The sequence below is a fragment of the Cryptomeria japonica genome, chromosome 8 (assembly GCF_030272615.1).
Source record: "Cryptomeria japonica chromosome 8, Sugi_1.0, whole genome shotgun sequence".
Taxonomy (NCBI): domain Eukaryota; kingdom Viridiplantae; phylum Streptophyta; class Pinopsida; order Cupressales; family Cupressaceae; genus Cryptomeria; species Cryptomeria japonica.
This window is the reverse complement of record NC_081412.1, coordinates 397,276,847-397,853,562: the sequence shown is the minus strand read 5'-3', so window position 1 is coordinate 397,853,562 and position 576,716 is coordinate 397,276,847. Positions and strand designations below refer to the sequence as shown.

Here is a 576,716-nt window from a genome sequence, read left to right as displayed (position 1 = left end):
GTTTCATGCGGACCCTACCAACCCTTCGTAAATACAAGGTGGTCAGGTTGCCATTCCAATCCTTCCCACTACACCTTGAGCCTATACGAGAACTCAACCATGCGTGGGGTACAATATCTTATATAATGTTATAAAATACTGACCTCCTAATCAAACTATTAGGTTATCACTTATTAACTGACTTTCGAGGGGTTATCCTGCCATCCACTTCGAGCGCGACCCTCACTCAAAATCCACTCTCTCAAAGGGGACTAAACAAGCATGGCCACTCCACAAGGACCCTATGGTGAAGTAGACTGCCATAAGACCACTACCCAAAAACAAGTGGCCAAAACAAAGACATACTAACTCTTGGTTAACCATAAGGAAAAGACACTACATGGTTAAGACAATAAGGTCATCATATATCACTTGGTAAAAAATAATCAAATACGCCACAATAGGGTGTCTGAATCAAAGACGAGAAATAAACAAAAATAATACTCTTTGCAAGAAAGGCTAATTTCACTAATTCCACACTCAGGCAATCTTTGAGAAAATCAGCATCATAAACACTTGCAAATTCATTGATTGAAAGTTAAATAAAAATACCCTTAATTTAAAGCCTCATTCGAAAATGTCATTCATTTCTATATAATTTCCAATTTAATATTCCAACATAGAATAAAATCCATATTAAATATTCAACCAAATAAAAATATGAATTGTATTTAACATATAATCTATTTCCAAAATTAAATCCAATTTATCAATTTGAATTAATAATTCCCAAGCCTTGATTTTCACCAATTAAATCTATTAAATTAATATGAAAACCAACATATAAAAATTAAATACAAACTAGAATTAAAACTTGATATTATAAGTAACTTAAAATTTCATAGCATTTAATAAAATAAATTAACGATGCATAACACGACACCGCGAAGGCGAAAAAGGCATGCAGTGGGACCAAGCCCTACCTACAGTAGTGTTGTTGTTGGAGGCAGCAGACAGTACCCGTCGGTAGTGCTGATACCGCCAATAGCAGCCACTACCGACTGGTAGCAACCCTACCGACCAATATTGTTGCTACTGCGTAGCAGGACACTACCTTCCCACATGGTGAGATTAGCCTACCACGTGGGCTATGTTAGATTAATTTAATAATATATATTTTAAAAACAATTTAATATAAAATCAATTCATCCCTTGTTCATTTCACAGGGCACATACACAGTGTCAACATCCAAATTAAGAAAGGATACTCTTCCATAAGGTAAAAGGTAAATTGATACACACAAGAGCCCCAATAAAATAAGGATTTTGGGCAACATAAGAAGAATTTAAGAGATAGAAGAAGGATTTTGATAAATTTCTTCACTGCCCTCACACAGGAAAAATTCCTTGCATCTTGCAAGAGGCAAATAACCAATTTTTACCAACATAAGCCCCAAATCTTGGGCAAATAGAAACTAGGAAACACACAACAAATTAATTCTATTCCTTTCTATACCAAATAGAAGAGATAATTTAAGAACTTGATTTTGCAAGATCAAATAACAAACAACAAATAGAAAGATGAATCATTTCTTTTCAACAGGCACCCATTTGATATGAATTCAAGAAAATCATCAATAACAGACACTCTTTCTTTCATTCCAATCATTCAACAAGAATTTTCAAAGAGATTTACATTTTTCCAACACACAGGAAGCAACTAAACATTCAAAATTAAATTGCAAAACAAGAAGAGATTATCCAACCTTCAAGTAAACCAGGAAGTAAATGGATGGAAGAATCCCAATCTTGCAAACCAAAACCAACTCCAACTCCTCTTCCAAAATGGTTTTCCAAATTTCTGATTCAAAATTCTACCTCCCTCCTTCCCGTGAACTCTCAAAAATATATGGGAAAAAATATAATTCAACCTAAACTTTCTAGGTCAAAATTTTTCTCCACCCATCAAGTTAAACTATTTAAAAAGTAAAAGTAATCAAATTCACCCTTTCCATAAACAATTCTTTTCCAATAAAATAAAATACAAAAGTCAAATGGAAAGGTAAAAAGGAAAAGAAAACTTTTATTTATTTTATTTTCTATTTTCATAATACTTTCCTTCAACATAATCATTCCATATTTAAAAGGAAAGACAAATACTTATTTCTTTTCACAATATATTAATACAACTTGACCCAATAAAATAAGCCATTTTAACCATTTAATTATAGCAAATCATTTATTTAATTAAATCAATAATATCAAGAGCATAATAATTAACTAATTACGCCAATATAAAAACAACACCATTCACTGAATGAAATAACCATTTAAATAAACAGAAACACGCAAAACAAGGAATGATCAACCGACGACCCACAAGATGAAACACTAAAGCACTCTGACTCGCATACCAGTCAACTGAGAAAAGATGACCAACTGATAACACTTGCATGAGTGTAACTATGGTTCAAGCTAGGGTCCAACAACTATGTCCTACACTCCCATCAGACAAATAAGGCATGCTCAGACCTATGAAACCAGGTGGAGTCGATAACCTGTACCTACCTGATACTTGTACCTGTAATGTCCTATACCAAAGAAGCACACGTGCATATAGACAAATATATATAAGCAGACACGACACACACACACCAATGAAGGAGAATTGTGACATTCCCTATCTCACCGGAGTGAGTGAAGGAAAATCATCCCCTTGCATCCCATACACTTGCAAACACACAACATATAAATAACACATCGCATATATAAAGTAAAAGTGTAAGTTCATGATAATGATCTATAAAAATAACATTAATCATAAGCACTGAGATACTGCACAAAATCATACACCACAAATCCAGATAAAACATGAAATAACATCACATAAAGTCTGAATCAATATACAACAATAATGTTCCACTGAACAGTCAACTAAAGTCAGATCGAGGAGGGGTACTATAAAGAGCATGAAGATGAATTATATTATTACAAAAATATCCCATCTATATTCATATAACATACACACAGAGTGTAGAAACATCAAACAACCTCATTATTCTAACCATCCACATAACTTGAAACATCATAGTCATATAGAAATCTAGGAAGCATAGACAAGCATCTTAACCAAATCCAAAATCAACCAACACCAAAATGAGGTTCGAACCACATGGAACACCAATCACAGAGTCCGACAAGCCAAAAGAGGGAGGGGCACTACATGTGAGATAAGAGATTGTAAATCTAGGAAGCTAATAGCTGAAGGTATTCGAATGGAAAGTAATGTTTATGACTTAAGGGAACTAAAAGGTAGAAGTTGTTTGCTAAGTCAAATTGATGAAATTTCACCTTGGCATAGGAGACTTGGTCATGTTAATTTTGATAATCTTGTAAAAATCAATTCTTTGAATTTAGTAAGATGTATGACCAAAATTCAGAAACCTAAGAATATTATTTCTAAAGAATGTAAACAAGGTAAGAAAACTAGAATCAATTTTAAATCAAAAGAATATTCAAGTCTACAACCACTTGAATTAATCCATATTGATCTTTGTGGCCCAACAAGAACAAAAGGTTTGAAAAATGAAAGGTATTTTATGTTGTGTGTAGATGATTTTTCTCGAATGACATGGGTGACATTCTAAAAATAAAAGTTTGAAGCATTTGACAGGTTTAATATTTATAGGGCAATGGTTGAAAAAGAGAGTGATTTTTTTAGATAAAATGTCTAAGATTTGACGAGGGTGGATAATTTATTTCTAATGAATTTGTGGCTTATTGTGAAGAGTGTGACATAAAGAGACAATATTATGTGTTAGGCCCAATATAGAAAGCTAATGTACTGAGAGGGGAGGGGTGGATCAGTACTCCAAAAAATTTCTTTTGTAATAACCTTACTATTATGCATAAACAGAATAGTGCAGTAACATAAAATAAAACTATAATCAACAGATAACAATCATACATGATTCACTCCATAACACATATATTTTGGTCAAGCAGAAACTCTTGGTTAGAGAGAAAAACTGCGGTAGAGATGGCACCCACAACTTCACTACTGAAATAATAAACAATTCTCGGTTAGAGCTACATTTAGCTATTTCTGATAGCTTACCCTATTAGGAGTATTAAGATCAGTTAGATCTACCTTACTAAAGGATTTTTACAACACTATATAACTGTAGCACCTAGTTAAAGGATTTACAATTTATAGACTTGGTTAGAGACTTTTACCCTATTAAAGGTTTCTCTTACAACTTCAAAATATTACAATATAAATATTACAAATATCTGCAACTTTACATTTGAAATGTTAAAGTAGATTCTATGTGCTCTGAATAAGATTACCTAGCTTGTAGCATACCTCGGTAACCCATAATGAAACTCGGTAAACCCTTCTGTTTACTCTGTTCTTTGACTGTTCACTGATAACCTTCTCGATGACCTCTCTGTGTCTCTGTAACAGTCTTCCTTCATGCATACACACTGCTATCTCATTGCATCTCTTATCACATCATATCATGTCATATTTCTAACCCTAGAATCATGTTGTATATATAGATCTCTTACAGTGGTGATCTAGTTCATTGCTTCGATCTTACAAAAAGATTCTTCGAATGAATAACTAAACAAAATATCTCATAGGTTAGATTGGCCTTGTAATCATACACAATCTCATAGTGCAATTTCCAATGCAAAAATGGTTAGATGTGCCTCGATCTTGTAACACGTTTTCATGTGCATGTCCAAGTTCAATGTATCTAGTAAAACATTTCACTCAGTGAATATCAACTCGGTGAGTTAACTTTACCACTCGGTAGCCATGAACCTTTACTCAATAAACAGCTTGGTGAATACTGTGTTCTGTGACTGCTTTCTTCAGTAACCAACTAGACTGTTCATACCAACTTCTCTATGTGTACCGACTGCATGATTCGGTAATACTAACCAACTAGAATATAGTATGACTTTAGATATGAAACTAATGGCAATTTGATAAGTAGTAACAATCTCCCCTTTTGACATTAGTTGAGATGTTTGACAAAAACTGCTTACAAAGTCATAACTCAAAAAACTATATACTTGACAAAATGACTATACTTGACAATATGTACAATAGTCAATAATATATGCTGATATACTCCCCTTTTCATTATCGTGTACATAACTCTGAATTTTGCATGTTCGGTTCGGTTCTGTACTGTACTTGTGTGCTCTGAATGCTTTGTATATTTTGCTCAGTATACTCTGTTTGGTATTTTGGTATGGTTTTGTCATTGATGTCAACACCTGCTAAATACACCTACTTTGGAGATCCAGCAACATTCACCGGCAATCAGTAAACTGTTCAAAACAGTCACCGGTATATGGTTAACCGATAGGCTATAATGTTCATTGGTACCTGTATTGACATGTAAGACACCTAGTAATGTCGAAGACATCATGTGGACACTTTACTTTGAAGTAATAATCATTGGTATATTCTTATTTGCATATTTTCTTTTATCGGCAAATAGGTCCAGGTTATCTAGGGTTACACCGATAGGTTTATCTTTTCTAGATTAGCATGGAATGCTATGGAGATGATTTATTATTGTTGTAAATGCATTAAGCCGACATGTTCAATCGGTTATTGCATCAGATATTATATTATTTATAAAATGTTTTATTGTAATATCTTGTAGAGCCAACCTAATAAAATTGGTCTTAGGGTATGGTATAAATGTAAGATCTTATTTGTAAGATCATGTGGTGGAATGTGAAAAAGATTTAAGGAAGGATATATGCGAGATCAAGCAGAGATATACATGAAGACATCATTTGATGGTGAAGTTAGGTTTTTGTAGAAGCATATTAGCATTACACGGGTACTGAATCTAGCATCTGAAGATGCTATTTTGTGCAGTACATTCTCATTGGATTTAACCATCCAACTGTAGTCAGTGTGACTCCCATTTGTGTTTGAGCAGTGAGCTCTAGGCTGTTGGCCTTTTTGCATGTGCAGACCCCTCTTTGTACACTTACTATCTGCAGTAGTAACATCTGATTGTGGGTAAGGTTTCCCACCGTGGTTTTTCCCCTTACAGGGTTTCCATGTACAAATATTTGTGTCATGTGTTGTGGATGACTTCATGTTTATGTTTCATGCATTAATTCTTATCGGTATAGCAATTTTTTGTTAACACTGTTTACCGGCATACTTAACTGTCTTACCGGTACTAAGCATTAAGTTGGTTAATAAGATTTTGGTGTTAATTTATTAGACAATTGATTCACCCCCCCCCTCTCAGTTGTCCCTGGGACCTACAATTGGTATCAGAGCCTAGTCCTCTTTTTTCAGAAGTTTAACAACTTGAGGAGATCCAATGTCTACTAATTATTTCAGAAAGGATAGTCCTAAACTTGATGAAACCAACTATGGAATATGGAAAATCAAAATGGAGACACATCTGAATTGCATTGGTAAAGACATCTGGGAAGTTACTAAGAATGGTTATACTGCTACTGTAGCTGGTCAGCCTGCTCCTATTACTTTAGCTAAAGATGAAGAAAATGATTGCAGAGTAAGAGAAGCACTCTTGAGCGCATTATCATATCAACAAATCATGGGGTTATCAGATAGATCTACTGCAAAAGCTATTTGGGATCATTTGGAAACACTAAATGAAGGGGATTCCACAGTCAAAATTGCAAAACTTGAAAGCTTCTGAGTCAGGTATGAACATCTGAAAATGGAAGAAGATGAAAGAATTTCTGCTTTTATGGAAAGAGTAAATGAAATTGTTTTAGGTATCAAATGTTGTGGAGGAACCTTGAGTGAAGATGAGATTGTTTCAAAAATCTTAAGAGGTTTGCCCCCGACATATAAAATGAAGGTTACTGCTATTAATGAGTTGAGAACAATGCCTAATACATCAGTAACTAGGGATACATTGATTGGAAAACTTTCAGCTTTTGAAATTGAGGAATTTGGTCATGTTGCTACTATAAAAACTGATTTGGCCTTCAAAGCATCAACATCATCTACTCCATCTTTTGATAAATCAGACTGGAGATCCTTTTATGCAAGAGAACTTGAAGAAACCAGGAAGGAGAATGAAGAGCTTGAAGAACTTGAAGCACTATTTGCAAGAAAAATGCCAAAAGGTCCAATTGGAAGTAAGTATGAAGGTAAAGCACCCTTTAAATGTTTCAACTGCAATAAGATTGGTCATATGGCTTCAAGATGCCCTGATAGACATGCTAGACTAAGAGAAGAAGCTAGAAGGACATACAAACCTAATCCTGAATATCAGAGATACAGATTTAAGAAAACAAAGATAAATCTTGTTACATTGCTGATGAAGGTGTGACTGATGATTCTGATGAAGATTCAGTAGACAACGGATGGGTCTTTGTTGCTATAACAGAAGATCAACCAGTACCTATTGCTCAACCAGTAGAACAAGCCCTAGAAGCTAAAGTGGAATCAAAGGATGAATGGATTATTGACTCAGGATGCTCACATCACATGACTGGAGACAAAGGTAAATTCTTGAACTTTCAAGAATACAATGGAGGTTTAGTAAGATTCGGAGATGACAAAGCCTATTCAATCAAAGGTAAGGGTTCAATATCTCTTGATGGTAAACATAACACTGACAATGTTTACTATGTTGAAGGATTAAAACATAATCTTTTAAGTGTTGGTCAATTAGTTGAGAAAGGTTTTTAGTTACAATTTAAAAATGGAAAATGCAAAATCATGAATAGAACTGGTTTGGAAATTGCAACCGGTAATCAAACTAGAGGTAATATCTTTCATTTGAATAATAGTGAAAAGGCATGCTTAATTGCTCATATAGATGAAAGTTGGCTATGGCATAAAAGACTATGTCATGTAAATTTTGATTGCATGGTAAAAATCAGTACTTCTAAGGCAGTTAAAGATCTACCTAAAATTGTGAAACCTCAGAATACAATTTGCAAGGAATGTCAATTTGGAAAACAAGTTAGAGCTAGTTTCAAAAGTATTCTAGAAAAATCCAATAATGCTCTTGATTTAATTCACACTGATTTTTGTGGTCCGGTTAGAACTAAAAGCTTACAAGGTGATAGATATTTTATGCTAATTATTGATGATTATTCTAGAATGTGTTGGGTTACTTTTCTCAGAGAAAAATCAGAAGCACTTGGGAAGTTCAAATTATTCAAAGCAATGGTTGAAAATGAAACTAGTAAGAAAATTAAATGTTTAAGATCAGATCAAGGAGGAGAATTCACATCCAGAGATTTTAATACATTCTATGAAGTAAATGGAATCAAAAGACAATTATCAGCACCTCAGACACCACAACAGAATGGACTTGTTGAAAGAAAAAACAGAACTATTTTGGATGCAACAAGAAATATGTTATCAGAAGCAAATCTACCACATGTGTACTGGAGAGAGGCAGTAAGCATTGTTGTCTATACATTCAACAAAGTTCACATCAAAGGTGAAACCAGTAAGACCCCTCATGAACTATGGTTTGGTAATACTCCTACTCTTAAGTATTTCAGAATTTTTGGAAGTAAATGTTATATTAGAAGAGATGAGTATATTGGCAAGTTTGATCCTAGAAGTGATGAAGGAATATTTCTGTGTTATTCATCTAAGAGTAAAGCTTATAGATGTTTTAATAAAAGACTACAAAAAATTGTTGAGAGTACAAATGCAAAGATTGATGAACAATTCAGAGGAACTGCAAGGTATATAGACTTTGAACCGGTAACAGAAATTATGACAAATGAACCAGCAGTAAATCCACCGGTACAGAATGATGATCCAGTTACTCCGGTATCATCAGAGGATACCACAGTAATTGAAGAACAACAACAGACTAAGACACCCCAGTATGTAAGACTGAATCATTCTGAAGATCAGATAATTGGAAGCAAATTTAAAGGAGACATGACAAGAGGAAGATTGGCAAATGAAGAGGTATGTCTTATTTCTCAAATTGAACCATTATCTATCAGTGAGGCATGTGAAGATAAATTTTGGATTAAAGCTATGGAAGAAGAATTAGGACAAATTGAGAAAAATAATACTTGGACATTAGTTCCCTGGCCTGAAAATAAAAATGTAATTGGAACCAAATGTGTATTTAAAAACAAACTCAATGAAGATGGTAAGGTTGTCAGGAATAAAGCAAGACTAGTGTGTAAGGGATATTCTCAGAAAGAGGGAGTTGATTACAATGAAACCTTTGCACCGGTAGCCAGAATTGAGGCAGTTAGATTATTCTTGGCCTTTTCAACTCACAAGGATTACAAAGTTTATCAAATGGATATTAAATGTGCATTTTTGAATGGAGATCTTGAAGAAGAAGTTTATATTGAACAACCTAATGGATTTTCTTTGACAGATAACAATGATATGGTTTGCAGATTAAGAAAAGCTTTGTATGGACTAAAACAAGCTCCAAGAGCCTGGTATGCAAGATTGGATAAGTATCTTTTAAAAATTGGTTTTACTAAAGGAAATGCAGATAGCAATTTATATTACAAAGTAACTAATGATGACATCTTGATTATGGAAGTATTTGTTGATGATATCATCTTTGGAGGAGAAGATGGTTTATGCAAAGAATTTTCTCTTAAAATGTAGCATGAATTTGAAATGTCTATGATTGGAGAAATAAAATTCTTTTTAGGATTGCAGATTTTACAGACTGATAAAGGCATATTTTTGAGTCAATCTAAGTACTTGAAAGAACTACTTAAGAAATTTGGGATGGAAAACTCTAAACCGGTAAGCACACCTATGACTACAAATGACAAATTATCTCAAAGGGATGAATCTACACCTATCAATCCAACTAGATACAAATCTATGATAGGAGGTTTACTATATTTGACACAAACCAGACCTAATATTATGAATGTAGTATGTATAGTTTCTAGATTTTTGAGTAATCCTAAGGAAAATAATGAATCAGCAATAAAAAGGATTTTTGGGTACTTACAAGGCACAACAAATCTTGGATTATGGTATCCTAAAGATGAAAATTTTGATCTATATGCATACACAGATGCAAATTGGGTGGGAGATGTGGATGATAGAAAAAGCACCACTGGAGGAGCATTCTTTCTTGGAAAAATATTAGTTTCTTGGTTAAGTAAAAAACAGAGTTGTACATCTTTATCAACAGCAGAATCAGAATATGTTGCAGTAGCAACAAACTGTACACAGGTACTTTGGCTTAAGCAAATGTTGAAAGACATAAAGATAAAATGCAAGGAACCTATTACTATATATTGTGATAACACTGCAGCAATTGATATATCTAAGAATCCAGTATTACATTCTAAAACAAAACATGTTTCTATCAAACTAAATTTTCTAAGGGAAAAAGTTGAAGAAACAGAAATAAAACTGGTTTATGTGAATACTAAAGAACAGCTTGCAGATATTTTTACAAAACCTTTGCCTAAGGAAACTTTTGAGTATCTCAGAGATCAGCTCGGAGTCCTACCTCCACTGGTAGAGACTTAGACAGTTGATTATTGTCATCAAACAACAGAATTAAATGGACAAATCTTTTATTCCAGTATTTGATGAGGAAGCTACTTCTCAGCGGGAGTAGTTGGTATACTAAATTGGTTGGTATTTTGTATGAACTTGACCTTTTGTGACTTTGGCATTTGATGTCAAAGGGGGAGAGATATATGGAAAAACATTAAGGAAAGATATATAAGGAAAGATATATTGAAAAATGCATTATCTTTTTGAGGAGAGATTGGTATGAGAGTTTGGTATAATTACTCCCAGGGGGAGAATTGGTTTCTGTACTTGGCATTTCTATTTTGGCACTTTGATGGTTTTTCCATCTTGTGTTGCCATCAATGCCAAAGGGGGAGATTGTTGGTATTTTGGTATGGTTTTGTCATTGATGTCAACACCTGCTAAATACACCTACTTTGGAGATCCAACAACATTCACCAACAATCAGTAAACTATTCAAAATAGTCACCGATATATGGTTAACTGGCAGGATATAATGTTCACCGGTACCTGCATTGACATGGAAGACACCTAGTAATGTCGAAGACATCATGTGGACACTTTGCTTTGAAGTAATAATCATTGGTATATTCTTATTTTCATATTTTCTTTTACTGACAAATAGGTCCAGGTTATCTAGGGTTACACCAGCAGGTTTATCTTTTCCAGATCAGCATGGCACGTTATGGAGATGATTTATTATTATTGTAAATGCATTAAACTGACATGTTCAATCGGTTATTGCATCGGATATTATATTGTTTGTAAAATGTTTTATTGTAATATCTTGTAGAGCCAACCTACTAAAATTGGTCTTAGGGTATGGTATAAATGTAAGATCTTATTTGTAAGATCATGTGGTGGAATGCGAAAAAGATTTAAGGAAGGATATATGTGAGATCAAGTAGAGATATACACGAAGACATCATTTGAAGGTGAAGTTAGGTTTTTGTAGAAGCATATCAGCATTACACCAGTACTGAATCCAGCATATGAAGATGCTATTTTGTGCAGTACATTCTCATTGGATTTAACCATCCAACTGTAGTCAGTGTGACTCCCATTTGTGTTCGAGCAGTGAGCTCTAGGCTGTTGGCCTTTCTGCATGTGCAAACCCCTCTTTGTACACTTACTATCTGCAGTAGTAACATCTGATTGTGGGTAAGGTTTCCCACCATGGTTTTTCCCCTTACATGGTTTCCACGTACAAATATTTGTGTCATGTGTTGTGGATGACTTCATGTTTATATTTCATGCATTAATTCTTACCGGTATAGCAATTTTCTGTTAACACTGTTTACCGGCATACTTAACTGTCTTACCGGTACTAAGCATTAAGTTGGTTAATAAGATTTTGGTGTGAATTTATTAGACAACTGATTCACCCCCCCCCCTCTCAGTTGTCCCTGGGACCTACATACTCCCCTTGTATACAATACTCAAAATTGTGTTATCAAAACTGTACTACTCTCCAAGTGTAGAATTACTCCCCCTTTGCTGGGCTTTCCTCCCCTATGTAGTAACATAATATTACTCCCCCCTTTTGACAAACATTAAAAACTTAATTTGCATCTGGAGGCGGTACCTAATAAAAAATAGTCTTATACTTGGTTCAGGCGTCAGTGAGGGCGACTGAGAGTGAGTCCTTGAGACTTTCCATTAATGAGTTCTGTGCTTGAATATCAGATAAGAGTGATATCAAACCATCAAGAGTGCTTCCCTCTTGGGTAGTTGATAAGCTTGTAGCTCGGTTAAGCTGCTCTTGGACTGATGAGAGATGAGGAAGGAATAATGTTTGAAGGGTCATTATATCCATCCTAATGTTATGCTCTTCATTCCTCAGTTCTAACTATTGAGCCATGAGCTATTGTAGCTTTTTGTAAAATGTCTGAACTGAATTAGGCTCAGTGGTCAACTTGGATGAGAGATCGGTGATCTCTTTTTCAATTGCATCAGTTTTATTTTTGATGTCTTTAATAAATAAAGAAAATGTACACAATTTCTGGAATAAATAAAGAATGTGCTTGAGTTGAGGGGTCAACTCAGCAATGAATTTGACAAGTTTTACCTTGCCAACAGCAATTGATTTTTGGACTTCCTCTATCATTTTTGCTGTGAGCTCTTTATCCTTGAGCTTGCTTAGGTATTCGGATGCATCAAATCCAGATGTTTCAATCTGATTAAGGAGTTCATCCAACTGAATATGGATGGCTGCATCGGTTGACACTATTGCTAATGGTAGCATTTCTGTGAGCAGTGTCCTAACCTTTTGAAGTACCTTGTTCTTTTTCTGTATTGCTAGTTGTTTCTCCTATTCGGCCTTTGCTTTGCATAGTTCACCAAATTCAGTGAGCGCTTGCCCTTTTAATTTGGAGATGTTGACATTGGGCAACATGATTGGTTTAGATAAGTCAAATTTAAAACCATGCTTTCTCACCTTTTTCTCTTTTCCTTTTGTCTGGGGCACTAAGACAAGTGCTTGTGAGGCTTGCTGTCCCTCGGTAGGTTGCTCGATAGATGCAACACTTTGCACTGTTCCTATAGCAGTTGCAGTGTCTTTGGATGGCTCGGTGCTAGGGGTCTCTGTTGTAATATTTGTTGTGCTTGTCTGTGCTTGAGATGATTGATCTTTTGTTGTGTCTACTGCAGCTTCAGACTTGTTACCTGTATCTTCTGCAGCTTCAGATTTGTTACCTTCGGTAACTTGTTCGGTGTCCTTGGGGGCTTCAGTTGGTACTATTGGCTTCACCAATGGATAAGGCTGAACTTGTTCTAAGACTGATTCACTAGACACAAGTTTTGCATAAGTGGTGCCTTCAATCATTTCTTGCTCCGGTGTGGCTTCATCCATTACATCTTCATCAATTTGTATTGTGTCAACCAGGTCTGGACCTTGCTCGGTGACATCTGGATCTTGCTCGGTGACATCAACAATTTCAATTTGAGATTGTTCACCAACATCCTTTTGTTTGAAGATCTCCTACCACTTGGCCTTAGTCTCATTCTCCACATCAATATATAGCCCATTCATCAATTTTAAGGTTCTCTGTTTCACAAGAAATTTTGAATTCTATGTGGACAAATGCTCCTTGATTTCAGGTACAGACATGTCAGGAAATAAGTGGGCAAGACTTCATTCTCTTATTTGTCTCTTTGAATCCATTGCATATTTCCATCTGTTATCAATATGTGAGTAGAGTTCACTTGGAAGTGACTTTGCTAGTTCCAATGGTGCTAGTCGAAACTTCAGAAGTGTACATATGATAACTTCTTCAATCTGTCATTTCTCATCATTGTTCCTAGACTCATACTTAACATATCTAAATCCTACAAATCCAATGTGTTCCTTAAGATTGGCACAAAAGTTTTCAACACTGTGAATGTTTGCCTTTTTGCTCTTCACAATCTGGAATTTGTTAGCATCATCAGACTCTGTATCACTCGACTCTTTTGCCAAAATGAGTCTCTGAGTAGATTTCTTGTAAGTCTTTGTTACCTTAGGAGCGGCAACAATCTTTTATTTCTTGCTCAATGATCCAATTGATGCTCTGGTGTTGGGTCTCTTTGTTGGTGGAGTTGGCAGGGTCTTTGTGATTTCTTTCTTTTTAGAACTTTTCCCTTTGGCAACTCTGTGCTCAATGTTATTGCAGCCTCCTATGCTTTTGATTCTTCCTCGGTAATGGGAAGATTGACTTTGATAGGTGTAGATGAGGATTCTTCTCTGAATTTCTCAGATAAAGCTTTTATCATCTTTGTAGCTTTCCTTGTAGCCTTAGGAACTACAATGCTCATTTTTACTTTCTCCTTTACCTCTTCATAGGTTCCATACCTTAGTTTAGTTGCATGCCTTGGCAATGATAGGTAGGCATCAATTTGTTGTTGTGTGATATCATAATCAATTTCATAACCCATTGGTTGCAACACACCTAAATCCTCAATTCAACAACATTTACATAGCAGTAATTAGTGTCGACTTCAAAACAAATATTGTCCTTGTATTTTTCAACCAACTGTGGTGGGATCCTATAGCTGTTGTGCATTTTCTCTTGGAATTTGCTAAAGTAATCATCCATGACATCATTAAAGTTATCTCCTAACTTCTTGTTGTAATCATTGATCTGATGGGTGATAGGTCGGTGTAGCTCCCATACTACTTTACCGACTGAGGGAAAGAACTTTTCAAAATAGAAAAACATACAGACAAGTAGTGAACCGAACTTGAGTGTGTTTCCCGAGTTGTTCTTCTTTGGCTTCCTTATTGTGGTCAGGTTCTCAAATAAGTTCTTTAGTAGTACTTCACACAAGTCTACTTTCATTCCCTTCTTTACTATTTTTTAGGCCAGGTCTACTACAGCACATGGTACACTATTTTCCCTTGCAGATTGGAAGAAACAGTAACCAATGACTCTGATTGCAAATTTCAGTTCAACATCAGTGACATTATTCAATTTCAGTCCTTGGTAATCAGATTCTACTCCGGTTAGACTGATTAGCTCCTTTTGTGATATCATTTTCTGTGCACAAGCATGATTGTAGATGGGATATCCAGTGATCAGGTGAATGACTTCCTTCGTGATCTTGAATGGTTTCTCTTGTAGCCACATGAAATCATCATGTACTCTGCTCAATACAAACTTATCCCATTGGGGTTTGAACACATGAGGATAGAATAGGGCTTTAGTTAATCCCTTGATTATGATATGTTCAAATTTACTATCCAGTTTGCTATCAGTGCACAATTCATCATATGTGTCACTAATCTCTACATGACCGAGTTCCTCAACACAACACTTGGTAAAGAATCTGACATCTTCTACCAATAAGACTCGATCTGGGATGAGTGAAAATGCAGTTTTATCATCCGGTTCTGAGGCGACTTTAGGAGTTAGGGAATACTTCAAAGATGGCTTCTCCACATTTTGGACAACTACAAGGTCTTGGATCTTGGGCACCATGGTAGATCTCGAGTAAAAATTTGACAGGTTATCCTTAGGGTTTACAAGTGACTTACTCTTCACACTCGGTAGACACTAGCAATTTGACTAGACCGGAAACTAGCTAAACAGTGTGAATAGATTGATGTAAATACCTTGAAAATTCTCCCTGAATGAAGTTTGGTCACTTTGATTTGCTCTGCTCTGCTTCTCGAAAACTTGGGTGAATGAAAATGACCACAAAAACACTTTTAAGTACTCAAAAATACCTTATCAGGCTTCGTGCAACTTAGGTCATGATATTAAATGCACTCGGTTCACCTTTTACCGATTTACTTCATTTTTTGTTTTCACCGAGTATCCAACTTTGCTTTGTTAACCGACTTGACAGGTTTCCTGTATAGTATGCAAAATTTTCTAATTGCATCTTAACTATGTAGATTTTGAATTCTGTTCATAATAAAATAGGAACTGTTATGATTTAACTTTTAAAGAATGCAGTCCCTTCATACCTTTTCTTGATTAATTTGAAATAGGTGCACCTAACTCAGTAGGTGAGGTGCTTTCTTCATCAGACATAATTTCTTTCTTTTTCCAAATCATCTTGAATTTTTCTTTTATCTTCTCAGTGTCTCTTCTCAGTTGATCTCTGCAATCTCCAGCTAAATATCTAGCTTTGTGACAATGAAAACATGCCATACCGGGATTTCTCCATGATCTTCAATTGTTCATTCCAAACCTTATAAAATAGTTGGCACTTATATGTTCATATCTTCCACAACATTCACACCATATCCTTGTATTGTAATCCCATGGTACTGCTACATATTGTCGGAAAGAATCTATGTGAGTTCGGTAACCTCCAGTGTTTGCTCGGTGTGGATACTTCATGTAGTTCTTTTTCTTAAACCAACATCTCTTGGTACTATGTCCATATCTATTGCAATTTTTACAAAACCCTTTGAATTTTGCCTTCTGATGGTTGTTAACAGACTTTGTCCTACATTGATTAGGTATGTGACCATATTTTTTGCAATTATAACAATATCCATTGTACTTAGAGATATTCGGTTGCTTACCTTTTCTGATCTAGCATATGTTGGCAGTAGGACCTTTATTTCCACAGTAGTAACAAATAGGCTTCTTCCTTTTCATGTTATTTCCTTTTTCAGCTCGTTTTGATGATTCTCCTCTCTTGGTAGTATTAATTCCTTTCTCGGTAGAGTCTTTTCCTTTGTAACCGAGTCCTCCATCTTTGTAGAGTCTTCTTGTATTCAGTTGCTCATCCAACATCTTTGATGCTTCATAACTTTTCTCCAATGATTCTTTAGATTTATTTTCTATTTCAAGTTCACCAGTCAACCTTGATACTTCAAGTTTGAATGATTGATTTTCATCATTCTTCAGAATTGCTTCATGATGAGCATAACCTAGTTGATCTGTCATATTTTGTTGAATACCAATTAACCTTATGATTTCATCATCCTTATCAGATACTAGAGCTTCAAGTTGTTGTTTCTCTCTTTGTAGATCTCTTGCTTTATCCTCAGCTCTCCTTAATGCATCTAGATTTTCAGTCATTTGTGTACTGAAATGTTCATGTTCTCTTTTCATTGCTTTTAGTTGATCAGCCAATGCTTTGTTCTTTTCTTTCAACATTCCAATCATTTCTTCAGTTTCTTCAGATATACTGTTCTCAGATGATGTCTTGTTTTGTTCCACTAGCTCTTGAGAATCCTGCAAGTCATTAGATAATATTCTCCTTACTTTCAAAGATTTTTTCATTTGCCTCTGCATGTTTGCAATCACTTGATTTGCATTATCCAGCTCTTCTTGAAGATGCACAATCCTCTGAGATTGTTTGTAGCCTTCCATTGCTAAGATCTTTCTCTTTAGGTGGTTAAACCCTTTTCCAAGATTAAAGCTCTGATACCAATTGTTAGGCCCAATATAGAAAGCTAATGTACTGAGAGGGGAGGGGTGAATCAGTACTCCAAAATTTTTCTTTTGTAATAACCTTACTATTATGCATAAACATAATAGTGCAATAACATAAAATAAAACTATAATCAACAGATAACAATCATACATGATTCACTCCATAACACATATATTTTGGTCACGCAGAAACTCTTGGTTAGAGAGAAAAACTGTGGTGGGGATGGCACCCACAACTTCACTACTGCAATAATAAAGAATGCTCGGTTAGAGCTACATTTAGCTATTTCTGATAGCTTACCCTGTTAGGAGTATTAAGATCAGTTAGATCTACCTTACTAAAGGATTTTTACAACACTATATAAGTGTAGCACCTAGTTAAAGGATTTACAATTTATAGACTTGGTTAGAGTCTTTTACCCTGTTTAAGGTTTCTCTTACAACTTCAAAATATTACAATATAATCATTACAAATATCTGCAACTTTACATCTGAAATGTTAAAGCAGATTCTATGTGCTTTGAGTAAGATTACCTAGCTTGTAGCATACCTCGGTAACCCATAATGAAACTCGGTGAACCCTTCTGTTTACTCTGTTCTTCGACTGTTCACTGATAACTTTCTCGGTGACCTCTCTATGTCTCTGTAACAGTCTTCCTTCACACATACACACTGCTATCTCATTGCATCTCTTATCACATCATATCATGTCATATTTCTAACCCTAGAATCATGTTGTATATATAGATCTCTTACAGCGGTGATCTGATTCATTGCTTCGATCTTATAAAAAGATTCTTCGAATGAATAACTAAACAAAATATCTCATAGGTTAGATTGGCCTTGTAATCATACACAATCTCATAGTGCAATTTCCAATGCAAAAACGGTTAGATGTGCCTCGATCTTGTAACACATTTTCATGTGCATGTCCATATTCAATGTATCTAGTAAAACATTTCACTCAGTGAATATCAACTCGGTGAGTTAACTTTACCACTCGGTAGCCATGAACCTTTACTCGGTAAACAACTCGGTGAATACTATGTTCTGTGATTGCTTTCTTCAGTAACTGACTAGACTGTTCATATCAACTTCTCTGTGTGTACCGACTGCATGATTTGGTAATAGTAACCAACTAGAATATAGTATGACTTTGGATATGAAACTAATGGCAATTTGATAAGTAGTAACATTATGTAGCCAGAACACCACAGAAAAATAGTGTGGTGGAAAGATGAAACAAAATAGTCAAGGAAACGACACAAACTTTACTTAATTAAGAAAAAAAATTGATAGGTTTTGGGTGGAAGCAGCCCATACATTGGTTTACATTCTCAACAGAGTGCAGTTGATACCAAATAGTAAAAGAACTCCATATGAATTATGGTATGGTAAGTCTTATTCGGTTAAATATTTTAAAGTCTTTAGAAGTAAATTCTTTATTAAAAGAGAAGATGATGGATTGGGTATTTTTTATTTTCGATGTGATGAAGGTTTGTTTCTAGGTTATTCTAATCAGAGTAAAGCCTATAAATGTTATAACAATAGATTGAAAAGAGTGATTGAAAGTGTTAATGTTAAAATTGAAGAAGATGTTCAAAATAATAACTATGATGAATCTATTGTTGAATCTGATAATATTGTTGAAATCAATCCTAATACATCAAATAATTTTGGTGTGAATAATTCTGCAACAAATGTTTCTAATAATGATGATGAAACTAATTTAGAGACTATCAATGAAATTTCTTTTGAAAATATTGGTGAAAAGAAACTTTCTAAATTTGTTAGAAGGAATCATCCTGAATAACAAATAATTGAACATAAAGATGATGGAATTCAAATAACAAAAAAGGTTGTTAAAACTTATAATGAAGAAGCATGTCTCTCTTTATTGTCTAGAATGGAACCTAAATCTTATAAGAAAGCTAGTTTAGATGTTATTTGGATTGATGTAATGATAGAAGAATTAGTTTATATTGAGAAAAACAATACTTGGGAGTTGGTTCGTAGAATTCTAATAAAAATGTCATTGGTGCAAAATGGGTGTTTAGGAATAAATTGAATAAAAATGGAAAAATGGTTAGAAATAAAGATAGATTGGTTTTTAAGGGTTATGCACAAATAGAAGGGATTTATTTTCATGAGACATTTTCCCCTATAGCTAGATTAGAGGTAATCAGTATGTTTTTGGAATTCTCAATTTTTAAGAACTTTAAAGTCTGGCAGATGGATGCGAAATCAACTTTTCTTACTGGATTTTTGGGAGATAAATTTTATATAGGACAACCAGAGGGATTTGTGTGTGCAGGTAAGGAGAATTATTTTTGCAAGCTAAAAAAGGCCTTGTATGGTCTTAAACAGGCCCCTAGGGGTTGATATTCCAGGTTCGATCAACATTTTTTCAATAGGATTTTCATAGAGGTAATGCTAGAAGTAATTTATATTTTAAATCCATTGATGATCAAGTGTTTGTTGTGGTAGTATACATTGATGATATTATTTTTGGTGGGAATGATTAAGTTTGTAAGAATTTTGCAAACTAAATGCAAACAATATTTGAAATGTCCATGATAGGAGAATTGTCATATTTTCTTAGATTGCAAGTATCACAGTTGGATGCAAGCATATTCTTCTCATAGGTTAAATATACCAAGGAGATGCTTCAAAAGTTCCAAGTGGAGGACTATAAACCTTTTAGTACACCTATGATTTCTAGTTACAAAATGAGTAAGAATGATGATTCACCAGCCACAGATCAAATAGAATACAGGTCAATGATAACCTAATAGCATCAAGACCTGATATTATGCAATATGTTTGTATGGTTACTCATTTTTAGGCTAATTGTAAGGTTTCACATCTTAATGAAGTTAAAAGGATGTTTAGGTATCTCAAGGGTACTATAAATTATGGTTTATGGTATCCTAGGACTAATGATTTTATCTTGATAGCATATACAAACATAGCAACTTTAGCTTCTCTATTTTGAGGAAAATATAGTTAAATAATGAAACTATATTATAGGTGTACTCAATACTTTCCCTTTTGATGAACCGATTTATAAGGTTTATGTGTGCCAGCCTATTCCTATCCTTTATTTGAGCATATTGATGACATTTCTTGAGCATAATGATGGTTTTTATTAGAGGATCTTTTGCCTTGTCTTCATGAAAGGTATGTTGTTTTTCACATGAGCTACCAATTGTCTCGCTTTGGTAGACATGTGGGTGGACCTTAGCCATGTATACCTCTGGCTTACGGTGAGTATCCTAAGAGGTATGTCGCTAGGTGAGGTGTGACCTGCGTGTGCCCTTTTCTGTGAGGTACACTGCCATGCAAGATATGTCCATTGCATGCCTTTTCCGCTTGGAGTATAGCCATGTCATGTTGAGACATGATGCAAGATGTAGTAGACATTGACATGCGGTCTACCGACTGGTTTGGGTAGAGCCATGTCATGTGACGACATGATGCGGGGTGATGTCGAGGTGCACACTACCATGCCATGTGGATGTGTGACTAGGCCACACCACATGATGAGCTACTACGATAGCTAGACAATTGTTCCTTCCTTCCTCATTGGTGGCTAGATGCTAGTCACATAGTGATGTTATGTGCAATTATGATATTCTTATTTATTTCCTTGTGGACCAGAAATTTATTTTATTTTGACCTTGAAGGTTTAGCCACAATCTTGCAATCATTTGCTTACTTGATTTGGTGTTGCAATTCTGAATTATTTTTTTTGGCTTACTGTTGGAATTGATGATTATTATCTTTATTCTTCTATACTTTGGTGGCTAAAGTGGTTTATTCTCATTGTTTTTGTATGCTGGTTTTGTGTTGTAATGTGAATTCCTCTCCAAGAACATAGGAGGTGGTCTTGGATGAGTGTATACGAGGAAGTAGACGTACGGAACCTTGAGGATGGCGGTATGTGAGGCTATGATGCAGCTAGGATCCACTTCCTATCTATGTGTGGTGACTATCTCTTGGAGGCTAATCGCCTTACTCAACAAGGGATGTTCACGAAGGTCTTGTATGGAAGGTAGCACCGCTATGGTGTACCCTAGCACCATCAAGCCCTGGAGTGAGATATTGGATATTTATGATCATATTATAGTCTTGAGATCACATATAGAAATGTTGATCATGCATGTTATCTTTGACCGAGCATTAGACATGCTCACATGTGGCCTTTTGAGTTGTGCATTCCAGTTATGTGGATGGTTATTATGTGTAACCATGGAGTAAAATTGTGTTACCTTGTCACTATGTTATGGGACATAGTCATTGGAAAGATTTTTTTTATATGCCTGGAAAGTGTAAACAATTATGTATTATATGATGCTCTTATTTCATGAAAGTTAACTTGGTTGTAGAATTTGATATTTGAAGCTAGTTCTATGCGATAAATTTTTATGAAAAAGATGGATTGGTAAAGGAAATTGATCATGGTGGCATGTTTTCTTGTCATATTGGTAGATGAGTATGGTAATTGTTGTCTATATCTTTTAATGCTTTAATTTGGTGTAATGAAAGGGAGAAAATTATTAGTTCTCTACTATGATTAAACATAGTTCTTCGAATATTTTAGAAAACGTATGGATTTAGATGTATCTTGCCAATGGATAATGGCATTCATAAAGGATTTAGCAATAATGTTTGATAATATTTATGGGAAGATTCCTATGTGCAATTTGATATTTGTTGAATGAGTTTCAGGGCTAATGCGTGAGACATGTTCTCCGGCTAGCCTTACGATTTCCAGGAGTAAGTCGGAATCTAGGGGGGGAGAATGTAGTACCCCTGCCATAATCAGATTCTAATCTCGGTTTGACCTTGGTTAGTTATCATGTAATCATGTTATAGTCATATGTTTAAATTAATGTGCATACTTGTTTATGTGGTTGTCACATTAATTTGTATGTAAGTTTATTATTCTCCTGAATTGTGCTATTAATCTCAGGCTAACACTCTTATTAAATATATATATATGCATGTGTGATTCATGGTTGCGGGAGATTGTAGGTACAGTACCACATGGGTGCGAGGTTCGACTCCATATGGGTTCATAGGTTTGAGTGCTCCTCATTAACCCTTAGAAATTGGATTTGGTGGTTGGGAGACCCTCATTTGAACCTAGTCATGCTCAAGTGAGCGTCGTCAGTCGTCTGTCAGTACTCCTTTGGTTGGGTATGCAGGTCATCTATTTGGTTGGCTTTCTTGGATTGTGTGTTTTGTGTGTGTGGTAAATTGAGTAATTAATTCTTTTTATTTTATTTGATTAAGTTGTGTTCATGCATTAAAAATTAAGGGACTAAATTAAATAGGTTCCCTTTATGCGATTAATCGTTATTTAGAATTGCTCAATTCAAATTGGTAGCTAGTTTAAATTAAATGATAAATTTTAATGGATTAATTTAATTAGTTATGCTTTTGGAAAGGGAAGATTTATATTTATTTGAAATAGAATTAATTTAATCTCTTTGGCATTTTGGAATAGAAAGGTTAATTTCAATTATTTGGGAAAATCAATTTTAATTAGAAAAAAAAGCAAGTTTAATATATTGATTTGTTGAAAAGAATGATTTTTGAATTTTAAAAGAAAGTATTTTAAATTAAAAAAAAAATTAATTTAATTTATTTGCCTTTTTAAAAATAAAATAAATAAAAATAAATAAAAGAAATGATTTTTACAAATAACTTTCCCATTTACTTTTTGGAAATTAGAAAAATAATTGCTTTTATTATTAAATATTATGATTTATTAGAAAACATTTTTCAACCTAAAAGTTTAGGTTGAATATTTTTCAAGATGATGCCTGTGAGTTCACGGGGAAAGGGGATGGATATTTTTGGAGAAATTTTGGAGGCGAGATTGGAAACCAGAATTGAAGCTGGGAGGTTTGATTTTGATTATTTTCAGAGTATTCATCTAGGATTGCTATCACTGAACTGGAGCTTGGAGGTTTGATTTTGATTATTTTCAGAGTATTCATCCAGGATTGCTATCACAGTTTGGGTGTTTGTCACTCTTCTCTTTGTTTTGAAATTTAGTTCTAAAAAAAATACTTCTTTGTATGTTGATTTTTCTAAAAGATCTATGTTTGGAGAGTTTTTAATGTTTTTTAAATTTGAGAAAGGGTTTCTTGGTTTCGAAAAGGGTTTTGTTTTCTTGTTATATGAAATTGCAAATTTGTGGTTAAAGGAAAAGTCACGCTGGTAAATTTTTTGGGAATTTCTTCAAGAAAGATTTAGGAAACTTTATGTTTTTCTCAAATCTTTGTTCTGTCACAAACATTTTTTTTGGTTCCTAGTATAATTTTTTTTCAGAAAATAATTATATGGATCGCTGGAGTTTATTAAACATTTTTATTTAAACAAAACTAAATTTGTCTATGATTTTATTAAACTCTGTTTTCTCAGAGTGCTGGGAAAAGAGATTTTTAGAATCTCTGATTAAAAATAAAATAAAAAAAGACATGTTTTGCTGGGTCTATGAATACCCAGAGATTGGGTATTGTATTTATTAGTTTTAATATAATTTTAAAAAAATTAAGTGTTAATTGATAAAAGTTTATTAACTCAAAAATTTTGAGTTTGCTGTGAACACTCAGAAAATTTTAGTATTCTCATGTCCTTGGAAATGCATTTTAAAAAAAAAAGTATTTAAAACTCAAAAAAAAAATATAAAAATATTATTAAAAAAAACAAAAAAAAAAACATGTAAATAAAGTTTTATATATATATATATATATATATATATATATATATATATATATATATATATATATATATATATATATATATATATATATATTTAATGTGGTTTTAACTAATATTTAATTTAAGAAATATTAATTCATCAATGTGGTTTTAATTAATATTTAATTTAATGAATATTAATAAATAAATATTGTTATTAATATTGTTTAGTGATTATAATATTATATATATATATATATATATATATATATATTCTTTCATTAGTGGATGTATTTATGTTTATTTAAATTAGTGGATTACATAATATATTATTTGGGAACGGTCAAAAGATGGCTCTGCAACTAGGTGACAACAGGTGGTTTGGCGCTTGGGCAGATGTGGCATGGGATGATCCGCCACATGTGTTGCAGTGGGTGTTCTCCAAGGGGCATTGGGAAGATAGGGCTCTGCATTCGGGAAGGTAGCACAGAGAATTTCGTCTAGTCTCCAAATATTTTCGGTTTTTTTTAAGAGCTTCCCGCGTCATTGTATGGGTAGCTTCAACTGACGAGGTCCGAATGGCAATGACAGAAACAATAACAGGGGAAAGGTGTCAGGCATCTCTGTTACTACTAACCGTTCTTTTGTTGAAGTGGTGGCTGAGGGAGTCCATGTTGCTCCTAGGGCATCCGGGTCTGTAAAACAAGCGGTTGTTGCTGATATTGCTGGCAAAGACGCGGGAAGCTCGAGTAGTAAAGCTCGTCAAGAAAATGGTAACATGGTTGATACAGTCCCAACAAAAGAGGTTTAGTTTCCGCGGCCCTTTTTTGATTTTTTTGGTTCTATTGTGGCAGAAAGGGCCTCTAAGTTACATTCTGTGGCTATCTTAGGGGAATTTTGGGGCCTTCCGACCAATTTATCTAAATTGCACTCTAAATTGTGAAAACGTTGGCCCGCATTAATTTGTTTTCAGTTGTTATCATCAAATTCTTGTGTTTTGGTTTTTGAATCCCCCCTTTTTAAGGATGATGTTCTTGCGAACTCATATCATTGGTTTGGTAATGTTTTATTTAGGGTTTCTGCTTGGAAACCCTTTTTTGTCCTGGATTGGATCAAATCGAAATTTCTACCGATTTGGCTTGGATTGCCACAACTTCCTTTTGAATTCATGGATCCTGAGGTGCTGAAATCCATAGGGGATAACTTTGGGAGTTTTTTGACATCCAATTCTATTTTTGAGGAAGGGAAGGTTCTGGTAAAAATATGTGTGCTAGTTTCCCCTTCTTTAGTATGCTCGATTTCTTGTAATCTTAAATCAAATGAGGGCATTTGGAAAAAACCTATTGTGAAGATGAATGATGATCTATGTCAAAATTTGATTGTTGTGGATGCTCCCCTTTTCTTGGATTTTCGTAATGCAAAAATTGGTATAAACAATAAGGAAGATCTGACTGTTCTATTTAATCCCACCCTTGCTAAAGATTCCATTCAGGTCTTGGTTGAGTCTGATTGCCAAATCAAGGAGGGTCTTAACAATGCAGCCCAATTTAAACATAAAACCACCATTGATAAACTAGATAGTAATGTGAACTCCTTATCTCAGGTCGAGTTGGAAGGCGTTATTAATCCCAAGTCTGTCATTCAGGGTAAAGATGGCATTGCTAATCTAGATAGTCAGACATGTCTTCCTCCTTTACAAGGTTCCAGTCATTTCCCAGTTCAAAAGGAGGGGCATGGTGACAATCTAGGAAATGAGGCCCCTTGTTCTTTAAAAAGGTTGACTGGACATATGGATATTCCTCATCATTTTACAGATACTAGGGTGATTGCTCTGGTTGTATCTACCCCCAGTAGCCCAGATGATGATGCTCTTATTCAACAAGTAAAAGAGTTATTGCATAATGAGCCTATCAGGGAGTGCGGTATGCCTCAGGTGTCTTTACATATTTCTCCAGATGAACACATGGTTTAGCAAGTTGATCTTTTGCTTAAATCTAATAAGGATCTTGTGGAAGATGAGGTCTCAGACAAGATCATGTGCTCGATTGAAAAAGATTTGGATTTAATTCATAAGAGTTTGCCAATTTCCCCTTCGTTAAATCCCTCTAAGGTTCCTATCAATGTCTCCCAGGATGCTTCAAAATGAGTGGTTCTTCAGGAATTGGTACAGTCTTGTCAATCACCTTCTGTTAAATTGCCTATTAGTTCTTCTATTGCCCAAGTTGAGCTGAATTTCCCTAATTTTGTAGTGTCCTCGGGTAGGGGTAGACCTCCAAAGATCTGTAAAACTCAGCTAGAAATTGATGCAGGTATTGAGCAAGTTTTGTCTGCTTCCCCTGGGTTTAAGAAGGCTTCCACATTGTCTTTAGGTAATGGGAAAAGTAGTGGCCATGACTCATGTTCCATTAAAAAGAAAAAAAAGTGTGTTCTTAGTCCTCTGATTACTAGATTTGTGGCAGTCAAGAGAAGCTTACATAAAAGTTTTGGGGAGAACTGTTCTTCTCCCATTAGTGAAAAGAGGGGAGTGTCGACCTCCCCCCGAGGCCAATGAGGATTATCTCATGGAATGTTAGGGGCCTAAATTCCCCGAACAAGCGACACTTGATCAAGTCTTAGTTAGACTTGGTTAAGTGGGATCTAGGTATGCTTCAGGAGACTAAACTCTCATTGGAGAATTCTGAGTTCAAATTTTCTTCTTGGAAGAGGTGGAAGTTTTTATCTTGCCCGGCCCCTGGGGCTTTGGGAGGTCTGGCATTATTATGGAATGATTCTGTAGTTGATGTAAAATTGGTCGCATATGCACCAAATTGGATGTTATCATTAGTATCATTCAGAGAGTCTAGATTTAAAGTATGGGTGTTTAACATTTATGCCCCCTCAGGCATCTTGGCTAAATACAATCTTTGGCAAGAACTCATTATGGTTTCATCCCCCCTTAGGAATCATTCCTTTATTATTTTTGGGGGGAGATTTTAATGCAATTCTGGATTTAGGAGAAAAATTAGGTCTTTTCACATGGACAAACATGAGGAAAAACTTTTCTCAAATTGCAGAAAGATTGGATATATTTTTACTCTCCTCTAACTAGCTCGAATCAGATATTGAGTTTTTCTCTTCCATCCTTCCCCTGTCTGGGTCTGATCATTTTCCGGTTTCCTTGTCTCTTGTGATAGATAGTCCTTCTCACAAACTACCTTTTAAGTTTGAACCCATGTGGTTTAGGGACCCCTCTTTTCTTCCCCTTCTACGACAATGGTGGGGTGAGGCTCCATTCATTAGAGGTTCTAGAATGTTCCAGATTGTCAAGAAGATTACTTTTTGAAAAAAAAATATCAGGGGGTGGAACTCCCTGCATTTCAAGAATATTTTTGAAGAAAAACAAAGGATCTTAGATATGTTAGAGGTTTTGAATAGGCATGTATTGCAACATGGTATTGCCTCTAAGGTGTTGGATGAAATTAGGTCTCTCAGGAGTGAATTAGAAGAAATCTTGGCAAGAGAGGAGGTTTATTGGAGACAAAAATGTTGGCATTATGTGAACTGGTATAAGGACATAATGATATTGTGTGTTGTCATTGATGTCAATATGTGTGAACCGGTATATATGCCAAAGTGAAGCAGTATATTTGCTCAAGGTGAACCAACATGCAAATTATGGGAACTGGCACATGGAAGCATTGTATGACTACCGGTTGGTAGGTAGCTTCCACTTCAGGATTTCCGGTTGGAGTATCTCAAGCCTATGTGACTCAATCGATGCTCTCTGTGTGATGAGTCAGCATTATAACAGAGAACAGATCATGTTGCCACGTAAGCCCTATGCGCATGAAGGATCTTGCATGAAGAAGACTATTCCTATCTACCTCGGGAATGAGCAAAGTTTGTCAAATGGTGATAACACGTGATGTGTTATCAGCCGCCATGAAATTGGTGGATAATGGATGATGGAGAATGTCTGGAGAATAATTCAAGATTGTTGCATTTAATGCAGTATGATTCAATGGTCAGGATCGAACCGCTTGAATTGCTTAACCTAATAGGTTTAGGGTTTAGGGTTTTTGCTACCAACCTATCTATTTCCTATAAGGTCGATGTTGTGTTTCTTTCTAAGGTTGTTGGAAAAAGTTATGAGTGTGTATCCAAGGGAAGTGATACATGACTTTTTCCAGACCAAAGGAGAGAAAGAGATACCTGCAAAGTGAATGTGCAGAAGGTGAAGAGGAGCCGAAATGGATCTGCATTAGCATTGAGTACTGTTACCAGATCATTGTAATTCCTATTGATCTCTAACCACTTCAACAGTTGTGAAATCCCTTAACAAGGTAGCCTTAACCAGCTTGATACAAATCCCCGAATAGGGTAGCTTTAACCGGCTTAATTCAAATCCCTTAACTGGGTAACTCAAAGTTAATGAGTTCTGAGAAGCTATAGAGATCTGGAGATCCTTTAGCTATTGAGTTCTTGAAATCCTCTAACAAGGTAACCCCAATAGTGTTTAACCCTTAACCGGGTATTGTAGCCATCCCTTAACCGGGTGACCCCTAACAGGATCGGTTCCTAGCAGAACCTATTGTAATGTCTTTAACCGGACAAAGCTCCTAACAAAGCGGAATTCTAAAGAGTTCAAAAAGCAGCTTGTGGGTATTCATCCCCACTGTGGTTTTTCCCAGTTGGGTTTCCATGTGAAAAATGTGTGCCTCATGTGTGATGCTTCTGTCTTGTGATGCTTTGTTATTACCTGTTGAGCATATGAAGGTTCTGTGTTTTATGCCTATCTATAAAACATACTGAACCAACTGTTGTGAAGATCAGATAATAGTTTACCTCTTCATGCATGAGGGTGTAATGGTATTGTAGTATTGAGCTAAGAGGAAAGCTTAGTGAGTGACCGGTTTATGATTGTTTTAGTAGTTTTGGGTCTTACCGGTTGCACTCTATTTCAGCTAATATCACTGCTTGCCAGTCATTTGAAGTATTTGCTGTCAAACCAGTTTTGGACTGTGTTTTTTCTGTACTGATTCACCCCACCCTCTCAGTACCAGTTTGGTACTATTGGTTCATCGTTGAGTTATCAATTGGTATCAGAGCTTTCTAGGTCCTCTGTGTTGTAAGCTTAACCACTTGAGGTAAAGATCCTAGTCAAATGATGAAGAGGGAAGGTCCAAATTTTAACAGGGAAAATTTTGGTATATGGAAAGATAGGATGAAGATATTCATCAGAAGCATGGGTGCTCAACACTAGAGTTATGTTGAGAATGTTTATGTTGTCCCTACTGGTACTCTCACCAATGACCAAAAGAGAGAGATACAAGAAAATGGGCAAGTCATAGAAGCCCTCATCAGTAGTCTATCTGAATTTGAGTTTATTGATGTTGAGGACAAGGTAAATCCCAAAGAGGTATGGGATGATCTTGAAAATATCTATGGTGGTGATGAACATGTAAAACGGGATAAGGAAGAAAGCCTAAGAGGGAATTTTGAAGATATGCGGATGGTTGAAGGTGAGACCATTCAGCAGTATGGAATAAGAATCAAAATAGTTGTTGGAGAAATCAAGAGTGCAGGTGGTAAAATAGAAGATTCCACTGTGGTAAGAAAAGTCCTAAGATCCCTGTTGCCAGTCTATGCAATAAGAGTTGTTGCTATCCAGGAGCTGAGATCAATAGAAAAGTCTAAGGTATCCTTGGACTCCATCATAGCCAAGTTAACAACCTATGAGCTAGATAGTTTTGATGGCAGTGTTCAAAAGACTGAATCAGCATTCAAAGCCTCTGTTATACCATCCAGAAAAGGAAAAGATGCCAGCACTAGTGGGGAACCTAGTCAGAGCAGAGAAATGAATGATGAGGAGATTCTGATGGCATTTGAAGCTCTCCTTGCCAGGAAGCTTCCTAAAGGAACCGGTAAATACAAAGGTAAGCTACCTTTGAAATGCTTTTCTTGCAACTGGATAGGACATATTGCTATAAACTGTCCTAATGGCGATAACAAGGACAAACCAGAAAGGTTTAGGAAATTCAAAGGAGGAAACCAGAGAAACTATTTTGTAGCAATTGATGAAGGTGTCATGGATGAGGAATTAGAAGATGAAGAGAATGAAGACATTGTGTTTGTTGCTATAAAGGAAGATGTGGCAGACAAGAAGACTCTTGTCTCCCGGTTTGATAATTCCAATGAGTGGATCATTGACAGTGGTTGTTCTCACCATATGACAAGTGACTAGAGCAAGTTTCTATCTTTGGAGGAGTATGATGGTGGTGTGGTTCGCTTTGGCAATGATGCACCATGCATGGTGAAAGGCAAAGGGTCCATCTCTCTGAATGGAAAGAGCAGTGCTGACAATGTGCACTAGGTTGATGGTCTCAGACACAACCTTCTAAGTGTTTCCCAGCTAAATGACAGTGGCCTCAGCTTGGAATTCAAGAATGGAATTTGCAGGATCAAAGGAAAAGATGGTGAATTGGTGGCCACCAATATGCAGACCAAAGGTAACCTATTTCATCTGAATGCAAGTATAAGTACATGTCTTATGGCTAAGCTTGATGATAGCTGGATATAGCATAGGAGACTCTGCCATGTAAACTTTGATAACATTGTGAAGGTTAGTAAGATCAAGGCAGTTAGAGGGTTGCCGATGCTAAGCAAACCAGATAATACCTTATGCAGAGAGTGTCAATTGGGGAAAATGTCTTCCTCAACCTTTAAAGGTAAATCTTTCATAGCTGACAACTTGCTTGATCTTGTGCGTACTGATTTATGTGGTCCTATGAAAACTAGAAGTGTGCAGGGTGATAGGTACTTCATGATTCTCACTGATGACTGCTCAAGAATGATGTGGGTCACATTCTTGAAAGACAAGTCTGAAGCCTTTGTGAAATTCAAAGCTTTCAGAGCATTAGTGGAGAAGGAAAGTGGCAAAAGGATCAAGTGTCTCAGAACTGATCAAGGAGGGGAATTCACTTCTAGTGAATTCAACAAGTATTGTGAAGAATTTGACATCAAGAGGCAACTATCTGCCCCCTGGACTCCACAGAAAAATGGCCTAGCAGAGAGGAATAACCGGACTGTGGTTGAAGCAGCTAGAACCATGTTGATTCAAGGAAAGGTAGCTCACACCTTTTGGAGAGAAGCGGTGAACACTGCAGTCTACACAATGAACCGGGTACTCATCAAGAAAGGTAAGGATAAAACTCCTTACGAGTACTGGACAGGTAAGACACCTATGGTCAGCTACTTTAGAGTATCTGGTAGCAAATGCTACATCAAGAGGAGTGAACACCAGAGAAAATTTGATGCAAAATGTGATGAGGGAATATTCTTAGGATATTCCACCAAGAGTAAAGCTTTCAAGTGTTACAACAATAGGACTCAGAGAATTATGGAAAGTATCAATGTAAGAGTTGATGAATCCTCTGAGAAAACTAAGGAAACCGGCAGTGAGCAAGTTGTAATTGAACTGGTTGCAACCTTATGGGAACCGGTTGTTAGTCAACCAAGTACCAGTAATAGTGTTCCTGAATCGGTGAATGCTGATACTGATGAAGATGAGGATGAAGGGGAAAAGCAAGAAGAACCAGTCAAGACCATTCCTCGGTATGTCAAGCTGAATCATGATCCTAAGAAGATCATAGGAGATAAGGATGCAAGAATCCTTACAAGAAGAAAGGTCAGAGAAAAATCATGTATGTTCTCTGAATTTGAGCCTAAATCATTCAAAGAGGCTCATAAAGATGAAGACTGGATCAAGGCAATGGAAGAGGAACTTGACCAGATAGAGAAAAATCGTACATGGTCCTTGGTACCTAGACCAGAGCATAAAAATGTCATTGGTACCAAATGGGTGTTCAGAAACAAGCTGAATGAGGATGGCACAGTGATTAGGAATAAAGCCAGATTGGTGTGCAAAGGATATGCTCAAGAAGAAGAAGAAGACTATGGAGAAACCTTTGCTCCTGTAGCCAGATTGGAAGGAGTTCGTATGCTTCTTGCATATGTAGCTTTTAAAAGGTTCAAAGTATATCAAATGGATGTAAAATCTGCATTGCTAAATGGTGTACTTGAAGAGGAGGTGTATATTGAGCAACCAGATAGGTTTTCCCTATCTAAAGACAGTGACATGGTATGTAGGCTACATAAAGCATTATATGGTCTAAGGCAAGCACCTAGGGCACGGTATGAGCACCTACATTCCCATCTTGTGAAGATAGGATTTGAGAGAACATGTGAAGATAGCAATATCTACTTGAAGTCTAAAGGAGATCAGATCCTGATCTGTGAGGTTTTTGTTGATGACATTATCTTTGGTGGAGATGACAAGATGAGTCATGAGTTTGCTGATGAGATGAAGAAAGAGTTTGAGATGTCACTCATAGGGGAGATTAAGTTCTTCATTGGACTGCAAATCCAGCAGATGAAAGATGGAATCTTCATCACTCAGCCCAAATATGTCAAAGAGGTGTTGAAGACCTTTGGCATGGAAGATAGCAAACCGGTTGGTACACTGATGGTGATCGGTTGCAAATTGACAAAAGAAGATGATTCTGCACTGGTTGATGAGAAGGAATACTGATCAATGATTGGTAAGTTGCATTATGTAGTGTATAGCAGATCGAATATTGAACATGCAGTTGGCATTACTGCAAGGTTCCAAAAAAGTCCAAGAGAATCCCACTTGGTTGCAGTCAAGCAGATTCTTAGGTATCTAAAGGGAACAGTTGACTATGGATTGTGGTACCCATACAACAATGATTTCAATCTGAAAATGTTCACAGATGCTGATTGGACAGGTAATGTGGATGACCAGAAAAGCACAACTGGTGGTGCTTTCTTTCTCAGTGGTAGACTGGTCTCATGGATGAGTAAAAAGTAGAGTTGTATCTCTCAGTCTACAGCGGAAGCGGAGTATGTTGCAGCCTTCATGAACTGCACTCAGACAATCTGGATGAAGCATGTTTTAAATGGCTTCAAAATCCCTGTATCTGAACCGGTAAGGATATTCTTTGATAACACAAGTGCTATCAACATTTCAAAGAATCTGGTTTTACATTCTAGAACCAAGCATTTTGAGCTTAAGTATCATTTCTTGAGGGAAAAGGTTCAGAATAAAGAGATTGCACTAGAACATGTTTCCAGTAAGGAGCAGTTAGCAAACATATTCACCAAGCCTCTTCCAAAGACTATATTTGTGCATTTAAGAGGTGAATTGGGGGTACTGCCCCTTCAAGAGGTGAACTAAAAGTATTTGTTCCACATCAATCAGGTATTATAAAGTCAATTTCTTGTTGATTGATGTGTTGAAGGATGCTACTCCTTAGGGGGAGCAGCATAATGGAATAGGGATGCTTGTGCCTCCACTTTGGCATTGTTGTCAAAGGCGGAGAAGGAGTGAAGCGGAAAAGATATTTGCAGAAAATGGGGGAGAAGATGTAAAGCAGAGAGATATCTTTGTATATTGCCATAAATGCCAAAGGGGGAGATTGTTGGCATTAAGTGAACCAGTATAAGGACATAATGATATTGTGTGTTGTCATTGATGTCAATATGTGTGAACCGGTATATATGCCAAAGTGAAGCGGTATATTTTCTCAAGGTGAACCGGCATGCAAGTTATGGGAACTGGCACATGGAAGCATTGTATGACTACCGGTTGGTAGGTAGCTTCCACTTCAAGATTTCCGATTGGAGTATCTCAAGCCTGTGTGACTCAATTGGTGCTCTCTATGTGATGAGTCAGTAGTATAACGGAGAACAGATCATGTTGCCACATAAGCCCTGTGCGCGTGAAGGATCTTGCATGAAGAAGACTATTCCTATCTACCTCGGGAGTGAGCAAAGTCTGTCAAATGGTGATAATGCATGATAGGTTATTAGCCACCATGAAATCGGTGGATAATGGATGATGGAGAATGTCTTGAGAATGATTCAAGATTGTTGCATTTAATGGAGTATGATTCAACGGTCAGGATCAAACCACTTGAATTGCTTAACCTAACAGGTTTAGGGTTTAGGGTTTTTGCTACCGACCTGTCTACTTCCTATAAGGTCGATGTTGTGTTTCTTTCTAAGGTTGTTGGAAAAAGTTATGAGTGTGTATCCAAGGGAAGTGATACATGATTTTTTCTAGACCAAAGGAGAGAAAGAGATACCTACAAAGTGAATGTGCAGAAGGTGAAGAGAAGCCGAAATGGATCTGCATTAGCATTGAGTGCTATTACCATATCATTGTAATTCCTATTGATCTCTAACCACTTCAACAATTATGAAATCCCTTAACAGGGTAGCCTTAATTGGCTTGATACAAATCCCCTAACAGGGTAGCTTTAACCAGCTTGATTCAAATCCCTTAACCGGGTAACTCGAAGTTAATGAGTTTTTAGAAGCTATAGAGCTCTGGAGATCCTTTAGCTATTGAGTTCTTGAAATCCTCTAACAAGGTAACCCCAATAGGGTTTAATCCTTAACCATGTATTGTAGCCATCCCTTAACCAGGTGATCCCTAACAGGATCGGTTCCTAGTAGAACCTATTGTAATGTCTTTAACCGGACAAGGCTCCTAACAGAGCGGACTTCTAAAGAGTTCAAAAAGCAACTTGTGGGTATTCATCCCCACCGTGGTTTTTCCCAGTTGGGTTTCCACGTGAAAAATGTGTGTCTCATGTGTGATGCTTTTGTTTTGTGATGCTTTGTTATTACCTGTTGAGCATATGATGGTTCTATGTTTTATGCCTGTCTATAAAACATACTAAACCAACTATTGTGAAGATCAGATAATAGTTTACCTGTTCATGCATGAGGGTGTAATGGTATTGTAGTAATGCGCTAAGAGGAAATCTTAGTGAGTGACCGGTTTATGATTATTTTAGTAGTTTTGGGTCTTACCGGTTGCACTCTGTTTCAGCTAATATCACTGCTTGCCAGTCATTTGAAGTATTTGTTGTCAAACCGGTTTTGGACTATGTTTTGTCTGTACTAATTCACCCCCCCTCTCAGCACCGATTTGGTACTATTGGTTTATCATTGAGTTATAAAAAAATCCCAGGAGCTTTGGCTAGCTGATGGAGATAAGAATAAAAAATTATTTCATGCTACCACTAAAATGAAAAGGATCAAGAGTAGGATCTCTTGTATTCAGGATTGTCAGGAGAATATTCTTTCTGAGGAAGGGGACATTTCTAGGGAAGCAGTAAAATTTTTTAAGAACCTTCTTTCATCTGAGAACATCAATGACTCTAACAATATCTCTTCTCACATTCCCTCTCTTGTCTCTCCCAATGACAATAGAATGTTAATGTCTCCTTTCTCAATAGATGAGGTTAAGGGGGCTATTTTTGCTATGAACCCAGATAAGGCTCCCAGCCTTGATGGTTTCACTCCATTATTTTTCCAGAAATGTTGGGATTTTGTGGGTCCGGATGTCCTTTTGGCTCTAGAGGAAGCTAGGAGAAATAGGTCTATCCTTAAAGAGATGAACACTACCTTAATTTCTATTTTACCTAAGAAGGAGGACCCTAAAACCTTTGTAGGTTTTCATCCTATAGCTTTATGTAACACCATTTATAAGATATTTGCCAAAGTAATTGCTTTGAGATTGGCCAAACTTTTACCTATAATAATTTCCCTTGAGCAAGGAGGCTTTGTTCCACAAAGGGAAACTTCTGAAGGGGCTATATTTGCTCACGAGGTTTTACATTTGATTTCAACCTAGAAATACCCTACCACGGTCCTTAAGTTAGATATGATGAAAGCCTATGATAGGGTTGAATGGAATGCATTAAAATTTGTCTTGTCAAGGTTGGGTTTCTCCTTGGCTTGGATAAAATGGATCATGTCTTGTATTTCCTCTGCAAGATTTTTTGTTCTTGTCAATGGGTCCCCTTGTGGCTTCTTTCACTCTTCTAGGGGCTTAAGGCAAGGGGATCCGATGTCCCCTTTTTTATTTATATTATTAGCTGAAGCTCTGAGTTGGGCTATCCGCTCAGCTCGTGTGAATGGTTTTTGGAAGGGTATCAAAATTAAGAACTTTGATCAGAGGATATCCCATTGCCTTTTTGCTGATGACACCCTATTATTTGGTTGTGCAACCTTGAAGGAGGCTAGAGTTATAGATCAAGTGGTTAGGTCTTATGTAGCATTTTTTGGGTCAAAAGGTCAACAAGGATAAATCTAAGATCTTCTTCTTAAACATGCACTCCCTGATCTAGGGTAAGCTTCAGAAGTTTTGGGGTTTCCACCTTGGGGATTTCCCATGCAATTACCTAGGTATCCCCTTTTTTGTTAAAAAGGATAAGGTAAGTTTCTAGGATAAAGTATTTGAAGGGGTGTCAAAGAAAATCTTGTCATGGAATCACAAATGGCTCACCATGGCTGGGAAAATTTTGTTGATTAAGTCTGTGTTGAATGCGGTGCCAATTTATTTAATTTCAATTCTAAAAGCTCCAAAGGCTGTTATTGTCAGTTTAAAGGATATTTTGAGATCTTTTCTTTGGAATAATAATAAGGATGGGAAATTTAGGATCCCCTTGTTAGCCTGGGATAAGGTTTGCCTTCCCAAAGAGCTTGGGGGGTCTGGAATTCACAATTTGGAGAATCAAAATATGGCCCTTGGGGCCAAGCTAGTGTGGAAATTGTATGATAAACTAGATTCCCTTTGGGCTAGGATCATGTTCACCAAGTATCTTTATAATGGAGCTAGGGAATCTATTTTTTGGGCCTCGACTCTGCCTCAGGGGTTTGCTATTTGGAATTTCATGGGTAAATGTAGAGGTGTCTTGCTACCACATCTTTCTTGGGTTGTACATAATGCTAGTAAAATTAGATTTTGGAATGATGCCTAGAATGGGCATTGTCCTTTGGATTCTATTAGGGATTGGTCACCTTTGAAATCAATTCTTTTGGATAAATGGGGGGTCTTTTTATCTAATTATTTTAATGTAGTACATAATGGACATATGAAGATGGCTAAATGGAAATCGATTGATGTTCTCTCTGTTAGCCCTAGCCTGAAAGTAAATTTTTGTTCTATTCTCAAAGATAGAATTATCATCTTATCTGAAAAGGAAGATGAACCTATTTGGACAAAGAACACATCTATCAAATACTCAGTGAAAGATGGATATAATTCTCTTATGTTGGCTAAGGATTTTTCTTCTTGGCCCTATAAATTATTCTGGCATTCAACATGCCTCTCGAAGGCTGGAGCATTTGCTTGGCTTGTTGTTCAAGACAGGGTTCTTGCCAGGATGAGATTGGATAGGATGGGTTTGTCTATTGTTTTCCCTTGTGTTTTGTGCAATCAGAAATTGGAATCATCCTCTCATCTATTCCTTCATTGTGATTTTGCTTTTGCTTGTTGGCAATGGCTTTTCAAGAATTTAGGTTTGTCTTTTGTTATAGGCAGTGACCTACTCTTCCTCTTCAGAGCATGGCCTATATTGTTCTCCTCTTCCTTTTATGCCTACCTTTAGCTAATATCTCCATTGATTATTATTTGGAACATATGGTTAGAAAGAAACAATAGGATCTTTAAAAAGATATTTTCTTCGCTTTCTGATATCTTAGTCAATATAGAGGCTTCTATTTCAGAGGTGGCCTTGTCATATATTCATAAGAATTTAGAAAAACTGACATCCTTTTCTCATTGGGATGGCATGATTACAAGGAAATGGAAATCTCTGTCTATCATCCTGTCTCATGGGTCTGTTGCAAGGGGTCTGGTTAGTAGGAATAAGAGAATTGAGGCTAGTTGGTCTCCTCCTCAGTCACTTCAAGCTTCACTTTGATAAAGCTTCTCAGGGAAATCCGGGTCTGGCTGGGGCTGGTATAGCCATTTTTGACCATAATGTAGACCTAATAGCTACTCAATGTCATGCCCTTGGTTCTCAATCAAACAATTTTGCTGAATGTCAAGCTTTATCACTTGGGATTGATTTGGCTATTTCTTTAGGGATCAAAGACCTTTTGATTCAGGGGGATTCAATGGTAGTCATTCAAAGTGTCCTTAACTGCAAGAGTAATTGTTGGCACTTGAAGTTCATAATTGATCATATTTTGGAGAAATTATCCTTCTTTGATACTTTTGTATTATCTCATTGTTTTTGAGAGTTAAATAAATTGGCAGACCTTTTGGCTAATTTGGCTATTGACTCTGGTGCACACCATAAGAGTGTAGCAGTATGTAACATTCCTCAAGACATCCTCCTCGGGTATATTTCACATCCCAAAGACTAAGCTATTTATTTTGAGATATTCTCTCCATTTCCTATTGAGGTATACCTATTATCCTCTCCTTTGATCAGATTGTATTTGTACTTCATGTGTTGATAGGAGGTTTTTATGTTTCTATTTGCATATGGTGTATTCCTACAACTCTGTATCTAGGCTAGATGTTAATGTGTGTATCTCATGAGGTATGGATAGGCTAATTACAGTTGGCATTTCATCCTAAGAAATATTTTTTATCTGATGTGGTTGCCCTCTATCCTGAATGTTTTAACTATGTGGCCATGACTTTATGGTACATCATCTGTCTCTTTTACTACTTGAGGTATGCATGTCATCCTCCTCTTGGTTCAGATTATATTTGCATCACATGTGTAATTAGTTGGCTTTGTCATTATTTACATATGGTGTATTCTAAAATTTGGTTTGAGCAGAAGGATGGGGTGTATATCTCGAGTGCTTTGGGTAAAAGGGATTTTTTGTATACTTTTGAGGTATGCATGTTAATCTAAAGCTTTATATATTTCTATATCATAGGTCCACGAGAGATTTCCTTAAGATCATGTTTTTTGATATTGATACGACTTTAGGTTTTCGCAATAATAACGACATTTATAAGATTTAGAGGTTGTGGCATTTGTGATCTGTACTCGCCTTATCTTTAATCCTTCTTTTAGATTTCACATGCTTATAATGTCTTAAGTTATCAGCACGCTTCCGAGGTATTATTCTTTGATGCAAGTTCCATATTGCAGGCCACCTTGTTTATGTCCGGCCCTGACAGATTTGGATTATGGGATAATCATTTTTTGTAGTTGGCACCCTTACTTGCGAGAGAGCCACTTATGGGTTTTAGTGGAAGGCTATTAATTCATGCGAATTGATTTATTCAAGCATGCTTAAAATGAATTCTTTGCAGTGTCTTTATGAGAAATTTAGGATAGTTTTCGCTTTCAAATACGTTATTTTTTGTTCTTATCGAAGTAGTTTATGTTTCGTTATGGTTTCTTTTTGGAGCCCTTCCTCCTGCAAATGTCTTCTTCTCTGCTAATTGGAGTTTATAGAGTGGTTTTAGAAGCCCGATCATTGGGGGAAGAAAATGCAAATGAGGACAATGCTGTCAAACTTGGCAAGGTTTTCAATTTGTTTACTCCTGCAGTGGATTTTGAATTTCGTAGGCTTTTGGGATGTCGGTGGTTGTAGGTTGGTCCTCAATCTTCTTATGCTGAGCTTCTTTCTCACTTTGTTACTATTTTTTTTGATGTTTTACTTGATATGGACTTGGTCCGCCTCTTGGTGTCCACGTTTGTTTTTCCGACAATGGGCAATTGGTCTGTGGTTTCTCCTGCATTGGCTGGCTATCGGTTTGATATGGGCTCCTTTTATTAAGGTGGCTTTCTTCCTCACCATGAGATTTTGGCTAATGGTTGGTCTGGCCATTTACTTCATGAATTACGAATGGGATTAATATGCGATTCCAAGGAAAACACTCAGGCCTCTATGGATTTTTTGTTATATTTGGCTCCTGATCAGTATGTGGATAAAGCTTGGGTTGTCTTCTAGGCTTTACATTCATTAATCTCTTTGGTATTTTTGTGCTCTACTCCTGCTTGCATAGCATTCCCTCTAAGGGTGATTCTGCCTCCATCCTCATCTCATGAACCTCCGGAAGAGAGTTCTAGCTCCTGGTTTTTGGATATCAAACAAAGTTCTTTTTTGTAGCTGGTGATATGGTTTTTTTGTAGGCTTGAAGGCTACATGGCTTCATTTTTATTTTGGTTGGTTAGCCATGGTCTTGACAAAGAAGTTTTTCTCAATTATCTGCTTTGTCGTTCTCCATGTGCATCTATTTTCCTGATGGGGTATCTCTAGTTTTTGAATCGTCCTATGGGACTCTTGTAAAAATGGTAGATATATGAGGGTGGGGGATTGGTCAGCATATATGTTGTAAGGGTATCATATACTTGTATTAGTTTTAAAAGGCTACAACCGGAGGTTTTCTTGCGGGTTCTTTCCTGCCGGTATGCCTTGTCTGAACTCGATGTAAACTCTTTATCATTAATATATAAGTTTAGTGGATATTCCACTTTTATTTTAAAAATATATATATATTATTTGGGAACTTGGAAATTATATAATATATTATGTTAATTGAGGAATTTCAAAATGGAAAAGTGGAAAACAATTAGATATAGTTGGAAATGAAATTATTTCCTTTTTGCTGTGATATATATATATATATATATATATATATATATATATATATATATATATATATATATATATATATATATATGGATATGTGTTCATATAAAATGTAAATTGGGTTTAATCATAGAAATAAAATGATTAAATTTTATTGGTTACAATCATGATTTTTTTTGGTGAGAATGGAGATTATATTTACGTTTAGTCGATATGACTTTTATTTGAAAAGGATTATTTTGATTTAAGTATCGAATTTAGTTTTCACATGTATTTTAAATATTGTTTTCATTAACTTGAAATTTGAACTTAAATAATGTTTGTGACAACCAAATTGGTATTAATTGAAATGAATTTATCATTGTCTTTAAATGATGGTTTATTTGAATGTATGTTTACTTAGATTGTCTTCATGTGCTATCCCAATTGTGGTATTGAATCTATCTTGTATGCTGATTTTCTATTATTTTTTTTTGAAAACTTAGATCCTTTAGAAAAATGGATCGATTGTTGTGTGAAAACAATAGGAAAGAAGATTGTCTTTTCCAATCTATGCCTATGCATGTTTAATTTTTTGTATTCACATTTTCTTAAGAAATGGAAAGTCCTTGTTTGTAATTTTGGTTATTGTAGTTTGTCAATTTGGGTACCAGTTTATGTCCTTGATCCCGAATTTTGACTATTTTCATGTGACAGTTTCTCTTCGATCATGTCCTTTGTGTGAATGTTTAATATTGGTTTGTGGTAGACCAGAGTTGGTCAGGTCTCTAGTTAGAGTACTGTCAGTCATTGCACCCTGTTGAAGTTCAATTTGACCAAGTGGGTAACCCTACCCTATTGAACTCTGTTTGCTTGACCTTGTGTATTCTTGGGTTTTAGGAGTTCATTTAAGTATGGTCGCTAGTATGTTGTTGTGTTGCCTTTGATAGGAGCATGGTTGTGGAGTTGTCCTGATGTTATTGCCCTCATGAGAACCTAATATTCATGTTAGACCATGGGATGCTTATGATGGGTTGCGAAGATTAATTTTGCAGATGCTCTAGTTGAACTATTATAATTGCTTTTATTATGTTATGTTGGATCCTTTCCTATTCAGAGATCATTTATGTATTTATTGGATCAATGTGGTCATATATTTTATTGGCTATGTTCGCCTTGATGGTAGGATTGTAAATGGTGTAAACCTTATGTATTCTTCACTATTGATTAAGTATTAGAGGGGTTTTGTAGTTGAGCAGACCCGAAGATGTAGCCCACTAGGGGTGAACTTCGAGATCATTTCGGTGCTATGTGGTTTTTTTCCATTCTTATGTTACCTTTTAAATTGGTCAGGTATGGACGCTTTATGTTAAAATGTATAATTTGTAGAATTGGGGTTAGATGAAATTAACGATAAATGCATGTATGTAGTCATTTAGTAAATGCAGTAATAGGGATCATAAAAGAATGTAGATTTGATTAATGGAATATATTCAGTTATCAATAGCAAAATTAAGCATGCATGGAAAGTATTTATTAGTTTTTGATGAAGTTAAAGTGCGTTATGAAACTAGATGCATGGCATGTGTTTAATGTAAAATTGAACGTAATGAATGGTTAAAATTTATTGGATGAACCTAATCATGTTATCCATAGTTTTAACTCTAAGGGATAAACCTCATCATGTCATCTAAAATTTAACATTAATGGATAAACTCATTAAGTTATCTATCTTTTAACTCTAATGAATGAACATCCACATGTTATCTATGTTTTAACTTTAATGGGTAAATTTCTTCATGTTAGCCTTATCTTCAACCATAATGGATGAATGCATCCTATTATCTATAATTTAAATTTATTGAACAAATTATATCATTTCATAAAGTAATAACATGAAATTAAGTTAACCTACTTAATTGGATCAAATGTCAGGAGTTGAGTTAGATGTTAAATTAAGTAATCATGTTGGGAAACTCCTTACATATTGTTTAGTCTTCCACTGTGTTATCTGAGCTTTTGATAACTCATTGTATCATTATGTTATGTTTAATTTTTTAAAAAAAATTATTTGCACTTCATTCGTGGGTTTTAGCTTTATCCCTTCGGGGTTTCCTGGCGGGGCATTATAGTGATCCTAGACAAAATCATGAGAGTGTGGTGAAAAGGATTTTTAGATACTTGCAAGGTACATCTGAATATGGTTTGTAGTACCCTAAGGATGATGAATTTACTTTATGTGCATATATAGATGTTGATTGTGCTGGAGATGTTGATGACTAGAAAAGTACTTCCGGTGGAGATTTCTTTCTTGGAAAGAAGTTGGTTTCATGGATCAACAAGAAATAGTCATGTACTTCTTTATCTACTACTGAAGCTGAGTATGTTTTTGTTGCTACTAACTGTACACAAGTTCTATGGATGAAGAAAATGTTGAAGGATATCAAAGTGCTTGCACTAGACCGGTAGTTGTTCATTGTGATAACTCTGCTGCTATTGAATCATCAAAGAATCTGGTATTTCATTCTAAGACAAATCACATATCTATCAAGTACAACTTTTTGAAGGAGAAGCTGGAAGGAAATGAAGTCAAATTGGTTTATGTGAACACTAAAGAGAAGATTGCAGATATTTTCACTAAACCTTTGCCTAAAGAACCATTTGAGTACCTAAGAGATAGGTTAGGAGTTTCTGCCCCTGCGACGAAGAACTAATTGATTTTTTTTGGCATCAGTTCGGTATGCATTATCAGAGATATCATTCATTTTGGTACTGATGTCGGTATGCTACTGCTTAGGGGGAGTAGTTAGCTTTGTTATTCAGTGGTTTATGTTTTTTCTTTGATATTTTTGTCAGATTTCTAGCATTGATGTCAAAGGGGGAGAGATATATGTGTAATTCAAATCTTTACAGAGATATCATTCACAAGGGGGGTTTGGTCTTTGTTTCAAAATTTAATTGCTATATCTTTATGTGGAAGACTTGTTTGGCATTTCTTGGTACTTAGATATTTTTCACATGTAGTGCTGCCATCAATGCTAAAGGGGGAGATTGTCAGCCATTTGGAGGAATTGATTATGTGTTGCATTGATGTTTTGTCATTGATGTCAACACTAGCTGTTTGAGATGCTTTAATGATAACCTTTTGGTCCCGGCAGAATGTGTAGCTTCTGATTGGATTGGATCCGACATGATCTGATATGCTCCGGTATGGTTTGGTTATGTAATTGGCTTATTCATGATACTCATGTTCATATTCAATCAATTGGTTTTGGTCTGGTGATCGGATGCTATCATGTTTGCTTGGAAGTCCGATGAGGGTTTCATCGATAGAGCTTTGATGAAGATCTTTGATGATATGCATAAGTGGTGTTGGGGCAGCTTCTGGTATGGATCTACGATGCTGATGGTAATCATGTTCGAGACTTGGTGGATGGAGATCATTGTTGTAGCATGTGGACCTATATTGGGTCCCGATGTTATCTAGGTAATGGACTGGCTTAATGTAATGTGTGGATTGGACCTCTCGATGTGTTTCTAGGATGTCTTATGTGTTGGGTATTATTTGTTTGGTCTAAGGTTGACATGTTTTGTAATTATGTAACTGGTTTATTGTTTGGTGGTTGACCTGATTGTTTATGGTCGAGGGTTTATATATATATGATGTAAGATCTCATTGTAGATTATATGGTCAAGGAATGGGATATGGATATGTAATGTGTGACTAATGCAATATCATTTAGGTAGAGGATTTCGTCGATCATTGGAGATCGAGTTGGGTTTACGTAAGAGGATTTAGTCCTCTAGTATTGAGCTTGAACTGGAATTGTACTCAGACATAGGAGATGTTATATTTGCAGTTCATTCCTTCTTTCGGATTATAGTCTGGATTTCTATGTAGTCATTGAGACTCCTTTTGTGATGAGCAATGCACTCTAGGTTGTTGGCCTTCCTGCAAGTGCAAGCCCCTCAATTGTAATTCACATACTTACTGCAGAAGTATTATTTGACTGTGGGTAGGCTTTCCATCATGGTTTTTCCCTTTGTCAGTTTTTCCATGTATACATCTTGGTGTCATGTGGATGGTATTTATTCTCTAATTACTGTTTATGCTTAATTGGTTTAACTGTTATTCCAGTATTTAGTTTAAGCATTCCGGTATTAATGTTTTGGGTTCTGGTATTAAATTTTTAATTGTTAAATATTTTGGTAATCTATGACAACTGATTCACCCCCCTCCTCCTCTCAGTTGTCTTTTGTTTATTTGAATTTTCTAACAGATGGGCCCTTAGTACATACCAGACCCCTTAAGACATCCTACTCTCTCTCTCTCTCTCTCTCTCTCTCTCTCTCTCTCTCTCTCTCTCTCTCTCTCTCTCTCTCTCTCTCTCTCTCTCTCTCTCTCTCTCTCTCTCCCCTTAAGTCATTTTAGGACCTCTCTCCCTTTGTCCTCTTTTATCATTTTTAATATTATCTCTTATGGTGTCCTAAGGGATCATATGGTGTTCTAACACATGTATGGCCCCTTAGGACCCTACATGACACCTAACAACAACATATGACCCCTTAGGACCTGATATGACCCCTAACGACACCATATGACCCCTTAGGACACTATATGACTCCTCAGGACACCATATGAACCCTTTTAACATCCTAATACATGACATGACCCCTTAGGATACCATATGACCCCTTAGGAAAATATGATGTCCTAATAGTTTATATGGTGTTCTAACTCATGTGCCGCACCTTAGGACATCAAATGACCCCTAATGACACCATACAACCCCTTAGAAAACCATATAACCCCTCAAGATACCATATGACCTTTAACATCCTAGTACAAACATGATCCCTTAGGACACTCTATGACCCCTTAGTACAATATGATGGATCCTAATGGGTCATATGATGTCTTAAGGGGTCATATGATGTTCTAACACATGTTTGGCCCCTTAGGAGCCTATATGAACCCTAACGACACCATATGACCCCTTAGAACACCATATGACCCCTTTTGACATCCTAGTACATGACATGACCCCTTAGGACACCATATGACCCCTTTTAACATCCTAGTCTAGAACATGACCCCTTAGGACATCATATGACCCTTTAGGATACCATATGACCCCTTTATGACAATATAATCTCCTAAGGGGTCATATGATGTCCAAAGGGGCCATATGGTGTTATAACACGTGTCACCCCTTAGGACCCCATATGACCCCTAACAACACCAGATAACCCCTTAGGACACCATATGACCCATCAAGATACCATATGACCCCTTTTAACATCCTATTACATGACATGAGCCCTTAGGACAACATATGACCCCATACTAAGGGGTCATATAGTGTCCTAAGGGATCATATGGTGTTCTAACACATGTGTAGCCCCTTAGGATCCCATATGACCCATAAAAACACCATATGACCCCTTAGGACACCATATGACCCCTTAGAACACCATATGACCCCTTTTAACATCCTAGTATACAACATGACCCCTTAGAACACTATATACTCTCTCAGGACAATTTTATGTCCTAATGGGTCATATGGTGTTCTAACACATGTGTAACCCCTTAGGACCCCATATGACCCCTAACGATACTATATGACCACTTAGGAAATTATATGACCCCTTACAACACCATATGACCCCTTAGGACATTATCCCTTAGAACACTATATGACCCCTTAAGGCACCATATGACCCATTTGGACACCATATGACCCCTTTTAACATCCTAGTACACTACATGACCTCTTAGGATATCATATGATCCCTTAGACATTCATATGGTGTTTAGAGTGATCATATGGTGTCCTTAGGAGTCATATGGTGTTGTTAGGGGTCATAAGGGTAACTGAGGAGCCACACATATGTTAGCACACCATATGACCCCTTAGTACAATATGATGGACCCTAATGGGTGATATGGTGTCCTAAGAGGTCATATGGTGTTCTAACACATGTTTGGCCCCTTGGGACCCTATATGACCCCTAACGACACCATATGACCCCTTAGGACACCATATGATATTTTAATAGGTCATATGGTGTCCTAAGGGGTTATATGGTATTCTAACACATGTATGGAACCTTATGACCCCATATGACTACTAACAACAACATATGACCTCTTAGAATACCACATGACCCTTTAGGGAACCATATGACCCCTTAGGACAATATGATGTCCTAAGGGGTCATATGGTGTCTAAAGGGGTATTTTGGTGATCTAACAAATTTGTGGCCCCTTAGCACCCCATATGACCCTTAATGACACCATATGACCTATTAGGTGTTTTAAGGGGTCAAATGGTGTTCTAAGGGGTCATGCCATGTACTAGGATGTTAAAAGGGATCATATGGTGTCCTGAGGAATCATATAGTGTCCTAAGGGGTCATATGGTGTCGTTAGGGGTCATATTGGGTCCTAAGGGGTTATATGGTATTTTTAGGTGTCATATAGGATCCTAAAGGTCTACACATGTGTTAGAGCACCATATGACCCCTTACGACATCATATTGTCCTAAAAGGTCATACGGTGTCCTAATAGTTCATATGGTGTTTTGAGGGGTCATGTCATGTACTAGGATGTTTAAATGGGTAATATAGTGTCCTAAGAGGTCATATAGTTACCTAAGGGGTTATATGGTGTACTGGGGGTTCATATGGTGTACTGAGGGGTCATATAGTGTCCTAAGGGATCATATGGTGTCGTTAGAGGTCATATGGTGTCCTAAGGGATCATATGGTGTCGCTAGAGGTCATATGGTGTCCTAAGGGGTCGTATGGTGTCATTAGGGGTCATAAGGGGTACACAAGTGGTAGAACACCATATGACCCCTAAGCACACCATATTACCCATTAGGGTATCATATGGTCCTAAGGGGTCATATAGGGTCCTAATGGACCACATATGTGTTAGAACACCATATGACCCCTTAGGGTTTCATATAATGTCCTTAGGGATCATATGGTTCCCTAAGGGGTCATGTCATACATACTAGGATATTAAAAAGGGTCATATGGTGTCTTGGGTTCATATGGGGTCCTAAGGGGCTACACATGTGTTAGAACACCATATGACCCCTTAGGGAATCATATTGTCATAAGGGGTCATGTCATATATACGAGGAAGTTAAAAAGGGTCATATGAGGTCCTAAGGGGCCACACATGTGTTATAACACCATATTACCACTTAGGATACCATATGACCCTTTAGGAGATCATATTGTCCTTAGGGGTCATATGGTGTCCTTAGGGGTCATATGGTGTCCTATGGGCTCATGTCATGTACTAGGATGTTAAAAGGGGTCATATGATCTCTTGAGGAGTAAGTAGAGAGGTGGACGGAAGGAGGGAGGGATGTATGAATGTAGATAGAGGAAGAGAGAGAGGAAGAGGCTAGATAGTGATAAGTTTAGAGGGGGGAAATAGATAAAGGGAGGTGTTGAGTGAAAAAGACAGAGACAGGTTAGATAGGCAAAAGTGAAGGGGAGAGTTGGAGTGATGGAGAGAAGGAGAGGTATTCAAAGAGAGAAATGTAAGGAGATTTATTCTTTACTCCACCTCTCTATCAAGTACCCATCTATCTATATTGTCTATCTCCCCTCTCCCTTTATGTATTTATCTCTTCTCTCTAGATATGGGTATCTATCTTCCCTCCTACCCTTTTTATCTCCCCTCTTCCTCTCTCTACCTACCTCTCTTTCCATCTCTATCTACTTTTATCTCCCCTAAATTTCTACCTCCTTCCCTCCATTCTAATATTCATCTTACCTCTCTCTCTGTCCCTTTATCTATCTCCCTCCCTCCTTCCATCTCCATACTCTCTCTCTCTAGCTACTTATCTCTATCTACCTGACCTTTCTTTAAATACCTCTCCTTCTCTTCCTCACTCCAAGTCTCCCATCCACTTTTGTATACATCATCTATATATATCTCTCTCCTTCTATCTCTACCTCTCTCTATCTATTTTACCCCTCTCAACTTATCACTATCTCCCTTCTTCCTCTCTCTCTTTTTCTCTATATATCTCCCTCTATACACGACCTTTATTTCTCTCTTTTCTTCTATCTCCCAAACCTTCCCTTATCACTTATATAAATCTCCCTCTCTCCCCACTCTCTCTATTAACTTTTCTCAACCTACATCTCTCTTTCCCCCCACCTATATCTCTACCTCTCTCTAGAGTGAGATAGAGAGGTAGTGATATGGAACAAGCAAAGAAAGAGAAACAAATAGAGATTTAATTCCATAAATTAGATAACAATCTCTACAGTCAGAGAAAAAATTCAAACAAAATAATTTCTCTGCAAACAAGGCTGCAAAATTTCATTATTCCAATATGTCTCCATGAGGAGAAAGCTACAAATATATAGGCATTAATATGCCTAAAATAAAGGATAATCTCCATGTGAGATGGAAAAGAAAAGAAATATAATATACTCTTCCAAATCTCAATGTGAGAGGGAGAAGACTAACTAATAAAATCATGATATGCTAATTTATGCTAACCTCCTAACAAATAGGAAACTAAAATTTTACTTTTCACTTTTTATTTTTGACACTTAAATAGGATAAGAAACAAATAAAATTAATACTAATCTAATAACTTATATATATCCTATGCATACCCTTTAAATCCTCATCATTCCTCCCAACAATATGGGCATTGGACTCCAATGCTCGCAAAAGAGAAGGAAACTCCTAAAAGAGTTGATGATGAGAGATACAACGAGCTTGATGTGGAAGTTGACCTTGCTTGGCAACAAGGTAGGAAGTTGTGGAACCATGTTGTGTTTGTTGAATCTTTGTATCAAAAACTCTATCAGAATCAAGCAGAAGCTGAAAATTAGGAACAACATCTACAGGATGGTTAATAGGAGGCTTAGTTTCTAGTGTTGACTCATGGTAATGTTTGAGAAGATCAACATTAACAACATCATGGATGTCCAACTAAGCTAGAAGATCAAGTCAGAAATCATTCTTGGACACCTTCTAAAGAATAGTGTAAGGCCCATAACGGAGTGGCTTGACCTTGCTATGCGATTTCTCCTAGAAACAATGTTTATCCAAGTATATCCAAACTTTATCCCTAACTTGAAAGTATAAGGGAAACGATGGTGATCCATAAGTTGTTTTTGCTTTTCTTGAGTCTTTCGAAGAATTTGAACTACTTTAGATTGAAGATTATGCAAATGTTGAATGAAGGCTTGGGCCTTATCTTGCTCTTTTTGAATATGCATAGTGGCTGGAGATGGCAAGGATAAGGGAAACTCATATGGAGCCAAAGGCTAAAAACAAAGACATACCTCAAAAGTTGAGTGACCTGTAGATGAGTGAATTGTCTAGTTGTATGCATACTCTATGTGGGTTAGGCTCAAATCCCACTTGGTAGGAGAGTTATGATGATAAATCCTTAAACTTTGTATAAGAGTTTAGTTCACAAGTTCAGTTTGACCATCTGACTGAGGATGAAAAGAAGTGGAGAAGTTAAGGGAAACTCCCAAGATCTTCCACAAAGATCACCAAAAATGGCACAAAACATGAGTCACGATCAGAAACAATGCTAGTGGGTAAACCAAAAGATCTCCAAATAGAGTCAAAGAAGAGTTGGGATAAGTCATGTGCAAAACTTATCTTGCAGCATGGAATGAAATTAGCCATCTTGCTAAATCGATCAACAATCACAAAAATGTAATCATGATACGAGAAGTCAATGGAAAGCCACTAACCAAATCCATGGAAATGCTCTCCCAAGGACAAGAAGGGATAGACAAAGGAATACTCAAGCCCATTTTTTTGTTGGTTGGTTTGGAGCAGCAACAAACTGCACATCTCTTGAGGAATTTTAGAACATCCTGCTGCATATGAGGCCAATAGAAGAAACACTGCAAATGATGAAGTGTTTTTTGTTTGCCAAAATGACCACCATAAAGAGTAGAATGTGCCTTCTTGAGAAGGGAATCTCGATGATCTCAAGGAACATAAAGTTTATCCAACTTGTAGAGTAACCCTTCCTTGATATAAAAATCTTGAGAAGCTGTTAAATTGGAAGTTGAAGGATTCTAAAGACTGGTGTATGTCATGCCAAAATCAGGATCTAGAGCATACTGAGAAGACCATGTTTGAAATCCCAAATGAGAAGTGGTCACTATAGTTAAAACATGTTTTGTAGGAGGCCGACTCAAACAATCTGCAACATTGTTGGTGCTTCCATTCTTATACTTGATGACCAAGTGAAACTGTTGTAAGTATGAAGCCCACTTCATATGCCTAGCTTCTTCAATTTTATGTTGAAATTGAAGAAATTATAGAGGCAAGTGATTAGTGTGAACAATAGTTTCTTTCCCCAAAAGATAATGCCTCTAATACTTGATGGCTTAGACATAATGATTTTTGCTTCAGAATTTTCATATTGTGGCCTTATAAAAATTAATGCAAGCTCTTTTACCTGATTTATAGCTTTTCTTGCTTGTCTGCAACTAAGTACTAGATTTTTTGTGCTCTTATTACATTTTATTTGGTATGTTTGATTATCTTGTTGTAGTGTATAGGTGTTATTAAAGGCATCATAGTGATCTTTCATATCATACTGATAGGGTTTACCAAGCAGCAAACCACAACAATCCATGGTGGTCACATCACAGGTGACCTTATCAATAAACTTGGGGCCAAATGCAAAATAGATGGTGCAGGTGTGTGTGATGTGTGAGCACGAATCATTATCCTTCCATCCAAGTGAACATGAATGAGGATGTGGATCCATCAGCAAATGAATTTTGTCAACAATGGACTTCACAATCAATTTTTTCTTTGAGCCATTGTCTATAATACATTCCACATAAAAATTATGTGCTAAATGTGCACGAGTGACAAACAAATTGTCACGTCCCCCTAAAGTAGAATGATGGTTCATTAAGGTGACCTTGTTGAGTCTACCTTTCAACTCATTATAATTCTTATCATCACCAAAAGTCTCAATGGGAATATTTTTCCTTTCCTCATCATGAGACTGTACAATTAGATTCTTCTTTTTCAACTAAAACATTCAGACTTTTCATGTCCCTTCTTTTTACAATAAGTACAAAGCTTATATTTCTTAGTATCAGAAGGAGGAGATTGAAAAGAAGAGGAAGGAGAAGAACTTTTATCTTTGGAAAAAAAATTTGTGGTCGAGAACTCGAAGCCTTTGGAGGACTTGCAGAAAATGAAGGTCGAGATGCACAAAACTGGGTAGCTATCTTTTCCTCTGCTAGCTATGCTTGGTTGAATGCAGCATCAAGATATTCCAGGGTAGTATATTTCAACTCCCTAAATAAATGTTCTTGTAAGCCGCTCTTAAACTTTAAGATTAGAGAAACAATTGGCTCTTGCACCCGAAGTAGTATTCTTAGTCAATTGAATTGGTAGATATAATCTTGCACTGACATCTGTCATCCTTGTCGTAGGCGAAGCCATTTTATGTGCAATTCCTACTCATAGTTTGAAGGATAGAATGTATCCTTTAAGGCTGTGACAAGTTGATTCCATATGGTGATAGGGTCCTGAGCATATTGTCTCTCAGTGACCAAAACCTTAACAACACCAGAGAGTTCCAGTTTGGCAAAAGGAACCTTATCAACATTGACAGTCTCATTATAGGTGAACCATGTTTCCATGTCAAGGATCCAAGTTTGGAGCACTTCAGGATCTCGGGATCCATCATAGATTTTGACTTCACATTTGGCTGAAGATCGGTGGCTTTCTAGACCAGGAAGCTGTTGAATTGCAATATCATTGACTTTATTAGTCAATGTGGTTATCACATTGGCAAGTTCAACAACTCGCTCAGATAAATTAGCAGCCCTATTATTGCGAGTTAATACAGTGAAAAGCTTTACACGTCCCAACAATAAAAATAAACAACCACTCTGGATCAAAACTCTACCAAACTTGGGGAAAAATAATTGAATTGAGAGATCAATGAGTGCTAGAATAAAACCAATTTTCAAGAGGTTTCAAATGTCACTAGACACAATGTAGCAAATTTTTAGAGGAAAAACACCCCTTAGATCACAACATATGGAATTACTACTTTCCAAGGTAAGTTTTAACATTTTATTTTTTTTAAAGATTAAGGAGCACTCTAGCAAACTCTTATAAAGCCTATAATTTTTTTAATTTTTTCAACGAAAAACCATGAAGAAGGAGAAAAACCATGTTTTTAACCCAAATACCATGTTTTTGGGTCCAAAACCACTAACAAAACCATTCTTTTTCTTCTGTATTCAGCAGTCGAGGCTGCCAGATTGAAACTACCATAACTTTCTCAATACTAAACGAAATTCAGAACTGTAAAATGTTCTGGAAATATCTCGAAAAGATTATTCTTTCTACAAAAATCATTTAACAAAATATTTTGTATATAAAATTTGGTAATGAAAGTGTATACACCTAAAATTGGCTATGAGTGATTAAATAAATATTTTATATTTATTTAATAGTTATTCTTCTATCAAATAGTTAATTTGAAAAGATTAATTTATTTAATTCATTTCCATGTTTTTCTATTAATTAATTTAACTAATATTTTAGTAATTAATTCATTTATCCTATTCTTCTAATTAATTAAATATATAATATTTAATTAATCCTTTTAACCAGGTTAATTAAATATCTAATATTTAATTATCTTCTCCAATCAATTAAATATCTAATATTTAATATTTATTCTCCTATCCTATAGTCTCAAATATTAAATAATTTCTAAATTATTTAATCCCTTTTCCAACTCATCCTTCCATCTCCACTTCATCTTTCCTTTGCCAACTCAACAAACATGTGGCTAAGGAAATTAATATTTCTTAATATTAATTCATCATTTATCCTCAACTTCCAAAATTAATGAAAATTGTGTACGTACACATATTTCATAACCATTTCCTATATTCTCTCCAACACCCCCTACATCTTAGGAAGGACTTGAGTCCACTTGTCCTCTCATGCCTAAATTTCCTCCAACCATCCCTAGATTCCCTCAGTCAGCAACCCAGTCAAGGTGAGATGAGTGACACTTGTTTTCTCCTTCCCCCTTTCTCTCAACCTTCACCTTTGCTTACAACCATTCAAATCTATAGATCTGATCAGGACTGTTGATCTGAGCCACATCATCTAATCCTCTCAAAGTCTATAAAATCAAGAGCTTTAGTTGAGAGAGAGTTAGTCTTCAAAATAGTCTTAAAATCAATTATATGCATCCGTGAGTTTTTGAAGCAAATAGCAATATAGCAAATATCATTTAGCATAATCATTTTTAGCATAATCATGTAGCATTTCATATCATACTATCGGTTAACTACAAGTTATCAGTCCATTCTTCATATGCCATCTTGGAAGCCAATAGTGCATTGTCTGAGAGCACACCATCTGCAACCAGGAACAGTGGAGTTTGGACACAATGGGACATAAGCCATGAAGGTAATATTAGTATTTTATTTCATATGTACTTCATGCAGTTTCATTGGTTGAATTTGGAATTCTTGTAGTATTTCCATTTGTATTTTGTGAAACTAACTTATTGTAGGTAACATTCTGAGGATGAAATTCAAGTTGACACATTTTGGCGCCCACCGTGGGGCTCATGGACCTCGCATATACCTTTAAAAATCTTGCAAACAGTGAAATTAACGCATTTGTAATGCAAATTCAAGCATGTGTGAATTCTGACAGGGCTTTTGTTCTGCAAGTTACCGCATTTGCCTTCTAGGTTAGCGCATTTGTATCATAGGTTAGTGCATAAGCATTCTAGGTTAGCACATTTGTCTTAAAGTCTATGCATTTTCATTACAAGTTTGTGCATTTGTGTCCTCGGTTAGTGCATATGTCAAATAAATCGTGCTTTTGTGTCCTAGGTTAGCGCATATGTCAAAGAAATCACACTTTTGTGTCCACAGAGCAACACTTTTGTAGTCTAGGTTAGCGCTTTTGATCTGCAGGTTAGTGTTTTTGAGCAAAAAGATAATGCATATGTTAGATTAGCGCTTCTGTTTGCAAAACTGACAAAAATTTCTTGCAGGTCCGAATGTCCAAGAAATCAGATTTTTCAAACTACTAACATGCATGTGCAGGATGGCATTTAAGGTGAATTTTATGCATTTCATCATCTAGTTAATTAAAAGTCTTCATTTGGGAAGTAATATATCATATCTTGTTCATCTAGTTTAACTAAGAGGATAAATTGACAGCAGACAACTTGCATTTTCAGTATTTTCTCTAAAATAGTTGCACATAGATTTTTAAAAAGGGCTAAAAATAAACACCGTGCTTGTTGGAGCAACATATCCAAATAGGACTTAGCCAAAAAATTGCTTTGAAAAGGTTAAAAGGAATGCTTGTATTTCATGTCTCGAAAGTGGTAGTTATATGCTCTCCCCTTAATTGGGTAACCAAAAAGCCAAACCCACTCTTTTGTGCTTTCTTTACTTTCAAGCAATTAAATCCTTTAGAGGGCCTGCCTTCCTAAGCTGCCTTGAGGGGGCCAGTGAGAGGGGAATGACCTAAAGTGGAAATGGGCTAATACCAAGTCCTTCCAATCCACTATAAATAAATCGTGTTTGTGACAAAAGTCCCAAACAACATGTACTGATAAGTTCATACCGACACTATGTTTCCCCATAAACCCTATGGAGCGTAACCTCTATAGGCTGGGAACCTTATGTATTTATAGAGCTAAAAGTGCCACATGTATGGCCACATGACCAGAAGCCTTTACTAAAAACTACTTGTACTAGTTGCCAAAATCCTTCTAGTTGTTGGCGCAGGAGGTCGGACCTCTGAAGCGGCTCACACACATACGGTTCCTAGTAGAGATATAAAGTTTGCCATGGGGAGTTTTCATGGAAACTGGTGCTTGGCTTCCCCAAAGAAGTGAGTGCCGAGGGTGGAGCCAGTGGGGTCAAGCATCTAAATATCCGCTTTGAATAGCGTAGCCTTAGGGGAAACCCCATGTGAGATTCAACAACTATTGTCTCAGCCCGCCATAGGAATTGTACTTGCTTGTGCATTTTGTTTATTAAACATTGTGTCTTCTATGTCTGTAACATGTTCCAAATGGTCAAAAATTTAAGAAAATTATCATCTACAAGTGAGCAAAAATCCAACAAATTAATGAAAAAGTTTGATCAAAAAGGGGAAAAAAAAGCTTTCCAACACTTGAAACACCAGATCAAAATCAAAGTATCAAAACATCAACATCAAAATAATTATTGAAGTAGGTTTGTCTCTAAACCATCACATACTTTTCAAACTAGCTCAAACAACTAGGTTACTAATCCAACAAGTTATAATCAAAAGATTCTATGAACATCAACATTCAACAAGCTATCGATTCAACCATCTTAAGTGCAAAAAAAATCAGCATCTTTGTCAAGTTTCTCATTAGGATAATCAAATCCTCTATCATGAAGCTTGATCAAATCTATACTAGGTTCCTAATCTTGGATATATCTTTCCTATTTTGAACCTAGGTTATATCAAAACCAAAATTGCACCAACATTGGAATAAAAAAAACTTGGGAATTGCCAAATGCTTATATGACTTTTAAGTATCACCTTAAGAAAAGAAAACCCAGTTATAAAGCTACTCAGAAAAGGATAAGATTCTTGTATATCAATTGCAAGATCTTATTGAAACATAGGACATTCCTACACCATTTTCATCACTACTTACATGGATGCGGTACAGAATTTGATGGTGAAACTTTACAAAGATGTTCCTTTCAACAAAGAGACACTTTATCCCAATGAACAAACAATAGTGGTAAGATCAACAAGGCATATCTTCCTAAACCAATAATCACCTATTGACTTTGTCCTTTGGAACTTTTAAACTTTGAGATAATCACATGCCAGTTTGGACTAGAGCCCAACACGAACAACTTAGAAAACAACAACAAATGAAAGAAGGAGATAATCCTGTATTCCACACTTTTGGATTTACCATTGTTGACGAAGAAGCAGTCAATAGCACCATTAGAGACCTTGAGCAAGATTTCAAATTTGATAGGCTAATGGAAAAATTGTTGGCAAAACAAAAAGAAAAATATCTCTTGATGTTGGCAAAATCTGGAGCTAAACTACCACAAGATTTTAACATAGAAAGATTGAAACGAGATGTGGAAGCAAGTAACACCCAAAACACAGATGAGAAAAATAATGAAGATGGGAACAAAGAAAGTAACGAAGAAATAAGGAAAGAAAGGGATGATAAAAGAAAAGAGTGTAGTGACAAAAGAACTCACGAAGAAACAAGGAAAAACCATATGGATAATCCATTATCAAATCTTACTCAGCAAATACAAACTCTACAACAATAGATACAAGACATGCAAAATGGGACAAGCTCCAAGAAATATTCATTAGAAGATATATGCCCATATCCTTTTGATAAAAATCTGAATACGATACCATTTCCGCAACATTGCGAGATTCCTAAATATGACAAATATGATGGAAAATTTGATCCTCAAGATCACATTAGGGAGTTTTGTACTATGAGCATGGAATTTTCTCATGATGAAACTTACGTTATGCATCTTTTTCCTAGGAGTTTAAATGGACAATCAATGGAGTGGTTTTCAAGATTACCATCCGGAATCAAATCTTTTGAAGAACTTGTGAATAGGTTTATTTCACAATATTCCTACAATATAAGGAATGAAATTACAATGTTGGATCTTTGCAATGTTAAACAAAAGAATGGTGAATCTTTTATGATCTTCTTACAATGATGGAAACACATGTTTAATAGGTATCCCCGAGATGTACCTGATCAAGAGAAGATGGACATATTCATTGATAATCTTATCAGTGAAATGAGTTATCAACTAAGGATGCAATGTCCTCCCTCTTTTGTCAAAATGATTGAGAATGGTCTAAAAATAGAGAACACAATGGTAAAGAAAGGAGAACTAAAACTTTACAATAATTCATACAACAACAATAACAACAACAACAACAACAACAACAACAAAAACAACAACAATGATAAACCCAAGTTCTGGTCAAAGAATAGAAATATCAACAATGAAGGGAATGACGATAATAGTACTACAAAATAACAACAACCAATTTTAAATCTATCAAGTCAAAACCCAAGCAATAACATCCAGAAAACAATAAAGCTAAGTCCTTTTTCTCCAATCCTCTAAGGAAATTCACAAACATTGGAGAATCTTTGGAATCAGCTCTAAAAATTTTGCTTGCCAACAAATTAATTGCTCTACCAGAAGCAAGAAATTATGAACCACCAGTCAAATCTAATTGGTGGAATGACAACCATTTTTGTAACTATCATCAGAATAAAGGACACCTAACAAATGATTGTCAGAGATTGAAGCACCTTATCCAAGATCTAATCAATAATGGAACCATTACAGTGGATAGCCATCAAACAAATGAATCACATTTGGCTTTCAAAACTCCACTCCCAAATTATGACAAAGGCGAATCGTCCCAATTAAAAGATGACAAAGGAAAAGCCAAAGTGAATTACACTTATACATATGATGATGTGGTGAATGTAATCATTGTTAACAAAAATTCATCTTCAGAACTAATCAATGTTATCACGAGAAGCAAAGAAAAGGTTACCTTTCTAGGTGTAGCAAAAGATCCAACACTCAATCCACAACAATACAATTTAGTAGAGCACTTACAAAGAATACCTGCTCAAATATCAATTCTGGAACTTCTCAAGATTTCACCTATGCACAAGGACATTTTGGAGAAAGCTTTAGTGGAAACAACAGTTTCAAAATATTTGGATGTAGATCAGTTCCAAAATATGGTAGGACATCTTATAGCTCCTCATTGCATATCATTTTCTGAAAATGATGACGCATCCTCATAATGCTCCCTTACATGTTGAAGTATCCATAAATAAAACTTGTGTAAAACATGTGCTCATAGATGGAGGAGCTAGCTTAAACATTTGTGCATTAAGTTTGATAAAAGCTTTGGGATATTCAGAGAATGCAGCAGACCCGAAAAAGAAAATAACCATCAAAGCTTATGATGAAGAAGAGCATTCTTCTAAAGGAACTGTTGTGCTACCAATAAGAATAGGACCTATGGAAAAAGATACATTGTGTTAAGTTTTAGATTTGAACCTCTCCTACAAAATTATTCTAGGGAGACCATGGATTCACAAGATGCAAGCAGTTCCTTCTACATACCATCAATGTGTGAAATTTCCTCATGAAGGAAAAAAAATCACTCTAATTGCAAATTCCAGTCAATATTGCAATAATTTGAAGCCAACACAAGATACAAGAGTTCCGCATAATAGAGAATCAGTATATCCTACCAAATAAATTCAAGCAAAGCAATGGGAAAATTTTGAAGAAAAGCTCAAGTTAAATGATGAAGGAATGGGAAAGTATTATTTGCAAAATTTTCCACTTTCCCCTATGTCATATGGAAAGCCTACAGATATTCAATCAAAGACATCATGAAAGTCAAAACATATGTTTAAAGGAATTTTTGTTAGTGTTGGAACTCTTGAAGAGGAAAATGAAGACAAAGATATTCTTGGTTGGTTGTACAAGGATGAAGATAAAACTATAGCAATAGCAACAGAAGTCAATATTCCCATAAAACAATATGGCAAAGGATATGAAATCATGCAAAAGATGGGATATGAAGGAAAAGGACCAATTGGTAAGCAACATCAAGGTATTTTAGAACCTATTTGTCTGCACTCACAATCCATAGAAGATAAATCCAAGCTGGGATATCTAAAATCCAATCAAAAGCAACATAATAATCAACAACAAAAATGGAGAAAGAAATCAGTTTCTAAAGAAGAAAACTGGCAAGAAAAGATACATCAAGTGGCCGAAACAGTAACCAATAAACAAAAGAAGTAAGAAGAACTTGAAAAAAAAGGAGAGAAGACTACCATCAAAGATGAAGAAAAATCTTGTCAACAAGTTCTGAATATACAAACAAAGGCAAAATATGAACACGATATTCTAGGAGCAGTAAAAATAGAAATGATAGAAATCAAAGAACTTTTTGCACCATATGACATTCCAGTATGGTATAGTGGAGTAATCTTAGATCAGGATTTAGAAATAGATTCCAATGAATATGAATGGGGTCTAGATGTCTTATCTACTACATCAAGTAAGGAACACAATGAAGAAGACTTGTCTATTGCAGAACAAAAGATGAAGTTAGAAAGAAGACAAGAGAAACTCAAAATTCAGAGAAAAGAGGTGTATGCAAAAAGAAAAGGGAATGCCAAAGACAGAGAAGCAATGCCACAAGAAGCGCAAATAAAGATCAGATATGCAAGAACCATAGAAGAACTAAGAGATAGTCAAGTTGGATTGACTATTAGTCCAGAAGAAGTTGAGTTTGAAAGGAGACAAAATTTATTAAAAGAATCCACTTTATCATGTGCACAAGTATGTCAACTTCTAAATGCAAATGAGGTCAATCAAGAAGGATTTTGTAGTATCAAAGATGTGCATGTGGATATAATCCATTCATTTAAGGGGTAGACGTCAGTTGAAGAACCACTTGAGTGTGAACTACACAATGCTAATATTAATTTTGTTAAGATTAATTCGGAAATGCTTGAGAAAGACAATTCTCAAAAACATTTAATCTATGACAGTACCTATTCTATGCCAAGTTATGATTATTATGTCATGAACATTGAAACACCTAATGATGACAGTGATTATGATTTACCCCTTCTACATCCTAAACTAATTTATTGGGATAACTTAGACAACCTTGAACTGAATGTCTTTTCCAATGAGCATGACTTAGCTATGTACCTTAACATTGTTGAACCCATCCATCCTAAGATATCTTCCATTGCAAAATCAAGTGACATTTCTCATAGTCAGGAGAATGCCAAACTTTCCAGTCGCAAAAGTGAAATAAAACAAGGAAAGAGACCTATTGTTGAAACCCATTTCATGGCAACATTAGATCAATCAAAAGTAAAAACAAAGGATGTACCTAATGGTGAAAACCTCCTTGAGTCGCTAGAAGATGGAAAGTTTGATATTCTTCCTACATATTTTCAAGAGAGATTTGCTATCCTGATAGAACTGATAGAAGCAATAAACATTGGTACATCAAAGGATCCTAAAATACTTCATTTTGCTACCTCATTATCTAGAAAAAGAGAGGAAAGAATACATGAAATTGTTTACGCAGAGACAAACAAATTTTGCTTGGTCTTATGCAGATATACCAGGTCTTAATCCAGATCTTATCATGCATCATCTTAATGTGGATTTAAAAGAAAAACCCATTAAGCAGAAGCTAATAAAGATGCATCTATATATTGCTCTCCTTGTAAAAACTGAGTTGAAGAAGCTATTAGAAGTGGGTTTTATAAGACCAGTTGCTTATCCAGAATGGGTCTTGTTGTCTTCAAAATCTGATTCCCTTTAACATCCTTAAAATAATATGGTTTAAAGCTTGGTACGGAAGAGACATCAAAGATAAGGAAATTCTCAAGACAACATATGACAAGGTTTGATTAGACCTTCTACACTTCGGGCTTACTCAGAGCCCGGGTGGGTATACCTTTGTGAATTAAATTCATGCTTTCAAACATAAACCCATAGCAAACCAGTCCAGAAAACCAGTGGATCTATTCACCTTGAAATCAATTGAAAACAAAGAATGAAAATTGTACTTAAGTTCAACATTTCGATAAACAAAGCATGCAATAAACAACTTCAATTAATACCAGTGCCTTATCCAAGGTCACAGAGTCATCTAAACTCAAATAAGACTCCTCAAACAAAACATCTTTATGTTTCCGATCGGCTTGGTTTCTATCAATCCTTGTATATGCCTGACACCTACAAGAACTTAAGCGTTATAAACCAAGCTATGGTCATCAGAATTCAAAGTTCCTTCTAGAGAGTTTACTGGTATGAGTGATCCCCGCCTCTTTAATTTCCCTCCTAAAGAGAAAAGCTAACGAACACTTATACTAAAATTGCTTTGCAATTCCATTCAAACAGAACAACCTTGGATTATTCAAAATGAAAATAGTAAACAAATTTGTGAACAAACTTGAAGACAACACAGATCTTTACTCAAAACCGATGGTCTGTATATTGATATTTAGTTCAAAATGTATTACAAGAAATTTTGATTCTCCATTAAACTCAGAAAAGCTCAGATAAATTTCTGCAGCGTTTTTTTACAATTTTTTGAGATCTTTTTTCCTCCAATCCTGGTATCCATTTATAACAACATGGATGCACAAAGCTTTGGACTTCTCGAGGAGAGTTTGTTACAATCATTTCTTTCAGAGTAAAGAGGTTACAAACTTTTTGCAAAAGCGGTTACAGACTCTTTTCAGCCTCTGCAGTTTCTTCAACAGTTTGTTCGGTTGCAACCTCTTCTATCTTTTCAGGGGCGCCCTCCAACTGCTCTGGATCATGGGTGGCATATTTAGTTGCCCACTCACTATATACCTCTTATGTCGACCATGAGAAATTAATTACATTATCTTTAGTTTTAGTCAACCTTTTCCAAGAATTTATCATTTTGTTGACTTCTGAATTGAGAAAACCATAATGTGATTTAATTTTCTCTATCTCTTGTATTGTCACAACGAAGAAAGAAGCATCATCAAGATTAATAATTCCTTTAACTCTTGCTAACAATTTAGCTTCTATCTCCTTGAGCCATATTTGTTTGTCTTTTAACTAATCTGGGCTAGCAAAAACTCCTGGGAGCAACTCAAAAACTTGGTCAGTGTATTCCTTCTTGCACAAATTGACCTTTCTATCCACATTATCCACTTCTACTACTAATTGAATTAAGATTTTAGCGACATCAGAAGTGGATTGAATAATAGGATTGGCCCTTGCTTCATCGCAGGATACACACATAAACTCTAAATCCTGCTCCCTAGGTCTCCATCTGTCAAAAATAGGTGTCAAAATGGCCTTGTCTCTCCTGAGCTCATTCCATATTTCCATAATTTTACCTACATTGTTGTAGAGCAATGAGGCATTTACTGTATCAGAAAAATTGGAAATTAAAGCCCTTACTCTCTCCTCATACTTCTTTGCATACAAGGCCTGAGCCTGTTTAAAATTTTCTAACTCTTGGGGAGTGATTTCAATCATTTGAGAGCTGGAGGGTGCTGGAGATGGTGGAAACTCAATTATAGGGCTAGTAGGTGGAGATCTTGCAGGAGAAGAGAAAATCATCAGTGTTGAAGACTCACCTTGATGGTATTGTCCAGTCAACTGACTCTGCAATTTGGCAATGATGCTATCCTTACCTCTTACCTCCTCCTTGGCATTGTTATAGGCCTTTAGAAATGTTTCCAACTTGATTTGGAGGGCCTCTTTCTCTTTGGCTTCTTTCTTTGCTACTACAACACTGAATTTTGCAGTCTCCAACACAGTGCTGGTAGCCTCTACTACCCCTATACTTTGCACTCTCTTCACCATCATTCCACCAAGGTAACTTGACGTTGGGGTGTCCTTTCTTTTCTTGCTCTCATTTCTCTTGAGAGACCACATGATAAGTGCAGCATTGTGCTTATTGAAAGTAACCTCCTCCATGGGTTTTGTCTCTTTTCTTACTGCATCTAATACCAGGGCATCTGCAATATCCCATTCAGGTAATATGAGCACTCCAGCTTGTGCTACCATGTCTCTTCCCTGCTCAGGGGTGATGGTTTTGAATTCTTCCATCATCTCTTGCTTTATTTCCTCTTCCACCAAGGCTGGATCTTTGTTAGGCTACTCAGCCTTTCTTGTTTCACATCTAGCATTATATTTATCTATGTGTTGCTTCCATATAAATTGCATGAATGCTTCTCATGTGACAAAATTGTTGTCAGCTAAAAAGGCACTAATTGCCTGTTTTATTTTAGGATCCCACTCCTAGCCTTTAAGTTCGGTGGAGGTAATATCCATTCCAGTAGCAATGGGTTCTTCCGGCATCCCTTCCTCCACTTCATCATAGGTGTATGCAATTTCCCCTAGACTACCCAATTGTAGGAGTTGCTCAGCCGTTGCTTGCTCATTTCCTATATGGATAGGGGATTGGGATGGGGAATACAAAGGTGTATCTGATTGTATTTCTTTCCCCACCCTTTTCTTCTTTGGGCTCTCTTGGATGTCGATGACATCTTGTATCTTCCTCTTTCCTTTGGAGGTAGAGGGCTCCCTTGTTGTTGGCACCAGCACACTATAACCTGATTTCTTATCTAGTGTGTAATCACCAGGAGGGATTGGTTTACTAGAAGCTAACCTACTAAGGATCATTCTAGCTTTCTTAGGGTTTCTCTTGATTACAACTTCCCTCTTCTCCTTCAATGTCTGCATCACATCCTCACAGCAAACAATTAAAAACTTTATTTTCTCTTCTACTGGGAAAAAGCTAAACAATGGGTCATAGCTAGCATCAAGCTGATGCACAAAATCTAGGGCTTTCTTATAAGCCACCCACTTTTCTTTTCTTAGCTCCTACTCATCTAGATCAAATTCATTTCTGATGAGCTCTTCAAGAAACTGGAATTGATGAGGCCTACCTCTGCATGCTACCTTCTTCCTAAACATACCATTGAAGAAGTCCTCTGGATCGGCACACCTGGACACTGCAGTGGATAAATGATAAGGTTTGAGGAAATCCTCAAAGTAGTTCCAACCTCCCTTTGTTATTACAAATTGGTGGGCTATGGTAGCTGTAAGGAAAATAGTCCCTTTACCCCTACTTGTCAACTCTGCCTCTTGCAAGCCACCAATTTTTCTGAGGATCTCCGTGATTCCCACTTTGAGAGGGACCTGGTAAGGTAATAAAAATGGAGTACCTTTGAAACCAAAAACTCTGAAAACTGGATATAAATAAATGTCACCCCAGTTATGAACAATGTTTATGTTCTCTGTGAATTCTTTTGGTCTTATGAATTCCAAAAGAACCTTGGGGATTCTTGGGTTCTCTAAGCAGAGGAGAGTCCTTATTTTAGGTGCAAAATATTTATCAAACTTCAAAAAACTAGCATCCTCTCTGTCCCATGACAATACAGTACTCCATAACTGTACTGACATTTTTTCTCCTTCCTTCTCCTTAACCAGGTCCAGTCCACTAGCAAAGTAATCACCACCTTTGAAGAGAAAAAGATGCATTAGGAGTGAGTACCATCCGAAAGGCATGTCCACCTTTCCATTCTTGATTCCTATCAACCCTCCATGAATAGCATTAACAATATAAGCGGCATAATCAAATGTGATTGCTAGAGAAGGATTCAAAATCTAAGCGATCATTAACAAGTAATGATTCAGCATATTTGCTTCAGCATCTTCTCCCAAAACTTGGCAAAGTGCCCAATACATTCCTTTAGCCCTCAGGGTGAACATTCTTAATGAGAAGGGCTCTTGTGTGTTGGGTCCTACAATTGTTAACCCTCCTATTTTCACAAAAAATTCCTTAAGAGGCCCATTCCTGAGATGACTCCTCTATGCACTGTAAATTTGGGCTAATGCTATGAAGTTTATTGGTTCTAGAATGTTTGTAAACTTATTAAGCCCAAATGTTGTCGTAAACTCTTTAGCATTAATTTCCACAAGGGTTTTCCCATTTACATCTCGAATGCTTCTTGTGACTGGATCATAGTTGAACACAATTTGGGTCAACAAATCTGTATCCATGAATACCCCTAGGACTACTCATTTCCCAACATCCAGTTCCCAGATATTGTTTTGCAGGGCAGGAGAATTTCTCATTCCAAATCCCACTTTAAACAACCCCAACCCAGACAGTCCAACCTATGGGTCTCTCAACCAATTGCCCTTGTCATATAATCCTTCTCCTATCTCTAGATGGGGAGCCTTGGGCACTAGCTCTTTTGCCTTTGATGCCTGGTTCGTTGACAACGTCAACTATTCTAAAAAATCATCACATATACTCCTCTCTGAATAGTTAACCTTACCAGAAAATTCTCTTTTAGGAGCCATTTTGAAAATGCAAGAAATAAATGCCACTCTTAAACAACACTGCGAAGAATTAATTATCTATTTAGAACACTGCACAAGAATTGCTACACAAAAATATGAGAGAACCTATTCTTTGCCTGAAAGAATTTGCTCTGCAACTGGACCGACTTGCTCTGTATCTGAGGAAAATAACTCTGCATTTTCTCTTCTGCAAAATCCTTTAAAAGATATCTTTACCCGGTTGTTAGGAAATCAAATATTCGTACTCAGGGCCTTAACTATAACATTGATTCCGCATGCTTCGGCCGTCCCTTCAAAATTGAATTCATACAAGAATTCATATTTTTCGCTCCAACGGGTCACAACATCCCTGCAAGTGTTTCATTCTGCTCTTTCGCAACTTTGTGAAGCATAACTATCGGGCAGCTTGGTCTTGCGAAATAACGCCAACCGTTCGATCAAAAGAAACTTGATCGAGCATTAGGTTAACTAACGGCTTTGGCTTTACTCTGGGTCCCTCTTTTTTATTGGCTACATGATACCACGTGGCGTTCAACCATTGGCCTTGAAATTCCCTTCACATTCCACTTGATATTGGCCACGTGTCTTTCTTTCATACCACCAGTTCCACCTTGGCAAGCCCACATTTTCTTCTGAGACCATGTGTCATCATGACACGTGGACAGCTCGCGTTCACTCTCGCTATTTTGCGGGGTATAAAGGACTTGCATCTTACCCTTGCAAAATAGTGCGGGCCGTCGGATCATCTCTTAAACTGATCAGCTTTTAATCCTCTGAAAAGGCTCTCAGGAGGGGTGGGCCCGCTGACTCGTCATGAACACCTGGCACCCAGTCACTTTCAGAGCTGACTTGTCACTCTGTTATTTGCCAAAAGGAAACCACAGGGCCCCACTCTCTTCGCAATAGCTAAATCCTCCAGGTCATCATCATGACACGTGGTCAGCTCGCGTTCACTCTTGCTATTTCATGGGGTATAAAGGACGTGCATCTTACCCTTGCGAAATAGCGCGGGTCGTCGGATCATCTTTGAAGTTGATCGGCATTTAATCCTCTGAAAAGGCTCTCAGGAGGGGTGGGCCCATCGACTCATCGGGAACACCTGGCACCTAGTCACTTTTGGAGCTGACTTGTCACCTTCTTATTTGACAAAAGGAAACCACAGGGCCCTAGTAAGTTATTAACAGCTGTACTTGCCAAGTCATCTTCACCTGCGACCTGACTCACCTCTGGGGCCCGCCTTTTAGCCTTTCATCCTGACCCGCTGACTGTTGTGACCTGTGCCACGTGCCGCCAACTTATTCGCTTTCAACCACCAGTTGGACCATTTATGTGGCATGCCATGTGTTTTTTGCAACTTTGCTAGTTTTAAACTACGTGCAACTTCGCCTAGCGAAATAATGCGAGCCGTGGATTCATCCGCGAGATGTGCACTAGTTACTAGGCCCGACAACTTTAGAAGAAAAACACATAAGGCATAAATTTTTCGATTAATCAACATAACTGCCTAGGCAAACAACAAGGGGTGAACACTTCCTATGACCCCATGACCCATTACTTAAGTGAATAAAGTAATGAAAGATTAGAAACCAGAAGTTTTAGAATGAAACACAAGAGGATTTAAAAACAAAATCCCTTAAACCCTTGTAGTCTAGAACAAAGCTGAAGCATTTGAAACTACACCTTATTCAAAAATCAACAAAACCATAGAAAATCATGGGAAAAGAAAAACCCATTTTAATTAGTGATAACAGTGGCTCTGACTGGGGATGGTTGATCGCAAGGTCAACACAAGAAAACTCATAAAAATCTGGAGAAACAGACCAAAACATAGACCAAAACAGAAAAGCAGGAAAGAAACAAAATATGTACAAACAAAGGACCTACCGTGCATGGACATTTAAGAGAAATAATGTTTTAGGAATTGTCCATGCATTGGAAATTCCTGCCTCTCATCATCCATATTCTTTAAGAAATATGAATCCTTACCATTTAAATTACAAACCACAAAAGGGCCAATCCATAGTGATTCAAATTTCTTATGCTTTCCTTTATCCTGTCCTTTTGCATTCCACTGAAGAACCATGTCATCAATTCGAAACTTCCTTAGTGATGTCCTTTTATCAAAAAGATACTTGGACTGCAACTGGATCCTCTGATTTCTCTTAAGGGCAGAAGCCCTAAGCTCCTCCATTTCTACAATTTGGATCATTCTGTCTTCCATTGGTTCAGATACCTCCATGTCCTCATTTTACAAAAACTGATACACTGGAAGAAGGTTATTTACCAGCAATCTGGCCTGGGCACCATAAACTAATTCAAAAGGTGACATTCCAATTGATTTTTTAACTGTTATTCTATCTGCCCACAGAGCTAACTTCAACTTTTGATCCCAAGATCTTTTATTCACCTCTAGGATTTTCTTGATGATATTTAGCAGGCTTTTATTGTTGGATTCTGCTTGTCCATTCCCCTGAGGGTGATAAGGTGAAGAGTATGACATGAGTATACCATGACTAGTACAAAAGCCTACAAATTCTTCTGATCTGAAATACATGGCATTATCCATCACCAATTTTGCAGGTGTCCCAAATCTAGTTACAATATTATCCATCAGGAAATCAATGACAATTTTACTAGTAGCTCTTCTTGTAGGGATGGCTTCTATCCATTCGGTGAAATAATCAGTGGCCACTATGATCCATCCATGACCTCTCCCTGACTTCTCAACAATTTCTCCAATAAAATCAATACCCCACTGAACAAAAGGAGCTTCTACAGAGACTGGATTTAGGGGTAAGGCTCCTTCATATTTGAGCTTGGATGAGAATCTTTGACATGGATCACATCTTTGTACATATGCATGGGTATCTTTAAATAAGGTGGGTCAATAATAACCAGCCCGTATTATCTTGCCAGCAGTAGTCTTAGCAGAATAGTGACCTCCACATACTCCATCATGCATTTCAGTCAACACCTGTTTAGCTTGAAATTCATCCAAACACATTAGTAATTCTCCATCTCTTTTTCTCCAGAAAAGATCACCCTAAATGAGCACATATTTTTGGGACTTGAGTTTCAGAGTTCTTTTCTGATTGTATGTCATTTCTTCTGGGAGTATATCACCTCTCAAAACTTGGATTATCTCTGTGTACCAGGGTTGCCTCTAAATACTAGTGACTAAAGTATCTTTAACCTCAACATTGTGTACTTCTACATTCATGAGATTTGACTCAGTCATGAGCTTAGCCAAACCTAACCCTCTCACCAATTATGGTGATCTTTATCTCCAAGTTGAACTCCTGAATTCTATTGATCCATCTACATCTCTTCCCAGTAACCTTAGGCTGAGACAAAATATCTTTAACGACAGCATGTGGGACATAGGCAATGATGTTTGCATTCACCAAATATGGCCTAAAAGCCTTGACAGCTTTAACTAGGGCATAAGCTTGTTTCTCCATGGTTTCATATTTTAGTTCTGCTACCTACAAAGATTTACTGTAGAAGGCTATGGGATGTTCATATCCTTCATTGTCCTTTTGTAGTAATACTGCAGCCACTGTATGATATGAAGCAAAAAAAAATAGAGAAAAAGGCTTACTATAATCAGGGGATTTTAACACTGGTGCCTCCTGGATTGCCTTCTTAATCTCAGCAAAAGCTTTTGAAGCTTCCTAGTCCCAATGAAACTTTGTGTCCTTCTTAAGCAATTTGACAATAGGCTTCACTATCTCTGCAAAGTTTGCAATGAATCTCCTGACAAAATTTAATTTACCTAAAAAGGATTGGATACCTTTCACATTTTTAGGTTCAGACACCCTATTGATTGCTTCAATTCTCTCAGGGTCTATTCTTACCCCCTCCTTAGAAACCATGTGTCCCAATAACTTTCCTTCAATGACCCCAAAATGACATTTTTTGGGATTCAGTGATACACCAAATTCCAAGGCTTTATTGAACACCTTCTCTAGATGTCCACAATGATCATCAGCTCTTTTAGAGAAACAAGTTAAATCATCTTGATACACCACCATGATGATATTTATGAATTCTTTGAAAGCTACATCCATAGCTCTTTGAAATGTAGCTCCTGCATTTTTTAATCCAAATGACATTCTCACATATACATAAGTTCCCCATGGAGTAGTAAAAGTTGTTTTAAACTGTTCAGACTCCTTTACCAACACTTGGTTATATCCTGAGAAACCATCCATCAGGGATAAAAGATCACATCCTATTACTCTTTGTAGCATGGCTTCCATATTTGGGGATGAGTAATTATCTTTCAAGGAAGCAACATTTAGATTCCTAAAATCTACACATAATCTGATGTCTCCATTCTTCTTCCTTACTGGGACCAAATTGGAGACCCATGAAGAATGCCTTATTGGTTTGATAATCCCTCCTTCTCTCAATTTGGTCAACTCTTGTTGCATTTTAGTTTCTAACAAGGGATTGATAGGCCTCTGTTTTTGTCTGAAAGGCTTAGCATCTGGAAGTAAAGGAACTTCATGCTGAAAAAGATCTTGTCTATACGCCTTTAGGTCTTCATAAGACCAAGCAAAAACATGCTTATACCTTTTCAATAAATTAATAAGGTTAGTCCTAACATGAGGGGGTAATTTCTTTCCAATATATACCAACTTAGGGGATAATTTTGTCCCCAGGTTTACCTCCTCTAACTCTTCCAACTTGGTGGTAGACTGTTGATGTAAATGACTATCATTATAACTAAACATGCTCTCCAGCTCTACTAGCCCTTTAGGTATTTCATTTGTTTCCAATTGGACAACATCATTTCCAAACATTGTCTCCTTATTGTCTACCACTTCCACCAATGCATTACAATCAATCTTTTGTCCATCATAATCATCAACACATTGGATAAACCTGAGAATGTCTTCATCATCAGCAAAAACTTGCCAATTGTACACATTATCAGGAATAACAAGCCTAGATTTTATTTCCACAGTGGAAATACCTGTTAGCGTTGCATCATCATTTTTTAAAGCAACATTAGCTAGGAAATCTGCCATAATATTTTTTGCTCGCTCTATCCAATTAATAGAAAATGCATCAAAATGCTCAATAACATCCCAAATAGCATGCTTATACTACTTCAATCTATCATTTTTGGATGCATATTTAGATCTCACCTGAGAAACAACCAATTCTGAATCCCCCATTACTTTCAATAGTTGGATTCCATGCCTTTTTGCAACCTCAAGTCCTAGTAATAAGGCTTCATACTCTGCAGTATTATTTGTGCACTGGAATGCCAATAAAAATGAGTATTTTAAGGTTATACCTGATGGGGACACAAAAAGAACCCCTGCTCTAGATCCTTCTTTAGAACAAGCTCCATTAAAATACATCTGCCACAACCCATACTGTTGTGCTTGTATCTCGACTACAATGGGGTAAGTATTCTTCAATTGAGGTGAAATTGGTTGAAGTCTACAATTATATAAATCTACATCAATCATACAATTAAGCATACTAGGGTCTACATTTTCAATTACCCTAGGAGCTCGTGGCTCTCTGTATAATTTGACCTGATTACCACCAATAGGAATGGTAGCATAAGATAAGTCCAGTTGAACATTTCCCCCTACTACTGCTACCCATTGTCTGGAAAGTAACATACCATAGTGGGGTTTAGTGTTAGTAACAATAACATCCATTTTGTAAGTGGCTTCAGGAAATGCTGCTATTTTTACTTCTACATCTTTCATTGTACCTATCATAGGTACTTCTCTGTTATCCATGGCATAGCATTTCCCATACACAGTAGTTACTGATAACCCTAATTCTTTCATAACACCATAGGGCATTACTTTAGCAGCAGCTCCTGAATCTATCATGCAGTTTTTAATCAACTAGTTATTGACTAACAAGGTAACATAGAAGGGATCTACCTGAGAAGGCTCCTGAGTGATAGTGGTTCCAACATAAACTTCTGGAGTTCGGAACTCATGATCCTTTCCGACTTTAGCTAAACTAGTGGGTAATACTATGTCACTATTAGATATACTAGAGAATAAAGACAAAGCTGCATCCTTATGTTCTTTAATCTTTAGCAATTCTATTAATGGAACAGTGACTTTCATTTGAGTTAAAGCTTGGGCCATATCAAATGTAGAACTATTGCATTTTTCAGTATTAACCCTAACTTTTTCTGTTTTGGATTGATTTGTCTTTTTCACGGTCTCTGCTCCTTGCACATCACCAACATTTTTATCATCTATGCCTTTAGGTATATCTTTAACTTGTTCCTCTTTCCCTTGATTGACTTTAGGAAAAGTAGTAGCACTGCTTGATGCCCCCCTTTTTGTGACCTCTTTTACAAACATAGAACCCGACTCACCTTGATCAGTATCTCTCTTGGCTCTTCTTAAATTATAGTTATGTTTTGCTTTGGCAATTGCAGCGTTAGTGAGATTTATAACTTCTTCCTCACTAGGTCTCCTAAGATGAACCTCTTCATCTTCAATTGTTACCACATTTAATGTGGGATGCCAACCTAAGGCTAACTGTCCTTGCACTAACTTTTCATTGTCCAACACATCACTGTATTCACTTTGCATAGATTCCTCATCACTTTCTACGGTGGTTTCAAACATATTAATGTCAGGCTCTGCTTCTGGTCTCATAGATTCTTCCAGAGCTTGAGCCACTGCACACTAATGAGGGAAATGTGGTCCATCACAAGCAATACACCAAGGAGTATTTTCTATATTGTGAACAGTTTTCCCTTTCAAGGGATCCGGTGTGTCTTGACTTTGGGCAATTTTGGGCTTCTCCATTTGGGGTTTACCATCCTTCCAATTGGTATTATAGGGCATATCATGTAATCTAGGGGGTCTATCTTGCTAGTTATAATGAGGTTTATCATTTTTGTTTACCTTAGCAGTCAAGTCTTTCATAGCAGTGACCAATTTCTCTATTTTATCATCCTCTTTAGCAACTTTATTAGGTTGATGTTTGGTTTCTTGCCATAATCTGCCATCTATCCTTCTTCCTAATTTTCCAGATGCTTTTCTGTTACTCTCTATATTTATGGCAATTCTAAAAGCATTTCTCAAATTATGGGGGTTTTTATCTCTTAAGATATAGGCCATCTTGGAATCAAATGCATTATAATATGTATTAAGACACATGTTGTCATCTAGCCTCATCCCTGATACAATCTATGCATAGCTTTCTGGAATCTGGCATTGAAATCAGTGACCATTTCATTTTCAGATTTTCTAATGTTGTTGAACTCATTTAGCATGAAACTCACATTAGTCTTGTCACCATACTACTCTTGAAAGCAATTTTTAAAATCTTCCCATGAACCTATGCTATTTATTGGAAGACCTATGTACCAATCTCTTGCATCATCAACCAGGGATTGAACAAATAGTTTCATAATAACATCTTCATCTGCTATCTCATAATCATTTATTAAATCCTCGAAAGATTTCAAATGTTCCTCAGCACTAATTGCACTGTTCCCAGCAAATTTATGGAGTCTGTCTCTTAGCTCAGTGGGAACATGATTTGGATATCCTAGGATCCCATCAAAAAACAATTGTCTATATTGTTCTAGATTGATGGGCCTTCTTTGAAAAGGGGTAATAGCACTATTATTTCCCATGGTCATTTTAACTTTTGGGATTGGAGATTGGGGTGCTGGGGTGCACTGTTTACTCATAGGTATTTGGCTTACTGAGGCAATATTGGCATGTACTGCAGGTTGAGCATTAACCTGAGGAAATGAAATGTGTTGGGCATTAGGCTTGCTAAGATCTTCTAATGGGAATGTAATAGGGGGAGCCTTTAAGTAGTTAATCTTTCTTTTTACTTCTTGATTCGCTGCTTCTAACTCAGCCTTTTCCAGTTCCATTTGGAGATCTTCCTTTTCCTTCCTCATCCTTTCCATCTCTCTCTCATGTGCTAGAATCCTATGAGAGATCTCTTTTGTAGTTTTAGACTCTATACCATCATCTACCCATTTCTATTTTCCTTTATCTAAATAGGCTTTAGGAGGCTGGGAGTCATTTAATACTTCCCTAATTGGCGAGGCTACTGACTTATAAGCTTGTCTAGTTTTAGGGATTAGGATTTACCTAATCACAGTGCCTTCCTCATCACTTTTTTCTTTTTCCTTAGCAAGCATTTCAAGATTAGCTATCTGTCTAAGAAGTCTATCTCTTTCCATTAATTTGGCTTTAACCTCCTTCTCCTTATTTGCCTCCTTTTGGGCCCTTAGGGAAATTAAATGATGGACTCTTTTGTTTAAATCTTCAATCTCTTGAGACATTTTATCCTCATCAGGGAGGTTTTCTTCAGAGTCTAATGCATTAACTTGATCTATGTCAATCAGACTAATGTTCCCATCAATTGTCCTAGGAACAGAGTGCCTAATTATATTTGAACTGGTTCTATCTTTTGCAGAAACACTAGCATGAGATAGATCTTGATTTAAAATAGGTGCATCATCAATATTTCCAAACAGTCCCAAATGAAAACCTAAGATATCATGTTCTGAATCTCTGGAAGATGAATTAGACTTTGCATAAATAGGTCGGTCAAGCATCTTACCAGTAGTATTGTTTTTCTACACCCAAGTAGCATTTGATGGCTCATGCAACACAGATCTCTTCTAGCCTCTCCGTGACTGTTCTGGCAGACCTTCTTGCAAAGTTTTGCGAGGATGTTTCTTCATGAATGATCTTGTGTTTTTTGCTCCTTGCATCTTGCTTGTCTTCTTTTCAGAAAGATTTGTATCTCACAAGGACTGGTTCAAAGTAACAGAGTCGCCACCCACAAAACTATGGGAATAATGAAAACAAGCAATCTTATCCAAAAACACACAATAATTTTCTTTACAAGCCTCAACACAGATCTATGCTTATATCTTTATTGTAACTCTCCCCAGCAAAGTCGCCACTTTTGTTGTCTTCAAAATCTGATTCCCTTTAACATCCTTAAAATAATATGGTTTAAAGCTTGGTGCAGAAGAGACATCAAAGATAAGGAAATTCTCAAGACAACATATGACAAGGTTTGATTAGACCTTCTACACTTCAGGCTTACTCAGAGCCCAGGTGGGTATACCTTTGTGAATTAAATTCATGCTTTCAAACATAAACCCATAGCAAACTAGTCCAGAAAACCAGTGGATCTATTCACCTTGAAATCAACTAAAAACAAAGAATGAAAATTGTACTTAAGTTCAGCATTTCGATCAACAAAGCATGCAATAAACAACTTCAATTAATACCAGTGCCTTTTCCAAGGTCACAGAGTCATCTAAACTCAAATAAGACTCCTCAAACAAAACATCTTTATGCTTTCCGTCGGCTTGGTTTCTATCAATCCTTGTATATGCCTGACACCTACAAGAACTCAAGCGTTATAAACCAAGCTATGGTCATCAGAATTCAAAGTTCCTTCTAGAGAGTTTACTGGTATGAGTGATCCCCGCCTCTTTAATTTCTCTCCTAAAGAGAAAAGCTAACGAACACTTATACTAAAATTGCTTTGCAATTCCATTCAAACAGAACAACCTTGCATTATTTAGAATGAAAATAGTAAACAAATTTGGGAACAAACTTGAAGACAACACAAAGCTTTACTCAAAACCGATGGTCTATATATTGATATTTAGTTCAAAAAGTATTACAAGAAATTTTGATTCTCCATTAAACTTAGAAAAGCTCTGATAAATTTCTGCAGCGTTTTCTTACAATTTTTTGCGATCTTTTTTCCTCCAGTCCTGGTATCCATTTATAACAACATGGATGCACAAAGCTTCGGACTTCTCGAGGAGAGTTTGTTACAATCATTTCTTTTAGAGTAAAGAGGTTACAAACTTTTCGCAAAAGCGGTTACTGACTCTTTTCAGCCTCTGCAGTTTCTTCAACAGTTTGTTCGGTTGCAACCTCTTCTATCTTTTCAGGGGCGCCCTCCAACTGCTCTGGATCATAGGTGGCATATTTAGTTTCCCACTCACTACATACCTCTTCTATCGGCCATGAGAAATTAATTACATTATCTTTAGTTTTAGTCAACCTTTTCCAAGAATTTCTCATTTTGTTGACTTCTGAATTGAGAAAACCATAATGTCATTTAATTTTCTCTATCTCTTGTATTGTCACAACGAAGAAAGAAGCATCATCAAGATTAATAATTCCTTTAACTCTTGCTGACAATTTAGCTTCTATCTCCTTGAGCCATATTTGTTTGTCTTTTAACTGATCTGGGCTAGCAAAAACTCCTGGGAGCAACTCAAAAACTTGGTCAGTGTATTCCTTCTTGCACAAATTGACCTTTCTATCCACATTATCCACTTCTGCTGCTATTTGAATTAAGATTTTAGTGACATCAGAAGTGGATTTAATAATAGGATTGGCCCTTGCTTCATTGCAGGATACACACATAAACTCTAAATCCTGCTCCCTAGGCCTCCATCTCTCAAAAATAGGCATCAAAATAGCCTTGTCTCTCCTGAGCTCATTCCATATTTCCATAATTTTACCTACATTGTTTTAGAGCAATGAGGCATTTACTGTATCAGAAAAACTGGAAATTGTAGCCCTTACTCTCTCCTCATACTTCTTTGCATACAAGGCCTGAGCTTGTTTAAAATTTTCTAACTCTTGGGGAGTGATTTCAATCATTTGAGAGCTGGAGGGTGCTAGAGATGGTGGAAACTCAATGATAGGGCTAGTAGGTGGAGGTCTTGCAGGAGAAGAGGAAATCATCAGAGTTGAAGACTCACCTTGATGGTATTGTCCAGTCAACTGACTCTGCAATTTGGCAATGATGCTATCCTTACCTTTTACCTCCTCCTTGGCACTATTATAGGCCTTTAGAACTATTTCCAACTTGATTTGGAGGGCCTCTTTCTCTTTGGATTCTTTCTTTGCTACTGCAACACTGAATTTTGTAGTCTCCAACACAATGCTGGCAGCCTCTACTACCCCTATACTCTGCACTCTCTTCACCATCATTCCACCAAGGTAACTTGACCCTGGGGTGTCCTTGCTTTTCTTGCTCTCATTTCTCTTGAGAGACCACATGACAAGTGTAGCATTGTCCTTATTGAAAGTAACCCCCTCCATGGGTTTTGTCTCTTTTCTTACTGCATCTAATACCAGGGCATCTGCAATATCCCATTCAGGTAATATGAGCACTCCAGCTTGTGCTACCATGTCTCTTCCCTGCTCAGGGGTGATGGTTTTGAATTCTTCCATCATCTCTTGCTTTATTTCCTCTTCCACCAAGGCTGGATCTTTGTTAGGCTGCTCAGCCTTTCTTGTTTCACATCTAGCATTATATTTATCTATGTGCTACTTCCATATAAATTGCATGAATGCTTCTGATGTGACAAAATTGTTGTCAGCTAAAAAGGCACTACTTGCCTATTTTATTTCAGGATTCCACTCCTAGCCTTTAAGTTCGGTGGAGGTAATATCCATTCCAGCAGTAATGGGTTCTTCTGGCATCGCTTCCTCCACTTCATCATAGGTGTATGCAATTTCCCCTAGACTACCCAATTGTAGGAGTTGCTTAGCCGCTGCTTGCTCATTTCCTATATGGATAGGGGATTGGGATGGGGAATACAAAGGTGTATCTGATTGTATTTCTTTCCCCACAATTTGCTTCTTTGGGCTCTCTTGGATGTTGATGACATCTTGTATCTTCCTCTTTCCTTTGGACATAGAGGGCTCCCTTGTTGTAGGCACCAGCACACTATAACCTGATTTCTTATGTACTGTGTAATCACCAGGAGGGATTGGCTTACTAGAAGCTGACCTACTAAGGATCATTCTAGCTTTCTTAGGGTTGCTCTTGATTATAGCTTCCCTTTTCTCCTTCATTGTATGCATCACATCCTCAAAGCAAACAATTAAAAACTTTATTTTCTCTTCTAGTGGGAAAAAGCTAGACAATGGGTCATAGCTAGCATCAAACTGATGCACAAAATCCAGGGATTTCTTATAAGCCACCCACTTTTCTTTTCTTAGCTCCTGCTCATCTAGATCAAATTCATTTCTGATGAGGTCTTCAGGAAACTGGAATTGATGAGGCCTACCTCTGCATGCTACCTTCTTCCTAAACATACCATTGAAGAAGTCCTCTGGATCGGCACACCTGGACACTGCAGTGGATAAATGATAAGGTTTGAGGAAATCCTCAAAGCAATTCTAGTCTCCCTTTGTTATTACAAATTGGTGGGCTATGGTAGCTGCAGGGAAAATAGTCCCTTTACCCCTGCTTGTCAACTCTGTCTCTTGCAAGCCACCAATTTGTCTGAGGATCTCCGCAATTCCAACTTTGAGAGGGACCTGGTAAGCTAATAAAAATGGAGTACCTCTGAAACCAAAAACTCTGAGAAATGTGGAAACTGGATATAAATAAATGTCACCCTAGTTATGAACAATGTTTATGTTCTCTGCGAATTCTTTTGGTCTTATGAATTTCAGAAGAACCTTGGGGATTCTTGGGTTCTCTGAGTAGAGGAGAGTCCTTATTTTAGATGCAAAATATTTATCAAACTTCAAAAAACTGGCATCCTCTCTGTCCCATGTCAATACAGTACTCCATAACTGTACTGGCATTTTTTCTCCTTCCTTCTCCTTAACCAGGTCCAGTCCACTGGCAAAGTAATCACCACCTTTGAAGAGAAAAAGATGCATTAGGAGTGAGTACCATCTGAAAGGCATGTCCACCTTTCCATTCTTGATTCCTATCAACCCTCCATGAATAGCATTAACAATATACGTGGCATAATCAAATGTGATTGCAAGAGAAGGATTCAAAATCTGAGCTATCATAAACAAGTAATGATTCGGCATATTTGCTTCAGCATCTTCTCCCAAAACTTGGCAAAGTGCCCAATACATTCCTTTAGCCCTCAAGGTGAACATACTTAATGAGAAGGGCTCTTGTGTGTTGGGTCCTACAACTGTTAACCCTCCTATTTTCACAAAAAATTCCTTAAGAGGCCCATTCCTGAGATGACTCCTCTGTGCACCGTAAATTTGGGCTAATGCTGTGAAGTTTATTGGTTCTAGAAAGTTTGTAAACTCATTAAGCCCAAATGCTATCCTAAACTCTTTAGCATTAATTTCCACAAGGGTTTTCCCATTTACATCCCGAATGCTTCTTGTGACTGGATCATAGTTGAACACAATTTGGGTCAGCAAATCTGTATCCATGAATACCCCTGGGACTACTAGTTTCCCAACATCCAGTTCCCAGATACTGTTTTGCGAAGCAGGAGAATTTCTCATTCCGAATCCCATTTTAAACAACCCCAACCCAAACAGTCCAACCTGTGGGTCTCTCAACCAATTGCCCTTGTCATATAATCCTTCTCCTATCTTTAGACGGGGAGCCTTGGGCACTAGCTCTTTTGCCTTTGATGCCTGGTTAGTTGACAACATCAACTATTCTAAAATATCATCACATACACTCCTCTTTGAATAGTTAACCTTACCAAAAAATTCTCTTTTAGGAGCCATTTTGAAAATGCAAGAAATAAATGCCACTCTTAAACAACTCTGCAAAGAATTAATTATCTATTTAGAACACTGTACAAGAATTGCTACACAAAAATATGAGAGAACCTGTTCTTTGCCTGAAGGAATTTGCTTTGCAACTGGACCGACTTGCTTTGTATCTGAGGAAAATAACTCTGCGTCTACTCTTCTACAAAATCCTTTAAAAGATATCTTTACCCGGTTGTTAGGAAATCAAATATTTGTACTCAGGGCCTTAACTATAACATTGATTCCGCATGCTTCGGCCGTCCCTTCAAAATTGAATTCATACAAGAATTCATATTTTTCGCTCCAACGGGTCACAACATCCCTGCAAGTGTTTCATTCTGCTCTTTCGCAACTTCGCGAAGCATAACTATCGGGCAGCTTGGTCCTACGAAATAACGCCAACCGTTCGATCAAAAGAAACTTGATCGAGCATTAGGTTAACTAACGGCTTTGGCTTTACTCTGGGTCCCACTTTTTTATTGGCTACATGATACCACATGGCATTCAACCATTGGCCTTGAAATTCCCTTCGCATTCCACTTGATACTAGCCACGTGTCTTTCTTTCATACCACCGGTTCCACCTTGGCAGGCCCACATTTTCTTCTTAGACCACATGTCATCATGACACGTGGACGGCTCAAGTTCACTCTCGCTATTTCACAGGGTATAAAGGACGTGCATCTTACCCTTGTGAAATAGCGCGAGCCGTCGGATCATCTCTTAAACTGATCAGCTTTTAATCCTTTGAAAAGGCTCTTAGGAGGGGTGGGCCCGCCGACTCGTCATGAACACTTGGCACCCAGTCACTTTCGGAGCTGACTTGTCACTCTGTTATTTGCCAAAAGGAAACCACAGGGTCCCACTCTCTTCACAACAGCTACATCCTCTAGGTCATCATCATGACACGTGGACGGCTCGCATTCACTCTCGCTATTTCGCAGGGTACAAAGGATGTGCATCTTACCCTTGCGAAATAGCGCAGGCCATCAGATCATCTCTGAAGTTGATCGGCGTTTAATCCTCTAAAAAGGCTCTCAGGAGGGGTGGGCCCGCTGACTCATTGGGAACACCTAGCACCTAGTCACTTTTGGAGCTGACTTGTCACCTTCTTATTTGGCAAAAGGAAACCACGGGGCCCCGGTAAGTTATTAACAGCTGTACTTGCCAAGTCATCTTCACTTGTGACCTGACTCACCTCTGGGGCCCGCCTTTTAGCCTTTCATCCTGACCCGCTGACTGTTGTGACCTATGCCACATGCCGCCAACTTATTCACTTTCAACCACCAACTGGACCATCTATGTGGCATGCCATGTGTTTTTTGCAACTTCGCTGGTTTTGAACTATGCGCAACTTCGCCTAGCGAAATAACGTGAGTCGTGGATTCATCCGCGAGATGCGCACTAGTTACTGGACCCGACAACTTTAGAAGAAAAACACATAAGGCATAAATTTTTTGATTAATCAACATAGTCGCCTAGGCAAACAACAAGGGGGGAACACTTCCTACGACCCCATGACCCATTACTTAAGTGAATAAAGTAACGAAAGATTAGAAACCAGAATTTTTAGAATGAAACACAAGAGGATTTAAAAACAAAAACCCTTAAACCCTTGAGGTCTAGAACAAAGCTGAAGCATTTGAAACTACACCTTATTCAAAAAATCAACAAAACCATAGCCAATCATGGGAAAAGAAAAACCCATTTTAACCAGTGATAACAGGTCTCAAGTATTGTACCAGTATCAAAGCCAGATAAGAGCATAAGAGTCTATACAGATTTCAGAGATTTGAATAAAGCATGTCCAAAAGATGATTTCCCGCTACCAAACATTGATATCATAGTGGACTTATCAGCAAGACATGAGATGTTTTCATTAGTGGATGGCTTCTCGGGATATAATCAAATAAGAATCGCACCTAAAGATCAAGAGAAGACAACTTTCACCACTGCATGGGGAACATATTGCTGGAATGTTATGCCATTTGGGCTTAAGAATGCAGGAGCGACTTATCAAAGGGCTATGACGACAATTTTCCATGATATGATGCATACATTTATGGAATATTATGTCGATGACATACTTGCAAAATCTCACACAAGAAAATAACATTTGAACATTTTAAGCAAGATTTTTGACAGGTTGGAAAGATATCAATTGAGATTAAATCCAAAGAAATGTGCATTTGGGGTAACCTCTGGAAAACTCCTTGGTACATTATATTGGCTCGTGGCATTGAAGTAGATCCTTAAAATGTCAAAGCTATTATGGAGATGGAATCACCTTAGAATATAAGTCAATTGCAATCAATCAAGAGATTTGTTTCTCAGTTGGCCGATAGATGCCTTCCATTTACCCATCTTCTACATAAAAATGTTCCATTCAAATGGGATCTAAAATGTGAGGAAGCTTTCTTGCAAATAAAAGAATATCTTATGAGTCCTCCAACACTAATATCACCAACCAAAGGGAAACCATTGTTACTCTATATCTCCGTAACAACTGTATCATTAGGCACTCTCCTAGCTCAACATGATGATGAAGGAAAAGAAAGAGCAGTTTATTATATCAACAGAACACTTGTTGGCTACGAATTAAATTATTCCTCAATTGAAAAGATATGTCTAGCAGTTGTATTTGCAACTCAGAAGCTGCGCCATTATATGTTGATTCATTCCGTAAAACTAATAGCAAAGATAGATCCTCTCAAATATCTGTTGAGAAAGTCAACATTGATAGGGAGACTAGCTAAATGGGTTATGATACTGAGTGAATTTGACATAGAATATGTTGACCGGAAAGCTATCAAGGGACAAGTCATCGCTGATTAATTGGTCGATGCACCTTTACAAAATGGCATGCCTTTGCACATTGAATTTCCTAATGCGGATATCTTGACAGTAAGTACAAACCTTTGGGAATTGTACTTTGATGGTTCTTATACCCAATATGGTTCAGGCGCAAGAATCTTTTTTATCACACCTCAAGGACATACAATTCTAAAATCATAAGGACTGCGGTTTTCATGCACCAATAATACTACAGAATATGAAGCATTGGCTATAGGGCTCAAAATGGCAATTCAATGGAATGTCAAAGAACTCCATGTCTATGGTGATTCACAACTTGTTATAAATCAAATAAATGATGAATATCAAACAAAGGATGATAAGCTTATGCCATACAAACAACTAGTGGAGGAATTTAAAGGACACTTTAAAGAAATCACATTCACCCAAATTCCCAGAAATGAGAATAAAGCAGTAGATGCAATGGCTACTTTAGCATCTCTTTTGCAAAATAAGGAGAATCAACAGTGCTACGAATTTCTCGTGGAAGATATCTTAACCCCTACCATCCAATCCTAGCATACCTATCGAATTTGCCATATATCAGGAACTAGTCAATCGTTATACGGTCAAATCTACCAATATTTGAAAGATCATATCCTTTCTCTTGATTTATCTCGTAATCAATGAAGAAACTTTATCCATCAATCCTCTCGCTATACCATTATTGCTAATATCCTATATAGGCGTGGTCTAGATGGTACATTGTTGAGATGTCTTGAAAAAGATGAATCTGAAAGAGTTCTTAATGACATTCATGCAGGTATTTGAGGTACACACTCAAGTGGTTTAACATTGACTAAGAAACTTATTTGTATGGGTTACTTCTGGCCTACTATGGAAAGAGATTCATTAACCTATGCTAGGAAATGTAAACAATGTCAGATTCATGGAAATCTAATTCATGTGCTAGCACAAGAGGTATATCCTATGATAGGATCATGGCCATTTTCACAATGGGGCCTTGATTTGGTAGGGAAGATCAATCCCTCATCTTCTAATGGACATAAGTTTATTCTCATTGCTACTGAATATTTTAGTTAGTGGATTGAAGCAGTACCTTTAACAACAGTGACAAGAAAACAAATATCATCATTCATTTTGAATTATATAATCTGTCGCTATGGAGTTCCTATGACCATTATCACTGATAATAGAAAACCATTCAAAAATCAAGATGTGAAAGAGATATGTGAATAGTTTCATATCCAACATAGGTTCTCTAATCCATATTATCCACAAGGTAATGGTCAAGCTGAGGCATCAAACAAAACTATCTTGAAAATCTTGAAGAAAACAATCAATGAAGCTGGAAAAGATTGGCACATTCAGCTAAATCCTGCTCTTTGGGCATACCGAACTAGTGTCTGCACTCCAACAGGGGCAACTCCATATTGTTTGGTATATGGATTAGAAGCCATATTACCTATAGAAGTAGAGATACCTTCTCTACGAGTATCCTTGCACGGTCTTATACCAGAAGAAGAAGAACAAGTCTCTCAACTCCAAGAACTAGAATTGATCCAAGAATGTCACCAAAATGCAATAGAACATTTGAAGGTATACCAACAAAGAATGGCAAGAAGCTATAACCATAGAGTCAAGCCACATATTTTTCAAATTGGAGATAGTTCTAAGGGAGAATCCAAGAAATCAGCAAGACCGAGATAAGAAGGGAAAATTTGAACCAAATTGGCTAGGACCTTTTGTCATAGTAGCAGCATATGGATTAGGAGCATACAAGTTATCTACCCCTGAAGGTGATTGGTTTGATGAACCTATCAATTCTATCAATCTCAAGAAGTTCTATGCTTGAGATATAAAGTCCTGAAAAAAAAAAAAAATCAATTAAAAGCATATAAAATCAAAACAAAAAATGCAATAAATTTAGGTGGTGAAAACTTGGTAAACAAGCGCTATCTACAAAGTAAGTTCCTCCATCTACGAGATCTCTTTGTGCACCTATCCACTCCATTCTACCACATCTATCACTTCCATCTATCTTAGCTTATCCATTCTGTCTTTCACATCTATTGCTCTAAACCATTTAGCTGAGAATATGCAGTTTACCAACAATTATTAATCTTTCATATACTTGTTGTAGTCATTGTCTTCGATTTTATCAGAATCAATCATATCTGCATTTCTATTCCACCATGGTTTGGATCTTGATCAACTCATACATCCATAATAAATTTTTGTTTCTGCTGGGGGCAAAATCCTAATTCCTTTTGCTAAGGTGATCTTTTGAATCTTTGAAAATCCAAAACATTCAAAAACCTTAGAAAAACCAAAAACATCTAGGATTTTGAAACAGATAACAAGCAAACAAAGCAACGAAAATCAAGGCATTTTATCAACAACTGAATCATGCAACTCAGAAACTAAGAATCACCCATCAAGTAATAAAAGATTATCAAAAATCATTCATCAAGATGATTATATCAATTAATGACCATAAGAACATGTGAATGACATACAAGATTCAGTGTTTATATCTTGATTTTATTGCAAATCATGTACTCTATGCAACTCAAGGATGTCCATGACTAGAGAAGCTATGATGAGGCATGATTATTTTCTTTGATTACTATCTGTGGTTATGTACTTGTCTCAGGATATGATCGGCAAAAGATCAAGGAGGACATTCCAAGTCATGCATGAAAGGGGATAATCCTTGTCTGTTCTACAAGCAATACTCAAGTCAACTTGATCCATTATATCAAGTTGCTTGTATTAACTTTCTATATCAAAATCCATGTAAGAAATACTTAGGTCATCTTGAAACATTATGTCAAGTTGCTTGTATTTTCTTACAACATTTTAAAGCTCAATGATGAAATCAAGCACTGTTACAAGATAGCATATGAAGAATGGCATCACAATTTCTAGTTAGCTCATTATCCAGTTGCATTATAAGCATTCATTTGTTAGTTAGATCAACGGTCATAAATAAAGATTGAGTATACTTGGACAAACAAAAACAATTTGCATTTAATCATTATAGGTGCATTCTTTTTAGATTCATTTTAATCATTATCGATTTCATTAAGTTGAATATCAATCATTTATGTTTAGTTTGCATTCAAATAAGTGCATTTCATTCATCATGTATTGTATCATCATTATAATTTGCATTATCATTTCATTAAAGATCATTTAGTTGCATATTTGCACTTAGATCCATAAACATTACATATAAAAATTAAAAAAAACATTTCATATAGATCATTTGCATTTACATCATCATAAGCATTAAAGTAATCATTCATTTGCATTTCCATATAGATCATTACATTTGCATCATTTGCATATTATTTAGGTTAGTAATCATTTTCATTTGCATCCAAGATCATCAAAAATCGAAAACCAACAAAAGCATTTATCATTACATAATCATATAAAGCATCATTATAATGAAAAGAAAAGATCATATCATCATCCATTTTAATTATGCGCCCATATAATCCAAGCATCTAAGCATCATCATATAAAGAATCATCATCAAATAGAGTAACATGCATAATAAATAAAGATCATCATATAGAGTCCATGCCTGCATATAAAACAATAAAAAGTCCAAGTATACAATGATATCAGATAAACAATACAAATGATCCAAATCAAGTCACGACTGTCATGTACCACTACCACCTGACTTTGTCCGTCTCTATGGCTATGGGTGAGAAGATCCTTGAGATGCCTATCTCCCATGATCACCACTCCTCTGAGGAGGTCCCATGACCCCACCACTGCTAGTGTCCATACACACGTTGGTATGATAACTGCCTACTCTCTGGCTCTCTGCAACTACCGCCTCATATCATCATCACCAGTGGGAAGTCTCCTTCCCAGCCCATACTAATGCTCTAACAGTATCAGCTAAGAGAGTACCTGATCCAACCTATTGAATGTGGTCAAGAAGGCCTTGAGTATCTTGTTGTCTCCTAACAACTCTATCCCTCTCAGTAATAAGAGTCTGCACCTGTGCTCGAAGCTGATCAATCTGTGATCTCTGAATATCAATGGTATCCTTCTCTAGCACATCATGCTCTAGTGCAATCTACTCTAGCATGTCATGCTCTGGTGCAACCTGCTCTAGTAAATCCTGTTGTGGTGCATGAACCCCAATCCCCTCACCACCAACATGTCCAACTGCTAGAATCTTAGTCCGAGTAACTCTCAGAATCTGTCATCTAATCAAGGGAGCATGATCCTTAGGATCCTCATCATCTCCACCATGAGCTGCAATAACCCTAGAATCTAGTTGAATCTATCCAAAATCAATACCTCTCCCACAACCCCCATCCAATCCAGTCACCCTACCTCCTGTCAATGGTAATCCTCTTGGTGATCTCATGCCAACCCTGCCATGATCTCTCCCAATTTGTCCAACATCCCTCCCACCCATAGGACATGCTCTCTCAATCCTGCCAGCCAGTCCAAACGGTCCTCCACGGACTCTCTATTGACCTCCCCTCCGTCTAGGTCTCCTACCACCACCATGACCATCCCCACCATCATCTCCACCTCCCCCAGCCTCCTGAGCAACTCTAAGCTCTCGTCTCCATCTCTGTCTCCTAGAAACGGGATCATCTGAATCATCATCCTCATCTCTTGAGCTGGGAGGAGGATCTATTGGATCAATAATGCGAGGAAATGGATGAGCTAATATGTACTAAGCATAATCTGCAGTAACCTCGGGATCAAGAATGTGAAATCTCATATCATAAGCCACTCTCAGAGTAGAAACAAACTCTGCACGAGAAATCTCAAATGACAACGAAGGTCCCCAATCTTGCTTATCTCTGTACCACTGAGCATATATAGTCACACTAGTAGGCATAGGCTGAATGATACCAAACTGTCTCAAAATATGACCAATCAACTATCGCTCAAAAATGTAAGGAGTCTGACCAATGAGATATCTACTCTGCATGATAAATGGTAATGTCTGTGCATCATCCATCCATGGCTCACAATCAAGATATGGTCTCCAAGTAACGCTATCCAATGAATCTAACACCCAACGCCAATACTCTATCTTACCTAGCTTATGCTAAGTAAGGATACCTGCATTAAAATACACATATGGTTGCCTCTCTCCATGAAATCTATGATGGATAGGCCGAGTAATAACAATGTGCTCCCAGCACCAGATCTGCAATAAAGTGCATCTTATAAATAAACTCACACTCTCATCATACACTACCTAATGAAGATCATGATATAAGTGTGCCAACATGCAAACACCCCACGCATATCGAGTATGATGTTGCATCATACTTAGGAGATTATCACCCCATCCAATGGAAAAACCTCGTGATCTTCTATCAAGACATATAAATCCTCCAATTAGACCAATAAGAATAACAAGAAGAGCCTCGTAATACATCACCATATCTACCCATCAGATCTCTCCTCTACCAATGCTCTCATCAGTAAACACAACTTTGCAAACCTCTGTACGAACCCGATCCTAAAAATCATACTACACTAGCTCACTAGTCACTGGGATGTGCAAAATCTTGTAGACATCCTCAAGAGTCACACTAATCTCACCCGTCGGTAGGTGGAAAGTGTTATGCTCGCTATACCATCTCTCGGCCAACGATGTCAACAATCCTCTGTTAAGTGTAATCTCAGGCATATACAATAAATGGCGTAAACCACAGGCATCTATATGTCTATTCTCAGCCTGGGTTAGCTCTGGAACTAAATGACACACTGTCGGTAATTTCTCCCAACACTGGAGAACATCAAGTTTCTCCTATTTATCAAGAGAAATCAATCAATCATCAAATCATCTATCTATCAAATCAAATTCAATCAATCAACTATGAAATCTATCAAATCAAGCTAAGGCAATCTATTCTATCTATCTATCAAAATAAAATTGAAGCAACTTAAGCTATCAAATCATTTTAAAACCTATCAATCATGGTTATCTATCAATCACCGAGTTTACTCAAAACTTTGCTAAGCTCTTACATCAGAAACTAAATCGGTTTCTTAGAGCTACTCAATCAAAGCAATCAAATCTACTCAATCAAGCTAATCAAAGCAACCAAATCTATTGATCCAATCTATCAATCAAATCTATCGATCCAATCAAGCAATCAAATTAATCAATCATCCTATCTATCCATCTATCAGGCATGCAATCACTCAATCTAGTCCCTATTTTCATCATCAATGCATATTAAACATGTTAAATCTAATCATCAAAGTAATTTTTATCCTTTGCACTTATCAAAAATATCAAATTTGAGCAAAAGCACTATCCTATTGAACATTTGTGCTAAATCTAAATGCAAATGCGCTAACCTAGTGCATATGCGCTATCATTTTTAACAAAAGCACTAAATCTCCAAGCATACGCGCTAACCTATGCATATGCGCTAACATCTTGAACATATGTGCTAACATAAAGAGCATATGCACTAAAATAGGCATTTGCGCTAAACCTAATTGCATATGCGTTAAAACAAATTGCAAAAGCGCTAAAATAATGCCGAAAAAATTGAAAAAATTCAAAAAATCAAAAAATGCACCTAAAAACATGAAAATTTGAACGAAAACTTGAAAACAAAGCTCGAGATAAGCTACATACCGAATACCCATTCTCGACTGGATGTTGATATTGCCGAACTTGCTCAAAACGATGGTTCTCCACGGGAATCACCAATTCGACACCTCAGCAAGACTATTTTCTCCACAAGTTGACAAGGATAACAATGAAGTTAAAATTAGCCTTGGTTAATTTTATATTTACTATTTTGAAGAGTAATTAATTTCAAATGGGGCAATTTAATTTGTTTTTTACAAATGAATTTAATTGACCATAAATTTATCAAATTATCATGAGATTAATCATTCCAACTAGAATTTTCAACAATTTCATGATCAATCTCCTGAGGGGGCACACAATCAAGATTTTCAATCTCTATCAGGCATTATCGAGACTTGATTTAATCTTTGAAACAATGTTGTCTCAACATCATTTCAAAGAGGGGCAAAATGTATACACCTAAAATTGGCTATGAGTAATTAAATAAATATTTTATATTTATTTAATAGTTATTCTTCTATTAAATAGTTAATTTGAAAAGATTAATTAATTCAATTCATTTTCGTGTTTTTCTATTAATTAATTTAATTAATATTTTAATAATTAATTCATTTATCCTATTCCTCTAATTAATTAAATAACTAATATTTAATTAATCCTTTAACCAAGTTAATTAAATATCTAATATTTAATTATCTTCTCCAATCAATTAAATATCTAATATTTAATAGTTATTGTCCTATCCTATAGTCTCAAATATTAAATAATTTCTAAATTATTTAATCCCTTTTCCAACTCATCCTTCCATCTCCACTTCATCTTTCCTTTGCCAACTCAACAAACATGTGGCTAAGGAAATTAATATTTCTTAATATTAATTCATCATTTATCCTCAACTTCCAAAATTAATGAAAATTATGTACGTACACATATTTCATAACCATTTCATATATTCTCTCCAACACCCCCTACATCTTAGGAAGGACTTGAGTCCACTTGTCCTCTCATGCCTAAATTTCCTCCAACCATCCCTAGATTTCCTTAGTCAGCAACCCGGTCAAGGTGAGATGAGTGACACTTGTTTTCTCCTTCCCCCTTTCTCTCAACCTTCACCTTTGCTCACAACCATTCAAATCTGTAGATCTGATCAGGACCATTGATCTAAGCCACATCATCTAATCCTCTCAAAGTCTATAAAATCAAGAGCTTCAGTTGAGAGAGAGTTAGTCTTCAAAATAGTCTTAAAATCAATTATATGCATCCGTGAGTTTTTGAAGCAAATAGCAATATAGCAAATATCATTTAGCATAATCATTTTTAGCATAATCATGTAGCATTGCATATCATACTATCGGTTAACTACAAGTTATCAGTCCATTCTTCATATGCCATCTTGGAAGCCAACAGTGCATTGTCTGAGAGCACACCATCTACAACTAGGAATAGTGGAGTTAGGACACAATGGGACATAAGCCATGAAGGTAATATTAGTATTTTATTTCATATGTACTTCATGCAGTTTCATTGGTTTAATTTGGATTTCCTATAGTATTTCCATTTGTATTTTGTGAAACTAACTTATTGCAGGTAACATTCTGAGGATGAAATTCAAGTCGACATAGAAAGAATAGAATGGGTTTCTAAAGAAAATGAACAAAAAATTGAAGAAAATGGTGCTTACTTTTGCAAGCAAGTAGTTCCAAATGCTTTTGGATGAATATTTCTCCTCAAATGAGTGCAAAATCTTCAAAAATATTCTCCTGTTGTTGAAAGCTCAAAAGATTCAAGACTGGTTTTTTTTTCCTTTTTGACATAATTGATTTGAATGATAAATTCAAACCCAAGGATTAGAAAATTCTTTGATACCAACTGATATAGAACAAGCAAAGAAAGAGAAACAAATGGAGATTGAATTCCACAAATTAGATAACAATCTTTGCTGCCAGAGAAAAAATTCAAACAAAATAATTTCTCTACAAACAAGGCTGCAAACTTTCATTATTTCAATATGTCTCTGGGAGGAGAAATCTACAAATATCTATGCATTAATATTCCTAAAATAAAGAATTTGGAAATATTTTCCAAATCTCCATGTGAGATGGAAAAGAAAAGAAATATAATATACTCTTCCAAATCTCAATGTGAGAGGGAGAAGAATAACTAATAAAATCATGATATGATAATTTATGCTAACCTCCTAACAAATAGAAAACTAACATTTTACTTTTCACATTTCACTTTTTATTTTTGACACTTACATAGGATAAGAAACAAATAAAATTAATACTAATGTAATAACTTATATATATCCTATGCATACCCTATAAATCCTCATCAGGTAGATAGGGGATATAAGGGAGATAAAAGTAGAGAGGGATTGAGGGAGGGGTGGAGAGAGAGAGAGAGAGAGAGAGAGAGAGAGAGAGAGAGAGAGAGAGAGAGAGAGAGACAGAGAGAGATGTTGGTAGGGAGGGAGAGAAATGTATGTAGAGATAGATAGATAGGTATATGTAGAGATATCTAGAGGTAGGTAGGGAGTGAGGGAATGTTTATGTTGGTATTTTGGTATAGTTTTTTCATTGATGTCAACACCTACTAAAACACTAGCACTTTGGAGATCCAGCAGCATTCACCGGCAAGCAACTATTGCACAGTTACTGGTATATGGTTCACCGGTAGGATATAATGATCACTGACATTTGAAATGATATGGAAGACACTTGGTAATATTGAAGACATCATGTGGACATCTTATCTTAATAAATTAATCATTGGTATATTCATATTTGCATATTTGCTTTTATCGGCAAATAGGTCCAAGGTTACCTAGGGTTACACTGGCAGGTTTATCTTTTTCAGATCAGCATGGCACGCTATGGAAATGATTAATTATTGTTGTAAATGCATTAAGCTGACATGTTCAATTGGTTATTGCATCAGATATTATATTATTTGTAAACTATTTTATTGTACTATCTTTTAGAGATGACCTACTAAAATTGGTCTTAGGTTATGGTATAAAGGTAAAATCTTATTTGTAAGATCAAGTGTGGAATGCGAAAAAGAATTGTGTGAAGGTATATGTGAGATTAAGAAGTGCAATAAATACAGACATCATTTGAAGGTGAAGTTAGGTTTTTGTGAAAGCATATCAGCATTACACTAGTACTGAATCCAACATATGAAGATGCTATTTTGTGCAGTACAATCTTATTGGATTTAACCATCCAATTGTAGTCAATGTGACTCCCATTTTGTGATTGAGCAGTGAGCTCTAGGATGTTGGCCTTTCTGTATGTCCAAACCCCATTTATGTACACTTACTCTCTGCAGTAGTATCATCTGATTGTGGGTAAGGTTTCCCATCGTGGTTTTTCCCCTTATAGGGTTTCCACGTACAAATATTGGTGTCATGTGTTGTGGATGACTTTGTGTTTATGTTTCATGCATTAATCTTTATCTGTATAGCAATTAACTATTAAAATTGTCTACTGACATACTTAACCGGTTAACCGGTATTAAGCACTAAGTTGGTTAAGTTGTTTTTGGTTTGAATTTAATAGACAACTAATTTAACCCCCCTCTCAGTTGTCTCCGGGACCTAACAATTGGTATCAGAGCCTAGTCCTCTTTTGCAAAAGTTTAACAACTTGAGAAGATCCAATGTCTACTAATTATTTCAGAAAGGATAGTCCTAAACTTGATGGAACCAACTATGGCATATGGAAGATCAAAATGGAGACACATCTAAATTGCATTGGTAAAGACGTCTGGGAAGTTACAAAGAAAGGTTACATTGCTGTTGTACTTGGTCAGCCCAGTCCAACTACCTTGGCTAAAGATGAGGAAAATGATTGCAAAGCAAGAGAAGCACTTTTGAGCGCATTATCAGATCAACAAATCATGGGCTTATCAGATAGGTCTACTTCTAAAGCTATTTGGGATCATTTGGAAACACTGAATGAAGGAGATTCCATAGTCAAAATTGCAAAACTTGAAAGCTTCCGGGTCAGGTATGAACATCTGAAAATGGAAGAAGATGAAAGGATTTCTACTTTTATGGAAAGAGTAAATGAAATTGTTTTGGGTATTAAATGTTGTGGAGGAACCTTAAGTGAGGATGAAATTGTTTCAAAAATCTTAAGAGGATTGCCATTAGCATATAAAATGAAGGTTACTGCTATAAATGAGTTAAGAACAATGCCTAATACATCAGTAACTAGGGATACATTGATTGGAAAACTTTCAACTTTTGAAATTGAATAATTTGGTCCTATTGCTACTATAAAGAAAAATTTAGCCTTTAAAGCATCAACATCATTTGCTCCATCATTTGACAAATCTGATTGGAAAGCCTTTTATGCAAGAGAACTTGAAGAAAGCAAGAAAGAAAATCAAGCACTTGAAGAACTTGAAGCACTATTTGCAAGGAAAATGCCTAAAGGTCCAATTGGAAGTAAGTATGAAGCTAAAGCACCCTTTAAATGTTTTAACTATAATAAGATTTCTTATATGGCTTCGAGATGCCCTGATAGACATGCTAGACTAAGAGACGAAGCTAGAAGGACATACAAGCCTAATCCTGAATATCAGAGATACAGATTTAAGAAGAACAAAGACAAATCTTTTTACATTGTTGATGAAGGTGTAACTGATGATTCTGATGAGGATCCGATAGACAATGGATGGGTTTTTGTTGCTATAACAGAAGATCAACCGACACCTACTATTCAACCGGTAGAACAATCCCTAGCAACTAAAGTTGAAGTAAAAGATGAATGGTTCATTGACTCAGGATGCTCACATCATATGATAGGAGAAAAAGGTAAATTCTTGAACTTTCAAGAATACAATGGAGTTTTAGTAAGATTTGGAGATGACAAAGCCTGCTCAATCAAAGGTAAGGGTACAATATCTCTTTATGGTAAGCATAACACTGACAATGTTTACTATGTTGAAGGATTAAAGCATAATCTTTTAAGTGTTGGTCAATTAGTTGAGAAAGGATTTCAGTTACAATTTAAAAATGGAAAATGCAAAATCATGAATAGAACTACTTTGGATATTGCAACCGGTAATCAAACTAGAGGTAATATCTTTCATTTGAATAATAGTGAAAAGACATGCTTGATTTCATATATAGATGAAAGTTGGTTATGGCATAAGAGACTTTGTCATGTAAAATTTGATTGCATGGTAAAGATCAGTACTACTAAGGTAGTTAGAGATCTACCTAAAATTGTCAAACCTCAGAATACAATATGTAAGGAATGTCAATTTGGAAAACAAGTTAGAGCTAGTTTCAAAAGTATTCTGGAAAGATCCAATAATTCTCTTGATTTGATTCACATTGATTTATGTGGTCCAGCTAGAACTAAAAGCTTACAAGGTGATAGATATTTCTTGCTAATCATTGATGACTATTCTAGAATGTGCTGGGTTACTTTTCTCAAAGAAAAATCAGAAGCACTTGGAAAGTTCAAACTATTCAAAGCAATGGTTGAAAATGAAACCGGTAAAAAAATCAAATGCTTAAGATCAGATCAAGGAGGAGAATTCACATCTAAGGACTTTAATAGATTTTGTGAAATGAATGGAATCAGAAGACAACTATGAGCACCTCGGACACCACAATAGAATGGAGTTGTTGAAAGGAAAAATAGAACTATCTTGAATGCAACAAGAAGTATGTTATTAGAAGCAAATTTACCACATGTGTATTGGAGAGAAGCAGTTAGCACAACGATCTATACATTCAACAAAGTTCACATCAAAGGTGAAACCGGTAAGACCCCTCATGAACTTTGGTTTGGTAATACTCCTACTCTTAAATATTTTAGAATTTTTGGAAGTAAATGTTATATTAGAAGAGATGAGTATATTGACAAATTTGATCCTAGAAGTGATGAAAAAATATTTCTTGGTTATTCATCTAAGAGCGAGGCATATAGATGTTTTAACAAGAGATTGCAGAAAATTGTTGAGAGTACAAATGTAAAAATTGATGAACAATTCAGAGGAACTTCAAGGTATATAGACTTTGAACTGGCAATAGAAATTGTGACAAATGAACCTAAACCAAATCCACCGGTATAGAATGAAGATCCAGTTACCTCGGTACCATCTGAGGATTCAACAATAATTGAAGAACAACAACAAACAAAGACACCCCAGTATGTAAGATTGAATCATTTTGAAGATCAAATAATTGGAAATAAATTTAAAAGAGTTATGACAAGAGGAAGATTGGCAAATAAAGAGGTATGTATTATTTATCAAATAGAACCATCATCTGTTAATGAGGCATGTGAAAATAAATTTTGGATTAAAGCTATGGAAGAAGAATTAGAACAAATTGAGAAAAATAACACTTGGACATTATTTCCCCGGCCTAAAGATAAAAATGTAATTGGAACCAAATGGGTATTCAGAAACAAACTTAATGAAGATGTTAAGGTTTTCAGAAATAAAGCAAGACTAGTATGTAAGGGATATTCTCAGAAAGAAGGAGCTGATTACAATGAAACGTTTGCACCGGTAGTTAGAAATTGAGGCAGCCAGATTATTCTTGGCTTTTGCAGCACACAAGAACTACAAAGTTTATCAAATGGATATTAAATGTGCATTTTTGAATGGAGATCTTGAAGAGGAAGTATACATTGAACAACCTAATGGATTTTATTTGGTAAATGATAATGATATGGTTTGCAGGTTAAGGAAAGCTCTGTATGGATTAAAACAAGCTCCAAGAGCTTGGTATGCAAGATTGGATAAGTATCTTCTAAAGATTGGTTTTGCTAAAGGAAATGAAGACAATAATTATATTACAAAATAACTAATGATGAAATCTTGATTATAGAAGTATTCGTTGATGATATAATCTTTGGAGGAAAAGATGGATTATGTAAAGAATTTTCTATTAAAATGCAGCAAGAATTTGAAATGTCTATGATTGGAGAAATAAAATTATTTTTAGGATTGCAGATTTCACAAACTGATAAAGGTATATTCTTGAATCAATCCAAATACTTGAAAGAGTTACTAAAGAAATTTGGGATGGAGAACTCTAAACCAGTAAGCACACCTATGACTACAAATGACAAATTATCTCAAAGGGATGAATCTACACCTGTTAATCCAACTAGATACAAATCTATGATAGGAGGTCTACTGTATTTAACACAAACCAGACCTAATATTATGAATGCAATATGTATTATTTCTATATTTCAAAGTAATCCTAGAGAAAATCATGAATCAGCAGTAAAAAGGATTTTCCGGTATTTACAAGGCACTATAAATCTTGGATTATGGTATCCTAGAGATGAAAACTTTGAATTATGTGCATACACAGATGCAAATTGGGCAGGAGATGTGGATGATAGAAAAAGCGCCACCGATAGAGCATTCTTTCTTGGAAACAGACTAGTTTCTTGGTTGAGTAAGAAACAGAGTTGTACATCTTTATCAACAGCAGAATCAGAATATGTTGCAATAGCAACTAACTGTACATAGGTACTATGGCTTAAGCAAATGTTGAAAGACATAAAGGTAAAATGCAAGGAACCTATTACCATGTATTGTGATAACACTGCAACAATTGATATATCTAAGAATCCAGTACTACATTCTAAAACAAAACATGTTTCTATCAAACTAAATTTTCTAAGGGAAAAAGTTGAATAAAAGGAGATAAAACTGGTTTATGTGAATACTAAAGAACAACTTGCAGATATTTTCACAAAACCTTTGCCTAAGGAGACTTTTTGAATATCTCAGAGATCAGCTTGGAGTCATACCACCACCGGTAGAGACTTAGACAGTTGATGATTGTCATCAACCGACAGAATTAAAAGACAAATCTTTTACTCCGGTCTTTGATGAGGAAGCTACTTCTCAGGGGGAGTAGTTGGTATACTGAATTGATTGGTATTTTGTATATGAAATTGGTTTTATTATAACTTTGGCATTTGATGTCAAAGGGGGAAGAGATATATGGAAAAACACATTATCTTTTGGAGAGATTGGTATGGAAACTTTGGATAACACATGTTGCTCCCAGGGGGAGAGATTGTTGTTTAGGAGAGACTATTATTCTCTGTATTTTGGTTATGATCTTTTTGGAGATTGTTGGTTTTTGGCATTTTTGTTTTGGCACTTTGATGGTTTTTCCATCTTGTGTTGCCATCAATGCCAAAGGGGGAGATTGTTGGTATTTTGGTATAGTTTTGTCATTGATGTCAACACCTACTAAAACACTAGCACTTTGGAGATCCAACAACATTCACCGGCAAGAAAGTAACTATTGCATAGTTACTGGTATATGGTTCACCGGTAGGATATAATGATCACCGGCATTTGAAATGATATGGAAGACACCTGGTAATATAGAAGACATCATGTGGACATCTTATCTTAATGAATTAATCATTGGTATATTCATATTTGCATATTTTCTTTTACCAACAAATAGGTCCAGGGTTACCTAAGGTTACACCGATAGGTTTATCTTTTCCATATCAGCATGGCACGCTATAGAAATGATTAATTATTGTTGTAAATGCATTAAGCCAACATGTTCAATCGGTTATTGCATTAGATATTATATTATTTGTAAAATGTTTTATTTTAATATCTTGTAGAGCCGGCCTACTAAAGTTGGTCTTAGGTTATGGTATAAAGGTAAGATCTTATTTGTAAGATCAAGTGTGGAATGCGAAAAAGAATTGTGTGAAGGTATATGCGAGATTAAGTAGTGCAATACACGCAAACATCATTTGAAGGTGAAGTTAGGTTTTTGTGAAAGCATATCAGCATTACACCGGTACTGAATCTAGCATATGAAGATGCTATTTTGTGCAGTACATTCTTATTGGATTTAACCATCCAACTGTAGTCAGTGTGACTCCCATTTTGTGATTGAGCAGTGAGCTCTAGGCTGTTGGCCTTTCTGCATGTGCAGACTCCATTTATGTACACTTACTATCTGCAGTAGTATCATCTGATTGTGGGTAAGGTTTCCCACCATGGTTTTTCCCCTTACAAGGTTTCCACGTACAAATATTGGTGTCATGTGTTGTGGATGACTTTGTGTTTATGTTTCATACATTAATCTTTACTGGTATAGCAATTAACTGTTAAAACTATCTACCGGCATACTTAACTGGTTTACCAGTATTAAGCATTAAGTTGGTTAAGTTGTTTTTGGTTTGAATTTCACAGACAACTGATTCACCCCACCCCCCCCTCTCAGTTGTCTCTGGGACCTAACAGTTTAGAGATAGATTAGATAGAGAGTAAAGAGTTAAGGATGTGAGAGAGAGATAGAGATAGGTCTAGATTTTGGGAGAGAAAGGAGATAATGAGATAGAGAAGTAGAGAGGAGATAGAGGGGAGATGAAAGTAGAGAAGGAATGAGTGATGGGTGGAGTGGTAGAGAGAGAGAGAGAGAGAGAGATCTCAAGTGGGAGAGAGATGTATACAGAGAAAGATAAGTCAGTAGGGAGGGTGAGAAAAATACCTAGAGAGAGAGAGAATTATATATGTATAGAAATAGAGGTAGGTAGGGAGTGAGGGGAGGTGTGTATCTAGAGAGTGGAGACAAAGAGTAAAGAGTTAGGGATGTGAGAGAGAGATAGAGAGTTGGGGATGTGAGAGAGAGAAAGAGAGAGGTCTAGATTTTGAGATAGAGAGAGAAAAGGATATATAGAGGAAGAGAGGGGATAGAGGACGAGTGCTATGAAAAGAGATGGTTCTAGAGATCAAGGAAGATAAAAGAGAGCAAGAAAACTCTTATAGGAGCTCGTTGATTATTGAAATTTGACTAAGCCTAAATTTTTTTATAAGATCTTATAAAATCTAAAATTTGCATTATAACTCCTAGAGATTTGAAACCACTTTCAAACATATTTCCAATATAGATATGGAGAGAGATGAGTCTAGAAATCAATGAAGATAAATAAATTGAGATAAAGAGAGATAGAAAATGTTGAACTACTGATTACTAGAATTTGACTGTCTGAAAATTTATAAGATCTTCTAAAATCTAGAGTTTGCATTATAACTCCTAGAGATCTGAAGCCACTCTCAAACATCTTGCCAATATATACATGATATATAACTTAAAGTATGAGAAAGGAAAATGTTATATTTCATGTATATATAGCTTATTGTTAATAAAAAACAAAAATTCCATGTTTACATACATAGCTTATTTTTAATAAATTAAAAAAAAAAGTAGGATCTCGTTTCTTAGATTTAGGCTTGGGATCCTAAATAATAACAAAATCCCATTTCATTTCTCATGCACTCCGTACAATTTTCCATTTTTTTCTATGTATAACTTCCACACTAAGTGGATACAACTTCTTGCACTTACCTGGTTGTAGTAATCCCTTACCAAATCTAGTGCAAGCAATTGGATTGACAAGTTGAAGACAGAGTTGCAGTACTCCCTTACCAGATATACTACAAGCAGTTGTGTTGAAAAGTTGGAGATATCCCTTACCGGATCTATTATAAGTTGTTGGTTTGATATATGATCTTATCTTGGAACTGACCTCATGCATTTGGAGATGCAATTTTCCTTAGTTCACTTCTTTCTATTGCAGTGAGCATTTTGATAATGAGTAATATTGTATTCTGGCAATGAGTTGTGTTGTTATCGGGAAGTGAGCCACCCTTTTGTAAATTCCATATTACTAGTTATATTATCTTGAGAGTTAACCTCTTTGTGGTTTTCCCCATTTGGGTTTTCCACATATAAAAATCTAGTGTCTATCTAGTGATTATGTTTTTCATTTATTTTGCATTTATTATTTCATGGTGATGACATTAGAATATTGATTCAGCGCCCCCCCCCCCGACCATTCAACCATTCAAAAAAATTGTTTTGTAGTCAATACTATTTGTGGTAAAGAAGAGCTTTTGAGTTTTCTAAACACAAATCCTTGCCTATGCTTGTGTGAAATGCAATCTCTCTGAACGTGTATCTAGTTTTGCAGAAAATTTACTTTATAATCATTTATTGATTATATTATATGTTGAACACTGATATCTATCTCAAAGTACAAAAGTTGATAGAAAAATGGATTTCTTGTGTCGGATTTGTAGATAGGACAATTAGTTTTTTGTTTTGTATTGATTAAGTGGTTTTTTTTTTAGTTACATCTTTGAACTATGCCATTTTTTTTGTTATAGCACTTTGATTATTAGAAAAATGTTATTGGTTAGTTACCTCTTCGAACTACACCATGGTTTTTCCCATCCTAGCTTTTCATGTAAAAATAGTGTGTTTTATGTTCTTGTGGTTTCTTTGCTTTCAGTTTTAGTTGCTTTCAATTTCAATTGTTAACATGTTCAATTTAAAAATGGTCAATGCTTGCGGTGTCATACTTTAACATGTCTGTGTGACCTTCTTAGAGGGTTTTCTCATCTTATTGTTATTTCTTCTATGTCGCGCACTTGATCTTCATCATTTGTCAACATCTTGTTATTCCTCTGCATTTCTTACTCTTTTGATTGTGTTTCTCGCATTTTCATTTAGGTCTTGTCGACATCATCATGACTTTCAATCTTTGTTCATTATTAATCTTTATCATATCAATTGGACATTGTCAACCCTTAACCATGTCTAATAAGGGTTTTTTTCCTCAATCTTTATCATTGTCAGTCATTTTATCATGTCAATTGGACATCGTCAACCCTTCTTGATGTCAAATTGAGGTTTTGTCCTGATCTTTGTCGTCTTCAACCAATCTTTGATCTATTATCAGCCATTTTGGATAATTTTGCATCCTTGTCAATCATCAATTTGTCAATTCCTTATCAATTATCATTTCTCATCATTTAACCATGATTGAATCAACCTTATATTAATTGCATCAATCATTCTAATCTATTCATGACCTTATCAACATCCTTTCATCTCTAATTTTCTCCAAGGGTTTTATAATTTATTCATCTAATCCTATTCATCATTTTCAATTTGGGTTAAATAAATTTATTTATTTAATCCTAAGTCTCCTCTTGTAACAATTAAATATTCATTTAATTAGCTAATTATTCCCCCCTTTGTGAATTAATTAGTGAATGACAATTTATTAATTAATTTCATGTTTATTTTTCCTAATTTCTAATTCCCTTTTTTTTCCACCTATTTTCCTAATTTTCCAATTCTAATTTCCAAATATTTGTCCCTCTCTAGTTATCCATATTTTCGTGCTTCACTTGTCATAGAGTGGAGGCATGATTTCGCATGTGTCATAGTGCTTTACATAGCAGCATGTCATAGCACTTAACTTGGCATTTAGTCCTTGCACTTTGCATTGGGAATGTGTCATGATTTATGACATAGAAGGTGTCATAACCTTCTTCTTTCAATCCTTTTTCCCAATTTTTGATTCAAATTGCCTCTTTAACTCTTTTCATGCTCATTTTCTCATCTCTCCAATTTGCCTACAAATTGGATGCATTTCTTCAATATTTTCAATCAACCACTTCTCGAATATCCTCACACTATTGAACTCATTTGCAATCTTTCTTTTTTGCTCACTTTTGCACTTGTAGGTGAGATCCACAACATATTTGGAGGAAAAAGAGGAACAATGGAGGTCAATGGAGGCAACATCTGCACTTTGGTTTGTATTGTCTTTTGATGTTATACTTTTTTTTGGCATTTTTTGTTTGTTGGTATTTTTCATAGAGATTGCATTAATGATATGTTGTCATTGATGTCAATTGAACTAGTAATGATATTCACATTATTGTTGATATTGGCTACTAACTGGTAAGAAGAGCTTTGTGGAAGATGTTGTAAACCGATATGTAAAGTTTGTGAGTTGAACCAATGTAAAGGTGTAAAGGGTTAAACCTTTCTATGTAATGTACCCAGTAAACCCTATCAGCTATTAAACCCTAACCAATCAAGTTTTATGGTTTATTATCTGATAAGCGGTAATGATGGAGACACGTGTGATCATTGAATGAGGATGTGTTCAAATTGTTTTAGCATGTTTGTTCTTGTCTAGGGAAGGAGCAAATTGGATTGCATCTAATGCACAACGCGTCATGAGTTACAAAGTCTGATGAAGTGGTGATCATGGAGCGGTTGGAATTTTCTTGAAGAATGTGAAGAGATTGTCATGATTTCTAACGATCAAGATTGCACTAACTTGTTTGTAATCTTGATGATGAGAATTAGGTTTTTGTTGTGTTACCGACCTAATTGATTTCTATTTAAGGTCAATGAAGTTGTTGTAAAATTTGTTGGTAAGATTGGTAGAAAACATGTTGAGTGTGTAGTTGTCTAACCGATGAATGGATCTGCACTTTGAGTGAAGGAAGATTGAAGCTTTGAAGGATCTGATCAAGCAAATGTGGTGCTACTCAGACAGATCAAGAAAACTTGTTGTTTTCTAACAATTTTAGCAGAAGTGAAATCCCTTAATCGGGTAAGCTCTAACAAGCTTGGTTACTCATTAAATCCTCTAACAAGGTGGTCCATTAGCTTGGATTCTTAAAATCCTCCAGCAAGGTTACTCCTAACAGGGTATTGTGCTTTTCATCAAGGCATATTTGTAAATCCCTTAACCGAGTGATTCCTAACCAGAATTAGTTCTTAAAATGACTTATTGTAAAGATTCAATAGGCTTGGCTCCTAATAGGGTGAACTTCAGAAGAGTTCAAATAGCTATCCTTGTGAGTCCTATCTCACCATGGTTTTTACCTATTTGGGTTTTCCACGTATAAACATTTGTGTCAAGTGGTCAATGTTTTTGTGGATGTTATCTTATTTGTTGATATGGTTAATTTCTAATAAGGCATGTCATGTAGAAGCATTGAGAGATGAATATGTTGAGCTATGGTTAAGCTTGGTTGATGTTTACAATATTGAAGTTGTTTACTGTGAAAGTTATCATAACAGTTAAACCAGTTGATGTCAAGTATTCTTATGAATATTGATCTTGACTGAGATATGTTTACTTTGTTTGACTGAGTTTGAGTTTGGGAACTTTGTATCAGTTTTTCAATGTACTACTTCACCCCCCCCCCCCCTCTCAGTATTCTACCGGATACTTATTCTTTCATTATACCATCAATTGGTATCAGAGTAACTCGGTTCCTCTTAATCTAAAAGCCTAAGAGCTTGAGGAAAAGATCTTGTAGATCATGATGAAGAAAGAAGGTTCAAAGTTCAACAAAGATAACTATAGAATATGGAGTGACAAAATGAAGATTTACATTAAGAGTCTTGGTAGTCAGTATTGGGATCATATAGAAAATAAGTATACTATAGCTGCTAGACCCCTGACTGATGATCAGAAGAAAGAACAACAAGAAAATCACCAGGCATTAGAAGCTATTATCAGTTCCCTGTTTGATGCTGAATATGTAGATGTTCATGGTCTTGAAATTGCATATGAATTATGGAAGAAATTAGAAGATATTTATAGAAGTGATTAACATGTTAAGATTGCCAAAGAGGAGAGTTTAAGAGGAAAGTTTGATGACATGAGAATGTTTGAAGGTGAGAATATCTAGTAGTACGGTCAAAGGATTAAAGAGATAGTTGGTGAGATAAAGAGTGCAGGAGGGAAAGTGGAAGATGCCACAATAATCAGTAAGATACTGAGAACCCTGCTGTCATTCTATGCTATCCGAGTTACAGCTATTCAGGAGCTGAAATCCATTGACAAGACAAAGGTAACTCTTGACTCTATTTGTGTACACCTAAAAATGGTCTAAAGATAATTAATTAAATAAGCAATTATTTAATTAACCCCCCTTCCCAATTTAATTGAATTCATTATAAATTTGATTAAATCCCTTTCATCTACTTATTAATAAATCTAAGGATTTATTTAATAGGTTCATCTCAATAGTTCCCTTTGATTAATTAATCCAAATTAATTAATTCTACCCTCATTTAATTCATTCCTTCTAATCCCCTAATTAATTAAAACAAATCAATTTATGAGTTGTTGAAAGTTAATTAATCTTTTCCTAGTATTTGAATTTTTAAATTCAAATTACCCACATGCCTCCTAACTTCTAACCACCTAACCTAACCATCCCTCTAACCTAACCCATCCCACCTAACCTTAGGTTTAACCAACCCTATCCTATCTTGCACATCCTAACCTCCTATGGTGTGGATATTTTCTTCTTGAGACACATGGCACTTTGGCCACATCTCCTCTCTTGGACACTTGCCCTTTTATGAGCAAGGCTCTTTGACACTTATCACCACAGAGATGACAAGTGTCCCTTCCTCCAACCTCTTCTCAAACCTCCTCCAATTTTCACCCTTGATATTTTTAGACTCAATCTTGACCATTCATTCTTGCCACCTCACCCCTGACCTTGGAAATCTTATAAATATCCCCCATTTTGCAGCATAAAGGATCCCATCTCATTTTCATCTTATGCATTGTTACTATAGGCAATTGTATCTTAGATTTAGTTTAATTTGATCATTTCCTAGCATGATTGTTGAATCATGTAGATTAACCAATCTCTTTTCTATCTTAATTGCATCATCATCATATCTTAATCATGCATATCATTATCTTAATTAGTCTCTTGGATCAATATAGCATAATAAATCTCATCTTTTCATATCATCATCATTTCAAATCCGTCGTCTAGGTGTAGTCAAGTCACTGGGATTGCTTATCCAGATCTGAGAGAAAATCCATACTCGCATCTCTTAGGAGGCGATAGGTCGCTTTGTCATGGTTCATCTTTGTTTTTCTTATTATTTTCTAAGCATGCTTGTAATGATCTATTGAGTGCTTTGTGTTGCAGCTACAGGTATCACACTTCATAGACACGACACTATTATTGGCAAACTTACTACTTTTGAACTAAATGGCTATGATGGTAGTGTACAAAAATCAGAATTTACATTTAGAGCTTCTATCTCTAACCCATATGTGAGAAGAAGTAGAGATACCGGCCACAACTATGAATCTAGATCCAACAAAGATGTTGAAGATGAAGACAACTTAATGGAACTTGGAGCATTATTGGCAAAACGACTACCTAGAGGCACTGGTAAATATAGAGGTAAGCTACCTTTAAAATGTTTTGCATGCAACAAGATTGGTCATATAGCAGCAAATTTCCCTAATGGTGAAAATGAATACAAGAGAGACAAAATTAAGAAGTACAAGGGTAAAGGCAAGAAATATTGTCTTGTAGCTATTGACAGTGGTATTACTGATGAAGAATCTGATGATGATGATGCTAGTGAAGATATTGTGTTTGTAGCAATCAAGGAAGAAATATCATATCAGAAAGCACTAGTATCTAGAATGGATAACTCTGATGATTGGATCATTGATAGTGGTTGTTCACATCGCATGACTGATGATCAGAGCAAATTTCTTTCCCTGAAGGAATTTGATGGTGGTGTTGTCAGATTTGGCAATGACTCACCCTGTATGGTTAAAGATAAGGGATTTATTTCTCTTAATGGGAAGAGTAGTGCTAATGATGTCTATTGGGTTGAAGGCCTAAAGCACAATCTTTTAAGTGTGGCACAACTTAATGATAGAGAATACCCACTAGAGTTTAGAAATGGAATGTGCAAACTCTTTAACAACAATGTTGAATTGATTGCAATCAGGAAATAGACCAGAGGTAATCTATTTCATCTCAATCCTAAAGTTAGAAACTGTTTGATTGGAAAAATAGATGATAGTTGGCTTTGGCATAGGAGATTTTGTCATATAAATTTTGACAATATTGTTAAAATAAGAAAGTCTAAGACATTAAGAGGTATGCCTCAGCTAGACAAACCGGTTAATGCTTTTTGTAAAGAATGTCAACTAGGAAAGATGACTTCTTCAAATTTTAAGAGCAATTCCTTCTCAGCAGAGCACTTGTTAGATTTGGTTCATACAGATCTATGTGGACCAATAAGAACAAGAAGTATTCAAGGTGACAGATACTTCATGATCTTCACTGATGATTGTTCAAGGATGATGTGTGCCACATTCTTGAAGGATAAGAATAAATCTTTTGGTAAATTCAAGGCATTCAAAGCCTTAGATGAGAAAGAGAGTGGAAAAAAGATAAAATGTCTAAGAATAAATCAAGGCGATGAATTCACTTCTACAGAGTTCACTAAATATTGTGATGATAATGGTATCAAGCAGCAACTTTCTACACCAAGGACACCACAACAGAATGGTATAGCAGAGAGAAACAACCGATTAGTGGTTGAAGTTGCTAGGAATATGTTGATACAAGGAGTTGTATCAAAAACATTTTGGAAATATGTAAGTACAGTTGTCTACACAATGAACTGAGTTCTAGTGAAAAGAGGTAAGGACAAGACCCCATATGAGTACTAGTATGGGAGATCACCCGATGTTAGATATTTTAAGATATTTGGATGCAAATGTTTTATTAAAAGAGGTGATTACATAAGCAAGTTTGAAGCTAAGAGTGATGAAATTATATTTCTTGGCTATTCCACCAAGAGTAAGGACTATAAATACTTCAACAACCAGACACAAAAAATTGTTGAAAGTGTTGATGTTCGTGTAGATGAATGTTCTGAAATTTCAGAAGGAACCAGTTCTGAGAAGAAGGATGAAGATCCTTGCATTTTGCTTTTGGAACCTGAACTATTAAATCAAAAATTGGTAAAGCAAATCCTGATGTACTTGTTCAACCGAAACAAATAAATTCAGAGGAAGATGATAATGAAGAAGCTAAACCTGAAGAGAATGATCATGTTATTCCTAGGTATGTGAGACTGAATCACAGTCCTGAATAGATAATTGGGAATAAATATGTCAGTGTACTAACTAGAAGGAGAATAAGAGAGAACTCTTGCATGATCACCTTTGAACGTAGAAGTGCTAAGGAGGCATTTGGTGATGATCATTGGGTGAAAGCTATGGAGGAGGAGTTGGATCAATTTGAGAAGAACAACACTTGGACCCTGGTACCCCGACTGGTAAACAAGAATGTTATGAGTACTAAATGGGTGTCCAGAAATAAATTAAATGAAGATGGAGTTGTAATTCACAATAAGGAAAGATTAGTATGCAAAGGTTATGTGCAAGAAGAAGGAGAAGATTATGGAGAAAATTTTGCACCAGTAGCAAGAGTGGAAGGTGTCAGAACATTGCTTGCATTTGTAGCTCATAAGAAGTTCAAAGTATACCAGATGGATGTTAAGTCTGCATTCTTGAATGGGATACTAGAAGAAGAGGTTTATATAGAGCATCCTGATGGTTATGTATTGACAGATAAGGAAGACATGGTATGAAAATTGCATAAATCCTTGTATGGATTAAAGCAGGCACCCAGAGCATGGTATGTATGCCTTCATGCTCATCTGATGAAGATAGGATTTGCTAGAACCAGTGATGACAAAAACATTTATCTTAAGTCTGAAGGAGATGAAATACTGGTCAGTGAAGTATTTGTAGATAACATTATATTTGGAGGTAATGATGACATGAGTAATTGTTTTGCAGATGAAATGAAGAATGAATTTGAGATGTCATTAGTAGGGGAAATAAAAAAATTTATAGGCTTACAGATACAACAGATGAAGAATGGTATTTTCATTACTCAATCCAAGTATGTGAAAGAGGTTCTGAAGACTTTCAGTATGAGTGACTGCAAACTAGTTGGAACCCCAATGGTTACAGGTTGTAAATTGTCCAAGGAATATGCATCTAAGTCTGTAGATGAAAACGAATACAAGTCAATGATTGAAAAATTACACTATGTTATTCACAGTCGATCGGATATTTCCCATGCAGTTGGTATTGTTGCTAGATTTTAGAAGAATCCAAAGGAGGCACATCTAATGGCAACCAAGAGAATTTTTAGACATCGGAAAGATACTGTTGACTATGGGTTATGGTATCCATATGGTGGAAATTTTGGTTTGAAAGAATACACAGATGTTAATTGGGTAGGAACTATTGATGACTGGAAGACTACTACCAGTGGAGCATTCTTTCTAGGAGGAAGGCTAGTTTCATGGAGTAGCAAAAAGCGGAGCTGCACTTCACAATCTACTGCTAAAGCTAAGTATGTAGCAGCTTATATGAATTGCACACAAGCTATGTGGATGAGGCACATTTTGGAAGGTTTGAAGATGGAAATCTTAGAACCACTAAATATTTTGTGTGATAATACAAGTGCAATAAAAATTTCTAGAAATCTTGTTTTGCACGCAAGGACTAAGCACATTAAATTGAAATATCACTTCTTAAGGGAAAAAGTTCAAAGTAAAGATGTTATCTTGGAGCATGTCTCTACCAAGGATCATCTTGCAGATATCTTTACCAAACCTCTGCCTAAGACCACTTTTGAGTATCTTAGAAGTCAATTGGGGGTTATCCCTCTTCATGAAGTTAGCTGAGCATGATGTTGATTGCATCAGTCCCTAAACCACTTGCAGAATTTTACATGGATTGATGAAGAAGTGGATGTATTCCACAAGGGGAGCATCAACATCACAATGAGAGAAGAATTACATGTTTTACTTTCACTTTGGCATTGTTGTCTAAGGGGGAGAAGAATTATGTGTCTGATTAGGTGAACCAACAGAAGGCTGAAGACAGACAGAGCAAGGGGAATACTTGGTAATGTAAACCAAGATTCCTATTCACCAATCTCAGCAGCAATTAGAGGCATTGATATTTGTATTGCCATCAAAGCCAAAGGGGGAGATTGTTGGCATTTTTAGTTTGTTGGTTTTTTGCATAGAACTTGCATTAATGATATGTTGTCATTGATGTCAATTCAACCAGTAATGGTATTCATGTTATTGTTGATATTGTTGTTTTTGATATTGGCTAGTAACTAGTAAGAAGAGCTTTATGGAAGATGTTGTAAACTGGTATGTAAAGTTTGTGACTTGAACCGGTGAACCAGTGTAAATGTGTAAAGGGTTAAACCTTTCTATGTAATGTAACTAGTAAACCTTATTAGTTGTTAAACACTAACCGATCAAGTTTGATGGTTTATTGTCTGATAAGTGGTAATGATGGAGACACATGTGATCATTGAATGAGGATATGTTCAAAAAAATTTGGCGTGTTTTTTCTTGTCTAGGGAAGGAGAAAAGTGGATTGCATCTAATGCACAACACGTGATGAGTTACAAAGTCTGATGAAGTGGTGATCATGATTTCTAATGGTCAAGATTGTACCGACTTGTTTGTAATCTCGATGATGATAATTAGATTTTTGTTGTGTTACCAACCTAATTGATTTCTATTTAAGGTCGATGAAGTTGTTGTAAATGTTGTTGGCAAGATTGGTAGAAAACCCGTTGAGTGTGTAGTTGCCTAACCGGTGAATGGATCTGTACTTTGAGTGAAGGTAGATTGAAGCTTAGAAGGATCTGATCAAGCAAATGTAGTGCTACTCAGATAGATCAAGAAAACTTGTGGTTTTCTAACAATTACAATATAAGTGAAATCCCTTAACCAGGTAAGCTCTAACAAGTTGTTCCATTAGCTTGGATTCCTAAAATCCTCTAGCGAGGTTACTCCTAATAGGGTATTGTTCTTTTCATCAAGGAATATTTGTAAATCCCTTAACTGGGTGATTCCTAACCAGAATTAGTTCTTAACAGGACTTATTGTAAATCTTTAACAAGCTTGGCTCCTAACAGGGTGAACTTTAGAAGAGTTCAAATAGCTATCCTTGTGAGTCCCATCTCACCATGGTTTTTACCTATTTGGGTTTTTCATGTATAAACATTTGTGTCAAGTGGTGAATGCTTTTGTGGATGTGATCTTATTTGTTGATATGGTCAATTTCTGATAAGGCGTGTTATGTAGAAGCATTGAGAGATGAATATGTTGAGTTATGGTTAAGCTTGGTTGATGTTTACAAGATTGAAGTTGTTTACTGTTAAAGTTGTCATAATAGTTAAACCAGTTGATGTCAAGTATTCTTATGAATATTGATATTGACTAAGATATGATTACTTTGTTTGAAAGTTTGAGTTTGGGAACTTTGTATCAGTTTTTCAATATACTGATTCACCCCCCCTCTCAGTATTCTACTCGATACTTATTCTTTCATCATACCATCACTTTTATTCCTTTATTGAGTGTGATAGGATCTATTTTCATTTCAGTTAGGTTCGTGGTTGCCTAATATCATATTGCTCTGATGTTTTCCATTTTCCTACCTCACATTTTATTGGTGAACTTTATGTGAACATGTAAATCTGACAATTTTGTTTCTTATATTTGCATGTAGGTTTTGTGTTGATATATATTTGCATGCAACTTTTATGTGTTGATATAAGTTTGCATGCAGGTTTTTTAAACTAATTTGTTGTTGCATGTAGGTTTTACATGAGGGTCTATTATTGCATGTGGGTTTTATGGATTTTAAATAATGATTCATGCAAGATTCCTTAACATGCAATGGACAACAATTTTTCACATAGCCTAATTAGGAGGTTTTAATGAACGACAATTTTTCACATAGCCTAATTAGGAGGTTTGAATGAAAAATAATTCTTCATATAGTTTAATTAGGAGGTTTGAATGAATCCTACAATTCTCACAGTCTTAATTAGGATTTGGATCAAAGAACAACAAATTTCACATTTCATGCATGCAAAGGGTTTAAAATAAACAACAAATTGCATTTAATCATGGTTTAAATTGATCAAATCCTTTTCAATTTAAGGTGGAATTAACCTCATATAGTCTTAATTAGGATGCAAATGGATCAATGAACATTTCATTTTCTAAAGGTTAAAAAATCACTATTTGTCATGTCTTATTTTATGTAGATTGTGTTTTTTTACCCTTAGAAGTGGGCCTGTCTCCCAATTTGCTTGGCACTTTGCATAGGCATTGTTGAGAGGGAATGACCCAAAGTGGTGATGGGCTAAGGACAAGCTCTTCCAAACAACTCTAAATAACTATGTTTTCAATGATTGTTGTAAGCAACATGTGATGAAATGGCACAAGGATGATTAAATTCATCAAATATATGCCCACTTGAACAGATGTCCTGACTAAAACCTCTTGTGTTTACATAACAAAATCCCTCTATTTATTGACTCGGACATTGTGATATGCTCATGCCGAAGAAACCTCTCATGTTACCCTCAACTAGAGAGTAAATTTTTGGGAAGTGATGAGTTGATGCCCCTTGAATTAGAAGCTTGGTATGCTCGTAGAAGTGAGTGTTGTGGAAGGGAGATAGTGCTACCAAGCTTCTAACTATTTGGTTGAATGTGTTATTTTATGGTAAGAGGATTCAATAGATATGGTCCTTGCCAGCCTTAGGAAATATTGTGAAGGTGAATGATTGTTTTGAGTCAAATTCCAACAAACATTTTATCTTATATGTTTTCCAAAAGTTGAACAAAAAATACAAGTGTCACAAAAAGTCATTTTCAATCAAGTCCAAACATTATCCAGACCAAATTCAAAACAAGGTTCAAACAAAGGTCCAAAATCATGTCCAAATATTCATCCAACATTCAAACATGGCTTGTCAAAATATTGGAAATCCTTTTCTCAAAATACATGTCACTTAGGGTTAGACTTTGTATAGTCCAAACTTAGGTCTTAGGACAACATATTGTCATTACTCTTCATTTTAGTCCATTTCATTTGTAGTGTCCTCATTTTGCACTTACATTTAAAATCATTTTCCTAAGTCTTCATTGCATTATCATCACCCCAAAATTAGGTCTTATCTTAGGTTGTACTTTGCATTTCCAAATTCATTGGTCCTCACATATCCATATCATATTGGTTTTATCATTGCATACTTCAAACCCTAGGTCTTTTCTTAGGTTGGCATTGTCAAACATTTGCATTCATATCCTTGGTTCATATCATTTTGTCATATCATATTATATCATATCTTGAGACCATATCATATTCATATCATATCCTTAGGTCATTGTCACAATAATTGTCATTTTGTGTAATACTCTCAAATTTTGGTTTTGTCAAACTTTAAAATTCAAATCTTTAGGTTAAACCCTAAGTTGTTGTTAGGGAGTCTTGACCTTGTCTAAAATTTGTCTTCTTGTCAACATGATTTTGTTGAACCTAGCTTATTATCCAAGCTTATATGTGAGACATTATCAATTTGTCCTACAATAATATGGTCCTTTTTCCCTTTGTCAACTAAGTTCTTGACTTCATTTCAATTTCCCAAGGTTGAGTCTTTAGCTTTGCATTTCAAAAGTTTGCCAAAATCTTCAAAAAACAAAAAAAACATAGGTTGCAATGTCAATCATTTAAGTTGCATTTAGTTTCATTTCATTATCATTCTAAAGATCCAAAAAGACCAAAAACATAAGTTGCATTAGCATTGTCCTTAAGTCGGGTTTGTTGCATCCGTCATTCAAAATTTTCAAAATCCCCAAAATAGTGCATTACATAGTGACATGCCTATTGAAACAAGGTCTAAGTACAAGAAATCGCAAGAATCCACATATCAAGTCGTGTCTTTTCCAATGGATGATAACTAGTTGAGAAAGTCACAATCCTATTGAACACAACAACGAGACAACATCATACAACTAAACTTCAATCCAAATGTTGGTCCACATACAAACATGCTACCAGAGTATGGAATCATTCAATTGGGACCACCACCAAATTTTGAACCAATAGTTGTACCAATACAACTAGGACTTGGTAGTGTTCAATCAAGATCACTCTCAAATCAAACAATCATTAAAAACCAAACCTCAAGTTTGCATTTGAAACATCAAAATCTTAGTTCTAATAAGACTGATCCTAGCCCACATGCAATTTGGTTAGAGAAAATGATGAGAGAAAATCAAATACCACCAATCATAAGAGAATCAGATTTAGACTCAGACTCAAAATCAGAATCGAGATTAGAATTTTTCATACCAACCTTCATATTGTTATGAGACTCAACCTTTGCAAGTAATGTATCCTTCCTACTAATCTAACTTACATATGGTCCAACAAATCAAACCAACACAACCAATGGTGCAATTTCAACAATATGTCCAACCAACCATACAACCTCAGCAACTGGTAAAACCAATTATATAATATCAAGAACAAGTTCAATCAACATATCAATGTCAACAACTATAACCAACAATTCAAAAAAAAAATTTGCAACACAAACCAAACCAAATTTTAAACATGTCAGAGAAATTAAAACAAAAACCAATTCAACATCAAAATATGACATCAAAACAAGACCAAATTCTTGCCAAACAAGTTCAAAATCCAAACCCAATCATGTCAAAACCTCACAAGGATTGAAATGTGTCTCCAAAGAAAGGTGGCTTTATTAGAAAAATCTTAAAGAGAGTCCTACGTGATTTTCTTGAGAAAGATCAAAATTGTGTACCTATGTCTAGCAATGGCTCATTCTCCCTTAAACAAATTGAACCTTCAGTGGCATCTATCCCTACACCTTTCAAAATTTCATAAGAACCTTCCATAACACCCTCATCAAACAATGCACCTAAGGATGAAATTTCCTAAGGGATATCCATAATTGATTGCCAAGCTAATCCAATTCATGGTGCACATCCTTGCCATGCTTCAGAAATGTTAGACACAATGCCACCATGTGCTTCATTTCCCATCATGCCTATTTCAGAGGATTCCACTCAGAGTCCCTATCCTTCATGTCAAAGCATTGATTCCTTGCCAAATTCAACCACCAATGTTCAAAGTCCAACCCCATGTCAAGAGGATGATTTAGAGCACAAAGAAATGAGTCCTAAAACAAATCAAGATCAAGATCCTACAAAATTTATCATTCTCTCCAATTGATGACCAAAATCCCATTTTCCCACACACTCATGATTATTCCCTTATTCTTTTCCATCCTATCCAAAATCACATTGACATTCCACTCCCTAAAAAAGTTCAAGATATCCCTTCTCCCATTTCTAATGATCCCATTGAAAGTCAAGAAAAGAGACCATTTAAAGAGGAATCTAATGATCTTCCTTCTTATCAAGATCAAAGTATCCTTTCGGATTCATATTCACCACAAGAAGCTATCATCACTTCAAATCCTTCACAAGATCCCCTTGTTCCTCCATCTCCATGTCATAATCCTCCATATACACTCCAGCATCTCATTTCCTTTGATGACCCCATTATTCCTCCAATTCCATCTCATGAAGAGCCTACCATTGATCCTGATCCCCCTCATGATTCTAACATGTTGGTGCAAGATATTATGAACCCCCGACATGCACAATGGGTTCTTCCACTTTGGTCCAGTCTGATCCACCTCATGATCCCATCATTCCTATCATATCATATCCACCTCATAATGGACTCAAGTCTTCTTCTTGAAGCAAAGAGTATCCTACGAGTCAAAATATTTAGAAAGGCAAAGGGGCAGACCTTTACAAGAAAGATCCCCTCTGTGTTAAAGAAAATTTGAATGGCCATGACCTTAGTGACATTCCTAAAGATGTTGAAACCCTACTACAACCTCGTATCCCTCCATCAAAGTCCAAACATACACCTTTGTTGGCCATTTGGTGGAATTGATTATGTGTTTCATTGATGTTTTGTCATTGATGCCAACACTAGTTGTTTGGATGCTTTATCGGCACCCTTCTGGTCCTGGTAGGTTGAGTGGTTTCTGGTTGAATTGGATCTGGCATGATCCGGTAGGCTTCAGTATAGTTTGGTGATGGAATTTTCTTGTTCATGATACTCATGCTCATATTTGGTCAATTGGTTTTCATCTGGTGATCGGATGTTATCCTGCTTGCTTAGAAGCTTGGTTTCTGGTTTCGGTGTAGGTTTCACCAGTAGAGCTTTTGATGGAGATCTTTGCTGAATTGCATAAGTGGTGTTGGTGTAGCTTTTGGTGGATTTTATAGATGATGTTGGTGATCATGTTCGAGACTTGGCAATTGGAGATCATTATTGTAGCATGTGGACCTATACTGAGTCCCGATTGATCTACGTTATGGACCAACTTGAATGTAATGTGTGGATTAGACCTCTCAATGTATTTATGGGATGTCTTATGTATTGGATATTATTTAGTTGTTCTAAGGCCAACATGGTTTGTAATTATGTAACTGGTTTATTGTTGGGTAGACGACCTAATTGTTTATGGTCGAGGGTTTGTATATATAGATGTAAAATCTCATTGTAGATCATCATGGTTATTGTTAGAGGTCATGGTCAAGGAATGTAACATACGAATAATGTAATATCATTCAGGCAGAGGAGTTGGTTGATCATTGGAGATCAAATTGGGTTTATGTAAGAGGATTTATTCCTCCGGTATTGAGCTTAACCAAAATTGTACTCAGGCATAGGAGATGCTATCTTTTGCAGTTCAACACTTCTATGGATTGTAGTCTGGATTTCTATATATTCAGTGAGGCTCCTTTTGTGATGAGCAGTGTGCTCTAGGCTGTTGGCCTTCCTACAAGTGCAAACCCCTCAATTGTAATTCACACACTTACTACATAAGTATTATCTAACTATGGGTAGGCTTCCCACCATGTTTTTTCCCTTTATCGGGTCTTCCACGTACAAAACTTGGTGTCATGTGGATGGTATTTATTCTATGATTATGTTTTATGCTTAGTTGGTTCAACTGCTATTCTAGTATTTGGTTTAAGCATTTAGGTATTAATGTTTTGGGTTTCGGTATTAAAATTTAAATTACTAATAGTTCTGATAATCTATGACAACTAATTCTCACCCCCCCTCTTAGTTGTGAACTATCTAACCACCTTCCCCTTCATCCCTTCCATCTATTTTAGGTCCTTATACGCCTTTGTCCCCTATACATAATCAACAAAGGTACACATCCTTGAGCATTTTTCATCCATCCAAAATACCTCCATATCATTCCCATCCTTTCATACATGCCTTTCTCCCTCCAATCAATTTGGAAGCCAAGCATAGAAGTCATAAGTCCAACAATCCACATACAATCAAGGATCAACATGTCCCATCTAATTGACATGTCAAAACAAAGAAAAATATGATCCAAAAAGAAAAAGAAATGTCCAAAAGGCCACAAAGGCCCACTGAGCAAAAAAAAACAATGTCAAAATCTATATGGGTTCCTAAATTTTTTGTGCAAGCAATGCATTCTAAGGAACTACAAAAGCATGAAAAAACAAAAACCATGTGGGTTCCTAACCGTCTCCTTGAAGCACAACAATCTAAAGAAAAATCTAGATTGGCATCCAAAAATTCAAAATATATTCCTCCAAAATCTTCTTCATCCATTTTGGGTCCTTTTATCCCAAAATCCATAGCCTTTCCTCAATCCAAATCTCAAAATCATAGATCCACTTTTCCTCTATCAATTCACCACCCCTTAAGGTGTGTGCTAATGTTAATCTTTCCAACATTTCCATCCCCTCAATCCAAATTCTTCTAATACCTTATCCATTATCCAGCACCTCTTTTCCATCCTTTCATCCATCCTATCCAATCCTTGGCCTAAATCCTTAGTTCCATCTCATTTCCATGTCATTATCTTGCCAACGTCTTTGAGTATGCTTTTAATAATCACAATCCATCTTTCAAGGCTCTTATCCAAACAACAAGATGCTTGAGTCCTTCCATCCCCTATCATGTGTCCATTTTCTTCCAAAAAGAAAAAAAAGAAAAAAAGAAAAAAGAAAAAAGAAAAAGAAAGAAAAATGAGAAAATACAAAAAAAAATGCAAAAAAAGAAAAAAAAAAAGAAAAATCATTCGTCCTTTGGTGAAAACCCGGCAAACAGGCTCCTTGCAATTACCATCATGAAAACTTAGCAAACATTCATCATGTGTAATCTTTGAAATTATTGCATACCATACTTGGGGGAAGGTTTCAGTTATAATATCCTATCATATTTTATTGGCCTTCATTATCCTTTCACCCTTTATTGTCCTATTACCCTCCATTATCCTATCATGTCCTATTACCCTCCATTATCCTATCATACCCTATCATACCCTCCATTATCCTATCATACCTTATGTCCATATCCCCTTTTCCTTTGATCTTGACAGGGTTGAGGATCTTCATGAATGTCATATATCCCTTTTGCAGCTTTCAGTCTAAAATAGTTTTTGGTCTTTATCCATTGGCTTATTACAAACTTTCATCCATACTCCTTGTCTCATGCAACCTTCTATCATTATCCCTTAGCATATCACAACCTTCAATCAATGTCCCTTATCTATTTTTTATCTTGCTTATCCTATCCATATCCTATCCTAATCCATACACTCTTTTTTGTCCCTTGATCCTGATTTGACATAAGGGCATAAAATGCAAAACATGGTTTCAAAACCCTCTTGACACATGCCATTCTATTGCTTTACATTGTCATATCTAGTTTCTTATCCCATCATGCAATATCCCTTGAGAATTGAATCCTTTGTCTCCATCATAAATGGCCTTTGTTTTCCTTCTATCCATCCAACATTTTCAGCAAGCTTATTTATCCATTTGTCATATTTCTTGCCTTGCTAGACACTAGGGGCAAAATCCTGAAAAAATCCCTAAAACGCAAATAAAATCCTGAAAAAAATCCCTAAAACGCAAATAAAGTCCTGAAAAAATCCTTGGAAAGCAAATAAAGTCGTGAAAAAAAAAAATTTAAAATTGAATAATGTCTTGAAAAATCCCTGAAAAGAAAATAAAGTCCTGAAAAAAATTCAAAAAAAATGAAAAATGTCCCGAAATAATCCAAAAATATCGTAAAATGTCCTAAAAAAAGCATAAAAATATTAAAAAAACCCTAAAAAATTGGAAAACATAAAAAACCAAAACGAATCGCTTTTGTTTTATTTTTGCTAATAAACTGTCGCCTTTGTACATAGACAAACATTTGAGCAAACGTCAAATAGAAACACATTAAACATTGTGCTTAAACGAAATCATGCATCAATAGATGAACTTTTCAACCAATCAAGCTTTCAACCTGATCAACTTGTCTTATCAAGGATCAACATCAATATTATTAGTCTTTTTGTCAACATTATCATGGGTCTTATACAAGGTGTGGTATACTCGAAACTAGACTGTCTCCTATCTTAGACAAGGTATTGCATTCCTTGAAACCAGACAACATGCACGTCCTTTTATCCTAACACTATCACCTTTTGACAATGAAGATCAGAATGTTTGTTTGACTTGTTTGAATTTGTGAGTCTTCATCTTTTATTGATTTATCTTTGTCTTTGGCCATGTTCCTATGTCACTCGATGATGTCACTGAGTGGTTTAGAGTGATTGGGATGGATCATGGTCCTTTCTTGCTTTTGTCTTCTATTTGTGGAGTGATTCTAGCATTTTGTGGCATGTATGTTTTGGGTCTCTATGATATGTTTAGTTTGTGAATGCCGCACATACCTCGACCCTTGACAAATGTAATGTCTTAGGTTGTTTTTGACTCATTCCTTGTTTGCAATCTATCTGTTTTATGCAAAGGGGCTGCATTATCACCCTGGCCTTCATTGAGATGGTATGCTGAATCCATTTTGCCAAATTAAATAAAGGTTCTCACCTACTTTGTGTGTATTTTTGAAAGAATTTTTTCTTCACCACTAATTGTTATTCATCTAATTTCCTCTTACTAACATTTATTTTGCCAGTCCTTGTGATCATCTTCATCTAATCATGACATAGTTTTCGACAAAGTGGCCTCTTTTTGGGGTTTTTTCGACCAATTCCTCGAGGGGGCATACATATATCCTAATTATTGTTTGGAGCATATTTCTTGATTGTTCTTTGAAACAATTCTCAAAATCGCATTGTCTCAAAGAGGGGCAAATGTAGCTATTTAAAAATGGTCAACGCTTGCAGTGTCATATTTTAACATGTTCGCGTGATCTTCATTTAGGGTTTTTGCATCTTATTGACATTTATTCTATGGTGCACACTTCATGTTCATCATTTGTTGACATCTTATTATTCATTTTCATTTATTCCTCTTTCAATTATGTTTCTTGCATTTTCAATTAGGTCTTGTTGACATCATCATGACTTTCAATCTTTGGTCGTTATCAATCTTTATCGTATATTTTGGACATTGTCAACCCTTTGCCATGTTGAAATAGGGGTTTTTTCCTCAATCTTTATCATTTTCAATCATTTTATCATGTTGATTGGACATCATCAACCCTTCTTGATGTCAAATTGAGGTTTTGTCCTTGATATTTGTTGCCTTCAACAAATCTTTGATTTATTGTCAGTGATTTGGATCATTTTGCATCCTTGTCAATCATCAATTTGTCAATTCCTTATCAATTTGCGACTGATTCATCATTGGTCTTTTGTCATTCAACCTTTATCAAGTCGGCCATTTTATCAATCTTTGATCAATTTGTCATCAATCTTAATCAATCATCATTTCATGGTCCTCGTCAATTCCCGCCTATCAATTTTATCCTTGGTCAATCATTGATCAATTTTTCATTGATCCTTGTCAACCAATGTTTACACTTTATCAATTATCATTTCTCATCATTTAACCATGATTGAATCGACCTTACATCAATTGCACCAATCATTCTAATATTTTCACGACCTAATCAACATCGTTTAATCTCTAATTTTCTCCTAGTGTTTTATGATTTATTCATCTAATCCTATTCATCATTTCCCTTTTGGGTTAAATAAATTTATTTATTTAATCCTAAGTCTCCTCTTGTCACAATTAAATATTCATTTAATTGGATAATTATTCCCCCCTTTGTGAATTAATTAGTGAATGACAATTTATTAATTAATTTCACTTTTTTTCCTATTTTCCTAATTTTCCCTCATTTACTAATTTCCTAATTTCTAATTCCCTTTTTTCTAACTATTTTCCTAATTTTCCAATTCGAATTTCCAACTAATTTGTCCCTCTATAGCTGTCCCTATTTTTGTACTTCTCTTGTCATAGAGTGGAGGCATGAATTTCTCATGTGTCATAGTGCTTGGCATAGCAGCATGTCATAGTACTTAACTCAAGTGGTATTTAGTCCTTGCACTTTGTATTGGAAATGTGTCATGATTTATGACATAGAAGGTGTCATAACCTTCTTCTTTCAATCCTTTTTCCCAATTTTTGAATCAAATTTCCTCTTTAACACTTTTCATGCTAATTTGCTCATCTCTCCAATTTGTCTATAAATTGGATGCATTTCTTCAATCTTTTCAATCAACCACATCTCGAATATCCTCACATTGTCGAACTCATTTTCAATCTTGCTTTTTTGCTCACTTTTGCACTTGTAGGTGAGATCCACAACATATTTGGAGGAAAAAGAGAAACAATGGAGGTCAATGGAGGCAATATCTACACTTTGGTTTGCATTATCTTTTGTTGTTATGCTTTTATTACTTTATTGAGTGTGATAGGATCTATTTTCATTTAAATTAGGTTTGTGGTTGCCTAATATCATATTGCTTTGATGTTTTCCATTTTCCTACCTCACAATAACTTTCAAATTTTAGTTGATAAAAGTTTTTTGATAAAAGATTATTGAATTTTTATGTCTACTACTAATTCACCCCCCACCTCCTTAGTAGTAGAATTGTGTTCTACAACCTTCTATGGATATGGATATAAGATCCATTCATCATAATTATAGTGAAAAACTATAGGTTGTTATTAGATAACTAATTCAACATTCCTGTTAGTTGGGCTTGTATTTCCTTGTTCAACAGAGTAGTGTGTAATGAATAACTTAGCTAAACATATCCTTGTGATGGTTGATTTTGCTAAGAGTCAGTATATAGCAGTAGGATAGTCATTATTGTCATGTTACCATGAAGGTCATTAAAGATGTCATTGTCAGTTGACAAGTGACTGTTATGAAATCAATTGGTTAAAGATTGGGTGGGTTAGTTGAACCTCAATGGTGTATGTATACACCTAAAAATGGCTAGATATAATTAAATAAATATTTCTTAAATATTTAATGGCTTCATTCCTCTTTTAAAAAATAAATTGAAAAGTTTATTTATTTGATTCACGTGTCATATTCCTCTAAATTAATCTATTAATTAAATATTTATTATTTAATTAAATTTAATTATTTCTTCTAAAGTTCATCAATAATTAAATAATTCTAAATTATTTATTTACTCATTCAACATGAGTTCAAAATTTTAATTCCACATCATGTTCTCTTCCAAGTCATCATGTCATCTCAACAACCAAGTGGCTAAATAAAATAAATATTTTTAAAATTTAATTCTCCATTTATCCTCAACATCCATTCCTACTCAAAAGGAAGAAACTTAGGTGTCCTCCTACTTCCTATATTCTCTCCATCACCCCTACATACTAGGTGTTGGTTTTGTCCACATCAACCTTGTTAAGGTCCACTTGTCCTACAATGCCTAAATTCTCTCTAACATCCCTAGATTCATGATTCCACTTGTCTTGGAAAGCCTAAATTATCTCCAACCATCCTATATCCTAGGGGCTCTCATCCTTGGTCAAGGTGAGCATCATGCTATGTGGATTATCCTTCCACCTTGTTCTCCACCTTGTCATCGTAGGAGGAACATCTTCCCCCTTTATCTCTCACATTCAAACCAATTCTTCTTAGCCCTTCCTTCTATCGAGATTCACTCTTAACCATTGATCTTTTCCACAAGACTTTTCTCTTGCAAAATCTATATAAGGAAGTCATTTTCTAGCATTTGGAACTAATCACTATCAAGCAATCAAGTAATTAAGCATTCTAGAGCATTTTAGAGCAATCAAGCAACCAAATGTGTGTCTTTAGCTTAGAATAGTATCATTGTACCAACATTATATCATTCATCCACCATTAATTTGCATACTATCCTCATCTAGTTGTGTTATAGTTCGTTGCATCTCTCATACTAAAAAGTTCATTCATCTTTGGTTATCTTGGAGAAGCAAACAATAGTGCAATCTAAGAAAAAGCATCACAATAACAAGATAAGAAGTTGATAGAACCCAATGGGACTTACAGGGAGTTTTTCTTCATATTTTACTCATTTATTTAGTTTCATTGATGATTTGGTTACATTGTAGGATTTAGTAGTTTGTGGTAGCTTAATCAGTAGTATTATAGTTAGTTCAATTTCCTTATCACATTTTGATGACCATTGTGGGACACTTGCCTCATTTTTAATCATTTTTCTTTTATTTCAATGCCTGTAGGTGCAAGTCCATAGAGTAGAACATTTACCATTAAGTTTAGCACATTTACCATATAGCTTAGTGCATTCAGAGTCCAATTTAGCACATTTACCATATACTTTAGTGCATTAAAATTCTAGTTTAGTGCATTTTCCATATAGTTTAACGGATCCAAAGTCTACTATAGTGCATTTATGAGTCAGTTTAGCACATACGCCAATCCAAGCAGTGAATTTAAGAATTAAAGTAGTATATTCACATGTTAGAGTAGTGCATACAACTCACAATCTAGGGGTTTTGTCATTTTCTATAGTGCAATTAGTCATTATTTCAGCACATATATCTAGAAAAGTTTGTGTCCACATTTCTTTTATCTAATAATTTGCAGGTACTTTCGTATGTCAAAAAATGAAGATTGAAAAATATTAACTGTGGTTTTGTAGGGTATTAGTTGCATTTAATCATCTAGTTTAAATAGGGATTCAATAATTTCAGCATTTTTTCGTATCACATAGTTTAACTAGGCAGTTAATTTACAACATACTAGTGATAACTTTAAGAAACCCACCCTAAAAAAATATATAAAATCTTGGCGAATTTTTATTTATTTTGGATAAAAATAATAATTTCTATTGGCGAATCTTTCATTTTTTAAAAGAAAAATATTAATTTTATTGGCGATATTTTTGACATAATTTTTTTTAGTAGAAAATCTTGGCAAATCTAAGAAAATAATATGAGTATGAGTTGATTAATATTGCAAATAATTTCATTTAAAAAAATAAATTCTTACAGAAAATTAGAGGCCTAAGGTGGAAATCATTAATGATTTTAAAGGGTAGACACTACTTTATTTAGTTACTGCCATTAATTTTAATTAATCTAATATCCCTCTTTGTATTTTGTCAAATAAAATGTATTTAAAATTTGTAATACTCATGGGGCCCAAAACTGTTTCTATACCATTGATTTCCATTGAGGTCAACAATTGAAAAGTAACTCAACCCCCATGAGCATTACAACTTGTAGGTACAATTTTCCTCATGTAATGCAATGATGGTCATTGGATTATATTTTGAATCAATGATGGCAACTAAAATTTGCTAATAAAACTCTAAAGTAACTAATAATTATAATGTATTACTGGTGAATTAATTTAATTTTTAACAATGAATGTATCAAAAATTTTGGCGAACCTTTGAGCTCAAAACTTTATTAAAATAAACTCTTTGGCGATTTAAATAAGACTAAACTAAAATTCTGTAAAATGTGGTGATTTATGTCACCTTAAAACTTGAACTATTAGCCAAATTTTGATTTTCAAAATTAAAAAAATAGCCAATTGGCGAATATTAGCCACTGAAAAAATCACTGCAACATACCAAAAAAAAATCTGCATCTTTGTCTTCCTAGAATAATTGCACATAGTTTAATATAGGGGGTTAATAAACAAAGTGTTTATTGTGTTTGTAAAAGTTGATAGTTATTATTCTCTCCCCTTAACTAGGTGATCAAAAAGCCAAACTTGGTTTTATGTTTATTAGATTTCTTATCACCTATTTAGTGATTCTCCCTCCTGAGTAACTCATAAGGCTAAGTGAGAAGGAACGACTGAAGTGGTAACAGTGATAAGGACAAACCCTTCCAAACCACTATAAATAAATGTTCTTATGAGGAAACTCATAAGTAATAGATGTCGATGTGTCATACTAGTGTTTGTCTCCTCAAGTACCCATAGTGGTGCATCAAACCCACAAGGGTTGGGAGGCCTCTTTTTATAAAAGTGAAACATCGCATGTATGACCACCTGAATGGATGACCTTACTAGAAACTGTTGTTATTAGAATCCTTCCTTTTCTACTTGTTGACTCAAGAGTTGTCATATGCGCATTCCGAAGATACCTCTCATGTACTTGTTAATTTGAGATAGAAATGTTTTAGAGATCTTAGGATTTTTAGAAATTTGAATCTTGGTATGCCCAAGAAGTGTGTGTCGTGGAGAGGAGCCAATGCTACCAAGTTTCTATCTATCCTCTTAAGTGAAGTATTCTATTGCAAGAGAATTCGACAAGTATAGTCCTGGCAAAATCATTTGTTTAGGATTGTACATGCTTCTTTATTTCAGTTTTTAAACATACATTGTGTTTGTTATATTATCAAAATAGAGAAAATCATCCTTGATAGAAAAAAAAAAATTGAAAAATCGTACACAAAAATCCATCTCAGAAAGACAAAATAACAACATAGTCTAGAGCATTTGAAACCCAAAGTAACATATGTACAACAATTCTTAACACATATAACATAGATTTTAATGAATTTGCAATACATATTTGCATATTTGATAATCAGTATAGTGCATTTGATAACCAGTCTAATGCATTTGATAACTAGTATAGCGTATTTGATAACCAGTGTAGTGCTTTGGATAACCAAAGTAGCACTTTTGTTCACCAAAGTAGTGCATTTTCAGATTGTTTTCGCACATGTACTCTGACACAATTGCAACAGAGATCACTTACACAGGTCTAGAAGAAAATCAAAAATCAAATTTAGATACCCTTTTTCGAGAAGATCTTATTCCAGAAAACACATACTCATTCAAGTTTCACACCAGAGAGATTTTATAGAATTTCATACACATTCCATACATGCAATTTCAATTTTAGACAAAATCAAGATTCCTTTAGTGCTTTTAAAATCCTCATTTCAACTTGGTTAGTTCCCTTATCAAAATTTAATCATCCTTTAACTTTGGAGCTAAACTAGTGTAAAATCTTGGAAAAGTTAGTCACCATCATAGATATTTATCATCTCCAATTTGATTTACCTTGTGCCACTATTTCTCAATAGTCCAATATATAATCTTTCAAACATAACATCAAAATTGCATTTTAGATACCTTGGTTAAGTCTCATTCTTCTAAATCAAAACATCAAACATTCATCCAAGTTTTATACAAGTATTCATCCAACACATATACAAACTTCATACATTAGAATCACTTCATTCAAATTCCAAGAATCACGTATGGTGGAAACAAGAAAACAAAGAGAAATAATGGAATTCTTTAGAAATGGAAAGGGAAAAGATCCTAAATATGATTCAACATTTTTTTTTGGAGGAACCAAATCCATTGTATGACAATGATAGTGATTATGAGACCTCTAGCGATATAAAAGAAGAACATGTTCTTTGTTGGCAAATGCACACTCCAATGAGAAATTGTAGGTGATTGAAGGTATTGTCATTGATGGAAACCCTACAATCATATGATATCGGCAAGCACCGGCATCGATAGACTCTACACCGGCATACACTTCACCGACACCAAAAAGGAAGATTACCGACACCCTGGCCGACAGGAATTTTGTGTAATTATATTTTGTAATTAATTGTAAAATCTTTTGTAAGCCGACTTGGAAGATTGTAATATGACTCATATAAGTATGAGATCATTGTAGAACATTTAGGATATATATGATGGATGGATTAATGCAGACCTAATATGCAAATTGTAAGGCATATTTTTGGTTAAAGGTTTTTGTATATTGCAGAGCTTAAACCGATACTGAACCTGACATAGTAGATGCTGATTTGAAGCAGTACATGACATTGGATTTATATAATCCATTTTGTAAGTCAGTGAGACTTCATTTTGTAACTGAGCAATGAGCTCTAGGCACTTGGACTTCCTGCATGTGCAGGCCCCTATTGTAAATAGTAATATTCTCTTATTGGCTAGTAAGTGAATATTGTCGATCACAAATCCCACCGAGGTTTTTCCCACACTGGGTTTCCTCATTAAAAATACTATGTTATGGTGTGTTTTTCATGTTGTGGATATCGTTCTTATTTACTGCATTAATTTTGGTTTGCCGCTACATTGTTGTGAAATGCTTTTCATGTTATAATTCAAGAAAATTCACTTACCAGTCAGATATTGATTCACCCCCCCCTCTCAGTATCTTTGGGAATCCTAACAATTGGTGTCAGATCTTGGTCCTCTATTTTCAAAAGCGTAATAGCTTGAGGAAGATCCTGACACCGGTAGAGATGGAAAACTTGAGAAAGCAATTGGAAACAACTCTTTCATACTTTGATGTAGAAAAGGTGAAAATATCAAACTTGAAGATGATCTGAAGACCACACAGGATATCATTCAAGGACTTCAAGAAAACCTCACTATTGCAAGGTATAAGAGAAGAGAACTTTGTGAAAAGATGCAGAATGATGATGATGAAAAGGAAACTCTAAATGATGTGGTGAACAAACTGAGACAAGAAAATAGTACAATGAAGAATGAGATGCAAGACAAGACTATGAGATTTTGTAAAGAAATTGAAGATAGGAAGAAGAATGAAGATGACTTGATTAGAAGACTAAATGATGCTAGAAATGAAAACAAAAGACTCAGTCATGAAATTGTTATGTTAAAGACAAATTTGATGCATTTACAAAATGACAGAATTGAACTCATGAGATAGAAAGGAATCTTGGAAAATGAATTGGCTACTGCAAATCAACACAAGGAGAAATTCAAGAAAAGTTCAGAAGAACTTGATGACATGCTGAAGAACCATAAACCAAATGGTGATACAAATGGCCTTGGCTTTGAAGTTGGTGAAAGCTTTGGTACTGCAAACAATCATGATCATAGTAAACCAGTAAGACAACTTAATGCTTACAAATTTAATGGGAAATGCTTTAACTGTAACAAGTATGGCCATAAAGAAAATCAATGTAGATCTAGAAATTATCAGAACACTAATATACCCACCGGTCAATGTTCTAAATGCAACAAAGTTGGTCATAATTCAAAGAATTGTAGAATGAATGTAAGATGTTATGTTTGTGGAAGATTTGGACACATCCAATCAATGCAGAACACATACCAGCATAGGATATGGGAAAGCTATTCAGAAAAAACAATGTGACTTGTTATGCTTGTAACAAAATTGGACATATTGCAAAAAAATTTAGAAGCAAGACATCACCGACAAATAACAAAGGACCCAACTTGAAAGATAAAGAAAAAGTTGAAGAGGTAAAGCAAGAATTCTCAAAGCAATGGATCAGAATGATGATGAGAATACTCCTTCACCAGCAGAACAGAGTATTAATCCACCGGTAGGAGACTCTTCATCTAACTGAAGGAAAATCCTTTGAGGGTTTGGTAACAAATTGAAAAACATGCTAATTTACCCTCGGTTGATGGTAAGAAGTTGAATTACTTCTTTACCAGCAGATGACTTAAGTTTTGACTTAACCGATAGGCATTAAATGTGGTAGTTGGAGAAAATAACATTATAAAGCAAGCGTTTTTTCTCCCTTTTCATTCACCGAGCATTCAAATCTTCGAGAGTGCAAAAATTCCCGTGCGAAGGCATCCTTAGCAAAAAAGTGAAGTAGTTCATCCAAGCACTCATCCTTAAGGCAAATTGAGGTATATATAACTATGGATTCCTCATCCACACCTAAATTTATTGCAAACCCTACTGTGATTGAGGTTATCAAGTGCCCTAGACCCGTATTCAAACTTGTTCCCAAAATTGTAAAGAAGGATGATACCATAGGTGCATTTTCAAAAATACCTAAGGGAGTAGTCTATGCAGAGGATCCTAGAATATACATACATTGTCATATAGAGGAATTAGGAGATGATGAAATCAAGAACATGTATAGGACTATGATTTATGATGCAAATGGTAACATCAAACTGGAACACAAGGTAGTAGAAACCCTAGGTTTTGTGGATATTCTTAGCATTCATAACTTTCCTGAAGATATGATAAGAATAGTCCTAAGCAGAGTTCATGGTGAATTCTTTTGGTTGGATTCCATCCATAAGATCACCAAAGAAGCATTTAGGGCAGTAACAGGGTTACCTTCCACCGGTAGCAGGCCTGACAAAAATAAAAAGGTCTCTAATGACACAGTAATGAGCTTAACCGGTGCAACATTTGACAAAAGGTCTCTAAGAGTCAATGATGTAAAGGACATGAATGTTAGATTTGTCAGTATGATACTTGGCTATAAGGCTACACATGCTAATAGGTTAAAATCAGTGTCTAGCCTATGTATTAAAAGTACATATGACATGGTTACTGACAAACATGGTGACTGACAATGCAAGAATAGAGGTATGTGAATGGCTTAAAGATGAATTAATAGACAATCTGAAGAAGATTAAAGGAGATAAGAAAGGAACTTTCAGATTTGGAAATTTGCTTGTATGTTTGATGTTGTACATTACTAAGCAAGTACCCGGTATTGGTAGGAAAGACTATGGCCTTGATATACCGGTAGAAAAGCAACTATTGGACACATTAAACAACATGGGAGAAGATAGAGAGAAAAATATAAATAAACATTTTCAAGCACTAAAGGCTCAAATGAAGACAAGAATAAGGCTATCTCAGTCAATTGTAGATAAATATCAAAAGGAAATATGTTTTGTAATCAAGAAAGATGAAATCTGGATGGAGGCAGTTGTCCCTAGAACTATCTGGGTAACTAAAATGGGATATGAAATAGATGATAACATCATTGAAAATTATGCAAAATCCCTCCTTAAAGCACCAAAGGAACCCTCTAAGAAAATCTTTGGCAATGCAGAAACAATTGAGAGTGGCATTCAGTCTAAGAAAAGAGTTAAGAAAGTTGAACAAACAGTAAGGAAAGGCACAAGACAAGAAAAATCAATTAAAGAAGATGTATTAAAGAAAACTAGTATCAAGGAAAGTGAACTAAAAGGACTTCAACCGGAAGCTCATCTTTCACCGGTTGCAACTTCTTCTGAAAGTGAGATACCAACCAAATTCAAAAGGGTAGAAAGGAAAATAAAACCCTCACCGACACCCTCACCTACACCTAGGAAAACAAGACAAAAGCAACAAGCAGTTTGGCCTCTAGTTAAGAAGTTAACTCTAAAGAAGAAGAAGGTAAAATGGGACTTTGCTCCACTGGACAAACTTATAAGTGAAATAATAGAGGATGGAAAGTTAAAAAAAATTAGCAAGCTGTATAACACACTTTCCACTGATGATAAAGAAAGCATAGAGAATAGTGTAATTTTACACTTAGACATTTACAAGAAATTTTTGATGGAGATTGTTGATGAAATTCCCACTGATTTATATATGAGACTAGAAGCTAGAAGGGTAGCTAATGTTGAGCTAGACAAGAAGATAAAAATACAAAAATTGCTTGTAGTTCACCCAGTGAACTCTACTGAAGAGATAGATCAATTAATTAGTGAGGCCAACCAGATGATATTTTCAACCAGTCATCGACAAGTAGCACTGATGACAGGCAGAATGAATGAAATTTTTGAAGAAACTGCAGATTAATGGGACATATTCTTTGTTGAAAAGGAGAAACGGGAAGAACTTAAAATACCTAAGACCATAAGGGTATACCAAAAGGACAAGGATAAGGGGAAAGGCAAGGTAGGTGGACCTCCAAGCCTAAAGATAACTGATAACTTGCCCCCACCTCCTTCTGATGCTCCACCAGTAGAAATCGTTGACAATCAACCGGCAATAGAAAGTATGGAGACTCCTCAAGAGGATACAAATCCTGAGTCTTAAATTTTCTACACTATGAATATAGACACCCAAGAGGTAAACATTATGGTGGACAAAGAGACTACTAAGGATAAGGAGAAAGATGTGGCTATTGAGTCACCAACAGCAGACATTGTTAAACCCACTGAGTAATAGACTGAAAAACCAACTAAGTCACCAACAATAGACATTGCAGAGGTAAATACAAAGAAACCGGCAATGCATACAGAGACTACATCAGAAAAACTGGCAGTTGAGAGCACAGAGAAACCCATTGAAGCATAGGCTGAAAAACTGGAATAGAAAAAGGTTGAGGTACAAGTTCAAACTAAGACAGTGCCATCAACAACAACTAAAAAGTGTAAACCTTTGCTAGTAGAAATGAAAACACAGACTGACCTACCAGAGGTCAAAACAAGCAAGGTTATTACTACAACCGACAACATGGAAATTGTGAAGACAAATGGAAAGTCATCCAACACATCATTGACTGAATTTCGGCCTACAAATGTGACAGAGGTCTTACTGGACTCAATAAAGAAAATCACAGAGTGTAATACACAAGCTTACAAGGCTATAGATGACACATTACCAATTTTGAAAATGATTGCTCCAAAGTGTAACATAGACAATAAAGATTCTTTGAGCCAATTAGACACATTGTCTAAGTACATAACCGGCAATCTAATTACACTGGACCAAATAAATGAAGATACATTCAAAGAGAAAATGAACAAGGAGAAAAAAAAATTCTTTGAGGAAATAGTAAAGAAGAATAAGGAGAAAATGGAAACCTTATTACCGGCACTAGGAGAAACAATTTTGGATTTCAAGAAACTATACAGAGATGCCTACAAGACTGATATCTTGACAGAGGACATAGATTCAGAGATCAGCAAAGCACAAAAAGAAATCAACAATATTGCTGACAATTTAATAGGAACATCAGATTCATTTTTGGAAATTGAAAAGAACATTACAGATCTTGATGTGAAAATTGAGAAGTTAGAAAAAGATAAAGAAAAGATAAAGGTTAAGGCAAAGGATTTAAAATGCAAACTAGGTCCTAAACTAGATTACCTCACTTCTTTGAGAAAAGAAATTTCTGAGGCTCTGGTTCTCGGACTTAAGACACCGGAAGAGAAAATGCACATACTTACCGGTACAACTCAGAGAATTGAAGAGGCATTAAAGGATAGAAAAAGGTTCAGCGATAGTCTAAATTTTGTACTGGCATATCTTTTCCAGATTGTAACCCACCGGTTACAAGGATCTAGGTAGGATCCACACTCCACTGACAGTGAATGACAACCTTTGTCATTGATGTCAAAGGGGGAGTAGTGGAGATGAGAAAAATTATCTGAAGAAAGAGATCATCTGCTCAGGGGGAGCACACATTTTTGGTAAGACAATTTTGGTAAATCACTTTTGGATATACAGTTTTGATTTTTCTCATGAGTGGTGCCATCAATGCCAAAGGGGGAGATTGCTAGCAAATGCACACTCCAATGAGAAATTGTAGGTGATTGAAGTTATTGTCATTAATGGAAACCCTACAATCATATGATATTGACAGGCACCGGCACCGGTAGACTCTACACCGACATACACTTCACCGGCACCAAAAAGGAAGATTATCGGCACCCTAGTCAATGGGAATTTTGTGTGATTATATTTTGTAATTAATTGTAAAATCTTTTGTAAGACGACTTGGTGGATTGTAATATGACTCATATAAGTATGAGATCATTGTAGAACATTTAGGATATATATGATAGAAGGGTTAATGCAGACCTAATATGTGAAATGTAAGGCAAATTTTTGGTTAAAGGTTTATGTATATTGTAGAGCTTAAACTGGTATTGAACCTGGCATAGTAGATGTTGATCTAAAGTAGTACATGACATTGGATTTATAGAATCCATTTTGTAAGTCAGTGAGACTTCATTTTGTAACTGAGCAGTGAGCTCTAGGCACTTGGCCTTCCTGCACGTGCATGCCCCTATTGTAAACAGTAATATTCTCTTATTGGCCAGTAAGTGAATATTGTGGGTCACAAATCCCACTGAGGTTTTTCCCACACCGGGTTTCCTCGTTAAAAATATTGTGTTATGGTGTGTTTATCATGTTGTGGATATTGTTCTTATTTACTGCATTAATTTTGGTTTACTGGTACATTGTTGTGAAATGCTTTTCATGTTATAATTCAAGAAAATTTACTTACCAGTCAGATATTGATTCACCCCCCCCTCTCAATATCTTTGGGAATCCTAACATTCTTGAGGCTTCACAAGATCCTAAATTTCATAAACTTATGGAGAAGGTCATGAAAAAGGATAGGGGGAAATATTTCCTTCAACTTTCACATCAAGGCTTGAAACTCCCACCTAATTTTGACCTTTCAAGATTGAAAACAACCAGTGGAAATGAAATAAATGCAAATACTATTGAGAACATAAATGATGGAACAAACCAAGCTAATGCAAATACAAGAACTAAGAGAGAGAAGGAGAAGAATCATTTCATTAATCCTTTAAATACACTTGTACAAAACATTAAAGACTTGCAACAACAAATCACTAAGTTACAATTAGGATTATCAGCAAAATAATACTCACTTAAGGATATATCTCCTTACAAATTTGACAAAAGCTTGATAATGTTATCTTTCCTCCTCAATTTGAAGTTCCAAAATTTGAAAAATAAAAGGGGAAAGGTGATCCATGTGATCATATTAGATAGTTTTGTGCCAGATGTATAGAAATCACACATAATGAGACATACCTAATGCGACTTTTTCCTAAAAGTTTGGGTGGCCAATCTATAGAATGGTTCTATCATCTACCACTAGGAATTAAATAATTTGATGAAATAGTGGAAAATTTTATCACTCATTTCTCCTACAATATTGAGCATAAGGTTTCAATGTTAGACCTTTGCAATAGTGAACAAAACATGGAGAATCTTTCACTAGTTTCTTACAAGGGTGGAAACAACTCGGTAACAAGTGTCCATTTGGTGTACCAAAGAAATAAAAGATTGAAATATCCGTCCATAAGTTGAATTTTTAATTGAGCTACCAATTTTAACTTAAATTTCCACCTACCTTTGCAAAGGTTATTGACAAAGGCCTTCTTATTGAGAAAGCATTAGTAGAGAAAGTACAAATCAAACTTTACAAGGACAACACCATTCCAAGTAAAAACAATGATAAATATAGATTTTTTACCAAGAAAAAAAATATTGTGAATGATGGTGTTGTAGATGCACAAAATCTTAAACCAAAACATCATATCTTTAATTTATCAGGACTGCAAAACAACACAAACAATCAAAACAACAACAAAAACAATGCACCTAAATCTAGATCCATATTCTCCTTATAGAAAATTTACACCATTGGATGAACCACTTAAAACCACTTTGAGGAAACTCATTTCAAACAATTTTATAAAATTACCCAAAGTGAGAGATATGAACCAAATGTCAAGCCCACATGGTGGAATGATCAAGACTATTGCAAGTTTCATAAGAGCAAAGGACATAAAACCAATGATTGTCAAAGGTTGAAAAATGCCATAAAAGATTTGATTGACAAGGGTTATATATCAGTTGATGGACATAAATCTAATGAGGAACATGTGGCATTCAAGGATCCTCTTCCAAACTATGAAAAGGGAAATCTCCCAAAGTCAGGTAAAACCAATGTCAATTACACAAATGCAAGTTATGACTATGTAATCAATCACATATCTAAGAGTGATTCCTATGAAAATATGATTACCATTAAGAACAAACCTTATTTTAATGTAACCACACATCAAGGAAAAGTCACCCTTCAAGGAGTGCCACCTAAGCTATCTTCTATGACTAACCAATATAATATCCTAGATCAACTTAAAAAATATTGGGAACTAAGGTGTTATACACCTTGCATAATAATATTTGGAATTATAATATTTATTTACTATGTGAATTTCCCATGGACATGTAATGTAATATTTATTCATTTGATGTTGCACATGGATGTGTAACATATAGATATTCCTTGGAAATATTCTCAGGGCCACTTGATGAGTTGTACTGTAACATTGGGATTATTATATTATAATTATTTAATATTGGGGAATGATATTTCAAAAGAGAAAACTTAGTACCCAATAGTAAATGTGAGGTCAAGGGGTAGTTAGCACATGTTTTGCGGTACATAGTTTTACTTTACCACTAGTTGTTTTTATGTGAACTTGGGTCTATTAAAGAAACTACATGTTTAGTGGTTAAGGTTGGCTAGTGGATTTGGGTTGTCATTGTATTGATTCCTTTAGAGGATTGTATTTGCGAAGCATGGCATGGGATGTGTAGATTCATCCTTGGACACATGGGAATGCATTGAAGGCTTGATGATTCAAAGTTATTCACTGTAACTCTATGTTTCTTTATGGTTGATTAATACAACAAAGTATGGATGCTTTTGGAGGCTAGGTTTTTTCCTCATGAGGGTTTTCCCAAGATATATCTTGTGTTATCTTGTGGCTTATCTATTTGATCTTTGCATTACGGTGATCCCATATGCTTGTATGTATTATTTTCTCTCATGGGTTTGTAAGAAATGGATTAAATGTATGTGGGTTTAAAGAATTATTTCCTAACAAAAAAGATATCAACCCACATATCTATCTTAGAGATTCTATGTTTATAACCAGCTTATAAACAGATTTTGGAGAAGGCTCTACAAGAAACCAATGTATCCCTGAACCTTGACCCGACATAGTTCTAGGCCATGGTGGGACACCTTACCACACTGCATTTCCTATGTTTCACCAAATATGATGTCATTTATATAAATCAACCTCACATTGCACCCCTTCATGTATAGAAGTACTTGTACATAAGCATAGAATCAAACATGTCCTAATAGATGGAGGGGCTAGTTTAAATATATACACTTTCAAACTATTCCTTGCATTGGGGTTTTCTAAAAAAATTGTAGATCACAAAAATAAAACAACTATTAAGGTCTATGATGAGGAAGAAAGTGTTGGAATCCAAGAGCACTGAAAGGGGGGGAGGGGGTGAATTAGTGTTCTACCGATATGATCAATTTTAACCTTATTAATACTTGCATACACCAACTGGTATACCGGTACATAAAGAGTTGAAAGAAGTAAAGAAACCAATAAGCCAATCACAGAAATGAGAAACATAACTCACAAAATTATACGTGGAAAACCTCAAAGAGGAAAAACTACGGTGGGATTTGTGACCCACAATATCAATTCACTAGCCATATGAAGAGATATTAAAAAATATAGGGGCCTACACTTGCAGGAAGGCTCATAGCCTAGAGCACACTACTCAATCACAAAAGGAGCCTCAATAGCTACATATAAGTCCAGACTACAATCTGGAGAAATGAGTGAATTGCACAGACATCATCTTTTATGCCTAAATATGGTTCTTGTTAAGCTTTGCCTGTTTTGGTCTGAAACCCTAAACCCTTTACCGAAATAACCCTTACATAAATATCCTCACATACATGATTTCTCTGATATAGTTTGCATCTTCCTCCTAATACATATTCACATGATATCCTCTATATTCACATCCACACCACTATTAGACAATTCAGATAACCGGAAGACAACTGAGAGGGGAGGTTGAATCAGTTGTCACAGATTACCGAAAGCATTATCAATTCAAAATAACAATACCAAAATAGAAGTTAATACAATTAAGCATAAACAATAATCACAAAATAAAATCCATCCACACAACACCAATATTTGTGCGTGGAAAACCTGGTAAAGGGAAAAACCACGGTGGGAAGCCTACCCACAATTAGATAATACTTCTGTAATAAGTATGTGAATTTACAATGAAGGGGCTTGCACTTGTAGGAAGGCCAACATCCTAGAGCACACTGCTCATCACAAAAGGAGTCTCACCAACTACATATAAATCCAGACTATGATCTGGTGAAGTGTTGAACTGCAAAAGATAGCATCTCCTATGCCTGAGTACAATTCCAATTAAGCTCAATACCGGAGGACTAAATCCTCTTACAAAACCAATTCGATCTCCATTGATTGACCAAATCCTCTGTCTGAATGATATTATAATATTCGCATATTACATTCCTTGACCATGACCTCTTATAATAACTATGATAATCTACAATGAGATCTTGCATCTTATTTATACAAACCCTTGACCATAAACAATCAGGTCGACTACCAGACAATAAACCAGTTACATAATTACAAACCATGTTGGTCTTAGACTAAAACAAAAGACATCCTAGAAATACAACAATAATTCTTGTCCACGCGTTAAATTAATGTTGGTCCATAACCTAGATCAACCGAGACCAATTATAGGTCCACACTCTTCAACAATGATCTCCAAATGCCAAGTCTTGAACAAGATTACCAACAACATCCTGAAACTCTATCAGAAGCTGCACCAACACCACTTATGCAATTCATGAAAGATCTCCATTAAAAGATATACTGGTGAAACCCTTGTCGGAACTAGAAACCACTATTTTGTGTAAGCAAGATAGCATCCAATCACCAAACCAAAACCAACTGACCAAATATGAGTATAAGCATTATGAACAAGACAATTCCATCACCAGATTAGACTGGAGTTAACTAGATCATGCCGGATCCAAGTTAACCAAAAACAACTCAACCTACCGGGACCAGAAGGGTGTCAATAAAGCATCCAAATAGCTAGTGTTAACATCAATGACAAAACATCAATGCAACACATAATCAATTCCACCAAATGGACAACAACCACATCTCATATATTCATATCAAAATGATCTAATCCAACTGACCTATATACCCTATACAATTTATCATGCCTCATGTTGGCTTACAATGATAATTACAATATCAATATACATGTTGGCTAGATAACATAAATACATGAATATCAAAATCAATTGCTGATGCCAGATCCAAAAGATGTCGGCCTCCAATACCAATAACCTGATTCTAAACCATGTCAACCTGCATTGTCGGTAACCAAAGAAATCCTTCTATCATGTCAGTGTTGGTGTTGGTGTAGTGTCTTTGAAGTGCCTATCAGTACACAAGTGAACCAAAACATGAAGCTGGAATAAGATACCATGTTTCCATCAATAAAAACATAGTGAAACCAACCAATTGAGTGTCAATTTCTAATAATATCTCCCTTTGGAATTGATGGAAACACTCATGTGAAAAATGATCATGGTTTCATCTATTGGTTTCATCCTACCTACTCCCCCTGATCTGAATATTCATCATCAATACAAAATACTCCATACTCCCCCTAATGTATACAACTCCCTCTTTTTCTTTTTCACATCTATATCACTCCCCCTTTGACAACAATGCCATCAAAATTTCCAAAAATAATGCCACAGATCCAAAACTAGGATGAAGAATGAAAGATACTATACAATGAATATCCCAAAAATATCTTACCGGAGCTTAATATATTTCAAAATATCAAGGTATGCCTTCTCCAAAAGCTCAAGATAAGTATCTATTTAGCATATGGGAAAAGGACTCTTTCTCATTTAGCTCTGTTGGTGTGGGCTTTCCAACCATATCTATTCACTCCTTCTTATGTACACTGGGTGAATCCAACTGAGGACTCACCAAACCTATAAGACTTTTGGCTCTTCTTATGATTTTGTCTTTTTCTTTCTCAAGAGCAGAAACTTGGGCTTCCAAAACCAAAATTTGGCCATCAATGGATGTAGTCAATGAATTCAATCCATCAAAAGAATTAACTATACTTGCAATTTTCTCCTGGAATTCCTTAAATTTCTTATTCAAATTAAATGTAAGAGCAACTATGTTACAACATACTCTTTAAATATTTGTACATTGCTTCAAATAATTATCTATCAATTTTAGTTTTTCATCAATCTTCTTTCTCTCAAAATCAATCATTTGATCAAATGTAGCTCTTTTAGCCTATGTGAACCTCTCCAGTGCTTGTTAGTTTGAAATGTGCTGCAAAGATTAAAAATATTTTTAATTGTTCTCTGTAATTTCCTTAAGCTTGTCGGATGGGCTGGCTTCTTTGTCAATTTTGCACTCTGGGACTAGTCTGTGCAAAACAGTGATAGATTGATCAATAATCCCTTTATCCATAGATCCCTCCTTCATTAATTTATGTGCAACCATCATCATGAGTTCAGTAGGACTCATCTCGATTATGTTTTTCTTTTCAACCTGTGAGGTGTCAATTAACAACAATGATGGACTCACTGTCGGTTCCCTGTTAGATTCCCCTTTCTTCTCCTCTAATGATTTATCCTTTACTATTTCCTCATGTGCACTGGTGGCTTTGCCACTTAGTGCAATCTCAGTAACTGTTGGTTCCTCCCTAAGAACTATAACCTCATCCTATACATCTATATCTAGAGGATTGTTGTCCTCAACGTTGTGTACAATATTAACCTTTTCACTCTCTATATTTTTCGGTATCTCAATATTTTCCTGTACATTTGTATCTATCAAGGGCTTAATTTCCACTATCTTAATGTTTTTCAAAATTGAGAGTGAAGTACCCATAATTCCTTTCCCTTTCCTTCAACTGGGTGTCTGTAGTACCTTTTTTTGGTTCGGGTGAAGTGAAGAAACCACGATTCTCTTCAAAGAACTTAACCCATGCCTTGTTGGTATCCTTGATTATCTCATTTACCCTTCCTAACATAAGACTGGTTATTCTATGTTTGTTGTTAAATAATTTTCTATCTGCAACCTCAAGTGTCCTTTCCATTTCCTCTAGAGTAATAAAACACAAATATATAACAACTCTTGAATTTTTATGTGCTTGTCTTCTTGCATTGTTGATAGTCTCCTAGTATCTAACATATCATATAATTCTATCAGTATTTGTTCTTCAATTTCTATCAAGGATTTCTTATAAATATCCAAATATAACAATATTGCTTCCTCTACCTCTCTTTGTTCATCATTATCTAAACAATCATAGTAAAATTGTACATTCTTTAACATGCCATCCTTAGTTATTTCATCTACTAACTTTGCACAAGTTTTTGGTGGAATGATAGTTACATTACTAGATTGAATTGTTGTATAAATGTCATTCTTCTTCTTCCTTTTTGCAGTATCAGATGGAGTTGAAGGTGTTACTTTTGGTGCTTTCTTCTGTGCCGGTAACTTGAATGTAACTTTCCTAACTGGTTGATTTTTAGCCTCTACCTTGATTCCTCTATTTTCTTACTTATAACCCTTTCGAAAACCAGGGGTTTGTCATCCTTAGATGTAGACTCTATTGTAATAGACTCAATGAATACTTTTGGTTCTTTTCTCTTCCTACCTTTCTCTGGGATAGCATCAATCAATGCTTTGATGTCTTGTGAAACCTTTTCCACAAACTTGCTTGCATTTTCTTCCTTCTTCTCTCTCTTCTTTCAATGGAACTTAGTTTCAACCTCTTGTGTCTTTTGCTTAGTAGTACCATATGGCTTCTCAGCTTCATCAATAGGTCCATCAACCGATATTTTTGCATAAGCATATAGAATATATCCATCAACTTCATAGCCCATTTCCTCAATCTAGATCTTCCAGGGTTTGACCGCTTCCATAAGTGTTTCATCTGTCTTCACCATGAAGCATATGTTAGTTGAATATCTCTCAACAATGTGCTTAGGAACCCTTTCTCTAGATTTCATAGCTTTTTGGAATGCTTTAAAATATCCCCACACTTTTTCATCTCTCTAACTGCCTAATGTAATAATTGACTATTTTAGTTGCCTCCCTACTGGGATATCAAATGCCCATTGCCTTTTCCCAACCGATAGTCTCATTCATGAAAAATAGCATTAAACAAACAATTAAGTCGCCATACTGAAAAGTCCCTTTATTTTCACCTTTAATCTTTCTTGGGTTTATCAATAATTCATCTAACTTCCAACCACATAGATCCAATCTCTCATTTTCTCTCATCATTTTGTAAGTTGCGAAAATGCAGTAGCTAGAAATAGAATTCAGTTGGTTTGATTGTGTTACCTTATAACTGATGACCATGCTACTGAATCTAATGTTTGTATCGGTAATAGTGTTGATTATCATGGATCACCTGTATGATATTGCACCGATGATTTTATTTACATAATCATTAGAAACCTTCTTATCTAGACGTTGCCTAGCCTATGGTTAGCCAGTGATTGTCTTGATGGCCTCCTTGGTGATCTTGTATGGTCTGTCCAACTAGATAAACTCTCCATGTACTATTCTCAAAACATACCTAATGATTTCATCTTCAAATTCCAGAATGTCTAGAATGTTAGTAAACCCTAAGTCTTCAATGTTCTTGTGTTCAAGTTTGATCTTTCCAGAATCTCCCACTAGCTCGCTCATGTACATGCCCTTTATATAAGATGTCCCCAAATACTCAATGTGATAGTGTATGTATGCCCTAACATATTTGATATGTACAACTCCTTTCGAAACATGAGAAAATTCTCCAACCGAGTCATCCAGGGTAGCCACATGCAAATATCGCTTGAAAGTTGGTCTGGGATGATCCTTGACCTCAACAAAAATTTGGTTTGCAACAAAGATAGGAATTGATGATGACCATGCTTCCATGATTAAAGATAAGTACATGTTAATTATTGTCGGTGAAACCCTAACAAACTCTTTTAGTCGTCGATGAAATCGCTCAAGAAGATATATGATCGCTCTTAATTGCCTTTAATCGCTCTTAATCAAACTAAATGCAAGGTGATAAAAAATGAAATAGATTCAACCTTATATCCTCCAAGAAAACCCTAATTTGTCATTGATATAAATGAATTTTGGTGAAAGATATTGGATCTTTGTTAAACATCTCTATGCTAGATAAGCATCTCAAATGTCTAGAACATCTTCCAGAACCTCTTCCAGGGGCATATGCAGCATCTTCATGAATTTTGCCTACCTCTAAGGCATTTTCCTTAGTTACCGAATGAGCTACTTGTCAGTACAAGAGCAACCTCCTTTGCCAGATAAGTAACCTAAACAATCCCATCAGCTGATTGTTCTTCAATTTTCCAAACCCATATCTGGGTATGATCTTGCCAGATTTCATTAACCTTATCTTTCCCTTTCTCATTTGATGCTCTATTGCCAACCAGTGGATTTTTGCTTCTACAAAATTTAGCAATATGTCCAACCTTATTACATACATAACATGTAACATTATTCTTTTGAATTGCTTTGCTAAAACCAGTATAATTATTTAGCATGCATTTATTAGCCATATGTCCAAATTTTCCACATGCATAGCATTTAACATTCTTTCTACAATCTTCTATCTTATGACCATTCTTATTACTTTTAGAACATTGACCGGGAGTAGAATCAGGGTTCTGATTTGCTCTATTTCTACATTGCTTAGCCATGTGACCAAATTTATTGCAAACAAAACATCTACCAGTAAATTTCTAAGCATTAAACTACCTTACCGGTGCCTTATGGTTTTGATCTTCATTAGTAGTACCAAAACTTTGTCCTTACTCAAATCCAAGTCCACTAGAATCTCCATTCTGCCTTTGTCTCTTCAATAACTCATCTAGTTGTACTGAACTAATCTTGAATTTTTATTTATACTCACTTGTAGTAGTTAGATCATCTCTCATAATTATCATTTGTCTCTCAAGCTCTTGTTCGTTACTCTAGGATTGTACTAAATCAGTTCTCAAAATATCATTCTCATGAACCAACGTACCACATTCTTCAAATTTGTTCTTTAGAGATATAGCAAAATTTGCTTCCTTTTTCTTTCAATCCTCAATCTCCTTAAACATGCTCAGAGTTATAGCTTGCATTTTATTTCTCATAACCATGGTCTCCCAACTCATCATTTGACACTGTTCCTTAAGTGCATCTTTATCTTCATCATCCTGATTTTGAAAAATTTCCTTCCTCATAGCTTGAATAGATGATAGCCTCTCCTATAGGACAATAATGAATTCTTGAGTAGAATTCAATTCATTTTGTAACTTCAATTTCTTCATCCTTTCAACATCATAATCTTCAAGTTCCATCTCAAGTTGCGTTTCCAAACCCATATCCATGGATTCTGGATTCAGGATCTCCCTCAAGTTGTTAAGCTTCCTCCAAGGCACAAGGCTTTGATACCAATTGTTGGAATCCAAGAACACTAAGAAGGGGGGGTGAATCAGTGTTCTATGGGTATAATCAATTTTAACCTTATTAAAACATGCATACACCAACTGGAATACCGGTACATAAAGAGTTTCAAGAAGTAAAGCAACCAATAAGCCAATCACATAAATCAGAACCATAACAAAAGGAATTATACATGGAAAACGTCAAAGAGGAAAAACCAAGGTGGTATTTGTGACCCGCAATATTAATTCACTAGCCATATGAAGAGATATTACAAAATATAGGGGCTTGCACTTGCAGAAAGGCTTATAGCCTCGAGCACAATGCTCAATCACAAAAAGAAGCCTCACTGACTACATATAAGTCCATACTACAATCTGAAGAAATGAGTGAACTGCAAAGATAACATCTTCTATGCCTAAATGCAGTCTTGATTAAGCTCTTTTTGTTCTGGTCTGAAACCCTAAACCCTTTACCAGAATAACCCTAACATAAATATCCTCACATACATGATTTCTTTGATATATTTCACATCTTCCTCCTAATAAATATTCACATGATATCCTTTGTATTCTCATTCATACCGCATGTCATATATCCATATCAAAATGATCTAATCCAACTGACCTATATGCCCTATACAATTTATCATGCCTTATGTCGACTTACAAAGATAATTACAATATCAATATGCATGTTGGCTAGATAACATAAATACATGAATATCAAAGTCAATTCCCAATGCCAGATCCAAAAGATGTCAGCCTCCAATACCAATAACCTGATTCTAAACCATGTTGGTTTGCATTATCGGTAACCAAATAAATCCTTCCATCCTATTGGTGCCGGTGTTGGTACCTGTGTCAGTGTAGTGTCTTTGAAGTGCCTCTTGGTACACAAGTGAGCCAAAACATCAAGCCGGAATAAGTTGCCATGTTGCCATCAATGACAACATAGTGAAACCAACCAATTGAGTGTCAATTGCCAACAGAAAGACCATCCAAAGGATCAGTTGTTTTTCCTATTAGAGTTGGAATGGTAGAAAAAGATGTGGTTTGTTAGGTGCTTGACCTTGATTTATATTACAATATACTCCTTGGATGTCCTTGGATACAGGCAATGCAAGAAGTTCCATCTACATATCATCAATTTCTGAAGTTTTGATATTATGGCCAAGAGATAACTATCCAAGGAGATCCCAATCCTTTTTATTATTGCAATACCATCAAACCAAAATCTAAAGTAACTATGAAATTTCATCTCCCATGTTGCAAATTAATCCAACTTTAGTACCATCTGCATCCAAAGTAGCAGAACCAAAGCTTATGCTCAAAGACAAGGGTATAGGACAATACTCTATTGAGAAAACCTTTTGCATTTCCCAGTTACCTCCATCCTCTAAGTCGTATGGAAAACCATCTTTAGGAAAATAACAATCCTCGATTTCTAATAAGTAGCCTAAAGGTACTTCTATAAAATGGGGAACTTTGTCAGATGAGACTGATGAAAATGACATCAAAGAATGGCTATATAAAGAAGTCAATTTAAACACATCTAATTCACAAGTATAGTCACCTCTTCAACAATATGGTAAGGGATTAACCATAATACAAAAGATGGTATATGATGGTCATAGTCTAATAGGATTAAAAAAGGAAGGAACCATTAACCCATACAACCTTATTTAGTACATGGAAAAGACAAAAGGAGTAGGATATAGAAGAGATATCAAAGAAGCTACCAACAATTATACTAGAAAATTCATGAATTACAAGAGGGTAGTGAGACTCATGAATAAGAGGGAATTTTTGAGGTGTCATCTGAAGACAAGCAGATAGATTATATTCATTTATACCATTCTATCAGAAATTAAGATGAGGGACAAAGTTCAGGGTCTAGACCACTATAGAAAGATCCACAAAATATTGAGAGTGACTCTTATGAGGAGGGTCGTATATTGGATGTAATAGATAAAATTGAGATGAATATCGATCTAGACCTTGAAGATATTATTATAAACCTTGAGACTCTCTATGTCTTAACCATTATATCCTTTGATACTAACCAACCCGATGATCCCCTTCCTCTTGCATGTGCATCTCTAACTCATAGATTGGGGGCAAGAAACCATGTCTGAACTACAAATTTTTTACAATGATAGTACTATAATTAATTACCTAAATCTCAAGGATCCTTCATTAGTAGGAGGTTCGACCATAAATTTCACTTATGAATAAAATAATGCAACTTCTTTTGGAGAAAATTTCAAGTCTTCCAGTCGCAAAAATATGAAATTAAAAGAAATATCTAATGGTGAAAACTGCGATGCAATAGTGTTAGATCTAGAAAAGGTAAAAATAAAGGTTGCATCCAATGGTGAAAACCTCATTGAGGTGCCAAAGGATGAAAGACTTGAAATTATTCCCCAGCCAACACATCAAGAGATATCATTAGTTATCATTGAACCTATAGTACCTATCAACATTGGAACTAAGGAAAATCCCAAGATCATTCATCTAGCAGCTTCTTTATCAGTACAAGAAAAGAAAATGTTATCAAGTTCTTCAAAGAGAAACAAATCAATTTTTCTTGATCTTATATGAATATACCAAGATTAGATCCATATATTATAATGTATCATTTATCAACAGCTCTTAGAGTCCAACCAGTGAAACAAAAATTAAGAAAGATGCATCCGCATATTGCTCTTTTAGTTAAAGCATAATTGAAGAAATTGTTAGATGTGGGATTTATCAAATCAATTGGCTATGTTGAGTGGATAGAAAATACTGTACCTATTTCAAAACTAAACAAAATCATTAGAGTATGTACAAATTTTTAAGATCTAAACAAATAATTCCCAAAGGATGATTTTCCTTTACGTAATATAGACATCATTGTGGATTTGCTGCGAGACATGGTATGCAATCATTTATGGATGGATTCTCTAGTTATAATCAGATAACGATAGCACCAAAAGATCAAGATAAAACAAATTTCAACTGTCCATGGGGTACATACTATTGGAACATCATGTCATTTGGTTTAAAGAATGCAGGAGAAACATACCAAAGAGAAATGACTACTATCTTCCACGACATGATGCATACCTTTATGGAAGATTATGTAGATGATATCTTGGAAAATTCATTCACCAAAGAAGAGAATTTGAACATATTATATAATATCTTTTAGTGCATGGATAAGTTCAGTGTCCGCCTAAATCCCAAGATGTGTGTGTGTTTGGAGTCACATCTGGAAAGCTTCTAGGATATATAGTCTTTGTAGATGGAATAATAGTAGACCCAGAGAAAGTTAAAATGATCATGGAGATTCCACCACCCAAGAACATTAGTTAGTTAAGATCATTCCAAGGCAAGTTGCAATACATTTGCAAGTTCATCTCCCAGTTGGAAAATAAATGTCATCCTTTCACTCATGTATTGCATAAAAATGTACCTTTAAAATGGGATGACAAGTGTGAAGAAGAATTTTAGTTGTTAAAATAATATCTATGGAATCCTCCAATCTTGATGTTACTGGTTAAAGGAAAACCCCTTTTTCTCTACGTGTCAACTATAAAAGCATCTCTTGGTGCTCTCCTAGCCCAAGAAGACTCTGAAGGAAAACAAAGAGAAATCTATCATATTAGTAGGACTTTAGTTGGTTATGAACTAAATTATACATCAATTTAGAGAGCATGTTTGGCTATGGTTTTTGCATCGCAAAAATTATGCCATTGTATGCTAACTCATCCAATCAAACTTGTAGCCAAGATAGATCCATTGAAGTACTTGCTCAACAAAGAAGATCTCACAAAAAGACTAGCAAAGTGGGTCTTAATTCTCAATGAGTTTGATATAGAATATGTTGATTAAAAGGATATTAAAGGACAGGTGATAGTTGATCAATTGGTAGTGGAGCCACTAGTTATCAAAGACATTTAAAATTCCCAGCTGAATCTATCCTTAGTATCACAAATCAAACATCAAAATTTTATTTTGATGGGTCTTATACTCAACACGGGTCAAGGGCTAACATTCTTTTTGTCACTTCTCAAGGAGATACAATACCCAGATCCTATAGACTGTTATTTCCTTGCACTAACAATATGGCTAAGTATGAAGCACTTGTGACAAGATTCAAGATGGTAGTAGAGTGTAACATCATAGAGGTGAATGTTCATGGAGATTCTCAACTAGTCGATAATCAAGTGAATGATGAATATCAAACCAAGGATGAAAAATTGATGTCATACAAGCGTATGGTGGATGGCTTCAAAAATTATTTTCTCCTCATTCACTTTGAACAAGTACCTAGATTGGAGAACAAAGTAGCAAATGCTATGGAAACCATTGCCTCTCTTCTTGAGATATCAGAGATTCAAGAACAAAAAGAGTTCTTAGTAGAGCAGTTGTCTACTCCTACATATAAATATCTCGAGTTTCGTATTATTTGCCATTTAGTTTGACCTGATTCCCCCCTATATGGTGACATTTATATGTTGGTATTTTGGTATGGTTTTGTCATTGATGTCAACACCTACTAAAACACTAGCACTTTGGAGATACAACAACATTCACCAGCAAGCAAGTAACTATTGCATAGTTGCTAGTATATGGTACACCGACAGGATATAATGATCACCGACACTTGGAATGATATGGAAGACACATGGTTATGTTGAAGACATCGTCTAGACATCTTGCCCTGGAGTTTTGTTCATTGGTATATTCATAGTTGCATATTCCTTGTTACCAACAAATAGGTCTAGGGTTACACCGACAAGTTTATCTTTTCCATATCAACATGGCACGCTATGGAGATGATTAATTATTGTTGTAAATGCATTAAGCCGACATGTTCAATCAGTTATTGTATCGGATATTATATTGTTTGTAAAATATTTTTATTGTAATATCTTGTAGAGTCGACCTACTAAAATTGGTCTTAGGTTATGGTATAAATGTAAGATCTTATTTGTAAGATCAGGTGGGGAATGCGAAGAAGGTTTTTATGAAGGTATATGCAAGATTAAGCAGAGCTATACACGCAAACATCATTTGAAGGTGAGGCTAGGTTTTTGTGAAAGCATATCAGCATTACACCGGTACTGAATCCAACATATGAAGATGCTATTTTGAGAAGTACATTCTTATTGGATTTAACCATCCAACTATAGTCAGTGTGACTCCCAATTTGTGTTTGAGCAGTGAGCTCTAGACGGTTGGCCTTTCTGCATGTGCAGACCCCATTTATGTACACTTACTATTTGCAATAGTATCATCTGATTGTGGGTAAGGTTTCCCATCGTGGTTTTTCCCCTTACAGGGTTTCCACGTACAAAAATTGGTGTTATGTGTTGTGGATGACTTTGTCTTTTATTTTCATGCATTAATCTTTACTAGTATTGCATTTATCTATTAATCTATCCACTGGTATAACAAATTGTCTACCAACATATTGAACTAGTTTACCGGTATTAAGCATTAAGTTGATTAAATTGTTTTTGGTTTAAATTTATTTTACAACTGATTCACCCCCTACCCCCCTCTTAGTTGTCTCTGGGACCTAACAATTGGTATCAGAGCTTAGTCCTCTTTTGCAGAAGTTTAAAAGATTGAGGAGATCAAATGTCTACTAATTATTTCAGGAAGGACAGTCCTAAAATTGATGGAACCAACTATGGCATATGGAAGATCAGAATGGAGACACATCTAAATTGCATTTGGAAAGACATCTGGAAAGTTACAAAGAATGGCTATACTGTTGTTGTACAAGGTCAGCCTAGTCCAGCTAACTTGACTAAATATGAGGAAAATGATTGCAAAGCAAGAGAAGCACTTTTGAGTGCATTATTGGATCAACGAATCATGGGACTATCAGATAGGTCTACTGCTAAAGCTATTTGGGATCATTTGGAAACACTGAATGAAGGAGATTCCAAAGTCAAAATTGAAAAACTTGAAAGCTTCCGAGTCAGGTATGAACATCTAAAAATAGAAGAAGATGAAAGGATTTATGCTTTTATGGAAAGAGTAAATGAAATTGTTTTGGGTATTAAATGTTGTGGAGGAACCTTAAGTGAGGATGAAATTGTTTCAAAAGTTTTAAGAGGATTGCCACTGGCATATAAAATAAAAGTCACTGCTATAAATGAGTTAAGAACAATGCCTAATACATTAGTTACTAGGGATACATTGATTGGAAAACTTTCAGCTTTTGAAATTGAAGAATTTGGTCCTATTGCTACTATAAAGACAGATTTGGCCTTTAAAGCATCAACATCATCTGCTCCATCATTTGAAAAATCTGATTGGAAAGCCTTTTATGCAAGAGAACTTGAAGAAAGTAGGAAAGAAAATGAAGAACTTGAAGAACTTGAAGCACTATTTGCAAGGAAAATGCCTAAAGGTCCAGTTGGAAGTAAGTATGAAGGTAAAGCACCCTTTAAATGTTTTAACTCCAATAAGATTGGTCATATGGCTTCAAGATGCCCTAATAGACATGCTAGACTAAGAGAAGAAGATAGAAGAACATACAAGCCTAACCCTGAATATCAGAGATACAGATTTAAGAAGAATAAAGACAAATCTTGTTACATTGCTGATGAAGGTGTGACTGATGATTCTGATGAGGATCCAGTAGACAATGGATGGGTTTTTGTTGCTATAATAGAAGATCAACCGGCACCTACTGCTCAACCGGTAGTATAGGCTCTGGCAGCTAAAGTTGAAGTAAAGGATGAATGGATCATTGATTCAGGATGCTCACATCATATGACAGGAGACAAAGGTAAATTCTTGAACTTTCAAGAATACAATGGAGGCTTAGTGAGATTTGGAGATGACAAAGCATGTTCAATCAAAGGTAAGGGTACAATATCTCTTGATGATAAGCATAACACTGACAATGTTTACTATGTTGAAGGATTAAAGAGTAATCTTTTGAGTGTTGGTCAATTAGTTGAGAAAGGATTTCAGTTACAATTCAAAAATGGAAAATGCAAAATCATGAATAGAACTAGTTTGGAAATTGCAACCAGTAATCAGACTAGAGGTAATATCTTTCATTTGAATAACAATGAAAAGACATGCTTAAGTGCACATATAGATGAAAGTTGGTTATGGCATAAGAGACTCTGTCATGTAAACTTTGATTGCATGGTAAAGATCAGTACTACTAAGGCAGTTAGAGATTTACCTAAAATTGTCAAACCTCAGAATACATTATGTAAGGAATGTCAATTTGGAAAACAAGTGAGAGCTAGTTTCAAAAGTATTCTAGAAAAATCAAATAATGCTCTTGATTTGATTCACACTTATTTATGTGGTCCAGCTAGAACTAAAAGCTTACAAGGTGATAGATATTTCATGCTAATTATTGATGACTATTCTAAAATGTGTTGGGTTACTTTTCTCAGAGAAAAATCAAAAGCACTTGGAAAGTTCAAACTATTCAAAGCAATGGTAGAAAATGAAACTGGTAAGAAAATAAAATGTTTAAGATCAGATCAAGGAGGAGAATTTACATCTAAGGAATTTAATACATTCTATGAAGTGAATGGAATCAGAAGACAACTATCAGCACCTTGGACACCATAGCAAAATGAAGTTGTTGAAAGGTAAAATAGGACTATCTTGGATGCAGCAAGAAGTATGTTATCATAAGCAAACCTACCACATGTATATTGGAGAGAAGCAGTCAGTACAATGGTCTATACATTCAACAAAGTTCACATCAAAGGTGAAACCGGTAAGACCCCTCATGAACTATGGTTTGGTAATACTCCTACTCTTAAGTATTTCAGAATTTTTGGAAGTAAATGTTATATCAGAAGAGATGAGTATATTGGCAAATTTGATCCTAGAAGTGATGAAGGAATATTTCTTGTTTATTCATCTAAGAGAAAAGCATATAGATGTTTAAACAAAAGATTGCAGAAAATTGTTGAAAGTACAAATGTAAAAATTGATGAACAATTCAGAGGAACTTCAAGGTAAATAGACTCTAAACCGGCAACAAAATTTTTGACAAATGAACCTACACCAAATCCACCGATATAGAATGAAGATCCAGTTACCCCAGTATCATCTAAGGATTGCACAGTAATTGAGGAGCAACAGCAAACCAAGACACCCCAGTATGTAAGACTGAATCATTCTGAAGATCAGATAATTGGAAACAAGTTTAAAGGAGTTATGACAAGAGGAGGATTGGAAAATGAAGAGGTATGTATTATTTCTCAAATTGAACCATCATCTGTTAATGAGGCATGTGAAGATAAATTTTGGATTAAAGCTATGGAAGAAGAATTAGAACAAATTGAGAAAAATAACACTTGGACATTAGTTCCTCGGCCTAAAGATAAAAATGTAATTGGAACCAAATGGGTATTCAGAAACAAACTTAATGAAGTTGGTAAGGTTGTCAGAAATAAAGCAAGACTAGTGTGTAAGGGATATTCTTAGAAAGAAGAAGTTGATTACAATGAAACCTTTGCACCGGTAGCTAGAATTGAGGCAGTCAAATTATTTTTGGCTTTTGCAGCACACAAGAACTACAAAGTTTATCAAATGGATATTAAATGTGTATTTTTGAATGGAGATCTTGAAGAGGAAGTCTACATTGAACAACCTGCTATATTTTCTTTGATAGATGACAATGATATGGTTTGCAGGTTAACAAAATCTCTGTATAAACTAAAACAAGCTCCGAGAGCTTGGTATGCAAGATTGGATAAGTATCTTTTAAAGATTGGTTTTACTAAATGAAATGTAGACATCAATTTATATTATAAAGTAACTAATGATGACATATTGATTATAGAAGTATTTGTTGATGATATAATCTTTGGAGGAGAAGATGGATTATGTAAGGAATTTTCTATTAAAATGTAGCAAGAATTTGAAATGTCTATGATTGGAGAAATAAAATTCTTTTTAGGATTGCAGATTTCACAGACTGATAAATGTATATTCTTGAGTCAATCCAAATACTTAAAAGAGTTGCTAAAGAAATTTGGGATGGAGAACTCTAAACTAGTAAGCACACATATGGCAACAAATGGCAAATTATCACAAAGGGATGAATCTACACCTGTTAATCCAACTAGATACAAATCTATGATAGGAGGTTTACTGTATTTGACACAAACCAAACCTGATATTATGAATGCAGTATGTATTGTTTCAAGATTTCAAATTAATCCTAGAGAAAATCATGAATCAGCAGTAAAAAGGATTTTCCGGTACTTACAAGGCACTATAAATCTTGGATTATGGTATCCTAGAGATGAAAACTTTGAATTATGTGCATACACAAATACAAATTGGGCAAGAGATGTGGATGATAGAAAAAGCACCACCGACGGAGCATTCTTTCTTGGAAACAGATTAGTTTCTTGGTTGAGTAAGAAAAAAAGTTGTACATCTTTATCAATAGTAGAATCATAATATGTTGCAGCACCAACTAACTATACACAGGTACTATGGCTTAAGCAAATGTTGAAAGACATAAAGGTAAAATGCAAGGAACCTATTACTATCTATTGTGATAACACTGTAGCAATTGATATATCTAAGAATCCAATATTACATTCTAAAACCAAACATGTTTCTATGAAACTGAATTTTCTAAGGGAAAATGTTGAAGCAAAGGAGATAAAACTGGTTTATGTGAATACTAAAGAACAGAGTGTAGATATTTTCACTAAACCTTTGGCTAAGGAGACTTTTGAATATCTTAGAGATCAGCTTGGAGTCATACCACCACCGGTAGAGACTTAGATAGTTGATGATTGTAATCAACTGGCAGAATTAACAGAGAAATCTTTTATTCCGATCTTTGATGAGAAGCTACTTCTCAGGGGGAGTAGTTGGTATATTGAATTGATTGATATTTTGTATATGAACTCGGTTTTATTGTAACTTTTGCATTTGATGTCAAAGGGGGAGAGATATCTATGGAAAAACACATTATCTTTTGTGGAGAGATTGGTATGGAAAAACTTTGGAAAACACATGTTGCTCCCAGGGGGAGAGATTATCGTTTAGGAGAGATTATTACTCTCTGATTTCTAGTTATGATCTTTTTGGAGATTGTTGGTTTTTGGTACTTGGCATTTCTATTTTGGCACTTTGATGGTTTTTCCATCTTGTGTTGCCATCAATGCCAAAGGGGGAGATTGTTGGTATTTTGGTATGGTTTTATCATTGATGTCAACACCTACTAAAACACTAGCACTTTGGAGATCCAGCAGCATTCACCGGCAAGCAAGTAACTATTGCATAGTTACTGGTATATGGTACACCGACAGGATATAATGATCACCGGCATAGGGAATGATATGGAAGACACATGGTTATGTCGAAGACATCATTTGGACATCTTGTCTTGGAGTTTTGTTCATTGGTATATTCATAGTTGCATACTTGTTGTTCCCGACAAATAGGTCTAGGGTTACACCAACAGGTTTATCTTTTCCAGATCAACATGGCACACTATGGAGATGATTAATTATTGATGTAAATGTATTAAGCCGACATGTTCAATCAGTTATTGCATCGGATATTATATTGTTTGTAAAATGTTTTTATTGTAATATCTTGTAGAGCCAACCTACTAAAATTGGTCTTAGGTTATGGTATAAATGTAAGATCTTATTTGTAAGATCAAGTGGGGAATGCGAAGAAGGTTTTTGTGAAGGTATATGCTAGATTAAGCAGAGTTATACATGCAGACATCATTTGAAGGTGAAGTTAGGTTTTTGTGAAAGCATATCAGCATTACACTAGTACTGAATCCAGCATATGAAGATGCTATTTTGAGCAGTACATTCTTATTGGATTTAACCATCCAACTGTAGTTAGTGTGACTCCCAATTTGTGTTTGAGCAGTGAGCTCTAGGAGGTTGGCCTTTCTGCATGTGCAGACCCCATTTATGTACACTTACTATTTGCAGTAGTATCATTTGATTGTGGGTAAGGTTTCCCACCGTGGTTTTTCCCCTTACAGGGTTTCCACGTACAAACATTGGTGTTATGTGTTGTGGATGACTTTGTCTTTTATTTTCATGCATTAATATTTACCGGTATTGCATTTATCTGTTAATCTGTCCACCAGTATAACAAACTGTCTACCGGCATATTGAACTGGTTTACCAGTATTAAGCATTAAGTTGGTTAAATTGTTTTTGGTTTAAATTTATTTGACAACTGAATCACCCTCCCCTCTCAATTGTCTCCGGGACCTAACATTATACCTACCTACAAGATAATATACTATCACCTGACATATCTAATAACCAAAAGAGAATCCACAAAGCCTCTTGCCATACAATAATTGTTGATACCCTATATTGACAAGCTCTCGACGACACTCTCCCCAAGTGTCTATGACATGATGAATATCAAATCGCCTTAACAAAAGTTCACAAAGGTATTTGTAGGACTCGCTGCAGTGGTCCTACCTTAGCTAAGAAACTCTTTCATATAGGATATTATTGGCCAAGTATGAAGATAGATGCATACCACTTTGTTAGAAAATGCAAGAAGTGTTAGACTCACAATAATTGCAACCTTTAGCGACTCCAAGGCCCTTTTGTCAGTGGGGACTCAATCACATGGGTAAGATCCATCCACCTTCTTCCAACGACCATTAAGTTATCATAATTGCCACTGATTACTTCACAAAGTGGATCAAAGTCGTACCTCTCACTACTATCACAAGAAAACAAATTTCCTCATTTATCCTAAATTAGATCTGTAGACACCTAAAATTGTCTTGTCTAATTAAATAAATATTCTATTTATTTAATAATTTTATCCTAAAGTCTTCTATTAATTAAATAAATTCTTAATTAATTTATTTATTTATTAATCCTCTTCTAAGCCTTTCCTCATTTAAATAAATACTTTTATTTATTTAAATTGTCCTTTTTCCTAAATTAAATAAATATTTTATTTATTTAATTGATCCCACTTCCTCTATTAATTAAATAAATCTTTATTTATTTAATTAATTAATTAGTCTTTTCTACCCATGACACATGTCATTCATCTCTTCATTCTTCTCTTACCTACCCCCTTTATCATTATATTATTTCCTCTACCTACCCTTTAATCCTAGCCGATCATTTATCATTTATGCCTCTTAATCTTATCCCTCCATTTCTTATAGTGTTCTCTATATAAGAGGATACCCTCTTCCTTTTCAACCCTAATTAGTGTGTCTAATCAATCTTATGCAATCAAGCCTTCTTGTGATCAAAATATCAACCATAATCTATTCTTTGTTGAGCTCTTGTGCACACATAAAATCTGAGAGCAAATATATCAAACAAGATCAATGGAGATAGGAGACAATGGAGATTGAAACCCTAATTGATATGTGAATGGTAATATTGCCTTATTTTGTTGATTTGCATGATCTTAGGTAACTCTATTAGTATTGGTGAATGTTTCATTGTAGGACCTTGATTTTTTGTGGTTGAATCTTTATGGTTTTACAATAGTTTATCATCATCACTTTTCACTGTATACAACATCAATTGTCACTATAGAATCCCTCTATATCCATCATCATAAATAATGGAAGACCTTTTAAGAATTAGGATGTACAGGAACTCTGTGAAAAATTCCATATCCAGCATTGTTTCTCCACACCTTACTACTCACAAGGCAATGGCCAAGCTGAGGCTTCCAATAAAACAATCCTGAAGATATTAAAGAAGATAGTTGATGAAGTTGGTTGTGATTGGCATGTACAGTTGAACCCTTATTTATGGGCCTATAGAAGAACAAGTTTATGCATGCCCACTAATGCATAACCCTACTCTCTTGTCTACAGATATGAAGCCATCTCGCCCACTTGTTGGATGAGCAGCGACATGAGGATTTTAAGCATCTTAAGTCTTATCAACAACGCGTGTCTAGGAGCCATAATAATAGAGTGAATCCCTATGTATTTGAAGTTGTTGATCTTGTACTCAAGGAGAATCCTTTAAATCAACAAGATTGATAGAAGAAGGGGAAGTTTGAGCCTAACTAGCTAGGTCTCTATGTAATTTTGGCTTTTTATGGATCAAAGGCCTATCAACTGTCTACACCTAAAGGTGAACTACTAGAATATCCAATCAATAGTATGAATATTCACAAGTTTTATAGTTAAGATTTTCTTTTGAAAAACCCTAATGCAAGGGGTAAAAATATTAAAATAAAAAATCAAGAAAAAGAACAAAAAAATCAAATAATAAGAAAAAGGTGCAATAAAAACAAGTGGTGAAAACCTGGCAACAGGTGCTACTTGTGATAAACTATCCCTTCTATCTATTTGGATTTTAAGTTCTCATATCCATAATCATTTTAAATACCCACTCCTATCAATATACTTATACCTATTCATAATAACGATAATTCTCTTCATGTATCATGTCCATAACCTATCCATTATCCATTGTGTATATCCCATCAATAAAATCCTACCATGGCTTGTGACATAGTGCTCTCTTATGCCTACCTTATCCACTTGATAATAAGTGTCATCCATATTTTAAAATCCATCTACCCGTAATAAACTAATCATTCCTAGATTGGGGGAAAATCCTTGACCTAGTTACAAAATGGGATCCTTGAATGTCACACTTCAGAGGATAACACTTTGGATTCTGATAGAGAAAAAACAATCAACATAACAACAAGCCTTAAATAAAATCATGACATAGATTATTGAACAATGAAAACAACTAAATCATGAAACATTGGATCCACAAAAATGACAATCTACATTAGAAACATCAAACAGGATGATCGTATCTATTTTAAAAAGAACACATATCTATGGCATAGAAGGTTCAATGTTTGTGTTTTGGTTTTCATTAATCATGTTTCCTACACTACTCGAGGATATTTGAGACTAGAGGAGCTATGATGGGGAATGGTTATTTTATTTGTTTGGCACTTGTGGATTATTCTTAGGTAGTGTATACACTCGTCTAAGGACATGATCGACAAAATATCATCGAGGACATTATGGGTTTATATATCAAAGAGGATAACCATTGTCTATTGATGCAAGGGATACTCATTTCATCTTGGTTCAATTATACCTCAAATGCTTGTTTTAACTTTATAAATCAAAATCCATGTAAGAAATACTTAGGTCATCCTAGTTTAATTATACCTAGGTGCTTGTATTTTCTTACAATATTTTAAAATCTTAATGATGAAAAATCACTACAAAAATATGTTCAATAAGATGACAATCTATATTAAGTGTTGCATCCCATCTATCATAAGCATTTCATTTGTTTAGATTGAGGGTCGTATTTCATTATCATACTTTATAAGTATTTCATCATTCATTCATAAGGTAATCCTTTTAGAAGATCAATGGTTGTTATGTGAATTAGTTGATTGAGTATAATTGGACAGACAAAAAAAATTGCATCATTCCTGTAAAGTGGAAAATTGGATCTTAGTGACTCCCCACCTAGGAGAGAGAAGGAAGCCACTAGGATGATTTTCACATGGGAATAATAATACATTCAAAAGAGGGATTGAATCCACTATATCCAAATTTGAGGGAAACAAGGATATGAAGTTTGAGTGGATTGCAAGTGGTTGAAGTGTGATTTACCCTCTTTTGTAAATGAGAAAATTGACTTGTTGACTATGTGGAAAAGAGAGAAAAGATGAGTGAATGAGGTGCTACCAGTTTAGGATCGTGCAGTAACTTCGGATCTGAGCTAATTAAATTGGCATGGATCTACCCTACAAATTTGGAGAAAATTCATCAGCGTCATGGCAGGAATATACATGGTCTGCTACCAAATCCATAAAATGAAAAGGGTTCTTTTGTCTCTGCAAATGAAGCCCAAACCTGTAATTATAGTTGTGCACCTACAACCTACACATAGAAAGAAGAAAAGGGGGTTGTGGATAGGGGTTTGCCTCAGTCAAACCCCGGTTGAGGAATCAACCTAGAAAGAAAGTAATTTCAAATGCTTGAATGTAAATAATGGAGATGTATACCTTGTAGATCTGCAACTTGTTGATGATGATTGGTTTTCTTCTTGATTGTAATCACAAATGTTGTATGAAATGATATGTGACATAACAAAACCCTAACACAAACACATGCTTGCAAATGAATAATGTAATTACTCCCATGGATGAATGAAGAAGACTTGAATGCTTGAATGCTTGATGATGAGCTTGAAATCTTCTATGTTCTCCTTATGCTCTTTATCTATCCTTTATCTTTTTCATCCATCCTTGAATGAGGGTATTGAATTCCTTTTTATACATGCCTTGAGGATTAATTTTCAACCATCGAAGGCCGACAAAGTGGAATTGCAAACCCCAAAGACCAGATATGCATAGGATATTGGGAAGCCCGTACATAGGACCACCCTAAGAGGTGGGGATAGGGGTGCCATGCCCCTGTCCTACCCTATTTTGGGGCCTAGACAGGGTCTAAAGAAGACACAAGACATGAAGGAGGAAGAGAGAAGGATTGGAAATTCAAAAATAGGTCTCAGTTAGGGGAGGAAATGTCATTTCCAAGGTGAGGACCCAAAATATGGTTAAAATTGTAGGGGTCATAATTTTATGACACTACATTTAGCCCCCACTTTAGCGGGAGTATGGCTTATGCCACAACTGCCAGTAAAATAGAAGAAATGAGAGATGAAGATGAGAGATGTGGAGCAAAATCACAAGGAGTATAAGACACCACTAATATTGAAGATAAAAAATCCCCCAATCTTAGGGTCTTAACTCACACCAACATATGCAAGAGGACAAAAAACAAAAACAAAGACAAAGTGCAAAAAGACACCCGACAAGAACAAGACATAAGATGAAAAACTAACTAGCCGAAGAGATCTCGAGCTCAAATGTCTCAACAACTAATCATGACACAAAGACCAATGCCTTTATATAAACACATGCAATCACATAAAAGAGAAAATCTAACATCATCCATGAACTATCAATAGTAAAACTATGAGTTCATATGAGGAAGAAGAGAGAGAACATGAATACACACTTTGGTGATCCATGAGAAGAAAGGCAAAGAAGAAAGAAACCATGGATGTCTCGCCCCTAAAAATAGGTGATCCATGAAGAGAAGGACATGGAAAATCTTGCCCCTAGAGCTTTCCTAGGTGATCCATGTAAAGAGAGAGAGTGAGAACTTTGTTAGTTCCACTCAAACTCATGCGTGTGTGTGCAAGTGAGGTTTGAAGCACCTCATAGGAGTCTATGCCTGAGTACGGTACAACCTATATAGAATGTATAGTACAAGTTTCAATAAAGGTTTGATATCTCTCTCTAAGAGACCATGCTCTAGTTCTGAGAATAATCACCCTGCAGAAGAGAAAAGTGGTGTCATCTCACTCTAAGAGACTGTGATCTAGTTCCGAGAATGACCCACTATATAAGAGAAAAGTGATGACATCTTTCTCTAAGAGGTTTTCCTTTGGTTCCAAGAATGTCCCACAGTACAAGACAAGAATAAGTGAAGACATCTCACTCTAAGAAACCGTGCTCTAGTTCCTCGAATGACCCATTGTACAAAAAGTGACAACATATTTCTCTAAGAGGTTTCCCTTTGGTTCCAAGACTTTCCTACTATTCAATTCATGAGAGACTTATAGTATAAAGGAGCAGTGTGGGTGCCCCCCCCCCCCCCCCCCCGAGATGTCAACATAGATAAATGTTGATATCTTAAGGTAAGAATAACAAGGATACCTACCTTCATCACAAAGAACATATCCGCTATGCAACAATTTCATAAATCCAAGAAATAGAGGGAATACTCTTTGAGCAAGGATAAGATAGTTGAAAAGAGATATCTTGTTGTAAGTGTAAAGGTGATCCTTGGAGAAGAAGAGATCTTTGTTCAAAAGGCATCTACCCCCAAGAGGAGTTGTCTTAGACAAATTTAACATCTTCTACAACAAGAAAATGAAATAACGAGAATGCATTCCTTCCTCCTATTTCTAGGTGAAAGAGATTCTTGATGAGGGATGACTTGCGTTTATCCCCCAGAGGGATGGTTGGATTTATCATAGATGTACATTACCAAGTGTGAAAGAGGTTGTAGTAAAGGATTAACACTTCTTGTATAAGAGAGAATCCTTAAGCCAATAACCAATAATTATGCACAAGGAATGACATCAAGTAATAGAACTCACACCATCCACTTAATAGGAAAAAGTGGATCCCTAGAGAAAGAGAGAGAGAGAGAAGGATCATTTCCCCACAAGTCAAGAAACAATGAGAAGAGATTACATAACTTACTAGAGAAAGATTATACATAAGAAAAATGTGCAATGAACTTACATGATCACATGCAAGAAAAGACATTATTAAATGTAAAATACATGTATCAAGAAGTGGTAATCTTCAAAAAGAAGAGAGAATAAGCACTATACATTTCCTAAGGGGGATTAGTCATAAAAGCATACCATTGTAAGAAATGATAATCACATATGAAAAATACGGCCCCTACAGGAAATAATGATACAAGGGAAATAAGTGAAAAGGGAAAGGAGTGAAAATCCTTGCCCCCTAAGTGAGGAGAACAAGGAGAAACATTACACAATTTCTAATGGTAATTAGTTCCAAGTGATATGATTTCCTAGTGGAACAAATCCTTTAAAGGAATGGAGACATACTTCTCAAGAGATCATTCCTTGCTAAGGGGCATATCATACTTAAAAATAATTGAAACCATAGAAGAGGTAAGATTTCCAAGAGAATGAAGGAAAGAGAAGAAGTGCAGTACTCATTGAAGATGCCCCTATCCAAGAAAAGAGGAAACCAAAGAAAAATTATATGCTCACATAGGAATATCTCTATGAAAGAAAATAGATCTAATAATGAATAATGCACCAAGATATAGATAAATGTATAGAAAAAAGAAGAAAAATGGACTTCATGTTGCTGCCCCGAAGTATGTTAAATTAAAATACTACCACCACTAATGATAAAGAGCCCCTGTGAAATCGGCTAATTATGCCATAGGATGAAGAGCAACATGAAGGGAAAATAAGTGCTAAGGCATGATGTTTTTACCAAGAAATATAGCTAGATCCTTTGTGAGACAAATGTGTGCAAGATCATATTGTAGTTGAACAAATTTCTTAAATGCGTAACATTTTATAATAGAATGTGAATATAAATCATGAAAAATGCAATATTCAATACCTTTCACTTGCTTAAGATTTTTGTTTTTATTTTGAGAAGGAAAGGAAATGTTCTTGTCATATTTCAATCTCTAATAGATTGTTGTAGTTAATCTATTAGGATGGTAAATATCATCTTCCCTTGAAGAAGAAGGTTTATTAGAAGGATGAGTTTCATTATCCACAATTAGAGTTTTACCACTTTCTATGCCATCTTGAATAGATTTTTGAAAATCAGGGCAATCATTAGCATTATGGTCTTGGTTTTGATGAAATGAACAAAAAGGACGCTTTGAAGAAGAAGCATTCTTGCGGGCTCTCTTTATTTGTTTTTTTTTAAGGTAATCTTTAAAGTTTTGAAGCCTAAGGAATTTGTCCATAGAAATAGGGGTACCACTTCCTAGTCCTATTGTAGTAGTTTGTATAGGAAGGTTTATAGGGACATGAATTCCATGCTCAAATTTCCCAATTACTTATCCTTTAAAACCTTGTTTTGTAATTATATGAAAGCCATGACTATAAGAATGTTGCAATTGACTAGATGGAGGAACAAGATCATGAATTTCTTTGAAATCTGATGTGTAAGGAGGTAGAAAAGGATTTGTAGATGGAGGAGGAGTACCATGTGGAATGAGAATCTCTGTACCTTTATCAATATTATCCTTTTTGGAAGATTGGGGAAGAACATCTTCATTATCTAAAAGCTCATTTTTAGTGATTTCTATGTGAGGAGAAAGGTCATGAATAAAATGCATGACATCATCCTCTCTACATAGACTTTGATGTTGAAGATAGGTCTTAGGAGAATAAGGAGGATCTAAAGATGTAAGAATGTTATGTTTTCATATTGCCCCCCTTGCTCAAGGGTATGTGTAGAAGAAGAAGATGGATCTATCCACCCCAACTATAATGATAATAATTACTCTAATTGAAATCTCAATCTGAAGTTTGGACATTCATATGGTAGAGTTTACTATTTTCATGGCTAGTGTTCATTTAGTTATCAATCCAGGAACGTAAAACTTGAAATGGGTCTGCAATATATATGCACTAAGCTCCTTAAATGGTTATTCTGCATTGATGTAGTAACTAACATTATGCAGAAAGGAAAGATAAGAATGCAAATCATAAAAGGCTTAGATGAAAGCTTTATAAAACAATGCTGGAATGATCTAATGTAAATAACAAAAATCACACCATTCTGTCTTGGCTGCAGGAACAGTCAGTGGATCTATTTCCAGTGGCTGCAGGAACAATCCAGTCATGAACTTCTACTGCAGCTAGGTAAAAATGAACTTCAATGAACATAAACATAGGATCACTCACCAAGTGGGTCCCCTTGGATGAGTGATATCAAACTCCCAGCAAAATACTTTTAACAGATCAAAACAACATATCTTTACTTTATTTCATTCTGAAATCGATTACATGTTCTACAAGAAAACTCTGGAATGCTTTCAAAAACTCTTTGCTCAATTCCTTTCTATTTTTCTCTAACCTCCAAGAAAAAGGAAGAACTTATTATAAAGAAAAGATAAACTACAATGGACAACTCAAATCACGCCCAGAAGAAGAGGCAGATGAATGTCAGATGAAGGAGATAATTAGAGCTTGGCTATGGGAATAGTCAGTGGATCAAAACTAAACCATAGTCTTTGCACGCCATAGCGATATTTTGTGAATTCAATACACACTAGAGTTAAACTCCCATAGTGAAGTATGACTGCTCCAATTATGCCATACGTTGCGCCTGCTCGGATCCCCTTCAGTTTGATCTCTTGTTACCTGTACGTGATTCTTCAATCTTTGGGTGTGCAAGGAAATCATCCACAATAGCATCATTTATTATCTGCACTAAACAAGAACAACATACAAGGGCATGCATACATATCTTACTCAATTAATACATTCATTAACTCACATATGACATTATCTTAAATAATCAGCATATCAACAGGGACAAATCACTTGGCTATAGGAATAAATTGGTATGGCTGCAGGAATTAACCGACAAAGTTCAAACATGATTTCATAAGTTTAGGTTTAACACATGGATTACATATAGTCAATTCACAATCCTTTACTATCAAAATGCAACCCAAAAGATGCCAATAACCTAAGAGTTTTGATAAAAAACATGTCAAAGTATCAACTTATCATGCCCCCCAACTTTAAGGGCTCCTGCAGCAAAAGGAAAATTTCTGATTTTTGCTGAAACTCTGAAATCACCAACAGTGTCTTGTCATGTTCCCTTGGAAGCCAAATTCCAATAAAATCCTTTCATTCTTTCCAACCTGGACCATCTAGCTGTTTCTTCTACAACTGCATCATAATTTTGCTCTGCTGGTTGGCATGCCAAAAGTGGCCACATAAGGATCAGAGGTTGAAAGATCAATGGAAGCCAATTGTTGGCTTTCTCCCTACCTAACTGTATGTATCTAGGGGCTCTTTGTATGGCTGCATGAAAATTCTAAAGTGAGTGAGGTTCTCCTTGTTTTAAATGTCCTGGTAGATTATTCCAGCACTGAGCTAACCCTTTCATTGCAGTTGTCCTATCAGTTTGAACCAAATGCTCATATGCTTGATAGGCTTCCTCTCTCATTGGAAGTACTATCTTCCTAACATCATCTCTTATCAGTAACTTTTGCCAATCATAATAGAGAACCCTTGGTGCTTTTGATTCCCTTCTCAATGGTAATGGACAGTCAAGCTCTAATTTATCATACTCCCTGGCTTGTGGTCCTATGATAATCTCATTTTGGATGCATGACATTAAAGCTCTGATATGGATCCCCAATATACAATAAAGGCTTCCATTCCCTGTCTTGGGGTACAACATAGTTATGTAAGTATAACTCACATAACAAATTCTTCACAGCAAGAGGAGAGGTTTGATAAGCATAATAGAATTCCTCAGGTGTTTCTAAGGATGGATTAAGGTCCCTAAAAATGTGGTTTAGTCTGAGGTTCAGATACCGCTCTTTCAAATGTACTGCATAAACTCTTGGGGGAGCCCTACACTGCATCAACTCAGGAATCATACCATAAATCACTTCTGATAACTCAATGATGAACCACTAGTACCAAACTGATACTGAGAGGGGGGGGTGAATTAGTACAGACACAAATACAGTCCAAAACCAGTTTGACAACAAACACTCACAATGACTGATAAACAGAGATACTGGTAAAACAAAGTGCAACCGGTAACATCTAGTATAGCTCAGTCAGTCATGAACCGGTCACTCACTAAGCTTTTCTCTTAGCTCAATACCACATTATCATAATATTCACATGCATGAACTAGTTGACTTAACCATCAAATCTTCACAACAGTGAGTTCAATATGTTTTATAGATAAGCATAGAACATAGAACCTTCATGTGCGTAACAAATAAAACAAAGCATCACAAGACAAAAGCATTTCACATGACACACATATTTTTCACATGGAAACCCAACTGGGAAAAAACCACGGTGGGGATGAATACCCACAAGCTACTTCTTGAACACTTTAGAAGTCCACTCTGTTAGGAGCCTTGTCCGGTTAAGAACATTACAATAGGTTCTGGTAGGAACCGATCCTGTTAGGGATCACCCGGTTAAGGGATAAACCTAGTAGGGTCACCTTGTTAGAGGATTTTAAGAACTCAATAGCTGAAAGGATCTCCTAAGCTTCTCTAGCTTCTCAGAACTCATTAGCTTCAAGTTACCCGGTTAAGGGATTTACAGCAAGCCGGTTAAGACCACCCGATTTAAGGGATTTTGAATCAAGCCAGTTAAGGCTACCCTATTAGGGGATTTTACAACTATTGAAGTGGTTAGAGATCAACAGGTATTACAATGATCTGTTAACAGCACTTAATACTAATACAGATCCGTTTAGGCTCCTCTTTTCCTTCTGCACATTCACTTTGTAGGTATCTCTTCTCTCCTATGGTTTGGCAAGAATCTTGTATCACTTTCGTTGTATACACACTCACAACTTTTGCGAACAACTTCAGACAGAAACCTAACATCGACCTTATAGGGAACATACAGGTCGGTAGCAAAAACCTAAAACCCTAAACTTGTTAGGTTGAGCAATTCAAACGGTTCGATCCTGACCGTTGAAACATACTGCATTAAATGCACCAGTCTTGAGTCAAACTCAAGACATTCTCCATCATCCATTATCCACCGTTTTCATGTTGGCTGATAACCCATCACGCGTTATCACTATTTGATAGACTTTGCACATTCCTGAGGTAGATAGGAATGGTCTTCTTCATGCAAGATCCTTCACGTGCACAAAGCTTACGTGGCAACACGATCTATCCTCCATCATACTGCTAACTCATCACTCAAAGATCACCGATTGAGTCACATAGACTTGAGATACTCCAACTAGAAACCTTGAAGTGGAAGCTACCTTACCAATCGGTAGTCATACAGTGCTTCTATGTGCCAGTTCCCATAACTGTATGTCGGTTCACTTTGAACAAATGTGCCTCTTCACTTTGGCATATATCGGTTCACACATATGCTGATACCTCTTTCTTCACTTAACTCATGTGCCGGTTCACACTATGTTTGATATTGACATCAATGACAACATACAATATCATTATGTCTTCATGTTAGTTTACATAAGGCTCATGCCGGTTCACATAATGCCAACAATCTCCCCCTTTGGCATTGATGGCAATATACAAAAGATATATTCTCTGCTTCACATCTTCTCCCCATTTTCTGCAGATATCTTTTTGCTTCACTTCTTCTCCCCCTTTGACAACAATACCAAAGTGGAGGTACAATCATCACTATTTCCTCATGCTGCTCCCCCTGAGGAGTAGCATCCTTAAACACACCAATCAACCAAAGATTTGTCTATCCAGTACCTGACTGATGTGGAACAACCACTTTTAGTTCACCTCCTGAAGAGGCAATACCCCTAATTCACCTCTCAAATGCACAAATGTTGTCTTTGGGAGAGGCTTTGTGAATATGTCTGATAACTGCTCCTTACTGGACACATGTTCTAGTGCAGTCTCTTTATTCTGAACCTTTTCCCTCAAGAAATGATACTTAAGCTCAAAATGCTTGGTTCTAGAATGTAAAACCGGATTCTTTGATATATTGATAGCACTTGTGTTATCACAGAATATACTTACCGGTTCAGAGATAGGGATCTTGAAGCCTTCCAATACATGCTTCATCCAGAGTGTCTGAGTGCAGTTCATGAAAGCTGCAACATACTTCGCTTCTGCTGTAGACTGAGAGATGCAACTCTACTTTTTACTCATCCATGAGACCAATCTACCACCGAGAAAGAATGCACCATCGGTTGTGCTCTTCCGGTCATCCACATTACCGGCCCAATCAGCATCTGTGAATACTTTTAGATTGAAATTATTGTTGTATGGGTACCACAATCCATAGTCAATTGTTCCCTTCAGATACCTAAGAATCCGCTTGACTACACTCAAGTGAGATTCTCTTGGACTCTTCTAGAACCTTGTAGTGATGCCAACTGCATGTGCAATATCTGGTCTGCTATGCACTACATAATGCAACTTACCAATCATTGATCAGTATTCCTTCACATCAACCAGTGTGTAATCATCCTCCTTTGTCAATTTGCAACCGGTCACCATTGGTGTACCAACCGGTTTGCTATCTTCCATGCCAAAAGTCTTCAACACCTCTTTGACATATTTGGACTGAGTGATGAAGATTCCATCTTTCATCTACTAGATCTGCAGTCCAATGAAGAACTTAATCTCCCCTATGAGTGACATTTCAAACTCTTTCTTCATCTCATCAGCAAACTCATCACTCATCTTGTCATCTCCACCAAAGATGACGTCATCAACAAAAACTTCACAGATCAAGATCTGATCTTCTTCAGACTTCAAGTAGATATTGCTATCTTCACTTGTTCTCTCAAATCCAATCTTCACAAGATGGGAATGTAGGTGCTCATACCATGCCCTAGGTGCTTGCTTTAGACCATATAATGCTTTGTGTAGCCTACATACCATGTCACTGTCTTCAGATTGGGTAAACCCATCTGGTTGCTCAATATATATACCTCCTCTTCAAGTACACCATTTAGGAATGTAAATTTTACATCCATTTGATATACCTTGAATCTCTTAAAATCTGCATATGCAAGAAGCATACGAACTCCTTCCAATCTAGCTATAGGAGCAAAGGTTTCCCCATAGTCTTCACCTTCTTCTTGAGCATATCCTTTGCATACTAGTCTGGCTTTATTCCTAATCACTGTGCCATCCTTATTCAACTTATTTCTGAACACCCATTTGGTGCCAATGACATTTTATGCTCTGGTCTGGGTACCAAGGACCATGTACCATTTTTCTCTATCTGGTCAAGTTCTTCTCCCATTGCCTTGATCCAGTCTTCATCATTATGAGCCTCTTTGAATGATTTAGGCTCAAATTCAGAGATCATACATAAGTTTTCTCTGATCTTTCTTCTTGTAAGGATTCCTGCATCCTTATCACCTATGATCTACTTGGGATCATGATTCAACTTGACATATCGAGGAATGGTCTTAATTGGTTCTTCTTCATCCTTATCTTCATTAGTATCAACATTCACTGGTTCAGGAACACTATTACTAGTGCTCGGTTGACTGACAACTGGTTCCCAGAAGGTTGCAACCAGTTCATTTACAACTTGCTCACTGTCGATTTTCTTAGTCTTCTCAGAGGATTCATCAACTCTTACATTGATGCTTTCCATAATTCTCCGAGTCCTATTATTGTAGCACTTGAAAGATTTACTCTTGGTGGAATATCCTAGAAATATTCCTTCATCACATTTAGCTTCAAATTTGCCCTGATGTTCACTCCTCTTGATGTAACATTTTCTACCAAAGACCTTAAAATAGTTTACCACAGGGGTCTTACCAGTCCAATACTTATAAGGAGTTTTGTCCTTGCCCTTTTTGATGAGTACCCGGTTCATAGTGTAAACTGCAATGCTCACTGCTTCTCTCCAAAAGGTGTGAGCAACCTTTCCTTGGATCAACATAGTTCTAGTTGCTTCAACCATAGTCCAGTTATTCCTCTCTGCTAGGCCATTTTGCTGTGGAGTCCGGGGGGCAGACAACTGTCTCTTGATGCCAAATTCTTCACAGTACTTGTTGAATTCACTGGAAGTGAATTCCCCTCCTTGATCAGTTCTGAGACATTTGATCCTTTTACCGCTTTCCTTTTCCACTAATGCTCTGAAAGCTTTGAATTTCCCAAAAGCTTCAGACTTGTCTTTCAAGAATGTGACCCACATCATTCTTGAGTAGTCATCAGTGAGAATCATGAAGCACCTATCACCCTGCATACTTATAGTTTTCATAGGACCACATAAATCAATATGCACAAGATCAAGCAAGTTGTCAGCAGTGAAAGATTTACCTTTAAAAGTTGAGGAAGACATTTTCCCCAATTGAAATTCTCTACACAAGGTATTATCCGGTTTGCTCAGCATCGGCAACCCTCTAACTGCCTTGATCTTACTAGCCTTCACAATGTTGTCAAAGTTCACATGGCAGAATCTCCTATGCCATATCCAGCTATCATCAAGCTTAGCCATAAGACATGTACTTATATTAGCATTTAGATGAAATAGGTTACCTTTAGTCTACATGTCGGTGGCTACCAATTTACCATCTTTAACTTTGATTCTGCAAACTCCATTCTTGAATTGCAGAGTGAGTCCACTGTCATTTAACTTGGCAACACTTAGAAGGTTGTGTCTGAGACCATCAACCCAATACACATTGTCAGCACTACTCTTTCCATTCAAGGAGATGGACCCTCTTCCTTTGACCATGCATGGTGCATCATTGCCAAAGTGAACCACACCACCATCATACTCTTCTAATGATAGAAACTTGCTCCGGTCACAAGTCATATGGTGAGAGCAGCCACTGTCAATGATCCACTCATTGGAATCATCAAACTAGGAGACAAGAGCCTTCTTGTCTATCACATCTTCCTTTACAACAATGAACACAATGTCTTCATTCTCTTCATCTTCTGATTCCTCATCTGTGACACCTTCATCAACTACCACAAAACAATTTCTCCAGTTCCTCCTTTGAATTTCTTGAACCTTTCCGGTTTGTCCTTGTTGTCACTATTAGGACAGTTCAAAGCAATATGTCCTATCTGGATGTAGGAGAAATATTTCAAAGGTAGCTTACCTTTGTATTTACCATTTCCTTTTGGGAATCTCCTAGCTAGGAGAGCTTCAAATTCCATTAAAAACTCTTCATCCTTCATTTCTCTGTTCTGACTAGGTTCCCCACTAGTGCTAGCCTCTCTTCCTTTTCTAGATGGTATAGCATAAGCTTTAAAAGTTGATTCTGACTTTTGAACACTACCATCAAAGCTATTCAGCTCATAGGCTATCAACTTGGCTATGATGGAGTCCAAGGATGCCTTAGACTTGTCTATTGATCTCAGCTCCTGAATAGCAGCAACCCTTATTGCATAGACCGACAACAAGGATCTCAAGACTTTACTTACCACAGTGGAATCTTCTATTTTGCGACCTACACTCTTTATTTCTCCAACAATTGTTTTGATTCTTATTCCATACTGCTGAATGGTCTCTCCTTCAACCATTCTCATGTCTTCAAACTTTCCTCTCAAGCTCTCTTCCTTAGCCTATTTTACATGCTCATCACCACCATAGATATTTTCAAGAGCATCCCATACTTCTTTGGGATTTGCCTTGTCCTGAACATCAATAAACTCAATGTCAGATAGACTAATGATGAGGGCTTCCATGACTTGCCCATTTTCTTGTATCTCTCTCTTTTGGTCATTGGTGAGAGTACCAGTAGGAACAACATATATATTTTCAACATAACTCCAGTGTTGAACACCCATGCTTTTGATGAATATCTTCATCCTGTCTTTCCATATACCAAAGTTTTCCCTATTGAACTTTGGACATTCCCTCTTCATCATTTGGCTAGGATCTTTTCCTCAAGCAGTTAAGCTTACAACTCAGAGGACCTGGAGTGCTCTGATACCAATTGATAACTCAATGATGAACCACTAGTACCAAACCAGTACTGAGAGGGGGGGGGTGAATCAGTACAGACACAAATACAGTCCAAAACCGGTTTGATAGAAAACACTCACAATGACTGATAAACAGAGATACTGGTAAAACAGAGTGCAACCGGTAACATCTAGTATAGCTCAGTCAGTCATGAACCGGTCACTCACTAAGCTTTTCTCTTAGCTCAATACCACATTATCATAATATTCACATGCATGAACTAGTTGACTTAACCATCAAATCTTCACAACAGTGAGTTCAATATGTTTTATAGACAGGCATAGAACATAGAACCTTCATGTGCATAACAGATAAAACAAAGCATCACAAGACAAAAGCATTTCACATGACACACATATTTTTCACGTGGAAACGCAACTGGGAAAAACCATGGTGGGGATGAATACCCACAAGATGCTTTTTGAACTCTTTAGAAGTCTGCTCTTTTAGGAGCCTTGTCCAGTTAAGAACATTACAATAGGTTCTCGTAGGAACCAATCCTATTAGGGATCACCCGGTTAAGGGTTAAACCCAGTAGGGTCACCTTGTTAGAGGATTTTAAGAACTCAATAGCTGAAAGGATCTCCTAAGCTTCTCTAGCTTCTCAGAACTCATTAGCTTCAAGTTACCCGGTTAAGGGATTTACAGCAAGTCGGTTAAGACCACCCAATTTAAGGGATTTTGAATCAAGCCAGTTAAGGCTACCCTGTTAGGGGATTTTACAACTATTGAAGTGTTTAGAGATCAACAGGTATTACAATCATCTGTTAACAACACTTAATACTAATACAAATCCGTTTAGGCTCCTCTTTTCCTTCTGCACATTCACTTTGTAGGTATCTCTTCTCTCCTATGGTCTGGCAAGAATCTTGTATTGCTTTTGTTGTATACACACTCACAACTTTTGATAACAACTTCAGAGAGAAACCTAACATCGATCTTATAGGGAACATACAGGTCGGTAGCAAAAACCTAAAACCCTAAACTTGTTAGGTTGAGCAATTCAAACAGTTTGATCCTAACCATTGAAACATACTGCATTAAATGCACCAGTTTTGAGTCAAACTCAAGACATTCTCCATCGTCCATTATCTACCATTTTCATGGTGGCTGATAACCCATCATGCGTTATCACTATTTGACAGACTTCACACATTCCCGAGGTAGATAGGAGTGGTCTTCTTCATGCAAGATCCTTCACGCGCACAGAGCTTACGTGGCAACATGATATGTCCTCCATCATACTGCTAGCTCATCACACAAAGATCACCGATTGAGTCACATAGACTTGAGATACTCCAATCGGAAACCCCAAAGTGGAAGCTGCCTTACCAATTGGTAGTCATACAGTGCTTCCATGTGTTGATTCCCATAACTACATGCCGGTTCACTTTGAACAAATGTGTCGCTTCACTTTGGCATATACCAATTCACACATATGCTGATACCTCTTTCTTCACTTAACTCATGTGTCGGTTCACACTATGTCTTATATTGACATCAATGACAACATACAATATCATTATGTCTTCATGCCAGTTTACATAAGGCTCATGTCGGTTCACATAATGCCAACAACTTCTACCTTAGCTTCTAATTCCTCAATTCTATTATCTCTCTTTTGAATCTCTTTTTGATGCTTATTAATTATCCCCTACAACCTATCCTTCTCTATTTCCCATTGCCTATAAAATGTTAAAGCAATAGATAAACTACTTAGGGATGAAGGAGGTCTAATAGGTCATACCCTAGACTGTGGGATTTCTTCAATAAACTCCTCATTTTGGGCTAGCATATCTCTCATATTTTCTTTAGGTTACTGTAGAACATCCTCAACAATTTCTTCACATTGCAATGCGATAGAAGTAAGATTTGCTAGTTTATCAGTAACAACCTCTTCTTGAATTTCTTCTTCTACAAGGTGTTCTTGAATTTCTTCCTCCATGGGGTGTTCTTGAATTTCTTCCTCCACAATGTGTTCTTGAATTTCTTCCTCCATGGGGTGTTCTTGAATTTCTTCTTCCATGACATTTTCTTCTTCCGAAGTTTCTACTGCAATTACCTCTACTGGATTACTCACAAGTTGGGTCTTTAGTTTCCTACTTCTTGTTCTCCTTACATACACTTTTGGAATGGCTGCAGGAGTTTTTGTTTTTGTCCTACGCCTCTTGGCTAGAAGAGGAATCTGAGTTACCTGCGGCCAGATAACAAGTTCTTCATCTGATTCATCCTTTTCTAACCTCTTTCCTTCCCTTTGCAGAATGGGTGAATCTCTTTGAAGAGAAGTATAGGGTTGTTCTTCAATTGACTCCACTTCAATATTTTCTTCTATCATAACTGCGGCTCCTTCAGCAACAAGCAAACCCTCATCTTCATCAGAAGGATCTTCTACAACATTCTCTTCTTCAATCGACAGGTTATTTGCAACAGGGGCATCCTCAATTTGAAATTGCAGTATATCCTCAAATACACCCCATTCCATTTGTGAAACATCTCTCAAGGACCATTGTACAAGTAGCTTAACCAGTTCATGATGGCTCATGGAGTGATTTCCATTTTTTCGCGCCTCCTTAGCACTTGTAGAGATGAGATGATATTAAAAATTAGGTACATTAACTCGTTGACCATGCCACAGATGACTAAGTAACCTAAAATGAGGTGAATGTAGGTTTGAATACCATCCTTCACATGTAATATAATTCATGATATACAAAGCCACCAGAGGCCAATGTTCGGGTAAAGAAACCCTTCTAGTTCCTTGTCTATCCACCATCAAGGGTCCATCTGTAGGAATTGTGAACTTTACCCTGGCACTCCTTGCGTCTTTTGGTTCTGGAAAGAGTTCTCCTTCCTGCAACAACCCTGTTACTTCTGCTATTCATTGTTCTATAGCAATTACCCTCAAACCTTTAACCATAGCTTCCCCTTCATGAAAGGAATGTATGAATTCTACAGCAATTTCTTCATTGTAATCCCTAATTTTCAAGAAGTAATCCAACCAGCCGTGGTTTCAGAAATACTGTTCGCAAAGACCATCCTGTAGCAACCCTTCATGAACCATTGGCTCATGGTGAATTAGATCACCGCCCATCTTCTACTCTGTTATTTTTCTCTCTGCAGTTGAACTAGAATATTTGACAGTATTGCTAAAAAATGAAATCTCTTTACAAATCTTAGTTTTGGCGGCAGACTTTATCATTCACTTGCATGAAATAATAACATAATCGGCAATGATGGGAAGCATATCAATTTGGGGTACCAAAAAGGACTGATAATTAATCATATTGGAAAAGAACCATAAAGTACCCCCCCAACTTAACCTAGCACATGTCCACACAAGCTGACAAGATTTCGAGTAGTGGAGCGAATTTAAACAGGATATAATCATAATGAACTAATAAATGCACAATTAAAATAAAATACAATATACACGTACCTGCAATTGCATGAAAATGAAGGTGAAATAAAATGAAGTGATAGGTAAGAATGTGGGATGAAATGTAGTGGATGGAATTTTATGTACGGAGAAGAATATTCCCATATAAAATGGAAATATTTTATTATGAGCTAGCGATTATGTCCACTGCAGAGGCTACAGGAACATTACCTTTATTATATTCCTTAATTGCAACAAGAAGCTCATGAGTGGCTGCAGAATCCACATCAGTTGCTGCAGGAACTTTTTAAGTGGCTACAGGAACCTTTATGTCACTTTGTGGAAGAAACTACTGCAGGAACTCCTCTCTAGTAGCTGGCTTCTGATATAGTCGTAGGCGGTGCCTTTCACTAAGAGTTTAAATCGAATAGGATCTATTGTAGACAAATGAACTACTCCATTCTGAAAAACTTCTTCTATCTCATAAGGACCTAATCACCTTGTTTGAAGTTTTCCCATAGAATCTTTATATCTGGAATCATACAGGAGTTCCCAGTCACCAACTTTGAATTTCCTTTCTCTGATATAATTATCATGCCATCTTGCTCTTTGATTTTGAATCAATTTTGTCTATTGAATAGCTATCTTCCTCCATTCATCAAGAGCATTTAACTGTTGAATGCATTCTTTTTGTGCTTCAGACAATGTCATATTTAGTTGTAAAGTTGCTCTCAAGGTTTTATATTCAAATTCAATAGGCATCATTGTTGTTTTGCCATAAACCATCTCAAAAGGTGTGAAACCAATTGGTGTTTTCCAAGTTTTTCTATATGCCCAAATTGCTTCTGAAAGCTTATGAGACCAATCTTTCCTATGAACATACACTATTGTTGTAAGAATAGCTTTCAGCTCTCTATTTGTAACCTCTACTTGTCCATTAGACTGTGGATGATATGGAGTAGATTTCCCGTGTCTTATATTATATTCATTGACCAAAGCTTTTATCAAGGTTGATGTAAATTGAGGTCCCTGATATAAGACAATCTCCCTTGGTACTCCATATCTTGTAAATATCTCTTCATAGAGAAACTCAGCCACCTTATTATCTCTTGCATGTGTCATGGCTCTAGATTCTACCCATTTTGTTACATAGTATGTACATACTAAGATATAAGATTTGCCATTAGAAGGAGGATCAATTGGGCCAACAAAATCTAATCCCCACTTGTCAAATGGTGTAACAGATATTTGAGGATATAGTGGCATCTCATCTAATTTTGTGGGTTTGCCCATTCACTGACATCTGTCACATTTCCTTGTGTACTGAGTTGCATCCTTGTGTAATGTGGGCCAATAATATCCTATATTAAGTATTTTTAGTGCTGTTCTTTTGGAAGCAAAATGACCTCCACATGGTTCATCATGACATGCATGAAGGATGTCATATGTTTCATCTTCTCTGACACATCTTCGCATGAATTGATCAGGTCCAGTATAAAATAGACAATTAGCAATCCATGAAAAGTTAAAACTTTTCTCAACCAACAACCTTCTTTCCTTAGCAGAAAAAGAAATTGGCATCTTAGCTACAGCTAATAGTTGGCAATATCAGCATACCATGGAGTGTGAGCCTGTATGAGAAACAAATGCTCATCTAGAAAAGTGTCATCTATCATTGTAGAATCTTCCTACAATTGAAGACGTGAAAGATAATCTGCAACCACATTAGACTTTCTTGGCTTATCAACAACTGTGATATCAAATTTCTGTATCAACAATAACCAGCGAGCTAATCTACCAATGATTGATGGCTTATTCATGAGATATCTAATTGCAGTATGATCTGTATGCACAAATATGGGATACCCTATAATATAGTGTCTAAACTTGTTAAGGGCATATATGACAGCTAGCATTTCCTTTTCAGTAACTGTATAATTCAATTCAGGTCCCTGCAAATTCTTGCTGATATAATATATTGCATTTTCCAACTTGTCAACTTTTTGTCCCAACACTACTCCTATTGCATAATCAGATGCATCTGTATGGATTTGGAATGGTACAGACCAATTTGGCCCCTTAAGAACTGGTGCTTGAGTCAAAGCATGCTTAAGCTTTGAGAAAGCTTCATTGCATGTTGGGTCCATTTAAATTCTGCATCTTTAGTAAGCAGTGAATATAAGGGACTTGCAATTTTACTGAAATCTTTGATGAACCTTCTGTACTATCCAGCATGACCAAGAAAACCTCTCACGTCTTTTTGCTTTACAGGGTCATTAATATGCTGAATGACCTCAATCTTTGTTGGATCCACCTTTATGCCTTGTACAAATATATGATGGCTAAGGAATATTCCTTCTTCCATCATAATAAAACACTTCTCACTGTTCAAAGACAAATTGTAGTCTTCACATCACTGCAACACTTTCTTCAAATTACCCAATGCTTGATCAAATTCAGAACCATAAGTTGTGAAGTCATCCATGTAAATTTTCATAATATCTTGAGAAATATCAGAAAAAATACTAATCACCGCTCTTTGAAAAGTGGCTGGAGCATTACACAACCCAAAAGGAAGAACAAAATATGTATACATTCCCCATGGGCAAGTGAATATTGTCTTCTCTTGATCCTCTGGGGATATCTGTATCTGATTATACCCACTAAATCCATCAAGGAATGAAAAATATCTTTTACCAGCAAGAGAATCTAATACCTGATCCACAAATGGCAATGGGAAATGGTCTTTTCTTATTGCCAAATTCAGAGCTCTATAATCAACACATACTCTCCATTTGCCTCTTTTTTTAGGCACTATCACCAGAGGTGATACCCATTGACTATTAGAGATAGGATAGATAAACCCTACTTTTAACAAGTTCTGTAATTCTTCTTTAACTATCTCCTTCAAGGCAGGATTGACTCTTCTTTGAGGTTGTCTAAGTGGGCAACAATCATCCTTTATGTAAATTCGGTGAGTACAAACTACTGGATCAATCCCACTCATATCTTTGTAATCCCATGCAAAAGCATTTTTATGGAGTTTCAACAAGTCTACAAGTCTAACTGCATATACACTTGTGATGATACCTTGATGATTCATATGATAGAGTTAACCTTGGATAAAAGGAGCATGCGGGATCCTATGCAAGAATGAAATGCAAGCTAAAATGAAAATGAAAATGTAAAGCTACGACTAGACCAGTCACTGGATTATTGTGTTTTGTTATCATTGAGCTTTTGAAATGTGGGAAGTGTGTGCAAACATCAATGGTATAATTAAACCATGATGACCTTAGCATTATTTTCCTATATTTTGATATAGCAAGTTAGCACAAGCATTGAGGTATAATTGAACCAAGATGACTTGAGCGTTGCTTGTGTAAAACAAGTAGTATTAATCATTTTAATACACAAATTGGAAATGTCTTCAATGATACTCTGATGATCATATCTCGAGACAAATTTGCACATATTACTAATTAATTTTCAGACAACAGACAAGAAAAAAATATCATGTTCCTTCTTTGTTCCTCCAGTCTAAGACATCCTAGAGTCACTCAGAAATCATGATAGCGAAAATCAATATAGAAAAGTTGAACAATCATGTTTAAATAATTACCCAAAAGATATTATCCACTAAAAAGTGTGTGATGTTCTTAGATTGACTTTGTGATAGTTTGATAATTGATAGTTTGATCTCGTTTTCAACGTTGGATGTGTCTTAGTTTTTGCTTGACCAGTGTTGTCTAACTGTTGTTCTATCTATTTGATTAAGCTCAAAGTGATCAAAAGTTTTTGCCCCTAGCCAGGTTCAGGATTTTGCCCCTAGTCTAGAAACAAACCTTTATTATGATATATATAATGATCCAAACCATGATGAGAAATCACCTGGGATGCCTGCTTATGTATAAAGGCTTTATTATGGATATGAACAACATTGAAGGAAAAGAATGCAAGTGGAAGGATGCATGAACCAATAGATGGAAGAGCTAGTTGACAGATAGTGCCTGTTTGCTAGGTTTTCACCATCTTTTTTTATTGCACTTTTTCTCATATTTGATTTTTTAAAATATTTTTTCATTGTTTTTGTATTTTCTGCTTTTTCACTATTTTTTTATTTTCTTCTTTTTAATTGTTTTTTGATTTTTTTCTTTTTCACTGTTTTTTTAAATTTTCTACTATTTCAGACATAAAACTTCTCCAGATGCATGCTATTGATGGGTTCCTTGAGTTGATCCCCATCTTGTGTTGATAGCTAATATGCTCCTGACCCAAATACTATTGTGACCACAAATGGACCTAACCAGTTTGGTTCAAATTTTCCTTTCTTTTCTTGATCTGACAGGGATCATGGATTTTCCTTTAGTACTAGTTCCCCAACTTGAAAGACTCATGGTTTGACCCTGTGATTATAAATCCAGCACATTCTTTGTTGATATACCTTTAAATGATCAAAGGAATTTTGTCTTCATTCGTGGATCAATTCTTACTCTTGCAATCTAGATACTCGTTGTTCTTCATGTGGGATAAGACCTTTTAATGATACTCGTAGAGAATGTATCTCTACTTCTATTGGTAGTATTGCTTTTGATCCATAAATAAGAGAGAAAGGTGTGGCACCTGTTGGCGTGCGAATACTAGTATGGTAGGCCCATAGAGCAGGGTTTAATTGAATATGCCAAACTCTTCCAGCATCATTCACTGTCTTTATGAGGATTTTCAAAATAGTTTTGTTTGATGCTTCTACTTTCCCATTCCCTTGTGGATAGTAGGGTGTAGAAAATCTGTGTTGGATCTTGAACTTCTCACATAGCTCTTGTACATCCTGATTCTTGAATGGTCGCCCATTATCAATTATAATGGTCATTGGTATTCCATAGTGATATATGATGTAATTCAAGATAAATGTAGCAATTTTTTTTCTTGTGATATTTGTGAGAGGTACTTCCTCAATCCATTTTGTGAAATATTCTATAGCTACAAGGATTAATTTGTGACCATTGGATGAAGAAGGATTTATCTTTCCTACTAGATCAAGACCCCATTGGCAGAAAGGCCAAGATGTTGCCAAAGCATGAATTTCTTGTGTTGGTGCATGAATCAAATTCCCATGGATCTGACATTGTTTGCATGTTCTAGCTATTTGAAAAGAATCTTGTTCCATAGTCGACCAATAATAGCCCAAGCATATGAGTTTTTTCGAAAGGGTAATACCACTTGAATGAGTGCCACAAATGTCATTATGAACTTCATGTAAGGCCTTCTCAAATTCTTCTTGTTCGAGACATCTTAAACGAGTACCGTCTAGACCTCGTTTAAACAGGGTATCCGCGACAAGAGTAAAATGGGAGGATTGACGAATAAAGTTTCTCTTTTGGTTCTTTGATAAGTCAGGAGGTAGGGTGTTATCTTTCACATATGTGTAATTCTGGCCATAGCAGGAGTAATCATGCCCAACAAGGTGACAAATAGTTTGGGAATCGAGATAATTATGAGCAACGTAAAACAATTCTTCCACCAGGAATTCATAACTCTGTTGATTTTCCTGTGTTTGAAGGAGAGAAGCAAGTGTACCCATGGCATCTACTACTTTGTTTTCATTCCTTGGAATTTGCTCAAAAGTTATTTCTACAAAATACTTCTTGAAATCATCTACCATCTTTTTGTAAGGCATTAATTTGTCATCCTTTGTTTGGTAATCATCATTAATTTGATTGATGATGAGCTGAGAGTTTGCAAAGACTTGAAGTTGTGTAATGTTCCATTCTATAGTCATTTTGATACCTATTACCAAAACTTCATATTTTGTTGGTGCATGGAAAGCTTAATTTGTATGCTTTTGGGATTGTATGACCTTGTGGTGTAATGAATAGAATACCTGCTCCTGATTCGTTTTGTGTATATGAACCATCAAAGTATAATTGTCATGTTTTTGTGGTGACTGTTAGGATATCAGCATCAAGAAACTCAATGTGTAAAGGATGATCATCTTGAAGTGGTGTCTCTGCTAGTTGGTCTGCAATGACTTGTCCTTTGATAACTTTTCTGTCAACATATTCAATATCAAACTCACTTAGGATCATGATCCATTTTGCTAGTCGTCCTGTCAATGTGGTAGATGATCAAAGCATCTGGTTTCAGGAACGATATATCCTGTATAAGACTTGATCAGAACGTCTGGTTCCAAGAAAGATGCATCCTATATAAGATATGATAGAATAGATCAGATGAGATCGATTGATAGAATTGATAAGATTGATTGGAGATAAACTAAGATTGCATATGCCTATAGTAACAATGCCTGAGATGCAAATGAGATGGGATCCTTATTGCTCCAAAATGGGGGATATTTATAGGAATTCCAAGGCCAAAGCTAAGGTGGCAGAAATCGACGGTCCAGATCTGATCTGAAGATATCAAGGGCCAACATTGAGGAAGTTGGAGAAGAGGTTGGAGGAAGGGACACTTCTCATCTCTGTGGTGACAAGTGTCAAGGAGCCTTGCACATGAGAGGGCAAGTGTCCATGGGAGGAGACATGTGGCAAAATTGCCATGTGTCTCAAGGAGAGAATATCCACACCATGGGAGGTTAGGATAAGGAGGTTAGAATGTGCAAGATAGGATAAGGTTAGTCAAACCCAAGTTTATGTGGAATGGGTTAGGTTAGGGGATGGTTAGGTTAGGTGGTTAAAAGCTAGGAGCCATGTGCTCATTTGAATTTAGAAATTCAAATAATTGGAAAATGATAATTAGTCTCAACAAACTTGATTTTGTTAATCTTAATTAGGGATTAGAAGAATTGATTTATATGGGGGAACATTAATTAATTTAGAAATAATTAATCAAAGGGGGATTATTGAAATGAACCTATTAAATAAATCCTTAGATTTATTAATAAGTAGATGAAAAAGGAGGGATTTAATCAAATTGTTGATGAATTCAATTAAATTGGGGAGGGAGATTAATTAAATAATTTCTTATTAAATTAATTATCTTCAGACCATTTTTAGGTGTATACATCCCCTACTAGGAGGCTAGCAGTTTACCAATAATTAACATATATCATTAAATATTATTATACCTTAAATTAAGCACTTGATATTAGAGAATAGCTAATTCTTCGTAATAAAATCAATAACCAATTATATCAAAGGTCTATCCTTATTACTTCGCTAACCCTAATAGAGGATGGGGAATTACTATGCTAGGGTGCTTGGAAACCGATCTACTAGAAGAATCCCTCAAGGTTTAGGAACACATGTTCATACCCAATCTTGAGACTTCTCCCTCAATATTTCAGGAACACCCGTCCATACCCCATCTTGGGACTTACCTATGTTGTGATGAGTTATTCTGCCTCTCCCTACACAAACCAACCTATCCTTACGAAATCATTAGCAAACGATTAAGGATTAGGCTATGGGCATACTAACTTCTCATGTATTGTGAATATATATGAATCTAGGCATGATTGTCATACATATTGTAGTCTATATTAATATTAATATTAAATTTTGCATAAGAAAATTATCCAATGTAATATATTAAGCACATCCCCATGCATTCCACCAAGAACAAGGATGCTATTACCTATAACTTAATAATAGTTCTGATCTAATCTGATCGATAGTGATGTTAGTGGATTCTTTTGATTCCTTTCCTTTATATCTCTCAATGTGAGGAAGAGGTCACACCTCTTCATCATGTATGCCCTTTGGCAAGAGACACACTCTTTCACCATTAGCACCCTTTGAAAGAGTGCAACTCTTCATCATTTTCGCCCTTTAAAAGGGACACAACCTTTCACAATCAAATCTGCACTTCTTATTTAAATTAGATTTGTACTTCTCATTCCCAAATTCTCCCTCCCTCAAATGAGGTTCTCTTCTCCCATTTATATCTCTTGTTTGAGGGAGTCACAACTTTTCATTTCATGCCTTTTGACCATTCATTAACTTAATTAAATTTCAACTATATTCTTTTATATTTTTATTCTTTTGTATTCTAATTTTATTATTATTATTATTATAATTATTATTATTATTATTATTATTATTATTATTATTATTAAATTCTATTTCAAAAGGGGACACCCTGTTTTTGCTTTCTAGGGTTTTACCTTGGCGTCGCAACTGCAAATCCCCAGTTTTGCAATGAGGAGTTAGAGTCAGTTGAGGAAATCATGGTTAGATAGTGTCTTGACACCCTCAATGTGCCTAAAAAGCTCGAAGGATGAAGATTGCAATTGATTTGGGTCAATTTGGACAACTTTCTATTTTTGGAAAGTTTTGCTTTTTTTGCTTTTTCCTATTTTTTAGGAAGTTTTGTTTTGGCACTTTGAGCACAATCCTCGGAGTGGCTATTTTTAGAAATTTTTTCCTATTTTTAATGGAAATTTACTTTTTCTATTTTTGAAAAGGGGATCTAGGGTTTGAACTTTTGGCTCAAAATTTTGGTGAAAATGATTGAAAATATTGTTCAAAAACCTTGTTTAATTTGAAAGGGCATCAACTTCCTAAAATTGTGGAGGGCAAAATTTCAATTTCAACATGTTAGGAAAGAAAGGGATCAAGTCTGCCTTGGAGGAGGAAAGAGTTTGTTGAAGTTCGCACTACCTTGAGGATGTGATTAGCAAATAAGGAATATTTTTTCTAAACTCCACCTTGGTTGGGAAAGAAAGTTATGAAGTATGACTTGTGATGAGGAGAATAGTTTTCTTGAAGTCTGCTCCATGACAAGGAAAAGAATCTTCCAAGTATGACCTACCTTGGAGAAAATGTGACCAGCATGCAAAGAGAGGAAATTACCAAGTCTGTCTTGGATAGGCGAAAGGAAGTGATGAAGGTAAATGTTTTGATGAAGTCTGTCATTGTACTGGGAGAGATTTCCCATCAAGACCGCCCTCATGTGGAGTGAATCACTTGAAGTCCACTTGGGATGCATATACTAAGGAAAAGGTTAAGTAAAGTGTGCCTAGGGTGAAGGACTAACTTGCATGACTTTGGTCAAGTCCACCCTTCATGTGGAAAGAGTTTGATCAACTCCACCTTAATTGGGAGGGAGAAAGCCAAAGTCCGCTTGACAAAGAGATGTGTTGAGGAGAAGTGGAGATGAAGTCCGCCCAAGGATGAAGAATCAACTTAGGAACAAGAAAATACTTTACTAAAGTCCACCCAACACAAGAGGGTTTTATGAAATTCATAAGGAATGAATCATTTGAAGTCTGCCCTCATGCTTTGAAAGCCACTTAAAGCTATATGGAAAGATTCATATGAAATCTACCCAACAAGGATAGAATGTTTTGTGGAGAGGAAAAGAAACATACCAAGTCTGCCTAATGAGGGCACTTCATCAACTTTGCTAAAGGAAAGAGATGCAAAAATTCTTCCCTCATTTGTTTCGAGAAGATGGAAAACTTTTCACAAAGTCCACCCAACTTTCAAAAATAAGTGTTTAAGTTCGAACTAAGGGAAAGAAGAAAGTTTTAGAAAGTTTCCAAATTTGGAAGAAGGAATGATAGAGTTTGATTCATGAACTCAAATTGAAAAATAGAAACTTTCTCCTTGAACTAAACTCAGACTCGATTTGAAATCAAAACTTTCCAAAGGAGATCAAACTTAACTGAAATTATAAATGGCAACTTTCTCATTGAGTTTGATGAGTGGAATGAATTTAGAAATAAGACTAGTTTGAATTCGGAAAGACCAACTATGTTGCCAATTGCAAAATTCGAACTACTCAGGAATTTATACAAACAACGATTCATTCATTCATTTCATTCATGATGAAACATCGAACTTGAGGAGAATTTTAAGAGTTTTTCTTAACAGGTTTCAAGAGCTTTTCAACAAGTTTTGGGGGTTTCACTCAGATTTCAAGATGATTTTAATGACTTTCAAGAATATTTCAAGTCCAAATCCAATTTTTTTGAGACAAGCAACAATTTCCTACTTCTTTCTTGTATTTATTCTAAAGGTAAAAAGGGTTTTCAAGGCAGATTCTTAGGGATTTAGACCTAATTTTTGAATTTTTGATAAAATCCTAGAAGAGAAAGAATTAAATTGTCACAACTTCCTCACTTTCTCTTTCATTTTCTGCCTTTAAAATCTAATTTTGGCATTTAGTTAGCAAATTTTGGGACTTGATATTCATTTTTACATTTGATTTTGACCAAAATCAGTCCCAAAAACTTCAAATCAATCCATATTTTGAGATTTTCTTTAAAATTCCTAAGTGTTGGAAACCTATCTAAAACTCTAAGTGTTGAAGAATTTTAAAATCAGAGTTCACTTATCTATCAAAACCTCAAAATATACACTCAAAATGAAGATTCTAACTTAATATTTTGAATTTTGCAGATCATAGATGATAGCTGAGGCAGGATCATTGTAGAAAACACAAATGGAGCTTCAATCCAAATTCAAAATTGAAGACAAATCAACAAGAAAGGTTTGTCCAAGCATAGAGGGCCAAAATTTGGCTAAGTATGAGAAATATTTCACAGAAAAGTTCCAATTTCCTCAATTGTGGTGAAAGCACAAAGAAATCCTTCTCCAAATTCAAGGTACTTGAAAGAAATTTGAGGCATCAAGAAAGAAAAGTACTCAAACTTGGTGAAAATATAGGAAAATTTTAGACATCTTAGGGTATTTCATCTACAATCCCAGACCTATTGAAGCAATTAGGGAAACTTCTTGAAGGATTTCATCTCTTGAAGAATTAAAAACAAGCTCTGAATTTGAATCAGATGATGATAAGAAGAGTAGTCCAAATAAATTTCCATACTTAGACAATTTATCGACACAAATTGGAGAATGCAAGTGAGAAGAGGAGATCAAAATCTCAAAAGGAATCTAAGATAGAAGCTAGGAAGAAGCAAGTGCAAAGGACAAAGTCATTGGAAAGGAAAGATATTATAAGGCAAGCATGTAAAAGAAAAACAAAGTGCTCAAGGAGGAAACCAACACGCTAAGGTGGTGTCCTGTCATCTTCCAACCAATCATATTGTTCCATGTCAACATGTCTAGGTTCAATAAACCTAGCTAATCCACGAAATCTTCTATAAGACACAATACACAATGCAACAACCTTCTATTTTATTATTGCCTTATATTTAGCAAGAAGGACAAGTGTTCCCCAAATGTAACTTTCTCATTGGTTGAGAGGTAGTTAGTTCTAACAAACCCTAATTAGGGTTTTATTTTGTAATCTCGGCTATTGATTTGAAATCATTCCTGGCCATTGAATTGTAATTGTAGAGCCTATAAATTGAGCTCACCCCTCATTTGTAAAACATGGTAGCACATTGCAAAACATGCTAAGATAAGTAAATTGTTGTTTATGACTCCTAAAGTAATAAGTATTGATAGTGATTACTTCTCTTATTTTCGAGTTTATAGGGTTCTTATCCCTCATCATAGTTTGGATTTTATTTCATGTATGTTAGACGAATGGAAGATCTGATAAGTATTGATTTATGGTGAATCTTCGCTCATACTTTTGATGAACAAGTTGTTTTTGTTCATTGTGTAAAGTTAGCCTGAGCTTACTTTGTGGATGCTTAACTTTTGTCTGGATAAATATTGTTCCATATGATGGTAGTTAATCATGATGTGAAAATCATAAGCACATCCCTTGGAGATTGCACTCACTTTGTGTAGTTGTCCTAGCATGGTGAAACAAAGTGTGGTTATTAGGTTCACCCAGTCAATACCATCTCTTGAATTCTTAGGAATAGATTAGAACTTCTAAACCCTCATCTCCTTTTTAGTTTTCTTGAAGTCCATCATCCAAGATCTAATTGATAGAGCTTCATTTTCTAGACCTTCATTGTGAATTGAACAAGCCAAGTGTATGTCCCCCTTGTATTTCAGCATACATAACCAAGGAAGCTATCTCACATTAAGTTGCTCATTCACACATATAGACTTTGGAGTGACCTTGTGGTCTTTCTCGCAATCTTGGCACAAGTAATGATTTTGTTTAGGAGAGGATAGAGTATCCTTGGATATTTTATTCTAATGTTCAATGAATGATAAAATGTACATCAACATAAATTGGTGCTAGGAGGGCCTGGACATTTGGTCGTTTATTTTCACAAGTGAAGAAATTCAGCTGGATGGAACTAGTATGAACTTTGAAATTCCAAATTAGAGATGTGTTAGATCTCTTTTATGTCAAAAAAAAGAAGTGAAAAGTTGATAAATCCCCCCCCCCAAAAAAAAAAATAAAGAGAGATTTCTCAATGGATGGGTGACAGTTTCATATTTCTTGTTGTCAAGTCACTCTCCTTGTGGATATCACTCAGATTCAAGAGGATTTGAATGCACAATTGCACCCCCAAATTTTTTCACAATTTGCCTTACTAGGGAAGTGCCAAATCCATGAAACGACCAGGCATGATGAGATGAATTGCTTGACATTCTTGTCAAGGATAGAATTAGTTGTTCAAGGAAAAATCTTCTTTTGGGATGTTCCAAAACTAGAATTGTGCATAAAGTTTGACAATGAGGTCAATTGAAATTATCCTTTCTCAAGATTCAAGTTGAGAATTCAAAATCATATAGAGGTGGGCAATCAATGACTTGAAGGCATGTTTCTTCCTTGTTGGTGTCAAATTCACAATGAACCACATTTAGAATTATTTTGTTCTATATGTGAAGAGGCCATCAACCAGGCTAGATGTCAGTTGGGATTATAAGAATTGCCAAGGAAATGCATCTAGAATGAGCATCTTAGTCTTGCATCGAAAGAACAAAGAATTACAACATCATCAGGTTGTAAAAGAAGAAAATTGTCAGAAGATAGTGTAATTGAATTAAGCATTCAAGTAGATGAAGATATTACAAGCACCATAATGCAAGAGGAAGCCATTGGAGTAAAGATCAAGGAAGTAATATCATACATTCAGGCGAGAAAGGCAATCCAGTGTCAACATATGGAATTGTGTGAAAATGAAGAACTACAAGTTGGAGAGGGTCCTCAAGTGGACAATGTAACACATGAAGAGGGAAGTGGTTCCAATGCACTTCAAGAAGGAATAATCATCGACATGGAAGTTCAATCATACATGAACAAGATGGAAGAAATGATAAGTGGCTAGAGGAAAGATGGAATGGTTGATAATCAATGGGCTATCAAGATGGAAGCAGAATATGAAATGCATTCTGTGATGGCGCTTGATTCGATGATCAACATCATGGAGGAATTGCTCGATGAAACTGAAGCACATGAAACACTACCTAATGAACATGTAATTGTGATAGAGACATAAAATGAATAACAATTTGGGTTGGGGCTTGATCCATTGTTAGGGATTCAAAAGGCCCAAATGCATAAAATGTTCCAAATTTCCAAATTCCCTTTTAAGTTGAATTCCCACCACACTCCACCCAGCTTAGAACATGATGTTGATCTCCATGTTTTAGATGTAAGTGGTATAGCTCACCATCAACCCTGACCTCTTGATGAAGCAATGGCTGACGAGCAAGAATTCCTGTCTGCGAATGAAGACCACCATGTTGTATCTTTCCTTATTGTTGAGTACAAGGAATATCATTTTGATCATGGAGATTTAGGAAATACAACTTGTTTATAGTTCAATCATGGTCCGAGCGAGTTGGCCCAGTCACTAATCTTTATCGAAGTTTTGCTTGATTTCCAGATTTGTACTTAGAAAGAATATTTTTCCGATTTAAAAATAAGTTTGCAAAACTTCGTATTGTGACCATTACTTTTTTGTTCCTACACATCATGAGAAATCATGCTAGGAGTTGTATATACTTAATATCTTTTGAGTGTTGTTCGCTTAAAAAATTTGGTTTTGTTTAGAGTAGGTTTTATTTCATGGTTTGGTGTCAGTTTGCTTTGTTTTCTTTAGATTTGTTGTTTGATTGTCCATTTTTCTTTGCTTTCAATAAAGGGATCCCATTTTTGAAGGGTGTTGTATCTTAAGAACTCTAGCATCTATGATAAACTATGTTCAGTCCATTTCTTGGATAATTATTAATGTAGTACTTTTGAATCTGAGGTTGTTCTTTTTCAGCTTCATCCTCTGGTTAGAACTTGTACTTGACTCGGAAGGGGATCATTTATTGTGTCTTCATGCTAGTATCCTATGATTTCTATATTTTTATACAATTAATTAATTGCTCTAGGTCATTGAGGTTTGTAGGAAAATTCATGGTAGGTAAGAAATATTTAGTCTTGCTTCAGTGCCACTATGATTCTCAAATCCATATGTGAACTTCAGTGTTTACAATCCAAGTGAGAAAATATGCAAAAGAAATAAAAGAAAATTAAATTAAAAGTATCAAAGTACTTGGCTTTGGGAACATACGAGTAACTCCACCGAGGCTATGGATGTCCGACTGGCAGTGGAGCAATATTTGTGAGATTACAGCGATAACCTTGTTGTGGCTATGGACGCTCACTAGTAGCAAGGCTCTATTTGGGATGCTTTTGAAGTTAAGATGCTGACATAGCTCACCATGATGGATTCTCAAAGTCTTACTTTTCCTTTGAGATGGAATTAACTCAATTGCACACACATGGGTAATCCAAGATGAAGTGTCTTGATCCAATCTAATATTTTACTTCTTTTTTGAGTATGTTTTGTAGTCATCTGATGGAATGGAAGGAATTTTCCAAGGTTTCTAGGTACATAGATTGCTTTTATCTTTGAAATGTTTAGGAACATTTATTCGAGTTGGCACTAGATGTTGTGACCTTTTCACACATCACCCCATTGCAAATGGGGATCCCTTATTTTTGCTTTCTAGGATTTTGCCTTGGCATTGCAACTGCAAATCCCAGTCTTTTTGCAATGAGGAGTTAGAGTCAGTTGAGGAAATCATGGTCAAAACACTATCTTAATACCCTCGGTGTGTCTAGAAAGCCCGAAGGATGAAGATTGCAATTGATTTGGGTCAATTTGGACAACTTTCTATTTTTTGAAAGTTTTGCTTTTTTGCTTTTTCCCATTTTTTAGGAAGTTTCATTTTTGGCACTTTGAGCACGATCCCCAAAGTGGCTATTTTTAGAAAGCTTTTATTATTTTTTAGGGAATCTTTCTTTTTCTATTTTTGGAAAGGGGTCTATGGTTTGAACTTTTCGCTCAAAATTTTGGTGACAATGATTGAAAATATTGTTCAAATATCTTGTTTAATTCGAAAGGGCATCAACTTCCTAAAATTGTGGAGGGCAAAATTTCAATTTCAGCATGTTAGGAAAGAAAGTGATCAAGTCCACCTTGGAGGAGGAAAGAGTTTGTTGAAGTCTGCCCTACCTTGAGGATGTGATTAGCAAGTAAGGAATATTTTTCCAAATCTGCGCGTTGGCTGGGAAAGAAAGTTGTGAAGTCTGACTTGTGATGAGGAGAATATTTTTCTTGAAGTCCACTCCATGACAAGGAAAATAATTTTCCAAGTTTGACCTACCTTGGAGAAATGTGACCAGCATGCAAAGAGAGGAAATTACCAAGTCCACCTTGGATAGGTGAAACGAAGTGATGAAGGGAAAAGTTTTGATGAAGTCCATCATCATACTAGGAGAGATTTCCTATCGAGATTGTCCTCATGTGGAGTGAATCACTTGAAGTCTACTTGGAATGCATATGCTAAGGTAAAGGTTAAGTAAAGTCCACCTAGGGTGAAGGACTAACTTGCACGACTTTGCTCAAGTCCGCCCTTCATGTGGAAAGAGTTTGATCAAGTCCACGTTAATGGGGAAGGAGAAGGCCAAAGTCTTCTTAAGAAAGAGATGTGCTAAGGAGAAGTGGAGATGAATTCTGCTCAAGGATGATGAATCAATTTAGAAACAAGGAAAAACTTTGCTAAAGTTCACCTAGCAAAAAAGGATTTTATGAAGTTCATAAGGAATGAATCATTTGAAGTCCGCCCTCATGCTTTGAAAGTCACTTAGCTATATGGAAAGATTCTTATGAAGTCCACCCAACAAGGATAGAATGTTTTGTGGAGAGGGAAAGAAAAATACCAAGTCCGCCTAATGAGGACACTTCATCAACTTCGCTAAAGGAAAGAGATGCACAAAGTCTGCCCTCATTCGTTTTGAGAAGATGAAAAACTTTTCACAAAGTCCGCCCAGTTGTCAAAGATAAGTGTTTAAGTTCAAACTAAGGGAAAGAAGAAAGTTTTAGAAAGTTTCAAATTTTGGAAGAAGAAGGAAGGATAGAGTTTGATTCATGAACTCAAATTGAAATAGAAACTTTCTCCTTGAACTAAAATCAGACTTTGAAATCAAAACTTTCCAAAGGAGATCAAACTTAATTGAAATTATAAATGGCAACTTTCTCATTGAGTTCGATGAGTGTAATGAATTTAGAAACAAGACTAGTTCGAATTTGGAAAGGACAACTATGTTGCCAATTGAAAAATTCAAACTAAATAGGAATTTATACAAATAGCCATTCATCCATTCATGATGAAAGTTCGAACTTGAGGAGAATTTTGAGATTTTTTCTTAACAGGTTTCAAGAGCTTTTCAACTAGTTTTGGGGGTTTCACTCAAATTTCAAGAGGATTTTAAAGACTTTCAAGAACTTTTCAAGTGCAAATCCAAATTTTTTGAGACAAGCAACACTTCCTAATTCTTTCTTGTCTTTATTTAGAAGGTGAAAAGTGTTTTCAAGGTAGATTCTCAAGGTTATAGACCTGATTTTTGATTTTTTGATAAAATCCCAGAAGAGAAAGAATTAAATTGTCACAACTTCCTCCCTTTCTCTTTCATTTTCTACCTTTTAAATCTGATTTTGGTGTTTACTTAGCAAAATTTGGGACTAGATATTCATTTTTACATCTGATTTTGACCAAAATCAGTCCCAAAATCTTCAAATCAATCCATATTCCGAGGTTTTCTTTAAAATTCCTAAATTAATAAGTGTTGGAAACCTTTCTAAAACTCTAAGTGTTGAAGAATTAGAAAATCAGAGTTCACTAAGCCATCAAAACCTCGAAATATACACTCAAAATGAAGATTCTAATTTAATCCCTTTAATTTTGTAGATCATAGATGACAACTGAAGTTGGATCATCATAGAAACCACAAATGGAGCTTCAAGCCAAATTCAAAATTGAAGACAAGTCCACAAGCAACTTTCGTCTGAGCACAGAGATGGCCAAAATTTGGCTAAATGTTGAAAGGTCTGCATGAAGGTGTTACAAAATGAATTGCCAAAATTTAGCTAAGTACGAGAAATATTTCACAAAAAAAATCCAATTTCCTCCATTGTGGCGAAAGCACAGAGAAATCCTTCTCCAAATTCAAGGCACTTGAAAGAATTTCAAGGAATCAAGAAAGAAAAGTCCTTGAACTTGATGAAAATATAGGAAAATTTCAAACTTCTTGGGGGATTTCATCTACAATCCCAAACTTATTGAAGCAATCAAGGTAGCTTCTTGAAGGATTTCATCTATTGAAGAATTAAAGACAAGCTCCCAATTTGAATCAAATGGTGACAAGAAGAGTATTCCAAACAAATTTCCATACTTAGACAATTTCTCGACACAAATTGGAGAATGCAAGTGAGAAGAAGAGATCAAAATCTCGAAAAGAATCTAAGATCGAAGCTAGGAAGAAGCAAGTACAAAGGTCCAAGTCATCGGCAAGGAAAGATATTCTAAGGCAAGCACATGGAAGAAAAACAAAGTGTTCAAGGAGGACAACCAACATGCTGAGGTGGTGTCGCGTCATCTTCCAACCAATTAGATTGTTCCGTGTCAACATGTCTAGGTTCAATGAACCTGACTTATCCACAGAAGCTTCTAGAAGGCACACTATACAATGCAACAACCTTCTATTTTATTATTGGCTTATATTTAGGAAAAAGGACAAGTGTCCCCAAATGTAACTTTCTCATTGGTCGAGAGGTAGTTAGTTGGTTTCATTTGGTAATCTCCATCGTTGATTCAAAATCAATCCTGGCCATTGGATTGTAATTGGAGTGCCTATAAATTGATCTCACCCCTCATTTGTAAAACATGGGAGCATGTTGCAAAACATGCTGACATAAGTAAATTGTTGTTTATAACTACCAAAGTAAAAAGTAACGCATTGTTCGAATTGATGGTGATTACTTCTCTTGTTTTGGAGTTTGCATGTTTCTTATCTCTCATCATAGTTTAGATTTTATTTCATGTATGTCAGACAGATGCAAGATCAGATAAGTATTGATTTATGGTGAATCTTCGCTCATGCTTTTGATGAACAAATGATTTTTGTTCATTGTGTAAAGTTAGTCTGAGCTTACTTTGTGGATGCTTAACTTCTATCTAAATAAATATTGATCAATATGATGGTAGTTATTCATGATGTGAAAATCATAAGCACATCCCTTGAAGATTGCACTCGCTTTGTGTAGTTGTCCTAGTGTGGGGAAGCAAAGTGTGGTTATTGATTCACCTAGTCAATACTGTCTCTTGATTTCTTAGGAATAGATTAGAACGTCTAACCCTTATCTCCTTTTTAGTTTTCTTGAAGTCCATGATCCAAGACCCAATCGATAGAGTTTCATTGTCTAGACCTTCATTGTGAATTGAACAAGCCAAGCATAAGTCCCCATTGTATTTCAACATACATAACCAAGGAAACTATCCCACATAAAGTCGCCCATTCGCACATATAGACCTTGGAGTTGCCTTGTGGTCTTTCTCGCAATCTTGGCACAAGTAGTGATTTTGTTCAGGAGAGGATAGAGTATCCTTGGATATTTTATTCTAATGTTCGGTGAATGATAAAATGTACACCAACATGGCATTACACTAGTGAAGACAAAGGTTCCAAAATTACCCAAAATGGTGACAAGCAAGAGAAAAGAAAAGCACAAAACGCCCATAATCCTTGTGAGGTTAGGACTGAAATGACAAGGGCTAATAATGATCAGTAAAGGCAGCACCACCTTGTCTTGAAAGGAAGCCAGAAAAACCTCTATTAGTACAATCTTGCAGTTAGCTACTGATACTCTCTCATTTTGTTTTTTATAGTCGTGAAGGCGGGATGTGATATAGAATCTTGAAGATGGGCATGTTTATAAGTTCATTCTAAGGTAGGAATTTCCTTATTGATTCTATGAAATTCAGATCAATCACTTTCACAGGGAGACATTTTCCAAAGCTCTGTTGATAACATGCATAAAAGTTGCAGTGAGCTATTACAGATTTTGTTTTTGGGTGTTGTTATCTAAACAATTTTGCATGTTTCTACTAATATGCTTATTTTAAAGTAGACAGTTTATTTTTTATGCTTGTGTGACTGAATTTATCACAGTTCCATTTTATCAAGTAGTATGGATTAAATTTATCTACACTACTTGATGATAGCAAAACACAAACGACTACTGATAAAGTGGAACTGTGATTAAACAATGTTTGCCAAAATGTAAAGAACTATCAGATAACAAAGAATGAAAATGTCTTTCACTGCTAGATGCATCTGAAACTGCATTGAGTACTTATATATAGGCTAGAGGATAGTTGGCAGAATCCCATCGCAAGGCAAAAAAAATGTGGCAATAGATTGCATGATCAGCATAATAATAGAGGTGTTAACCGTGAAAATTGTAGAATGCTTATAAATGTTGAAATTAATCCCCAACTGCTCCAACGACTTCACCATAGACTTTCCTTCTCCTCTTGAAGAATATGTTGTCACTTCAGTCACTGTCCATTTTAAATGAAAACAGGGCAGTTTTGAATAGAATATTTTCATTGTAATCATCCTCGGATTTCCATATGGTGGATGTCAAAACTTAGTATCAAATGCACTTTATATTTTTTGTATTCTCGCCTTTTTCAGATACTTGTAGAAGAGTCTAGATGTTTTATATGTGTAATAAAAAAAGTGTAGCAAAAGAAGCTGTGTGGTTGGAGCAACAGAAAAAGTGTATGTGAAAAGAGCAGAAAATTATCTTGCTGTAGAAACAACAGTCAAAAGACGGGAGTCTTTTTGTATTGAATAGTGTGAGGTGGGGCAATTTTTTATGTGACAAAAGGGCACAAGGAAAGGTTGTTGCAATAGTTTGTAACACCCGAAAAATAGGGGATTTAATGTGTTTTATTTCTGAGCTTAAGAAAGAGCAACAACTCTAGGTTTTCTCATATATGGAATCAAATGATGTAATGCATTGAAATATATAAATACATCAGTCTTTTGTTCAAATCTTCTCTCTATCGTTTCTCTCTGTTGTAGAAAGCTTGATAATGTGTACAATGCAGACACATCCCTGGGATTCGTGGTTCATTCCCCAGAAAGGTTCATATAGGGTGTGGTGATATGGAACGTCTTGGTTAATGGTACAATTTTCATTCAAGATGCTGAAGTTGTTAGGATGAAGAAATCGAATTGAAAATAGATTGAAAACAACAGATAAACAGAATTAACAATACACAACACAAACAATTAGACACACAGATTTATCGTGGTTCGGCAATTGCCTACATCCACACTTGAAGCAGGGGAATCACTCTATTATTCACCAATCTGGTTTACACATATATAGCTGCATTTAGCTACAACAATTAACCTTCAGAAATGAATTACAATCAACTCTTAAAGAGCTTGCAAAGAGAATATGAATAGCCAAGAGTTTTGGCGGCAAGCAAGGAAGGAGTCCGTTGGACTTCAACTTCCAACAATCTCCTATTGAAGGCCAACGAACTGCTGCAACAAGTAGATTCTCCCACTTAGTTTTGCTATTAGTTATTGGAAAGGCTGAGAGAAGCTCAACAGAAATCGAACTTCTCCCACTTAACCACTTTAGTGAGCACATCAGCTGGATTTAGGTCAATATGAATCTTATCTACATGAAACTTGCCTTGTTCGACCATATGGCGAACATAATGACTGCGAATATCAACATGTTTTGACCATTGCTGAGATGTCTGATGTTTAGTCATAAAAATTGCACTGTTGTTATCACAAAACAAAGCAAAATCTGATTGCTTCAAACCCAACTCGTTGAACAAGAGTTGCAACCATACCATCTCTTTTGCTCCCTCAGAAAGAGCTATGTATTTTACTTCCGCGGTTGATTGAGCAACTGTATGTTGCAATTTTGAAGCCCAACTAATCGCTATCTCGGCAACTCTGAAAGCATAACCAAAAGTAGACTTTCTTTTGTGTAAGTCATCAGCAAAATCAGAATCGGTAAACCCTTGCAAAACTGCCTTGTCCTTTCCAAACCATAAACTAAAATCAGAAGTACCTTTGAGATACCTCAAGATATATTAACCGCCTCCCAATGTGATTTGCCCGGATTAGCCATAAATTTTCTCACCAATCCCACGGCATGAGAAATCTCCGGTCGAGTAGACACCATAGCATACATGAGGCTTCCAACTACAGATTTGTATGGAATTTTATCCATAAACTCCTTATCTTCTTGTGTTTTAGGACACAATTGAGAAGACAACTGAAAATGAGAGGCTAAAGGTACACAAACAAACTTAGCATCCACCATACAAAATCTGTCCAAGACTTTTTTAATGTAGTCTTGCTGAGATAGTTTGCATTCTCTCTTTTTTCTATCCCGAAAAATAGTCATTCCTAGGATCTTCTTTGCTGCCTCTAAATCTCTCATGGCAAATTCCTTTGTTGAATGAGTCTTAAGTTCACTCACAATCCTCATGCTTGTGCCGGCCACTAGCATATCATCCACATAAAGGAGAAGAAAGACAAATTTGCCATTAGGAAGCTTCTTGTAATAGATACAAGGATCATACTCATTGTGAGTAAACTTGTGATCAATCATGAGCTTGTCAAATTTAAGATACCACTGCTGGGGGGCTTGCTTAAGCCCATACAAACTGCATTTCAATCTACAATAAAGGTGTTCCTGCCCCTTTTTAATGAACCCTTCCGGCTGATGCATAAATAGTTCCTCATCAAGATTGCCATGGAGAAATGTTGTCTTCACATCCAGCTGTTCAAGTCCAAGATCCCACGCTGCAACTAATCCCAATACTGCTCAGATGGTAGTCATTTTAACTACTGGTGAGAAAATTTCTTTGAAGTTGAGCTCTTGTTGCTGAGCATATCCCTTTACAACCAGTCTTGCTCAAAATATTTTGTGACCATCGGCTTCATCTTTTAGTTTGTATACCCATTTATTTCTTAATGCCTTTCTGTCAGGCGGAAGTGGCACCAAATCCCATGTCTGATTTCTCACTAGTGTGTCCATTTCTTCGCACATTGCAGCATGCCAGTTATCACAGTTTGCATTTTTACAAGCCTCTTTGTATGTTGCAGGCTCTGTTTGATCGGAGATGAGCAAAGAAGGTTCAGCCTCTTCATAAAATAGTAAGTCATAATCAAAAAATTTTGCAGGAGGTCGCCTCTGTCGGGTTGATTTCCTCAATTGACTCACTACTGGAGTAGTAGAATCATTATGTATTCCCTGTTTATGCAAACTCATATTTCTCCCATTGTCTCTGGTTATGTCCCCTTTAATGACTCTATTTTTGAGTCGGGTTTGATCTCTGTCTGCAGGGTAATCAGAAACTTGTGGATTTTTATCCATGTTTGATGCATGCAAATCGCAGTTGGATAAACTCGCAGAACCACCTTCCATAGGCTGCCTTGCGTGAGTGTATAGAGGGCTGGGAGCCATGGTGGCATCTTCCACGACCTTCATGGGAGGACTTCACAGTTGGACTGCGGAGGTTTGTGACCGCAGGGGAGCAAGGCATGGAGGGCCCATGGAAGCATCCTCCACGGACTGCATGGGAGGGTGACTCCATGGCTGTGCCAACGCAGAGGAGGGAACGTCTACAGGGAGCCCGCGAGGAGAACTGCAGGTAGCTCGTGGGGAAGGGACATGTGAAGAATGAGACAAAGAAGGTTGTCATGAGGAATGTGAGGAATGTGGGGAATATGGGGAGTGTGGAGCAAAGTGTGCAGGTTGTGGTGGAGGGTGTTCAATAATTTAGTGATGATGTGAGCCAAAGTGCTCACTGTATGGATGTTCTTCCATATGAGTGTTAGTTTGAAGAGGATGTGCTCTATTCTCCAGACCTCCAAGTTCTGAATTCAATGAAGACCAGACATTATCAACACTCACTTCATCATTCTTAATTTGAGAATTGTATTCAACCGATGTAGATGTCATAGGAGCTCCCATTGAATGAGAGACTAGAGGCAGAGCGCTGGTAGTCGAATTCTGAAATAGAGACATAGGGACATAATCTATCTTTGATTTATTTGCATCTTGTAGTGTGGGAAAGGCGGTTTCATAAAAAACTACATCCCTACTGCGAACAATCTTTTTGTGAATTGGATCCCACAATCTGAAACCAAACTGCTCTTCTCCATACCCCACAAAGATACATTTCAGCGACTTTGGATCCAATTTCATTTGCTTTTCCTTAGGTATATGTGAGAAGGCTTCGCATCCAAACACATGAAGATGCGAATATGAAATCCTCTTCCCTTGCCATTCCTCTTCTGGAATACCAAAATCCAATTTAGATGATGGACTTCGGTTGATTAAATATACTGTTGTGTTACACGCTTCTGCCCAAAATTCTTTTCCTAAACCTGCATTAGACAACATACTTCATGCCTTCTCAAGGATTGTTCTATTCATCCCCTCGGCTGCACTATTTTCTTGAGGAGTGAAAGGAACAACCTTGATTCTTCTAATCCCATTATCAGCACAAAAATTATCAAATTCATGTGAACAAAATTCCCCACCGTTATCGGTTTGTAAGCATTTAATCCTATGCGCAATCTGATTTTCAACTAAAGCCTTGAAAATTTTAAATTTTGAAAACACTTCAGATTTCCTAGAAAGCATATAAATCCAAAATTTTCTTGTACAATCATCAAGAAATGTTACAAAATAGTTAGCTCCTCCAATGGAGGTTACCTCAGTTGGTCCAAAAACATCCGAGTATACAAGCTCCAGTGGTGTTGTCTTTGTGTCACACCCACCTTTCAAAAAACTGAATCTCTTTTGTTTGCCATAAAGGCAATGTTCACAAAAGGCTAAGTCCACAAGTTTGAGGCTTAGTAGCTGATTTCTTGTATGCATAACATGGAGACCTTTCTTGCTAATGTGCCCAAGTCTTTGATGTCAAAGATATGCTTTGTTGTCCTCAGTCACCATTGCAGCTCCCACTTCACCATGAGTCTTAAATATGTATAGGCTTCCCACTTTGTTACCATTTGCAATCAGCATGGTACCATGTGTTACTTTCCATGTATCCAGGAGAAAATTAACATTAAGACCTTGACCAAAGAGCTGTCCAACGGATATTAAATTCCGCTTCAATTTTGGGACATGGCGAACATCTTTGAGCAGCCATGTTTTACCACCTTCTAATGGCAGCAATACATCCCCTTTACCTATAATTTCGCAAGCTTTGTTATCTCCTAAGAAAATATTGCCAAAATGACCTTCATGGTAGTTAATGAACGCTTCAAGACATGAGGTAGCATGATAGGAGGCACCGGAATCAAGCACCCATGAATTTGGAGTAGTGTTGGTTGTTGAAAGGATTAAAACACTATCATTTTTATCATAAACTGTATTTGCTTTGCTATCTCGCACTCTCTCTTGTGCTCTTTTGAAATTTTTGCAATCCTTTTTCACATGACTAGCTTTGCCACAAAACCAACATTCACCATTTTTGTTTCTAGACTTTGATCTCTTTGCTGATTTCGAACGTCTATGGTAATTATTTCTGCCTCTATTATGACTTCTACCTCTATTATCGGTGCTGACAACCATTAAGGCTTCACCGGATGAAGGTTCATCATTCTTTCTTCTCAAATCCTCGCCGAGAAGAGTAGCTGCTACATCATTAAAAACTAACTTATTTTTACCGGATATAGATGTGCTAACTATTGTTACAACACCATCCCAGCTGCTTGGTAAAGAACACAATAATAAAACAGCCTTGCTTTCATCATCTTGTGTCATCCCCACCGAAGTCGCTTGACTAATCAATGTATTGAATTCATTTATGTGGTTTGCCATAGCACAACCTTCCTTCATTTTCAATTTGTACAAGCGCTTCATAATAAAGACTTTATTTGCAGTCGATGCCATTTCATACATGGCTGAGAGTCTATCCCATACTTCTTTTGTTGTTGCATCACCTGTGACATTGAAGAGAACATTATTGGACAACGAGAGAAAAATTGTTGCTCTTGCCTTCTTGTCCAATTTTTCCCAATCTTCATCAGCCATCCCAGTTGGTTTCTTTGCTTTCCCTTCAAGCGCGAGTGAAAGGTCTTTCTTTATCAACAAAGAGTCCATCTGCACTTTCTATAACCCGAAGCTTTGACTAGAGAACTTCTCTATCTTCGATTCTTCCATGATTCTAGAAATTCAAATACCAAAATCTAAACAGCGATCTAACCTCGCTCTGATGCCAATTGTTAGGATGAAGAAATCGAATTGAAAACAACAGATAAACATAATTAACAATACACAACACAAACAATGAGACACACAGATTTATCGTGGTTTGGCAATTGCCTACATCCACACTTGAAGCAGGGGAATCACTCTATTATTCACCAATCTGGTTTACACATATACAGCTGCATTCAACTACAACAATTAACCTTTAGAAATGAATTACAATCAACTCTTAAAGAGCTTGCAAAGAGAATATGAATAGCCAAGAGTTTTGGCGGCAAACAAGGAAGGAGTCTGTTGGACTTCAACTTCCAATAGAAGTTAGGGGTGAAGACATTTAGATTTGTTGCCTTCGATACAAAATGTCATACAACAGTACAACACTTTTACTCATATTCTTTATATAATTATTAAGTGCAACTTCTTTTAATTTTTTTAATTTAATTTTTCAAATTTTAATTTTTATTGATTGTCATACAACAAATTTGGAAAAAAATATGTATCCTCTATGCAATCCATCTTCCCATACCCAAAATTCAGAGAAACACTATTTAAAAACATAACTTGAGAGCATCTATGGTAGACTTGCAAAGCCCTGAGCTGAGCCAACAGTAGCAAGTTTTTCCGCCTCGACTCAGTCAACTCAATTTTTTTTACAGAAAGCTGTAGAGCCTGTTGGGACTCATTAAATTTGAGTCAAGTTTAGAGGCCCGATTCAAATTTTTGCTTTGCATTTCCAAATAAGTCATTTTGAATGGCCTAGTTTGCGAGAGGGTAAAATGGAACCGATTGATTTTCAGAGGGTAAGGCTTGAGAAAAATGTACCACACCTTTCATTTGGCCTATGTAGTGATGTGCAACTTTCATAATTCAGTTTGGATCAGTTTATGAGGTACCCATTTCAAGGGGTGAGCTGAAAGTGCATCTTAGGCACAAATGCAGTTTTTACTGAGTAGCTTACTTTGGGTGTTTACATCTTTTGCCATCTTGATTGCCATGGATAATTTCAAAATGGATTCAATTTTATGCATAAATATGATTTAACTTGTAAAATTTCAAGTCCTAATGAATCCATTTGCTCAGTTTTCAAAGCCAAATCCGTTTGCAGTTTGTGTGGTTTGACTAGTCCCTGTTTCGACAGCTAGTCGGAGCCCTGTTTTGCACAAGTGTAAAATTTGCCTCAGTGAGTGTCATGTTAGAATGTTTCTTTTGGGTTAATTTTGGTATAGATGAAAAGCTACGTTTCAAATTTCAAGCCTCTGCCAATCCGTTTGATCGGTTTTCAAAAGGGTTCATTTAAACATCATTTTCAGTTATCCGTACTTTCAGTGCTATATCAGTTAAAGTAGCTGTTTTTATGAGCGCGCCATTTGCATCCAGTTAGGCTTTTGGTTGAACTGAGAATTCAAAGATTTAGTATGTATTTCAAGGTACCTGTGTTTCAAATTTGAGGATCTACGGAGGTCATTTGATATTTTTGAGAAGGGCATCATGTGTTGCCAGAAAATTGACTTCATCAGGTCCATAGTGTCGACAAAGCCAGTTGGTCATTTTCGCCAATTAATATCTCTTTGCTCTAGACTTGTGTTGAGAAACCTTTTGGTAGATTTCATGCTTGCATATCAGAGTACACGCCTATCAGATGGTGAACTCCAGAAAGGTGTTTTGACCGGTTTGAAAAATACATCTTCGCGATTAAATGCGAAAATGTGGCGTAATTGCCTGAAGGTTACAAAATTTAGTTTTATGATCCGAAAACGATGTCGATCATTTCCAGAGGTATGTTTGAGGTCCATGAAGCATTTCAGAGGTGAGTTGCATTGAAAATGAAAAAAAATTTAGTCGGACCCACTTTGGGGCCCGACCTGCCTCGATTGCAATTCGCCAGTAGGATGGTGAAAGGCGACTTCATTTGATTGGTTACATATGGATGGATGGACATATATCCAAAATGCTATGCTATGTCCTTTGATGGCTCATAAGACATGAATTTTATGCACTCACAATACTTAGGCTATTCATATGGCGAATATGGTCATAGTCATGAAGAAAGGGACTATGAAGTGGGCTGGTTGTTCCACAGAGTTTCATTTATCATTTATCCCTTAGTCACATCATGAAATAAACAATGCAACTGATATCATTATAAATCCAAATAGCCAAACTTTGCCAGATATCCTCCCTTCTGCGTGGCATGCTGAAGTTGAATCGGGAGCAGACCAAATGCAACGTGGCAGATTGTGTTATGCAGTGAAGTGCAAAGGAAATGCAATATGGCGGGTTTAAGTCCAGATTCCATAACATATGCCAAGTCCTCATTGCTAGTAGAAGGTGTTGAAGCTTCAGCAGAATGTGAGTACAAATAGCAGCAACTTCCTCCCTCACGTGGTTACCCATCTCCTTCTCTGCTGGCAGTGGTGCTTGGAAAGGGGCGTTGAAGTGTTCAAGTTCAACCTCTTTGCGTGGAGGGTAAGATATTAAAAAATATAGCAATAGAATGCCCCTGCATGGTGATGGAGTGTAAGGAGTTGTAGTGCTATTCCAAGTCCACGTAGTGTTGGAGAAGACTGCAAAGGATTTTGTGCATTATAGATTTGAAATGGAAATTGCAATGTAAATGTCTTTGGCAGGTGGAGGTCCAACCTCTACAATCCTCCTAGCAAGCTCCTCACGTGCTTCTCCTCTGGTTGCAACAATAATGGTTTTAAAACTATAGAAAATGCATGTAGAGTAGATAGCTCCCTCCTCCCCCACGTGAAGCCTCTGGCAAATGGCGGTTTCTTTTTGAAGAAGGCTTTAGAGATTTTAAAATGAATGCAGTTCCCCCCCTCTCACGTGCCTCCCCATTCTTTGTTGTCGATGGAGTTTAATGGAAAGGCATTGACGTTTCCAGCCAATGCGAACTGACATTCTTCTCCTCAGGTCACGTGAGCTTTCTGTGAGGTGTGTAAGCAGAAAAAATTGGAAGTTTAAAGGGAGGTAAAGATCTTCAAAATACAGCAAACACCATCGGCACGTGTAAAGCATTAAATCCACAACCTTTGCCCAATTCTTCTAGTGCGTGGCGTGGTTGGAAAGGCCATCGACTTCCAAGCAATTGCGGAAAATCGCCATTAACACTCTTAGGAAACCTTCAAAATGCAGTTTCTAGGCAAATAACATTATCCCACATTGGCTGGGTGGGAGCTTTTTGTGGTATTTATAAGAAAGAACAAACACATCCATAGTGTCAATGCCTCAAGGCTTTTGATGGATGGTGCCTATTGGGCGCCCAAGGTGGACCCCACACGCATGGGTGTGGATCCCAAGGCGATCGAGGAGGTGATATATGGCCCAAGGTGGACCCCACGTAGGCATGGATCCCGAGGCAAGCAAGCAAATTTTGCAGAGGAGGGCCGACTTCACCAGTGAGCAAGTTGTAGAGGATCCAACAAAGCGCGTTGACTCGTAGGCCGAAGGTGCTCGCCAGTTAAACCCTGCGAAACAGCGAAAAACATCTCCGAAAATGAGCAAGGTTAAAGATCATGCAGGTTTCAGGAGATCGAACGGCTCGCGCGACTTCGGGAAGGCAAGATGCACGCGAGTTAAGGGCTGCGAAATGGCAAAAAGCCCAAGGTGAAAATACAGCAAGTTAAAGATCGAGCAAGTCCGATGAAGATCAAGGGCTCGCGTGATTTCATGACCCAAAGTTGCACGCCGGTTACCGTCTGCGAAATGGTGAAATCTAGGTGGCGATGATGTGGCAAGTCCAATTGGCCGTCCAGCAGGCGGGCCCCATCCCGGTGGTGGTAATGTGGCGCACGTGTGGCATACAGGTGGACAGACAAGTGGCGGTGATGTGGCATACACATGGCGGTTATGAGGTGTCATCCCAGGTGGCGCCTAGTGGACCCCATCGACCAATAAGAGGTTGCCACGTGGCAGGACGTCAGGGCACAATCAGAGAAAAAATCAAAGTTAAATGTAGATTTATTATATAGTTTAAACTATATTAAAAATTGAAAAATTTAAATGATGTGCACATGTTGAAGAATTAATTCACCCAAAAGTCAATTTTGGGTCAAAATGGCAAGTATTATATATTGCCAGAAAGCTCTCGAGATGAGGAATGCAGTTATGAAGTTTGTTTCAACAAAGATCAGATGCTTTGAGAGAAGTTTCCATGAGAAAAAGGAAGAAATTGAAATTCAGTTGGAAAATGAGACATCTGGCAATTTCGGTTGCAAACCTAATTTTTCCCTCCTCTTCATATTTCCAATTTCTTCTCATTTGTAAGGATCACAAGATTTTGTAAAAAAGCTCTGGAAAAATATATTTGGGGGTTTCTTCTTTTTGGTTCTGAAGGATCATTCTGAGTTAATGTAGATTCAATGATGGACATCAAAACACAGATCAAAGCATTCTGATCCTAGATTCCTGTTGTCTTATTGTATGTATGATTGATTTACTAGTTTGGTTAGATAATCCAGGGTTATTTAATTGAATGATTTGCAAGGAAAATTCATGGAGATGTTTTAGGTTTCTCTCTCAAGGAGGGAGATTAAATATACTTAGAATTTCTCTTATAGTAATAAATAATTCTGCTTGAATCTGATAACTGGGTTTAGCATAAAGATAAAAATTTATGTATGTCAGGCATATGTAAGTTTAGTGAAGTCAGAATGATGAAATGTATGTGGATTTCCAATTTAGAATTCTTATTTAGTCTTAGATGACTCTGAAGCCCAGGATAAGGCACTGGTATACTTTGTTGGGTTCTATAAGCTTCTTGGAGATCAATAAAAATGATTACAAGCCTTTCTGTTATGTTCAAGGTGATAGGGTTTGCAGGGGTTGGTATTTGTCTTCTCTGTAGATCTCCAATCACAGTTATGAAAAGTAATCACAAAAGGTAAACTCGCCTAAGCTAGGTGAAAGCTTGAAGTGTAGAAGGTTTTAGTTTAAACCTTGTTATATGTTGGCTTTTGTTTTGTTTCCTATTATTTCTCTCCATAAGCGACAGAGATCTAAGATTCGAGTAGGGAAAACAAAGCAATCAGAATTTGAGAACAACAAAAATGGCGACTCTGCTAGGGATCTGAATAGAAATTGCATAATTTCATCCAGTTTGTTAGTCCATTGAGAATGCATAGAGTTGAAAATGTCTTTTATGGTTGAGGGATTTAGTATTATGTTCAGAGGTTGTAATGGTATTGTCTGCTATCAGAGAAAGTTTCTTGTGAAGAATTAGAGAAAATATACATTGTTGAGAGTTGTAAGAAGTTCTTATAGCTGTTTATGAATTCTCCCCAATGTCATAATTGGGTGGCGACTCTAGTCTCTATACCGGTGCTTGTAGAAAGTTTTTATTTCAAAATTTTCACAAGATTAGTAGATAATCTGATGAGTCATATTAAGATGCAGATGATTAAATTAGTTGTATGTTGAGACATGATATTTTCATCATAAAAGCTTAAGAAGAAAAGTGCAGTAAAAGATTTCAGTTCAGACATGAATCTGATGTATTTTCCAGATTTGTGTTTATAGCTTAGAGTGTTCATTGCAGCGAGATTGAAAGAGAAACAAAGATTTAAACTTGTGATTGAATGGTATTCTGCTGTTTAAAATGTCCTCTATGCAAGAGGTGGTGACTCTGAGGTAAAAGACAGTGCTAAAATATGAAGTAAATCTTCAAATCTACAAGTCTTACAGCTACAAATCTCCCAGTATTTTAAGAGGTTTTAAATGCAAGATATCTCTTCTAAAAATTTGAATGTGTAATGTTGTTTTCCCATTTAGTGAACAACACTAGTCTAGAGGGAAAGAGGAAGAACAAAATTAATTTGCATATCTATGATGCTAAAATATCCAGTGTATATGATCTTCCGTAGTATGCAAATTTAGAAGAACTTTGTGTCAAGCAATGTTAATGAATAGATTTGAATAAGGATATGTGCTTGAAGTTTTTTATCCAAGACTGTATAATCATTTGTGGGAGTAGGAAGAAATGTGTAGTGAAGTTTTTCACCACCAATCTTATCCACATAGTAAACCAGAACAACCATGTAATAGGAAGAGTTTCAGTATGAAGTATTATGTTGCTCTAAACTTTGAAGGTATTCCAGGTTACCCAAATCCCATACCCACAGAGATTAGAAAGTATTTGCCAATATTCAGTGGGAAGAAATCAGAATTAGCATGTCAACATTTGAAGAGATTTTCAGATTTGATAGGAGAGTTTGAAATTTGCCAAGAGGATGTGTGCATGAAGTTATTTGTTCAGTCACTGAAAGAGGATGCGAGGGATTGGTTCTCTTTTTTGCCGGCAGATTGTATTTCTTCATGGGAAGAATTGATTTCAGATTTCATAGACCAATTTGATGAAAAGATGAGTGATTGTGATTTGCTGAAAGAATTCACTTATATACAAATCAGGGAAGATGAATTGGTACCAACATTTAATATCAGATTTTCACAAGCTTTGTCTAAGATTTCCAGAAAGTATAAGTTTGATGATAAAGTATGTCTGGATATCTATATGAGTGCATTTGATGAGAATATGGGTTTCTTATTGAGAAACAAAGAACCCAAAACCTTGTATGAAGCTTTTAACACAACTAGGGACATCGAGAATGATTTGAAATTTGGGATAGCCAAGAGATTTGTGTCTGCTGTGGTTTCTTGTCAAAGTACCTCCAATGGTGAAATGTCATTTGAAACTAATCAAAACATTCTGTGTCTAGGTGTATCAAGCTCTACTGTTCTGAATGGTTTTGCTAATGCATATGATTCAAATTTAGATGAGAGTCAAGAACCTCTATTGTCAATGCTGGTTGTCTCTCATAATAATGATGGAATGATCAGTGGGAAGTGTTGTGAAAATGTTGATACAGAGGTAGATATATATAAGGGATATGTACCATTTGATTTGTATGCCGGTTATGCTGATTATGTAGCTGCCAATTATGAAGTGAATCATGCATCTCTCAAGGATAGTGAAAATGAAGACAATGATGGTGATGACCATCGACCTTTACATGTTGCTGATGTATTTGATGTTGAAATACCAAGTACTGATGGATCACCAAATGTGGCTGATTATGCGAGTGAAAATGTGCAATACAATATAAATCAGATTTTGTTTAAGTCTTATAAATCCGAAAATGAAATTGTGAATGATGTTGATGATGTGTTCAGTCCAAGTATACCCAGTGATGAATGTGTTTCCGAATGGAGTGGTGCTGCTGATTATGAGGACATTGAGTTCTATTCCCAGCACCTTGAAGGTATGCAAATGAACAATGAAGAGCAATTTCAGAATGAGAACGATCCTGGCACGAGTGTTTCACTTTCTTTTGATCAGCAAATGAATGCCAGTCATGCAGCTAAGGATGGTTATGAGAATTCTTATTATTCATCTTGTGAAGATGATATAAGAGGAAACCAAGCTGTATATTTCAGTCATGAATCTGAAAACAAAATTATTTTTGAAGATAAGAATGTATGTGACAGTGCGGATAATGTTTTATTTTCAGATTTGAATGAACCCATATTTGAATGCTTTCAGAATTTGAAGTATCATGAAGAGGATGTGAATGTTGATAGTATGCTTGAACCGGATTTGGAGTTCTTTTCTTTTGATACAAGTATCCATGGTGCTGATTTCATTGATGAAAATGATGAAGTTTCCCCTTGTGTAGAAAAAATTTGTAATGCTGATGTAGTTCCGAACAGTAGTAACATGTGTTGTAAAATTTTACTTCATGATGAAGATAAGAGGCATGGGTTTTGTGATGAATACTCTAGACCACAAATGGAAGTGTTTCAGGTGGATGTAAGCCTGAAAGAGAAGATTTAGCTGAGGATTTGCTTCAGCTAGAGGTATGCATTCTTTTCCATGAATGGGATATTGAGAATGCAGAGGTTTTGAGTTTGATAATCAAGGATAGTATGGACTGTGATCAGCATAGTGAAGTATCACATCCGGGTTGTAACATTTATGTTCCTTGTTTGCATTAGTTGGTTAGTAGTGTCCCTCATTCTATTGATTTAAATGATAATAAGGCATGTGCTGATGAGAATTACAATGTTGAAAATGAATGTTTAATTTTTGAGATTCAACATGATGATGCCCTTGCAAATGGTAGAATTGATTGGGATAGTGAAGTGTATTGCAGCTTGTGGGAAGGCCTCTATGGTAAATTGTCTCATGTTTTTACTTGTGTTGAAGTAGTGTGTGATTACAAAGTTCAGAATCAGACAAAAGGTATGCACACCAACTGTAATAGTAATGAGATGAAAGAGGTTAATTATAAGGATTATGCTCAGTTGTTATTGAAAGGTGCCTTTGTTTGGATCATGGTGTCAGATGATGAGAATCAGATTTTTGACAGAGGTAAATACTAAAGATTGTTTGAGCAATTGGTAATCAGTTGTCAGTATGTTTGTATATTTTGTATAGTTGCTTTGCTTCAGTTGTGTGGTTTTCAATAAAGTGCCCTGCTGTTTGAGTATAATAGAGGAGCCCTATTTTTGAGAAGAGAAAAGAAAGTGATCCGTTTTTGGGTGGTTTGCTTAACCATTGATTCTATGTTCTTGTGTTGATCTTGCAATCAACCATCCCCAGTCAGAGCCACTGTTGGGACTCATTAAATTTGAGTCAAGTTTAGAGGCCCAATTCAAATTTTTGCTTTGCATTTCCAAATAAGTCAGTTTGAATGGCCTAGTTTGCGAGAGGGTAAAATGGAACCGGTTGATTTTCAGAGGGTAAGGCTTGGGAAACATGTCCCACACCTTTCATTTGGACTATGCAGTGATGTGCAACTTTCAAAATTTAGTTTGGATCAGTTTATGAGGTACCCATTTCAAGGGGTGAGCTGAAAGTGCATCTTAGGCACAAATGCAGTTTTTATTGAGTAGCTTAATTTGGGTGTTTACATCTTTTGCCATGTTGATTGCCATGGAGAATTTCAAAATGGATTAAATTTTATGCATAAATGTTAGTTATCTTGTAAAATTTTAGGTCCTAATGAATCCATTTGTTTAGTTTTTAGAGCCAAATCTGTTTGCAATTTGTGTGGTTTGACTAGTCCCTGTTTCGACAGCTAGTCGGAGCCCTGTTTTGCACAAGTGTAAAAGTTGCCTCAGTGAGTGTCATGTTAGAATGTTTCTTCTGGGTTAATGTTGGTATAGATTACAAGCTACGTTTCAAATTTCAATCCTCTGCCAATCCGTTTGATCGGTTTTCAAAAGGGTTCATTTAACCATCGTTTTCAGTTATCCATACTTTCAGTGCTATATAAGTTAAAGTAGTTGTTTTTATGAGCACGCCATTTGCATCCAGTTAGGATTTTGGTCAAACTGAGAATTCAAAGATTTAGTATGTACTTCAAGGTACCCGTGTTTCAAATTTGAGGATCTACGGAGGTCATTTGATATTTTTGAGAAGGGCATCATGTGTTGCCAGAACACTGACTTCATCAGGTCCGCAGTGTCGACAAACTCGGTCATTTTCGCCAATTAATATCTCTTCGCTCGGGACTCGTCTTGAGAAACCGTTTGGTAGATTTTATGCTTGCATATCAGAGTACATTCCTATTAGATGGCGAGCTCCAGAAAGGTGTTTTGACTGGCTTGTAAAATACGTCTTCGCGATTAAATGCGAAAATATGGCGTAATTGTCTGAAGGTTACAAAATTCAGTTTTATGATCCGAAAATGATGTCGATCATTTCTAGAGGTATGTTTGAGGTCCGTGAAGCATTTCAGAGGTCAGTTGCATTGAAAATGAAATTTTTTTTAGTCGGACCCACTTTGGGGCCTGACCTGGCTCGATTGCAATTCGCTAGTAGGATGGTGAAAGGCGACTTCATTTGATTGGATACATATGGATGGATGGACATATATCCAAAATGCTATGCTATGTCCTTTGATGGCTCATAAGACACGAATTTTATGCACTCACAATACTAAGGCTATTCATATGGCGAATATGGTCATAGTCTTGAAGAAAGGGACTATGAAGTGGGCTGGTTGTTCCACAGAGTTTCATTTATCATTTATCCCTTAGTCACATCATGAAATAAGCAATGCAACTAATATCATTATAAATCCAAATAGCCGAACCTTGCCAGCAATCCTCCCTTCTACATGGCATGCTGAAATTGAATCGGGAGCAGACCAAATGCAACATGGCAGATTGTGTTATGCAGCGAAGTGCAAAGGAAATGCAATATGGCGGGTTTGACTCTAGATTCCATAACATATGCCAAGTCCTCATTGCTGGTAGAAGGCGTTGAAGTTTTAGCAGAATATGAGTACAAACAGCAGCAACTTCCTCCCTCACGTGGTTGCCCATCTCCTTCTCTGCTGGCAGTGGTGCTTGGAAAGGGGCGTTGAAGTGTTCAAGTTCAACCTCTTTGCGTGGAGGGTAAGATATTAAAAAATATAGCAATAGAATGCCCCTACATGGTGATGGATTGTAAGGAGTTGCAGTGCTATTCCAAGTCCACATAGTGTTGGAGAAGACTGCAGAGGATTTTGTGCATTACAGATTTGAAATGGAAATTGCAATGTAAATGTCTTTGGCAGGTGGAGGTCGAACCTCTACAATCCTCCTAGCAAGCTCCTCACGTGCTTCTCCTCTGGTTGCAACAATAATGGTTTTAAAACTATAGCAAATGCATGTATAGCAGATAGCTCCCTCCTCCCCCACGTGAAGCCTCTGGCAAATGGCGGTTTCTTTTTGAAGAAGGCTTCAGAGATTTTAAAATGAATGCAGTTCCCCCCCTCTCACGTGCCTCCCCATTCTTTGTTGTCGATGGAGTTTAATGGAAAGGCATTGATGTTTCCAGCCAATGCGAACTGACATTCTTCTCCTCAGGTCATGTGAGCTTTCTGTGAGGTGTGTGAGCAGAAAAAATTGGAAGTTTAAAGGGAGGTAAAGATCTTCAAAATATAGCAAACACCATCAGCACGTGTAAAGCATTAAATCCACAACCTTTGCCCAATTCTTCTAGTGCGTGGCGTGGTTGGAAAGGCCATCGACTTCCAAGCAATTGTGGAAAATCGCCATTAACACTCTTAGGAAACCTTCAAAATGCAGTTTCTAGGCAAATAACATTATCCCACATTGGCTGGGTGGGAGCTTTTTGTGGTATTTATAAGAAAGAACAAAGACATCCATAGTGTCAATGCCTCAAGGCTTTTGATGGATGGTGCCTATTGGGCGCCCAAAGTGGACCCCACGCGCATGGGTGTGGATCCCAAGGCGATCGAGGAGGTGATATATGGCCCAAGGTGGACCCCACGTAGGCACGGATCTCGAGGCAAGCAGGCAAATTTTGTAGAGGAGGGCCGACTTCACCAGTGAGAAGGTTGTAGAGGATCCGACGAAGCGCGTTGATTCGTAGGCCGAAGGTGCTCGCCAGTCATCTTCGAAAATGAGCAAGGTTAAAGATCATGCAGGTTTCAGGAGATCGGACGGCTCACGTGACTTCGGGAAGGCAAGATGCACGCGAGTTAAGGGCTGCGAAATGGCAAAAAGCCCAAGGCGAAAATGCAGCAAGTTAAAGATCGAGCAAGTTCGATGAAGATCAAGGGCTCGCGTGATTTCATGACCCAAAGTTGCACGCCGGTTACCGTCTGCGAAATGGTGAAATCCAAGTGGCGATGATGTGGCAGGTCCAGTTGGCCGTCCAGCAGGCAGGCCCCATCCCGGTGGTGGTGATGTGGCGCACGTGTGGCGTACAGGGGGACAGACAAGTGGCGGTGATGTGGCATACACATGGCGGTTATGAGGTGTCATCCCAGGTGGCACCTAGTGGACCCCATCGACCAATAAGAGGTTGCCACGTGGCAGGACATCAGGGCACAATCAGAGAAAAAATCAAAGTTAAATGTAGATTTATTATATAGTTTAAACTATATTAAAAATTGAAAAATTTAAATGATGTGCACATGTTGAAGAATTAATTCGCCCAAAGGTCCATTTTGGGTCAAAATGGCAAGTATTATATATTGCCGGAAAGCTCTCGAGATGAGGAATGCAGTTATGAAGTTTGTTTCAACAAAGATCAGATGCTTTGAGAGAAGTTTCCATGAGAAAAAGGAAGAAATTGAAATTCAGTTGGAAAAGGAGACATCTGGCAATTTTGGTTGCAGACCTAATTTTTCCCTCCTCTTCATATTTCCAATTTCTTCTCATTTGTAAGGATCACAAGATTTTGTAAAAAAGCTCTGGAAAAATATATTTGGGGGTTTCTTCTTTTTGGTTCTAAAGGATCATTCTGAGTTAATGTAGATTCAATGATGGACATCAAAACACAGATCAAAGCATTCTGATCCTAGATTCCTGTTGTCTTATTGTATGTATGATTGATTTACTAGTTTGGTTAGATAATCCAGGGTTATTTAATTGAATGATTTGCAAGGAAAATTCATGGAGATGTTTTAGGTTTCTCTCTCAAGGAGGGAGATTAAATATACTTAGAATTTCTCTTATAGTAATAAATAATTCTGCTTGAATCTGATAACTGGGTTTAGCATAAAGATAAAAATTTATGTATGTCAGGCATATGTAAGTTTAGTGAAGTCAGAATGATGAAATGTATGTGGATTTCCAATTTAGAATTCTTATTTAGTCTTAGATGACTCTGAAGCCCGGGATAAGGCACTGGTATACTTTGTTGGGTTCTATAAGCTTCTTGGAGATCAATAAAAATGATTACAAGCCTTTCTGTTATGTTCAAGGTGATAGGGTTTGTAGGGGTTGGTATTTGTCTTCTCTGTAGATCTCCAATCACAGTTATGAAAAGTAATCACAAAAGGTAAACCCGCCTAAGCTAGGTGAAAGCTTGAAGTGTAGAAGGTTTTAGTTTAAACCTTGTTATATGTTGGCTTTTGTTTTGTTTCCTATTATTTCTCTCCATAAGCGACAGAGATCTAAGATTCGAGTAAGGAAAACAAAGCAATCAGAATTTGAGAACAACAAAGCCTTCAATATTTGTGTGTGCTTTTGTAGAACTGTCTAAATCAATCAATCTCGGAACCCTCTTATTTTAAAATGTCACAACATTATTAAAATCTTAAAACACTAATCTTGATTTTCAGCATTCATTTGTTTGGCAGCAGCTTTTTTAAGTCCTCAATAATTTTATTAATTTATAAACGATTTCAAATTAATTGAAACATTAGCAGTTTCTCCAGTTGGGTATCTGCTAGGTGTAACATACCAACCAGTCCATTGAAATTTAAAAGTCTGCAGCTTATTCCAGTATTTTGACAGGATTTGAAGTTTTGGATTCATACGTGATTGATGTTATTCTGAATTGGAAACAATAGAAATCCATTTTATCTTCAAATACAATTTTGAAATTTGTCGAACCGGAGCCTCAAATGAGCCTGGTTAGTGTCAGTCCCAAAACTCTGCTTAAAACCATTTACTAACTAACTTCCAACTAAATGTTTTCTGATGTTGTCCAATTGCTAGTGATCTTACACTGTAAACTAAAAAGACTACCGTTCTGGTTTACTAATTTCATGCATTCTGTTAAGGACTCATATGGCGTCTTAACACAAATTGACTCCGGTGTACTAAATAGTACTACGTCAAAAATATAATGACAACTTCTGCAAACATTTGGGGGCTGGAAAACTTGTTATCTAAACATTATTCATAGTTAGTTGTTCACTCCTTTCTCTAGCGTTATTCCCATTGGGAAAATAATGATGCGATTACAGATGACTTTCGGAAGTAACAAAACTTATATCTATTGAATATTCACCAATTACATTACACTTAATGGCTGCAGTGTTCGCAATGAGCTCACTCACTTAAAAGACTTAATAACTACAATGCCTACCTTGCTTGAAGAGCAACTAGACAAAGAACGCAGGGCACAAGGTACATTGATATAGTTCCTGTTGCTGAATATGGTACCTCCAGGAATGCAATATGCTCACAGCCAAATTGCAAGGGCGCGGGGGGAAGGGGGCGGGGGGGTGGGGGGGGCGGGCGGGGGGCGCGCTTGCCTATCTGCTGCCATGGACTAAATCAATAAGTTTGTTTTGATTTTTGAGTTCTGACTCTCGCTTTCTCCATCCAAATTTATGCTTTCGTTGAGCTCTTTTTGCAATTGGAGGCATCAGAGATGGCGTTTTCATAAATTTTCAACAGTGTTTTAGATTCAGGATGCCCTTTTATAATTTTTCTTACAAACCTTGCCTCTGGCATGCTCAATACCCTCGAAAGAGAGAGATCAGAGTCATCGATGGATTTGATTTTCTGCCAAACCACACACCTGGGCTTCATAGTCTTTTCCAAACTGATATTCAACAATCTAGGGTGCTGCATTACATAAGTTGCAGGAAGCTCCATCTTATTAACTAGTATACTCATCTTTTCGCTAACATCTTCCTTGGAGCGAAAAATGACATGAGGGCTAGCTCGAAGTAGTTGCCAAGTTTCTTCAGTCGACAGCCCGCAGAGTTTGAGATTCTCTATCTTGGCCTCTAACGTTTCCATGCAGCTAATAGTCGCTGCATTTACAATATATTTGAACATTTTGCCTTTATTGTCGGGAAAAATTTTGTGAATGAGATCGACGCGTGCTGGCGTTAGAGACGTATGTAAGAGAACAGCCGGATTCACCTTTAAGAAGTTGACGAGCTCCGCCCCACAAAAACCCCATCCTTTCCAAAAAGCAAGCGAGGGCTTCAGGGTCTTCTCCGAGTTACAAATGAGAAGTCGTGGTTCTCTTACCAGGCCTTTAACGAGCACATCCTGAGACTGAAATACAGTCTTCAGAAATTCCATCCGGGGAAGAATGTAGTTCTTGATGCTGCGGCCCAAAATTGATGGATTTCTAGTCAAAAGTCTGGCCAGATTTCGATCCACAAAACCGAAATCTTCCAGCAGTTTTCTTAGGTTCCAATATTATTTTTGTTAATATCATAAGTTGGGGTACAGCCCTCGTTATTTTGGCAATTTGGAGTTCAGTGCAGCCGTGCTTCTTCAACAAATGAAGACAATCCTCTACTCTGTCGAGGGTTCGAAGCATCTGCAATTGGGGAGCCAACCTGAATACCCCAGAAATGTCGGCCTCAGACATATTAAGTTTGGAGGAGGCAAAGTGTGAAAAGAGGTCCTGCGAATGAGCTTCAGTTGAGAAAGCATTCCGAAGATACAATGGGTGTATAACAAAGAGTTTGCAGCAGCATAAAGTGGAATGTATGGGAGCTGCTGCAACAAAAAATAGCCTCCCACAAAACATGGTGTTCATCATGGAAGGTGCGGCAACAACAAATGAAGAGGTTAGGGTTTTCACCGAGAAGAATTGTCTGCTAAAATAACTAAATGTCTGCACCTTTCTGTGTTAAAAAATTTACTGACTACCATTTATATTAAAAGGAGGTGCGATAGTTATTCTAAAGTAAAATATATTCTATATTAAAAATTACATAACACAAAAGTTGTATTTATGAAGAGGTTACATAATATAACAAGAGCTGTGAATACAGATAAGGGTCTCTGTCTATTTGCTCAAAAATGTGATACAGGTCTCTGTTTATTTGCTAAAAAATGATGAATTACTATTGTTTGTGAAAATAATAAAAAAATTGCTGGTTGCTTATATTTCATAACAAGTTTAGCCATTAATGTGAGGTGTTTTTTAATAATATTATATATTAAAATTATTAAATTTTTCAAATTAGATGCTTAATTTTTATGATTATTATCTAATTAGAATTTCAAAAATCTTAAATTTACAAGTATAGGTTTAAACAATATAATACAATGTGAATCAAACCAACAACTTAGTATTATAATTTACTAAGAAATGATCAAAAACAATCATTCATAATATCAAACATATTAAAAATATATATTGAAAATTAATCCAACTATTATTCAAACACACTACTATGTATTAATATATATTAAAATACTAAATTAGAAAAACATGTATACAATACTAAAAAAATGCTAAATAGAGATATAAGTTTGGCCTCCCTGCCTCGCATAAGAGAACCTACAATATGATTACAAATGCTTATGCTTGTCTAGATCTTCCTAGGAACACTAGTGTAGACGCTCACAGATACCTCTCATTCCGATGGAAGGATGGCTCCCTCCTCTCCAAGGTCAAAGCCAAGTCTATTTACAAACTGCTCACTCATGATACCACAATGATAGATCATGTTAACTCCCTCTGTTATGTTGACCTTAATACCTCTGCCTGGCAGAAAACGTTTGAGAAACTATGGAAGTCCCCCATCCCCCCTAAAATCAAATGCTTCAGGTGGCAACTAATGTTGGATAGATTGCCTATTAGGAATAACTTTGCTGCCTTCGACCTATGCTTTGTATGTAGGAAGCCTGAGACTATGCGGCACATCTTTTTTGATTGCATTTTTGCCAGAGAGGTCTGGCTAATGTTTGGAATCTCCATTACTAAACATGTTTGTACTCTTGATATTATTACTGGATTCATTCATGGCCTCAAGAAGGATGCTAACCTGTTCTGGCAAATTCTTTCTTCTTTCATACTTTGGTTTATTTGGAAACTTAGAAATGAGGAAAAATTCCAAGGTACTAATAGGACTCTTACTGGGTTTTTTAAGAAACTTACACGTTATAAAATTGTTGTGCAGGTATGTTTTTTAATGAATGTTGAGAGGGAGAAGCTGTTGCATTTCCTTAGGGATGGTCAGGCAACCATGTTCATATATGAGATGAAGGATGGCTTTGAATGTGCTAGAATTGTGGAGAACCAAACGACATTCGATGAGGCTCTAAAGAAATTGATCAAGGAACTCAGGGGCAACAGAGGTCCCTACTTTGATGAGCTCGAGATGTTTACCCAGGTTCTGGAGTGGAAGAAGATGGTGTGGATGGAAGGCCCACAAGGATGGACAACATGGTTGGAAAACCAGGATGAGATTCTACAATAAGTGTTTAGTAGCTCTTTAGCTGATGTTTATGGATCACTATATATACTCTCTCTCGTAACTCTTTTTTGGTAGGAGGATGTCTATGTTCAATCGGATAGTCTCTCTGGTTGATGGCTAAGGCTCTACCTCCCATGCTCGTTTTTGTATAAACTCTCCTTATTTTGGTCTCTCAATATTTAATATAAAAAAATAGAGATATAATATTAAAAAAAATTGAATAAAAGAATATTATATAGATTATGTTAACAAAAATTTTATTAAAGGTTTAGGTTCTACCTCTCTATTTTGTAAATATATATAATCTATGTACTTCCTTTTATAAAATATAATATAAAATGTTCAGATTTTATGTCTTTTATTTAAAAAATAAATTATCTAAATATATGTATAATTATTAACATATAATTATGTATAAAAAATGTAAGATATGAAAGAATAAATAATTGGTTATATGTATAATTACTAATATCAAATTGTATAAAAAATATATATAAAAGAATAAAAATAATTATATTAAAAAGTATTAAATTTTTAAAAAATTAAAATTACTAAAAACAACTTAATTTTATTATACATCTATGGATTTTGAAATTTAATAATAATAATTCTCAATACCCAACAAACATTAGAAATCATCTTTAATATTTTAAAGCATAGTTATCAATACCTAACAAAATACCTACATCTCACTCACTATATTATATATATATATATATAGTGAGTTAGATGTAGGTATTTTGTTAGGTTTTCTTTTATTCTTTGGTGTTTTTTTTCTTGTTATATTGTCCATGTTTTGTATTTTATTTTTATTCTTCGGAGTGTGTTCTTTTCTTTTTTAGTTTTTTTGTCTATTGGGAATCTTGTTTTTATTTATTTTTCTTACCTTACCTCTCTCTCTCTCTCTCTCTCTCTCTCTCTCTCTCTCTCTCTCTCTCTCTCTCTTATATTTAGTTCAGATTTGCAACCTATCATCTTTCTTTCATCTCCTTGGTACTCTTCTCTCATCATGATGATGAATCACGGAGTGTGATAAAAAATGCACACAATCTAATCTAGAAGCATCAAGAAACTTATAGCATGGATTGTGGAAATTTGATGGCTTTAATTGATCTTACTTGCCTAAAATAGGCATCTCATTCTCTCAAGAATACCACATTTTTAGGAAAATCTCATAGCCAATTGGAAATAATTAGTGCTTTTAATGAATGGAATAACTAAATATTTGCAAACATTGCTAAGGACTAAGGTAAGCATACTAAGGGATAAAATTAAGTTTTTGATGCCTTACTTCCTTACTCCAATGCAAACAGTAATTAAACTCATGATTTACTTCATAGCTCTGGCATGACGCCATCTTATTTCTTTATGCACTACTTAATCTTTAGCAGAATCTCATAACCCTTCATTTGTTCTTGTCTTATTTTAGAGAGTTCCTATCTTTGAAATGATGTGGAACATAAGCAATATCCCTTCTTACCAATTGGCAAATCACATTGTTGGTATTTTTCTAAAATTTCGTGATATCTTTGTCATGCATGTTATGGATAAATCAACAAAAGTGGAAATTATGGAAAAATTTATAGTCATTAACTTTTAATCATGCATAACAACATGAATAGTTATGTTGATTAATTAAGATAAAACCAATCTTAGTTTATCATTCATGTAGAAGACTCAAGGTTTAAATGGCTACCACATAAATCATATAGAAGATTATATGTTGGCAAAAAATCTTTCTAAATAGACACATTTTGGTTAATCCGACTTGATTGCCATTTGTTGCATTTTCAATAATGGACACAACTAAATTGAAAGATGCACACTTTGAATATTAACAAGTTCAGTCAAGCCCATTGTTGGAGGTGATTTGTCTTCTCAACTATGATTAAATAAGTTAGGCTTACACTTACACTTTCATGTCTAATGCAATCCATAACATGGATATATTCAATCATTGATTCCTAGAATTAAAGGGAAATAGGTTTTTTTGAAGGCAGAAAAAGTACACTTGAATTTGTATTCTTTGAGTAGTAATACATAATTGTCTCCATGTTTCTATTGTTTAACACTTACAACTGATTAAAATACCTTCCCAATGATTGTAATCATTTTATTTTAACTTCCTTTTAAATATGCTAGAAAAAACAATGGCTTGCATGTAGAATACTGAACTTGAAAATGAATGTAATATTTATTGCACTAGGATGTTCTATCATTGCAATATTGTGAAAAAATAAAATAAAAAATGAATAGATTATTAAGAGACCTAATTATATAAATAAACTACTATATAATGTGTAACCAAAACTATCCCTTTTTATGGATACGTTAGAGTTCATTGATTTACCATTAATTTAAAATACCAAGACCAAATATTATTACCACTTTAATGCTGTGCAAGTTGATTTGCATGGATATGCATTTTGATAGAAATTGGAGTGAAATTATCATCGGTTATCAATTTAAGAATTGAACAACCTACTTCAATATAGTTGCAACTCTACAAAATAATTTACTAGTTCATTATTAAGTTGTTTGTATCATATTAATGAATCTAGAGATGAGAGACCAAAAACCTTATCTTCTTTTTTATGTTTTTGATTAAGGAAAATCAAGTTTTAAGGGACCCAAAACCCACTTACATAATGAAGAGATAAGCAAAGGAGAAACTAGAAAAAACAGAACCAAGAGAGAAAAGCTGCAAAAGAACAGCAGCCAAAGAAAAGAACAGCTCAAGGCCAGCGAGAGACTGACAACCTAAAGCCAAATTACATATCAGATGATAATCTTTATAGTCTCTTCTGGATCCTTGACCAACATCATCAGTGCATTAGCTACCTCTTTCAGTTCTTTATTTTCCTGCATCTGTTGATTGTCTTTGGTCTTCAACTCCAGCTCACTTGCACTTTGCCTGGTTCCGCGTTTGGTGGAGTGTTGAACAAAATTAGAAGCCGACTCATCATCAATGATTACCGTTTCTTTATTCTTCTTGTTCTTCTCTAGGCAAGCAACCAACACATTCATGTTTTGAGAAGACACCTTCAACACTGCCAGACTATGCTCCATAAATTTCTTCAAAGCACTCTCAGTTTTTTGAATCCGATTGCTTATCAGACCATTATCAACCTCACCCTTTTCTTTGATAATCCTCACCACATCCTCAAGATGCTTCAAATCTCCCTTAATAATGTCTCTTTCTAGCCAATCCAAAATTTTAGTTTCATCCTCTGCAACACTAGTGTCTTCTGCATCATCCTCTTTACCTTTAATGCTGATCCTTAATCAAATTCCCAATTTTAAAATCCAGCTCCCTCTGTTTATTCTGAATGCTAGTGATGTTATCAATCACCCATCTCTGAAAATTGAATATTCTAGGGTGTTATTTCTAGCAGCATTCAGAATGGAATCTGCATTCTCCAAGTCCGGGGTGGAGTCCAGAGACCTAGGGTTTCCCTCATCCATGATATGCTGAACATCATCCCTATTATCTGAGGCATAGGGATTATCCTTTGCCTCTAACTCTTCAACATCCTCTTCTCTCTTCTCATCCACTTCCTCACCCTCAACCTCCTTCACCTACTCATTCTCCGCCTCTTCTTCCACCTCCTTCCCCTGCTCCTACTCAGAACTAGTCTTTCAAAACACTCAAAATAACCCAGCACTTAATATGATAAGGCCCATCACACTGGTGCTCATTATCACGATGTCTGAAACAGGTAATCAACTGACACTCCGCAACACTCCAATATCTATCATTGAATTCTGAACCCATAAAGGTAATAATGAAATTAACATGTACCATGGACTCTATCAAATGATAATTGCTCTCGGACTCCGTTCTTACATGATAATTCTCTGATGTACTTAGCCTCCTCCACTAAACTGACCCCTCATTAGCTAACAAATCAGCTACCCTATTACCTTCCCTAAAGGTATGGGTAATAATTCTTTTTTATGTTACTTCCTTCCTATGTGTATGAAACCTTGAGATCAGACCTTGTAAACTTTTGACATTGTTTAGAGCTTACATGCTTATGGTATCATGTGGAAAGTAAAAAAGTGTTTTTTTTTATGTTAAGTTCTTTATCAAATTTTCAAGTTTAATGATACAACAAAATATAGTGTTAGTGCCTTGCTTGAAAAATAAAAATTAAAAGGCTTGCTTCTAGTTTGTTATATGTTCGATGTGAAGTTCTCAGCATTGAGGACAAAAATATGACCTTGGACATAGAAATATATGGGTTTCTTTGTTGTTTTGATTAAGTAAAGATAGGTTTTTGAAAGGAACCCAAACCTTTTACACATCAGGAAATAGAAAAAGCATTAGAGCAGATAAATACCATGCCTGATCACCCAAACAAAAATAGTTCCCAACCAAAACAACAAGGGAACTCAAAACACATAGAGCCACAGAAAGACAACCAAAGGATAGCAAAAGGACAACAAAAAGACAAAGACAGAGATCGAGACAGCTACATGTTTTTCACAGTGTCTTCTGCATGAACCACCATCTGCTTCATGTTGTCCGCAGAGGTCTTCAATTCATCCAGCTCTCATCCCTTGATATCACCCTGATTCTTGGTGTTGGCCCTAGTTCTCTTCTCATGACCTTTTTTCTCCATCTGGTCCTTGTCGCCCTCCTTATCTTTAATGTTATCAATTTTTTTAATCAAAATATTCATATTATCCACAGAGGCCTTAATAACATGGAAATTTTGTTCAACAATCCTCTTTACAATAGATTCCATCTTGTCAACTCTATTGACCAGGTTGTTCATTTTCAGCCCGTTCGCCTCTCTAATCCTTCCATTTCCTTAACCTTCTTTTCTATGTCAAGGATTTTACCGACCATGTTCTCAATAGCTTCAACATTGTTGATCGCAACCACTAATTCTTTAACATTTTAAGAAAGAGGCTTCTCTCCTATCGTGGCTTTATTGATAGCATTAATATCATTCTTTAGGTTGCTGATGTCTTTCACAATTTTGCTGATAGTATCACAAAATCCCTTAATACTATCATTATCCCCATGACAGTCACTAGGATTTACCCTTTCATTCTTTTGGCCCTCGTTTTGCAATCCTTGAGTACTAATGTCCTCACCATGACCCACATATAGAATCTAATCCTCCTCCTTACCCTTCATATTGTCTTTTTTTTCCTCCTCTGCATCCTCATCAGAACTATCAAAATCTGATTTTTAACCTTGTTAGCTTCCCTACTAGTTTTCTTATTCCTCTGGGTTTGTTTTCCCATTCCCTTTCTTTTCTTGCTTTTGATGAATTTCTCCTCAAAGGACTCATCCTCAGAATCTGAGGGATTAGAATCAACAACAATCCTCTTTCTTTTCCCCTTATTCCTCCCCTTTTTGCTTAGATCATCCGACTCACCTTCAGTTTTCGAGTCAAAGTTGAAACCATTATACTCACTTTTTGTGTCATCATCCCTGGTATTTTTACCTCTAATTGGTTTCTCTATGGTTTTCCCTTTCAACAATTTGTAGACTAAAACCATAAGACCCTGATCAAGAGCATGGTCCCCCTGAGGGTCTTTATGCATTTCTTTAATGGTGTGATCCATTGAACAAGCTAAGTAGTAGGACAAGCTTACCTTTTCACCATGGTGGAAGTGGTTGAGTAGTACGAAATGGTGCTCGTAAGCCCTCGTAAATCTACCATCCAGAGTAATGTGGGTTATGGTAGCTAACAACACGAACCTCCATGGCCTACATATTCACTTGGGGGAGTGGTAGGAGTTATCAACCTTCACCGTTTTCTTCTTTTCACCATCTGTGATAGGAAATCTATCCACTGCCTTATCAGAGACACTTCGATCTCTATAGAACTTAATACCATTTTTCACCATCCCCGTTGCTTTTGCAATAATATCTTCATCCACCATCATCATCTGGGTGCCCACCTAAACTTTGCCATTCTTCCAATTCTTTATAAAATGCTTGGTAACTATTGGGTCTTTACTACAGAGCCTCTCCATGAAAACACTTAGGCCCCCTTCTTCTAGAATCTCCCAGAGCTCTCTATTCTTCTTCCAATCCGCACATGAAGTTGGTTCAAACCTCTTCTCGTTCCCTCCCATTTTTTCTTCAAATTCACTAGAATGCCTAATCTTTGCTCTACTATTTCCTCTCTGGTTTCTATTTTTTCTCTATAAAACAACCCAGAATCCGTGCCCAGTTAATATGATGAGACTGTTTAATAAATGCTCATCACTGCCACTATAAACCTTCATTGAAAAAAGGGGGAAAAGCATTAGGAAATATGATTAATGATGCCACGTTGCCTCATCTAGATACGGTCTAGTTCGAGCAAGGATTTTGCCTCACATGCAAGTTTGCCTTCCCCATTATTGGTAATTATTTTCTGAGATTGGCGGGCCAGGTTGGCTGCCCAGTCAGCACACGAGTTAGCTTCCCTGTAAACATGTGTGAAAATACACATATCGAAGGTTTCACTTATTTCCTTTTCATCTTTAATAGCATTATTTATAGACCATGAGGGCGGGAAGACCTTATTCAAACAATTTATGATGTTCAAAGAGTCTCCTTCACACCATACTCTGGCACAATTGGCTTCCTTTGCTAGAACCATCCCATGATAAGCTGCCATGGCCTCAGCAACATGATTAGTTTTACTGCCAATAGGGATACATTTAATGGTTTTGCATTTTCCCCATTCATCCCTTAAAACCACTCCACACCCCACATTGCCAGGGTTACCCTTTGAGGTGCCATTGAAGTTGATTTTCATCCAGCCATGAGGAGGGCTTTCCCATTTCACACCTTCCCTTGGATCAACCTGAAAAATGTCACTTCCCTTTAGTCTCCAATTCTTGAAAATAACATAATCCTCCTAATCTTTGGGGTTGGTTGTTCCACCCATGATATTGATATTCTCCACTATATTTCGTTTGATTTTTTCAAAAATTGTTTGAGACTTAGAAGCCTTCTCTCTGAACACTCTCTCATTTCTCTCTTTCCATATTCCCTATCAAATATGAGGTAAGGCCAATCTCCATAACTAAATTATAGACTTATTCCTTGAGGGGTAATGCCATGCATTGAAAACCTCTTGGACGGATTTTGGAAAGACCCAAATGAAATCGAAGTGATCCAGACATCTTGCCCAAATGTCAGCAGAGAACGGACAGTGGAAGAACAAGTGGTTAATAGATTCCTCATTCTGCATACAAAGAAGACAAACACTAGGCATGCATAAGCCTCTAATTTTGAGGTTATCAATAGTCAAAATTTTATTTTGTAGTGCAATCGAGAAGAAAATATTAATTCTGGGAATCAGGCCTTTCACCTAAGCCTTAGCCCAACAAGGACTCTCAAAATTAGAAAACTATTGATTATATAAAGAGGCAATAGAGAATTTACCATTTTCTATAAGTTTCCAGATTAACTGGTCATCATCATCCACCACCACCATGGAATTCATAATTTTTTTCAGATTACTAAGGGAGGGATCAATAGGGGATAAATCCTTCCACTGTCCATCATTCCAGTAGTCACCCACCATAGTGCCATATTTATCCTTACACTGATTCTGAAATTTGCCCCAATCAGGGCTATTGCTCAACGAGGCATCAAGCAACCAAGAGTCTTCCCAGAATTTAATTAGATTACCTTTCCCCACCTTCCATTTCACACCTTTAGCAATTAGATCTCTATTTCTTGTAACATTTTTCCAGATATTAGGGCCAATTGGGATATCTTCAGCATTGAGAAAACTTTAAAGGGTAGGAAATTGTCTTTTATACTTATTGTCCCAAATCAATTTCCATTCTCCCTAAGTGTTATAACCTCTCCATATCTGCTTGGCCATGAGAAACTCATTCATGTCTCTGATTCTTCTAAGGTCGAGACCTCCCTTTCTTATAGGTTTACAAACCTTATCCCATGCAATCAGATTCATTCTCTTCTTTTCCTCTACCAGTGTCTACAAAAAAGTTCTTTGAATTTTTTCAATAGCCTCCGCAAACTTGGCTGGAATTCTAAAAAGGTTGTGGCATAAAGAGGAATACTCTAAAGAGTATATTTCAAAAGCTTGACCTTACCATCTTGGCTGAGCAGGGTGCCTTTCCATCTAGCTAACTTCCTGTGAACTTTATCCACAAGAGCTCCCCATAAAGTATCAGGAGGGACTTGACAAAGAGGGAGCCCAAGATAAGAAGCAAGAAGATTCCCCAAATGGCATCCCAAGATGTTACTAATTTTTATCTGTCTTCTTTCTGGAGTGCTGATAAAATAGACAAAACTTTTAGACCAGTTTATCAATTGATCGAGAGCTGTCCCATAACTAACCAAAGCTTTCTTTAAGCTCCTTGAATCTTTAACTGAAGCATTCCCCATAGTAATAGAGTCATCCACAAATTGCTGATGGGAGAAAACTTGGTCTGCCGAAGAAGGTTTTAGCCCACAAAATTCTCCCTTCTCAACAAGTTTACCTATAAGTCTTCCCAAACATTCTGCCATGATAATGAAAAGAACCGAGGATAGAGGATCCCCCTATCTAAGACCCCTTTAGGATTTGAAAAAGGGGGATGGAGACCCATTGATTAAAACATAAAAGGTAGCAGAGGATACCAATTGCATTATAAGACAGATACTTCTAGAGCAGAAGCCAAAAGTAGAGAGAACATCCTTCATAAAACCCCAATTAACTCTATCATAGGCTTTAGAGAAGTCAAGCTTCAAAAGAAAGCCTTATTTTTTAGCACTAGTTAGAGAGTGAATATTTTCAGGGACTAATATTATCGAATCCAAAATTTATCTCCCGGGGATAAAGCCACTTTGTTGGGGAGAAATGATAGAGGGGAACAGAGTCAAGATTCTAGAGGTCATAACCTTAGAGATGATCTTGCACATAGAGTTGCACAGGCTGATAGGTCTAAACAGATCCATGGAATCAAAACCCATCCTTTTGGGAATAAGGGCAATGAAAGTGCCATTCAGTTCTTTCAAAATTCTTCTCGCACCAAAGAATTCTTTCACAACACTGGAGACATCACCTCCTACAATATGCCAATACATTTGAAAAATGAACAAAGGGAAACCATCCGGGTCTGGGGCCTTGTTACCTTCAAAGGAGTTGACAGCTTTCAAAATCTCTCATTGGATGGAATAGCAGTGAGATAAGAATTCTGATCCGCATCCAAGATGGAGGGGGTGTAGTCCATAAGGTCCTTTTGAGCCTGCAAGTCCAAGTTTTGTTCTTTAGTCAAGAGGTTGGAGAAGAACTCCAGGGCTGTCTTCCTCATAGACTCTTTATCTTCAACAGTTCTACCATTGATTTTAAGCTAAGATATCCTATTGATGGCCTTGTGTTTCAAAGTGGACATATGAAAGTATTTGGTATTTTTGTCCCCTTCCTTCAACCAAATATTTTTTGACCTCTGTGTCCAGAAAGTTTCTTCTTTTGCTATTATGTCATGATATTTCATGAGAATATCATCTTCAACCTCTCTTGAAACCTTGGTATAGCCATTATTGTGAATCCCATCCTAGATATCTTTCAGATCTAGGAGAATGGTAGCCTTGGAAGCAAAGATGTTCCCAAAGGACCCCTTATCCCATCTTTTAACATTATCTTTCACAAACTTCAACTTTTTGACCACCTTATACATTGCATTTCCTTCAATTCTGACCTGCCACCATTTCTTGATTTTGCTTTCCATATCAGGGTGTTTTGTCCACATTCTCTCAAATCTATAGGGGAAATGTCTTCTTCCCTTCTTGGCATCAGCCGTCAAGGATATTGGTTAACGATCCGACCTGGCCCTGATATGAGCAGATAAAGAACAAAAATGAGAATTAAACCAATCCATAGAAATTAAATCTTGGTCGAGCCTAACCTAAATTAAGTCTTCACCACTCCTTCTATTGGTCCAGGTATATTTAACCCCTTGCAAATCCAGATCATGGAGAGTATGATTATTGATGAACTCCATCAAATCCAGTCTGCTATCCAGATTGGTTTGGCTCCTTCCCTTTTTCTCATTTTTCCTCAAAGGGGTATTGAAATCCCCCATTATAATCTAGATATCTTCAGCAAACTTACTTTTGAACGAGGATAAGCTTTTCTAGAAATCACTTCTACCAGTCTTGGTGTTTGGGGCATACACATTAGTCAGAATCCATGAATTCCCCTCTTTCAAATGCTTAAATCTAATACAAGCCAATTTGTTGTCTTGAATCAACACTTCTCCCTATACATTGTTTTTATTTCAGAAAGTAGCAATACCTCTGATGCTCCTTCTGAACTTCCACCACTATCTCCTCCATTACTAAACATTTTCAAACATTAAACCTTATCCTTGGGCATTTTGGTTTCCTGAATCAAAAAAATATCCGGGTTTTTGTCTCTAATCATACTTTTTATTAAATCATTTTTGTGAGGATTATTCAATCCTCGAATGTTCCAGGAGATAATCTTCATGACTTTTTAGAAATACTTGCCTCAAAGATAGTTCTTTGAGTCCCTTCTACTAGGTTCTTGCCTGTTTCCATGGTGATTTTCTTTACATTTGAATATCTTCTAGGTGATGTATGTTGAGCTCCCATATCCCCTAGTCTGCTTCTGGTATTTATGGTGGTTGTATCATTGTTATTGCTATTATTATTCTTTTTTTTGTTCTTCTTCTTTCTTTTATCCTCCATTGATTCTTCTTCTTCCTGCTTCATCCCACTCTTTCCTGGGGCCTTTTTTATATCTTCTTCATCTCCCCACCTTGGTTCATTCTCCTCCAAGAAAGTCAATTTGACCTAGGCCGGGGAGGCTAATGATATCTCTGAGAGCCCTTGCTCAAAGATATTGTCTGGTTGAGCATCTTGAATCCGGCTTACTCCATTTTTTGACTCGGATCCTACTGAGTTAAAATTATTTCCTTCTTCCTTGTTATCTTTGGATTGACTATCTCCCTTATCCATCTGACTACTATTACGTTTCTCACTCTAATCTAAATTTTGATTTGTCCTATCCCTTTGATTGTTTTGACTGCTATCTTGTCACTTTCTTTCGCTGTCGTTAAAATCCTTTCCACTGTTCTCCTTCTTCTTTTCCTGCTGGGAAACCATATCTTTCTCTCCTTTCTTCATTTCATCTCTCGTTTCCCTGGCTAATACCTCCTCGGTCCTTCCTACCTGGGACTGTTTCTCCTAATCCAAACCATCAGAAGGAGATGCTTTCAAAGAATTATCCACCTTTTTCCAAACTTTAGTTTGGGGTTGATTTTTGGCCACGTTGCTTGGGCATTTTTTAGCCCAGTGCCCTACTCTCTTACAGTGAAAACAAGCAAAAGGGATTGATTCATAAATAATATTCTTCCTCCATTTACCTAGTTTTGATTCTATCTCTATTTCCTCTGGCATATCCATCTCAGGCCCAACCCCTACATAGATTCTTGCATAAATAAGTCTTCTTCTGGATGTCATGACTGGATCAATGGCGAGGAGCTCCCCAAAAGCATTGGCTATCCCAGCAAACACCTTCCTCCCAATATTCCATAGGAAGCCCAGGTAACTTTATCCAGACCAAAACTTGGACTACAAATTTATCATCCATGCCTGCATTAGGGTACCATTTTTGGATATACATTAAATATTTACCTATCACCCAGGTACCATTGCAAAGGATTTGTCTGTGATCCTCCTCACAAGAAAAAGAAAAGGAAAGACATCCTTTACTCATAGCAACCACATCAACCTATCTTTTCAAATTCCATTTTCTCTTGACAAATCCACAAACAACCTCAATATTTGGTCTCGCCCCAAAGAATTTACCTATCAGGGTAGTTTCCATCTGAGCAATATTTTGATCTATAGTTTGATCTGGAATGGAAATGGCAAACTTTCCCTAAGAAACATTTGATGTATTTTTAACTAGAGGCAAAGATGACTTACCTTTGGGTTTGATACCAAACAGAGAGGACCATTTATCAATGAGTCCATTCAATCTGGGGGCCCCATCTAGGTCCCCTGAATTCAAAGGGATCTCAAGATCCTTCTCATTAGATTCTATTCCCTTCTCAAGTTATCCTGAGCCTCTTGCCACCTACTGTCTTGATACAACTTCAGGTTTGCCGCTCACCAAATTTGAATTTTGAACCCGACCGTTCACCCTGTCTGCTACCGTCTGCTCCATGCGTGATCTAGGACCCCTACCTGGGTCCCTCGAATCCAAATGGGCCTCGGGTTCCTTACCATCTGAACTCTCTACCTCTAAAGGGCTCCATGAATTGTCTACTACATGTTGTCCTGCTACTGAACCAGATCTCCCGCACAAAAAAATTGAATTTTGTGCTCAACCATTCCTGTTCTCCTCTCTGCTCCTCTCCACCATCTTAGGGAAAGTTAGGGTTTCTTTGTTGTTGATTATAGTGGTAAAAATTCATTTCATGCCTTCAACTTCTGCAAATTACAAGGGAGTCCAAGATATTTTTAGAATTAAATGGCTTTGCTTTTAGAGGTGGTTAAATGATTGAGCCATTTGACTTCATCTAGTTTTGAGAAGTTTTGCATCTTGATGCTTGAAGCACTCTTATAAAATTTAATTTTTTAGTTTTTTTTAAAGTATGGTATGTTCTTGAAAAGTTATATTATCACTTTAAAATGTTGTAACTTTTTTTTTGGTAAAAGAGGGGTAAAAATGTATTCAAGTAAAACCAACTATTACAAAACAAAAGGCCTCAGGCTAACTAGACCTACCCAAACACAACCAGCAAAATAGGTTCAGAAAAGAGCCCAACAACAAAGAGTAATTACAAATTTTCATCATCCCATACAAACTTTCTCAGAATCTCCACATAATCTGGAGGCTCCCAATTATCCACCTCCCATCCCTCGAAGTTCTTAGAAGCCCATTTATCCAAGTAGTCAGACAGTTTATTCCAGTCCCTAGGAATATGACAAAAAGAAATAGAATCCAAAGATCCACATAGATTTAGGATCATCTTAGCCACTAAGGCTAACTACCAGGAAAACCCATCTATCTGATGATCATTCAACATATTAATAATGATATTTGAATCTGACTCACAGATAATCCTTTTCCAACCTAACGAGTACCATCTTTCAACACCTTGTAAAATAGCTAGGGCCTCCATCAAATTATTCAAATGTCGCCCTTTATAAATAGAGAACAAGAACATAACATTCCCATCACTAATCCTATCAATTCCACCAATTTTATCCTATCCGGGATTTCCTCTAGACAACCCATCAGTAGTAATCTTTAAAACTCCCTCAAGAGGAGGGAACTATCTTCCTTCTCTACAAATTTTCTTCTTAGATTGTCTCAAATTCCTCCTGAAATCATAAGTGATCCCATTATCTCCTAAATTAAGGTTCCTTATGTTGGCAATATTGATTATGTGTTGTCATTGATGTCAGCACTGTGCTCTGGTTGGATATGGTCTCGGTTGGTTGTGGCTATCCCGGTTCGACTTGTCCCAGTTTTTCTTGGCTTTTGGTTGATTTTGATTTGGACGGTTATTCAGGATGGTTTTATACTTGTCAGATTCAATTGGTTCATAATTTGGTGCTCTGGAAGCTATCACTTATGTTTTGGTTTACCAACTGATATTCCCAGTACCAGTTGGCTTTACCAGTTGGTGATAATTGATGAAATGGTTAAGTGATTTTGGTCTAGCTTACAAAAATAATTCTTAACACACGTTGAAGGTGTTCTAATTGTTTGGTGGCTTCGTATTGGCTGGTGTGATGATTTGGTGGTCCTATTTGGATCCGGTTGGTCATTTGGTGTTATTACACTAAGAGTTTCTATCGGTTGGTGAAACGTGTGGATATTAGTCTTAGCATGATTTTTTATGGATATAATTGTTTGGGAATTTGAATTAGGTCCATGCTATGTAATGTAAATCATAATATTAGTCTGGTGGTATCGTTTGATGTAATTATGGGTTTATGGGTTTAGGGTTTAGGTGACCTTGTTATCAAGGTTGATGATATGTATATATAGGTGACTTATTAATGTAATATGGTATGGGATATGGTATGGTTATGCCTGCATTATCAGAGAGAGTTTTATGTGCAAACAAGGTTATATCATTTAGCGAAGGGTTCTGAAGGATTTGGTATTGCAAGGCAGACATCTGTGCTTAACCGGAATGATGTCAAGCATTAGGAGATGCTACTTTCACAATTCATTTTCTTCAAATTGTAGTCTGATGTTTTTGTAAGTCAGTAAGACTTCCTTTTGTGATGAGCAATGAGCTCTAGGTCATTGGCCTGATTGCAAGTGCAATCCCCATTGTCATTATATCACATACTATTGCAGAAGTATTATATGACTGTGGGTAGAGTTTCCCACTATGGTTTTTCCCTTTACCAGGTTTTCCATGTCAAAAATACTGGTGTTGTGTGCTCAATGCTTTCATGCTTTATCTTTCACTGTGTTGTTTATTTTATGCTCTAGTAAATGGTTTATAGACTGTATTAATTGTTATACTTGTCGAAAACTGATTCACCCCCCTCTTAGTTTTCCTTTGGTATCAAAATTGTCTAACAATTGGTATCAAAGCAAGATCCTCTCTACAGAAGCTTAACCGCTTGAGGAGATCCGATGGCATCAAATTTTACATTTAATCACTACCAGAAGGAGAGCCCCATATTTGGTACAAATTACAAATTATGGAAGGATCGAATGAATATTCATCTAAGATGTCTTGGATGAGGTTGTGACAAATATTCTGAGAGTTCTACCTCCGACTTACAAGATAAAGGTTACTGCAATTAATGAACTCCGGACAATGTCAAGTACCCCTATTACCAGAGACGCATTACTTGGAAATTGACTGCTTTTGAACTTGAGGAGATAGGAGATCAGAGTGGTACTAAAACAGAGACTGAATTTAAAACATCTACCTCTGATAAGAAGAAGATAGACTGGAAGGAGTTATATGCTAAATATTTGGAAGACATTGAGAGAGAAGATAAAGAACTTGAAGAGTTGGAAGCCCTAATTGCCAGAAGAATCCCTAAAGGACCGACTGGAAGTAAGTATGAAGGAAAAGTCTCATTTAAATGTTTTTCATGCAATAAGATTGGTCATTTTGCTTCTAGATGTCCTGAAAGAGCTGCTAGGAATCAAGAAAGATTTATAAGGAGTTATAAGCCTAATTCGAAATATCAGAGCATACCTAGATTTAGAAGGAATAAGGATAAATCATGTTACTATGATGGTGATGATGATTTTGGTATTACTGATGATGATGATGATGATGATGATGATGATGATGATGATGATGATGATGATGATGATGATGATGATGATGATGATGATGATGATAAACCTATAAGTGGATCTGGTAATGGAAGCTCTGATAAAGATTGGATCTTTATTGCTATTAAGGATAATTCTCCGAGACCTGTCATTGATACAACTCCTAGGGAGGAGAAGGCTCTAGGTGCTAAAATTGAAGAGAAGGATGAATTGGTTATAGATAGTGGTTTCTCACATCACATGACTGGTGACAAGAGCAAATTCCTAACTTTTCAAGAATTTGATGATGGACTAGTCAAATTTGGAGACAACAAGGCATGCAGGATCGAAGGCAAAGAAACAATATCTTTGGATGGTAAGACTAATACTGAAAATGTTTATTATGTTGAAGGCTTGAAGCATAATCTCTTGAGTGTAGGTCAGATATTGGATAGAGGATTTCATTTGCAATTCAAAGATGGAAAATGCAAGATTATCAATAGATCTGGATTGGAAATTGCCTCTGGAACTCAAACCAAAGGAAATATCTTTCATTTGAACTCCGGTGAGAAGACTTGCTTGATTGCTCAGATTGATGAAAGTTGGATATGGCATAAGAGGATGCGTCACTTGAATTTTTATTGTGTAGTGAAGATCAGTTCAACATAGGTTGTCAGAGATTTTCCCAAGATTATTAAGCCTCATAATCTGGTATGTAGAGAATGTCAAATGGGTAAGCAAGTTAGAACTTCTTTCGGAAGCATATATGATAGATCTAATGAAATTATTGATCTTATTCATACTGATCTATGTGGACCTGTAAAGACTAAAAGTTTTCAAGGTGATAGGTACTTTATGTTGTTTATTGATGACTATTCTAGAATGATGTGGGTTGCATTTTTAAGAGACAAATCTGAAGCTCTTGAGAAATTCAAAATTTTCAAAGCTATGGTTGAGGAAGAAATAGGATTGAAGATAAATGTTTAAGGTTAGATCGAGGCAGTGAATTTACATCCGATGAGTTCAATAATTTTTGTGAGAAGCATGGAATCAAAAGATAATTTTCTGCACCTTGAACCCCATAGCATAATGGAATAGTGGAAAGGAAGAAATTAATTATCTTAGATGTTGTAAGGCCAATGATGATGGAAGTCAAATTGCCTGATATCTATTGGATAGAAGTCATCAATACTGCGGTATACACTTTCAACAGAGTACACATAAAAGGTGATACTGGTAACACCCCTTATGAATTATGGTTTGGTCATACTCCTACTGTCAAGTATTTTAGAATTTTTGGAAGTAAATCTTATATTAAAAGAGATGATGCATTAGGGAAATTTGATCCTATATGTGATGAAAGGATATTTTTGGGTTGTTCTACTAAGAGTAAAGCATATAGATGTTACAACAAAAGATTGAATAGGATAATGGAAAGCATAAATGCCAAGGTGGATGAACAAGGTAATAATCAAATCAGATCACTTGACTATGGACCGGAAGATGAATTTGTTAGATCAGAACTGGTAGTGCAAGAATCAGTTTAGAGAATAGATCCAGGTTCTTTGATAACATCAGAAATCTCCACAGTGACTATTGAAGAGCATAAAGAGTCAGAAAGTCAAGATAATCCTAAGACTCCCAGGTATGTGAAGCTAAATCATTTTGAAGATCAGATCATTGAAGATAAAATGAAAGGTGTGATGACAAGAAGAAGGTTAGTTGTTGAAGAGGTATGTTTAATTTCTCAAATTGAACTGAAATCTTTTATTGAAGCAAGTAAAGATGAGAATTGGATGAGAGATATGGAAGAGGAATTGAATCAGATAAAAATGCTATTGGAACTAATGGGTTTTCAAAAATAAAATAAATTAAGAAGGTCAGGTTGTAAGGAACAAAGATATATTGGTTTGCAAAGATTACTCATAGGAAGAAGGAGTTGAATATGAAGAGACTTATGCTCCAGTTGCAAGGATTGAAGCGGTAAGACTATTTCTTGCCTATGTTGCAGAGAAGAACTACAAGGTATATCAGATGGATGTTAAATGTGGATTTATGAATGGAGATCTTGAAGAAGAAGTCTACATTGAGTAGCCTAATGGATTTTCTTTATCAAAGGACAAGGACATGGTTTGCAGATTGAAGAAATCTTTATATGGATTGAAACAAGCCCCTAGAGCATGGTATGCTAGATTAGATAAATATCTTTCAAAGCTTGGTTTTAGAAAAGCCAATATTGATAGAAACTTATATTATAAGATTGAGCATGATGACATATTGATCATTGAAGTCTTTGTTGATTATATCATTTTGGAGGAGAAGAAATTTTATGCATGAAATTTGCTGATAATATGAAAAATGAATTTGAAATGTCTATGATTGGTGAGTCAAAAAATTTCTTAGGTTTACAGATTACTCAAACTAAATATGTGAAGGAATTGTTAAAGAAATGTGGACTTGAAAATTCTAAACCCGTCAGTACTCCTATGATAACAAGTTGCAAATGGTCTAAGGAAGATAATCTCCTACAGTGAACCCATCTCGATACAAATCAATGATTGGTGGATTGTTGTACTTAACTCTGACTAGACCAGATATAATAAATGTTACTTGCATTGCTTCTATATTTCAATCAAATTTTAGAGGAAGTCATGATATTATTGTTAAAAGAATATTTAGATATTTGGCAAGAACAACAAAGTATGGGTTATGGTATCCAAAGGATGATTATTTTAGATTATGTGCCTATACAGACTCAAATTGGGCAGGAGATGTTGATGACAGGAAGAGCACTACAAGTGGTGCATTCTTTCTTGGGAAGAAGTTGGTCTCATGGCTTAGTAAGAAACAATCACACACTTTATTATCTATTGTTGAAGTTGTGATAAAATTATAAGCCACTGAGAGGGGGGGTGAATCAGTGTAAGCAAAAATAATATAAATCTGATCACCACTTTAATCAACATTAAAATCAATAGGCATGCAAGAAAGATAACCGCATAAGCCAACACCAAATAAGACATGCACACCATAACACAATGATTTTCACGTGGAAACCCAAATGGGAAAAACCACAGTGGGAATTAGTACCCACAAGATTCACTATCTGCATAATAAAAATCTTTGATCGGTTAAGGTCTTACAAACTTGCTCGGTTAAGAGCAGGCCCTGTTAGGAGTCACCCGGTGAGGGGATTTACAACTTATCTCTGTTAGAAGCTTTACCCGGTTAGGAGTTTTTGGTCATTTGGTGGAATTGATTATGTGTTTCATTGATGTTTTCTCATTGATGCCAACACTAGTTGTTTGGATGATTTACTGACACCCTTCTGGTCCCAGTAGGATGAGGAGTTTCTAGTCAAACTTGGATCCAACATGATCTAGTAGGCTCTGGTATAATTTTTTGATGGAATTGGCTTGCTCATGATACTTATACTCATATTTGATTAGTTGGCTTTGGTTTGGAGATTGGATACTATCCTGCTTGCTTAGAATATTGGTTTCTGGTTCTAGTGAGGGTTTCATCGGCAGAGCTTTTGATGGAGATCTTTAATGAATTACATAAGTGGTATTGGTGTAGCTTCTGATGGAGTTTCAAGATGTTTTTGATGATCATGTTTGAAGAGTTGGTGGTTGGAGATCATTGCTGAAGCGTGTGGACCTATACTTGGTCCCAATTGATCTAGGTTATGGATCGACTTTAATGTAATGTGTGGATGGGACCTATTGATGTATTTCTGAGATGTCTTATGTGTTGATATTACTTGTTTGGTCTAAGGCTGACATGGTTTGTAATTATTTAATCGGTTTATTATCTGGTGGCCGACTTGATTGTTTATAGTCAAGGGTTTGAATATATAGACGTAAGATCTCATTGTAGATCATCATGGTTATATGTAAGAGGTCATGGTAAAGGAATGTAATTTGCGAATAATGTAATATCATTCAGGAAGAGGAGTTGATTGATCATTGGAGATCAAATTGGGTTTATGTAAGAGGATTTATTCCTATGGTATTGAGATTAACCGGAACTGTACTCAGGCATATGAGATGCTATCTTTTGCAGTTCAACACTTCTCCGGATTGTAGTATGGATTTATATGTAGTCAGTGAGGCTCCTTTTGTGATGAGCAGTGTGCTCTAGGCTATTGGCCTTCCTGTAAGTGAAGGCCCCTCAATTGTAATTCATATACTTATTGTAGAAGTATTGTCTGACTGTGGGTAGGATTCCCATTGTGGTTTTTCCCTTTACCAAGTTTTCCATGTACAAATTTTGGTGTTATGTGGATGGCTTTTATCCTGTGATTATTGTTTATGCTTAATTAGTTTATCTACTATTCTGATATTAATGTTTTGGGTTCTTGTATTAAAGTTTAAATTGCTAATGGTTCATGTAATCCGTGACAACTGATTCACCCCCTTCCCCCTCTCAGTTGTCTTCCAATTATCTAAACTATCTAATAGGAGTAACCTCTCTAAAGGATTTTAACTCAATTTGTTGAGCTACCTAATTAAAGGATTTATACAATCAGGGTTGTTAGGACCTACCCAATTAAGGTATTTTGATTGTTGCAACTAAGGAAACAACAACTTGATGATATGCATATAGCACCTCTATACCTGATATGATCCGCTTCATTTTTGTAATATACTTCAATAATACATCAATACAATGCTTCACAATTCACCACACAATCAAATTCTCAATATACGCTTATGATCACATCATTTATCTCATAACTCATCACACTTTTTATAAACATCTCAACTTAGTCGGCTAACAACCTTGGAACAAGCTCCTAAGTTCAATGAATCTAGTCAACCTTGCTCAACACGCTTTATTTATGTTGGCCACCAACAAAACAACCCAAAAATAAAACATAAATACAACCAGTTAATCGATTTATGTCATTCTTCTCTACTGGTTAACAGTTTTTCAAGATTGACTATTTTTTTTACCATAACTCACTCATATTGTTGAATATGCCAATGTGGTGTGGGATATATCTGCAAGTACCTGCCTCCAATATTTTGGTAGAACCGCATCACCTAACTCTTCATCAATCACCCATACTGGTTTCCTGAATGTAATATTGATCCTCATTTACCGATTGAAGTTCTATTTATTGTTTTACTATTAAATTGTCTCTTGTACCGATTATGCTTTATCGGTTGGCCTAAAAGACTTAGATGACTATCAAAACATAGTTTCCATTAATGAAAACATAAAAAAAGTCATCAACCAACATATTTTATAATATCATCATCATCATCATCATCATCAAGCCAACAATGTTCCCCTTTGGCATTGACGACAACACTTGAAATTTTTTTGTCTAAATGTGCAATACAAAAATTGGCTCAACTCATACTCCCCCTTAGCAATTTCATGCTATTACAAAATTTACAAACATATATACAACTACCTTTTACAAAAATTCCATACTACTACTCCCCATTACAATTCAAAATTTTAATTCATACTACTACTCCCCCTTTGACAGTAATGACAAAGGTAAGACAATACTACAAAGATAAATGCAATATACATCAAAATTTGCATTACCATATATAGATATAGAAGTTCAAAATATTTTTGCAATGACATTTTAGAAAAAAGCATCTATAAAATGTAACTTTAACTGCTTCAAGTCATTGTGCCAAGTCTCCAAAAGAGTGCTTGTAATCTCAACATGTGTTCTGATATGATAAGCCAACTCCTCCATCGCATCAATAGTACTCATCTTAGGTGTAGATAATATAGCTTCAGTCTCTTTATAGCCTCTCTGGAAGATTTCAACCTTACGAATAAAAAGTGTGTGATTCCTGTAGAGACTACACTCTTTTAGCATGTTCTCCTTCATAAGCTTTTAACTTGTGTTGTAGCTCCATTATCAATCTACCAAAATTTATAGTTGAATCATTTAGGGGGCTAAATGATTCACTCAAAATTTTCAATTCATGTTCTACTTCCTACTTCTTCTTTACCAAATCATCACAAAACAATGAAAAAAATGCAATAGTAGATAGGACTTTACCTCCATTTAGTAGTGCATCTTTAATAAGGTCTTTGTTGACTATTAGATCTACCTTATCCATATCAATATCATTCATCAACTGCTCTTTTCTCTTCTTCTTATATTCCTTTTCCACATTCAAATAAACTTCATCTTCAAAACTTTTCATCTATTCACCAGCATCAACAAACAATTGACCTAACTTATCAATCGGTGCAGACAGTTTATTAGTGTCCATCTCTAGTAACAAACTAGACAAAATCTCAACTGCACATTGTATTGATTGAGCTTCCTTTTGTTGTTCCTTCATTCTTTTCTTCTTAGCTCTAGATTGCATGGTAGATGCAATCTCTATTAGTTTTGTAGAACTCAGTGCATCCATATTGATGGGTCCTTGTATACTTAGTGCATCATCATCTTCATCATCATCAATTTATTCTTAGAGGTAAGTGATAAAGGTGTCACTTTAGGTTTTATTTTCACTAATTTCAATTCTTCCTCTTCTTTCTTCTCTTTGGTCATTTCCTCTTCCTTCTCCTTGTCCTTTACGAGTGGTGTCTGTGTAACAACTGTTTTAGTGATCATTGGTTGCTCTTCAACTCTCTGTTGCTCTCCATCTTTCTCATGTCCCTATTCCTGTTGTTCAGTCATCTGAACACCTTCATCCTATACATTTTTCATTTTGTTCCTTCTTTTCTCTCTTAGTACTAGTTGTATCAATTTTTGTATCATCATCAGGAATTACAACTGTCTCATTCGGTACATTAAGCGGTTTAGCATCTTCCGGTTGATTAGCAAACACAATCTCATTCGGTGAAAAATCATCAATACCTATTGTTAGCAATATGGAGGAATTGATTATGTGTTTCATTGATGTTTTGTCATTGTTGTCAACACTAGCTGTTATAGTTGGTTATCGACAGACAGGTTTTGGTTATCGACAGAAGATCTAGTATTATTGACAAAAGGGAGTATCTATTGGACACTTTCAACATGTTTGGATAAATGGAGTATGTTTGGTTTTATGTGTTACATGTTTTGGTCAAGTGGTATTGACTTGGTGATTGAATGCTATCATACACTCTAGTAAGCCTATACCAATAAGGGTTTAAGGTTTTAACAGCAGAGCTTTTACCGAGAATCTTTGACAGGATGCATAAGTGGTGTTGGTGCGGCTTCTAGATGGAATTCAGGATGCAGAAGGTGATTCTTGATCGTGCCTCGACTGGTTGGAGACATCACTTTGGTGTGGTGGATCTAGTTAGGTCTGGTACCTATCTAGGTTATGGGCCGGTATCATGTTAACGCGTTCTCTACATGTTATCGAGATGATTTATGGATTGGTTAATGTTGTTTTGGTCTAAAGACAACATGTCATATCATTGCAATATGGATGTATGTAATGATCTTATTGTAATATCTTTTACGTGGCCAGCCTAATTGGTTTAGGCCTTAGGGTTTGTATAAATTGATGTAAGATCACATTGTAGATTATGGGTATGGGAATGGAAATATATGTCGTGGTCATGGAATGTAATATCATATGCGAAGGAGATTTGGTCGATCATTGAAGATCAAATTAGGTTTATGTAAGAGGTCAAAGTCCTCTAGTATTGAGCTTATTCAAGACTATAATCAGGCATGGTTGATGCTATTTCAGGTAGTTCATTCTTTTGGTTTATTGTCCAATTATTTTGAGGTGGTTATAACCTCTTTGTAGTCAATGAGACTCTTTTGTAATGAGCAGTACACTCTAGGTAGTGTGCCTTCCTACATGTGCAGGCCCCTCATTGTATCACATACTTTCTACAAAAGTATCATCTGACTGTGGGTAGGCTTCCCACTGTGGTTTTTCCCTTTACCGGGTTTTCCACGTACAAATCATGGTGTTATGTGGTATGGCTGCATTGTGTTCATTATTTGTTTCATTCTTAAGTCTTATTTCTTACCGGTATCTACTTCTGCTATTTCGATATTCAATGTTTATGTGCTCTAGTTAAAGGTTGTAAAGTGATTTGATTGATATAATTTGTTGACAACTGATTCACCCCCCCCCCCTCTTAGTTGTCCACCAATTATCCTAAAAATTGGTATCAGAGATTTGGTCCTCTTTTGCAGAAGCTTAACCGCTTGAGGTAGATCCTATGGCAACTAATACTTCAAATCCATAGGCAACTATTTTCAGAAGAGAAATCCCTCAACTTGATGGAACGAATTATGGGATATGGAAAATCTGAATGGAGACTCATCTTAGATGTCTTGGCAAGGATATTTGGGATATCACTGATAAAGGATATACACCTTATGATCCGACATCTGGCAATCCTGCTCCTGCAGACTTGGACAAAAATATTGGAAATAATTGCAGAGCTAGAGAAGCCCTCCTGTGTGCACTTACTGATTAGCAAATCATGGGATTGACTGATAAATCATCTGCAAAGGTTATGTGGGATAAATTGCAAACTTTGAATGAAGGTGACCCTACTGTCAAAATTGCTAAACTTGATGGTTACCAAGTAAGATATGAGAACTTGAAGATGGATGACAATGAAATAATTCCTACATTTATGGAAAGAGTAAATAAGATTGTCATGGGAATTCAATGTTGTGGAGGATCTCCGAGAGAAGATGAAAAAGTTTCCAAAGTCTTGAGAGCCCTTCCACCAACTTACAAGATGAAGGCGACTGCAATTAATGAATTGAGAACAATGGCAAACACTTCAGTTAACAAAGACATTTTGATTGGGAAATCATCTGCTTTTGACCTTGAAGAGTTTGGACCTTCTAGAGCTGCAAAGTCTGAACCTTCTTTTCATGCATCATCATCATCTACTAGCAAGAGTGATTGGAAAGCCCTATATGAAAAAGAATTGGAAGATATGAGGAAAGAGGATGAAGAATTTGAGCAACTTGAAGCCTTATTTTCTATAAGAGTACCTAAAGGACCAACGGGAAGTAAGTATGAAGGAAAAACACCTTTTAAATATTTTACATGTAATAAGATTGGTCATTTTGCATCTAGATGTCATAAAAGGAATGCAAGATTTGAAGAAAGAATTAAGAAATCATTCAAGCCTAATCAAAATAGATATAGATTCAAGAAAAACAAACAATGCTACATAGCAGATGAGGAAGGAGTAAGTGATGAATCCGAGGATGAACCGACAGAAGAATCTGCTAGTGGATCCAGCAATGGAAAGGAATGGGTGGTATATGCCTTAAAGGAAGATGAATCGAAACTAACTATCAAGAATGAAGAAAAGGCCCTAGCAGAAAAAGTTGAAGATAAAGATGAATGGGTAATTGATAGTGGACGCTCACATCATATGACTGGAGATAAAAGAAAAATTCTATCCCTGCAAGAATACAATGGTAGCTAGGTAAGATTTGGAGATGACAAAGCATGCATGATCAAAGATAGAGGTACTATTTCTTTGGATGGTAAGCATAATACTGATAATTTTTATTATGTAGAAGGCTTAAAGCATAATATTTTAAGTGTTGGTCAATTGGCAGACAAGGGATTCCAACTTCAATTCAAAGATAAAAAATGCAAAAATCATTAACAAAATTGGTTTGGAGATTGCAACTGGTACTCAAACTGGAGGTAATATCTTTCACTTGAACACTGGTAATAAGACATGGTTGATTGCTTATACTGATGAGAGTTGGCTATAGCATAAGAGGTTGTGTCATGTTAATTTTGATTGTATTGTTAAGATCAATTCAACAAAGGCAGTTAGAGATATACCTAAGATTATGAAGCCTCATAATCCGGTATGTAAGGAACGCCAATTGGGAAAGCAAGTTAGAACTTCTTTTAAGAGCATACATGATAAATCTAATGATGTGCTTTATTTATTTCATACTGACTTATGTGGTCCAACAAGGACTAGAAGCTTTCAAGGTGATAGGTATTTCATGCTAATAATTGATGATTATTCTAGAATGACATGGGTAACTTTTTTAAGGGAGAAGTCTGAAGCTTTTGAGAAATTCAAGATCTTTAAAGCAAAGGTGGAAACTGAAACTGGATTGAAAATCAAATGTCTGAGATCAAATCAAGGCAGTGAGTTCACTTCTCATGAATTTAATAGTTATTATGAGACAAATGGAATTAGGAGACATTTATCTGCACCTCGAACTCCTCAGCAGAATGGTGTAGTGGAAAGAAAGAATAGAACCATTTTGGATGGAACAAGAACCATGATGATGGAAGCCAAATTGCCTCACATCTACTGGAGAGAAGTAGTTAATGCAACAATCTACACATTCAACAAAGTTCATATCAAAGGTGAAACCGGTAAGACTCCTTATGAATTATGGTTTGGACATACACCTATTGTTAAATATTTCAGAATTTTTGGAAGTAAATTTTATATCAAAAGGGATGATTCAATTGGGAAGTTTGATCCTAGATGTGATGAAGGAATATTTCTTGGATATTCAAATCAGAGAAAAGCATATAGATGTTATAACAAAAGATTGCAGAAAATTATGGAGAGCACAAATGTGAAAGTGGATGAGCAAAATAAAAATCAATCTATAACATATGATAGGGAACCGACAGTGGAAATGATCATAACTAAACTGACAATGCCTCAACTAGTACACAACACTAAGATAGTTACACCAGTACAATCATAAAATTCAACTGTGACTGATGATCAGAATAGTGAACCTAAAGTTCGGAAGACGCCAAGCTATGTAAGATTAAATCATTTTGAAGATCAAATCATTGGAGATAGAAACAAGGGAGTTATGACAAGAAGAATATTGACAAATGAAGAGGTATGTCTTATTTCTCAAATTGAATCGCCATCTGTTATTGAAGCTTGTAAAGATAAACATTGGTTAAAGACTATGGCAGATGAATTAGATCAGATAGAGAAGAATGAGACTTGGACTTTAGTTCCCCGACCTAAAAATAAGAATGTTATTGGAACTAAATGGGTTTTTAGAAATAAACTAAATGAGGATGGTCAAGTTGTAAGAAACAAGGCTAGAGTGGTTTGTTAAGGATATTCTCAAAAGGAAGGAATTGATTATGGTGAGACATTTGCACTTTTAGCTATAATTGAAGCTATTAGACTATTTCTTGCCTATGCAGCATATAAGAACTATAAGGTCTATCAAATGGATGTTAATTGTGCATTTTTGAATGGTGAACTTGAGGAAGAAGTATACATTGAGTAGCATGATGGATTTTCACTAACAAATGACAAAGATATGGTTTGTAGGTTAAGGAAAGCATTATATCAATTGAAACAAGCTCCTAGAGATTGGTATGCAAGGTTGGATAAGTATCTTTTGAAGATTGGTTTTACTAAAGGCAGTGCTGACAATAATTTATTTTACAAGATCACTAATGATGATATTCTGATTATTGAAGTATTTGTTGATGATATCATTTTTGGAGGAGAAAATAAATTGTGCATGGAATTCTCTAATAATATGAAGAATGAATTTGAAATGTCCATGATTGATGAAATGAGATTTTTCTTAGGTTTGCAGAATACTCAAACCTGACAAAGGCATTTTTATTTGTCAAACTAAGTATCTAAGGGAATTGTTGAAGAAGTTTGGTATGGATAATTCTTGTATACACCTAAAAATGGTCTGAAGATAATTAATTAAATAAACAATTATTTAAGTAGTCCCCCTTCCTAATTTAATTGAATTCATTAGACAACTTGATTAAATTCTTCCTTTCATCTACTTATTAATAAATATAAGGATTTATTTAATAGGGTCATTTCAATAGTCCCCTTTGATTAATTAATTCAAATTAATTAATCTTCCCCCCCTCCATTTCAATCAATTCTTCTAATCCTGTAATTAATTAAAACAAATCAATTTATGAGTTGTTGAAAATTAATTAGTCTTTTCCTATTATTTAAATTTTTAAGTTCAAATTACCCACATGTCTCCTAACTTCTAACCACCTAACCTAACCCATTCCACCTAACCTTGGGTTTAACCAACCCTATCATATCTTGCACATTCTAACCTCCTTATCCTAACCTCTTATGGTGTGGATATTTTCTTCTTGAGACACATGGAACTTTGGCCACATGTCTCCTCTCTTGGACACTTGCCCTTTTATGAGCAAGCCTCCTTAACACTTGTCACCACAAAGATGACAAGTGTCTCTTCCTCCAACCTCTTCTCCAACCTCCTCCAATTTCACCCTTGATATCTTCAGATTCAATCTTGACCGTTGATTCCTGCCACCTCACCCCTGGCCTTGGAAATCCTATAAATATTCCCCATTTTGGAACAATAAGGATCCCATCTCATTATCAATTTAGGCATTGTTACTATAGGCATATCATTTGAGTATTGTTGTTATAAGCAATTGCATCTTAGATTTAGCTTAATTTGATCATTTTCTAGCATAATTGTTGAATCATGTAGCTTAATCAATCTCTTTTCTACCTTAATTGCATCATCATCATAGCTTAATCATGCATATCATTAGCTTAATTAGCCTCTTGGATCAATTTATCATAATCAATCTCATCTTTGCATATCATCATCATTTCAAATCCTCTATCTAAGTGTAGTCAAGTCATTGGGATTGCTTATCCAGAGCTGAGAGCAAATCCATACTCGCATCTCTTAGGAGGTGATAGGTCGCTTTGTCAAGGTTCAACTTTCATTTGCTTCTTATTTGCTAACCATGCTTGTAATGATCTATCGAGTGTTTTGTGTTGCAGCTACAGGTATCACACTTCACAGGCACGACATTTTGGCACCCACCGTCGGGCCGGAAAGCTCATTTTTGGCCTCTTAGCATCATCAAATTTCCACTTTAGTAGGTTTCTAGCTGGGTCTGATTCAGAATTTCGTATGAGTTCCCTTTTTGCCTCGTACGAGTTCCTTTGTGTCCTCATACATTCAGAGAGAATTGTTGTACGATCAGGTGAGAATTTTTATATGAAATTTTGTTTCTTTGTTTGCAAAGTAGATTGCATTTTAGGGTTTTCATGCTTCAATTTGGTTCTTACTAATGCTAACCCTGGTCTGTTTGTGAGTTTTTCGGTAGCCTATCTAGTTTTTGCAAGATGATTGTCAAAGATTATGCTTGTCAAAGCTTCATTTCATCCAAACATCATGACTACTAAAGTATCTATTTTGCATGTTGCCTAAGAGGACTCAACCAAACTTTATGTCTTCTTTAAACTTTCTAGGCACACATGTTTTTGCTAATGGAAATGAACAAACATGTATTATGTGTTTTGATGATAGGCAAGTATGCTCTCACCTTTTTTAGGTGATTAGAAAGCCAAACTCATCCTTTTCTTTCATCTTTAGCAGGCCTTCCCTCCTAAGGAGCCTATAAGGCCAAAGCCATTAAGGTCGGTGAGAGGGGAACAACCCAAGTGGGAACAACTAATGCCAAGTACTCCAACCCACTATAAAATAAATGTGATTTGATAAAAATCAAGTCAATGACAGTGCTCGGGAATAGCTCTCCTTCGTACCTTTGGGTATATCAAACCTTGGTTTTCAAGGCTGGAAGACCTATTAATTGAGTTTATACCCCGATGTGCTGACTGGATCCCTTACTAGTTCCAATTAAATTAGAAGCTACCCGATCCACCTCTGAAAGGGGGATAATCTTTGTGCAAGAGAGATAGTAACTCTCCCAAGACACTTTCCATATCATGTCCCCATTAGCATTTGGAGTCGGATAATATGGCATTGAGAATCCATTCTGTGAGACTCAACGGTCATATTCTGATTAGCTATTGGGTGTGTACCTAAGCTTGCAAGCAAAGGTTTTCTCTCTTAGCCAACTTTCTTAGGTAGTGTATTGTGCTTGAGGTCACTTAACATATCACATGTTTAATGTGTCTTCGTCCCTAAAACAGAAAATCAGACATCTAAGAAACTATAAAACAAAAGAAAAACATCAAACTTTATTGATAAAAAATCTATCCAAACAAATTTTTTGTCTTTGTTCTATCCTTTGTTGTATGATCTTGTTAGTTTTTTGTATGAGGCATCTAGTTTATCATCTGATCCTGTGAGAATTGTCATACGAGCCAATTTAGCAGAAAAATTTGTGTTATCTTTTATCGTCCGGCACAGTGGTAATTGTCGTACGAGTCATCTTAGCAGGGAATGTTGTGTCATCATTTGTCGTCTAGTTCTGTGAGAAAGCTCGTATGAGTTTATGTCTTCTGTCATGTGAAATTTCTGGTTTATCATATGAGCTTGTCTAAATTGCTGGTTGGGGATGTGTAATCTATCGTATGAATTTATGTCTCTGTCTGTCCAGAACCGTCTTCTTGCATGTCTTTTTTAGATATGTCATATTTTCTTGGTCAGTTTACAATGAGCATAAATACTTGTTATCTGTCATTCTGTGCTTAGATTGTCTTCTTGGTTCCCTTGGTCAAGTTATCATCTGTCAAATCAGACTCTAGAAATAGACACTTCAATATTTTCAAGTATTCACATTCAACAAGTCCAAGATCTAAACATCTCAAAGTGCATCATCACCCTCTTTGATAAACTGATCACTCAAAACATAGTTTCTCATTATGATCTATCATCCTTTATCACGAAACTACAATGTTTAGTCAGGACAATCTTGTCCCACATTGTAGGATATATCGTTCCTATTGGACTTGGTTTTTATCAAATCATCATCATTACAGTCCAAAACCAAAGATCGAAAAACTTGCAAACTTTTAAAACACTTGAATCATCTTTTCGTGTCATATCACTTTATCACATTTACATTGATAGTTGATCACTTATCAAAACAACTTTTGGACAATTGAATCCTAATGCAATATCTAACACACGTGTATGCCCGTTCTAACCAGGGCTCAGAGATGAAAGATCGCAGAGATGGAAATCGAAACATTGGAAATAACTAAAGATTATAGAACCATGGAGCATGAAGATAAAATACAAGTTGAAGAAGAAATAATAGAAAAACATGTCAGAGACAAAAAAAGATCCTCAATTTGATAAATTTATGCAGAAATTATTGGAGGGAGAAAAAGAAAAATATTTCCTAATGTTAGCAAAATCTGGTGCTACACTCCCCCAAGATTTTTATGTGAACAAATTGACACAAAAGAGAAGTGACCCTCCCCCTAATAATGAACAATATGAGGATATTTTTGGTCTCAAAATGAATGACATGTCAATTCCTAGTAACACCAGAGTATGGAAAAATGGACATATTCATTGACAACCTAAATGATCAAATGAGTTATCATCTAAAAATGAAAGGAAATCAAAGTTTTGGAAAGATGATTGATAATGGAATCAGAATGGAGGAAGCCATGATAAAGAAAGGTGAGTTGAAAAATATACAAAGAAGGAGTCCATCCTCCTAAAAACACTAATAACAACAATCACAATGATAAGCCAAAGTTTTGGAATAGAAATCGTAATGTTGTCAATAATGGAATAGTGGATAATAACAATGTGAAACCAAAACAACCATTTTTTAATTTATCCAATCACTCAACAGTTACTTAGCAAAACAACTATCACCAAAAAGAAACTATCTAAAATTTCTTTCAAAAACAATTTACAAACATTGGTGAACCCCTTGGGTCAGCACTAAAGACACTTCTCACAAAAAAATTGATTACTTTGCCAGAAGAAAGGAACTACGAACCTCAAGTAAAACCCCCTTGGTGGAAGGATAACCATTATTGCAATTTCCATCGAAACAAGGGACATCACACAAATAATTGTCAACGGTTGAAACATGTCATCCAAGATTTGATTGATAATGGAGTAATAACTATGGATGGACATATAACAAATGAATTTCATACAACTTTTAAAACTCCTCTTCCAAACTATGAGAAGGGTGAATCATCAAAAACAAATATTGGTACGGGTAAAGAGAAGGTAAACTACGCTCATACATATGATAATATGGTAAATGTGATTGTAGTTAAAGAAAAATAATATCAAGAACCTGCTCATGCTATCACAAGAAGCAAAGCTAAAGTTGATTTGCTGGGTCCTACAACAAACACATCATCCACTACAAAACAATATAATCTAGTGGAGCAATTGAAGAAAATGCCTGCACAAATATCCATCTTAGAACTTTTGAAACTTTCACCTGTACACAAAGAAATTATTGAAAGAGCACTAGTAGATACAATAGTGTCTAAAGATCTGGATATAGATCAATTCCAAACCATGGTGGGACACCTCACAACCCTCACTTCTTATCATTTACTGAAGAAGATGACATATCCTTGCAACAACCCCATAATGCTCCCTTGCACATCGAAATCATCATTCATAAGACGTGAGTTAAACATGTCCTAATAGATGGAGGAGTTGGCTTAAACATTTTCTCTTTGAGTCTAGTCCATGCTCTAGGTTATTCAGAAGTTGTAGTTGATCCTCGGAAAAGATCACCATCAAAGTCTATGATGAAGAAGAGTGTTCCTCTAAAGGAATTGTGATGTTACCCATCAGAGTGGGACCTTTACAAAAAGACATAGCATGCCAAGTTCTAGACTTGGACTTATCATACAACCTACTCTTGGGAAGACCCTGGATACATGACATACAAGTTGTTCCATCAACATATCATCAGTGCCTAAAGTTTCCCTACAATGGGTAGGAAATCATAATCTCAGCAGATTCAAATCCATTTCAGTATTGTAGTAATTTGAAACCAGCTCAAGAAGTCATTGTTCCTCATAATAAGAAGGCATGATCTTCGAACACACAATCTAAAGAAAAATAATTTGCCTCAATTTTGTCAAGTATGGAAAAACAAATGCAGCTAAGAGACCGAGGAAATGGAGAATATTCAATATCACAATTACCACTTTCTCCTAAATCCTTTGGAAAACCATCAAACTCTAAACGACAACCAATTGTGAAACATCTTCCGATATTTGATGGAGCATTTGTTAGTGATGGGACCTTATCAGAGGAAATAGAAGACAAAGATGTGCTAAAGTGGCTATACAACGATGAAGAAGTTCAACAAAAGATCAACAATGTCCGCATACCTAAAACAAGTATGGAAAAGGATTTAACATTCTTAGAAAAATGGGATACACTGGAACAGGTCCTATAGGGAAAAGAAAAGAAGGTATATCAGAACCTATCCAACCTCATACTCAATAGGCTACTGACAAAACAGGCTTAGGGTATGGACAAGTTACTTTACCAGAAGACACATCTTTTAGCCAACAACAAGATGAATATGAAAACAGACAAGAACAACTGGTGATTGAAAGAGAAGAAACATCGGCTAAGCAACAAGCTCAAGAAAAAATGAAATGGGAATAGAAGCAACCTTCAAATCAACAGGAAAAGCAAACTAAAAGAACCTCCCACGTAGCCTTAAATCTCAATCAAAACAAGCACGAACCTGGTACTAGTCAAGGAGAGCTCATAGCAAGGTTGAAAAAACTCAATCTCAATCCAGAAGAAGTTGACTATGAAAGAAGAAAAGATGTAACAAGAAAAGATGAAGAAACAAATCAAATACTATATAAACAAATCTATAGATTGCAACCTGCAAGTGATATAGATTCTAATGAATGGGAATGGGATTCCTATCACTCTGAAGAATCAGCTGAATAAAATTTCTTTGAAGAAGATGTAGGAGTTGATGTAGTTCACACGTATGCAAGGCAAACATTAGGAACTAGTTCACTTGAATTAGAATCACATTCGACTAACTTGGACTTAATCGAGGATGATCAGGAGCTTCTGGTGTGAGGTTATTCTGATGAGAGTACCGTTCTAGACATCAACATACATATCAAAAACTTTGATACATCCATCATGACCCTTGATACTCTTGAAACATCTCAACCTAATGACTCTCTACCTCTAATCCACCCTGAACTTATTGATTGGAAAAATGAAGGACATACTGTCATTGATACCTTTCCAAATGACCACACCATATCCGTATATCTTAATGAAATTAAACCTGCAATAACTCTCACCACGAATTTCAGCAACACATCTTCCAGTCAAGTGGGTGCCAAATCTCCTAGTCGCAAAAAGGAAAATAAAGAAAACAATATCAGGTCTAATACTGAAAACCATTTCTTGGCAACATTAGATCAGGAAAAAGTAAAAAGAAAGGATGCATCTAATGGTTAAAACCTCCTTGAGGCACCGAAAGATGGGAGATTTGACACTTTACCTACACACTATCAAGAAAGGTCATCCATTTTGATCGAACCAACCGAGGCAGTTAACATTGTGACAATAGAGAAACCAAAGATCCTACATCCAACAACTTCTCTATCAGAAGAAGAAATGCAACAATATATGAAATTCTTCAAATGATGGTAAATCAATTTCGCCTAGTCATATGCAGACATGATGGGGTTAGATCTAGAGATTATTATGCATCACTTAAATGTCAGTCCAAGAGCTAAACCAGTTAAACAAAAATTAAGGAAAATGCATCCGCATATTGCTCTTATAGTCAGTAGAATTAAAGAAATTATTGGATGTCAGATTCATCAAACCTATAGCTTATCCTCAATGGGTACCCAACATCATTACTGTCTCCAAACCAGATAAAAGTATCAAAATATGCACAAACTTCAGAGATCTTAATAATGCATGTCCAAAAGATGATTTTCCTTTGCCTAACATTGACATCATTGTAGATTTAACTACTAGACACTCCATGTTCTCTCTAATGGATGGTTTCTCTAGATACAATCAGATTAAAATAGCACCTGAAGATCAAGAAAAGATAGCTTTCACATTTTCGTGGGGTACTTTTTGCTGGAACGTCATGCCTTTTGGACTAAAGAATGCAGGTGCTAAATATCAGAGAGCTATGAAAATGATATTCCATGACATGATGCATACATTCATGGAAGATTATGTGGATGTCATCTTGGCAAAATCATATAACAGAGAAGACCATATAGGAATACTAGAAAAAATCTTTGACAGGTTAGAACAGTATAAGCTACGACTCAATCCTAATAAATGTGCCTTTGGTGTCACTTCAGGCAAGCTATTGGGATATATTGTTTCAGCTAGATGTATCGAAGTAGATCCAGCTAAGGTCAAAGCAATCATGGAGATGGCATCTCCCAGGAATATAAGTCAAATCATATCACTCCAAGGAACACTCTAGTCAATCAGAAGATTTGTTGCTCAACTGGCAGATAAATGTCAACCATTTACTCATCTATTACACAAAAATGTTCATTTCAAGTGGGACCATCAATGTGAAGATGCATTCAACAAGATCAAGGCATATCTCATGCAACCACCTGTCCTAATGTCTCCAATTCTAGGAAAGCCATTGTTACTCTATGTATCGACCACCAAAGTATCATTAGGAGTTATGCTTGCACAACAAGATAATGAAGAAAAAGCATGAGCCATCTACTACATTAATAGAACACTAGTAGGATACGAGCTCAACTATTCACCAATAGAAAAGGCATGCTTGGCGGTAGTTTTTGCTTCTCAAAAGTTAAGACACTATCTACTATCTCACTCCATCAAGTTGATAGCTAAAATCGATCCGTTGAATTATTTACTCAACAAGAAAATATTAACAGGAAGACTAACAAAATGGATCATGATCCTGAGTGAGTTTGATATTGAGTATGTTGACAGAAAAGCTATAAAGGGACAAGTCATTGCAGACCAACTAGCCGAGGCACCACTTCAGGATAATCATCCTTTGCAAATTGAATTTCCCGATATTGATATCCTAACAACACCATAAAAACATGGAAATTATACTTTGATGGTTCATATACACAACATGGATCAGGAGCGGGTATTCTATTCATCACACCACAAGGTCATATAATTCCAAAAAACAAATTAAGCTTTCCATGCACCAACAATACAACAAAATATGAAGATTTGGTTATAGGCATCAAAATGGCTATAGAATGGAACATTACACAACTTCAAGTCTTTGGAGACTCTCATATTGTCATCAATAAAATCAATGACGATTATCAAACAAAGAACGAAAAGTTAATGCCTTATAAAAAGATGGTTGATGATATAAAGAATTAATTTGTAGAAATAATTTTTCAACAGATTCCAAGGAATGACAACAAAGCAGGAGATGCCATGGCTACACTTGCTTCTCTACTTTAGACACAAAAACAATCAACAACGTTATGAATTCCTAGTGGAAGAGTTGTTTTACCCTGCTCACAATTGTCCTGATTCCCAAACTATTTGTCACCTTGTTGGGCATGATTCTTCCCGTTATGGCTAAATTTACACATACCTAAAACATAACACCCTACCTCCTGACTTATCAAAAAATCAAAAGAGAAACTTTATTCGCCAATCCTCCCATTATACTTTCGTCGTGGATACCTTATTTAAACGAGGTCTAGATGATACTCTTTTAAGATGTCTCGAACAAGAAGAATCTGAGAAGGCCTTACATGAAGTCCATAATCACATGTGTGGCACTCATTCAAGTGGTCTTACCCTTTCAAAAATACTCATTCGCTTGGGCTATTATTGGCCAACTATGGAACGAGATTCTTTTCAGATAGCTAGAACATGAAAACAATGTCAGATCCATGGGAATTTGATTCCTGCACCAGTAGAAGAACTTCATGCTTTGGCAACATCTTCGCCTTTTTGTAAATGGGGTCTTGATTTAGTAGGAAAGATAAATCCTTCTTCATCTAATGGTCACAAATTCATCTTGGTCGCTACAGAATATTTTACAAAATGGATTGAGGCAGTACCTCTCACAAATATCACAGGAAAACAAATTGCTGCATTTATCTTGAATTACATCATCTCTCACTATGAAATACCCATGACCATTATCACTGATAATGGGCGACCATTCAAGAATCGGGATGTACAAGAGCTATGTGAGAAATTCAAGATACAACACATATTTTCCACACCCTACTATCCACAAGGGAACGAGAAAGCAAAAGCATCAAACAAAACTATTTTAAAAATCCTCAAAAAGACAGTGAATGATGCTGGAAGAGATTGGCATATTCAATTGAACCCTTATCTATGGGCCTACCGTACCAGTATCTGCACACCAATAGGTACCACAAATTTCTCTCGTGTTTATAGATCAGAAGCAATACTACTAATAGAAGTAAATATACCTTCTCTATGACTATCATTAAAAGCTCTTATCCTAGATGAAGAACAACGAGTCTCTAGATTGCAGGAGTTAGAATTGATCCATGAACAAAAACAAAATGTCTTTGATCATTTAAAGGTATATCAGCAAAGAATATGTCAGAGTTATAATCACAAAGTCAAACCATGTGTCTTTCAAGTTAGAGAACTAGTACTAAAGGAAAATCCACGTAACCAGGCAGATCGAGAAAAGAAAGGAAAGTTTGAACCAAACTGGTTAGGTCTGTTTGTGGTCACAACAGTATTTGGGTCAGGAGCATATCAACTATCAACACAAGATGAGGATCAACTCGAGGAACCCATCAATAACATGCATCTGAAGAATTTTTATGTCTGAAAAAGCAGGAAAATCCAAAAACAATGAAAAAGCAGGAAAATCCAAAAACAATGAAAAAGCAGAAAATCCAAAAAAATCAAATATGAGAAAAGTGCAATAAAAATAGATGGTGAAAACCTAGTGTTTATGGTGAAAATGGATAAAACAATATTGAAAGACTAAATGAATTCAACCACAAAACCCTAGCCTAACAACAACAAAGATCCACCATAACATATGAAGATTACCTAAGACAATGCAAATCAAATGAAATCACAAAGATTATACCATCACATGTCCAATAGGGTTTGGATCTCCATTCTTCCTATATCCATTGATCTTGCTTGATATATTTGCTCTCAGATTTTATGTGCATAAGAGCTCAACAAAGAACAGAATGTGGTTGCAAGTAGGATCGCCTATGTTCAAAAGCGTAGTGTAGTCAAGTAGTCAACGGGGGGTTTGATAATGAAGGAAGCATCTCCTTATATAGAAGACACTATATGAAATGGAGGGATAAGATTGAGAGGTGTAAAAGGAGGTCGGCTATGATTAGAGGGTAGGTAGAGAAAATAATAAAATAATGAAAGGGGTAGGTAGTGTATGAATTAAGAGATGAATGACATGTGTCATGGGTAGAAAAGGTTAATGAATTAATTAAATAAATAAAGATTTATTTAATTAATAGAAGGAGTGAGATCAATTAAATAAATAAGATATTAATTTAATTTAGGAAAAGGATAATTTAAATAAATAAATGTATTTATTTAAATGAGAAATAAGGCTAGAAGAGGATAAATGAATTAATTAAATAAATAAAGATTTATTTAATTAATAGAAGAATTAAGCTTAGATAATTAAATAAATAAAATATTTATTTAATTAGACTGAACAATTTTGGGTGTTTACATTTTGCCCCTCTTTGAGACAATGCGGCTTGTCATGTTGTTTCAAAGAAGATAAGATGAACTAATACAAAGTTGCCCCAAGATGGGAATGATATGCCCCCTCGAGAGATTGGATGAAAAAATGTTTGGAAAGATCTTAGACAATCTCTCGATAAGAAAGACAAGATAGAATGGACTGACCAGATAAAGTGACAGAGTCACGAGATAATGAAGACTGACTCGAGAAATGAGGGCTAGGGATAGGGCTAGGGTAATCTATAAAATAGACCACGAGGGAAATACATCCTCATTGTCATCTACATCTCCAAGAGATTAGAGTGCAGAAAAAGAGCAGCAGCAGTCAACAGCGATGGCTTTGGTTCACAGATTCAACCGCGTTTGCCGATTCTAGAGGCCAGCAGAGGCAGGAGAGCCAGTAAGTACCATAAAACCTCCTTGTACTTTGATGCATTTATTGTTATCATTAATGCATGCTAGGTAATGTAATAAATGCGCGTTTATGTCAAGAAAATGTGTTTGTGTCCAAAAATGTGAATTTGTGTCTTCTAGGTCAAATCGATAGTTTTGTGATGAACATACACTGTCGATTGGATAAGCTGCTGAGAGGATACACTCAAGCAGGTCCTCTAGGGAAAACTAGGATAGCAAATAGGGCTAGGATTGACAATTTTGTGATAGAACATATGTTGCCAATTAGGAAACTACTCAAGAGGATTCACTCAAACATAGGCCCTAGGATAAGATAGATCAAGGCACTTTGTGATGAACAGTGAGTACCAAGATATAGTACTTGTGATGAACAGGGAGTACTAAAATATGAGCAGCACTTTGTGATGAACAGTGAGTGCAAATGTGAGCAACACTTTATGATGAACAGGGAGTGCCAAACACGTAGTACTTTGTGATGAACAAAGAGTACCACTAGGATAGAAGCAACACTTTGTGATGAACAGTGAGTGTCACTAGGACTGAGATGATTGATTTGTGTGACTGTAGGAGTATTTGCCTATGCTGGAGTCACGAGAGAGATTCTCGTCGATGCAAAGGTTACGACCAGAGCTAATATTTGAGGATCGAGCTTCCATTAAGGTTATGGGTTTGTGATTTATTATGTATGTGCCTGAGTTTCAGGCGAAGATGGGATTGCTAACTACACTGGTGGAGAGGTGGCACTCTGAGACTTGCACTTTTCATTTGTCGATGGGGGAGATGACAGTCACCCTGGAGGATGTATACAGGATTCTGCGGATACCGATCGATGGGGAGCTGATTCCGTATGATTGAGACAGAGACAGGGATGCCCTTAGATGAGTGTTCTAGGATCCAGGACTGGAGATGAGGGTGGGACATGTGGCATGGGATACCATGACATGGACAGGATTAGCACTACCAACAGTTTTGGCAGGAGTTATCAGTGGGTTCCTCTATCTGGATAGGGCGACACGAGGGGTGGCTGCAGAGGAAACAGGGGCTAGGAGAGATGATCTTGGGGTGGGTCCTTCTAGGGCTCAGAGTCCATCAAGGCCAGCCAGCTCTGAGGGAGGGAGTTCATCATAGCCGTAGAGGGCTCCCTATATATCAGTATTGTACCATTTTTGTATGATGATGTAGACACCTTTGGGTGATTGTAGCCATATGATTTTGACATCATTGTATCATGACACTTTATATATATATATGAGATGATTCATCTTTGTGGCAGCTATATGCATGTGTACCTATGTGATGAGATGTTTTTATGTGATGCTTATGATATGGATGCAAATATGTATATGATGCAAATGTGAATGTATGTAATGCAGATGAATATGATAATGCAAATGTAAATTGTGCTAACAGGTGTTGTGTGCAGGATGTGATGCAGTTGTGATATCTATATGTATGTATGAAATGCTTATATGTGGTAATGCAGGTGCAACTACATGAAATGCAAATGTTTTTGGTGTGTCATTATACTCAGTCATGTGATAGCAGGCTACGCGGACTCGAGAAGGATGATGGAAGTCAACCAAGAAAGGGGGATGAAAGATAGAAGATATGAAAGTGAAAGAGCTTCTTGTGCTTTATCATCATTGAGCTTTATTATGGCAAGTAGGTTATGACAATCAAGGCATATGTTCAACCCAGAAAGTCATTGTACATGTTTGCATGGAGATAAGACAGTCACAAAAAAGGAATGCCCTAGTTCATACTAGACTCATAGTGTCCTCATATCCTTGGACAAGTCATAGCATTACTAAGACACAATCCATAGACAACAAAGAAAAATAGGTGACGATATCCCATCCTTGCCTTTCTAGTCAAAGACATCTTGGAGATAGAATCTCTAGTCGGAGACATCCTGGAAAAGCTAAAAGACATGTCACCAAAAGATAAAATCAAAAGAAAACCAAGACTCGACACCAACATCCACTGTAGTCCTCAAGTTTAGTGTCTCTTGTCACTTGTATAAGTCTTATTTGATTGTGGTCACAATGTTCACTTTCACAAAAAGGATAGATAGCACTGAACCATAATGTTGTCAGAGTCTGTTGAAAGATTTGATTTGTTGAAGCCCATTGTTGCTGCTGTCTCTCATCTGAAACTGATACTTTATTGTGGAGAAGATGAAACTTTATTGCAGATCTGTGATGCAAATGTTGCTTTATTGCAGATTGTGCGTGGATAGACTGAAGGAAGCTGGAAGAAATTGTACTCCTTGAAACATGTGATGTTCTCAGTTCCACACCCATCACTAGACGTAGGATTTGCCTTAGCCATAGATAGGATCTGATTTATTATGGATGGAAAGGGAGGTGAAAAGGGAGGTTTATTATGAATGGCAAACCAATCTTGGGTAGATCAATAACAAGCCATGATGGGAATGTGTAAGTTTATTATGGATGGATAGGATGTGAGTGTGTGCAGAGTGAAAGGATGAAAGTGAATCCTGAAGGAGGGAGGAGCAATGTCTCTATGCATGGCACTGGTGACCTAGTTTTCACCATGGTACTTTCCCAGGGCGCCACCGAAGTGGTTTTCACCGTTGGACAAAATTATTTCTCTTTACTTCTTTCGATTTTTCAAAATTTTTTTTGTGTCACAAGGCACCCATTTGCCAGGTTTTCACCAAGTAATGATTTTTTATGTTTTATGATTTTTTTGTATTTTTTGAATTAGGATATTCCGAAGAGCTATGTGTAAAACCTACGAAGGTGCATGTTGTTGATAGGATCCTCCAAAGGTTCACCCTCTGTGGTTGAGAGCTGATATGCACCAGATCCATATGTTGTTGTGATGATGTAAGGACCAAGCCAGTTTGGTTCGAATTTTCCTTTCTTCTCTCTATCTTGCTGATTTTTAGGATTTTCTCTAAGAATTAAGTCACCCACCCTGAATGTGCGAGGCTTGACTTTATGATTGTAACTGTGTTTATCCTTGACTGAATGATGTGTAGCTTGAGTGACTGTCTTCCTTGATAAAGGAACTGAGATAGAATTACTAGTGTGTGGACTACACAAGCCCGTATGCGTGTCACCTAAAGAAGTTTGGGCATCCCTGATAACAAAGTCCCTTGAGGAAGCTCCATTAAAGGTCCATGATGCATTGCCAGAAGGGAAAGGATGTGTGGAACAAGTAGATGAGTGATGAAGGCTTATGACTATGAAAAGAAGTGAAAGTAGGATGGCATGATGGAGACTTAGGATCAACAAGTATGATTTTTGACTTGAAATTGTAGAACTTTTGCCCCCAGTTATTTTGATATTAGGGGAGATCAACTCTTGTTCTTTTTCTTTCATAGGATTTTAATCCTTGACTTTAATTTTTGCAGAGTCCAATAGCTTTTGATTTTGATTTGGACTGAAGGACTTTTCTTTATTTTTGACTTTTAGATTTTTCTTTTCAAATCTTCTTTTTTGATCCCCAATAAGTAAGGGCTTTTGTGATTCTTGTTGATCCAAGTCTAGGAGTGGAGTGAAAATGGAATGAGTGGATGGTAGGGTAAATCTATGTGAGTTCTCAAGAGGGTTGGTGATACACTCAATAGATTCTTCACTGGAACCACTCTTAGGACTATTGATATCAAGAGGTGCTTGCACCACTAGAGGAGATTTGCATTCAGACTTAGTAGCCACAACACTAGGTGGTTCATACCCAATTCCTTGGAATTGCAAATTGTTTGTAGTTTGTTCTTGTCGACTGAATGTCTTAGCAGATAGTGGGAGTTGATCAACATGAAAGATATACTCACCACATCCCATGTCTTTAAACTTGAAGTTTTCTTTGTGCTCTGCTTATTTTGATGTAGAAGCTTTCAAGGATTCTAGATCCACATATGCTGAAGATGGAACAACTTCTCGATTGATTGGGATTGTTATTTCTGATCTATGGCACAAATTGTTGCAATATATGAATGGATTTGGATCACCATTAACTGTTATTTCAACTCCATTGTGAGGAAACTTAATGCATTGGTGATATGTAGATGGGACTGCCCTCATTTCATGAATCCAAGGACGTCCTAGCAATATGTTGTATGTGAGATCAAGATCAAGTACTTGACAAACCACATCCTTTGTAACTGGCCCAACTCTGAGAGGTAAGGTGACTGTACCCTTGGATGAACGTTTTTCATCATCATATGCTTTGATAGTAATTTTGTTTGTAGAATTCACAGCTTTGTCGGAATATCCCAATTGTTTAATAGTGCTCAATGTACAAATGTTTAGACCCGCTCCTCCATCTATCAAGACTCGTTTGATCCTATGTTTGTGTATGAAGGCTTCAATGTGTAATGGTGCATTATGTGGCTGACTTATGGAGGCGTCATCAGCTTCTGTGAATGTAAGGGAGTGTGGAATGGAAAGGTATCCCACCATGGCTTGAAACTGGTCCATGTTCAGATCAGTAGGAACGACAGTTTCTCTCAAGATTATGTCAAGAATGGATTTATGTGCAGGGGATATGCGTAGGAGCTCAAGAATGGAGATGAGCGCGGGTGTCTTCCCTAATTGTTCTACAAGGTCATACTCAGGTTTGGTTGATGAGGAAGCGGTGTTCTTGGCTGGAGCACCTTGCAAAGTGATTTTACCTCGACGGGTTGTAACATGACATTCAAAGGTAGGTTCGGAAGAAGATTCAACACCTTTTAAGACAATCTTGGGTCTTTGGGTAGAATTCTCAGGGGATTTGTCCTCGATGATAATGGTAGAGACGTAATTGTCCATCGAGATGTGATTGATAGTTGAATCATAGTTGGAGGATGCTCTGGTATAGTTAGTTTGATCATCTGTGACTTTAGCTTTTCCTTTGTCATGTTTTGGGAATGGTTCCTTAAACATCTCATGTTCTTGATTGGATGAGTGTCCTTCAATCTCAATGTCACCTCTATTAATGAGATCTTGTATGATGTTCTTCAGTCGATGGCAATTTCCTGTCTTATGACCCTTGCTCTTATGAAATTCACAATATTCATCATCATTCCACCAATTTTGTTTAACCTTTGGTTCATATGGAGGAAAATTTGGAATAGTGATTACCTTGTTTGCCACTAGCTTTTTGAAAACTGACTCAAGTGGTTCTCCCAATGGAGTGTACTTCCTTCGTGATTTAGAAGTTGTTTGAGTATTCACCTGATTTGATCCAAAAAAAACAAATTTGGGTCACACTGTATTGGCATCAACAACACCATCATTGACTGTGCTCTTTTTTTTATTCCAAAATCTTAGCTTGTCTTTTCCTTTAAAGTCATCTTTGTTTTCCTTGAATATCTTAATGAATCCTTGTTCAATTAGGACCTTCTCTGTTGCTAAGCCTTTTTCAATGACGTCCTTGAAGGCGGACAAACAAGCTTTCCTTAAGTCATAACCAATCTCTTTGTTAACATTTTGGGTGAACATTTCTACCATTTGTTTTTGTGGAATTTCACAAGAGCATATGTTGGCTAGATTCCTCCATCTTTGTAAAAATGATGCAAAAGACTCTCCCTCTTTTTGCTTGGTGTTGCACAAAGTAGTGACTGATATGTCTATCTCTATATTGTAGGAGAAATGTTGAATAAATGTCTCTGCTAAGTCACCCTGTGACTTAATTCTAGGTGGAAGTTGGGAGAACCATTCCATAGCTTGATCGCCTAGGCTTTGTGGGAATAATCTCATCAAATATGTCTCTTCTACTGCTATCTCAATGCAAGCTATGAAAAACTATCTTATGTGTGCCTTAGGATCCCCTTTTCCTTTATACTTATCAAATTTAGGTGTCACAAAGTGTGTAGGAAAAGGAGGAATTGGAATACTCTTGTCAAATGGATAAGGACATATGTCTCTCATTGTGTATGTTGGCTTTGGTGTATTTATGTCCTCCATTTTCTTTTGTAAGTCCCTAATTTGTTGCTCCAAATTTCTCTTAGGTGGAGATCGACTTCTTGGACCATACCCCATGCTTGAGGCACCAATTGGAGGAGAAGCTTGTTGCATATATGGATGATATTGATCATACACATGTTCATATGGAGGAGGTCTATAGTGATGTTGCATATATGGACCACTTGGTATAGATTCATGTTGAGGAACGAAATATCTATTTTATCCATGTATACCATACTCTACAGGCATGTCATGTTCTAATGTGTTGCCCCCAAATTTGACACGGGGTTTCCTTGTGTCCAAATTTTGAGCATGCCTTTGAATATCCAATTGCTTTGGTGGTTGATCCTTAGCATTGATATGTGATTGAGCATATTTCTCTGCATAAGACTTCCATACTGGTCTGCGAAGGTGAGTATCATATGCCTGACCATGTGTGTATGGGACCTCTGGTTTTTGAAACAAAGACGATGGTGATTCAGGCACCATATGTGGTCCTCTATTGCCTCCACTATTAGGCCTCCTTTGATCCATGTTGGAATGAGATTGTTGCAAAAGTTGATTTTCCATTATTTGAGACATGTCAAAATCATGAGGGATCTTGGTTCCACTTTGTGCCATCACTTGTAAGAAGTATTGTCTGTCTCTTCTCATTATTTCCTCAACCAATTGATTAAAATGAGGATTCATAATGGTGTCTTCCACTTCTACTGAATGTACAGAAAAGTTGTCCATATTGTCATTGTGTGTATCATTGTTGTTTGTAGTGTCCATGTTCTCAACATTTGGAATGTTTCTATAGGCATCCATGTTAGGTAATGTAGTATGATCAGAATTGAAAAAGATATCATTGTCATACTCATAAGAACTCATGTTTGCGGACTCTTGAGCCTCTTTAGTTTCTCTCCTAGATTTTTGAAGACGGGTTTCATCCATGAACTAGGTATTGACCGAGATGTGTGAGACTAGATGAAAATAGAAAGAGTATGGAAGACTAAGAGTTGGATGGAATGTAAATGAATCTGAGGTGTACTTGCAATGTCCAAAGTGTAAGACCAAGTATGTATGTAGTAGAGTAGGTGTGGCTTCCAAAGAGAGGATAGTTTCTCTTGATGAGGTAAGTTGACCTTGACTCTAAGTAAGACCAAATGAGACCCAAAGGTGATAGACCTTGATGAGGGACCACTTAGCAAAATGTTGTTGTATGTAGTATGTTGACAATGTATGATGAGGACAAGCAAGTGACCTTTTGACTCAAGTTTAGACAAATGTAAATTTAATGCAAGATGTAAAGCAATGATGGACTTTGTGAGACCCAAAGACAAGTTGAATGCTAGATGAAAACCTAGAGAAATAACCTAGGAAACTCAAGAATTCTGAAACTAATTGCTCTTGTTTGCTGGACTGTAAAATTTTTCCAATTTGTGAAGTTGTTGGTTGTGACCAAATCTGAATGTTTGACTATTTTTCGTGACAAGAGGACACAATGTTGATGAGGACTCAATGTTTGCAAGTGTTTAGACTCAAAATGACTCCAAGAAAAGTGTGTTGTTTGATGTAAAAATGCTTTGCATACATTTGAAGACACAAAAGACACAATGTTTTGTTGTTTGGTCTTGAATGTTTTGAATGTTTAAAATAAGTCAAGCACAATTCTTATGGCTGGCCAAGACAATAGTTGTTGATCCCACATGAGGTTTTACCCCTGAGGTTACGCTATTCAGAGCGGATACTTAGATGCTTGACCTCACTGGCTCCACCCTCGGCACTCACTTCTTGGGTCAGTCAAGCATCAGTCCCCATGAAAACTCCCCGTGGTGAACTTTGTATCTCTACTAAGAACCGTATGTGTGTGGGCCGCTACCAGAGGTTCGACCTCCTGCCTCAACAAATAGAAGGATTTTGGCTTCTAAAACAAAAAGGTGCTAGTAAGGGCATCCGCTCATGTGGCCATACATGTGACACTTTTAGCTCTGTAAATACAGAAGGCTCCCATCCGGTAGAGGTTACGCCCTACAACTGATCAAATAAATTTGATCAAATGGGTTTATGGGGAGACATAGTGTCGGTATGAACTAATCAACACATGTTATCCATAGTTTTCACCATGAATACAATTGTTTATAGTGGTTCGAAAGAGGTGGGTTTTCCTCGCTACCACTTGGGTCGTTCTCTCCTCACTAGTAGTCCTAATGACCACATGGGGAGACAGGCCCTCTAAAGATGAAACAAAAAGAGCCTATTGCTCAAGACACAAAAGACAATGATTCAATTTTAGTGCACCAATTGAAGTGTTTGCTAGTCTATGAAAACAAGGAACACAATAAAAATCCAAAAACCCTTGCCAAGGACCTGCAACAAAGATTTATTAGTAGTTTGGATCGTTTGAAATAATCACCCCTTCTTGCAAGCACACAAGTTAGGTAAATTTTAGATCCAAAAGACTTTGTGAAATAGGACCTTCAACAATGCATTTTGTTGACCAATTCAAAGATTTGATTCATCATAAAAAAAGACCACTTGTAAAATTTCAAGAGATTTCCAGAAATGTAAGAAAATCCAAAAAATTTGCTAATTTGCTCCAAAAATTAATTTTTTATGAAAAATCATAAAAAATTCATAAAATGAAAAATCGATCCAAAAAATCTAAAATTTTTACTGGAGATTTGTGATAGTCTTCCAAACCTGCATAAAAAAAATTCTGCAACAAATCCAAGCAGTTTGTGAGATATGAGTAAAATAATGCAAAACCCTAATTTTCAAAGATCTGATTTTTGAGGAATAATTTTGCATCAAATTTAAAATCACAAACATCAGATCCTGTGTATAATTCTGAGAGATTTCCAAAAAAGTAAGAAAATTTGAAAAATTCACTAATTTTCTCTCAAAATTAATTTTTTATGAAAAATCATAAAAAATTCATATAAATTGAAAAATTGATCCAAAAAATTTGAAATTTTTACTTAATCCTTTTGATACGTTTTTTGACTTTCACAAAAAAGTTGATTTCAAAATTCAAAGTGGTTTGTGAGATCTGATCAAAATAAGGAAAAACCCTAATTTGTAAAGATCCAATTTTTAGGGAAATATTTTGCATTAAAATTAAAAGCACAAAGAACATATCCTATGTATAATTTTGAGTGATTTCCAAAAATGTAAGAAAATATGAAAAATTCTCTCATTTTCTCTCAAAATTAATTTTTCATGAAAAATCATAAAAAATTCATAGAAAATGAAAATGTGCTCCAAAAATTCTGAATTTTGGATTGAGAGCTCCTAAAACTTTCTTCAACCTTCCAAAACAATTTGGTGCAAAATTCCCAATCCGTTTGTGAGATATGATCAAATCTCTCCAAGATCTTGATTTTGTGTCCAAAACCCTAGCATCACAAGGTTATTCTCCAAATTGTTTTACAAAACAACAATATAGGGTTAGAAAAATCTGCAAAAAACATAGATCTAACAAAAATACATGTCCCACCGGGCGTGCCAAAATGTTTATGGTGAAAATGGATAAAACAATATTGAAAGACTAAATGAATTCAACCACAAAACCCTAGCCTAACAACAACAAAGATCCACCATAACATATGAAGATTACCTAAGACAATGCAAATCAAATGAAATCACAAAGATTATACCATCACATGTCCAATAGGGTTTGGATCTCCATTCTTCCTATCTCCATTGATCTTGCTTGATATATTTGCTCTCAGATTTTATGTGCACAAGAGCTCAACAAAGAACAGAATGTGGTTGCAAGTAGGATCGCCTATGTTCAAAAGCGTAGTGTAGTCAAGTAGTCAATGAGGGGTTTGGTAATGAAGGAAGCATCTCCTTATATAGAAGACACTATATGAAATGGAGGGGTAAGATTGAGAGGTGTAAAAGGAGGTCGGCTATGATTAGAGGGTAGGTAGAGAAAATAATAAAATAATGAAAGGGGTAGGTAGTGTATGAATTAAGAGATGAATGACATGTGTCATGGGTAGAAAAGGTTAATGAATTAATTAAATAAATAAAGATTTATTTAATTAATAGAAGGAGTGAGATCAATTAAATAAATAAGATATTTATTTAATTTAGGAAAAGGATAATTTAAATAAATAAATGTATTTATTTAAATGAGAAATAAGGCTAGAAGAGGATAAATGAATTAATTAAATAAATAAAGATTTATTTAATTAATAGAAGAATTAAGCTTAGATAATTAAATAAATAAGATATTTATTTAATTAGACTGGACAATTTTGGGTGTCTACACCTGGCAAACATATGCTATCTGTTTGCTAGCTCTTCCATCTATTAGTTCATGCATCCTTTCGCTTGCTTTCATTCAACGTTGTTCATATCCATAATAAAACCTTGTACATATGTAGGCATCTTGGATGGCTCCTCACCATGGTTTGCATCATTAGGTATATCATACTAAATTTGTTTCTAGGCTTGGGGCAAAATCCTGCACCTAGCTGGGGGCAAAATTTGTTTTCACTTTGAGCTTAATCAAACAGGTAGAACAACAGTTAGGAAACACTTATCAAGTGAAAACTGAGACACATCCAACGTTGAACATGAGATCAAATTATCAACCATCAAACTATCACATATCAGTCTAAGCACATCACACACTTTTTAATGGATGATATCTTTTGGATAATGATTTTAGCATGATTGTTCAACTTTTCTATCTTGATTTTCATTATCATGATTCCTAAGTGACTCCAGGATGTCTTTGACTAGAGGGACAAGGAATGAACATGATATTTTTCTTGCCTGTTGTCTGTAAATTAATCATTAATATGTGCAAATTTTTCTTAGGACATGATCATCGGAGTATCATCGAAGACATTTCTTATTTGCGTATAGAAATGATTAATACTGCGTGTTTTACACAAGCAACACTCAGGTCATCTTGGTTCAATTATACCTCGATGCTTGTGCTAACTTGCTATGTCAAAATACAGGAAAATAGTGCTCAGGTCATCATGGTTTAATTATACCATCGATGTTTGCACTCACTTCCCACATTTCAAAAGCTCAATGATGACAAAACACAATAATCCAGTGACTGGTCCAATCGTAGCTTTGCATTTTCATTTTCATTTTATCTTGCATTTCATTCTTTCTAGGATTTTATCAAAATCCAAGAAAGTCATGCTCAGGTCATCATGGTTTAATTATACTATTTATGTTTGCACTTACTTCCCATATTTAAAAAATCTCAATGATGAAAAAACACAATAACCCAATGACTGGTCCGGTCGTAGCTTTGAATTTTATTTGCATTGGCATTTGCATTTAACTTGCATTTCATTCTTGCATAGGATCCCGTACGCTCATTCTATCCAAGGTTAAATCTATCGCAGGAATAATCAAGGTATCATCATGAGTGTATACGCAATCAAAATGATGACTCATCTCTCTCCAAATATTGTCACCTCACCGAAAATCTTATATTCTCCCCCTCAACAGAACTAACATTAGCATATCTAAATCTTCCTGCAACTTCATATCAACAAGCTGTCATTTCTTTATCCAATCAACCTTATCAATTCTATCAATCAATCTAATCTATCCTATTATGTCTTACACAAGATGTATCTTTCCTGGAACCAAATGTTCTGATCAAGTCTTATACAAGATATATCATTCCTGAAATCAGACGCTTTGATCATCTTTGTCTTACCTAGGAGGTGTCATTCGTGAAACCAGACTAAATCTCGATCTTATCAATCTAATTAATCAAGCTTTATCAATAATAAAAAACCACATCATCATCATCATAGAACTCGCACTTTCATCAACCACAGTTGCAGAAATCAAATCATTTCTAATCGGGATATCAATTTCGCAAAGATCCAAAAACTCCGAAGGTCAATTATCTCAATTGATCTCCTGAGGGGGTATCATCGTATCATTATTTATCAATCAATAGCTAGGGCATCCTATCGAGCCAATATCATCATCAAAATGAGATTATTCTTTGAATCAACATGTCATCACACCTCGCTTCAAAGAGGGGCAAAATGTATACACCTAAAAATGGTTTGAAGATAATTAATTAAATAAGCAATTATTTAATTAACCCCCCTTCCTAATTTAATTGAATTCATTGGGCAATTTGACGAAATTCTCCCTTTCATCTTCTTATTAATAAATCTAAGTATTTATTTAATAGGTTCATTTCAATAGTCCCCTTGATTAATTAATTCAAATTAATTAATCTTCCCCCTCATTTCAAACAATTCTTCTAATCCTCTAATTAATTAAAACAAATCAATTTATGAGTTGTTGAAAATTAATTAGTCTTTTCCTATTATTTGAATTTTTAAATTCAAATTACCCACATGTCTCCTAACTTCTAACCACCTAACCTAACCATCCCTCTAACCTAACCCATTCCACCTAACCTTGGGTTTAACCAACTCTATCCTATCTTGCACATTCTAACCTCCATATCCTAACCTCCTATGGTGTGGATATTTTCTTCTTGAGACACATGGAACTTTGGCCACATGTCTCCTCTCTTAGACACTTGCCCTTTTATGAGCAAGGCTCCTTGACATTTGTCACCATAGAGATGACAAGTGTCTCTTCCTCCAACCTCTTCTCCAACCTCCTCCAATTTCACCCTTGATATCTTCATATTCAATCTTGACCATTGATTCTTGCCACCTCACCCCTGGCCTTGGAAATATTATAAATATCCCCCATTTTGGAGCAATAAGGATCCCATCTCATTATCAATTTAGGCATTGTTACTATAGGCATATCATTTGAGCATTGTTGTTATAAGAAATTGCATCTTAGATTTATCTTAATTTGATCATTTTCTAGCATAATTGTTGAATCATGTAGCTTAATCAATCTCTTTTCTAGCTTCATTGCATTATCATCATAGCTTAATCATACATATCATTAGCTTAATTAGCCTCTTAGATCAATTTAGCATAATCAATCTCATCTTTGCATATCATCATCATTTCAAATCCTCCGTCTAGGTATAGTCAAGTCACTAGAATTGCTTATCCAGATATGAGAGCAAATCCATACTCGCATCTCTTAGGAGGTGATAGGTCGCTTCGTCATGGTTCATCTTTCATTTGCTTTTTATTTGCTAACCATGCTTGTAATGATCTACTAAGTATTTTGTGTTGCAGCTACAGGTATCACACTTCACAGGCACGACAATTCCAAACCGGTAAGTACTCCTATAGTGACAAGTTAGAAATTATCTATCAAAGACACATCTGCACCGGTAAATTCAATAAGGTATAAGTTTACGATTAGTGGCTTGTTATATCTAACTCAGACTAGACTAGGCATTATGAATGTAGTAAGTATTGTTTCAAGATATTAAACTAATCCTAAAGAAAATCATGAATGTGCAGTAAAGAGGATATTTCGGTATTTGCAAGGAACAACAGAATATGGCTTATGGTATTCTAGAGATGATAACTTCATTTTATGCACATATATAGATTCAGATTGGGCAGGAGATATTGATGACAGGAAGAACACTTCTAGTGGATCTTTCTTTCTTGGAAAGAAACTGGTTTCATGAATCAACAAAAAAAGTCATGTATTTTTTAATCTACTGCAGAAGCTGAATATGTTGTAGCAACAACTAATTGTACACAAGTCCTGTGGATGAAGAAAATGTTGAAGGATATCAAGGTAAATTGTTGTGAACCGGTAGTTATCTACTGTGATAACTCTGTAGCTATTGACATGTCCAAGAATCTGGTATTTCCCTCTAATACTAAGCACATATCAATAAAGTATAACTTTCTGAAGGACAAGGTGGAAGAAAAGGAAGTCAAATTGGTTTATGTGAACACTAAAGAGTAGATTACATATATATTCACTAAATCATTATCTAAAGAATTATTTGAATATTTGAGAGATAGGCTAGGTGTATCTACCCCTCTGGCAGAAACTTAGCTGATGGTGCAATGCATCATTCTGGTATGGATCATTAGCTTTATCCTTTGCTCCGGATTGATGTAATGGTGCTACTACTCAGAGGGAGTAGGCAGCTTTGAAATTCACATAATTTTGATATCTATGTCATATCTTTGGCATGATGTCAAAGGGGGAGAGTTATATGTGAAAAATAATAATGTTTATGGGAGAGATTCAGATCAAATTCAGATTGGACTGCACTCCTTAGGGGGAGTCAGTTTTTCATGAGAAATGTTTGGCACTTAGATATTTTCTTTTTCACATCTAGTGTTGCCATTAATGCCAAAGGGGGAGATTGTTGTAAATATGGAGGAATTGATTATGTGTTGCATTGATGTTTTATCATTGATGTCAACACTAGATGTTATGGTTGGTTATTGACAAATAAGTTTTGGTTACCGACAGAAGATCTAGTGTTATCAACAGAAGGGACTTTCTATTGGAAACTTCTGGCATGTTTGGATCAATGGAGTATGTTTGGTTTTATGTGTTACATGTTTTTGGAGTATGTTTTGGTCAGTTGGTATTGATTTGGTGATTAGATTCTATCATACACTCTAGTAAGTTGATACCAATAAGGGTTTAAGGTTTTACCAGCAAAGCTTTTACTGAGAATCTTTGACAGGATGCATAAGTGGTTTTGGTATGAATTCTAGATGGAATTCAGGATGCAGAAGGTGATTCTTGATCATGCCTCGAGTGGTTGGAGACATCTCTTTGGCATGGTGGACCCAGATTAGGTCTGGTACCTATCTAGGTTATGGACAGGTATCATGTTAACGCGTTCTCTACATGTTACTGGGATGATTTATGGATTGGTTAATGTTGTTTTGGTCTAAAGCCGACATGGCATATCATTGTAATATGGATGTATGTAATGATTTCATTGTAATATCTTTAAGGTAGCCGACCTAATTGGTTTAGGCCTTAGGGTTTGCATAAATTAATGTAAGATCTCATTGTATATCATGGGTATGGGAATGGAAATATATATCGTGGTCGTGGAATGTAATATCATATGTGAAGGAGATTTGGTCAATCATTGAAGATCAAATTGGGTTTATGTAAAAGGTCAAAGACCTCTGTTATTGAGCTTAGTCGAGACTGTAATCAGGCATGGTAGATGTTATTTCTGGCAGTTCATTCTTCTGGATTGTTTTCCAATTTTTTTTAGCTGGTTATAACCTCTCTGTAGTTAGTGAGACTCTTTTGTAATGAGTAGTATGCTCTAGACAGTGTGCCTTCCTACATGTGCATGCTCCTCATTGTATCACCTACTTTTTGTAGAACTATCATCTGACTGTGGGTAGGCTTCCCACCATGGTTTTTCTCTTTACCGGGTTTTCCACGTACAAATCATGGTGTTATGTGGTATGGCTGCATTGTGTTGATTATCTGTTTCATTCTTAAGTCTTATTGCTTACCGATATCTGCTTCTTCTATTCTGGTATTCAATGTTTATGTGCTCTGGTTAAAGGTTGTAAAGTGATTTGATTGATATAATCTGTTGACAACTGATTCACCCCCCCCCTCTTAGTTATCCACTGGTTATCCTAACACCTACATCATCTAAGAGATCTTCTTCTTTAAGATTCTTTGGTTTCTCTTCTTCCTCATTAGGTATCAACCCCAAACATTTCTTCAGTATTTCCTCAGTCTCAATCTGGACTGAATGGGTCTCACCAATAAGCAATCTAGTAAGTCTTTTCTTTGATCTAAAAGTATATTTTATTTTCAAAATAATATCATCTAATTCTTCTTTTGTAGCTTCCGGTTGAAGATTCTTAAGAGTGAACTCAATAAATTCTCTGTCTTGTTTAATGGCTGCCTACCATCTTGCATCAAGTTTATTATACAAAGAAGTTGGAATTTTCCCTTGTAACTAAATTAGGGATTTGCTATAATTATTCATCACCAAAAAAAATTCATCCTCTAACTCCCTTTGCCCATCCTCACTAAACTTATCATACAGTTTATTCAATCCAACAAGAATACCATATTCCTTAATACTTATTAACATGTTTTCAAAAGGTGTAGGTTTAGTTACCGGTTTCTTTGTTGATTAACAGTAGATGCTCCTACAACCTTTGACTTTTTACCACTAGCTCTTAGAGATTTATTCTCACCTTCTGATTTAGTTTCTTCTTCATCAACAATAGTTGGTTTCTTTGCTTGCTGCTTTTTCCTTTTGTTGGTTACTATCAGTGCCTTAGGTGCAGGGGGCTTAATTTCTTTCCCCTTTCTGTTGAATTGGATTTTAGAAGGTTTCTCCTTCTTTTCCTCTGCTTATTTCTCCTTCTTAACCTCAACACTTATTGTCTGCATACCGGTGCTGGTAGCAGTTGGGGCACTAGATGATTCAACCTTCCTAGCTTCAAACTTTTATGTAGCCTCAACTATTACCTCCTTGGTAAATCCTTGTTGAACAACAAACTCTTCAACTTCCTTTCTAACCTTCTTTGCAATTACTGGTTTGTTAAGTTCAGAAGTTCAGAATGTACTTGTAAATATTTCTCTTTATAAGTACCAAACCTTTATGTAGTAGAATCTACTAGTTGTGCAAGCAAGTATTCAACATAAGCAATCAAAAGATCACCTTCAACTTTGTATCCCATAGGCATCACACAAGATGTTCTCGGATGAATTGCCTCCATCTAACAAGTGTTAGTGTCAACCATAAAGCATATGGTATCCTCATATCTCTTAACAACCTGTGTCGGTATCCTCTCTCTCTCATGCATCTTTTTCTGAAAATATTTGAAATAACCCCAGACAATCTTGTTGAAATCATTTCCCAACATCCTTATACCATTATTCATTTGTAACATTGTCGGTGTGTCCTCAGACCATTGAACATCACCGATACCTAGAAAGAAGTTCTAAAAGTAAAAGAACAAACCAATAATCAGTTGCTCAAACTTGAATTTTGGTCTTTTATCTTTCTTTATGGATTCAAGATTTAGTACCAACTTACTTCTTAATGCCTCAGACAAATCATAATCCACATTTTCCTTAATTATCTAGTAAGCTATGTGAATGGTTACAACAGGGATGTTGTTCATCTTGCTAGAATAATATACCCGATATCCAATAACCATAGAAGCAAATTTCACTACCGGATCATCAATCTCATTGTCAATCATTGCTCTTCCATCCCATCATGACTTGGTCATCTTGGCTACATCATCCTTAGGGACATATCTCAATACAGGAACTTCATTAGTGGCACACAATATGGTTATGCATGAATTGCTTCCTTAGTGATATTATGTGGTTGACCAAGAAACATAAACTAGTCATGCACACGGATCAAAAAATATCTCACATGATCATCCTCAAAATCATCAATAGAGTTCAGTACATGGTGAAAACCTTTGTCGGTAACACTCTTGAACTGTTCCTTTAACAATCCATTCTTATCACACAATAATCTATACTGATCGAATATAATATAGATTCCAAGATCTTCCAACTTACACTGAATAAAGGATCTAACATTTTCTACAAGCAAAACTCCATACGAAACTCCAGATAGGGCTCTGACAGGATCGATTTAAAAGGGTTCCTCTTAAACTCTGATTGAGGTCTAACAGTTACATATACCAAATATGGTGTATCCATCTTCAAAGACTTAGACTCTAAAATAGATATAAATTTTTTAGGATAAATACCTTTTACTACCTCTACAACTAGGCTTTCAACATCGAAAATGATCTTTGACTGATTACCGACCACAAATATCCTCAAATCTCTTGTTAATCTTTTGCCAATCCAGCAATCACAAGAACTTTCTGCTTTCTTTGCTCTTCAAGTGCTCTCAAGAATGAAAAGTAACAAATGACATTCAAAAACTTCCTTTTATTTTCTTTATCACCTACCGTATTTAAATATTTTCCTGATTGTATAAACACATAAACCCTAAAACACCATTCAACCCAAAAGCATACTATTGGTTCTCATATCACCTCAAACCTACTGGTTTGATCATTAAAGCACTTCACAATATCATAATGCATCAAAGTATGTAGATTTAACTTACCGTACATCATATAGGGGGTTCAGAGATAGACCTGACAATAAGCTCCCCCTAAGATTTATAGATAGCTTAGTTAACTGATGAAAGGTTATCCACACTAGGTGAAGAATGAGCCTCTTCTGATGGCTTCTCATCACTCTTCTTTCTCCAGAGTTTGTTCATTTCATTCTTGGTCTCCTCCACATCAACTTTCTTCTTGCCTTTCCGGTCAGCAGATTGTTTTATCAGTTGACTCATTCTTTCTTTGTAAAACCTAGCAATGTGTCCCAGTTGATGACAATGATAACATGCCATACCAAATGCCAGGGTCTAGCATTGCCTCTATTAGTTCTTCTTCTACAATTCATAGAAACATGTCCAAAATTATGATAGATTGTACAAATCACATTCATTCTCTTTTCATCTCATAGGGACTAGACCGGTTAGCATAGGGTCTCTACCAATTAGGATTTCTCCGTTTATTAAAAGTTATTTTCCAATCACCACCAAACCTTTGATTCATGTGAGGTGTCAGATTATTTGCTCCATACCTGCATTTAGTTGTTTGATGCCCATACATGTTGCAAGTCTAGCAATATCCATTAAAATTTCTAGGTTTATATCCTCGATAGGTATTAGGTCTATAACCATCAAAAGTACTAGATCTGTTTCTACAAACATTAGTAGTATGTCTAGGCTTATGATAATTAAAACATATAGGTTTGTGGATTTTCTTACTAGTGGTTTTCTGGATCTTAGGTGGAGATTTACCTTCTTCCATGTTTTCCTTAGTACCAGAAGACTCACCTTTCTCATATGTAGTATAACCCAAGCCTTGTGTCTCTCCTTTCATCCTCCGAGACTCGATCTTCTCATCAAGAATAGTAGAGGTCTTGTTAAATTTAGAAAGTAACTCATTAGCATCAACCATCTCTTTAGTTAGATCTTCATTCTTCTTCATCAGACTTTCTCTAAGAGACATTTCCATGTCTATATCAACCTTTAATTCTTCTTTCTCTTCTTTTTCCTCTTGAAGATATGCAATCAAGGTTCCAACCTCTTGGTTCAATTTAAAGATCTCATTTTCCTTTTCTTTGATTCTGTCTTCAACAATCCTTCTGGCTTCCAACTCTTGACTCATCCTAATAGTTAGGGCTTCAAGTTCTCTCCTTATATTTGACTTATCATCATTTAACTTTTTCACCTCATTCACCAAAGCATCCATGTTTGCTTCCTCAGATGAACTGCTTTCACTAAGTTCATACAATTGTTCAGCTATCTCTCTCCTCTTTGCCAATGAAGCTTTGTACTTAACCCTCAATTCACTTAGGGCTTCTTTAGATTATGCAAGCTGGTTAGATAACTCTCTATAACTCATTCCTTCCCCCATGTTAGCCTTAGGGATCCTTCCCAAATGATTAAGCCTTAAGGGAATTAGGCTCTAATGCCAATTGATAAACTTATAAGGCACTAAGAGGGGGGGTGAATCAGTGCAAGAAAAAACAATATAAAACTGATCACCACTTTAATCAACTTTAAAATCAATATGCATGCAAGAAAGATAACCACATAAGCCAACACCAAATAAGACATGCACACCATAACACAACGATTTTCACATGGAAAACCAAATGGGAAAAACCAAGGTGGGAATTAGTACCCACAAGATTCACTATCTGTATAATAAAAATATTTGATTGGTTAAGGTCTTACAAAGTTGCCTAGTTAAGAGAAGACCTTGTTAGGAGTCACCCAGTGAGGGGATTTACAAAAGCTCTATTAGAAGCTTTACCTTGCTAAGAATAACTTCACTGGAGGATTTAAACTCAATTTGTTGAGCTACCTGGTTAAGGGATTTATACAATCAGGCATGTTAGGACCTACCCGGTTAAGGGATTTTGATTGCTGCAACTATTAGGAACCAATAAGTAGATGATTTGCATATACAACCTCTGTGCCTGATAAGATCCACTTCAATTCTGCAATATACTTCAACAATACATCAATGCAATGCTTCACAATTCACCGCACAATCAAATTCTCAACCTACTCTTATGATCACATCATTTATCTCATATCTCATCACACTTTTTATAAACATCTCAACTTAGCTGGCTAACAACCTTGGAACAAGTTCCTAGCTTCAATGAATCTAGTCAATCTTTCTCATCACATTGTACTTATGTCAGCCACCAACATAACAACCCAAAAATAAAACATAAACACAACCAGTTAACCGATTTATGCTATTCTTCTCTATCAGTTAACAATTTTTCAAGATTGACTGCCCTGTTTACCCTAACTCACTCATACTATTGAATCTACCAATGCGATGTGGGATATATCTACAAGTATCTATCTCTAACATTCTAGTAGAACCACATCACTTAACTCTTCATCGATTACCCATACCGGTTACCCTAATGTAATACTAATCCTCGTTTACTGGTTGAAGTCCTATTTGTCGTTTTACTGTTAACCTGTCTCCTATACCAGTTTTGCTTTACCGGTTGGCCTAAAAGACTTAGATGACTATGAAAACATAGTTGCCATCAATGACAACATAAAACAAATCATTAATCAACCTATTATATTATATCATCATCATGAAGCAACAAGTTGAATATGTAGCTACTACAGCAAATTATACTCAGATTTTATGGATGAAGCAAATGTTGAAGGATATAAGGGTAAGTTATGATGAGCCTATTATTATTAATTGTGATAATACTGATTCTATTAATATCTCAAATAATTCAGTATTTCATTCCAAATCAAATCATATTTCTATAAGATATAATTTCTTGAAGGAAAAGGTTGAAGCAAAGGAAGCCAGATTGGTTTATGTTTCTACTAAGGAACAAATTGCAGATATTCTAACAAAACATTTCCTCAAGAACCTTTTGAATATCTCAGAGATCAGTTGGGGGTCACCACCCCTCCAAAAGAGACTTAGAGATGTAATGATGCATCAATCCGGTGAGCTTATCAGATACGTCTTCTGATCTAGGTTGATGAGACGATGTTGCTGCTTAGGGGGAGTAGTTAGATATCTGGTTCAATATTTTGGTTTGGCATCCACCCTTTGTCATTGATGTCAAAGGGGGAGAGGTGTTCATGCGAGAAAAAAAAAACCTTAGGGGGAGAGATATTTTGTAGTTTCTTGATTGTTTGGGAGATTGTTGGCATTTCTTGGTACTTGGATGTTTTTCACATTTAGTGTTGCCATCAATGCCAAAGGGGGAGATTGTTGGCAATATTGATTATGTGTTGTCATTGATGTCAAAAATATGCTCTGGTTGGATATGGTCTTGGTTGGCTGCTACTATCCCGATTAGACCTATCCTGATTTGTCTTGGTTTTGGTTGATTCCGAATTGGCATGATCAGATCGTTGGATTTGGTTTTGGATAGTTATTCGGGATGGTTATATGCTTGTCATATTCAGTTGGTTCCTAATTTGGTTCTCTGGAAGCTATCACTTATGTTTTGACTTACCGATTATTATTCTTGATACCAGTTGGCTTTACTGGTTGGTGATATTTCATGAAATGGTTAAGTGATTTTGCTCTGGCTTACAAAAATGATTCTTAACATGCTGAAGGTATTCTTGATCATGTTCTAATTGTTTGGTGGCTTTGCATTGGCTAGCATGATGATTTGGTGGTCCTATTTGTGTTGGCATTATACACTCTAATGAGAATTGATGGTGTTGTCATTGATGGCAACCTCGTGGCAACCTTCTGGAACTCATCTAGTAAACCAGTGCCACGCACCGGCACCGACAAGAACTTCACCGACAGTGCCAACAATGCATATCGGTACCTCAACTGACACGAATAAACTTTTTTTTATTGTATTTAATTGTAATTATCTATTGTAAAGCCGACATGGCATATTGTAATAGACTCATATATGTATGAGATCTTGTAAATCTTTTTTTAATATGATAGAGGGAATAGGAATGAGTGAATAAGAAGGAAGATATATGTGAATGCATAAGGCAGATTTTGTATACGGTTTATGGTTATAGTATGAGCTTAAACCGGTACTGAACCTGGCATAGTTGATGTTGATTTGAAGCAGTACATTGTATTGGATTTTCATAATCATTTTGTAAGTCAGTGAGACTTCTAGTTTGTAGACTGAGTAGTGAGCTCTAGGAAGTTTGTCTTCCTGCATGTGTAGGCCCCTCATTGTAAGTAATATTTATTCATTGGCCAGTGAGTGAACATTGTGGGTCACAAATCCCACCAAGGTTTTTCCCACACTAGGTTTCCTCGTTAAACATCTTGTGTTACGGTGTGTTTTCTATGTTGTCTTTATTGTTCCCATTTACTGCATTAATTCTTATTTACCGGTACACTGTTTTGGAATGCAAAATACTTAATAAGGTTAAATATTCTTTAAACCAGTTAGATATTGATTCACCCCCCCCTCTCAGTATCTTTGGGACTATCATTAATCCTAACAATTGGTATCAAATCTTGGTCCTCTATTTTTAAAATCCTAACAACTTGAGGAAGATTTTGACACCGGTATAGATGGAGAACTTAAGAAAGCAATTGGAAGGAGCTTTTGTAGACTATGATTTGAAGAAGTTAAAGAATATCAAACTTGAAGATGATCTGAGGACTGCATCGGAATTCATTCAAGGACTTCAAGAGAATCTTACTATTGCTAGAAATAAAAGAAAAGAACTTCATGAGAAGATGCAGAATGATAATGATGAAAAGGAAACTCTTAATGAGCTTGTGAACAAATTGAGGCAAGAAAATAGTACTTTGAGGAATATTATGCAAGATATGACTATGAGATTTTGTAAAGACATTGAAGACAGGAAGAAGAATGAAGATGACTTGACTAGGAGACTCAATGATGCTGGAAATGAGAATCTAAGACTTAGTCATGAAAATGATATGTTGAAGACAGATCTGTTTCATATACAACATGATAAAACTAAACTTATGAGACAAATGGGAATTCTAGAAAATGAGTTGGCTACTGCAAATCAACATAAACAAAAATTCAAGAAAAGTTCAAAAGAACTTGATGATATGCTGAAAAGTCAAAAACCTAATGGAGATACTAATGGACTTGGATTTGAAGTTGGAGAAAGTTTTGATACTGCAAACAATCATGATCACAACAAACTGGTAAGACAACCTAATGCTTACAAATTTAATGGGAAATGCTTTAATTGCAACAAGTATGGTCATAGAGCAAATCAGTGTAGATCTAGAAACAATCAAAACATTAATGCACCCACCGGTCAATGTTCCAAATGCAACAAAGTTGGTCATAATTCAGAAAACTGTAGAATGAATGTGAGATGTTATGTTTGTGGAAGATTTGGGCACTTATCTAGTTAATGTAGAACACAAACCGACATAGGATATGGAAAAGTTATTCAGAAGAATAATGTGACTTGTTATGCTTGTAACAAAATTGGAGATATTACATAATTTTGTAGAAGTAAGACTTCACCCACAAATAATAAAGGACCCAGTTTGAAAGGCAAAGAGAAGGTAGATGAGGTAAAGCAAGAATTTTCAAAACAATGGATCAGAAAGACTGATTAGAATGTTGATGAGACTATTCCTTCACCGATAGAATAGAGTATTACTCCACTAGTAGGAGATTCTTCATCCAACTCAGAAATAACCCTTTGGGGGTATTGCAGCAAGTTGAATATCATGTAGATTACCCTCGATCGATGGAGAAAAGATAGATTTCTTCTTTACCTTCAGATATGTTAAGTTTCACTTAACCGATGATCATTTAATGCGATTGTTGAAAGAAAAGTCATTATAAATCATCGGTTTTCCCTCTTTTTGGATTCACCGAGCATTCAAATTAGCAGAGAGCGTGAAATCTGAGCGAAGGCATTCAAGGCAAAGAAGTGAAGTGATTTCTTTCAAGCACTCAAACATTATCAGGTAGATTAAGGTATTTTTCAAATGGCTTCCTCTTCTGTTCCCAAATTTATTGCAAACCCTACTATTGTGGAAAATATAAAATGCCCTAGGCCCATATTCAAAATCATTCCCAAGATAGCTAAGCAAGATGATTTCATAGGCTCATTTTCCAAGATTCCTAAAGGTGTAGCTTTTGCTGAAGACCTTAGGATTTATATTCACTGTAATATTGAAGAATTAGGTTCAGATGAATTATTGAAGATGTTTAGAACTATAATCTATGATGAAAATGGCAATGTCAAACCCGAGCACAAGATTATTGAGACTTTAGGTTTTGTGGAAATCTTGAACATCCCTGAATTTCTGAAGGAAGTAGTGAGAATTGTCCTAAGTAGGGAACATGGAGAATTTCTTTGGTTAGACTTTGTCTGAAAATTCACTCGACAAGCAATTAGCGCAATGACAGGTTTACCCTCAACCAACAACAGACTAAACAAGACAAAGAAGGTACCTAACAACACAATCATGACCTTAACTAGAGCAACATCTGATAGTAGATCTCCAAGAGAAAATGACATCAAGGATATCAATGTGAGATTCATAAGTATGATTTTAGGTTACAAGACTACACATGCAAATAGACTTAATTCAGTTTCTAGTCTTTACATTAAAAGTGCTTATGAAATGGTAAACAACAATGCAAAAATAGATGTGTGTGAATGGTTGAAGGATGAACTAATAGATAACTTGAAAAAGATAAAAGGTGATAAGAAAGGGACATTTCATTTTGGTAATCTTTTGGTATGCCTTATGTTGTATTTCTCAAAAAAAATTCTTGGTATTGGACAGAAAGATTTTGGATATGACATGCTAGTAGGTAAACAATTGCAATAAGCTTTCACCAACATGGGTACTGCTAAGGAAAACAATATAATTGAATATTTCAAAGCTTTCCAAGCCAAAATGAAAACCAGAGAGAGACTACCATAGAGTGTAGTAGATAAATATGACAAGGAAATCTGTTTTGTAATTAAGAAAGATGAAACATGGATGGAAGCAGTTCTTCCTAGAACTGTATGGGTAATTGAAATGGGGTATGAGGCTGATGTGAACATTATTGAGACTTATGCTAAAGCCTTGTTAGAAGCACCTAAAGAACCAACAGAAAAAGTTTTTGGTAGTGCAGAAACAATTGAGAGTGGTGTACAAACAATGAAACAATGAAAGAAAAGAGAAAAGTATATTATAAGTGCATCAAAACAAGTTGAGGAAATCAAAGAAAACATCATGAAAATTACTGGAATAAAGGCTAGTGAGCTAGAAGGATTGCAACCAGAGGCACATATTTCACCCGTTGGTACATCATCTGATAGTGAGATACCTACTGAATTCAAGAGAGTTGATAGGAAGAGAAAACCATCACTGGTACCCTCTCCTTCACGCAAGAAAACAAGAACTTTGAGAAAGAAACAACAGGCGGTAATGCAACTGACAAAGAAAGTTACACCCAAGAAGAAACAGAAACAGGTTATGCCACCTTTGGATAATTTACTGAATGAAATCACTGATGATAACAATTTGGCAAATGTGAGCAAATTGTACAACACATTCACTGATTTAGAAAAGGAAATTATTGAAAACTCTACATCTAGACATATACAAGAAAGTTCTAATCAAAGTTGTGGATGACTTGCCAAATGATCTGTATAGAAGGTTAGATGCAAAGAGGATTGTAGTAATGGAGCTAGACAAGAAACTTAAGGTTGAAAAACTTCTAGCTGTACATCTAGTTAACTCTAAATAGGAGATTCATGAATTAATTTGTGAGGCTAACAAATCAGTTTTTGCTAGCATCAGCAAGTGAGCTTAATGGTTGGTAGAGTTAATGAAATTGTAGAGGAAATGACTGATAAATGGGATATCTTTTTTGCAGAAAAGGAAAAACAAGAAGAATTGAACAAACCTAAGAAAATATTTAAGGTATATCAGAAGGACAAGGACAAAGGGAAAGGTAAAGTTGGTGGAATACCAAACATAAAAATAACTGACAACTTACCACCACCCTTGGATACTACACTGGTACATACTGATGATACACCGACTACTAAAAGTGTAGACATAACACATGATGATACTAACCCTAAATAAAAAAAATTATTCACCATGAATGTTGATACTCAAGAAGTGAAAATTGTTGTGGATAAGGACAACATAGAGGTATAGAATGATATTGCTAACAATGGAAACATTGTTGAGCAACCGGCAGAAAATATTAAGGTTGAAACGCAAATAGAACAAACACTACAAATAGAGAAACATTTCGATAGTGGAATGAATACTGGTAGTATAGATGCTGGCACTGAGAAACCTACAGAGATAGAGACAGAGATACCGATAGCTGATAACACAAAACCAACAGATGCACAAGTATATATTGAGATAGTGAAACCGGTAATCACTGAGAAACCCAAACCATTGCTAATTGAAATGGAAACTCAGACTGATCCACCTAAGGAAAATACAACAAAATTGGTTACTAATACTGGAAGCACTGAAATAATAAAGGCAGTTGGTCAGACATCCGAATTCAGGCCTACCAATGTGACAGAGGTACTTCTGGACTCTATTAAGAAGATAACTGACTGTAATGCATTAGCCTACAAGGCAATTGATCATACAATACCTATTCTTAAGATTATTGCACCAAAATGTAATATAGATCATGTAAAGGATTCTTTAGGTTAGTTAGACACATTGCCTAAATTTATTGCTAGAAATATAATAACAGTTGATAAAGTAAATGAGGATACATTCAAAGAGAAAATGGAAAAAGAAAAATTCTTTGAGGACACAATTAAGAAGTGCACTGAACACATTAACACACTTTTACCAGCATTGAATACAACAATTTTGGAATACAAGGAACTGTACAGAGAAACATGCAAGCCACATCTGTTGACTCAGGACATTGAAAAATAAATAAGCAAAGTACAAAAGGAAATTGATGATATAGCTGATAACATTATTGGCTCATCCGAACCTATATCAGTTATTGAGCAAGAAATAGTAGGATTTGAAGAAAAGTTAGAGAAATTTGAGAAGGAAAAAGCAAGGATCAAGGCAAATGCCAGAGAGCTTAAGCATAAACTTACTCCTAAATTGGATAACCTTATCTCTTTGAGAAATGAGATCTCTAAGGCACTAATTCAAGGGGAAAGATCACTGGAAGAGCATATGCATCATCACCACCAGTACGATCCAATGAATTGAGGAAGCCATGAATGATAGCAACCGATTCATGGAGAGTTTAAATTTGGTTTTGGCTGATATATTTCAAATTGTAACCAACTGGTTACAAACCTTAAGGTGAAATTTTGCACTCATTTGACAATTTTTGACAACCTTTGTCATTGATGTCAAAGGGGGAGTAGTGGACAGAGAAAAATGGCTATTCGGAGGAGATCATCTGCTCAGGGGGAGCACATATTTTTTGGTAAATTTTTGGAACAGTGTTTGGATTTTTCTCATGAGTGTTGCCAACAATGCCAAAGGGGGAGATTGTTGGCATTATACACTAATGAGAATTGATGGTTTTGTCATTGATGACAACCTTGTGGAAACTTTCTGGAACTCATCTGGTAAACCACTGGTAGGCACCGACACCGACAAGCACTTCACCGACAGCAACAACAATGCATACCGGCACCCCAGCCGACAGGAATAAACTTTTGTTTATTGTATTTAATTGTAATTATCTTTTGTAAAGCCGACATGGCATATTTTAATAGACTCACATATGTATGATATCTTATAAATCATTTTGTAATATGATAGAGGGAATAGGAATGAGTGAATAAGAAAGAAGATATATGCAAATGCATAAGGCAGATTTTGTATAAGGTTTATGGTTATAGTATGAGCATAAACTAGTACTGAACTTGGCATAGTTGATGCTGATTTTAAGCAGTACATTTTATTTGATTCTCATAATCCATTTTGTAAGTCAGTGAGACTTCTATTTTGTAGATTGAGCAATGAGCTCTATGCAGTTGGCCTTCCTATATGTGCAGGCCCCTCAATATTTATTCATTGGCCAGTGAATGAATATTGTGGGTCATAAATCCCACCGAGGTTTTTCCCACATTGGGTTTCCTTGTTAAACATCTTGTGTTATGGTATGTTTTCTATGTTGTCTTTATTGTTCTTGTTTACTGCATTAATGCTTATTTATCGGTACACTGTTTTGGAATGCAAAATACTTAATAAGGTTAAATATTCTTTAAACTGGTTAGATACAGATTCACCCCCCCCTCTCAGTATCTTTGGGACTGTCATTAATCCTAACAATTTGGACCCAATTGGTTATTCTGTGTTATTACACTGAGGGTTTCTACTAGTTGGTGAAACGTGTGGATATTGGTCTTAGCGTAATTTCTGGTGGATATAATTGTTTGAGAATTTGAATTAGGTCCATGCTATGTAATGTAAATCATAATATTGGTCCAATGGTATCTTGTGATGTAATTATGGGTTTAGGTTTTAGTCGACCTTGTTATCAAGGTTGATGATTTGTATATATAGGTGACTTATTCATGTAATATGGTATGGGATATGGTATGGTTATGTCTGCATTATTAGATAGAGGTTTATGTGAGAACAAGGTTATATCATTCAATGAAGGGTTGTAAAGGATTTGGTATTGTAGGGCAGACAAGTGTGCTTAACCGGAATGGCATCAAGCATTAGGAGATGCTACTTTCACAATTCATTTTCTCTAGATTGTAGTTCGATGTTTTTGTAAGTTAGTGAGACTTCCTTTTGTGATGAGTAGTGAGCTCTAGGTGGTTGGCCTGATTGCAAGTTCAATCCCCACTATAATTATTTTACATACTGTTGCAGAAGCATTATTTGACTATGGGTAGGGTTTCCCACCGTGGTTTTTCCCTTTACCCAATTTTCCACGTCAAAAATATTGGTGTTGTGTGTTATGTGCTTTCATATTTTATCTTTCACTGTGCTATTTTACTTTATGCTCTATTAAATGGTTTATAGACTACATTAATTGCTATACTTATGGAAAACTAATTCACCCCCCTCTCAATTTTCCTTCAATATAAAAACTGTCTAACACCTTATTGTAGCAAGATCATAGGCCTCCACCAGAGAAGACATATCATACTTTGCTAAGATAGTCTCCTGAAGTTTACTTGTGATCTTTTTCCACACTAGAGAGCACCCAAGCTCCAAGCCTTGAAAGATTCCCCTATTCCTTTCTAACCATAAATTCCAAATAATAAAAGTTGGGTCAATATGTAGTACCCCTACTTGTTTGAACTCATTAAACTCATATTTTACTATTCGTCTTTCTCAGTGGATACATTACCATGAATTGTTATTCAGATTTATATGACATTATTCCATGCTTAATCTGAATATGAGATGCATGATTTATTTACACTATTTCTGTACTTGTGATTTATGGCATTGTATGGTTTATTGCAATGTACTAACACTTTATTTATGCAATGTATGTTGTGTATCTGCAAGTGTATTGGATACAAGGGGATGATTTTCCTTCACTCATTTCAGTGAGATAGGGAACATCATGATTCTCCTTCATCAGTGTGTATGTTGTGTTTTCTATATGGTATATATGCATGTGTGGTTCAGTGATGTAGGATATTGTAGGTACAAGTACCAGGTAGGTACGGGGTAACATCTCCACCTGACTTCACAGGTCTGAGTGTGCCTTATATTTTTCGATGGAAGTGGAGGAGATAGTAGTTGACCCTATTTTGTTTAGTTACACTCGGGTGAGTGTCGTCAGTTAGTCATCCTATCAATCGTTGACCTTCGTATTTTGTTGATTGACTTTTTTTGAGAAATTGCTTGATGTTTGCTTAGTTTGCATGTTTAAGTGATTTTAATTATTGCATGTTATTGATAATTGTTACGTTTATCTCATCTATATGAGTGATAAGTAGTTTGATATTTGGAAGAAAAAGAGTTAAGTGATCTAGCGACTTAACGTTCTGATTAGATAAAAAATAGGTTTTTAGGACCCGAAACCTTTCCAGCATAGAAAGAGAAAAAACACTGAGAAGAACAGTGCAAAAGAGCCCACAAACAAAAAGACTGGCCAAAAGACCAGCGAACAGAAAGAACAACTTAACAAAAAAATAGCAAAGAAACAGGGAAGGCGCTACACAGCAATTTTCTTTAGCAGATCCTCCGCCTTTATCACCAGCTCATCATAGGTGGCCCCGACAACTTTCAGGTCTTCTAGATCCTTGTTCGGTTTCTTTTCCTTCCTCTTGCCTCTTGTATGGGTTCTGGGACCTTGAGCTTCCCCTATTCCTTCAGCTTCCAGTTGTAAGTCCTAGATTTCCTTTTTGTCATCCATCTTGCTGATGAGGGTGTGGGTGTTGTTGGCCGAGATCTTCAAGATACTTAGGCTCTGTTCAGTGATGTTCTTAAGGCACTCCTCAATTTTATCAACTTTGATAACAGTGTCCGAGAGGGTTTTTTCGCTAGTGTCCGCAAGGCTATTTCTGTCCAGCATCTCCTTTTCAATCTTCTCAAACCTGGGGTTGAAAGTATCTCTGATGTCTTCGGCTTTGGAAATGGTGTTTTTCAGGTCCTCAATATAGTCAGCCATTGTATTCCCCTCCCCAATATTAATAGTTTCTAGAATCAAGACTTTGTTATAGAGTTTCTTGTATTCATCCACAGCTTTCTTGTAACCATTAATGAGCCACTCCATTGTTTCCATGAAACCATTTAAACCCTCAGGAGGAGGGCTAGATGAGGGAGAAACTTTTCCAGGGGTAACCTATTCTTCTTTGGGGACGTGGAGGGCAGAAATTATGTCGGCAACCTTGAGAGTCTCTTCCATAGTCTCCTTTTCTAGGATGTACTCAACTTCCAGGGTCCTTGCTTGCTTGTCAGCTTCTAGTTCCTTGCCAGTCTCCTCTTTTTTCTTGTGCTTTTTCTGGGTCTGGGTATGGATTTTTGTTTTCTTCTTCAGTAGCCCTTTAGGGTTCTCCTTCTCAGAATCATCCAAGTCCTCCCCTTCCAAAGAGATGCTGATCAGGGGTTTGCTTTGAGTCTTTTTGCCTTTGATGAAGAGGGTCATGTTTTTTTGTATTTCCTCTTCTTCCCGCTTTCATACTCTGAGTCATCAAAACTATCCTTTGTATTAGATGAAGAGTCACTATCGGATTCCTCCTCCTTAGAAAAGCTAGAATCAGACATCTCTTCCTCAGAATCCATAGAGGGTTGCATCCAAGCAATTTGAGTGGCCTTTAAATGGTCATAAATTAGGACCATTAGGCCTTGGTGCATAGTAGTATCACCCAGAGGATTCTCTTTGTAGGTCTTAAGGGATGCATTCATCAAAGAAAGCAGGAAATAAGGGAAATTAACCTTATCACTGTGCCTAAAGTGATTTAACAGAACAAAGTGATACCCATAAACTTTTGTAAACCTACCATCTAGAGTGATATATCACATTAAAACAAAGAGAATCTCCTGCCAGGGTTTGGCAAAAGCCCTAGGTGGGTAGTAGGTTTTGCTCAACTTTACCAATCATTTTTTCTCTTTCTTAGTTACTGGGTACCTTTCAATAGCTTCCCTGTTGACCTTCCAATCTCTGTAGAAGTTGTAACCTTCCCTGGTGAGGCCCGTGGCTTGATAAATTAAATCTTCATCGATTTCAACCATTTGATCGCCCAGTTTTAACATGCCCTTCTTCTAGTTCTTGCAGAAAAGACTGGTTACCATACCATCTAGGCTATGGAGTCTCTCCATGAAGTTTGAGAGACCACCTTGCTGCAGAATACCCCAAACCTCTTCCTTCTATTTCCATTCTTTACAACTACTTGGTTCATATCACCTCCTATTTCCGCCCATGTTGTTGCTACTCACGGCCAAATTTTGAAACTTACAGAGTTGATTAAATTGAGAGCTTTTTAGAGCTATAACAATTACCTAGAAAGTGTGAGAGTTTATGGCATTGATGTTATAATGAATGATTTTATCATTATTAAAATAACTTGAAGTACTCACATCAGTACTTTTCATAATTGTCCTGTCCATCAAGAGTCTTTGGAGTGCTTCTATATCGCTCATTACTAATGATTTGTCTGACATCTTTGGGGAGTCCGCATTCACCTGTCCACGTGGTAATTACCTCACTTTTAACCACCACATTGGCAACCCAGTCAGCAAAGCCATTGGCCTCTTGGTAGATGTGGGAGATATGGCATTTTTTAAAGGTGCTAATAATGTCAATAGCAGAGGTGATTATGTTGTGAATTGACCATGAAGGTTTTGAAGTCCCATTAAGGCACTTTATTATATTATTTGAATCCCCTTCTATCCATAGATAGGGGCATTTCCTTTTTTTGGCTAGGATGATGCCTTGAAGAGCTGCCATTGCTTCAACTTTGTGGTTGGTTTGGGTTCCAATAGGGACAACAACCATTTCCTTGCAAATTCCTCTATGATCTCTAAGAATAGCTCCACAACTTGAAGGACCTGGGTTACCTTTGGCAGCACCATCAAAATTAACTTTGAGCCAACCTTGAGGAGGGGTTTGCCATTTAGCTTCAAGCCTTTTATCATGGTTGAGATTAGGACCATCAGTGATCTTCATATTCCATACCCTTAAGATATTTGAATCCAGTGGGTTGTTTGAGTAACAAGGAACCTCAATGATCCCTATATTTTCCTGAATAGACCATTGAATTTTCTGGAACACAATATCTTGATTGAGGGAGACATCCCTGAAGATTCGGTTATTTCTTTCTTTCCATAGACCCCACAAGATGTGAGGAAGAGAGAGCTACCACAAACATCTCAAAAAAGGGTTAGCCCATTGAATATTCCAGGAGGAGAACATATCTGTGATGTTATTAGGAAACACACAAGCAATACTAAATCTCTTGAGGAAGCTTTCCAAAACAGAAGCTGAGAAGGAACAATGGAGAGCAAGGTGGTCCATAGACTCTTCCTCTTGAAGGCACAACACACATCTATTAGGGAGGGCAAAACCTCTACCTTTGAGGTTGTCAAGGGTCAGGATCTTATTTTGGAGGATAGTCCAGAAGAAAAAATTGATTTTGGGGGTAAGACCCTTAATCCAAGATTTAGACCAATAAGGGTTAATAGGAGGGGGGGGGGGAAGGACACAATACATAGAAGACACAGATAAAGTTCCTTTGGGATCATGTTTCCAAATAAGGGAGTCCTCTTCATTATTCAGCCATACTGCAGACAGATGGATCTTGAGCTTAGAAAGGCTAGGGTGGATACTTTCAATGTTCTGCCATTCATTACCATCCCAATACTCAGCAACTAAGGAGCCAAAAGATCTAATACAGGAGGGAGCATGAGGGGCCCATTCATTGAATTCCATTAAAGGTTTATCAAAAAGCCAGGGATCCTCCCAGAATTTTACTTTTCTACCATTTCCAAGTTTCCATATCACTCCTTTAGCTATACTTTCTTTACATTTAGAGGAATGATTCCAAATGTGGGATCCATTAATACTGAGATCCAAATTGATAAAAGAGGAGAGAGAGGAGGATAGAAGAGAGTACTTACTTCGCCAAATTTTTCACCATTCAGAATCAGAATGAAACATTCTCCAGACTTGTTTGGACAGGAGAGCTTCATTTAAAGTACAAATCCTCCTGAGGCCCAGACCTCCTTTTCTTTTTAGCCTACAGACCTGGTCCTAGGCCACCAAGGACATTCTTTGCTTATTCTCAACCCCAGACCATAGGAATCTTCTTTGAGTTTTCTCAATTGCTTTAGTATACTTAACTGGAATTCTAAAAAAGACTAAGAGCATAAATTGGAATACTTTGAAGAGTAGCCTTAAGGAGTTGGAGCTTGCCAGTTTGATTTAAGAGGGCCCCTTTCCAACCAACAAGTTTTTTATGAAATTTGTCCACTAGAGAACTCCAGAAGGGATCAAGAGGGGCAATTCCCATGGGGAGACCAAGGTAGGTAGCAGGAAGGTCAGCAATCCTACACTCCAAGATTATGCTAATCCTATGTTGTCTTCTCTCTAGAGTATTAATGAAAAAGACTTCACTTTTAGCCTAGTTGATAAGCTGACCCGAAGCAGAGGCAAATTTACACAGGGTGCTCTTCAAAACTTTAGCTTATGAAATACTTGATTCCCCCATAATAATAGTATCATCAACAAACTGCTGGTGGGAGCAGATAAGGTCAGTAGAGGATGGTTGGAGGCCTTTAAAGGAGCCTTGCAACACCATTTTTTTCATGGTCCTTCCAAAGCATTCAGCCATAATATCTTGGTATAAGTAGATGTGATTTCATTAATGAATGTTGTGTTTACAAATATATGAATTTCATATGCATGATAGTTTGATAATTGCGACTTGATCATTTGACTATATATAAATATATTATATACACGAAGGCAACTATCAATTATATGTAGTTATTTGAAATAATGCTTAAGTGAATGAACTATCATTAGACAATATCGTCAATTCGAACTATTATGTTTTTGTATATGCATGTATATAATTAGATTTATAAGTATATCATATTTAATAAACTTTTCGAACATGTAATATTGATAATTCAATTGTTTGAATATATATATGAAAAGCCATTAATTATAAATATTGGAAACCAAAATATATATTTACAAATATAATTTGCTAAGAAGGATTAATATTTAAATATTTATATTAATTAAAGTCATTAATTAATTATTAAAAATATAATAATGAAATTAAAATAAAACAAATAAAACAAATTTTAAAAAGGTAATGGCAGGTTTTAAGTTTAAGTAAACTAATAATTATGGTGGTCGATAGTAATATCGACCACCCCTTAATAAAGGGAGGGGTCGGTATTACCACCGACCACCCTCCTCCCTTTCATTACACACGCCTCCTCCCATTTTAAATAAAGGCTTCTCCACATGCAGAGAACAAAGACACACCTCCTCCCTTTTTATGAAACATACTCCACGTTGCAAGCAGAAACTTTGATGGATAATGTTGTCCCAATCACCACGTAGCAGATTCAATACGGTAGTGGGCAAGTTTAAAGGTAAGTTGTTTGAATTAAGGTAGGCATAGTTTAGGGGAAATAGACACCACCGACTACCCCTCCTCCCATTTAAATAAAAGTTACACCACATGGAGATAAACACCGACCCAACTATTATAACATAAACCCACGTAGCTACTATTATTAAGGAATGTAAGTCAATGTTGACTATTCCACGTATGGAAGGGATGGAGTCCATGTCACTTCCTATTATCCAACCAAAACTCACCTTCTAACACGTTGGTACTACTATTTAATATGGCATGAATTAATAGACCGTGGTTCACCAGCCCATGTAAAGCCACCCATATCCACCATGAACAACGGTAATGTAACTTCTCCATCCAAATAGATCGTGAGGTATGTGGATCTGCATTCAATATCTAGCACTTGTTGTTAAGCCAATCATAATAGAGTCATAGAAGATAGGTAGACATGGAGTAGAGGTGAGAAGTTATGTTAAATTGTTTAAAATAATTGATGCATAGCTTAGTCGACATGTATGTAATCCCTTAGAGTTGTAAATCAATTAGAACTAAAGGAGAGTTTTATGAGTATCAGAGGTGTCGATGTCATGGCTAACTTAAAGCCAAGGTTATAGCAACCAATGTAGAAGGAGAGTAGTATAAATAATAGTGAAGACACGTTCATTCGTGGGGAAGGAAGGATGAAAGACTCAAGAGTGGAATAGAGGAAAGAATGGAATAGAGGAAAGAGTGGAATAGAGGAAAGAATAGAATAGAGGAGAAAGATAGAATAGGATAGAGAGTTAGAGAGAATACTTTGGTAGTATCAAAGGGAGTTAGATTTGAGATAGAGTTGGGAGTATATTGGATATAGGTTCACAAGAAATGAGCGTTACTAATTGGTGGAAGGGCGTGGAGGTCTTGGAAACCGGTCAAAATTACAAAGAGGTCAAAAATTACTTTAGTTTTTGCTTATTATTTATGGAAGTTTTTGTTATAAGTTATGATTATGATCTTGCTTATATTATACTATGGTGAAGTATCATTTATTGTTTGGGTTAGTTAATGAAAAATCATAGAATATTAAGTGTAATTACATTATAGCTATAGTAGTGGAATTTTGTTTAAGAGCATATTGCACACTTGTTATTATATAAAAGAAATTTATGCTTGTGTTCAAAACCTAGTTATTAAGATTTATTAGATGTTGCTCTAGGAGAGTCTAGGAAGTAAGGGCTTACTGTTGAAACATTAGGTTTATGACTTATTAAATAGTGTATTAATATAGTCGTAATTCTTATTTTCTGGAAGTCTTTATTTGCAAGTTGTTTATGCATTTGACTGTTTTAAGGAAAGATTGTCTGTGTTAGGATCATGTGAAAATGGTTTTTTCTGTCAAGTTTAAATTCCAAATTCTTGTTACATTATCGTTGTGTACTATGTTATTATGTTTCCTTGGTCAAATGTTGATGTATAACTTTATGGATGTGAGCCATTGTGTGTTTTGTCCAAATGGTCAACCTTTGGTTAGTAAATCGTGTATTCTTCACCAGTGGTTTGTCAAGATTAGGTATGGTTGTTTGTTTTGCCATAGAGTTCTTGTAGAGAGAGACTTTTCTTGTAGTGTCCTATGAGAGAGAGTGGCTTTCAAGTAGGGGTCGTGCCCAAAGTGGATGACAGGATAACCCATCGAAAGGTAGTTAAAAAGTGATAACCTAATAATTGATTAGGGGGTGGTTAGAATAAATATTAATTAAGATAATGTGCCTCGTGCATAGGTGTAGCGCTTATACAGGGCTCATAATGTTACGAGAAGGCCTGGAATGGCAAACTTACCACCTTGTCTTCATGAAAGGATTGGTAGGGTCCGCATGAGACTTAGTTGGAGCCAGAAGCTAGGAGAGGTTACCAGGATAGAGAGCCGGGACCTAGGAGGTTGTACCATGGTATCCATCGTAAGCTATGCGATGACACTCTCTCCTTAGAGTCACTAGTGTTTTGTGAGTTGAGTCACATGGATGTGTGTGGAGTCTTGTAGTCCTTTTGTACTTTTCTTATTTTGCTTGCTTGAGGGTTATCTACTATCTCCAACATGGTGGGGTGGTTCCTTTTCGGAATCACATGGTCAGGTGGTAGTGCCACTTCCCATCGGATGTTCCAGAATGTATCTTCAGAAAAGGAAGGGCTTCGTTGGAGTTCTTGGTTCATGGTTCATGTACCAGCTCTTGTTTGTGACCATTGTTCAGTTGAAATCTTGAGGTCTTGTATCGGAACTTTTATGTAACCTTCATTTTGTAACATTTTCATTCATGGTGTAATTTTTGTAAACATGTATTTTTGAATATTGTAAAATAGAGAAACATTGGAATGCATGTTATTTCAGTTACTTAATTCTTTTGTATATATTAAATGATTGCTTTGGAGTACTTTGAATTCTTTCATTGTGGAATTTTTATCTTAAATATTTAATTTTCCTATAAAGCTGAACAATAGGTTTTTCTGTGGTGTTAATATAATTTACAAAATAATCTTCATTGGTGACCCTTAGGAAATTCAGGAGTTAGACTCCCGCTATGTTATTAGATGTGCAATGGTTTAATACAAGCACTTGTTCTTTTAAGAAAAAAAAATTACTTCACCCTTAGTTGCAGAGATTGTGATGTTTTTCCTTTAGGGTTCTTGGTGGGGCATTACACAATAGCTCAAACAATCTAGAGGAAGGCATACTTTGTTGGTGGCCGACCAAGGCTCTCCCAAAACTCCACCAAAGAGTTAGCATGAACACAAGCATGGTTCCATGCTTCCCACCAATGATGTAAAATCTCCTTTGAGTAAGAGCAATGAAAGAACATATGAGAAGTACTTTCTTTACTATTTCTACATGAAACACAAAATGACGGACCTTGAATGCCCCTCTTCCTCAGATTCTCCCAGGTTAGTCATTTATTTTGGGCCACTAACCAAAGAAGAAGTTTAACTTAGGCCAAGAAGAGCTATTCCAAACCTACTTCCACCATGGCACACCCCCCTAGCCATGAATCTTACCATTCAAATCAAGGTAACCAGAAGCCATAGACAAATTGCCCTTTGTATCTGGACCCCAAGCCAAAACATCACTATAGTTAAGAGAACTACAAAGTCTACTAGCTAAAATCTTATTCAGTTCCTGACAATTATCCTCCAAGCCTCCAACTAGCCATTCATCAGGGTCTTTCCAACAAGTAACTTCTAACTGACCTCTAAGCTTGGTGGTTTTAAATTTGCCACCTTATTCCAACCCGCCTCACTCAAAGAATTGAAAAGGGGTTGGACATGAGAAAATTGAGAAATGATGGGGAGTGGGCATCCCAAGAATCATACTAGAAATGAGCATTTGTACTTCTATTGTAGATCTAGGAGAGACCCTCTTTGATAAGTTTTTCACCCCTTTTAAGAGTATCCCAAATCATGGAGCCTCTTCCCATCAAATTACACTGGGGGACATGAGAATTAATAACTTCCTCGAGGTTCTTTTGGGTAAGAATCCAAGCCCAATCTTGGTCCTTACACGTATACCATCTCAAGTGCAATTTAGCATCTAGAACCTGTCCAATAAAACTTGCGAGACTTAGATCAAGGCCACCTTCTTTGTTTGGCCTACAAACTAAATCCCATCTGACGAGAGTCCATTTATAAGAAAGAAATTTTTTGGACTAAATAAATTGACGCAAGAGAGCATCAAACTCCTTCACAAAGATGGAGGGGTCAATCTGCACAAAAGATCTATAAATAGGGAGGGCTTAGACCATGTTAGTCCTCCCTACTTTCATTAAAATTTCAAATGCTAAGGTCGCCTTTTTGGTGTTCATTTTCCTTTTAGTCATGTGTTTCCTCTCCTTTGAACCTGAGTCATTGAACCTTTTCAAAGTTCAAAGTTCAAAGTGTGCTTTAAAGAGTTTTCTTCATTGCTTTGTTTTATGGTAAAAGCGAGCGCTTTGTTGAAATTTGTATTGAACTTGAACCTTTGAACCTTTTTGGTTCAAGGTTCAAGGTTCAAAGTCAATCATGCGGTGATTATGTATTGGCTCATTTATTATACTTTGTGTTGTCGCGTAGATTGTTTTATGTGTGCTCTGTGTTATTTCTCAAATATTGAATTTGAACCTTGAACCTTTTGGTTCTTCGTTCAAGGTTCAAAGTTTTAATTCTTAAAATATGAAATTCCATGTAGAATTGACACATGCATCATGAAGTGAATGTGGCAGCGAGAAAAGAGAATATTCTTGGAATTTCAAAATGTTAGTTTCTAAATTATGGCAAAAAATCATGATAATTTGTGAGTCATGTGATGGAATGACCCGAAATTAAATGCATGCCAGTTATACATCAAATCAGGCATCAACTCACACAAACTTACTTAATTAGTACAACTAGCTAAGATTTGAGTGTGATTTTGTCCATTTTTGTTGCAAAAGCTATCAATTGTTTCTAGAATCTTCTTAGTATCCATGCAAGTGACTAAAATTGGAGGTATTGTATCTGCATTCAGAAGGTTTCTAAGAATTTCCTGTCGAGATCAACTTAGTTTATTTTGTTCTCTCTTCTATTGTGTTTACTTGTTCTGGGAGCTAGTTGTTGTTCATTTCTCTTTGTTGTGTAGAAGAGTTCATTTAATTCCTAAAATTGTTTGATTAAAATGAGAGGGGCCATTATGATGCCAAGTATGCCAAAATTGGGCTGAACTTCTTTCTTATTTAGTTCGCTTCCAGAAATGGGTGATACTTCATTAGTGCAGGTGGACCTCTTTGATTTTCTTGAGACAACTAAAAACCCAACTCAAAATTCTATGATGGAGAATATTGTGAAGAGTGGTTTGGTTGAGGCCACTGCATTTCCAATCATGACACCATGCCCAGAGTTAGTATTGGAATGTATGAATCGATATGATGCAGAGCATAGGTGTATCAAGAACATTAATGGTAAAGTGATGTTAAAAAAAAGACAGGGAGATCATAATGGCAACTATGGTCATACCTCATAAGGAGCCATATGAAGACTGGACTATTGGCACTTCATACTCCTTTTTCGAGAAGAATAGTGCTTATAAAAGTGTAATTGATAGGAATTGGTTATTGAAGGTTCAAAAGGGAGGTTCTAGATTACCAAGGCCACTTACTAGAGAGAAATTCATAACAAAGGTATGTGACATCATCGTTCTGTTGAATAGGTTAAAAGGAAATACCCATGCCTTTTACTAAGAATACTGGATGTATTTCTACATCCAAGTTATGTTGAACAGAAGCACCTATCTAGATTGGGGGCAAGTTGTTGCAGAGAGATTGCATGAGAGTCTAAATAGGTTTGCAGAAATGAGTGGTTTCTATATGTCTTCATATTTGTTTTATATCCTTGCTTGTACCCAAGATTGGAATGGCTTGCATAATGAACCCTGGATTGATGGAATAAGGGTATATGAATATCACCCTCACCTGCAGGAACAAAGATATGCAGAAAATTTCATGAGATGGAATGACATTTTTGCAGGGAAACTGGTGTATGAATTGCAGGGAAACACAAATAGGAGGTTATCAAAGGAAGCCATGGAAATTATTTGTATTTATGGTAGTTTCTTTATCCAATTCCCTCAGTTCACATATATTAGAATTGGCGGCTTCCAGGGTGAACCTTTCAGGTTACCCAGATATGTTTTGGATAGTTATGTTTTAATCAAAGTTAGTCGACAACTAGCTTATATTGACAAGAAAAGTGGAGGGAAGTCCGGGGTGGTCTTTCTAGTAGAACTTGGACACTATAGTTGTGCATTGAATTCAGATGCCTTGAACTTGAACTCAAGAAGTTCAATTTGCAATTGTATGTTGCAAGATATAAATTTGACATTCAAGGATTTGCTATAGAGAATTTAAATGTTGATAATGGTTTTTAGCATGAACCTCAGTCAGAGGATTATTGGGAGAACTGTGCTAATGAGTTCCAAGTTAGATGAAGGCTAGGGTCGAGATTCACGATTCAACAAATTGTAACAATGGGCTTATCCATGAATGGTTTTGATGTGCAAGAAGAGAAAGACAAATAAGTTGTTGATCCTAAGTTTTTTGAAAGGATACAGGGGCAGCCTATCGCATAAAATGATTGGGAGAGGAAAGGGGAGGATAACATTCAGGCTAGGACCTTCAATGCGATCAGATGAACATAAAGAAGGTTGAAAGATCATCATTTTATACAAAGGCCTATACCTGCACCTAAAGATAAGAGAGTTGGTTGAACTCATGCAACTTCCCACACACCTCTTCCTTCTTCTAACATTGCCATTGATACTGCACGTGATGAGAAAGAGATAACTGAGAAGGCAAAAATTGCAAATTTAGGAGAGTCTTATTTGGGTTCTGCCTCTGCCCATGTTACTAGATCACGTAGTACAAAAAGCAATTAGAAAACCATTGCAAGTTCACTTGTAGTAGACCTGGATTATGACAAAGAAACTCAAGGAGCAATGGATACCTAGATACAAGACCATCCCATAAGAGATGTTGCATAAAGGAAAGCAAATCCAACAACCTAAAGATTCTAGGAATACCATGGTCGTTATTTCCATTGAGTAGAAATCACCATCACCAAGGGAAACATTTACTACTCCTAAGTGGTTGAGTGCTTCGCTTATTAAGAAGAGGAATGTAATTCCTATTTCAATCCCAATGGAGGATATGGACAATCGATATCTGGGAAGAACATCAAAGTCTAAGAGACTTAAAATAGAAACAATGATCGATGTGGATGAGCAAACAGGACATTGGATTACAGAAGTAGCTAGAACCCCCAATAGATAAGGAGGTTGGAAATATCACTAAGAAATATTTCATCATTGAAAAGATTGATCTAGGGGCAACTTCCCAGGTTGCCGATGCTAAACTTTTAGAGATTTCAGCTAAAAGGATCCTCACTAGGACTTGGAAGGATGAAAAAGATAAAAGTGAGATGAAGCAGATCATAATGCAAATGACTCAATATATCAATGTTATTTAGAATCCAAATCCCCAACCGCTTTTCCAAGTTTCTTTTTCATTTGATCCAAAATCGCCCATGAACCAGAGGTTACTTGATCAGGTTCAAAGGAGCCGAATGATTATAGATGTCTTTAGTGAATGAATTGAATCAATTTCTCGATAGGGAACTAGCTATATTTCTGATCTGGTCAAGGTGTTCGAGAATGGAGAGTCTATGGGTAAAGAGTTAGAAAAAAAATAGTCGCTTGGGAAAAAGAGAAGAGTAAATGGCTAGATGTATTGAAGAAAATGAGAGATACTCAGAGATATGGAGTGATGAACTTCCTAGCTGAAAAGCCAGTTCACAACCTTGATGATAATGTACTCTTTGTCTGCACAGAGAATATTGAGTGGAGAAACTTAATTATTGAGCAAGGACACGAGGAATCCATCAAGATTCTAAAAGAATTATAAGAATTGACTAATAATATTCAGAAGGACATGAAATGCATAGATCTTTAGCTTCTAAGACGCTTGAAGAATCATAAGATATGATCCAAGTTTTCAAAGATCTAGTACAGTAAATTCAAGAAGCAAGTCCTTGACAATTAAAGATTTCTCAAAGATTGCAAGAATTGAATCTATGTTGGTTGTTTGCTTCGATCATCTTGAAATGCATACGGGTAAGGTCATACATGTAAGCAACAAATCCTACATATTGGCCTCCCACATTACCAGCTCATTCTGAACTTCTCTTGAGCTCACCTAGAATGACGAAATATTTGAAGCACCCCTACATCGCAAGACAAACAGGTTGAACCCACGTCATCTGTAGGAGTTTGATCGTGCCTCTATTTCTCACAGCTTATGCCAGTTTTCTAGTTTAGTTATTGTTTTTCAGCTTTTAAACTAAACTTCTTTAACTCTCATGTGGAGTTAACCATTTGACTCTAATTTATTTGTAATAGACTATCATAGCCTAGAAGCTATATATATGGTTTTAGAAGTCTTTTTAAAGGTTCGAAAAACTTTGATTTTAAGGAACAAACTTAATTTTCTTTGAATTTCAGTGTAGGCATTTACTAGTACATGAATGAAATGATATTTTGATATGATCTTCAAATATATGTGTTTGAAAGATGGAGCAATCTCTGTTGGGATTTATGCTTATGTTCATAATACTTTATTTCATTACCAGCTCTTTCTAAGTCTATGAATTCATTGATTTTCTTTTTGTTAAAAAAGGGTTCTATATTGTTGTTTAAATGACTCTGATCCCCCTTGTCATGTGAGGCATGGGCAAGTATCGATCAACATTTATGTTACATTGTGTATTCTTGGTAGAACAAGTTTTATATTAAATGTATATGTGTAGGAGTAAAGTTTGTGAGCTTTTTACATTTATTGATAATCATATTGTAGTGGTCTTTTGTGTTGACAAATGAATGTGAAAGCCTTTCTCTTTTTTTTGATGAAAAGTGTGTTTCTCTTTGAGTTATCTACATAGAAATTTATTGAATATCTTACGAGGAGCTTCTCTCTTATGCAAAGGGTAAACCTAAACTCAGTTCACCCAATTGTTGATTCATTTTCTTTTTCATGAAGGGTATGCATGAGCTACCATTTTAAAATATTTAAAAATTAAAGAAAAGGCAAATATGTTAACCAATAGATTTTTGGCGACTTTGCTAGGGAGTCGAATAATAAGATTGGTCGCCTAGTTATAGGATACAAGGAACTGTCTTGTCAATATTTAAGAGTCTATTCGGTACCATTAAAATTCTGCATTGTAAACAGACTAGAGCCAAGAAGATACACTAGGTCTCAGAGGCATGAAGGAATAGTGGACTCTATTTTTCAAGAATTGCAAAACCTAAATTTTTCATTCGTCCTTTTTCACCTAAGAGATGAGAAAGAAGTAGACCTCCTTCTCCATCCCCTTTACTCCCTATATCCTCAGTTTGTCAATCCCTAACCTTGCATGGTGTTTCCTTACCCAGTGTAATCAATCCAACACCTCTTAATATCATTCTTCCAATGGCAACCGACAATCCTTGGGGGGTTGCAGTAGGTCCATTGAATCTTGGTCTAAATTTGAATGCTTTCCCTAAAGGAGCGAGCGATCACTTTCCTAAATTTAGTGGTGATGGGAAAGTCATAGTTGATGAACATTTGAATGTATTTAATGTTGCATGTGGTGTAATAGCTATCCAACATGAAGATGTTGCAGTAAGGTTGTTTGTACAAACATTAACTGAAGCAACTACAGATTGGTTTTATCATTTGCCAAACAATGTAATAACAAACTGACAAGATTTGAAAATTAGGTTTGAAGCTAGGTTCAAGGTAGTAGAGGACGAGCATTCCCTTTTAGCTTCATTATCTCAATTAAAAAAATAAATCCCCGAATCTATGAGAGATTTCATGGCTCAATTTGATAAAATTGTTCATAAACTTCCTACAAATCAGAAACCTTTAGATGATAACTTGAAATGTTTTTTTATAAATTCTAACCCTCAGAGATAATTTTCTTGATTCGTAGACAAAGAGTTTCAACTCTGAATGATGTTAAAACACTTGCTGTTGAATTAGAGGATGGCCTGATTACTGTGGGAAAATGGAAGAGAGAAGTGCAAGTGGCCAACATGCAACCCTCTACTTCTTCAGACCCTATAATTCAAAGACTGATGAATGATGTAATAACACTCAAAAGATAGTTACCCAAGGCTAGTACATCTTATTCACAACCTTATCAAGACATACCAAGGATGATTACAAATCAGTCTATGGGAACTAGGAATAAAGCCTTACAACTACCCCTGACCCAACAAAGATTGGCAATTAAAGCTCCACCACTAAAGGGGAATATGTGTGATTTTTATCTCACTGATGACCATGATGGAAATTCTTGTGTAGAGATGGTGTGTTATGCTCAGCTAATTGGTTCTAAAGAGGTTTTAAATGAACCAAGTGAAGAAGAATCTTTTAGGCAACATGGCGACTCAAAAGTCCACTTCCTGGAGTACGAGTCAGATTCAGAAAGAGGAGGTGATATTTTGGTTACCTTGGAGGATCCTTCCTGTGTTGTACTGACAAGAAACCAATAGAATTTAAAACCTCAAGGTGCTCCCTCATCTTTGGTTGTGAATCCTAAAGGTAAGGACATTGTTTCTAGGCTTTGTAATAAAGATTATAGACCTCAAGAACCCCAATTATTGAAATTTGTAGAGACTGAAAGTTCATTTGATATTGTAGAGTTTTGTAAATCCTGTCAAATTCAAATTACACCAAAAAAAACACCTTAAGTTAAATCCCAAAGAACTTGATAGGCTAGTTAAGTTTTTAAAAGGAAATAATGCATTACAAGCTAATGTGGTATAATTTTCAGTTAATGCTACATTGTCTTCTGAAGGTGATGTGTTAACCCATCCCACTACTCATGAATTTATTCTTGAAATAATATCCCATCAAGCTGATGATATGTTGTCTACTCTTGACTCAAAACCTTAGCCTTTTTATATATCTTTGTTTATAAATGTGTTGGAATACAATGAAATCAAGAACATTGAGAGGGGGGTGAATCAATGTTCTGATGAATACTAAGAGGGGGGGTGAATTAGTATGCTAAAAATTACTGTTCTTAAACACTTTACTAGTCTAGCAGTAAATCGGTAAAACAGTTTAGCAAACAAACCAGTTAGCACACATGTAAACCAAATAGAAAATAATGCATTCACCCAAAAAAGCACAATCACCATAACACAAGAGATTTTGACGTGGAAACCCAAATGGGAAAAACCACAGTGAGATGAAACTCACAAGTAACTATCTACAGAATAGGAACCAGACCGGTTAAGGTCAGACCAGTTAAGGTCATATAATGTTCTTTACCAGAACAGATCCTGTTAGGAATCTCAATCTCTATCAGGAGATAAGTCCGATTAAAGACTACCTTGCTAGAGGATTTTAGATCCATAGATGTGAACCACCTTGTTAGAGGATTTACAAAAGGCTTTTTGGGCCTACCCAGTTAAGGGCTTCAGACTTGTCGAAGATGTGAGTAATCAACAAGCGAGTGATCTAGCAAATAGCACAGATTGCTTGGTTGGATCCTTGATAGCTCATTCCTAATGCATTCCAACATTACTATAGTCTTCAACACATTCACACTCTACCTTCTCTCACAGACATGAACTTCTCTTCTATAATGTCACTTACAAAAACTCATCAACCACCTTAAACCCTAGCAACAACCTAAAACCCTAGACATGATGTCCTTATAAAGGAATCTTATTTCATGTCGGTCCAATAGGATTACAATACAATTTCCTAGGTTCAATGCATCTAGACATAATTGGTAACATGACACAAAAGGCACCGCCAGAGTGTCGGCATCGCAAAACAATTGGTGGATGGTAACTCATCGCAAAATGTTGGTTGGTAACTCATCACAGAGTTTTGCCAATTCAAACAAAATACCGGTTTAAGAAAAATATAGGTTGCCGGTTTGACAAAATGAAGACTGGGAAATATGAGTTGCGCCGCTTTGTTCTTTTGTACCGCTTGAGATCCTCGAACCGCTTGGGATCTTCATAGCACTTGAGACCGGTAAACACTTTCTGAAAAACACCAATAGTCTAAAGACTATAATACATCATACCGGTTGGAACAAATACTGGTTGAGCTTTAACTCATACATACAAAAAGTGATCTCAAATCAAGTGTGTGTCCATTAATGACAATCACAACATCAATCATAAAAAATGCCAACATGTTCTGCCTATAATATAAGATTTTATCTTATTACAACATACACATATAAACTGGTAAATGAAGAAACATATAGCATTAACTAGATAAACCAGCCACATGAATGAACACCATAACACACATAATTTATACATAGAAAGCCTCAAAGAGGAAAAACCATGGTGGGATTTGTGACCCACAATATCAATTCACTGGCCATATAAAATATATTAAATAGTATGGGAGCATGCACATGCAGGAAGGCGCACTGCCTAGAGAAGACTGATCAACATGTAAGAGTCTCACTAACTACAAGCTTCTGCTGAGATAAAACAATAATGGTGAACTCACAAAATGCATCTGCTATGCTAAAAAGAGTTCTGATTATAGTTTTGTTTTGTACCAGTTCTTAAACCCTTTTATCGGTATCTCCTTTCCTCCAAGAATGCTTTACAAACCATTTACTGATCATTGCATGATATTACTTTCCCATAAAAATGATCTACATACATGTATTTCACATCACAATATTCTTCTTCCTTGTCCTACACACTCTTCTATATTCTATATATCGCAATGACCTAATCAACTGACTTATATACCCTTTACAAATAATATGCCTTATGTCGGCTTAAAATATATTACAAAGAATTAGCAATAGTAGTAATCTTGTCTTGTAACTCTTTTATCCTCTTGTCTACATTTGATGTAAGAATTTCTATATTACAACAGATCCTATAGATGTTAGTACACTATTTCAAAGAATTTTCAATAAGTATAAGTTTCTCCCCAATCTTCCTCTTTTCTATCTCAATAATCTGGTCAAAAGCGGCTCTTTTAGCCAAAGTAAATCTGTCAAGTTCTTGCCAGTCAAAAATCTGTTGTAATGATTGAAAGTTTTTGGATATGTACTCTGTTAGTACCTTAAGCTTGCCGGAAGGGCTTGCTTCATTTTCAATCATACAACCAGGAATCAATCTATGCAAAACTGTTATTGACTGATCTATTATTCCTTTGTCTACAGATCCCTCCTTCATTAGCTTCTAAGTAGCCATCATCATTAGCTCTGTGGGACTCATCTCTATGATTGATTTCTTATCAACTTGAGAAGTGTCAATTTCTAAAATTTTTGTTGGGGAATCAATTGCTGGTATGGTACTGGGAGTATTATCAGTCTCCTTTCCCTTATCCTCTCTTGGTGTATCTCTTTTCTCATCCCCTTTTGCACCGGTGGCTTCACCACTTGGTGCAGTAGTTGTTACTGCCAATGGAGTATTATCCACAATATTATCAGTACCTTGTACATTATCTACATTACCTTGCTCAAGCTGTACAAATGTTGTTTCTATCGGTATAGTTTGTACACTCTCATAAATTTTAGGTTTATCTGTTGGTGGAGTATGTACACTCTTATTTACTGTCGGTTCATTCAAAATTTGGTCTGAACTTCCCAAAATTCCTTTCCCTTTAGATTTATTCGAAATGGTGGAAGTTGTTGCCTTAGCAAATTCTTCTTGAGAAGTAAGGAAATCAAGATTCATTTGGAATAATTTAGACCAACCATCTCTGGTCTCATTTATTATCTCATTTACTCTACCCATCATTAGGCTTATTTGTTGGGGTTCACTGCTAAAAAATGTTTGGTTTGCTTATGTAAAATGTTACAAGTGTCAAAATTTTGGTCACATAGCAAGGCATTGTAAACTGAGAACTGGTGAGCAAAAGAAAGTAGTACCATGACTCAAGTAGGGATGTAGCCACCTCTTTCTCTGTCTGCATCTAGGAGACCTGTTCTTCCATGGCATCTATCATGCTCATTTCTTGAGTGATCGTTAGGGCATCAAGATTTAGATAGCATTTCTAGAGAATTTGCAGTCATGGTAGTAGGATCAGTTGAAGTTCTTACAAATTACATGTTCGGTTGCTTATCTCTACCTCTATTCTTGCAAACTGGATTTGAAGCCAGTGAATAGTTTGACCATATGTGGAAAAGCAATCATATGGCATCTTGAAGGTGCTAATAAATGACTGCATATCAGATTGTAGTTTGTCCTTTTGAGTGAGCACATCATCACAGAATAGATGAGGTTGACATATCTTGCTGAGTAGTAGATTGCCCTCATCCATTGCATCTCAGATGTTCTTTTGTGTCTTCTTGAGTTTGGACCGAAGCTCATTCAACTTCTTTACCAAGGCAATGTTTAGAGCCTTTTCATGTTCCTTCTTGGCATTTGCTTCTGCAACCTCTTCCAGGCTTTGCACCTGGTCTTCTACAACTGTGCATAGGAGTTTCAATTGTGCAAGTGAGGAATCAGTACTAGGAAGGTTTGTACTCGGTATCAAACCGGTAAGAGTGTCCACCGCAGCTTGGATCACATCTTGCTCCTTTTTCCTCCTTATCACTTCCAGGCGTTCTTGAGCAACCTTAATGCTCTACAGCAACTCTGATTCATTTACGAACTGGAGGTCAATGGGACTAGTAATGTCAGCCAGTTTAGGCTGACTACCGGTTGCCATTGGGGTCTCCACCTATGTGCTCTTTGCCGCTGCTTCCTTTTCCTTGGCTTTTTGCTTATTTTCTTGAGCCTTCCTTTGCTCCTTTTCTTCTTTCTTTCTTTTCTCTTCTTCTTGTTTCTTCTCTTCATCTTTTCACTTCATCTTGTCTTCATCCTTCTTCTTCTCCTCTTCCTTCTTCCTTTTCTCCTCTTCCTATTTCTTCTCTTCCTATTTCCACTTCTCCTCTTGTTTCTTTTCCTCTTCCTTCTTCTTCTTCTCTTCCTCTTCTTTCTTATTTTCCTCTACTCTTCTCTTCTTCTTCTCTTCTTTTCTCTTATCCTCTTCCTCTTTCCTCTTTTCCTCCTCTTTTCTCTTATCCTCTTCCTCTTTCCTCTTTTCCTCTTCTTTTCTCTTATCCTCTTCCTCTTTCCTCTTTTTCTCTTCTTTTCTCTTATCCTCTTCATCTTCCTGTTTCTTCTTTTCTGCTTCATGTTGCTTCTTTTCTTCTTCTGCCTACTTCTCCTATCATGTTCCTTCTAATGGTGTACCCTGAGTAACATTTTCACCATCTAAGGCATCAACATCAATGGGGTCCATTTGTTCTGTGACCGGTTTTCCTTCACTATTATACACCTCATCCGGTTTGCCAATTTTCGATTCTTGCTCAGTTTTCTTGTTGGATTTAGCCACTTGATGCATCTTTACAGCTTCTTGAGCATGAGTATGTGTATCTTTTATCACTTCATGAACCTTTCCTTCCAGTAATAGGAGTCTTCTTCTTCTCATGAAGAAGAGGCCTTTGTATTTATTCATAACTTCAAAAAGTTTTGACTTTGATACATTAGGAAAATATTGAGCAAATATTTCCTCCCTCATTTCCTGTTCCTTTTCTATGGCAATGTGCCATTTGTTGTCTAAAGAATTATACAAATAATCTGGTGTCTCAGATATAATTTCTGAAGGTGACCGGTCATTAACGCACAAATACTTAATGATTTCTTGTTCAACTTCTTCCTTTTCATTATCATTGAATTCATCAAAACAATCAATTAAATCATTCAGCAATTTTCTCCTAATATTCTTTATATTTCTTTGACAATGTGTCAAAGGTTTGTAAGAAGAAATATCAATATTTACCAGTGCAGATGTTGCTAGTTCATTCTTTGTCTTTTTCTTCGTTTGCCTAGTCTTCTTAGGCGGTTCTTCTGACACAGTTTATTCTAAGTCTAGTGTATTGCTTTTCATCTTCCGCTTCCTCTCAAAGACTTTGGCAGGTGCAGCTTCTGGTTTCTTCTTAGCTAGTCTTATTTATTATCTCATTTACTCTACCCATCATTAAGCTTATTTGTTGGGGTTCGCTGCTAAAAAAATGTTTGGTTTTCTTATGTAAAATGTTACAAGTGTCAAAATTTTCATCACATAGCAAGGCATTGTAAGCTGAGAACTAGTGAGCAAAAGAAAGTAGTACCAGATCAAAAGATAGAGACTAAACCAGAACACAAGATGAGATAAGAGGAGAAGAAAGAAGAGAAATAGGTTTGGATAGAGAAGGAGAAGAACAAGACTATGTCAAGCTTGATTATGAAAATTTCTCTACATGTTGAAAGGAAAAATTTATGGGTAGTTGATAGTGGATGCTCAAATCACATGACCAGAGACAAGAAAAAGTTTATCAAGCTTGATGATTGGAATGGTGGTTCTATCCACTTTGGTGACAACTCCTCCATCAAGATTAAAGGTCATGGTACATTGAATATTGTTGGCAAGCTTAAGGATCATGATGTGTACTACATGGAAGGACTGAAGCATAATTTGTTGAGTACAAGTTAGATGTGTGACAAAGGGTAAAAGTTCAGATTTGAATCTACCGATTGTCAAATAAGAAAGCAGAGTACCGGTCAAGTTGTGGTAGAAGGAAAGAGAACAGATGGTGATATCTACAATATGAAGGAATGCTATGAGTCCCAATGCATGATGGGATAGGTTGATGAAAGTTGATTGTGGCATCAAATATTAGGTCACGTGAACTCTGACAATCTGGTGAAGATAGGTAAGAACCAATATGTAAGAAACATTCCACAAATAACAAAACCAACAAGTACTTTTTGTGATGAATGTATCAGAGGCAAACAACTCAAAGTAACTTTGAAAACAAAAGAGTCCATACCTCAAGGCCTCTAGAATTAGTGCATACAGATTTGTGTAGGCCATCAAGGACAAGGGCTTTGACCGGTGAGAGATACTTCATGATGTTCATCGATAACTACTCAAGGATGACTTGGGTGACATTTTTCCATGAAAAAAACATAGGTATTTGAAATATTTAAGATTTTTAGAAGGATGGTTGAAAATGATAGTGGACATTGGTTAAAGTGTTTAAGGTCAGACTGGGGTGGATAATATTCTTCAAATGAGTTTATTGACTACTCTAAGAAACATGGAATCTGTAGACAATATTCAACAACAAGAACACCACGACAAAATGGTGTGGTAGAAAGGAATAATAGGATTGTAAAGGAAATGGCTAGAGAAATGTTGAATGAGGCTAGCATACCAGATACATACTAGAAGGAAGCAATTCATACTATTGTCTATACATTAAACTGAGTACAACTAAGAGTGAACAATAGAATGATTCCCTATGAGTTATGGTACAATCAGAAACCATCACTCAAGCATTTTAGAGTGTTTGGAAGTAAGTGCTTCATCAAGAGAGATGCTAATGGATTAGGAAGTTTTGATTCTAGAAGTGATGAAGGAATCTTCTTGGGTTACTCAACCAAGAGAAAAGCCTACAAATTCTACAACAAGAATTTGAGAAAAAAAGGTTGATAGCATAAATGTGAGAATAGATGAAGACCTACATAAGAAAGAATTTGCACTGACACCCTATATTGATGTTTTAGATGATGAGCATAAAGATCAATCTGATAATGGACTAGTGGAGGAAGCACCAAGCAAGAACTCCAGCCGATATGTGTAGAAGAACCATCTGGAAGAACATATCATAGGAGATAAAAATGAAGGTGTGCAAACCAAAAGAAGATTAGCCTGAAATGATGAGAAGGTAATTTTTGCCTCATGATAGAACTTGAACCCAAAATTTTTTATGAAGCCAACAAAAGTGAGAAATGGATAGATACCATGGATGAAGAGTTGAAACAAATTGAGAAGAATCAAACATGGGAACCTTGAGAAGAAAAAAAATTGCATTGGTTATGGGGGATTTCAATACGCCCTTAAAAGAGGAGGAAAAATTTGGAGGCAGCCCACCTCAGCTGGAAAGTAGGATGGCCCTCATGGATTTTATTAATTCTCTAGCTCTTAATGATTTGGAGATACAGGGTTGTAATTTCACATGGACAAGTAGAAGAAATGGTAATGACCTTATTCAAGTGCGCCTTGACCGAACTCTTATTTCTGATGATTGGTACAGACAGTATTTCTGTTCTTTATCTACACATATTTGGGTTGGTTCTGATCACTTTCCAATTACTTTTAATGCTGATTTGATCAATAGAAGAAAAAACTATCCCTTTAGATTTGAAAAAATGTGGACACTTCACCCTGATATTAAAAAATATATTCAAAAATGGTGGAGTATCCAAGTTGAGGGAACGACAATGTTCAAAGTGGTTAAGAAGCTCAAAAGTGTGAAGGACAACATCCAAATCTGGAATAAGAACAGCTTTGGGAATATATTTGAGGCTAAGAGTAAAATTCAGGAAAACCTTAAAGATATCTAGGACCAGATCTAGAAGGATGGTTTCAGTACTGTTTCTATTGCTAAGGAGAATGAGATTCTTAAGAAATACCATGATATTATTACTAAAGAGGAAATGTTTTGGAAGCAGAGATCGAGATGCATGTGGCTCAAGGAAGGAGATAGGAATACAAGATTCTTCCATATGTCAATGATCAAACATAAAGTTTCCAACAGGATGAACAAGTTAGTTGTGGACAGTGGGGAGTTGGTCAAGGAAGATGAAATAAGGAATGAAGCTAAGAGGTATTTCTTGGACCTCCTTTCGAGGGATCAAAGTCTAGATGCTGAAGCTCAGTCCTCTTTTCTTCAGAACATTCCTCATCTCATTGATGCCCAAAATAATGTATTTCTCTCTTCCATTCCTTCCACCTTAGAAATTAAAATGTTGTTTTCTCCTTTGATGGAAACAAAGCCCCTAGTCCTAACGGCTTCCCAATGCTCTTTTTTCAAGAGTTTTGGGACATTATCAGGACTGATGTTGCTAATGGGGTTAAGGAATTCTTTGGGGCTAGAAAACTCTTGAAGGAAATAAATGGTACTTTTATTGCTCTTATCCCCAAGATTCAAGGTGTTGATTCTCTAGACAAGTTCAGACCTATTAGCCTCTGCAATTCCTTTTACAAGATCATATCTAAGGTCCCGACCTCTAGACTCTTGTCTATTCTCCTAGCTTTAATTAAACACCAGCAGAATGGGTTTGTTCCTGGAAGACAAATTATTGATTCCATTATTATTGTTCATGAGAATATTCACTCTCTTGTTAAAGTGAAGAAGCAGGGTCTCATCCTTAAGCTTGATCTCTCCAAAGCCTATGATAGGGTTGACTGGTCTCTTCTTCAGAAAGTCCTCACTTCCTTTGGGTTTGCCCCAAGAGTTGTGGATCTTTTCTCCCAACTTACCTCTACTGTGTCCTTTTTTGTTCTTGTCAATGGTTCTCCTTCAACCTTTTTCCAAGCTTTGAGAGGTCTTAGGCAGGGAGATCCTATCTCCCCCATCCTTTTCATTATTATGGCAGAATGTTTTGGACAGACCATGGAAAACTTGGTGCAGATAGGATCCTTTAAGGGTCTTCAACCTTCTTCTGTTGACCTTATTTGTTCACACCAACAGTTTTTTGATGATACAATAATTATGGGGGATTCGAGCATCTCAAAAGCTAAAGTTCTGAAGAATACCTTGTGCAAATATGCTTCTGCAACGGGCCAGCTTATTAATTGGGCCAAAAGTGATGTCTTTTTCATTAACACCCTAGAGAGAAGACAACAAAGGATCAACAGAATTCTAGAGTGTAAAATTGCTGACCTCCTTGCTACCTACCTTGGTCTCCCCATGGGGATTTCCCCTCCTGACTCATATTGGAGTTCGCTGGTTGATAAATTTCACAAAAAACTTGCAGGTTGGAAAGGGGCTCTCTTAAGTCAAGCTGGTAAGCTCCTTCTTCTTAAGGCTACTCTTCAAAGTATCCCCATTTATGTTCTTAGCTTATTCAGAATTCTAGTCAAGTATGCTGGAGCTATTGAGAAAATTCAAAGAAGATTCCTATGGTCTGGGGTTGAGGAAAAGCAAAGAATGTCCTTGGTGGCATGGGATCAGGTCTGCAAGCCAAAAAGCAAAGGTGGTCTGGGGATTAAGAGGATTCATACTTTAAATGAAGCTCTCTTGTCAAAACAAGTTTGGAGATGGTTTAACTCTGATTCTAAATGGTGCAAAATTTGGAGAGGTAAGTATTCTCTTCTGTCCTCTTCTCTATCTTCTTTTCTTAATTCGGATCTCAGTATAAATGGATCTCATATCTGGAACCATGTTTCTAAATGTAAAGATGTGATTGCTAAAGGTGTGACATGGAAACTTGGAAATGGTAGAAAAGTTAGATTCTGGGAGGATCCCTAGCTTTTTGACAAACCCTAATGGATTTCTATGAGTGGGCTTCCCATGCTCCCTCCTGTATTGGCTCTTTTGGTACCTTAGTGGTAGATTACTGGGATGGGAACAATTGGCAGAACATAGATAGTATTCATCCCAGTCTCTCCAAGCTCAAAACCCAATTGTCTACAATTTGGCTGAATAAGGAAGAGGATTCCCTGATCTGGAGATATAACCCCAAAGGTACCTTTACTGTATCTTCAATGTATTGTATCCTCTCCCCCTCCCCTCCTATGAATCCTTTCTGCTCTAAAGCTTGGTTAAAAGGGCTTACTCCAAAAATCAATATGTTCTTCTGGACTATTCTCTAGAATAAGATCCTTACTATTGACAACCTTAAATGTAGAGGTTTTGCCCTTCCAAATAGATGTGTGCTGTGCTTTCAAGAGGAAGAGTCAGTGGACCATCTTTCCCTCCACTGTTCTTTCTCAACCTCTGTTTGGGAAAGCTTCCTCAAAAGCTTTAGTCTTGCTTAGGTGTTTCCCAGTAACATCAGAGATTTTCTCTCTTCCTGGCAAATTCATTGGACCAACTCTTTTCTGAGGTGTATGTGGCAGATCTCTCTGCCTCACATTTTGTGGGGTCTTTGGAAGGAAAGAAACAACCGAATTTTCAGGGATGTGTCCTTAAATCAAGATATTGTTTTTTAGAAAATTCAAAGGGCTATTCAGGAAAATATGGGAACTATGGAGGTCTCTTGTTACTCAAACAACTCTTTGGAGTTAAATATCTTAAGAGCCTGGAATATGAAGATCATTGGTGGTCATAATATTAGCTACAATAAAAGGCTTGAAGTTAAATGGCAAACCCCTCCCTATGGTTGGCTTAAAATCAATTTTGATAGAGCAGCCAAAGGAAATCCAGGTCCTTCAGGCTATGGAGCTATTCTTAGAGATGACAGAGGCATTTGCAAAGGTATGATTGCTGTCCCTATTGGCATTCAAACCAATCATAAGGCGGAAGCTATGGCAGCCCTTCAAGGCATTATTCTAGCCAAAAAATGGAATTGTACCCATCTCTGGATCGAAGGGGATTCCAATAATATTATTAAGTGTCTCAATGGGACTTCTAAGCCCTCTTGGTTGATTCACAATATAATTTTTTCTGCCATTGACATCATCAGAACCTTCAAAAAATGCCACATATCCCATATATATCGGGAGGCCAACTGTTCTGCTGATTGGGCTGCAAACGTGGTGGTGAAGAATGAGACAATTACCACGTGGACAGGTGAGAGCGGTCTTCCCAGAGATGTAAGACAAATCATAATAAATGAAAGATATTGAAGTACCCCAAAGAATCTTGATTGATAGGGCAATTATGATATGTACTGAAGTAAGCACTTCGAGTTACTTTGATAATGAGGGAATTACTCATTATAACATCAAAGCTAGCAAAACATGCATTATAGCCTGTCAAATCACTAATGCTACACACGCTTTTTGGGTTTTTGTTTTAACTTCGACAAGCTTTCTGTTTCACCAACTCTGTAACCTAAACTTGACTGTGAGAAATGACACCATGGGCAGAAATAGGAGAAGATATGAGCCAGGAAGTTGCAAGGAGTGGAAACAGAAAGAAGAGGTGTGGGAAATTTTGTAGAAGGGTGGTCTTTCGAGCTTCATTGAGAGACTCCATGGCCGCAATGGAAAGATAACCAGCTTCTTTTGTAAAAATTGGAAGAAGGGCAAGCTTAAAATGGGCGACCAACTGGTGGAAATTGATGAAGAATTAATAGCTAAAGCTACGGGACTCAAAAGGGAGGGCTGCAACTTCTACAGAGACAGGAAGGCCAGCAAGGAAGCCATTGAAAGGTACCCGGTCATGGAGAAAGAGAAGAAAAGACTGGTAAAGTTGAGTAAAACCTATTACCCACCTAGGGCTTTTGCAAAACCCTGGCGGGAAATTCTCTTTGTTTTAATGAGGTATATAACTCTAGATGGCAGGTTTACAAAAGTATATGGATATCACTTTGTCCTCTTAAATCATTTTAGGCATAATGATAAGGTGAATTTCCCTTACTTCTTGCTCTGTTCTATGAATGCGTCCCTAAAAGCATATAAAGAAAATCCTCGAGGTGACACTGCAATGCACCAGGGACTTATGGTCCTCATTTATGATCATTTAAAGGTTAGTAAAATCAACCGAATGTAGCTCTTTGTGGATTCGAAAGAAGAAATGTCTGATTCTGATTTCTCAGAGGAGGAGGATTCAGATAATGATTCCTCGACTGATAATGAGGAAAGCTCTGACGACTCAAAGTATGAGAGGAGCAAGAAGAGGAAATCAAGACCCTCTTCTTCTAAGAGCAAAAAACCCCAAAGCAAACCCTTGATTAGTATTTCTTCAGAAGAAGAGGACTCTAATTTCCCTTAGGAGAAGAAGAACCCTAAGGGAGTGCTAAAGGAAAAAAGCAAGAACCAAGCCCAACCTAGGAAGAAGAAAAAGAAAACAAAGGAGACTGGCAAAGATCCGGAGGAGACAGGCAAGGAACCGGAAGAGGATAAGCAAACAAGAACCCTGGAAGCTGAACAAAGTCTGGAGATGGAGACTATGGAGGAGACCCTCAGGGCCGCCGACACTATTTCTACCCTCCATATCGCTAAAGGTGAACAGATAACCCCTGGTAAAGTTACTCCTTCTCCTGGTCCTCACCTCGAGGCCTTGAAGGGTTTTATGAAAACCATTGAATGGCTTATTGATGGGAATAAGAATACTGCGGATGAATACAAAAAACTCTGCAACAGAGTCATGATCCTAGAGACCATTAACATTGGAGAGGGGAACACTATGGCCGATTATATCAAAGATCTGAAGAACACAATTGCCAAAGCGGAAGACATCAGAGATGCCTTTAATCCCCGGTTTGAGAAAATTGAAAAGGAGATACAGGATAGAAAAACCTTGGAGGAAACTAGCGAAAAAATGCTCTCAGATACAGTTGCCAAAGTGGATAAGATAGAGGAGTGCCTCAAGAACATTGCAGGGTAGAGTCTCAGCATTCTAAAAATCTCAGCCAACAACACCCATACCCTCATCAGCAAGCTTGATGATGAAAAGGAAACCCAAGAAATTGACCTGGATGTAGAAGGAACCGGGGAAGCCCAAGGTCCCAGAACCCGCACTTGTGGAAAGAGGAAGGAAAAGAAAGTGAATAAGGACCTGGAGGAGCTAAAAGCAGTTGGGGAGAACCTATGATGAGCTAGTGACTAAGGCAGAGGATCTGCTAAAGAAAATTACTATGTAGTATCTCCTTGGGTCCTTTGCTGTTTCTTGTTGTTTAGCTATTTTTTCTGTTCGCTGGTTTATTGACCAGTTGCTTTGTATGTGGACTCTATTTTCTCAGCTTTCTATTTAACTATGTTGTAATGGTTTCGGGTCCTCAAAACCTATTTTTCAATTAATCAGAACAAATTGCATTGGTTGTTAAGTTAGAGGCAATAAGAATGTTTTTAGCTTTCTCTGCCTATAAAAGCTACAAGGTCTACCAAATGGATGTCAAATCTTCTTTTTTGAATGGTAACCTTGAAGAAGAGGTGTATATGGAACAACTAGAGGGTTATCATTTACATGATGATGATAGTTTTGTATGCTGGTTGAAGAAAGCCTTGTATGGATTGAAGCAGGCTTTGAGAGCATGTTATTCTCGATTGGATAAATACTTAAAGGAGCAAGAATTCCACAAAGGGAATGTAGACAATAACTTGTATGCCAAGGTAAATGGAGATCATATTATTATAGTGGTTGTATATGTAGATGATATTGTCTTTGGTGGAGACAAGGACATCATGTGTAAAGAATTTGCAGATCAGAGGAAGACAAAATTTGAGATTTCCATGCTAGGCGAGTTGTCCTATTTTCTTGGTTTGCAGATCTCACAATAGGAGAAAGGAATTTTCATCTCTCAAAACAAGTATGCTAAAGATATGTTGAAGAAGTTTCAAATGGAGGACAACAAACCGGTAAGTACTCCTATGGTTACCGGTTGTAAGTTGAGCAAACTAGATGAGTCACTAGAAGTTGAGTAAACACTATATAGGTCTATGATTCGTAGTTTGTTGTATCTAAAAGCATCTAGACCAGATATTGTACAAGATGTTTGCATGGTAGAAAGATTCCAAGATGCTCCTAAGTAGTCTCACCTAAATGCAATTAGGAGAATCTTCAGGTATTTGCAAGGAGCTATAAGTTATGGCCTGTGGTATGCAAAGAAAGGAGACATCTATTTGCAGGCTTATACTCATGCAGATTGGGAAGGATGTATTAATGGTCGAAAGAGCACAAGTGGTGGTGCTTTCTACTTAGGAGACCGGTTAGTATCATGGCACAACAAGAAGCAAGACTCAATGTCATTATATACTATTGAGGCCAAATATATAGTTGTTGCTACATCATGTTCACAGGTGCTATGGATGAAGCAGACATTGAAGGACATACATGTAGAGATACCAGATCCTATTCCAATCCAGTGTGATAACTCAAGTGCAATCAACATCTCCAAGAATCCAGTAATGCACTCAAGAACAAAATGCATTGCAATCAATTATCACTTCTTGGGGGAGAAGGTAACGGATAAGGAGTTCATAGTAGAATATGTTCCAACTGATGAGAAGATTGCTAACATATTTACCAAGCCACTTCCTTTGGGTCCATTTGAGTACTTGAGATACAAGATGGGTGTTGTCCCACCATCCGGTAACACTTAAAATGTGTAGGAGGATGTATGGTTCAGGGGGTGTCAACAATTATTACTATCGTATGATTCTTGAATCATGAAGCATGGACACATCAGAGAATGTGTCCTAACCAGATGTAGCCAAGGGTGAGATTATTTCTATTAGACTAAGGTTCCCTTTGCCATTGTTGTCAAAGGGGGAGATAAACTGGAACAGATAATGGTGACATCAATGCTAAAGGGGGAGATTATTGGCATTGAGTTGTCATTGATGTCAACTAGTAGTGCAAGCTATCAATAGGGTATTACAACCTAGTATGAAGAAGATTGAACCAACATAAGGAAGATTATATAAAAGGCTTGTCAACTAGTATGGTGGAAGACAAAACCGATATAAAGGATAGCTGTTTATTTTTGATAGAGAGGTGCAGTGACAAAGAGATCACAAACCACTAGAGGTGAAGTTGAGCTATCGGTGTAGTGTATGTTGTCGGGTAGTAGTAGGAGAAGGTCTTACCAGTAAGGGCTTGTGCCGGTATGAGTTTGTTAAATATTCAAGTTTAAACCGACCCTGTGTTAGTGAGTTGAGTATATGCCGACATGATGCCACATGGAGTTGAAGTTGCGAGCATGTAGAGGTCGGTGAAGTTTCCATTGACATGGTTGTTAGATTAGTTGCCAACATTAAATGAAACAACCACAAATAATAGGTCGATAGTAGATTGATGCGGCTCAAGAAAGAATGAACGATGGAGAAATATTAGAGAGTTGTTGGAGCTTGGATCAAAGAAAGGAAATCAAATTGCAAGAGGACCTTGAGAAGGAAATAGTTAGATCATAAATGAGTCAACTAATTTCAAGGCCGGAAATCATGGTTGAGTTTTCTATTTTTGGCAAACATACTTTGGACAGATGGAAAACACATGATGGCTTATTCCTCCAATGCAAGTGTGCGATCCAAGGTAGATCGGATCAGATTGGATGTAGATTTGGTCGGTAGAAGGAAACCCTAGCCACCCTCTGTTTGAATTATTTTTTGGCAGGAAAGCTTTAGTTTAAATATAGAGACCTAAGACAAAAAGTGGTGTCATTGAAGGGTGAAGGTGAGAGTGAAATTGTTGTCTGAGAGCCTAAGAGATAAACAATTGTTTTGTGAGTGAAGATTGTACCGGTAGGAATACTAGGGTAAACCGGTGTAAGGATCAAACCGACAACATGAGCATACAATACATAGTTGACAAGATGAAAGAAGCAGTACCTCATAGAGAGTGACAAAGTGTGATTTGAATTCAATAGAACAGAGGGAGAGAAGATTAAGAAGAGTTAGAACCAATAGAAAGGCTAAGTTGCAATGTGTGTTGAGTTGATACAAAAAAGGTAAGATAGAAACCGGTAGTGCAAAGCGTTGAAGGGTTGCAAAACTTCATTTGTAGCAAGGATCTCATTTATATAACAAAGTTTTCATATTTTTTTCACTTAGTAGGTGCTTAGTGCAGGGGTTGTAGCTCCTTTAGGTTGTAGCCTATACATTGTGTAGGGGTTGGTCCTCCTTTGAGTTGGTGCTCATAAATCAGCAGTTGATGCTCCTTGGGTTGGTGCCCTAAAATTTGTAATCAGATCCTTTCATTGTGAGGATGGATTGGAGCATAAGATCAACAACTATTATCACTGAGGTTTTTCCCACATTGGGTTTTCCTTGTACATCTGGTATTATATGTTGAATCTTCATGTGTGTGATGTATTAATCCTTTAGTTATTTCTCCCACACACCTTGTTTTCTTTTCTTTGGTAATCGGTCTACATTTTGTGTATATCATATTGAACCGGTATAGCTTTGATTAAGTAAAAATTGTTTAGATCACTGATTCACCCCTCTCTCAGTGATCCATTGTGTCCAACAGTTTCTAAAAAATAAAGAGAAGGAGGATGCTTTGAAGGAACTGGAAGAAGAGAGAATATTCAAGACTGTAGTGCATGCTAAGATAGAACTGAATACATGGATTATAAACTCCAGATATTCAAATCATATGATCGGTGATAAATGTCATAACCCTCTTTTTGGACCTTGATATGACTTATTATTATCAATATTGTTATTGTTATTGTTATTGTTATTGTTATTGTTATTGTTATTGTTATTGTTATTGTTATTGTTATTGTTATTGTTATTGTTATTATTATTGTTGTTATTATTATTGTTGTTATTATTATTGTTATTGTTATTGTTATTGTTATTATTGTTGTTATCACTACTGCTTATTATTATTATTTTGAATTTTATGATTAATGTTAGTAAATGATAAATGGAATGGGGTTGAATCTATTTTAAATAAAAATAATAATTAAATAGTGGTGACACACTCTTGAAGTCATAAATCTATTTGAAAATTTATATTTCTTGATGGAAATTGAATAAGGGTGGAATTATTTTAAAAGTAGAATTTATAAGTGGTGACTCACTCATAAGGAAATAAATTTAAAAATTATTTATTTATTCAACATATTAATCAAGCACATTTCATAGGAGAAAATGAGAAGAATCTAGAAGCAAATTTCGAATTCAGATTTTAAATGCATGGTCAAATGTAACCACCACTATGACAAGTTGTAAGGAATATATCTTGCATGAGATAATTTAAAATTCAAATTTAATATGCACATAACCCCCACTTTCTCAATAATGAATTTTGCATGGAGTTTATTTTGGAAAAAGAATCTCTAATCAATTAATTCCTTTAGTAGTGGGAAAGTGACTCCCTTTCTATATAATGGATTTCAGTTTTTGAAATAGTAGTTCATGGTTTTTTGATGAAAAGTATTCTTGAATTCTTCATGTTAGTAGTAGTAGGATTTTGTGAACACTTTGGAAGGTAGAAGATGGGATTTTCAAAGCCTGTTGGAGGAAATTTTATCAAGCCACAAGGAAGCGTTGAAAAATATTAGCTGAGAGATTGAAGTCGATTCCTATAACAAGTTCTTTGTCCAATCTAGGTTTCCCCTTTTCCATTCACTTGTTGAATGTATGAATCTTGTAATTTTCAAAAGAAATTTCTCTTTAATCTTTTTTTTTATTATAATTATTTGAAATCATCCTTTTTAAAATAAATTATCTCTCAATTATTTTGATAATATAATAAGAGAAATCTTTTTTTTCCTATCCTTCTCAATTTGTTTGATGTACATAAAGATATGATAGTCATTTTTTCTTTTAAATATGAAAATCTCATTTAAATCTGTATTCTTTCTCAAAGAGAAAATAAATTATCTGATTTTTTTAATATAAGTAAATACCCTTGTTTTATTAGAAAAAAAACCAGGATAGAAAGAAAAATCATGTGCTTTTTCCTCTGTGTGAAATCTTTCCTCAGAATATGCATAAATGTGTATTGTATAATTTATTTTCTGAGAAATCTTCCTCTCTGAAAACTCTACCTCAAAATATTAATTTGCTCCAAATATGTTGTACAATTTATTTCTCTAAAAATTTTCCTCTATGTGAATATTTACCTCTTTATTTCAAATGCATATCTATTCACCCCTATGAATGTTATCTTTTTCCCTTGTGAGTCTCTTTTTCTCTTATGAGTTCATTTATCTCTCCGGATAAATTATCTCTCTGTGCATTTCATTTCTAGAATAAATTGTTTTTCTGTGTTTATTCACCTCCCAGAATAATTTACTATAGTCTCTTGTGCTCTTATGAATTTATTTATCTCTAGGGATAAATTATTTCTCTGTGCATTTCATTTATCTAAATAATTTTTAATAGTTTGTTTATTCTCCTCCCAGAATAATTTACTCCATGTGTTTGATTAATTATATATATATATAGTGATGGATTATTAATATTGTGTGTACTATTACTGACATTTTTAATGAAAAAGCTTTTTTTAAAGAAGATGTTTTTGTTTAAAAATCTTTGCATGGCCCACTACCCCCTCCCTCCTCTTAATTCCTCTAACTGCTACAGGATGCAAAAGGAACCTTGTTTTTTTGTAATGTGATTTTATTCGGTTAATAATTAAAATTTAATAATATAAATTTTGATTTTGAATAATAATTAAAATGGCTCTGCAAGGGAACAACGATCGGCGACTTGGCGCATGGGCAGATGTTGGTTGGGATGACCCGCCACACGTGCCGCAATGGGTGTTCTCCAAAGGCCGCTGGGTGGATAGGGCTCCATTTCTATGAAGGCATCATAGAGAGTTTCGATCGGTTTCGAAATATTTCCAGGGTTTTTTCAAAAGGGTTCTGCGGCATGGAAGGGATAGCCCTAACAGGTGAGGATCGGATGGACAAAATAGAAATAGGGGTGGGAAAGCATTATCTGTTCACCACTCCTTCATTGACGTGGTAGCCATGGGAATTCCAACAGTGTCTAGGGCATCAGGTTTTATTAAATAGCCAAATGGAGCTTGTGGCGCTAGGGTATCCTGGTCTGCTAAACAAATGGACATGAATGTGGCTGTTAATGTTAATGATGCGGGAAGCTTAAGCAGTAAAGAGCATGTGGAAACTGGTAACAAGGATCACTCTGTTCCTTCAAAGGAGGTTTGGTTTCCTCGACCTTGTTTTGATTTTTCTGGTTCTATTGTAGCCGATAGGGCTTCCAAGTTGCATTCTGTGGCTATTTTAGGGGAAATCTGGGGTCCTCCAACCAATTTATCCAAATTACATTCTAAATTACGCAAATTTTGGCCTACCTTGGTTTGTTTTCAGTTGTTATCCTCCAATTCCTATGTCTTGGTTTTTGAGACCCCTCCTTGCAAGGATGATGTTCTTAAAAGCTCATTTCATTGGTTTGGTAATGTTGTGGTTAGGGTTTCTATTTGGAAACCATTCTTTGTGCCAGAATGGGTCAAACCTAACTCTCTTCTAGTTTGGTTTGGCTTGCCTCAACTTCCTTTTGAATTTATGGATCCGGAGGTGTTGAAATCAATAGGGGACAATTTTGGTTGTTTTCTAACATCTAAATCAGTTCTTGAGGAAGGGAAGGTTCTGGTAAAAATATGTGTTCTGATTTCCCCGACATTTGGAAGCAACCTATTGTGAAAATGAAGGATGACCTGGTTCAAAATATGATAATTGTGGATGCTCCTTTGTTTTTTGACTTCCAAAATGTAAAAATTGGGTTAAACAATGAGGTTGATCGAAACATTTCTTTTACTCCTTCTCCAGTCAAAGACTCTTCTCAGATCTTGGTAGGGTCTATTTGTCATGACAAGGAAGACTTAAACAATATTGCTCAATTAAATCATAATAATCTTGCTATAGAATCTTCTCAGGGATTAATTGGATCTGTCCGACATCTCAAGGAGGGACTTAACAGTATCGTTCTCCCTACTAGTAAAACTGCCACTGTCGTTTCTACAAATGAGGTGAGCATCTCATCTCAGGGTATGGGGAATGTTGGTCATGTTAAAGATGGCATTCCCAATTTTGGTAAATAGTCAGCTCCTCTTTCATTACATGAGTCTTTTGTTTGTTCTCTTAAGGAGGGGGGGTTGGATAATAGCGTAGGGGTTGAGGACATTAATGTTTTAGATCGATCATCTGATCCTATTGCTGCAACTGGGGTAATTGCTCTGGTTGGGCCTAGCACTGTTAATCATGATGATGATGCTTTAATTAAACAAGTTAAAGAGTTACTACATAATGAGCCTCCTAGGGATAGTACTAAACCTCAATCTCTGCATATTCTTCTAGATGATCACATGGTTCAACTAGTTGAACAATTGCTTAAATCTAATAAGGACTTTGTGGAAGATGAGGTCTCAGAAAAGGTAGTGAGCTCTATTCGGAATGATCTAGATTTAATTCATAAGATTTTGTCTATCTCTCCTTCCTTAAATCTCTCTGAGGCCCCTATGATCTCCTCTCGTGATGATCCAAATAGAGTTTTTCCTCAAAATGTGACCCTGTTGCATCGCTCATCTCTGGTGAAAATGCCCATTAAATCTTCTATTGCTCAGGTTTAGCTGAATTTCCCTAATACTATAGTGTCTCCTAGAAGGGGTAGACCTCCAAAGAGTCAAAAAAATTAGTTGGAAATTGATGCAGGTGTTCAACAAGTTCTCTCAGCCTCTCCTAGTTTCAAAAATGCGGCCATCTTGAATTTTGGGAATGGAAACGGTAGTGGGTCACTCAAGTCTAAACAAAGGTATGTTATTAGCCCTCCGGTTACTAGGTCCGCTTTGGTCAAGAGAAGCTTACACAAAAATTTTGGGGAGAAATGTTCTTCTCCCATTAGTGAAAAGAGGGGAGTGTCGACCTCCCCTTGAATTCAATGAAGATTATATCATGGAATGTTAGGGGATTAAATGCCCCTAGCAAGAGATGCTTGATCAAGTCTTAGTTAGATTTGATTAAGTGGGACTTAGGGTTACTTCAATAAACTAAACTTTCGTCAGAAAACTCAGAATTTGTTTTTTCTTCTTGGAAAAAATGGAAGTTTATTTCTTGTCTTGCTGCTGGGGCTTTCAGAGGTCTGGCTCTGTTATGGAATGGTTTTGTAGTTGATGTAAAATTGGTCGCATCTGAGCCTAACTGGATGTTGTTATTAGTCTCTTTCAGAGCCTCAAGTTTTAAAGTATGGGTGTTCAACATTTATGCCCCTTCAAGTATTTTGGCTAAATATAGGCTATGGCAGGAACTCATTAGGGTGTCTTCCCCCCTTAGGAATTCTTTTATCCTGTTTGGAGGAGATTTTAATGTAGTTTCGAATTTAAGTGAGAAATCTAGGGGGATTTATCCAAATAAGAAATCCATGGATGACTTTAATGCATTCATTGTTGACATGTCCCTTCTTGATTGCAAGCCCAATAATGGTCTATTCACATGGACAAATATGAGGAAAACATTTTCTCAGATTGTGGGAAGATTGGATAGATTTTTACTCTCAGAAAATTGGTTTGATTCAGACATTGAGTTTTTTTCTTCCATTCTCCCCATGGCTGGATCGGATCATTTCTTAGTCTCTCTGACAATTATATGGGACAAACTTGGTCACAAGCTTCCTTTTAAATTCAAGCCAATGTGGTGATAGTTCTGATACTTAATATAAGTATAGATCCAATAGCCAACAAGATGAGAGGGGGGGGGTGAATCATACAAACTTATTCATCCATAAAAACATCAGATTCAACCTCAGTAACATATATCAGTCATATAATAAAAAACTATCAAACATGCAAACTCAAAAGAATATGAACAATATAAACCTCGTAACACCAGATTTAACGTGGAAACCCAAATAGGGAAAAATCACTGTGGGATTTTGGACCCACTAAGAAATATACTCTTCTAGAGTATGCTCGGTTTAAAGCCAATCATGTTAAAGATTACAAAACACATTGCTAGATGTGACCCGGTTAAGGTATTTCCCTCAGATCTGTTAGGATCTTCACTTTGTTAGAAGTGACCTTGTCAAAGGATTTCAAACACTCATTTAGAATGTCACCTTCTTAGAGGATTTACATATAAGACTATTAAGTCCACTCGGTTAAGAGATTTCCTGTCACTTTCACAAAATAACAGTAATACAATCTATCTGCAACTTCACATCTAAAATGCTAAAGCAGATTCCTATTTGTTCAATACAATTTAGACATAGAACTAATCTTGTCTATCTGCTGGGCATCAATACTCTGTTATTCTAACAGGTCTTCAAGCTTCTGTGCTCGGTAATCACTATGTAGCATCCATGTGCATACACTTGCCCGCATACATTGTTTATAAATAGTTCCTTATTTATAAACAATCTTCTAACCGCTTAATCTCCTTGATCACATTTCCCATGATCAATCATAGCCATCAGATCTTCAATCCTGTCCAGGTTCATTGTATCTTTCTATCTGAAAATATTTTACCCCACCTCGGAACTTGCACATTCATCTTGGAACTTGTGTTAGGGTAATGCAGTTCAATCAGAGCTGTAGATCTTCTTGCCAACTTTCCATTGCCTTAGATTCGTTAACAAACTTTTTCTATGGCTTGCTAATCATTGATCCGTTCCAGTTCATCAGCATCTTTCATTAAATATCACATGTAAACATTTAATGCATTCTATTATAGCTCAGTTACAACTTGGTGAATAATAAACTTTACTCGGTAGACATTCTGTCTTCATTAACCAACTGTGATAACCTTAGGGTTTATCGACTAGGTTCCTTAGGGTTTATCGACTAGGTTCTTTGCTTGATAACATAGTATAGTATTAACCTTTACATTTTACAACATATGTATGATGTTAGAACAATCTAAAACATCAAGATCTCATCATTGTTTGACTCAGTAGAGTTGCCCATTAAATAACTTATCCCTTTATTCATCATATTCTTTCCTGTGTCTTTACCGACTTCTTTATAATCTTCATATCATATTTCTTAAGATATGGCAACATCATACTGAATTAGAAAATCAATTTCTTGACATCAATGACAAAATAATAATATCAAGATAGTAAAACATCTTTAATCAGTTATGTCCATAATCATCAACAACCTTCTCAATATCCTTGTAATATTGTCAACAATCTCCCCCTTTGGCATTGATGGCAAAACCAATTGATTTGACCGTTAAGAATTCAGATTGCTGTGATTTTGAAATGCTGAAATGCTCTCCCCCATACATTAGACTTCTCTTCTATTTTCAATCTGTAGTCTTTTCTTAGTTTTCTCCCCCTGGGTAGGTCTTCTCCTTCTTGGTCTTCTCCTTGGTCTTCTCCTTGGTCTTCTCCCCCTTTGACAAAAATGCCAAAAATAATAGAACTAAAACACAATTTCTTGTTGTTGTGTATCAACTGAGTCTTGGTCAGAGCATTTTCTTACAATTCTGTATCATTTTATGTATTATCCCAGTATTATTTCCAGTACACTTTCAGAAAAACATTCTAAAGTGTATCACTCCAGCATCAGCTCCCTAAAAGATATTCAATAGAGTCATCGAAGTGATGCTTTCACCGATCTCGGTCAGTGAGTAAAAGATAGGGGTAGGACCCCTAACTTACTTCTGAGATATTCAAAAGCATCATTTGGTAGTGATTTGGTGAAGATATCAGCTATTTGTTCCTTTGTGTTAACATATTCCAACACCACTTTCTTCTCTTGAGCTTCTTCTCTAAGATAATGATATTTGATAGATATGTGCTTTGTTTTAGAGTGCATAACAGGGTTCTTTGAAATATTAATGGCACTAGTATTGTCACAGAATATAGTTACTGGCTTGGTAACTTTCTCATTTATACCTTCCAACAATTGTTTGATCCATGCAATGTTGGTACAATTCAGTGCTGCAGCAACATATTCAGCTTCGACTGTTGACTGAGAAACACATCCTTGTTTCTTGCTAAGCCAACTCACTAGTCTTTCTCCTAAGAAGAAAGCTCCTCCACTTGTGCTTTTTCTGTCATCAATGTTACCTGCCCAATCAGCATCAATATAAACTTTTAAATCAAAATTATTTCCTTTCTGATATACTAAGCCATAATCTTCAGTGCCTTTCAAGTATCTGAAAATTCTTTTGATTGTTGTCATGTGTATTTCTTTAGGATCTGCAGAGAATCTTGCAACAATACCTACTGCATGTGCTATATCTGGCCTGCTATGAACAACATATTGTAGTTTTCCAATCATGGATTGGTAGAGTGTCTCATCAACAGATGTAGATTCATCATTCTTTGATAGTTTGCAGTTTGTAGTTTGTAGTCATAGGAGTACTTACTGGTTTTGAATCCTCCATTCCAAATTTCTTCAAGATTTCCTTTATGTATTTGGATTGAGTAATGAAAATTTCATTTTTCATTTGCAGTATCTGTAAGCCTATAAAATACTTTATCTCACCGATTAATGACATCTCAAATTCTTTTCTCATTTCATTTCCAAAGTTCTTGCATAAAGAGTCATTTCCACAAAATATAATATCATCAACAAATATGGTTGAGATTAGTATTCCATTTTCATCATTCTTCATGTACATGTTGTTGTTCTCACTTGTCCTTATAAATCCAATCTTAATCAAATAAGAGTGCAATCTTTCATACCATGCTCTAGGTGCTTGTTTCAGACCATATAAAGCTTTGTTCAATTTACATACCTGATCTTTATTATTGTCTTCAACAAATCCTTCAGGTTGTTCAATGAAAACTTCTTCTTCTAATATTCCATTCAGAAATGCAGATTTGACATCCATTTGATATACCTTGAAGTTTTTGAAAGCAGCATATGCCAACAATGTTCTAACTCCTTCAAGTCTAGCAATAGGTGCAAAAGTCTCACTATAATCAATTCCTTCTTCTTGGGCATAACCTTTGCAAACCAATCTTGCTTTGTTCTGAATGACCTCACCTTTCTCATTTAGCTTGTTTCTGAAGATCCACTTTGTACCAATTACATTTTTGTCCTTTGCTCTTGGGACCAATGTCCATGTGTTATTCTTCTTGATTTGATCAATCTCTTCAGTCATAGCATTTATCCAATCTTCACTGTTGAATGCCTCTTTCACTATTCTTGGTTCAAATTCAGATATCAAACATGTGTTCTGTCTCAGTTTGTTCCTTGTCATCACTGGATCATCCTTATCTCCTATAATCTGACTTGGTGCATGGTGTCTTCTAACATATTTGGCTAATACAGGCTCGGTAGGCTCTATATGATACTCTTCATCACTCGGTAACTAGATATCTTCCTCATTTCCTTCAACAATTATCTCAGTAGGACTTCTTGGTTGCACATAGACAAATTCATCATAGTCTTCTGGTTCTTTGGAATTCCTGTCGTCAGTTCTTTCTGCAAATTCATCAATTATCACATTTGCACTTTCTACTATTTTGTTACATGATTTGATCAAACATTTAAATGCTTTGCTTCTAGAAGAATATCCTAGAAATGTTCCTTCTTCACTTTTCTGATCAAACTTGCCATTTCTATCATCTTTATGAATTCCAAAGATCTTAAAATAACTTACATTAGGTTTCTTGCCATACCAGATTTCATAAGGTGTCTTCAAAGTACCTTTCTTCAATTGAACTCGGTTCAAGGTGTAAATAGTTGTGCTTATTGCTTCTCTCCAAAATGTTTGTGGAACCTTCTTCTCAATCATCAGTGTTCTAGCACAATCCACAATAGATTTGTTTCTTCTTTCAGCTATTCCATTCTGTTGTGGAGTCCTTGGTGCAGAGACTTGTCTTTTAATACCATGATCATTACAAAATAGGTTGAAATCACCAAAAGTGAATTCTCCTCCTCTATCTGATCTAAGACATTTCAGTTGTCTTCCTGTTTCATTTTCAACTCTAGCCTTGTACCACTTAAACATTTGAAAAGCTTCTGATTTTTCTTTTATAAACATTACTGACATCATCCTTGAATAATCATCCACAAATAATATGAAATACTTATCACCATAATAACTTTGAACTTTCATAGGACCACAAAAATCAGCGTGCACAAGATCTAAAATTCCCTTAGAAGTGTAGGACTTACTTGTAAAGCTGGATCTTGTCATCTTACCCATTTGGCATCCTCGACACATAGCATTCTCAGGTTTTTCAAGACTTGATAGACCTCTTACTTTGTGCTTCTTACTTATCTTGATTAGATTATCAAAATTAACATAACAAAACCTTTTATGCCATAACTAGGTATTATCAATCTTTGCATGCAAACACTTGTTGTGAGTAGAGTCAAGGTGAAATGTATTACCTTTTGTTTGTGTCCCGGTAGCAGCTAACTTTCCATTTTTGTCATGAACTTTGACAATTCCTTTCTGAAATTCTATTCGGTAACCTGTGTTGTTTAGCTGTGCTACACTTAACAAATTATATTTCAAACCTTCAACCCAATAAACATCATTGCATCTTGCTTTATCAAGAAGTGTTATGGATCCTTTACCTCTTACCAGACATGGTGCATCATTACCAAATCTAACATAGCCTCCATCGTAATCTTCTAACATAACAAACTTGTGTTTATCTCCTGTCATATGATGTGAGAATCCACTATCTATAATCCAAGAATCATTAGTGTTTATGTGAGATATTAGGGCTTTTTCTTCATACCTTTCTTCATCTGATCCATCCTTGATAGCCACATAAACAACTTCCTTTGTATCAGTCTCATCTAATTTATCATCTTCAGATTCCTCACCAGCAATTAAGCATCTCTTTCTATCTCTTCTTCTAAAGTCTCAGTGACCTCTGTAATGATTATCTTTCTATCTGTCATCTCGGTAATCTCTCTTTTCAGTGAAATCTTTGTCAAGTCAATTAGAAGCCATATGTCCAATCTTATCACAATTGAAACATTTCAAAGGTAGTTTTCCTTTATATTTACCTTTGCCTCTTGGTAACCTTTTGGCCAATAGTGCTTCAAATTCTTCTTGCTTTTTGATTTCTTCATACAGTTTATGTACCTCCTCCATGTTCTTCCGAAATATTTCACTTGCTCCACTATGATCTCCTTCAGAGTACTTATACATTCTCTTATTGTAATCATTAGATTCATTCAGATGAAAAGAACTAAATGCAGATTCAACTTTATTTACTGATGACCCACTGTTATCAAAATTACTTAGCTCAAATGCATGTATCTTACCAATAGTAGCATCCAAGGAAACTGGCCTATTAGGTACAAACCTCAATTCATTGATTGCAGAGACTCGGATTGCATAGGCAGGTAGAAGGGTTCTTAACAACTTACTTGTCACATCCTTTTCTTCAATAGTTCCTCCTGCTCCTTTGATTTGATTTACTATCTCCTTTAGTCTTGTACTGTACTAGGTTATGTTCTCACCTTCATTCATCCTCATAGATTCAAGTTGTCCTCTAAAACTATCAAAATTTTCTCTTTGAACATGTTCATCTCCTCCATATACAGATATGAGCTTAGTCCACATTGCCTTTGCATCATTGTAGCCTTCTAGATCATTAAACTCATAATCGGTCAATGCAGATGTTATTTCAATCATTACTTGAATGTGTTCTTGCTTTGCCTTTATCTCTTCCATAGTCAATGGATAGGTGCTCAGTGCAACAAAATCATTCTCCAGATAGTATAAAGCATATTCTCCAACTCCTGATAGATGTAGCTTCATCCTTTTCTTCCATGTAGAGAAACTTGACTTATTCAGCTTAGGTGCATCCCTCTTATACATCTTTCGATCTTTAACTCAAGTGCCTTTAAACTTTCCTTTTGGAGTCCAATGCTCTGATACCAATTGATAGTTTTGATACTTAATATAAGTACAGATCCAATAGCCAACAAGATGAGAGGGGGGGGGTGAATCATACAAACTTATTCATCCATAAAAACATCAGATTCAACCTTGGTAACATATATCAGTCATATAATAAAAAATAGTCAAACATGCAAACTCAAAATAATATGAACAATATAAACCTCATAACACCAGATTTAACGTGGAAACCCAAATAGGGAAAAATCACTGTGGGCTTTCGGACCCACTAAGAAATATACTCTTCTAGAGTATGCTTGGTTAAAAGCCAATCATGTTAAAGATTACAAAACACATTGCTAGATGTGACCTGGTTAAGGGATATCCCTCAGATCTGTTAGGATCTTCACTTTGTTAGAAGTGACCTTGTCAAAGGATTTCAAACACTCATTTAGAATGTCACCTTGTTAGAGGATTTACATATAAGACTGTTAAGTCCACTTTGTTAAGAGATTTCTTGTCACTTTCACAAAATAACAGTAATGCAATCTATCTGCAACTTCACATCTAAAATGCTAAAGAAGATTCCTATTTGTTCAATACAATCTAGACATAGAACTAATCTTGTCTATCTGCTGGGCATCAATACTCTATTATTCTAACAGGTCTTCAAGCTTCTGTGCTCGGTAATCACTATGTAGCATCCCTGTGCATACACTTGCCCACATACATTGTTTATCAGTAGTTCCTTATTTATAAACAATCTTCTAACTGCTTAATCTCCTTGATCACATTTCCCATGATCAATCATAGCCATCAGATCTTCAATCTTGTCCAGGTTCATTGTATCTTTCGATCTGAAAATGTTTTACCCTGCCTTGGAACTTGCACCTTCATCTTGGAACTTGTGTTAGGGTAATGCAGTTCAATCTGAGCTGTAGATCTTCTTGCCGACTTTCCATTGCCTTAGATTTGTTAACAAAAAATTTCTACGGCTTGCCAATCATTGATCCATTCCAGCTCATCAGCATCTTTCATTAAATATCACATGTAAACATTTAATGCATTCTGTTATAGCCCGGTTACAACTTGATGAATACTAAACTTTACTCGGTAGACATTCTGTCTTCATTAATCGACTGCGATAACCTTAGGGTTTACCAACTAGGTTCCTTAGGGTTTACCGACTAGGTTCTTTGCTTGATAACATAGTATAGTATTAACCTTTACATTTTACAACATATGTATGATGTTAGAACAATCTTAAACATCAAGATCTCATCATTGTCTAACTCGGTAGAGTTGCCCATTGAATAACTTATCCCTTTATTCATCATATTCTTTCCTGTGTCTTTACCGAATTCTTTATAGTCTTCATATCATATTTCTTAAGATATGGCAACATCATACTGAATTAGAAAATCAATTTCTTGACATCAATGACAAAATAATAATATCAAGATAGTAAAACATCTTTAATTAGTTATGTCCATAATCATCAACAACCTTCTCAATATCCTTGTAATATTGCCAACATGTGGTTTAGGGATCCCTCTTTTCTTCCCCTCCTGAGACAATGGTGGAGAGAGGCTCCTTTCTGTAGGGGTTCCAGAATGTTTCAATTGGTTAAGAAGATTACTTTCTTAAGAAAAAATATTAGGGGTTGGAACTCCCTTCATTTCAAGAATATTTTTGTAGAAAAACATAGGGTTTTAGATATGTTAGAGGTCCTTAATAGGCATGTCTTGCTGCATGGTTTGGGCTCTAAGGTGCTGGATGAACTCAGGTCTCTTAGGAGTGAACTAGAAGAAATATTGGCTAGAGAGGAAGTTTATTGGAGACAAAAGTCTCAGGAGCTTTGGATAGTAGATGGTGATAAGAATACAAAAAAATTTCATGCTAGCACTAAATTGAAAAGGGCTAGGAATAGGGTCTCTTGTATTCAGGATTTCCAGGGGAATATCCTTTTTGAGGATGAGGATATTTCCAAGGAAGCGGTTAAGTTTTTTAAGAATCTTCTTTCTTTTGAAAATATTGAGGATTCAAACAATATCTCGTCTCTTGTTCCTTCTCTAGTCCCTTCTGAGGATAATAGAATGTTAATGGCACCATTTTCAATAGAAGAAGTTCAGGGGGTTGTCTTTGCTATGAATCCGAACAAGGCTCTCGGGCCTGATGGTTATTTAAAAAATGTTGTGAGTTTGTCAGTCAGGATGTCCTTTTGGCTTTAGAGGAAGTTAGGAGGAATAGGTCTATCCTCAAAGAAATGAATACTACCTTGATTGTCATTTTACCTAAAAAGGATGATCCTAAAACCTTTGCAGATTTCCATCCTATATCTTTATGTAACACTGTTTATAAGATATTCTCTAAAGTAATTGCAATGAGATTGGCTAAGTTATTACCAAGAATAATTTCCCTTGAGCAAGGAGGTTTTGTCCCTCATAGAGAAACTTCTGAAGGGGCTATAGTTGCTCATGAGGTCCTACATTCGATTTCTGCCTAGAAATCGAATGCAATGATTCTTAAGTTAGATATGATGAAAGCCTATGATAGGGTTGAGTGGAAAGCATTAAAAATTGTCCTGACAAGGTTGGGTTTCTCCTTGGCCTGGATAAAATGGATTATGTCTTGCATTTCCTCGGCAAGATTCTTGGTTCTTATTAATGGATCCCCCTGTGGTTTCTTTCATTTCTCTAGGGGTTTAAGGAAAGGGGATCCACTCTCACCCTTTTTATTTATTCTATTAGCTAAAGGTCTGAGTCGAGCAATTGGCTTAGCTCATGAGCATGGTTCATGGAAGGGCATTAAAATTCAGAATTTTGATCAGAGGATCTCTCATTGTCTTTTTGCTGATGACACCCTCCTATTTGGTTGTGCATCCTTGAAGGAGGCTGGGGTTATTGATCAAGTGATTAGGGATTATGTAGCTTTTTTGGGTCAAAAAGTCAACGTCGAAAAATCTAAGGTTTTCTTTTTAAATACTCATTCCCTGCTCCAGGATAAGCTTCAAAAGTTTTGGGGTTTCCAACTTGGGGTTCTTCCCTGTACTTATTTAGGTGTTCCTTTTTTTGCTAACAAGGTTAAGGTTAGTTTTTGGGATAAAATAGTTTCAGGGGTGTCTAAGAAAATTTTGGCATGGACCCACAAATGGCTTACCATGGCGAGGAAAATTGTGTTGATTAAGTCAGTCTTGAATGCGGTACCAACTTACTTAATGTCAATTCTCAAAGCTCCAAAGGAAGTTGTTGTCAGTTTAAAGGATACACTGAGGTCTTTTCTTTGGAACAACAATAGGGATGGGAAATCTAGGATCCCTCTGTTAGCTTGGGATAAGGTTTGTCTTCCTAAAGAGCTTGGGGGATCTGGAATTCGTAGCTTGGAAAATCAAAATTTGGCACTGGGGGCCAAATTAGTGTGGAAATTATATGATAATCCAGCCTCCCTTTGGGCTAGAATCATGTTTTCCAAGTATCTTTCTAATGGTGTTAGGGAGTCTATATTTCGAGCTGAGTCTCTACCTAAGGGGTCAGCCATTTGGAATTTCATGGGAAAATGTAGAAGAGTCTTGCTGCCGCATCTTTCCTGGATTGTGCATAATGGTCTGAAAGTTAGATTTTGGGATGATACTTGGAATGGTCATTGTCCTATGGATTCTATTAGGGATTGGTCACCCTTGAAATCTATTCTTCTGGATAAATGGGGGGCCTAATTATCAGACTATTTCACTATAGTTCATGATGGCAATATGGTGATGGCCCAGTGGAAGTCGGTTGATTTTCTCCCTATTAGTCCTAGTCTTAAAGTAGATTTTTATTCTACTCTTAGAAACAAAATAATCATCTTATCTGAGCTCGATGATGAGCTGATTTGGACCAAGAACTCTACTAGAAAGTATTCAGTGAAAGAGGGATACAATTCCCTTATAACGGTCAAGGATCTTTCTTCTTGGCCTTACAAATTATTTTGGCATCCTGCATGTCTGCCGAAAGCTGGAGCCTTTACATGGCCCCTTGTTCAAGACAGGGTTCTTACTAGGATGAGATTGGATAGGATGGGCTTATTTGTTGTCTTCCCTTGTGTTTTATGTAATCAGAAATTGGAATCATCATCTCATCTTTTTCTTCATTGTGACTTTGCTCTAGGATGTTGGAATTGGTTATTTGAGAAGTTAGGCCTCTCTTTTGTTACTAGTGGGGACCTCCTCTCACACTTCAGAACTTGGCTTCTTTTGTTCCCTTATTCCTTTTATGCCTGTCTTTGGATCATAGCTCCATCGATCATTGTTTGGAACATATGGTTAGAGAGAAATAATAGGATCTTCAAAAAATCATCCATGTCGCTCTCTGATATATTAGTCAAGATAGAGGCTTCTATCTCAGAGGTGGCCTTGTCATATATTCATAAGAATTTAGATCATTTGACATCCTTCTCCCATTGGGATGGCATGATCACAAGAACATGGAAATCCTTGTCTATTATTCCCTTCCATGGGTCAGTTTCAAAGGGTATGGCTTTTAAAAATAAGAGAGTTATGGCTACCTAGGTTCCTCCTCCTCTGGGTCATTATAAACTCTACTTTGATGGTGCTTCCAGGGGGAACCCAAGTATGGTGGGGGCTGGTATGGCTATTCTGGATCATAATGCAGTTTTAATATCGGCTCAATGTCATGCCCTTGGGTCTCAGTCAAACAACTTTGATGAATGTCAAGCTCTGTCACTTGGGATTGACATGGCTATTTCCCTTGAGATAAAACATCTTCACATTCAGGGGGATTCAAAAGTTGTTATCCAAAGTATTTTGAATTGTAAAAGTAATTGCTGGCACTTGAAGTATTTAATTGACCACATTATGGAGAAATTAACTTTTTTTGATACCTATTTGTTATCTCATTGTTTTTGAGAGTTAAATAAATTGGCAGATTTCCTGGCTAATTTGGCAATTGACTCGGCTACTTGTCATAAGATTGTGGAAAGAGGTGACATTCCTCAAGAGGTCCTCCCCAGGTATATGCCTCTTCCCAAATATTAATTTCATCTGTTTGGAGCCTTTCCTCCATTTCTTTTTGAAGTATATAGATTATCCCCTTCTCAAATTTGTATTGGGTTAGAAGGTAATATATGTACTTCATGAGGAGTGGGGAGGTAGTAAGGCAGCTGGCAATATACTATAATTAGTTCCTTCTCTTTATCTTCATTTCTCACTGTAGTATACATATTATCCTCTCCCCAGTACAGTCTGTATCTATTCTTTTTGTGCTGATAGGAGTCTTTTATTTCTATCTGCACTTGAAGTACTTATACATCTCTGCTATTGGGGTAGATGTTAATGTGTGTATTCCCTTGAGGATTGGAGAGGTTTGTTTCAGATAATTTTATTAATTCATGAGTTACATATGTCTTGGAGATATATCTGGGTCAAGCAAAAGGATGGGGCATTTTTGTTTTATCTTGCTTTAACTATGGGTGCTTGTTCTATTATCTGTAAATGTTGGTTATTAAGTACGCCCCTTTATTGTTCACTTTTAGACATATAAGTTTAAAGTGGTGGTATCCTGTTTTGGGTCTTTGATGCATTATTTTGACATAGTTGTGTGCAATCCCAAACAGGGCTCGAGGCCTTTGCTTCCTCTATCCGGTTGGTCTTATGGTGCTTGGAAATTGTTTTTTATCTTGCTTTACTCTTTGGTACCACTTTCAAGATTTTCTCATTTCCTACTCATTGGCAAAAACATTGTCTATGTATGGTGGCTAGAAGATAAATCATAGGAATGCACTTCTATTTTTTCACCACACAGGGTGTCATTATTGAGAGTTATGTTTGCATGTTTTTGGGTACGGGGGAGTTTTTTCTTGTACGTGGTTAATCCTTCCCTCATAAATTTATAATTTTGTTTTCTGCCCATGTTGATTGCATGATTTTGGTTTCTTCATAATGTGGCAAAGTTTGTGATCCTCTGAGTAATCTTGTTCGTGTGGATATCTTGAGTCATTAATTGGCTTGGCTGGTTTTTTATGTTTCACATGAACATTTTCATCATCGTTTAGTAAGATGGTGGCTTTTGTTTCTATATTGCATTCTTGGTGCCGAGCTGTTTTGAAAATATCATCATTATTTGTTTAGGGTGGTGGCTTGGATAATGACATCATTTTTTATTAGTGTGTCATCCTCTCATGGTTGTTTTTACTGCACTGGGTTCTTTATTTCTTCTCGGCTCTCCTAGCCTTGCATTTGCTTTTCTGATGGAATCAGTGGGTTACCACATTCTATTGCCCGGCAAACACTATGATTTTCAAGACTCTTTTTCTTTGGATGATGAGAAGCTCGGGTGTTTGTTTCAAATTCATTTGATGGATTTTTCTCTGGCTATTCATAAAGTTTTGGGAAAGCGATGGCTTGTGGATAACCCAGGTTGTTTCCTTGCTGATATTGCATCTCGGTTTCTCACTGTATGTATGGATTTGCTTCTAGATTCTGCTATGGTTAGGGCAATTTGTCATACATATTTCAACCCACACTTTTACTCTTTAGTTGATTTGGATAATGCTCTCTCTAATTACCGCTTTGATTTCAGTAATTTTGCATATGCTGGTTTTATTACTTGTTCTCAGTTATTATCCTCTGGGTGGCATGGGGAACTCCTTTCAGTTTTAAGGAATGGGCTGATATCTAACATATATGATGACACATTATTTGAATTGGCAACCCTTTTAGATCATGTATTACCAGATTGTCTGGCTGCAGCGGTTAATGTTTTTTCAGGATTGCATTTTCTTTTAGAAACATTGTCTAATGTTCAAGCTTTGCCAGTCTGGATTCCTCCTATATAGACGGTGCCTCCTTCCTCTCCGCCATTAGAAGGGCCTAGCTCATGGCTCTCTTTTACTTAACATCATGATCTTGGGTTTATGTTTGAGTGCAATAGGTTTTTGCCCGCAGGGTTTTTTTGAGCAGGGGTATGCTTCCATCTGGTTTTATCCTCTTTTTGGCAAGCAGTATTGTTGTTCATGGGACATTATGATGATTGAGCGGGTGCTACAAAATCTTGTCAAACATGGAAGCATGTTGTCTCCCCCTTTTTTTCTTCAAAATTCTTTTTGGGTCCTATGGAGAATGATAAGCATCTTCGTAGAATCATGTAAGGGGAGGGTGTTTATATCAAGTATGTAATGGGTCTATGGGGTTTTTTGGATGATGTCAGGTATATTCTGATTAAGCTCAATAACAGGAGGGTGATCAAACTCAGATATGTAATTGGGTATATGGGGATCTAAATTTTAGTTTTTTCTCTTTTTCGGGCCACAACCGGAGGTTTTCTTGCGGATTCTTTCTTGCTAGTATGCCCTTTGAACCAGTTATGTATTTTCAACTCTTAAATTTAATAAAATATAAGTTTAGTGGCTTGTCCACTTTTATCAAAAAAAAATAATAATAATTAAAACAATAATATAAATTTTAATTATAGTTTGTAAGTTTTTTGTTGGTTAATAATTGAAATTTAATATTATAAATTTTGATTATAGTTAGTATCGTTACTTTATAATTAAATTTTGATAATATAGAACATTGATTATGGATTGAAAACATTATTTTGTATTTGTTTTATCAAAAAATTTATGTTAATGGCAAATAATTTTGGAGAATTATTTTATCAATTAATTGGTTGTAAATGAATACTCTTTAATTTTGATAATCAAAGGGAATTCCAGTTGTCACTCAAATTGCACCTGTAATGCACAAGCTAAAAGCTCAAGCAACTTGGTAACACATGAGATAATTCTTGGGCCCATGTGTTGCCTATAGTGAGAATTAACCTCTAGATGAAGGGCTGGTTCCTTGTGAATAACTCTAAATCTTTACTGAGAAAAGGGTTAGAAAAACTAAAAATGAAAATAGAATGACTTGCAAATGCTAAACCAAGGTGAAGCATCAATAAAATATCTCAAAATGACAGAGATACACTCCTAAAAACACCAATCTACACAAATAGACTTCTGGTTCATAACACATAAATATTTCATGCAAAGGATTTAAACTTCAAGAAATTGAAAGGAAAGAGAAACTTTCACAATCAACCAAATGAACCAATTTATCACAATGCACAACCTCTAACTTATAAATGAGACAAAAAATTTAAAGGTTATCTAGACAATAACACAATAAACTAACTCTCAATCAAGAATAAGAAAATGAACTATAAAGACATAAGGCATAAGCTGGTAATTTTTATTCAGAATTCTATCATAAAACTGCATATGAGCTACAAGAATGTATTCTCTGCTAAAACCAGCCAGAGAATCATCAAGAACTAGTGAAGAAAGATTAAAAAATTTCACTTTATACAAAAGCCTTCCAAAAGGTAGAGGAAAGATAACTCCAGAATGACTGAAGATGAACTCCCACTGAAAATATCTCCTTTGAAAATTAATCCTCTCATAGAGATAAAAAGCCACCAAAAAGGCTCAAAATCATGAGAAAAACTCATGCAATTTAGTTCAAACTCTTAGTCAACTAAAATTTGACCCATATGGCACTCAAAATCAATCCTTATCACCTCAAGATCATGAGAAAGACTCATGAAGACTTGCTCTGAGCTGGGTAATCGGACCTCAAACTACCTGATGGATTTTCTTCTCATTTCGCATGGATCCCTGGACACTACTTTGCCTACCACCACTTTCGGCCTCTGACTGTAACTAGCATTGCTTTCTTCATCGTGTCATCAGGTAGCACTGAAACACTTATTCTGATGGTCGATGATATGTTCCATTTCACCTGCTTTTCTATCGCATCGGCCACATGTCACATCCTAGTTGGTTATCCTTAATCTGTGTTCTTTATTTCTTCCTCTGAATTGCTTCCTTAGCGGACCCTACTACTTGGTCACCAAGTCACGATGAATAAACACCACGCATCTTCATCATGTGCTATAGCAACCACCACTAGATCTTTAGGAACATACTTGCTTTTTACCTCGACTGATTTGCTCTCTTCATCTTGTGCCCACGGAAAAGAGCAACAATAATGAACTTTGGACCATTGAACCACTTTGAACCGATGAAAGTTCAAGTTCAAAGTGGACTTAAAAAATATATACATCCGCTTGTCTATATCCTTTGCCATGTGTCAGGCTCTGATTTGCTTATGGCTCCAACTTGGCACACTCAAAAATCTTAACACATTGGAACGTGCCCACTTCTTTCTTATCTTTGTTTGACAAGTCTTTCAGTGAAATATTCTCTTCGACAAATAGTCTGCAAGACTCATCAAAAACCAAGTTTCATCGAAACCGCATCTCACCGGGTCCCAATGCTTAGTCGCCAAGTCGTGACCTTAATCATCGTGCATCTCTGCATCGTGACATAGTGACAACGGTCAAATCATCTTTGGTCATCGTTGATCTTTCTGACTTGCTTGCTAGTTATTCTCTCTGAGTGGGTCTCTCTTATGCCATAGTTTCACCATGCGTCCACCACTAGTTTGCTCACGGGGCCACCTTGTCCCGCCACTTGGATCTATCACTGGACTTGGTCTTCCTTGGTTCTTCATCTCATCTCTATGATGTGGCGCATCCTCATTCATTCTTATCTCACTTGGATGACCACCTTAACTGCCACATCATCAGTCGCCAAGTCGCGATCATATCTGGTGAGCATCTAACCATAGCGCCTTAGCGACTACCATTGATCTGCCTCTAAAGTGCTCGAGCTTTAACTCTAGCTAATCCTCTCTCTTGTGTCACATGTCAACATATGTCACCTCCTGATTGGCTTCAGAGATCCACCTAGACCGCCACCTATCTTCCATGTCATCAGTCGCCAAGTGTCTTGCTTTGTCGGATCTCTTCTTTCGGCCAAACTACTCTCTCAGTGAACCATTTATCAATCTCATCGAACCTAAGGTTTCATTGATATTATTATGTCAATGAAACTAAGCCTTTGGTGAAACTCTTTTGGGACTCATTGCGGTCAAGATCTACTCGATGTCATCCATCCGTGCCATGTCACCAGCCACTGGACCTCCACCTATCTGCCACATATCTTTGGTCTTATACCCTTTTCTATGCCACGTCATCAGTCGCCAAGTCACAATGATATCTAGTGAGCATCTAACAATGGTGCCTTAGCGACCACCATTAGATCTTTTGCCTAACCGTTGGATGTGATCAATTTGCTCGACCTTTACCTTCTTCTTTACGATCTAATGCAAAATTTGGGTCATCTTGAGATGTGCGCGCGTGGGGTCCACCAGGCCATGAGCTGCATCTTCTTGCCAAAATCCCATAAGCTTTGACACCATAGCTATATGTGACTTTGGTTTTAAATACAAAAAAGCTCCTCCCCGCGACCAATGTGGGATAAATGTTCTTCATGCCTGGTGACTGAAAAACACTTGGAATTTTGTCTAGCTTTTTAAATAACCCTCTTTGATGCCCAAGTAAAAACTTTACATAGGATGATTGCATTTGCTCTGAGTTTCTTTTGGCCTTACATCAGCCCTACCATTTCATCTACAAAGGAGCATAAATATTTCTGTGATCTACAACATGTTGAGCTCAACCCTCATGGGAGCCCATTTTAACCCACACGTTGCATTGTTTTTCCTATATCTGTACATGAAGAAAACAAATTAGACAAAAGTAGTGCATTTCTGATTTCTCGCTCATGATTTGGCCTTTTCAATATGAATGAATGCAAGGCTTCATTAGGGCACCCAATTTGTCATGTGCAAAATTTGGTAACATTTTGGGTGACTTTTGCGGAGTGTTTGCTTACTAAACACTATAGACCAGTCATGGCTTATCAATTGGGCTTATGGAGTCATTTCAACCCTCTCTCCAAATGGAACTTCTTGAAAATTCAGCTTTTCCGCAACATGACAACAAAACAAAATTGGAAAACTAGGACAAAACAAGTGGTGTTGCCTAAAATAGAAACCACAAAACTATGCATGCGCACTTATTGAAAAATAGAACAGCAAAAACAAAATGTGTATCGACACTTATTAGCTTAAATGAAATCTCAAAGGAAAGCTTTGAGATGAATCCCATTAACTAGGATTGGAAGGGTCTCACCATTCAACTTTGAAAGCTGAAAAGCATAATGTTGCTTTTTCTCAGTAATGATGTATGGTCCATCCCATATGGCATCAAATTTAGTATGCTTTCCAAGCTTACTCTTTAATTCATCCCATCTCAAAACCAAATCTCCCTCATTGAAAACTCTCAGAGCTACCTTTCTGTCGAAAGTCCTCTTCATTTGAGCTTGATGATTTTCAATAGTCAACAATGTTTACTTTCTTACCTCCTCCAACTCTATTAGTTCTGCCAACCTAACCTGCATGGGTTCTTCTTGCAACATTTCTAGCTCTCTAATTAGAGTTAGTGTAGGCATTTCAACTAAAATTGGGAGTCTTGCCTCTATACCATAAACAAGGACATAGGGAGATATACCTATACCTCTCTTAGGGGTGATTCTATTAGCCCACAATGCATGTTTCAACTGAGTGTGCCAATTTCTCTGATTATCTTCTATTGTCCTCTTGATTATCCTAATCAAGTTCTTATTAGTAGACTCAACTTGTCCATTACCCTGAGGGTAATAATTGGATGAAGTACTCAAAAATATGTTGTTTTGGACAACCCAATCAGTAATCTTAAATCCTACAAAAGCTAATGCATTGTTTGAAATAATAGAAACAAGGATACCAAACCTTGCTACTAAGTCCTGATAAAAGTTTAGGACCGCACTTTCATTTGCCTCTTTCAAGGGTACAACTTCAGTCCACTTGGTAAAGTAATCAGTGGCTATCAAGATCCATTTATGCTTAGAACTTGAAGGTGGATTGATGACTTCGATAAAATCAAGACCCCACTTCATGAATGGTTGCTCAATTTGAACAGGTTGCAGGGGTAAAGCTACCATCTTCTATTTGCCTACAAATATTGCACAATTCTTACATTTGCTTACCCAAGCATAGGCATCTTTATGCAAATTAGGCCAAACATATCTTGCCCTCATGATATTTAATGTTGTACTCTATGATGCAAAGTGACCACCAACTGGTCCATTATGGAATTCCTCTAATATTCTCTCAGTTTGATCTGAATCTATGCATCTTAAGAATACACCATTAAAATCTTTTCTAAATAAAATTCCATCCAAAATGATATAAGGGATAGCTTGAAGTCTATAGTATCTTTGTTTAGCATTGTTTAGGCCTTTAGGACACTCACCAATCTGAAGAAAATTCTTCATTTCTTGCACCCAACTTGTAGGAGGTGTTGCTACAACAGTTGGCTCATTATCTTCATGAACTAGGATAGCTTCTTCACTTTCTTGTTTGGTGTTTTCATAGATTTGTTCGCATAGTCCCTTACCTCTAATCAGCTTTGTTACCTTAATATTGACATCATACTCCATCACTTTCATGATCCAACCAACTCTTTTGTCATTAAGATCTCTATTCAACAAAAAATCTTTTATACTAGGATGAGAAACCATTAGGTGAATTTTGTTATTTGAAAGCATGTGTCTAAATTTCTTTAGACTTCTAATGACTGCTAATGCATGTTTCTCAACAAAAGAATAATTTTGTTCATACCCTTCTAGGCCTTGGCTGAAGAATACTATCGGCTGTTCCAATCCCTCATCATTTTGTTGAATCAACATAGCTTAAATAGTACCAAAAGCATATACTATAAAATCCTTTGCAAAGTATGGATTAATCAAAGTAGGTGTTGATGCTATGGCAGTCTTAATTTCTTCAAAATTATTCTTAGCCTCTTTAGACCAGCTGAAAGTAACATTTTTCTTAAGCATGCTAGTCAATGGATTCAAAATAAATGCTATATTAGGGATGAATCTCCTTACAAAATTGATTTTGCTTATAAAGCTTTGAAGGCCTTTCTTATGTGCAGGTAAAAACAAAGATAAAATAGCACTTACCCTCTCCAGATCTATGGTTATTCCATGTTTGGAGACAATATATCCAAACAACTTTCCCTCATGTACGACAAAAATGCACTTTTTGGGATTTAAAGATATTCCATATTCTCTACACCTTTCAAAAATCTGCCTTAAGTGAGAAAAGTGCTCTTCCACATGCTTTGAAAAAATGGTTATGTCATCACGATAAACCAAAACAAATTTATTTATAAGACATTGGAAGCTCATATCCATTGCCCTCTGAAAGGTTGCTCCTGCATTAGACAAACCAAAAGGCATTTTCCTGTATGCATAGTTCCCCATTTTTTAGTAAAGGTGGTTTTAAATTGGCCATCCTCTTTTACCAGAATCTGATTTAACCAGAATAACCATCAAGTAGTGAAAATCTATCTAAACCCGAAACTACTTGTAAGATTTGCTCCATTGAGGGCAACAGGTAATGATCTTTTAGAGAAGCTCTGTTAAGATCTCTAAAGTCTACACAAAGTCTAAGCTCACCATTCTTCTTTCTTATGGGAACCAAATTTGAAACCCAAGATGTATGCTTTATAGGAAAGATGATATTACCTTGGATCAGCTTGTTTAATTCTATCTTCATGAGATGCTCGAGTTTTGGATTAAGGGGCCTTTGCTTTTGTCTCACAGGCTTGGCATCAACTTCCAACTCTATGGTGTGTTGGGCTAATGCGGGGTTAAATCCCTTCAAATCTTCATACTGCCATGCAAATACATCATTGAACTCTTGACAAAGAAAAACAAATGCCTGTTTCTCATCAGTTGTACATACCTTTCCAAGCTTTAATAACTTATCTCTGAAGATCTCAATAGGTTCATAGTGCTCCTCTTTAACTAGATTGACTCAAGGGTTCCAATCCCTTTGGCAGCTTATTAGTTTTCAATTGAAGAATCTGATTTTCATATTGCTTTACAAACTTATGTTGATTACCAGCTGCAAATTCAGCCTCTTCAATAAGAAAATTAATAATTTGTTCATCTGAATCAAAGACTTGCCAATTGACATTGTTATCTGGAATTGAAGGCCTAACAACCACTTTGACATATTGTTGTCTTTCAATATTGCTTACCTCATCTAGTATGTCAAATTGAACACCCAAGGCAGCCAACTTATCTGCTTCCTTATTCTGATTTCTAGGCACTGACGGCAGATTGAAAGCATCAAATTCTTCAATTAAGTCCCAAATCCTATGCTTATACATTTTAAGGACATCATTTTTAGCCACATTGACACCTCTTACTTGATTTACCACTAGCTCAATGTCCCCAAATACTTGCAAACACTTTACCTTTCTTTTTCTATCCTATTCCAATCCATGTGCAAGTGACTCATATTCAACTGTATTATTAGTACAACTAAAAGAAAATCTAAAGGCTGAAAAGTATTTCTTACCTTCAGGAGAGATTAAAATAACACCACCACCAGAACCAACCTTGCTCCTCTAGCTATGAAAATAGAGCTGCCATGATTCGTTGTTCTGTTGTTCACCCTGCTAATTGGACAATTGATTATCATCCTTTTCAAGATTAGGGATAGCGACACCTTCTTCATGGATCATGTAAACACCTAGCTCTAATTCTTCCATATGATTCAATGGATCTTCCTCATCATTCTCTACTGCCCATTCATCTAATACTACATCAGGTATCCCTTCTATTGGAGTGTTTGGATCTAGGATATCAGGTTGTTCATTAGATTCTTGTATAGACAAATTTGCATTAACAACACTTGGGATGTATGGTTCTATATGATCATTAGCTAACAATTCTGATTTTATGGTCACTTTGGTACCATATCTTGTTCTGAAAAATATGTGTGACTAATCAGAAGACAAATACCAACCCAACTTGGCTGTGAAATCTTTGGACAAGCATAAAGCAAAGTAAGGTGGAAGATCTATGATGTACACATCTTGTGGGATTGAGAAGTTTGGGCATGCATGTAATATGAGATCCAATTTTTTAATCACACCTACTGTGTCTACTGCTGTCCCATCTAACTGGACTACCCCTTTTGAAAGAGGCTCATATGTCAAACCCACCTTATCAACTATCTTCTTTGGCATGACAAAACTACTTGCACCTAAATCAATCATACAATTATGCACTAGGTCTGACCTATGATTAAAGTCAGATAAAAAGGATGGGGTTTAACCATCTAAGTTTGTTGTTCGCCCTTCTTTTCTTGAGGGGCATTGGATAAGACTACTTTGGTTTTCTCATGAGGAACCTCTTGTGACAAAGAGATGTTAGACATGGCATTTTTAAGCAAATCTTTTTGCCCTATTAGAGCTAAGGAATCCCACATTGAGATACTGACATGCATCTTTTTCAATTGATCTAAAATATTGAATGAGCTTGTACTAACCTTCTGCTTCCCTCTTTTAACAATGACATCCTCTTGGACTTGTGCTATTATTAATTGACCTCTTGGCTGATCCTTGTTGACCACTGGTTGCCCTTTTGGTAGGATTTGTATATTTCGAGTGGGTTGAGGTCCAGGTGGTGCTTGTCAGCTTATAGAAGCCTGATTGATGCCTTTATCAGCTTGTTGTCCTATATCAATGGCTCTCTTTTTGGACCGTGTATTGGCTGCAATAGAAGTGTAGGACTGATTCTGGTCTTGTGGTTGATTTACTCCACAAAATTCTTCACCTTGCCAATTGACCAAGGTAACATCCGGGCCTTGTTTAGAATGAGAAATTTGTTGATCATGAGTTCCATGAGTACTATCTTCTGAGCCAACAACATTATTTTGAACAATGAGTGCTTGATGTAGCATACAATTCAAACAAGTAGTCTAATTATGAGGTTGGTTGCAAGGATAACACCAATCATAATCTGATGCCATGTTGTTTTGAGTTGGGACAATATCTCTGGATGTGCTGGTATTGTTGGGATTGTAAGGTATATTGGATCTTTGATTATAATTTCTCCTTTGATCTTGAGCGTTAGCTTGATAAGGAGGCATGTTCTGTTGATTATTCTGATAAGAGGCTTGATAAGGCTTGGTGTTTTGGTAAACTTGCTTCTCCATATTGGTCATTTTGTTACCAAAGCCTTGGAATGTGGTTTTCATTTCATTTTTAAACTCCTAAAACTCTTGATTCGAGAGTGTGACAGTATTTGTTTGGGCTGCAACAGGATAATTCAGTGCTGGTAGAGGTGGCAATGACTAGAGGAGACTCTAAAAGAGGTACAATAGGTTGTATTTTTGGAAATATGGGCATTGGGGGTCTAGGGGCTATTTTACCAGCCTGAATTAGGCAGTTTTCTGCCATAATAGCAACATCAAATGCATTTGGTAGAGTATTTGCACCCATAGACTAAATCATGACTGAAATATCACTATTAAGGGCTCTAAGATAAGATAGAAATGCATGAGAAGGAGTAGGCCTTACCGTGATAGGGATTCTGCTCCAAGTCTTCTGGAAACAAAAATTGAAGTTAGTCATTTTCTCTTGAGGGGATCTCTTTATGGTACTCAGCTATTCTAATAGTGACAAATGGCCAGATTTGTCCTCAAACTATGAATTTAATCCATCACCCAGTTGATCCCAGGTATCAATTGAGTTTACAGGTAGTCCTTTGAACCACTGAAGCACTTTCCCTTTAAATGATGTAGCCAAGAGTCTAATTGCAACATTCTCTTGTGTGATATGATGTACCCCACACAACGAAGCTACATCCCTTATATATTCTATGGGAGTAGTCAGATCTTCTCCTGTGAAAAAAGGTAGGCTTTTCAATTCTGCTATAGGAATATCATTATAGAGAGTAAGATTCAAAGGGCTTCCTTGATTGAAAGGTACAAAAGGCTAACCTCTTGGCAGAGCCATTGGGATAACAGGTGAATTTACTTGTGGACTCTGGGTAATAGGTGGTTGAATTGGAGTAGTTGCAAAAAGAGGATTTATGCAAGTGGCAAAATTAGGCTAAGAATTAGGTATAGGAGAAGAATTAGATAGGAGATCGGAATCTGGAATTTCCTGAAAAACTTCAACTGAAGAACTTTCTGGAAACTCAACTACTGAATTTGTTTCTTTCTCTGTCTTTTTCATTGTCCTTTCCCTTCTCTGCGATTGTGGTAGCTCAATATGCTCAGTCAGATCCTCACTTTGTTTGGTTTGATACTTTCTCATATGCTACAAAATTGTCACTGAATCTACATAGAAACCAAGAAAATGAGTCACCAGGTATGAAAATTGTTGCCTCTCAAGGCTGGAATTGCTTCTCCTCACACCAAAAGCAACAAGAGTGAATATTTGTTGAACTGAGATAGTTCAAACGTGTCCCACTGGGCATGCCAAAAATTGTTGTCACTCAAATTGCACCCATAATGCACAAGCTGAAAGCTCAAGCAACTTGGTGACACATGGGATAATTCTTAGGCTTGTGGGTTGCCTATAGTGAGAATTAACCTCCAGATGAAGGGCTGGTTCCCTATGAATAACTCTAAATCTTTACTGAGAAAAGGGGTAGAAAAACTAAAAATGAAAATAGAATGACTTGCAAATGCTAAACCAAGGTGAAGCATCAATAAAATATCTCAAAATGACAAAGATACACTCCTAAAAACACCAATCTGCACAAATAGACTTCTGGTTCATAACACATAAATATTTCATGCAAAGGATTTCAACTTCAAGAAATTGAAAGGAAAGAGAAACTTTCACAATCAACCAAATGAACCAATTCATCACAATGCACAACCTGTGACTTATAAATGAGACAGAAAATTTAAAGGTTATCTAGAGAATAACACAATAAACTAGCTCTCAATCAAGAATAAGAAAATGAACTATAAAGACATAAGGCATAAGTTGGTAATTTTTATTCAGAATTTTCTCATAAAACTACATATGAGCTACAAGAATATATTCTTTGCTAAAACCAGCCAGAGAATCATCAAGAACTAGTGAAGAAAGAAAAGAAAATTTCACTTTATAGAAAAGCCTTCCAAAAGGTAGAGGAAAGATAACTCCAGAATGACTGAAGATGGACTCCCATTGAAAATATCTCCTCTGAAAACTAATCCTCTCGTAGATATAAAAAGCCACCAAAAAGGCTCAAAATCATGAGAAAAACTCATGCAATTCAGTTCAAACTCTTAGTCAACTAAAAGTTGAGCTATATGGTGCTCAAAATCAATCCTTATCACCTCAAGGTAAGGAGAAAGACTCATGTAGACTTTCTCTGAGCTGGGTAACCGGACTTCAAACTACCTAATGGCTTTTCTTCTCATTTCGCATGGATCCCTAGACGCTACTTTGTCTGCCACCATTTTCAGCTTTTGACTGTAACTAGCATTGCTTTCTTCATCGGGTTAGCACTGAAACAATTATTCCGATGGCCGATGATAAGCTCCATTTCACCTACTTTTCTATCAGGTCGGCCACGTGTCACATCATGGCTAGTTATCCTTAATCTGTGTTCTTTATTTCTTCCTCTGAATTGCTTCCTTAGTAGGCCCCACTACTTGGTCACCAAGTTGCGTCGAATAAACACCGCGCATCTTCATCATGCAATATAGTGACCACCGCTAGATCTTCAGGAACCTACTTGCTTTTTACCTAGACTGATTTTCTCTCTTCATCCTGGGCCAATGGGAATGAGCAACGATAATGAACTTTGGACCATTGAACCACTTTGAACCAATGAACTTTGAACCAATGGGAGTTCAAGTTCAAAGTGGACTTAAAAAAATTATACATCCGCTTGTCTATAGCCTTTGCCACATGTCATCCTCTGATTTTCTTACATCTCCACCTTGGCTTCACTCAAAAATATTAACACTCTGGAATGGGCACACCTCTTTCTTATCTCTATTTGGCAAGTCTTTAGATGAAATTATCTTCTGCAAACAGTCTGCAAGACTCATCAAAAGCCAAGTTTCACCAAAACCGCATCTCACCGGGTCCCAATGCTTAGTCGCCAAGTCACGATCTTAATCATCATGCATCTCTGCATCATGACATAGTGACAATGGTCGGATAATCTTTGGTCGCCATTGATCTTTCTGACTTGCTTGCTAGTTATTCTCTCTGAGTGGGTCTCTCTTAAGCCACAGTGTCGCCATGCATCAACCACTAGTTCGCTCATGGGTCCACCTTGTCCCACCACTTGGACCTGACACTGGACTTGGTCTACCTTGGTTCTTCATCTACTCTCTATGACATGGTGCATCCTCATTCGTTCTTAGCCCACTTGGATGACCACCTTAACTGCCACCTCATCAGTTGCCAAGTCATGGCCATATCCGGTGAGCATCTAACCATAGTGCCTTAGCGACCATCATTGATCTTCCTCCAAAGTGTTTGAGCTTTAACTCTGGCCAATCCTCTCTCTTGTGCCGCGTGTCAACATATGTCACTTTCTGATTGGCCTTGGAGATCCACCTGGACCGCCACCTATTTGCCACATCATTAGTCACCAAGTGTCTTGCTTTGTCGGATCTCTTCTTTCTGCCAAACTACTCTCTCAGTGAACCATTTACCAGTCTCATCAAACCTAAGGTTTCATCGATATTATTATGTCGATGAAACTGAGTTTTTGGTGAAACTCTTTTGGGACTCATCACGGTCAACATCTACTTGATGTCATCCATCTGTGCCATGTCACAAACCACTGGACCTCCACCTATCTACCACGTATCTTGGTCTTATACCCTCTACTCTGCCACATCATCAATCTCCAAGTCACAATGATATATAACCATAGTGCCTTAGCGATCATCGTTAGAGCTTTTGCCTGACCATTGGACGTGATCAATTTGCTTGATCTTTACCTTCTTCTTTATGGTCTGATACAAAATTTGGGTCATCTTGAGATGTGCACGCGTGTGGGGTCCACGCGGCCACGAGCTGCCTCTTCTTGCCAAAAGCCTGTAAGCTTTGACACTATAGCTATATGTGACTTTGGTTTTAAATACAAAAAATCTCCTCCTCGCGACCAATGTGGGATAAATTTTCTTCATGCCTAGCGATTGAAAATGCTTGGAAGTTCTCTGGCTTTTTAAATAACCCTCTTTGGCACCCAAGTAAAAACTTTACATAGGCCGATTGCATTTTCTCTGAGTTTCTTTTGGCCTTACATCAACCCCGCCATTTCATCTATGAAGAAGCATAAATATTTTTGTGATCTCCAACATGCTGAGCTCAACCCTCATGGGAGCCCATTTTAACCCACATGCTACATTGCTTTTCCTGTATCTGCACATGAAGCAAACAAATTAGACAAAAATAGTGCATTTCTAATTTCTCGCTCATGATTTGGCCTTTTCAATATGAATGAATGCAAGGCTTCATTAGGCATCAAATTTGGAATGTGCAAAATTTGGTAACAATTCCATTTACAGTTTTTTTGCTATGCTAAACATTCAGTGACCCATTAACTAAATTTTGATAATATAAAAAATTGATTATGGATTGATAAGATTATTTTTTATTTATTTTATTAAAAAATTTAGTTAATGGCAAACAATTTTGGAGAATTATTTTAGCAATTAATTGGTTGTAAATGAATTCTTTTTAATTTTGATAATCAAAGGGAATTCTATTTACAATTTTTTTGCTATGCTAAACATTTAGTGACCCATTAACTAACTATTATTAATTAGTTGATTTAAAGGGGGGATGGGAACTTACAAACTCTTGCAAGTCAAATAATTTTATTCCAAATAGCGGTTCACCTAACACCCCACTTCAATATTTGAAATCCTTACACCTTTTGTATGCTTCACCTAGTTCTATCATCTCAAACATTTGGGTTCCTTCACATAGTTCAAATTTTAAGAGGATTTATCTTCCATGTAAATATGTGTAGTCCCTTCTCAAAAACAATTTATATATTTCAAGAAATATGAAATAATTGTTTGGTTAGACCTGTAGTTGAGTACTTGTCGATTTCAAAGAATTGGTTTAATAGACTTACTCTTTTAGTAATAATAATCCCCCTAAAAGTTGCCTTGATACTATCACTCTCAAGCACATGTTTTTTTCATAGAATTATAATCTTAATTAAAGCATTATTTCCTTGCACTTATTCCATAGTATTGGTTCTTTTCAAGTATTACTAGTTAACTTCAAATAAATTTTGGTAGTAAATATATCCCCTCATGCATTTCAAATAATTAAGTTATTTATTAAACATAAAATAGTTTGTATAATTGAAATTAGCGTAAGTATTAAAAGTAAAAAAGAATCTACCTCTCAAGTAATATTGTGCTTAGATTTAGAGTTACCCTTTTGTGTATTTCAATAAATGTGAATTAATATTAGTTAAAGATTTACTCAATTCTAGGAATTGAATATATTTGATTTCTCTAGTTAAATTACAAGATATAGAGTATGTAAGGAATTTGAGGGTAATCGATCTCTGAATAGTCAAAGGCATATAAGACTATTAAAGGGCGAGGTTCCATTAATATTGAAAAGAAACTAGTATAGATGAATTAATTAACATCTAAATTAGAGATAAATTACATATAAGTTAATGATATGATCTATTTGTAAAAACATAATATTACTTAGGATTCAAAGAAGACTTTATTTGAAACCAAATAGTTTTACCAAATCTGAAAACCCTTTAACATAACACTTGACTTATCTTGTGAATCTCAAACTAAGTAGTCATATTCCTTGTATATGTCTAATGAACTTAGTTTTGAAGACGAAATAAAGTTAGAATCAATTGTCCTAGATTATTGGATCCTTACCCTTATCAAGCAAATGAGTTTCAAGAAAACTTATCCTATGACCACTTAGAGAATTAAATTGAAATAAGGAAATTGAAATTTATAAGGATATTATTTATAGAAAATATCTAAGGATAAAGTTAACGTTACTTCAAGTGGAAGGAATAGTTAGTTATCTCTTATAATCTTGGAAGGGAACTGATATTAGTTCTAAAGCAACTAGAAGTAGATAGATTGGAATTATTTAGGAGCTTTATTTATAATGGTTAATTGGAAAGCAATTAGACTCTCTTCTAATCTTATTTTTAAATTTTGGTAATTAAAAGTAAAGTGGTTATTTTGAAATTCGTTTCCAAAGTCTTTCTATTTAATCAAAAAATTAATACCTTTCAAGTATTAGGATTCATATTTACGTAAGGTTATCATTTGTAGAAAATAATAAAAGATAAAATTTATTCTACTTCAAATGGAAGAATTAGTTGGTTTATCAATAATGTGGTTATTCTCAAGTTTATTATTAAATAGTTTTTCTCTTCAACAAGTAAATGATAAATTTTTTCCAAAGTCTTTCTATTTAATCATTTAATTTTCTTTCAAGCAATTTTGTACCTTTCAAGTTTTAGGATTCATACTTAGAGTGTAATGGTCATTTTCATAAGCTATCTCCTATAAGTGTCATAGCTTTCAAGTGATAAGTACTTTCATGTATATAGTTCAAGTTTTAGAATTTTAATTACTATTACTATAGTTTTCTTTCAAGAAAATACTATTTCCAAATACTAGTTGAATCGTTTAGCATGTAATACTTATATCTTGGTTTGTAATTCCTTGCATAGTTTCCTTTTATGAATTCATAGTTAAATTCCTAGATAGACAACTAAACAAGAGGATTTGAAACCAAAAACCTTAGCAGCGTATGGTATCTATGGTGCCTTTGGGTCACGCTTACGAGTAATGCCGCTGTGTTGAACTACTGTACTTAACGCCTAATAAAGTTGCAACAACAACACTTGAGGCATCGTCCCTATAAATCGCCGGGGAGAAATAAGGGTCATATGGAAGTTAAAATCCAAAGGGCGAGTAATCCCCCTTGGATTGATAATATAAAAATATAATTTTTAAAAATGAATTTACTTCCCTCAGTTAAACCTTACAAAACCCCGTTTGGTGGTGTGTGATATATTGGAATTTATTTATCTTGATGATTTTTTTTTCAAAGGATGATAACGGATTAAGGGTGATGTATTTAATAGGAAATAGGACTTAGTTATTTTAGGCCACAAGCAAAAGGCCACCTTGAGCCTTTTTTCTATAGAGCTACCATTGTGGGTAGCAACCACAGAGAAACTATCTGGGACATTGACCCTAGAAAGGGTTGCGTACCCACCAAATAGTTTACATTAAACCATAGTTAGAAACTAGAACTACATACTTTATGCCTTGATCCCATGCCGAAACGGGTATGTAGGTAGTCTAGGGATGAAGTTGTCCCTTGTACTTAGGCATTTGGGGATGGGGATTAGGATTTGGTTATGGGTGAGTAGTTGGTTCTTGAAGCTCCTTGGTATTTTAACTAAATGGTGCAAATATTAATTGAAAGGTTAAATTAATTCAATGCATACTTAGAAGGAATCTTGTATGGATTCGCTTGACTTCTCGAGGCTTTAGGCCAAATTCAAAGGTGAAACTCAAGCTTGTTTATGTAATATTTTTTTTACTCCTAAGGATGACAACCTCGGTGCACTCCTAGTACGAAAGTGTAGTCTTTAGAGAGTGGATTAGGACCCAAATGGTCCTAATGAGTCTAAAGTCTCTAGCCAGAGCATATCCTATTCTTATGAATAGATGCCTATGTTGTTTGGGTAGATTCCTATCCCGGATTGGATAGATGAAACCTCTTGTCCCGTATGCACAGATGCCTAACCCATATGGTTAGACGCCTAACCCATATGGTTAGATGCCTAGTTATGTATGGATAGATTCCTAACATGTATGGTTAGATGCCTAGCCCACATGGTTAGATGCCCATCCCAGTTGGATAGATGTACCTGAGTATGCGATTAAATCAAACATAATTAAGAATAAGAAAGAATAAGAAATCAGTTTTTATATATATCAAAAAAAATTAGTTAAAATTTTGGGTTAAGTTAAGTGGGTTATTACAATAAAGACAGGTTTATTAATGTCAAGAAATATGATGGAGGATCAGTGAAGTTTATCGGAGAAGATGGTGCAGCTAGTCGAGGTATTGAAAGTGTTTCTATTGATGGTAAGCATAAAATTGATTATGTTTATTATATTGAAGGATTAAGACATAGTTTGTTAAGTGTTAGTTAGATGTGTAGAAAAGGCTATGAAGTTTTATTTAGTAGCACCGAATGTGTGATCATAAAAGAGAATACTTGTAAAAGAGTTTTAGGAGTTAGGACAGGTGGAAATGTATATTACATAAAGGTTGGAAAGGAGAATAAATGTTTGCTAGCATAGAAGGTTGATATTGTTCCACCGATTACAGAGAAGGCAAGTGATCCAAAAGAGAGAAAAGAGAAGGAATCAAATAATGAAGAAGATTAAGAAGAAGAAGAGGAAGTCTCAACAAAAGTTCCTACCAAGTATGTTAAAAAGCATCATTTAGAAAATCAGATTCAAAAGAACATGAGTTGGTACCTAGATCGGTGGATAAGAATGTAATAGGAACTACACTTGGGTATTCAAAAATAAGCTAAACAAGAAAGGACTAGTGACAAGGAATAAAAAAAGACTAGTATGTAAATGATATTATCAAGTGGAAGGTGTAGACTTTGAAGAAAACTTTTCTTCAGTAGAAAGGATAGAAGCTATCCATATGTTTCTTGTATTTTTTAATTACAAGAACTTTAGAGTTTATCAAATGGATGTCAAATCAGCATTTTTAAATGGAGATCTAGAAGAAGTAGTTTACATTGAGAAACTAGATGGTTTCAAATTGACAGAAGATCTAGATATGGTGTACAGATTGAAGAAAGCATCGTATGGACTCAAGCAAGCACCTAAGGCTTAGTATGTGAGATTAGATAGGTATTTGTTTCAATAAAGTTCAAGAAAGGTACAATAGACAATAATCTATATTTCAAGATTGATGGATATAAGTTGTTGATTATTATAGTTTATGTTGATGATATTATATAGTGGAGGAAATGGTAGCTTATGTAAAGAGTTTGCTAAAGAGATGTAGAAAGAATTTGAGATTTCAGGGACTATTGAGTTGTCTTTCTTTCTTGGGTTGCAAGTTACTCAATCAAAAAATGGAATTTTTATCTCAAAGAAAGCATGTGAAGGAAATGTTGAATAAATTTGGGTTTGAGGATTGCAAACCGGTTAGAACTTCTTTTACTATTGGATGCAAGTTGAGAAAAGATGACGAGTCTCTAAAAGTTAAATAGAAGAATTACATGTCAATGATTGGTGAATTGTTGTACTTGACTATGTTCAAACTAGATATCATGCAGTTTGTGTGTTTGGTAGCTAAATTTCAGGCAAATCTGAAGGTGACACATGAGCAAGCTATGAAAAGAATTTTTAGATATTTGAAAGGTATTGTGGATTTTGGACTTTGGTACAAAAAAGGTGGAGATGAAAGCTATCCCAATGTAGATTGGGTTGAAAGTGTTTATGACCATAAGAGTACTAGTAGTGGTGCATTCCTTTTAAGGGACAATTCAGTCTCCTAGTTCAAAAAGAAACAAGATTCAATTTCCCTATCTATTGTTGAAGTAGAGTATATTGGAGTGGCATCTTGCTGCACTCACGTAATATGGATGAGACAAACTCTTAAGGAAATCAAAGTAACATATGATGAAGCAATTCCTATTATGTGTGACAATACAAGTGCAATAAACATTTCAAAGAATCCAGTAATGCATTCAAGAATAAAGCATATTTCAATTAGATATCACTACTTAAGGGAGAAATTCGCTGAGAAGGAAGATTGATTGGAGTATATCTCTATAAAAGAATAGGTTGCAGATATTTTTACTAAGGCATTAGCAAAGGATACCTTTGAATTTCTTTAGGAGAAGCTTGGGGTCATTGTCCCTCCTTCTAGCAAAGTGCATTACAGGGATGCATCTTTGCAAGGGGAGCCTTCACGCCTATTTATTTTCCTAGATTGATGTTGTGGCTACTCGCAGAAGGAGTAGTGGTGTGTGTAGTGTTCATGTTGAGGCCTTTGTCCTTGATGGTAAAGGTGGAGAGATTGAGTAGTTTGAGATAGAGATTTGTTTCATTTGTTTTCTTTGGGGGGAGATATTTGTTTCTCTTGAGGAGAAATAGTGTAGTTTGGGAGAGATAGAGATGTGCTGAGATGTGATATGTTTGATATAAAAGTTTTATTGAGATATTGAGAAGTATTTGCAACATTTTTGATAGAGAAGTATTGTTTTGTAGTTTGATCAAGTTTTGGTTGTAGGTTGGGTTTTTGTCGAGTGTTGTCAAGTGTTTCCATCAATGACAAAGGAAGAGATTGTTGGAAGTATGTGTTTTGTTGTGGTTGTCATTGATGTCAAACATTTTGTTCCAGATTGGTCTAGAATGTCTGTGGTGCAGAGTTATCTTGCTATGTTGATGTTATAGTTGTTCTATTGGTTGTTCTAGAAGTGTTCGGGTCCGAAAAGTGTTGTTGATGTTGTTTATTATGATTATGTTTTTTGGATATAATTTTGGTATCACGGATATTATATTTCTATGGTCCAAAAATATCTTTGTTTTCTCCAGGTGTTGTGGCATTATTTGTTGTTGGTCATGATATTCTATGTTATCTCTATCCTTAGGTCCATATATGATTTGTGGGAGATTTTTTTATGTGTTATGGGTCTCATCGTAGTGTGTGGAGATCTAGATCTAATTTATTTGCATTGGAGAGTATGTTTTAACTATTAATTGCTTATATGGATGTGTAGTGTGTGGATATGTTGTTGGTTTTGTTCTGGTGATTGGAGATCAATGAATTGATCTTTGGAAGATGTCTTTTGGTCCCCTCTTTATCTTAGAGTGGATCAACGTGTGTGGTTTTTGTCCAGTGAGTATATTTTGGTTCAAGCTGAATTGTTTCAAGCTTTGATGAGCTATCTTGTATATAAGGATGAGTGTGATTGAGTTAAGAATATGATGATGAGGTTTGAAGTGTAGATGTATGATGCAAAGATATATTCAATGAGATTCGATGAAGAGAAGAGAATAAGAGTTATGTTCAAATGATATGCAATCTATGCTAAGACTATGGCCAAGATATGAGATAGAGTGTTGGTAGTTGAGGTTTGAGTTGTGTGTGTTGATGTTGGTTTCTTGATGCAAAGTTCATGGACAACTTCATGATCGGGAGATCCTTCTTTCATATCATTCTTGTATCTTTCCTTGTTGCAATTAGCTTCAAGTTTGCAAGCCCTCTTTTGTATTTTTCCCAATGAGAAATTAGCCTTGGTTTGTATGTCTGTAACAATGATCTCTTTTTGTAATTTGATATACATAATGGATATATTTTGTGGGCATGTACTCACTGTGGTTTTTCCTTGTTTGGGTTTTTCACATAGAAAATCTTGGTGTTCATGTGTTGAATGGGTGTTGTTTAATTATTTGTGTTATATTAATTTTTGTTTTGGATTGATTCGTCCCCCATCTTAGTCTTTCCTTGGATTCAACATGTACTTGCATGATAAGGATCGTTAATGATCAAATGAGAGGAGAGAAGACTCTTTATAGAAATATCCAAGAGAATCAAAGGCTTAGATTAAGAGGTTAAAAGATGAATGGCCTGTTGGAAAGAGACATTGTAGGTATGTTGAGATGTTATCATTGATAGAAACTCATATCTATTTTGGCATCCACACTTCATGCTTTCATCATTCCAGAAGATTGAATGAAGACTGATTGAGTTCAGTGAGGTCTGGTAAGGAAGCAGGACATCCAACATAATGTTCAATGTTTTTGTTGGCAGATTATTTTGGTTATGTATTTTTCTATGCGGATTTAGGAGAAGGTTTTGGGACATGTAATATGCCTTATTCCAGGATTGTGACCTCTGGTAATGAGTTTCATGTTAGTTGGGAGATCTGATAATCATGTTTTTGGTATGGACTATGTATATCAACTATAACATGTGGTAATTCAGTTCGCAGATCTTGTAGATTGATTTTGGTGATTGTTTATGTGTTCAAGGTTGATGAGTTATCATGTGGGAAGCATATGGACACCTTGTTTTGGTCTGCATGGGTGTTATGATAGGATTAAGCCAACTTCTACACACATTTCATACTTTGTGACATTTTCTTGAAGCTGACATGAGGTTGTGACTTAATTTGTAATGGAGATATATAAGAAGGGTTCATTTGATCATTTTGGTGTGTGTTGATGATGTGAGTGATGGGTATGAGTGATTGTGTGTAGTTTCGCATGCACAAGTGTTAGATTTATGCTCTGGATTATAGAAAAATATCATATCAGAGAAGAGTTGTGGAGCAATGCAAGGATATGCTATCAGTGCTAAAGAGGAACTATATCTAGGCATTTGTTGATGCTACTTCATAGTTTAATCTTCATTGTAATCTCTTACAAACATTTGTAAGACAGTGAGTCTCTTGGGGTTGTATCCCTTATTGGTAATTTGAGCAGTGAGCTCTAGGCAGTTTGCCTGAATACATGTGCATTCCCCTTATGTATTATTTTTATACTTTTCAGAGAGTAAAAATCTTGGTGTTGGTGATTGTTTGCTTCATGTTTTTCATCTATCTTTCATTCAATTGCTTCAAGTGGATTAAGAATCAGTTAATGAATGTTTAGTATTGTAGAACACTGATTCACCGCCCCCCCCCCACCTCTCAATATTCATTGATTCCAACATGGCCATGATTAAATAGATGAAAGTGAATCAATAAGATTTTAGGGTAGATAATTAAAGATGAAGGGAAGAGATTAAAAGGTGGAAAGGTAAAAGATAAGAGTGAATAGGACTAAGAGGTTAATTTGAAATAGAGGGATATGATTAAGCGATGGGTTAAATTTTAGATTCAATGAATGTGGACATTAGATAAAGACAAAGTAAGTGAAAACGAATTTGATACTTGTCACATGTCTACAAATTTATATTGTGATCCATGTGAACAAGTTGGAGGGCTAGGATAAGAAAGAAAAAGGTAATGAATTAATTAAATAAATAAAAGTATTTTTTAATTAATTTAGGAACAAGGGGACTAAATTAAACAATTAAAAATATTTATTTAATTTAGGAAAGAGGTGGGATTAATAAATAATAAATATTTATTTAAATAAGAAAAGAAAAAGTTAATGAATTTAATAAATAAATTAAAATATTTTTTAAATTAATAGTGAAAAAATCTAATGAATTAAATAATTAAATAAAATATTTATTTATTAATAGTAAAAATATTGGGAAAATAATTAAATAAAAATTTAAAATTTATTTAATTAGATTAGGACAATTTTAGGTGTCTACATTTTGTCCTCTTTGAGACAATGTAATTTATTGCATTGTTTCAAAGAACAACGATTTACAAATATGTGCCCTAGTTTTCCTAGTAATGTCCGCTTAAGAGATTGGGTGAAAATTTGGAAAAAGGTTCAAACAATCTCTTGATAGGAAAATGACAGGATAGGAAAGAGATGGAAGGAATAGAGTTAGTTTGGCAAAAAAAAGAGGAGCATGACAAGGTCATGAGGGTCACATGAGATCGCAATGAGCTAGCATAGTTGATTAGGGTTACAATGATGATATATAGGAGCTTGGGGGGTCATTTTTCTCATTTGCATCCATCACCTTGAGAGATCTAGCCCACTAAAGAGTAGAGCGAAGGATCATGAAGAAATTGTAGAGATGGTGGAAATTCTAGTATGAGATCACCAATTTGAGTGAGTGCGGAGATACGATCGACCAAAGGACTATGGTGAGTTGGTGCCTATCTAACCCTATTGTCAATATTTTTCATTTATTGCATCATAAATAGGGGTATAATCTATGTAAATAAAAATACATTAACAATGTTTCTACATATCTATAATGCTTTCATTGAATTTTTGGCATGATTATGCATTTTTGGTAGCTTTATGCAACAATTTAAACTATTTATGTTTTTTTTATCGCATAAAACTGTATTTTTAAAATGTTGATACATTTTAGAAAAGAAGATTTGGGATCTTGATCTTGATTCTTTTTAGGACTTGTTTCTTCATGCTTTCAATTATCCTCTTGACATGGGGTATGAGTTTGGATATGTATGGGAGATTCTTGGATGGATTCCATGTTTTTTCATGAAAGGGATGGATTTTGAATGGGACTCTCTAGAGTAGGTTGGACTAGAAGTAGAGTGCATGGTGTAATACCCTAAAAATGGTCATCTAAACCATGAGACCCTAATCTCGAAAACATCACCAACGTCCCAACCAAAGGCAATTAAAATTAATCTTGAGCACATAATTAATTTCTAAAATCACCAATGTCACATGGCAAATTAATTAACCAATATTAATTAAATATTTATTTAATTAATTGATCATTCCAAGTAAATAATTTTTAAACAATTATCCTATATATTTTATTGAATATCCTAGTATATTTAATGAAATAAATCAATTTGCCATCAAATCTTCAAAAAAGGAATTAATTGACAAAAAAGAATTAAAAATTGAGAAAAGAAATCAATTGGAGGTAATCTTGGAAAAAAAAAATTGATAAATAATCTCAAAGAAAGCAATTAAAACATTTAAATATCAAAATTGAATGAATTAGAGAATAAATCAGTTTTTTTCTGATTTTATCTTAATTTTAGTTCAATTTCCTTTAAAACTGAGAAAAGAAGCCAATCACATCAATTCACCTGGATTATGCTTCCTCTTGGAAAATCTTGACCACTCATCATCATTTGATCTCAGCCGTTGGTTTCTTTCTGAATTTTCTATAAATTCAGGCTCTCATCTCTCATTCAAGGATCCTGGAGAATAAATTGTTATTATGTTGTTTTTGCTCTAGGTTCATTAAGAATTTACATTGAGATATTGCATATTTGTTACATCATCTAGCTTAAATATTAATATATTGCTTAAATCATGTTAGATTAATCATGCATATCTAGCTTAATTTTGCATCCATCTAGCTTAAATCCATGCTCATATAGATTAAAAATCCTTCGTTTAGGTGTCGTCTACTCATTGTTATTACATATGAAATCTGAGAGCAAGACTAAACTCACATCTACTAGAAGGCAATAGGTCGCTTTGTAATGGTTTATTGTTCATTATTGATTATTTATTTACCAACCATGCATCTAATGACTTAATTGAAGTGTTGTGTATTCAGATACAGATACAGGTCCACTTTTCGTATACACATTTCTGGTGCCCACCATGGGGCTTAGAATTCTATCCTTCGGCCTCCAAATCACTTTTTTCCTATCCTACAGGTCTCGTCCATATAGTCTCTGCTAAATATCATATGAGTGTTATTCCTGCATCATACGACATTCTGTCAAGGTCTCTGTTTTATCGTACAAATTAGAAAAGGAGCTCGTATGAGTTTAAGCTCTGATAATTTGGCTCTGTGTTTTGTCGTTTGAGCCCGTGAGAATACTTGTATGGGAAGGTATACTCTGTCATACAAATTTTTATTTTATCATTTCAAAAATAGTGTACTTGCCAAGGTTTTTTGTGAATTGAATTTAGATTTTGCTAACGCTGATGCTAATCCTGGTGTGTCTTTTGTTTATCTGAGATTTTTACAGCCTAACCAGTTTTTTGCAAGATGCTTGATAGAGAATTTATCAATCAAACATACGCTTGTCAAAGAATAAAAAACAACATGACTATTTATGCATTGGTTTTGCAGGTTTCCTAAAGAGAATCAACTAAACATTGTGTATTCACTTAGTATTTTCTTAAGAACTTAAATTGCTATTTGGTTAAAGAACAAATCTGTCTTTCGTGTTTTCAGAAAAATCAGAGAGGTAGGAGTGTATGCTCTTATTTTTTATAGACAATCAGAAATCTAGACCCTCGAAGCTTTATCTAAGTTTTGAGATTTGTATACCTTTGGCAGGCTTGTCAAAGTGGGAAAAAGTAATCACCCTGTGAGAACAACCCAAGTGAGTACAACTAGACCTGAGCATTCCAACTCACTATAATAAATAGGCCTCTAGTGATTAAAGTCTTAGAGGATGGGATTATTTGAGTTTTCTCTTTAAGATCTCTCATATCGAACATTTTGGAGGGCCTCGCAGTCTCAATCACGTTTATGTGACTACAACTTGTTTTAGTGCCTTGTTGGGCTATAGGCCTCAATCATGCTTGTGTGACTTCAAGGGGTAATTTCAAATGGAATTCCTGACTAAGAACTATAAGATAGAAGCTGCCTAGTTCACCTCTGAAAGGGGGATAATCTTTGTCCAAGAGAGATAGTAACTCTCTCAAGACACTTGCCATATTGTGCCCCCATTAGTGCTTGGAATCAGCTAATACAACATTGAGAATCCATTGTGTGAGACTCAATGGTCGTATTCTGACTAGCTGTTGGGTGTGTACCTAAGTTAGCAAGCAAAGGTTTTCTTCCCTAAGCCAACTTCCGTAGGGTTAGCGTGTTGTAATTGGAATTATTATACATCTTGCATGTTTTCTGTGTTTTCACCCCTAAAAATGAAATACTAAAACTGGAGAAAACAAATCAAACAATTTAGTGATAAACTTTGTTTGTGTCCAAACTGGTCTTTGTCAGTCATCGAAACATCAGTCCTTATCAAAAACTGGTAGTCGTCAGTCGTTCACAAAATCTGCCTGTCAGAATTTCATTTCTGTCCAGTTCTTTGTCGTACGAGTCTGTTTTATTATCGTCCTCCTAGATACATCTTGTCGTACAATCTTTCATTAATCCTAATATTTTATCATCTGTCTTAACAAACTATGTCATACGAGTCTGATAAACTGTCATCTGGTCTCTTACAGTCTGTTGTATGAATATACATCATAGTCAGTAGATTATCATCTGGAGTCTTCCCAACTGTTGTACGAAATTAGGTAGCAACTCATATGAAAAAATGTCTTTATCGTCTATAAACAACTAAACTATCGTCTGGGTCTAAAAACTCTATTGTACGAATTCCTGATCTTGTCAGTCAAAATTTCCCAAATCAGATTACTACAAGCATAAAACCGGTTATCATAATCCTAAGCATAAACAATCTTGATAGTGTACCCCTGTCATTGTGTTGCACGATTTTTTCAATCATCTCTCAGCTAGTTTGATCAACTACTTATCAAACCTAAGTTAACTTAGATAACATCTTACACAGGATAGATCGTTCCTAAAACCAGACCAAATCTTATTTACTTCCCTCAATCACTACGTTAAACGAACAACTAGCTGCAATTTGATCTTGACTTCTGCATCACATCTAGCTCTCGGTCTCATCGGTTGTAAATGCCTATTCAAACCAGAAGCTCTTCTAAAAATTGACAAAAGTAAGAAGCCCATGGCTGCCTTAGTTCAACAAATTCAAGATCTCGAGAGAGAAATATATGACATTCAAGCTCAACTAAAAGATTCAATGACCCCTCTTGAGATAAAAATTCATGATATTAAGAACACTAGACTTCAAGAAATGCTAAAACAATTACATAAGATGGAACAAAAAATAATTGACAATCAAAAGCCAAATCTCAAACAAGCTCACAAGACACCTTCACCAAGACATAAAGACATTTCCTCAAAATATCCTCTAGATAGATAGTTTACACCTTTGGAGCAATCTATTGAGTCGACTTTGAAAGAGCTTCTTGAGCATAATCTTATCATATTGCCTAAAAAGACTGCACGGGGATGTGAATTTTTGAGTAAGTATTGTGCATATCATAGACAAAATGAACATAAGACTTCACATTGCATATAATTAAAACATAAGATTCAAGATCTCATTGATAATGATGTCATTGAAATTGAAGATCCTAATGACTCACCTAAAGAAAAAGAAGGAACTATTTCCAAGCATGATCAAAATTATGAACATGTGTCTAGAAATGGCTTACATGTAGCCTCCATCTCTTCCATAATACCTCCATCTCCTAAGGCTTCTCAACAACAATCCATACCATGTCTCTCAAATAATGAACCTAATGATGACACTTTTCATGTTGATCCTCAAGGGCTATCTCAAGGGCCATCCTATCCAATAGTTGAAAAAGATCCTATCTCACTAGAGTCCCATGATGATTCCCTTATACCTTTCCATTTTTTCCAACATGATCCCTTTCCATCTCAAGAGAAAATCATCCTTCCTAAGAAAGATCATGATGCCTCTTCCACCTTTTCAAACAATCCTATTCAAAATGAATTCCTAATCTATCTAATGGTGCTCTTCCATGTCAAGATCAAAGTATCCCTTCATCTCCTTGTCATAATCCTCCATGTTCACCTCAAGGATCTGTCATGCCTACAAAGCACTCTCATGATCCTACAAGTCAAAATATTTATAAACGCAAAAGGGTAGAACTTCACAAGCAAGAACCCCTCCATGTTAAAGACAATATTAAGGGTAATGGCCTCAGTGACATTCCTCAAGATGGTGACATCCCTACTAAACCAAAATCCAGGTACACGCCTTCCCCTTCATCTCTTCCATCCATTTTAGGACCTTATATTCCTCCATCCCTTGTGTATGATCAACAAAGGTGTACATTTTCACATACCTTCCATCCATCTAAAAGGACACAAAGGCCCACTGAGCAAAAGAAAGAAAAATCAAAAGCTATATGGGTTACTAAGGCACTTGTAGAAGCAATGTGTTCCAAGAAGTTGCAAAAGCATGAAAAATAAAAAACCATGTGGATCACTAAGCGTCTTCTTGAAGCACAACAGTCTAAAGAAAAATCCAAATCAAGAGCCAAGATTGTTGTTCCTCCATCCAAACCTTCCAAATCTGTTTGTCACAACCCTCCTTTATCACTTTTTGATTTAAATACAATTGTATTATATTTTTGGTTAAGCTATTTAAAATGATTGAATAAATGTTATAAAAGAATAAAAATGAACACACACACACACACTTGGAGAATATAGTTCAAAAGGCATTATTTTTATTTATTTTCCCACTCCCAATTATGGCACATGTTGTAGGAGGAATTAGAAGCTTCTAGAGGAATCTTCAATGCCTTGCATGTAACTCCCCCACTAGGTTTTTAATCAATTTGCATGAGTCCAATATTGGAAAAGAATCTCATTTTTAATTAAATTCTCTAGATAGTGGAATTGAGGGATTTTTCCTATATATTGTATGCAAGTTTTCAAAAAAGGGAGTTGATTATGTTTTGAAGAAAATTTCCCAAGTTTTTAGTAGTAGGATCTTCTTTGGTAGTCTCATTTTCATTGCAGGATTGTTAAGTTGTTCTTGAAGATTTCTCTCAAGTTGCAAGGAAGGATCTAAAAAGGATAGCTAGAGGATTCAACTTTGAGCTTCGACAAAACCAGGTTCTCTTCTTTTGTCATATGAGAAATTTGTATTATCAAAAAATATATATATATCCTCCCTTATATAAAGAAATTTTTATTAGATTGTAAATCTTTTCTTCTTATTTAGGGATAAATAATGATGAAAATACTTTCATATAGTGCATGTAAAAGATAGCTTTATTATTATTTAAATTTCTTTAGAAATATATATATATGATCTTGCTTTTGCTTTTCCCAAAAGTTTTTTTGATATGTGCAAAAAAAAATCTTATTTTCCCTTATTTTAAATTTCTTTTTCTGATATTAAAATCTTCTCTGTCCTCGTTATTCTTCTCTTAAATTCATTACTAGATTGGGAATTTAAATATAAATCTATTTCTTGCATTCAATCTTACTTTCCTATGAAAAATCTCGCCTTTGTGTGAATACAAGATGATATTTTGCATATGAAATTATTTAAACCTCATTGTATTCATTATTCTATGTGAAAAATGAAGTACAAATCTCTCTGTGCAAAATGGAGTATAAATCTCTCTGTGAAAAATGAAGTATAAATCTCTCTATGCAAAATGAAATATAAATCTCTCTCTCGGAACGTAGATTTGATCATAAATATTAAATTCCTTATGAGCAGTCTTACATCTCTGTGAACAGAAAATGTCTGATAATAAAATATAAATTGTATTCATTATTCTCTGTGGAAATAAATCTATCTCTCTATGTTTGTAGTTTGATCACCTGTGGATTGAAGTCATTTTTATTTTATTATTGTTCCTTTAATAAATTCCTTCTCCTCTCTGAATATAGATTTGATTAAATCTTAAACCCTTATCTCTCCCCTCTGTGATCAGCTTTATCTCTCCCCTCTGATCAATCTTATGAGAGGATTTCATTTGTATTCACTGTGTAAATTATTTCCCGATTAAACTAACTCATGAATGATCTATAAATTTTATGATATTATCATTATTATCTATATTATTATTCTTATTCTCCTGGAAAAGTTAAAGACTCCATTTTCATATATTGTAAATAATTATAAATAAACAAATACATATATATACATAAATATATATTTGTTTGCATCTATTTTTGTTTCAATGAATCGCCGTATGAAAATTATAATACATTACAAATAAAACATCATGCAAAAATTAAATAGGACGTTACAAAATTTTAATGGGAGTGGGCGTTTAAAAGCTAGTGGAAGGTGAGGCGGGCATGTGGGGCCCCACTGACCCCACTCCCTGTGGCCTCTGCTAGCGCAGGGGGCATGAGGTGGGCGGGGGGCCACCTTTCCACTCCCTCTCCCCTTATTTAAACCCCACCCCCCCCCCCCCCCCCCCCCCCCCCCACCTTCACCGCCTCATGCATCCATTTTTCTTTTCTAAAAATGAAACAAAATTCAATGGCTAGTTAATATCGTATAAAGCGATGGGTAGTTAATTCCTTTTTTTTTAGTTAAATTGCAAAATGTGTCACAACCTTCCTTTATCACTTTTAGATTTAAATCACGATTTTATTTTATCTTTGGATAAGCTATTTAAATGATTGAGTAAATGTTATAAAAAGAATGAAAAATAATAACACACACACACACACACATGGAAAATATACATTATTTTTATTTATTCAATTTCCACATCCAATTATGGCACATGTTGTAGGAAGAATAAGGAGCTTCTAGAGGATTCTCCACCACCTTGCATGTAACTCCTCCACTAAGTCTAATCAATTTGCATGAAGTCCAAAATTGGGAAAGAATCTCCTTTTTAATTAAATTTTCTAGATAGTGGAATGGAGGGAATTTTCTTATAAAATTATATGCAAGTTTCAAAGAGGGGAGTTGATTATGTTTTGAAGGAAAAATTTTCAAGTTTTAGAAATAGATCTTTTTGGTAGTCTCATTTTCGTTGCAGGAATTTTAAGTTGTTGTTTAGGATTTCTCTCAAGTTGCAAGGAAGGATCATAAGAGTAGCTAGTGGATTCAACATCAACCTCGATAAACCAGGTTCTCTCCTCATTGTTTATCTTTACATTTACTTATGAGGAATTTGTATTATCAATAGTTATAAATCTTCCTTTATATAAAGAAACTCTTTTATTTGATTTTAAATCTTTTATTTGAGGATAAATAGTAATGATGATGCTTTCATATAGTGCATGTAAAATATAGTTATTTAAATTATTTTATTTCCCTCAAGAAAATATGCACATGATCTTGCTTTTGTTTTTCTTCTAAAAATTTTAGCAAAAGAAAATCATATTCCTTTATTTGTTTAAAATCTCTTTTTTTTGAAATCAAAATTCTTCCTGTGTGATTTGAATCTTTATTCCTCCCTCTGATTCTTTTCTCTGGTTCTTCGAATGGAAATCTGAATCTCATTCTTTAATCCCTCTGTGATTATCTTTAAAATCTCTCTGTGATTATCTTTAAAATCTCTCTATGATTATCTTTAAAATCTCGCTGTGATTATCTTTAAAATTTCTTTGTGATTATTTTTAAAATCTTTCTGTGATTATTTTAATCTCTCTATGAATATTAATTAAAATAAAATCTCTTTGTGAAATGAGTTGAATAAAATCTCTGTGAAATGAGTTGAATAAAATCTCTGTGAAATGAGTTGAATAAAATCTCTATGAAATGAGTTGAATAATAAAATCTATGTGAAATGAGTTGAATAAAATCTATGTGAAATGAGTTGAATAAAATCTCTGTGTGAATATTGGTTGAAACTTTGTGAATATCAGTTGAATAAAATCCTCATATGAATACTGGAAACGAATTCTGGAAATAAACAATTCTCCTGTGAAAACTGGAACAAACTTCCTACCTATGAATGCTGGAATAAGCTCTCTCTCTCTCTCTCTCTCTCTCTCTCTCTCTCTCTCTCTCTCTCTCTCTCTCTCTCTATGTAAATGTCAACCTCCTGTTTACTGTAGAATCAATCTAAAACAATTGTTTGGTCATCTATTTTATCCATGTTCTTGTTTTCATAAATAAATTCTCTTTTGTTTTTATATATCATTAAGTAATTGGGAATATGAAACCATATATATATATATATATATATATATATATATATATATATATATATATATATATATATATATATATATATATATATATATATATATATATATATATATATATATATATATATATATATATTAAGTTTATATTAAAATATATTAATGTTGCATTATAATTATATTAAGTTTATTTCAAATGTTAAAATATATTAATGTTGCATTATAAATATATTAAATTTATTTCAAGTTAAAATATTTTAATGTTGCAAGTAATTCACGGACTTCGAAAATTATTTGAATGATGCACAGAGGCATCAGGGGCGGCGGTTATTCTAACCACCGGAGGGGACAGTGGTACCCCCCACTACCCCTATGGTCACTGTCCCGGTAGTGGCCGTAGGGGAGTGGAGGGGCTCACGGTGTCCCCTCAACACTACGGGACTGCGCATGCAGGACCGCAGGGGTGATGGGACCCCGTGGTCCCCACCCCCCTATTGATTATTAAACATTAACCATTCGCCATGTTTTTTTTTGTCGTTATATTATTTAGTTTTTTTTTTATAAATGTATAAAATACAATTTAGAAATAAATGTATAAATTGCAAATTTGAAATCGTTAATTTTTTTTTCCTTCGTATAAACTTTAAGTTATTAAATTAACTTAGAAAATTAATAAATATTGGGGATTATTGAGGAATGAATTCACGATTAACTTATCTATAATAAATACTTGTAAATTATATTATATCAAATGTTATAATTAGAATCATTCGATCTATTAAGATCCATTGGGTACTTAGTTGGCATTAAGCAAATAATTCACATTAATATGATTCGAATCAAATGCCTAAATTTAATCGCTATTTTTGGATTGTTTAATCATGCATGAAAATTACTTATAGATTTATTTCATTTATTGACATTTTCATGCAAGTTGCACTATTCTTATAACATGCAAATTTCTTATAGATTAATTACATTTATTGACGTTTTCATGGAAGTTGTACTATTCTTATAACATGCAAATTACTTATAGATTAATTACATTTTTTGACGTTTTTTTTACACATGTAATTATTAATATGCAAGTTTCATGATGGTCATTGTTATGCAAAGTTATCTTTCGAGTTTTGAGTAATAAATAATGTTAGTCATGGTTTTTATTCCATGTAATTCATCAAGTAGTTATTTCAAGTAATTGAGCTTTGCAATGTCTAAATTCATAATTATTTTTCAAGCACGATGTTTATCATAAGTCAAAAAATTAAATAAAGGAAGTTGGAAAACCAAAACCTAGTAGTGTTTGGTATATACAGTGCCTCTAGGTCACACTTACGAGTAATGCCATCATGTTGAACTACTACACTTAACGCTTAATAAAGCTACATCAACGACGTCTATGGTATCGTCCCTATAAATCGTCGGGGAGTAATAAGGGACACTTGGAAGTTAAAATCCAAGGGGCGGGTAATCCCCCTTGGATCGATAATTTAATAAGATAATTCTAAACGATCTTTCATCCGCTGAGTTAAACTATAGTAAACCCCTATAGGGATGTTGAGTGAAATGCTTTTATGAAATTGTTTTAATCTCGAAGATTGTTGTCGATTGAAAATTGGTCAAGGGTGACGCTCATGATAAGAATTAGGATCTAGTTGTTTTAGGCCACAAGAAATAGGCCATCTTGAGTCTTTGCTTAAGCGCTACCATCATGGGTAGCAACCATAGAGAAACTGTCTGGGACATTGACCCTAGAAAGGGTTACGTACCCACGAATAAGTTTACATCAAACCATAGAATAGAAAATAGAACTACATACTTTACACCTTGATCTCGTGTTGAAGTGAGTATGTAGGCAATCTTGGGACGGAGTTGTCCCTCATACTCAGGCGTTCGTGGGTGGGGTCTAGGTTGTTAGGGTTCCCACAGATATTGAGAGAGCGGGGTGAATCAGTATCTGACTGGTAATATAATTTTCTTAAAACTGAATATGCAGAACATAAAGTAACAGTATACCGGTATGCAAGAATTAATGCAAATAATAGAATCAAAAACATCCACATGAAAAGAACACCATAACACAAGATGTTTAATGAGGAAACCCAATGTGGGAAAAACCTCGGTGGGATTTGTGACCCACAATATTCACTTACTGGCCAATAAGAGAATATTACTTACAATAGGGGCCTGCACATGCAGGAAGGCCAACTGCCTAGAGCTCACTGCTCAATAAGAAGTCACACTTACTTACAATGAGGATTTACACAAATCCAATATTCTATACTACTTTACAATAGCATCTTCAATGCCAGATTCAGTACCGGTTCTTGCTCTGTTCTTTACATATACCCTTGACCTACAATTCGCACATTAGGTCTGCCTTATAATTTATTTATGCTTCGTATCCATATCCTACAAATGCCTACAATGATCTCTTTTATATACAAGAGTCATTTTACAATTTGCCAAGTCGGCTTATAATAATAAACAAAATATTACATAACAAAAATCCTGTCGGCCTCAGTGTCGGTATACATATTTCCTTCTGTACCGGTGTACATCTTCTATGCCGGTACCAATGTAGATTGATTTTGTTGATGTCAGTGCACTGTTTTGTTTGAGTAATACTTTGCTGGTATAATGTCTTGCCGGTGCCATAGGATTGTAAGGTTGCCTGAGTAATGCTTTGCCGGTGCCATAGGATTGCAAGGTTGCCATCAATGACAAAACCTTCAATCACACACAATGTCTCATTGGAGTGTCCATATGCCAACAATCTCCCCCTTTGGCATTGATGGCAGCACTCATGAGAAATTTCAAAAAGATATCCAAAAATGTTACCAAAAATGTGAGAGCTCCCCCTGAGCATGTGATCCCTGTGCTTTGAATTTTCTCATCTACTACTCCCCCTTTGGCATCAATGACAAAGGTTAGTAGATTTTGTAGTTGTACCAATTCATAACCTCAACCTTGTAGTTGGGTAGTTATTATCTGAAGAATATCTCCCAAAATTAAGTTTATGCCATCCATAAACTTCTTGCTCTCCTTTATTGCTATCTCAGTTCTGTATACTGTACCGGTGAGATGTTGTAAGTGCTCTGCTGGTTTTTTGCTACCCTGTGTTAGTGCCTCTAAGATTTCCTTCCACAGAGATGTTAAATAGTCCAATCTTGGACTTAGTTTAGATCTCAAGAATTTTGCCTTGTTTATTATTTTCTCTTTCTCTCTTTCTAATTTGAGCAATTCTTCCTCAAAATTTGTTATCTTTTCCTCAAAAACTGATAATGTATCAGGTGAGTTAACAAAATTATTAGCAAGTTTATTGATCTCTTCCTGTACCTTGCTCATCTTTTTGTCTACATCCATGGTCAAAAAGTTTATTTTACAAGTGTCTTTGTACAAAGTTTTGTATTCTTTCAATAAATTGCACAGTTCCGATAGAAGTGTGTCAAATTCCCTGTTACACTTCTTTATTCCTTCCTCAAATAATTTATGTTTCTCTTTTTCCACACTTTCCTTTACAGTTTCTAACTTTGTTTGCTCAAAATTTCTAGAAATATATTTACAAAGTGTATCCAACTGGCCTAAAGAATCTTTATTGGCTATATTACAATTGGGAGCTATTGATTTCAAAATTGGAATTGAATCATCTATCACTTTATAAGCTTGTGAGCTATAATCAGTTATTTTCTTGATAGATTCGAGCAATACCTCTGTTACATTTGATGGTGACCCAATAAACTTAGTGCCGGTGGAAGTGACCATGCTAGTATTGACCTCTGGTAGGTCTGTTTGTGTCTCCATCTCTTTAAGCACAGTTTTTCCTGCATCATTTCTTACCGATGGCATCTGTTCTAGAGCCTTTAACTCTGTTGGTTGCTTTGTTTGTGTTCCAGATTCCATCTTTTTCTCTGAATCTACTGCCGGTTGCTCTTTGTTTTCTGATTTATCTGTAGTATCCTTATCTACCACTATGTTGATTTTCTGAGTATCAACATTCACAATATATAGGACTTCAGGATTAGGATTATTATCCTTTGTGTCCATGCTCTCAGCTACCGGTTGATCTTCTGCAGTTGTTGTTTTTACCAGTGGAGTATTTAAAGGAGGTGGGGGTAAGTTGTCTCTAATCTTGATACTTGGTGGTCCACCAACTTTACCTTTCCCTTTGTCCTTTTGATATACCAGAATGGGCTTGGGATTCCTATATTCTTCTTGTTTTTCTTTTTCAACCAAGAATGTATCCCAACCATCTTTTGTTTCCTTTAAAACTTCAGTAACTCTACCTACCATAAGTGATATTTGCCGGTGTGCAGTGGAAAAAACTGTCTGGTTGGCCTGAGCTATCAGATCATCAATTTCCTTAGGTGAGTTGACCGGGTATACTGCAAGTAATTTTTCTATTTTAATCTTCTTATCCAACTCAACTATTCCTTGCCTTCTGGCCTCAAGTATTTTATACAGTTCATCAGGAATTTCATTTAGGACTTGCATCAAAAACTTTTTATACATGTCCATGTGTAATATAACACTTTCCTCGACTTGTCCTTTCTCATCATTTGATAGGGTGTCATAGATTTTCCCTATGTTTTTCAATTTACCTTCCTCTGTGATCTCATTCAGTAATATGTCAAAAGGGGCCAAGTCAGTGTTTGTCTTCTTCTTCCTTTTGGGGGTCAGCTTTTTCTTTGGTGTGGCTTTCTTGACCGGAGACCTCACAGCTTGTTGCTTTTGTCTTGTCCTTCTAGGTGAAGGAGTGGACACCGGTGAGGGGTCTCTTTTCCTAACAACTCTTTTGAAAGTTGTTGTCATATCTCCTTCTGAGGAAATATCTACTGGTAATAGATGAGTTTCAGACTATTGGGCTGCCAACTCTTCTTCTGTTATGCCAGTTTTCTTTAATACATCTTCCTTTATGGCTTTTGCTTGTCTGGTTCCTTTCCTCACAAATGCCTCAACTTTCTTTACTCTCTTTTTAGATTGAATTTGGCTTTCGATGGTCTCAGCACTACCAAATACTTCTTCCTTTGGTTCATTGGGGGCTTCCAGAAGTGCTTTGGCATAAGTTTCCACTATGTGGTCATCTGTTTCATACCCCATCTCTGTAACCCAAATTGTTCTTGGGATGACTGCTTCCATCCAGATCTCATCCTTTTTTATTACAAAACATATATCATCCTTATATTTGTCGACAATTCCCTTTGATAGTCTGATTCTTTTATTCATTCTGACTTTTAGTGCTTGAAAATACTCATTGATATTCTTTTCTCTGTTTTCACCCATGTTGTTGAATAAGTCAGACAATTGTTTTCCTACCGGTATGTCAAATCCAAAATCCTTGTAGCCTATACCGGGAGCCTATTTGGTTATATGTAGCATTAAGCATACAAGTAAATTTCCAAATCTAAAGGTTCCTTTCTTATCCTTCTTGATTTTTGCCAAATTGTCAATTAACTCATCTTTTAACCATTCACAGATATCAATTTTTATATTGTCCTTCACCATGTCATAAACACTTTTTATGCATAAACTGGAAACGGAGTTAAGCCTATTAGCATGAGTTGCTTTGTAACCTAGAATCATGCTAATGAATCTCACATTTGTATCGGTCACATCATTAACCCTCAATGATCTTTTGTCAGATGTTGCACCAGTTAATTTCATTACTAGGTCATTGGAGACCTTCTTGGTTTTGTCGGGTGTGGTACCGGTGGAAGGTAACCCTGTTACTGCTTTCACAGCTTCCTTTGTAATTTTATGCACTGAGTCAAGCCAAAAGAATGAGCCATGTGCCCTGCTAAGAACTATCCTAACCACTTCCTTGGGAAATTCAGGAATGCAGAGGATTTGAGTGAATCCTAGGGTTTCAACAATTTTATGTTCAGGTTTCACATTTCTGGAATTGTCACATATAACAGATTTATACATGTTTTTAATTTCTTCATCACCTAATTCCTCTATGTTGCAATGAATATACATTCTAGGGTCTTTTGCATAAACAACACCCTTTGGAATTTGGGAAAAAGCACCTGTGTTGTCATCTTTCTTAGCTACCTCGGGAACTAGCTGAAACACGAGCCTAGGTCATTTTATAACTTTGACTACTATAGGGTTTGCTATGAATTTAGGTGCAGAGGAGGATGCCATGATGATAAATACCTTTTTCTGCCTTTGGATGGATTGATTGCTGAAGTGCTTTGCCTCTTTGCTCGGAATGCCTTAGCTCCAAAATCTTCGCGCTCTCTGAAAGTTTGAATTCACGGTGAAATGAAATGGAGCCAAAAACCTTATTTTATAAAGTCTTTTCTGCTACCTACCACATTAATTGCTTGTCGGCAATGTATTAGCTTATTTTATTTGCCGGTAATGAAGGATTTTCAACTTCTTTTCTCTAACTGAGGGAATAATAGCACGTGTCATTTGATTGCCAAACCCTCAAGATAATTTTCTTCAATTTGATGAAGAACATCCTGCTGGTGGAGCATTGCTTTGTCCTGCCGGTGGAGCATCATATTGTCCTGCTGGTGAAGCATTTGTTGGTTCTATCGATGGAGGAGTAACCCCAATATTTAGATCACCTTTTATAGTCCATTGCTTTGAAAATTCTTGCTTAACCTCTTCAACCTTTTCTTTACCTTTCAAGCTAGTACTTCTGTTATCTACCGGTGTACCTTTACTTCTACAAAATTTAGCAATATGACCAATCTTGTTACATGCATAACAAGTTACATTATTTTTCTGAATAGCTTTCCCATAACCTTTGTCGGTTTGTGTTCTGCATTTATTTGATAAATGACCAAATCTTCCACAAACATAACATCTTACATTCATTCTGCAATTTTCAGAGTTATGACTAATTTTGTTGCATTTGGTGCATTGACCAATGGGAGGATTGATGTTTTGATAATTCCTAGATCTACATTCATTTGCCCTATGACCAAATTTATTGCAGTTAAAGCATTTTCCATTGAATTTGTAAGTATTAGAAGGTCTTACCGGTTTGCTGTGATCCTGGGTATTTGCAGTACCGAAGCTTTCTCCAACTTCAAATCCAATTCCAGAAGTGTCACTTTTGGGTTTTTGATTCTTCAATAAGGTACCAAGTTCTTCTGAGCTTTTCTTGAATTTTTCTTTGTGTTGATTTGCAGTTTCCAATTCCCTTTCCAAGATCTCTTTTTGTCTCATTAGTTCATTTGAGTCATTCTGAGTATGCATCAGATCAGTCTTCAACCTGTCATTTTCATAGCTAAGTCTTGTGTTCTCATTTGCTGCATCACTTAGTCTTCTGGTCAATTCTTCTTCATTCTTCTTTCTATCCTCAATCTCTTTGCAAAATCTCATATTCATATCCTGCATTTCATTTTTTGTTGTCATGATCTCTTGTTTCAATTTTCTTATCATATCATTTAGTGATTCCTTTTCATCATTCTCATTTTGCAATTTTTCACAAAGTTCTCTTCTCTTGTTTCTTATAATAGTAAGATTTTCTTGAAGTGCTTGAATAATGTCCTGAGTTGCTTTTAAATCATCTTCTAATTTGATATTTTTCAACTTCTCTGCATCATAGTCAGTAAGAGCTCCTTCAAGTTGCTTCATCAGATTTTCCATCTTTACCGGTGTCAAGATATTCCTCAAGCTATTAGGCTTCTGAAAATAGAGGACCAGACTCTGATACCAATTATTCAGGTTCCCACAGATACTGAGAGGGGGAGGTGAATCAATATCTGACCGGTAATATAAATTTCTTAAAACTGAATATGCAGAACATAAAGTAACAGTATACCGGTATGCAAAAATTAATACAAATAACAGAATCAAAAACATCCACATGAAAAGAACACCATAACACAAGATGTTTAACGAGGAAGCCCGGTGTGGGAAAAACCTCGGTGGGATTTGTGACCCACAATATTCACTTACTGGCCAATAAGAGAATATTACTTACAATAGGGGTCTGCACATGCAGGAAGGCCAACTACCTAGAGCTCACTGCTCAATAAGAAGTCACACTGACTTACAATGAGGATTTACACAAATCCAATATTTTGTACTGCTTTACAATAGCATCTTCAATGCCAGATTCAGTACCGGTTCTTGCTCTGTTCTTTACATATACCCTTGACCTACAATTCGCACATTAGGTCTACCTTATAATTTATTTATGCTTCGTATCCATATCCTACAAATGCCTATAATGATCTCTTCTATATACAAGAGTCATTTTACAATTTGCCAAGTCGGCTTATAATAATAAAAAAAATATTACATAACAAAAATCTTGTCGGCCTCAGTGTCGGTATACATATTTCCTTCTGTGCTGGTGTACATCTTCTGTGCTAGTGTACATCTTCTGTGTTGGTGTCAGTGCCGATGTAGATTGATTTTGTTGATGTCGGTGCACTATTTTGTTTGAGTAATGCTTTGCCGGTATAATGTCTTGCCGGTGCCATAGGATTGCAAGGTTGCCTAAGTAATGCTTTGCCGGTGCCATAGGATTGCAAGGTTGCCATCAATGACAAAACCTTCAATCACACACAATGTCTCATTGGAGTGTCCATATGCCAACATAGGCTTGGTAAAAGAAAGAATGAGTAAGAATCCTATTTTGAAAGATAAGATAATTAAATTGGAAAAAGTAATACAATGCATACTCGGAAGGAATCCCGTATGGATTCGCTTGACTTCTCGAGGATTTAAGCCAAATTTCGAGGCAGAATTCAAGCTTGTATTATGTTATTTAATTACTCCTAAGGATGGCGACCTCGGTGCACCTCTGTTAGAAGAGTGTAGTACTTAGTGAGTGGCTCAGGACCCAAATGGTCCCGATGAGTCTAAGTCTCTGGCCAAAGCACCTCCTATCTCAATTGGATAGATGCCTACCCCGTATGGGTAGATACCTATCCCGTATTGGATAGATGAAATCTTATGTCCCGTATGGACCGATGCCTACCCCGTATGGGTAGATGCCTATCCCGTATGGGTAGATGAAATCTTATGTCCCGTATGGACCGATGCCTACTCGTATGGTTAGATGCTCATCCTAGATGGATGAATGCCTAATCCAAATGGATGGATGCCTAGAGTATGCAATTGAATCAAACACAATGATTAAATTAAACAAAAAAAAAAAGAATGGTCAATTTTGTTGGGTTAATTAAGGTGGGTTATTACATGTGGTATCAGAGCAAAGGTTTAACTCTAGGCCTTGTGCTCACTTCAATTTACACAACTAAGGGAATATTTTACAATGATAGAAATTAAATTTTAAAAATCTTAAATCCAGAACTTACTAAGCATTTGCCGAGGGCAAGGGTACAATTTCCTGAGTTTGAACAAGGGTAGACCTCTATGTGGCACCCCTAGGATTATATGATATAATTATTGGAATGAGTTGGTTAACAGACCATCAAGCTAATTTAGATTGCTATAGCAAGGTTGTGGAATGTTTGGATGATGGAGGAAAAGGGGTCAGAATCCAAGGAAAGTTTAATCCCATTAATATAGAAACCATATTAGCCATGCAATTAAAGAAGGAAAGAAGAAGAGGAGGCCTAATCTATATGGTTGAAATTGATGAAGGAAAAGAGGAAAATACACCAACCTTTGAAAATACCCCTTTCTTAAAAGAATTCAAGGATGTTTTTCTAGAAGAATTATCCGGCTTACCCCCTAAGAGGAAGTTTGACTTTTCTATCGAAGTGCTACCAGGAGCGGAACCAGTATCAAGGGCACCTTACCGAATGAACACAACTGAATTGCAAGAGCTCAAAATGCAATTAGAGGAACTCTTAGCTAAAGGATTAATAATGCGAAGTGTATCACCATGGGGAGCGCCAATTTTGTTTGTTAAGAAGAAGGATGGAACCTTAAGGCTATGCATCGACTATAGGATGTTGAACAAAGTCACCATAAAGAATAGGTATCCCTTACCTTGCATAGAGGATATTTTTGACCAAATGAAAGGAGCAGCAGTTTTCTCAAAGATAGACCTCCGGTCAGGGTACCATCAACTCAGAATTAAGGAGGAAGGCATTCTGAAAACAACTTTCAGGACTAGATATGGGCATTATGAATTCATAGTAGTTCCTTTTGGTGTAACCAATGCCCCAACTACATTTATGAACCTAATGAATAGTGTACTCCATGACTACTTGGATAAATTTGCTTTGGTATTTCTGGATGACATATTAATTTACTCTAGGAATGAGGAGGAACATTTAGTGCACCTACAAATTGTTTTGCAAAGGTTGAGAGAACATAAGTTATATGGGAAATTATCAAAATGTGCCTTCTTCGAGGAAAAGATTCACTACCTTGGGCATATAATATCAAAGGAAGGAATAGCAGTTGATCCAGATAAAATAAAGGCAATAGTAGAATGGTCGATCCCTAAAAATGTTTTAGAGATAAGAAGCTTTATGGGGCTAGTAGGTTACTATAGGAGGTTTATGGAAGGATTCTCTAAGATAGAAAACCCCATCACCTCATTACAAAGGAAGGGTAAGAGGTTTGTGTGGATAGAACAAAGTGATAAGGCATTCCAAATTTTGAAAGGGAAACTAACTTCAGCACCCATTCTAAAAGTACTAGATCCAAATGGACACTTCACAGTCGTAACTGATGCATCTATTGAAGGTTTAGGAGGAGTACTTGTCCAAGATGAAGGGGTAGTAACTTATGAATCCAGAAAGCTAAAGACTCGTGAATTCAATTATGCACCCCATGACTTAGAGTTGGTAGCAATTGTGCATGCACTACAGAAATGGAGACACTTTTTACTAGGGAAGCCCTTTGAGTTAAAGTTAGATAACCAAGGACTAAAGTACATCTTTACCCAACCCCACTTAAATGCCAGACAAAGAAGGTGGTTAGAGTTTCTAAGTGAATATGATTTTGAAATTGAATGTATTAAGGGGAAGGAAAATAGGGTGGCAGATGCTTTGAGTAGAAGGAGACACAAGACGACTATAGTAACATTCAAAACTTCTTTCAAAAGGCAAGTGATGGATGAGCAAGGTCATGACCCATGGTATGAGCAAGTCAAATTGATATTAGAACATGATCCAACTAATCCTAAGATTGGACGGTATACATTAGATGAAGATGGGTTGCTCAGATACAATAATAGAATCTATATTCCTAATTAAGGAGACTTAAGGGAAGTAGTCTTGTTGGAGGCTCACAATGCCCCTTATTCAGGGCACCTAGGAGTTAACAAACTTTATGCAGATCTAAAGAAGTTATACTTTTGGCAAGGGATGAAGAATGACATTGTCAAGTATGTGGCTAAATGTTTGGAGTGTCAAAGAGTAAAGGCAGAACATAGACATCCAGCTGGATTGTTACAGTTACACGATGTACCTCAACACAAGTGGCAAGTTATTCGCATGGATTTTGTGCAAGGGTTGCCCATGTCACCTTCTAGGCATGATACAATAATGGTGGTAATTGACAAACTCACTAAGGTGGCACACTTTATACGAGGGAACCTAACGGATGATGCACCTACCTTGGCTAGGCGCTTTGTTAAGGAAATATTTAGGTTGCATGGAATACCAGAGAAAATCATATCAAATAGAGATGCTAGATTCACTTCAAGGTTTTTGGACAACTCTTCAAGTAGCTCTGGGAACTTGACTAAATTTTAGCACTGCATACCACCCTGAAACCGATGGTCAGATAGAAAGGACAAATCAGATTATGGAAGACCTACTTCGCATGTATTGCATGGACCAACAGAAGAAATGGGAAGAGTACCTACCTCTGGTAGAGTTTGCTTACAAAAATACATATCAAACATCTTTGGGAATGGCACCTTTCGAAGCTTTGTATGTCGAACACCTTTGAGTTGGGATAGTCTTGAAGATAGAGTAATTGTTGGATCAGATATGTTGAAAGAGATGGAGAGGAAAACTAAGGAAATTAGGCAAAGATTGAAGGAAGCCTCAGATAGGTAGAAAAGTTATGCAGACAAAAATAGAACACCAAGGGAGTTTGAGGTGGGAGAGAAAGTCTTCCTAAGGGTTAGGCCACACAAGAGTTCCATAAGGTTTGGGAAAAAGACTAAGCTTGCACCTCGTTATGTTTGACCCTTTGAAATATTGGGAAGGATTAATCTAGTTGCATACTGGTTGGCCTTACCTCCCCAGTTGAGCCGAATCCATGATGTCTTCCATGTATCTCTTCTTAAAAAGTATGTACTTGATGAGAAACACATTTTGAATTGGGATGCCTTATAGGTCCAGGAAATGGGAGGATTAATGATAGAGCCATTCAAAATCTTGGAGAGGTGCTAGTGCCAGTTGCGCAACAGAGAGGTTGATCAGTGCAAAGTACAATGGAACCAGTATGATGAAAGGAATGCCATGTGGGAGGATACTAAGGATATGTAGCAGTTCTTTCCTTTTTTTTGTTTTAATCATGAACTATAGACTCTTTTGGATGCGTTCAATAAGGGCATCAGGATGATGCACAAATTAAGGGGGGGAGGATGTCACAACCCTCCTTTATCACTTTTGGATTTAAATCACAATTTTATTTTATCTTTGGATAAGCTATTTAAATGATTGAGTAAATGTTATAAAAAGAATGAAAAATAATAACACACACACACACACACATGGAAAATATACATTATTTTTATTTATTTAATTTCCACATCCAATTATGGCACATGTTGTAGGAAGAATAAGAAGCTTCTAGAGGATTCTCCACCACCTTGCATGTAACTCCTCCACTAAGTCTAATCAATTTGCATGAAGTCCAAAATTGGGAAAGAATCTTCTTTTTAATTAAATATTCTAGATAGTGGAATCGAGGGAATTTTATTCTTAAATTATATGCAAGTTTCAAAGAGGGGAGTTGATTAGTTTTGAAGGAAAATTTTCCAAGTTTTAGAAATAGATCTTTTTGGTAGTCTCATTTTCGTTGCAGGAATTTTAAGTTGTTGTTTAGGATTTCTCTCAAGTTGCAAGGAAGGATCATAAGAGTAGCTAGTGGATTCAACATCAACCTCGATAAACCAGGTTCTCTCCTCATTGTTTATCTTTACATTTACTTATGAGGAATTCGTATTATCAATAGTTATAAATCTTCCTTTATATAAAGAAACTCTTTTATTTGATTTTAAATCTTTTATTTGAGGATAAATAGTAATGATGATGCTTTCATATAGTGCATGTAAAATATAGTTATTTAAATTATTTTATTTCCCTCAAGAAAATATGCACATGATCTTGCTTTTGTTTTTCTTCTAAAACTTTTAGTAAAAGAAAATCATATTCCTTTATTTGTTTAAAATCTCTTTTTCTGAAATCAAGATTCTTCCTGTGTGATTTGAATCTTTATTCCTCCCTCTGATTCTTTTCTCTGGTTCTTCGAATGGAAATCTGAATCTCATTCTTTAATCCCTCTGTGATTATCTTTAAAATCTCTCTGTGATTATCTTTAAAATCTCTCTATGATTATCTTTAAAATCTCGCTGTGATTATCTTTAAAATTTCTCTATGATTATTTTTAAAATCTCTCTGTGATTATTTTAATCTCTCCGTGAATATTAATTAAAATAAAATCTCTCTGTGAAATGAGTTGAATAAAATCTCTGTGAAATGAGTTGAATAAAATCTCTCTGTGAATATTGGTTGAAACTCTATGAATATCAGTTGAATAAAATCCTCCTGTGAATACTGGAAATGAATTCTGGAAATAAACAATTCTCCTGTGAAATCTGGAACAAACCTCCTACCTATGAATGCTGGAATAATCTCTCTCTCTCTCTCTGTAAATGTCAACCTCCTGTTTACTGTAGAATCAATCTAAAATAATTGTTTGGTCATCTATTTTATCCATGTTCTTGTTTTCATAAATAAATTCTCTTTTGTTTTATATATCATTAAGTAATTGGGAATATGAAACCATATATATATATATATATATATTAAATTTATATTAAAATGTATTAATGTTGCATTATAATTATATTAAGTTTATTTCAAATGTTAAAATATATTAATGTTGCATTATAAATATATTAAATTTATTTCAAGTTAAAGTATTTTAATGTTGCAAGTAATTCACGGACTTCGAAAATTATTTGAATGATGCACGAAGGCGTCAGGGGTGGCGGTTATTGTAACTGCTAGAGGGGACAGTGGTACCCCCCACTACCCCTGCGGTCACTATCACAGCATTGGCCGTAGGGGAGTGGAGGGGCCCACAGTGTCCCCTCAACCCTGCGGAACATTAACCATTCGCCATGTTTTTTTTGTCATTATATTATTTAGTTTTTTTTTTATAAATGTATAAAATACAATGTAGAAATAAATGTATAAATTGCAAATTTGAAATCGTTAATTTTCTTTTCCTTAGTATAAACTTTAAGTTATTAAATTAACTAAGAAAATTAATAAATATTGGGGATTACTGAGGAATGAATTCACGATTAACTTATCTATAATAAATACTTGTAAATTATATTATATCAAATGTTATAATTAGAATCATTCGATCTATTAAGATCCGTCGGGCACTTAGTTGGCATTAAGCAAATAATTCACATTAATATGATTCAAATCAAATGCCTAAATTTAATCGCTATTTTTGGATTGTTTAATCATGCATGCAAATTACTTATAGATTTATTTCATTTATTGACGTTTTCATGCAAGTTGCACTACTCTTATAACATGCAAATTTCTTATAGATTAATTATATTTATTGACGTTTTCATGCAAGTTGTACATTCTTATAACATGCAAATTACTTATAGATTAATTACATTTATTGACATTTTTTTTACACATGTAATTATTAATATGCAAGTTTCATGATGGTCATTGTTATGCAAAGTTATATTTCAAGTTTTGAGTAATAAATAATGTTAGTCATGGTTTTTATTCCATGTAATTCATCAAGTAGTTATTTCAAGTAATTGAGCTTTGCAATGTCTAAATTCATAATTATTTTTCAAGCACAATGTTTATCATAAGTTAGAAAATTAAATAAAGGAAATTGGAAAACCAAAACCTAGTAGTGTTCGGTATATACAGTTCCTCTGGGTCATGCTTACAAGTAATGTCATCGTGTTGAACTACTGCACTTAATGCCTAATAAAGCTACATCAACGACGTCTGTGGCATCATCCCTATAAATCGTCGGGGAGTAATAAGGGACACTTGGAAGTTAAAATCCAAGGGGCGGGTAATCCCCCTTGGATCGATAATTTAATAAGATAATTCTAAACGATCTTTCATCTGCTGAGTTAAACTACAGTAAACCCCTATAGGGATGTTGAGTGAAATGCTTTTATGAAATTGTTTTAATCTCAAAGATTGTTGTTGATTGACAATCGGTCAAGGGTGACGCTCATGATAATAATTAGGATCTAGTTGTTTTAGGCCACAAGCAATAGGCCATCTTGAGTCTTTTCTTAAGCACTACCATTGTGGGTAGCAACCGCATAGAAACTATCTAGGACATTGACCCTAGAAAGGGTTGCGTACCCACTGATCAGTTTACATCAAACCATAGAATAGAAAATAGAACTACTTTACGCCTTGATCCCATGCCGAAGCGGGTATGTAGGCAGTCTTGGGACGAAGTTGTCCCTCGTACTCAGGCGTTTGTGGGTGGGGTCTAGGCTTGGTAAAAGAAAGAATGAGTAAGAATCCTATTTTGAAAGATAAGATAATTAAATTGGAAAAAGTAATTCAATGCATACTCAGAAGGAATCCCGTATGGATTCACTTGACTTCCCGAGGCTTTAAGCCAAATTTTGAGGTGGAATTCAAGCTTGTATTATGTTATTTAATTACTCCTAAGGATGGCAACCTCAGTGCACTTCTGTTAGAAGAGTGTCGTACTTAGTGAGTGGCTCAGGACCTGAATGGTCCTGATGAGTCTAAGTCTCTGGCCAAAGCACCTCCTATCCTGATTGGATAGATGCCTACCCCGTATGGGTAGATGCCTATCCCGTATTGGATAGATGAAATCTTATGTCCCGTATGGACCGATTCCTACCCCATATGGGTAGATGCCTATCCCGTATTGGATAGATGAAATCTTATGTCCTGTATGGACCGATGCCTAACCCATATGGTTAGATGCTCATCCCAGATGGATGAATGCCTAATCCAAATGGATGGATGCCCAGAGTATGCAATTGAATCAAACACAATGATTAAATTAAACAAAACAAAAGAATGGTCAATTTTGTTGGGTTAATTAAGGTGGGTTATTACAAAATGGAAATTGTTAATTTAAATTTTAGTATAGTAATGATAAACTTGGATAAACTTATAAGTAAACTTTGAGTCGTTGTTAACTAATACTTTCAAATAAATCTTTAGTAAAAATTTATAATTGTAATTTTAATTAAAATTAATAATTGGAGTCTTTTAATCCATTTGGAATTTATTGGGACACTTAGTTGGCATCTCAAGATTCATTAAAAATAATTAATTTATAGGATTTGATCCAAAATTTGTTTAATGTCTAAACTAATTTTTCTTATTTTGAACTACCAACTCTATTTCTAAATAATCTCGCAATAGGAATGAATATTGCTTAATCTTGCATGTAAATTTCATTGTACTTGCATCATGCGAATTGTTATACCTTATTAGTATTTGTTGATTAGCAAGTTACACTTTCTTCATCTTCATGTAAAATAAGCATTTATTGATATCGCATAAGAAACAAATTTATTATTAGTATGTGAATTTCCTAATTGTCAGTATTGTGCAAGTTATATTTCGAGTTGGATTATTAATAATTTAGTGGTAGAAGGAAGATGGTATTTTTTTTTCCAAGTGAATTATCAACCCCATAGAAGTAGTTATTTCAATTGATTAAGCTTTGCAATGTCTATTTATGCATTCATTTCATAAATTATTTCAAGCATGATGCTAGTTAAAAGTTCTCATAGTTCTTAGTTAAAAAACTAAATAAAGGAAATCAGAAAACCAAAACCTAGCAGCATTCGGTATATACAGTGCCTCTAGGTCATGCTTACGGGTAATGTCGTCATGTTGAACTACTGCACTTAATGCCTAATAAAGTTGCATCAACGACGTCTGTGGCATCGTCCCTATAAATCATCGAGGAGTAACAAGGGACACTTGGAAGTTAAAATCCAAGGGGCGGATAATCCCCCTTGGATCGATAATCTAATAAGATAATCCTTAAATGATTTTACATCCGCTGAGTTAAACCATAATAAACCCCTGATAGGATTGATTGAATGAAATGCTTTTATGAAATTGATCTAATCTTGAAGAGATATTGGCGATTGACAATTTGGTCAAGGGTGACACTTATGATAGGTATTAAGATCTAGTTGTTTTAGGCCACAAGCAATAGGCCATCTTGAGCCTTTTCTTAAGTGCTACCACCGTGGGTAGCAACCACAAAGAAACTGTCTGGGACATTGACCCTAGAAAGGGTTGCGTACCTACTAATCAGTTTACATCAAACCATAGAGTAGAAAATAGAACTACATACTCTACGCCTTGATCCCATGCTGAAATGGGTATGTAGGCAGTCTTGGGATGGAGTTGTCCCTTGTAATGCCCCGCTAGGAAACCCCGAAGGGATAAAGCTAAAACACACAAATGGAGTGCAACAATTTTTTTTTTTAAATAAGACACAACATAAAGATACAATAAGATATCAAAGTACAGATTACACAGTGGAAGACATCAACTATCACCTAAAGAGTTTCCCAACGCAATTACTTAATTCCACATTTAACTTAACTTACGCTAATTAATCTAATAAGTCAATTGTCTTAATAACGAGAAAATTCTTAAACAAGGATAATTTCTTTCAACAAGACAAAATATAGAACACAAGATAAAGTTCATCCATTAAGGTTTAGTCATACCCTTCGTCCATACTTTTCATTAAAATTTTAGTCATGCATCCAATTTAATAACACACTTGAATTTCATCATAAACTAACGAGATCTTTCCATGCATACTTAATTTCCTTAACAATAACTAAATACATTCCATTATTCTAATCTACATTCTTTCATGATCCAATTTACTACATTTAAAAGATGACTGCATATATGCATTTACAATTAATTTCATCTAATCCACTTACACATTTTATCAAAATGCCATCTATACATGCTAACACTAAAACATGAAACATAAGAACAAAAGCAACACATAACACCAAAATGATCTCGGAGTTCACCCCTAGAGGGCTACATCTCCGGGTCTGCTCAACTACAAGACCCCTCTGATATTAAATAAGTTAAGGGTACATAAATTTCATATCATTTACATTCCTGCCATTAAGGTGAATCATACCAACAAACAACCAACCACATCGGCCAATAATTAGATAAATGATCCCTACAAAGAAATGGATCCAACTGAACATATCAAAAGCTAATACAAGGTTCATTGCCTGATAGTACTCTAACTAGAGACCTGACCCGCTATGGCCAACCACAAATCACCACTTGACACCTGCATAAAGGACAAGACTAGTTAAAACACCATCACAAGGCAACAACCAAACTAGAAACCGAAGACATAAACAGGCACCCCAAATCAACCAAACGACAGGGTCCAAACAAACATATCAAGGTCTTGCCATTACTTTAAACAAAAGCGAATACATAAATTAAACTTGCATAGGCAATAACCAAAAAAGAGCAATCTTCTTTCCTATTGGTTTAAACAATAAAAGTCGATCAAGTTTTCTAAATGATCTAAGTTTTCAAAATACATTAATAGAAAAATCACCATAACGAGGAGAATACAATACCACAATTGCAATAGTCCATTTGTCTATGTCTCAATACATAGGAAAAATATAAACTAACCATTTATTTTACTAAATGAAAATCTCATTAACTTACCAATTTTCCAAACGATACATTATTAAATTTCCAATAATTCCAATAGCATATCATATAATATATTCCTGAATAAAATATTATTTAAAAATTATCAATTTAATAAATATATTTCATTTCAACAATTTTCCAAATAAAATAATATTTTATCTTTTTCCCAAAAAGATACTTCCTCAATAAAACAGATACCAAAATTAAATATTAATTAATATATATTTATTTATCCCCAAAAATATAAACAATTAATAATTTAATAATACATAATATTAACAAATTAAGTATTAATTAATATATATATTAATATATAAATTATCATGATTAACATATATTTAAAATATATATTAATTAATAATTAATAATTAACATATAATAATCAAATATATTAATTAATATTTAATAAAACAATTAAACATTTTAAAACCCACTTTAAATTTAATATGTTATAATATTTTTTTATTATTATTATTTATTTATTTTTTATTTTTTTATTATTATTATTTTTTTTAAACATGTAAATAATTCCCAAACTCTTTAAAACCCCTTTGACAGAATTTACATAGAAATAAAATTCCCAACTCAATAAAATTCATTCATAGAATTTTATTCCAATTACTTTTTCTTTAAACTAGATAAACCAATAAATTTAATTCACAATTAAATTTATTTCTAAAGAAATCAACTAATTTCACAGAGATTTATTTAAAAGACTATCAGAACAAATCAACAAGAGAGAATAATTTTTTTCATAATAATTTCTTTAATTTTCTCAAAATTAAATTACTCAACTAGAAAATTAACATCAGGCAAGAATTTTAAATCAAAACCTGAATTAACCAGAAGAGGGTTTTGGATTTGACAAATAATTTACACACACACCATTCAGAGAAAAATAGAGTTATTTTCTTAAAAACCAACAAATCAAAGAAGCCGCCCAACCTGGTAGAAATCTGTAGAAGAGCCCTAATCTTTTCAATAAGCTTCCAATAAATTTCTTCACCTAAATTCCTGTTTCCTATGTATCTAAAATAAAGACATATTCCCTATTTAAACTAAAATTCTAGGTTCAATAGTTTTTTCTCAAAAACCTAAATTTAGAATAAAAGTAATTTTATTTTATTTTCTAATTTTATAACAATAGATAAGCTAACATGCAATAATTAAAAATCAATATTCTTTCTTCTCTTTTCTCATGCAAAATAATTAATTTTCTAAATAAAGAATTAAAACAATACTTTAATTCCAATTAGTTCTTTTATTCATTTATTTATTTATTCTTTTATTCTTTTATTTATTTAATTATTTATTTAAAATTCAAGGAAACAATAAATACAATTAATCTTAATTTATTTTTCCACTAAAATTTAAATAAAAATATATTTCTAATATCATGCAGCTTGCAACTTAATTTAATTAATTAATTAATTAAGTTTATGGAATTATCTCATAGTTGAATTGTTTATGCATTGAGATTATAAATTTAGTTAATTAAAAGAAATGCTTTTCTCCCTCATTTAATTTTTAATTAACAAAGCTAATAGTTGCATTTCACAATATTAATGAGGGTAAAATATTTTTAATTAAATTAAATTCTCAAAATCAATCTTACACACTATATAAAATAAATATGAATAAAACTCACTTTTCTGATCAAAATTGATTTTCTTAAATAATTAAAATTCATCTTTCTATTCCAAAAAGCAAAAGAGATTAAATTATTTCTATTTCGAATAAATTTAAATCTTTCCTTTTTAAAATGCATAAATTGAATAAATTAGTTATTTAAAATTAACCATTAAATTAAACTCACTACAAACATAAATAGGGCGATCTTTTTAATTAATGATTAATCACATAAAAGAAACCTATTTATTTTAATTCCTCAATTACTAATGCATAAATGAACACATTAAATCAAAATAAATACTTAGGGTTAAATACTCTATTTACCACATGCCAAGCACGCAAACCAAGTAAGCCAACCAATTACCTGACCCGCAAACCCAAATGAAAAGAAAACTGACGGAACACAAGCGATGCTCATTTGAGTATGACTAGGGTAAACTGAAGGTTTTACGACCACCTAACCCAAATTCTAAAGATGAAAGAGGTATACTCAATCCTGCGAATCCAGGTGAAGACGAACCTTACACCTAGGCGGTACTGTACTTGCAATCTCCTGCAACCAAGAGTCAGACAAGCATACATATATATATATTTAATGAAGATGTTAGCTCGAGATTAATAACAAGAATGAGGAGGACAGTTTAAACTTACATAAGAATCAATGCGAAAGCACATTAACAGATACACACAATAATCATAATATCTGACTAAACATTACCTCATGGTAATTCAACCATTCAAGATTGCCACATAAAAAGTCAACCAAGGTCAAACCGATTTTACAAAGCTGACTAGGGTAGGGGTACTACATCCCTAGTACTCAGGAATTCGTGGGTGGGGTCTAGGTTTGGTAAGAAGAAGGATTGAGTAGAATCCTAATTTGAAAGATAAGTATAATAAAAAGGAAAAAGTAATTCAATGCATACTCGGAAGGAATCCTGTATGGATTTGCTTGACTTCTTGAGGCTTTAAGCCAAATTTTGAGGTAGAATTCAAGCTTGTATTATGTTATTTAATTACTCCTAAGGACGGTGACCTCGGTGCACTTCTATTAGAAGAGTGTAGTACTTAGTGAGTGGCTCAGGACCCCAATGGTCCTGATGAGTCTAAGTCTCTGGCCAGAGCACCTCCTATCCTGATTGGATAGATGCCTACCCCGTATGGGTAGATGCCTATCATGTATTGGATAGATGAAACCTCTTGCTCCGCATGGATAGATGCCTAACCTGTATGGTTAGATTCTCATCCCAGATGGATGAATGCCTAATCCTAATGGATGGATGCCTAGAGTATGCGATTGAATCAAACACAAATGATTAAAGTAAAAAAAAAAAAGAGGTCAAATTTTGTTGAGTTAAGTAAGATGGGTTATTACATGTGGTATCAGAGCAAAGGTTCAAATCTAGGCCTTGTGCTCACTTCAATTTACACAACTAAGGGAATGTCTTACAATGGTAGAGATTAAATTATAAAATCTTAAAACCAGAACTAACTACATAATTTAATTTTCAATTAAAACCTTAGAATGGCTAGAGGAAGAGGAAGAAGGAGAGGAGGCCTAATCTATATGGTTGAAATTGATGAAGGAAAAGAGGAAAATATCCTAATCTTTGAAAATACCCTTCTTAAGAGAATTCAAGGATGTATTTCTAGAATAACTACCATGCTTACCTCCTAAAAGGAAGTTTGACTTTTCTATCGACGTACTACTGGGAGCCGAACCAATATTAAGGGCGCCTTACCGAATGAACACAACTGAATTACAAGAGCTCAAGATGCAATTAGAGGAACTCTTAGCTAAGAGATTAATAAGGCCAAGTGTATCACCATGGGGAGCGCCAGTCTTATTCGTTAAGAAGAAGGATGGAACCTTAAGACTATGCATCAACTATAGGATGTTGAACAAGGTCACAATTAAGGAGGAGGACATTCCAAAGATAGCTTTCAGGACTAGATATGGGCATTATGAATTCACAGTAGTTCCTTTTGGTGTAACCAATTGTTAGGCCCAATATGGAAAGCTAATGTACTAAGAGGGGAGGGGTGAATCAGTACTTCAAAATTCTTCTTCAACAATAACTTTACTATTATGCATAAACTGAATAGTGTAGTAACATAATATAAAGCTAAAACAAATAGATAACAATCATACATGATTCACTCCATAACTCATATATTTTGGTTACGCAGAAACTCTTGGTTAGAGAGAAAAATTGTGGTGGGGATGGCACCCACAACTTCACTACTGCAATAATAAAGGTTTCTTGGTTAGAGCTACATGTTTAGCTATTTCTGATAGCTTACCCTATTAGGAGTATCAAGATCTGTTAGATCTACCTTGCTAAAGGATTTTACAACACTTATTCTAAATGTTGTACCTGGTTAGAGGCTTTACAATTTATAGACTTTGTTAGAGTCTTTTACCCTATTAAAGGTTTCTCTTACAAATTCAAAATATTACAATAAATCATTACAAATATCTGCAACTTTACATCTAGAATGTTATAGCAGATTCTATGTGCTCAAAATGATATTACCTTGCTTATAGCATACCTTGGTAATCCATATATTAACTCGATAAACCCTTCTGTTTACTCTGTTCCTTGACTATTCTGTGAAATCCTTCTCAGTGACCTCTGAGTTTCTTTGTAACCGTCATAACACTTTGTGCTTTCTTATGTATCACACATGTCTTACTTCATACACCTTTGTGTCTCTCACTCTGTCTCTACATGTATATATCTGATCTCAATCCATGCTGTATAAATAGATCTCTTATGTCGGTGATCTGATTCATTGCTTTGATCTTACAAACATGATTTATCGAATGAATAACCATGCAAAATATTTCATTGGTTAGATGACCTCAAAATCATACACAATCTTTAAGTGCAATTTCCAATGTGATAACGGTTACTTGTTCCTCGATCTTTGTAACACGTTTCCCATATATGTCCAAGTTCAGTGAATCTGGTAACACGTTTCACTCAGTGTGTGTTCACTTGGTATATCATTCTTGCTACTCAGTAGACATAGAGTGTTACTCAGTAGAGTGTTTGGTGTATACTACACTTTGAGACTACTTGCTTCTTTAACCGACTACACTATGCTTACCGACTGAATGATTCGGTAGAAGTAACCGACTAGAATATATAGAATAACTTTGAACATAAGACTAATGGAAATATTAATAAGTAGTAACAATATCCCCTTTTGACATTAGTTGAGATGTTTGACAAAAACTACTTTCAAAGTTATAACTCAAAAATCTATATACTTGCAAAATTTGACTAAACTGATAATATATACATTTGTCAATGAAATAGTATATTCAAATATACTCCCCTTATCAATATATTGTACATAACTCTGATTTTGCATGCTCGATAATCAATGTTCTATGTGTTGCTCTTGTTCTTTTCTTACTGCTCTGTTCACTGCTCGGTATACTCCCCCTGTATACTACATTTCCCTGTATACTTTGATACTATACTCACTCCCCCTTTTTGACAAACATCAAAATTTAGTTACCATTTGGTGGAGGCAACTGGTCAAAAATGGATTTATACTTTGTCCTTGCTTTGGTGAGGGCGACAGAGAGTGCATCATTAACACTGTCCATTAAAGAATTTTGTGCTTGAATGTCAACCAATAGAGAAATTAAGCCATCTAATGTGCTTCCCTCTTGTGTAGTAGATAGATAAGTGGCTTGGTTGATCTGTTCTTGAATGGAGGACAAGTGTGGAATGAATAAGGTTTGAAGAGTCATAATGTCCATCCTCATTTTGTGCTCTTCATTCCTGAGTTCCAATTGTTGAGCCATGAGTTGTTGTAACTTTGTATAAAAATTATGAATAGAATTGGGCTTGGTGGTCAACTTATTTGAGAGATCGGTGATCTCTTTCTCAATTGCTTCTGTTTTATTTTTGATATCTTTAATGAATAAAGATAATGTATAGAGTTTCTGAAATAAATAAAGAATGTGCTTGAGTTGAGGGGACAACTCAACAATAAATTTGACAAGTTTAACTTTGCCAAGAGGAATAGCTTTCTGTACCTCTTCAATCATTTTTGCAATGAACTCTTTGTCCTTTAACTTGCTCAAATATTTAGATGCATCTACTCCAAATGTCTCTATCTGATTGAGGAGTTCATCCAGTTGAATATGGATGGCTGCATCAATTGACACTGTAGTTGTGGGTAGCATATCTGATAATAGTGTCTTTACCTTCTGAAGTACTTTATTTTTCTTTTATATGGCCATTTGTTTTTCCTGTTCAGCCTTTGCTTTGCATAGTTCACCGAATTCAATTAGTGCTTTCCCTTTTAATTTTGATATGTCTACATTGGGAAACACTATTGGTTTCGATATATACACCTTGAAACTATTATTTTTCATCTTCTTTTCTTTAGATTTGGCCGGTTGAGCCAATACAATAGCTTGGGAGGCTTGTGGATCCTCGGTAGGTTTCTCGGTGGAGGCAACACTTTTGTCAGTTTCTTTAGCCTTTGCTGAGTCCTGTGGTGGTTCGGTGCTCGGGGTCTTAGTTGCAACATTTTTAGTGTTACGAAGATCCTAAGAGGTTTGTTCCCTGGTGGCTTGAGGAGTAGCTTCTCCTTCTGTAGACTTGTGAACCTCTGCACCTTGTTTAGTACCCTTAGGGGCCTCGGTTGCAGCAAAATGAGTGACCAGAGGATAAGGCTAAACTTGTTCCAAAACTGACTCACTGCATACCAGTTTTGCATAGGCATTGCCTTCTATCATTTCCTATTTAGGTGCCTTGGTGTCCATGATGTCTTCATCAATTTGTATGGTGTCAGAAAGTTCTTGCTCGGTGACATCAGGATCTTGCTCGGTGACATCAACAATTTCAACTATAGCTTGCTCACCAGCATCCTTGATTCTAAAGATTTCCTACCACTTTTCTTTTGTCTCATTTTCTACTTCAATATACAGACCATTCATCAGTTTTAAGGCTCTTTGCTTGACGAGGAACTTTGTGTTGTAGGTTGTCAGATGTTCTTTTATTTCAACTACCGACATGTCTAGAAAGAGATGTACCAGACTTCTTTCTCTAATTTGTTTCTCCAAGTCCATTGCATATTTCCATCTGTTATCAATATGCAAATATAATTCATTTGGAAGTGACTTAGATAATTCCCATGGAGCCAATCGGAATTTCAATAGTGTGCAGATAACAGCTTCTTCTATTTGTCTCTTTTCATCATCAGATCTAGATTCATATTTTACATATCTGAATGATCCAAATCCATCATATTATTTCACATTAGCACAGAAATTTTCAACACTATGTACATTTACCTTCTTGCTCTTAACAATCTGAAATTTACTTGCAACTTCAGATTCGGTGTCACTAGACTCTTTTGCCAAAATGAGTCTCCAAGTAGATTTCTTATAGATCTTTGTTACCTTAGGAATAGCAACAGTCTTTGGTTTCTTACTCGGTGACACTATAGATGCTCTTGTGTTTGGGCGCTTTACTAAGGGATTCGGTGATAGGAAACTCAGTGCTAAGTGTAATAGCAACCTCTTGGGATTCTGATTCTTCCTCGGTGATTGCTAGTGTACCCTTGATAGGTGTGGAGGAAGAACCTTCTCCAAATTTCTCTGATAGTGCCTTGATCATCTTTGTTTCTTTTCTTGTAGCTTTAGGTACTACAATGCTCATCTTTAATTTCTCTTTCACTTCTTCATATGTTCCATACCTCAGCTCGGTAGCATGCCTTGGTAGTGTAAGAAAGGCATCTATCTGATGTTGTGTGATGACAAAGTCAACCTCGTAACCCATAGGTGGCAAAGATTGAGTTCTTGGTTCCACAACATTCACATAACAGTAATCAGTGTCTACTTCAAAACATATGTCATCTTTGTACTTTTCCACTAGATGGGGTGGAATTCTATACCTGTTATGCATCTTCTCTTGAAACTTGCTGAAATAATCATCCATAATATCATTGAAGTTGTCACCTAGACATTTGATAAAGTCATTGATTTGATGGGTGACTGGTCGGTGTAGCTCCCAAACAACTTTACCGACTGTTGGAAAGAATTTTTCAAAATAGAAAAACATGCATAATAACAGTGATCCAAACTTTAGTGTATTAGTTGAGTTGTTCTTCTTCAGCTTCTTGATGGTGTTCAAATTCTCAAACAGGTTTTTCAGCAATACCTCACAAAGATCAATTCTCATTCCCTTTTTCACAATTGTGTATACAATGTTTTCCCTTGCTGATTGGAATAAAAAATAACCTATCACTCTAATAGAAAACTTTAGTTTTGCATCTGTGATAGTGTTCAATTTTAGTCCTCTGCAATCTGATTCCACTCCGGTTAAGGTGATCAATTCCTTTTGTGATATCATCTTCTGAGCTTGGGCATGATCATAAATAGGGTAACCGATGATCAGACGAATGATTTCCTTGATGATTTTGAATGGTTTATCCTCTAACCACATGAAATCATCATGAACTCTGCTCAAAACAAACTTGACCCACTAGGGTTTGAAGATACGGGGATAGGTTAGGCCTTCAGTCAATCCAATGATCTTAATGTGCTCATACTTTCTATCCAATTTCCCATCGGTGCACAATTCATCATAGGTGTCTTTGATTTCAACATGACCTAGTTCTTCAACTCGACATTTGGTGAAGAATCTAACATCCTCAACTAGTAAAACTCTATCCGAGATGAGTGAAAATGCAGTTTTGTCATCCGGTCCTGATGCTACTTTGGGAGTTAGAGAGTATTTTAGTGAGGGTTTTTCAACATTCTTAATAATAACGGGTTCTTGGATCTTCTTCGGTGCCATTGTAGATTTCAGATAGAAATTATCAAAAGATCCTTAAGATTTGAAAACTTTCAAATGACAGACGCTTTTCCTTTTAACAAATATGAAACAGAAATCTTCAACAAATATGATTGGTAAACCAGCTTAACAATGCGTTGAGATTGATGTAAATACCTTGAATTTCACTTCGAAGGAGGTTTGATTCGCTTTGCTCTTCTCTCTCGAAAACTTGGTGAGTAAAAATGACCGCGTAAATGCTTTAAGTACACAATATACCTTATCGAGCTCCATGCAGGTTAGGTTAAAACATTAAATGCACTCGGTTTCAATAAACCGATTTACTCTCCTTTTCTGCTTTAACCGAGTAGCCAAATTTCCTTCATTTACTGACTAGACAAGCTTCCTGTAGTTACCGACTTGACATGTTTCTTGTATATTGCTTTCAAAAGACTTTGATAGAACTTCAAACTTACTAATACATCTTAGTTATGCAGATTTGGAATTAAGTACACAATAAAGTAGGAACTGTTAAGATTTAATCTTTTAAGAGAATGCAGTCCCTTCATACCTTTACCGATTAATTTGGAATAGGTGCACCTAACTCAGTAGGTAAGGTGCTTTCTTCATTTGACACAATTTCCTTCTTTTTCTAAATCATTTGTAATTTGCCTTTTATTTCTTCAGTGTCTCCTCTAGGTTGATCTCTGCAATCTCCAGCCAAGTGTCCAACTTTGTGACAATGAAAACATGCCATACCAAGATTTCTCCATGATCTTCGATTGTTCATTCCAAACCTTATAAAGTAGTTGGCACTTATATGTCCATATCTTCCACAACATTCACACCATATCCTTGTATTGTAATCCCATGGTACTGCAGCATATGGTCAGTTAAGTTCTCTGTGAGTTCGGTAGCTTCCAATATTTGCTTGATGTGCAGACCACATATAGTTCTTTTGCTTAAACCAACACTTCTCGGTACTGTGTCCATATCTATTGCAGTTTTTACAAAACCCTTTGAATTTTGCCTTCTTATAATTGCTAGCAGACTTTGTCCTACATTGGTTAAATGTATGACCATATTTATTCCAATTGTAACAATAACCATTGGATTTAGTGACATTCAGTTGCTTACCTTTTCTAATTTGGCACATGTTGGCAGTATGACCTTGATTTCCACAGTAGTTGCAAATAGGATTCTTTCTTTTGATGTTTTTCTTGTTTCCAGCTTGCTTTGATGATTCTCCTCTCTCGGTAGTATGAATTCTCTTCTCGGTAGAGTCTTTTCCTTTGTAACCAAGTCCTGCATCTTTGCTGGGTATTCTTGTATTCAATTGCTCATCCAACATCTTTGATGCTTCATAACTCTTCTTCAGTGTTTCTTTATATTTCTTTTCTATTTCAAGTTCATCGGTCAACCTTGATACTTCAAGTTTCAATGCTTGATTCTCATCATCTTTCAGATTTGCTTCATGATGTGCATAACCTAGTTGATCTGACAGATTTTGTTGAATCCCAGTCAATCTTATGATTTCATCATTCTTTTCAGATACTAAAGCTTCAAGTTGTTGTTTCTCTCTTTCTAGATCTCTTACTTTATCCTCGGCTGTCCTCAATGCATCAAGATTTTTAGTCATCTGTGTGCTGAAATGCTCATGTTCTCTTTTCATTGCTTTTAGCTGATCAGTCAGTGCTTTGTTCTTTTCTTTCAACACTTCAATCATTTCTTCAGTCTCTTCAGACATACTATTCTCAAATGATGTCTCAATTTGTTCCACTAAATCTTGAGAGTCCTGCAAATCATCAGATAATCTTCTTCTCACTTTTAATGTTTTTTACATTTGTCTTTGAATGTCAGTAATCACTTGATTAGCATGATCCAACTCTTCTTGTAGATATACAATTCTCCGAGATTGTTTATAGCCTTCCATTGATAAAATCTGTCTCTTTAGGTAGTTAAACCCTTTTCCAAGATTGAGGCTCTAATACCAATTGTTAGGCCCAATATGGAAAGCTAATGTACTGAGAGGGGAGGGGTGAATCAATACTTCAAAACTCTTCTTCACCAATAACTTCACTATTATGCATAAACTGAATAGTGCAGTAACATAATATAAAGCTAAAACAAATAGATAACAATCATACATGACTCACTCCATGACTCATATATTTTGGTTATGCAGAAACTCTTGGTTAGAGAGAAAAACTGTAGTGGGGATGGCACCCACAACTTCACTACTGCAATAATAAAGGTTGCTCAGTTAGAGCTACATGTTTAGCTATTTCTGATAGCTTACCCTATTAGGAGTATCAAGATCTGTTACATTTACCTTGCTAAAGGATTTTACAACACTTATTCTAAATGTTGTACCTGGTTAGAGGCTTTACAATTTATAGACTTTGTTAGAGTCTTTTACCCTATTAAAGGTTTCTCTTATAACTTCAAAATATTACAATAAATCATTACAAATATCTACAACTTTACATTTGGAATGTTATAGCAGATTCTATGTGCTCAAAATGATATTAGCTTCCTTATAGCATACCTCGGTAATCCATATATTAACTTGGTAAACCCTTCTGTTTACTCTGTTCCTTGACTGTTCTCTAAAATCCTTCTCGGTGACCTCTGAGTTTCTCAATCCATGTTGTATAAATAGATCTCTTATGTCGGTGATCTGATTCATTGCTTCGATCTTACAAACATGATTTATCAAATCAATAACCATGCAAAATATTTCATTGGTTAGATGACCTCAAAATCATATACAATCTTTAAGTGCAATTTCCAATGTGATAACGGTTACTTGTTCCTCGATCTTTGTAACACGTTTCCCATATATGTCCAGGTTTAGTGAATATGGTAACACGTTTCACTCGGTATATCATTATTGCTGCTTGGTAAACATAGAGTGTTACTCGGTAGAGTGTTCGGTGTATACTACGCTTTGAGAGTACTTGCTTCTTTAACCGACTGCACTGTGCTTACCGACTGAATGATTCAATAGAAGTAACCAACTAGAATATATAGAATAACTTTGAACATAAGACTAATGGCAATCTTAGTAAGTAGTAACACCAATGCCCCAGCTGCATTTATGAACCTAATGAATAGTGTACTCCATGACTACTTGGACAAATTTGTTTTGGTATTTTTGGATGACATATTGATTTACTCTAGGAATGAGGAGGAACATTTAGTACACCTACAAATTGTTTTGGGAAGGTTGAGGGAACATAAGTTATATAGGAAACTGTCAAAATGTGCCTTCTTTGAGGAAAAGATTCACTACCTTGGGCATATAATATCAAAGGAAGGAATAGCAGTTGACCCAGATAAGATAAAGGCAATAGTAGAATGGTTGATCCCTAAAAACACTTCAGAATTGAGAAGCTTTATGGGGCTAGCAGGGTACTATATGAGGTTTGTGGAAGGATTCTCTAAGATAGCAAACCCCATCACCTCATTACAAAGGAAGGGTAAAAGGTTCATGTGGACAGAACAAAGTGATAAGGCATTCCAAATCTTGAAGGGAAAACTAACTTCAGCACCCATTCTAAAAGTACCAGATCCAAATGGACACTTCACAGTCGTAACCGATGCTTCTATCGAAGGTTTAGTGGGATTACTTGTCCAAAATGAAGGGGTAGTAGCTTACGAATCCAGGAAGCTAAAGGCTCATGAAGTTAATTATGCACCCCATGACTTAGAGTTAGCAACGATTGTGCATGCCCTACATAAATGGAGACACTTCTTACTAGGGAAGCCCTTTGAGTCAAAGTCAGATAACCAAGGACTAAAGTACATCTTTACCCAACCCCATTTAAATGCCAGACAAAGAAGGTGGTTAGAATTTCTAAGTGAATATGATTTTGAAATTGAATATATTAAGGGGAAGGGAAATAGGGTGGCAAATTCTTTAAGTAGGAGGAGACACTTGATGACTATAGCAACTTTCAAAACTTCTTTCAAAAGGCACGTAATGGATGAGCAGGGACACAACCCATGGTATGAGAAAGTCAAATTGACTTTAGAACATGATCCAACCGATCCTAAGATTGAAGGGTATACATTAGACGAAGATGGGTTGCTCAGATACAATAATAGAATCTATATTCCTAATTCAGGAGACTTAAGGGAAGTAGTCTTGTCGGAGGCTCACAGTGCCCCTTATTTAGGGCACCCGGGAGTTAACAAACTTTATATAGACCTAAAAAAGTTATACTTTTGGCAAGGGATGAAGAATGACATAGTCAAGTATGTGGCTAAATGTTTAGAGTGTCAAAGAGTAAAGGTAGAACATAGACATCTAGCTGAATTGTTACAGTTACACGATGTACCTCAAAACAAGTGGCAAGTTATTAGCATGAATTTTGTGCAAGGGTTGCCCATGTCACCTTCTAGGCATGATACAATAATGGTGGTAATTGACAAACTCACTAAGGTGGCGCACTTTATACCTAGGAACCTGACGGATGATGCACCTACCTTGGCTAGGCGCTTTGTTAAGGAAATATTTAGGTTGCATGGAATTCCAGAGAAAATCATATCAGATAGAGATGCTAGATTCACTTCAAGGTTTTGGACAACTCTTCAAACAGCTCTGGGAACTCAACTAAATTTTAGCACTACATACCATCCTAAAACCGACGGCCAAATAGAAAGGACAAATCAGATTTTGGAAGACCTACTTTGCATGCACTGCATGGACCAACAGAAGAAATGGGAAGAGTACCTACCTCTGGTAGAGTTTTCTTACAATAATACATATCAAACATCCTTGGGAATGGCACCTTTCAAAGCATTGTATGGTAGACCATGTCGAACACCTTTGAGTTGGGATAGTCTGGAAGATAGAGTAATTGTTGGATCAGATATGTTGAAGGAGATGGAATGGAAAACTAACAAAATTAGGTAAAGATTGAAGGAAGCCTCAGATAGGCAGAAAAGTTATGCACACAAAAACAGGACACCAAGGAAGTTTGAGGTGGGAGAGAAAGTCTTCCTAAGGGTTAGGCCACACAAGAGTTCCATAAGGTTTGGGAAAAAGACTAAGCTTGCACCTCATTATGTTGGACCCTTTGAAATATTTGAAAGGATTAATCCAGTTGCATACCAGTTGGCCTTACCTCCCTAGTTGAGCCGAATCCATGATGTCCTCCATGTATCTCTTCTTAACAAGTAGGTACCTGATGAAAAACATATTTTGAATTGGGATGATTTACAGGTCCAAGAAATGGGAGGAATAATGATAGAGCCATTCAAAATCTTGGAGAGGCGCCAGTGCCAATTGCGCAACAAAGAGGTTGATCAATGCAAAGTACAATGGAACTAGTATGATGAAAAGAATGCCACGTGGGAAGATACTATGGAAATGCAAAAGTTGATTCCTTTTTTGTTTTAAACTAATCATGAACTATAGACTCTTTTTGATACATTCAATAAGTGCATCGGGATGATGCACAAAATAAGGGGGGGAGGATGTCACAACCCTCCTTTATCACTTTTTGATTTAAATACAATTCTATTATATTTTTGATTGAGCTATTTAAAATGATTGAATAAATGTTATAAAAGAATAAAAATGAGCACACACACACACACTTGGAGAATATAATTCAAAAGGCATTATTTTTATTTATTTTCCCACTCCCAATTATGGCACATGTTGTAGGAGGAATTAGAAGCTTCTAGAGGAATCTTCAATGCCTTGCATGTAACTCCCCCACTAGGTTTTTATCAATTTAGATGAGTCCAATATTGGAAAAGAATCTCATATTTAATTAAATTCTCTAGTTAGTGGAATTGGGGGATTTTTCCTATATATTGTATGTAAGTTTTCAAAAAAGTGAGTTGATGATGTTTTGAAGAAAATTTCCCAAGTTTTTAGTAGTAGCATCTTCTTTGCTAGTCTCATTTTTGTTGCAGGATTGTTAAGTTGTTCTTGAAGATTTCTCTCAAGTTGCAAGGAAGGATCTAAAAAGTATAGCTAGAGGATTCAACTTCGAGCTTCGATAAAACCAGGTTCTCTTCTTTTGTCATATGAGAAATTTGTATTATCAAAAAATATATATATATCCTCCCTTATATAAAGAAATTTTTATTAGATTGTAAATCTTTTCTTCTTATTTAGGGATAAATAATGATGAAAATACTTTCATATAGTGCATGTAAAAGATAGCTTTATTATTATTTAAATTTCTTTAGAAAAATATATATATGATCTTGCTTTTCCTTTTCCCAAAAAAATTTTTGATATGTGCAAAAAAAAATCATATTTTCCCTTATTTTAAATTTCTTTTTCTAATATTAAAATCTTCTCTGTCCTCGTTATTCTTCTCTTAAATTCATTACTAGATTGGGAATTTAAATATAAATCTGTTTCTTGCATTCAATCTTACTTTCATGTGAAAAATCTCGCCTCTGCGTGAATACAAGATGATATTCTGCATATGAAATTATTTAAACCTCATTGTATTCATTATTCTCTATGAAAAATGAAGTACAAATCTCTCTGTGAAAAATGGAGTATAAATCTCTTTATGAAAAATGAAGTATAAATCTCTCTGTGCAAAATGAAATAAAAATCTCTCTCTCTGAATGTAGTTTTGATCATAAATTTTAAATTCCTTATGAGCAATCTTACTTCTCTGTGAACAGAAAATGTATGATAATAAAATATAAATTGTATTCATTATTCTTTGTGGAAATAAATCTATCTCTCTGTGTTTGTAGTTTGATCACCTATGGATTGAAGTCATTTTTCTTTTATTATTTTTCCTTTAATAAATTCCTTCTCCTCTCTGAATATAGATTTGATTAAATATTAAACCCTTAACTCTTCCCTCTGTGATCAGCCTTATCTCTCCCGTCTAATCAATCTTATGAGAGGATTTCATTTGTATTCACTGTGTAAATTATTTCCCGATTAAACTAACTCATGAATGATCTATAAATTTTATGATATTATCATTATTATCTGTATTATTATTATTATTCTCTTGGAAAAGTTAAAGACTCCATTTTCATATATTGTAAATAATTATAAATAAACAAATACATATATATATACATAAATATATATTTGTTTGCATCTTTTTTTTTTTCAATGAATCGCCGTACAAAAATTATATTACATTACAAATAAAATACCGTGCGAAAATTAAATAGGACGTTACAAATTTTAATGGGAGTGGGTGTTCAAAAGTTAGTGGAAGGTGAGGCAGGCACGTGGGGCCCCACCGACCCCACTCCCTGCGGCCTCTGCTAGCATAGGGGGTATGGGGTGGGTGGGGGCCCACCTTTCCATTCCCTCTCCCCTCGTTTAAACCCCCCCCCCCCCTTCGCCGCCTCATGCATTCGTTTTTCTTTCTAAAAATGGAACAAAATTCAATGGCTAGTTAATTCCTTTTTTTTTAGTTAAATTGCAAAATAGAAATTGTTAATTTAAATTTTATTTTAGTAATGATAAACTTGGATAAACTTATAAGTAAACTTTGAGTCATTGTTAACTAATACTTTCAAATAAATCTTTAGTAAAAATTTATAATTGTAATTTTAATTAAAATTAATAATTGGAATCTTTCAATCCATTTGGAATTTATTGGGACACTTAGTTGGCATCTCAAGATTCATTAAAAATAATTAATTTGTAGGATTTGATCCAAAATTTGTTTAATGTCTAAACTAATTTTTCTTATTTTGAACTACTAACTCTATTTCTAAATAATCTCGCAATAGGAATGAATATTGCTTAATCTTGCATGTAAATTTCACTATACTTGCATCATGCGAATTTTTATACCATATTAGTATTTGTTGATTAGCAAGTTACACTTTCTTCATCTTCATGTAAAATAAGCATTTATTGATATCGCATAAGAAACAAATTTATTATTAGTATGCGAATTTCCTAATTGTCAGTATTGTGCAAGTTATATTTCGAGTTGGATTATTAATAATTTAGTGGTAGAAGGAAGATGGTATTTTTTTTCCAAGTGAATTATCAACCCCATAGAAGTAGTTATTTCAATTGATTAAGCTTTGCAATGTCTATTTATGCATTCATTTCATAAATTATTTCAAGCATGATGCTAGTTAAAAATTTTCATAGTTCTTAGTAGGAAAACTAAATAAAGGAAGTCGAAAAACCAAAACCTAGCAGCGTTTGATATATACAGTGCCTCTGGGTCACGCTTACGGGTAATGCCATTATGTTGAACTACTGCACTTAATGCCTAATAAATTTTCATCAACGACATATGTGGCATTGTCCCTATAAATCATTGGGGAGTAATAAGGGACACTTGGAAGTTAAAATCCAAGGGGTGGGTAATCCCCCTTGGATCGATAATCTAATAAGTTAAATCCTTAAATGATTTTACATCCGCTGAGTTAAACCATAGTAAACCCCTGATAGGATTGATTGAATGAAATACTTTTATGAAATTGATCTAATCTTTAAGAGATATTGGCGATTGACAATTTGGTCAAGGGTGATGCTTATGATAGGTATTAAGATCTAGTTGTTTTAGGCCACAAGCAATAGGCCATCTTGAGCCTTTTCCTTAAGTACTACCACCATGGGTAGCAACCACAGAGAAACTATCTGGGACATTGACCCTAGAAAGGGTTGCATACCTACTAATCAGTTTATATCAAACCATAGAGTAGAAAATAGAACTACATACTCTATGCCTTGATCCCGTGCCGAAACGAGTATGTAGGCAATCTTGGGACGGAGTTGTCCCTAGTACTCAAGCATTCGTGGGTGGGGTCTAGGTTTGGTAAGAAGAAGGATTGAGTAGAATCCTAATTTGAAAGATAAGTATAATAAAAAGGAAAAAGTAATTCAATGCATACTCGGAAGGAATCTCGTATGGATTCGCTTGACTTCCCGAGGCCGAATTCAAGCTTGTATTATGTTATTTAATTACTCCTAAGGACGGAAACCTCAGTGCACTTCTATTAGAAGAGTGTAGTACTTAGTGAGTGGCTTAGGACCTGAATGGTCCCGATGAGTCTAAGTCTTTGGCTAGAGCACCTCCTATCCCGGTTGGATAGATGCCTACCCCATATGGGTAGATGCCTATCCCATATTGGATAGCTAAAACCTCCTGCTCTACATGGACAGATGCCTAACCCGTATTGTTAGATGCTCATCCCGAATGGATGAATGCCTAATCCTAATGGATGGATGCCCAGAGTATGCGATTGAATCAAACACAAATGATTAAAGTAAAAACAAAAAAAAAGAGGTAAAATTTTGTTGAGTTAAGTAAGATGGGTTATTACACTATTCATCCATCACCTCCTTCATCCATTTTGGATTCTTATGTCCCAAAATCCCTAGTTGTTCCTCCATCCAAATCTTAAAATCTAAGATCCACTTTTCCTCCATCAATCTACCATCCCTCAAGATGGGTTCCAATGTTGACCTTACCGACATTTCCATTCGCTCATGCACCAAACTTTCAATATATGGTCCATTATTCAACACCTCTTTTTCATCCTTCCATACCCCTTATCCAATCCTTTGCATAAGACTTTACCCTAGTTTCATCGCAAAATCCAAAAAATAAGGAAATCAACATTGGAGATGGTGTACATATACACTTAGCCGAGTCCTTCTTGGAAAGACATCTTTATGCTAGACCAATGAACTACCTACACAAAATTCCCTGACCCTATGAACAACATGCACCTTAAACGATATCATATCTAAGGGTTGGGTTAGTTGAGGTTTTGCTTCTACATTGCATATCATTTAATTCAAAGCACTGCATCACATATAGTTTCTTTTTTAAATGCACCGCATTCACAAAATTCATGCATTTGCATATAGGAGCATCAATAAAACAAGGCAACTGGCCAAGTTTATCATCTGTTTGCATTCAAGAGAAACAAGGGTTGTCTCCTTTCTTAGATATTCAGACATAAAGTCCTTGAGGTCCTAAGGTCATTCATTTTCAACATTACCCTATGACAATGCTTTACTTATGGTTGGGTAGTGATTTCACTATTTGAGACTTGATAACCCAAAATCTATCAATTCCTATATCTCAAACACATTAAAAAAATCTCTAATTCATTCTAGATACCTAGTTGATCATATGACAAGTGAAAAATCTAAAATTCTACTTCAGCGCTATTGTAATTGTCACAACCAAGTAGGTTTCATTACTTACAAGTCAAGGCAAGAAAATAAGAGAGAAAAAGTGTTATGCCAAATATTCATCTCAAGGCAAAAGAGCAATGATATATAATTGAAATATCATGCATACAAGTGCGACAATAAGCTTGACTATGGGAACATGCAAGTAACTCCATCAAGAATATGAACACCTACTAGAAATGGAGCAATATTTGAGAAATACAGTCTATAACCTCGTCAGAGCTCTAAAAGCTTGTTGGTAGCGAGGCTCTATTCAGGATGCTTTTAAATTAGAATAATCCACGTAGCTAGTCATATAGGATGCTAAGCATCTTTAGTGAATACAAGAGAAAGAATTAACGCATTTGCACTCACATGGGCAAAAGAAGATCAAACTTTCAAGAATCTATGGGGAAGTTTTTGCATCTCCATTTGTAAATGCTAGTCACCAGGTGTATTAATTTGGATATTCCAAGGGACCTTAAGGATCGATTGACTACTTATCTATGAAATGTTTTGTACCTCCAATTCAATTGGTGTATTACAAAGTGTTAAACAAACATGGTCATCCTTTTTCAAATAGGAAATGCATCTTCATAATGCATATTGCATTGACATGGGTCATATTGAAAATTCATTGTCTCCATATGCATTATGCAGATCATCATGTCATATAGGTCTACATACTGGGGGCATAGCTGAACAAACTCCTAAAAATCATAAAATGTCCTAAACAAACTCCTAAAAATCATAAAATGTCCTGAACAAAATCATAAAAATCATAAAATGTCTTGAACAAAATCCTAAAAATTAAAAACTCACAAAATCAAAAAAAAAAAAAAATGGAAAAATCAAAGAAAGAAAGCATAGACTATCCATCAAATTAAATCAACATCAGACAAACTCTCAAAGTCTACAATCAAACTTATCTCATGTCTTGTTAATCTATCTATCAAACTCTATCAAACATCAACATGTCTTATACAAGGAAGGGTATACTCAAAACTAGACAGATCAGTCTTATACGAGGTACTTACTCTTTGAAACCAGACAGTCCTATCAATGATCACACAAATCAAAACAATAACATAGATCAGTATGTCTGCTGGATTTTGTCCAAGTTAGTCTTATCGCTTGTACTGAAATGCTGCATCTTTGCTTTAGCTTGTACATATCTTTTGGTCACTTTCGTGACATCCTAGTTCTTTTTTTGGAACCCTCATGGCTTGAAACCAATCAATATCCTAGTCTTAGGGTAATCAAATAAGAAATTTACATGTCCTAAGCAGTATCACCCAAGTCATCTTTCAGTCAATGATAGTCGGTCATCCACTCTGAGTCAGTCACCTTTCTCCTAACTATTGAAGAGTTTTATCACTGAGTAAACGAGAAAAACAAGACTACTAAAAATAATCATTAAACTGTTTGAGATATGCATGAATTTTTCTTTGTGTGTTGTCTTTTACACTGGCTTTCACTGATTATGCCCTCTGAGTAACTCAAGGAAGTGTATCTTGACTAAGAGGAGCAAGGATTGGTTGCATAATACTTTTCTTTGTTTTCTGCTTGTAGGAATGACTCCGATGATCTGGAAACACCTAATTAGCTAGGTGTCTGTGATAAGTGCCTTCACATCAAGGTGAAATCGCCACACATACCTCGACTCCGCTTATTTGTATGCTACAGGGAGGTTGGAGTCATTTATTTGTCTGTTTGAGGAAATTTCTTTAATGTGCAATCTAGAAGCATGCGTAATCTGTCCAAGGATATGAACGAACAAAGGGTCATTGTGGACAAGATAATTCATATTGCATATACAAAGAAATGAACTCTATTCTTCTTGTTGTGTTTGTAAAATGCTCAGTGATGAAAATTAAGCAATCTAAATCCAGTGACTAGGTTTAGGTTGCATTCATTCTAAATTTTATGCATTTGAAGTGATTTCGGCATAATAACAATGATCTCTTTATCTTCTGAATGAGAGTTTGAAGCAATTATCATTTCTTATCTAAGTGGTCTCCTTTTCATCATCATTTCTCTGATCGAGTACTTATGTATTGAGATGTTAGCTGCATACATGAGCATCTTATATAGATCCATACATTTCATTTTATACTTATTTGTATTCATATTATTGCCTAAAGAAAAATAAACATTTACATTACTAGTTACTCATTCTCCTCATTTATTTACATAAAAAGAAACAAAAATAAACATCCATATTCCATTTGCATTCATACATCCATATTGAAAAAAAAGAAAAGATATGCATACATATAGAATCAAGCATATAGAACAACATATCATAATCAATCACCACAAGTACGATGAAAACAAATTAAGAGCTCGTAAATCGGCTGTCCTGAGTCCATTTTTGGGATCAAAATCAAAATCTGACATCAATTCTCTCATTGAAATTTCACGATGTTGACCACTTAGCACTTTCATCCTCAAGTCAATTTTTTGAATCATTTTGCACTCAATTTCTCATTAATCAATGCTAAATCTCAATTTAATTCTCAAATCAACTCTAATTTTAATCATCAACACTAATCTTTGTGCTCAAATAAATTATCATCGCTAAAAAAAATTCTTAAAATCACTATGCAACCCTCGTTATCTTTCGATTTTGATTTCGCTCCCGAGGGGGCATACTCATGACCTCAAAGTCGAGAATTTATTTCAAAAATCTGTGTTACAAGTCGAGTAGCTAAGCTTCATCAAATCAATCTCGAGGATAATATCAGCTTCACAAATGAAGCTGATATCATCTTCGTCTGAATCAGTCTCTTAACGTTAATCAGTTTCATCGCTTTTTCATCAAGCTGATTATTCATTTAAACTCAATCAAGGGTTTAAAGAGTATCTTTGATCACGCTCAATCTAAAAGGGTGTTCAGTTTCATCGCATCGAATCAAGCTGGACAGTTTATCTTCGCTCGTCGTGTCTTGATCTATCAAGTTCAAGATCAATTTTGTCTTCGCTCACTGAGTCTAGTTCAATAAAGTTCTAGATCAATAAGATCCACTTCTTGATCAATCAAGTTCAAGTTCGGTATCTTCGCTCTTCATCAGTCCTAGTTCAATCAAGTTCGGGATCGGTTTCGCTTTAATCAACTCTGTTCAGTTTCATCACTTCAAAACAAGTTGAATACCTTGCTCTTCATCTAGTTCATGATCAATCAAGTTCAGAACTAGTATCTCCTAGACATCAACTATTCTTTGAACCAATGTGCTGCTCACACATAAATTCAAAGAGGGGAAAATGTAATACCCTAAAAATGGTCATCTAAACCATGAGCCCATTAATCTCGACAACATCACCAAGGTCCTAACCAAAGGCAATTAAAATTAATCTTGAGCACACAATTAATTTCTAAAATCACCAATGTCACATGGCAAATTAATCAACCAATATTAATTAAATATTTATTTATTAATTGATCATTCCAAGTAAATCATTTTTAAGCAATTATCCTATTTATTTTATTGAATATCCTAGTATATTTAATGAAATAAATCAATTTGCCATGAAATCTTCAAAAAAGGTATTAATTGACAAAAAAGAATTAAAATTTGAGAAAAGAAATCAATTGGAGATAATCTTGAAAAAAAAATTAAAATTTGATAAATAATCTCAGAGAAAGCAATTAAAACATTTAAATATCAAAATTGAATGAAATAGAGAATAAATCAGTTTTTTCTGATTTTATCTTAATTTTAGTTCAATTTCCTTTAAAACTGAGAAAAGTAGCCAATCACATCAATTCACCTAGATTGTGCTTCCTCTTGAAAAATCTTGACCAATCATCATCATTCGATCTCAGTCATTGGTTTCATTCTAAATTTTCTATAAATTCGAGCTCTCATCTCTCATTCAAGGATCCTAGAGAATAAATTGTTCTTATGTTGTTCTTGCTCTAGGTTCATTAAGAATTTGCATTGAGATATTGCATATTAATTATTGCATATTTGTTACATCATCTATCTTAAATATTCATATATTGCTTAAATCATGTTAGATTAATCATGCATATCTAGCTTAATCTTGCATCAATCTAGCTTAAATTCATGCTCATATAGATTAAAAATCCTTCATTTAGGTGTCGTCTAGTAGCTGGTATTGCATATGAAATCTGAGAGCAAGACTAAACTTGCATCTACTAGAAGGAAATAGGTCGCTTTGTAATGGTTTATTATTCATTATTGATTATTGATTTACTAACCATGCATCTAATGACTTAATTGAAGTGTTGTGTATTTAGATACAGATACAGGTCCACTTTTCACACACACACATGGTGGCATTTTTCTACGATTTTTGAATCATGGGAGAGATTTGTATCAATAATTGCATTAGCTTGAATTTCTATTATAGATATCCCTTGAGGGTAAACTTGAAAGTTGTCATCATTGGATGCATTGTTTGATGGAGATGGTGGGGATTTTTGTTTGAAAGCTTTAGGAGATGAGGGAATGGTGAGAGATATGGAGTATTTATTTTGGGATGATTTATTTCTAGACATAGGTATTTTATTTTGATCATGCTTGTAAATAGTATCTTGACACATGCCTAATTCTTCATTAGGTGAATTATTAAGATGTTCTTCAATAATAATGTCACCTTGGTTAATAAGGCAGCCCTGAATGATATTTTTCAATCTTGAAGAATCAAAAGTTTTATGTCTTTTATTTTGACGATCCTCACAAAATTTTGAATCATTCCACCATATGGGTTTTAGTCTTGGTTCAATGCTCTATCCTTGGATAATGTGATAATTCTATTAGCAATAATTTTGTACAAGGCTAATCCATCGACTCTCCCAAAGGTGTAAAGTTTCTTTATCAATGATTATCTAGTTTTTATATTGTCCTTTGGGTAATGATTTGGTTATTTGAAGTGATAGGTGTTCATGTGGATTGTTGGTCGATAAAATTTTTGAACTGTAAGTTTTGTAGTAATGTGGAGGTTTTGGATCCACTAATTTTCATGTTTTCAAGTTGTTTTTTAACATCTCTAATTGTTGAACTAATATCTCTATTTGTGATGGTAGAATAGGAGTGTTGTTTGTTTGGGAATAGTAGGTTAGGTTCAAGTTTTGGAATATGTGTAAGTTTGATTGATATGATTGGTAGGTTGGTTGTGATGGTATGGTCTCATATTCTCTTTCAATTGGAGGGTTAAATTCTTCATCGTCCCTATGAAATGTGTAATGTCAATATGTAACGCCCCACCAGGAAACCCTGAAGGGATAAAACTAAAACACTAGAATTGAGTACAATTTTTTTTTTAAACTTAATAAGTTTAATGGTACAATGAATTAACAATAAGTTTAGATTACACAACAGAAGACTTAAATTAACACCTAAAGGGTTTTCCAACTTGGTTAACTAGGTTTACCATTAACATGGCTAATATTAATTAATCTAATAAGTTGATTAAATTTAATAAAATAACTACATTTAAATAATGGTTCATTCCTCCAAAAGTATAAAATATAGATAACCTGATTAAGATAATTCATGAGAAATATAACCATTACATTACATCTATATTCAAATGAAACATATGTATTACATTTAAATTTCCATACATACATTATTTGCATCGTAGATAATAATTACATTGCATTTAACTAAATTACTAATTACAAAATTAGATAATGTTACATTGTAATTTACATCTTGCCATGAAGGCATAAATATCAAATTAATAACAACTGACCATGAAAGGTCCAAGATATATAAATAATGATCCATAACAAATGGGATCCAACTGGATAACAAAATGCTTGAATCCAAGTGCAACTAGAACACCTGTGAAGCCAACTCCACAAGAAGGGACAAACACACCCGATGGAAAGTGGCACTACCACCCGACCATGTGGCTCAAAAAGAACCACCCCACCATGGTAGGAGATAGAAATAAGACCCACTAGCAACCTATAGGTATGCACACACACACGGTCGAACTCACAACATTAGAATGACTCACAAGAAGTAAACTCGTAAAATATGACTCCACATAAAAATAGGTGAAATCAACAACACTACACACTAGTGACCATAAGGGAAGAGTGTCATCACATAGCTTGGCATGGTTATCCTGGAAGGCCTCCATAGGTCCCGACCCCCATTATGAGTTATCCTGGTAACCTCTCCCGAACCCCTAGCCCCATCCAAGTCTCATGTAGACCCAAATAATCCTTTTGTGAGGACAAGGTTGTTGGTTTGCCATTCCAAGCCTTCTCGTTGGATCTTGAGTCTATACTAGCACTCAACCATGAGCAAGGAATAATTATCTTACTGTGTTTTCATCTACCAAACCCTCTAATAATTTATTTAGTTATCACTTACTTAAGCAAACTTTCAATGGGTTACCCAACTAACCACTTTGGGCGTGACCCCCAATCGAAAGCCACTCTCCCATATGACACTTAACCAAAAATCATACGAACTCCCAAACCCAAGGTATAACATGAAATTGGACACAGAGTTCAAAACTATAGAAAACCCACTTGACCAAACAAGCCCTTACACAACGTAATCAACTGAGAAATCCTTGACTCAAGACATGAACCATGATAACCACCACATGACTATATTTGATACATTTGACAAAGGACTTGCAGTTCGAAAGTAAATGTGGATACAACAATTAAACACACATATTAACTTATCTAAATTGACAATAATTTTCCCATTTCATTTAAGATGCAAAACAACCAAGGTTTTCTTATTCGTCTATCTTCAAATAACATCATATAAAAAAAAATCACCATTTCACTAAAAAATCAATACCACAATTACAACTATATAATTATACATTTATTAATCCAATATTTCTTCTTTTTTTTCAAAATAAAATAATCCTCCATTTTTAAAAAAAATAATAAAATATCAATTTTCAATTTCTCAAATCATATATATAATTTCTCCATATATATAAAAAAAAAACCAAAACTATATATATATATATATATATATATATATATTTAAGAATAAAATTGAAACTTAAAAAAATAATTTTATTTTTTTTAAAAGGACCCCACCACGTGGGGGCTAGCCCACATAGTGGGCAACACTCCCCACGTATGGGGACAACATTGTGTGCTCTCCACCGTGTTGTGTGGGGTCGAGCCTCAGGCTCCCCCACACACCACGATATATATATATATATATATATATATATATATATATATATATATATATATATATATATATATATATATATATATATATATATATATATATATAGTAGTCACATAAATCTATCCAGTTTAATTAAATGAATGTTTACTATTTATTTAATTAAAAATCCACTAGCTATCAGTTAATTAAATTAATATTTAATTAATTCATCTTCAAAATATTCTCCCATTAATTAAATAAATTATTCAATTTATTTTAATTAATTCATTAAACCAAAATTCACAATCAATCAAATGAATAAATTCTATTTATTCAATTTAACCCCCTTTCCTCTTTTAAATAAATTAAATAAAATATTTATTTAAATCATTTAAATCCCTCACACTTGCATTCTCCCAAAAATGCAACTTGCACCTATTTATTGAAATAAATGAATTTTATTTTAATAAAAATCCTCTTTTCTCTCACCCACCAAACCCACTTGCAATTCTAAATCCCCTTCTAGATTCTTCTAAACCCTTCCTAATTAGCCTAATCCATCCACTAATTATTGTCACATTCCTAAGCAACTTGGAGTCACTTCTCAAAGACTCCAAAGTTTTTGAAAAGCATTAATTGTTGTGTATTCAACAATTTAACCTCTAAAGTCTTCCAAACCACTAATGGCTCTTACATAACCATTTATGGTTAAATCTGTGTGTGTGAAAAAGTGAACCTATAGCTGCAAGCACAACACTTCAATTAAGTCATTATATGCATGGTTAGTAATCAATAATCAATAAGAAATAAACCATAGCAAAGCGACTAATTGCCTTCTAAAAGATGCGAGTATAAGATTGATCTCAGATTGTTATAAGCAATACTAGTGACTAGACTACACCAAGATGAAGGATTTAATCTATATGATATTAAGCTATATGGATGCAAGATGGATGAATAATTCAAGCAATAATAACCAATTCAAGCAACAATGGATGCAAGCAATAATGAATGTAAAATGGATGCAAGTAATCTAAAAAAGCACAATGATTTCAATGACTCCAGAGCAAAATTAGCGTGATAATAATCTCCAAACGTGTTCTCAAAAATCTTTGGGGTCAATTGGAATGAGAGTTGAAGACTGAATTTATAGAGAATCACAAAAAGCTCAATTTAGGATTAATTGAAAATAATTGAGAAATCATGTTCAGTTAACCTTAAGATAAATTCCAATTATAGTTTAATTGAAATGCATTCAAATTAGAAGTCCAAGTTGCATTGGAAAATAATAATAAATTAATTTCATGTACATATTTGATTCATTCAAGAAAAAGGTCTTTTCAATGCAACTGAACTTCTTTTTCTGAAAAGCTTTGAGTTCCAATTTTAAAGAATAATTCAATAATTCAATTAAATTGCTTTTCTGATTTCAAGTTCTAAATTTAGAAAAAGAAATAATATCTCAAGTTTGATTTCTCTCTTAATTCAATTCTTTTTTTTATTTTTGTTTTGTTTCAATTCAACTCTTTGTAACAAATTAATTCATCTTTTGTAATAAATTAATCCTTTTTGCATGATTGAATGGCAAATTTATTAATTTAATTAAATATGCAAGGATATTTAATAAATTAAAATGGGATAATTGAACAAAATGATATTCTTGGAAATGATTCAATTAATTAAATCAATATTTAATTAATGTTGAGTGGTTGATTTGCCATGTGATTTTTGATAATTAAAGAATTAATAATGTGCTCAAGATTAATTTAATTGTCTTTGGTGAGGACCTTGGTGATGTTGTCGAGATTAGGGGCCCATGGTTTAGATGACCAATTTTAGGGTATTACATTTGCCCCCTCTTTGAATTAATGTGCGAGCAACGCTTTGATTCAAAGAATGTGTGATGTCTAGGAGATGCCAGTTTTGAACTTGATTGATCACGAACTAGATAAAAAAGCAAGGTGTTTAGCTTGATTCGAAGCGACAAAGCTAAATGAGGTCTGATTAAAGTGATACCGATCCTGAACTTGATTGAACTGAGGAATGATAGAAAACAAAGATACCAAACTTGAACTTGATTGATCAAGAAGTGGATCTTACTGATCTAGAACTTGATTGATCTTAGATGCAGTGAGTGATGATAAAAATCGATCTTGAACTTGATTGATCAAGACACGATGAGCAAAGAATAAACCGTCCAGCTTGATCAAGAAACGAATACTAAACACCTACTTAGATTTAGTGTGATCAAAGAAACTCTTTAAACTTTTGATTGAGTTTAAACGAATAATCAATTTGATTTGAAGTGATGAAACTGATTAATGTTAAGAGATTAATTTAGATGAGAGACAAATATTAGCTTGATTTGAAGCGATGAAACTGATATGCCCCTAGCGATTGATTGATTCAGATGATCAAGAGATCTCAACTTGATGTGAAGCGATGAAGCTAAGATGCCCCTTAGCGATAAGGATTGATTTTCTTTAATTGAAAAGATTTTGCTCGACTTTTGAAAAAATTTCTCGACTTGTGAGATGTGAAGTCATAAGGCCGTGAGTATGCCCCATCGGGAGCGAAATTGAAAGATAGCGAGGGATTGATTATAGGCAATTGTGTGACAAAAAATAACTTATTTGAGCACAAATTGATCATGAGGATTTTTTTTAAAATTTCGGCGATGATTGATAAGAATTTGAGCGTAGAGTTGATTGTAATGTTGAGTGTAGAATGAAATTGAATTAAGATTCAGTGTTTGAAATTAAGCGCATTTTGAAGAAAGAATGTGCATTTGATGAAAAAAGCGCTAAGTGGTCAAAATTTTGAAATTGACTAGTAAAACGATCTCGAATTTTGATTTCGATCCCGAAAATGGAATCAAAGCAGGCATATTAGCAAAGGGTACGATTTTCATGACCATCGGAGCAAGTTGAAAATTTAGGTTTTAGGCTATATATAGGAAGAAAGTGTCATTTTCAATTCATTTGAACCCTCCAAGTTTGAAAATTCAAAAAGCCTTCTGTGAAGAAAAATGGTGGTCCCTACTCATCAGCATCGATTTGAGCACCAAAGATGTCACAATCAACCCCAAAACTACGAGCTAGCGGTAAGTGATCGATCTTTAGCCTCTTTATGTTTCCAATTTTGAATTTTTTTTGTTTATTTTTCATGTTTTTGATAGGTTTTGGGTCGGGTGTCTTGGTTTATCGTGCGAGACAGGATCCTGTCTCGTATGAGAAACTAGCAATTTTTCTTTTATCATTTAAGACCATTAGATTTGTCGTACGGGAGTAACCCTTGTGTCATACGACAGGTCGGTTAGGAGACCATTTTGTCGTGCGGGGTCCAATAAAGTGTTGTTTGAGGTTGTTTTCTCGTACGAGAGCCATTCCTGACTCGTACGAGATTCTGTTTAACTATGTTTTTTCGTTCGAAAAACAGTGACCATTTTTGAAAGTGTAAACATGAAATTTTTCTTTTGCATTTGACTTATTTGGATTTGCCTGATATTTAACTTCTCTTGTAGGCTCATGTGGAATGTTTTTTGATGATCGTTTTTGGGTTTTTGTGCAGGTGTGCTTACCTCATGTGCTCTTCAGATGTGTATATCCTCCCACTATGGCTTTGGTTCATGATTTGTCTGAGGTCGAGCAGGCGCATATTGATATGTGTGGTTTTAATCACTTGATGAGATTACTTGATATCCGTGTGAACCATGGGATGCTGACAGCGTTGGTAGAGCAATTTCATTCTGAGCATAATACCTTTCATTTTCTAGTTGGGGAGTTGACTATCACTCCCGAGGATGTGTACAAGATCCTTCGTATCCCTTTTGCTAGGGATAAGGTGGATTATGATACTACATTGTTACCTAGACTATAGGCTCTTAGGAATGTATTCAGGGATCCTGATATCTTGACTCGTTCTATGAGTTGGGATATATTGATGGGCAGGTATAGTGAGGAGTATGCGCTGGCATGTGTCCTAGCAGGTTTCATTGGTTGCTTCTTGATGCCAGACAGAGGGCAACAGGGTTTTCAGAGCGGATGGGGCCATATGCTGGAGAGATTGATAGAGACCCCTCAGAGACTTGGCCGGGGTTCTTTCTTATTGGCCCACATGTATCGGGAGATGCATGAGATTGTCTACAGAGATGGGCGGAGCATGGCTGCAGGGGTTTACATTTTACAGGTGTGGTCTTGGGAGCACCTTCTTGTTTGTCGGCCGATATTCGATGATAGCTGAGAGCCTGGGAAGCCTATTATCTATAGGTATGTCAGATACATTATGCAGTCCCATCTAGGCAAAACAGACTTCTAGCGATGACAGCTCAATGATCTGATAGTTGTTATATGGAGACCATACAGGGGGTTGGAGCCATGGGATGACTGGCGGGCGGTGTAGAGAGATCTTTTTGTTACACGACCACTGATTGGGAGATCGCAGACTATTGTGGAGTGATTCATCATTTCATGAGTGATGAGGCAATACGGCCGACCACAGGGGATCTCTCAGGAGTATACGGTGTATGCTCAATATGCTAATGAGGAGAGACAGGGATGGTCACCTAGGCTATCCTATGCTTTAGAGATGCAGGAGCTGACAGGTTTACACCAGCTGAGGTGGGATTACCTAGAGGATATAGCAGATGCGGGGGCATTGCCCCAATACAGGGATTACTTTTAGCAGCACCCATTCCCTCAGTTTACGGATCCTGGAGAGCATGCTCCTCATATTGAGGATGTGGAGGATGATGCCCCTGCACTGGCACAAAGACAGGCACAAAGATAGGGCCATAGGCAAGGATAGGGCCATAGACTAGATGCTCCACGACGGACTGGTGGTGATCCTGGTGCTAGTAGTAGAAGAGTGCGAACTGGTGTTGGACAGTAGAGGGGTGAGGGTGGAACCCTTGGGAGAGTAGGTGTGAGATTGGGTGGGGGAGAGGAGGAGCGAGCAGCTCTGAGGTAGGTCCGACAGCGGTGGGATGAGCAAGGTGGAGCCACAGGTGGAGATGGCAGTGGAGATGGCGGTGGAGAGCCTGCGAGAGAGCAGGGGGTTGACACAGGTCGGTCGATGAGAGTACGCCTTGCAGAGCTACAGTCACAGTTGACAGTGGCTCAGACTCAACTGGCGGAGCGAGACCGATAGCTAGTTGAGGTTAGGGCAGAGCGTGATCACCAGATAATAGCATTGAGAGCCGAGTCGAGAGCAGAGATAGAGTCTCTTCGACAGGAGGTCTTGCTCCAGAGTAGTAGAGCTGCCTATTATGTGGCGGCATATAGTGTCGCAGTTCCTGTTGCACAGCAAGTGCAACCCTATTCACAGTATATGGCTAGATCGGAGGGAGCATGAGCACCACGCCAGGATCCTGGGCATCAAGCTCCTCCTCCTCCACCAAGCGATGAGGGAGAGGGTGCTAGCTAGATGATTCTTTTTGTAGCTAGGATATTTTTTGTAGACACACCCATTTTTTTGTAGCCGATACGATTCTTGCTCCGATGGGAGTTTGTACATGTCATTGGACATTATTTTGTACTCTTAGACTTGAGATGATATATATATACGAGATCCGATTTGACTTCATTATACTTGTGTCAATTCGATTATGAGATGTTTCTATATGCTTTATTCTATATGTATGTATTTCTTTCAGCATGAATGTATGTATTGCAAATGATAATGAATGTCTATGTTTTTGTTTCTTTTCATATGCAAATAAATGAATGAAAATGAGTAGTGCAAATTTTTTTTGTTTTCTTTCTATGCAATAAAATGAATGCAAATGATTTAATAATAAAATGAATGAATGAATCTATATGAAATGTTATGTATGCAGCTAAACATCTCAAAACATAAGTACTCGATCGAAGAAATAATGATAAAAAAAAGAAGACCACCTAGCGTAAGAAATGATGACGCTCTCGGCTCTCATTCAGCAAATGAAGAGATCATTATTATCACACCAAAATCACTCTAGATTCACAAAAATGTAGAATGAAATGCAAAATGATGTGCAAAATACAACCTAAACCTAGTCACTGGATTTAAAATACTTAAGATTCATCACTGAGCATAACGAACACAACAGGCAGGCTAGAGTTCCTTTCTTTTTTTCAATGTGCAATATTAGTTATCTTGTCCGCAATGACCCTTTTTTTGTTCATATCCATGGATAGATTTCGCAGGGACCCGAATTGCATCATAAATAAATTCCCTCAAACAACAAAGAAATGACATGGACCTCCCTATAGCATACAAATAAGTGGAGTCGAGGTATGTGAGGTGATTTCACCTTAATGTGAAGGCTCTTATCACAGACACCAGCTAATTTATATTTTTCCAGATCATTGGGATCATTCCTACAAGCAGAAAATAAAGAAAATATTATGCCCCCAATCCTTGCTCCTCTTAGTCACAATAGACTTCCTCGAGTTACTCAGAGGGACAATAATCGAAAATCAATATAAAAGACAACATACAAAGAAAATTTTCATTCATAGCCCAAACTATTTAGTAATTGTTTTCTATTATGTTGTTTTGCTTGTGAACTTAGTGATAAAAACTCTGTAGTAGTCAGGAGACAAGTAACTAACTTGGAGTGGACGACCAGGTTTCACTGACAGCATAATGACTTGGTTGACACTGCTTAGGATATGTAATGTGCTCTGTCGAGTAACCTAAGACTAGGACATTGATCTGTTTCAAGTCATGAGGGTTCCACTGAACTAGGATGTCACAAAAGTGACTAAAAATATATACAAGCGAAAGCAAAAGATACTTGAAAGCGGGAAATGCCAACGTTGCGTTGATAGATGGAGCACTTGAGTACAAGAGGCGCCTGTTTGCCAGGTTTTCACCTGCTTGGCAGAGATTCATTTTTTTTTTTACCAAGGTGCCTGTTCACCAGGTTTTCACCAGGGCAATTTTTTTCTTTTTTTTCTATTCTATTTTCTTCTTCTTTTTTTTTTTTTTTCTTCAGGACTTTTTCTGATTTTTAGGATTTTTTTCAGGATTTTTTCCAACTGTACAAGTTTGCTAGATCATAGAGTGCTAAGCGAAGAATTTCTTCAAGTGGATGGTGTTAATCGGTTCACGAAGTTGTTCTCCTTCCGAGTTTGAGAGTTGATAGGCACCAGAGCCGAATACTGCAGTAACAATGTAGGGACCTAGCCAGTTGGGTTCAAACTTCCCTTTGTTGTCGCGAAACTGTTGATTTTTTGGATTTTCTCTTAGAACTAGGTCACCAACTTGAAATTATCTTTGTCTAACTTTCTTGTTATACCCTCTGGACATTCTCTTCTGATACATTCTGAGATAATCAAATGCCACTTGCCAACGCTCATCCAGCAATTCGAGTTCTTGCAATCTAGAGATTCTACGATCTTCATCAGTAACAAGACCTTGCAACGAAACTCTTAGAGATGGTATTTCTACTTTAATAGGTAATACTGCTTCGGACCCGTACACCAAACAAAAAGGTGTAGCCCTAGTAGGTGTTGTGATACTGGTTCTGTAAGCCCATAGTGCAGGATTGAGCTGCAGATGCCAATCCTTCCCAGACTTGTTCATTATTCTGTGCAAGATAGTCAGTAGGTTTTTGTTAGACGCCTCAGCTTGTCCATTACCTTGAGGATAATATACTGATGACCAGTGTTGCTTTATTTTGAATTTCTCACAAAGCTCATCCAGATCTTTATTTTTGAATTGTCCTACATTATCAGTCACGATGGACGAAGGTATCCCATACCTGCAAATTATATAGTTTAGGATGAATAAGGCGACTTGTTTACCAATTGTCTTGGTGAGCGAAACTACCTCTACCCACTTGGTGAAATACTTGATAGTTCTGATACTTAATATAAGTACAGATCCAATAGCCAACAAGATGAGAGGGGGGGGTGAATCATACAAACTTAATCATCCATAAAAACATTAGATTCAACCTCGGTAACATATATTAGTCATATAATCAAAAACTGTCAAACATGCAAACTCAAAAGCATATGAACAATATAAACCTCATAAAACCAGATTTAACGTGGAAACCCAAATAGGGAAAAACCACTGTGGGATTTCAGACCCACTAAGAAATATACTCTTCTAGAGTATGCTCGGTTAAAAGCCAATCTTGTTAAAGATTACAAAACACATTGCTCGATGTGACCTGGTTAAGGGATTTCCCTCAGATCTATTAGGATCTTCACTTTGTTAGAAGTGACCTTGTCAAAGGATTTCAAATACTCATTTAGAATGTCACCTTGTTAGAGGATTTACATATAAGACTGTTAAGTCCACTCGGTTAAGAGATTTCCTGTCACTTTCGCAAAATAACAGTAATACAATCTATCTGCAACTTCACATCTAAAATGCTAAAGCAGATTCTTATTTGTTCAATACAATCTAGACATAGAACTAATCTTGTCTATCTGCTAGGCATCAATACTCTGTTATTCTAACAGGTCTTCAAGCTTCTGTGCTCGGTAATCACTATGTAGCATCCCTGTGCATACACTTGCCCGCATTCATTGTTTATCAACAGTTCCTTATTTATAAACAATCATCTAACCCCTTAATCTCCTTGATCACATTTCCCATGATCAATCATAGTCATCAAATCTTCAATCTTGTTTAGTTTCATATATGTTTCAATCTGAAAAATGTTTTACCCCACCTCGGAACTTGCACAATCATCTTGGAACTTGTGTTAGGGTAATGCGGTTCAATCTGAGCTGTAGATCTTCTTGCTGACTTTCCATTGCCTTAGATTCGTTAACAAACTTTTTTTACGGGTTGCCAATCATTGATCCGCTCCAGCTCATCAGCATCTTTCATTAAATATCACATGTAAACATTTAATTCATTCTGTTATAGCTCGGTTACAACTCGATGAATACTAAACTTTACTCGGTAGACATTCTATCTTCATTAACCGACTATGATAACCTTAGGGTTTACAGACTAGGTTCCTTAGGGTTTACCGACTAGGTTCTTTGCTTGATAACATAGTATAGTATTACCCTTTACATTTTACAACATATGTATGATGTTAAAACAATCTAAAACATCAAGATCTCATCATTGTCTGACTCGGTAGAGTTGCCCATTAAATAACTTATCCCTTTATTCATCATATTCTTTCCTGTGTCTTTACTGACTTCTTTATAATCTTCATATCATATTTCTTAAGATATGGCAACATCATACTGAATTAGAAAATCAATTTCTTGACATCAATGACAAAATAATAATATCAAGACAGTAAAACATCTTTAATCAGTTATGTGCATAATCATCAACAACCTTCTCAATATCCTTGTTATATTGCCAGCAATCTCCCCCTTTGGCATTGATGGCAAAACCAATTGATTTGACCATTAAGAATTCGGATTGTTGTGATTCTGAAATGCTGAAATGCTCTCCCCCATACATCAGACTTCTCTTCTAGTTTCAGTCTTTATTTCAATCTATAGTCTTCTCTCAGTCTTCTCCCCCTGGGTAGGTCTTCTCCTTCTTGGTCTTCTCCTTGGTCTTCTCCCCCTTTGACAACAATGCCAAAAAGAAAAGAACTAAAACATAATTTGTTTCTGTAAGAAGTTATTTCCTGTTGTTGTGTATCAACTGAATCTCAGTCAGAGCATTTGTTTACAATTCCTGTTCCCAGTATCATTTCCTGTATTATCCCAATATTATTCCAGTACACTTTCAGAAAAACATTCTAAAGTGTATCACTCCAGCATCAACTCCCAAAAGATATTCAATAGAGTCATCAAAGTGATGCTTTCACTGATCTCGGTCAGTGAGTAAAAGATAGGGGTAGGACTCCTAACTTACTTCTGAGATATTCAAAAGTGTCCTTTGGTAGTGGCTTGGTGAAGATATCAGCTATTTGTTCCTTTGTGTTAACATATTCCAACACTACTTTCCTCTCTTGAGCTTCTTCTCTAAGATAATGATATTTGATAGATATGTGCTTTGTCTTAGAGTGCATAACAGGGTTCTTTGAAATATTAATGGCACTAGTATTGTCACAGAATATAGTTACTAGTTCGGTAACTTTCTCATTTATACCTTCCAACAATTGTTTGATCCATGCAATGTTAGTACAATTCAGTGCTACAGCAACATATTCAGCTTCAGTTGTTGACTGAGAAACACATCCTTGTTTCTTGCTAAGCCAACTCACTAGTCTTTCTCCTAAGAAGAAAGCTCCTCCACTTGTTCTTTTTATGTCATCAATGTTGTCTGCCCAATCAGCATCAGTATAAACTTTTAAATCAAAATTATTTCCTTTTTGATATACTAAGCCATAATCTTCAGTGCCTTTCAAGTATCCAAAAATTCTTTTGATTGATGTCATGTGTATTTCTTTAGGATCTGCAGAGAATCTTGCAACAATACCTACTACATGTGCTATATTTGGCCTGTTGTGAACAACATATTGTAGTTTTCCAATCATGGATTGGTAGAGTGTCTCATCAACAGATGTAGATTCATCATTCTTTGATAGTTTTCAATTTGTAGTCATAGGAGTACTTACTAGTTTTGAATCCTCCATTCCAAATTTCTTCAAGATTTCCTTTATGTATTTGGATTGAGTAATGAAAATTTCATTTTTCATTTGCAGTATCTGTAAGCCTATAAAATACTTTATCTCACCGATTAATGACATCTCAAATTCTTTTCTCATTTCATTACCAAAGTTCTTGCATAAAGAGTCATTTCCACAAAATATAATATCATCAACAAATATGGTTGAGATTAGAATTCCATTTTCATCATTCTTCATGTACATGTTGTTGTTCTCACTTGTCCTTATAAAACCAATCTTAATCAAATAAGAGTGCAATCTTTCATACCATGCTCTAGGTGCTTGTTTTAGACTATAGAAAGCTTTGTTCAATGTACATACCTGATCTTTATTATTGTCTTCAACAAATCCTTCAGGTTGTTCAATGAAAACTTCTTCTTCTAATATTCCATTCAGAAATGCAGATTTTACATCCATTTGATATACCTTGAAGTTTTTGAAAGTAGCATATGCCAACAATGTTCTAACTCCTTCAAGTCTGGCAACAGGTGCAAAAGTCTCACCATAATCAATTCCTTCTTCTTGGGCATAACCTTTGCAAACCAATCTTGCTTTGTTCCGAATGACCTCACCTTTCTCATTTAGCTTGTTTTTGAAGATCCACTTTGTACCGATTACATTTTTGTCCTTCAGTCTTGGGACCAATGTCCATGTGTCATTTTTCTTGATTTGATCAATCTCTTCAGTCATAACATTTATCCAATCTTCACTATTAAATGCCTCTTTCACTATTCTCAGTTCAAATTTAGATATCAAGCATGTGTTCTATCTCAGTTTGTTCCTTGTCATCACTGGATCATCCTTATCTCCTATAATCTAAATTGGTGCATGGTGTCTTCTGACATATTTAGCTAATACAGGCTCGGTAGGCTCTATATGATACTCTTCATCACTCAGTAACTAGATATCTTCCTCATTTCCTTCAACAGTTATCTCGGTAGGACTTCTCGGTTGCACATAGACAAATTCATCATAGTCTTCTGGTTCTTTGAAATTTCCTTCATCATTTCTTTCTGCAAATTCATCAATTTTCACATTTGCACTTTCTACTATTTTTTTAGATGATTTGATCAGACATTTAAATGCTTTGCTTCTAGAAGAATATCCTAGAAATGTTCCTTCTTCACTTTTCTGATCAAACTTGCCATTTCTATCATCTTTATGAACATAGCATTTGCTTCCAAAGATCTTAAAATAACTTACATTAGGTTTCTTGCCATACCAGATTTCATAAGGTGTCTTCAAAGTACCTTTCTTCAATTGAACTCGGTTCAAGGTGTAAACAGCTGTGCTTATTGCTTCTCTCCAAAATGTTTGTGGAACCTTCTTCTTAATCATTAGTGTTCTAGCACAATCCACAATAGATTTGTTTCTTCTTTCAGCTATTCCATTCTGTTGTGGAGTCCTCGATGCAGAGACTCGTCTTTTAATACCATGATCATTACAAAATAGGTTGAACTCATTAGATGTGAACTCTCCTCCTCTATCTGATCTAAGACATTTCAGTTGTCTTCCTGTTTCATTTTCAACTCTAGCCTTGTACCATTTAAACATTTGAAAAGCTTCTGATTTTTCTTTCAGAAATATTACTGACATCATCCTTGAATAATCATCCACAAATAATATGAAATACTTATCACCATAATAACTTTGAACTTTCATAGGACCACAAAGATCAGTGTGCACAAGATCTAAAATTCCCTTAGAAGTGTAGGACTTACTTGTAAAGTTGGATCTTGTCATCTTACCCATCTGGAATCCTCAGCACATAGCATTCTCAGGTTTTTCAAGACTTGGTAGACCTCTTACTCTGTGCTTCTTACTTATTTTGATCAGATTATCAAAATTAACATGACAAAACATTTTATGCCATAACCAGGTGTTATCAATCTTTGCATGCAAAAACTTGTTGTGAGTAGAGTCAAAGTGAAATGTATTACCTTTAGTTTGTGTCCCGGTAGAAGCTAACTTTCCATTTTTGTCATGAACTTTGACAATTCCTTTCTGAAATTCTATTCGGTAACCTATGTTGTTTAGCTGTGCTACACTTAACAAATTGTATTTCAAACCTTCAACCCAATAAACATCATTGCATCTTGCATTATCAAGAAGTGTTATGGATCCTTTACCTCTTACTGGACATGGTGCATCATTACCAAATCTAACATAGCCTCCATCATAATCTTCTAACATAACAAACTTGTGTTTATCTCCTGTCATATGATGTGAGCATCCACTATCTATAATCCAAGAATAATTAGTGTTTATGTGAGATATTAGGGCTTTTTCTTCATACCTTTCTTCATCTGATCCATCCTTGATAGCCACATAAACAACTTCCTCTATATCAGTCTCATCTGATTTATCTTCTTCAGATTCCTCATCAACAATTAAGCAGGTCTTTCTATCTCTTCTTCTGAAGTCTCGGTGACCTCTGTAATGATTATCTTTCTGTCTATCATCTCAGTAATCTCCGTTTTCAGTGAAATATTTGTCAGGACAGTTAGAAGCCATATGTCCAATCTTATCACAATTGAAACATTTCAAAGGTAGTTTTCCTTTATACTTACCTTTGCCTCTCGGTAACCTTTTGGCCAATAGTGCTTCAAACGCTTCTTGCTTTCTGATTTCTTCATACAATTTGTGTACCTCCTCCATGTTCTTCTGAAATCTTTCACTTGCTCCACTATGATCTCCTTCAGAGTACTTATACTTTCTTTCATTGTAATCATTAGATTCATTCAGATGAAAAGAACTAAATGTAGATTCGACTTTATTTACCGATGACCCATTGTTATCAAAATTACTTAACTCAAATGCATGTAGCTTACCAATAGTAGCATCCAAGGAAATTAGCATATTAGGTACAAACCTCAATTCATTGATTGCAGATACTCGGATTGCATAGGCAGGTAGAAGGGTTCTTAACAACTTACTTGTCACATCCTTTTCTTCAATAGTTCCTCCTGCTCCTTTGATTTGATTTACAATCTCCTTAGTCTTGTACTGTATTGGGTTATGTTCTCACCTTCATTCATCCTCATAGATTCAAGTTTTCCTCTTAGACTATCAACTTTTTCTCTTTGAACATGTTCATCTCCTCCATATATAGATATGAGCTTAGTCCACATTGCCTTTGCATCAGTACATCCCTCTAGATCATTAAACTCTGAATCGGTCAATGCAGATGTTATTTCAATCATTGCTTGAATATGTTCTTGCTTTGCCTTTATCTCTTTCGTAGTCAATGGATAAGTGCTCGATGCAACAAAATCATTCTCTAGATAGTATATAGCATATTCTCCAACTCTTGATAGATGTAGCTTCATCCTTTTTAGCCATGTAGAGAAACTTGACTTGTTCAGCTTAGGTGCATCCCTCTTATACATCTTTGGATCTTTAACTCAAGTGCCTTTAAACTTTCCTTTCGGAGTCCAAAGCTCTGATACCAATTCATAGTTATGATACTTAATATAAGTACAGATCCAATAGCCAACAAGATGAGAGGGGGGGGGGTGAATCATACAAACTTAATCATCCATAAAAACATCAGATTCAACCTCGATAACATATATCAGTCATATAATCAAAAACTGTCAAACAAGCAAACTCAAAAGCATATGAACAATATAAACCTCATAACACTAGATTTAACATGGAAACCCAAATAGGGAAAAACCACTATGGGATTTCGGACCCACTAAGAAATATACTCTTCTAGAGTATGCTTGGTTAAAAGCCAATCCTGTTAAAGATTACAAAACACATTGCTAGATGTGACCCGATTAAGGGATTTCTCTCAGATCTATTAGGAACTTCACTTTGTTAGAAGTGACCTTGTCAAAGGATTTCAAACACTCATTTAGAATGTCACCTTGTTAGAGGATTTACATATAAGACTGTTAAGTCCACTTGGTTAAGAGATTTCCTATCACTTTCACAAAATAACAGTAATACAATCTATCTGCAACTTCACATCTAAAATGCTAAAGCAGATTCTTATTTGTTCAATACAATCTAGACATAGAACTAATATTGTCTATCTGTTGGGCATCAATACTCTGTTATTCTAATAGGTCTTCAAACTTCTATGCTCGATAATCACTATGTAGCATTCATGTGCATAAACTTGCCCGCATTCATTGTTTATCAACAGTTCCTTATTTATAAACAATCATCTAACCGCTTAATCTCCTTGATCACATTTCCCATGATCAATCATAGTCATCAGATCTTCAATCTTGTTTAGTTTCATATATGTTTCGATCTGAAAAATGTTTTACCCTGCCTCGGAACTTGCACAATCATCTTGGAACTTGTGTTAGGGTAATGCGGTTCAATCTGAGCTATAAATCTTCTTGCCGACTTTCCATTGCCTTAGATTCATTAACAAACTTTTTCTACGGCTTGCCAATCATTGATTCGCTCCAACTCATCAGCATCTTTCATTAAATATCACATGTAAACATTTAATGCATTCTGTTATAGCTCGGTTACAACTCGATGAATACTAAACTTTACTCGATAGACATTTTGTCTTCATTAACCGACTGCGATAACCTTAGGGTTTACTGACTAGGTTCCTTAGGGTTTACCGACTAGGTTCTTTGCTTGATAACATAGTATAGTACTACCCTTTACATTTTACAACATATGTATGATGTTAAAACAATCTAAAACATCAAGATCTCATCATTGTCAAACTCGATAGAGTTACCCATTAAATAACTTATCCCTCTATTCATCATATTCTTTCCTGTGTCTTTACCGACTTCTTTATAATCTTCATATCATATTTCTTAAGATATGGCAACATCATACTGAATTAGAAAATCAATTTCTTGACATCAATGACAAAATAATAATATCAAGATAGTAAAACATCTTTAATCAGTTATGTCCATAATCATCAACAACCTTCTCAATATCCTTGTTATATTGCCAACAATACTCAGTGGCAGTTATGATGAATTTGTGTCCGTTGTATGAAGCTAGATATATCTGACCAATGAGATCAAAGGCCCATTGCTGAAAAGGCTAGTGTGTTGTAAATGGTATGAGGTCGCTTGCCGGGGCATGTATGAGATTTCCATGAAGCTGACATTTCTCACAAGTCTTAGCAAGTTTTATGGCGTCTTTTTCCATATCTGGCCAGTAGTAGCCAGCCCGTAATAGTTTCCGAGCTAAAGTAAAACCATTCGAATGAGATCCACAAATACCTTCATGGACTTCCGATAATGCACGTTTAGATTCTTCAGTTTCTAGACATCTAAGCAAAGTACCGTCCAAACCTCATCTAAATAAATCGTTAGCTATGATAACATACCGTGAAGTGTTTCGAGTTAGGTTTCTTTTCTCGTTACAAGTAAGGTTTTTAGGGATAATTTGATCACATAGATAGGAATAGATGTGGCTATATCAGGATGAGTCATGTCCAATAATAGAATAGACTATTTGGGTCTCAGGAGAATCATAAGCAGGGTAATATAACTCTTCCACCAGGAAATCAAAGCGAAAATTGGACTCCTGTAGCTCAGGTATAGATGCCAAGGTAGCCATAGCATCTGCTACTCTATTCGCTGATCTAGGAATTTGTTGGAATGATACAAAAGCAAAATATTTCTTGAAATCATTTACCATCCTCTTGTAAGGCATCAATTTCTCATCTCGAGTCTGATATGTATCGTTGATTTGATTGATGACCAGTTGAGAATCTCCATAAATATGTAATTCGGCAACCTTCCATTCAATAGCTAGTTTTATTCCATTCACCAAAGCTTCATATTCTGCAATGTTGTTTGTGCAAGGGAATAGAATCTTATAAGACTTTGGAATTGAGTACTTCTAAGGAGTAATGAATAGTATGCCAACACCTGAACCATTTTGAGTAAAGGAACCATCAAAGAACATCTTCCAGGGTTGTTGAGTAAGATGCAGTATTGATTCATCTAGGAACTCAATGTGTAGTGGTTGAGTATCCTCAAGTGGAGCTTCAGCAAGTTGATCAGCAATTACATGTCCTTTTATGGCTTTACATTCCACATATTCAATGTCAAACTCTGTAAGGATCATTACCCACTTTGCCAATCATCCGGTGAGTGTTGCTTTATTAAGAAGATACTTGAGTGGATCAATTTTGGCCACCAACTTGACTGAATGTGCGAGCATATAGTGCCTCAGTTTTTGTGATGCAAAGACTAATGCCAAGCATGCTTTTTCTATTATACTGTAGCTCATTTCATAAGACACCAATGTCCTGCTAATGTAATAAATAGCTCTTTCCTTTTTGTTGTCATCGTGTTGCGCCAGAAGTGCCCCCAGTGATGAATCAGTTGCTGATATATATAAGATTAGTGGCTCACCTTGAATAGGTGACATCAATATCGGTGGATTAGACAGGTACTCTTTTATCTGTTGAAGATGTTGTTCACACTGCTGATCCCAGTTGTATATTATTCCTTTTCTCAATACTTTTGTAAAAGGTTGAGCCTTGTTTGCTAGTTGAGAAATGAATCTTCTAATGGATTGGAGACATCCCTATAGACTTATCATTTGATTGATGTTCTTTGGAGGCGGTATTTCCATTATAGCTTGGACCTTCTTAGGATCAACCTCGATGCCCTTCTTTGAAATGATGTAGCCAATTAGTTTACCAGATGTCACTCCGAATGCACACTTCTTTGGATTTAATCAGAGCTTGAACTTTTCCATTCTGTCAAGTATAGGACCTAACTCTTGAATATGCGTTGATCTTTTCATAGTCTTCACTAAGGTGTCATCAACATAATCTTCCATATTCTTATGCATCATGTCATGAAAGATAGTTGTAACTTCTCTTTGATAGGTCGCTCCTGTGTTCTTTAACCCAAATGGCATAATGTTCCAGCAAAAGGTTCCCCATGCACAGGTGAAAGTTGTCTTTTCTTGATCTCTAGGAGCGATTTTAATCTGATTGTAGCCGGACAATCCATCCATTAGTGAGTACATCTCATACCCAGCTGTCATGTTGACTATCATATCAATATTTGGCAATGGAAAGTCATCTTTTGGACATGCTTTATTGAGATCTCTAAAATCTATACAAACTCTGATAGATTTATCTGCCTTCGATACAGGTACTATGTTGGAAATCCATTCAACATAATCTATTGCTCTGATAAATCCAGCTTTAAGTAGTTTCTCTAGTTCAGATTTGACCAATAGTGTGACATGCGGGTGCATCTTACGGAGTTTTTGTTTAACTGGTTTTACTCCTGGTGTGATAGAGAGATGGTGCATAATGAGATCAAGATCCAAGCTTGGCATATCAGAGTACGTCCATGCAAAATTTATTTTCTTCTCTAAGAATAGCTGAGTGAAATCCTTCAATTCCTCTGTTGATAGTGATTGAGCTACGTGAATAATTTGTGGTGTCTCTTGATTCTCGATATTCACTGGCTGAGTTGGCTCGATCAATATGGAAGACCACTCCTAAAAATGACTGGGTAGTATACCAAGTATCTCACCTTCAGGTGCCTCAGAGAGGTTTTCACCTTTAGGTACATCCTTTATTTTCTCTTTTTTTGATTCTGACATCGCCACAATATGGTTTTTTCCATCAGATCTTTTATTTTTATTTTTCTTGTTTTTGCAACTAAGATACTTGATATCCTCTTCAGTCATATTTTCACTCCATTCACTGGTGGAAGAGTTTATAGGTTCGACTGCATTGAGATAATAGGATAATGTATAGTCATTAGAAAAATTAGGTATATCCATGGGTTGATTTTGTAAAGTACAGTCAATCAATTCGGGATGTATTAAGGACAAATTTTGGATAGGTTCAAGAGCATTCACGGTATTGTTATCACAACTGTGGATCGAAAAGTCAAGTTCCAGAATGATACCTTGCGTAAGTGTCTCAAGACCAGGAAGAGCCAGATTATGATTATTAAAGTTCATGTTAATATTTAATCGATCTAATCCAATAGACATACTTGTAACATCGTTTACTACGTCGGATTGGACGTCATGTCGTGGTTTAACAGCAATAAGACTAGTAGGTAACTTTTCATTGTTTGTATCAGATGATTCAGAATTTAAGGATGAGTGGGTATCATCATGAATAGGACTGTCATCAAAGTCATCAGAATCATCAGAGTTATCAGATGAAGTTTCCAAGTCCTTTTAGGTGATTTAGTAAGCATATGTATGGTATCAATACTAACATCTTTAATGCTACAAATTCCTTCATATTGTCGTTCATTTGTCATTTGTATCTGACACACCTGTTGGCATGATCTCCTTGTTTCTGTGATTTGTTGTCGTCTACTCCATTCAACTTCTTTTGGACTGATAACTGGTTCTTGTTCTGCAGCTTCTAACTCTTCCTGTGTAGTGCTATAACTGATTTGTTCTGTTTTAGGATAAGGACACATAGATGAGAAGCTTTCTGGTATTGTTCCTTCTTTCAATGCTTGTTCATAATTTGCTTGCCTCTTTTGTCTAATTTCTTGTATTTCCCTCTCTAGTTTTATGTGCATCAGCTCTTGAATATCATCTATGACACCACTAGATTCTTCTGGAGTTTCTGTAGCAGATGTGTTTGAAAGATAGTCAGGACCCCATTCATACTCATTTGAATCAGTCTCTGAATCATCTACTTGTTTCCTGCCAGTATATGTGACTGGAACTTTTAATGGTGCAAACAATTCTCTGATTCTTACCATTTCATCTCTTATATCCTCAGGAACCTCAACTTCTTGTATTATCGTAGCTGATACCGTCGAAGCTTGAGCACTGACTATTTCTTCTTTCTTGACTGTTGATTCCTCTTTCTCTTTTCTACACTCTTCTTTTGTTTGTTTAGTGTTTGCTTCATGTAATGTTAAAGGCGATATCTTTTTCAAGCCTTTAGACTTAGAAACATGTTTTTGTTCTGATGTCTTTTTAGGATTGTATCCTAGTCCAGCCTTATCATGCATGGATTTGGTTTGTAGCTGAATTGGTTCAGTAATACCTTCTTTTTGTTTGCCCAAAGGACCAGTACTTGGGTACCCCATGCGCTGAATCATTTTTTAACCATGACCATATTGGTTTGAGGAAATCTCACAATGTCATACCTCCTCATTTGGACTATCTTCCTTAAAGAGCTAGTTAAGCACAACATCCTCTTCTATTTCATCCGCCAAGGAGGTAGAAGACTATATGAAGAGACCATCATATATAGTATTTAGAGTTGAATTTTATGTCCTCATAGCCTCTGATGGCTTGCCCAACTATTTTGGTGATGGAGGGAGAGAAACTAATGATAGTACTGGTTCTATCTTGTAGCCATCCATACCGGTATTTGTAATCTTCAATCTCTTTTCTAAGTCTTTCATCAATGTTTTTGGATCTTCATTTGGAGAGGCTGTCCTATTATGAGGCACAAAAGTATCTGCACCTTTTGTCAATGCATTACAGATGACATTTGTATCAGCAGGAATATTGACTCCATTATAAGGAAACTTTAAGCATTGGTGGTATGTTGAAGGTACCGCCTTCATTTCATGAATCCATGGCCTGCCCAATAATATATTGTATGATAATGGAATATCGAGAACCTAGAAAAGGACATCTCTCTCTACCGATCCCACTCTGATTGGTAATGTTACCAAACCTTTGGAGGTCCTCTCTTCTTCATCATAGGCTTTAATTGTTATTTTCTTGCTTGGATCAATGACATTTTCAGAGAATCCTAATTGTGTAAGCAAATGATAATTACAGATATTCAACCCCGCGCCTCCATCTATCAAAACACGTTTAACTCTGTGTTTGTGGATCATGGCTTTAATATGCAATGGCTAGTTATGTGGATGATTTAATGAATTGTCATCTTCCTCAGAGAAGGTCAAATAGTGAGGTGAAGTCAAATGACCCACCATAGATTGAAACCGATCAATGTCTAAATCTTTTGGAACGGTGGTAGTGAGCAATACTTTATCTAGGATTTCCTTGTGAGCAGATGAGAGCTGTAGCAATTCAAAAATTGAAATTTGAGAATTTGTCCTTTTCAACTGTTCAACCATGTTGTATCCAGAGGATGATGATGAGGTTAATCTTTTAAACTTGTCCAAGGTTGATTCCTTTTGTTTGTTTGGCAAGGCTGTCGGATTTGATGTTTCTTGAGCCGGTTTGGAAGAACTAGCTCCTTGGAGGGTAACTTTCCTTTGAGATCTGGTCAGAGATTTTGCATATCATGATTCATTTGGTTTATCTTGGACTATAATCACATTGCAATATTCTGAGTGTGAAGGTTCAATCATGTTGATAATGTTCTCCTGGCTGGCATAAGCATAATTTACCTTGGCACCTCCTTTGGTCTTTGAGGAATCACCTTGTTCATAAGTAGGCAAAGGGTCTTTAAATGCTTTATGATCAGCATTGGTTGGATGATTCCCAACAACAACTTTAGCAGCATCTATGAGATCCTGAATCTCATGTTTTAGCTTCATGCAATTGTTTATGTTATGACCCTTATTTCGATGAAAGTCATAGTATTCATTTTCTCTCCACCATCTTGGTTTGACATCTGGATCATATGGTCTGGAGTTATCTAGTAGTGTTATCAAGTTGTTTGCCAATAGAGTTTTGAAAGTAGACTCATATGATTCTTCAAGAGGAGTAAAATCACGCTTAGGTTTGGAAAGCCAAGGCTTTTCTTTGAACCATTCCTTTGTTTTCTTCGGCGGATTCTCTGCTGCAATCTCAGCGGCTTTAAGTGCTTGTGTACCACTAGCCAGGTTGAATATTGTGGATTTTTAGTTGGTTTTAATAGTGTCTACTACTCCATCATTAACAACATTCTTGTTGTTGTCTTTGGCAAATTTCCAATACTTGTTCTTCTCTTTAGAGCTAGATCATGTTTGTGTTTCTTTCCAAGGTGTGATATCTCCCTTCTTTATGAGCACATCTTCCATTCGAATGGCATTATCTACCATTTTGTTAAATGATGGGTGTACTTGCATTTGTACGCTATATTTCAGTTCGGGGACCAAGTTATTGACAAATATATCCATTTTCTCAGAGTCTGGAATAGGTCGTGGGTACCTAGAGAACATCCTTCTCCAGTGTTGGAGAAAAGTAAGAAGAGGTTCCCCCATTTTCTGTTGAGTATTACAAAGATCGATCATAGTCATAGGATGTCGAATGTTGTATGAGTATTGTTGTAAAAATAGTTGGATTAGTTCTTCAAATGTTTTTATTCCTTTGGGTAGACTTGAGAACCATTCCATTGCTTGACCCCCTAAACTCCTTGGGAAGAGACACATGAGGTACTTTTGATAATGCATGAATTCCATACAAGCAGCACTAAATTCCCTAACATAATCTTGAGGATCTGAGGTACCATCATATTTGTCAAATTTTGGGATTTCCACTCGTGAAGGGAATGGAGGCATGTGTAAATTATTGTCAAATGGGAAGGGACATATTGTTTCCAGAGAATATTGTTTTGAGGACTTGTCTTTATTCTTCAGCTCTGTGAGCTCTGTCCGAAAAGCTAGTAACTGTTTGTGTACCATGATTATAGGTGAGTCTTCCCTTTTAGTAACAATTGTTTGAACATCATATCCAATAGGAAGTTTGGCACCTTGATTTGCTAGTTCTAAGAAATAGTCTTCCTTTTCTTGGGTCATGATAGTTTTCATCATTTTTCTAAAGTCTTTATCTTTCTGATAGTCAAGGATTTCTTTTTTTGGAGGTTCAACAACTTCGTCAATCTCACTTGATGATGAGGAGTCATTATGATTTTCAGGAATATTATGGTCGTTTTTGTTTCCATCATTGTATTCTATCTCATGTATAGTGGGAGATTTCAGTTCATCAAAAATAGGTCCGCCTGATGATGACGGCATGTCAGTGAGGGGATCCTTCACGTAGAATGGATTATCTTGATAAGTGAAGGTTTTTTCTTTGCCTTTGGCTTGTTTCTTATGAGAACTCCTGGTTTGAATAGGCATTTTTATGGATTGGTGTGACATAGAGTTGTTTTGTGATGCAGAGGTCAAGATCAATTTTAGAGCTACTTTGTTCTATTTAGAGTATTGTTTCAGAGAAACAACTGAGATTTTGTCTGATTCCAGGAACGATCTATCCTGTCTAAGACGTTATCTAAGTTGATTCTAAGAATAGTCTAAGATGCAGTCTAGTTTCAGGAACGATCTATTCTGTATAAGACGTTATCTAAGTGACTAAAATTTGATAGGTAGTTGATTGAACTAGCTGAGAGGTGATCGACCAAATCGCGCAACGCAAATGGCAGAGGTACACTATCTTGATCTGTTTATGCTCAAGAAAATGATAACCAGTATTATGTTTGTTGTAAGTTGTTTTTAGGCAAGTTTGATTGTTCTATTTTGACAAAACCAGAGACTCATACGACAAGATTTTTTGGACCAGATGACAATTTAACAGTTATAGGATGACAATAGTTCTATTTTGTACGAGTTGCTGCCTCGTACCATACGACAAATGGGCATGTGTAGGATGACAAAAGACTTAGAACAGTTCTATTTCATACAAAATAGGATACAAAGCCAGATGACATAATGAAATGACACGTATGACACAGAATTGGGTCCAGGATGACAAACCAGAAGACTCGTACGACATAGAATGTGATGCAGGATGATGAATTATCAGACTCATATGGCATAGAATGTGATGCAGGACAATGAATTATTAGACTCTTACGACTATTGACAGGACAGAGTCTAGAAATTTTGAGTTTTTTCGATTGCTGAGTATGATCAATTCTGAGATGGACTGATGTTTTACCAGGATAGACTATTTTCTGACACAGATAAAGTTTCGAATTAGGATGGACTAGTTTCTGACATGGATAGAGTTTTGACTTAGGGTGGACTAGTTTCTGACACAGACAGAGTTTCGACTAAGGATGGACTAGTTTCTAACACAGAGAGATTTTTGACTTAGGATGGACTAGTTTCTAACACAGACAGAGTTTCGACTTAGGATGGACTAGTTTCTGACACAGACAAATTTTCAACTTAGCATGGACTAAATTCTGACATGGACAGAGTTTCGACTCACTGAGTTGTTTCTGGTCTTCACTGATTTTTGGTATTTCAATTTTTGTTTCAGGGATGTAAACATAGAAAACAAGTAGTATGTATAGTGACTCCAATCACAGCATGTAAACCCTAAGGAATTTGGTGAGGAAAGAAAACCTTTTCTTGTAGACTCAGGTACACACCCAATAGCTAATCAAAATACGACCGCTGAGTCTCACGCAATGGATTCTCAACACCGTATTATCTGACTCCAAACGCTAATGCGGGCACGAAATGACAAGTATCCTGGGAGAGTTACTATCTCTCTTGCACAAAGATTATCCCCCTTTCGGAGATGAATTGGGTAGCTTCTACTTTTAAATTGGATTTAGTTAGGGATCTGTTCGGCGCGTCGAGGTATAAACTCAATTAAGAGGTCTCCCAGCCTTGAAAACCAAGGTTTAATATACCCGAAGGTACGGAGGAGAGCTATTCCCAAGCACTGTCGTTGACTTGATTTTCATCAAATCATGTTTATTTTATAGTGGGTTGGAGTACTTGGTGTCTAGCCGTTCCCACTTAGGTCGTTCCCGTCACACCGGTCGTAACGGCTTTAAGAGTTTTTCAACCCCTCGGGAGGGTAGGCCTACTAAAGATGTACAAATCTCAAATAGAGAAAAAGCTTCAAGGGTCTGGATTTTTTATTGTCTAGAAAAAGACAAGAGCATACTCTCCTACCTCTCAGAATCTTCTAAAAGCACAAAAGACAGATTTGTTCTTTAACCAGATAGCAAGTTAGGTTCCTAAAAATGAATTTAAAGAATACACAATGTTTAGTCGATTCTCCTTCAGGCAACCTACAAAGACAATGAATCAGTAGTCATATTGTCTTTATGCGACAAGCATATTCTTCGACAAGCATTCTGCAAAAACCAGTTAGGCTATGAAAAATTTTGAGATAGACAGATAAACAGTCAGGGTCATTCGTCAAAATAATCAATCAAAAATTAAAAAAATATGAAATTTGCCTCCTTTACCAGAAAATACAGAATCGTACGATAGATACTTGACTCATACAAGACAGGATGCAATATAGTACGAGACCAGATTGTTGATGATGTTGACTCGTACGACAGATGATTTATGCTCGTATGGTAGAGGATCTGCTCGTACGATAAAGGATCTAGTTGTACGATAATGTGTTTGTAATTCGTGTGACACCTGTAGTTTGTCATTTCAACCTGTAAGAATTGTCGTACGAGATGTACGGACGAAGAACCGAAAAATTTGAAACCTAGAAAATAACAAAAAATAAAGCAGTTAGTCTTGGAGGCCGAAAAAAATGTAGTCTGCGAGCCCCACGGTGGGCGCCAGAGATGTGTGTGTGAAAAAGTGAACCTGTAGCTACAAGCACAACACTTCAATTAAGTCATTATATGCATGGTTAGTAATCAATAATCAATAAGAAATAAACCATAGCAAAGCGACTAATTGCCTTCTAAAAGATGCAAGTATAAGATTGCTCTTAGATTGTTATAAGCAATACCAGTGACTAGACTACACCAAGACGAAGGATTTAATCTATATGATATTAAGCTATATGGATGCAAGATGGATGAATAATTCAAGCAATAATAACCAATTCAAGCAACAATGGATGCAAGTAATCTAAAAAAGCACAATGATTTCAATGACTCCAGAGCAAAATTAGCATGATAATAATCTCCAAACGTGTTCTCAAAAATCTCTAGGGTCAATTGGAATGAGAGTTGAAGACTGAATTTATAGAGAATCACAAAAAGCTCAATTTAGGATTAATTGAAAATAATTCAGAAATCATGTTCAGTTAACCTTAAGATAGATTCCAATTATAGTTTAATTGAAATGCATTCAAATTAGAAGTCCAAGTTGCATTGGAAAATAATAATAAATTAATTCCGTTCACATATTTGATTCATTCAAGAAAAAGGTCTTTTCAATGCAACGGAACTTCTTTTTCTGAAAAGCTTTGAGTTCCAATTTTAGAGAATAATTCAATAATTCAATTAAATTGCTTTTCTGATTTCAAGTTCTAAATTTAGAAAAAGAAATAATATCTCAAGTTTGATTTCTCTCTTAATTCAATTCTTTTTGTGATTTTTGTTTTGTTTCAATTCAACTCTTTGTAATAAATTAATTCATCTTTTGTAATAAATTAATCCTTTTTGCATGAATGAATGGCAAATTTATTAATTTAATTAAATATACAAGGATATTTAATAAATTAAAATGGGATAATTGATCAAAATGATATTCTTAGAAATTATTCAATTAATTAAATCAATATTTAATTAATGTTGAGTGGTTGATTTGCCATGTGATTTTTGATAATTAAAGAATTAATAATGTGCTCAAGATTAATTTAATTGCCTTTGGTTAGGACCTTGGTGATGTTGTTGAGATTAGGGGCCCATGGTTTAGATGACCAATTTTAGGGTATTACAAAATCCACTTGCACTCATGGTTAAAGATTTTAACCCCTAACTCAACCCTCATGTGACCCATGTGTCTTCTCAAGAATTTATTGCTTTGACCATGGTTATCCTCACTAACTCTTGCATAAGAGTTTATCCATTGAATAAAAGCATTATTCTTTGGATAATGAATTTATCCACTCAACCCAACCTTAACCTTAACTCCCAAGTTAACTCTCGGGTCATGTCAAGCATTTAATGCTTATTCTCTCTCCTCTCAACTCATCTCATGTTGACACTTGTCATCTTGGGATTGGGTTGAAAGCCTTCACATGGATTGAATACCATTCAATCCTGACCCTTGTTGAGATTACTCAATCTCAACCATCCATTGCTCCATTTTACCTATAAATAGAGCCCATTTCTTCATAACCCAAATCCTGAAAACTTGTAGGCATTTACATTATAGTGAATTTTAGAGAAAGAGCATTTAGCATAAATAACATATATTGTCATTTTGGACTAAAATAAATCTTAGTTCATCTCATAGCATATCTAATTAGTCTATTTTACATTTGCATATCATAGCTAAAACATTTCAAATCTTGAATCTCCATAAGGCATCCATAGTGCAAAAAGCTGTTGAGAGCTACACTAATTTGGAACTTGGAGAGGAGAGAAACAAGGGAGAAGGATCTACGAGCATGGTAGAAGGCATTTGGAGATGCCTTGTGTTTGCTTTCATAGTTAAATACTTCATTATGCTTTTAGTGTCTCTCTTGGTATGCCTGTTTAGACTAGTTTTTGGTTGATTAACAGTAACTCTTCTTTGTTTCTTGTGTTTCTTATGTGCTATCCGACCATAGGTTTTAGTCTAAACATTAACCCCATTTTCCAGATCATCATTTGGTGAATCCGACGTGAATCCAAAGAACAACTTTTTGAAACAACTAACTTTTTGACTATTTTACTTGACACACAGGTCGCGCTTCGACGCTTTTGTTCACGCTTTAGCGCTATTGCTATTTGGTCTTCTAGCGCTATTATACAAAACTTAGCGTTGTTGTTTATAGTATAGCGCTATTGACCATTAGGTGGCGCTTTTGTTCTTGTATTAGCGCGTTTCTATTGCTATATAATATTCTCTTTTAGCGCTTTTGTTATTACTTTCGTGCTTTTGTGTTAAGTAGTGCTTCTGTTCTCACACAGAGTAGCGCTATTGTAATAGAGCATTGTAAAAAAATGCCTTGTAATCGATAAATTAATTTTTCTTAGGCTTGTGGAAGCCCACCATGTGTTTGGATTTTTCTGACTATTTGTTTCTTGTGTAGGTTTGAACTAACCCATCTTATTGCTTAGAATTTTAGAAATTCCTTTTCTTAAATTCATGCAAGTAAAAACAAACTCAAACACTTCATTTGGTGCTTAAAAATAAATAAAAATTTTCATTTGGTGCTTTAAAAACTTACACTTGGTTTTTCATGCAAAATAGGCAAACTTGAACACTTCATTTGGTGCTTAAAAACCAACTTCAAACACTTCATTTTGGTGCCTAAAACTCAACAAAACAACTTTTAATTTCCTTGCATCAACTCAAGTTAAAAATTACAATCCACACTTGGTTTTTGGGCAAATAAAAAGAACACTCAACTTGTTGTGTTTTTCAAGGTGATTAACTTCAATCAAACGTGTTTTTCATTAAGTTGGCCAGGATTTCATTTTTCCTAGTTTACTCAACATATTGCCTTTGAAGGATAAAAATAACACCATGGTTGTTGGAGCAACATCTCCAAATAGTTAGATTACCATTGCAATGACAAGTTAAAAAGAACAAGTGTATTTTGTGTTTGGCACACTTGTGCAAAAGAGTTTGTCGAGTGGTCCTACTTCTAACACACACTATCCTCTCCCTTGGCTTTCATGGTCCTAAGTGCAAGAGAAAAGTGTTAGTAACACTCAAAGTTTATCTTTTTAAAAGAGGCCTGCCAAGAGACACGTCACTCTTGGGAATGACCTCGCATGGTAAATCCTTCGAGCCGTTATAGAAATCAGGTGTGAGCGAAAGTTGTAGCCTTAGCTATAGTTGTTCCTACAGTGTAACTTGCCGAAAGGACAAATGGGCCCCACCACAACTTACAAGGCTCTTAAGTGAGTCATATGTCCAAAAACATCAAAAATTACTAAACACCTTTATGTAGTAGCCCACCCATTCTATTGATTGAGGATATTTGTGATAAATTCAGTGCAAGAGCATAGAAGGTTTTGCTCCCAAGATACTCACCATACATATTTCCTTGAGTAGAAACATAGCTTTTTGAAAGGTTACTTGTAGCCTGATAAAAGTGGTGACTCCCCCATCATAGGGATCATCTATTTGTTATGCTTGTGCAAGACTTAGTATATCACATCCTTACCTGCCACTGTGGGATTCATAAGGTATGTAGTACCAAAGTTGAAGAAATATCAAGATGTGGGCTGAAATTATTGCAACTGGTCATTTGACCTTAGGGATAAAGAGTGTTTGAAGTATCTTCATTTTTGTGTTAGACCAGTACAAATTGAGCCGAATTCAAGCTTTAGAAAACGCCTAAAATACATTTGAAGGAAAGGGTCATAAAAGTCCAAGGATTGGGTTGATCTAGACCCACACTTACTTGTGCCTTTTAAAATCAACATTCTTGTGTTTGTGTGCTTGCTTTGTTTTCTTGTCAAAGGAAAAATAAAAAAAATCAGTTCCAAAAACAAGTATTCATCCAACACAAACATTTAAAAAAAAAAAAAAACCAAAGAACAAAAACAAAGAGCAACATCAAAAGTATCAAACTATATGACCATTCTTCACATCTTGAGAAAGAAGAATCTTCATCAACATATCAACTTGAAGAAAAGACCATTAAGTTCAAAAGCTTTTATCAAAAGAAGGAAATTCTTCTATCTTAATAGACAAATCTTTGTCTCTCATAGAACCTTTTTACGTCACATGCATCTATATCTTCAAGGGAAATCAAACGAGTTTGATCAAGAGTCATTAAACCGCAGAGCTTTTACTCAATATAGAGCTTTGAGTTATCACAAAAACAAGTGAGGCAAGATCAACCCTGCCTTCTTTCGAGACAGTTGCATCACATATAACTCAGCTAGGGAAGAACCACCAACCCCTAAACAAGAAGAGGAAGAGTTTGTTCCTTTTGTAACACAGTTTCTATTGAAGTTAACATTTCATCCATTATCACATTTACACATCATCAATCCATTTCAACTCTCAAAACATCAAGAGATTTTTGTCCTAAAGATCTCTTTCGATATTGCTTGAATCAAACACAATACATCCCTTTTTAGAGTGTCTCGACATCTAGGATAAACTCATCCTAAGAGGCATTTCTACGCAAGTTAAAACTAGTCTATGAGTGAATCCTCTCATTACTAAGTAGTTGAGTCTGCAATACATCTCAGATCTCTCTAAACCTTATCACATCAAACATTGTCATTCAAACACAACAAGCAATTCAAGAAAGAACTTTAATAACATCTACCTTTAGTGCTAGAGATCCATATGCAAAAAAAAAAAAAAATCCCCACCAAACATAAATCTCTCATTTCATCAACAACTCATTGTCATTTTCACAAAACTTCAACAACAACTTGTAAGCAACATGGATCAAACCAGATCTAGAACTAGACAAATGGAAATTGAGGAAGAAGAGGAGGAAAATATCAATGAATTCCAAGAAGCTCTTGGAGGAAATCCAAATGATGAAAATCCAAGTACTCCTACTCCTGTGGCAATAGAAAGGGCACAACACAACCCTCTCTTTAATAGACTTTTTGATGAAATACTTAGGAGCAATTTCGATGCTCACTTTTTAAGACTTGCTCAAGAGGGAGCCAAACTACCCTCTGATTTTGATGTGGCACAACTAAGACAAGTGTCAAAATGCCAAAGTCGTAACAAGGATGAAAGAGGTCGAGATCACATCCGATACAACCTTCATCAAGGAAATCTCCCACCTCCTCCACCTCCAAATGAAATAGACATGTTGCGGCAACAAGTTGAGAATCTCGCCCAACAACTTCATAGTGGTGTGAAAACTAATTAGTTTTCACTTAATGACATTTGTCCCTATCCCTTTGATAGGAATCTTCATATGCCACCTTTTCCATGAGGGTTTGAAACACCCAAGTTCGAAAAGTACCGAGGAAAAGGAGATCCTTGCGATCATGTTAGAGAATTCCATTCAACTTGCCTCGAAGTGGCATACAAGGACACATACCTAATGCAACTTTTTCCCCAAAGCTTGGGAGGAACAACCACATCATGGTTTTCCCGACTACCAGGTGGCATTAGGACCTTCGAAGAACTAGTCTAGAAGTTCCTAGCACATTAATCACACAACATTGGATGGGATATCACCATGGCTGATCTATGTAACACTAAACAAAAACCAGGAGAACTATTTTCAATCTTTCTGCAACGATGGCATCAAATGTCTAGAAAACGTTCTCTTCAATTACCTAAACAAGAACTAGTGGAAATATTTATTTCCAACTTAAACGACGAAATGGAATTTCACCTAGACGTAAAACACACAGACTCTTTCAATGACATGATCACCAAAGGTTTAAAATGTGAGCGGGCTCTCGACAAAAAAAGGGCTTATCAAGATATATAATGAGCCAAAGGATGGCCCTCGCCCATGCTTCAATAGTGACAAACCTAAATTTTGGAACAAAAATAAAAATATCGTCAATGACGAGGTTGTGGATGCAAGAACCATCAAAAGTGCACAACCTGTGGTCTGATTTGCAAGACAAAACCCCCCACCCAAGAATAACATAGTTGCTCCTCCAAATCAAGGACGCAACGTACCTCAAGAGGAACCCACACAATGTCAACAAAATTTTAAACCAAAATGAACATACACTCCCTTAGGGGAACCTATTGAAACGGTGTTACATCAGTTGGTTTCTCAAAATCTAGTGACCTTACCCAAAACATCAAATTACGAACCTCAGGTCAAACCTTCATAGTGGAGGCATACTGAACATTGCGATTTCCATCAAGGGAAAGGGCATAAGACAAGCAATTGTCATGGATTGAAAGATTTTATTCAGGATCTTATTGACCGAGGTGAGATCAAAATCAAAGGACACGACCCAAAAACAATAAACAATGATCATCTCATGTTTAAAAATCCACTTCCATCACAAGATCAAAGGGGTCCTTCTACTTTAGGGTGAAACACAGATACCACTGATTATATGCACGCCACCTATAATTACACTGTGAATCACCTATATGATGCCAGTGAACAAATTTCAACTATTACCATCAAGAATCCCAGCTCCACTTACAATGTTGTTACACGCTGCAGCAAGATCACCATAAAAATAGCTCCACAAGGCACCACATCTATCCCAAAGTAGTATAACCTTGTGGACCAATTAGATAAGATGCCCACACTGATATCTATCTTAGAGCTATTGCACCTATCTCCATCTCATAGAACAATCTTGGATCAAGCTCTTTAAGAGGCGTCAATTCCTACAAACCTAAATATAGATCAGTTCCAAGCCATGGTTGGAAATCTAAGGTCATCACCTTGTCTCACTTTCTCTGAAAGTGACAACACATCCTTCCAGCAACCTCATAACACCTCACTCCATATTGAAGGGTTTATCAACCAACATAGGATCAAGTGAGTCTTGATCGACAATGGAGCAGGCCTGCATATCTGTACGCTACAATTGGTCACAGCATTGTGCTATCAAATTGAATTAGTGGATCCCCATAAAAAGATAACAATCAAAGCCTATGATGATGCAGAGCGTTCATCCAAAAGAGTAGTGGTGCTACCAATTCAAGTGGGCCCCATAGTAAATCATATCATATGTCAAGTTCTGGACCTTCCTCTACCATACAATTTGTTGTTAGGAAGACCTTCGATACATGCCATGCAATCTGTTCCATCCACCTACCACCAGTGTATCAAGTTCCCTCATAATGGTGTGGAAATTACAATCCTGGGAGATGCAAATCGCTTTGCATGTTGTCACAATATAAGTCATCAACTAGAGATTACCATTCCCAACAATAGAGAAGCCATCTCATACACATCATATATAAGTCTAGCCTCTCTTTCCAGTCCAAGCACCACTATACCCAAGCAAGAGAAGCTCAAGATGAAAATGAGAGAGGAAGGTCCTAGAGAGTATAATCTTAGCCAACTCTTTTGTGTTGGACAAATGCCTACTTCTCCTAGAACTCATGGTAAACCTCAACGGCTACTTCAAGCACCACTAGTCAAACCAGCATGTACTTTTGATGGGTTGGGGTTTGGGATAGACTAGCCTAGTCTATGCTCCTGGATCCTTTCCTTGGATCACCTGGTGCTCTCTACACACCCTAGGGTCTCTAGGACTTCCTTTTCTTGAGGAATCCCCAGACCTTTCCCAATCCTCCCACCAATGAGTTGCTTTGCTACTCCTAAGGTCTCACCTTCTCATGAGACTTCGAACCCCTTACTATGGCTAATAAGGGCTAGGTTTGTTCCTCACCTTCCAAGGTCTTAGCAAGGTTAAATCAGGTCTTAAATCATGTTTTACACCCCTCCATGTGCCCCCAAAAATTTTCTACCTTCATCCTTTCTACCAATTTCACTGTTTTGTGTTTTGCTTACAAAACAGGGCTACAAGGATTAGGACCAATTAGGCCTCCTACCCGGTCTTTTAGGGATTTCTCTCACAAATGAAGCATACACAACCCAAACTCCCAACATAGACTACCATTCAATTAGAAAGGGCTCAAGGATTTTCCAGGTTTTGGGCCTCCAAGTGGTCGTACAGTGCCTTGGGCAAATTTTGGGTTTTTTTAAGGGTTTTGTGAGGGTTTTGTGGTCTACCTGGGTCTTAGTGAGTGTTTTGTGTTTTAGCCACCTTGTCTGGATTGGTGGAGGATCCTCCTTCACACCAATGATGCTTCAAACACTCCTCTAAACCTCCTCCAAAGGGTGTACTCTCCTCTATCCAACCTTTCTCTCCAAGACCACTGCAACTTAACCTCTCCTAGCCGGGCATTGTTCAATCTCACCTAGGATTGGGTCTCTTGATAGCCTCTCTACATTTTCAAGGGCCCTTCTTGTTTTGTAGTATGTTACAAGGTCTGCACTCTCATTCCCCATGGTTTCATGGTGGTTCCACAATGGGGAATGGAGTTATGCAGCCATTTACACAATCCTATCCAAAACTGGACAGTAAGAAGACAATTTACAAACTATTTACAAACACACTCAAACTGCAAATAAACACCTAAACTAATTTCTTGAAATGAAATTATTTACACCATGAAAGACATTCCACACATTTTTGGGTGTATCTCAATCCATTAACTTGCTTGGTTGCTTCATTCAAACTAACTGGTAACAGTTTTACAGTCTCAGTCTGGTCTTTTTGCTAGGGCCGTACAATGTCTGACATCCAACCCTTTCAATTAGGGTTTGCAACATCTTATACCACCCATACCTCAGTCGGCATGCCAAATTTAGGGTTTTCCACGCACAACAAGGGTCTATGACCATGTTGGGTGGAAAAGTTGCTTGACAACTTTTAAAAGTTGTCATGCAACTTTTGCATCTTTTGAGCAACTTTGCCATTGTTGCTTTTCATGATTCCTAAGCCTATTTTGGGCTATCCTAAGAACATCAACATGAGAATAAGTCCTAACACACATTCCAGGCACACTCAACCTCTTCTGCACAACAAATCACAACAAAAACACTAAGGACCTAAAACTAGGACCTAGTCTAGCACACATGAGCTCATGGCTCTTATTCATGTACAATGGCTTCTAAAGAAGCATAACACTAAAAAAATAAGGAAAGAGAAAGAGTTTGGAAGGGTGCTCCTACACCATACTCCCCCTCTGCACACAACTAAGAAAAAAAAGAAGAGATGAGAGCTGGATCTATGCCAAGTGTCTTGAACCTGCTTTCTTCAATCCAGGTAGCTTCAGACTCAGGCTCTCCTGCCCACTTCACCAAGTGTTCCATGTAGACCTGGTGTCTGGTGGACTTCTTTACTCTAGATTGCAAGATCTCCTCTGCTATTGGCTTCTTCACCTGTGGTAAGGTATTAACATCTAGGTCATGCAGTACCTTGGCTTGATTCTCAGTCTGCCCTTCTATCTCACCCTTATACATGATCAGATCAGCAACGTTAAAGACTGGTGATATAGCCAAATCTGAAGGTAGGTCAATCTTGTAAGCATTCTTACCATATTGCGACAGGATTCTACAAGGTCCTACCCTTCTCATTTGCAATTTGGTAGGCTTACCACTTTGCATCCTAGCTTTGCTCAAATGGACCATCACATAGTCACCCACCTTGAACTGAACCTCTCTCCTTTTCTCATCCTTTTTGGCTTTCATCTTTTGAGTGGATTGAAGGATGGCCTTCTTAACTTTCTCTTGGACTTCTTTGATGGTTTGAGTGAAGTCCTCTACTTGCCTACTCTTCATTTCCAAACTAACAAGGTCTCTCAACTCACATACTCCCCTTGGATGTCTACCATACACAACCTCAAAAGGACTTTTACCAGTGGTCCTATTCACACTATCATTATATGCATATTCTACTTGAGGAATCATTAGGTCCCATGTCTGCCCATATTCCTTAGTTAGACACATTAACAAGCTGCCTAACACCCTGTTGATAACTTCAGTTTGTCCATACCTGTTTTAGTCTTGGGAAGTCCTACTACAAAGTCCATGCTTATACATTCCCAAGGTCTGTTAGGGACCGGTAATGGTTGATAAAGACCAGCATTGCTTGATCCTCCTTTTGCTCATTGACACAGTCCACATTGCTCTACATACCTCTTCACATCTCTTGGCAACTTTGGCCAATGGTAGTACCTCTGTACCAAGTCTAGGGTCTTATTAATCCTAAAGTGTCCACTTAAACTGCCTTTATGTTTCTCTTGGATGAGGTTCTCCCACATAGATCCTCTAGGTACACACAACTAGTTACCCTTGAACAAGAGACCATTTTGGAGAGTGTAATCTACATACTCACCATGGAAATGGTTCTCAAACTCTTTGCAAACCTTGTAAGCTGATGAGAAATCTTCATCTCCTTCATAGAGGTCTATGAAACCTTCTATGCCTATGCTCTATAACTGTAACTCTTGAATAGTCAACAACTTTCTTCTTAATGCATCTGCCACCTTATTAAGTTGCCCCTTCTTATGCTTGATGGTGAAGGTGAAGGATTGGAGATACTCCATCCATTTCAGATGTCTATTGCTTAGCTTCTCTTGAGTGTTGATGTAACTCAATGCCTGATTGTCTGTGAACACTACAAATTCCTTTGGGAGTAGGTAATGCCTCCATTTCTTTAAAGACTGCACTAATGCATACTGTAGACACCTAAAATTGTCCAGTCTAATTAAATAAATATTTTATTTATTTAATTATCCAAGCCTAATTCTTCTATTAATTAAATAAATCTTTATTTATTTAATTAATTCATTTATCCTCTTCTAGCCTTATTTCTCATTTAAATAATACATTTATTTATTTAAATTATCCTTTTCCTAAATTAAATAAATATTCTTATTTATTTAATTATCCCACTTCTACTATTAATTAAATAAATCTTTATTTATTTAATTAATTCATTATCCTTTTCTACACATGACACATGTCATTCATCTCTTAATTCCTACACTACCTACCTCTTTCATTATTTTACTATTTCTTCTACCTACCCTCTAATCATAGCCGACCTCCTTTTACACCTCTCAATCTTATCCCTCCATTTCATATTGTGTCTTCTATTTAAGGAGATGCTTTCTTCATTATCAAACCCTAATCACTCATCCTAATCGACAATTTGGAGGACTTGACTACACTACGATCCTACTTGCAACCACATTCCGTTCTTTGTTGAGCTCTTGTGCATATAAAATCTGAGAGCAAATATATCAAGCAAGATCAATGGAGATAGGAAGAATGGAGATCAAAACCCTATTGGACATGTGATGGTATAATCTTTGTGATTTCATGTGATTTGCATTGTCTTAGGTAATCTTCATATGTTATGGTGGATCTTTGTTGATTGTTAGGCTAGGGCTTTGTGGTTGAATTCATTTAGCCTTTCAATATTGTTATTATTGTTATCCATTTTCACCATATACATTTTGGCACGCCCGGTGGGACTTCTTGTCCCTTTGTATTTAACCTTTTTTGTTGCAGATTTTGCATTTTTCAAGTTGCAGATCGGACATTTTTCGACGACATTTTAGGTTTTTTCGCGTCTGCGAACATTCGGACCGCGTCTCTGATTTTCAGGAGCGTCTACGGAATCAGGAAGCGCGTCTGTGTTTTCGACAAGTTTTATTTTGCAGGTTTCAGACAGGGGCATCTGTGTTGCATAAGCGCGTCTGCGTTATTTCTTTCCGTGTCTGTGTCGGAGAAGGGCATCTATGATTTTTTGCTGCGTCTGTGAGTAACAGAACCGCGTCTGTGTCATACAGACGCATCTGTGTCGGGGGTAACAGAGTCTGTGTTTTTACTGTTTTGAAATTTTAAAATTTTCATTGATTCAATTTTTGGATTTCGCACTTAGGGTTTCAGATCTGGTTTATTTTTGGACTAACCCTTTCAGATCTAGCTAACTAAGTTTGTGCAGCTTGTTTTGGAAGCAAAAAAAATGTTTTTGTTGAAGGCCCCTCTTTCACAAAGTCTTTTGGGTTTCTAAAATTTACCTAACTTATGTGCTTGCAGGAAGGGGTGATCATTTGAAACAACCCAAACTACTAACAAATTTTTTGCAGGTCCTTGGCTAGGGTTTTGAAATTTTGTTGTGTGCCTTGTTTTCATAGACTAGCAAACACTTCCATTGGTGCACTAAAATTGAATCATTGTCTTTTGTGTTTTGAGCAATAGGCTCTTTTTGTTTAATCTTTAGAGGGCCTGTCTTCCCATGTGGTCATTAGGACTACTAGTGAGAAGAGAATGACCCAAGTGGTAGCGAGGAAAACCCACCTCATCCGAACCACTATAATCAAATGTATTCATGGTGAAAACTATGAATAACGTGTGCTGATTAGTTCATACCGACACTATGTCTCCCCATAAACCCGTTTGATCAAATTTATTTGATCATTTGTAGGGCGTAACCCCTACCGGTTGGGAGCCTTCTGTATTTACAGAGCTGAAAGTGCCGCATGTATGGCCACACAAGCGGATGCCCTTACTAGCACCTTTTTGTTTAAGAAGCCCAAATCCTTCTAGTTGTTGAGGCAGGAGGTCGGACCTCTGGTAGCGGCCCACACACATACGGTTCTTAGTAGAGATACAAAGTTCACCATGGGGAGTTTTCATGGGGACTGATGCTTGGCTGACCCGAGAAGTGAGTACCGAGGGTGGAGCCAGTGAGGTCAAGCATCTAAGTATCCACTCTGAATAGTGTAGCCTCGGGGGTAAAACCCTATGTGGGATCAACAACTATTGTCTTGGCCAGCCATAATAATTGTGCTTGACTTATGTTAAACATTCAAAACAATCAAGACCAAACAACAAAACATTGTGTCTTTTGTGTCTTCAAGTGTATGCAAAACATTTTACATCAACCAACACACTTTTGGAGTCTAAACATTGAGTCCTCATCAACATTGAGTCCTCATCAACATTGTGTCCTCTTGTCACGAAAAACAGTCAAACAGTCGGATTTGGTCACAACAAAACAACTTCACAGATTGGAAAAATTGCACGAAGTTTACAGAAACGCGTCTGTGTCTGTTTTAACCACGTATGTGTTGTCTAAGCGCGTTCGTGAAGGGCAGAATAGCGTCTGTGTGTCTAGAAGCGTCTGTGTCGAATAGAAACACGTCTGTGTCTGGGAATCGCGTCTGTGAAGTATACAGTCGTGTCTGTGTCCAGAATTGCAAAAAACTTTACAGTCCAGCAAACATAAACAAGAAAATCGCAGAAGCGCGTATGGGTTAAACATAGTAGCGTCTGTATCCGGAAACCGCGTCTGTGAAGGATACAGTCGCGTCTGTGTTCAAAATTGCAAGAAAATTTCAGAGTCCAACAAACAAGAGAAATCAGTTTCGGAATACTTGAGCTTCCTAGGTTGTTTCTTTAGGTTTCATCTAGCATTCAACCTGTCTCTGGGTCTCATACAGTCCATCATTGCTTCACATCTCATTTTACATTCATATTTGTCTAAACTTGAGTCAAAAGGTCACTTGCTTGTCCTCATCATACTTTGTCAACATACTACATACTACAACTACACTTTGCTAAGTGGTCCCTCATCAAGGTTTCTTACCTTTGGGTCTCATTTGGTTTTACTTAGAGTCAAGGTCAACTTACCTCATCAAGAGAAACTATCCTCTCTTTGGAAGTCACACCTACTCTACTACTTACATACTTGGTCTTACACTTTGGACATTTGCAAGTAAACTTCAGACTCATTTACATTTCATCCAACTCTTGGTCTTCCATACTCTTTCCATTTTTTCATCTAGTCTCTCACATCTTGGTCAAACACCTAGTTCATGGTTGAAACCCATCTTCAAAAATCTAGGAGAAAAGCTAAAGAAGCTCAAGGGTCCGCCAACATGAGTTCTTATGAGTATGACAATGATTTATTTTTCAATCCTGAGCACACTACATTGCCTGACATGGATGTTTATAGACACATTCCAAATGTGGAAAACGCAGACACTACAAACAACAAGGCTACACACAATGACAATGTGGACAACTTTTCAATACAATCAGCAGATATAGAAGAATCCATAATGAATCCTCATTTCAATAGATTGGTTGAAGAGATAATGAAGAGGGATAGACAATACTTCTTACACATGATGGCACAAAGTGGAGCTAAAATACCTCATGACTTTGACATGTCTCAACTTATGGAAAACCGACCCTCGCAACAAACTCACTCCAACATGGATCAAAGGAGACCCAATAGTGGAGGAAATAGAGGACCGCATATGGTACCTGAATCACCATCAGCTTTACTTCAAAAACCAGAAGTCCCACATACACATGGTCAAACATATGATACTTACCTTCGAAGACCATTATGGAAGCCTTATGCAGATAGATATGCTCAATCACATGCTCAAGCTATGGATCAATCAAAACAATTGGACACTCAAAGGCATGCTCAAAATTTGGACACAAGGAAACCTCATGTCAAATTTGGGGGCAACACAATAGAACCTGACGTGCCTATAGAATATGGTATATATGCACAAAATAGATATGGGGCTCCTCAACATGAAGCTATACCAAGTGCTCCCTATATGCCGCATCAATATAGACCTCCTCCATATGAACATGTCTATGATCAATATCATCCATACATGCAACAAGCTCCTCCTCAAATTGGTGTCCCAAACATGGGGTATGCTACAAGAAATCAATCGCCACCTAAGAATAATTTGGAGCAACAAATCAGAGATTTACAAAAGAAAATGGAGGACATGAGTACACCAAAACCAACATACACTATGAGAGACATATGTCCTTATCCATTTGATAAGAGCATTCCAATGCCTCCATTTCCGGCACACTTTGTGATGCCAAAATTTGACAAGTATAGAGGAAAAGGAGACCCCAAGGCACACATACGACAATTTTTCACAGCTTGCATAGAGGTAGCGGCAGAAGAAACATATTTGATGAGGTTGTTCCCGCAAAGCTTAGGCGATCAAGCTATGGAATGGTTCTCTCAATTACCTCCTGGTATTAAGTCATGGGGTGACTTAGCAGAGGCATTTATTCAGCATTTCTCCTACAACATAGAAACAGATATCTCAGTCACTACTTTGTGCAATACTAAGCAAAAGGAAGGAGAATCTTTTGCGTCATTTTTACAAAGATGGAGAAATCTAGCCAGCAGATGCTCTTGTGAAATTCCCCAAAAACAAATGGTAGAAATGTTCACTCAAAACGTTAACAAGGATATTGGCTATGATCTAAGGAAAGCTTGTTTGTCCACCTTCAAGGATGTTATTGAAAAGGGATTAGCAACAGAAAAGGTCTTAATTGAACAAGGAGTCATCAAGCTATTCAAGGAAAACAAAGATGACTTTAAAGGAAAAGACAAGCCAAGATTTTGGAATAAAAACAAGAACACAGTCAACGATGGCATTGTTGATGCCAATATAGTGAGACCCAAGTTCATCTTTTCAGGATCAAGTTCTACAAACAATCAAGTGAATACTCAAACAACTTCCAGATCACGAAGGAAGTACACTCCATTGGGAGAACCACTTGAATCAGTCTTCAAAAAGCTAGTGGCATACAAAGTGATCACAGTTCCAGATTTTCCTCCATATGAACCAAAGGTCAAACCAAATTGGTGGAATGATGATGAGTATTGTGAGTTTCATAAGAGCAAGGGTCATAAGACAGGAAATTGCCATCGACTGAAGAATATCGTGCAAGATCTCATTGATAGAGGTGACATTGAGATTGAGGGACATTCGTCTAATCAAGAACATAAGATGTTTAAGGAACCATTCCCAAAGCATGACAAAGGAAAAGCCCAAGTCACAGATGATCAGGCCAACTATACTAGAGCACCTTACAACTATGACTCAACTATCAATCACATCTCAATGGACAATCATATCTCTACTATTACCATCAAGAACAAAAATCCTGAGAATCCTCCTCAGAGACCCAAGATCGTTCTAAGAGGTGTTGGATCTTCTTCCGAGCCTACCTCTGAATGTCATGTTACAACTTGTCGAGGTAAAATTACTTTGCCAGGTGCCTCCACTAAAAACACCTCTTCTTCATCTACTAAACCTGAGTATGACCTTGTAGAACAGTTAGGGAGGACACCCGCGCTCATCTCCATCCTTGAGCTCTTACGCATATCCCCCGCTCATAAAGCTATTCTTGACAAAATCTTGAGAGACACTGCCATTCCTACTGATCTGAACGTGGACCAGGTTCAAGCCATGGTGGGATACCTATCCATTCCACATTCCCTTACATTTACAGAAGCTGATGACGCCTCCATAAGTCAGCCACATAATGCACCATTACATATTGAAGCCTTCATACGCAAGCATCGAGTAAAGCGAGTCCTGATAGATGGAGGAGTTGGTCTAAACATTTGTACATTGAGCACCATTAAGCAATTGGGATATTTCGATAAAGCTGTGAATTCAAAGAACCAAATTACCATCAAGGCATATGATGATGAAGAACGCTCATCCAAGGGCACGGTCACCCTACCTCTAAGAATTGGGCCAGTTACAAAGGATGTGGTTTTTCAGGTCCTGGATTTAGATCTCACTTATAATATATTGCTAGGACGTCCTTGGATTCATGAAATGAGGGAAGTCCCATCGACATATCACCAATGCATTAAGTTTCCTCATAATGGGGTCGAGGTAATAGTTAACGGTGATCCTAATCCGTTCATATATTGCAATAACCTGAGATCACATACGGAGACCATCATTCCCAATAATCGTAAAGTTGTTCCTTCTTCGGCATACATTGACCCTGAGTCATTAAAACCTTCGACATCAAAACAAGGTGAACTTAAAGGCAGATTTCAGGACAAAGGCATGGGAGAATACACTTTAAATCAGACCATGTATTTACGACAAGTCATGAGCTCCCCAAAAGAATTTGGAAGGCCACATCCTAACAAGCAAACATTCATCATGACGCTCAAATGGGATCCTACTATCTTTCAAAGATGGGGCGAACTAGAAGAGGAAGATTTATACAAAATGCTCTATAAAGACATTGAAGATGACACACATGATCAGATCAATATACCTTGTGAGAAATATGGCAAAGGCTTCAAGATTCTACAAAAATTTGGGTATGATGGAAAAAGCCCTCTTGGGCTACGCAAAGAAGGCGTCATGGAACCCCTACAACCTGAATTGACTGTAAGAAGAGAACGCTCAAAGGGACTTGGTTTCTGACTTCCAAGATCCACACTAAAAGGACAGAAGAGGCATCACGAATCAAAATTGCCAAAATTCAACAAGAGGATTGCTATTCCACAGACTCCAATGAATGGGAATGGGGTTCAGACAAATCCTCCAGTGACTACGAGCTCACCGAGACATTCAGAGAGCCAGATGAACCCATAGAAGAGGAGGAGTTTTATAACAAATTCAAAGTTGGTCAAGAAACAACCCATGAGGAGTCTACACAGTCCTTGTCTCGAGGTTCTAGGTTGAAATCACATAGGATGAGAACACCTGTTCCGGAATGCGCTACTAGTAATGATAATTTGGACTCGCTCATGATCGAGACCGATGAGGAGAGTGCCATCGATGACCTCGATGATTGCCTCGATATACCCAAATATAACCATATCTTCACTCTTAGCCCTACAAACTCTGAAAACATTAAAGGCCTTCCCCTTGTTCACCACCAACTCATTGACTGGGATTATGAAGGACCAGCACAATTTGACACATTCAGAATGACGAAGCTATTATTGACTATCTTGGCATATGAGATGATCTTCCCCCTGGGGACCACAAAGCAGGATACACCATAGAACTCAACAACATGGCATATTTTGGTGAGGGTGTCGGACCTTCCAATCGCAAAAATGTGAAAATAAGAACAAATCAAGGGTCTTATGGCGAAAACCACACTGTGGCGCTATCTGACCCCAAAAAAGTAAAAAGAAAGGATGTATTTGAGGGCAAAAACCTCTCTGAGGCACCTGAAGATGGAAGGCTCGACATTCTCCCATCATCATATGAGGAAAAGTCATCCATGTTGGTAGAGGAGACTATCAAAACAAACATTGGTACAGAAGAGGTTCCACACAACATATTCCTGGCTCAATCATTAACAGAGTCCGAAAGATCAAAATTCATAAGCTTCTTCAAAGAATGACAAATCAACTTTGCATGGTCATACGCTGATATGCCTAGACTGGATCCGGATTTGGTAATGCATCATTTGACAGTCAAACCGGGGGCAAAGCCAGTGAAACAGAAATTAAGGAAAATGCATCCACAAGTGGCATTACTAGTCAAAGCAGAGCTGGAGAAATTATTGGATGTCAGATTCATACGCCCAATTGATTATCCCGAATGGATCTCTGATTTAGTACCTGTCAGTAAACCAGATCGCAGCATTAGAATTTGCACAGATTTCAGAGACATCAACAAAGCTTGTCCAAAGGATGACTTCCCATTACCAAACATTGACTTGATTGTTGATCTCACAGCAGGTCATGAAATGCTATCATTAATGGATGGATTCTCTGGCTATAATCAGATAAGAATTGCACCTGAGGATCAACACAAAACATCATTTACTTGTCCATGGGGAACTTTCTGTTGGAATGTCATGCCCTTTGGGCTGAAGAATACAGGCGCTACATATCAAAGAGCAATGACCACTATCTTTCATGATCTCATGCATGTAACTGTGGAAGATTACGTTGACGATCTCTTGGTCAAATCAATGGACAGAAATACACACTTGGACATACTTTCAGTTGCCTTTGATCGGTTGGAAAAATACAAAGTAAGATTAAACCCCAAGAAATGTGTCTTTGGAGTAACCTCCGGGAAGCTCCTAGGATTCATCGTGTCCAAAAGAGGAATCGAAGCCGATCCAGCAAAAGTCAAAGCTATCTTGGAAATGCAACCACCAAGAAATATCAGTCAACTTCGATCCTTACAAGGTAGACTCCAGTCCATCCGAAGATTCATAGCACAACTGGCGGATAAGTGCAATCCTTTTCAGCACCTGCTACATAAAAACATCAAATTCAAATGGGATGATAACTGTCAACAGGCTTTCCAGACACTCAAAGACTATCTCCTAAATCCACCAGTTCTGATGCCACCAGTTCCAGATCAACCGCTGTTACTATACATTTCAGCTACTCCAACAGCACTGGGGGCACTCCTAGCGCAACAAATAGCTGATGGCAAGGAAAAAGCAGTATACTATATTAGTCGCACATTAGTGGGATATGAGCTAAACTACACACCAATCGAGCGTGCATGTCTCGCTGTGGTCTTTGCTTCATAGAAATTATGACATTACATGCTTACTCATAAGACTAAGTTGATTGCAAGAATTGATCCATTAAAATACCTTCTCAACAAAGCTACACTTACTGGGCGGCTGGCCAAATGGGTAATGATATTGAGTGAATTCGACATCGAGTATGTGGACAGAAAAGCAATAAAAGGACAAGCCATCGCAGATCAATTAGCAGATGCTCCCATGATAGATGATGTTCCTTTAAATTCAGAATTTCCAGATGAATCCATTTTAACAATGTCACGTGCAAAGCCATGGCAACTGTATTTCGATGGCTCATACACACAGCATGGGGCAGGAGCTGGCATCCTCTTTATAACTCCTCAAGGTGATTCGATACCAAAATCATACCGCTTATCATTTCCTTGCACCAACAATATAGCGAAATATGAGGCATTAACAACAGGATTACGAATTGCAGTTCAATGGAAGATCCAGGAACTTCGTGTTTTTGGAGACTCCCAACTTGTTATCCGTCAAGCAACTGATGATTACCAGACAAAAGATGAAAAATTACTGCCTTATAAACAAATGGTGGATGATCTGAAACAACACTTTACAAAGATAGACTTTGAGCAGATACCAAGAGAGCAGAATCGCGCTGCAGATGCCATGGCTACAATTGCTTCACTAATTGATCTACCTCAAAATGAAACCTGCTATGAGTTCTTGGTGGATAACCTTTTGGTTCCTTCATATGAGATAATGCCTACTGAGATGATATGCGTTGTTGGTCCCGAATCCCAGTTATATGGTTCCATATTCACATATCTTCGAGACAATATCTTACCTCCTAATCTATCAAACAACCAACGCCGCACTTTCATTCGCCAATCCTCTCGATATGTCATTTTAGCTGATATCCTATACCGGCGAGGTCTAGATGGCACTCTTCTTAGATGTCTAGAAAGCGACGAAGCTCAGATTGCGTTACGTGAAGTGCATGAAGGGATATGTGGTCCACATGCTAGTGGTCCTACCTTGGCCAAGAAACTCATCAGGACTGGATATTATTGGCCCAATATGGAAAAAGACTCATATCAGTTTGTCAAGAAATGTAAGCAATGTCAAATTCATGGAGACCTCATACATGCGCCGGCACAAGAACTACAACCACTTGCGTCTCCTTGGCCCTTTTGTCAGTGGGGACTCGATCTCATAGGCAAGATTCACCCTCCTTCTTCTAATGGTCATAAATTCATTATCACTGCCACAGAGTATTTTACAAAATGGATTGAAGCCGTGCCTCTCACACAAGTCACTGGAAAACAAATTGCTACTTTCATCCTTAACTATATCATTTGCCGATATGGTATTCCTAAGTCCATTATTACTAATAACGGGCGTCCCTTCAAAAATCAGGATGTTTGTGAACTCTGTGACCGCTTCCATATTTCCCATCATTTCTCCACACCATATTACCCCCAAGGTAATGGCCAAGCTGAGGTGTCTAATAAAATAATTCTTAAAATCCTCAAAAAGACAGTCGATGACGCTGGCCGTAACTGGCATATCCAACTCAATCCTGCACTTTGGGCCTACCACACAAGTGTCTGCACACCTACAGGAGCTACACCATATTCACTTGTCTATAGCGCTGAAGCTATCTTGCCTATTGAGGTTGAGTTACCCTCTTTACAGGTCTCTTTGCAAAACATCATCACTGATGAAGACTATAGGGTCTCTCGCTTACAAGAACTAGAACTGTTGGATGAACGGAGACAAATTGCTTTTAATCATCTCAAGGCTTACCAACAACGAATGAGTCGCAGCTACAATCACAAAGTCAAGCCTCACAAATTTGAGGTAGGTGACTTGGTTCTCAGAGAAAACCCCAAGAATCAGCAAGACAGAGAGAAGAAGGGTAAGTTTGAACCAAACTGGCTTGGTCCTTACATTATTACAGCAGTATATGGCTCTGGGGCATATCAGCTCTCTACTACAGAAGGTGAACCTTTGGAGGATCCTATCAACAGCATGCACCTTCACAGGTTCTACACATAGCTCGTTGGAATATCCTAATTCAAAAATACAAAAAAATTATAAAAACAAAAAAATCGTTACTTGGTGAAAACCTGGCAAACAGGCGCCTTGTGACACAAAAAAAAACATTGAAAAATTGAAAAAAGTAAAGAGAAATAATTTTGTCCAACGGTGAAAACCACTTCGGTGGCGCCCTGGGCAAGTACCATGGTGAAAACTGGGTTCCCAGCACCGTGTGTAGAGACATTGCTCCTCCCTCCTTCAGGATTCTCTTTCATCCTTTCACTTTGCACACTCACAACCTATTCATCCATAATAAACTTACCCATTCCCATCATGGCTTGTTATTGATCTACCCAAGATTGGTTAGCCATTCCTAATAAACATTCCTAAACCACCCTTTCCATCCATAATAAATTAGATCCTATCTGTGGCTAAGGCAAAATCCTACATCTAGTGATGGGTGTGGAACTGAGAACATCACATGTTTTGAGGAGTACAGTTTCTTCCAGCTTCCTTTAGTCTACTCGTGCACAATCCGCAATAAAGGAACATTTGCATCATAGATCCACAATAAAGTTTCATCTTCTCCGCAATAAAGTATCAGTTTCATGGATTTAGTCAGTTTTAGATGAGACACAGCAGCAACAATGGGCTTCAACAAATCAAATCTTTCAACAGACTCAGACAACATATGGTTCAGTGCTATCTATCCTTTCTGTGAAAGTGAACATTGTGACCACAATCAAACATGACTTATACAAGTGACAAGAGACACTAAACTTGAGGACTACAGTGGATGTTAGTGTCGAGTCTTGGTTTTCTTTTGATTTCATCTTTTTTGGTGACATGTCTTTTAGCTTTTCTAGGATGTCTCTGACTAGAGATTCTATCTCTAGGATGTCTTTGACTAGAAAGGCGAGGATGGGGTATCGTCACCCATTTTCTTTTGTTGTCTGTGGATTGTCTCTTAGTAATGCTATGAGTTGTCCAAGGATATGAGGACACTGTGAGTCTAGTATGAACTGGGGCATTCCTTGTTTGTGAATGTCTTATCTCCATGCAAATAGGTACAATGACTTTCTGGGTCGAACATATGCCTCAATTGTCATAACCTATCTTGCCATAATAAATCTCAATGATGATAACGCACAAGAAGCTCTTTCACTTTCATATCTTCTGTCTTTCATCCCCCCTTTCTTGATTGACTTCCATCGTCCTTCTCGAGTCCTCGTAGCCTGCTATCACATGACTGAGTATAATGAGACACCAAAAACATTTGCATTTCATGTAGCTGCACCTGCATTACCACATATAAGCATCTCATACATACATATAGATATCACAACTGCATCACATCCTGCACACAACATCTGTTAGCACAATTTACATTTGCATTATCATATTCATCTGCATTACATGCATTAGCATAACATATAGAATCATAAAAGAACAAAAATATTGCATTGCATCATGTAAATATTTGCATCCATATCATAAGCATCACATAAGAACATCTCATCACATAGGTACACATGCATATAGCCACCGCAAAAATGAATCATATCTCGTATATATAACCAAAAATGTCATGATACAATGATGTCAAAAAAATCATATGGCTACAATCACCCACAGGTGTCTACAATACAAAAAAATGGTACAAATACTGATACAAGGGAGCCCTCTATGGCTATGATGAACTCCCTCCCTTGGAGCCGCCTGGCCTCAACGGAATCTGAGCCCTAGAAGGACCCACTCCTGGAACACCCGTCTCAATGCCTCCCTGTCTCCGTCATGATCATATGGAATCAGCTCTCCATCAATCGGTATCCGCAGAATCTGGTAGACATCCTCGAGGGTGACTGTCATCTCACCCATCGGCAAATGAAATGTGCATGTCTCTGAATGCCATCTCTCGGCCAACGTAGTCAGCAAACCCATGTTTGCCCGAAACTCAGGCACATACAATACGTGTCTCAAACCCATCTCCTCGATGGCAGCTCTATCTTGAAAAGACAACTCCGGTCGCAACCTCTGTGTGGACGGGAATCTCTCCCGTGACTCTAGCATAGGCAAGTACTCCTGCAGTCAAACAAATCAATCATGTCAGTCATGGTGGCATTCCCTGTTCATCACAAAATGTTACTCGCTATCTAAATGCATATGGTTATCTATTCTAGTGACACTCACTGTTCATCACAAAGTGTTGCTATCTATCCTAGTAGTGCTCCCTATTCATCACAAAGTACTACGTGTGTGACATTCCCTGTTCATCACAAAGTGTTACTCACATTTTGCACTCCCTGTTCATCACAAAGTGCTGCTCATACTTTGGGTACTCCCTGTTCATCACAAAGTACTCTATCTTGGTGCTCCCTGTTCATCACAAAGTGCCTTGATCTATCCTAGTCTTCCTAGAGGACCTGCTTGAGTGTATCCTCTTAGCAGCTTATCCAATCGACAGCGTATGTTCATCACAGAACTGCCGATTTGACCTAGAAGACAAAACCTTGCATTTTCAGACACAAGTGCATTTCTAACTCACAAACGCGCCTATAGACTGCACAAGCATGCTTGAAAAACACAGACGCGCCTGTTTGACATAAACGTGCCTACATTTGTCATAAACGCGACTTTGGCACACAGACGCGCCTGGCGGACACAGACGCGCCTGGCACTGACGTAGATGCGGTTGCACATTTTTGCACTTTTTTGGTGCCCTATTCCTAAGCGCATTTATTGCTAACTAGCATGCATTAATGACAAAAATTAAATGTGTCAAAGTATGAGGAGGTGGTGGTACTTACCGGCTCTCCTGCCTCTGCTGGTCTCTGAAATCGGCGAACGCAGTCGAATCTGTGTACGAAAGCCATCGCTGCTGACTACTGCTGCTCTTTTTCTCGCTCTGCACTGTGATCTCGTGAAGGTGTAGATGACAATGAGGATGTCTTTGGCCCGTGGTCTATCTTATAGCCTACCCTAGCCCTCGCCTTCATTTCCCGAGTCAGTCTTCATTATCCCGTGACTTTGTCACTTTATCCGACCATTTCATTCTAGCCTTTCTTTCTTATCGAGAGATTGTCTGCAATCTTTCCAGACTTTTTCATCCAATCTCTCGAGGGGGCATATCATTCCCATCCTGGGGCAACTCTGTATCAGTTCATATTATCTTCTTTGAAACAACGCGACAAGCCGCATTGTCTCAAAGAGGGGCAAAATGTAGACACCTAAAATTGTCCAGTCTAATTAAATAAATATTTTATTTATTTAATTATCCAAGCCTAATTCTTCTATTAATTAAATAAATCTTTATTTATTTAATTAATTCATTTATCCTCTTCTAGCCTTATTTCTCATTCAAATAATACATTTATTTATTTAAATTATCCTTTTCCTAAATTAAATAAATATTCTTATTTATTTAATTATCCCACTTCTACTATTAATTAAATAAATCTTTATTTATTTAATTAATTCATTATCCTTTTCTACACATGACACATGTCATTCATCTCTTAATTCCTACACTACCTACCTCTTTCATTATTTTACTATTTCTTCTACCTACCCTCTAATCATAGCCGACCTCCTTTTACACCTCTCAATCCTATCCCTCCATTTCATATTGTGTCTTCTATTTAAGGAGATGCTTTCTTCATTATCAAACCCTAATCACTCATCCTAATCGACAATTTGGAGGACTTGACTACACTACGATCCTACTTGCAACCACATTCCGTTCTTTGTTGAGCTCTTGTGCATATAAAATCTGAGAGCAAATATATCAAGCAAGATCAATGGAGATAGGAAGAATGGAGATCAAAACCCTATTGGACATGTGATGGTATAATCTTTGTGATTTCATGTGATTTGCATTGTCTTAGGTAATCTTCATATGTTATGGTGGATCTTTGTTGATTGTTAGGCTAGGGTTTTGTGGTTGAATTCATTTAGCCTTTCAATATTGTTATTATTGTTATCCATTTTCACCATATACACATACAACTCTAGGTCATAGGCTAAGTACTTCTTCTTTGCTTCATTAAGCTTCTCACTGAAAAATGCCACAGGTCTTCCCTCTTGACTCAACACACCACGTACTACAATTCCACTTGCATCACACTCCAAAGTGAATAGCTTATCAAAAGTAGGTAGGAGAAGGATAGGTTTTGTGGCTACTTCCTGTTTCAACAATTGAAATGCTTTGTCAGCTTGCTCAGTCCATTTAAACTTAGTTTTAAGGCCTCCCTTGATGGTGTCAAGGACTGGTGCACATATGCCACTGAAGTTCCTCACAAACTTCCTATAGAATTGAGCTAATCCATGGAAACTTCTAACCTCAGTCCCTATTTTAGGTGCAGGCCAATTTAAGATTGCCTCCACTTTGCTTGGATCCATCTTCAAGGTTTCTTTAGACACCACAAATCCTAAGTAGACCACCTCTTTCTTCAAGAAGTCACACTTCTCTAGGTTGATGGATAGCTTCTCGTCATGCAACCTCTCTAAGACTAACCTCAAATGCTCAAGATGCTCCTCTTTGGTTCTTCTATAGATGAGTATGTCATCTAGGTACACTACCACAAATCTGCCTATGAAATCCTTCAACACTTCATTCATCAACCTCATGAAGGTGCTCGGAGCATTGGTGAGTCCAAATGGCATTACAAGCCATTCATACAATCCTTATGTGGTTTTAAAAGCAGTCTTCCACTCAGCACCCTCCTTAATTCTTATCTGGTGATAACCAATTTTAAGGTCTAGCTTGGTGAAATACATAGCCCCTCCTAAACAGTCCATTAGATCCTCTATTCTAGGAATAGGAAACCTATACCTTATGGTAATCCTATTGATTTCTTTTGAGTTAGTGCAAAGTCTCCACTTACCTCCTTTTCTTAATGCTAGCACTACCGGGACTACACATGGGTTGATGCTCTTCTTAATTAGTCCTTGTTCCAATAACTCCTGCACTTGCCTTGCTACCTCCTTATTCTGATCAGGTGTAAGCTTATATGCAGCCTTGTTAGGTAAGGATGCACTAGGAACAAAGTCTATTTGATGACTTATAGACCTTCTTGGTGGGAGTGTTGCAGGTGCTCCATCACTCACTATGTCTCGATACTCTTGCAACATGTGCTTCACCTCCTAGGGTATCTGTGCCTGCAACTTGTCTTCTTCCTTCTTTGGCTTCACAAAGATGGCACACTTCACTATCTCCTCCTCATATAGCAAGTTCAAAAACTCTTTACCGGTAGCCAATAAAACACTAGGTGTTCTTGAAGTTCCCTCTTCATTCTCTGTCAAAGACTGAACCTTGAAAGTCTTGTTGTCCTTCTTAAAGGCTATGGAGTTCTCCTCTCCATCATAAATCACCTTCCTATCAAATTGCCAGGGTCTTCCTAACAATAAGTGACATGCATCCATAGGTAACACATCACAAAGGATCTTATCCTTGTATCCTCCAATAGAAAACTCTACCCAAGTCTACTCATTGACTAGCACACTCTGCTCATGATTCAACCATGTCACCTTGTATGGGTTAGTGTGGGGTATCCTTGTGAGTTTCAACTTCTTGAATGCCTCTTCTGATATGATATTGTCAGTTGAGCCTGAATCAACTATCACCTTGCAAACTTTACCAAGAATCTTGCACCTCACCCTAAATAGTGCTCTCCTATGCTTGGGTTCATTCTTCTCTGGCTGTCTTATCAACACCTTATTGAACATCAGATTTTCTCCAATCTCTGATTCAATATGGTCCACCTCAGGTGTCTTGCTGCTTGAAGAGTCTTCATGTACATATGCAACCCTCTTTCCACTATTTGATGATGTAGGCTTGTCAGGGCATCTATATGTCAGGTGTCCCAATTGTCCATAATTGTAACACTTCATTGTTGCAAAATAGGAGTTACCTCTATCGTTACCTCTACCCCTATTTGGTCCACCTTGTGCACCTCTTCCTCTAGAATGTCCTCCTCTAGAATGTCCTCCTCTGAGATTGGTTTCACTACCATGCTCAGTCAACTTGGCTTCTCCTTGGTTCCTTGGCTCATTTTCCTTGCTTTGGTAACCACCTTGGTGATTCACTTGATCTCTACCTCTGCCTCTACCCCTGTTATTGGAGTCTCCTTTCCTTTCGTTCCTCTCTTCTACCTTTGTAGAAAGCTGATGACATTTTTGGATAGTAGTAGGAGTCCATAGGCTTATCTCCTCTTGAATGTTCCACTTTAGGCCGCTTAGATACCTAGCCACCTTAATGGATTAATCTTCTTGGACTTTGGACCTAAGACATAGATTTTGAAACTCTTCGGTGTAGGAGGTTACATCAAGATCCTTCTGCTTCAATCCTTGTCTCTTCTTATGAAGTTGGACTTCATAATCCTCTGGTAAGTAGTTCTCCTTAATCCTACTCACCATAGCTTTCCAATTTGCAATAGGTAGCTTTCCCATACTAACTCTTTCTTCTTGCTAGTACTTCCACCATGTCAAAGTTGCTCCCCTTAATCTTGATTTGACAACTGTAAACTTTTGATCCTCTATCACTCCCTCACACTCAAAGTGGTTTTCCATGCCCTCAATCCATTCCATAACAGTGTCTATGTCCATTATTCCACTGAAATGTGGCAATCCTTCAAAGGATTTGGTGTTCAAGGCCTTAATAGCCTTCACAAAAGGTTATTCATTGAACAAGGGATCTAGTTCAGGGATAATGTCATCTATGTCTATAGTCTTCTTTCCTTTACCCTTGGTGTCTTCATCCCAAGGTCCTTGTGCCCTCTGATCCACCATTTCCTGTAGTTTGTCCCTTATCTCACTCATGGCTTCTTCACGGAGTCTATTCTTCTCCTTCTGTTCTTCCACCTCTCTAGCCAGCTTTGCATTAGTGACCATTCTTCTCTCCCCTACTGATACACCAGTATATAGAAACACACATAGTCCAACAAATCTTTAACCTGCTCTGATACCAATCTGATGGGTTGGGGTTTGGGATAGACTAGCCTAGTCTATGCTCCTGGATCCTTTCCTTGGATCACCTGGTGTTCTCTACACACCCTAGGGTCTCTAGGACTTCCTTTTCTTGATGAATCCTCTGACCTTGCCCAATCCTCCCACCAATGAGTTGCTTTGCTGCTCCTAAGGTCTCACCTTCTCATGAGACTTCGAACCCCTTACTATGGATAATAAGGGCTAGGTTTTTTCCTCACCTTCCAAGGTCTTAGAAAGGTTAAATCAGGTCTTAAATCATGTTTTACACCCCTCCATGTGCCCCCAAAAAGTTTCTACCTTCATCCTTTCTACCGATTTCACTATTTTGTGTTTTTCTTACAAAATAGGGCTACAAGGATTAGGACCAATTAGGCCTCCTACCCGGTCCTTTAGGGCTTTCTCTCACAAATGAAGCATACACAACCCAAACTCCCAAAATAGACTTCCATTCAATTGGAAAGGGCTCAAGGATTTTCCAAGTTTTAGGCCTCCAAGTAGCCGTACAATGCCTTGGGCGAATTTTGGGTTTTTTTAAGGGTTTTGTGAGGGTTTCGTGGTCTGCCTAGGTCTCAGTGAGTGTTTTGTGTTTTAGCCACCTTGTTTGGATTGGTGGAGGAACCTCCTTCACACCAATGATGCTTCAAACACTCCTCTAAACCTCCTCCAAAGGTTGTACTCTCCTCTATCCAACCTTGCTCTCCAAGACCACTGCAACTTAACCTCTCCTAGCCAGAAACTGTTCAGTCTCGCCTAGGATTAGGTCTCGTGATGGCCTCCCTATATTTTCAAGGGCCCTTCTTGTACTATATTATGGTACAAGGTCTACACTCTCATTCCCCATGGTTTCATGGTGGTTCCACAATAGGGAATGGAGTTATGCAACCATTTACACAATCCTGTCCAAAACTGGACAGTAAGAAGACAATTTACAAACTATTTACAAACACACTCAAACTGCAAATAAACACCTAAACTAATTGCTTGAAATGAAATTATTTACACCATGAAAGACATTCCACATAGTTTTGGGCATATCTCAATCCATTAACTTGCTTGGTTGCTTCATTCAAACTGACTAGTAACAGTTTTACAGTCTCAGTCTGGTCTTTTTGCTAGGGCCATACAATGTCTGACATCCAACCCATTCAATTAGGGTTTGCAAAATCTTATACCACCCATACCTCGGTCATTGTGCCAAATTTAGGGTTGTCCACACACAACAAGGGTCTATGACCATGTTGGGTGGAAAAGTTGCTTGACAACTTTTAGAAGTTGTCATGCATCTTTTGAGCAACTTTGCCATTGTTGCTTTTCATGATTCCTAGGCCTATTTTGGGCTATCCTAAGGACATCAACATGCCAATAAGGCCTAACACACATTCTAGGCACACTCAACCTCTTCTGCACAAGAAATCACAACAAAAACACTAAGGACCTAAAACTAGGACCTAGTCTAGCACACATGAGCTCATGGCTCTTATTCATGTACAATGGCTTCTAAAGAAGAATAACACCAACAAAACAAGGAAAGAGAAAGAGTTTGGAAGGGTGCTCCTACACCAACTTTGATGTTGTTTATCCTTGGAAAGAGTCAAGAAGAAGAAACCAGAGATGAGGACTTAGCAGAATGGATCTATAAAGATCCTATCACCACAAACATCCAACAAGCTAAGCTTCCCACAGATCAATATGGAAAAGGCCTTCTCATTATGCAAAGAATGGGATATAATGGTCAAAGTGCTTTGGGACCTTGCAAGAAAGGATGACATAAGCCGGTGTAGCCAGAATTAAAGCCCAAGGATAATACAGGATTAGGCTTTCAAAAGGAGATCCTTCCTAAACTCATATTCAAAGGGAAACCTAGCAAGCCTCTATATCAACCTATTACAAAGAGGTCTCCTTTGATTATATCAACAACACCGCATGCCATAGCAACTGCTCCATTGAGGCTAAAAATCCCAGCAAAACCATCCACAGTACCAATCATCCCACCAATCAAACCAACAACCCCATCAATTGCATCAATAGCACCATTAGCAGTATCAGAACCCCAAGTAGTATAAAAAACAATGACTATTCTAGCAAAAGCCACAGATTCAACACTACCAATACTCCCTATATTGGATTCATTGATCCCCATAATTCTTCCTGCAGCACCAATCATTTCATCTACAATGGTACATCAGCTGGTCACACCTGCAGTGTTTAACTCAAAGGATATCCCAGTATGGTATAGCAACCAGATCCTGGAAAGTGACTCAGAGACCAACTCACATTAGTGGGAATTTGATTCAGTACATCTTAATACTTCAGATGAGGAAGATACATCACCCCCTCCACCTCACAAAGACATCCCTATTTATGGAGAAGTGTAGATTAAAACCTCTTAGGTTCCTAAACTAGAAACACCTTCCATAGACCCTACGTCACATCCTACGCCCGATTCTGACAGGGAGAGTACCATCAATGACATTCACCAAACATCTTAACCCTCACTGACACATCTAACAAACTTAACCTAATAGATGAGGTAATGCCTATTAAACATCTTGAACTCATCAAATGGAACCAATCTAATCCCACGTGCCTTGACCACTTCCAAAATGATGAGGCGATCACTGACTTCTTGGAATTGCAGGATAACATACCAAGCGGGGATCAAAAAGCTAGATTCACCATAGAACTTAATAGCGCATCATACTTTGGGGTAGATGCCAAACCTTTCAACTGCAAAAATATAATAATAAAACATGGATCTTCCAGTGAAAACCACATAGTGGCATTGTTTGATCCCACAAAAGTAAAAAGAAAGAGTGTATCCAACAGTGAAAACCTGTCTGAGGCACCTGAGGATGAAAGGTTTGACATTCTCCCCTCTAGTACACAGTAGGAACGTTCAAAAATCCTTATCGAGGAAACAAAAGAATTCAACGTCAGGAAACTCCTCACCACATACATCTGGCATCTCTTTTAACTCCAGATCAACAACCTAAGTTTGTTGAATTCTTCCGAAAGTGCCAGATTAACTTTGCATGGTCATATGCAAACATGCCTGGTCTTGATCTGGATTTAGTCATGCATCACCTCACCATCGCAGAAGGAGCCAAGCCTGTCAAGCCGAAAATTCGTAAGATGCACCCTCAAATTGCGGTACTAGTCAAAGCAAAACTTAAGAAAATCCTGGATGTTGGTTTTATAAGACCAATTGATTATGCAGACTAGATATCCAACATTATGCCTATCGGCAAACCAAATGGGGGCATTCGTATCTGTACTGACTTCAAAGATCTAAACATGCCATGTCCTAAAGATGACTTCCCCCTACCAAACATCGACATAATAGTGGACCTAACAGTAGGGCATGCCATGCTTTCTCTCATGGATGGCTTTTCAGGATACAATCAGATAAAGATCACACCAGAGGATCAACATAAGATGGCCTTCACATGTCCATGGGGAACGTACTGCTAGAATGTAATGCCTTTTGGTCTAAAGAATGCAGGAGAGACCTACCAAAGAGCAATGACCACTATCTTCCATGATATAATGCATACCATAATGGAAGATTATTTTGATAAATTACTAGAAAAATCACTCACAAGAGAAGGTCATCTAGAAATATTAGAGAAAATCTTTGACAGACTGGAACAATATCATGTTTGACTCAACCCAAAGAAATGTGTTTGGAGTAACCTCGGGGAAGCTTCTAGGATACATTGTCTCAAGCAAAGGTATTGAGGTCAATCCTGCAAAGGTCAAAGAAATCATGGACATGCCACCTCCAAAGAATATCAGCCAGCTAAGGACATTACAAGGGCGACTTCAATCCATCCGAAGATTCATTGCACAACTGGCAGATAAGTGTCACCCCTTTATACACCTGCTACACAAGAACATCCACTTTTAATGGGATGCCAGATGCCAACAAGCATTATAGATGCTTAAAGATTATCTCATGAATACACCATTGTTGATCCCACTAGATCCGAACAAAACCCTATTTCTCTATATCTCAGCAACAAATACAACATTGGGAGTGATATTGACTCAACACAATGCAGAAGGGAAAAAGTGTGTTGTTTACTACATCTCTTGCACATTAGTTGGCTATGAACTCAATTACACACCTATTGAGTGAGTTTGCCTAGCAGTAATCTTGGTGGCCATTAAACTGAGGCACTATCTATTGACACATAAAGTACAACTCATTGCTAAAATTGATCCACTAAAGTACTTACTCAGCAAAGCAACATTGACAGGCTGTCTAGCCAAATGGGTGATGATTTTAAGTGAATTTGACATTGAGTATGTTTACCGTAAGGCTATTAAGGGTCAAGTTATTATAGATTGGTTGGCTGATGCACCCCTCATAGGTGATCATCCTCTCATTTCCAATTTTTAAGATGAAGAGCTATTCATGATCACAGAAGCACAACCATGGAAACTATACTTTGATGGTTCTTACACTAGGCATAGCTCGGGGGCAGGCATCCTATTTATCACACCTCAAGGTGACAACATCCTGAAGTCTTACAGGATCACATTTCCATGCACGAACAACATAGCATAATATGAGGCCTTGATCACAGGACTCGGACTAGCCATACAATGGAAATTGAAAGAGCTACAGATATATGGAGACTCCCAACTGGTCATCCAACAAGTCACAGATGAATATCAGACCAAGGATGATAAACTCATGTCATACAAGCAAATGTTGGACAGTCTAAAGGCATCATTTACAACTATCACCTTTGAGCTAATACCTAGAGATCATAATAGAGTTGCTGACACTATGGCTACAATTGCATCTCTCCTAGATCTTCTGCGGAATTCAACACGCTATGAGTTCTTGGTAGAACAACTTTGGATTCCCTCTTATGATATCCCTGAAGCCAACATGATATGTCGCCTTGTCAGTTCTGAGCCCCATGGTACAATGAGTTCTACACCTACCTCCGCGATCGCACACTTCCTCCTAACCAATCAAATAACCAACGTAAAACCTCCATCCGCCAAACGGCGCGATATACCATTATTGTTGAAACCCTATACCGACACAGTCTTGATGGTACTCTCCTTCGATGTTTCGAATAGGATGAGATAACAAAGGCCTTGAAAGAGGTACATGAAGGAATTTGTGGAACTCATGCAAGCGGTCCTTTACTAGCCAGGAAACTCATGTGCACTGGATACTATTGGCCATCCATGGAAAAAGACTCCTATTACTTTGTCAGAAAATGCAAGAAATGCCAAGTTCATGGAGACCTGATACATGCACCAGCACAGGAATTGCAACCAATCACAACACCATGTCCTTTTTGTCAATGGGGACTTGACCTTGTGGGTAAAATCCATCCATCTTTATCCAACAGCCATAAATTCATTATTACCGCCACCAAATACTTCACAAAGTGGATCGAAGTTGTTCCACTTACCCAAGTCACTGACAAGTAGATCTCCTCATTCATTCTTAATTAGATCATCTACCGGTATGGTGTATCCATGTCCATCATCATAGATAATAGGCTTCCTTTCAAGAATCAAGATGTCTATGAGCTCTATGAGAAGTTTCACATCCAACACACTTTTCCACTCCCTATTACCCACAAGGCAATGGTCAGGGTGAAGCATCAAACAAGAACATATTAGGAATCCTAAAGAAGACAGTCAATGATGTCAATCGCGATTGGCATGTTCAATTGAATCTAACACTATGTGTGTATCGAACTAGCATTCGAACCCCTACAAGTGCAACCCCTTACTCACTGGTCTATGGTGCAGAAGCTATCTTACCTATTGAGGTTGAGATACCATCACTATAGGATTCCTTCCATAATATCATTGATGATGAAGCATACAGAGTATCATGTCTTCAAGACTTGGAACTACTTGATGAAAAATGGCAAGCTGCATACAATCACCTCAAAGCCTATCAGCATCGCATGAACAAAAGCTATATCATCGGGTTAGATCTCATACATTTGAGGTAGGTGATCTTGTTCTTCAAGAGAATCCCCATAACCAACCCAACCAAGAACATCAGGGAAATTTTGAATCAAACTACATGGGTCCATATGTTATCACTATTGTTTTTGGGTCTAAGGCATGTCAGTTGGCTACTTCCCAAGGAGAACTGCTAGCAATTTTGATCAACAACATGCACCTCAAATGGTTTTATACCTAAAATTTGTATAGAGTATCAGGCTCCCATACATACTAGAAAAACACCAAAAACATTCAAAAAAATGTCCTGAAGAAAATACAAAAACATCAAAATAGTAAAGAAAAATCATGCATCCAAATGGTGAACAACCACTCTGGTGGCACCTTGGGTAAGTGCGATGGTGAAAACATGGAAAACAAGCACCACTAGTAAAGGTTATGGCTCCATTGTCTTTCAAACTTGTTGCGATCACATTCATTTCATCCATTCATCCCTTCATCAAAACCATGGCTTGTTATTGATCTGCAATCAAAGATAGTACTTCATGCGTCTTGCATCCCACTTTTTCATAGTCATGTCTAAACTAGGGGAATGCCCTTAACCTATTGATGGAAGTGGATTCTCCATTACTTGTGATTCATTGAGTTCTTCATTCAAAACTCTCACAAAAAACTCCAAAAACATTCAAATCAATTATCAAAATACCAAAAACATTGGAAAACTATCTCACAAAATTCAACAAACATCAAAAAACATCAAAAAACATCAAAAAAATCAATTAAAAACATGGCAACGCTTTGTACATACGCATCCAAGCAGATACCAAACAAACAATCTGAAATACTCAAACAATGACCACTTATCATATCAACCAAACAATCAACATCAAAATGCAAAACGGTTTTCACAAGGATGCATCCTTCCTTACCAAAACAAAGACAAGATGACTTTTTCTTTGACAAGAAAATTTTGTTTAACCTATCAAATACTTGGTTGATTTGGAGGTTGTTCATTCATTTATATATATCAGGTTCCTACACTAGTATGGGATATCCACAAGTGATTAGAGTGGTCGGGATAGTTCCTAAGCATTGTTTGTATGACTTCTACGAATTATTCTGATGAAGTTCTGGGGCATGTACTAATGGTGTCTACGTGGGAAGTTCACTAAGTTATGTGATCATATGCAAAATACAGTCATAGATCACTACGGCTTGCTAACTACAACGTATACCTCAACCATATGAGCATGAACCATTATCGAGGGTCCATATTCTTTATTCTTTAGTTATGTTGTTTGTTTGTAGGTACAATGCTCCATCCTTGGTTCCTAGTACCTCATCCAAGTTTGATATTATCATGCTCAATGATGAAAATAAAGCACTATGGATTGTCATTCCATCTCATCTGTTTATATTGCATTCCATTGCATGTCACCCATCCATTTAATCATTCATTATTCATATGCATGGTTTTGTATGCAAGTGTGAACAAGATTAATATGAGAAGTTATATGAAAATTGAGTTGGTCTTGGATACAATCACGACAGAGTACTCTGATACATCATCAGTGCATCACGCAAAAGTTTAAACAACCTTGCGCTCATTTATCATAATCACATCATCATTTCATTACATTTAATTGCATTTGCATAAGCCAAGTTAATTATCATTTACTTGCATATAGGTTTTATTAAATGCTTAGATATTCATTAGAATGCATGTAATATCATTTAGTTACATTTAAATACATATAGTTTATTATCATTTATTTGCATCAACATCATTATATCATTTCATCATTACACAATCATGACATTTAGATTCATTTATATAATAAATTTGTCCTTATTTGCTTTTACTACCATGATTAGCCATTACAAATGCATTCATTTAGTACCATTTAGGATTCATTAAAATGCCTTCATTCTCCTTTTAATTGCATTAAGGTGCAGTTATTCATTGCCCATGAATTGCATTATCATTTCACTTCATCATATTTTTTCGCCATTTAGATCATAACACAAAAACCATTTGTATTAACATTGGTATACATTCATTTAGAAATCATCATATAAACATTTGTACTTTACATTTGTTTATCCATATCACATTCATCTACAAACCATCTAGATGCATTTACATAAATAAATAATTCATTCAACACATTGCATCAACATCATTGCATATCATTATCTCATCATCGCCTCGACATGAAGCACAAGATATTGTCTATATCATCATAAGCATACATCATCATAGCATTACATGCATAAGGCATTACATCAACACATCATGCACATCAGCCTGCATCCCTATGTTAGCATCACATTCATAAAACATTCATATAGACATCATGTAGGAATAAATCATCATAAAACATGCATATAGGAATCATCTCATCAACACATACATATAGAAAGTGCAAGTACCCCTCTAAGCATAAATCATAGGATCATCATCTTGCATAAATCCATACATATCAACATGCATATCATCACAAAAATATGGGATCTCCTCATATATCATATCATATCGCCAAAAACATACATGTATCAGAGTACAATGAAATCCAAAATATCAGCTACCAAGAGCCATCCAAGACATAGTCCAAAATAACAAATGTAATCACATACAAATGCTCTCTCAAATGCCACTCTGACCAAATATTGCACCACCTGCTCCCCCACTACCCCCTGCACCACCTGACCTATCTCGTTGTGGAGGACCCATCACACCCCCACTGCTCTGCATCCTCTGAGACTGCTCTGATCTCTCCCGACGCATCTGTGAATAACTTAGTGCCCGTCGACTAGATGGCACCTCCTACTCATATAGGCCCCACCAATAATCCACCTCTGCACCTTCTCTCTGTACCTCCCTCGCTAATGCATCCACAGAAGGCCCTTGTCCCTACACTCCCTCCAAGGTCCGCACTCTCTCTTGTAACTGGATCACCCTGTCCATGGTCTGATCTCTCTCCAACAACACTACAGTCAACTCTGACTCTCATGCAAATAGCTGCACATCTCTAGCTGCTACCTCTGCCTCCATATCCTCTAGTCGAGTCTGTAAAACTAGTATCATATGATCTCACAGATCTCCACCACCAGTCGCTCCCTCCCCCATATCCATCGGTGCCTCTCCAGTGGCTCCCTCTCTAGTGGCTCCCTCTCTAGTCGCTCCCTCCCCTGTCTCCATAGGTACCTATCCCTCACCTACATTCCTGCCACCTAATCTCATGCCTCCCTACATCAAAGGTCCTTGAGAAAGCTGCAATGGCTTCCCACCTCTCCCTCTCCGTTGTAATCGTCCACCACCCCCACCTCCACCTCTGAATCCACCACCTCCTCCAAAACCCCCACCGCCTCCTCCTCCTCCTCCGTCACCACCCCTCCATCCCCACCACCACCATCCCCTCTCCCTCATCCACCTACTACTCTACGACCTCCTCTCCTCCTTCGTCTATGTCTCCCCTCCTTGTTGAAGGATGGAATAGGCTCTGTTGGATCTGTTATCCGAGGAATCGGATGTGTCACAATGTACTGAGTGTACTCCTCTAACACCCCTGAATCTACCACCCCAAGCCTCATCTGCCATGGTCTCTCCTGTAACGTGTGGAACTCTGTCAGTGCCTGATCATAAGGTAACACTGGCCCCTATGGTAACCTCTCTCAGACCACCCTAGCATACTCTCCTGATCCACTAGGCAATCCCTACCTCCACCCAAACTGTCTTAGAACTCTGCCAGGAAGTTGTCTCTCCACATTGTAGGTTGTCCTACCAATGAGGTATTGTGTCATGAACACATACGGAAAGGCCTCTGCATCATCCTCCTAGGGCTCGCACTCAATATACGACCTCCAGATCACGGTATCCAAATCATCCAGTGTCCGCCGCCACCACTCTAACTTCCCCAGGTGGGGCTGACTCATCATACCTCCATACATGTATACATATGGTTGGTCCACTGCTTAGAATATTAGACTAACTAGTCGAGTAACAAGTAAGTGCTCCCATGCCCAAATATGCAGCAGAGTGATCCCCACTCCCAATGAACCCACCTCTCGGTATACTACCTCATGTAGCTCCCGATATAAGTGCGATAGCACGCACGATCCCCATGCAAACCAGGTCCCCACTCTCATCATCTTCTCAATCACCTGACCCCAACCAATGACAAGCCCATGCGATTGTTGATCTGGACATAACAGTCGTCCAAAAATCCCTGATAGCACTAATGGTAATGGCTCATACAAGGCTGCTATATCCTCCCAAGCTACTGACCCATCATCAATGAAAACATCCTCATTAAAGAATCTCTGCACTACTGCCATCCCCCAAGCTCGGTCATACATCACTAACTCTCCTCGAATGGAAATGTGTAGGATGCACCATACATCCTCCAGTGTAACTATCATCTCCCCCTGCGCTAAGTGAAACATGCATGTCTCACTATGCCATCGCTCTGCCAATGTTGTGATCAACCCATGATTTGTCTGAATCATGGGCATATACATAACATCGTACAGACCAGTCGCTGCAATGCAATCCACCTTGGCCTCTGTCAAATGATCATGCAACACCTGTGTGGCAAGATGTCTCTCACACATCTGTAAGACACGAAACTCCTCCTATACACGTGCATCAACCATCATCATCAGTTGTTTTGTTTCAAACTTTCTTAAGTTTAAACCTAGACTATCAATAAATACTTTGATCAAGTATCTTCAGGTCTCAACAGGTAAGCAATCATGGCACACCTAGACTACAATAGGCATTTATCCTAATGACCTAAGTCTCATCAGGGCTGATATGGTTCAAAACAACTCTCACCTCACATCTCCATCCATCCACCATTAGCATCAGGAGATTCTTGTTCAAAATACTAGCACATCTACCTTCCTAACAAAAGTGCTACTTTGCACACAATAACACTAATACTTTGACAACCATGCTAAATCAACTACCCAATAGCGCTAAATAAACAATAGCACTACATCGACTATACAATAGCACCACCTCACAACAAAAGCGCTCAATCACCTACTCAGTAGCGCTAACAACACACATGTGCTAACTCAGTTATGCAATAGCGCTAACCTTAACACTAGCGCTAAAACGACTATACAAAAGCGCCATAGCGGCACAAAAGTGCTAAATTAGTTAGCAATAGTGCCAAAACATAGTTTTAGCGCTATTGTGTTGACTCAACTTGGACCAAGCGAAAAACCTATCAAAGATGCATGAAATTCAAAAATTCAAATTCACATACCGCTGGTCCGTAGTCGTCTAGCCGCTAGAATCAATGGACTCGCTCTAATTGGTGATCTATTATAGGAACTGGCATCCTGACTACTGCTTGCTCTTCCCAAAGGTCACTATCAGAGCTTCAATTTCACTATGGACGCGAATGCAAATGAGCCTATTTTCACCCCTTTCTCCCCATATATACCCTTCGTTGTAACCCTAATTTTACCTCAATCACCGTCGTGGTCCCCGTGAACTTCCTGAGCCTCCTATTTCTTCATTTTATCTCTGATTTCTTCTATTTTTTCACCCATATTGCTAAAAAATTCTCTTCTATCACCCTGCCAATTTTCATTCTTTTTCGAGAGATTGCCCTTTTCAAAAAAATTCGGCCATCTCTCGAGGGGGCATACCACCCATTAAATTAACATTTTATGGGGCATATTTCTTCACACCTATTTTCTTTCTTTGAAACGACGCGATAAACTGCACCATCTCAAAGAGGGGCAAATTTAGTCACATAAATCTGTCCAATTTAATTAAATGAATATTTGCTATTTATTTGATTCAAAATCCACTAGCCATCAGTTAATTAAATTAATATTTAATTAATTCATCTTCAAAATATTCTCCTATTAATTAAATAAATTATTCAATTTTTTCTCATTAATTCATTAAACCAAAATTCACAATCAATCAAATGAATAAATTCTATTTATTCAATTTAAACCCCTTTCCTCTTTTAAATAAATTAAATAAAATATTTATTTAAATCATTAAATCCCCCACACTTGCATTCTCCTAAAAATGCAACTTGCACCTATTTATTGAAATAAATAAATTTTATTTTAATAAAAATCCTATTTTCTCTCACCCACCAAACCCACTTGCAATTCTAAATCCCGATTCTTCTAAACCCTTCCTAATTAGCCTAATCCATCCCCTAATTATTGTCATATTCCTAAGAAACTTGGAGTCACTTCTCAAAGACTCCAAAGTCTTTGAAAAACATTAATTGCTTTGTGTATTCAACAATTTAACCTATAAACTCTTCCAAACCACTAATGGCTCTTACATGACCATTAATGACTCTTACATAACCATATATGGTTAAATCCACTTGCACCCATGGTTAAAGACTTTAACCCCTATCTCAACCCTCATGTGACCCATGTGTCTTCTCAAGCATTTATTGCTTTGACCATGGTTATCCTCACTAACTCTTGCACAAGAGTTTATCCAATGGATAAAAGCATTATTCTTTGGATAATGAATTTATCCACTCAACCCAACCTTAACCTTAACTTCCAAGTTAACTCTCAGGTCATGTCAAGCATTTAATGCTTATTCCCTCTCCTCTCAACTCATCTCATGTTGACACTTGTCATCCTGGGATTGGGTTGAAAGCCTTCACATGGATTGAATACCATTCAATCCCAACCCTTGTTGAGATTACTCAATCTCAACCATCCATTGCTCCATTTTTCCTATAAATAGAGCCCATTTCTTCATAATGCAGATCCTGAAAACTTGTAGGCATTTACATTATAGTGAATTTTAGAGAAAGAGCATTTAGCATAAATAACATATATTGTCATTTTGGACAAAAATAAATCATAGTTCATCTCATAGCATGTCTAATTAGTCTATTTTACATTTGCATATCATAGCTAAAACATTTCAAATCTTGAATCTCCATAAGACATCCATAGTGCAAAAAGCTGTTGAGAGCTACACTAATTTGGAACTTGGAGAGGAGAGGAACATGGAAGAAGGAGCTACGAGCATGGTAGAAGGCATTTGGAGATGCCTTGTTGTGTTTGCTTACATAGTTAAATACTTCATTATGTTTTTAGTGTCTCTCTTGGTATGCCTGCTTAGACTAGTTTTTGGTTGATTAACACTAACTCTTCTTTGTTTCTTGTGTTTCTTATGTGTTATACGACCACAGGTTTTAGTCTAAACATTAACCCCATTTTGTAGAGCATATATATATATATATATATATATATATATATATCATTTGCTTTCAACACATTCCACAAAAAAATGAAACTCAGACAATAAACACTCAATATATATATATATATATATATATATATATATATATATATATATATATATATATATATATATATATATATATATATATATATATATATATATATATATATATATATATATATATATATAATTTAAATCATTTGCTTTCAACACATTCCACAAAAAAATGAAACTCAGACAATAAACACTCAAAAAATTTCTGAGTCCAAAAAGAAACAGTAAAATTAAATTATTTTTTCATTCTTTGTTTTTTAAACACAAACCCCCAATACCAGTATACCGAGATAAAATTTCTAAGTCAATTAAACAGGGGGAGGATAAATTTTGAAAACCATTTCCATTCCCTCGCAACCAAATTTGGGCAAAATTTTGCCAGCATAACCCCATACAGGGGTGAAATTCAACTAAGTTCTAACTTTTCTCAAATTAAAACACAATATAATTTTCCTCCTCCTTTGCAAATTTTGACCCAAAAAAATATGAAATTTGCCAAATAATACATGAACAATAATATCAAATTTAAATTGTTGGAAACCAGTTTTTTCTCACACAAATCCAAAATTGATAGGAAAATGGAAATGAAACAATAAGGGATTCAAATTTCAAATTAAATTCAAATCCTTCGTCTTCCAACAAATTTTTTTAATTGACTTGCAACACAAAAAATTTAAAGACAACGTACAAAGATTTTTCAAAACAAATGAATTAAAAAAACAAAACAAAAAAGAGGTATTAAACAAGAACCCAACCTCAATAATCACTCCTAGAAGTAGTTTGAGAAGAGCCCAACCTGCGACTGAAGAATTTCTTCAAACAGAGATGCCACAAAAAATTTCCACCCAACTGCCTTTCTTCATTCCCAAGAAAAATATAGGCTAAATAGAAAATTTTCCAAAACTATTTTTAGGTTAAAATTATTTTCAACCAATCATGTCATTTCTCCAAAATGAATATCAAAACGTGCCTTTCTCTTTATTGATTTATTTTGCCAATTTAATTAGAAACTAAAACTTCCATTTCAAATAGTCAATGAGGAAAATATTTTCTTTTTCTAATTTCTAAATAACTTTTCAAAATGCATACACACATGATTTAATTTCACAATTTGAAAATACCATTAATCAAACTCCCTAATTTAATGAATTGCCCAAATTGATTTAACCATTTGTAATACTAAGGGGTCCCAAATAATTTTGATCCCTTTATTTAAATAAACAAATAAAACACATTAACTAATTAAACACTTAAGATTTAATAGCTAATTTCACAACACATAACACACAACTCAATAAAACTAGATAAACACATGACCTGCATACCCGACATAGGGAACTAATGGACGACTGGCGATGCTCACTTTGAGCAAGGCTAAGGTTAAAAAATAGAGCCTTACAACTATCTCCTCCACTTCCATCGAGTCAATGTCAGTAATCCAATAATCAATAATCCAATAAAATAACATTCAACCATCATTAAGGGAAATAATGTGTAAACAACATACACTGAAACTTAAATCAAAGTATAACACGCCATCGCATAATGCCTGAGTAAAATATCACAATATAAAGTATCCACTGAAAAAGTCAACATAAGTCAAACATGAGTCTAAAAAGTCTGATTGAGGAAGGGGTACTACACAATACATGATGTTTGCTTGTAAATTTTGTGATCTTGTTTCAACTATATAAGACCTGACTTGGTTATTTTTTAATTTTCTTTCTTTTTTTCATTTTTTATAATTTTTTTGGATTTTTTATTAAATATGAAAACACAAAAAGAAATAAATACCAAATACAAAAACCTATGGCTCAATTTGGATGATGTGTCCCCTTTTGGTTTCAAGAGGAGAAGGTGATCTAAACATTCAAGCACATAAAACACACCAAGAAGCCTACTCAAATGGGAGTATCAATCTTCGCATACACAAGAAATTATGGCCAAAATGTTCAACTATAGGTTTTACAAGATCAACTAGGGGTATCCTCTATATACCAATATGGTATCTAAGGCCTAAATTCATGAAATGAAAGTAAAATATCTCCCAAGAGCTGGGAGGAGAGGGTAAATGATTCTCCACCTTCACTTCTCTAAGGTATAAAGTTCTTAGAGGCTTAGCCCATTTGACAATATTTCACTTCCAAAAGGCATGTCTTTCAATTCACCCTTGCTATTTATACTTTGTCAAAACACATGAGCTGAGGTTGTCCTATAGAGTGATCACTTCTCTAGGTAGGCCCTCTAAAAATAAAGCAAGATCCTTAATTTATGGTGCACTCAAGTTCACCACTAGGATGCAAGAGGAGAGCATACAAAAGAAAATCTTGGGGATTTAAATACACTTGTTCATTTAAGAAATCCAAATGTGAAAGGTTGATTTTAAACCCATTTTCAACATGTGGAAAACACACTAAGCAAGTTTTTATGTAAAGAAAGAAATAATTCTATAAATGAAAAAGACTATGATCACTTTTAGTATGTAAATTAGAGGGTTTAGAACAAGTGCACCTGAATTTAATGCTTTCCAATTATGTTGAAACCTTTTGATCCAATATGATGAGCTCCAAACTAACCTTTTTAACTCATAATCAACTGTGTGAAATCACGAAAACATGATAGTTCAAAGAAAATAAATGTATTGCACGAATAGATTCATTATGATATTAGAATTCATAATAGAACCCTTCCAAAGATGTTAAAGTAAACTTATGATGCAGTAAAATATAATCTCATCACAAGATTATAATTTCATTCTTTTTCTTTTGACATAGTCAATAAGATCTAATTCTTTTGCAATATTTTTTACCCCAAAAATAAAAATGCAAAGAAGGTACACATACTAAAATTTTGAGATCTTTCCAAAAATGTAAAAAGTTTAGAAAAATCCTTATTTTGAGCCCTAGAGAGCACATTTATGAAAAACCCCTAATTTTTAAAGGTCTATTTTTTATAATTATTTTTTGTCAAAATATAAATGCAAAGAATAGACCCCCTCTATAATTTTGATACATTTTTTAAAATATAAGAAGTTTCAAAAAATTTATTGATTTCTGACTAGAAAGTATTTTTAAGAAAAATCATTAAAAAAAAGCATAACTCACTCAAAACAAATGATAAAAATCCGATTCTTACACTAAAATCTCCTTAAACCATCCCCAAACTGTAGTATAATTTTTGGAGAAAAATTTATAGCAGTTTGAGAGATATGATGAACTCTTCGTAAACACTAGGGCTTGATCCTTCACGAGTATGGTAGAATAAGGATAGAACAATGACATTAAGCCTTTTGAGCCTGGTGTTTAGAACCTACACTAACTAGCTAGTCATACACTATAGATACCCTCTAACTAGAATGACACTTTGGGTGGTAGTGTATCTGATTCTTGTTAACTAATAGTCACATGCTAACTGCATCGCCACCTTGGCCAAGGTTTCATAACAAAGCATGATAGTGTGTAGTCAATGGTCACCACTCTTACTTGGCATAATGAAAAGAAGTATTCTTTACATAACATTACATAAGGTCCTACTAACCAAATATAGCCTCGGTTAACCATTCATACAAGAATAGATAATTGTAACTACCAGCACATTGGGTTTGGTATTTATAAATCAATCTTGTTGCGAGTACAAAAAATATACTAGTCCTTTTAACTCATCCCAGATAAATACTTGAACAGATCAAATAGATATCAATCATTTAATAAGTCATCAAGTTCACATGGACAAGTAGAAACACATATTGACCCACAGACTTACTTCTTTCTATTGATTTGAATATGTGAACATTCTTAAAGAAAACAAACCTTTGGTTCATGACCAAAATCAAATATAACTTCAAAGAAGAATACATGAAATGCATGCTCAAGCACTTGTTACATAACTACTTTTGGATTGTTCAGAATCACCATGAATTGTACGCTGAATAGAATCATACAGATTTCATCCACAAAATCAGGCTATGCTCTATGAATCAATGCATAATTAACAAGAACAAAATTTATATGTTCCTATGATCTCCCTTATTTAAAAATAACAATTAAAATAATTCATAATGATCTCATTATTCCAAACATAGGAAAATGAGACACACACATATATCATATTCACATCAAATAAAGATGGCTCAATAAACACTATATGATGATTGAGAAGGATAAAGACTCATTCTTGATTAAATAGTATCAGATAGAAAATGTGGTCGAAGTCCTTCTAGTTCACGCTATGAGGTCAACATGATGAAAGTTTAACAGAAGGAACTAACACATCAGAGCATTCCTCCTTGTTACACAAGACAATCATCTGCTATCAACTAATAGAGCTCGTCCCTCCATCAAACAATCTCTCAAAACATATTTCTTAATTTACCCCCAAAAGAATGTCTTTATTAAAAATAAATAACAATCATCACCCACCCCGCGACTAGCCATCATATGGCTATCTATAGTCACTGCCAAAGGTAAGGCTTCAAGCCAATAAACTGTAAGTGGTAACGTACAATGTTACCAAGAATTATAAGCCACAAAGAACATGAACTTTCCCGACATGTTTGTTAGTGTTCATAAAAATGGAGTTTGCCACCAAGGCGTTACCTGCACAATCCTATACATCAATAATATGAAATATGGAACATACATATTCATATGCATGTGTCCTTTGTGCATGTGTGAATATGTATATGATCCTTAAATAATAATAATAATAAACATGATATAAATGCATAGCTTATACATAAAAAAATTAACGACATTTAAACATGGTTCAACACAAACATACTTAACCACTCAAGAGACACATGAGGTTACAAGGTAGACACTGGTTGACATCAACAAGAAGAATGGAACATACACTACCCAACCAAGGTGGCGATGCTCTTAGGAGTACATCCTACTTCCCTGGCTCAAGGCTCAATGGCAATTGTTCTTTTCCAAAGTCTACGATCCTCTCCTTGATGATACTCTCCCTCCCTCCCGAGGGTGTTGCAATTCCTGCATCCACTTGGTTATATGAAAAATCAGTTAGCCACATCTTAGCCATATTAACAGATTCCATAAAACATTAAAAAATAAAATAACTTCATCATTCATTTTTCCATTCATTGAAAAATTTCATTCATAGCAAAAAAAAAGAAATATCATTAATTAGTTGAACCAAAGCATAATAAATATTTTCCAAAGTTAGGAAAAAGGGATGTAACATACTTCCCCTTGTGAATCATTTTCCTCGATGGTTATTTAACATAAGCCAAAATTTCAAACATATAAATAGGTCCATTTAATTATCATTACAATAACTCATTGATTTTTAAATAGATGAGGAAACTTTTGAAGGATTTAATCATAATCCTCCTAGGTAGCATTATATTCTGCACACTAGTCTGACTAGACCTTGCATTTCATAACCTCGTAGTTATGTAAGTGCAACTTATGTACCTTGAGTATTTCTAGTGGTTCGATCATGACCACCTTAGACCCTGCACCTATAAGGAATTTTAGTCAATCATATTTTCAAAATCTGCCATATACTTCTTTAGATTTAAAACATGAAAAATATTATGTAACTAGGTGAGAGCTGGTGCTAGAGAAAATTTGTAGGCTGTTAGGTTGATAACCTTTAGGACTTCAAAGCTTCCCACATATCTCGAGGCTAGTTTGGAAGCCTTCCCATACTTAATGAAACTTTTTTGAGGTTTTACTCTAAGGAAGACCTTCTTCCCTACTAAAAATTATTTTTGAGTCTGTTTTGTTCAACATAACTCTTCTGTTGATCATTACGTTCTACTAACCTTTGCCTAATCATCTTAACCTGATCCTCCATTTCCATGAGCATTTTAGAATTGAGGGTTATTCTATCCTCAAGATTATCCCAACTGATGGGATTTATTATTGAAATTATGCCTTGATGTGGTTGTCATTGATGTCAAACTTGTTCTAAATTGGTCTGAAATGTATGTGGTTTGGAATATCTATGGTGCAGATTTATCTTGCTATGTTGTTGATGTTGCAGTTGTTCTATTGGTTGTTCTAGAAGTGCTTGGGTCTGAAATATGTTGCTAGTGTTGAGTGTTCTTGTTATCTTCATTGGATATAGTTTTTTATTATGGATAGATGGTTCGATGGTCCGAAAACATCTTTGTGTTCTCCGGGTGTTGTGGCATTGATCGTTGTTGGTTATGAGATTTTATGTTTGATCTGTCCTTAGGTCTGGATATGATATGTGGAAGCAATTTTTATATGTTGTGGGTCTCACCATAGCATGTGGAGATCTAGATTTGAGTTATTTGCATTGGAGAGTATGTTCTTGATGTTAATTTCTTATATGAATGCGTAGTGTGTAGATATAATGTTGGTTATGTTGTGGTGATTGCGGATTGGTGAATTGATCTTTTAAAGATGTGTTTTGGTCTCCTCTTTCTACTGGAGTGGATCAATGTGTGTATTTTTTGTTTGGAAAGTGTATCTTGATTCAAGCTGACTTGGTTTAAGCTTTGATGATCTATCTTGTACATAAGGATGTGTATGATTGAGTTGTGGAGATGTAGAAGAATGAAGAGAGGCAAGGAAGGAATGTGTAATGAATATAGATGTGAGGATAATTAATGAGATTCGGTAAAGAGAAGAAGAGTTATATTTGCATGATATGCAAGCTATGCCAAGACTATGATAGAGTGTTGGAAGTTGAAATTAGAGTTGTGTATGTTGATGTTGGTCACTTGATGCAGAGTTCAAGGACAACTTCATGATCAGGAGATCCTTCTTTTCATATTATTTTGTATCTTAACATGAGTACAGTTAGCTTCAAATCTACAAGTCCTCTTTTGTATCTTTCCCCATGAGCAGTAAGCCTTGGTGTGCAAGTTCAGAGTAGTTAGCTCTTTTCTTTGTAATTTGATATACATAGTGGATATATTTTGTGGGCAGGTGCTCACCATGGTTTTTCCTATTTGGGTTTTACACATATAGATCTTGGTGTTCATGTGTTGGATGTGTGTTGAAGTTTAATTCTTTATCTATTGCATTTAATTTTTATGTTTGGACTGATTTACCCCCCCTCCCAGTCCTACCTTGGTTTCAATAGTTCTTAATTTACTTCCATGTAATGCTTCAAAGGGTGCCATTTTTATGGTGGATTGATATGAGTTGTTGTAAGAAAATTCTACTAGAGGAAGGTATTCTTCCCACTTATATTGTTGATCCATACAATACATCCTTAAGAGATCTTCCAACACTTGATTCACTCTTTCTGTTTGACCGTTTGTCTATGGATGGTAAGTTGAACTAATTCTTAACTATCTTACCAATGCTACAAATAATTTTTGCTAAAATTTGGATGTTATTTTGGCATCCATGTCTGAGATAAATATTTTTGATATCCCATGCAGTCAAAACATCTCTTGAACAAATTACAGAGCTGCTATATGTGCTCCATTACTTAGGTTCCCTAGTATAAAATGTGCTACCTTGGTAATCCTGTCAACCACCACCAAAATGGCATTATGTTTATTCCTTGTCATGGGTAGACCATGAACGAAGTCTATATTGATGGTTTGCCTCTTCCAATCTGGTATGGCATGAGGTTGCAACAGTTCTCCTGGATGTTGGTGTTATGTTTTCACTTTCTAACACTTGGAACAACCTTCCATGAATTTTGTGACATCCTTCTTCATGCCCTTCCAAAATTATAGGATCTTAACATCTACTAACATCTATGTCACACGAGGATGTCCTGAATATGGTGTTGAATGTAACTCTTTCCATATTAGTTTAGTTAACTTAGAGAAATTGGGTATGTCCATTCTTCCACAACACCTCAATAGTCCACCCAACTCAATGTTGTACCCATCATGTATGGAATCTTGGGGGATTGCTTTGTAAGGCCTCTCACACTTGATTGTAGTATTTATCTCCTTCAAGATTATGCAGTACTTGAGTTATAAGATCCGTGTTGACGATTGCCATAGATGACAAACGTCTTCAACAACTCAATGCATCTGCCACCCTATTCTCTTTCCCGATATAGTTTATTTCAAAGTCATTATCAAAGATTAGTTCTAGTTGCTTTCTCTCTCAAGCATTCAAATTAAGTTGGGCAAATATGTATTTAAACTTTGGTGATCGGATCGAAGCTCGAATGGCTTCCCAATAAGATAGTGTCACCACATTTGTAGAGTGTGCACAATAGCTGACAACTCCAGATCATGCAGTGCATAATTTTTTTCATAGTTCTTTAACTTTATATACTCATAGGTGATTACTTGATCAATTTACATGAGAATTCCCAATCCTTCAGTTGATGCATATGTTACTACTATAAATTAATCATCAGGGTCTAGTACTTTTAGAATAGGTGAAGTAGTTAGTTTTTCCTTTAATTACTTGAATGTCTTCTGACACTTTTTTGTCCACTCAAATCTCTTCCCCTTTCATTGAATAGTGATAGGATTTGTTATCCTAGAAAAATTCTTCACAAAATTCTTGTAGTACCCGACCAATCCTACAAATCTTCTTACTTCTTGTACATTCCTTGGTACAAACCATTATACTCTAGATTTTATTTTTGTTGGGTCCACTGCTATTCCTTCTATAGAAATTATGTGTCCTAAGTACTATACTTATTTTTTGAAAAAGGTGCACTTAGATAGCTTCCCATATAATTTGTGTTCACGTAATCACTAAAGAACTATTCATAAATTTTGAAGGTGTTCTTCCTCATTAATGCAAATGTCATCAAGAAAAACTAATGCAAATTTGTCCAAACAATCTTTAAACACACTATTCATTAGGTTCATGAATGCCACTAGTGTCCTGGTAAGCCCAAAAGGTAATACAATGAACTCATAGTGTCCATATATTTTTCTGAATATTGTCTTATAAATATCTTCCTCCTTCAACCACAATTGATGATAGCTTGACTGTAAATCAATCTTGGAGAACATCATGCCCCCCCTCATTTCATTAAATAAGTTGTCATATCTAGGTAGAGGGTATTTATTTACAATGGTGACCTTATTGAGCATCTGATAATCTATACGTGGACACAATGTCCCATCTTTCTTCTTTAAAAATATGACAGGGGCTCCCCATGGCGACACACTAGGTCATATTAACCTCTTATTGATGAGTTCTTGTGGTTGCACCTTCAACTCTATCAACTCCACTTTTTTCATGCAATAGGGAACTTTGGATATAGGCTTGACCCCTAGCACTAAGTTTATCGAAAATTCAAACACTGTCTTAAGAGGTAATCCTAGCAACTCCATAGGAAATACATAAGATAATCCCATAAGTAATGGTACTTTTCTACAAAGGTTTCCTCCTTCTTGTCTTCTTCTAACATTCCTCCACCATTATATCTGGTTGCATCATATATCATCATATCATTGTGGTATACGGTCTTCTTAAGCTCTTAAACCTCTTCCAACTTGGCGGCAAACATTTGACAACTTTTTTTGAACATTGTTTCATTTGCATGGTGGAGTTTTTTCATACTTTAATTCCATGTTGAATTCCTTGAAAACATACTTTGTTACCCAAGTTTTCTAAACACTACCCTTTTGGAAAAATAGTCCACTACAACCTTATACTCGTTTAACTAGTTCATTCCCAAAATCACATCGTAGGAGTCCAAGGAAGCTAGATAGGTTTACTTCCATAGCAAACCCTAGTAGCTCAACCCTAGCTTCGAACAAACATTTCTCTACCCAATCCATCGTCTTGTTGGTATACACTATAATCCATGCAACCACATAACCAATTCTCTTAGGAAATCTACTTAGTAGGCTAGGTGAAATAAAGCATTTTATGGTGCTAGTATCTATCAAAACCGTTATGGAGTTAGCGTATAGCATACATGCTACTTCTATAGGTGTAACTTGGTACTTACCATGTTTGTTGTCTACCACTGCATGGAACCTCTACTAGAATTTTGCATGTTGGGGCAATAATGGACTTCGCTACTACTGACCACCTTGACTTTTTGTAGGACATTGGTTTGCATAGTAGTTTCACGGTTTCATGTAGAATGTCTTCAAAGAAGGTTGATCATGGATGAGATCTTGAATGTATAAACTTGACCTCACTTTTTCTCCAATCCTTGCTAAAGGTTTGTTTAACCAAGTATGCTTCTTTAGTGTTGCTTGAAATCCCTATGATTGGTTGGCTTTTGTGTTTTTCCTTGGATTTATTTGGAGGTTGTGTAGTGTCATAAGGAAGAGTAGTTTTTGAGTGGGGGTTGGGGCCCAAAGTGGCTGCCAGGATAACCCCTTGGAAGTTTGAGTAATAAGTGATAATATAATTAATAAATTGGGGTTGGGTTTTAAAACATTAATCAAGATTAATTGTGTCTCGCTCATGGTTGAGTGCTTGTACAGACTCGGGATGCGGTGGGAAGGCCTGGAATGGAAAACCAACCACCTTGTCCTTACGAAAGGTTTATTGGGTCTGTATGAGTCATGGATGGGGGTCGGGGGTTCAAGAGAGGCTACCAAGATAACCCAGGATGGGGGTCGAGGCCTATGGAGGCCTACCAAGATAACCCATACCATCTATGTGATGACACTCCTCCCTTATCTTAACTAGTGTGTAGTCTTCTGTTGGCTTTACTTGGAGCATTCTTGTGGGAGTCATATTTGTATGCTTATTCCTTATGTGAGTATCTAATGTACATGTTAGACTTTGTGATACTTTATTATGGTTTCCTTGAGTGCCTTATTACTATCTCCTAGCATGGAGGGGTGGTCCTTTTTGGGCCACATGGTCGAGTGGTAGTGCCACTTTCCATCGGGCATTTTGTTTGTGCCTTCTTGTGAGGGATTAGCTTTGCAGGAGCTCCAGATGTATCTCTTAGGTTTACTCCATTTCATTGTACCAGTTGGATCCTCTTTGTTCTTCTTGGATCATATTTGTATCTCTTGGACCTTATGTAGTCGGTCGTACAATTTGTTTATATGTATGCCTTCATGGAAAGTCGTAATTTTATGTAACCATTATGTATTTTTATGAGGCTTGGTATTTTAAGTGCAATTGTAATATTACGTTATCCTTACAATGTAAAAGCAATCTATTATGATGAGATTTAGATGGTAGAATTTATATCTTAAATTAAAATCATTGTTGTAATGTAATTGAATGCTTTATCATGAATGTAACATGAAAATGTTAGGGTTATCTCATGTAAAGTATAAAACAATCATTGTTTGGTGTAATTAAGTTCCTAATGCTTAAATATGTTTCTTAAGTAGATTAATTGACCTTAAGAAAGGATTAGTTTAATTAAGTAATCCACGTTGGGAAACCCTTTAGGAGTTTGAGTTAAGTCTTCCGCTTGTGCAATTTAAATACAATGTTTTTTTTAATGCATTTATGCGTTCAGTATTGTTTAAAAATATATATTTACACTCTTTTTGAGTGTTTGTAGTTGTATCCTTTATGGAATCTTGGGGGGCATTACAGAGACCATGGTGTCGCGCTATGGTCCTCCTTATTTGGGCCCCATTTTGAACCCCTTTGGCATTATCATATTTGAGCGGGAAACCCCTCTCTGTGTCGGCCTATGTTGGAAAATTAGCATGTTTTTCGATGGGAAAGTATATAAGGAGGCATTCCCCTCTCATTTGGAGACTATAATACAACAACAAGGAAAATAAGGATAAAAAGGCAAAATTATAATCATCAAGCATTCAAGTATTGAAGTATTCATCATCAAGCATTTCTAAAGGTCTTCAAGGCTACAATATTCATTCATCAATTGTGGAGCAACATTACATAATTCATATGCAATAATGTGTATGTGATTAGGGTTTTCTCATGTTCATGCTATTTCATACAACATATGTGATTACATTCAAGAAGCAAAACATCATTATCAGTCATTGCAAATTTGAGGTATATCATTTGATTATTTATTTCAGTATTTGCAATATTTCAATCAAGGTTAATTCCTAAACCGGGGTTTGACTTAGGCAAGCCCCTATTCCCAACCTATTTCCGTTTCTATTTGTGTGCAAGAAATAGGTACGGAGCTGCGATATTCAGAATCGACATTATTTGCAAAGATGAATCAACCCTCGTTGGTGTGCGAAAAGTTCGATGGACCAAGGCGAATTTCGCTACTATCCAAACATTTTTGGAGCTTTTTCGGGGATCAAGTCTGAATCTGCTTATAATTCTCAAATCCAGGTGTCTACCTCAATTCAACAACTATAGATCACTATTTCTATATTTTTACCCTCATTTTCAACAATTTTCCCTAATTTCAACAATTCAACTCATAAAAGAGGGAAAACAAATTCACCCCTTGAATCAAATCAATGTTTTTGGTCCTTATCTTTGTTGGTTTGTGACTAAATCTATTGGATTCAACCCTCTTTTGAATGTAATGGGCTCTAAGCAAAATATTAGCAGTTTTCATCCTTCTTGTGATGGAAACCCTAATATTTTCACCACTACAAGTAGAAACCATAGTTGTGGAGAGTGATGAAGAGATACTAAAGAAGAAGAATGAGAAAAAAGATGTTGTGGAAGAGGAAGAAGAAATGTTGTCTTCCCCTACATCTATCGGGGAAGATCTCTTGAGGTGAACAAAGTATTAGATATGCTTGAATGCCTTAATGGTCTTAAGGATACAAGCGATATGTATCTTGTGGTGCACTCATATGATTAGGAGGTTATTGAGCAAGCTTTGACTATTTATTTGGTCTAGAACAAATTGATTCCTCATGACTTTGCTCAACTTCTTTCAAATATTTTAGTAAAAATTCTTGATGAACAAATGGTTTTGAAAGGTATTGATGATAGAGATTAAGAAGAAAAGGTGTTTACTACAAAGGAATGTTTGTTGGGTAAGATGAGTAGGAAATGTGCAATGACACATCAAAGGCAAAGAGGTTGCCTAAATAATTTTAGAAAATGCATTGATGAATTTGCTTGGTTATATTGTTATTATTTGAGATGGTCTGCTACCACTAAGAAGTTCAAGGAAAAAATTGACTCAATTGAGTCCCAACTTACTGAGTTAGCTAGTTCATTCGATATATACAAAGATGGTAATGATGCAGTTAGGTCCAAGCTTGGTGAATTTCATTCACAATTATCCCTTTAGCAAGGATAGATAGATGAGTTTAAGAGACCGTTTTTCTCTTTTAAGGATGCAGATGAGTTAAAAATGATTGTCAAGATGTTAGAAAATGTTGAAAAAGTAGAATAGAGTGTAAATAATCCAAATGACTTTGATGTTGCAATATATTTGTATCTTCAGTGAGAGTGCCAAAGTAAAATTCTTTATTCTACAATTCATTATTGTGTTTCTTTCTTTGTGGAACTTAAGAAACATGATAAGGACATTTGGCCCGACAAGAGGTAGTAAGGCATATTGGTTACAAAATAACTTTTTGTCATTTGTTTTTTGTGTGTAATACAACAAAGGTATAAGAATATCTCGGTTATGCATGTTGCTTTTTATATTTTTGGACTTTGAGTAATGATGTTGTCACTAGGAGGAGCATACAGATGTACTAATTATATGGTGAGAAGGGTTCCCCTTTGTCCTTGATGTCAAAGGGGGAGAGTTATTTTTGTATATGCATAAATGTTGCCATCAATGACAAAGGGGGAGATTGTTGCACATATAAGTTTATGTTGTCATTTATTTCAAATTTGTTGGTCTGGATATGCTCTAGTTGGTCGAATATGATCTAGTACAATGCTAAGACTAATATAGTTTGGATGGTTAGGTTGAGAACTAGGGTTTGATACAAGGATCACTCAGTTATCCTTTAGGTTATATAATATGATGTTTGATGAGGATTTATGAGTTTTGGTAATTAGTTTTGAAGTTCAAATGATCCGAATATAATGCAAAGTTGCATGATTGACATGTTGTTGGATATGGTGAAAAGGTGTATGATTGGCATGTTATTGTATTCAAAATCTTGGTAAATGTCTATGATGGATAAATAAGGTGTTTTCAGGACTATGTGAAATTTTTCATGTTTACTGATACATTCTTTTGATTTGGTGTCTTAGTCTTGAATATGGAAGGTGTATTGTAGACAATTATGTGATCGAAGCATAATTATTATCATCCAAGTTCTACTTTGTTAGAAGCATATTGGCTTGTGCAATGATAATAAGATGGTGTAAAAGACTATAGTGATTCTATAACTATTTGAGGGTGATTCCAATGAAAAATATTGATGGTATGTTGTGTTTTCGGAGCTTTAATATTAGTTAGTTTGGTTTGGAAGTGGTATGTTTCTACTTGTGACTATTTTAGTGAATAGTCTGATTAATCAATTCTTTTGGTTTGGTATGTGTCAAAAATCTATCTGATAATGTTGAGGATGGTTGCTATGGTTCTACTGACACTTTATGTTGACTTTCTAGTTGTCTACATGTTTTTTTGGTATGGACTAAAGTTTGAATTTAGAATATCGACATAAGCTAAAAGGTTCTAGGTTTTAGTCGATCTAAGGAGTTTGGTTGATGTCTTTGCATGTGGCACTATTTTGGAGATGTCTGGAAGGTGTGCTGACGTGGTGTGGTCATCCACACATTTCTTTTTCTTTCCAAATTTGTATTGAATATTTTTATTGAGGCTAACAGTTACTCATACACATTTGATCTACTCTTGGCAGACCTATTGATGTTCTAAGTGTTACTGATGGTATATAAAGGACAAAATCATCACAAACAGGGGGTGTATACATAGTGTGAAGATATACAACGATACGGGTGTGCGACAAGATAGAGATGAAGGATGTTTTAGATATGATTTAACTCATGAACTATAATCAACATTCTAGTAGATGCAATTTTTGGGCAGTTTAATCCTTTGATATTATATTATATTTGAGACTTTGTATCTTTCCTTGGAGAAGTGATCTACAGTTGTGCAAGCCCTTGTATCTTGCCCTAAGATTGTGTGCCTTAGTCTGCAAGTTTTTTTGAAGCAGTGAGCTCCATGGCTTGTGGCCCAAATAATTTTAAACATTAATATCTATATTGTGAGAGTGATTCTCGTCGTGTTTTTTCCTTGTTTGAGTTTTCCACGTAAAAAATTTAGTGTACTTGTGTGATTTTTTCTAGTGTTTTTGTTATTTGCTTTCATGAATATGGTGGATGAAAGGAATATGGTGCTAAAGGTTTAAATTAATCAAGTTTCAAGTATATGCTAATTCGCACCCCCTCCCTCATAGCATCAGGTAGTGTTCAACACACCAAGGCCCCAACAACTTGAACAACCATCACCTGCCAAGCTCTCAACTTTCTCCCAAACTATTCTAAATCAGTTTTGGTTAATTTTGACTCTTTAATTAAGAGAATATATGATTTTGAGAGATCCATCTTGTTCTTTACCAAGTGCTACTTGTTAGGGGCGAGCCCCTAATATTCTTCAATAAGAGCATCATGGCTCCATGGGAAAGGGTGTACCATTACCTGATCATAGCATCCCAGTGATCTTTACCTATCCTTCAACATCCCCATCCATAGTTCTATTCTCTTGATTAATTTTCCTTCCTTTGGATTTTCCTTTTCCACAATCTGGAGTAGTCTTCTTTGAAAACTTTTGACTAATACCTATCTTGCCAATGTTCTCCATCGAAATCTTCACTGACTCTGGTTATATTGATTAACCAAACAACAAGAGTTTCTTTTCCTCTAACAACTCACCTTTGTCTAAAAATCCCTTCTGAAATCATCAATTGGAAGGGAAACCTAACTTGCATTTGTAGGCCTATCTGACCCATCATGAATACTATTAGAAATTACAAACAAATTCCAACCCACCTTTATGGCCAAAGCATCTAAGGGAGGAATAGAAAATGCATCCTTCTATGAATCGAGTGGAGTTTTCATGACTTCATTAGGAGTGTGGATCGACTGCAGACAAACATCAAATATCAAAGCGGCCGTGAAAACCTCTTCGACTACACCTAATGGAAGAGCTAGAACGGTCTTCTCATCAAAGGGAGAAATCATCCCCTACTCATGTTGGAAAGACTGAAGGAGATCCCAATACTTTGTTATTCTTTGGAACCTGTACCACTACTCTTGGATCATAGCAAAAGGTAGTTTCTCCTAACTCCAATGTATCCACCCCAGAGACCTCGCTTTTTCTCATTGTCTAAGGTTGAGACTCAAGAATTGGAGTGGAGATATCCTCTATGTAACCAAAAACTCTAGCTTCCTATGCAAAATGATCCGTTACAATCTATTTCTTCCATGTCCATTGACTATCATAAATTTCAATTCCTCCCAACACCTAGTAGTCTGATCGATTTCCACAAAAATCCTCACTTTCAATTTACTATCACTGTGAAAGGAAACTTCATCTATACCAATGAGTGATCCTAGTTCATCCCCAATCTTTTTGAGTGAATCCATATTCAAGTACCTAGAAGGTAGATTTTCCATACTAACCCACATTGGAACCCTAATGATTTGATGAGTTTGAGGATCGAAGTTTGGTTCCCAATCTATCCTAAAGAAGGTGAAGCCCTAAAAAAATAGAGGAACTCTATAAAGGATCTTGTTATTTAATGCTAAAAAATTGTATTCAAATAGTAGGAAATCATTTGCAAGATATTTGATCCCTCTTTCCCTACGCAATTGGCTCACCATTCCATGATCCTTTTGATGGGAAGATGTCTGTCACACCATTTGACAAAAAAGAGTTGCTCTCTTAGTTGATTTGCTACCTCATCCAAATTTTTTGACTAGATGATGTAGGCCTTGCTCCTAGGGAATTTTATGAAGTTTCTCTCGATCTCCTATGTCGAAGGATGATCCAGTCATTGATACCTTCTCCCTCCATTCCAATTCTGATCAAAAGTCTTATTCACAAAGTAGGGTGCATGATCAACAACTACATTTGCACCTGTCATGAAAGAAGGGATACATATATCCCTTCCATCAATAGCATCCTCACAAACCCTCGTCGAAGGCAATCTTTGGTTACATTTGCTACTACCTTCACCCCAATTTCACTTGTGAACCATTTTTCACACATTATTTAATTGACCCTATATATTCTATTGATCACCATAATATTTTCAATATTTCGTAGACTTTGAGCATTACTAAAATAATGTCAATCAAAATAGGTACATTCATTCTCCATGAGGATACAAAAGGTGTAAATTATTAGGGATATTTCCACTAATATTGCCTCTTTGAGCACCTCAAATCTATCATAAGGAACCAAGGTATTATCCTCAATTGTATTAATATTGTGGGTAATGTGTTGCATGTTAGACTCCCACCTGAAGCCAAAGTAGATAATTTGTTACGCTACAATGAGAATCTCATAAAAATCATAACTCCACTTTAGCCAAGAAAAAAAATATTTATATTTTATTAGAGGGTTAGCTTGCTTCCTCAAGTTAAGGTTTTTGTAATTTCCACCAAACTTTGAACTTATAATAAAATAGTTTGTTTTTTTTTTCTTAGTACATGCTTGTGCTTTTCCAACATTGTAAATAATTGTGTCAAGACATGAGCCTAAGATATCTCCTCAATTTTTATTATATTAATTTCTAAAGGCTACTCAAAATATTAGGATTTTTGAGCCTTTATGGGAAGGATAAATCACTCAAGTATTTATCATTTAGATTGTAAACATAATATGGTACATCAAGTTTCATTGAAGCGCTCAATTTTTGAAGTCATCTAATTATGTTGGTTCATAATAGAAAATTTTCAATCTAATTATCAATGAAATATATTAGAATTGTAGATTAGACTGTGAAAAATTTTCAATCTAATTATCAAAGAAATATATTAGAATTGTAGATTAGACTGTAGCATTTAAATTTCAAGAAAGACATATTGATGCAAACATGTTGTATAAACTTACATGATGAATTTTGGTGAACTCATTGTTAATAAAATATAAGCTTTGGCAAAGATTCCAATATGCAACTATTTCGAACCAATGTGGCCTCTAGAGTTTCTAAGAACCCAAATTTTCTTGGTTTTTTCCCTTACCAACAACATAGTTTGGGTAAATCTCTTCTCTCCCAGTGTTGCTGTCATTCCCATTCCATGATGGCCTCTTTGGGCAAGAATATGCAGTCGAAATGCGAGGGTTGTCATAGCTCTCTTCCACACATTGGTGATTTGGGGGTGAAACATGCTTGGGGGGCTAAAACCCCATTATGGTGAGCGTCTGCAGATGGGGAACATATTGAAGAAGGGGCATATGTTCAATGGAGTGGGTCGGTATGGGGGCTATTTTCACTCTGCACGGGGCTCGGTCCTATTGAATCAAGATCCTTTGTTCTGACCTGAATTTGCAAGGCCAGATTGGCATAGGGGTGGGATTTCGAGAGGGTGAGAGGTGAATAAGAGAGCGCAGTTCACTGGAAAGATTTTTAGCAGTTGTTAAGGGTTCTGCAAACTTTTTACATATGATGTATGCTCATATTCTGGTGGAAATGGAAATGAGATGTGATTTCCTAGAAGAGGTTACGATGAAATCTGCTAAAGGTTGTTAGATCCAACCCTTGGATTATGAAAGGATTCCTTTATGGTGTCGGAGTTGCTTCTAAACTGGGCATGTTGTTGCTTTGTTTGGTAAGCATAGATTTGCCAGACGGGCTACTTGGTGGAAAGATGATGTTTCCGCAACTCATTATTTGGTAGAAAGGGAAGAGCAAAGTCAAGACTGCTCCCTTAAGGATGTGATGGAGAAGATGATTGTGATCAAGCTTTGGATAAGAGTGATTGTAATTTGGAATTCTGATTAAAGATCAACAATCCCTTAAATATTCGAACAAGGGGTTGAGTTCAAAAAATGGCAGTGCTAATGTTGTGAAAGAGTTAGAAATGGGAAAATTGGATAGACCAGATAAGCTTTGAGGTATGGAAAACATGGTTATGTTGCCTATGACTCATATTGAAGAGACACATAAGGGGTGGAAGGTTGCTTCAAGGTGGCGAGATAAGAAAGTGAAGGATGAAGGATCTCTTAAGATGCTTCTACAGTCTCACTTCAAAAATGAAACACGCGGTTGAGTTCATTTTCTTGGTCTTATGTGTTGTAGGGGATGTGGTTCCCCAATTATAAACCCATCTAACTCTAGTCAGGCAAAAAACTCAAATTTAAATAAATTAAAAACTTCTATTACCGATTAAAAAATTATAAACTTGACACTTTTTTTTGTAACCTTTGAATATTTAACACATACTAAAAAAATTAATAAATTAATACATAAAAATGATATAAACAATTATTATTTAACAATATTCATAAATTTATAGAAAAGCTAGTTAATAATTATATATTATAAAAAAATGATTTCAAAAAAATTAAGAAAAACTATAATAGTAATACAATCGAAAACTATAACTTGAAATTATGATAAATCTTGTTTATTATATATATACTAAATACGATTTTTTTAAATAATACCAATCATCTATTCCCAAACAAAATTAGAGTCTATAATTTATAATTTATAAGAAAAAAAAATTATAATCATATGAAATAATAAATATTCTTTAATAGTTAGAAAGTATCTTATACATTGATATGCTATAATAATAAGAAAATTCAATGGAATAGAAGCTTAGGTAGTGAAATTTTGCCATTACTATATTTTATTTATTAATATCAAATGATAGCATCTTTACTCTCCCTTGAATAGTTAGAAACTTAATTTCACCCTTCACAAAAAATAATATTTTAATAGTACTTGTTACACCTTCACTGACATGCATTTGATTATAACATTTTTTTAGAGATCAAACTTAATGTTTATTTTTATAAAAGTAAAGTATCTTTAAAATTCTATGAGAAAAAATATGCAAACTAGAGGAATGTTATAGCTAACTTCTCATAGATATTAAATTGAAAATAATAGAATATTTTGATGTTGAAATGTTTCAAGAGTAAATAGATTCATTTCATCAAATAATTTTATATAAAAATTTTAAGAGAATTAATCATATTTTTTTATACAAATACAAGTTTATAAATTTTTAATTGTATTTGTTTGGTTTTATTTGACTAAATGGTTGATTGTTGATATTTTATTATCAATCAAACCAAAAAAAAAATTAAATGCATCATATTAATAAATATACATCTCATGTTTATATTTCAAAATTTAAACATAGGTTTATTTCTAGATATATGTTAATATTAGAAAATTTTCATCTATATTTTCAATAATAAAGTGATTACTTTGATCCAAATCCAAACCATTTTGAAAGCGTTTGAACTATAATATTCTTTCCACCTGATGAGGATGTAGACGTTGGTTGTGATTTAACTGCACTCAAAAATAACCATAATCAATCTATAAAATCTATTAAAAATAACATTCATTTAACTAAAATAAATTTTATAGTAAATAGTATACAATGAAATTATAAAAAAAAATTACTTACAATTAAAAGTCACAAAAATTTACATTAAAATCAAACATATTAATATAAATATCATTAAAATTTTATTGTTTGAATATAACAACTATAACTTATTTATTATTATTATAAATATATTATAAAATAATTATTTTGATACTATCATATTTTTATAAAAGATCAAAATTAATTAATAATAATAATTTGTTGTTTCGATCATAGATTAAATTTTATTATTTAAAAAAAAACTATTAGTGATTTGAAAAAAACTTTATAGCTTATAAAATTTAAATCTTGTTTATAAATATACTTATATAATCTTTTAAAATTTTAAATTATTAAGTACCCTAAGAATTGTTTATACATCATGTTCTCAACATTAATCAAACTTCATCTATATAGATATGAATCTCTAGAAAATATGGCCATGGCTAAATTAAGTGACATTATATAATGTGATTTTCCATTGTTAAGAGATTGATTTTTAGTATTATTCATCAAATTTTGAACAAATAAAAAGTGAACACAATAATATGGCTTATTACATCTTATTAATGATAAGGTATATTATATGATATGTTATATTTTATTAAATAATTTTACATGTTTAAAAAGATTAATGAACATGTTTATATGTTATAAAAGGATTAGTATATTATTTATGTTAGGATTTAGGTGACATTAATCTTGCAAATCTTTTAATTTATTGTTTTCTTAAATATCTTTTGTAATTTATTTATAAGAGGTTAAATTGTTGGAATATTCTATTTTAGGTGCTTAAACACTTATCAAAAGCTGTAAGAGGATATATGACAATTATGACAATCATTATTGCTCTAACAACATCCATGAAAATATTTATGACAAAATCTTTACACAAGTGCACATGCATGAGAGATATCTTATGACAGTTGTAAGAGCATCTATAAGAGGCTATTTTGGGAGGTGGTTGTGATTTTTTTTTCTGTTGATTTTTATGCTTGTTGTTTGGTGATACCATAGTGGTATTCTTCCTCACAAACTCCTATAAATTGGTGCCTTGAGCTAGTATTTTTCATTCTATCTTGTTTAGTTTGCACGGTAACAAAATGTTGTCAAGTTCTATGGAGGTCTACAAAGAAGTGTATTGTTGTAGTATTCTTCATTGGATTAGTAATATACTTGCCTTTTTTTTGTTGGTAGATTTTTTTTTCGAAAGGTTTTCTCCATGTAAATTTGGTGTTTTAGTGCAATGGTTTTCTTGTTCTTTTTTTGGTTCTACAATCATCGTGTTAATGGTTAATTTTTAGTTTCATATTTGCAATAATATTCATTTAAAATTCATATTGCAAGCTTTCTTCACCTTGTTTTACAACATTTGGCAGCAAAGCTAACGATTCTGTTGAGGGAAGGATGTCATTCTCTATAAGTGTTGAAAGTTTGTTTGCTTGAGGGAGGGACGCATTTCTCTATAAGTGTGAAGTAGAAAGCTGAAGATCTCCTTGAAAAGAGAGATTGGTGGTTGCCAATTTCGAACAGAAAAAAACCAAGGATTCTACCATGACAACTGATGAGTGGAAAAGTTAGACAAGAATCCATGAGAAACCATTCGATTGTCTCTCACTGACTTTTTCCTTCTTAATGTCTCTACAAAAGACATTTCATACAAGATTTGGAAGAAAATAGGTGATATCTATCAAACTAAGAGTTTTTCTAACAAGCTATATTTGAAAAGACATTTGTATTCTTTGAAAAATGAGGGATAGTGATTCTATTGTTGAACATTTGAATACCTTTAATTTGATTTTTTGCTAGCTTAAATCAATAGATGTTAGCATTGAAGATGAAGATAAATGTATTCCTCTACTTTTCTTTTTGCCTGATTCTTGGGAAAATCTAATTGTTGCCATAAGTAGTGGTTATGCAAAGCCTAAGATGGTAGTGTGATTCCCATACTTCTTTTAGAAGAGATGAGGAGAAATGTCATGGATTTTGGCTCCTAAGACGCCTTGCATGTTCAAGGAAGGACTAAAGAAAAAGGGCCTACAGGGGATAAAAAGAAGGACAAGTCAAAAAGCATTCTAAGATCCCTAGAAAGAGCAGAGTTAAGTATTGGAGCTATGGTAAAAGACATGTGAAGGAGTGTAGAAACAATAAAAATAGTATTGAAGCTTCCACGGATAAGTCTTTAAATGTCAATAATTTTGATGCTTTGTTTATTTCAGCTAACTCTATTAGTAATGATGCTTGTCTTGTTGATTTAGGTGCTTCCTACCATATGAATCCTCACAATGAGTATTTTTTTAAAGGATATGATGGAGGAGAAGTTTTTTTTGTTGATAACACCTTAGTGAAGATTGTTGGCAAAGGAAAGGTAAAGTTGTGTTTTGGTTATGAGAGGATTGTTTCCATTGATAATGTTTTACATACTCCAAATCTTGCAGGAAGTTTACTTTAGATTCCAAGTTAAATGATTCTAGAATGCATGTGACATTTGATAAGTCTGGTTGCAAGTTGGTAAGGGGAAGTTTGGTAATTGCTAAAGCATCTTGGATAGGGACTTTATTTAAGCTACAAGCTTCTACTCTTTTTTATTCATCTTTTGTAAGTAGGACTGAAAATACATGTACGTTGTGGCACCATTTTAGATAAGAAACTAGTTGAGGGGATTTCAAATTATTTTGTTAGTAAAAGTGATTTCTACAAGCACTATGTGTTTGGTTAAAAATACATATCTTCATTTTCGAAAGGATCTAAAGCTAAGAGACTCTTAGAGATTATTCATTTGAATCTATGTGGTCTAGTGGATGTTGAATCTTTGAATAGATCTCGTTATTGTGTTTCATTCATTCACGATGTCTCAAGATATACTTGGATCTATTTTATGCATTCAAAATATGATGGTTTTTGCTAAATTTAAGGTATTGGTTGAAAAGCAATCAAATTATATAATAAAAGTATTGAGATCTAAGAATGAAGGTGAATATTGCTCTAGGGAATTTGATGAGTTTTGCAAACATGTAGGAATTGTTAGGCAAAAGACTACACCTTATGCTCCCTAACAAAATGGGGTAGCATAAAGAATGAATCATACATTAATGAAAAGAGTTAGAAGCATGTTAAGTAGTGCTATGATTGATAAATGTCTTTGGGCAGAAGTTGTTGGTACTTCTTGTTATTTGGTCAATAGATCTCCTTGTAAAGCTCTTGTTGATAAAACACCTTATGAAATGCAGTTACATAAAAAACCACTAGTTTCACATTCAAAGGTCTTTGGTTGTGAGATTTTTATTTATGTGCCTCAAGAGAAGCAATCTAAATTGGATCCAAAAGAACAAAAATGAATCTTTGAAAGATATGGTGAGAATATAAAATGTAATAATCTTTGGAATCCTCTAACCTATAAAATGATTATTTCTAGAGATGTGATTTTCAAGGAATTTAGAGTTCACTCGAGTGAAGAACAACCAAAGAAAAAGTAAAAAATAGAGCATTTTGAAACTAAGCAAGAAGATGCACATGTGGAAGAATAGAGAGATGGACAAGAAGATGGAGAAGAAGAAGAAGAGAGTTTAAGTGAAAGTTCTAAAGATTCCATTGTGATAGAAGAAGTTGAAAATAATGAAGAACATGACAAAGAACCTCTTACTCCACCTTTGAGAAGGTCCATAAAATAATGAAATCCAGTTGACATGTATATCCCACCAGATTTTCATTGTAAATTTGCTTTGCTATGAATTAACAATGAACCTAGAGCTTATAGGGAGGTACTCTCTTCTGAAGATAATGAGTCTTGGATGCAGGCTATGCAAGAGATGACAACTTTGGATAGTTGTGATACATGGGATCTTGTTAGTTTGTCCAAAGGAAGAAAGTCCATTGGTTGCAAGTGGGTATTAAAGAAGTTTGTATTGCAAATGGTCACTTAGAGCAGTACAAAATAAGGTTGGTGGCCAAAGGCTACTCCTAGAGAGAGGGGCTTGATTTTGATGAAATATTCTCTCATGTTGCTAAGCTAACTTCTATTAGATTCCTATTATCTATTGTTGTTGCTTTTGATTTTGAGATAGAGAAAATAGATTTTAAATTGTTTCCTTGCATGGGGATCTTGACGAAGACATTTATATGCAATAGCCTAATAGTTTTGTTGAGAAAGAAAAAGAAAACTTGGTTTGCAAATTAAAGCAATCTTTGTATGGTTTGAAATCGTCACCCAAGATGTGGTACCAAAATTTTGAATATTTTGCATTAAAGTTGGGTTATGTCAGAAGTGAACAAGATCACTGTGTTTATATTAAGGTTATTGATGTTCAGTTACTATTTATTGTCTTGTACATGTTGATGACATGTTACATTTAGTGGTAAGAGCAAGGCGATGGTTAGAGAGCTCAAAACTCATCTTTCTAACACATTTCATATGAAAGATTTGGGAGTTACCAGATATATTCTTGGAATGGAAATCAACAGGGATTGAATTCACATAAAGCTTTGGTTAAGTTAGAGTAAGTATGTTGATACCATTTTGCAGAGATTTAAATGCAAGATTGTAAGCTAGTAAGCTTTCCATTTTCGGTAAGTTGAGTTTATACATGTGTCCTAATTTTGATGATAATATTGAAGAAATGTGTAATGTTCCTTATGTTAGTATCTTCAATAGTTTAATGTATTCAATTGTTTGTAGTAGACGAAATATAGCCGAAGTAGTGGGAGTTTTAAGCGGGTTTATGTCTAACCCATGAAAAGAGAATTGGACTTTGGCTAAAAGGGTATTAAGATACTTGTGAGGTACATTTGATTATTGTTTGTTTTATCATGGTACTAATGATGTGGATAAGTAAATGGACATACAAGGTTTTGTCGATGCAAATTATGCATACGACTTGGACAATTGAAGGTTCACTTTGTTTGGAGGTGTACAGAGGTGGATGAGCGAAAGACTACCTACTATTGCATTGTCCACCAATGGAGCAAAGTATATAGTTCTTGCACATGCCTCCAAAGAGGCAGTTTGGTTACAAAGACTTAGTAATGATATTAGTTTTGATTACACGAAAATGAGGATTGTACGCAACATTCAAATGCCATAGGTTTGGCCAAAAATATCATGTATCATGCTCATACTAAACATGTTGATGTTTAGTATCACTTTGTACGAGAGATGGTTGAGAGAGAACTGGTCTTAATTGAAAAAGTTGACACTTTGGATAATGTTGCAAATTCTCTTATGAAGCCAGTAACCACGGATAAGTTCTCTTGGTGCAAGAAGGCCATGCACCTTGGTCATTGTACTTGATTTGTATTATGTATCTCTATCTCTATGTGATAATTTACAATGTATGATGTCAAATGGGAGAATGTTAGGATTTAAGTGCTATTAACCTTGTAAATCCTTTAGTTTGTTATTTTTTTAAATATCTTTTGTCATTTACCTATAAGAGGTTAAACTCTTTAACCAACGATGGTGAAATAGACCCTGTAAGGCAAAGTTACTTTTACCGTTTGTCCTCTAGAAAAAGGATAAAATAGTTATGTGACCCCTCTTAAAATATTATATTTTTAGGTTCTTCGACACTTGCTATGAGTTGTAAGAGAATATATGGTTGTTATGACGGTCACTATTGCTATGATGACATTTATGATAGAATCCTTATAGGTGCACATGCATGGAGATACCTTATGATGGCTATAAGAGTATTTGTAAGAGGCTATTTCAGGAGTTGGGTGTGAGTTTTTCAAGGTTTTTTTGCTACTTGTTATTTGGTGATACCATAGTAGCATTCATCCTATCACAAACCATATTAATCTATAATTATTTAATTAGGAAAATAATGTTTATTTTTCATTTATGAAATGAAATTGAAATGGAAATGAAATTTTTAGTGAAAAAATATGATAATCAAGTAGGAATTCAAACAAATGATTTATTTTATTTTATGTAATGCAATTGAATGTTCAGTATTATTTTTATTATGAATTGGGGATCGTCGTTGCTAATGAGCAATTGAGTGCAAGTGAATGCAGGAACAGGTGAATGTGGATGAAGGCAAGAACATGGTTCAGGTAGAGTTGCTTTAGCTCATGTACTTCGCTAGAATAGATGGAATCTCACACACCACTTTAGAATGTGTATTTTCATCTTGCAAAGATTGAAGATTTATATAACTTTAATTGGTTGTTTGTTCAAATTTGAATGATGAATTTCATATGACTAATACTAAATAATATTTCTTTATTTTAAAAGTACGATTTATTCTGACATTGTTAAAATAAGATTAACTATAGCTATTGATCATAGAGATGTACGTTCTTTGTGTTTATATATGTGTAATTGGATGAAATATTGTACTTATGTGTTCAATTTTGTATTTTGATAATAGTACATATATATATAATAGTACACACACACATATATATATAACTATATATATATACACTATTATTTATGTGTGTGTGTGTATGTGTGTGTGTGTGTGTGTTCGAATATCGATTCAATCATATACATGTATATTACATCGAATAAGGAATGCGAAGTGAGAGTCAATGTTGTTATTGACTATTCCACATAGCATGTGGTATGGCAAGGAGGGAAGTCGATAGTCAATATCAACTGTCCCAGGCAATATCATAACAATTGCCAAGTAGCAAGTAAGCCATGTCTGTAGAACGAAACCCCACGTAACTCTGTGTATTAATTCTTGTAGTAGTCAATATATAGTGATCGACTGTGTTGTCAGCCAAACTCGTAGAGTTCCAAGTTGTTTATGATTACAATTGCCACTTGCATGCAATATAACAGAGTTCAAATTCTTTTGAGACTATTCTATAACAATGACTATTAGAGGTGTCAAATATAAACTCAGATAACAATCCACCAATCTGAGAGATTGGCTTGAAAATAGGAAGAAATATATATTAAATCAGTATATTTATATACTATTGTTATGATTATTGAAAAGATCGCTTAAAAGGGAGAAAATGACAGTATAGAACAAAAAATAGAGAATGGAATGAAGAATAACGAATAGAGAAGGGAGATTAGAGAATAGTGATGATAGAACAAAGGATTTGAACAACTTAGAGGAAGAAAACCATTGGAAATCAAGGAGTATTGCAGTCAGAATCGGAAGAAGATTAGCATTGATCATATCATAATTGGCTTAAAATTTAGAGGTAGGCTCTTAATGAGCAATAGTTTATTATACAATTAGAGTATAAGAATAAAATTATCTTGAGATTTGTTTGTTTTTAGATCATTAGTGAAGAAAAGAGTTAAACTTCTGAATTAGTTCTTTGTAATATAAGTCATTATGATTATTTGAAATATCGTATTGTATGTAGATATGATTGAGATACTACTACATTTACTTAATGAATAAAGAATCTTTATCTCTTTATAGAAATCTTGTGTTTATTATGATGTCAATGGAATAATCATTTAGAGCTAAGGATGGAATAGTGGAAGTAAATATACTTATTAAAGGAATTATGAGTTTATTTAAGAATAAAGAGTATTTCATTTTATTATTGAATTTAGAACGTTTTACGTCATTACATTTTGGTATCAGAGTGCTAGGTTTATAACACTAGGGCCTATGATCATTACGCTAAAGAAACATTCCTTGATACAGGAATTATTGAATTGCAATGGGTTCTAGAACTACTAGAGTTGGATCAAGCAACGAGAATGAAAGAAGTTATTCTTGATCTTTTAAATCACTAGAATGCTAGGATGGATGGAATTGAACAAGAAGTTCGAAGAGTTGGTGAGGTTCGAAATGAACAAGCTTGACAAGAAGAGAAACCTAAAAATGAAATTCCTAGAGTTGAGGAGCAACCTGATCATCGAGCTAAGATTGAAGGGGAGCTAGCCAGAGACTTGAAAAGGATAACCCCACCTAAGTTCGATGGTAAGACCATTGGTGATGGTGTTGAAGCTTGGGTAATTTAGAAGGAGAAGTACTTTGAACTCCGTAACATGTCAAATGAAACTAAAGCAGTATGGGTTGCTTATCAGCTTACTGGAGAAGTTGCGACATGGTGGGGCAATGAGAAATCTGAGAAGAAGTTACAGTCTGGTGATATTACTTGGGAACTATTTCTGCAATCATTTAGGAAGAGGTGGCTTCCTCAGTTATTCTTCAACAGGAAGATGACAGAGTTCCAGAATCTAACACAAGGTGGTATGACAGTTACGCAATACTGGGAGAAGTTCACCAATATCCTAAAGTATGTTCCACAGTACTAGATGGATGAACGATTCCACATTCGGAAGTTCATCTTGGGTTTGAGGACTCACATTGGAGCAAAAGTGGATATTCATAATCCATTGACTATGGATGAATTTTTTGAGAAAGCAACTAAACAGGAACAGAAGTTGCAGCAGCTAGCGAATTTCCGAAAGAATGTTAATACCAAACCAGGTTTTGGGAATACGAATTTTGAAAACAATGATCATCAGAAGGGGAACCGATAGATAAGGAATCTAAAAAGAGTACCTAACACTCAGGAGAAAGGAGTAAACCAGGGTGGAAACAAGAAAGTGAACAATAACACCAACTTCACTAACCCCAATACTAGGCAAAACTTTGACAAGAATAGATCAGGTGGGCATGCAAGACATAGAGATGAATGGTACAATTGGGGGGGAAATCATTATGCTTCAAACTGCCCACAACGTTCCACAACTCAAATAGGAGGAAATCAGCAAGGAGCTTCAAAATATCAGATTCATGCAGCGGTTGACAACCGCCAGGTTGATTTTCAGGCTTCACCTATCCAGATGACGGGTAAGCTTTTTGGTCAATCAGTTTCTATTTTGATAGATATAGGAGCTATTGAAGGCCTTATTGATCCTAAAGTAGTTTCTAGATTATCTATTAGACTTGGTTATATGTCAAATGCATGGATGGTTCAATATGGAAATCGAGCAGAGAAGAGGATAGATTCGTGTCTATTTTGTAGTGATTTAGAGCTTCCTAATTTCCAAACTCAGGTTAATCTATATTTAGCACCACTAGGATCATATGATGTGATTTTAGATATCAACTCGTTAACTGAGCACAAAGTTGTAGTAAATTGTGAGGATAAGATTATTAGTTGCATTGATGATTCTGGAAATCCGGTTGAAATTCATAGGTCAAAAAGGCCTCTTGAATTGAGACACATCTCAGCTATGCAACTCAAGAAAGCCCAAAGACAAGGATGTTTCATTTTTGTTGTCATTGTAAGTGACTTGGATAATGCCAAGAAGAGCCCTAAGGATTATCCAGTTCTCAGAGAATTCTCGGATGATTTTTCAGAAGATCTTACTAAGTTACCACCAAAAAGGGAATTTGACTTCTCTATAGAACTCTTACCTGGAATCAAGCCACAATCCAAAGCTCCTTACAAAATGACAACAACAAAATTGTATGAGCTTAAGGCCCAATTGAAGGAGTTGCTTAGGAAAGGTTTCATAAAATCTAGTGTATCCCCGTGGGGTGCACCAGTAATCTTCATGAAGAAGAAGGATGGTACCTTGAGGTTATGTATCGACTACAGGATGCTAAACAAGGTAACCATTAAGAATAGATATCCTTTGCCAAGGAAAGATGAGCTTTTTGATCAAATGAAGGTTGCTACAATATTCTCTAAGATCGATATTCAATTAGGTTATCACCAGTTGGGGATTAAGGATGAGGATATTCCTAAGACATCATTTCGAACTCGGTATGGACACTACGAGTTCACGGTCATACCTTTTGGTCTAACCAATGCCCCAACAACGTTCATGAACCTTATGAACAATATTTTTTAAAGATTACCTAGATGATTTTCTGCTTATATTCATCGATGACATATTGACCTATTCCAAAAATGAAGAGGAACACAAGAAGCACTTAAGGATAGTTTTGCAACGGCTAAGGTATCGAAAGCTTTTTGGTAATTTTTTGAAGTGTACTTTCTTTCAAGAAAAGGTGCACTACTTAGGTCATGTTATATCTGCTGAAGGAATTTCAATTGATCCTGGAAAGATAGAGGCAATTGTAGATTGGCCAATACCTCAAAGTGTTATAGAGGTCAGAATTTGTATGGGTCTTGCAGGATACTACAAGAAGTATGTGGAAGGTTTTTCTAGGATAGCAACACCTATTACTTCTCTTCAAAAGAAGGGAAAGAAATTTGAAGGGACTGAGAAGTGTGAAGAGGCATTTTAGCTTTTGAAACAGAAATTGACAAAAGCACCAATATTAACTATACCAGATCCTAATAGACACTTCACAGTGATTACAGATGTCTTAGGTGAAGGTGTAGGAGCAATGTTGATGCAAGAAGGAAAATAGATTTCTTTTGAGTCTAGAAAATTGAAGCAATATGAATTGAATTATGCACCACATGATTTAGATCTTTTAGCCTGAAATATATTTTTACATAGCCTAACCTTAATCTAAGACAAAGAAGGTGGCTTGAATTCCTAAGTGAGTATAATGTTGGTATTGAATATATCAAAGGAAAGGAAAATAGGGTAGCAGATGCTCTTAGCAGAAGAAGACATATATCTGCTATGGTTACTACAAGGTCAAACTTGAAGCAGCAAGTGTTGCGGAATCTTTTTGGAGATGAGCATTACCTAAGGGTTAAGCAAGCCTTGGGAGTAGATCCTTCATATCACCGATTTGATGGATATGAGTTGGAACCTAATGGTATGTTGAGATACCAAAGAAGGATGTATATTCCTGAAAATGGAGACTTAAGGAAGTTAATATTGCATGAGATACACAATACACCTTATTCAGGACATCCTGGGGTGACGAAGATGGTAGCTGAATTGAGAACTTTGTATTTCTAGCCTAAACTCGGGAAAGAGGTGATTGAGTATGTGGCACAGTGTTTGGAATGCTAGGGAGTGAAAGCTGAGCATGTTCATCCAGCGGAACTTTTATTTCAACATGTTATACCTGAGTATAAGTGGGAAGTAATCAGTATGGATTTTATCCAAGGGTTACCTATGAGTAAGAACAAGCATGATATCATCTTAGTAGTTGTTGATAAGTTGACAAAAGTTGCAAATTTCATACCTGGAAATCTCAAGGACGGATCATTTATTCTTGCAAAGAAATTTGTGCAAAAAATATTTTGATTGCATGGTGTACCAGAAACCATCATATCAGATAGGGATACCAGAATGACGTCTAAATTTTGGACAACATTGAATGCAGCTTTGGAAACCAGACTCGATTTTAGTTTAGCATATCATCCTTAGACAGATGGCCAAACGAAAAGGGTTAATCAGGTTGTGGAAAATCTTCTGCGGATGTACTGCATGGATCAGCAGTACAAGTGGGAGGAGTATTTGCCTTTGGTTGAGTTTGCATAAAAAAACTACTTTCATGCATCTTTAGGGATGGAACATTTTGGGGCACTCTATGGACAAAAGTGTTGCACACCCATTAGTTGAGATAGAATGGAAGATAAGATCATTATTGGTCTTGATTTGCTCAAAGAAATGGATGAGCAGATGAAGTTGACCAGGGCAAGATTGAAAGAGGCAACCAATAGACAGAAAAGCTATGCTAATAGAAACGGGACTTTAAGATAGTTTGATGCAGGAGATAAAGTCTTTTTGAGGGTCAAGCCTCATAAGAGCTCTATCTCATTTGAGAAATCATCAAAGTTGGCACCAAGATATGTGGGACCCTTTGATGTGCTAGAAGTTATTAATCCAGACGCTTATAGATTAGCTTTACCACCTGCTCTAGCTCGAATCCATAATGTCTTCCATGTTTCTTTGTTGAAACCTTATCATCTTGATGCATATCATATTCTTGATTGGCGATCTTTACATGTAGACGATCCAGGGGTGGTGCTAGTGGAGCCCATTTGAATCCTAGATCAACGTAGCATGAAGCTATGTAGCAGAGATTTCACTCAGCATAAGGTCTAGTGGGACCACTATTCTAAGGATAGTGCTACATGGGAGGATGTTGAGATGATTGACCATCATTTTCCTCATTTTCTTTCTTAGAGTAGTATATGTGTATTGCACGAGATACCTTGATACTCTGATTTGATTCACATGTTGTGAACTTGGATAGCATGGATGGTACTGTTATTGTTTATGTTTTGATTTGAGACTATGATGTGTGGTTGTTACTTCATGATGTTGAAATACTATGTGCTTATTGATATAAGATTAATAAGACATTGGGACGATGTCTCTTCCAAGTGGGGAAGGATGTCACAAACCATATTTATCTATAATTATTTAATTAGGAAAATAATGTTTATTTTTCGTTTATGAAATGAAATTGAAATGGAAATGATTTTTTTAGTGAAATAAGATGATAATGAAATAGGAATTCAAACAAATGATTTACTTTACTTTATGTAAATACAATTGAATGATCAGTATTGTTTTATTATGAATTGGGGATTGTCATTGCTAATGAGAAATTGAGTGCAAGTGAATTCAAGAATAGGTGAACGCGGATGAAGGCGAGAACATGGTTCACGTAGAGTTGCTTTAGCTCATGGACTTCATTAGAATAGATGGAATCTCACACACCACTTTAGAATACGTATTTGCATCTTGCAAAGATTAAAGATTTATATAACTTTAATTGGTTTGTTTGTTCAAATTCTAATGATGAATTTCATATGACTAATATTAAATGATATTTCTTTATTTTAAAAGTACGATTTATTCTGACATTGTTAAAAGAAGATTAACTATAGATATTGATTGTAGAGATGTACATTCTTTGTGTACATATATGTGTAATTGGATGAAATATTATAGTTATGTGTTCACTTTTGTATTGATAATAGTATATATATATATATATATATATATATATATATATATATATATATATATATATATATATATATATATCATGGAAATGAATTACTTTACTTCATGAATATTAAAATAATTGAGAGTATACATATATATATATGGACTTGCAAATTGTATGCATTTATTACATCGAATAAGGAATGTGAAGTGAGAGTCGATGTTGATGTTGACTATTCCATGTAGCATGTCGTATGGCAGGGAGGGAAGTTGATAGTCAATATCAACTGTCCCAAGCAATCTCATAACAACTGCCAAGTAGCAAGTAAGCCATGTTTGTAGAACGAAACCTCACGTATTAATTTCTATAGCAGTCGAACTCATAGAGTTCGAAGTTGTTTAGGATTACAATTGCCACGTGCACGCAATATAACAGAGTTCGAATTCTTTTGAGACTAATCTATAACAATGACTATTAGAGGTGTCAAATATAAACTCAGATAACAGTCCACCACTCTAAGAAATTGGCTCGAAAATAGGAATAAATATAGATTAGATCAGTATATTTATAGACTCTTGTTATGATTATTGAAAAGGTCATTTGAAATGGAAAAGACAACAGTATAGAACAAAGAATAGAGAATGGAATAAAGAATAGCAAATAGAGAAGGGAGATTAGAGAATAGTGATGATAGAATAAAGGATTTGAACAACATAGAGGAAGAAAAGCATTGGAAATCAACGAGTATTGCAGTCAGAATCGGAAGAAGATTAGTGTTGATCATATCATAATTGGCTTAAAATTCAGAGGTAGGATCTTAACGAGCAATAGTTTATTATACAATTAGAGTATAAGAACAAAATTATCTTGAGATTTGTTTGTTTTTAGATCATTAGTGAAGAAAAGAGTTAAACTTATGAATTAGTTCTTTGTAAAAGAAGTCATTATGATTATTTGAAATATCGTTTGAAAAGCCATATAGGTATGTCCATTATGAACTATCATTTTCTTTAATACCCGTTATGGAAAATTACTAAATTTATATAGTTGAAGTCATAAATGATGGAAAACACATGTTAGTATCGAACTAAATATGTTATTTGAGAAAAGAACTAGATAATCAAAACCATGTAGAAAGATAGAGAACTTATGCATTCTAAATTTGGAAATTTGAAACCATAGAAAAGAGAATACAAGTTAATGTATGATTACACTATTTGGATTTTATGAGAAATAGATAAAAGAATGTGTACTCATAATTTCTGTTTCTGAATTTTATTTTTATCTATATGCTAAATATGCATACATGTGTTACACCTTCCTATTTTTAATTCTTATCCTTGAGTTACTTAAAAAGATAGAAGCAAAATATTGTTTTCTTATTAGATATAATAGGTTTTAAACAAAAGATTATTTCTTCTATATCTATTAAACGAAAGATTGTTTCTTCTATATCTATTTAACGAAAGATTGTATTCTTTTATATTCATTTTTGGATATCATATGAACAATAAGAAAGATAGATATGTTTGTGTTTGCAGGGAAAGTTACCTTCCGAGACGGGTGCCGAATGTGGAATTATAGAGAGAATAGTTTGCTTTTCCAAACTATATTTTATTCCTATGCATGGCATTATACTCAGTCAAGTAACTTATTGACCATTGAAATAGATAGATTTATTTACACTCTCTACCATATCCTCGATTGATCTTGCTTGTTTATTAATGGAATTAGAAAATTGAAAATGCATGTATCATTCTAGGTACGCACCAGATTCCATCTTGTCTATCGAATTCTTTTTGCTAAGAAATTCATGCAAGATCGGGTAATCTTGATTGACCAAGAATTACAAGAAAGTGTAAGATTCAAGGTTGAGTGGAAAAAGCACCTGAATCTTGTTCTCATCTTCATTCTTAAGATTGCATTGAAGATAGTTTGGATTGCAGATAAATGGACGCATCTCATCTTTTACTTTATATTTTTTCTTGTTATTTGAACTTAAGGCACTAGAAAGGCCTAAGTATTGTATGTAGATATGATTGAGATACTACTACATTTACTTAATGAATAAAGAATCTTTATCTCTTTATAGAAATCTCGTGTTTATTATGATATCAACGGAATGACCATTTAGAGCTAAGGATGGAATAGTGGAAGTAAATAGACTTATTAAAGGAATTATGAGTTTATTTAAGAATAAAGAGTATTTTGTTTTAATATTGAATTTAGAACGTTTTATGTCATTACACATCCTCACAAACTCCTATAAATTGGTGCCTTGGGCTAGTGTTCTTCATTCAATCTTATTCAATTTGCAAGGTAACATACTATTGCCAAATTTTACATGGGCCTGCAAAGATGTGTATTGTTGTTGTATTCTTCATTGGATTAGTAATATACTTGTCTCTCTTTCTATGGTAGATTTTTTTCCTGAAAAGGGTTTCTCCACGTAAATCTGGTGTTTCATGTGCAATGGTTTTCTTGTTCTTGTTTTGATTCTACAACCAATGTTTTAATGGTTAATCTTAATTTTTAGATTTGCAATAATAAATTCATTTAATATTCATGTTGCAATCTTTCTCCATCTTGTTTTACAACAATTTATTTATAATTATATATTAAAAAAAATAGGATATAATTTTTCATTAAGAATTTTAATAAAAAGATATAACTGAGTCAAACATACCATGCAAATTAAAAGTTCATTTGAAGATTGTTGAAATATTTTAAAACCTTTTAGAAAATGATAAAATGAATTCTACATATAAAAATTGAAGGGGTAAGAGGTTGAAATCCTTAAGGAGGCTAGATCTTTGGGCTACAAATGAATATTTAGAGATACTTGAGATAGTATTGTAAAAGCATTGAATAATGAAGTCATGCTAAAAAGTTAACAACAGAGGTTATCTTGGAAAGAGTAAAATATCTTATCATTATTAGTGGGGCCTTCATTAGATTTTATGGTGTTTCTTGAGTGCTAGTCTTAGACATCGTGCTTATTGAGAGTCATAGATTCAAAGATGTCTCCCTTTGCGGTTCTCATTAAGTACATGAATAGAAGCATAATGGGGTGTTGGATTTTTCTTGAGGACTTGTTATGCCCTGCATAACACACTCCAACTTTTTGCTTCCTAAGCCCCCTTTCTTTGTCCCTATTTTGGTGCTTTTCCTTGTTCTCTTTATATCCTTTGTTTTTGGCTCTATGGAACTTCGGGTTCTATAGTGCCCCCGTGTGTCGTTTGTCCCCTACATGACCTCGAGTTCCATAAGCTCCTTTGTCGCATTTGTTTCCTGTGGGACTTTGGGTCCCGTAGAATTCGTTGTGCGGGACTTCAAGTTCCACATCCCCACTCCACTTTGTTGTTGTTTGGCATTTTGCCAAGATTTCAAGTCCCACGTGGATAGGAGGATTTTTGCCCTCACATTCGCGTCAAGCCTAGTTTCCCTACTTTGGTTGTCTTATGCGGTTGGGACTTCATGCCCTGTAGGGATGTTTTCGCATCCCCAGTCCACTTTGTTGTTATTTGGCATTTTACCAAGATTGTGTGTCTCGTGTGATAGGACTTTTGTCTTTGCATTTGTGTCAGGCCCAGATTCTTACTTTGGCTTGTCTTAGTCACTCGAGACTTCAAGCCTTGCAAGGACGTCAAAACATCCTTTGCAATCTCATCTGCATCCCCGAACTTAACCAAAGCACAAAACTGAGACTTTAGAGTAACATGAAATGATGAAGCCTTTTGGGATTTCGAATCTTAAGGGCATGAAAGTCAATTAAACTTAAAACTTGAGATTCTTGAAAGTTCGAAGTCCTAAACCTTGAAGAGTCAAGAAACCCAAAATGCTATATATCCCTAAAAGTCGAAAGCATTGCAATCCCCTAAATTTCTTAAGCTTTTAAATTGCAAACAAAACTTATTTCCCTTTGGGTTTTTGGGATTTTGAATCTTAGAGGCATGAAAGCCCATTAAACTTAAAACCCAAGAGGCTTGAAAGTTTGAAGTCCCAAACCTTGAAGAGTCAAGAAAACCAAAAAGTTTTAAATCCCTAAAAGTTGAAAGCATTGCAATCCCCAAAATTTAGTAAGCTTTTAAATAAGGTTGGGGTCCCATGGAGGAGGGCTTCCTAAAAAATAGAGCTGGAGATGCTAAGATTTTTTAGGAATATTTTAAAGCTGACTCCCATGAATTTTATACTATAGTTCAGCTTAAAAGTTTATACTCCTAAATTTAAAGATGTTGGCAGTTTGTAGTGCAATCTGCTTAAGTTTAAACTCCTAAATTTAAACAAGCTGGTAGAAAATAATTCTCTCTAAAATTGAGATGATTGCAAGTGGCATAAAATATTATTAAGCTGGGGGGCAAAATCTAGCCCCACCCCATTTTCACCTACTTAAATTTACAACTAAAAAGTAGGGGCTCTATTTATTTTTTGGAAAAGATTCTAAATAATCCCATAACAAAAAAAAAATTATTTCCATAAGACCACCTCTTCCTTAAAAATAGAACTTAAACCCCTCATGAAACATGAAACATGAAACATGAAGCAGACTTAGCTGCCTTACAAAGCAGCCTTATTTCCCCTGAGGTTTTTAGGGCCGAAGACACCAAAAGGTAAATTATGAGGTTTTCAATTTCCGTAAGCCGGGGATCCCGCAGACAGTCAAAACCCGAAATTAGAAGAAATCCGGAGTCCCAATGTTTAGGCAACGTAAAAACTCCAAGTGATGAAAGCTTTGAAACCCGAAATAAAATAAAGCACTTGAGACTATTTCACGAAATAATAAAACATGTGTATGTTTTAAATTTTTTAGCAGCTCTAATGTGGGGGTGCCGTTAATTTTAAGGTTTTTATTGTGAAGTTTCTCAGGTTTTCATTGTAAAGTTTCTCTCCAGATAACTGCTGAGAATCTTAAAGTAGAAGTAGAATGAGGATTTTCACGAGAATGATTGGTCCCCAATGCCCATCACTAATTTTGTCAAAGCTACGACTTCAGTCGGAATCAAATTTTGTAAAAGCTTTTGGTTCAACCTTTGCTAAGATTTGCTCGATAAAAGAATGTACATGCTGGAATGACAATGATACTGGCAGGCAAGAGGAGAATCACGCTAGGGTCAAATTCCAAGATAAAGAATAGAAATTCGGGGCAACTTAGATTGAAAGAACACTTACGCATGAGCGAACACCTCCAAAGGATAAATAAATACAAATAAATACTGCCAAATTAAGGTAGATCTGATACAAAGACGAGGGCCAGAAACTCTCAAAATGATTAATAAATAGCAATGTGCAACAAATAAATACAAATGGAGATAAGTAGAAATGAAATGGCACAGGGGAATCACGGATCCAAATGCAAAGCAGCCAAATTGTAAGTTGAAGCTCCAACGCATTTGGATAAAGTTAACCCTAACTAGGGCAATGATGGCAACAAGAACTATTTGTTTGATTCCCTATGACTATCGCAACTCAGAATGTGGACAAGGTTTGTAAAAAATTAGGGAAAATGAGATCCCCGAAAGGAAATAAGCTTTCATGTTTTGAATAAGGATAGAGATACACCTGAACTAACAAGAACAAACACAATTTTGAATCTCCATTACAGCAATATAGTCATCGATGGTAGGATTATTAGTTTCATGCCTTCACCTCCATTGACAAAAGGATTCACTGTTTTGTGGATCAAGATCAAGCGCTAAGCAAAGGCAGAGAGAAAGTTGTTTCAAACGCAGGCAGGAATAAAAAGAAACGCAGTGATGAATTTCAATATTGCAATGATGAAGGATATCAACAAAGTAATATATCAACTTTTTTATTTTCATCCCTGCGAAAGAAGGATAAACGTACCGTGATAGATGCTTTTACCTTTGATCATAAAAAATATTATACTTTAAAGTTTATTTAGGTTATACTAATTTTCTTGCAAAAGCATTTGAAATTTAATTAATGAATTTGAATTTTGTTTCGTAAATTTGGAGTCTTTGAATAAATTTGATTTTATTGATCGATTATGCACGATGAGGGAACCGATGAGTTTAAAGAAAATTTAAATTTTAAAAGCTCTAGTATTAAAATAATTTAAACCTTGAGTTGTTAATGTTTGTACTATAGGTGAAGGTTAAAGTTATTTTAAAAAAATTTAATTTGCAATGGAAATAAAATTGTATTTTATTCTGAAAGTAAGAGTCAATTTATTTGCACTTTTAAATAATTAGGAATCATTTATTTATTTCTATTTTTAATGTGCAGATTTCAAATGCATTTGGAAAATAAAATGGAAAGAGAAACACAAGGAATAAAGTAGAACACATGGCAAAAATGGAAAGTTACTGGAGATGGAACTAAAGTCAACTACCTTAAAGGAAAAAAGCGACTCAAAGCAAATTGGAGATGAAATTGGAATGTTTTAGTCTGCATGCATGCAAAGTGGGAAACAAACTCAAGGGATCAAGTTCGAAAATAGAAAGTTGCTAATGGAGGAACCATTCACATTGCTAATGGAAATTTTTAATTAAGGGGAAGGGATAAATTAGAATCTTTTTTTTTTATTTTCGTGGAGCAGCGACTGCTTATAACTTAAAAATAAGTTTTGAAAAAAAAGGGGACTGAAAATAAACAGCAGCTCCTTATTGAGAAGAATGACAAGTGGCTCCACAAGTTTTTTTCTCTCTTTTTATGTTTCCATTTTTTTGTCTAAAATTTAGGTGAAATTTAATTATTATTAAAGATTATATTAAAAATACAATTTAAAATAAATGCTTGTTTTTATAAGCAGCAAAATTTAACTTTCATGGGGCCAACAACTCATATTAGCTTAGCTGGAAGCAATTTGACATAAGGTAGAAATCAAGTGTTGGTGTGACAAATCTCCCAAACAAGTGCCTCATTCGAAAGTGATTTTATGGATTTTAATGCGATTTTAATATTTTATGCTTCTTTTAGTTGTTTTCTTCTATATGATGCAATGGGCCTTAAAGTTTGTTTTGTTCAATTTAACTTCTTCAATCCAGAAGAATAATGTTTTCTTCTCGTTGGTTTGCACATATAAATGGTGATTAACATTGACGTTGAATGTAGTTTATAATCTGTACATGTTTTGAGTTTAGCTTCATTAGTATGTTAATTTGTTGATATGCATACTAATGCATGAATTTTCTAAATTCTTTGGATTTAGTTGATAGACAGAGAAGAGGTAAAGAGAAGATTAAGACATGGGATCGGATGATTGTTAAGTTGAAGTCAAAATTTATGCCGCCTAATTATCAAGTGAATATGTTCCAAAAGTTGCAAAATTTGAGATAGAAGGAATCTAGTGTGAAGGAATACACCGAAGCATTTTACAAGTTGAATATCAGATCCGGAATGTTGAAGTTGAACAAGTTGCAAGATATTTGAATGGATTGCGGATGTCTATACAAGATGAACTTAGTTTGATCAGAGTGTTGATAGACAAAAAAGAGGTAAAGAGAAGATTAAGACATGGGATCGGATGATTGTTAAGTTGAAGTCAAAATTTATGCCACCTGATTATCAAGTGAATCTGTTCCGGAAGTTGCAAAATTTGAGATAGAAGGAATCTAGTATGAAGGAATACACCGAAGCATTTTACAAGTTGAATATCAGATCCGAACATGTTGATGATGAAGTTGAACAAGTTGCAAAATATTTGAATGGATTGCAGATGTCTATACAAGATGAACTTAGTTTGATCAAATTAGAGAGTGTTGAAGAGGCTTACCAATATGCCCTAAAGGTAGAAGAGAAGCTAAACAAAAGACATGAGAAGAGGCAAAGAGGCAGAGAGGCAGAGAGGCAGAGGTGGAAGGTTTACCGAACGTAGATTTCAAGAAGGAAGAGGATATACCGGAGGTAGAGGAACCTGTACAAATCATAACAAGGACAAGGAAGTGAACAAAGAAGGTAATTCATACCGAATAGATGATAGAAATTTCTACCGGAGGAGACAACCGGATGGCTACCAGAATGAGAATTTTGGAAGACATGATAGGAGAACATTCAAAGGAACTTGCTTTAAGTGTGGAGGAGAAGGACATCGTGCATTCGAGTATAAGAAGACATGGAATATCAGAAGAGTAGCAGTGGTGGAAGAAAACCCCACCAAATCAGACAATAAACCGGAAGATGGAGAACTGTTGATGATGAAGAGAGCTTTGTGTCCTACTAGAAGAAATGAAGAGCCCTTGCAGAGGAAGAATTTGTTCAAGACCAAATGTAAGGTATCTGATAAGTATTGTAAAGTTGTTATTGATAGTGGTAGTTCAGATAATCCTGTTTCAGAAGAGATGGTGAATAAGTTGGATTTGGAAAGATTGAAACACCCTAAGCCTTATCAGATAGCATGGATTCAGGATGAGCATAAGTTAGTAAGTGAGCAATGTTTGGTGAAATTGAAAATTGGGAATTATCATGATGAAGTCTTGTGTGATATTATGTCTATGGATATTTGTCATCTTTTGTTGGGTAGACCTTGACAGTTTGATAGACAGACAGTACGTGATGGGAGGAAGAATACATACACTATTGTAGCCAATGGGATGAAGCAAACTTTGTTGCCTTTGGAAGAACCTTTGAAGATGAAGTTTGTATGAATGCTAGAATTTGTTTGGTAGATGGAAGGAAATTTTTGGATGGAATGAGACATGAGAATGTGTGTTTTGCCTTAATTCCTAAGAAGACTGAGAGTTTGGAGCATGAAGAGGAACAACCGGAAGAGATAAAATATTTGCTGACAGAATATGAAGACGTTATTTCGGATAATGTACCTGATGGATTGCCACCTGTGAAAAGTATCAGTCATTGCATGGGCTTGGTTCCCGAAGCTAGTTTTCCTAACAAAGTTGCACAGCGGATGACACCGACAGAGAATGACGAGCTGAATAGACAAGTGCAGGAGTTGTTGAAGAAAGGTTTGATCAGGGAAAGTCTAAGCCCTTGTGCAGTGACAATAGTATTAGCACCTAAGAAGAATGGAGAATGGAGAGTGTGTACTGATTCTAAAACAATAAACAAGATCATAGTGAAATATCGATTTCCTTTGCCTAGAATGGATGACATAATGGACTATTTGAGTGGAGCAAAATACTTTACAAAGATAGATTTGAAGAGTAGATATCATCAGATCGGGATCAGAGGAGGAGATGAGTGGAAGACAACATTCGAGACAAATGAAGGAATGTATGAATGGTTGGTGATGCCTTTTGGTTTAACTAATACATCAAGTACTTTCATGAGGCTGATGAATGAGGTATTGAAGAAATTCTTGGGTAAGTTTGTTATTGTGTATTTGGATGACATTCAGATTTTCAGTAGGACAAAAGAGGAGCATGTGTTGCATTTGAGACAATTTTTGCAGAGCTTGAGAGAAGAAAAGTTGTTGATAAATATTAAGAAATGTACTTTCATGAAGGATGAGTTAGTCTGTTTGGGATTTGTGATATCTAAGGATGGTTTGAAGATGGACCCTAAGAAAGTAAAAGCAATTGTTGAGTGGCCTACACCAGAAAGCATTGGAGAGGTAAGATCATTTCATGGATTGACTAGTTTTTACAGGAAGTTCATTAGAAATTTCAATTCAGTTTGTAACCCTACGACTAAGACCATGAGAGGAGATCGAAAGGAATTCAAGTGGACCACCGAAGTATACAAAAGTTTTGAACTATTGAAGCAAAAAGTGGTTGAGTAGCCTGTGTTAGCTTTACCAGATTTCAATAAAGTATTTCAAGTGGATTTTGATGCAAGTGGAACAACAATAGGAGCAATATTGAGTCAGGAAGGGAGAGCAGTAGCCTATTTCAGTGAGAAATTGAATGATGTCCGAAGGAGATATTCAATGTATGATTAGGAGTTTTATACCATAGTTCAAACCTTGAAGAAGTGGAGACATTACCTGTTGCCTAAGGTGTTTGTGTTGTATATAGACCATCAAGTTTTGCAGTATTTGAACAGCCAGAGTAAGTTGAATCAAAGACATATGAGATGGGTAGAGTTTTTGCAGAGTTACACCTTTGTGTTGAAGCATAGAAGTGGGAAATCTAACAAAGTTGTTGATGCATTGAGTAGGAGAAGGAATATGCTGACAAAGATGAGAGTGACAGTATTAGGATTTGAAGAATTGAAGACTTTGTATGATGATGACCCGGATTTTGCAGAACCTTGGAAAGCATGTAGAGATAGAAGCAAGTGGTTGGATTACTTCATTCAAGATGGGATGTTATTCGGAGGAGTTCAGTTGTGCATACCTAAGAGTTCTATGAGGGAGAATCTGATAAAGGAGAAACACAATGGAGGATTAGTTGGACATTTTGGTATTGACAAAACAGTAGCATTGGTGAGTGAGCAGTACTTTTGGCCCTAGATTCATAAGGATGTTAATAAAAATGTGCAAAGTTGTAGAGTTTGTCAAGTTGCAAAGGGCAGTAGTCAGAATGTGGGATTGTATTAACCTTTGACAGTATCGGTAAGACCTTGGGAGGATATAAGCATGGATTTTGTACTTGGATTGCCTAAAACACCGAGGGAATGATTCTATATTTGTGATAGTGGATAGATTCTCGAAGATGGCTCATTTCATACCTTGTAAGAAGACATCATATGCATTGCATGTAGCAGACCTATTTTTCAAGTAAGTAGTGAGATTGCATGGATTACCTAAGAGCATAGTTTCAGACAAAGACACTAAGTTTGTTGGCTATTTTGAAGAACACTTCGGAAGAAGATGAAGACAGATTTGAAGTTCAGTTCTACTTTTCACCCATAGACTGATGGACAGACAGAAGTAGTTAACCGAAGCTTGGGAAATTTGTTGAGATGTTTAGTTGGAGATAAAACCGAAAGTTGGGATTTAATTCTTGTACAAGCAGAGTTTCCCTACAACAATTCAATAAATAGGAGTACCGGAAGAACACCTTTTGAGATTGTTACCGAAGTGCATCCCAGAGGTATATCAGAATTAAGGGATATTAGTAGTGAAGACCAGAGAAGTTCAGAAGCAAAAGATTTTGCAAATCACATGGCAACCTTGCATATTCAAGTTAAGACGCATTTGGAAGTCATGAACAACAAGTATAAGGAGAAGGCAGATGAGAAGAGGAGACATAAGGAATTTGAAATTGGCGATGAAGTGATGGTATATCTGAGAAAAGAAAAATTTCCAATTGGAACTTATAACAAATTGCAGATGAAAAAGTTTAGACCTTGCAAGATTTTGAGAAAATTCAGTTTTGAAAATGCATATGAAGTAGAGTTACCGGATAGTCTGAGTATTTCACCCGTGTTTAACATTGCAACTCTTCATGAGAATCATGAACCAAAATTCAGTGAGGACGGCATTGCGAACTTGGAGAAACAGTTGCCCCAGAAGGAACTAAATCAAATTGAAGACATTTTGGACAGTAGGATTAGGCGTAGTACCTAGAGAAATCAATATAAGGAGTATCTTGTGAAGTGGAAGGAAAGACCAGTAGAAGATTCATCTTGGATTTCTCAAGGCAAAGGTAGACCACCTTGGTTTTCCTCTGACCCCAACAAAGTGAGAGGCTCGCTTTTTCAATAACCCCGAATGTCTGATGCAAGAGCATCCCCAGTTTATAGCAATCTTGCATCAACAAAAAACATTTTCCTTTATGTTTTGCTTTTTGTTTGCAGTTTCAACATTTCTTTCTTTGTGTCCCGATTTTGGCTCACTGGATTATGTGGAATTGAATTCTACTTGAAGACTTGATCATCTTTCTTGTTTCCAGACCGCATCACATTTGGATCATTTTCTGGCAAGTTATCGCTATCGATTTCCTTGACAGTTTCATGTTATCGGTTGACAATTTCCTGTTACTGGTTGCTTGGACCTATTTTGGTGATCTATCAGAACCTCTTTCGAAGCTTGTGAAGCCTTGGCAATTGATTTCGATGTTCCTTTCCGTATAGACGACCTATTCCCGCGATCTACACTTCATCCTTTGAATTTTCTAGAGGAATCTCTTGGCGGAGGCCGACCTTGTTGATTTTACACGTTAGGTCTTGTTCTTCGGGTTTTGATCCCTTTTTGGACCGATCGAATCCCCTTGGATCATATATATAATTATAATTGTGCATTAGAATGTAACAATGGAAGAATCAAGTAATGAGACTAAGCGTAGAAGATAAATCTTAAGATTGAAGGTCCCGGTTGTGACCTATTTTGTATTTTGAGCATGTTCTAGCAGGCCTGTGCGTCGGTTATGTTTCAACTCAATTGTTACCAGTTGGTTGTAATCAATTTTCATGTTATAATACAATCCGTTTTATATTTCCTCCATCATATCTTTGTGTTTTCGTTGTGTTACTCTTGTTGACCAATCCGGATTAATCTCTTTGAGGTCACTCCTAACCGGTGATTGCTTCAATTTCCTTCTTTTGCTCTTTCTTTCTCCTCGATTGCTTTAGTTACTCAACTAGAATTGCAGATAAATGTGAATATCAAACTAGAAAACCCCTTATATAGGTACAACTACATCAACCATCAAGTTATCCAACGTCGTCATGACCCAACTATAGATACCTTGGAGTTATCAATCTTTCAAGGTTGATTACTTTTCAAAAGAGGTGGTACATACTTTCATGTTCCACCTACCTGTTGGTGTGTCAAAACACCCGTCAATAGGATCGTGGCTATGGTGGCCAATATTTTATAAAAACAATTTGGTCATTTGTTGTTTCCTTTACTGATGTTAGAGCATCTGGGTGGACAAGTGATCTGGATCACCAAAAACTAAATTGTTTGTGGCTCTGATTTTCATTTTTAATTTTGCTTTAATATTCAATTTTGGAGGTTTGTGTATCAATGCTAAATCTGTTTTCAAATTCAAACTTATTAATAGCTTGTGTACAATATTGATATTACATATAAACTTACATATTTACAAGGTTGCGATATATATATATATATATATGCAACTGGAAAGAGTGTAATATAAAGGTAATTAAACTCATAATGTTTGAAGGCTACATAGTGATTGAAAAGTATCAAAAACTAAGTTAATAAATAATTTTTGAGGACAAAGAGAATGGTGAGGACAAAGAGAATGGGCATGCAATAGAGGAAACAAGGAAGACGATGGGGTGTGAGAAAGGGAGGAAGAAAGAGGGGTGCGTGGAATGGAGAGATAAGGAATTTTCAATGTTGAAGGACAAAAAAAGAAGAAGAGAAGACAACACATGAAAGAAGAGAGATAGAAGAGAGCTTGTTGCATAGGAAGTGAAGGAGAAAGGACAGACAAAGCAAGTGTGCTAAAGAGAAACAGAGACAAGTTTGTTGCTATGTGGAAAACGAGATAAATTATAAAGGGGAATTCAGCACAAAAGATAAAAGAAGAAGAGCCTGGTGCGTGTGAAGAAAATAAATAGCTTTGATACCAAATAAAGAAATTAGAAAAATAGAGATAAATTGCTACATAGCAATAAATACACAACAACTAATAAAACTTTATATTCATTCAAGCTGATATTATAAAACATCTTGATCACAAGATCAGTTGATCATAGAGATCAGAGACAAAGAATTCAATACAATTCTACCTCAATAAATAGAGGTCTTTGGCACATGAATGCTAGCTTAAAATAGAAAAACAAACATGCATATTTATGCACAATTACTGTTAGTTTTTTTATGCAAATTATATTTTTAGAGCAATGTATCTTTAACTGCAGTTAACAACTTGATGTAAATTCTATAGTTCTTCAAGCTATAGTTCTTCCTATCATGCAAACTACAATCGATCGCATGCATGTGGGGAAATTAACATATCAACATTCTCCCCCTTAATTTAAACCACTAATTGATTCAACACAAAAAAATCAATTATATCTTCATTCGACGTCAACGGGATTTTCTCCTACTATGGTGTATCATGTAGTGATCTACTTTTAGATTGCAAATTATAAGCTTCTAACCACTTCAAGCCTTTTCTATGACTTGGATCTCACTTCTTCACACGATTGCATATCAGTGGCTTAGAATAATTTATGCAGCTTTCACAAAACTTGCAATCTTCTTAGATAAAAGCACAATGTTGTGTTACCCTTTTATAAATGAAGTAGCCAACACAACTAAAACTGTTCAACTTCGACCGCATAAAAGTGAGATTTCTAAATTGAATTTCAAAATGATGTAAATTGATCAAATGTAGAAATATTAATGAAATTTATGACTGTTATTTTTTAAATTTTTTATTAAAAAAAATGATATTTTTTTATATATTCAAAGACAAAAAAATTATTGTTGAAAAATGCTAAAAATCATGGGTTATAGTCGACATCACCAAAAAAAATGAAAACGAATTCATTTTTTCTGATTTTAATTTTCCAAATAGAGGATATATATATGCAGTGCTAAAAGAAAAATAATTGAATTTTGATGTATATTTTTGTCGTAATAATATTTTTAAGACCAACATAGTTGAATTTGGTAGTTTTCATTCGGTGTCACCTTTTGTCTACTAAATTTATCATTATCAAAAAAAAATTATACCCTATTGGAGAAGATTCTCTCATATAGTGAAAAATATTTTTTTATTTTTTTTAATATCATTTAAATTTTTTTTTAATTTCAAATCAACCTCTTTTTTAACTTAAAAAATCTACTTGCAATGTTTAAAAAATAAAAAATAAAATTAATCAAAATATTTAAAAAAATTATGTCCAGATTCTTGACTTCGAGCTCTACAGAAGGGTATTTTGTAATTTTTGTAAAAAAATATTCTTCTTCAAGAAAAATTGAGCAGAAGTAAAAAGTTTCAGAAATACGGACAAAATGGTGATTTTGCGACCACATCACCTAACACATAGGCTAGTTTGACCGAACTATTTTGAACTATTTTGAACTATTTTGAATAAGTTCAGTCGAACTTTTGGTACCATCTAAGCGCCACAACTGCACCAACAGACGCCACCACAACAAGAAAATAGTTCGATCGAACTTAGTTCAGCCGAACTACGCCAATTAGCCCAAATGGTGACACTACTTTGTGTTTTTGCCCTCTCCTTCTATAGAGGGCTTCTCTCAATTTTTTGACCTCTTGGCCTCTTCTAAGACCTTGATTTGGCTTCCTCGCAAATTGAGGGCTTCACCATTCATATGTGGTTTCGAACTTTACTACATTGGTAGGATCTTCTCAACATTAATGCGATTTGTTCATACCATGGCAATCTCTTCTTGCCCTGACAATCTCTTTGTTTGTTTAGGCTGAAATTTGTCTGGCTACACCTTTTCTAACATGAGGTTATTCAAAACCTCAATTCCTTCTCTCATTGACATGCAAATGTTAGTTTGACTTCACTCTCCTCTTTGGAGGGTAGACTTCACCATTGGAAAGTGGATTCTACATTGACAACAGAATTGACTTCATTGATTGAAAATACTTTTCTCATGTAACTTGGATAATTTCCCATACTGAAAAAATATCACATAAATGACTTGTGATCTTCACTAGAATCACTAATCTCCTCTAGCGACTTACTATAGATTGCTTTTTGTTATGAAAAAGCAACGATCTTCAACAGGAAAATCATCCTTGTTTGATCTGCGATCTTCCTGCAACTTCAAACGTGGCAGCAAAAAATCGTCTTGAAAACAACAATCTTCTCATATCATTGACCTTCCTTCTTACTAGTTGGATCTCCTTGGATCTTTCTGTAGCTTTAGTGATTTAACCCAGATAATTTCTTGAACATGTCTTTGATACCAATTGAAGGAAAATAATACAATTTAGTTTTTTATCTCTACTCTACGCACAACAAGAACTTTAAGTTTTTTTGTTTATGAATGCACGAAGAGTTATTTTTTGAGTTATATTATCATTATAGTGTAAGAGCTTTGTATTATTTTCCTTCAACGTGGAGATAAGGAAGATTTATGTGCAAATAAAACCTTATATTGTGACTAGAAAAAAGGGGGTATCATAGGGAATAGAACACAGGTCTTCCATAAAAACAAAACCAAAGTTAGGGAAGGCAAAATTTGCTACGCTGAGATCAAGTGAGAAGGGCCTACAACGTATGAAAATTGCAAGAAACTTTTTAAGCATATTTTAATGGCAAAGGGGGCGTAATGTTGAGGAGAGGACAATAAAGCAAATGGTTGTAAAGATAGAGGAATTCACTATGAACAGAGGAGTGTTGTTTTTTTTTGTAATATGCTTCTTGAAAAATTTTAATAAAACAACTTGATATTACTTTAGTCTACAGATATGTTTGTGCATGTGCAAATTGATGAATTAAAGTTTTAGTTTATTGTTGCAATATTTCTTCTCTGATAAGATTTGAGAATATTGGTCTACATTAATCAGTATCAAAGCAAAAGTTTGATTGTGTTGAGTAGAAAACTTATAGATTGTCAAAGGAAGCCAACATGGCATATAAAGGACGAGGTCACAAAGGTAGAGGACCTATAGGCATGGAGCCTGAAATTGCATAGGTGGTGAGAAGTACTACAGGGGAAATTAGAGGTATCACAATGCAATTGGATGCAATGGAGACAACTCAAATAATAGGAGTCCACGCAGAGGACATAAGTGAAGATGAGGAAGAGTAGACTATTAAGGAGGTGAGGAAGTGAATCAACCAGGGCTTGATCTAAGAGAGGGGAGATTCATCAAAGCCATCACAAGGATAAATTCTAAGCCTTGATTTGATCCCCCAAATTTCAAATATGGTTTAAATCTAGACGTGTTGCTTGATTGGATTATGAAAATGGATAGGCATTTTGAGTATGAAAACACAAAGGGAGACTAGATTGTCAAATATGCATGCACCAAGTTGAAGAGGCGTCCATCCCTATGGTGGGAACACTTGCAAAAAAATATGCAATGAAGAGGAAAGGATAAAATGGGATCATGGGATAGAATGGTGACAAAAATTAGTCAAATTTCTTTCTAGAAATCTATAAAATCAATTTGTTCAAGGAACTTCAAAATTTGAAGCAAAAAGTTTAAGAATTCTACCATTATTCTTGATTATTTGGGAAGTGTATGTGAATAATTCATCATTCTATTACAATCTTGGGAAGTTTAGTAACATCTAGCAAATGACAAATGAGAAAATACAACTTTGCAAAAATTGTAGCATGATCAAGTCACTTTATACCCTATTTATTTAACTACATAAGTTGGTCTAAGTGAACCATCTTAAAGATGTATTTTTGGTAGCCAATGTTACAATAAGTAAGGCTTAATTTATTGTGCATATAGAACCATGCCAATATTAAAAAGAATGCATGACTATGAGACATACAAAAAATTTGTATGCTCTTCAAATGAGTGAAATTGTAGAGAGAATGAATAGGATGTTGATGAGAAGAGCTATAAATACGCTTAATGGAGCTATCTTGGAATTGAAGAAGTGATTTGTATGTTTTATTACCTAATTAATAGGTCTTCAATATCAACTCTATTTGAAAAGACCTCTATTAAGATATAGACATGAAGAAATCTACCATTACAATATCTTCAAGTTTTTTGTTGCAAGGCATATAAAATATGCTTATAGAGAAATGGTCAAAGTTGGAGATCAAGGTAGTAAAATGCATCTTCATCAGTGATGGTGTGGGTGTGAAAGGCTACAATATTTGGGACCTTGTAGTTGAAAACTTTTATGTATAGCAGAAGTTTTATCTTTAGAGAGATTAAGCCTTTTTCCATAATATTAAAGCTAGAAGATGATGAAAATAAATATGCAGTTGAGCTAGCTCTAAAGATTAAAAAAAATTGAACCAAAAACATGTAAAAGACCTAAAGAGGAGGAGAGTTCAAATAGTTTAGATACTCCAAAGAGGGGGTCCATCGTGACTTTTTAATTTCCTCCCTCTATATGTGTGGCTTTCTTAACCCATTTTTAGACTTTAATACTTTTCACCTTAGTGCTATTTCTTGTTTGTCCCCATATTTGAATCTAAAACAATAAATTTAGTAAGGGAGCGAAGATAATATCTCTTATGCAAATGGGTGCATAAACCCTTGAATCACCCAAGTTGGGACATCATCAACAAAATAGAAGTGTCCTAACAAATAATGAGTCTTTTCCAATGTTGATCCATCTGAATTTCCTCTAGAAAGTTGTATGGTAGAGAAGTACTTCTAGCAATTAAAAATTAGGTGGTTGAAATTGCATGATCGTCCTGTGAGAGAGAGGCTAACCTCTTCCAATAGCAAGGGTCCCCCATGTAGTTTATTTTCTTTTTCAACATGATTGAGGCATTGGACTAAAAAAAACCTTTTAGAAGGAATTTGATAATGACATTATTACCCTAGTTTTCTTAATATATATACTTCAATAGTTGTTGTAGTAATCCAAATACTATTAATGAAAGATTTTTAATAATGTCTACAAAGTTGAAGAACTCTATAGGGCCCAAGAGAAACGCATGACCCCAACACCAAAAGCTTATAAATTTGTAATCTCTTCATAAACTATTGAATTTTCTAATGAGGATATTACAATGTAAGGGATTTATGATTTTTATTATTTCTTCTTTCAGGTAAGTCTTTTTTATTTTTAAACCTTTCTTGTCGCCATGGATCCATATTGCCATTTCTATGTTTATTTAGGAGATCATGCCTTCTCTTCATTTTTTATTATATATCGTGACCTAGCTAATTTTTGTTTTCTATAACAGAACAACAAAAAATGATAAATGTTATAACATGAAGATTAGATGACATATCCAATCTAGATTATATTTTTACTTAACCTTCTAGCTTACAAATTTGATTTTGGAATATAAGTCTAATGAGTCTATTTGGTATAGTGGAATTTATAAATGAATTAAAGATTTTAATAACTTTTAGGAGATCAAAGTATTAGTTGTATTTTATTATTTACTTTAATATGAAATTACAATAAAGAAATAAAATTTCCTTAATTCACGATAATAGTCTCAAATACTTATGGATTGAACCACATGAACTATTTTCTCTAGCACTTGAAATCATGCTCCATGATCCATCATATGGACGAAGAAAGTAGACAATGTGAGAAGAGAAATGAAATATTAATTAACAAACAAACATAGCTATGAAGAGGGTGTAGATAGTAAACATAAGAATCAAGACACTAGAAGGGAAGAGGAGTAATCAACCATAACGCTATGAAATTACATATATAATTTTATTAAAAAAAGATAGTTATATTTTGTAATCATATGATTCTAAACAAAAACACATTCATAAATTTTGATGAAGATGGTTCCTTATTTAAATCATTTTGATCCTTTGTAATAAAATGATTATTTGATAATTTTGAGCATTATTTATGTTCTATCATCTTATCATTTAATACTAAAAATAGAGTAAAGATATTTGTTAAAGGAATTTTAATGTTAATATATATTTATAAAAAAGTTAATTTAATTTTTACAATCGACTAATAAATATAAAACAATTAAAGTAAAATTAAAAAAATTAAAACGTAAACTTTCAAAAATTACCTTTTATTACAGGCTCTCCGTAGTTGGATCGCAAAACTTCTTCAAATGTGTCATCTTTATGTTTTTCATTCACTGAATAAGAAAAAAAAATGCACTTCAATTTCAATAAAAATAAATTTAATACTATCTTAAACATTTGATATTAGTAAAAGAGACTCACATAGATGTAAAAGATTATTCTTATGATCTGGACTTGCATCTATTAACAACAAATCTATTGCTCGTGCATCCTTGCGTTTCACACAATCAAATGAATTTTCTGTATCTAGGAGAATTCCTGCAAGCTGAGTGAGAAAAGAATATCATTATTATCCTTGTTAATTTACATGTTTGAAATATTTTGCTAAAGTGGTGCTAAAATATCATACCAAAAGTTTCCTTAAATAAGGAACTTCCAATAGCTTATAACCTCGTTGGTAGTATTCATCTATAAGGAGTGTGCATGGGGAAACGACCTTATCAAAGGAACCACCAATAAATATTAGTTGTATGTAAGTAATTATATATTTAAAAAAATAAAAATAAACTAGAAATATAGCATTGAAATTACCCCATCATGCTCATTATCATTAGTATTCGTGTGGAGTGCATCTTGTCCGATCATTATAACGTTAAGTTTTCTTGTGCCAGAAAAACTCTCCATATCCACCTATCCAAAAAAAACACAACAAAATGTTATATTAAAAAAAAAAGATCATAAATAAAATGTAAGGAAAAAATTTGTTGAGTAAGATTATGATTTATGTGAGTATATACAAAATCAACAAATATTTATTATGAAAAAAAATGAAGACAATACCTCGTCTGCAAATAGCATAGATCGAGCGTCTATGCCGATGTGGTGGAAAAGGCAAGCAGCCTGCTTCTGAGCTCGCATCTGTGTGCGCTTCATGTTCATCACGGGCACTGTTTCTGCCTCGCCTGTTTCTGCCAACAACCATGCATATCCTATTGTGGCTACCATTGAGCTTGTTGCTGCACCAAAAAAATAGGAAGAAATAATTAGAATTAGAAAAATATTTTTTTTTTATTTTTTTTTAAATTTTAAATTTAGACAATATGATAAATACATTATTAAAATAAGATTTTATTTAAGATAAGGATATTGAATATTTTTAATTAATTAAAATAATTTAGTGAGATGATAATTTTAATATTTTATTTAGGTCACATTTAGGATTAGAGATTAAGACAAGATTGTTTTGAAAAAATTAAGTATTATTTTAGATTTTAAAATCAAGATGAAATTTAGATAATAAGATAATAAAGTATTGAAATAAGATTTTAATTATGTTATGGGGAGGATTGGAGAATAAGATAATATCTTAATTACAATTAGGATCTAATTAGGATTAGGATTATAGTTCAATTATGGTTACTAATTAAGTTCAATAAAGGTTAAGGTTAGGATTAGGGTTAATGTTACAATTAGTATTAATGTTCAAAAAATTTACAATTCATTTAGAATTATGTATAGGATAAATAGGTGAAGTAGGTAATAGAGTATACAAATAGTAAAATCAATCTTTGTTTCATAACATTTTTATGTTGTACTAGTTTAATATTAAAATAACTCTTGCATTAAAAATTAAGTCAATAAAGAAAAACAATTTAAATAAACAAAAAAATATCTCAATAATATATTCTTCTACATATTTTACATAGATTTTTTCAAATATAGGTATGTTAGTTATTTTTTAGTCATAATAAAAAACATTGAATATAGATCAATATAGTTTTCCTGAATTAAATTGTGTATAAGTTTTTGAATCTACATTTCTATCACTTTCTATAATCCATTTCTATTATCCTAACCAGATTGTAAAGATAATAAAAATGAATCATCATACTGATTTAAAAACTTACAAACCATTTAATACAGTTTTCAAAAACTACTGTTGAAATCTCATATCATTAATCATTGAATGTGATAAAAGATGATGTTTATTTATTTATTTAAAGAAGATGTTTATTTATTTATTTATATATATAGAAAAAAAATCTCTTCAAAAAATAATGAGGAAATGTTGGTTGTTTCTTACAGGGTGTGGTTGGAGAGAGAACAATTTTAGCATGCCCTGAGGCTCCACCCTTGACTCTGTCTCTCTGTTTCTTCAAGAAATGGTTGAGGCAACTCACATCCTTCTTCTGAGATCCAAATCCAGAGCGGGGCGTAGCAGCAGCAGCACCAGCAGCACCACAAAACGGGGAAGCAGACGAAGACCTGACATGAATGTGCATTGATCTTCTGGGAGGCGAAAGATCTCCAACAGCAGGCTTCTCCTCTTTCCCTCCATTACTAAACTTCTCCTCTTTCCCTCCATTACTATACTTCTTGTGCTTCAGCACATCTCCCAGCGTATTACGCCCTTCACTACTCTGCCGACCCTGCACTGGCGGCTTCGCAGGACGAGAATCCACCTTTTCTGACTCCTCTTTCTGTGATCCAGTTCTGGATTCCTTTTTCAAAATGTTCCCGAACCAGTTCTGGACATGATTCTCACTTCTATTGTTCTCCTTATCTGATGTGACCGATTTGGGGGCACCGCTGAATCTGGAAGAGGAAAAATTTGGGTGGGAATCTGATGTGATCGAATTGGGGGCGCCACCAAATCTGGAAGAGGGCATATTTGGGCGGGAATCAAGCCTTACAGAGGCGGACAAAGGGGAAGAATCAAGAGAGCGTCTTGCCGAGCGAGAGAGATGCTCATGTCGAGCGTAATTTAGGATTGAAGGGCCTGGAGATTGTTGGGAGTGGAAAGATCGTCGGGCGGGAGAAGAAGAAACAATTAGCCGGGCCTCTTCCAGCCATTCCTGTGTTTGACGGCTGCGGCTCGTACTGTTATTTACGCCATTAATACCCTTTTGATTTAGGGCCACTTCTTCTTCTTCTTCCTCCTCCTCTTCTTCTTCTTCCTCCTCTTCTTCTTCGTCATCTTCGTTGTGGAGATCTCTGTTTTGAGATGGATTTTGTGGGAAATTGACTGTGTCGCCAAAGAAGAAGCGATCGTTCATGAAAGCAGAGAGGTCTGGAAGAGGATCGGCATCTGGGCGCTTTGAGCGCCGAGATTCGGCCAGCCGATTTTTCCTTCCTTCTTCGGCCATGGAGGATTTCAGCGCATGGAATTCTGAGGTAATGGTGTTTGAATGAGAATGGTAGAGGCAGGGGAGGGTATATGGGGGAAGGATCGATGATGACGAAGCAGGTGAACAAAGAATTGGGGCAGACGACAGGCTGAGAGGACAAATACTTGCTGACAACCATTTTAAAGAAAAAAATGGTGGCGGCAAATTCGACAATGAAAATAAATGCAGAGCTGAAAACAATGTTCATTGCCTGTTTGTGTTTGTACGATCCCTTGATTTCTCACACCGTCACAGACCACCTGGTTTTGGAAAGGATTGGAAACTGAAAGGGATAGAAATGGATACTTTTGTATTTTCTCATGGTTTATATTTTTGTATAGAGATGACTTTTATAGTAATATGAGACTATATCTTGTATTCACAAGAAATACATATTCTATTCTGAAACTGTCTAATACTCTATGTAAGTGGATCTTAACTACGTTATTAATGAGACATACATACCCTAATTTTTACAAGATTTGAATTTGTGACTTCGCTTTCAAAGATACGAGTTTTCTATTAGACAACTCAAATGTATGTGTTAGAGTATATAGATGTCGATATTTCTAATTTTTTTATAGTGAATTACAATAGTTTGAGTAAGCATATATCTAAATCAAAAGTCACCTTCAACCAAGCAATCATTTGCAAGATATCTACTTTATTAAAGTCACCCAAGGTTGAATTTGATCTTAATGCACCTTCAAAGGTTTGAATCTTGGTGGATGACTTTTTTTTATCACATACCATCATGCTCACCAATTTTGCTCAAACAATTGAGAACAGCCTAAAAACTAATAAATTTTGAGATCTTTTGAATTTTGATTGATTAATTAAATTATTATGTTATATTTGTTCTATTTTATATTTATTATATATTAATATGTATTATGTTTATATTTATTAATGACGGTTATATTTTTAATTGTAAGTTTAAATTTTTTCTTTTGATTTATATATATGATCATGACATGACATTTTGTATATTATCATCATTATAAAACACCTCTCAAATTAACATATTGTGAATAATATACCAATGCTAAATGATATTCCTTAAAGTACATAAGACATTCATTTAAAACTAAAATTCTTTAAAAAATTAAATAGTCATTTGTGTTATCCATCATTTTCCTCGTATTTATTAACAAATTTTTCTTGGAAATTTGACATTAACATTGATATCAACTACAAACTAATAAATTAATTTCATTCACTTTCCAATTTGCTTTGTCATTCAACAAAATGAAGCTTCATTATTTATAAGCTTTCATAGAAAACTATGTTAAAACATAAAATATAATGTTGATATTTGTCTCTTTTTATAGTTAATTACAATAATTTGAGTAAGCATACATCTAAATCAAAAGATGTCTTTGACTAAACTAGTATGTCAAAGTTATCAACAATTTGAGTAAGTATACATCTAAATCAAAAGCCACCTTCAGCCAAGCACCCATGTGCAAGGGACCCAGTTCGTCAAAGTCATTGACAATTTGAGTAAGCATGCATCTAAATCAAAAATCACCTTGGGCCAAGCAATCATGTGTAAGGGATCTAGTTCATTAAAGTCACCTAGGGGTCAAATTTGGTCTCAGTGCACCTTCAAATGTTTGAATCTTGGTGGATGTGACATATCATCATCCTCAACAATTATGCTCAAACAATTGAGTTATAACTTTTAACGAGTATTGTGTTTTTATCTTGTACAAACTTTGCATGGCAACGTGATGCACAATTGACTATATTTAATAATTAATTGAAATTTAAAATCATGAGATCTTTTGAATTTTGATTAATTAATTAAATTATAAAGTTATATTTATTTTGTTTTATATTTATATGTGTTATGTTTATATTTAATTATGATGATTATATTTTTCATTTTAAGTTCTATTTTTTTCTTTTGATTTATATATATGATCATGACATGACATTTTGTATCCTATCAACGTTTAGCGTTTCAAATTAACGTATTGTGAATAATATAGTAATAGTAAATGATATTCATCAAAGTACATAAGACATTCATTTAAAACTAAAATTATTTAAAAAATATTCATTTGTGTTATCCATCATTTTCCATCATAATTATTAAACAAATACTTCTTAAAAAAATAATATTAACATTGTTCATCATCTACAAACTAATAGATTAATTTCATTTCATTTTCCAATTTATTTTGTCATTCAACAAAATGAAGGTTCATTAACTACAAGCTTTCAATGAATAATAGAAATTATGATAGAAGACTATATTAAAACATAAAATATAGTTCTTTAGAGATTTATTTCAAATTCATGTGATCCTTTTGAGACTTATCATCAATTCATTTTTTTTAATAACTTAAAACCACTCTAATTGTTTTAGATATGTGGTGCAGGAGCACCTTCAAACCCAACCATCACTCATGGTATGTTGTGAGTATAAGGATGTAACTAGGTGTTTAGATGTGTCAAGGTCCTATGGACCATTTTCAACTTTTTGCTTTGTAATAAGACCCACTTTGTAAGGCCATTTACATGTTTGGCACTTATAAGCCTACATGGTCAAATCTGGTCAATAAGGTCAAGAATGAATAGGAATAGGAGTTTTGAGTCTTTTTTGAGTCACTTTGGATCATGTGGAATCCAAATTGGTTAGGTTGATAATGTGGATGATCAAAATTATCAAGTTGACAAGAATGTTGCCAAAAACATTCTTGACAACACAATGTAACCTTTGTCTTTCGGCCAACCACTCCTCCCAACGGTCAGAAACTTTCAAAATTAGTTCGGGGAGTTAGTTGATACTTATGTAAGGCCCAAAAAGGCCAGAGACATGGTTTTTGGTTAAAGTTTGGAGATTGAAGTTGAATGAAAACACACATTTTCTTGCAATTCCACATTCTTTGTGCAAATCTTGTGGTGTTACCAGTTTGGAATGCAGTAATATGTTCATGGAAACATAGTAGGATGTGTTAGAGTCGCTTTGGTTTTGATTGCAGTCATTTTGGTGGAGTTTGAGACGTTCTACAGACAGATCTCTGCTACCGGGTCTGAAACCCTCTCCTTACCTAGGGTTTTGTGTTCAAATGCCTCTAACTTGACTCTCCCTTGTGGAAAACTTCCGGCCCTAGGGGAAGACAAGTTCAGAGGATGTATTTTAAGATTCTAAAAGCCTTGTGTTGGAGAGTGTGGGTAGGTGTGAAAAAACATTGACCCTAGTCGGGCATCCTCATGTGATCGGCCTGTGTTAAGGAGCAAATTGATGCATATAGTGTAAATTTGGGATGGATCGGACAAACCAATGCTTGAATTGGTATTTGTGGAGTAAGACAGACTTCCAAAACCATAACCTATCTTGGGTAAGTCATCAGTGGTGTACTTCCTTTGTAAACTTGTCCAATTAGGCCTATAGACCTAATAGGAACCAATTTGGGGTTCAGACATTTGCCTTGAGGTTTGGAGCCTAAAATTTTGGAGTCCTAAATAATTCCCAAAAGGGTATTTGAAACATCTATTTTTTGGGGAATTCCCTTGCGATTTTGGAGAATTAAGCTCCAAAAACCAATTAGGTTGACATAATGCAATTAGGCCTCCCTCACTAGCCCATCTCGGACAGTCAGGGTTATGGGACTCATGGGTTGTTAAAACCTGTTGAATTGGTGTATTTGTGAGTTGAAGAAACCCTTTGATCCATCCCAAAAGTTGGTGAGTTCATTTCATGTGTTTGGTAGTACCCTGGCCTTGTAGGTGTTGAGCTTAAGGGGTTGATAGATGGATCTTGTTACACAAATTTGGTGTGATGTCTTTTCTTGCATTGATAAACCTCAATTTTTTTCTTGAGGGGTTTATGAACCTATATATCCAGGTGGTTGTTTGTATTTGAGGATTAGGTTGAGCCTAGTATGTTGGTCTAGGCCAAACGACACCAAGTTTCCCTGTTGGCTTTGCATCATATTGGTATCAGAGCAAGTTGGATCACTCGAGGTAAGTGATTTTTTTTGTTGTATGTCCACAGAAGGAAGTGAGGGAGAGGAGGGAAACATGCCTCCTAAGAGCATGTCTCAAGATGCCATCAAGAATTTGTTTGAGGAGATGTTTGAAAGCAGAGTGAGGGAGTTAGAGAAGGCCAAGGGCAAAGGAAGAAAGGGTGAATGTGACTCTGATGGAGAAGAAGAACAGGGGAGAGAAGGAAAGACCCCAAGACAGGAAGCTGAGTTACCTGCAGATCAGAGAGAATTTGTTGAGGTCCTAAAGTCCATTGGCAGAGAATCATCATCAAGTAAGGATGACATCCCTATGTTTAGTGGTAAAATGAATGCATAAGAAGTGATGGATTGGATTGAGGCATTGAACAACCATTTTGAATGCAAGGAGATCTTTGAGAATAAGAAGGTTATATTTGCTAAGTCCAAGATGAAAGGGGTAGCACTCACTTGGTGGAACTACCTCGAAGGTGAGAGGTATGATAACTTCATGGGATAGAATGCTGGCAAAAGTGAAGGCACAATTCATCCCAGTGGACTATGAGGTCCAAGTCTACAAGGAATTTCAAAGTTTGAGACAGAAAGACCTTGATGTAAGTGCATACATTAAGGAGTTCCATAGACTGAGCTTGAGAACCAAACACCATGAGGAGGAACCACAGAAGGTGGCAAGATATCTTAGTGGATTGAAGTACAGTATTCAAGATGAAATCAATATCCTAGCACCTGAGATAGTAAATAAATGCTTTCAATTAGCACTAAGGGCAGAGGAGAAGTTAAAGAGGAAGAGTGATCAGAATAATAGAGGTAGAGGGAGCAAAAACTTTAGAGGAAGAGGAGCTCCTAATGGAAAGGGTCAAGCACCAAAAAACCAAGAAGAACAAAACCAAGGTGAGCACCAAGGAGAGGTAAGTTCCAGAGGTAATTTCAGAGGAAGGTCATATGGTAGAGGGAGATTTGGAGGAAGGAGCTCTAGACCTTTTAGATGCTTTAATTGCAACCAAGAAGGGCACCCGACCTCCAAATGTCCTGAGAAAAGTGGTTCAACCACTCAAGGAGAAAGAAGAACACAACTGATCCAAGATGAGGACTATGAAAGTGTACACTCCCCAAATAGATTTGCAAATCCCGAGCTAGGAGAAAACCTCATGATGAGGAGGACACTACTTAAAGCACCTACCACCCCGGAGCCACCACAGAGAAAGTCCTTATTTAGGACCACTTGCAAGTCAGGAGGAAAGGTATGTAGAGTTCTTATTGATTTAGGGTCTATTGAAAATCTAGTGTCTCTTGAAATGGTAGAGAAATTGAAGATAAAAAGAATACCTCACCCTTTTCCCTATAGAGTTTCTTGGTGCACAAAAGGACAACAAACTTTGGTAGAAGAGAAAGCTTGGGTAGAATTTTAGATTGGGAACTATAAAGACAAAATTCTATGTGATATTGTAACAATGGATGCATGTCACTTAATTTTTGGGAGGCCTTGGCAATATGATTTGAAAGCCCATCATGATGGTTAAAGGAATACCTACACTATCACCAAGGATGGAATGACTATTACCTTGAGACCCCTGCTGGATAGCATCAATGAGAGAGGGCAGAATGAGTCCACTATTATGTGCATAGGAGGGAAATAGTTCTTAGAATTCATAAAGGAGAGAGACACCCCATGCTATGCCCTAATCATCCTACCTAAACATGAAGAGAAGGTGCATATTTACATGTCAAAAGTAGGTCCAAGAGAGGTGAAAGAATTGTTGGACAGATACAAAGGTATAGTTGTTGATGATTTTCCCGAAGTATTACCCCCTATTAGGGAGATTAGTCACCACATAGATTTCATCCCTGGCTCTACACTACCAAACAAATTTGCTTACAAGATGACACCTATGCAGAATGAAGAAATTGCTAAACAAGTACAAGAGTTGCTACATAAAGGCCTGATAAGAAAAAGTCTAAGCCCTTGTGTTGTCCTTGTAGTTTTGGCTCCTAAGAAGGAGGGGACATGGAGATTATGCATAGACTCAAGGGTCATTAATAAAATTACAATCAAATACCGGTTTCCCATGCCAAGAATAGAAGATTTGTTGGATTGTCTAGGAGGTGCAAGGTACTATTCAAAGATTGACCTCAAAAGTGGGTACCATCAAATCAGGATAAGGGTTGGAGATGAATGGAAGACATCATTTAAAACAAATGAGGGACTCTATGAATGGATGGTGATTCCCTTTGGTTTGAGTAATGCCCCTAGTACATTTATGAGGTTAATGAATGAAATTCTAAAGCCTTTCATTGGAAAATTTGTAGTGGTGTACCTTGATGACATATTGGTGTTTAGTAGGACTATAGAAGATCACCTAAATCATTTGGATCAGATTTTAAAAATATTGCATGAGGAAAATTTAATGATAAACTTGGAGAAATGTGTTTTCTTGTAGGAGGAACTAATCTACTTGGGTTTTGTGATCTCTAAAGGCAACTTGAGGATGGATCCTGATAACGTGGAGGCAATCATCAATTGGCCAACTCCTAGGACCCTTGGGGAGGTAAGGAGTTTCCATGGGTTGGCTACCTTTTATAGGAAGTTCATTAAGAACTTTATTTTAGATATGTGCTCCTATGTTGCAGACAATCAAAGGTGGACAAAGATGTAAGTTTGCATGGACAAAGGCTGCAGGTGTGGCTTTGAACTCTTGAAGAAAAGGTATTAGAATAACTTGTCCCTACTTTTCCCGATTTCAATAAGATATTTGCCATTGAATGTGATGCTTCTAACATGGCTATAGGGGTAGTGATTAGTCAAGAGGGCAGGCCCATTGCCTTATTTAGTGAGAAGTTGAATGAGGCTAAGAGGAAGTACTCCTCTTATGACTTGGAGTTGTATGCTCTTGTACAAGCACTCAAGAAGTGGAGGCACTATTTGCTACCCAAAGAGTTTGTGGTATACACTGATAATCAGGCCCTAAGTTATCTAAACATTCAAGACAAACTGAACCATAGGCATGTGAAGTGGGTGGAGTCACTTCAAGCCTATACATTCACTGTAAAGCATAAAAAAGGACATGCCAACAAGGTGGCAGATGTGTTGAGCAGAAGAATACTCACTATACAAGAAGTGCAGTTGGAAAGAGTTGGGATAGATGCACTCAAGCCCATGTATCAGGATGATGATGATTTCCATGAGGCATGTAAGGCATGTACTAATTTTTCTGATTCATATCGTGTTGAGTTTTCTAAGTATCTGATCCAAGATGGGTTATTGTTTAAGGGTAGTCAGCTATGTGTGCCCAAGTGTTCCATGAGGGACAATATAGTGAAGGAGAAACATTGTGGAAGTTTGAGTGGCCACTTTGGCCTAGACAAAACATTGGAGTAGGTGAGGAGATACTATTATTGGCCAAGATTGCAATCCGACATTTAGGAGATTTGTTGAATCTTGTGTCATTTGTCAGAGGACTAAAGGGGTAACCACAAATGTTGGCCTATACCAACCACTGCCTATTCCAACCAGATGTTGGGATTGTGTTAGCATGGACTTTGTGATGGTATTTCCTAGGACACAAAAGGGATATGATAGTATATTTATGGTAGTGGATAGGTTCAGTAAAATGGTCCATTTTCTGCCTTGTAAAAGTACCAATGATCCCTCACATATTGCAGGAATTTTCTTCAAAGAATTAGTAAGGATTCATGGGTTACCATCAAACATTGTATCATAAAGAGATGTTAAGTTTGTAGGGCACTTTTGGAGAGCTTTATGGAGGAAATTGGGTAAAAAATTATCATTTACTTTTGCCTACCATCCCCAAACAGATGGCCGAACTGAAGTAGTGAATAGGTCACTTGGTAATCTCCTAAGATGTCTTACCAAAGAACATGGAGAGAAGTGGGATACAATTCTGCCTCAGGCAGAATATGCTTACAATGACCCCATTAACAGGAGTACAGGAAAAACCCCTTTTCAAGTAGTGTATGGAATACGTTCTAGGGGAGTCTTAGAACTCAAAAATTTGCTTAATGATGGCCAAAATAGTGCACATGGTGAACAATTTGCTGAGACTATAAGGGAGATTCATAATCAGGTCAAAGCCACATTGCAAAAATCAATAGATAAATACAAAGAGAAGGCAAATAAAAGGAGAATGGATGTACAGTTTCAGATTGGAGATTTGGTGTGGGCATATCTAAAGAAGGAAAGACTTCCTAAGGGCAGACATACCAAGTTGATGATGCGAAAGATTGGTCCTTGTAGGATCATTCAAAAGTTTGGTTTGAATGCATATAAGATAGAATTACCATATAACGTTGGAATCTCACCCATTTTCATGTTGTAGACTTATCACCCTATAAAGGGGATGCTATTGCAGGTGCTGAAGAAAGTATCCATCAAGAGGAAAATGAAGAATTGTTCAAGGAGTTCCCACCAAGCAAACCTTTGAAGCTTGAGTGTATTTTGGATACAAAGATTATCAAGAAGACCCGATGAAAGATCTATAAACAATACTTGGTGAAGTGGCAGGGACTTCTTGAAGAGGAAGAGGATATCAAATTACCTAGGGAGTATGGTGCAGGATCACCTTCAAACCCAACCATCACTCATGGTATGTTGTGATTATAAGGATGTAAATAGGTGTTTATATGTGTCAAGGTCCTATGGACCATTTTGAACTTCTTTCTTTGTAATAAGACCCACTTTGTAAGGCCATTGACATGTTTGGCACTTATAAGCCTACATGGTCAAATCTGGTCAATAGGGTCAAGAATGAATAGGAATAGGAGTTTTGAGTCACTTTGGATCATGTGGAATCCAAAATGGTTAGGTTGATAATGTGGATGATCAAAATTATCAAGTTGACAAGAATGTTGCTTGGCAACATTCTTAACAACACAATGCAACCTTTGTCTTTTGGCCAACCACTCCTCCCAATGGTCACAAACTTTCAAAATCATTTGGGGGAGTTATTTGATACTTATATAAGGCCTACAAGGCCAAATACATGGTTGTTGGTTAAATTTTGGAGATTGGAGTTGAATGAAAACACACATTTTCTTGCAATTTCATGTTCTTTGTGCAATTCTTGTGGTGTTACCAGTTTGGGAATGCACTAATTTGTTCATGGAAACATTGTAGGATGTGTTAGAGTCTCTTTGGAGTTTATTGCATTCATTTTGGTGGATTTTGAGATGTTCTAGAGATAAATCTTTGCTACCGAGTCTGAAACCCTCTCCTTACCTAGGGTTTTGTGTTCAAATGCTTCTAACTTGACTCTCCCTTGTGGAAAACTTCCAGCTCTGAGGGGAAGAAAATTTTAGAGGATGTATTTTAATATTCTAAAAGCCTTGTGCAAGAGAGTGTGGGTAGGTGTGAGAAAAAATTGACCCTAGTTGGGCATCCTCATGTGATCAACCTGTGTTAAGGAGTAAATTGATGCATACAACGTAAATTTGGGATGGATCAGCCAAAGCAATGCTTGAATTCGTGTTTGTGGAGTAAGACAATACTTCCAAAACCATAACTTGGCTTGGGTAAGTCATCGGTGGTGTGATTCCTTTGTAAACCTATCCAATTAGGCATATAAACCTAATAGGAACCAATTTGGGGTTCAGATATTTTCCTTTGGGGTTATAAAATTTTGGAGTCTTGAAGAACTCCCAAAAGGGTATTTGAAACATCCATTTGTTTGGTAATTCCTTTGTGAGTGGAGAGAATTAAGCTCCAAAAACCAATTAGGTTGACCTAATGTAATTAGGCCTCCCTCACTAGCCCATCTCGGACAGTCATGGTTATGGGACTCATGGGTTGTTAAAACTTGTTGAATTGGTGTATTTGTGTGTTCAAGAAACCCTCTGATCCATCCCACAAGTTGGTGAGTTCATTTCATGTGTTTGGTAGTACCCTAGCCTTGTAGGTGTTGAGCTTAAGGGGTTGATAGATGGATCTTGTGACACAAATTTGGTGTGATGTCTTTTCTTGCAATGAGAAACCTCAAATATTGTCTGGATGAGTTTATGAACCTACAAATCCAGGTGGTTGTTTGTATTTGAGGAGTAGGTTGAGCCTAGTGTGTGGATCTAGGCCAAACAACACCAAGTTTCCCTGTTGGCTATGCATCAATATGAATAGAAAATATTTTTGGATATAAAACTTGTTACCATACTTAAAATTAGATAAATCACCTTTTATAATCTTATTTATTTATTTTGATCTTTTATTTATATTTAAAAATTATAATTATAATATTTAAATGTTATGAAGAAGTAATATTATGTAATTTTTGTCTCACATAAAATGGTTAATATGACTAGTATTCAAAACAAATCAACCATTTAAAACGAGATATCAAGAAAGAGCATAATGAGAAGCAAATAATATAAATGAAATATACTCAAGAAGCTCCCATTGGTAATAACTATTTCTTGTCCTCCTCGTCTCCACAAACCTTGAGTACTCTGATGTTGACTAATGGAGAGTGGGAGAGATAGAATAGGTGAAGTTTGGAATGCTCTCAAACTAGCATAACAACAAAGTATGGAAGTGTGGATGGAAACAAAGAGCATAAGCTTGCTTTGGAATGGCTTTGGAATCAAAATGGCATTATGATAGTGCAATGATAAGTGGATGATTTGATAAGAGATAAGGGCTTAATCTATAGATTTTGGGGCTTAGAAACGAATGGTCAAGATTAAAAGTTGATCAATGGATAAGATTGAAGGAGAAAGAAAGGTGTGATCACACATTTGTGAGCACATCTTGGGAATAACAACTGTTATAGGGAAAAGAGGAAGGTGTGCTCACACATGTGTGAGAAAACTTTGGGAAGCCCACTTGTCCTAGGGGAAAGGGGAAGGTGTGCTCACACATATGTGAGCAACCTTGGGAAGTTCAAGAAGTTAACAAGTGGAAAAACTTGTGGCAAAGGTGTAAGGGCTATGAAAAGGGGGATATGACATACGAGCCAAAAGAGGAAAGTGTAGGGTGGCTCCATGGGGAAAAGAAATTCTCACACATGTGTGAACACCCCTTGGTCAAAGATGATGTGGATGGGTGAGATGACTTGGGTAGGTGTGTAGTATTTTACATTTGAATAAATACTAACAGGAATTAGGCTTTGGGTTAATTAGTTTAATGAGGGGGATTAGAAGATAGATTTGTAGGAATCACAAAATTAGCCTAATTAATCATGAATTGATTTATCTAATTAGGATTAGGGATAAAATTGGAATATTCCTAAAGTTGAGTTTGACTTTATTGAAATAAATCAAACTTTAGGATACATGAGACATGTATAATTAATTAATAAATTAATTATATATGTGGAAGGGGATAATCAGTTAAATGTACTTTAATTAATTTAGGGGTAATTATAGGATAAAATGATTAATTAAATTAATCATAGGATAAAGGGATAATTAATTAAATATTACTTTAATCAATTTTATGTGTCTACATTTCCCCTCTTTGATATAGCAGTATGAATTGATGTTATACCAAAGCAGAATAAAACACAGTGGATAGAAAAGATAAGTGTTATGCCCTGCATACCTAACCCCATTAGTTTCCTTGTCTTGAAAATATGGTCCCCCTTTTTTCTTTTTGTAGCTTTGTTTTTTTTTAGTTTTTGCCTTGACACTTTGAAACCCCCGAGTCCCGACATGTCCTTTGCATGTTTTTGAAGTCCTACCTCGAAACCCCATAGTTCTGGGGTAGGCACTTGTTTCTTGTGCTGGTCACGACCTTAGAACCCCAAAGTCCCGAAGTCATGCCTTGTCTCTTTTTGTCGTTGAAGCCTCGGAATCCCGAAGTCTTGGAATTCTGAGTTCTTCATGTTTTGTTGTTAGTCATTTCGGAACCCCGCAGTCTTAAAGTTGTGTTGTCTTTGCAACCCTGGAACCCCAAAGTCCCGAAGTTGCTTTGCTTGTTTTTCTTTGTCCACCTCAAAACCTCAGAACCCTGGAGTCCTGAGGTGCCCCTGCTTGTTAAGACCCCAAAGCCCCGAAGTTCCGAGGTCTTTTTTTTTTGTCTTTTCTTGTTTGTTGACCTCGAAACCCCGGAGTTCCAAGGTTTGTTTGTGGCTTTTGTCTTTTCTGTGTTTTCACCTCAGAAGTCCGGAACCCCGGACTCCCGAGGTCATGTTTAAGGCGATTGTATGGACGAAATATCGGGGGTATAAATAGAGGAAATTAACCTTTTTGAGCTCATTTGTGCATTCAAGTTTTCCAACTTCCTTGCTTTGCCTCCCAACTTCGCGCCTCCATATCGCCGAGTTTTCGAGGGATTTCTCCATCAGGTTTGTAGATTTCTTTGCCCTCTTTGTGTTTTCTTGTTTAAGATTTTTTAGTAATTTAGCTTAGATTTGTTTTTTTTGCTTTTTCTCATTTTGCATGTTCATATTCTTCTCACGTCCCTTAGGGTTTTCCAACCTTGGAGTTCCGAGCTTGGTAGTTGTTTTCACCTCAAAACCCCAGAACCCTGGAGTCCTGAGGTTGATCTTTTTTGGATTGTGCTTTTACCCCGAAACTCTGGATCCCCAGAGTTTGGGACCACCTGTTTTGACCAATTGATGAACTACACCTAACCTCGGAACCCCGGAGTTTCGGAGTTCTTTCCTCTTAGGCCACTGTTTTAACTCAGAACCTCAAAGTCCCAGAGTTTCGGAACACCTTTTAGGCCATTATTTGAACTACCTCAGGACTTCGGGTCCCTGAAGTCCTGAATGAGCTGCACACTTAGTCCACCCCGGAACCCCAGAGTTCCAAGTTTATTGTTTTAGCCTTGTCTTACCTTGGAACCCTAGAGTCCCGGGCTCCATTGTTTTGGTGCACCATGGAACTTCAAAACCCCGAAGTTTCGGGCCGTGTTATTTTAGCCCATCCTTACCTCGGAGTTCTGAGGTCAGTTGTTTTAGAAAGAGTTTTCCAACTCGGAGTCTCGGAGTCTTGAAGTGGGTAATATAATTGATATATTTGATGATGTGAGGCTAAATTGTGGTTCTTTCTTGCAGATCAGAAAAATTAGATGGACCCAACTTCCAGCAAGAAAGGCAAGGAATTGGATAGACTCTCTACAACCATGAAGTACCATTATCAAGGACAGGTTTATGTTTCAAAATTGGATGATCAAATCAAATGGGTAACTGACACAGACGTAGGACATGTTGAATTAGAGGATATTGCAACATAATTGGATAAACCAAGGCTAGAGGCTCCTTATAGAAGGATCAAGAGATCAGGGCTGGTAGAAGCAACTTATTTTCCTCAATCCATCCAAGCCCCCAAATTCATTATGACTGTGGCACACTTCTACAATGCAGACGCTAGGAAGAGCATCGATGCCCAAGGAAGGACAGTAATATATTTACCTGTTGATATGTTGGGATATGTGTTTGGTATTCCTTCAAGAGAGGAAGAGGTTGTTAACAACTAAGGAAGAAGCCGTCAAAGTATGGGATGGGGATATTGCTTCAAGAAAAAGGCATATGAATGAAAATTGGCTCGAGGAGGAAAGGAAAACATGATTAAAGGCCAATGACATTCTAAGGGCAGATTTCAAGGAGCCACAACGTGACCTGATTATTATGTTGAGCAAGGCCTTTGGCAAGACAAATTGCTAACACTTCCACCCATGGATGTTTCATTACATGACTACTATTCCGATTGGCAAGAAATATTTTGATCGGGCTCAGATCTTATCAGACAATATACACAGGCAATTGGTAGATGTGCATAAAATGAAGAAATTCTTCTTCACTTCATATGTTGTCTGGGTAGCGGCTTGAGCAAGAAAATTTATAGGGTTGCAGACAAAGGGCTAGCTTGGAGATGAGGAAGGACAAAAGAAGGTGTGGGAGTATTACACCCAACTCCCTCTAGGCAACACAAAGGCACATTACAAAAGAATAAACAATACCTTCCTTTTCCCTCTCATCATCAAAATCACAGGTGATACACGTTATAGAATAAGCCTAGCAACAATGACCATAATCAGGGAATGGGCATGTTGGTTCATTCAGAATGAACGTTCCACGTATATTAGGGTCAGTGGATTCACAGGGAGCCCTATTCTACTACCAAGATACTGCAATGACCACATTATATAATTAGAATATGTCAGAAAAATTCTTGGGTTCCAATCACTTTTGTCTTCAAAACATAAGACATGTGTGGATTTTCCAGTTTCTATTAGTTACTTTTCATGTTCCAATATTCAGGTAGCTAAGACAGTGGAGCAGGAGTTACAAGATCCAAATTTAAAATGATTCAGTTATGCTAGAGAGTATTTGACCAATGCGGCAAACTAAAGCAAATAATGCCAAAGGCATATGGGGGACACAAGTCAAGATTGGAGGATTTTTGGGCCAACCTCCAAGACAATTTTGAAGTCAGAGAGAAAAATTATTTCAGGCTCTTAGTTCCACAAATAAGGAATTTTGAAAGAGAGACCAATATCTCTAAAGAGTTAAGGGATGATGGTGATTTATTAGACCCTACATATAAGGAATGGTAATTGATAAGAATCTCCTCTCTCCAATCAGATGGTCGGGGCATGAAGAGGTTGATATAGATAGAGTAACTCAAACTATTATAGATAGAACTAGACAATGGCTAAGTTTGAGGGTTAGGTCGAGCGCTTCCAAGGGGAAGCAAAAGGAATCAACCTCAAGTGTTCCTCAGTCAAGGGATCATAAGGAGTATGCTCATGGGACAAGGTCCATCTCTAGAAAGAATACCTCTATGGACCCAGAAGAGGTGGTGCAACCCAAAGAAAGTACAGAGGAACTTCTCAAGCAAGTCAAGAAGCGAATGAGGAAGGCCAAAATTTTGAAGGCTGCTGATTTGGGAATTAGAGAAGGGTTAGGAGTTGTTCAATATGCAGAGGTACTCCCTGTTAGGGTAGCAATTGGGCAAAGGCTAGGAGAAGGCATTCAAGGGGAAGATGAACAAGGGAAAATCGATGAAAATACACAACCTCCTCTTGATACGACAAGTACATCTACTCAGCCCCCGCCAACAACAACTACACAAGCTCTAATTTTAACGTCAACAAAAACAACCCCTCTGCCAACATCGTCCGATGTTTTTGTAACAACATCAACAACATTACCTCAAGTAACTATAATATTGTTTCCCGCTATAGAAAATGTAAGCATTCATAATATTGAATCAAATTCTGACCAAGAAGATGAGCAACTTATGGAACAATTGGTACAAAGACGGACTGAAGGGAAGAAAGAAAAGAAGTTTACCAAGCTCAAGAAACAGGTACCAGTTGAACCCATGAATATTGATGACAAGGTCTAGTAGCTGAGCAACCACTTGGGGGAGAGAAGGAACGAAATGAGCCTGAGGATTCACAGGGTGAAAGATTGGTCTTAACTCCAAAAGACCAAGAAGATCTACTAAAAGTGATAGCTTCCAAGCAAGGTATGGAGGAAAATGATAAAGGTGGCAGGGAGTTTGAAGAAGAGATGACGGATAGGTTAGGAGAGTTGCATAAGAAACAACAGTTGAATGTTGATGTCACTCTTCTAACTGCCCAAATTCCACCAGCTACATCAACCCTAGTTATTCAAACCTAGGAACAAGCTGGAGAGGAGAAAGATGAAGTAGAGGAGTAGTAAAATGTACATGTGGTGACTGCTGACATCGTGCCACATGAAGGTGAAAAGGATAAGGATGTGCCACAATGGTTAAACTTCACCTTTGAGAAGAAGAAGAAAGTGGTGCTACCAAAGGTTGCATTACAACAGGCCATCACTGAAGAACCACGGAAAACAAAGAGAGCAAAGACAATGCATCATTTGTCAAAGACAAGTTCTGGTGAAGTGATTGTTGATGTAGCAGTTCCAACACAAGCTGAAGGTCAAGACTCCCCAAAATATCAGGTTTCATAGGTCAAATTGGGTAAGCAGACCAAGTGGGGAGAGCTAGATACATTAAAACTTGCTACTAGTGTCATCAGGGGCCAAATAGAAAAGGAGCACATCTCCCATTCAAAGGTTAAGGCACAACTGGAGCAATATAAGTAGTTGTTGGTAGAGATGGGTAAACCCCTAGATACATGTATAGATGATAACTTACCTTCAACGTAATCACTCCCAGAAGGAGATATAAAAGCACTGGTTAAGGTAAGATAGGTGACAACTATAGCAAAGGCATGGGCACGAATAAATGCCTCTCATATAAGATTATTCTTGTAAAACACCATGAGGGAATATGTAAAGGCCATGCAGGTTGGGGGAGCATTAGCTTCTTGTTCTTAGCAATGGGAGTGGAAGCTCAACATTTTTGGCAAATAGTTTCAAATTTTGAATAAAGTTTTGAATCTTGGGGAAGAGGTTATAGTAAGAGAAGACCTCTTAGGCGGAGATAGTTGTAAAAATTTGCAATCCTACATCTACATTTTGGAGTTGAAGATTGAAATGCTTCAATAGTATGGGAAGGATATAACAGGTATTCGGTCTCCCCTTCTTCATATAGTAGATAAGTACGAGAAGTTTGTAGGGTAGTTGTTAGGAGCTTTTGGGCCTGATATAACCAATGTCGGACATATGAAAGAGGACTAGGTACTCCACCAGTGGGATGCATATGAGGCACAATATTTTGCAGCAACGGCTTAGTTTGATGTTGCATTAATTGACAGGTATACATATTTGATAACTCAGTGTCAACAAGTCGCGAAAACAATAGAAGAGTTGGAAGGTGGAAGAAAGAATGCAGAGGATATTTTGAGGAAGTACAAGTTCAGAATCCAACATGTTGTTGATCCTCCTGCTGAAGTGATTGCATGTATCATTAGCAATTACAAGACCTATAAAAAGAAGTAAAAGATAAACATATAGTTGCTAATGATAGCATGACTTTTTGAAGGATTTTTGCATGACACCACACTAGGACTTCAACTACACCTCCAACTTACACTTTAGTTTTGAGCAAAATTTTGCATGACTATGAAAGCTTGGCTCATGTAGCACCATTTTCGTAGTGCTCTCTCAGTCCCAGATTTTTAATAGTTAAATGGAGTCTAAGGCAGAGACTTGCATGTCAACTGTGACTCCTTTCTTTTTAGTTCTTAATTTAGGTAGATTTATTTCCTAGAAAGTAGGACAAGAAACTCTATAAATTGAAGAGTTTGTTTCATTCGTAAGGGTCCACAAATTGATGATTTGAGGCCCACTTAGAGATTTTAGATTATTTTTTGTAGATTGTTATGAAGTAGATTATTTTTGTGATACATTCTTTGAAGTTAATACAAGAAACAACTGATAGATTGGCCGATCTATGCGTATGTGTTATTAATTTTTTCTTTGCAGTCTCGTAATGTCTATTGTTTGAAATCAGCAACTTGTTATGGTCTTATGTTTATTTATTTATGAATCATACTGCGCATGTAAGTGGTGTATGGGAATTACTAGGATAGACAATATTGTGGTGATATTCTTTCCATGAATTTGTGAGGTTGCTGACTTTGCAAGTTTATTGGAGGTTCGTTATTGAATGCTGATTTGGATGATATTGATGATTTTGGATTGCAGGGTACTTACTAAGTAGCTCATTAAGTTGTTATTGAATTAGTTTCATTGTTATTTTCTTGTTTCCTATCTTTGCAGTTTATTTCAAAAGAGAATCTTAAATCATAAAATACAAAAAAAAAAGTGAAGTTATTGGAAGTTATTGGGATTCGTTTAACCAGCAGGCCCCTTCACAAGAACAACCACATCAACCATTGAGCTACCCATCATCATTGAGATCTGACTATAGAGACCTTGGAGTAGTTATTTTTTTAAAACTTATTGCTTTTCAGGAGAGGTGGCGAGTGTTTACACAAATTACCTGATTGTTGGTGAGTGTGTCAAAACACCCGTCAACAATAAGGACTAGTAGCATGATGCCCCAATCATTGTTGGGTAGAGGAAGGTTGATGAGAAAGCAGTAGTATGCCCCCTCAAGAGGACATGCGAGTTTGAATAACATGGGTGTGCTCTCGAAATGGATAGGACTATAGGATGAAAGGGAGTGAATAAACTGAAACCTTAAGGAAAATGCGAGATGGAATGAAAGAGGATATGATAGGTTGAATAGAAGGCAGATGAAGAGGATGGGATTGTTTTTATGTATTATGTAGAGAGAAATCCTAGGTTTGATTTTGCAAAGGATTATCAAAACCACTGATTATAGGATTCAAAATGTAATGAATATCTGATGCATGGAATAGACTCGTAGAAAATAGGTTATATCAATGTATGCAAGCATACATGTCACTATGACTGAATATATGAAGTATATGAGTTGGATGGTATCCTTGTACATTTGAGACCTTTAAAGGAATTGATTGAAATATGTAGAAGATGGGCTAGACAACTATACCAACATACTCAAAATGAATGCAATACTTGTTGGATCAAACATGAGAAACCATCAAACCCATCATATGATAAAAACTATGCCCCAATGTAAACCAACCCAGACATACCAAGATATAGAAAGATCAAGGCAACCATGAATAGGTATAGTCCTAGGACAAAAATAAAATCGAAGTGAAAAGATCATCCAAGCAAACGACTCGTTTGGCCAACAAACATCTCTTACCAAGAGTAGGACATGGATTTCGATACGATTGCCAGTCATGGGAAGGATACATCCCAATGGGCATGATGATGGAATAGATCAATTGGAGGCAATAGATAAGCTGACTAGGAGAGACGCTATTCAAGAGGATCTTTGCTTGGATTTGGTTAAGACATTGTGTATGGGTGTTTGGATTGTCTGTGATCAAGGTAATGTTAGATGGATGGGAAGCTCAGATTTGATGGGAAAATCTAGTGTACTGGGGGGAAGCTTTGTTTGATGGAGATATTCTTATTCACAATAGTGGATTAGTTCATCATCTCATATGGAAGAAGGTGGTGATAGGATGATAGTGTGTGCCAAAAGTGTGTGACCAGGGCGAAGAGTGCTTGCACAAATGGGCATGATCGGAGTTGCAATGGAAGTTGGGATGACTGGATAAAATGGACTGTATCGAAATGGGATGCCTTGGTGAGCGAGGGTGTGATAAGTGTCTGAATAGATGGTGGATTCAATTTATTTACCTTGACACCTAAAACAAGTTTTCACCAAGGTACTTTCCCATAGCGCCACAAAGTGGTTTTCACCAATGGACGAAATAATTTTCTTTTTCTTTTCCTTTTTGGCATTTTAAAATTTTTTTTGGTATTTTTAATATGCTTTTTGAATTTTTTGATTTTTTCAAAGTTGGGATTCCTTGAAGAGTTAGGAATACAATTTCTTTAGATGGATGATATCCATTGGTTCATCCAATGGTTCTCCTTCAAATGTAGCCAATTGATAGGCTCTAAAGCCATATTTAGTAGTGATAACATAGGGTCCAAACCAATTAGGCTCAAACTTGCCTTTCTTTTCTCGATCTTGGAGGTTTCTTTGATTTTCCTTTTGGACAAGATCACTAACTTCAAACTCCTGTGCCTTGACTTTCTTGTTGTAACTAAGTAGTCTGTGTGTGAAAAGTGGTAATCTGAAGCTGTAAAGCACAAACACTTCAATAAATCATTGGATGCATGGTTAAACAGATATAATCATGAATATAAAACCATAACAAATTGACCTATTGCCTTCTAAAAGATGCGAGTATAGACTTGCTCCCAGATTTGTCTAAGCAATACTAGTGACTAGACTACACCAAGATGAAGGATTTAATCTATATGAGCACAAAATTGAGTTAAATGGATGCAAGATTAAGCTAGATAGATGCAAGATTAAGCTAGATGAATTCAAGCAATCATGATTAAACTAATATGCAAAAAGATAAGATGCAATAAACTCAAAGCACAATATTTTCAATGAACCTAGAGCAAAAACAACATAATAACAATAAATCTCCAGGGTCTTTTTTTGGGAGATGAGAGCCTGAATTTATAGAAAATCCAGAGAGAGACCAACGGTCAAGATCAATTAATGATGAGCAGTCGAGATTCTCCACAAGGAAGCACAATCCAGGTGAATTGATGTGATTGGCTTCATTTCTCAATTTTAAAGGAAATTGAGCTAAAATTGAGATAAAATTAGAAAAAATGATTTATTCCATATTTTTATTCAATTTTGAGATTTAATTGATTTAATTGCTTTTCTGATATTTTTCAATTTATTAGATTTTCAAGATATCTCAATTTGAATCCTTTTTTCAAATTTAATTTCTTTTTTCAAATTAATTTCTTTTTGCGAATTAATTCATTTTTTCATGATTTAATGGCAAATTGATTTATTAATTAAATATGCTAGGATATTTAATTAAACAAATAGAATAATTGATTAAAATGATTTACTTGGAATGATTAATTAATTAAATAAACATTTAATTAATATGAAATGATTTATTGGCGATGTGACATGGATGATTGAGGAATTAATTAATTAGATGCTCAAGATTAATTTAATTTCCTTTGGTTAGGACCTTGGTAAAGATTAGGGTATTACATTTGCCCCTCTTTGAATTGATGTGCGAGCAGTGCATTGATTCAAATAATACTTGATTTAAAAGAGACATTAGTTTTGAACTTGATGGATCACAAACCGATGAAGAGCGAGATGTTCAGCTTGATTTGAAGCAATGAAATTGAACAGATTGATCAAAGCGATACCGATCCTAAACTTGATTGAACTAGGACCGATGAAGAACGAGATACTGTTCTTGAACTTGATGGATCAAGAAATAAGTACCGATCTATAACTTGATTGAACTATAATTGGTTGAGCGAAGAGATAAAACCGATTTTAAACTTGATTGAACAAGAACCGATTAGCAAAATAGAATGTCCAACTTGGTTTGATGCGATGAAACTGAACACCTATTTGGAGTTTGAGCATGTGATCACTGTCAAAAAGAATCTTTAAACCCTTGATTAGGTTTAAATGAATTGATAAATAATGATGAGAAACTAAGGTCCTAACCGGTACTGAGAGGGGAGGGGGGTGAATCACTACATACAAAAACTTCTCAACACTTTATCATATTAAAACAATGCTGACCGGTTGTCTTCACCACTGAACTTAACCATGGCTATACCGATTAAACATAGATACTTCAAACAACATTTAACAGATCTTAAATCTTGATGACTACTTCCCTATATAATCATGCATGAGTTGTATCAACAATACCACAACCATTTAACATTGCATGCATATCTAACTTAATCAGAAACACAAAATCATCACAAGAAAAACTCACAACCCATAACACACAGATTTTTCATGTGGAAACCCAAATGGGAAAAACCACAGTGGGGATGAATACCCACAAGCTTGTTTGTGAACTCTTTTGAAGTCTGCTTTGTTAGGAGCCTAGTTCGGTTAAAGACTTTACAATAAGGTTCTGTTAGGAACCGATCATGTTAGGGAGCACCCGGTTAATGGATGGTTATAAACCCTGTTAAAGGTTACCTCGCTAGAGGATTTAAAGAACTCAATGAACTTGAGTCACCTGGTTAGAGGATTTGCAACAAGCCTATTAAAGCTACCCAGTAAAGGGATTTTCCTTTTGTTGAAATGGTTAGAAGTCAACAGGTAAAGCTCTGATCTGATAACAACACTACTTGCTAAGGCAGATCCTTTTCATCTCCTCTCCTCTGCAATCACATTTTGCAGATTCCACACTTTGGTTTGGCAAGTATCTCAACATGCAGACACAAACACAACATTTGCCAACACAAATAATAATAAACATCATCGACCTTATAGACAAGAATTAGGTTGGTAGCATAAACCCTAAACCCTAAGTATTTTAGGTTTACAATTTTAAGCGGTCCAATCCTGACTGTTAAATCCATTGCATAGAATGAAACAATCTAAAACAGATCATAAGTCATTTTGCATCGTCCAATCTTCACCGCATCTGGAAATCAATAACCCATCACACGCTCTTTACACACCGCTAAAAAAATTGCTCATTCCCGAGGTAGGAATTCAATGCATTCGATCTTCATGCGTAATATCCTCAAATAAATCCTTCATGTGCACATAGCTGACATGGTATCCTGATCCTTATCCGTATTGTTCACAAAACACCATTGGTTGCACCGCATAAGCCAAACCAGAAACCCTAGAGCTGAACAGAGACTACCAACCGATAATCACACTTAGTGAACCCCGACACTGGTCCACTCCATCCCGGTTGACCATGATCGCTTCCAATCTTCACATTGGTGCATACCGGTACACCTTCTTGAGCACTTATTGACATCAATGACAACATACATTGTCATCGCTTCATCATATGCCAACAATCTCCCCCTTTGGCATTGATGGCAATACTTAGTGTATCATTGCTCAGTAACATATAACGGTTCAATTTCAAACGATCACCAACACCACCATCTGGATCAGTCAGTGTGCACTCTACCATGTATCTTCTCCCCCATATATCTTCATCATCAAATATCTTCTCTTCCTTTGACAACAATGCCAAAGTGGAGGCACAAGCTTCCAAGCTCCACTATGTTGCTCCCCCTATGGAGTAGCATCTTCAACACATCAATCCTGTAAGATCTGACATGGTAGTACCTAACTGATGTGGAGCACACAACTTTAGTTTGCTTCATGAAGGGGTAGAACCCCTAATTCACCTCTCAAATAGGTAAATGTAGTCTTTGGTAAGGGCTTAGTGAATATGTCTGCTAGCTGCTCCTTACTGGAAACATGTTCTAATGCAAACTCTTTATTCTGAACCTTTTCTCTGAAGAAGTGACACTTGAGCTCAATGTGCTTGGTCCTAGCATGCAATACTATATTTTTGGAAATATTTATTGCACTAGTATTATCACAGAAAATACTCACCAGTTCAGACATAGTCACTTCAAAGCCATTCAGTACATGCTTCATCCAGATTGCTTGAGTGCAGTTCATGAATGCTGCCACATACTTCGCTTCAGCTGTAGACTAGAAAATATAGCTTTTCTTCTTGCTCATCCATGAGACTAGTCTTACACCAAGGAAGAACGCTCCACCGGTTGTGCTCTTCTGGTCATCCACATTACCTGCCCAATCTGCATCGGTAAATACTTTGAGATCAAAGTTGCCATTGTATGGATACCACAATCCATAATCAACTGTCCCTTTCAGATATCTAAGAATCCTCTTTACCTCTACCAAGTGGGATTCTCTTGGCCTCTTCTGAAAATGGGCTACTATGCCCACTGCATGAGCAATATCTAGTCTGATGTGCACCACATAGTGCAGCTTACCGATCATCGATCAGTACTCCTTCTCATCCACCGATGTTGTATCATCCTCCTTTGTCAGTTTGCAGTTGGTCACCATCGATGTTCCAACTGGTTTGCTCTCTTCCATGCCAAAGGTCTTCAATACCTTTTTGATATACTTGGACTGGGTAATAAAGATACCCTCCTTCATCTGCTGAATCTGTAGACCAATGAAGAACTTTATCTCTCCAATCAGAGACATCTCAAACTCTCTTCATTTCATCTATGAATGCATGGCTCATTTCATCATCTCCTCCAAAGATTATGTCATCTACAAATACTTCACAAATCAGAATCTAATCACCTTGAGATTTCAAGTAGATGTTGTTGTCCTCACTTGTTCTCTCAAATCCTATCTTCGCAAGATGAGAGTGTAATCGTTCATACCATGCCCTTGGTTCTTGTTTCAATCCAACAGGGCCTTGTGTAATCTACACACCATGTCACTATCTTCTGACAAAGCAAACCCATCCAGTTGCTCAATATACACTTCTTCTTCTAGGATTCCATTCAAGAATGCAGACTTCACATACATCTGGTATACCTTAAATCCCTTGAATGTTGCAAATGCAAGTAACATTCAGACACCTTCCAGTCTAGCCATTGGGGTAAAGGTTTCTCCATAGTCTTCTCCCTCTTCCTGAGCATATCCCTTGCATACAAGTCTTGCCTTGTTCCTTACCACTATGCCTTCTTCATTTTGCTTATTCCTGAAGACCCATTTGGTACCTATGACATTCTTGTGTTCCGGTCTGGGTACTAGGGACCATGTTGCATTCTTTTCTATATAGTCCAACTCCTCTTCCATTGTCGTTATCTAGTCTTCATCGATAAGTGCCTCTCTAGTGGTCTTAAGCTCAAATTCTGAAATCATGCAAGAGTTTTCTTTCACCTTTCTCCTTGTGAGTATTCATGCATCTTTGTCTCCTATGATCTGCTTCAGATCATGATGTAGTTTCACATACCTAGGAATGACCCTAGCTAGTTCTGCTTTCTTTTCCTCTTCTTCTTCCACTCCATCTTCTTCTTCACCTACTACAACTTCTACTGGTATAGGAACACTGCGATCTTTTTGATGTTTGCAACTTGTTTCCTTCTTAACCGGTTCCCAGAAGGCTACACCTGGTTCATCTTATGCTTGCTTTTTGCTAGTTTCCTCAAGCTCCTCAAGGGAATCATCAACCCTGACATTGATACTCTCAATAATCTTCTGGGTCCTTCTATTGTAGCACTTGAGAGCTTTGATTTTAGTGGAATATCCCAGAAATATTCCTTCATCAAACTTAGCATCAAACTTACTCAGATGCTCACCTCTCTTGATATAGCATTTACTCCCAAACACTTTGAAATAACTCACATTGGGAGTTCTTCCATTCCAGTACTCATAAGTGGTTTTGTCTTTACCTTTCTTAATGAGTACTTGGTTCATAGTATAGACTGCAGTGCTTACCGCTTCTCTCCAAAATGTGTGAGCTACCTTTCCTTGGATTAACATAGTTCTGGTCGCTTCCACTACAATCCTGTTATTCCTTTCTGCTATCTCATTCTGCTGTGGTGTCCTTGGGGCAGACAACTACCTCTTGATGTTGTTTTCTTCACAGTACTTGTTGAATTCATCATAAGTGAATTCACCTCCTTGATCGGTTCTAAGGAATTTTATTCTTCTTCCACTCTCCTTCTCCACCAATGCTCTAAAGGCTTTGAACTTTCCAAACGCATCAGACTTGTCTCTCAAGATTGTGACCCACATCATTCTTGAGCAGTCATCGGTAAGAATAATGAAATACCGATCTCCCTGAATGCTTCTAGTTTTCATTGGACCACATAGATCGGTGTGCACTAGATCAAGTAAGTTCTTTGCTGAGAAAGACTTACCTTTGAATGTTGAGGAAGACATCTTCCCAAGTTGACATTCTCTGCATAAAGCATTCTTCGGCTTGTTCAGTAAAGGCAATCCTCTTACTGCCTTGATCTTACTGGCCTTTACAATATTATCAAAATTCATATGACAGAGTCTCCTATGCCATATCCAGCTGTCATCAAATTTCACCATTAGGCATTGACTAATCTTGGCATTTAGCTAAAACAGGTTTCCTTTGGTCTATTTACCGGTGGCAATAAGTTCACCACTCTTTCTGATTATTTTGCAAACCCCACATTTGAACTCCAGAATAAGTCCTTTGTCATTCACCTGAGAAACACTCAAAAGGTTGTGCTTAAGGCCTTCTACCTAGTAGACGTTATCCGCACTGCTCTTTCCATTCAGTGAGATGTATCCTTTTCCTTTCACCATGCAAGGTGCATCGTTTCCAAACTGGACAACACCTCTATCATATTCTTCCAGAGACAGAAACTTTCTCTGGTCATGTGGTGAGAACACCCGATATCAATGATCCACTTATTAGAGTTGTCAATGCAAGAGACAAGGGCTTTCTGATTAGACACCTCTTCCTTTACAGCTACAAACACTATGTCCTCATTCTCTTCATCCTCAGATTCTTCATTGGTAATACCTTCATCCACTGCAATAAGACAATTTCTCCTACCTCCTCCTTTATGCTTTCTAAATCTTTCCAGTTTATCCTTATTGTCATTGTTAGGATAGTTAATAGCTATATGTCCTATCTTATTGCTGGAAAAAAACTTCATAGGAAGCTTACCTCTGTATTTACCGATGCCTTTCGGAAGTCTCTTAGCAAGAAGAGCTTCAAACTCCATCAGAATCTCTTCATCATCCATATCTCTGCTTGGCTTGGATTTATAACTGGTACTAACCTCTTTTCCTTTCTTGGTCGGTACAAAGGAAGCAGATTCTCTAAAGGCAGACTTGATCTTCTGAACACTACCATCATAGCTATTCAATTCATATGCAGTCAACTTTGCAATAATAGAGTCTAAAGATACCTTGGTTTTGTCGATAGACCTTAGCTCCTGAATAGCGGCAACCTTGATTGCATAGACCAATAACAATGATCTCATAACTTTACTGACAATGGTGGCATCATCAATTGTTCCACCATTGCTCTTGATATCTCCAACCACAGTCTTGATCCTTATGCCATATTGTTGAATGGTCTCTCCTTCAACCATCCTCATGTCTTCAAATTTTCCTTTGAGGCTTTCTTCCTTAGCTTGCTTGACATGCTTATCACCACCATAAATGGTTTCCAGTGTGTCCCATACATCCTTAGGATTGTCCTTATCTTGTACATCAATGAACTCAATATCAGACAAGCTGCTAATAAGGGCTTCCATGACTTGCCCATTTTATTGAATCTCTCTTTTCTGATCATCGGTTAGAATGCCAGTGGGGATAACATAGGCATTCTCAATATAGCTCCAGCGTTGAGCACCCAAACTCTTGATATAAATCTTCATTCCATCCTTCCATATTTTGAAGTTATCCCTATTGAACTTAGGACCTTCCCTCTTCATCATTAAAGTTTGATCTTTTGCCTCAAGCGGTTAAGATTATATCACCAAGGACTTGGAGGAGCTCTGATACCAATTGATGAATAATGATGAGTAACTAAGGTCCTAAGTAGTACTGAGAGGGCGGGGCGGGGGGGGGGGGGGGGGGGGTGAATCAGTACACACAAAAACTTCTCAACACTTTATCATATTAAAACAATGTTGACTGGTTGTCTTCACCACTAAACTTAACCATGGCTATACCGGTTAAACACAGATACTTCAGACAATATTTAACAAATCTTAAATCTTGATGACTACTTCCTGATATAATCATGCATGAGTTGTATCAACAATACCATGACCATTTAACACTGCATGTATATTTAACTTAATCAGAAACACACAATCATCACAAGAAAAACTCACAACCCATAACACACAGATTTTTCACGTGGAAACCCAAACGAGAAAAACCACGGTGGGGATGAATACCCACAAGCTTGTTTGTGAACTCTTTTGAAGTCCACTTTGTTAGGATCCTAGTCCGGTTAAAGACTTTACAATAAGGTTCTATTAGGAACCAATCCTGTTAGGGATCACTCGGTTAAGGGATGGCTATAAACCCTGTTAAAGGTTGAAACCCTATTAAAGGTTACCTCGTTAGAGGATTTAAAGAACTCACTGAACTTGAGTCACCTGGTTAGAGGATTTGCAACAAGCCTGTTAAAGCTACCCGGTTAAGGGAATTTCCTTCTATTGAAATGGTTAGAAGTCAACAGGTAAAGATCTAATTTGATAACAACACTACTTGCTAAGGCAGATCCTATTCAACTCCTCTCCTCTGCAGTCACACTCTGCAGATTCCACACTCTGGTTTGGCAAGTATCTCAACATGTGGACACAAACACAACATTTGCCAACACAAACAATAACAAACATCATCGACCTTATAGACAAGAATTAGGTCGGTAGCATAAACCCTAAACCCTAAATATTTTAGGTTTACAATTTCAAGCGGTCCAATCCCCACCATTAAATCCATTGCATAGAATGAAATGATCTAAATTAGATCATAAGTCATTTTGCATCATCCAATCTTCATCACATCTGGAAATTGGTAACCCATCACATGCTCTTCACACACCGCTCAGAAAATCGTGCATTCCCGAGGTAGGCATTCAATGCATTCGATCTTCACTCGCAATATCCTCAAATAAATCCTTCATGTGCACACAATTGATGTGGTATCCTAATCCTTATCCTTATCATTCACAAAACACCATCGGTTGCACCGCATAAGCCAAACTGGAAACCCTAGAGCTAAATAGAGACTACCAACTTATAGTCACACTTAGTGAACCCCGACACCGGTCCACTCCATCCCGATTGACCATGACCACTTCCAATCTTCATATCGGTCCAACCAGTACACCTGCTTGAGCACTTATTGACATCAATGACAACATACATTGTCACCGCTTCATCATATGCCAACACGAATAACCAACTTGATGAGATGCAATGAAATTGATTATCATTAAGAGACTTATTCAGATGAAGACAATATCAACTTGATTTGGTGCGATGAAACTGATATGCCCCTGGAGATTGATTGAAGTTCGATTAATCTTTGTTTTGAAAAGATTTTTTGCTCGACTTTAGATGAAGATTTGAATGTTTTTTTTACTTTTCGATGATGTAATCACTGATAATGATGATGTAATGAGTATGCCCCCTTGGGAGTGAAATCAAAAGATAGGGAGATCGCAGCGATTTTAGGCAATTGCATTAAATAAAATGACATATCAATGATAATCTAAGCATGAAGATTGATTTGAGAATTAATTTGAAATCAGAGGTGATTCAAAAAATATTTGAGCGCAAAATGATGTAAAGATTGACGGAAGATGAAAGTGTCAAGTGGTCAGCATTGTAAGAATTTGACTAGAAAATTGACGTTAGATTTTGATTTTGATCCCAAAAATGGACTCAGGACAGTTGATTTAGCTAAGAGTACAAATTTTGTGTCAATCGGAGAAAGTTTAAAAATTAGGGTTTCACCTATATAAGGGGTCGAAGGTGTCATTTTCAATTCATTTTTACCTCTCAAAGTTCAAAATTTCAAAAACCTTCTCTGGAGCAAAATGGCAATTCCAAGGCATACCCATCAATTTGAGCACCAAAGACATCACAATCGGCCTCGAAACTATGGTACAATAGTGAGTACTCAATCTTAAACCTCTTTGATTCAAAAAAATTTGCATGTGTTTGAATTTTTCATTTTCTTAGTTGTTTTAGTTTGTTTGGAGTCATTTAGTCATATGGAAAACTGGGGTTTGTCGTATGAGTAACTGGTAAATTTTATTTTGTCGTATTAAGTCATTAGATTAGTCATTTTGTATGTGCTCTAAAGTCGTACGAGCAAGTTCATTATGTCCTCTTTAGTCATCCTTGACCAGTAAGTGACTCGTATAAAGAAGTTTACTCATACTCTCCCTATTCTTTACTTGTATGAGTTGCTGCCCCACTATGAAAACACGTATGGAAAATAGTGTGTATTTTTGAAGGCATAAACGTGAATTTTTTATTTCTGTGATTGATGAGTTGGATTCATGAGCACTTTTTACACCTTTCTAACTCAATTTGTATTGCGTACTGATGATTTTTCGTTTGATTTTCCAGGTTAATTTTCTAGATATACAGTTTCGATGTACATATCTACCCACCATGAGAATAGTTCGACAACTGATAGATGACCAGAGAGCTCACATTGACACATGTGGGTTGGGATGATTGCTTTATACGCCAGATATCTGTGTGAATCATGGATTACTCACTGCCTTAGTTGAGAGGTTTCATCCTAAGCACAATACATTTCACTTGCCTACCAGGGAGATGACTATCACCCGCGAGGATGTGTATAGGATTTTGAGGATACCATTTGCAGGTGGCAGAGTAGATTATGATTCTTCTCCTCAGCAGGGGATTATAGCATTATGGAGAGTGTTTCATGATGACACTCTTATAGTTCATTTCATCACTTGGGATGACTTGTTGAGCAGGTATGGAGCACAGTTTCTAGTTTCTTGTGTGCTTTTTGGCATTATCGGGTGTTTTGTCATGTTGGATAGGGGACAACAGGGGTTCTTGTGCGGCTGGGGGAAGATGTTGGATATGTTAGTGACACAATCAAAGAGAATGGGTTGGGGTTCTTGCTTATTGGCTCATATGTATCATTAGATGCATGAGATCGCCTATCGAGAGATGAAGAGCATGGCTGTTGGGGTCCTTGTTTTACAGATTTGAGCATGGGAATATCCCAGTCTGCAGACCAGTTGTTAAGGATTTGAGACAGCCACATCAGCCTATTACCTATCGATATGCAAGTTATATTACGTAGCCCCACATGGGGAAGACAGATTATTGGAGATGACAACTTGATGACTTGATTGTAGCGGTATGGAAGTTGTATAGGGGTCTAGAGGTGTGGGACAATTGGACATGGGAGAGGAAGGTAATGTTCATGACCTGCCCACTCATAGGTAGATCTCAGACCATTATTGGGCGTTTCACAGTGAGTAGGGTTTTGAGGTAGTATGGGAGGCCACAAAGAATTTCATAGAAGTTTATGACATATGCACGATTTGCTGATGAGGAGAGGCAAGGATGGGGGCCTAGAGTGTCATATGCCCTGGCCATGCAAGAGTTAGTAGGATTACAACCACAACAATGGGAGTATTTGGAGGATGTTGCAGATGCAGGGGTAATTCCCCAGTTTAGGGATTGGTTCCAAAGACATCCATTCCCATGATTCATAGATCCTGGAGAGAATTCCCCTCAGATAGATGAGGGTGATGATATGGTTGCAGGATCTCAAAGAGAGGCAACACCTAGGAGGGGAGGAGGAGATCCAGGTGTGAGCAGTAGCAGAGCACCTATTGCATGACGACAATATTGGAGGGGAGAGGGAGGGTCATTGTGAGAAGTTGGTGGAGATGCAGGTGGTGATAGGGGGGCAGAGGCCACAATAGATGTAGAGATGGGTGAGGCAGAGGTGAGGATTCTCCTAGATAGGTATGACAAAGGTGAGAGGAGCAGGGTGGCAGAGGTGAGGAGGTTGGAGCAGGAGGTCAGACACATGCAGATATCATCTATGCCTTGAGGGGTAGAGTTCATGGACTGTAGACACAGCTGGTAGTTGGTCAAACTTAGATAGCAGAGCGGGATTGATAGGTCTATAGCTTGAGAGAAGAGCATGACAACTTTTAGCGTGAGGTTGTTCATTAGACGAGTAGGGCAACATATTACATGGCAGAGTATAACGCAACAGTCCTTGTGGATAGGCAGGTTGTGCCTTATTCATTGTATATGGCTCGATCAAAGGGAGCTAGGGCACCCAGATAGGTTGATGCCCCTATTCAGCAACCACCACCTCCTCCTCCAAGCGATGAGGGAGAGGCTAAGAGTTAGACTTTTTATGCTTTCTGCCATTTTGTTGTATACCCCATTTTTGTAGTTTGTATAATTCTTACCCCGATTGACAATATTTATGAAATTTTGATATCATTTGTACCCTTGGACATTGAGATTTTTGATGAGATATATACGAGTCTGTAAGTTGATGTTTTTGTACTTGTTTTATTGATATGAGATGATTTATGAGATGTCTTTCTATATGCATTGTTCTATATGAATGTATTTCTTTTTAGTATGTATGTATGTATTCAATGAAGATGAATATGGATGTTTTTATTTCTTTTTTTATATGCAAATAAATGATTTGATGAATGAAAATAATGAGCTAATAATGCAAATGTTTATTTTTTTGTTTTTCATGCAATGGTATGAATGCAAATGAATGCGTAATGGACTTATGGATCTATATGACATGCTCATGTATGCAGCTAACATCTCATGTAGGATTTGTGATGTCGATACATAGATACTTGATTGTGTCAATGATGATGATATAGTTGACCACTTGGCAGAGAAATGATGATTGATTCAGATTCAACTCACCCAAAAACATTGATATTATGCTGAAATCACTTTAAATGCAAAACATAGTATGAATGCAAATGGACATGTATGCAAACTAGGAATGATTCACTAGATCTGGTATGCTTAATTATCATCACTGAGCATTTTACAATGTCATAAATAGACATAAGAACCAAGGCATGAAGAGATAGGATGACTTGAATGTCACGTCTTTTGATCTAGCAAGTGAACATAAGCACCAAGGCATGAAGAGCCAGGATGACCTGAATGTTTCTTGCATGCAAACATACCAGAAAAAGAAGAGTTCCTTCCTTTTATATGCAACATTAATTATCTTCTCCGCAATGACCCTTTTATCATTCATATCCTAGGACAGGTTAAGCATGCATCCAAATTGCATAATAAAGAAATTTACTCAAAATAGACAAGGAAATGATTCCAACCTCCCTGTAGCATACAAATAAATGGAGTTGAGGACCGAGGTATGTGTGGCGATTTCACCTTGATGTGAAGGCACTAATCACAGAAACCTAGCTTATGAGATGTTTTAAGATCATCAGAATCACTCCTAAAAGCACAAAACAAAGAAAAGTATTATGCCCCCAGTCCTTGCTCCTCTTAGTCAAGATAGACTTCCTCGATTTAATCAAGAGGGAATAATAATCAAAGATCAATTTAAAAGATAGCACACAAAGAAAATTTCAATCATATCTCAAACAGTTTTAGTGATTGTTTTCATTGTTCTTGTTATGTCTGGTTACTCAGTGGTAAAACTCTGCAGTGATTAGGAGACATGTAACTGACTTAGATTGGATGACCGGGTACTACTGACATAAAGATTACTTGGTTAAACTTCTTAGGACATTTAGATTGATCAGTCAATTACCCTAAGACTAGGACGTTGATCGGTTTCAAGCCATGATGGTTCCAAAAAGAACCAGGGTGTCACAAAAGTGACTAAAGGATATGTACAAGCTAAAGCAAAAATGCAGCAATTCAGTACAGGAAATAAGACCAACTTGGAAAAAATCTAGTAGCCATACTGATCTATGTCATTGTTGTGATTTGTGTGATCATTGATAGTAATGTATGGTTTCAAAGAGTAAGTACCCCATATAAGACCTATCTATCTAGTTTCGAGTATACCCTTCCTTGTATAAGACATGTTGATGTTTGATAGAGTTTGATAGATTGATTAACAAGACATGTGATAAGTTTGATTGTAGACTTTGAGAGTTTGTCCGTTGTTTTTTTGGCTTGATGAATGGTCTATGCTTTCTTGCTTTGATTTTTCAGTTTTTTATTTTGTGAGTTTTTTATTTTTAAGATTTTTTATTTTATTTATTTTATTTTTTCAGCTATGCCCCCAGTATGCAGACCTATATGACATGATGATCTGCATAATGCATGTGGAGATAATGAATTTTTGATATGACCTATGTTAATGCAATATGCATGATGAAGATGCATTTCCTATTCGAACAAGGATGACTGTGTTTGTTTAACATTTAATACACCAATTGAATTGGAGGTACAAAATATTTCATAGATAAGTGGTCAATCGATCTTTAAGGTCCCTTGGAACATCCAAATTAACACACTTAGTGACTAGGATTTACAAATGGAGATGTAGAAAAATTCCCCATTGGTTCTTGAAACTTTGATCTTCTGTTGCCTATGTGGGTGCAAATGAGTTAATTATTTCTCTTGTGTTCACTAAAGATCCTTAGCATCCTATATGACTAGCTATGTGGATTATTCTAACTTCAAAAGCATCCCGAATAGAGCCTCACTTCCAACAAGCTTTCAGAGCTCCAATGAGGTTATAGACTATAATTTTTCAAATATTGCTCCATTGCCACTAGGCGTCCATAGCCCTAATGGAGTTACTTTCATATTCCCATAGTCAATCTTTTTTTGTTGCACTTTGTATGCACAATATTTTAGTTATATATCATTTCTCTTTTGCCTTAAGCTGAATATTTGGCATAGCATGTTTTGTTTTTTAATTTTCTGGCCTTGACTTGTAAGTAGTGAAACCTACTTGAATGTGACAATTACAACGACACTGAAGTAGAATTTTAGATTTTTCACTAGTCATATGATCAACTAGGTGTCTAGAATGAATTAGAGATTTTGTTAATGTGTTTGAGATATAGCAATTGATAGATTTTGTGTTAACAAGTCTCAAATAGTGAAATCACTACCCAACCATAAGTAAAGTGTTGTCACGGGTTGATGTTGAAAAAGAATGACCTTAGGACCTCAAAGATTTCATGTCTGAATATCTAAGAAAGGAGACGACCCTTGTTTGTCTTGAATGCAAACAAATGATAAACTTGGACAGTTGCCATGTTTTATTAATGCTGCTATATGCAAATGCAAAAAATTTATGAATGTGATGCATTTATTTGCATTTAAAAAATAAACTATATGTGATGCGGTGGTTTGAAGAAAATGATATACAATGCGGAAAGAAAAACCTAAACTAACCCAACCCTTAAATATAGTATCGTTTAAGGTGCATGTTGTTCATAGGGTCAGAGAGTTTTGTGTAGGTAGTTCATTGGTGTTTGTTTGAAGAGTTGGATAAAGATGTCTTATCCAATAGGATATAAGGACTCAGCTAAGTGTACATGTTTAGCATCTCCAATGTTGATTTCCTTAGTTTTTGAATTTTTTGATGAAACTAGGGTAAAGTATTATGCAAAGGATTGTATAAGGGGGATGGAAGAGTGAACAACAGGTGTTGGATAATGGATCAGATATTGAAAGGTTGGTGCATGAGTGAATGGAAATGTTGGTAGGATAAACATTAGCACACATCTTGAGGAGTGGTGGAGCGAAGGAAAAGTGGATCTCAGATTTTGAGATTTGTATGGAGGAACAACTAGGGATTTTGGGACATAAGGATCCAAAATGGATGAAGGACGTGATGGAGGAATATATTTTGAAGGTTTGGATAGAGGAATAGTAATTTTGGATGTCAATTTGTATTTTTCTTTAGACTGTTGTGCTTCAAGGAGCCGCTTAGGGATCCACATGGTTTTTGATTTTTCATGATTTTGTAGTTCTTTGGAACACATTGCTTCTACAAGTGCCTTAGGAACCTATATAGCTTTTGATTTTTATTTCTTTTGCTCAGCGGGCCTTTGTTTCCTTTTAGATTTTTCTTCTTCTTTTTGGATGATATTTTTCTTTGTTTTGATATGTCGATTAGATGGGACATGTTGGTCCTTGAATACATGTGGATTACTTGACTTGTGGCTTTTATGCTTGGTATCCAAATTGCTTGGAGAAGGAAAAGAATGTGTAGGTTTATAGGAATGATATGGGGGTATTTTGGATGGATGGAAGGTTCTCGAAGATGTATGCCTTTGTTGATCCTGCATAAGGGATGGAGGGATATAGGGTCCTAAAATGGATGGAAGGGATGAAGGGGAAGGCGTGTATCTGGATTTTGGTTTAGTAGGGATACTAACATCTTGAGGAATGTCATTGAGGTCATGACCCTTAATATTTTCTTTAATATGGAGAGATTCATGCTTGTGAAGGTCTACCCCTTTGCCTTTATAAATATTTTGACTTATAGGATACGCTTTGCTTTGGGAAGAAGACGCGAGTCCATTATGAGGTGGAGGTGGAATGTAGGGAATGATATGATCAAGAGAGGGCTTTGTAGGAATGATGGATCCTTGTGGTGAACATGGAGGATTATGACAAGGAGATGAAGAGATACTTTGATCTTGACATGGAAGAGGACCATTGGATAGAGTAGGAAGGATGTTTGACTCTTCATTTTGAATAGGATTGTTTGAAAAGGTGGAAGAAGCATCATGATCTTGCTTAAGAAGTGGATTAGGAATGGGAATTGGAAGGATGCTTTGCTCTTGAGATGGAAGGGGATCATCTTGGAAGAAATGGAAAGGTACAAGGGGATCATCATGGGATTCTAGGGAGGTAGGATCTTTTTTAACCATTGGATGGGATGGCCCTTGAGATAGCCCTTGAGGGTCAACATGAGAAGTTTCATCATTAGGTTAATTATTTGAGAGATATGGTATGGCTTGTTGTTGAGAATCCTTTGGAGACTGAGGAATCATGGAAGAGATGGAGGCTACATGTGGGCCATTGCTAGACACATGTTCATAATTTTGATCATGCTTGGTAATGACATCTAGTTTCTCCTTAGGTGAATTATTAGGATCTTTAATTTCAATAACATCATCATCAAGGTCTTGAATTTTATGTTTTAATTTCATACACAGTGACCTCTTATATTTGTTATGCCTATGATATGCACAATAATTACTCAAAAGTTCACATCCCATGTGGTCTTGTTAGGCAATATGATAAGATAGTGCTCAAGAAGCTCCTCCAAAGCTGACTCAATAGATTGCCCCAAAGGTGTAAACTGTCTATCTAGGGGATTGATGTCTTTTTGTCCTGGTGAAGATGTCTGGTGATCTTGTATGGGATTTGGCTTTTGATTTTCAATTACTTTCTGTTGCACCTTATATAATTGTTTTAGCATTTCTTGAAGTCTGGTGTTCTTGATATCATGAAATTTTATCTCAAGAGGGGTCATTGAATCTTTTTGTTGGGCTTGAATGTCATATATTTCTCTCTTAGAATATTGAATTTGTTGGGCCAAGGTAGCCATGGAGATTTATGATAGTTTTGATTTGCAAGAGTGGATTAGTTTGTAATGAGTAAGACTGTCCTTACTTTTGTCAGCTTTCTTATGAGTACTTCTAGTTCGAACAGGCATTTACAATCGACGTGACCGAGAGCTAGAAGTGATACCTATGTTAAGATCAAATTAGAGCTATTTGTTCATTTGAGGTAATGATTGAGTAAAGTGATTGAGACCAAGTCTAGTTTCAGGAACGATCTATCATGTATAAGACACGAGCTAAGAAGATTAGGTTGATAAGATTGATGTAGGATTGATTGAACAAGCAAGGATATAATCGATAAAATCATGTAACACAACAACAGGGGTACACTATCAAGAGTGTTTATGCTCAGGATGAAAAAGACTAGATATATGCTCACTATAGACTGATTAGGCAAGTACTGACATATTTGGAAATGCATGCAAAAAGACAGGATTTTGGACTGACAAAATCAAAGGCTCGTATGACAGAATATAATAACTCAGACAACAGTCTAGATACTTCCAGACGACACACTAGGATCCTCGTACAAGTTATTGTTTATAGTCATACAACAATTTAAGGATTCTTAGACGACAAACTATTAAAGATGACGATGACTTGTACGATAGTTTGTGTATGGCAGGACGACAATTCTCAAAGGGTTGTAAGACAAAACAGAAGACTCGTACGACATAGAAATGGGCATGGACGAGTTTCTGACAAGGACAGAGTTTTGACCACTGAGTTTTTTTTAAAGTTTTTGATTGTTTTCCAGTTTCAAAGTTTTAGTTTATGTTTCAAGGACAAAGACACAACAAACATAAAGGATGTAAAGTGACTTCAAACACATCACACTAATCCTAAGGAAGTTGGTTGGGAGAGAAAACATTTTCTTGTAGACTTAGGTACACACCCAATAGCTAATCAAAATACGATCACTGAGTCTCACGCAATGGATTCTCAACATCGTATTAGCTGAATCCAAATGCTAATGGGGGCATGATATGGCAAGTCTCTTGGGAGAGTTACTATCTTTCTTGCATAAATATTATCCCCCTTTTGAAGGTGAACCGGGTAGCTTCTATCTTAAAGTTCTTAATTAGAATTTCCGTTTGAAATTACCCCTTGAAGTCATGCAAACCCGATTGAGGCCTATAGCTCGATAAGGTACCAAAATAAGATGTAGTCATGCAAGCGTGATTGAGATTGTGAGGCCCTACAAAATGCCCGATATGAGAGATCTCAAAGAGAAAACTCAAATAATCTCATCCTTCGAGACTTTAATCCCGAAAGGCCTATTTATTATAGTGAGTTAGAATGCTTGGGTCTAGCTACACTCACTTGGGTCGTTCTCACAGGGTGATTACTTCTTCCCACTATGATAGGCTTGCTAAAAGGTACACAAATCTCAAACTAGAAAAGATTCAAGGGTCTAAAATTTTAATTGTCTGTGCAGACAAGAGCATACTCTCCTACCTTTTAGACTCTTCTCAAACATGAAAAATAGACTTGTTTATTAACCATGTCGCAATTTAAGTGCCTCGAAATGAATTAAAGAATACACAATGTTTAGTTTATTCTCCTTAGGCAACCTACAAAAACAAAGAATTAGTAGTCATATTGTTTTTGAGCAACGGATTCTTTGCCAGGCATAAGGTTGACTGATAGGTTCTTTGACAAGCTTTCTGAAAAAAAACAAAAAACTTGTTAGGCTGTGAAAATCTCTCAAGAAGACAGAAAACAAGCCAAGGTTAGCATTAGTATCATCACAATCCAATAAAAAAACCCTAAAACTAACCTCTATGTTTTTAATATGACAGAACAGTAACTCGTATGAGTAACTTTATAGAGCCATATGATAATTATCACTTGACAATATGAAAAAAGATGGTAGCTTACATAAATTCGTATGAGTTTTCTCATCTTATTGCACGATGAAACAATGATTCGTACGAGTTTTTTTCACATAGCCTTACGATTATTATCAGAGAACCAGATGAGTAAACATAGAATGATTCGTACGAGGATTCCCAAATAATGAGACGATAAAACTCAGAACTCATATTGTGTGCAACATAAACTCGTACGACAATTTGCAGAGACTGTATGGACAAAATTTGGAAAATAAAAAGAAATGATTGCAAGGCTAAAAAATTTGATGGTGGGCGCCAAAAATGTGTGTGTGAAAAGTGGTAATCTACAAGCTGTAAAGCACAAACACTTCAATAAATCATTGCTTGCATGGTTAGATGGATATAATCATGAATATAAAAACCATATCAAATCAACTTATTGCCTTCTAAAAGATGTGAGTATAGACTTGCTCTCAGATTTGTCTAAGCAATACCAGTGACTAGACTACACCAAGACGAAGGATTTAATATATATGAGCACAAAATTGAGTTAAATGGATGCAAGATTAAGCTAGATAGATGCAAGATTAAGCTAGATGAATTCAGACAATCATGATTAAACTAATATGCAAAAAGCTAAGATGAAATAATCTCAAAGCACAATATTCTCAATGAACCTAGAGCAAAAACAACATAATAACAATAAATCTCCAGGGTCTTTTTTTGGGAGATGAGAGCCTAAATTTATAGAAAATCCAGAGAGAGACCAACGATCAAGATCGATTAATGATGAGCGGTCGAGATTATCCAAAAGGAAGCACAATCGAAGTGAATTGATGTGATTGGATGCTTTCTTAGTTTTAAAGGAAATTGAGCTAAAATTAAGATAAAATCAGAAAAAACTGATTTATTCCATATTTTTATTCAATTTTGAGATTTAATTGCTTTTCTGATATTTTTCAATTTATTAGATTTTCAAGATATCTCAATTTGATTCCTTTTTCCAAATTTAATTTCTTTTTTTAAATTAATTTCTTTTTGCAAATTAATTCCTTTTTTCATGATTTAATGGCAAATTGATTCATTAATTAAAAAAGCTAAAATATTTAATTAAACAAATAAGATAATTGATTAAAATAATTTACTTGGAATGATTAATTAATTAAATCAACATTTAATTAATATGGAATGATTTATTTGCCATGTGACATTGATGATTGAGGAATTAATTAATTAGATGCTCAAGATTAATTTAATTGCCTTTGGTTAGGACCTCGATAAAGATTAGGGTATTACAAGCCGAAGGTGGTTTTGATAAACCCTTAGTTGATTCAAAGCTTTATGCATCATTCATCAAGCATTTCCAGTTCTTGAAGTCTTTCTACTTTGTATTCTTCGTCAAGAAGAATGTTCTGCAGTGATATTCTCAGTGAGGGAAGCTCGATCTCAAGTGGCAGAATAGCTTCAGAACCAAAGATGAGTGAATATGGAGTGACACCGATGGGTGTGTGGATGTTGGTGTGACAGGCCCAAAGGGTGGGGTGAATTGCAAGTGCCAATCATGGATAGCTTCATTAACTATCTTTTTCAAGATTTTGATAAGGGTTTTATTTGAAGTCTTAGCTTGATCATTGCCTTGTAGGTAGTACGGGATGTAGAAGCAATGTTGGATACCGAATTTATGACACAACCCTTTGACATCCTGATTCTTGAAAGGTCTTACATTGTCTGTGATGATGGCCTTTGGAATTCCATATCGACAGATGAGGTAGTTTAGGATAAAATTTTCTATTTGGGTGCTAGTGGTATAAGTAAGTTAAATTGCTTCCACCCACTTAGTCAAATATTCGGTTGCGGTGATGATGAACTTGTGGCCATTGGTGGAAGTGGGTTGTATTTTGCCAATGAGATCGAGCCCCCACTGTGAAAAGGGCCAAGGTGTGACAAACGGTTGTAATGCTTGAGATGACACATGGATCTTTTCTCCATGCTTCTAACAAGGTATGTATTTCTTGACATAGTGATAGGCCTCTCGTTCCATAATAGGCCAATAGTAACCCATTGGGAAGAGATTTTTAGCCAATGTGAGGCCACTTGAGTGTGCTTTGTAGATACCTTCGTGTACTTCTCATAGTGCTTGTTCAAATTCTTCATTGCCTAAACACCTTAGGAGGGTTCCATCGAAGTGCCTTAGAAATATGGTTTCTCCAAGGATAGTGTAGCGAGAGGATTGACGAATGAATGCTTATTGTTGGGTTTTAGTGAGATGAGGGGGGATGGTTTGGTTTCTCAGGTACACATATGTGTCTTGATAGCAAGGAGAATTGGGACCAAAAAAATCGTAGACCATTTCAGATTCCGACATATCATATGCAGGCACCAAGAGATGTTCAACCAGGAATTCACATTTGGTATTGTCATCTAGCATTTGCAACAAGGATCCAATGATAGCCATGGCATTTGCAGCTCTATTTGTTGCTCAGCAAATATGCTCAAAATGGATTGAAGTGAAATGTTATTTAAGGTCTTTAACCATGTGACAATACAGAAACAACTTGTCGTCTTTCGTATGATACTCACTAGTGACCTGCTGCATTACTAACTGAGAGTCTCCATAGATAAATAAGTTCATGATTTTTCATGTGACAGGCATGTGGAGTCCTGTGATAAGGGCCTTGTACTTAGAGATCTTGTTGGTGCATGGGAAAGATAATTTATAGGAATTAGGAATGCAGTCTCCATGCAGGGTGACAAACAAGATGCTTGCACCTGATCCTCATTGTGTATAGGAACTATCAAAATACAACTTTCAAGGAGTGGTCAATACAATTGTCATTATGGAATCATCAAGGAAGTCTGTGATGAGAGGATGATTTGCTTCTACTAGCTAATTTGTGATGACTTGACCTTTGCTTGCTTTTTTGTCCACATACTCAATGTCAAACTCTCTGAGTATCATAACCCATTTTGCCATTCTACCTATAAGAGTTGCCTTTAAGAGGAGGTACTTCAAGGGGTCGATTTTGCAAATGAGCTTGGTCTTTTGATTGAGCATATAATGCTGAAGTTTATGTGTGCTAAAGACCACAATGAGGCAATCTCATTCAATTGATGTGCAGTTCAGTTCATAACCTACTAAGGTGCGACTTATGTAGTAGATTGCATGTTCTTTACCTTGATCATCTGCTTGTGCTAAGAGTGCCCCTAGTGTGATTGTTGTTGTTGAGATATACAGGAGGAGCGGTCTGTTTGGAATAAGAGGCATGAGGAATGATGGAGAAGTAAGACATTCTTTGAGTATATCAAATTCTTTTTGGCATAAACTGAAGAGGTAAAACGTAGCAAGGTGGATTTAGGTGGTTAGTATGCAAACAAAGAATTCAAACACATTAAAAACATGAAACATCAACAACCCATATGAAAACATAAACAAGTTGTTTATACCTTGCAAGCTTATACCTTCTGCTTCGGATTGAGCTTTTGATGAAGCCAAAGATGCGCCCCTCCTTAGCTTGTTTGGATTAGCTCCTTGATTGTGAGGTGGAATTCTCTCCAAGTTCTCAAAAAGATAGGTTGGATCAATAGTTGGATTGGATTGTGATAGATAGATAAGGATTTGGATTAGAAGAGGATGAGAGAAGAAATAGGCAGCATGACAATGCATGAGAAGTGGATGATTTGTGAGGAGAGTAGGATCCAATTTATAGATTGGAGAAGGCCAATGGAGGGCCAAGGTTGATTTGATCATGAAGGGTTAAGATTGATTTTAGATAGAAGGAATAGATCCAGGGTGCCTTGGGAAAATAGACAAGAATATATAAAATTCCTTGGGAAAAAAAGGGGGGAAAAATTTGAATTTCAAATATGAGGAATTAAAAATTCCAAAATAAGGATGCATTGAGGGATTCAAAGAAATTTGAATTTCTTTGAGAGACTCAATGTTGATGTGACATGAGTGGGAATAAAAAATAGGAGAATAATGATAAGCATGATTATGAGAGATTCAAGAAGGATTAATTAGGTTGAGTGGGATTAGGAAAAGTAATTTGTAGGAATCACATGACTAGGTTAATTAATTAGAATTAATTAACTGAGTGGGTTTAGAGGAAATAATTATTGGAGGGGACTTTAGAAGAATAGGGGAATAATTAATTTATTTGATAAATTAATTTTTAGACAATAGTGGTAGAATTAATTAAATTAGATTTAATTAACATTGAGAAGAATAAGGATAACACAATAAAGTCAATTAATTATGTTGATAGGCTTAAATTAATTAAATATTGATTTAATTAATTTTAGATGTCTACAATTTGCCTCTCTTTGATATAGCGTCGTGAAATGATGTTATATCAAAGAAGAATAAAACATAGTGGAATAAAAGGATAAGGACTAGTAGCATGATGCCCCAATCATGAGATGAAGAAAAGGATAAGGACTAGTAGCATGATGCCCCAGTCATGAGATGAAGAAAAGGATAAGGACTAGTAGCATGATGCCCCAATCATGAGATGAGAAAGAATGATGAGGAAGTATGATGAGGAAGTAGTGGTATACCCCCTCGAGAGGACATGCGAGTTTGAAGAACACGGGTGTGCTCTCGAAAGGAATTAGAAGAATAAGTGATTAAAGGATGAAGATAATGAAAGAGGGAAGTAGGATGGGTTGGAGTGTTGTGAATGAAATGAGACAAAGAAATGATAAATGGATTGGATTTCTTGTTGAACAAGTATAGAGAGCAAACCTAGATTTAATATTCCCATGGATAGTCTACACCACTGATTATAAGAACCAGGATGATATGAAGATCTAAGCATGGACTGACGCTCAGTCAAACAAGAATGCCTTGCACAAAATCATGCAAGTGTTGATAAACACTTATGCAGGGTTGTTGGTTCGTACAAGGAAGACCTTCAAACACACCATGCCATGCAAACTATGCCCCATTATACATGAGCCAAGACATACCAAGATATAGGATGATCAAGGAAGTCCTGAACAAGTATAGTCTTGGGACACAAGATGAAAACAAAGCAAAAAGGTCAAGCATGCAAACAATATGCACATGACCAACTTACATCTCTTGCCAAGAGTAGGACCTGGATTTGGATAAACTGCCGGACTAGGGAAGGATGCATCCTGATGAGCAGGTGATGGATAGATTGATGAACTGCCAGACATGGGAAGGATTCATCCCGATGGGCAAGGTGTCGATAGATTGATGGATGGCAAAAGACAAGCTAGATGTGCAAAATCTATAGATGAGAGGATTGCCACTTGGATTTGATTAGCAAAGTATGGACGGGTGCTTGGATTAGGCACAATTTAGTGCGATCTCAGGTAGATAAGGAAAGCTCAGTTTGATGGATTGGATAGGATTGGAAGAAGGATAAATGATTAGATAAGATGAAAAAGGGGGATAGATGATTGAATAGGATTGGATTGGGGATGGGATTATTGATTAAATTGGAAGAGATGGAGAATATGATTGGATGAGATAGTATTGGATTATAAATTGGATAGGATCGGGTGGATTGGTGGATAGGATTTGATTGAATGGAACCAATGACTAGGGAGAACCAAGGATTGGTAAAATGATGGATGAATGGAAGGAGGGAGTTATTGTTTGGATAGGAGACAAATGGATGGAGTGGATGGATATGTATAGGCTATGGAGGAATAAAGGATGGAGGGTAAGATGATGGAGACCCAAGGACTATGCTGCAAAGGAGTGAAATGCCCCACACTAGAGGTAGTGGAATTAAGGATGCAAGAATGGTGGGTAAATATGTATGAGGTGGAAGGATATTATGTAATGGATATGGATGGTAGAGGATTAAGGCATGTGTTTTCCAAAGCATGCATGCATATACATTATTTTGCCTCTTATATGATCAAGACGGAAGATAGGAATGAAGAATTCATTTTGATAGGATGAGGGATATGAGATGGAGGATATGGATAGGATAGGATAGTCAAGATCAAAGATAGGAAAGGAGAATGGACTTAGATAAGATGCGGATGGATGGGATGATTACATGGATGAAGCTTACCCTCAAGTGTAGAGTGTAAGAGGAGGAGGGGATTACACATGATGCTTGTTTGCCAAGTTTTCATCATGGTACTTACCCAAGGTGCCACAAGAAGTGGTTTTCACCATTGGATGAAATGATTTTTCTTTACTTTTTTTTGATTTTTTTTTTTGTATTTTTTTCTTGATTTTTTGTATTTTTTTATTTTTGATGGATACAGATTTTTTTTATTTACATTGGATGGATAAAGTATTTTATTTTTGAAATGATAAAGATGGATAAAGATTGGAATTGGATGAATGTGTTTTGGAGGAGAAAGATTACAATATCCGAGCTCAAGCAAAGATGTGAGCCAACTCCAGCCCTCCTAACCTTCAGATCTATCTTCTATATCCTTTGAAGTCCTTGCTAAGTTCCTAATTACATTGATTTATATGATCAAGAATGATCCATGTCAGCCCAAGATGAAACAATAGCTGATGAACAAGATGTAATGTGTAAAACAACCAGGTCGGCATCTGCCAAAGAAATCCCTCCGAAAAAATCCATAGAATGAAGTGCAGACCTAAGGGAAGGTCAGCCATAGGTCAAGACCATACAAGTGTGACCTCAAAATGGTGAGAGTGATTGGATGGTTGAAGATGCAAATGCTAGATGAATGGGTATGTGACTTGGACTTAGGACTTAGTGCTTTATTTGGAACAAATGGAATCTTAGGGTTGGATTTAATGTTGGTTTTGGATTGAACCTTGATCCTTTGATTAGGACCAGGTTGGATTGGCTTGGATGACAATTTTTCTCATTTGGGATAGACAAAGTTTCCAAGAAAAATTAGATAGGGTGTAAGGATCAATGATTTGTCTATAAAGAAAGTTAAAAACCTAGCTAGGTTGAATCTAGATCCTTTAATTAAGATTAGATTTGATTGGGTCTTTGCTAACTTAGGATGGACTTATGTTTCTAAGAAAGGTCAGACCTGGATAAGGTTTTGATCAACCCCAAGTTATCAAAGCTAATTAGGAACAATACTTGAGATATATATTTTCTCAAGCACTATGCTAACTAGGTATTTGCAAAGGATGAAAAGATCTAGATTAACTTTAAAACAATCTCAAATTTGGATTAGGGATGATGATGATGATTGGTTTATTTGACAGGTTAGGATTATAAGGTCAATTTTGGATGCATGCACTAATTCCATATGAAGCAATGAAAGGTTGAATTTTGGAAGAAGATGAGTTGGCAAATAAGAATGGATGAAATGCTACCCTAGACAGGGAATGACTCAATAGGTGATTTCTTGTAGAGGTAGGTTGGACAATGAGATACAACCACTCCTATTAAGGGATTGGGATAATCCCGATCTTTGTTAAAAGGCACAGGATCTCAAATATTCTTTGTCAAACTCATTTCTATAACCATGTAGATAATCATGAAAATGGTGTACGAATGTACAATATTTTAACAAGAGTTTGTGGTTTGTGTAGAGAAAGCTTCTCTTCTTTAAGATCTCTTTTTGGCTAGGCTTCTTCTTTTTCAATCAACAGTAAATGGACTTCTTGATATGCTTGAGGGAATTGAGGACATGGCGCATTTGGAAAATGTGTGGCATCAAAGTGTATGTTTATGTCAAACTTTGAATTTTTTTCTCTTGGCTAGAGATATCAGGCAATAAAACACATTGGCCAAATTTCAACACTTTGAGCAAGCACGAGATAAAGGGGGGGAATAGACTAGCCCAAATTTGAACATAATAGGTTTCAACAATTGCAAACACTTGAAGACATACAACTTAAGCTGGAAAGTGGAAACCATTCAATGGAGCCTCTGCAAAGCTGGAAAGTGGAAACCATTCAATGGAGCCTCTGCAACAATAGGATACCATAGACAAGCGAAGAGAGAGATTTTGGTAGCATTGGCTCCCCTCCACAACACACACTTCTCTCGCATACCAAATTATCTTACCTTGAAGATCCAAAGATATTTTAACCGAGGAATTCATGTCTCATTTTGAATGGGTACATGAGAGGTATCTACGAGGTATGATCCACACACCCTGAACCATCAAATGTAGGGATTTGGGCTAGTAAAACAAGGTTTCTAGTAATTTTTTGACGAGTCTAGTCCAATGATGGATTCTCAAAGCAAGCCACTTAAGGCTTTAACTGAGCTTATTGGAGCAGAGAGGGCCTCCACATACGTTGAATTCACTCAACACTTTAGCCACCTAACCAAGTTTTTTATATAGTGGCTCGAAAGACACTACTCGAGATTGTGTCAGGAGAGATGATATCCTCAACATGTCCCAATTTTGAAACACTCCCTTGAGGTGATGAGGCCCCCAGAGGTGATTCACTACTCAAAAAGGAAAAATCGGGCGTTGTTAATCACCTTTCTCTTCATCCAAGGTCCATGAAGGTGAGGGGAGAGGATACTTGGTGTAACGATGGGTCCACCCTACAGATGTGCAAGTGCACCAATCACGGAAAACACTTTTTGATTTTAATCCCTCAATGCAAAATATGAGTTCATTTGAGAAACTTGAAAATGATAAGGTGAGTTGTTTGTTTTAAACCAATATTACAAGATGTGTTTGTTCTTTTTAACCAAGATTGTAGCAAAATGACAATGTGAGTGTTTGTTTTAACCACTATTGTAAAATGATT

The 576,716-nt window shown here is 36.0% G+C and overlaps 2 protein-coding genes across 2 annotated transcripts; both read right to left on the bottom strand.

Moving 5' to 3' along the window:
- Positions 1 to 211,444: 211,444 nt before the first annotated feature.
- Positions 211,445 to 212,152, bottom strand: LOC131079482 (uncharacterized). Its single transcript, XM_058017446.1, has one exon. It carries the CDS (start codon positions 212,150 to 212,152, stop codon positions 211,445 to 211,447), a length of 708 nt encoding a protein of 235 aa, XP_057873429.1.
- Positions 212,153 to 526,704: 314,552 nt separating this feature from the next.
- On the bottom strand, positions 526,705 to 529,939 carry LOC131079480 (uncharacterized). Its single transcript, XM_058017444.1, has 6 exons — positions 528,758 to 529,939; positions 527,515 to 527,690; positions 527,266 to 527,364; positions 527,084 to 527,170; positions 526,876 to 526,999; positions 526,705 to 526,787 (listed from the first exon to the last, which is right to left on the bottom strand). Exons 1-6 carry the CDS (start codon positions 529,818 to 529,820, stop codon positions 526,705 to 526,707), a joined length of 1,632 nt encoding a protein of 543 aa, XP_057873427.1. The 5' UTR covers positions 529,821 to 529,939.
- Between the last annotated feature and the right edge of the window lie 46,777 nt (positions 529,940 to 576,716).

Coding starts and splice junctions, on each gene's coding strand:
- LOC131079482 (XM_058017446.1), bottom strand. CDS start 212,152: ATGGAATTTCTGAAGACTGTATTTCAGTCTCAGGATGTGCTCGTTAAA.
- LOC131079480 (XM_058017444.1), bottom strand. CDS start 529,820: ATGGCCGAAGAAGGAAGGAAAAATCGGCTGGCCGAATCTCGGCGCTCA. Junction 527,365..527,514: donor CTATGCTATTTGCAGACGAG/GTATTGTCTTCA, acceptor TTTTTTGGATAG/GTGGATATGGAGAGTTTTTC. Junction 527,000..527,083: donor CTTATTTAAGGAAACTTTTG/GTATGATATTTT, acceptor TTTCTCACTCAG/CTTGCAGGAATTCTCCTAGA.